Raw genomic sequence first — 576,716 nt, forward strand, 5'->3', positions numbered from 1 at the left:
ATTTTTTTTTCTTCTTTATACCTTTTGACGTAAATGTTTTTGCACTTTTGTAAAAAAAAGGAAAAAAAAAAAATCAAGCAATACATTTTTGTTTAGGCAAGGGTTCCTTGAAAAAAATATAATCATGGTATTTTTGTTTGGTATTTAGATCGAATATGTTAAATGTGACATTTCTATTTATGTTTGTGTAGGGAATTATAGGGTAATGCAAGATAAATTGTCTTAAAATAATAGATAAAAAAAGATCATACTTTAATATCTCCTATTTTGATAGATTTATTCCCTTCTTTCCTATATGCAATGATCTCTAAAAATTATTCAAGCAAAAGATTTGATTACTATTTAAACATTACAGTTTTGCAGTTTTTGTATCATACAATAAAACTATTAGTCCTTTATATAGCTCCGTTTAAAAAAATATTTTTTTTTCAAAAATCATAGATAATTTTCTTTGTTTCGTGGAATATGTTTCCTATTTTGTGTTTGAAAGAAAAAATAATAGAAAAAATACAAGTACTTTAAATTATTTAATCAGTTATTAATTGCTTACTTGAAATTATTGTGCTTTTTCCACATTAACTCGTACTTAAAATTCATTAATATCAGTTTTTCAGTTCAAAAAATCGTGTCATATTAGTAAATTCCCATGGTTTTAAGTTCTAATTATGTTTCGCTCGAAAAATATGTCATCTTAAAATATTAAAGCTGCAAAAACTCTTTATAAGAATATTTAAATAATTTTTCCATATAAGGTTTTTCATTATCTTGTTTAAATGACGAAAGCGAAGGAAAATATTCAATTTTAACGAGCTCGTATTTTTTAGTTTCTCTAATAAGACACTAATTGGCATTTCTTATACGCAAAAATCATCTAATAAATACTTAACGTCCTCTTCGGAAATTCAGTTTACTTATAATTTTTTTTTAAAGATTCGACGTTTATATACTTTACTTCGACTTCAAATTTGTTAATTGCGTATAGATTTTTATGTAGTGCTGCACTTTTTTTTAAAAAAAGTATGTTTAAAAGTTATTCTAAATAACAGGGAAGTACAATTTAATTAGGAGACATTTTTTTCAAGAAGATCTTAAACTATATGAAAAAAAATCTTGTCATATTTGTTAGAAATAATTATGATTTAGAACTGTGAATTATTGATTCGAAAAGTATTCAATTAAAATTTTGAAGAGTGAAATATTAGCTCAATTTTTCAATCTCGTCGTCTTACAAAGCGAGATGGGTCCAAAGTTATCTGATTACTTCAAAAGGAAAATCAAACATACTAAAGAAATTCAGTCGCACACTTTATGGCTTTAACACTTTCCATTTTCAGTATTTTTAAGTGTAAAATAAATTCATCATAACAAATTTGTGTATAGAATTTTTTTCATCTTAATTGTGATCTATGACAATGGCGAAGAGAAGTTTAATCTATTTGAACTATAGTCAAGATTGTGCAATAGAAACTAAAAATGTGCATTTTATTCATAACATCGTGTCCCCTCAGTTGCTCACCTTCTTTAGATGAGTACGGGCTTCCCAACCTCGAGGTACCCAGGGATCTTTACTCCCTTCGGGTTTACTCTCCCCTTCGACTTAAATTTGTTCAGTATTCCACCGTTTTAATTCTAACGTCGACTTTTAATGCATCTTTTGTTTTTACTAAAGTTTTATTTAGGTTTTATTATAATTTTTTTATTAACCATACATCTGGCGCAGTATAGCTTATTCTGGCTCTTGTGTCAATAAAACTAACAAACAACCAAATCATAACAACCTATTTAAGTATAAAATGCTCATTTTTTTATATTTAATGTGAGAACTTAATTTTCTGTTTCGAGCAAATATTTTCTGTAATAACAGCATATTTTACTGGTAAGTGTTGATTAAACTTTGCACTAAAGGATACTCGCAAAAACCAGCTTTTGGAAATGTTAAAAAAAAATACTCAGTGTTCCTTTTTTGCCAAATATCATTAATGAAAACTCTTATGTTCGATCAAGAAATTTAAGTCCTATTCTAATCTGTTTCAACGGAGGTTTTTAAAAGGATGAATTTAAAAAAATAATAAGATCTCTTCAGCAGCGTTTATATAAAATCCTTCCGTGCTAGTGCGCATGCGTTAGGAGTTGTTTATCTTATCAAAAATGGGGTAAGGGGAAAGATGAAAAGATGATATATTTAGCAATTCGATGAATTCAGATTATCGTGGAATTAGGAGACATAATAACCTCTCATCTTTCTGCGTACTACCCCTTACCGAAATGCATGTAGAAAAGTGCCTGTTTCGCAGTCCTAAACTGAACAGTAGTTTGGACATGTTATTGCGTTCAGTTGCTCAAAATTTCGCCTTAGTTAGCATATCCATGAAAAATCAACGGCACACCCTAAATCATCGATATTTTTATAATCCATTCTTTTACGTTTGTCCTCATTTACAATGTAAATGATCTGAAAACAGTTTATGAATACAAATGAATTATATTTTTTACAGCAAAATAAAAGTAGCTTAGAAAATTTTTATAATTTTGTTATAAAGTTTTTATAACTGTTTAAAATACCAGTGCAGGAGCTGTAAAACAATTTAAACATTGACATTTTGTTGATTGATCTAATTTGACTTGACTGATTTCCTAATTCTGAAGATGTTGTTTGTATATTTACAATTTATTGTTATCGAAGAAATATAAAATGTAAATTTTAAAAAGAAAAAAGAACACTTCCCCCCCACCCCCCTCCAAAAAAAATTGTTAATTGATCAAAATATTTTTATCATTAGTTTGTTACACTTTATTACATTTTTCTTTCTTTTGGAATGGCACCCTTTATCATAATAGCTTTTGAAATTTTAATCCAGGAATGTATACTCTGATTGAATCTATTAATATGTAAATGAGCAAAGAGCTTGTTCAGAAAATCCTTCATTGACTTCTTTTATAAAATAATTCAGTTCGTCTCAAAGAAACAGTTAGTTCATATAGAACTACAGACTTACAGTATGCAAGTGATTTGATACACCATTTTTCCCCACATTTCTCATTTTAAAATGTACACTTCTTATTTTTCTTTCACAATAAAAAAAAAATTAAAATGTAGAAACGAGAGATAAGGCATTATATTCCCGCCATTTTGAAGAAAATCCCAATAAAAATGTGAAATCATGCAAGTTTAAAATATGTTGCCTTTTAGAATATTAGAAATATTCCTTATGGATTAGAATAAAAACTAGAGAGGATTGAAATAACGTAGACTTATTCATAACTGAAAATATCTAGTAAATAAAATGGAGGTTTCGTATCCCTTTCTACGAAAACGTGCACGAAAAGAACGCATACACAATGAAATGAAAATGTTTTTGTAAAAGCATTATTCATTAATAATTATTAAGGTGATTGCAATTTTATTTCAACGATCTCAGTATTATTAAATTCAAAGTAATGTTTATTAAAATGAAGGAAAGACAGAAAAATTCTTTCATAAGAAGTCATTTTTATATAGATAATCATTTCTGAAAGAATTGCAAATTTTGCTATCATATAATTCATCAGTTAGTCCGCCATGTATTGTGGAACCGGAACTTACTCTTCTGAAAATGCACTTTTAAGTTCCATGGAGATATGGAGAAAAGCATTTGGCAGAGTGAATCGTTGGGAACTCAGCACCGGATTAATTCTTCTAGGAGATCTTAGGCAATACGAATCTCGAGACCTCTTCCTTCCTCCCCTCCACACACACTTGAAAACCAAATTTTTTTCGTATTGTTTTAATTTCAATTTTTTATAAGTTGTTGTTGTTGTTTATGACACTTGTCATGGACAAGCCCGCTCTTACGAAGACAGCGATTTAAGCTAGTGGGGGAGCGTCTCTTGTTTATTTAGTAGCGCCAACTAGGGCCAAGAGTACTACTTTGCTACTCACACATCACTCATTCGCTTGCACAACCCCTTTTTACAGGAGGGCACCTTCACACATCTCACAGATAGAACAACGGAAGAACAGCCATGCCCAAATCGGGACTCGAACCCAGGATGCCCAGATCATAGGGAAGACGTGCTACTTCTATGCCAGGACGCCGGTCATCTTTTATAAGTAGTTTTCAGTAGCTAATTTTCAGTACCAATCTTAAATAGCAAAACAATGAATTCCAGATTACTTTATAAAAAAATTGGCTTTAGTATATCAAGCACAAAAAAAATTACTTTAAATTCCAGTTGTGCATTTCTTTAACCAATATAATTAAAGCAAGATGACAAAACTTTTCTTACAACGTTCTAATAATATTTAATAATGTGATCAAATATATTTTTTTTAATTACAAAGTGAAACATATATATTTTTATAATTTTAAAGTAACATATCGTACAAATTGTAAAATTAATTTATGAATAATTCTAAAATAATATTACAGAATTAATTTCAAAATTTCTTCATTTTAATTTGAATAAATTCGATTTCACGGATTTTATAATTAAATGAAAGCACAAATTACCCTTTTAAAGGGCCATTTTTTTCTAGTCATATTATGTTAAAAAATGTTTAGGCTTGAAATTAGAATAAGAAAAGGGACTCATTTAGCTTATTAGATAAATTTAATTTGGTTAATTAATAATTAACAAATCAAGACACATCATGTTGATTGAGATAAAGAACTGAAGCTTCTAAATTTCTGTCTTTCTAAAAAAATTTGTCAGAACTTATGCCAACTTATCAAATTTCATAGAAAGATTGATAAATTTGGTGGAAAGAATACTTTCCACGGCCCTAGAAAGGGTTAAATAATTTTTAAATTGCAACAAAAATACTTCCAAGGGCTCGACTCTCTAAAACTGTGGGGCCCATAGTCATTTGCTCACTTTGTTTATTTACTATTTCAGCACTGGGCATATCGTGCATGCACTCTTGAATTAAAATCTAGAGAAGGAGCTACCTAACTTATTTGAGTGATACTTTTTGTTCACCAGAATTCTGACGTCAAAGATGCTTGCTATGGCCTTGAATTGTCTTTCAATAACGAAATATCAGATCCAATAACATAACTAAATTATCTTACATGGAGTGTCGTGATCACTACACGCATTTTTGTGGAGCACTAGAATCCTTAATTCGATCACCCTTAAACGTACGTTGGTGTCGTTTCGACACCGCGATATAGAATATGTAAAATAATTGTAATAACTAAATAATTACAAGACTACTGTTCAGTAGGGTTTAGTTTTAAGACTTTTTAATATTATTTCATGTAATAATCATATATTTTGATCCTTTACATCATAACAAACAGTAACAAAAATTATTTCTTCATATTCTTCGCAGACTCTTTCACGCAATCTTATGTCTTCATGGGAATCTAAATTAGAACAAGACAGCTCACCACTACCCAATTCGTTCTCAGAAAGCTCTCGCAATAAATTAGCAATTTCATCAGGGCCCAAACTTTTTCTACGAAACGAGCCATCGTTTCAGGGTGTTTCCTCTGCACAAGGTTCGAAAATCGAATAAAGGTTTTTTATGAGCAGGTGAGCGAATGCTGTGCAGTGAAACACGTAGACACAGCAATTTTAGAATAATTGATTCATTTCCGCTGTGAACCCAATAATACTACATTCCTGGTCAAATAAATATGCGATAGTACTTTGGGAAACTTATTTTACTTAGTGAACTATCGTTTTAGCCCGACAGCTATTTATAATGATAAATTGCCTTGGCGTCGAAACGACACAAGCGGAAGTTCTAGGTATATTTATTTGTAAAATCTCTCCTAATTAACCTAGAACCACAAAACTTTTTCTGTGTAATCACCATGAAAAATGATTAAAAGTCACCAAACATTTTCAAATTCCCCGCTAAAAGTGCTCAGGTGTCCAATTGACACCAACGGACGTTCTAGTGTAAGTTCGAGAAATTCCGTCAAAGATACGTCATTTTGTGAGCTCTTTTTGGTAATCTCACTCAATATGAGAAAGCTGATTAATAACACTGTGTTTAACACAAATAGGGAAAATATTGCTCGTAACGTAATCAAGATTTAAATATCATACTTAAATAGACAGTTTCGAATAGATTTATACCAAATTTAATTTTTATCAACTACCCAATGTGCCCCTGCATACAGCCAAATTGATTTCTATGAATTTTTTTTCAATATTTAGTAAAATTCTAAAATTGGTACTTTTCCGTTAGCCGGGCGGTAGCGAAAAATCAACAAATAATATAGAATTCCGTCAAATTCGCGTTTGGTTCACAATTGGCGACATTTACACCCGGCTAACGGAAAAGCACCCTAAAATTTAATTGTCAAAACTATCTATCAGATTTTAGTCGTCAGCTTTAACCAGACAGATAAAATTAAATTATTTTTATATATTCTTAGAGCTTAAAACTAGGAAGTTGCATGAAATCTTTAAATCGGATTTCTGACGATTGTAATAGCTTATTTTCTATACTTTAGTTATAAGAAAAATAATAAATCAAACAGAAGGCACATCAGATCGTTTAGCAGAGAATATTTTTCTTAATGAGTTTTAAAATACGAAATCGAATTTAAACGAACCTTAAAAATAATCTCGACTACATATTAAATTCACTAACAATTTAAATTGAAAATATATAAATTTCTACTTTGAAACAGAAAATCAATTCGTTTACTACATTTTCGCAAGATATTAAATCGAAACGTATACAAAAGGATTTCCTTAAAAACAAGAATAAATTCTTCTATTATAATAAAACATTTGCGGATTTCAGCAAAATTTAATTGATGTTTCGATTTCGATTGAAAAGGAAACATGACCTTTAGAAAGGATTTTTATTTACTACAAAGATTGGAAAGCCAAATGATTAAGCAATCAAAATATTATTTGAATAATGTCTTTTTCAGAAGTATGTTTACAGTGAAGATAATTAAGAAAATTTTCCGTCTTAAAGTAAACAAATGACTTAAGCATTTTTTTTTTATGGAGAATTTATTTTGTATTGTGCTACTCTAAATTACTTTCTTTTTAATTTAGATTGGAGATTTACAAAGAAAGTCATTGAAGTAATTTGTAAGCATTACATATTTTAAATCTGTTTGTGAAAGATTAAATCGGTAATATAGCAAAGAATTCTTTATTCCCTTTTTGCATCATTCATTGTAGAAAATTTAATGACTTGTTTTTTGGTTTCAAATAAACTTTTGAAAGATAAATATTTGGCTTAAATAGTAAGGTGTAATTTTTCTAATTTTTTCATTTTACATTTCTTGAGTTTGAACCTATATAATGTGAAAATTTCTCAGAAGACAGAAAATCCAAATTTTAGTATTTACTTCAATCTTTAAACGAAGTATTTTACTATTAATAGAATAATTTAATTTTAAAGTATAACTTAATACTTTTATTTAAATATAAATTCTTCATAAATTTACATTTTTTAATGATGAATTATGAACATTTGAGACAAAAATTCTATAAAATTAATAAATATGTTATTCAGGGAAATGTTTATATGCACTTTTTAAAAATACGAAAAAATCTTTCATTTTTGATAGTTTGCTGATTCTGAAAAATTTTAATTTTTCACATTTTAAAACTTTTTGAAATGACGAATCCAAAGAGTACACACAAAAGAACAGAAGTTATAATTTTCCTTTATAAATGATTTCAGGAACTGAGATAAAATGAAAAAGAATAATCTAGCAATAGTTTCGAAGAAATTGTCAATCCTATTTCCTTGTTATTGTGTTCTTCTTTATTTCTTGTTCTGAAAAAGTTCTTGATATTTTTTGAAAAATGCCACAGAATCAATTTTGAGAATTCTTTCGAAATAAATATAATTGAAATCTTCGTATGTATTTAAAGACAAATTAACTTACAAATTTTATAAAAAAGTATTTTTTTAGCCTACTTTATTTTTTTACTTAAGTACATAAAACTGTGATCGAAATGTGAAATTTTTATTGTGAATACCATGACACCAAATTAAATTTTGTCTGCAGTTTTCAATTACGCTTATATTTGAAACTATTATCAATAGATTTCCTGACGGATTTGTTCCGATATATGATACGTGCTTGCAATTTTAATTGACTTTGTGTCAAATTTAATTTGACTATGTGTCAGACTATGACTATGTGTCAGATTTAATTTGATTAATTCTTTGTGATTGAGAGCCAACTTTTCCACGCACATACTGAAAGATAGACAATGTTCCTGTCCAAAATTTCGCTTAAATTATGGAGTCCAGTGCAATTATTATAAACCAAATTTCTTTCTCCATTCTCTGTCAGTTTTTGAGTTGTCATGTACTTGCATATACGGAGAGACAGATATAATTTCAGAAACAATTTTTGTGATATCATCAACAGGTTTTATAAATTTTTCAACAACTAAAATCTTATGATTTTTATATAAAAATATAATCAATTCTTATTTCTTAACTTCTTCTTTAATGTAAATTTTTAAATGACTAAAGAAAACTTTATATCCCTTTCGTTTTTTTTTTTTTTTTTTTTTTTTTTTACTTAGAAAATAATTTCTAGTTAATTTTGATTTTCAAGTTAAATTTCTGAATAGTCTTCCGAAATAACTCTAAGATTACGTGTATTTTCAGTTTTAACTATCTCAGGTTCTGAATAATCTAATATATATATATATATATATATATATATATATATATATATATAAAATGAAATAAATGTTTAATCAACATTTCTTAATAATTAATTTCATACTTTTCACATGAAATTTCAAGATAGTATAATTGCCAAAAATAAATAAAAATACGACTGTTGTAATTATCCTTTTGTGCTTTACTTATATATTTCCCCTCACACAAATCTTCATTGGATTAAAAAAAATCAATAATACAAGGAGACTCAGACTCTTATGAGATAGTCTGGGGCTTACTGTCTGTGGTAAAAGCTAATTAGATTTGAAACTTGGCCAGACGACCAATTTAAGTTTTCCTGACACTCAGACGTAGTATTAAATAAAAACTTCGCTCTTGGTGCACTCAGATTAAATTTTCATCTTTGTAGGTATACCAATAAAAGGCACTCTAGAAATAAGCTTCTTCCATTTAATGTAAATTAATTAAAGTCCAGTCTGAGTCGAGATATCATTTACCATAAAATATTTTACACTAAAAATACGAAAAAAAAGATTTTGTTTTATCATTACAAATATTAACTTTTTTCCGTCATTCATAGTCATTTGCGGGGCTGCGGTTGCCTTGTTTGAGGGCTCGGCTTCCGAGCCGTAGGGTTTCAGGTTCCAGAGCCGATCTCACCGAAGAACCGTCGTGTAAACGGATTTGGTGCAGGCTAAATGCGTCAGGCCCAAACATCCTATCGCTGGTGTGGCATGAAAGTGTGGAGAGGGGGTGCCAGCCCAGATGTTGTCTTCGTCATTTGACCGTTCAAAAGTACGAAGTCCGACTCAAAATAGACCTAGTGTTTCTTTAAAGCGGGGCGTTAATGCAACCAAACAGAGCATAGCCATTTGCGGTAGAGATGCCTTAATATGTGGAAAATTCCTGAAAATTCTTTTCAAAATATCAGAAGCATTTTTTTTGTTCTATAGTTGCATTTCGTTCTTAAATAGCAATAAAACACTGCTCTTAAATTCTTTTTAGATAAAATTGTATTTAAAACATAGAAAATTAAAAAAAATAGATAGATGTATAAATTAAATGCTTATCGAATTGCAACATACAGATGTAAACAAACCATTATACGAACTGCATCATAAAAAGTTTTCACAGTTGCATTGGGTCCAATGTTTTTTTGGTTGTTTAATGCAACTTCAAAATATTATTAGCAAATTTCTGGAGATGATTTGTTGTGTCATCACAAATATATTCAGAAAGATGAAAGTTAACCCTTTGTCCACATTTGACGTATCATTACGTCTTGCATTTGTATGGGCAAAGACGCATATGATGTTCTGCTACGTCATTGAAGCTGAGACCAGTATATATAATGTAGGAGTATATTTAATGAATAATATGAAATAAATTGATTTTTGCATAAAATCTACTACTCTAGCATGCCCACAAAATTAAATATGCTCCGCGTGCAAAAACATTTTCAAATAAATATGTACTCAAAGGGTTAATATAAAAAAATGAATAAATAGGCTTAAAACAGAAAATCTATTCGAGAGCAAAAATGAGTTTATCCATCGACAGTTAAGAAATCTTTGATTTGCCAATGAAAATTGATGATCATATCTTTCAAAATAATTATCTTACTAAAATAGTTCTTTGCCTTGTCCTAGTATTTTTAAAAAATCCATACAATTTTTCTCTCGATTTTAGTAATATTTTTAATTCAGGTTTATTCATGGGCAGGAGAATCGGGGTATATGGTGGCGAATTCCTTCAAGTTGTAAAATTTTTAGGACGATTAAGTCCTCAAATGTGGCAACCTTTTTTTAACTTCTCGTTATATTAGTAAGGCTGGCGAGTTTTGATAGTTTAGGCTAATGTTTTTCCGTCTTGGCGAGAGTCTGGTACCCGATTCACTAATCCTTAGCAATATTTTTAAATGTTATGGTGGTATTAAAATTCGTCCATCAAAGCATTCAATTGCCTGCTTTTGCCTGTTATTAACTTCGCAATAGGATTTTCACTACTGCTTTTATTTCGCAATATATATCGTTTTTAATTTGAAGTGAACTGATTCAGTTGAATCATGTTTTTCAGCCGTATTGAATTTAAAAAAAATGGAAAGTTTTTAAAATGCAATCCATATTAATCATTTTGCAATCTAGAAAGTCAATGTGGGAGAACAAACTGGTTTCCAAAGGCGACTAGTTTCAAACTAATACCTCATTAATTACCATTTCTGACTACAGTTTTTTTCATGTATTATTTTTTGTTGCGATTATATGTAAAAGATATGCTCGTGGACAGGATATCCTGGTTGGTAAGCCGTGGTACTCGTATCCCTTAGGTTGTGAATTCGAACTACGCCGGCCGAAGACTCTCCGTGTGTGTGGTGGCTGGTGGCCTCAAATTACTCCATGTCGAGAGTAATACCCTTGGGGGTACTGAATCAGGGATGATCATTCTCTGATTCAGGTCAAAATTACGATTAATGGATGAGTGAATGAAAGGCATGAAAGAAGCCCGCCCCGTAAAAAGGGTTGTGACGCGTGAGTAGCTAAGTCGTATTCTTGGCCCTAGTTGGCGGTACTTTAAAAACAAGAAAAGCTCATTCGGCCTAAATCACTGACACTGTCAGCGGGCTTGTAAAGGGCCATAAGTCACAACAATACAACAGAAAAGCTCATTTCAAGATGAGATCGAAGATTCATTTAATTTTCTGACAGTTATTAATAGAAATGAGTCTGACGAAAGTGTTTGAAGCAGCATTCCTTATGCTAATTGAGCGTCGCGTTAATTAGGAAAATATTGTAATGAAGATTGAAATAAAAGGAGGGCAATGAGATTTCCTGAATGGACGTACGTCAATTACGAAACAGTTACAGACTTCAAGTGATATTTTTTTTTTTTTTTGCTTTTATTCTAAACGACAAATAAATTCACATTGAGGAAAACTTGCATTCTCTTCAGATTCAATATGATGAATCTTACCATAATATCATTTTTTCTTAGCAACTAATCCAGTAGATCATGTGAACATGAAACAAGAGAATTTATAAAATAATTTATTTAAATTATATGATAAATCTCTGCAATATAAAAGTTAAAAGGAAAGGAACCAATAATTACGCCATTTAGTATGTATATTTAATAAATATTAATCTTTTAATATTTTTAAATTTCCACAAAGTTTTTTATTTATCCACTTCCAACTAATGTTTCAACATTTTTTAAAAGATATTCATTTCTCTGTAATTACTTTTCAGAAAACATTTACTTAAAGAATAATCAGGAGAATCTGAAAATATACTTCCTGAAAAGAAAAAACTATTAAATTTCAAATATCAAATAAGGATGTGATTATAATTGGGGTAACTAGGAGCATAATTTAGCAGAAGTTATAATTTTCTTCAATTTAATAAGTTATTAAGATTTGATTAGTTAATGAATTTTTATGAGAAGTAAAATACGGTTATAATTTTTATAAGCATAGTTACTTTTATGATTAAACAATGTCACTTTTGTCAAATTAATCTTCAACAGTTACAGCAACTTTCATCATTACCCCAATATATTTCTAACTATCTGCAAAAAATATGATGTAATTGGAACCGCGCATTTTGGATTCTGATGTCATTAACTAACCGATCTGAAAAGAATATAATTGCAATGATTAGACACTACTGCTTATAGCCTTGGAATTTACTTTATAGACCATTTGCAAATTCTTCAAAGTGCTATTTCATTATCTGCTAATAAAAATATTTTATTTCATGAAATATCTTGAAAAAATTTGCACAACTATTCAATATCTTCAAATTGGGTATTATATCATTCCAATCCCAGTTTTGTCGGAGAATGAATCTTTATACAAAGGGGGCTGGTATTTTGAGATAAGAAACGGTAATTTATGAAGTTTAGGAATACACTAAGACAAGGTTAAGAAATACCTAAGTTATAGAAATGCATTTAAAATGAATAAGGAATAATGACCGTAATTAGTAGAAAATATATCTCCCATTTTAAATCGGACGCTCATTTTCCAATTCAACTAATTTTTCTTTATCATTTATATTGCCTGAAAAATTGTCTTTAGCCATAGGATCTGGTAGTATGACATTTATCCAACTGGTGGTAATCTTAAACTGCCATTAATCGGAAAACAATTTTTTACAAAGCCAAATTTATTTTCTTCAAATTTGTTAAATTCAGCTGACCACCGTCAACTCCATTAATCTCTGATATTATCAATAATAATCATTCTTTCTAGTTCAAAATTTCGAGACCCGATTCCACCGAAGAACCATCGTGTAAGGGGGTCTGTTGCACGTTAAATCTGTCAGCGCCAAACGTCCTCCCACTGGTATGGTACGGAGAGGGGGATGCCTGCTCAGATGTCGTCCTCGTCATCTGACCGCAGTTCAAAATTACGAGGTTCGTCCCTAAATAGCCCTAGTGTTGCTTTACAGTGAGACATTGATATAACTAAACTAAACTAAACTTTTAGTTCAAAATATTCAAACAATTTAGACATTAATAATCAAAATAGGCCTATTTGTTGAAAAAGTCTATATTTGATGATACGAGATGTTACTTTCTCTATCTCCACAACCTTCGTTACTTCCTTTATCTCTGTTTCTTATAGAAATGAGTAAAAATTAACTTTAGATTTCTCTTTCATCAACACGTTTTTTTCTTCTTTGACGTCAATTTTAATAGTTTTTTTTTATATTCGACATCACTCAGCATCAAGTCATTATTGATGATACACGAGAAAAATGTTATTTATGTAAATCAAGATAGATTCTTTGAAAATATAATTTGTTATTTTAGTATTAAGTAATGAATATTATTCGCTTTACAGAACACTATCATGCTCCTAGACTTTATATTACCATTTATCATATAATAAATTATTTAAAATGAATTCAAATATAGGTTTTAATTGCAAGAAAAGGCAATTTTAATTGCAAGAAAAGCCGATTTCTAAACGTATCACAATGAAAGGGGTAAATGAAATCCATACCCTGTTTCTCAAAAAAAAATCTAAAAAGGAAAATAGAATTTTATACAGAATCGTTATATTCTACAGATGCATAAAATGTGTAATTTATGAAGTTACAAATACCAATGCTGGGAATGAATAATTGTTCTTCGAAAAAATTTAATTTCACTTTTTATTATTTTTTAAAATTCAGTTTCCCATTTAACAACTAAAGTAAGCAAGCTTAGAAAATTTCCCTTAAAAATGACGGGAAAGTCTTTGCCGTCTTCTCCTTGAGTACCTTAAAGTAAAAATAGGTCGACAAGGCTTTACTTGTGCATACTGTAATTACTGTTGCCAATTTCTTCTTAATGTCAATTACCATCGCCACAATGCTAGTGTGCATTAAAACAATGAAAATTTAAATATGGAGATATACCTTTACCTCTTAACAAAATAAAAGTAAGGGATAAAACAAAGATATAAACACCGAAAAGAACCAGCATAATTCATTGGTTCGCAATGAAGTTAATCTTAAAATCCCATTAAAATCGGAACTTTTCGGAAGGAATTGATAGTAAAATTTGTACTCATTTTTTTGAATGACATATCAGACAATTTTTGAAGTTTGTATTTTTTATATATAATATACTTGTATTAAAATGATTTAAAAACTTTTAAACAATTCTTTATCTTTAAATTATCTTTAGAAAAGCTCAGGTCTCTTCCAAAAACTTTTAGGAAATGGGAGTTCGCTTGAACAGTTAACCATAATACATTATTTTCTACAGAATTTTCATGATATTTTAATCAACATAAAAGGACTTAGATTAGATGTAGTGAAATGTGAATAAAGCTATTTCACCAGACTCTCTATTATGATGTATAATAAGTGTTCAGAAGTTAGAATTCTACGTGACTCATGAATGTAGTTCTATTAAATTCATCTATTAATTTTAACCAGCACACTTCATTCTGTATGCCCCCAGGGAAACTAGAAACCATTGGTTTATATGACAAGTTTCAATCCGTATATCAGAGATGAATTCCATGACTTTCAATGTATTTCAACTGTATAACGAGGTAATAAATAAAAGACGCCGTTATTACCTATAATAATATGTCAAATTGTTAGAGTAGAAATATTATTGTTCAGTCTTACTCGATTCTCCTGTCAGAGAGATAAAGTGATTTTGAAAACTGCTTTCATTGTCTACTAGCCAATTCACAGAATAGGGGAATTTGAAGAAAATTTGAGGGATTTCTCCCGCAAATAAGCTTGACGGAAATTTGAAATACTTTCATCTTATAGAAGCTTTGAATTTATCTTTATTACAGTAATCACCAATCTTTAAATAGAAAATTAGTTCTTCCAATAATAAGCCATTCCTAAAATCCTATTTGAAAGTTATTATGTTCCGCATTTGAGGAACAACCTTACTAAATTATTAAATGCCGGGGCCGCCCTACCACGCTCCGGGGCGCACCCCTCATTACCCGCCGCAATAACCTATCGCTCGCCCCCTGATCGGGATTGGCAAGCTTAAGGCTTAGTCATTAACGAGGGTTTACGGGCGCTCCTCCGTGAAATAGTTAAGGGAATGACTGAATGATATGTCAACGGGAAATGGATGAAAGTCACAATTAAGGGTCGGCCGACTTGAGATCCCAGCACGCGCCACCAAAATCAGGGCCCGGATAATCTTGTTAATACTCCCGTCCGGCTGCGAACGCTCTCCTGGGAGGGCAGCGATGAATTGACGACCGACTACATATATGTGGCCGGGATTTTCATGTAAATTGAAACGCCACAACTCCATTTCCTGTAAAGGGTTTCTTGAGATTCAAAATAAATGATTTGAAATGCTGCGGATAGAACGTTTCACTATGCCCACTTGAATTATGTGGTCGAAAAAATTTCTGTAATTGATATTCAGATTTGAGCCTTGCACGAGTTAAATAAAGGTAAGAAACTTTAAGTGAAATTTAAAGTTACATCAGAATATAGAGATTACCTTTTACTTGATTTTATTTTCTGACCGACAGACAGGAAGGGTTCAAAATGTCCAATGATAAATGGGACTTCAGCAAAATGTCATCTGTCATAATAAATTGAGAAGTTACCAGATTTATTTCGAATTGTTTGTCACATTGAGATGCGAATTTAATTAAAATATGATGTTACTAAATTCGGTTGAATGATTTATTTCAGTTTTGAATCGATCACATACAAGAAATATATACGGTGAATGAAATGTATGCATTCTTGTGAAGTAGAATTGGTGAGTGCCTAAATTATTTAGTGCACGTATTTAATATTTATCATTTAACTTTATTTCAATTTTTTATGGAAGCTTGTATTCCCCCCCCCCTGTATTGTGAATTCGTATTTGTGCCGAAGCAAATTCCCATGGATAATAAAATATTTTGAAAATCGAAATGGCGGCATCATTTCAGTGAGTATTGGTTTTTCAATGACTGACAATAAAAATCCAAACTGAAACAAAATTTTTATTTTACTTGAATATAAAAAAATGAACATTTAGGTTAAAAATTATTACAGTATTTATTATTATAATAATTAAGTAATACTTAAAGAGCGTTTTTAAAATTTATTTTCAATCTTCAAGCTTATTGATAAATTAAAAAAAAATCATTTAGCCGTTTTGAGAACAAGTCGATTGAATTATAATTGAATGTTTTAATTTTTTTGAAGCGGAAAATTTATCATCTGTATAAATACATATTTTCAAATTTCTTTAAAAAAATAATGAATTTACTTAGTTCATTATCTCTAGGAATTTTTTCTTGGTATTTAATAAAAATTATACAAATTCCTCCAAAAGTTATAAAGGTTCCAAGCACTTTTAGATTTTATAGCGACATGTTGTTACAGATATTTGAATTTTTTTAATGTTGTCAATCAATAATTTACTTGACGAGCTTTAGATTTTTTTTTCTCATTTCGAAACTATTTTTCATTCAAAAAATTCATTATTCAAAAGTATTTTAAAAAATAAATTTCTTTGCTGACATTTTTATCGTTCACTACTCAATTTTTTTATATATTCTATTTTGATATTTTATTATATTCTGTGTATCTTCTGTAGGCGGTTCAAGGTCGCATTTTCTACTTCGTTATTGGTTGTCTGGTACCAGTAACGTGGTAGAAAATGTGACCTAGAAGCGCCTACAGAAAATACAACTATCTAACTAATATAAAATAAAAGAATTTTCTCAAGACCAACTCTAGTTAAGTTCAGATATATCTATGCATTTATTTAGTTTTTCAGTTTAAAGATTTGTTGCTTTTTTTATCCATTCTTTTCTTTTATTTTAAAAATAATATGATAGATACATTTTTGAGTTACTAAGGCACATTATGTTTTGAAGAAATGGAAGATTAATGAAAACTGAGTATTACCGTTCTGAGTATTACCCTTTTGCAGATACTTGTGAAACTTCAGATTACGATCTTATTGAATACATATATTCATTCATTTATGTATTCTTCTTTAATACATAAATACATATATATTGAATAAATATATACATATATTATATTGAATAAATAGATTACGATCTTCTTGAGTACATATAAAATTCATGTTGCATCAAACTATATTATTGCGAGCATTCAAAATGAAATAATTAAAAACAAAGTCACATAAAAATAATTTATTAAAATGAGTCAATTTAAAACTAAGAAGAAATTGGAACGTTTAAGGTATAAAAAAATGGTTATTTTTCATTTTAATTTGTTATTATTATTATTTTAAGGAATAATTATAATGACTCACAAGGATCACATGCATTATCATCATTTTATAGAGTAATAATATATTATGATATGAAAGTGGGTAATTTGTTATTATTGCTATCATTGTTACTGAAATTGTGCAAAGACATAAAATATGAGTAAGAAAAAAAAATTATTTAATTTTACTGGTTTAATATTGTGGTCCAGATCGGGATGATTTGATCCCAAACTTTTTTGAAACTGCGCATGAAAAACGATGGTATGAAGTTATTTTATAAATATATAATGTTTTCGTTAATGAGGAATTCTGGTATTTTATTTGCAAATTTTCTTTTAGTAATATACTTCCTATATTTTTTCGCAATTGTAATAATGTCACGTTTGCAATATGGTGATCCGATACTGTTTTCTCTAAAGTATACTTAAAATCTTGAGCTGTATATTATTAAATCAACTAGAAAGAATAAAAATAAATTTCTGCAAAATGTTCGCTTTCGTAACAAATCAGTTCTTCACCTAATAAATTGCACAGATCAAGGCTCTTCAACTAAAAAATTACAAGATTAAGACAAGCGAGATGTAGGTAATTTAATATACGAGCTTGAGGTGTGCAATGTAACATGTTAAAACCTCACTTTCTTTAAACTGCATTAACTTCTCTTAAGAGGAAGACTTACTACGCTTGGTACTGTCAGAAAAATAAACCAGACTTAATAATCAAATAAAAAATAGATTCAGTGGTGTATTTCATACAAAAACATCATTTTTATGAACACAATGTTTAATAATAATTAAATTAGAAGCATATCTTTAAAAAACTTATAAGATATTACATATACTTGTAAAGGACTTGTAGATATTCTTGCTCAATTTTTGAATGCATTACGTATGAGAGAAAAACAAATCGCTGATCTAAGCTTAAATTTTATAATAGTTGTTCTGGTAGTCTTACGTGCAACACGTTTATTCTCTGGAAATCATTGTCAAATGATTGGAAACATTGTCCAAAACTAGCTATTTCTAGATGATTTAGGCAATAAAAAATTAGATAATATTCCCCAAGAAATGAAGAATCGCGCAATATCGTCGAAAGCATGCAGAGGAAAAAAAAATAGTTTCTCATCAACGTCCACTATTAATTTATTATTCAGTAATAAAAGTTAACTTTTAACATTATGTCTATCAAACATAATAAACGAACTGAGCAAAATATAATTTAAAATTTTATTCACAAATTCCATAATGATACTTTTGCTATTTAAAATTAAATATTTTTGTTGTTAAATATTTCAAGAATTTATAAATTCCATATAGCGAATAAAAAATATAAAGGAGGTAATATTTAAAATGCTCTAATACATTTTTAAATATTTTACGTACATATTTTTAATATTTAGAAATTTATTGTTTCTGAAAATAGAGAAAACGCAGATTCCCAAAGTTTGTATTGAATATTTGGGCAGGGAAAGTAGAATTAAATAATATTTATTCATTTTTTAGTTGGGAAATACCATATTATAAATTAGAATTCTATAAACATTATTAGTTTTTATTTAATGTACTTACAAACTCAAAATATATTTTTTGTCAGATTCTACTTTTTAAATGGAAATGTTTGCCATTCCCTAAGACTTATCTTTTCTGTTCAAAACAGAGCATTGAAATATTTTACAAATATTTTCGTATGTTAGCGCTTTAAGAATTCGTCTGTATTTAAGTCTGAGAGTTCTAGTTTTTTTTAAATATTTAAGTTGATATTTGAAGAATATATTTTAAATTTCAGATTTAGCTAGTGAAATAATAACTTACGAAGGATAAGATTTATAATTCTATTTTAGCCTTTATTACCAATATTTTTTTTAACAAAAGCTTAACTAATTAAATAATTTATTATGATAAAAATGTTTTTAAACAATTTTATTTCTATTTTATGCAAATATTTAAATAATGATGCTTGCTTAATTGACTTTTTCTGTTAAAGCCAATACAATAATAAAACCGGTAAAATATCATATATTACTTATAACATTACTCTTTACAGGAAAAAAAAGTTTTAGAAAAAAAATACTGTGTTGACTTAAACAGAATTACCAAAATCTCCAAAAAAGTTTTAGAAAAAAAAATACTGTGTTGACTTAAACAGAATTACCAAAATCTCCAAAAAAGTTTTAGAAAAAAAAATACTGTGTTGACTTAAACAGAATTACCAAAATCTCCAAAAAAGTTTTAGAAAAAAAATACTGTGTTGACTTAAACAGAATTACCAAAATCTCCAAAAAAGTTTTAGAAAAAAAAATACTGTGTTGACTTAAACAGAATTACCAAAATCTCCAAAAAAGTTTTAGAAAAAAAATACTGTGTTGACTTAAACAGAATTACCAAAATCTCCAAAAAAGTTTTAGAAAAAAAAATACTGTGTTGACTTAAACAGAATTACCAAAATCTCCAAAAAAGTTGTAAGTATTTCTGTATTAACAGTTTTATATAGGGTGTCTCATAAACCTTGACTGCGGCTTTTATTCGTTAAATACTGATCATATACATGTACTGTAAATTACAAATTTGCATAAAAAAAGATGTAAAATGTTATGAAATCGATTAAAATTTTCAGGGGATTAAATTTAAAAAAATACAATTTAAAATTTTATACGGATCCAATACAAAAAAAATTCCCAGTGAGTAAAATGTACCTCATCTTCTAATAAGGTAATGTACAAAATTTCAGCATTTTATCACAAAAACTCTCAAAGATATGAAACTACATAAATGCTGACTTAAACCACTTTCCGATGTTTGCAAAGAGGAAGAATCATGTCGGATGTTCGTGTTTTAGGGGTCGTAAACAAATTAACAATGAAAGTAATGATTGAATAAATAATAATTTTGCTATTTATTGATTAAAAAGTATTAAAAATTTGTAGAAATAACAACTTAAATGAAAGATTACATAAAGGAAAAATGACATAAGTTTTTTTACAAGTTCATTGACTGTGCTATTTATAAGTTACATTCTGTAATTTATGATATAAAATTTTAAAGTATTTTTCAAGAAGCATAGATTTTAAAATTTGTATTTAAAACTAAAGATCTGAAGCATATTTTATTTTCTTATGATGCATTCCTGCGTCACGTCATCTGCATTTAACAAACATTTAACTGTAACATTTGTAAACATTTGCATTTTAATTTATGATTGACTCTTCACCAACTTTGTTTTAACATATCTTTGAGAGTTTTCATGATAAAATTCTGAAATTTTGTACATAATCTTATTAGAGGATGGGGCACATTTTACTCATTGGGAATTTTTTGTACAAGGTCAGTATACAAATTTAAATTTTGTATTTTTTTAAAGTTTAATCCCCTGAAAATTTTAATCGATTTCATAACATTTTCTACCTCTTTCTACACAACTTAATTTACAGCATATGTCTATGATCAATATTAAAAGAATAAAAGCCGCTGTAAAGGTTTTTGAGACATCCTGTGTACTGTTGACATTGATATATTCTTTACATAATTTAATTAAAATTTAGCTGTAAAAGCAAATATAGGAGTAAACAAAAATCGGTTTCCGTTTACTGTGTGAACAGAAAGCGAAAATTTTTAAAATAAGTTATACACCAAATAAAGGTCGAAAAATTGTTTGAATTACAATTTAGAAGAACATTTTCAAATTTTATGGAATTACTTTAAATTCAAATACCTAATTTCATACCAAAATTTCACATTTTTATATACAGATAGGTCTGAGCTCATGGCCCAAATTGAAACGGTAATGCAACACTGAAAATCGCTATACTAATAAAGTGACAGGAATGCATGGTTACAAGTGATGCATTGACCCTTGAACTCAAAAAATAAACATGGATGTAGACACAAATTATTTTTTTGTGAGGTCTTTGCTTTTTTACACTATTTTTTTAAAATAATAGCTCGAAATTTCTTCGAAGGATAATACAATCTCTATAACGTGGTTGGAATGATGGTGTTCATTTTCAAAGATTCTGTACCAAATATCTAGCAGCAATGAAAATTCCAGTATGAAAATGTAAACCAGCTTAACCATCGATGCTTTAAAGCTCGTATTAGTATTGGTAGTATGGTAGGGTATAGTTAATTTTCTGGCACAAGGTCCAATTTAGGACAAGCTGCGGCATCCACAAGGATATTCAAATAGTTTCATCATAAAAGTGTAAAATGTGTAAATAAAACAAGGATACATTGTAAAACGTCAAAAGTTTTTAGAAGGTCTATGATTTATAATGATTTGGCACAAGAATAAAAATAAATCTCAAATTTTAAAATATATGAAAAAAACCAATGGCTTTTAAAAAGTCAAAAAGTTTTGAGTGAGGTTCCTCACCCACCAGGTCCTGTAAATTTAAAATAGACGAATGCAAGTGAGTTAAACGATCAGAAGTAAAATTAGGACATTTAGTAAGAATATGTGCAATAGAATTGATCACTCCACAGTTCGTACAATGAGGAGCTCGTTCACCAAACAGCAAATGTCTATGTGTATACCTTGTGTGTGCAATGCGTAGACGAATTAATTTTACATCTGCGCATCGGTTCGGTAAACCTGACCACATATTTATTTTTGGTTGAATAGCATGCAATTTGTTATCAACGCGAATGTCCCAAACTTTTTGCCACTTTTTATCGATATATCTGTATTAGTATTGGAGAAGCCCTATTCAACAAATATTTCAAAACTTGTACCAAAGAAGCATTTTTTTAATGATGCTTATGTGAATATCTTGTTTGTTTCCTTTATGCCAACTTTTCCTGCGTTTGGGTCTGAACGCATGCAATACATCCATGTTCTCTCACTATAAGTCCCTCTTCAAAATGTTTTCTAAAGTACATTTTATACATCTCTTAAAGTTTTTTTTATTAACATTTATCTTCCTTCCACTTCTGTAAGTGTTCTTCATGATTCCGTTGAATTTGCCAAAGTGTGTTATTTTTACAATCAACTAAATGATCTAAAATCATCTGCGAAAAATCCCAGAAATTAGTGTTTGAAAAATTCGTCTTTCTCATTTTCAAGAAGCACAGATTAAGTTATCACTAATACTTTACTGTAGTTCTCTAATGCACGAAACTAAAAGTGTGTTTCGTGAGAAGTTGAATAGAAGCAGCAAACACGTGTTCCCGTTTCCACAGCGGTAAGATACTGCGATCGGATGAATATACCCATCACTACTAATAAGAGCTAGTCACGGGATACCTATGAGGATTCTACTCACGCATTCGATTCATAATCGAAATGTGTTGATTTACCTTTGCGTTGCTACCATTTCATTTCACCACCAAGGCGATGCTACTTAAAGTCTTCAAATAAAGATCCTTACTAAATTAACTAGCAATACTTTTCGGGGAAAATAATTTTATTGAAATCAAGGTTTTTCATTTAAATTGTAAAATTACTGTCTTATGCAATCCTGATATACTAGTAACTAAATAGGGATGGTTTTGTTGTCTTTTGGATGTCATTTGAAATGACGAGAGACAAAAATATGGGGTAGGGGATGAATGGATAGATGTTCCAGGCACCGTGGCAGAATATTAATGCGTTTCCTGAAGTATATGCTGAAAGTAAAGGTATATTGATCTTCCCCGTGATCTGGGCGTCCCGGTTCAGGCATGGCTGTTCTTCATCTGTGTTCAGTCTGTGAATGTGCCCCCCTGTAAAAAGGGGTTGCGCAAGCGAATGTGTGAGTTTCATCTTCATATGAGCTAAAGTCAGACTTCTGCCCTCGGGTGCTCAGGGGTCTTTACCCTCAGAAGCTTCTGTACCCCCTTTCCATGGTAACGCGGACACGACATCGTCAAAGGTATGTTGAAAAAAAAAGAAAAATCTGAAAGTGAGTAAAAATGATATCATGTCCACAGCTCCAGTTACGTAATCATTGCTTCAAGAATGTAATGATTGTTGGGAGCGAAAAAATATATTTTGCCCCGAGTGTCACTTATCTAATCTATGCCAATAGTGATAAAATACTTTTTATCTTTTCTTAGAAATATCTTGGAAATTATGACAAGTTTAAAATGCCTGTATGTATTTAAGATCATTTTGAAAAATGATACAATATATAATTTTGCGAGAAAATACATTAATGGCAACCGTATTCTTATGATTGATGTAACGTAGGAACTTTTTTGTAACTCCAGGAGAATTGTGAAATGGCATACAGAGTAGGGTCAGTCACGATTTATGGTGTGTCTCGAGGGGTCTAACATTTAATATGAGCCGAGCACTTTAATTCTGTCTAATGTCATTCATATAATTAACTACAACGATAAAATTTTTAGTTTTTTGATATTATATCATGATACAAAAGTATGAAAAATGGATGACAATGATTCCATAAAGTTTTTGTAAAGAACAATTACTTATTTGTAAAAGCAATTAACAAACACCAGTTCTTGCATCAGCTCTGTAATACAAAATATGCCAGAAGTTTTTTCCCTATCTTTTTTTTAAAATTCTGAATCAAACATTGAAAAATTAATTCTTTGCAAAATTAAACTTTTATTTCATTTATACTCTCGTATATATATTGAAAATGTGTAGAAAGAAACAAAAAAAAAATGTAATGACATTTATTAATATTCTCAAAAGAGGGAATATTAGAAATTTTAGTGATCAAAAGGAAAATTTTAGTGTAGTTTTTATATTATTTATTAATTTAAATTTTTGACATTTTTCTGTTCATTGAATAAATGATAAATTTTATAAAAATGTTTTTTTTAAATTGTTAGTAAACTGATAGATGTTTTTACTTTAATTATAATTGCCATATCCAATCTTTAATTAAAAATATTATAAAAAATAATTAAATATTGATATCAAGTTTCCTCAAATTCACAAAACAAAGTGCTACCAATGGTCTGGAATCAATATTTAGTTCAATAAATCGATTGAAAAAAAAATAAGTTACATTCATAATAAATTAGTGATTGCCCTGCAAGCAAACATGCAAAAGGTACATAAATCAGAAACTAAGCGAAAAATTAATAACAATTCCACCTTTATAAATATAGAAAGTAATTTAAAAATGGAAGTTAAAAAAAATATTTCTAGTCATGGTAATAGAAAAAAAAAAATGTTTTTTAAATTTAATAAGATTTACCTGCATTTTGCAGTTTCCTATTTACGTATTTTTTTTTATTTATATCAGTGAAGACTAAAATGAAAATTAGTTCTACTTGGGATCAAATTATTCAGAACAATCATTGTAACAGGAATATTAAAATAAGATCTAACAAGTTTTTGCCCTTTTTTGTACTTAAAAATAAAAATAAGAAATCAGCTTACTTGTTATCGTCTGAAAGTTAATGCAAGGTTGGAAAAGCAAGATATTTCTTATTTTTTGTGCATCGTCAAAACACGATTTCTTACACATTTCCAAGAAACTAATTGAAGATACTTCACTGAAATATCTTCAGTTGTTTGACATTCCTCGAAATCAAAATATGTATTGGCATTCATTCAGCAACTGATTTCGTTTGAATATTTATGACCATAAATGTTTAGGTGTTGAAATCATCAACCGAACAGAAATAGGGAATAACTTCGAAGCGAATAAAGTGTTTTTGAATTAGTGTACACTGTAAAATTGGAATATAATTTATGTTCAAAAACCTGAGTTTCGAATCAGAAGTTTTGCATTCTCAGTTTTTTTTATTACTTCCAAGAAAACCAATAATCTGAATGGAATTTAAGTTTTTGTTTATCATTAATATTCTCAAACTGTGTGGGATTAATTTAATTCGAAAAATTCTCAAACTGTGTGGGATTAATTTAATTCGAAAAATTCTCAAACTGTGTGGGATTAATTTTATTCGAAAAATAGTCTCAAGCAAAATAACACAATGCAATTATCAATATTGGCTTACATGATAACAAGTTGTTGATTATTTGATTAATGTATTTACTTATAAGAAACACCAAGATGAAGTTATCTTTTTAATAAACTAATTAGTTTCTAAAATAATTTAACATAATAAGGTGAAACAATATCTTTACAATTCGGAGTATATATTACGATGTTCCATCCTGCTATTTTAATGTTCAAAATTCTGTTTTTGAACATTAAGATGTCCTTTATTTCTTTCTTTGCGTTTCTTTTTATTGTTTCCAAGAAAACAAGTTATCTGAATAGAGTTTAAGCCTTTTATGATTTATCTTCTCAATCTTAGTGATATTTATTTTATTAGAAAAATAATGTCAAACAAAATAATATAATGCAATTGGCATTGAAATCAAGATGTTGAAGACTTCACTAATGCATTCCTTTATTAGAAAACCGAGAAGAAGTTCCCTTGCTACTAAATTAAGTAGCTTCTTATATAATAAGGTATAATATATAATATCTTTATTTTACGATGTTCCTTTACTATGCATTACGATATTCTATTGTTATCTTAACGTTCAAAATCCAGTTTTTGAAAATTTTCTTTCATTGCTATCTTAGAATTTTATTTTATTGCTTCCAAGAAAACCAGTAATGTGAGCAGAATTTATGATTTTTTTTCCATTAATGTTATCAAACTGTGTGGGATTAATTCCATTTTAAAAATAGTGTCAAACAAAATAATATAATTCAATTCAAAATATTGCCATTCCTGACATCAAGATGTTGATGACTGGATTAATGCATTTATTCCTAAGAAACACCGAGATGAAGTTCTCTTGTTAGTAAACTAATTAGTTTCTAATACATTTATATATTATAAGGTGAAAAAATATCTTTACATTACTATGTTCTGTATTACGATGTTTCCTTGCGATGCGCTACGATATTCCATTTTGATTTCTTCATGTTCAAAATACAGTTTTTGAACATTTTCTTTATTGCTGATGTGGTGAACCTCATAAGCCAGATAACTACTACCAAACACGAGCAATTGCTTTTGTCTTGTAGTCTTGTTATTCGGAACCACAAGGTCCCAGGTTCTATCCTCGCTCATAACAAATCCGCTACATTGGTGACCCGGACGTGACCTAACAAATCCGCTATAGTGTCTTTGCATTTATTTTCATTACTTCTTTGAAAACCAGTAATCTGAATAGAGTTTAAGTTTTTATCATTAATATTCTCAATCTGAGTGGGCTTTACTTCATTGGAAAAATGGTATCAAGCAAAATAAAATAATGCAATTCCATCATTGGTATTCATGGTATCAAGATGTTGATGACTTGATTAATGCATTTATTTATAAGAAGCACCGAGAAGAAATTCTCTTGCTCATAAATTAATTAGTTTCTAATGTATTTTCATATAATAAGGCGAAACAATAGAAACTGGGTACGCACCACGATGTTCATTCTGCTATCTTAATGTTCAAAATACAGATTTGAACAGAAAAAAATTGCAGATAGGCTAACACGTAAAACTCTCTGCAAGTGCATATATGTAATTCATTTAAGACGTGGTACAAGCGATGATCCAATATTGAATTCAATAGGGAGGAAATGAAAATTTATCCTGTAATGAGATAAAAATAACTATTACCTTAAACAGAGTATCAAAGGGGTTTATAAAACGCTCGAAATGAGTTGGGAATTTCAATTAATTCACATGCTATATGTTGTGCCAAACATTAAGGACTAAGAAAACATCGAGATTCAATTACTTCCGAGTCTTTAAACGTTAACTTACAACACAAGTCAGAAAATATAAACAATTTGAACTACATGCAGTCTTTCAATAATAGTTTTACTCGCACTGTTTTGGGTATTTCCTTAACATTCCATGCAAACATCATTTGCATTTGTTGTATAAATATTTTGAGACAAAATCTTTGCATTTAAACTGAAAGATTAATATATTTTGTTTTACTCCTTTTTCTAGAGACTAGGAAACTTGATTGTATTTCCAAGAAATTCTCTTTTCCTTAGAGGCAACAACAACATGTATTCTTGAAAATGTATATTAGGCTTTAAGAAATTCAAAGAAAATAACAAGTGATAAAAAAATGTTATATTCTTTGAGAGCATTAAGAATCGAAGTTTAAAAATATCAATGAAATGCATTTTCCAAACCAATGTATAAAATTAGAATCGTTTGAGCGACATAATTTAATTTTTGTAACACATGTTGTTTACTACATTTTATCTCTTTCATTCTCAGAAATGGCAGACGAATACTACGAAAAAGAAAAAGAAAATGCGTTTGTTTGATTTGTTACTAGCTTTCAGAGATGTTGATTTATTAAATTAAGTAAAAATTCTGCTTTCAGAATATTCTGAATATAAACATCCCTTTTTTATAAATTATTTAAGCAAAAAATACTTTATTTTCAAAGTTAAGTTTTAAAACAAATGTGGAGTTCATCTTAATAAAGTCATTATAACATGCACCATATTTTGATACTTATTTAAAATAATATTTCACTTTAAAAATGTTCATTAATCTGAATTAATAATCATAATTTAATTATTTTTTCTTCAAATTAAATATATTGTATATCAGAGCACTGCAAGGTAATTTGCCACCACATATGTAAGGAAAAGCACGAGATGAATGAAATAATTGCTGTAACGCCTCAAAAGAAACATGGATGGAAGCTCTTTTGGCTTTATTGCAGTTATATATTCTATGTTTGCGCATTCAGTTGCTATATTTGTTGTATATTCCATTGTATATTTTGCTGTCGTACAGGCCTGACAAATTTGGGGTTTTGCTATAATTCTTTTATTATTTCTTTATTCCTTATTATTCTTTTAAATGATGACTTTAAAAATCTTTAGAGGCATTATACAAGCATCAAGGTGCCGAGAAAATAACTGGGAGCTTCTAAAATAGAATGATAAAGAATTTGCAAATATTTAAATTATTATTAAAAAATACTAACAAACCAATAATTCTTGAATTTTTGTTAAATTTCATTTCTTCATGGTGGAAATAAATTTCTTAGAAACTTAGGCTTCAGAACTAACAATCACTATGAAAATGTGTAAAATATATTTCGTTACCATGTGTTGAATTATGAATAATTGTACCTATTTCAGCTCCATTATCTGATGCTTTCTCCGGAAAGAACCAACTTCATCTATATAGTTGTGATAATAAGGATCGAAAATCATGCAATAATTTTTATGTGTGATCTATCTACAAAAGAAGAAGAATTATCTGGTTATTGTAGGAGATACGTCTAGTTCCAATTTCTGTATACATATTATGTTTGACTACCCTCTATTATCACTCTGTCAAAATACTTGTTTTTACAAAATACAAATGTTTCTTTTTTATCTTTCAATTACCAAATAATTTTATAGTATTATTTCTTAAATATTTTATCATAATAGTACTTTGAATCTTGTGTTTGTTATATTCATTCACAAGTGTTTTGTTTGAAATCTTTGTATCTTGCATTCATTATTTTAAGTTTCAAGTATTTTTTATGAAAACATTCAATTTTAAAATTATTTTTAGTTCCAAATTTTTCATTTGATACTTTTGAATCATGAAATTATTATTTTCATTTTCAAATGGTTTGTATGAAATTTTTCAGTCTTATGTTTATTATTTTCAGTTCTAAATACTTTATTTGAAATCATAATTGTATTTGATATTTCATTTGGGTGGAATCAAAACAATATTGATATTATATTTAATTATTTAATATTTCATTTCTCATTTAATAATCTTGTTGAGTCAGACTTCTTAGCATTAAAGAATAATATAGGCAAATATACCATAGATTGTCTTCATTAAATTAAGTTCATCAATTGAGTTTATACAGAAAAAAGTAAAAATAACTTTGTGCATTATACCGTTTCATTTATTAATATTTTATAATTACTGTTAATTATTTGGGTTTGCTAAAGATTTTTACAAATATTATTCTTTATCTTTTAATATTTCCGATATCTTTGTTGAATAATAAGTTAAATTAAAAAAAAATCCTTTTATTTACCATTTTTTTTTTCACATAAACCCCAATTTAGGTTAATCCGTTGTCTCCACTCATAATAGTTTTTTTTTCATGATGGTGATGTGATAGGCGCCATCACAATATAAATTCACTTACATCAATCAAATTGAGATGTGAGTATAGGGTCAACTTCACAATTAATTACTATCTCTTTTCATCTCGGATAGAACAGAACAGGCAGAATATTACATATCTGTAATAGATAGTACATTCTGTACAGATAGGACAGAATATTTCATATCTGTTTTCATCTCGGATATTTTGTTCTCCTCTTTGGAAACAAATTTTTCTGGATGAGAGTAGAAAGAGAATAAGAATTACATTCCCCTTATTGATGTCTTAATTTTTAGGTCATTAAATTTCACCTACTACTAGTAATTGGTGGGCAAGGTTTAACTAGTCACCACTAATTTGCTAACTAGTGGGTAAAATGTTTTTTCTTTCAAACTTCAACATTTTTATACTATTCATTTGAGTATTAATGTTTATCATAAAAGTATTTTGAACTCATATTTATTATTTTAATATTCAAGTGAACTATAGAATAACAAGAATACATTTGTGTCCTAAATCATTTAGAATTTTAATATTGTGTTATTACTGTTGATTATTAAGGTTTTTATATAATATTGTGACAAATATAATTCTTAGTCTTTTGGTACTTTTAATATAAAATGATAAGTGGGATTTATTCATTAATGTAAAGGTAAGGGAAACAGGCATTGCTTTTAACATGCATTTAATTTCTTACTCGGACACCACTGTAGCATATGGTTGTGTGTCAAAGGGCCTCGACGCACATCCACGTATTGCGGTGGGGGTGGGGGAATTGTTATGGCATTTTAAACTCTAATTTCAATTTTATTAATTTCCAAGTTTTATCTTAATTTAGCCCATATTAACTTCTCTTATTTCCTGATCCCATTCCACTCTTTCTTCTTAATTAATATTTCAACTTCAAGAGAAGCTTTGTAAAATGCTTTAATCAGTAGTTCCCACGTTCTGAGAGAAAGGATTAAAGTTGCTGATCTAAAGAAATTCTTTTTTAAAAGATCCCTGTGTTTCCCTTGTTTATGATTGGCATGTGTCGGAAATCCCTATCAGAATCTTAATAGTATATTAGCACTGTGAAAAAGTATTTTCCCTATCGATATCTCATGTTATATAAGGTCAGAGATAATTTATTTATGTCTTCTCTTGCCTAATCTGTTGCTGTCAGCGGACATCTCTTGTAAATAAATTATTTCTTCCCGGGATGGATTAAAGCTAACGTAAAAATGCAAAGTGACTTCACTGTCTTCGGATCTACCTTCTGCTGATTAAAAAATTATTATACTGACATTATATAAATATATATATAATATGTAGATAGATATAGATAGTAATTGAGTGAAAAGCATGGAAAAAGCAATTTTCTTTCTTTAAGTATGAAAGGCTCGTGTTGCCATTTTTGATAAGATGATTGTCGAAATAGATAATTAAATGCGTATTTCTGAGAAAAAGATTATTTAAAGTATGGAACCAATCTATAACTACTAATTATCAATCTGACATCTGATAAGCATGATAATGATGTACATCTGATAATCATTCGTCCAAATGAACTAAGTTTTGGGGGATGAAAATGAATTTGGAGGGCTCTGGAAATAGACTAGTTAGAAAAATTTTAGTAATTTTTTTTTTTTTTAATTTTGGAAATTTTTTATTGGATAGCAATGATTAACTCTTTAACAAGGATTCTCACTGCGGTTGTGGAATAATATTTTAGTCAGATTTTTTTTTCTCATTGAAAACAGTACCGGTTGTAGGCTAAAATTACTTATTAGACGAGTAAAAAAATGTGGCAGAATTTGATGAAACAATCTATTCTATTATGAAATTTAGATAACCTTTTTTTCTGATAAAAACAGTATTAGAGGAGTAAAGAAAATTTTCTTCTAGTAATTTTTGTTTAATAAACTGAAACATGCAACTCAAAATAAAAAAGAGGCATGTTTTTATTACACTGCTATAGCCTTTAAAATAGCCTATAAAATGCTTATACAATTGTTAAATTTAATGACAGCCCTTTATCAGACAATCAAACTCGCCAGCAACATCAGGAAGTATTGAACAATTTTGAGGGTCATTCAACATTTTAACAAACACATATAGCAATACTTGTGATAAAATTTTATTAGTAAACTTAGTTTTGAAAAATGCTTCATAATAGATCTTTATAAATAAAGAACATCTCTCCTGAAAAGTCGATCGCTAATTGGTATTAGTGTAACTGTTATTGGCATAAATGCACCAAAATATTCTAAAAAAAAGAAAAAAAGAAAAAAATACTTTTTTAAAATTATTTTTTCTTTTGACTAAGATATCACATAATTTCAATTTTAGAATTATCGGCTTGTAAAACTGGATTATCCTGATGAAAGAAACATGCCTACAGTAGAATTTGCAAATAGTTAATCGTAAATTACAGGGTGCTGCATAAAAACTCGGGCAAAGTTGTTCCATCATAGAATCGAAATTAATTAATTTCTATTTAATTTTGTTTTTCTTTTTGTCTACCACTTCAATTAATATATATTTTAATTTATGTATTTTTTTTTACAATGCCAAGCAAAATATAGACTGTTTTAGAATTGTTTAAGCAAGGAAAACGACACTATGAACTCGTTCGTTTGCTTATTGTGCCTCGGCAAACAGTGTCTGTTGCAATCTATCGTTTAGAAGAGCTTGGTAATGATGCTTAAAGACCAGGAAGTGAACGAAAACGTACGGTTAACACTTTTAATATCCGTAAAGTTATCAAAAAGCAAGTCAATGAAATTTGATTGTTTCCATGAGAAATAACGCTCATGAACTGGGAATAAGGAAAAGATCATTGCAACTAATGACAAAACCAGAGCTTGGATTGAAGCCTTACAAGTTTCAAAAAGTTCAGCTTCTCATTGAAGAAAACACACTCGTGTGGATCCAAAGGCGCCGAAAACTTTTCAAACGGGCTGCAAGTCAACGCCTAGAGAGATTCCTTTTCACTAATGGGAAACTCTTTACCGTCCAAAAAATCGTAACTCTTAGAGCTATAGGATATAGTCTGTAGACACTCCAAGCACTTGAGCAATTTTTGAACATCGCAAAAATCTAACATCGGTCATGGTATGGGACGAAATTTGCGTAAGCGGCAATACATCTCTGGATTTTGTGGATGATAGCGTTAAAATAAATCAAAATTGTACCAGTGAGACATTCTAGAAGCTGTTGTACTTCCGTGGGCCAACACGCAATTCGGCAATGTAAAGTTGGAGTTTCAACAAGACTCTGCACCAGCTCACACGGCTAAAAAGACAGAAGTGTGGTGCAAGACGCATTTTCTGGACATGATATCATCTGAAGATTGGGCACAATACTCTCCGAATCTCAATCCCATGGATAACAAGTATATGGCCCATTTTAGAGTTTAGAGCCTGCACTAAACGACATGAAATTTTGGACTCTCTAAAGCAATGGCTTCGGCGGCTTGCAGCCCATTGCTTAAAATAAATTTCAATAAGCGTTTACGCGTCTGTATAACTGAGAAAGGCAGCCCTTTTGAGACAAATTAATTTATTAGTAAAAACCTACTCCTATTATTATTCGTTATATTTTGTTAACCTATTTATTTTTAATCAAATTATATTAAGATTCTTTGTTCGGGGTTTTCTGCCTCACCCTGTAACTATACGGGAAAATCTGAATGACCACACCGCCTCGACTGTAGCTCTGGCGGGAGCTATGGTTGAGTCCTAAAGGCCATCACCAGCTACGGTACAACCTTTCCTGTGGGAAGTACATCCCACCATTGACAGAGGGTAGCCAAATCCCATCATTTCTGTACCAATTAGGGTAACGAGAGCCAACCACCATACTGGAAACCTCTCAACCAGGTTTCTGAGGTTTCCCACCGGTGGAAACTGCAATTACTTAAATTTAGTCTGAGTCATTTTTGAAATAATCTCTGAGAACAAAAAATTTTCTGAAGCAAGATGAATATCAGTGGAAAACAGATGCCAACAACTAGTTTTCTGTTCTTCATTATCCTGTAAAAGAGCTAAAATTAATTTCAAGTGTCGTATTTTTCTTTCCCATATTTTAGGAACATATTTATTATCTTGTATAGCTGCAACGTTGTTCTTTTCTGCAGGGTGTTATCTCTTTAAAATTATATATTATTTATGTCACAATTGAAATTATCAGTCTAAGGCTTACTTTTCAGTCAAGAAGTCCATTTCTAAATATTCATAACTAGTATGAAAGGATGAGTAATGACATATCATCCTTTCTCTCGCATTGTCCGTATCATTATTGTGTTACATAGCATTTAAAGCACAAGGAAAATATTTTCAAATAAAACCTGCTTGCTACACCATAAGAATGCATTCCAGTTTATCAGAGAAATTCCTTGGCTAGTTCCTTAACTGAAGCAATTCTCCTGAAGGCAATCGATTCGACTGCCTTGTACGGAAGAGGTAAATTCCTTTTCAGCCCTTCACCGGTAATTAGTCTGATCTCCCCTCCATCATGCGGACCACCCTCATTAGGAGGGGGCCTTTTTGCTAGAATAATATGCGGATTACTGCTAAGACCATCTGTCCGGTCCTCATTTGCCTACGACTCGGCCTTCGCATAGCGCACTAGTTATTAGGGGATGCACTCGACGACTTTGCATCGATTCGTTACCTGATTGGATGAAGATTGCCCAGTTTCCCCAGAACGTTTGGCAATGCTTAGTTTGTGAAGAATAAAGGAAATAGAATTCTCGTAGAATTGAATATTTGTGTTTATAGTTCAATTCATGTTATGATGCAAGATTGTCTTTCCTCAGCATGCTGGTTATTAAAGGGAACACTCGACGACTTAGGATCGATCCGTTACTTGATTGGATGACGACTGCTCGATTCCCCACAGACTCTTCGGTAGTTCTTTTTGCTTGGAATAAAAGAAATGGAATTCCTGATTCCTGAAGGATTGAATATTTACGTGCCTGGCCTGCTTCATATTCTGATGTAAGGCAACAAAAAAGGACAAAATGAATTAACTGAAGGGATTTTTAAAACACAATTATCTGAACTATTTGTGCATATGATTCTTGATTTAATGTTTCTAATTTCAATCTGTACGTAGAAAGATGAGATGAATTCATAAAATGAAATTAATTTAAAGAATACTCTTGAAAAATAATTGTTTTGAAAAGGATTATTATAGAAATAAAAAATGACAAGAGACTATGCTTTCTTCTGCAAAATTTCACGATGGTTGATTATCTTTCATTTCTTGCTCCTTTGCTTTAATTATGCCCATATATTTTTTTAGTGACAATTTAAATTTTTCTTAGTACTAAATCTTCAGTAATTAATAAGAAATCAGAAAATTGAATTTTTTACCGATTCTAATGATATAACATTTATTTCGAGTGAAAATGTTTTTTTTCGAAATTTATAAGTTTAAAAAAAACTATCATTTTTTATTTTTCAGATAAACCATGCAGAAAATTTAATAGTATGTTAACTGGTAATATGTTTTAATTATAGCAATGCGCACACTTTGGATAGGGTCTGTATTGTTTAAAATCACACCGTGTACTGTGGTATTTGAATTCAATGTTTATTTGCTAAATAATTGTACTTTCAAAGTTTTTTTGTCTAATTTTTGTTTTTCAATTTTCTCTATATTGGTATATTTTTGGAAAAACCGGATGCTCTAAAGTGGCTCATTTTGGAAAGTTTCTGAGTTCAGGGCTTGCGTCTATTTTTTTTTTAATTTGAAATTAAGCTAAAAACTTAAAGTATTTTTACCTAGCATTTTTTTTATTTATTCGTGACAATTTATATTATTTATGCTGTTAATGTCTGAAACTATACAGTGGGAAAGAACTCTTTTCTGAATGATTGAAAGACTTTTGTCCCACTGATCAGACAAGAAACAGATGTATGTCCAAAGAAACAATGACTTGAAATTGAAAAACTCTCAACAAGCAGCTATCTTAGTTTCGTACATTCACCTCTTGATTCAACTACACTGGTGGACAAAATTAAGAGATGGAAAGCATTTTCGCACATTTATTCAAAAATACAGCACAAAACCTGGACAGTTGATTGCCATATAGGGTCACTGTAGCGCTATTGGCCCTGAAATAAGTTTACGTATTCTTGTGGGCGTTGCTAAGCCAGCAGGAGGTATAAAAGTCCGCATCGAGCTGTTCATCTCATTCTACTATTCAACATAGTTGCAGATTTTAGTGCATTTTTTGAATAATCGTGTTGTTTCTTGCTGGTTTTTAGGTGAAATGAGTGAATATCATCGTTTAGACGACGGTATGAGGTGGATAATTGTGGGTATACTTGAGGCAGGCCAGTCCCAAACTCAGGTTGCTAGGGAATTGGATATAACACCAAGCGTCATTTCCAATTTGTGGAGTCAATTTAAAACTAGTGGGACAGTATGTAGACGACCAGAACAAGGTCGCCAGAGGGCTACAACGGGCAATGAAGACCGGTATTTGTTCGTTTCAGCTAAGCGCCAGAGGACGGCTACAGCCACTCAATTGTCTAGGGACCTCGGCGGCTGCTACAGGAACATCAATTTCGAGTAAGACAGTTTCCAGAAGACTCCATGAAAGAGGGCTATATGCCAGGAAGCCCGCTATTTGCATCCCACTCACTCCTTCCCACAAAAGAGCGCGTGCAGAATGGTTCAGACAACATCAGAATTGGACACAGCTTCAATGGGCTAATGTTCTCTTCACCGATGAGTCCAGATTCAGTCTACAACCTGATTCTGGGCGGTTATTGATATGGAGGGAACCTGGAACCCGATACCATCCCAGCAACATTATCGAAAGGGACCATTATGCTGGTGGATGACTCATGGTTTGGGCAGGGATCATGCAAGATACCCGCACACCGCTCCATGTGTTTGACAATGGTTCTGTGAATGCCCAGAGGTACAGGCAGGAGGTTCTAGAGCCCTATGTGAGCCTTTTCAGGGGCGCTGTTGGCCCTGAGTTCATTTCTATGGAAGACAATGCGCGACCACATAAGGCTCTCATGGTTGATGAGTATCTGGAAAGCGAGTACATTCAACGAATGGATTGGCCAGCCAAATCCTCTTACCTGAATCCTATTGAACATGCTTGGGATGCTCTAGGGAGAGCTATTGCGATGCGCCAACCTCCCCTCAGAACCATTTTAGAGTTAAAAATTGTTCTGGTGGAAGAATGGGAGGGTCTTCCACAACCCCTCCTTAACTCCCTTATTAACAGCATGCATACTCGTTGTGCATGCTGTCTGTCTGTCAGGGGTGACCATACACCATACTAGAGGCAACACACACTGTACAAGCCTCACTTTTATTGTCATATTTTATCCTTAAGTTCAGACTACATTGGATTTATTGGCAATAGGTCCTGCCAGTGAATGGCACTTTCATTTTTGTTTTGCATACTTTATTATCATGGTATAAGCTATATCCATATCAAATTTTTTTTATTTACATTCAGTATTTTTTGAGATATTTCGGAAAATGTCTTCCATCTCTTAATTTTGTCCACCAGTGTACAAGCCACGTTAAATCAGAAAAGAAAAAAAAATCAGCAGCAGTTTACAAAGACCTACTCACAACTTCAAAAACTGATTGCATTGATAGTTTTCACAACTGCATTGAAAGAAAAATAGTGAAAAAGAAAAAGGAAATACCAACCATTCAGTGTTGCGTGCATATAACAATGGAATTCAGTGACAAATTAGTCATATGATGAGTGGGTTGCCGGCATCTGCAAGTCATAATTCATTTGGTGCCGGCTAAATTATTTTAAATTCTAATGAGACTATAGTGTAAGCTCTTAGATGATCTACAAACAAATTCTTTATTTGGTTATACAACTTCTAACAATAGTGAAGAAATATAAATTGAATATTGTATATTACTATATATAATTAATAATATATAATAACAAGTTCTTCAGTATTGAAGGCGATATTGGTGTAGCATAAATTTTATGTACAATTAATTGAATGTGTCAAACAATGCATAGCAATTATTTCAAATGTTCAATTTCAATTCACAAGGAAAAAAGTGATCTGATTCATTAAAGTTAATGGAATATACTTTCTAGATTCCATATTTTCTCATGTATTAATGTAACGTTTTCGAGAGTAACCCATTCTTGCCTTATTTTTCCATAAATTATCCAAAATAGAAAAAAAAAGATGAAACAGACGTTCTGAAATCTGATATTTTATCCAAAGAGATATTAAAAATTGGAAATGCATTAGATTCAATTATTTTTATGTTCACACATTTTGCCGAGCATTTAATAATAACTTGCTAATGAAATATTAATAATTTTTAGAAAATGAAAATCCCTCACATTTTATTAGTCTTCTCGGCTAGCTTATTTTTAATAAGCACTTAAAAATTTGTTAAATCATCGTTTCAGAGAAGTTTTTTTTTTCTATGGGATAATAATGATGTAATGTACAATTATCTACAATAAAAGCTGCTATAGTTTCATTTTAATTTCCAAAACCAGAAATATTATAAGCAGTTACTCAACAGATCCTTGAAGAAAAATCCACCATTATGAGTGACAAGTGAAATTCCAGTCTTCGACTGGGAAAGTTCTCATTTAGATAGCAGATGCAAGATTGGTGATGAACCTGAACATGCTTTTCTGATTTATTAAATTCTGAATTTGTGATAATACACTCATGTCGAAAATTAAGGTCACACAAATGTTTTTCAAAGTAATTCTAAATGGCTACTAGTAAAATTTAAACAAATTATTTTTTATATATTGTGAAGGACCGGTAACATGATATTAACCTTTGTTGTGAGAAAAAATGCTTTTAAGCATTAGTTTTTGAGGAACTACTGAAATTAGACCATTTAGACATCTGGAATTTTTGTCTGCGATTTTGTGAATATTGCATTTTAACCTGTTTCCAGTGAGAATGAGTTCTCATAATCGTTTAGACGCTTCATTCAGATGGAGAGCCGTTGGAAGGCTTGAAGCTGGGCAGTCTCAACCGGAGCTGGTTCGATGGTTACAAGTGGCCCCGAAAGTGGTATCCAGGCTGTGGAATCAATTCGAAACAAGTGGTACAGTAACCAGGAAGGCCAGCCAAGGCCATCACAGAACAACGAAGCCTGCACAGGATCGCTATTTGGCATTAAGCGCACGGTGGCATAGGCTGACAACGGCTCCTCAACTTGCTCGTGACCTTGCTGCTGCGTCTGGGATAAAAATTTCCAGACATACAGTATACAGACGTCTAGCAGAGAGGGGCCCTTTATACCCGGCGAGTAGTTGAGTGAGTCCCTTTAACTGCATCCAACCGAAAAGCCCTGTTGTTGTGGTGCCGAACACATCAGGCTTAGACACAGCAAGAATGGGGGCGTGTTGTTTTCTGTGATGAGTCGAGATTTACCACACAGAGTGACACTCGTCGAATCTTCATCTGGAGAGAGCGAGGAGCTCGCTATCATCCCTCCTACGTAAAAGAAATCGACAAATTTTGTCTGGGATGACATAATGTTGGACAGTCGAACATCACTTCACGTCTTCGATGCGGGTACTGTCAATGCACATCGCTATAGGGATGAGATCTTTGAAACCTATGTGAGGTTGTTCCGGTGTGCTTTTGGCCCAGACTTCATCTTTATGGACGATAACGCGCATCCACACAGAGCCCAGATCGTTGATGGTTTTCTTTAGGAAGAGGATCTTGAGGAACTGGCCATCGATGTTTCCGAATCTCGATCCTATTAAACGAGTTTGGGATGGCCTCGGAAGAGCCTTGCACAGCGTAACCCCTCCAAGACCCCCAGCGTAACCCTTCCTCTCCCCGTTAACCTCCAAGAGTTAAAAGCCGCGCTTTTGGAAGAATTGGCTTTATTGCCCCAAGCATTTATTGACACCTCATAAACAGTATGATTCATAATGTAACACTCTCTGATTCATAATGTAACACTTTTTGATATACCTTGCTTCTTAATTTCCAATTAAAATCTTTTTCATGTTGTTATGTGTCTATATTCTTTAATCTCTTGTAGTGTACCTCTATGCCAAATTTCGTGGCAACACAGTGAATAGTTTTTCATATTTCGCAGATTTTATGTCTGTGACCTTAATTTTGGACATGAGTGTAGTTGTTATAACATTGTAAACGTTTTTAAATTAGATATTCCATCTCCAGTCATACTGAAACAATTTTTCTTTAAATATCAATCAATTTGTTCGAAATTTCTTATTAGATATTTGAAGAATATCATTTAATGTCAATGAACTTTTTGTAATTACTTGCGGTGGCAAGAAATTCACAGCTGCTTGTGAATTTCCTGCATTCCATTGTAATTGCGAGGCCTGACAAAATATCAGATATCTTATAGAAATTGAAAAAAAAAATTATATCTCCAAAATGAATTAATTTTTGATTAAGACTGTGCTCCTGTAATCTGCGTAGCAGTAAAAATTTGAGAACAACATTTTTACTTTTTTAGCAATTGTCTGATGACATCAGCAAAATGTCTTTAGTGAGCGATTCTGTGTTAAAAGTATCTCGACTGGCTTTGCACGTGTTTCCACCTCAAGTGGTTTGAAAGGGACAAAAGCTTGTAAAACAATATTAAAATAAAATCTTTCAAGATAATTATATATTTCTTATATTTATGAGTTCAGTTTACAACAGTTTTTTTAATTAATAATTAGAAAACATAGAAATTCTTTCGATAATTTTGATGATTTCAAGTAGATAATTTTTTTATTGCTTATTTTGTGTGTGTTGATAGATAATAAATTTTTCATGTTTTTAAGAACTTATTAGAGGAAACTTCATTTAGAGGAAACTTTTTTATAAAATGATGATAAGCTCAAACTTCTCTTGAAATACTGAATATTATTTCCTCTTTTCTACGAAACCTGTAGAAAAAAAATGATAATATTCAAAATATTTCCTCACAAGAATTTAAGAAGTACCAATGTGTTAGACTTTGCTATATTCAATAAGAAATTGTGGTGAATAGCCTATAAGCAAGTTAACAGCTACGCTGCAAGAGCAATTGCTTTTGTATCGTGATCATGTTACGGGACTGTGATCCCCAATATCTCAAGTTCTATCCTCGCTCATACCAATTCCCCACATTGGTGACCCGGGCGTGATCCTTTCAACCTTCGTACAGCTGTTGTGGCGCCATCTACCCATAGCAAACCGAAGTCGTCAGATTCACTTGACGCAGCAACACAAAACGGCCATAGCAACCCAAAGTCCTCAGACTCACTTGACGCAGCAACAGCATCAGCAACCACACACGCTCGCCATAACGCTTGGCTTTACTGAAATGGGTACAGGTGCATTAGAATCAACAGCTAATACATCACCATTGAACGCCATATCGACTCACTAGAGGGAGAGTCTGTGATGAATAGCTTATAACCCAGTTAACAGCTACTCTGCACGAGCCATTGCTTTTGTATCGTGGTCATGTTACAGGACTGCGAATCACAAGGTCCCAAGTTCTATCCTCGCTCATATCAATTCGCCACAGAATTATTTTGGGAATCATGTATTTCAATTTTCTGTTAATAAGAAAATATAATCAATAATAATTCGTAAACAGCGTGACGTATGTTCTTTTGCAGAAGATTCATTTTTCAACAACGCGTTGCACAGAGGTACCACACTAGCATATATCCAATTAAATTTTTAATTACAAGCATAGCTGATGATATCCAATATTTATAATAATTACGCTTTTAATTATTGCATAGGTTTTTAAGGTTTCATTGATTGTATATCTTAGGTAAAGTTTTATTTGTTTATTTCTTCTTTTTTTACCGATGCTTCCTTACATCATTAAGTAAACTTAAAAAAAATCGAGTAACTTTATTCTAACATAATTAATTAGAATAATATTTCTTATTATTAGCATTTGGTGCATCTGACAACATTTTAATTAAGCGTAAGATAACGAGATTTCGCCGCTGAGTTTCGTATTTTGTCCTATTTATCATTGATTTCGAGAGCTTCTCAGTTTGGAGTCTCTTTCATTCCATCGTTCTTCTCGGTTGACAATTATTAATTAATGAACTCGATATGCAGTCCTAATTTGTCGTCTTGACTGGCCGGGAATATAATTGTTGGATTATTCAATCAATTATGTCCTTCTCTGTTGTTAATGAGATCCAACCAAGAAGGATTGATTTCACGGGAGAATTTGCTTCTTTGATTAGACATATAAATGAATATTTCGAGAATGAATTGCCAATAATGCAGAAATGGCTGTTTTGCAATTTTTATAAAGACAATATTAACTGATTTTTCCCCCCCAAATAGTAGTTTTACAATTAAAATTTTTCAGGAGTGTTAAATAATATTTTTGCAATTAAAAATCTTCAGGAGTGTTAAATAATATTTTTATAATTAAAAATTTTCAGAAGTATTTTAAAGATTATTTAGGAATATGCCTTTCATTCTATTTTAACATTATTTATAAAAGTGTTTTATGCGTTGTAATTTTTTTTGTTTTTATCAGATTATTGTTATGTTTGTTGGTTCATTCCTATGTGTGTATTTTGAAAAAATGTATAATAAAAATTTTTTCATTACATTTCATATTTTGAAACAAATGTTGATGTTGTTATAAAAAACGTTATTTCTTTTTTTCCCTTCAATATTATAAAATGCGTATAATATTTTGGATATGACATTTTAAGGAAAGGCAGTTTTTTTTTTCAGTCGCGTTAACAATTTTTTTTTCCATTAAAAAAAAATGTCTATTACAACCTAAAAATTTCATTAAATTATGTAACCAGGAGGGCAGTTGGAAAATTAAAAAAAATAGCTTTCTGCAAAAGAAATTAAAGTTATATGTTATGAAATAATTTGTATATTAAACTGGACTGAAGGATATTAAGATCTATTGATTCAATTATATCCATTTAACCCTTTAAAGGGCCATTTTTTTCTAGTCATATTATGTTAAAATATTTTTAGGCTTTAAATTAGAATAAGAAAAGGGATTCATTTAGCTTATTAGATAAATTTAATTTGATTAATTAATTAGGTTAATTAATAATTAAGTAACAAATCAAGACACATCATTTTGTGTGAGATAAAGAACTGAAGCCTCTAAGTTTCTGTCTTTCTAAAAAAATTTGTCAGAACTGATGCCAACCTACATAAATTCATACAAAGATTAATAAATTTGGTGGGAAGCATACTTCCCACTGTACACTATATGAAGCAGTTGCTTTACTCTATCTTCACTTTTGGATAAGAGATGGCGATGCTTGATTAGTTATGCATCCCATAGTGCATTGCGATTGTAATTATAATGAGATGAGATGCTGTTCTGTTAAGGTGCGCGCGTTAATGTCTTGTCTTCTTGTTTTGTGTGAAGTATGATAATTAAAGAAATGTTCCGAGAACATGTTTCTTCTTATTTCCATTGCCAGAACAAAATAATCTTCATTCCACCACATATATATAATATTCCTATGTACGAATATTATAGATGAAGAAAGAACACTAAAAATCATAGATGATCACGGAAATTTCTTTAAGCAATCCTACGTCAAAACTCATGGAAGAAAATACCAATATTTCATCAAAACTAATCGTTTTAAAATGAATAAAAATAAATCTCGTTTTAAAATGAAACCAGAAATCATTGTAAAACATATGTTCGAGAAATTGTGAACTTATTTCTAATTAAAAACAGAAAGAAGAGGAGTGGAAAAGGAAGTTCAAAAGAGAGCTTGAATGAAATGAAAAGTGTGATGACTTTTATACTGAAAATAATTTATAAGCAACTTCGGTGTTTCTTTGCATCGTCAAAATTTTTAATAAATTAAAAATCTAAATAACACTGGCATTTTCATAAAGCATTTGCACTATAGAAATATCTTTTGATCCGTTCTAAATCTATTTTGTCACGACTCTACTCAATTATACGAAGTTCTGAAAACATTATATGCTTGAAATCATTAGAAAAATCAATGAACCTATCGTTTAGGTCTTACCACTAATCCAATTTTTTTGTTTCATTTGAAAGCTTGTGACATTTAGATACGTCATCAATGAATGTCCACCCTCCGTTTACCTACATTTTTGACAGTAGAAAAAACATTATTTTTCTGTACGAGGAAATCCGCGACAGAGTTTTCCAAATATATCCACTGAAAACTGTAGGTAATTTTTATTTCATTTTAAAGTTCATAATACTTAGAAATACATTAATGATTGCCTAACCTTTAATCGCCATTTCGCAAAATAATGCAAACTAAAAATTTGAAAGGTTTTCTTCAGTTTCAACCACTAGATAGAATTCATCAATATTTGTCGCCAACTTGGCAATTTCGCTACTTTGAAATACGGAAAATCAATCGGATTGCTCAATCTCTATTGAGCACGCTTAATTTGAAAAAAGATTTTTGATTCTCTTATTTTCATTGCTGTGACGATACCTTTACTATATTTTTGCAGTGGTAACGAGAAGATTTTATTAACATGATGTTTAATCAGTTTGATTAAAATGATTAAATTATCTTATTAATTTTGATTAATATTGTTTAATTTTATTTCATTAGTATTAGCCTCCATTTAATAATATATTTATGCTATTAACATTGTCATGTTGGCGAATTTTGATCAAATAAATCTTTTAAAAACAAACGATAGTAATTTTTAATTTATGATTGGAGTGGTTCATATTTTTAATGTCAATATTTAACTATGTTTTCTTAGTGGCGAAATAAATTGTTAATAAAAATTGTTGAAATCGGTTCTGATATTAAGGTTCAGCATTTTGTGGCAAATTTCTTTTTTATAAAATCTTTCAAAAATGTTTGTAAAGAAAGTAGATGATTCTTGATGGCATATCTAGAGACCGTAAGTTTTCATATGAAACAAAATGGGTAATATCAGTACTCCAGTTGTTTCTTTTATGTCTATGATAGAACAATATTGTCAAGGTTTTATTCCCCTGAGAATATGCTGTAAATTGGTGTTAAAATTTTTAAGAAATATATGGTGATTGAGAATATTTGTCATATATAGTTGATTAAAATTTTTTAAATAAAAATTATCGAAATCTGTTCATTGGTTATGGCTGGGGTACCGGTTCTTTGATTTTGTCAATTACTTTTGTAAATTTGTTTCACCTAGATTTTTATAATCAAAGGTGGCTTTTAGATGTTTATAATAATAACTTTATTTTTCATTTCATATTTTCTTCAAATTATCTTGCCTTATTTTGGCGATATATGGACAAACTTGGTTATTGCTCCGTTAAACATAATTCAGCATTTTGCCTATAAAGTATTGAAAATAAGAAGAAAACTGCAATTATTCTTACAATTACAACTAAACTATAATTATTCTTTTAATGTGCGATCTCATCTAGATCTTCAATAATTTGAAACTATTTAAATCCTCTGAAATCCATTTACGAGTTGAGTTTTAGGATACAAATTATTTCATCAGTTATTCTGAACCCCATTTTGTTTTGAGTGTGAAAATATCTAGATTCAAATATATCTGTAAATTAGTTTATCAATAGTATTTCCCGCGAGTTAACTATTAATTCTATCAAATCTTCCAATATAATCGATTGCATTTTGATTCAACTGGAAACTAACTATTGACTGAAGTATTGGTCGTTGAACTTTCGATGTTTAAATTAAGTCGATATACACTTTACGTTAATTGAAGATTCCACATCTGATTATTGCTTTCGCTCCATTTTCATAGCTTTCGTCTAGAAATAAGCATTGAAAAATAGAATTGATAATAAAATATCATAACAGTTGCATATAGAGCGCAAATAAGCAAAGCGAAACAAAACTTATGTGCTTGAAAATTCATGAAATGCTATATAAATTATTTCAAAACTGATTACATTCTATTACAACACAGTTTACAAAGTACAAGATAACTCAAATGTAATTTAATTTCAGTGTCTTGTTTTGGTTTTTAAATTAAATTAAAGTAAAACATATTTCTTAGATTTTCCACATTCGATATTCAAATTCAGATTGACATATTTCTATCAAAATTATCTGCAAATCTATATTTATATGAGAAATCAGTGTACCAAATTTCATCTAACTTGCTCTTTACGTTTTGTGGTTACTGAATTTGTTTGCACCCGAATAGCCAGACAGAGAGACGTCCTCAAAATGGACTTCGATACGAAAGTTGATAGAAATCTACAAATATTGGCTCAAAATGTTTTTTTCTGATTCGGGAGGTCTGAAGCTTAGAGATTCGTTAAAATATTGAGTTCGAATTCTTTGAAGATTACAATATTTTCTGAATATTTCATATACGAGAAAATAATAAACAAATAACTATATTGATTCATTGATCTCTCGTTTATAACTAAAGTGTCTGTTGTGGTTGTTTCTGGGCAATTTTAAATCACAATCGAACTGCCTCTAAATGATAATTGTCATTGTTTCGTTTTCTACATCTGCTAATTTTTTCTCTTTGAAATATCATATATTCAGCGTGGAGATTCAATTAATGCAAACGAAAGAAAAATGCGTAGCTCCAGTCCTTTTCATGTTTCTTTGTAAAGTCGAATGTTTTGTTACGATTATCTTTTTGTGTGAATAATTTTTCTCGCATAAATATGACAAGAATATTCTATATTTCATATAATATAATACCTTATCTCAGGATTGTCTGTTTTTCCAAATTTATTTTCAGCTTCAGATGCTTATTTTGGCTCGCTAATTTTTTTTTTTATTTTTTTTTTTGCCCATTCAATTTTTATCAATTCTTATTCCTCTTGATATAGGATATGAACAATCTCAGCTTACTGGATTGCTTTGATTCCTTTCTTCCACTTCAATGATTTTTCTGACTATTTCACCAGTTTAACGCAGTGATTTATTTAGTTATGGAATTTTATATTTAGTATATAGCTTTTTATAGTTTTTGAAATATTTCTTTTTCACTTGCTGTCATTGTTGAACCAATGCAATCTGAATGTTCAATTTAGAAAAAATAAAGTAAGATTTTCGAATTTTTTTAAAAAATACATTGAAACTCAATATATATATATAATCTTTCCAAAGCTGATGGCATTGCGAACATTTAAAGTCGCGCTGAATCTTAATTATAAAACAAGAAAATAAGATTTAAAAAAATAAAGATTACATTAATTGTTTTCCGTTCTATTGCTGTAATTAAAAATAATAAATTACTCTCAATATAAAAAAATTATATCCTATTTATTTAAAAATAAATAAAATATTTATATTTTGATATAAAGTGTACTTTGGTAAATGAGTGCAATTTTTTCACTTGCAACGATGAATTTCATTTTTTGAAATTCTAATCCAATCCAGTATCCTATATCACGAATGATATAATTTTGACTAATTAATCCACAACTAAATAAAGCAATTAATTTAAAAATCAAAAAATAAATCGTCATAAATTTTAATATCGTGCAACTCTTAAGATATTATAAAGAATTAAATAACAATAATTGTCCAAAAAAAGTGTCATATAATCAAGAAGTAAAAAATGTTTACAGATCAAGAGGGGAATTATCATTAATTTGAAAGTGAATAAATACAAAACAATATTCTAGAAAGCCTTAAAATAATTACACCAATTTTAATTATTAAAAATGTAAAAAAATTTAACCGAGTGGAAGCGGTACATACGCGTATTGAACAAAAGTGTAGAACAGAAAACATTTAAAAGTGATTTGTTCCTCTTATAATTTCTATAAAATGTTGCACTTTCTTATTTGAATTTATCAGGTTTCCTAGAATATTCAAACTTCTTTTCAGTGGAAAATTTAATTTTCGCTACTATTTTCTACTTACTTTCATTCAATTTTCATTAACGTGCGTGCTTATTTTCATGAATAATATTTTATCGGCGGCCTTTCCTTCATTATCACGAGCAATGAGATACAGCTCTACTATTACTAATCCACGCGAAAATCCACTTCCGTCGAGAGTGAATCTCGATTCTTTTTCTGACTCCAAAAATCATATTGAAAAGATCGAAAGAAACAAGGAAAAATGATTTTTCCCGAAAGCGTTCTTCGGTTCCCCCAATGAAAGAATTCACTTCCCGCGCTTTAGCGAGAAAAATATTCAAATAACCTTTGTGCCGAATTAATTTTACGCCGAACGAGATGTTTTTAAAATGTCGAATCTTTATTAGTTTTAGGAGGAGAGTTTAGACATGTGATCAAGGGAGATTTTTGTTGTTCATAAATTGTTTAATATTTCATACATGTTCGTAATTTGTAATCTATGAAGAATGTCTTTAAAACTATGCGAAAACTTTCTAGAAATGAAACCAGATTCTTAAAGCTTTTTTTTTCTTACTTTTCATTATTCGTGCTGGTAATTCTAAAGCTGTGTTCCAAAACCTGTCATATTTACAAATCTAGAATCGCTCTAGAGGGTGAAATATAAGAATGTGAAATTTGATTTTTTTCCAATTTCTTTTCATACCTCAGAATTAAGCATTTTATATTGAAAAAAAAATAAATAAAAGATTTGACTTGGATATAATTTTTATTCCGAAGTGAAAAAAAATTAAGTTTTTGAATCTATAAAAATACTTTTAATGAATAATCTATTTCTGAAAATCTAAAATAGCTAACCTCCGAGAGTGGAAAATATTCACATTTCATTAGATAAAAAGTAATAGATTTGAAAAAGGAAAAGAAGGTAGAAAAGTTTTAGTGGAATTTGGAACAAAAAAAAAGCCCTTTCTACCCAGATTCTTTGATTTATCTGAGCTTTAAATAGTGGTTTAGAAATGACATGTTGATATTCATTCGTTAAATAATATCATTTCTTATTTGTTTCTCAATCCTCTCATCAATAATTTCGATTTGTAATTTGGTGATTGCAATTGTACTGATAAAAATTTTTAAGATATTAAATATCAAGTGGAAAGGCAGAATTTTTTTGTTAAATTTTTAATAAGTCACTTTAATGTATTTAAGATAAATGTATGCCGATATATTATTAGTTCCATTCGTGTGCTTTATATTCACAATGTCTACTATTTTCTCGAAAAAATTTAAATAAAAACTGGACTCATAATTTAAAAAAGTTTCCATTTTTCTTCTGCATCACCCTACCTCATAAAGTCACCACTAAATTTATTTTAATAATACTGATAATGAGATTTATGGAAATTAATTTTTTTATGAGAGGAGTGTTGCTGAATTTAAATTTTATTCAATTTTTTCTTAGGAATATATCTCTGAATTCCAATATTTACCTTCGCAATATTTTCTGAGACTGAGCATTTTATTAGTCCTTGGCTACATAATTATCTTTTACAATTACAAACACTAATTTAGAATTCGTCCTCTTATTTTAAAATCTGTATTGTATTTAAGTCATTTATTCAGCAATATATATTTTTGATGTTAATTAATTTCAGAATGTCGATTTTGTATTTGTACCGGTGTAATGAAATTTTCAGCTTACTAGTATTTCTTGGAGATATCATTTTTATTATTTTTTAATAAGAACTGCCATTGTAATATTTAATAAAATGAAAAGAAAAATTATCTTAACCTTTTCAGATGATGACCGTTCCATCATATTTGAAAGATTCTACGAAAGAATAAAACATTTACTCAGTTCCTTTAACATTTGAAATCGGATCGTAATGTACTCCTAGTTGTCTAGACTACGATGAAGAGAGTCGCATATTCGAGACACTATTTTAGGAAAGATCTGTCATTTAAATGGATCTTGTTTGTTTGAAATATTATGTGAATTAAATGGTCTCACCGCTGCAAGTCGGAAGTTTTCAGAGAGGTTCTTGTTGTTCTTGACATCTGACAACTATTCAAAATTTAAGATCTGTCCCAAAATAAATTACACGTCAATTTAAAATTCGATGTCAACTAGGCTAAGTTAACTTTATTTTTTAAAAGGCGTATAAATGTGAAAATTTCACACAGTAAAAGAAATATTTTTCCTCAGAGCTTCATTCTCAAAAAAAGTAAATCAATTAGTAAAGTTTTTAATTGTTGGTTATGGAATAAAAAGAGCAAATTTTTTTTAATATGTAGTAAACTTTTTAAAAATCAGTCTTGTTTGTTTTGTTTTGAGAGGAATAAACTTTTTCCCTTCATTTTATTACTATATATGTAAAATGTTGATGGATTTTTATGTTGTTGGCTAGTATTTTTTTCTGTTTTTTTGTTTTCCTTTGAATATATGGAAGAATTGTATTTCTTAAAGAAGCGGAATTTTGGGGTTCCAAAATCCCTTTCAAGAAAAAAAAGCAGACATACGAATAAAAATCCAATACTTATTAGAGTTTCACGTTACACTATATGAGACTCAGTCTGTGAAATTCCAGATTCAAACATACAGTATCTAGACAGGTGCATTTCTTTTTCTCTAGATTCTCAACGGTTGTTCGAGATAACAACTTCTTTCGTGAAAGAATGTTCTTTTGCAATCATCCTAGGGATATTCCTACTTTAAAGTTTTTGGCACACGCTTTTTATGCATCTGCAAAGAAGAAAATCTGGCCTTTCCATGAAAATACACTGAGTAGAAGAAAATATAGACAAGCCGCTCCCACTGGTGGATATTCCTTAGAGTTCTGCTTCATTTATCCTGATCATGATCACGCAAGTGAACTTGGGATTCCCTTTGGAGCAAGTTGATCGTGGATTATCCTATTAAAAGAAGAAAATAAAAGACTGAAAAGAAATGCAAGTTATGGCTTTGTAACATAATAAATATACATTTTCATGAAGATAAATTGAAATAAAAGCCAGTTAAAATACCATGGAATAATCAGGGTTAATGATCTGTGAAAGAGAGATCCATCAAATGCTGTCAGCAAAGAGTTCTTTTTGTAAAGCAGAGCAACTCTTATGCTTCAAACTCTTATTTATTACAGAATTAAATATTCCAAATTCTCAAATGTTCTTTAAAAGAATATGGTGCATTCTCATTGAGTTAGCAGCAATACATAAGGGTTGATGGGCGGGAAGAAATATTAACCTTCCATTGGGCGCAACTAATCTGTGAGATGAAGTCACATTAATTGATTATTCATATATACTCAAATACTCATACTAAATATACTCAAATGAAAGTGAAAAAAATTTTTAATATGTATTTTTTAACATACATTCAAAAATTGCATTAATTGAGTAACATTAATCTCTTAGATGAATTGCGCCCGATCGTGTTAGGATTTGCATTGCGCCCGAAGGAAGGTTAAAGAATGTAACATTCACTGAAATCCACTGCTTCTACGCAATCTTAAGAATCGTGAATAACTAAGGGAATGTCATATAATTTTTAAAACAATTGTAAATTTTTTCATAGCACTTTTCAATTACAGTAATTTCGTTCTTCTTTCCCAAAGACGGTATTTTTGATTATTCATAAATGCTGTAAATATTAGCAATTAAAAAAAATGCCGATATATATATATATATATATTTTTCAAAAACAGTAAAGTCGTTTAAGAGAAAGTCTTCAAATGATATGCTATCAATCTCATCTCAAAATACAATAGACTTGCATCATTGGGTGGTATATATAAAGTATAAGTACGCTTTTAATAAGATTCTTCCACCATATTAATAAAGAGTGTACAAAAATTAATGTAATATTTGAATTAGCCAATTAGTAAATTGTTAGCAATCCTATTAAAACCCCCATTTGATAGCTTCTAATTTCTGGTTAGTAAAATTGGAACTTTACACGATAGAACTACGTGTTTTCATTGTTGAACAGTATTTCAAAAATAATGAGTTTGGCGACTATAGTTCGAAAATTTGTGAATTAGTCCCCACCATCGGATTTATTTTTATGGAGTTATTTGAAGCCAAAGGTCTCTACCAACAAACCCACATTGAAAGAGGAAATTCAACACTGCATCAACGAAATTCAGCCACATTTATGCAAAATAGTAATGAAAAATATCGACAAAAGTGTGCGTAGATGCCAGCAAACCATGGAGGCCATTTGTCCTATATGTTATTTATTTTTGCCCTGTATGTTACTTGCTCTTAACGATTCAATAAAAATATAACAATTTAAAGAAAAAAAGACTTTTTTTTATTTAATTCAAATCTTGCGTTGACACGTTGTTCTATCGCGTAACGCTAAATTTTTAACTAACAATAAACTATCCGCTGTCAAATGGTTTTTTTTAATGAGGTTGCCAACTTTTTACTACACAAATGGTGGCAAATTACACTCTTGCATTAATTTTGGGGCACTCTTTATATAGTAATTTTACTGAGTTATGCAATACTTATTTAAAATAACATTAATTTTGAAACTTTTTGGCATAGTTATTATAATAAAACTTTGATTGCAACAATCATTCATGTTAAAATAATTATATATACCGAGTGTCCCATAAATTTGTAAATACTTTAAAATTTCATAAAAATTGAAGGACTGGGTATATTTGAATGCGGTTTGCGAAACTATTATTCTCATGAAGGGGAATTTTTTTGATACAGAAAAAAAAATAATTCAAAAATTTGTCAATAGAGGGTGCTGCACACAAGCAAATCAATGGAAATATGCAAATTAAAGTCTTATGAAAGGGAGAGTGAGCGATTGACACATCATTTCTAAAGGTTTGCATAAGGTTCGTATTAAGATGTTGACACTGGTGGATAAAGCATTATTGATAAAGTTGTTTTATGTCAGCAACGAATCGGCGGCTGAAGCCTTACGAAAGTTTAGGACCCAGAAAAGATTGAAGAAAGGTTCAGGTCCGATCACTCCTGCTGGACTTGTTTCCCTAGTACGCCGTTTCGAAAAAACTGGAATTGTGTCATCGGCCACGCAGTGGTGCACCTCGTTTAACAACAGTCCGTATCCCCGATGTCTCTTCGCAAATGGACACGCTAAGGGAACAGTCTACAAGTGCAGTCAGTAGCGCACGAGAAGTGGCACGAATAACTGGTATACCAAAGACTTTCGTGTGCCGTATCCTTCATGGTGTATTGCAATTGTACCCATACAAATTGCAATCGCTACATCAGCTCTTACCAAATGATACAGCTAAGAGATTTGAATTCTCAAATTGGGCTTTGGCGAAAATTGAAGATGATCCGCGATGGCTGTTGAAAATATTGTGGACAGATGAGGCTCATTTTGCTTTGCATGGAGCAGTTAATACCCATAACTGTAGAATATGGGCACATGAGAATCCACATGCTTACAATGAGAAGCCCCTGCATTCACTACGGGTTACTGTTTGGTGTTGTTTCACTGCATCCATTATTGTAGGCCCTTTTTTCTTTGAAAAGCCCTGTAAAAAGCAGGATGGAAGACATGTTCAGTTAATGGAACAAGTTACTTGGAAATATTACAGAAGGAAGTGATACCGTCCTTATTGGAACACGATGTCCTTGACGCAGTGACATTCATGCAAGACGGGGCACCTCCTCACATCGACACCGAAGTGAAGGTATTTTTGAGAAGAACTTTTACTGAAGAACGGATAATCAGCCGTCACTTTACATATGAATGGCCCCCACGATCACCAGATTTAACACCCCTTGATTTTTGCCTATGGGGTTACCTTAAGTCTCGGGTGTACCGCCATAGGCCAACTTCGTTAGTGCAGCTAAAGGAAGCCATTCCTCACGAAATCTCATGCATTCATCCGGATATGCTGTCTGATGCAGTTACCAGTGTTGTCTCCCGCTTCCAAACTGTTATTTGTGGTAATGGCGTACACATAGAACTACTGTAGTACTGGTGTGATAAGCATGTAAACAATTGCTTGCATGCAAATAAAAGTATTTTTCCAGTAGAATTGTGTGTTTTGCTTGTGTTTAGCGCCCTCTATCGACAAACTTTTGAACTATTTCTTTTTTTTTTTTGTATGAAAAAAAATCCTCCTTCATGAGAATAACAGTTTCGCAAACCGCATTAAAATATACTCATTCCTTCAATTTTTATGAATTTTTAAAGTATTTACAAATTTATGGGACACCCGGTACATATATTATTTCTTTTTCTCAATAAATGGTATCGTAAATGATAATGAAATTTTATAGTTATCTGATGTATTGAGATATTTTAAATATTTATTTTACAATCTCTAATAACTGAAATAATTATTGATATTTTAGTAATTTTTTTCAATTTTTCTTTGTAGTTTAGTAACTTGAATGAAGACAAATACGTAACAACAAGAATGACTTACTGAAGAGATTACATTACCACTTTAGTATTTCAAATTTTACTACTACATAAGAAAAAGAATGTTCCGCTGAGATAAAGGTATGATTTTGGAAATTATTTGAATTTTTATTAAATAGAACTTCTTCCCCATCCAATCTAAAGAAGATAAAAACTTTATTCATTGATAAATTCATTAATCTACTTTTCTTTCAAATTTTGCAGGAAAAAAAAATTAAGCAGGATTTTTTTTTCTGTAAAAGATTTCCTATGATATCATTCATTCACATTTAATCTGGATTTAAATGATCGTGTAATAGGATTCGGAGCATTAATAAAACTCGGTATTAAAGTTATTTTCTCCATTTTTAAGAAACTTAAATGTTATCTGCTGCTTTACTCAATTTGTCATTATTAAACGCAACGAAATGATTCTTCTTTCCCAAACCTTTCATTCAAATCACGTGAATTCCCGGCGGTGTAAAATATCATGAATGAGAAAAAGATGGTGAGAGGAATATGTAGAAAGAGCAGAATAAAGTTTTCTTTCTGCAAAGTTATCTTGCTTTCGTTTGGAATCTTCCCAAAAAAACAACCATTAATATTTGTTGGCATCTTAACTTGAAGGGAGAAAAAAAAAAAAAAGTCGTGGAAGGATGACTGAACTAGTTTTGGGGAAAATGTTTTTATTTCCACTCGAAAAACTAAATTTTTGCTTGGTTTCAATTTTACTTCTTTCTCTTTGCGCACGGCAGAAGTGCAAGTATAGTTTTTGAGAAGCTCGAATAATGGCATTAAAAGTTTAGGAAAGTTAAGTTTCAGCACTCTCTTTTGTTATTCAAATGCCTTTCTTTTCATCTTAAAGTTTTAAGATGAAGCGAAGCTTTATAAAAATAAAATGTCTGAAATAATGCCTCTGTGGTCTCAGGACACTTTACTTAAAGCTTTTACTTCGGTCAATTTTTGCTTTCTATCTACAGTATGAAAAGACACAGTACTCAGAAATACTCATGCATACTTAACCTACATTCAGTATAGTCAAATAGTTATAGATAGTTAAAATAGTAAGTAGTTAGTTAATGCACTAAGTAAATCCTTTCCTTTTGATACTAACCCTTAACTGGGGAGGTGGAATTTTAGGACTTAACTGAGGAGGTGCGGTCTACGAGACCGCATTTCATTTACACTTAAATTGAATTTTCTAATGAATGTATTAGTATGTAAATCTGCCAACGTATTTTACAGATATTTTTCTTGATATATAGATATGTTTTAGAAATTTTTCAAAATATATTATCATTGAAAAAAGTAAATGCGTTGGAACATACATTTTCTTTCCAAATTACATGTTACAATAAACAATATTCTTGAAAAAGCATATTACTTTTTACTTTTTAAATCATATTTATTTTTACAGTATATAATGTAAAATTCAACAATTATATGAAAAATAAAAAAAAAATGACAATGAGTAAAATTGACTCTTTTTTTTATCGGCTTGTGTGACTTTCATAGCACGATTTTCTAGGGCATTTTAAACATACAGGTTAAAAACTAGTATAAAAATCAACCTTTAAATTCTGTGTGTATATATATATATATATATATCTTGGTATATTAATATATTTTATAAATTTTTCAAGATACATTATCACTATAAAAATTAATTATATTTGAACATACATATCAAAATCAGTTGAATGCGAACTTTCATCGAAAAACTCTTCTGTACAATTATCCTTATCACTAAAATCACTTTATACTTCATTTAAAAAGGTCTGGAGCACTGCTTCATAATAGGATCAGTAAACTGGATGATATTTCGGGGCCCAAGTTTTAGCGCCATCTGCTAAGCCTTGTTTATCACTGGGACACTAACAGGGAGATGCGGTCTTAGAGACCTCGCTCGAATAAATAACCGAATTATTTTAAAAAGCATCTGCTGAAATCGGTTGAAAAAGTGCACGTGTATTCAAGGTCATAAAACAGGAAGCTACAGGGTCAATCCATTCAATTGAGCTAAAAATAGAATAGAGGGGTGACAGAAAATCCATCGCTCACGGTCTCACAGACCACACGTCCCCAGTTAAGGGTTAATATTAATTGCATATATATTAATTTCAGTTTTTCGTCCTAAATCATATATTAAGAAAAATAATTATAAAGTCCCTATTTTTATTTATGTTTAATATATTTTTTAAAACTTTTGTTAAATTACAGATAATACAAAAAAATGTATTGTTAAAGTTCAGAAAAGCAGTTAAATATATTTTTATTTCAAGGTAAATCTTTAAGTTATATGTATGAAATATCCTTTTACAATCAGGGTTGCGGTGGCCTAATGGTAAGGTCTCGATTTGTGAGCCGTAGGGTTTCAGGTTCGTGACCCGATTCCACCGAATGACCGTCGTGTAAGGGGGTCTGTTGAACGTTAAATCCGTCAGACCAAACGTCCTCCCGCTGGTGTGGTGCTGTGTGGAGAGGAGGGTGTCAGCTCAGGTGTCGTCCTCGTCATCTGACCTCGGTTCAAAATTACGAGGTCCGTCCCAAAATAGCTCTAGTGTTGCTTCACAACTGGACGTTAATATAACTAAACTAAACTAAACTCATTTTAAATCAACAAAATTCGTATTTTTCTTAACAAAGTTGCAGTGTATAATCAAATTTTCAAGCTATTTTACAATTATTCTAATGTCATACTGAGTTTTAGTCATTCTACATCTACCTTTCTTTGAGAAAGAAAAATATAAAACTTTGGTTCAAATCGTTCATTTCCTGGTCTGAAATGCATATTTTGTAAGGCGAAAGGGAGAATTTTCCTAAGTAGAGTGTGATATGTTAAAATCAATCTCTGTAAATAATTTCTTTGTATATTTTAATCTAAACAGATCACCACTTTATATTTAACGATTGCTTCTACATTTCTACACAGCATCATAGGAAGGTTATGTGATGCTAAGGATTTGATAAGTTTATTTCGTCTCTAGTTATTACACATTAGTACACAGCCTTAGTAACTATCACCTAGGACAGAGGCTTAACAATAAGGCAATAAAATCAGAAGGGACCCATGGTGTTAAGGATTCATAATCGCATAATACTTCCTGCTTCATTCAGAAAACTGGCATTCCTTTATAAATAAAATAATTTTATTTAACCTGAGAGAATTTTAATTCATAATGTGTTGCTAAATCATTTGCCTTCCCTATTGTATGCTGCATTTATGCCTGTCACATAATGTTCTTATTGTGAATTTAGCATTACTAAGTATCAAAATACTTTGTCTTTGGACGGAATTTTTTTGTATCAGCATCAAATCTTATAAAAAAAATCAATAGTCGACATATTTTTCAATAAAAATGGTGTACAAAACTGCAATATTCAAATACAAATTTTTAGATTTAATTCAAATACAAATTTTTAGATTTATATTTTATTACTTAATTATTTGTACAGAATTATTTTTTCGAAGTATGAGGAAAAAAAATATAGGGAATGATACCATGTGCTCACAGTTAAGACATGACAGTTAAAAACGCTGGGCAGATACTGAGCCTTAAGTTTCCTTCGCATATGCAGAGACTTATGAGGTCATAGCCTCAACTACTTCCTGTTTAATAAATAATTCAACAAACATGTGTATTGTGCCCTCATATTTGTTCTTCGTTCAGTCTCGAAAAACTTGGAGCTCTTCCTTTGCGAGCAGTGAGGCTTAACTGCTTGCAAAGGATCATGGATCATAGACCATAGATTTAAGTCATAGTTCTGTTCAAAATCATAGACTTAAATCTAGGATTCATCGAATATTGCGATCATTTTCAAGAAGGTTTTATTATTTTCAGAACATTCAAGAAGATCGAGAATAGCAAAAATTGGAATTCTTTTTTTAATCTGAAGAAAGCAGTTTTAGCACAATTCTGGCAGAAACGCATTTTACACTAAATCTCTGCTCTGAGCGGATTGAAATTTTATTTATTTAATTATATGGTTTTAAAATTCTCATCTATCTTTGTAAAATACCTAATTAATTTATTATACTTCCATAAATTTGGATTATATATAATATATATACATATATATATATATATATGTGTGTGTGTGTGTGTGTGTGTGTGTGTGTGTGTGTGTGTGTGTGTGTGTAATGATATTTTTAAATCTAATTTAAATAATACACTTCCATATTTGTATATTAATTTAGATCATATTAACTTCATTTTAAAATGGTCTCTAATTTCCTGATACAGTTTCATATTTTATTTAATTAATGCTACAAGTACTCTATACAACTGTAAATTTTAACAGGTTCTCATGCTCCGAGTAAACGGCCTTAAGTCTTAAGTGCTTAATACATTCTTTCAAAGATACCTAAATTTTCCTATCCTAAATCGACATGGATCAAAGTCTTATTGAAAAAACTGTTGAAGGGAAATTTTCGCTCTCTTTCCCTCTTGTATCGCGATGCAAACGTATTTCTTAACGTATTTCTTATAAAACGTATTTCTTAACACTTATTCTTGTGCATAAATTACGCCGGGATAGAATAAATCAAAGTTAAAATTTTGAAATTTTTCTTCTATTCGGCCACAAATTTGCTAAAATGTATGTTTTACATTAATTTCACATTTATTTTAATATTTAGGAAATAGAGAGGAGGAATTTAAATAATGGCAGCATTTTCATGAAATTATCAAATTATTGAAGATAATGTAGAATATGCATTTATATAAAGAGAAATGTCTATTATATATAATGATATAAATATTAAATATTCATTTGGAAAATGATGAAAAATATTTCATTAATTTCACTTTTACAAAATGAAAGAAAATAAAAATATGATAACTAACCTATTTTCAGATCTCCATTTATTGATTTACAATGGCCTCATACAAGAACGTGTCAACCTTCTTCAAAGATCCTGAAACTTGTATTTTAAAAAAGTGAAATATACACATCCATATATATATACAGAGAGTGCGAACTTGATTAAGTGTCCGAGGTCTGAGATCCTGCGCCATTATAAATTCACCAATTCACCTGCAGCAGAATGACACAGAAATCCGAGCGTCCGAAGCAGGAAATATGTACAGTCTTGCCTCTTGAAAGTTCCCTCGAGAGTTTGTAGAGCTTCTTGACAAATGTAACTGTCTGATTGTTGCCCTCTGCAGATTATCTGCGGCCCTCATTAGTCTAGGCCCTGAAAAGAGCAGAGGGCCACTGTTCATTATGGCAAACTGCTGCTCGTCTTGCACGAATTTCGCCAGTTTTAGAAGATTAGCCCGTCAAAAGAGTTCCTCTCTGACGATAATTGTGTGCGGAGCGCTGGAGTGGATCAGTGCTCGCTTCGATGACACTAGTATTTACACGATGAATGGTTTGCCTCTGATAGAAACGGGAAGCACTTTCGCATTAGTGTAAAAGTATCACTTAAAAGGAGAATAGTTTGTCCATTGGGTCCTTTATATAAAAGTACAAATCATGTAACGGAATTAGAAAAAAAATGCTTTTTTGATCAAAAAAGAATGTAAGACTAAATATGGAATTGCAATAAAAAAAAGGTGGTTCTTTTTTTATGGTGAAGTAGTGCATTGTAAGCATCTTCTTGAATATAATGTTCATAACATTTGTGTGAGAATTGAATAATCCAATAGAATTATCTCGGTCTATTCCCAAAGATTCATTGACAGATGATGGAAGAATAGTTTTCAATGCTAGAGTGGTAAGAGGTGGTATTTTTTTATTCCCTTTTTGGAATTTTGAAAATTAAGATTTTTAGGGAAAACATCACTTATCTTCCATTTTATCAAAAGAGTCTTGCCAATATCACTTTCATCAAATTAGACTTAAAAAATGAATTCATGAAAAAAGTAATGTATAATCAAATGATATTTTTCTGGAAAAAAAGTATTTCCCCCTTCTTTTAGGGAATATTCACTTTTAAAACATGTAAGAGAAAGTTAAAGCATTGGTTACAGAAATAACTTGAAATTGTAGGTATTTAGGGACACGTCCCATAATTTTCAAACAAAATTCTACGAAATAAAATAAAAACGTTTCATTATATATCCTTATGATAGATGAATATCCAAATGAAATAATCATTAGCAAGAAAAGTATCATAGGGAATTTCCTCTTAATTCTTTTTGCAAAAATTCTAGAAAGACTATCTCTCACTGCACTTTCCTTTGAAAGACAAGGAAATGAGATGTGTTCCAAATTCAGCTGAAACGAATAGATCACGAATACACCCCTTCTGAGGATTGTATTGAGAAATGACGGTACGATATGTACTCTTGTGGTACATCATTCTTCACTGGCCTACGTCTCCTGCGCCGAAACTTTAAGGCTGTGAGCAGGATGGAAAGAGTGAGAACCAAGGCAGCGCTGATGCTGCTGCCTAAAATGATGCCTAAAGTGGACAAGGTTATTTTAGTCTTATCGGTTTTTGCAAGTGTCCTGATCTGGAGGCACTTCCTGTTGTTTGCAGTCATTTCAGTAGTCCTTTCGTTTTCGGTGACGTAAGGTGTAGGTTTGTTTCCATACATTCTTAGGTATTTGCCTGTCGCTGTCACGCAGACGGTGTACCATGTTTCTGGCACTAAATCTTCCAGATCGTGACGTCTTGCGGTAGCTTGGAGGTTAGCTAAAACCACTGGGGTTCGAGACGCTGTAATGTGGTGCGTTACAGTGAATCCTCCAATGAGAGTCCCGTTCTGGACTTCCCATGTAATGGTCAAGTGATTGGAATCCAATCTTTGGACTTCTAGATCCGACAGTAAAGGTGATGGACAGATATCAGATGGATGCAAAGTAAGGATGGAATGGTCACGAAGTTTCTCCGGGTGTACGCATACCAGTGGGCTTTCTTCTTGATTGATAAGCCTCCCGTGCTCTTGCAGCCACTCCCACAGACTAAGCATCAAGCAGTCACATTGGAATGGGTTACCTATTTAAAAATAAAATTATAGTGTGAGATAATGGTTTGAAATCAAGTTAAAGTATTCAATTCTGATTTTGGCGACATATAAATATATCACATGATTTAAATTATAGGAATAATTCCTTTGTTAAGTTAATAAATATAACTCATATCAAAACAAACATTCAAAATTCTAATATTTTAGATTAATACAAATAGTTGCAGTTTTTAAAAAAAGGAAATAAAAATTTGAAATTATAAAGTCCTGAAAGCAAAGTTTTCACATCCTGAATTTTTTTCAAACAAGTTCAAAATTTGAAAATAGGAAGTTGTAGAAAATTCGAACATTTAATCTGAAACTTCGTGCCATGATAATATTTTAGGTTTAATTTGTCTACCTTATCTTAGTTTGGTTTGATTACATCTACTATTGAATTCTATACATAGTGATTTTTATTACATAAAATTTTCAGAAAGAACAACTGCTGAAGTCATTGTAATTAATTAAAACTAAAGTGAAAGATCAGCTTTATAGCTAATGTTTAATGGGAAAAAATTATCATAGCATTAACACATTCTATGGGTGGAAGATTTTATGAAACAAATAAAATGAGTTTGAATTTTATTATAACAATAAAAAGCACTCTTATAAATTGTATTAAAATTAAAGAAACATTGCACGAAAACAAAAATGGGAACACAGTAAAGTTAAATTAGCGTGAGCTTTGAATTCATCATTAAAGCTAAGCATTAAAATTTCAGTTAAGCTTTGATTTTAAAAAAAATGGAAAGAATATTTAGGATCTACTACCCAAGAAATAACTACGTGCCAAATTTGATAGTTCTTAGTTCAATACTCTGTATTGTTGAGCTCTTTGAGGAATTTTCGGATAACGTAGTTATAAGTGGCATACCAACCTAAAAAAATTTTCCTTCCGTATGTCTTTTAGAAAATGCGACATTTTACCAAGATCGTTCGATATTTTACAACTACAAGAGGTCATGAGAAGCAGATAATCTAATCTATTCACATAACTATAATTTGGATATTTATTTGAAACTATTTGGAGGCAACCCATTCTCTACTTATTTATATCAATAATCTTTCTTTCCTTCTGGATAGTTCTTTTATTTCACTAATTGATTCAAATTTCCTCAATGAGGAATCAGGGTAATTCAACCAACTGACTCTCCGACCCGCCACGAAGGCACACGGATTTAAACCATAAAACTAAATGACCGGACGGCAGCAACAGCAACACTGGCGGAAACTGTGATTGAGTCCTTAGGGCAATCACCGGCCGCGGTACAACCCTCCCCGAAGGAAGTACGTCCCTTCATCGATGGGAGGAGTCAGATCCCCACCTATTTGTGTACCCTCCAGGGTGGCGAGATCCAACCACCATGCCGGAAGCATCTCATCCTCATTTCGAGGTGCCCCCTCTGAGGGTTGATGAATCAGGGTAAGAATATTATTTTCTATTGAAATTCTGCATTACTGAAAATATGACAAATTAAAATATAATAAATTTCTGGGGGGAAATATTTCTTCCAATTTTCTTCTTCCGCATATATAATAGAGAAAGGAGACTTTTCCATTGTTAATGTCGATTTTATAATTAGTATTATTTATAAAATAATTATTATGCCTTGAGAAATTTCATCTTTTCTCAGTAATATATAACTGAAGATACAATTTTTCTTCAGCAGCGGTACCATTGATTTAAAGGAAGCGGGATGATTTAAAAATTGCCAGATAAAAATACACCCAAAAGTATTTTATTGATAGAATCTTTCTTTAATGTTATATTTCTGCATTTAATGGGGAAAAAGTGAGATTTAGCTACATTTTGTATGCTATCTAAATAAATTATAATTTGACATACAACCTTGATACTAACATCACTATGCTGATCAATGTGTTACATGACAGTCATCAAAAATAAATTTTATATTGGAATTTTAATAGCAGCAATTCCTGTGAAATTACTGAAAAGTAAAATTCAAATCCTAATTTTGACTGCATTTCTGAATTTACAATACTGTGTTGGAAAGCCTTTTTAGTTGCAGTTTCTTTCATTCTTTTACATTTTTATAGTTAGTTACACAGTGTAATAAAAAAAGAAAATGGCAGATAAAAGTTTTCCTTATATAACAGGTTAAGTCTACTGGGAATAGACAGATATGGAGGAAAAAAAAAGATTCCATTATGACAGTCAGTTCTCGCCGCTCTGAGGAACATTACAATTGTGTAGGGATGGGTTATCCCCCTCTCCCTCCTATGAAGAGGGATTATTATCTCCGGTGATAACTCTTAGGAACTGAACCATAATTCTCACTTCATGACTGCTCTCTCCCCAAAATCATTCAATAAATCCATATACCTTCGAGAAGAGCCTATTCAATTCTGTTGTTGTCATTGTTACTTGTGCACTTGTCATAGACAAACCCGCTGACGAAGTCAGCGATTTAAGCCGAGTTTGTGCAGTAGATTCTGAGGATAAAGGCCCCTGAGCACCCGAGGGCGGAAGCTTGACTTCTAGCTCATATGTAGGTGACATTCACACAATCGCTTGCACAACCACTTTTTACAGGAGAGCTCTTATCTGTGAGGTGTGTGAAAGAACACAGGGGGAAGGACGGCCAGATCACGGGGAAGACTCGCTTCTCCTAAGCCAGGAAGCCGTCACATATGTAATTCTTGCATGGTTAAATTTCTGTACAAAAGGAATTTACCTCCGACTGTCCGAGTTGTACTCTCCGAGTTGTACTGTCTCCGGTTATAACCCTTAGGACTCAACTCCTTACTGCTCTCTCCCCCAAATTATTTAATCAAATCCATATACCTTCGAGAAGAGCATATGTAATTTTTTCATGATTAAATGTCTGTACAAAAGGAATCAGTTTTTCCTATGACTGCCTAAAGGAAAAGCTTCCTAGTATTGTGGCAATGCTAAGATGAAACGGGTTTAAATTCAAAGAATTTCAATCAGAATACTTAAAATGTACATAAATGGAAGAAATTGCAGCTATCATGTATACAAATATGCAAAACAAGAGGGCAAATTATTTTTCCTTTTTTACAACTTCCTAATCAGAATAACGTAATATCTGATATAAATATTTATAATGCGTCAATGGTTGTGATTCCGTCCTCCGTTTATTTAAGAAAATATAATTTTTAGTTGAACACTAACAAATAAGAGTAACAAATTTTGTAAAATTCTAAAAAAAAATCTGTTTATAATACCTTAATTGATATCCATTATGATGCATTATTTCTTTTATGCGGATGTAAAGTTCAATTGACAGTTCATTTTACTCGTTTATTAAGTAGAAATTATGATTTTTGAGCAGGAAAATGAATTTTCTGTAAGAATGAAAATATTTTTCATAACTTTTTACTTTAATGAAAAACTTTAACTTTGATACTAATAAGGCTTCCTAATTTTCAATTATTTTAATCTCAATTAGTGACTTAATAAAAACTTCTATTAGTATATGTTCAATGATACTTGGTAACATCTGGATTTTACTTTTTTTACGATATTTTAAGAATAATTGGAAATTCTAGCTAACTTTTCCTACTCCAGGTTACCTTTCAGAATGATTTATAAGAATAAAATAAACGCTATCTCTGTGATCACTGCCCACAGTATATCGCATGATTTTAAACATAAAATTATGAGCTCTTTGTCATGATAACGAGCATTTTCAAACATTAAGTTATTTTACTAAATACTTTTCATCCTCTCTAAGAAGTTAATAGTTCAGATTTAAGATCGCATATTTAAGATATTTGCATCTAATAATCATACATAACAGCAATGATAGACTATTAAGAAGGGATGGAGTGAAAGATCAGAATAAAAAATAAGGGTCTTCAAAATTTACAAATTTTACTCAAATAATTTTTTTTCTTACCTGATAATTTCAGAGATGTCATCCTTACTTCCGCAGGTGCTAGAACATTGCTGCTTAAATGCATAATCTGATTGTGGCTAATATCCAATTCAGATAAAGAAGTGAGATTATCAAAAGCACTGGGGGAAATCCAAGTCATCTTGTTGGATCTAAGATTCAGAGATTTCATGTTGTACATTTTGTCGAAATTGTCACCATCAATCTTAACAAGCTTGTTATAAGACAAATCCAATTTGGAAAGGTGTTTGAGGTCTTCTCTGACAGATGGAAATTCGACAAGATTGTTATGGGTTAGATTTAGTATTTCGAGTCTCTTTAATCCAAAGAATCGCTCCTCCGGTAATATGTCTAGTTCATTATATCCAAGATCCAATTCGATTAGATGATTTAGAGGTTTGAAAGCACCAGGAGATACCTTGGCAATAAGATTATCCCTAAGTATCAAAGTGAGCAAGTCGGCAAACGTTAAAAAATCATGGGAAGCAATCATAGTAATATTGCTGTGACTGATATTCAAATGCTGAATTCTGTGAAATGTTTCAGACGATGTCATGTCCTCTCTAATGCGAAGACACGAATTTTCATCGAAGGACAGTACTTTCAGATTCGACAGTGGTGCGAATAGGACGGCATTCGGTACAAAAGAAAAGAAATTTTTGTCTAATTTTATTGTCTCTACTGAAGATAAAGAATCAAACACTCCAGCTGGAAGAACCATCAAAGAATTTCTAGACAGATCTAAATCAACCAATCTGGAAAGGTTATGGAATGCTTTCTTCTCAATGACTGATATACTGTTACCAGACAGATTCAATTTTCGCAAGATGGAATTATCACTGAATGCCATATTTGGAACTAATTTGAGCTTGTTTCTAGCAAGAGACAACAATTCAAGTTTGGGAAGCTTCCTGATTGCCGTTTTAGGAATAGAAAGAAGCTCATTGTTGTCTAAATAAAGATCGCGCAGAGACAGTAGACTGAACAACAATGCTGAATCCAGTTGTTTAATTATATTTCCAGATATTCTTAATGAATGTAGATCTGTCAGAGATTCAAATAAATATCCGTGTATTTTATCGGCACCAATATAATCTAAATTTAAATGAGTAAGACCGCTAAGACCTTGAAGTTCAATACCATCTCTATCAGTAAGATTGTTGTAACTTAAATCAAGGTGTTTCAGATTGCTAAGAAACGTAATTTTTACCGTAATCAATCTGTTGTTACTCAAATCTAATTTAGTCAAACTGGTCAAATGGCTAAATGTATTATCTTCTATGCTCTCGATCATTGCATTTGAGAGGGTCAGTTCTTCTAACATGTTGGCCCCTTCGAACATATATTTTCGAAGAACATAAATTTGGTTTTGAGAAAGGTGTAATATTCGGAGGCTTTGAAGGTCTTTAAAAGTGAGTGGTTCAATATCCATTATTTTATTATTAGATAAATATAATTCTTCAAGGTTTATGGCACCTGAAAATAAGTTGACATTCAAATGATTCAGATTATTAAATTCGAGATTTAAGTAATTGAGACGTTTCATGCTCGAAAACGTACTATCTTCAATAACTGAGATGGCATTGTGATCAAGATATAATTTTTGAACTTCTGTCAAATCCTGAAAAATATCTCTTTGAAGTTTCTTGATCTTGTTATTATCCATCCAAATAATTTCCATTTTATTGAGACCTTTAAGACTATTTTCATGCAAGACTGTTATTTCATTGTGATTAATTTGGAGTGATCGCAGGCTCGATGGATATCGGCTCAAAATGTCTCCCATTTCAATCAATTTATTCCCTTGCATGTTCAAGTGCTGGAGGTTAGCTAAACTCTGAAGGGCTTCCTTCTCGATCACTTCTACTCTGTTGAACTGAAGGTGAAGTTCTTGAAGATTTGGAAGAGAATAGAAACTTCCCTTCCTTATTCTTTTGAGCAAATTGTTCTGCAATCGAATATCCCGCAATTCAATCAATTCTTGGAATGTCCCTGGCTGAATGTCTGTTATTAAATTGTTATCCATTGACAGAGATCGTAATTCTCTATTGTTTTTAAAAAGCATGGGATGAATTTCTCTCAACTGATTAAATGAAAGTTGCAGTTGATACAGATTTTGCAGAGAATGAAACGATCCGAGATCAATTGAAGTGATTGCATTGTTGTGCAGAAATAAAACAGAAATCTGAGAACTGTTATACAACGTGTCATTTGTAATCTTTAAAATGTTGTTATTCGACAAAAAGACTTCCCTTAGTTGGGTTAAATTGTGAAATATTCCTCCCTCAATAGAGTGTAGATGATTGAAACTCAAATCAATCGTCCTTAGTTTGTGCAAAGGGCTCATGACGCGTGAGCTGAGTTTTACTATGCGGTTGTGACTCAAATCTAAATTTTCCAGTTCTCGCAAGTGAATGAACACCCTGTCATCTAAGCTGAAGAGCTGATTCATTTGGAGAGAAAGAACTGTCAGCCTCGGCATCGTGACGAAACTTCGATCGTGCAGCTCTTTCAGCCTGTTCGAATTCATGTCTAAGGTTTGCAAATCAGTGAAACGTGTGAACCCATCATCAAGTATGTCGTCTATAAAATTTTTGACCAATTTTAGAGTTTTCAGTTTCCTTAAGCGGCGGAGTGCTCCCAGAGGAAACCTAGAGAGTCTGTTATTAATCAGGATAAGTTCTTCGAGTGTGTTTTCTAGACCACCGAATGCATATTCAGATAGACTCTCTATCTGATTACCTTGCAGGTTAACTGTCTTGAGAGGTACACCGTAGAATGCATATCCTTCTACTTTCTGTATCTCATTGGAATCAAAATCGACAGAAGTGAGTACTTTCAAAATGCTCAATGCTTTTTGGGGTACATCTTTCAGTTTGCTGTTCACAATAGACAAACTGTCAAGACTGTCTTCAAGTCCTTCAAGTGCGTGCTCGTCGAGATTCTCAATAGAGGTGTAAGACATCAGCAGATGAGATATGGAAGCATTCACAAACACTTTGGGAGGAAATGTGGTGATGTTTTTATCCAGATGATAGATACCTAAGGATTTGATTGGAACACTGATCAACGAAAGGGTTGTCCGAATTTCCAAAATTCCTGTTGTTGGACACTCCAGAAACACTCCATCTTCGAATTGGTAGCACGGGCACCAAGGACTCTCGTCATACTTTGGACAGTCTTCCGCATCCGGAGATAACTGAGCGAGTGATTTGATGTCTGGTACTGCGTTTCCACTTGATATTGTACGGAGAACCACGACCGTCACCGCTAGAACCCAGAGCCAGAACTGACCAAAGAATAGGCCGACCGAGCATTTCATATCTCATCTCTTGACTCCTATAAGAAGAAAGAAAGTTTGTTAGAGATAATTTTGAATTTCAAGTAAAAATTGCTTTTAAATACGAAGTTATTAAGAATGGAAAAAATCGTCAATCTTGAAAATACGAGAAAATGGGTTTACAAATACTATGACCATGTCACCTAAATAAGATTTTTCAAAACTCAAATGTATAATATGCAATTTTAATGCATGTAGGGTTTCTCAAGAATTGATGGGAAAGTTCTGTTGCAAATAATCTTTGATTCAAGTATAATAAGTCAATAGAATCAATGTGAAAAGATTTAATATTCATTTTTTGGTAAACTTTAATAAGATTTAATTTTAAAGACAAGTCAGAAAAGTTCGTTTTCATCATTTGAAGTGAAAGTAAATTAAATTTCTTTAAAAGAATCGCTTTTAAATGTATTTTAATCAGTTTTTATTTTTATCACAAAATTATTTGATTTTATTTTTAGGAAAAAGGAATAATCAAAAGAACATATGAAATTCATGAATAGAATCTCAGTTTCATACATATATTGTACAATATTATACAATATTGCACATTATATTATGCAATAATGTTGTATGTAATGTAATGATGCAATGCAATAATATTGTACGCTAGCTATGAATATTTTTAATAATAAACATTTTTAAGTAAATTCAAAAAATAATTTACTACCTCCCCCCTCGAATAGTGTGCACCAGTGTGTAAAAAAATAGCCCAAATGCGTGTTTTGTGATTGCAAATTCACTGACTGATCAATACTGTATTTCAAAGCTAAAATTTCATAGGTTTCCATTTTAATATTTTATTACTACGTTTCGAAATGGTTTTATTTACAGTTTAAATAGACAAATTTTTTATTCATTCCAGGGTGTGTTGCTCTACAATTCTATGTTTTTTCAAATGGCTGTTTTTCAAAAACTTTTACGCTAAATAAACAAGTGAATATTTTCAAATACATGAACTGCAGTCAAAATATAATGATCTATTAAGCATTGCTTCCTAAGAAATATTACAGAATCAAGATGTTTGATAATCTAGCGAAAGAGTTTGCCTATAATTGCCCATCGCTTCACTTATTTCATGTGCCAAATGGATTATCAGACTGATAAATTATTTCTCCTGACAAATTTAAATGTTTGTTCATTCAGCATAGTTAATAAAAAAGTTTTTCTTATCTAAATTCATCGAATTTGATATATTAATATTATTTTACAGCATCTTTTGCAATTTGAATAACTTTAAGCTAATTTCAAATCAAACTAAAAACTGTAAATATTTGCTTTTTTCTTTGATTTTTTTTGTTGGTTAAATATGTTGAACTCTTGTATCTCTAGTGATTGTGAGAAACATTCTTAAAAGTCCCAAAATTAATTCTAAATATTTTTGTAAAATCTATTCGATTCAAAAAATTAGTGAAAAATTTCTTACTGTTTAAATTTTTTTTTTTCAATTTCTGGGATGCGAAATGTTATATTTCTGGTAAAGTTTCCTTGTCATATTCAAACTACTACACATTGTTTATTTAGCAATATTTCTAACTTATTTATCAAAATTAATATTATATAATTTCTTTTATCAAAGCATTTTGTATTGATTTATTAAATATACATTATTTATTAAAACCATTAAATATTAAAAATAAATATGTAATGTCATATTTTGAAAACTGAAGCTTACATTTTCTTGTTTCGAATTTTTGGATTAACCAATTTCTTACTCTGGTACTGCAAACATTAAATTAAACAAGTGATTCTTTTTACTTTAAAAGAAGCTATTTTGTTTCACAAAAGTATGCCAGTTTGATGCAAAATTACAAAAAATCTAAAAATGTTCTCTTATTTCACACTTTTAAATTAACTTAATTTTTAATTACTTTTTCAAGAAAATTCTGAAGACATTATTTTTGGTCAGTGATTCAATTCATATTCTTCTTCCTGGAAATCTGTCCCTACTTCAATGAAAGCTCTTTTCAGAGTAACTCAATGGAAGTCTTATCATGCATTTAAAGCTCTCAAAAACTTTCCGCGAATTGGATTTACATTTTCTACCTAAAAAAGTTTTCAGAACTTTATTTTTCTCTTGTGTGAAATATTTTATCTTCACATGCTTCTTTCCCCTTTTAAAATGCATTTCTTAATGTTATCTTGAGCACCGAATTCCCTTCGAGCCATTTTTAAAACTTTTTTTGATGTTCAGAAAAAAATGAATTGTCTTCAGTTGATTGCTTTTAAATAAGAAGGACAGATATTTTCAATACTGAGTTCTGGAGGCTAAAAGAAATACTTTGTTAAAGTTTTGACTAAAAAACTTTTATCAAAGGATTTTTTCCCCTTCTTAGAGTAATTTCAAATAATAGATCAAAAACAAGTAATCTTTTTAACAATTTCATTCCGATTTAAATTTTGCGTTTTTCTAGACAAGTTATATTATTCTATTTGAAGAATGAAATAAAATCAGACAATATGGTGCATTTTTTCTCTACTATAGGCAATTTAACACTTGCAAAAATAAACAGTAACAGAGCCAATATGTCTAACTTTTTTCATGTACGAATTATTGTGATAATAAGAATTGTGCTTGCTGAATAAAGATTATGGTTTTCAGCTGTATATTCCCTTCTAAAGAAATGAACGGAATACTTTTTATATTATAATTAAAAACGTCAAGTATGAACAATAAAAGAATATAACTTATATCTCTTATATTTTTACAAATAAATAGTAAAAGAGTAAATATTTCGAATTTACTTCATGTTAAATTATCATATCATTTCGGATTTTGTATGCTAAACCAAAACTGTAGCTTTCGATTGTACATCCTTTTTCCAAAAAAGGAAAGTTAAGCTTTTCAATTACAAAAATGTGTCATTTTTAATTGTAACTGTGAGATATAGAGTAAATGGCGATCTTCAAGATTAAAATAACTGGTATGAGATTAGTAATTACTGGAGCTAAGATCATATGGTAATTGCTGTAAATTGGCGATTTTACTGTAACAGTGCGATATTTTTCATATGCACTTCATTCATCAGTAGCGTCTTAACCACTTGTTGTAAAAATACGTCTCGTGCCTGTCAAGATACTTTTGTCACAGAATCGCCAAGGATGTGCTGCACACGTCAGTAGTCAATTGTCACAGAAGTAAAAATGTTCGCGACACGTTAAGGATTGTTTGCATGAATTTTCGACAATCAATCTTCATCCACAGTCTTAGGTCGAAAACTGAGTCATTTAGAGCATATAAATCTTTTTCTGATTTTTATAAGTTATTTGATACTTTGTGTGGCTTCGTTGAGAGCTACAGAGGATTGTTTTGGCAAGCGCACCTATGAATTCCTTCCATTGCAAGTGGCGAAGAAGGGAGAAATGTTTCTCGGAGACAAATCGTCCCCTCTTATATTTGAGTTATGAATAGACAAATTCATTCAAGTTTTTTTTGTCATATCGATTCCTACAACTATCGCAGGGTCATCTGACGCTACACCGATTTCCACTTATTTAAGATATTTACAAGTAAACGCCCACTTAATATTTTTTCACATACTTGAAGTCGTGAAGTATTGAGTATTGAATCAACTTTTCAATTATGTGAAAACTTAAAACTTAACAAGAAAATCATTAAGTATCTTTTAATTCTTTTTAATATTTACAAAGAAAGTCATTTTTATCCCCTTATTATTTTTAGGTTTCATTATAAAATGGCTATTAAAAATAACTATTCTTCCAAATAAAATGTAAATATATTTTTAATTAAAAGTATCAGGCTATATAAAGAACCATAAATCAAATAAAAGGTGGTATAAAACATAAAATTCTGATTGAGACATGAAAATATTTCATTATAATAACGATTCTTTGCTTTCCGATGATTTAAGATCACATTCCTTTACATTAGAAGCAAACTGCATAATAACTGTTCACTAACAGTCTAACAACCAATTTTGATTTTTAATTTGACGTAATCGCATTTTTCAGTATGACGTCAGAAAATAGTGCAAATTCCAGTCTTCCATAATTGGATACTCAGGTATCTTTTGTTGTTGATGATCATATTAATATGCCACTATAATTTATAGGAATACTTTTCTGAAGTTGTTATTTAAATGCATGCCACAGTATATAAAAAGATAAACATAAATCTTTGTTATTAAAAAAGATCCATACATTAAAGCCTGAAGTAAATTAACTATCTATAAGATAATAAAGGTTAATTAAAAGCTAATGCATACAACTCTCTGGAATCTCAATATTACTAAGTAAATCATACACAAGGCAGCCAATGATATTTAGCATATTTTTTTTCCTTTGTAAGATTATAATCTGAGTTGCATACACAGCATGCCATAAATTAGCTAAAACAGACGCCCATATAATACACATAATTCATTTACAAATTGAACACTGTAAATCAGCAAATAATTCTTTGCAACATGAAACTGGCTGGATTTTTCTAACCACTGATTGAACAATAAAAAGAGAAAAGAGCTCTCATCAATTTTTCCCGAATCACGCAAACATTTATTAGGGCTAATTAGTGCGTAAGGAAACATTAGAAAGTCACTTTTAATGAATAAATCACCGAAAGACAGAGTTAAGCTCATTTCGCCATTTTCGTGCTGATATTACATAATTAACGAATCCCATTGTGTGGAACAAAAGCTAATGTTCGGCTGAATTCTCGAGATTTATTAAAGATTTTTCCGAGAAATTAGGAGTCGGAAATTAAGAAGTTCCGAGGAGAGATCGGAAACTTCAAAGAGCACAATTAATTTAAAGAAAGAATCATTACAATCTTCTTTCAGGTCAAAAGCAAATGCCACCGAATCGACCACGAGTTCATTTTTAGAAATGAAAGGTGAAGTGAAATGAGTTGTGGTCGATTTTATATGAATTGTGCTGTTGTTCGCGCGAACAGCCGAGGAGAATTTTGGAAGAACAATGTGGAACTTTTTAGGTATGTACTTCATTTTATTTCTTTGTTGACTTGAATCTGTATTTTGTTTTCAAATTTTTCAACAGTAATTTGCACTAATTGTTTTTTTATTAATGTATCTTTGAGCATGGATTGTCTTTTCTGTTCACTGTATGGCGTTCTTATTGCAGAGAGCCCATTAAAAGTCAAGATAATAGAAGAAGAAGAATTTTTAATTTAGTTTATAATAGAAGTGTGAATAATTTATTACAAGTATATTGAGTATTACTAGTATATAAGAAAATAATGAATGATGTGAGTTACTTTTATTAAAATACCTTTTTATATTGTCTTAGATATGTGGTGTTCCACATTTAGCCAGAGGGCCGCTACTAATTTGGAGAGAATTTAAAAATCTGATTTACAGAAAATTCTGAAAATCAAATTACGATTTTTTACGTTAAAAACTCTAGTTGAGTTTACGTTTTTTTTTTTATCTGTTTGCAATTTTTGGAATCTAATCGACTTTATAAGCTGGTCTGGAACACGCTAAATCCGTAGGGGTGAAGCGCTTTCCCACTGGTGTGGCTTGGAAATTTGGAAAAGGGGTGCTAGCTGATACTCGTCATCTGACCACGGTTCAAAATTACGAGGTCCGTCTCGAAATAGCCCTAGTGTTGCTTTTAAAACGATACGTTAATAAAACTGAATTAAACTAATCGACTTTATTTAAAAGCGTAAATGCTACATAATTTCTTGAAATCTGCTCTTATTCACTATTTTCAAAATTTTGACCGCAAACTCAAAGTAAAAAGAAATTCGGCAGTTAAACCCCCTAAAAGATTGCAACAGTGAAAGAAAAAATCTAAGTCATTGAGTGACAAACAGGAAAATGAAATTTGGTATTTTTAACAGTTCCCTTCTTCGACAAACTGTTGAATATGATACAATATTTTACCGTTGATAAACCATTTCCCTACACTACTTGTGCTTTCATTAAATGCTTTTCTCCTTGCCAGACAATTACTTTACTTACAATTTATTTTTCTCTTTGTTTTATTTCCTATCCTCCCTTCCCTTCCTTCGTCTTTTCACTCATCTCCACTGCTGTGAAATACAAAAGCCCCTCGCGACAAATGGACTTGTTTATTTATCAACGCATGGATAGAGACAAAAATTTCTTAAAAATAATGTAGAAAATGAAAGTCTTTGGAAAAGGTCAAATGACTGGCAGTTGAATTGTAAATACATACATTAATATTGGCAAAAATAGCTCTTTAAAACCAAAGTAAATTTATGCAATATTCATGACATTTTAGAAACCCCCCCCCCCAAAACATTGAAGTTATAACTGATAATATAAAAAGATAAATTCAATTAAATTGGATTTCTGGTGTAAATGACAGTTGCTATAATTCTACTTTTAAGAATAGTTTGAACATATACAGTTGAAATTATATTTTCCTCATTGCTTCCATAATCAGAACGATAATATAGATAATTGTATAATACAAAATACCAGAAGTTGTAATACAAGGAAGAAAAAAAAATCATTCCGTACTAAAGATCGCTTTTCATGAAAATTGGAAATTTTCTTTAAAAAAAATCAGCCTTCCTTATCTTGATGAATTCAGTTATCGGTGGTTGAATATGAATGAGGAAATGAGACATCTCTCTCTCTCTCTCACTCTCTCTCTCATATATATATATACTAACCGCCTTTGGCGACCAGCCGGTTCGAAAATCTTAAATGTTCGTTAAAATTTTAATAATTAAATATTTTATGCAATTCCTACTTTAATAGCTTCTTCATCAAAATATTTTAAAACTTCAAATTATGATAGTCATATAATTCACTCATAATATTATAAACGCCTTCAGTCATAACGTAAATGTATCTCTCTAATTTTCTGTTAGTTCCAGTAGAATTTATACTATAAATTAAAGTGGAAAGGATTAATCTGCAATTAATATAATAATATTTTTTACTGAAACAAAGTATTTTTTTGTAATATGATTACTGAAAACAGTCACTCAGCGTTTAAACTTTATGGGCACTAAAGAATATCTTTCTTAATTTATGTAATATTTCAAGAATTTGTCAACAAAATATTCCCAGATTCATCATGACCAGAACGATGAATTAACAATGTTTCATTTTAAATGCATCAAACACTAAGAAAATAAAATGAATCGTTTAAAATAATCGGTCGAAAACAGGTTTAAAAAAACTACTTAAAAAGCGATGTACTTAAAACTATAAGCATATACAAAAAAAATATATAACTAACATAAATACAATTTACTTACAAAAGCATGCAACTAACCTAAAAATAATTTAAATCATCCGTTGATAGTGGTTGTCATGACAACAATCAGAACAATGCGCATGCGTGAATTTTCTTCGCCAGTTAGGTAACGCAAATGCGTGAATTTTTCTACGCCAGTTGGGTAACGCTATGCAGATTATACATTTTTAATTTCCTTTATTCTGTGTTATTTTAATTCAAAAGTACTTCAGAATGAATCTGAAACATGGATTAATTAACGATGTTTAATTTTAAATGCATAAAACATTAAGAAAATAAATAGAATCGTTTGAAATAATCGGCCGAAAAATGTTAAACCTAGCCTCATGACTGTTGGGAGAAAAAAAAACTGAAGATTTACTCATTTATCGGTGGGGAAAATGAAAAGATTTTTTTTTGGGGGAAGTTAATTTTTAATTAATAATTAAAATTCTAATTAAAAATTCAAAAAAGGGCTAACCTATCTTTTAAGTTAGATCAAACTGCACACGGTGTGCAAATTTGATTAAAATCGGTTAAGTAGTTTAGGAGTCTAATCGCGGACAAACAACGTGACACGTAATTTATATATATATATATATATATATATAATATTTTTCGTTGACAGTAGAGTGCAGGAAGATGAATGAGGAAATGGGACATCTCTCTCTCTATCTCTCTCTCTCTCTCTATTATATATATATATAGTTGACAGTAGAGTGCAGGTTTGAAGACACAGATAGGACGTTGTATTTTTAATTTCGTCATATTCTCTCTTTAATATCCATCTCGGGAAAGCAATTTATTTACAAGCAGACACAGTTCGGCACAAAAGCAGAAGTAAGAAAGGAGAGCAAAAAGGGTCGAAACAAATGAACACTAGTCTTGTATAACATAGGATTTCTGGCCACGCGACCATTCAATACACGTGGTGACCTTTGATACCTCGGCAAGGGCACCGAAGGGATCACTTTTATTTGATACGTAGTACTGATGCCGCATTAGTTTTACAGAGGAATTAATTAAACCGAAAGTGGAATTGGATCGCGAAATAAGAGAGTATTTTTAGAATGAAGATACTATGGGCTAAATTAAGATAAAATCTTGGAAATTAATTAAATTGAAAGTAGAATTAAAATATATATATATATATATATATATATATATATATATATATATATATATATATATATATATATATATATATATATATATATAAAGTCTGGTCTCCACAAAACTTTCTTGCATAGTCTTTCTTTATGTAGACTAATCCCCCCCCCCTTTCTCTTCCTCATAAAAATATGGACTGAGTAAGGCCTTGACTCCCTTGCTGAAAAATAGTTACAATTAACGATGATTGGCTTGAATGCTGCATTTTACTGAATCTATAGCGGAGAAATGTATTTCAGACGCTTTGTTTCTGGCCGAGTGATGCCAAATTTTATATCGAAACTGTAACCGTAATTACAGGATAATAACTCGAATTTCACAGAGTCTAGTCATTGCTTTTACATGTATGCGAACGTGTAGACCGACAGACGATCAACGTTTGGCGGATTTGATTCAAAATTTAAAAGATAATTATAATTTAGTTGCTACACCTGCGAATCAAATTTTGTTTACCTTTTTTGTGTTTTGTAGCTACTTGAAAATAGAGATAGACAGGACTCCGTACAAAATTTGACAGAAATCTACAAATTTGGTCTTAATTCGATACAAAGAATTTCATTTGGCTAGCTCAAAGTGGTTTTGAGTAATCATATTTACAAACTGACTAATATGCTGACACAATGTCAAAAGTGTATTTTTCGGACTCGGAGAGGTTTGAAATAGTGAAATTCATCAAAATCTTGACCTCAAATTTCTTTTTATGATTGCAAATATTTTCTTTATATTTCCTAAACAGGAAATCGATACACAAAGCAATTTGTTAGTTTTTAATTGTAGAATAGAAACAGCGATCTGAGGTACAACAATCGCTCTTGTATAGCACCCCTGTATATGTATATAACATTATTGTGGTTGAAGCAGAATGCAGGTTTTAAGACATAGACGAGACATTGTATTTTTAATTTCGTTTTATTCTCTTTTTAATATCCATCTCGAGAAAGCGATTTATCTACAACTAGACGCAGTTCGGCACAAAAGTAGAAGTAAGAAAGAAGGGAAAAGGGCCGAAAAAATGATCACATGTCTTATATAAGATGGGATTTGCGGCCACGCGCCAATTCAATACATGCGATTCCCATTCAATACACCTTGAGAAGGGCAACGGAAGTATCACTTTCACTCGATACGTAGTACTAATGGCGCATTATGTTTTACAAAGGAATTAATTAAACCGAAAGTGGAATTAGATCAAGAAATAAGACAATATTTTACTATGGGCTAAACTAAGAGTTGAAAATATCATTACATGTATTTTCTCTTTTAATGTAACCACAATGCATAAACTTGATGCAACATACATGTAGTAGTTGCCATTTGTGTGTTTCTCAAATTTTTATGGTACCGATATTTGATCATAAGAAATTAACCCTCATTTTTTTTTTTTGAAAGTTTTGAAACATTACGATTCTTTTTCTGTACCGAAAATCTTCATCATTTATGAAGGTTCTATTTGACGACGATTTATAATTTTTTCTCTTTGGTTACTTTTTCTATTTCAGAAATTCTTTCACCATTCATTAGTAAGAAAATTCACCATGTTACCATCTAATCATGAGTATTTCAAACATGAGTGTTTAATCAGAGTATTTCAAATAATGAAACTCTTATCAGCAACATTTGAAATTTAATTTAATGCGAGTTCGTATCGTCCAGCAATTATTTACTCTAAAAGAAAGAACTATTTATTCTACATTTTTTTTGCAGAATTAAGGCCAGAAAATTTAGTTAAAAAATCCTTTTCTTATTTAGACTAAATAAAATGAGTCAATATAAATACACTTTTGAGTTATGCTAACAAAACTTTTCGTCATCTCGTGTTTCGCTAAACTAATTCTTTTTCTTACTGCCATTCAAATTTCACAGCTTTGCAGTCTGTCACTTGTTTTCCGAAAGGTATTTTCATAAATTAGCTTAGTTTAAGACTGGGACGCTCCATTTTCTACTTCTTGGAATCTATTAGCATTCATTTATGCTTTGCGAAATGCTTCAATTAACGGACGATCATGCAAATTTTAAAAACTAGTTTCCTCGAAAGGGGGAACTTTTCGTCCGAGGGAATGAATAATTAATCAAAATGACGAATTTCATAAATCGATCTAGTTAAACAAAGGAATAATTTTTCTCAACTTATTCAGTAATGCGAAAATAACTATGTTTATTGAAATATATTTTTCATTGGGTGTTTTGAGAAGCTTTTAACAAAAATTTTTGCTGATTCTAAAATGGTAAAAATAGAAGGAAAAAAATGAAACTGTTTTTGAAATGTTGCAACATTTACTTAACACAGTATTTTTACTTATACTAATTACTATTATGAATTAAAAACAAGAATTACTCAGAAATAGTTTTCAGCAAATTCTATTATTTCAAACGAATTAAAAACTAGGTAAGAAGAAAAATTATGTGTATTCAAAATGAGTTTCAAATTAATTTTGAACATTTAAGTTGGCATCATGAATATTTCAGTATACAATTGATAAGTTATCTCAGCTTAATGGATGTTACTACATAAGTCAGTAGAAGTGGTCTCTCCAAAGCTTTCTCGCATACTTTCTTATAAATTTTTCATCCTTTTATTCCCGCATGAATATGTGGACGTTTGATAAGACCATGAATTCGTTGAATGGCAGTGCAAACAATAATTACGAGATACAGATGTTTGTCGTGAATCTAAAATTTTTTTTAAATGTATGGTGAGAATATACATTCTTTGAATCGATTGACAAAAAAAATCATGCAGAACTGCAGTTATAATCACAAGTACTGAATTTCATTCATTTAAGTAGTTCCGTATTTGAATTTTTGCGTTTATAAGAGAGCGGAATTACAGCCCGATAGACGGTCAATCATTCTGACAAATTTTGTTGAAAATTGATAAGGATCTATGTTTTGGATGCCAAAATTGTGTACTAAATTTTAACTATCTAGATGTTTGCAATTTGTAGTTGAGTTCCTTAGTATGTTAAAAAACACAATTATTTTCCATGATAATGAAAACTTTGTTCTCAAAAGACATTACATTTAAGGAAAAAAAAAATGTATTACATTATAGCAAAAGACGAGTACTGATTCTATGGAGACTAAATACAAAGTATTTAAAAAATAGAAGAAAAAAATTTTAAAACGTTTGTAAATGAAAATTTCCTGCAAGCAGCGTAGAATCTATACAAAAAGTATAACGTGGATTGCTATAATATAGAGTAATATCTACAGAAGAGTATTCAGAAAGATAATGAAAAGCAAGATTAAAATTATTATATTTTGTAAAATCTTGAATCATTTGCAGCAAATTCATAAAACGGGTTGCTGCAAAAACAAATCTTGCAGAAATCTCACTCTCTTGCTTCGTTACCATTATTTCACATATTTCCAAATATCTCCTAAATCTGAAATATTTCGGGAGATACGTTCGGATCTTCCTCAGTGTGCGCTCCAGCGGGTCATAAACTTGCAACAACTGGCAGGACGGAATGTTCTGCTAGCGTGCAAGCCACCAGGCGTTGATGTGAGCAACATAACATCTGGCAACACGCAGATGTCTAGCTGTGATTGGTCGAGCTAATCTTCGCCTTGAAGAGGAGCTTAGTTGCGTGAGGTCTGGCTGTCAGCAAGCTGAGTAATGGGGCCCATAGACTAGTTCCACCTTGTTCAACGACGAATTTGACTTGTTCCAGTTAAGGCTTTGAAGACAATTTAAATGGACGGTGATACACGAACACATTCCGTTGCGAGTAGTTAACATTTTGATGCTTGAGAAATGATGTGTCGGTGTTTCCAGAGTTTCGGAAAATTTTGGTATTTTGGATAAATATATTTATATTTAATAGACAAATAAAGTATGATAAATGCATCAACTTTCCATGCCTTAAGCTTTTTCTCTCATTTAAAAATTTTTTATTCCCTAATTAATTACAAGCATAAAGTGGGTTTTAATTTAAAGAACTAGTTATTATATTGAATATATCATTGGAACGATCAATGATTTCATGAGCATTTCTATGATTTCAACGAGCAATAATTTCAAGACAAATTTGATAAAATGGTTGAAAAATTTGTGGATTAAGGTGTACGTACACATTTGAAGATTTTTTTAAAAAATTTTAACTTTAAAAATCCAGTTTTTTCACAGTAGTTTATTAATATATGTTTAAACTCATTTCAGGGAGAAAAAAACCCTATTACACTAATTATTAATTAATTAAATAATATTGAATGAGCTAATGAGCCTATTTTTTGAAACATGATATCTGAAATTCTAATTTGTACAGACACACAATTCTAGTTGGAAATTATGCCTAATATTAGTCTTCATGTTGCCTGCCTCAAACAAGTTATAAAATTGTATAGTTTTTTTTAAACAATTTTTTCATCAACGATGAATAGAAAAAGCGAGATTTTTTTTGTAATTTTAACTTTTAAATAGCTATTAAAAATTTATTTCTAAAAATATAACTTTGATTGAGACACAAAACATCCGCTATTTTATACAGATTATTTTGATATATAAATAACTGTATTTGGTAAATTTCATGTTGAGTTATGATTGTTTGAATGGAGCAACATAGTGGAAAAATATCATTCTTCATAAAATGAGTTTTAAAAACACCTAACTAGAGTTTTTAATGAAAGTACCTCAAGAAAAATAATTATAACTCGAGAAATATTTCGAATATTGACAACATCTTGGTATCGTTTGAAAGCTTAAGGATCACAGAACATTATTAAGCAAATATATATATATATATATATATATATATATTCGATATTTTGAACGATTTTCGAAGTTTCAAGTGTGTGCGTACACCTTAAGGGCACAAATACAACATGTTAAATAATCTCATAAAATGTAACCATAGGTTGGCACTGAGAGAATAGATAGATCCCAATCTACTTTACACCAGATACAGTCCACATTTCAAACTTGGATTATATCTGGTGTAAAGTATTTATTTTTCTCTTTTCTCTACTCTCACTTGTCAACTTCTGCCTTTTAAAACGGAAAATATAAATAAAAATTTTCTTTCCGTGATGACCCATTAGATTGGCCAAAAACCCTTTGCCCACCCCTAAGTAGGATACTGTAAAACTCTCGGAAAGAATCTCAATGACCATATTTTTGCCATTATTTAATATTTTTAATGCCAAAAGTATGAAAATAGGAAGGGGAAGAATAAATATTTTTCTCAGATGTCATTTACTCTCTCTCTGTCATGTATCAGTCAATAAGGTAGCTCGTTGAATGTATACTTACTCTCTCTCTCTCTCTGTCATGTATCAGTCAATAAGGTAGCTCGTTGAATGTATACTATAAGCTACTAGATCACAATATAGATTGCTTCAAATCTTAATTTTTCTTTGTAATGGAACATTTATTGTGTTAGAAATACATACATGAAAAATCTTTCATCACAAAATATGGTTCAAACCAAAGAGAAAAGAAGCTAACAATTTGTTTTTGACTATCTAAATAACAACTAAGATAATAACCCGTTTTCTTTTAGAAAAATTGAATTGACTCTAGTTTTTGATATACTTTCATTAACATAGAATTTCGAATCTTTGATATTAGGATTTGGTGACGACAACCATTTGTGGAAGAACTATAGACGAATCATTGAGGAAACTATTCTTTATTATAAGTGAGTAGAAGAAATAAATTCTCTTTGATTTCTTCAAGGAAATTGTATTATTGTTCAACAGCGAGAGTAGATAATAAAATAAACAAACTAAGCAATTGAACTCTTCTGTCATAGTACGTTTCATGAAAAATATGATTGAAAAGTATTCTAGATTTTTGTAAGTCATAAATTAATAATACAAAATTCAAGCACATTACCAATACTAACTAGGAAAACTTCACAAGGTTTTAACAATACAGAAAATCTCAGATCTTTTATACATATGTGACGACATTATAATAAAGTCTAATCTATGAGATGCGATCGAGATGTGATGACGTCACTGACTATGATATTTTTACCAATCTCTGTACATCAATTTAATTTCGCTGTATACGTGCAACCGATTCAAATGTATAACAAAAGCAAAATATCCACATATTAGACGCAGTGAAAAAAATTTACTCCATTGTGAATAGACGAAGAAGATTCGGAACTGAAAAATCTATTTGTATTTCTTATAAAATGGGGTATATTTGTTTTTCCCATTTTAGTAAAAACTATCGCAAACCCTGTTCTATTTTTTATTTTTCTTAGAAAGAATGTTTCCGTCCCATTTGAAGCGCTTAAAATTTTGTTCCAAAAAATGGCAAAATCAAATTTTGTTCGGTTTCTCCTCGTTCTAACTTCTTCCGTGTTGAAGTCTTGCCCTGAGGGGAGAGAGAACGACATTTCGGACGATAAACGGAAATTGCAGAACAGTTATTTTTTATTATTTGTTCATGCAAATATTTTATGTTTTGTCTCCCCGTTCGGAAGTTCTGTCTTCCTTACAAACTACTGCAACAAAGTTTGATAAAATGATATTACGTCCTTTTCACATTCAGCGTAGCTCTTAATTGTGTAAATTGAAAAAAAGAGAGACAGAAAGCAAAAGATTGTTAAAGAGCTTTGAATTTCTAAAACATTTTTAAAAGCACAACCTTTAGTACGAGTACAAATGATGCAAATGCATCATAATGTAAGGTTTTGTTCAAAATATGATATCAATGAAATTAATTCTATACTTGGAAGTTTCTTAGGTTCAACTCTGATTTCGAGGCTCGAATTATTGGGCAGACATAAAAGTTTGGAGAGAATAATACCATTCTCGTTAAAATAATAATTCAACATCGTAAGGTTTGTAGAGGGCAGCGGTGTTCTAGTGCTAAGGTTTCGGCTTTGGAAACGGAGAGTTTCAGGTTCGAGACCCAATTCCACCGAAGACGCGTCGTGTCTGATGCATGACAAATCCATCCGGGCCAAACGTCCTGCCATTGGTGTGGTGTAGTGTGGAGAGGATAGGAGGGACAGGCTCAGGCGTCGACCTTGTTATCTGACCGCAGTTCAAAATTACAAGGTCCATTCCAAAATAACCCTACTGTTGCTGTAAAAACGGGATGTTAATATAATTGAACTAAATTAAACATAAGGTTTGTACCAAAGTACCTTTACCTTATTTCAGAATGGTACATAAATGCAATTAAGGTAAACCGAACACAAATAACATGAAAAATGTTCATTCAAACTGGCCTTTTAAAATCGTGCAAATAAAATAAATGAAAATCGAATGCATTTCAAGCATAAATCTTTAAATATATCATAATCGTTAAATATTCTATTTAATATATCGTTAATCGAATCTTTTAAATATGGAGTAACCATGACTTCCTTTTTTAAGTTCTGTTATCATAGTTTGATTACCAACAAAAGGAAGCAAAACCATGGGAACAATATAATTGAAAAATTAAATTTCAATTTTATTGATATTAAATATATTATGACCTACAAATTAATCAAACTTTAAGAGAACTGGTCAGTGTTTTTTTTTATTAGTTTTACAGACATGTTTTGGTGATCTGTGGAGATATCTGCATTCCTTATAATAGAGATAAACAAATTTTCTAAAGTATGTTTTTGTTACTTTCTTAAAAAGTTGCAGAGTATTGTTTAAACTTTACCATTTTACAGCTTTTTTTTTCAAAAAATTCAAGTTTCACATAACATTTAGTATATTTATTAATAATGACAATAATGTCAAAATAATAATTTCAGTCATGATATTGTTTAATATACGAAAGGCAATATCAATAACAAATTTGATCTAAGGTATTTTCTTATTTAAGAAGTGATGGAATGAGAAAGGAACAGCTATAATTGGGTTGATATAAATGTTCGAAAATATATTCTTCCCTGAGTTATTAACAAAAACGTGCAAATGGAAAATAATGGTATAAATTTGAATTGAAGAGATTTCTCCTTTCATATTCTAAATGCTATGATTTATTTATCGCTTAAAATATGCGATCTCTTTTTGAAAAAAAAAAATCTGCTATTTCTTTGGTTAAATATTTTTTTTCATACATCAAATCTAAGAACACAGTAAATCAAAAGCATACATGAGTATTTTATAACGAAATAATTTATTTTATTTTATACCAAACTCTTACTTTCTTCTTAAATTTGAAATATGTGAATCAGAGTGATAAAAATTTTAAATGCAGCAAGCGGAAATGTAATAGAAGAAAAAGTTTTAGTGCATATATGTACATTGAAAAACAAAAGAAAAAAAAGATTCTCTCGAGAAACAGTACTTTTTATCTTAACATATTTTTATATACCCACCCCCCAAATAATGAAACAGCGCTTTAGTTTAATAAAACGTATTTCTCTTGGAACAATATTTTAGTTTCAAGAATCGGGGTTAAAATTTCTCGATCTCTTGTTTTCCAGTATCTATAGTTTACAAAATATTTGGCGCAGGAGAATATTTTTGTTTTTATAGGAAATACCGAACAAGTTTCCTTTGATTTATAAATGGATCTTAAAGTAAGAAGCATTACGATTGAGAGAAAACAGAAGGAAATTCAAAATATATTTTTGAAGTTTTTTATAAAAACATCTTTTAGATAAGAATTTAAATTCCATGCTATTTAGAATGGTAAGCATTTGTCTGTAGAACAGAAATATTTTGCATCATTGCTAAACTAAAAAAAACTATTTCATAAAATTAAATCACTGTCATTTAATAATCATGAACAACAAGAGGCCGTGGTGGTCAAGTGGTAAGGTTCTCGACTTCCGAACCTCAGGGCTTCAGGTTCGAGACACGATTCCACCGAAGAACCGTCCTGTAAGAAGATCTGGTGCACGTTAAACGTCCGGGCCAAACTTCCTCCCGCTGATGTGAAGAGGGAGGGAGGTGCCAGTTCAGGTGCCATCCTCGTCATCTGACCGCGATTCAAAATTACGAGGTCCATCCAAAAATAGCCCTAATGTTACCTTTAAATGGGACGTTAATATAACTAAACTAAACCAAACATTTTCAACAACTTAATGTTATTATTTCATTGCCTAAATAAACCAGTTTTGAAGTCAAAAATCGCTGAAAAATTTTCATAAGACAATCAATACCTTCGTTGAAGAAAAGAAAGGAAGTGTTTAGTTCTAACAAACTTGAGTTGAAATAAATTTCAATTTCTATGAAATTTTAGGTATTATAAGTACAATCTTGAAATTATTTTCAAATTTTAATTAAAAACCTCATAATAGAAAATAATTCTAAATAATTAAACAGTAAATAATAAGAGATTTTTTTATATATATTCAGAAAAAAATGGCGAAATTTCAGCAAATTTATTTGTTACATCAAGAGAAAATCTCTGTATTTTTGTTAAATATATAAACTTTTCGCACTCTAATTTCTGCCCTCTTTTATTTGTAACATAGTTCTCAAGAATTAGAAAAATCATGACTATTGAACGTATTCTGACTAGTCATGATTTCAAAAGTTTACCAGAACAATAATATTTTCATTAAAACACTAAAGATATATAATATGAATTTGCAATGAAAGTTTTGAAAATGTGTAAGGATTTTGAAATTAGAAATCAATTTAAATAAAATTCAATATTTGGAAGGAACTTAAAGGATAATGAGAAGAATTTTTATTTTTTACTTTATTGAAGGATAATGAGAAGTCCTTAATTTTTTTTTTATTTACTAAAATAAAAATAAAAATGTAAAAGGAATTAGGCGAGATTTTAATTAATAAACATTAAGTAACATGAAAAGAAAGGTGCAAAAGAAAAATAAAATATTAATTGAAATAGAAAATTTTCATCAGCATATTTTAATTTCTTAAATAAATATAGTTTGCTATTAAAATTCTTATTTCTCTTTCCCTTTTTTTATCTTTTGTACTTCCCAAGATATTTATCTATTTACATATGAAATGTACTTAATGATTAAAAACTCAATCTGAATTTATAATTTTCTGATAATATTTTAATATTTAGTCACCATATATTAAAGAATAATAGAAAATGAAGCAGAAACAATGCCCATTCATTGCTATTCATAGTTTTAAAATATTTGAAAATAAATTAGCGTTCTAGTAAAATATTTTCTTATTCACTTTTTTTCTCTCACAAATTTCAATTTAAGTTTATTCGCATAATTCTATTTTCTTCTCAGATACTAAAACTTTTATCAAAATAAATTGAGCGGGTTAGCATAAGGATAATCGCATCGAATCATTAATATTAAGTAACAGGAAAATCTTCAAGATAATCAATTATCCTTCCTTCAATTTCGTTGACACATCGCTATTAATTTGGAAAGCTCTAAAAGTCAGAACTGATTTGACTAACTTTTGAATAATAAATGAATATCGAAGATAAAACTCGATATTCGGGAAACTAAATTGAATAGAACATTTAAGAAAATTAATTAGGCATTTCTCTTATTAATAGTGGAATGAGTATAGTTTTTGATGCATACGCGACTTTAGTTTATATAAATGTGTGATATGATTTTTTCCCTCCTTTTCCTGATGTTTTTAAAATACAATAAATGTTTGACCTATATATATATTTAAAAATGTTTATTCCTTCATGAAATGGGTTTCTTTTCCATCGCTGTTTTCAATGCGGCCATGATTTATACCTGTGACTTATAGTAAGTAAATGATCATCTATGAATGGGATATGGATTGGAATAACTGGCGTCTTTCAAGGCAGCCTACGTGTTAATACATAATAGGTTTCATGGGTTTGCAAACTAAAAAAACATAAACCTACATCTTTCAAGAGTTTATTTATGTATCTTCAAAATAAACTTTCTTCTCGATTTAATTGCATCGTTCCACAAAATGACAAACTTTGCCTTTGGTTTCGTTGTATAATGAAGAGAATCGAAAACATTGTACATTTTTTTGGAACAGTACAAAGTTCCAATGATATATTTTGTATGTAAATTTATTCAAATCTAAAATTTTAATGACAAGACCGTAAATCAAATTTCATTTATTTAGTTCAAATGTATCTAATTATTGTGTTCATATTATTATATATATATATATATATATATATATATATATCTTAGCAGTTGCGTCGCCGAATAGAAGAAACTTTTGAAATATTAAAACTTCGCTTTATTTCACTGCGAGAGGCATAGGTTATATACAAAGAATAAATGGTAAGAAATCCGTTAGTCAACATCTCGCTATAAGAGCAGAAGAGACGCAAAATTTTCCCTCAAGTGGTTTTACAATGAAATTTGGATAGGGATTTCTTTGCCACTTGTCGATTTAGGCAAGAGAATTTTAAGTAATTTTAAAGAATGTTGTAAGGCGTAAGAATTTTTATCCCTTCACTTGGAGCGTGAGAAAATGCTGAAATGAGTTTTATAAAGTGGGTGCAGAATTAATGAAATAAAAGGAAGGAATTGGATCAGGAAATAAGAGATCATTTTAGAATGAAGTTAGTATGGGCTAAATTAAGATAAAACCTATGAAACTAATTAGAATTTAAATTGTATATTAATCTAAGCATATTGACAGATCTTTTAACGCATTTGTACCAAAATTAAACATATATACATATTTTTTATTTTAGAGAATAAATTATTTGTCGAATTTAATTTGTCGTTCATTTTTATTTTACCTTACGCAAAAAATACAAAGAGCGTATTGTAATCATTAGAAAATTCAAACTCGAGATTTTGACAAATTTCTACATTACAGGCATATCTGAAAACTAAAATAACAAATGTTTGGAATAATCATATATTTTGGAATACATTATACATTTTGGAATAAATCATATATAAAAATCGAATCGCAATTTAATAAAAAAAAAATCATGGAGTAAACGAAGTGATTATACAGAAAATGGAGAAAAAATTCGAAAGGTAAGAAAGATACAACTTCGTCTTAATAGTACTATCCATTAGTTACAAGGAAAAAAAAAACACCTTAGAGCTCTTGATAGAAGTGAGCAAGATACGTACAGGGGCACACGCTAGGAAATAACCATCACTACATAATGTGTGAAATGAAAATATTTTTTTTTGTAAAAATATCTTAGTTCTGTTAAAAATAGTGTATTGTCTGTAAGGAAACAAATTAAGTCACACGCATCACATAACATATCAGAAAAAGAAAAAAAAGTATATATTGGAATTAATTTAATATTTTTCAGAAAATTTTATATTAAATAAAAGAATATGTCTACAGTATTTTTAAAATAAACAAGGAGTTGCCCCATCAGAATTTTAAATAAAAGTCCTATCTGTGTTATCTCTTAATAAATGCCTTAAGTTTCCAATAAAGCTTCCCATTACATAAAATTATAAATCTCGATTAAGGCCGCGAAAGCTTTACATGACATTGGCGAAGAATATTTACGAAATATAGATCTTTGGCGTTAATTCAGCATTTTTACTGAATGTTAATTGCGCGAGTATGTATGTTGAACTCCTTTCTCCTGACGAACTGAAAGTAAAATTTGACATTGAAGTACAGTGTGTTTGTCATGAGATAATATACAAATTACATTGATTTAAGTCATTTCGCTTATGAATTTTACATGCTTGCGGAAGTACAGAAAGACAAATGGTCGGTCAACCCTTTGACTGATTTGATAAAAATCTACATTTTAAATGCTAAATTCTTTGCACCAATTTCACTTATAAATTTTTCTTTTAGTAGTTATCTTGCATTCGAAGAACCAGTTTATTTTAGTTATTTTTACGTCCCGTTTTAAAGCTACCCTATGGCTATTTTTGGACGAACCTCGTACTTTTGAACCAAGGTCAGATGACGAGGATGACACCCGAGCTAGTACCTCTAGCTCGGGTGTCTATTGTTCCTCTTCTATTGTTCCTCTTCAAATTTCCTCCCTGACGGATTTAACGGGGATCAGACCATCTAACACGATGGTTTTTCAGTGGAATCGGGTCTTGAACCTGGAACCCTCGTGTCCCAGAGATGATACCTTTCCACCAGGCCACCGCGGCCTTTTAGAGAGCCAGAAGAAATACTTCCTCAGAATAGATTTCATAGAAAACTTGATATTTACCTATTAATTTTCTCTAAAATGTATATAATAAATTTCAATTGTTTCCCTCTAAGTGATTTTGAATTAACAAGTTCACTGACGGACAAACATATTGCGACAATATGTTTCCGAGCTGAAGGAGGTCTGTTTCTCTATACTTCGTATAAGTAAAAGTAGAAAGAAAATCAAATTTTAATTTTTGGGGGCATGGTAAAAAAAAAAAATAATGTAATTTGAAAAGTTGTTTTGGAAATTTAGCTGTTTGCACTTAATCATATATTTTCGACCAGCAATATAAAAAGAAATAAATAAAAACGTGCCGAACACACTATTCGACCAATGGAGATTTCGTCCAAGCTTCTTATTACTGATAAGAACATGCGCAATCATATTCTAGGTTACATCTTAGAAATTAGACCTGCCTCCGGGAAAGGAACAATTTAAAGTGTCAGGAATGCACTTCCTTCTCCGGAAGGAATTCCAAAAGGTCTTCTGTCACAGCTCACCCCGGGCAAGGGCCTATCTTTCCCAACAGGAATTAACGATGTCTTATCGCTTCCCCGCGCGATATGAAGCTTCAATAGAACTTGTCATCACTTTCGGGAACGTTGATAAAGGCTTTTACCATTTCGCTGACCGCCGACGGAGGGACTATTTGTTAGGGCTACCGGCCAGCCACATGTCAATTGTGCTGTCCGTCCCCTCCCTCCTCCTCAGCTGGCGATAGATTTCGAATAAAGATACCCGGGATATATTTAGAAATGCCGCAATTAAGAACCAAAGCCCGAGTCTTGTTCCCCCAGAGATAGTGGAGGAAAATATTTAGTGGCCTTTCGCAAATGGTGAAGTTATCGCTAGAGATTGCACAAGATCATGTTTCGTTCTTTGCAGCAGGTAATGTTGAGATATATTCGGCCTGAAGACTTTATTGTTTAATGTTAATTATTTATTAAATTCATTTAACTGATTTTATCGTAAAAATTCAACAATGCAAATGAACGATTTGATTATGTTGAAAATAGCAAAAATTTTAGATAATATTATCATGTAGATACTTCCTTTTTTATCATGTGAGAACATGATGTTGTTTTAGTTAGGGGGTTTTGAAACTCAAAATCGCCTAGGTTATAAATAAAGCATAAATGACAATTTTCATCATCATCTTTTAATCGCATCTATTTTTTTAACCTGCTTTTACCAGTACTGCATTTTTAGTATGTATGCTTCTTTGAAAGCAGATGCGTTTTTAAAAGGTTGACGTAGAACTATGACATCATAGATGTTATAGCTGTTATGTTACGTCATAGCAGTGGCCGTGAGTAGAAAGAAACTCTCTGGAAATGCCAAACACATTGCGGTGGTGGAGCTTTTAATGAGATCTCTTAGGACTGAGTGCAATTTATAATAATGCGTTTTGGATTGGATTGAACTAAACTTGACAACTAGAAGGCTATTAAAATTCCATGGCGTCTTTGTCCATATGTCTTCATAGTTTTGCGTTGAAGTCCTGTTATCGATGGTATATTATTTTCAAATTATTTTATCTTCGCAGATCATTTTAGCTTTTACGGAAATTTTACCCGTTTGCTCGCAATCAATGTTTTACTTTTTGCAGTTCGTCCTTATGAGTAACATTTTTCGCTTTGTCTCTTTGATATTTAACATTGATGAATTGTTTAGAAAAAGTTTAAATTGATTACGGAATCTTATTTATTTGCCCATAGTTTTTGGAAAATTTAGCATTACTTTTTATATAATATATGTAAACTAAATAAATCGATTTTTTTGTCTATTGCCCGTAGCATTAAAGCAGGTAATAGTTAAGCAGGACGTGAATATAACAACGTGAATATAAGGACGTGAATTAAGCAGGACTTTGAATATAACGTTTTAAAGCAACACTAGGGCTATTTGGGGACGGACCTCGTAATTTTGAACAGCGGTCAGATCACGAGAACAACACCTGAGCTGGCACCCCCTCTCTAAACTTCCACACAATACCACAGCAGCGGGAAGACGTTTGGTCCCGGCGGATTTAACGTGCACCAGACTTGCTTATACGACGATTCTTAGGTGGAATCGGGTCTCGAACCTAAAAACCTCCATCAGTCTAAGCGGGTAATAATTTTACCTGGTAAAATTATTTTGTTAAAACTAGCCTCCTAAGACTCATAATACTATATCCATTGCCAGTATTGTCATATCCAATTAATGACAATGTTTATTACAACCTTAGATATTGAACCGATTCAGCAAATAAGAAATAAAAAAGCAGGCGTCAATATTTCTATAATTTCTTTGATAAATAATGCTTTACTTCAAATAAATAATTTCAAACAAATTAATAATGGGAAATAAATTATTACTTATTGTCAATCACCTCCTTATTATAGATAGAAACTTTGTCTCGATCTTGCAAAGAAATAAATATCAAAAGGTCGATTTTTATTTCTTAGCATGAATCCCTCTAGCGCCAAAGAAGCAGCTAAATTTTTTCCCATAAAAAATATAAAATAGAAACATTAAAAAAATTGATGCTTGAATGTATCCTTTTCTTGATGCCAGAATTAGCACCTCATTTCAAGTAAATTACTCCCAATCCTGCTTTTGCATTTGCAATGTCTTCCAGCCTTTCTTTGAAAAATGGTTCCCCTTTCCTCCATGCAATCCGCGAGTGGATGTTAGTGCACTAGGGACATTATGAACGCCATCTGTAGTAAAATTTCACAGCAATTACAAGAGAGGAGACATTCATTTTATGTTGCGGGGAGCTTTTTAAATCCTGACTTTACTATCTTACCGATTTCTGTCGCTTCGCAAGTTCTGACTCATTTTGTTGCTCTAGAAGTCCTTTAATCACATGCTCCTTCTCTCCTCCATAGCAAGAGGTGAAGAAATTTGTCTTTGGCCGTTTAAAGTCGGGCTTTAGGGCGCTTGTTCAACGCTGCTAGTAGATTCATTGTCGAGTAATTATCCTTAAGTCACTGTTAAATTAGCAAAGGAGCAAGAAGGTCGTGGCAATTTAGGATTTCAAATTCCTCCTACGAAAGTCGTCATTTGAATACATTTTAACTGAATTACTATTAAGTTTATAAAAATATATTTAAAAAAATGGCTTTAAAAGATATGAAACAGTTTTCGTACAATAAGCTGAAATTAATTTCGCAGGTGATTAAAATCTAGAAAATGTTTTGAAGCTTGTTCCCTCATATGATTGGTTTTAATAGTAATACTGTAAAATTGGTCCTGCAGAAAGACAATTTAATCAAGAATTGAATGAGATGTCAGACTTTTCGTTGAAATTGAGAAAGAAAAATATAACTGAGGTATACGAGCAATTTGTAAAAAGTATTTAATGTTAGGTAGATTCATTGTTTCTATTAAATATGACTTTACAGCACCACATTGAAGAATGGGTTAAAATAAATCAATCTTATCATCATCAGTCTATTTCTTATAGAAATTTTTAAGATGATATAGGATTAAATTTTATTCAAATGTGAATCCTTTATTATCTGAGAAACTTATATGTCACAAGTTTTAGTTGATGCTGAAATGTCTTATTCATTCATTTTCGAGCATTTATAATCATATGAATCGAGCAAATTCAGCTCGTACTATTTTTTAATAAAAATACTGAGTCACAATATTACAAATATATTCCCCAGTAATTATGATGCAAGTAAGATGTAAATTTATAATTTTACTTTCCATGATCTCCCACTAAAGAGTGAAACATTTATCGCCAAAAATACCCCGTTATTTTTTTCCTTTTTACCTTACATTTATTTTATTAAATTAGGAGACTCTTTTTAATATAAATAGATGTATTTTTTATTGAATATTAAAATTTACATCTAATTCCATCGTTTATGCAAACTATACATGAATTAATTTCATTTTGCTTTCTCTTTTTATTTGCTGAAAATCCAAATAACTTTCTTCTATTTATATTATTATGTGTGTAGTCTAACTGGGATTTAATCAAATCATTATTAAAATAAGATGGCAAAATATCAATTATCTGAATATTTATTATACTTAATTGTATTTGTATGAATGGAAACAACTTTGAATATCCTAAGAAATTTGTACTTTCTTCTTTGTGGTGGTATTCTTTCTTTTTAGTGCGGTATGTTTGCTTCAGCATACAAAATCATCAAAAAATGTGAACTACTTTCGTATTCGTAATATAGAAGTACTGCAATCATCAAAAAATGTGAACTCCTCTCGTATTCGTAATATAGAAGTACTGAAATCATCAAAAAATGTGAACTCCAGATTTAGTTGATTATCCACGTTTGTTTTTCAGACCTCCCTGCGTCTTAAAAACCAACTTTATGTCTGTCTGTAAATAAGGTCATTAAAAAATTATTTGATCTAGACATCTGAGATTTGGTATATAGAATTACACCCAAATTTGTAGATTTTTAGCAAATTTTGAACGAAATCTATTTACAGGGAAAATGTCTATTTGGCTATTCGAATACAAATGTACTCAATAACTACAAACTGCTACCAGCTAGATAGATAAAATTTGATACACAAATTTAGCATCAGAAATATAGATACTAATAAAATTTTGAACCAAATCCGTCAGATGGTTGACCGTCTGTCAATCCATATACTACAGTATGCTGTAAATGCAATAACCCATAAACATCTGCTTAAATGAATGAAATTCGGTATATTACCTTGTGACTGCAACTGTAGTTTTATATAAAATTTTATTGAAAATCGAATGGCTAAAAAATGTGTTTAAAATACATACTCTAGAGACAGAATTAGAAAAAAATTGCTAGATTCACTTCAAATATGTATATATCGTAATTTTCGTTCACCAATGTCATGGTAGGAATTCACGACATTACACATGATCCACAAATACAATACCTTCATTGGAGAGTATACAAGAAAGTTTTAGGGAGAAAAATATATCTACAGTTTTATTCAATTTTTTATTATCAGTCGGGGATTTCAGCATGTAGCTTAAAACTGACAATTATCATGAACGGGGAAACACAGATTCACAAATCCCCCCCCCGAGGGGTTTCGTATTTTAGAAATTGCATTTGTTTTAAAAAAGCGACAAGAAATAATATCGGATTCATGAAAGTAATAAAACTTCACTCAAATAAAACAATGCTATCGTAATTGCTTTTGCGATGTCAGTTATCTCTACGGAATTGAAAATTGCGAATATGCAACTTAAAGTATTCAATGTCTTGTGATTTATCAATGCAAAATCCATTATCACAGCACAAAATTCTTCTGAACTACGTGAAAGATACTTCATATTATTTTATCGCACTGGTTCAAAGCGATTTCAAGAAACAAATAGCTTTCTGCACTAGACAGCAAAGTGATGGTCCAAATTCAACATAGGTAGATATTGATTGCCTATAAATGTTCACTTGAAGTCAAATAGCATCAACGAGATATACATCTTTGTAATTAAATATGTAGCATATAACTGTGTGGATTGTTCATAATAATACTGTTCGTGTTAAAATCTACAATATGCAAAATATCCGAGCTGTACAATTTGATGGTAAAAAGAGTCATTTTTATTTCATTCAACAAACATTTAATTCTAATTCTTTTCATGAAGGTCATGGAAAAAAAATAAGAATTAAAATAAAGGGCATTCTGTAAAAGTTCCTATTTTCTGATTAGATGCAAATTGTCCCTGCAATCACAATTGCGAACCGCAAAAGATAAAGAAATTCTAGAAGAAAACTGAATTCTGGCTTAGTGCCTAACTTATCATAAAAGCTACATTGTAACTATTCAGCATCATGTTCATAAATGCAAAAATAGTTTTAACTATATTTATATGATACTATGATTATGCAATTTTTTTTTCTTTCATCTGGTTTTTTTTAATCCAAATATATAACGTTAACAGATCCGTGGCCAACTATGAGCCATTATTTTTGTAATAATTATTCTTACTACAACAATGTATAAAATACATTTTTTATGATGTTATCTTCTAATGGATATATTTGGATCCGAGTAACAAATTCAGATTTATTTTAGTTTTTAAAATCTAGAACTTAGTTTACTTTTTTTTAAAATTTCGGTTAACCTTAATTCAATTTTATAAAGGGATATAGTATATAGTGTTGACTACAAGGAAACAGGAGAAAAAGGCATGCAATTTAGAATATAAATACCTCTTTTTATAAAATATTTCCTTTAGCGCTTTATTGCAAATCAAAATGGTGTTAAAAATAATAAATATAATTTCACTAATAGTTTGTTCATTCTAACAGTTGCTATATTTTATACATTTACATGAACAAAAATTGTAATTTAATTGCTTAAATACACAATCTAATTCACTAATATGCCATCACCGACAAAAGAAATGTTTCCAAGATCTCCCTTGTGGCTTAATGCAGCCAAAAAAACAAATATTTATCTGATTTAGATAAAATAGTTTAACAACTTGTTCAATTGTTATCAAGCAAAGCTCATCTAAACACTTGAGAATGTATTTACATAAACCGATTGTAGAACAAGTTTAAATCTATTTCTCTCTATTTGAAAGTAAATTTAATTTTCAGTTCAAGTTACCAGACATTTAGAATTTTACCTCTTTCTTTAGAGGGAATAAAGCTTCCTCTAAATATCAGGGGAATTGATTGCAGAAATGAAAGAACACGAAACGAAATATTTTATACAATTCTTCACAAAAAAAAGTCAAACTAGTCGTATAAATATTTTTAATTTCACACTGTGCTTTTCAAGAGATTTTAAATTAAGCCGAATTTGCAATAAAAATTTTATGAAAAATTTAAAATCACAAAACGTTTTTGTAATCACTATTTAAAAAATGAAAAATATGCATTTATTGAATGAGCAATGAGCGTTTGTTTTTTTAAAAAATAAGTTTATGATGTCCATAATAATTTAATTCTGTGATAAATTTAGTTCTGTCAGTTAACAAATATAATCAGTACGAAAGGTTGGTTCTAAAAAACTGATAGATAGAAAATGAAATTCTATAAATTCGGAGATTGCTAAACTTTTAACAATAGTTGTTGGTATTTAAATTCAAAGCTTGGCATGTATTGGTTTTTGAACGATCTAATTATCTTTAAGGAATCAGGATTTTAAGGAGAAGGATTTTATTAAAGACAAAATAAAATACATTGCCTACTTTAAAGAACGTATTGGTTGCAACTGTATGTTATAATGCTATTAATAACTGTCAAATAAAGTACCCTTATTACTAATTTTTTTTAAATTCTACATTAGAATAATATTGCTAAATTTCGCGTTAAACTGCTTATTCCTATGCAAATTTAAATTTAGTTTGTCTTATTGACAAATTTGGAAATGGATTTAAATCTTTTTAAAGTTATTTTTACTTTAAAAAAAACTGACTGAGGTGATTCAAACCGCATAAACGATCTTTTATATTAAACAGAAAACAAAAATCGACTTTAATTGTAGTTATTAAATGCCAAAAGATCAATTTATTTAAATGCTACAATGTGCAGAAAAGGATAAATTCTTTTGAGCCCATTGTGTTTAAGCAATTCATCTAATATGTAGATTAACTGTTTAGTTTCATTAATTTTAATTAATCGTTGTATTATATAAATAAGCAATATTTGGTTTGCATATATTTATCTTTTCAGGACTACCAAAACAATGGTCTTCGAGAAAGTTATTAAAAGAGTATGTTTGTGGTAATACCACCGAAGAGATAACCATATTACTTATTATTAAAAATTTTCCTAACTTTTGTTTTATTTTTAACTGCCTTTTAATAAATATAATGAATTTTCCACCACGTATATTGTTTCCTGCGAAAATAAGTTTCATCTTATGATTTCTATTTAAATAGGCTTATTATTCAGTTAGAAAAATTAAATTTCCATTGCTTATAACTGTTACAATTAATCCATTTTCTTCTGACTTTATCAAGCAAGTATATTTTTTCAATATTTTATTTAGATGCACAATATATTTTAGAGCATTCGAAAAATTAATTATTAGTTTAGTCGAATGAAAGTAAGAAAAATATAGTTATTGAACAAGAAATCATATTAAGAAAACAGGAATTGTTTGGTTTCCCTGTCATTGTCTGAATTTCTTTCAGAATCACATAGTTTGAATTTTGCTACAAGTTGTTGAAACCAAATTTACTTTAAAAGCAAAGAATCTATACTTAAAATTTTTAGAATACTCATATATTCACAGAAAATCCAGTATGCTTATAACATTTTAAATAAACTTATATTTCACGGAACTCTATATGTGGAAGGTGCAAATACTTTTTCTTAATTTATATTCTTAAGTCGGTCAACCAATAAGCCCTTAAAATCAATCATAAATATAAAAAATGAAATTTTTATACAAATATTGAATTTTTAAATAACAGGAAAGATTCCCTTAATCTGCCTTCAAAATGAGTTTGTTTTGAAAAACACTCAGTACTTAAAATCATTTGAAGTGTAAGATTCAATATTTAGATGCATGCAAAAAAAGGAGAGATTTCTTAAATATTAGAATTCAGATTTAAAAACTAAGTCATATTTTAAATATGTAAACATCTATTTGTTTTATTAATATCCATTTTAACAAAAAACTACGCTTAGTGAAGTATTATGATACTTTTATCAAATATTATTTCTCCATTCATTCCCCGGTTAAACATCCCTCAGATATTACGATACGTTTTTCCCTAGCGATCATTTTTTAATCCCTTCTTTATTCTCTTGTGTTTACTTTTCTTCTTTTCCTCGGCTGCAGTCTCGTCTCGGACTGTTTATTGAGAAGTACTTCATCTGGAAACAAATATATTTCTATCGAGATAAAGCTGTTCACAGACCCAAAGAAAAGAGATACAAAACTAATTTTTATCTTCCTTACGCATTTCCTTCCTTCCCTTACTCCCTCGTTTCTATCAGACAGGGATTTTTTCCCTCCTTCGCATTATTATTATTATTATGATTCTTCATATTTGTTTTTCTTCGGCCCGTTCTACAATACTCACTCTGGATATCATAAAGAAAGAGACAAGAGGGAAAAGGGGGAAAAAATCTCTACCTTGAACATCCAGTGCGGTAATCACTCAAGATTCCAATAACAGCCCTATGCCGCCTTCGGGCAGCCTCTTCCTGCTGAGGTTGGTTGGCGGCATCACATTCTGTGAGTTATCTGTCTCCCTCCGCTGACAAATGAGTTTTGGTGCTACAAAGATCCCCAATTTGTTTGCTTTTCAGAGAGCTACACTGTTTGATAGTGAGGTGAAATAAATGTTTATCTCCTACCCCGTCGTGCAGTTTTGTTGATTTGCATGTTTCTTTCCAATTGTTACGGTACACCTCCGCCAAAGAAGAATGATTTGGCTGCAACAAAGAAAGCCAAATCATTCTTCTTGGCGAAAACCAAATCATTATTTTCGCTTGAAGCGAGAAGGAGGCATATTATGCCAAGAGATTCCCATTTGATTAACAGGGAAAGATATCTTCTGTAGCCATTAGAAGTAAACCCGGATTGTGATAGAAGCACTTCCGATGTCAGTTTTCTTTTGTGGTAATACCAAATTGCTTTGGACAACAACTGAAGAGAGCACTCCAGAAAACTTCAATCCATGTATTAAAGCAATAATTCAATAGTGTTACCTCTCCAGAAAGATATAAGAAGTAATTGCTTTCTTGGAAGAATTGATAATAATTTTGAAATGAAGGCACAAAAAGTGTAGAGATATCGAGTTTTATTGGAAGTATCATCTTATTATATAACACAACATTATTCAATGTACATATTTTTTTTTCTGAGCGTATATTCTTATATATAATTAAATATATCCCTTGCTGGAATACTAATATTTTGAAAGACATTTTTATTTAAATATATATGAATATAAATAAATAAATGATCGGTTTAATTTCTTTTGATTCTTATTTAAATAAAATAAAACTTGTTTCATTTCTAAATAATTTGAATGTTATCACCCTCGTAATAAATTTTAAGGAAAAAAATAAAATATATCTTTCGAAATGAATATAAATATTAATGATTCAGAAGTTTACAACTGCTTATTGATTTTTATTTGACACGAAAATGAATTATGATCAGTTTTCTTCTATCATATTGTCTCGCTTCCAGCAACCATCTTCATATTTAATCATCTTATACCATTTCGTAACTAGATAATTTTATTAGGATAGATATCATAATTCTCCAATACTTTAAAATAAATGACAATATCTGAATTGGAAATATATTCTCTTCATGTCTACATGATGGATGAACTTTCTGCTTGCAGTATTAACAGCGTACTACAGTATTCTTCCAATTTTAACAATTGACAATGTATTTATATTCTATTTAAGGTACCCAATCAAATAAGGGTAATCTCTAACACTCAAAAAGTCAAATGCCGTAGTCTTCAATTAAATAACCGATTCTTAACATTTGATGGATTTTTAGATGATTAGTTTTTTTTAATGCCACTCAACTTTAATACAAATTGTAATTTTTTTTATGTATTAATGGAAAAAATGATAATAAATCAATTATGGCATATTTGTAGTTAAGTGAGATCAAATATTTGAACATTTTTTTTGAAACTGCATGAATGAAAATAGCATGTATTTATTGTTTTAGACTATTTATTCAGTCATTTGTATATATACGATAAAAGGGAAAAACTTCAAATATTGAATAATGCCTTCATAGAGAGCAATCAAGATATTAGATTTAAGATGCCTATTGACAAAGTATTATACCTAGGATGGAATTTGGGTACAGAAGTTTAAAATGCCTCCCAATAATAAAAAAAAAAAACATTAAATTTAAATCATACGGTCTCAAAGATATTTGGAATTGCCCACGCATACATTTATACGTATGGCAAATATTTTGTAACCTTTCTGTGATGTAGGTTATGTTTACTGATCTCAGTCCTTCAGAGTAATTCTCAGTCTTTGTCAGAGTAAGCATCACTTTCACCAGATAACTACATCTCACTTTACTATCTGGAAATTACATTCCATATTAAATCAAGTTAAGTTGGGCTTCGACGGATTTATTAATCTTTTCTGCTTGCATAAAAGAATTATGTTACTATATGAATATGAATTGGGAATCAATGGAGAAGTCAAGGGTTGAAAAGGGATATATGTATAATGTACCGGGTAGCAAACATATGTGGAAGAATCAGACAAAAATAATGTTAGGTGGATTTTGCTCCTTTTTGAAGGCAAATATGGCTCTGATTCGAAAATTTGATAGCTTGGCCATGAAGTATTTACTCTTGGACTCAACTCATAACATCAGGAAGGAAAAAAATCCTATTATGCCACGGGTCTGCAAACCTTCGCACCGTCATGGGCATGATTCTGAATTGCAATAAGATTCCTCATAAAATATTGCAACTTTTGCTTAGACTAGCTTTAACTTTATTGTTATATCTCTTTCAATCGCATAAATATAGAGTTGCTAGTTAGTTAGTTATATTAACGTCCCGTTTTAAGCAACACTAGGGCAATTTTGGGACGGTCCTCGTAATTTTGAACCACTGTCAGATGACGAGGACGAAACCTGAGCTGGCACCCCCTCTCCACACCATGCCACACCAGTGGAAGGACGTTTGGCGACGGATTTAACGTGCAACAGACCCCCTTACACGACGGTTCTTCGGTGAAAGCGGGTCTCGAACAAGAGAACCTACGGCTCACGAGCCGGACCCTTACCACCAGGCCACCGCGGCCCTATAAAAATAGAGTTGCATGATTAGAAATATTCCATGGTTAGAAATAAGTATTTTTAAATTAACTGCCAAATATTGTTAAGTTATAAAATATATAAAAAGGACATGCCAAATAAAATGGGAATATCACAGCTGCAATTTTTTTTTTTTTAACTCATTTAAAACTGCTTGATCTTAAGTCAACTAATATTTAAAAAAATATGTTTCAACTTTTAGTTTAATAATTAGATATTGACGCTAGACAATTACTGAAACCTTTATCCTTTCTAGTTGTTCAACTTACCTGATCATTTGATATTAAGTAAGTTTTTCTCAAGCTATAATTATGAACGAAACAGCTCAATATAAAATGAAATTAATTAAAAATTTATAGATAAAAGTATCCTTATGGCAAAAATGGTGAGAATACATAAATTCAGATTTCCATAATGGCTCAAAAATCAATTCCTGCTACAGGAAGAGTAATTAAAATGTTCTTTGAACAACCAGCTCAGATTCAGGAAAATAATAATAAATGGTAATTATGAAATGCATAATACAAAGGAAAAATTCTGATTAAGTTTCGTAGAAAATATATTACTTTCGCATCTACGAAAGTAATTATGCTCGCAGCAACGAAATATTTTTTTCCGCGATATAGCCGATGAATTAAAAGAAAATGCAGTTAAATGTTGAAAGTTTTTCTTCTTTTCTTGAAAATTTAAGAAAAGTTTATTCCTAACTTAATTGTGAAATTAAGCCCGGATGAAACATTTGGCGATGTAAGAATTTGTTTGGCATAAGCAAAACAACATTTTCTAATCGTTATCATGTATTTCAAATGTAAATTAGAAAATACTGAGTAATATTTAGCGAATATTCCATGTATGAAATATTTATGGTGTCGCTAATTCTGCATGAGATAATAAAGGAAGAAAGTATTTTATACTTCTCTTGTTGCAATCAAGCATTTCCATTTTTTCTTAAATTTAATCGTTCAATATTTATTTATCTTGCAATTACACTAAAGCAGTAAATTATAAAAATTTTTGAAAAAAGAAATGATATGGTTTAAAATTATGGCTTCAATAGTTTTCGCGCCATAAATGAGGTAAGAAAAAGACTCAAACTATATTGGTATAGTATGTAGAGTTAAGTATAAATCATTTTTTGATTTAAAAATGAATCAAAGTTGCATATCTTTTGATGAAAAGACATTTGGTTTAGCAATATTAGCACCAAATGCAACTGCATGAATTAAAATTCTAATTAGTTTTTCTTATTTCTCATTCGCCTATTAGGATGACAATAAAGTGTTATTATTAAATACTGAATGACGAATCCAAACATCTATTAAAATCTATAAGTAAAATTGGTCTCTAAAAGGTATTTTTATGGTTTAGATTTGCAAATTTGATTTTTAGTTTAGCATTTTCTTCCCTAAAATTCAATATATATGTAATGATATTTTAAACTCTTAATTTAAACCAAATTAATTTCCAAAGCTTTATCTTAATTTAGCCCGTAGTAACTTCATTCTAAAAATATTCTCTTATTTCGTGATCCAATTCCACTTTCAGTTTAATTAATTCCTTTGTAAAAAATAATGCACCATCAGTACTACGTATCAAATGAAAGTGATACTTCTGTTGCCCTTGTCAAAGGTCAAAATATGTATCCATCGGCGCGTGGCCGGAAATCCCATGTTATGTAAGACTAGTGATCTTTTGTTTCGTCCCTTTTCCCCCTTTCTTGTTGTTCTTTACTTCTGATTTTGTGTCGCACTATGTCTGCTTGTAAATAAATTGCTTTCCCGAGATGGATATTAAAGAGAGAATAAAATGAAATTAAAAATACAGCGTTTCGTCTATGTCTTCAAATCTGCCTTCTGCTTCAACCAAAATAATGTTACATATATGCTTTTTTTTTTTTTCGTTGACTTTCAAAACATCTCATTTTATTTTTTTTCTTTTCTATTGTGTCTCTGTTAATAGTTATATCATAAAGAATATATAAAGGTATATATTTGAGTGGTTCACAATGTACTTAAAAAATTGAAGTTGATATACGTACAAATCATTCTTGATATTCAAATGAATTGATATGGTCAAAGCTATTCAAAATCACTGAGATAAACTAATAAGCCATTATTGCTTTTTAACAAAAAGTGTATTTCTTGGAATATCAATTTCAATATTTTCTTTTTTTAAAGAATCATACAGATGAGCAAGATAAAGGACAACTTATAGGTGAGGTAGGACTGAAAACAGATGTTTCTGTATTAAACATTTTGAAATTAATTCTGGAATCAGTTGTCGCTTTTATTTTTCCAATTTTTCCCAATGTTTTGATTTTTTATTTTCTACAAGGGAGGGCGGACTATGGATGATGGTTTAACAGTAATATATTCCCCGTACAAAACATATTTAAAAAGTTTCAGGTATTATGTCAATTGATGCATGCCGAACGACAGTGGCTTTAATTTTAAATGTGCATATTTTTCGAAACATTGGTTTTGGGAATTGTTGTTATTTTTGAGAAAAATTTAACCTTTTTAAATGAAAAACAGTTTAATTTATTGGAGTTTTTACTCTTTAATCGTTGTTTATCGAAGAATTTGAATATCTAATTTGCATAATCCACAAAATATTTTTGTTACAAGAAAGTTTGAGATTGTGAAAAAAGAAGCAAGAATGCAACTGGGATAAAACTATTTTGAACATACATTTTTTTTTTTTTGAAACATGGAATGACATAGAAGGTTTTTTTTTCTTTTTCTCGGGGGCTCACGAGCCAGAAAATAGGATTCGAAATTTCGCGATATTGTAATTTTGCATTATTTGTCTTTTAACCCTTTCTAAGCCCGTGGGAAGTATGCTTCCCACCAAATTTATCAATCTTTGTATGAAATTATGTAGGTTGTCATAAGTTCTGACAAAAGACAAGAAAGAAAGTTAATTAGAAAGACAAACTTAGAAGATAGAAACTTCTATCTTCTATTTAACTTTAGATAGACAGAAAGTTTAATTTTGAAAGAGAGAAACTTAGATGCTTCAGTTCTTTATCTCACACAAAATGATATGTCTTGGTTTGTCACTTAAATTATTAATTAACCAAATTAATTAATTAATTAAATTTATAAGCTAAATGAATCCCTTTTCTTATTCTAATTTCAAGCCTAAAAATATTTTAACATAATATGGCTAGAAAAAAATGACCCTTTAAAGGGTTAAACTGCACAAATATTAAGCAGAATCTCTCTTCTTTTGCATGCAATAATGGAAGAAAATCGCGCGATTAAACGTTTAATAAAACAACAAAAACGATTTGAATTTCATATAAATAACGTAACTATTGTTGGAAATTAGGTAAAGGAATATTTTTTAAAAAATGTGCAAATGTTTGTTAATTTTGGAAATTATTAAATTGATATCATTAAAAAGACAGTTTTTAAATTTTGAGATGATGTTAATTAATGAAAAATATTTTATTATTTTTGTGAAAAATTTAGTCTTTGTAAATGAAAAAAATAAATAATTTATTACAGTTGTTACTTTTTAATCGTTGTTTATTGAAGATAAGAATATCTAATTTGCGTAACCCACAAAATAGGTTTGTTGGTAAACATTTAAAGATTGAAAAAAAAAAAAAAGCGATAATGTAACCAGTGTAAAACTATTTTAAACATGCATTTTTTTGAAGAATGGAATGACAATTCCACTTGTGCCACTGAAGCGCTCAACACACTCTGCAAGAATTTTTCTTTCTTTCTTTTTCTCGGGGATAGACGAGCCAGGAAATAGGATTCGAAAGACAGACAGGCAGACACCAAAACTCTTGCGTACCGGAACCCGAACTTGCAGATAAAGAAATGAAGGTACGGAGAGAAGAGGGTAATAAAGGAGCAGAGGAGGAGGCAGTGGGAGCCACTACCAAAAAAAGAAGGAAAAAAAATGCAAAAAAAAAAAAAAAAGTGAACGAAGTGAGGGCTATTATATCCGGCGGCCTAGAGGGCTTGCTCGAGGACACTTCCTTCCTCCCTTTCCTATGGGTTGGGGAAAATCACGTGACACTCGTTTTTCACGGCTTGTTCTTTTTGCAGCTTGGCAGCGCGGCAAAGAGGGAAGAGCAACGCTCTCCTTCGGATTTATTTCCCAAATTTTTATTGCTGCTCCAGAATTTTTTTTCCTCTCCTTCAATCCAGCGACGGAGTTCTTGAGATTCCGCAGGTCTGGTGACCCCCTTCTACCGCTCCCCGAAAGATCAGGTTTTTATTGGACTTCGCATTTCGATGAGCAATAAAACGGACCCTGGGTTTTCTTATCGGGTTTCAACCCGGGCATGCGAATGCAATTTGGACGCGATGGGGATTTTATACCGGGATCTGCCCTCCTCGATCGGATTCCTCTTCTTCCAACATCGGGATCGCCTTCCCTCCGGATGGGGATATTATTACCGCTTGTTATGAGAAAGGAGTAAATAATCATTTCATCCCTATCCTCGTATTCTGTGTTCTGTCCGTCTCACATACAGTGGAAAATACCACAATATATATTGCAACGACTTTAAATACTTATCATTATTATTATTATTACTTTTATGGGCCTGCTATCTGTCATAATACTCGAAATATAGCCTCCCAATATCATTATTTCTTAGATCACTAGCATAGATTAGATAGCCAGTCTATAAAAGAGCATCTGAAGGCTTCATCTGTATTTATTACAATGAGCAATGAAATTCCAGGAATTCAATAATCTAAAAAAGGTAGAACTCAAAATATCAGGAAACGGATTGGGTACTTTTTTGAATGAAGCTAGATTTTTCGTGGAAGAGTATAGAAGTTCATGAGAAAAACTCTATTTTTCAAAGAAAAGGTAACATTCAAAATATCATGAAATGGATTGGGTACTTCCGAATGAAACTAAATTTTTCCTGCACGATTACAGCTGTTCATGAGAAAAACTGTTTTTCAAAGGCTTGATGAAATTAGAAGTTATCTTTTCTTCCAAAGATTTCATCAATATTGAATGCCTAATGGATCAGCCTTTGTATATCACTGAGGGACTTAGTAATAATGATTTATTTCCGTTACTGTATAATTGAACATCGTGAGATTAATCAATTAACCATAAATATTTTTATATGAGTTATAATATTTTTTTTTTTTTTTTTTGCCATACACATTCTTCTATGGAAGCCATTAAATAATAAATACTATTTCAAAAAGTTCTCAGTAGTTCTGTTAAAATTTTTTACTAATATTTACTAATAATTCTACATAAAAATCGCTTAAAATATATCTATCCATCTTCAATATATATCATAAATGGCAATATAATCAGATTTTCTGTAAAATTTTAATTACCTTGATGATCGATTTAGATTATCTTTAATTGTAGAACTGACATGCTGACATAATTTTTTCGCTAATTTTGGCCATATTAACAAATGTCATTTCAATATAAATCCCGATAAAATCAATTGCTCATATAATATTATTATATTATATATATATATATATATATAAAATACATGAAACTCCATACTTTTTTCAAAATGGAATCTATTATGCTAAGTACAAATATATTTTGCTTTCAATTTCTTTCTATTTACTGAGCAATTTAACAAAAAGACTACTTTATTTATATCTATGTTTTGGAATTCAAATATATATAATGAAAACAAAAGATAATTATTTCAAAATAATTTTGATTAAAGTTTTCAACAAAATTTATTTTCTTTTAACCTTTTCATTCAGCAAATTTTAATGGAAAGCATATAATTTTAAAATTATTTAAGATTGTTTTTTGAAAACTTGTATTTCCATAGATATAAAGTCAATCATCAGGAAATTAATCGAAAGCAATTCTGATATATTGTATAAGAACATTTTTAAATCAGTTTTTGATCGTTTTCTTTAAAAATTTTATTTGTATGGGAATTATATTTATTGATCGAATTTTTTTACATATTATGGAAAGAGTTTAAATCCCTATTTTTTTTTATTTTGAATTAAATATTTAATTTGGAACAATCAAATTATTTTTAATGAGAGTAAAAACATAAATCTTAAAATATGAATAATAACTAAGTCTCTAGAATAAATATCTAGTAATTAACATCACTACCCTTCTGAACTGGTCCGAAGCTTTCCTATAAATTTGAATGAACAGATCTTTGGAATTAATGAATACTGTGGTTTGCTAATTATAACCCCATTACATCCAATTCACGTCTAGTGCCTCTTAAAAAGGAGTCCGCCTCATCACCTGTGATTCGCAGCAGCAAAAGCAGCAATCCCAATGAAAGCGATATTTTGTATTTTAGAACCGGGCTTTCTCAATCCTGTGCCAGAGATGTCCATTCACAAGGAGAAGGGGTGATTGATCAATAGAGAGTAAACAAACTCTACCTCGGGTAAATTTTACTTCAATCAAATTTTGAAAGAAATCCATTTAGTGGTAGTATGTCTATCTGTCTTGTCAGAATGCAAGCTGACACAATAACTACAAAATCAAGCAAACTGAATTGATAAAATTTATTATTTCGATCAGTTCCAAATTTGGAACCAAATCGATCAAGGGTTTGTCGTCTGACAGTTTATATTATTAATTATATGCATGTAAATAGATAATTCAAATCTCAATTTATAAGTAAATTAAAGTTTGTATGTCAATTTATGACTACAGTTGTAGTTCTGTAAATTTTGGTGTTAATTATTCGAAAATATATATATTCGATTTTCCGTTTCTTGAATATTAGCCACATTCCAACAATAGTTGCCAAAAAAATGCCAAATGTCAAGGCATATGGTTAATATTACACGGATGTCGGTTTTCTTTATTCTACTATGAAACGCACAATTTTTATATGCGTGACTCCGAAAATATGAGCCGTTTATAACCTTACCAAACGCCCTCAATTTTATGTGATAAGGGGAAGGAGATAATACCTTTATTAGGGATTATGCGAGAACATTTTGGGGCCTGGTGGTAAGGCTTCCGTTCGTGAGCCATAGGGTTTCAGGTTCGAGACCCCATTCCACCGAAGAACCGTCGTGTAAGGAGGTCTGTTGCATGTTAAATCCTTCAGAGCCACACGTCCTTCCGCTGGTGTGGTATGTTGTGGTGTAGAGAGGGGGCTGCCAGCTCAGGTGTCGTCCTCGTCATCTGACAGCGGTTCAAAATTACGAGGTTCCTCCCGAAAATAGCCCTAGAGTTGCTTAAAACGAGACGTTAGTATAACTAAAACTAAACTAATAGCGAGAACATTTCGGGAAGAGCATTCCAACTGGTTTAATTTATTTTTGTATTCTAAATAATTTATATCATATAAACAAATGCTAATAAAAACGACCGCATCTTATAAAATTGTACATATAACCATTACATATCTCAAATTATTTGTTTAACACTAGGTTTAGGGACATTTTTTATATACCTATCTCTACGAACATGCGTTAATTTGAAGCATGAACGAATACATGTATTTAAAGAAAAACACCCTCTTAGAAAGCAATATAATTAATACTGACTATGTTTTTCAAATTTTTATTTCCTCTTCTAGACATATTTAGATTATAAATAAGAAACTTTTCTGAAAAAAGTTTAATTTCACAATAATATTACTAGTTCAAAAAATAATATTTTATTTTTCAATACTCGGACTAATAGGAACTGCAATTTTCAAAATGTTTTCGCACTCTGACGCAATTAACATTCTGCGCTCTGTTCTTTTTACTGTTGCTTATCGAGTTTGTTTCATTTCATTTCATTTCAGGTAACGAGATTGAAGTATAGTCGGTACATTCATATTTATTATTGTTGCAATTTTTTCGCATGGGTAAAACTAACTTATTAAAATTTTTATTTACATTACGATCGTGTTAAATTCATGAACATCCTTAGAGAATAAGTATACTGCATAGAGAATTTCAATATTTCAAAACTTTTGAAGAAAATTGACTTCAATGTATATTTATCTCGTTCATCGGATTAAAGTCAGTACAAGAGAAAGTAAAAATATGAACGGTTTGGGCAATTTTCCTTTAAGAACAAATGCAATGCGTCAAAATGACACGTCACGTAAACCTAGTTTCTCCACAGTACAAGATAAGATGCATTTATAAACTTGTAGAGATTTTTATCTAGCGTCTATCATACTAAAATTCGTAATATAATTAATTAAAGATGTGGATTAGAAAACGAGAAATATGGAAATAAAACATTTTTTTAACAAAGAAAATTGAAAAAATTCTTATAAAAATCATTTAAATGGAAGCCTAAATAGACATTAACATACTTTATGATCACCTAACTTGATTCATTTTATGTAAGAAAAGAATTTTATTAGAAGAATCATTTAATATCAGAATGAAATATTGACATAATTCATGATATATAAAGGAGCCTCATTCTTTTGTTTCCAATAATAACCGATTGAATAAACGAAACAAAAGCTTTAAAAATCTGTTGCAGCACTTAACTGAAATAATAGCTGTTGCATGCAGCGAGTCTGTTTCACACATTGCATGCATTTATCCTATAAACGTCTCAAAAAATAAGCGTCCAGAAGTTCTCAAATACACTCACGCACAAATTTGAAATGCTTGAGATTAAGCATAAAATTCAAAACTTAGTTCTCTTTATAAATACAATGCCGACTGCATTTTAAATTTTTCTAGCGAAATATAAAAAAAGGGGGGGGGATTACAAGACATCACTTTTAATAGTTCATGTGGCGTGACGGAGATTTTGAACACCTTGTAAAACCGCCTTCACAATTTTGCCTGAAACACATCTCATGACATACGCCCATCATTAAAAACAAACCAGTGCAACCATTTCAAATATTTTTTTTTGCTTCCCATATTCTTTTTAGGATTCTTTTCCGTCCAACCTTAAAAACATATAAAATATAAGAAAATAAAAAAAATATTTTAATGAGAGAATAAAGAACATCTCGGAAAAATATGTTTATCTTTTTTTCTCATAATTCCATTCTCTCGTTCCTAATTTTTTTTTAGTTTGCTTTATTTGCTTTTTAAATATATCTCTAAAGCATCATTAATCAAAGCTAGAGGTTTTTAGTATTGATATTTTCGTTTTCGCTCAATGCGTTCGTCTTTTTTTTTATTTTTTTTATTCCGTGGGTATTATCTTTTTATAGTTTTTTTTTTATATTTGTAGATTTTTATGTATTGTTCTTCCGATTAATCGCACTTTTCCAACCCTCTTTAAAAGTACCGCTGTCATTTATTTTATATTAGAATATTTCTTTTTTATGAAAGAAGGATCATTAAATTTCCAACTGGTCTTGATCAAGAAAAGATTTGTAATAGTGGGTTGAATTTTTTTCCCCAAAGTGCAGTCAATTTAAAAAAAAAGAAATGAAGAAAATCATTTATAAATGAGAGCTTAAGTTTGTAAAGTAGCCGGTTATCGCAAAAATTTAACCTATATCTAGTGGTATTAGTTGAATCAGGCAGCAGCTAATGTTATATTACTTAAGTTCAATTATTTCGACTGTTTGAAATACTAAAATGTAGCTTATTTTTCGATTATTGATCCATGTAGATATGAAATGATTATTAAATCCATTTTATGTTTGTAAAGCAGATTGTTATAGCAAAATTTTAACATATATCTAGTGATATTATTTGATTTTGGCAGCAACTAAAGTGATATTAGTTCAATTATTCCGAACGTTTGAAATATTCGAACTTAGCTGACCTTTGAAAGATGGATCCATAAAGATATCAAATGATTATTAAATATGTTTTTTTTACTTCCTCAAGTATGAAATATACAAAGAAAAATATTGCAATCATAAAAAGAATTTGAACTCAAGATTTTGACGAATCTTCGCATTTCAGATTTCTATGAATCATTTTTGGAATTATGTCTGTGTGTCTGTGAGCCTGATAATTCAAAAATACTTTGATCTAGATGGGTGACATTTGGTACATGTTTTTACATCAAACTGGAAGATTTCTATCAAAATTTGTACGAAACACATTCATAGAAAGTTTATCTTTCCTAGTATCCTATTATAAATTAACACGATAATAATAAACCAGTTATATTGTTAAAATTTGGCATTAAATTTATCATTTAAAATGTAAATGTGTCTGTGTAATTTTTCAAGTATATAAATATGATAACTCAATGAATATAAGATACGAAATTAGTGACTTAATGATATATTAATTAATGACAAATATATGAATATACAATTACATGTTAGAACATTTGGTTTTTACTATATATTTGTGTCTTAATTGCAACACATTGATTATTTTCCAATAGACTCCTTACTATTCACCCTTGGTATGCAGTTAAAAATGCAGAAGGGTATTTATTAGAATGTTTTAGAAAGTTTAGAGGGACCGTTTATATTGGTTTATACAGAGTGCCAAAAATTTATTTTTTAATACTTAACTTTTTTTAAAAAAAATAAAAATACAGCCGTCTAGTTTTCCATTCCAGAAATAAAATATCGATATAAAAAGTGGGACTTTAAACTGCAACTCATTATTTAAATTTGTGTTCCTTTATATCAATATAACTACATAGCAGGAAATTGCGCAAGTTGTTGCAGTATTGAACAGAATTGAATTTCAATACAAGTAAAGGAAGCAATTTTGAAACTATATAACAATTGTAATTCATCTTCAGAATTTAGAAATTGCATGACATGATTATGATTATTCCGGAATTCCTTGACAGAATATGATTTTCTCCCTAAAGCTCGAGATGCTGCGTGCATATATTATAAAGTTTTCAACATTTTCGAATAAAGAAACAAAATATATTAAAAAAAATCGTACAATACTATTACTGTAAATATATACCTCTGTATTATTTTAAAAAGTTTTTCAATATGTAAAGAAATTTTTCTGATACTTTACATTCTTTACTTTCAAAACATTTTTACAGAATATTTAAAGTGAAATCGTTGAAATCTTTTCTTAAATTTGGACTTTGAATTTTAAATTTTTAACATGAATTTCATATTATTCGAATCAGTTTTATGTTCTTTATTGTGCTCTTCTTTGAATTAATTCTAATACAGAAAATGCATTTATGTTAAATATCTTACTTTTATTGTTAGTACCATAATTACTTATTTTGAATGATAAAATCGGATTAAAAATATAACAATTTATTAAAATTAACATAAATATGCAATTTCAGAAAGAAATTAATTTGTAGATCAATTTTTCATATCAAAAATAACTTGTTAATTTCTTTCAATCACTTTCATGTTAAAATAACTCATGTTTCATTTTTAAGAGCCAAACATTATTAAGTACATTGATGAAATCTTTATTCAAATAATATTGATAAATATATTAACATTTATCAATATTATTATTATTATGATTCTCCATAATGTATATTATGTATACTTATTTAAAAAATATGAGTAAAAAAAATATAAAATTTGAATAGTGCTGAAACTAGTATACATTTAAAACAAAATTCAACATTATTTCATTCTCTTTACGAGGAATAAAAAAAATGTAAATTTTAAATTAAGTAAAAAGGTTTTTAATAAGCATTTGAATTTTTGGATTTAATAGTTAAAACTTTCAAAACTATGCAAATAATCAATGCATTTTGAGATATCAACTCTCGTTTTTAGAAATAACTTGTCAACTGGAAATGAAATTACTTTGTAAGAATTTCAGCTATCCTTGCGAAATGTTATGCTAATTAAACAAGCAATTTTTCTCTCTCAATTTATTCTTTTTCAAGTGTTTTTCTTCTAGCCAGGATATCTTCCCCTGGGGGGCACCTCATAATTGAGGATGATAAGCTTTCCGGCTTGGTTGTTGGTTCTCGCCACCCTGGAGGGTACATGAAAAGGTAGGGGTCTGGCTCTTCCCATCGATGACGGGACATACTTCCTTAGGGAAGGCTGGGGATCGTCCTTAGGACTCAACCACATTTCCCGCCAATGTTGCTGTAGCGGCAATCGGTCATTTAGTTTCTATCTGTGTGACTTCGGGCGGGTTGGAGAGTCAGTGATATGACTTCTAGGCAGAATAATTGTACAATAATGAATAAAAGAAATATAATGAATGAGGTGGGAAATTAAAAAAAAATGTAATGTCAAAACTATTTTGGGAGAGTTGGATTTATTCATAATATTAAGCAGTAATATAAGGTAACTCGTGATGCCGTAAGGAAGAATCTTTAAAAAGGCAAAATCCATTAGGAAAAAAAGAAGTAAATCTAGTGGAAAAAATCTGAAATTATATTCCATGTAAAACGATACCTTTGAATTCAAGGTAGATAAAATAATGTTTGGATAACGAGATGAGGAATTTTTGTTCTTTTCGTTTTTGGCTATATTTTCAGTTTAATATTTTATTTCGTTAACCGCTTTGCAGAATATAGAAATGAAACAAAATACACCATTGTTAAGATATGTTATTCCAGTTCCTTCATTTTAATGTTGGATATGAATATTGCCGGAATAAAATGTCTCTCACAGGGCCAGATTTTATTTTTTAAGTGGAGCGAGACAAAGTCCGGGCTAACAGTCAACGATCTGCGTGATATGTGCCCAGATTGTTAGGGATAAGGAGATATCTTCTTTCTCTTCGCTTTCACATCATTTATTCTTCTTCTTTCCACGGACAGAGCCCTGAAGGGATCTCAACGCAGCACGAGCAAAAGAAATTGGCAAATACTCAGTAATCCTGGGACAGAAAAAGGAAGGAAAGCAGCACTTCATCGAATCGTGTGTGCTACTGTCGATAACGTCACCCAAATGGTACAAAACAGATTCTGTGAGAGTATTATTAAAAAAAAAAAAAAAGAATTTATAGTATGGAATAGATCTATTTTGATTTGGCTACTTTAAATTAATCAAAGTTGTACTTCTAAAATGCTGATTATTTCATAAAAAATATGATTTGAATAACATAAGTATAAGAATGAGTATTTCTTCTTACCAAAGCTAACAAATGGTTTTTAATTCGTTCACGATAACTAGAGTATCCATAGCCTGGATTTTATGTTAGTCGCCTTAGGCGACCAGCTAAGTAGCTTGGAATATTGGTTATATTTAATTTTGAATAAATGGTTAAGATAAAACTTCATGCTTTTGATTCCCCTAAATTGTAAAGCCATGTTATTATAATTGACTTAATTTTTTTCATTTTTAAATGAGCCTTCCTAATTAAGATAGTCCCATGACGTCAAAGCGCTATTCAAATGTTCATCTAAATATTGAAATATTTTGATTCTGCATAATTTGTTTTGTAAACAACACAAATATTAAACATAATCTTTCTTCTTTAATTTCAACAATGATATAAAACCGAGGTTAAGCATTTAAGGAAACAACAAAAACGATTTCAATTTCATATAAATAACGTATCTAATGTTGGAAATTAGGCAAAAGAATATTTTTTTAAAAAAAATGCCAAAATTAAACAAAAAGTTGTTCAATTATTAAGTTGATATCATTAAAAAGGCAATTTTTAAATTTTGAGATGATGTTACTTCAACTAATTAAGGAAAGATTTGTTAAAATTCAGCTTAATTTTTAAGTAATTAAAATTAGAAAAATCGCTCTCCAAAGTTATATCTGTCAAATTCGGTAGCTGTAGATCAAACGTTCTGATCTTTAGAACGACAGCACACCAAGATAACACTCAGACGACACACATACTCATTTTCCTTAATTATTAGTAGAGGTTAGATAATAGAGAAATTTAGATAGAGATTTGTGGACAGACCATTCAGCCTGTAATATGAAAATATATTAAACTTCAGTAATGGCAGTCTTAACTTACTATAGAAAAACGATGGTTTTTAAGGACTTTTGGAAAGTGGGCAATTAAAATATAACAATTTCTTGGTTTTTTTCAAATGAAGCCAGATTTCTTTTCTTTTAAACTTTTTTTAATACATTATTGGTTGAAAAAAATTCCTGAAATTATAAATGATTCTATAACAATTCTCTGTTCGCTTCTGTTATCTTCTATTAATAATCGAAGCATAATTGTGCCATATTTAAATTAATTATTTCATAAATGTAAGTGAGAATTTTATTTTAGCTAAGTGCAAGGTTTTTTCTTTTCCCTTTCTTCCAAAGGGATATTTTTGGATGATTATTGATAGAAAAAATCTTATAAAAATGGCTTCTGAAATAATTGTCTGTTCTCCACAGTATTTGCTCCAAATTCTGTATCATAGTGCATTCTGTATCATATGCATTTTCCATTGATTTCAACAACCTTCTATTCAGAATTGCATTTATATTATTTCGGCGATTAAAGATATTTAAGAAACAAAGAATAATTCCTATTAGATTCAATTTCGACGCATCTAGATAATAACATGCACTGAAATATTTGATACACTTATTCAATATGCTTCAGGCAATTGAATCATTAATATTCGTTTCACGCTTGAATGCTGAGATTGATTTGTTTCACAGTTGTTCCAATTAAACTCTACACATTGATTCACACATGGATTCTGTTTAGGAGTGTATATTAAATCGTATATTCAGAAGATATAGTTATAAAGGATATCCGAAAATTAACGCAAGATTTGAATTTGCCACCTTTCGTGCAGTAAAGCGTTGGTAACCCTATTAAAGGGGTCCGTTACACGATAGAGTAAAGTATAAACTCAAAATTCGAATTAAATAAAAAAAACATGTTTTTTCTTTAAATTGTTATATTTCTATTGAATAGTAAAGTGCAGAGGATAGGGTTATGTATGGAGTAATACATATAGCAAATGGCCGCCACGGCTTTGCTGGCACATACTCACTGTTTTGTTGAAATTTTCCCATGACCATTTTGCATAAATGCGGTTTTATTTCGTTGATACAGGAATGAATTTCTTCCTTCAATATACGCGTGCTTGTTTGCTTAACCACTGACATCAAATAACCCCATAAAAAGAAATCCTATTGTGTTAAATCACACGATCTAAGGGGCCAGTTCCCAAATTTTTGAACTGTGGCCGCTATTATTCTTGAAATATTGTTCAACAATGAAAACACGTTATTCTATCGTGTAACGCTCCATTTTTACTAACCCTAAACTATCAGCTGTAAAATGGATTTTTAATAGAGTTGCCGTGCCAATTTAGTGCACGAATGATGGTAATTTCAAATCTTGAGTTAGTTTAGCGACACCCTTTAGAAGTGTGATTACGCAACTAAATAAAGGAATAATTAACTTCCTTATACTTTATACAGTGTCGAGAATTGACCATAATTTTGAATTTTATGAGTTATGTGAAAATGTATAAACAATTTTTCCTGTATAGCACAAATATATTAAATAGCAGGGATAATGTTGCCAAATGGATGCTTCTTTTAATTAACTCAATGATATGGATTATATTAAATTCCAGTTAAACCCGATTATCAGTATTCGTGGAACATAATTTTATCTAATAAATTCACAATACTAAAGTAGCTGATCCTCATATTCCAATCTTTATCCAAATGGTGTAAACTTATTATAGAAATATTAGTATTTTGATCAACACTTTAGAAGGATAATTTTGAACAATCGCAATACAAAAAGTTACAAATTTAATATTAAAAAAAAATATAGATGGAGTTTATATCTCAGAAATAGCGTTTTCATTCTCTGGTAAATTTTTATTTATTCTTATATAAATAATGTCAAAGGATATCCATTGATGAGGTCTAGCTATTGAGGCGGTTCTAGGCTCGAAATACAATTCCCTTAAAGATCCATTATGTATACAGTCCTTGTATACATTTAACCTGATATCGTGGGTAAAAAGAGAGACAAAGAGAAAACCTTCTCCTTTACATAGTGTGGAATTTGGAGAGGAAATTTACATAGTGTGGAAAGAGAGGAAAACATACATCTAACTGGAATTAAAAATTTCTAGATCCTTCTAGAAACATCCCTAAATATCTTCTGTATAGCGTATTAATTTAACTGAATTGATTTAATCTTACATTAAAAGAAGAGTTACTAAAACTAAAATTTAATAAAATAATTTTGAAATTTAATAAATTCGAATTTAATAAAATAATTTTGAAAACCATTGTTCAGACATTCTTATGGCTGTGTATTATCTTCGATAGTTTTCAATACCATCTTATATAATGAATATGAGTGCCGTACCTCACTAAAGTCCTTTATGAGAGAGAAACAGAGTGATTGTCGAGTTGTTCTTGACTCGCAAACTACGAAATGAAACAACTATTTTGATTACCAACTTTCTGCAGAGCGTGAAATTTCTCTTGGAAGTAAACATGCCAGGAAACGTAATTTCAGAGAAAGGTTGCCTTTCAGCGAAAAGTGAACAGATATGAAGTCAATGCATTTTATATCTATGGATTCAATTTACCTACTTTTCAAATATCTATGCTTTAAGGTTTAAATCAAAACGTTCATCCTCTCTGAAATTTGTGACTATACATTTTATTCAAAATAGGATGCATTTTATTTCATCGAATATTATAGCATAATTTATTCATCAATTCGTGAAACGGAAAAGAATGATTCTTTTTAGAAGAGTTACTGTATATCATATTCATATAAAAGAAAAATTGAAATTTAATTTCCAAAAGCTTTTAAAAATAATTATTTATTGTTTCTTGTAAGCCATTTTTCTCATCAATTAACGGTTTCAAGTGTTACATTTTCTTCAAAGTCAGTGGAACAATTCGTATTACCTGAAGAAACGGGAGATATATCTAAGAATTTTCATTATTAAATTACCTTAGAAATAAGAATCTCTTATTTCATTATGTTATTCAAAAGGCTCTTTGTGAAAAATTGCTAAATTTAATAATTGTAATTTGATTATAATTTCGAAAATGAAACTGCTTTTTTTAAAAGTATGGCAATTAAAAAAAATCTAAGTTATCATTATATTGTTAGCCGCTTCATTTTAATTTTTATTTAAGTGGATTTTATCCCATTTATTGTGAAAAAAATTCTTAGAAATATTAATTAAATGTATTTAATTTAAGGCATCATAGTTGTTTATATGGAAGCTTAATCGCAGAGAGTGAATGGGTGTCCGAATCAATTATTGACACACACACACACACACACACACACACACACACACACACACACACACACACACACACACACACACACGGTGGTGATAAAATAACTTTCCCTGTTTGGCGGTATCTGCAGCTAAAACGAATGAGCGAAATAAAACCATATTTCATATACAGAATGTAGAAGGCATGTAAAGATAAATTCTACAGTTTATGTATGAAATGTGATTTCATTTCGTTCTTTAGTTTTAGCTACACATTTCCCCTGAAATTGAACGTTATTTTATTGACATCCTGTATAAACAAAAAGTTGCATGATTAGCTTTTGTTGTATAAATATTCGACATACAATTATATTATTGTTCCTGTACATAATTATGGAAGACGTTATCCTTTTCACATTTCTTGCTTAACATGATATAATTTTTTTATAGTATCTTGGTTTTCAAATAAAAGAATTTCTGTAAAAGCTATTATCAACTGTTTCTATCTTTTAAAGTTCATCCAAACACAAATCCAATATTTGAAGGAAAAAAAAAATACATTTTTTAAACACAACTACTTTTTTCGCAGAAGTGAATAAAAAAAATTGTGACGTATATATAAAAATTCACCCTCTAACAAGAACCGAAAAGGATATTAGTATTTAAAATAATATTATTTTTATGAGAGCCAAGAGTGTCCTTTACTAGATGCAGTTTCTCCTGCCATAATGGAAGGTAGTAAAAAACATGATTCCTAGTGATTGGCATGAACTAAGTGACTGATTGATCAGTTCCTCATAATAAAAAGTTCTTGGATGTAACAAACATTAAAATTGAGAGAGAATTAATTCATTTTATAATAAGTTATGTAAGTGGAAAACTGCATTAAATTTGGTGAACATGTATCAGAAGAGTATTTCAAATATTTAATAGATCAAAATTCTTGATATTTCAGAAATGATTCAATTTTTAGAAGCACTAGATTTTCTTTTTTTTAAACTAAATAAAAATTACTAATGGATTAGATGAGTAATTAATATGATAGACAACTAGATACAAATGACTAACTCTAATTGACAATATATATCTGCAGAAGATTCTCATAATCAGTGACATAGCAACCATAAGATGGATACAGATTCCTTGAATACCCGTCTTGCAAGATACCATCCGTGACAAGATAATAAACTATTTTTTCGATTTTTAAAAGAGAAGTCTAATGTTGGACAGAAAAAATGTCATGCATTGGATGCCATTTACTACTTTGTTGTTTTGACGATAAGAAGTCAAATATATTATGTATTAGATGCAACTGTGCTCGCTAACACTGCTTAGCAATGATAAATCAGCAAATTGTATTAGAAAATTACTACATAATACAGCAATTAGATAAGGAATCGAAATTTTCTATTCTATTTTAACAACGTTTGTCAAAAATGGAATAGATTGATAAATAAAATAAGAATATTGCCGAATTCCTAAAATAAGCATTTCCATCTCTCCAACTCTGATCTATCTGTTCAATTTATTTTCATATAAATATAATCACTAATGGTATAAATTTTTAGTGGAAAACAATATAGCATGGAAGAAATGTAGAAAAATGAGCAATTTTTCAGAGAATAGATGAACATATGCAAAATTTAAGTATTCATGGACTTTGATGTAAACATCCCAATTCAGTTCATTCCATGTACTTCAAAAGGATAAGAGTTATCAGAGAAGGAACGACCCATCATTCTCTGCTGATTGCTTAAATAACAAAACTCCCCATGAAAAGCAACAATGTAACTAAGGAATACAATAAAGAGCATCAGAATTTTTACTCAATCGTGCCCTGTTCTCAAACAACGCACAAATAGATACAGCACAGCACGAAGAAGTTGCTCCCTTTCACTCATGTTTATGTAGTCCACGTAGGAAAACGCGATAAAATTTTGCTAGAGCGAAGTTCAATGCGGGAGTGGAAAATCCGACAAAATTTCGCCCTCCCCCTCTGGTATCTGAAAATTCCCCAAGCCCCGTGTATTTATAAAGAACCATCCACCCTTTTCTTGTGTTTCATTCTTTTGAGCAAGAGTAAAAAGGGAGACGTTCGCCCACCCCCTGAATGACGTGTAGCGGGGATATCAGGTGAAATGTGAGACGGTGCGTGCCTGGAGAGCAGAGCAGAGGAAAAGGGGGCTTTAAGAATTGAATACAGTTGCATTAAGGTGGGAGATAAGTGAAACCCTTTTCGGCTCCAGTGAATGCGGCCGTGCTGGAATGAGCGAAGACAAACATTGTTGTTCTAAGAGAAAGTCAGCCTTTTAAGAGAATTCTTCAAAAAATTCGTAAATCGCACAGTAATTGCTACGATGTTTCTGTTAATCATAATAGCATGATTGCCTTCTTGGTATGGTAACCAATTTATAGAGCTTTTATTAAATAAATAGGGTACATCTCCCGTTAAGAATGTCAGTTTTGTTATAATAACCTTACGTACCTTTTTTTAAAACAACACTTACATTATTTTGGGACGGACATCGTAATTTTGAACCGCGGTCAGATAACGAGGACAACACCTGAGTTGTTCAACTGAGTAACTAGATCTTCATTAACAAACATTTTATTTAAAAAGAATGTATGATATGTTAAACATTTTTTTGTGTTAAAGTAACCAATATTCTTCATACTACAATTCGAGAATAATTTGCTTCTGATTTGCTATTATTCTTGTAAAATCTAGCTCGAAAGTATCAATTTCTAGATATCATGGTAATCATAGGTTTCATAAATTTGAAATTTCATTTTGTATTTATGTTCATTCAAAATTAAATTATTTTTCTTCCAAGCCTATTTCATAGAAATTTTAGATGAACATAAATTGTATCATCCTATGAATTACGAATCCCCTCTCTTTAATATCTTGCGGTACAGAATTTAATTCTTTAAATAAGCCTTAATTCTTTAAATAAGCCTTTACAAAAGGATCGTTGAAGACAATAAGAAATACTTCTTGTAAAAAAAGGTAAAATATTGAAAATTTAAAAAAAAAAAACACCTTTTTATGGAATTATGAATTATGGATGTATAGGAAACATTTTGAAATAAGAAAACTAAAAGCTACAATTAACATGGCATATAGTAAAATTTGAATGGCAACACATAAAGCAAATATGCCTCATAGACAGTGTATTTCTTCGAACATATGAATCACGCATGCTTCTAGTGAGATTCTTCGTTTTTTGCATCTGTAGCTCAGCGACGATCCATACTAGCGATATAATTAATTGATATCGTTATTAAAGCGTAGTTTGCCGAAAAAAAATAAGCTTGTTATCTTCTTGATGTTCACAACTTGCCTTGCTTTATTTTTTTAAAGATGGCTTACTGCTACTGATTGAGCTATTTCTGAAAAATCGGTGAATTCGTGTTTGTGCTCTTTTACAGAAACCTGGAATAAACCAAATACTGTTCGTTAATGGATTCTGAGACGACCACATTTCGATGATTCCATCTCATTAAGGGGTGAGACGCAGAACGATGAGTGCATTTTCGATATTCCCTTTGATCGTGGATTTCCCCTATTAGATACTAGTAAATGTAAACAGCTCCTCCTTTCATCTTTCCTTTCACCCTTATTTTGATGAATTAAATCCATCCTAACGCATGCGCAAAAACGCGGAGGGTTTTACAATCCGTTGCTGAACAGTATTTCAGTGGACATTTCTTGGGAAAAGACGTGCATGATGTTCTGATATGTCATAAAATTGACTGTTCTTACTTGCCCACTAAATTAAGTGTGCTCCATGTGCAAAAAAAATTTCAAATAAGTGTGTGCCCAAAGGGTTAATTTCTGGATACGGTGTTGTTCCTTCGTGTAACTGCACTTATTTCAGAAGAAATACACGAAATGAAATAAAATAAAATTATATATTAAATTGAAATTTGTGGTACAAGAAATTTACTATTATATTGTGATGCTAAAATTATGTATCTGTGAATATTCAGCAGAAGCAGGCACATTTGGATTTGGCATTTGAAGCACACTTGCTGCACATTCAAAAGCAAGATTTCAGAATGTTTATCAAAAATAATTTTCCAATAGTTATTTTGTAAATATTTTTATGCTTTCGCACGCAAAATTAATCAGTTGTTTCCCGTAACCTCGTAGATCAAAATCATGCTGTATGTTCTGGAGGTTAAAAATAATATCTGAAATTACATATCTCTAATTTAACCTTCAATTACCTAAAACAAAACAACAACTTACAACTCTATTTATTGTTTTAAAATTCTTTGGAAATCAATTTTCCTTTTGGCATGAGATATAAATTCCTTCTATAAGAGTTTCTAAAGACAATAATAAAATAATAGTTTCTAGGAATAAGCCTCTATAATAATTTTTAAGGACAAGCTTCTCTAATAGCTTCCAGGAATAACTCAATTTTTCGGTATTTGTCCACAATATCCATGGTCGGACGAGAAGGGACGATTCATGGAATTTTTATATTTAAGTACATTATTATAAATAAAATGCATTTCTTAGAAATCTCTAAGGGAAAAAATGGAAATAAATTCTAAAAATATTGATATTTATAATGTCACAGAAAAAATGCAATTAAATATTAACTGATTTAGCTAAAAATATGAAATAATGATGAAACAAACACTCAAATTCTCGCTTCCAAGAGAAAAAAAATTGCAATAAATATGCATTAAAAAGAATAAAAGTATGCGGAGCTTCTGGAATTTTCGAAAGCTGATGATTTTTATTTAATGTCAATAAGAATAAAGAAGCAGAAAGATTTATTTAATCAGTTTTCTTGAAACTATGAAACTGGACAATTTCAAAGCAATTAAATTAAAGAAGTTTTTTTTTATTATTATTACTTATTTTTAATATGACAACAGTTCTTTTCTCAGAAGAACAGAGTCATTATATTTAGAAATTTAAGGATACATTTTGATTTTCAAATCGCGTGTTTCGGTTCTAAACTTATTCCCTGAATGGAATTGCTTGATTATTTAATTTAGTTTGACTGTCACTAATAACTTGAATTCGGCTTGAAGCACAATCTTTATAATATCCATTCCCAATTTTTTGAATTTTACAAGCAATGCTGAGGTGTAGAAAACCTAATTAAAATATACCACATTTGTAAATTTTTTTCTTAGCAATAATTGTGTTTAGAGATGTTAAATATGTGTAAGGCATATGAAGAATCTGATCTCTAAAAACAACACAAATGCTTTTCATGTTATAGAGCTTCATTAGTTCTATCATATTATGTGATAACTATTGAATAGTAATATATATCTTCACAGTTCATGAATATTTAATATCTTTGCATGTGTGCGTTCGTGTATTTTTTTGCACAATGAGAATAATAATTAATTCAAAAATAAGGCGGTTTAAATATGCTTATTTTCTTTTTGTGAGTACACGCATATCTATAGTTTGTTATGCAGAGATAATAGTAACTATTCTAGCTTTTCCACTGAATTATTTCTATGCTTGGGTTTTCTTAAATATTTTATCTATGCAAACTGCTATTAATTTAAATATTGTAATTTTAATTTAAATTATTTATTACTAAAATAGAAAAAAAACACCTTTAATTTTCTCCATTATTAAGGAAATTTTAATACTTTCAATACCTTTTAATAGTTCTATATGAAAGACTAACTAAAATTCAGAATGTGCTAAAATATGTAGTACATTTATGCTTTATGTAGTTATCAAAATTCATTTCTAATACTTATATATCCTTGTTTATTGTTTTCTTTTGGATTTCCAAACTTATTTCTTTTTTCTTTTATTACAATTGTTGCAACTAATTTACTAAAATTTAAATTTTAAAAGTTTTATCGTTAATTGCTTTAACTACTTTTCATTCTCGGATTCTGAAACCCTCCACGCTTTTGCGCATGCGTCAAAAAACGTTTATTTCATCAAAAAAAGGGAGGCGAGAGGAAATCATTCATTAGAATGATCAATACAAATCATTCGAACAATAAGAAGACATAATAACGGCTTATTTTTCTTCTAACTACTCCATAGCGAAGTGCAAGCGTTGTAAAGTGGTAGACTCAGGATCCTCGAATAAACATTTAAGAAATCCAATGAGTGAATAAAAAGACTTTGCTGTAGGTGTCTAATTCTTCATTCTATTTAACCGATTCTTACCTTTTTTTTTTTTTTTATCCTTTCTCTGAGTAAACTACGTTTAATATTTATTGATTTTTTTGAACCTGCAAATCGATTTTGGTTAACAATTTAGCGTCTTGCCCATCAGAGAATTGAAACACTCAAAACAGTCATAGAAAAATGTATGCATGATATTTAATTAAATATGAGTGAAAAAATGGCTAATACAGCTATCTGTTGATTTCATGAATTATTCAATTTTTCACTTTTGTTCAAGTTTTAGGTAATTTTTAAGAAATGAATTTTTTTGTTGGTGAAAAATTGCTTCTTTTAAGTTAAAAATTTAATAATATTTAATTTTCTTTCTTCCGTTCTCGGTGAATCACGAGATGCCTTTAATATTCCTAACATCTTTGTATTATTGAAAATCAAACACAGAATTTGCAATTGTAATAAAATGTAAAATTATTTATATTATTTTCAGCATTAAAATGTAGAATTCATATCATCATTGTATTGCATAATATAATATTCTGCATCATAAAGAAATAGATTTAACACATTTTCATAAATAATACCTCAAATCAAATAGAATTCGGAGTAGAAAAATTGATATAAATATGCATTTTAAACTTTTATGACATTTTTCAAAATTTACTTCTTAATAAATATTGTTTAATTTTATACTATTCATATTAATGTATATGTATGTATAATGTATGTATTAATGTATGTATATTCATAATAATATTGAGTAAATATTAGAAATATTGCTCAGATGTTACTGTGGAATTAAAATTGAACTTTTAATGCTTACTTGAATATATGAGTAATGAATAAATATATTTTATAAATAAATAATGTTGAATATGAATAATTTAATAATGAATGTAAGTGGTGCTGAATTTATTTTATGTTCGCGCAGTTGTAAAAAATATAGATCCTTTTGAACTTCTATGTTTCTGTTCTCTGCCTTCCCACGAAAATAATTCAAATTAAACAAGTTTTAATGTGGCAAATAAATAGAAAATATTTGCAAATGAAAAAGTTCATTGAAAATAACTGAATATTTTTGTGGGCTTCATATTTATTTCTGTAGAAATTTCTAAATCAATTCCTATCGTTTTGTTTTTACTGAAGTTATTAAAAATTTAATGTTTCGTTTAAAAATGTAAGTCGACAGGATAGTTAATATAACTGCTTTGAATTTATGGAAATCCTTTAATACATAAACTAAAATATTAATAAAACATATTTTTGATAATGCAGATTTCAACAAAAAAGGGTTCTTTTAAGTAAGAAATATATAGATTTGAAGGTGAAAAAATACTTTGAAAATGAAAAAAGATGATTTTCATTTTTATTAACATTTTCACTCTTTAAAAATTTCGGAAAAATATTTACTTTCAAAGGAAACTTTAGATAAATATTTTCCGAAATTTTGTACCTTCTGGCACGGTCACAGTAGTATTTAAGAGTAGTTAAGGAGCTCCACTTTCTTCCTCCGTAATGTAAAATCCTATTGCCGGAAAAGAGGTCGAAAACTCGTCACCCAACCCAGTTCGCTTCCAACAAAACACGAAATAAAAACACTAAAAATAAGAAAAGAGGTAAAAGGAATACACAAAAGAAATATTCACTGTAATAAAAGTCTGGAGCACAATGTAACGGTAATAAGATATAGGCTAGGTAGCGAAGTTAAGAAAAGGAAGTAAAAGAAAAGGAAATAAAAGGAAGGAAGGGGGAAGGGGGTCTTCAGGATAGGGGGTGGTCCGGAGAAAAAAAAATAGCCCCAATAAAATAGGAGAGAGTAGTAAAGCGGCTGCGAATCGGGGGAAGAAAATTTAAGAGATATTTAGGATGGCTCGAGATGCGATAAAGACACAGGTGAAGGCCAATAAAAAGCGATCATGGATTTCCTTGAAATAAAATTACGATGTAAAATAAATCTCGGGGAATTTAGAGATGTTTTATTAGGGGAATTTTATTATGGATATCAGCGTCCTGTGCTTAGATTTTTTTTTTCTTTGTTTCCTCGATGAATCAGAACGCGAGGGATTGAAATTGTTTGGAGAAGGTAGAAGATAGGGCTGGCTGGCCAAAAGTGGTTTGGAATTACAGTTTACTCAACGATGCATCAGATATGAGTGGTGATGCTGCGGGGATTTGATAGGGCCATTCTTTATTTATGAACTCATTGGTGTATTATGCTGCTTTCGTATGAGCTTTGCGAACTCGTATTTAGGTAAAATTACAACATTCAGTCAATCTGTTGACCTTAAAGAAAGTATTTCTTCATGGAGAAACTGGGGATGGGTAACAGGTTGGTTTTTGCAGTTAATGGAGGAGATATCTTATTCTTATCAATTTAGAATATAATGATCCATCATAGTTATTATGTTTTCTTTTTAGAATACCATGTTCATATTTTTTTTTTTTTTTTTTTTTTTTTTTACAAAAGCGATTTAAAAGGAAAAATATTTAGCCGATCTTTTGTTCACCATACTAAAGGAGGGAAAAAATACATTTTATCTAACTCTTTGTGAACAAAGTCTGTGATATTTGGTTATAATTTTCGATAAAAATTCAGAGAATGAACTTTTTCTGGATGTAGTTTTAATGCTTTTTTAAGGATGGTTTTATCGTCACATTTATCATTATTATTTCTTTTGAGGGGAGGGAGGGGAGAGATTCATTTCAGAATTTGAAAGAAGGATGGCAGGTTGATGCTCCACAGTTAATAGAGGAGCTCTTTATTTTTTTTCTTTTCCTTCAGATAGATTTATATGCCTTTTCCATAAATATTAGAAATCGTTTGAAAGGATTAAAAAAAACATCTAGGCTAATCCATTGCTCAATATTAAAGAAGAAAAAGCATTTCTTTCATGATTATGAAAGAATTTTATAATATTTTATTTTGCTTGAGCGAAAAACCATAACAGATATTGTTGCTAGTAAAAGTTTTTATGATTTATTTTTAAATAGATTTGCATTTTCTGCTACCTTTAAAAAAATGAATTTTCTGAAAACTGCTAATGGGTAACAGCTTGATTTACTACAATATTTTAAAAAATGTATATTTCTTTTATAAGTAAACGAAGTATGCAATTTTTCTCTTTCTTTACTACAATATTTACAAAAATGTATATTTCTTTTATAAGTAAACGAAGTATGCAATTTTTCTCTTTCTTTACTACAATATTTACAAAAATGTATATTTCTTTTATAAGTAAACGAAGTATGCAATTTTTCTCTAAAAATGTCAAAAAGCAACGGACACTCTTTGCTCATTTCTTCATTATTGTAATAAAAAAGGAAGCTTATTTGAACTCTTTGTGAAAGTTTTTAATATTGTACTGTTGGAGAAAATCCTAACAGAATTTTTTTTTTATTTTTTTTTTTAATTTTTGATAATTTTTTTCTTCACTTTTCGAATATTCCGAAGGTTTTCTTTGCTTTCTTTTATACATATAAATTTTAATTAAATTAAAAATGTTTGTTGATAAAATTTTTTACCTATTTCAGTAAAATATTTAATAATCAAATAGTTAATATAATATAGTATTGAATTAAAAATTGATTTTTTTTACTTAAAAAAATACTATAAATAGGAAAAAAAAAAGAATGAAAGGTGAAATGATCAGAAATCTCTTTCTTTCTCGAGACATTTTTTTAAGATTAGACTGACATATTAACTAAGATTTCCCAAATAAATTTTAATGTTTTCAGTATAAATCACTACTTGAATTATAAAGCTCCGAAACACTAGTAATAGCCAGCATTTTAGTATCCATATTAATCAAGCAAAAAAGCATCATAAACTCATGAATTATCATTTTGTATTGCAATTAGGAAACCGTAAAGCAAAATTTGATTTATTGCTGATATTTCTAGTTACGCTTTTTAAATTGCGTGATTATGAATATTCTAATGCTTTAACTTTAATTTAAGCGTTGAAATGAAATAACATATCCCTTTATGACATATCCCTAATGTACAATTGCCTGACAAATCTGGTCTGGTTAGAAATACCTAAAAGTGTCAGAATTTAATTAATACCATTATTATTTATTACCCTTTCCTTAATTCAGAACTTAATCAAGCATAATTTTATGAATGAGACAGATTATAAGTTGAATTTACTACTAATAATATTTATGCAGAAATAACTTATAATATTCAAGATAAATCCAAAGCTCAAAAAAAGTAAGTCTTTCACTTTCATATATATATAAATAGATCTCTTATCCTCACTAAAATAAAAATATTCTTGCATTTTGAAACATTATCTGCCTATTAAAATATCAGATCCAAATTATTCAGAATTACTACAGAACGCCTGTTTTATTACATTGATCTTATTTAAGATTGATCATTTTTTAAACAGTGAATAAGTGAGATATTGCATTTTATATTTGACAGAAACTGAAATTAAAATAAGTCATTGAATTTGAGAATCTAGACCAGAGAAATTAAAACAGATCAGCTAAAGTCAGAACAATAAAATATGTAAAGGTTTTTTTCCTCTTTTTTTTTAACTCTTTAATTTTGCCTCATGCAATGCTTTGCAAAGCTGCGAATCAGGAAGTTTTAGTTCAGCATTTATATAACACTATACTATTCTTTCTTTCCTATTAATATATTTATGCAACTTTCAAATATGAAAGTTATTTCTAAATATTTCAGATATATATTTAAATTGAAATAATGTGCATAGTTAATTATTTTTAAGAAATAAGTGCATTGTTATCATACGATATATTTTTTGAATGAATTAGATTGCTATTTTCTTTAAAATAAAATACATTATGCCATATATTTAAAGACTGCTAATGCTATTTTCTTTTAATATAGCTCATAGAAATTCATAGTTTTGACAAGTAGTCCAGTTTCAGGATATTTAAAGGGTAACCATAACTGTTATATGTATAATTACGTTTTCCATTTGCGAAAGCAAATTATTAAATAAGTTAGTAAAAAATGAGAGTTCTTTACGAAGTTTTATATTAAGCATACCCTTGAGCAACATATTAAAGATATGTTGCTAAAGGGTATGGGTTATTTCTTTATAAATCGAAAGCAAAAGTCTAATTTAAAGACTCAAGCTAGTTTCAAAGCCATCTATACTATTTTCCTTTGTTCGAATTCTTTGGTCCTTAAAAATTTTATTTTTAATCCTTCAGGAAATGTAGATAATGCTTGAAACCACCTAATTAAAGCAGCACATAATGATTTATATAAATCTTTTTTTGGAATTTAACAATAATTCGTAATAATAATAAAATTCTAATTCTAAAACTCAAGTTAGTTTCAAAGCCATCTATATTATTTTCCTTTGTTCTCATTCTTTGGTTCTTAAAAATTTTATTTTTAATTCTTCAGGAAATGTAGAGATGGTTTGAAACAACTTCATTAAACCTACATATTATGATTTATATAAATCTTTTTTTTTAAATTTAACTTTCCCCTGAAATATGTAATAGTTAATTATGATAAAAAAAAAGGCTTTTCGTATAATGATGGTAAATAAAAACATTCATGTTTTAAAACAGCAATAACAACAAAAAGGAAGCACATCTAAGAAACGAAACACGAAACGATTTTCCTTTCGCCTCCGCAAATCAATTGTAGAATTTCAACTAATGACACTCCGGACTTGGCAAGCGGCATTTGTATTAATTAGTGGAATCCCAACGGTAACATGGATAGAGAAAACTTCTAAAAATTTTAAACCAGAAACAAACAAGTTTCCCTCGCAGGTGGCATTTTAGTTGTAGCAGACGATTAAAAAAAAGGAGTACACTTCTATTTCTGAAGAACAAATGCAGGCGTTCCGGTGTCACCCGCCATCCTGTTCTGTATTTGTCCTTTCCGCTTCGAGCAACAGTGGGGTTAAGCAGAAAGCAATTAAATTGGAGAAAGAGTCTGCGTTTGGCATTTATTGAGTTTCTTCGGTGCTCGTGTGCAGTCGTAAAATGAAAAGTAAATGTTTTCCAAGGCGTTAAGATAAGGTCCATTCATTTGAAGAACCGCTTTAGGAGTTTGTTGATTAAATGGTGGCAATTTGGATCTTGAGAAGGACTAACGGAATATAATGAAAACATTCTGTTGCCCACAAAACTGATTAATTCATCCTAACATCTTAATTCATAGTACCAAAATATTCATCGTTGAAAATATAAAAATTCAGTTTTTCAAAGAATATGATCGAGCGTAAGCTATTTAAAATTCTGCAAATCCTTGTAAATATGGGATTGAATTTCACTTGTGCTTTTTTTCAGAAGTTTAAATGACTTGATTATTATTATTTCGTACTACTGCACAATTGTCTTTCATTGCAGCATTTTATTTCTCTGCTCTATTTTGGCTAAACTTTAAAGCCTGTAGAAAAACTAGAAGGTTTGTCCCACTTTGATATCTCGAGGCAGAATGAAAATTTTAAATTTTATAACAAAATGTTAGGACTACTTCAGTTTTCGATATAAGAGTCAATGAAGAATTAATGGGCACTTCTTATTTAGAAATGACTTGTGATTGCATTAATTAAAGAAATAATGATAATTATATTCATTTGCCGTTCGCAATGCTTCACTTTTGAACAGTATGAAGAAATACGTACGTTGAGAGAAATTAAACAGTGTTATTTCTACAGTTTTGATATCTATAATATTTTTTTTAAATTTACTTAATCCGTTGCATCTAATTTTAACAAATATATTAATTACTATCTACCGTTTTCTTGACTGGTGTCATTCTATTAACAAAGTACTGATTTTGGCAGCGTTTTTTAGTTAAAATAAATTTCAAAGGATATAACACAAATGTGATTTAAAAAATTAACATATTTGAGAGTTTTTTAGAATATAGAAATTAATACGGTTTGATAAATTATTTATATTTGTTAATAAACAGTTAAAGGTATTTAGAAGTTAGAATAATTCTGATTTAATTATTTCAATAATTCAACTTATTTTTGTTTGATTAAAAAAATATTTGTTTTAAAAAAAATGCCAAGCATATTATCTCCCATTTAACTAGTATTTTCATAAAAGCTAAAGAAGAAATTATATATGACTGCTAAAATTTAAATTTTCAGGGCTTTCCAAAGGATAAAATCAATTCAGAACTGTTTGCTTCTTTTAATATATTGTCAGAGTATGAATAAATGCGGAGAAATTTCAAGTTATTGAATGTTGCTTAAAAGAACAAATTAAATCCAATTTTTTGAAAGATTATTTGAAAACAAAATCATTTGCTTTCAAAGAATACTTTTATTAAACATATAATTTTCAATTTCAAGTGATTGATCATTTAAAGCATTGCTTCCTAAAAAAACTTGCATAGCTTCATAAATTCCTTGAAAACACAAAGTGAAATTTGAAGCTTATAAGAAAAAAAAAGAATATGTATCCACGATAAATAATAATAAAAAAAAATCTAGTTTATCTGGGTCATTCTAAAAATCAACATTGGCTCTTTAATGCACATTTTCTCAAGGAATAAAAACTTACATAGATAATGATGTACGATTCTTCTTAATAAAAACAATGAAACTATTCTTTTTTCAGAAAGTAATAAACCTAAGCTCATTACAGCTGGCAGTTTAGCTCAAAGTAAACAGCTTCCTTTCTGTCAGGTTAAAAATAAAAGGAACCGAAATATTTGGGAGAACCTTTTCAGATTCCTTAAATGTTTTAAGGGAGAAGAAATATATTTGAGGGATGATGCATGATTTTTTAAGTATGTGATCCAGTAGCTTGTTTTGTACTCGAGGAATTCTAGGATGTCGGTGAGAGTTTATAGACAACTCCTATCTTACGTCCGAGAGCCTTCATTTTTATTTTTTCGGGAGGAAGAATTTCAATATTTCATGGAGATCCCCTAAGTCTAACCTCCGGGAAATCGTATTTTTTAGTGAATGAATAAAATGTTTCATGGAAATAAACTTACAAATATTTTCCCCATGCAACATTGAGTAAACCATCTCAATGTTTATTTCGAGTAATATTTCAAGAAATTTTGCTACTATTGATTCAGGAAGAATTTATTGGTGTATAGAATTTATAGGAACGAATAACCTAAGATATCATTTTCTTAAAATATGTATTCCTTATACATTGATAAATATGCAAATGATATTGAAATAGAATAAAGATTGAGATATTATATCCTTATACTACAGAAGAAATGTTAAATATTGTTGACAAAAAAAAATGAAAATAATTATACTAAAAATGAGACTTTTGGAATATAGATAAAATATAGATAAAGCAAACTTAAAGGATATTGCATTATATTTCTATTCCTAAAATTCCATCCACAATTCTCATACCATTTTAAAGTAACTAATCTTTTATTACTTTAAGTAAAAAATAGTTTCATTTAATTGAAGTAAATGTAAATTAAAAGCACTTTACACAAGTTTTTATTTTATTTCCATTTGATTCCTTATCGATTATATTTATATAGTTTAAAGCAAAGATTTCAAGAAAATTAGAATGTCTTTTCAGTTTTAGAAAAGAAATAAGGAAGGAAAAAAAAAACAGATCTGCAGAGAATAAAGAATTGCATTCAAAGTAATCATTAGAAAAATGTCTTTTGAACGGAATTAATTTAAATGATTTATTATTTTTTTATATTTATTTGTCGATCCAATTTAAATACGAAATCGTTTGAGTGAAATTTACATTTTTAAAAGAACTTCATGAAGAAATTGGTTATTTCAATTTTTTTTCTATGAAACATGCCGTTTAAAAAAAATACTTTTCGATAATTATTTTTAACGAACTATTTACTTATCACACAATGAATAATGTGTTGATCTTGGCCGGTAAACTGCAAGATAGTTTTGTATTGAAAACTATTTTCAATTTCAAGTTATTAATAAGCCTTATTTTTAAATAACACATAGATATAGGAAGTGTTATTTTTTATGTATGTGTATTTGTGCTCTTTCAATTTACATTCTTATAAATTTGTTTTATAAAAAGGAAAAAATAAGGATTTAAAAAACTTCTTTAGACAGAAATAAACAAAACAAATCTTTATTAAATATCAGTTCCTCCCTTAAAAGCAATTATCTAATAAAAATCTGTTCATCATTTAAAATTACATTATTTTACGACGCCAGGGTATTATTTAAAATGTTATCATTTTTCCTATTTGATTGTTTCGTGAGCATTCAAGAATTCAATTTTGTAGAGGTTGTGCTGAATTAAAAAAGCCAAAAGAAAATTTCTAATATATATAATGTGGAAAAAGCTCATTGTATTTTCCCCCATCAGCTTCATTGTGTCTTAGCAATTATTTGCAAGTTTACTAGAGATTTTTTATATCTTTATGAATTTTAAATTAATAAAATTTCAAAATCGAAGATATTAAAGTATTCTATAGTATCAACACAGTCTATTCATAATTTATTTTATGGCGAAATGGAGATTTACACATTTGTTTCTTTAGATTTTGTTTTATAGTGTAATAATTGGTAATATTCAGATACAATAAGAAATAATAAAAATATGAAATTTAATATACTGAAAGAATTTTAAATAACGGAAATAAAAATTATAAAACGTTTAATACTATACTGAAGAAAATATTAATAACTTAGAATCATAAAACATAATCACGATATTTTTATTTAAAAAACGGGTATATAAATAAAGTTTAAAATATATTTAATATATTTAAAAAAATGAGGTATTTTCTATTCAGAATCCAGAATATTCTTCCTTAGTCAGATAATTTAGAGCATGGTATATTCATATTCAAAATAAATTTAAATTTTTAATTCAAAAGAAAAGAAAAGATATGCGATATTTGAGGTAAACATCTTTTCAACTTTCAGGAAACCTTTTTGGAAAAAATGTTCGAATGTTTATGAAATTTTATCATTTTTGATTAGTCGAATAAATTAGGAAAAAATAGATTCAGATTATAAAAATTTTTTTATCATTAAAAAAAATTCGTATGAAATAATATCCCATTAAAAAATTTATTCAGTCATTTTTAAATTAAAATATTTATTTAAATTTATATAAATTTATATGTCTGAAAAAATTCAATCAATTTACCAATGTAACGAAATCGGTAAACAAGTTTTAAATCTAAAACTTTTGCTTATTTAAAATTAAATTTTCATAGCAAATTAAATGCCCCGGAGCAAAAAAATTCTATCTTTCCTTAAAACATTTCTAAATATAGATATATAGACAAATATTAAGTGATAAACCTTATTTATTTTTATGCATGTTAATTAAAGCAATAAGCGGAATGCGATGGAATTTCTTTTGTAAATCATTTAATCCGGAATATACTTTCTTTTCTGGTGTTTTTAAGCAAATTTAAAGTAGTTAAAAATTATATCAAGTTATATCTACAATCAAAATATGTGCTGAAAGTTATATTTTATATTTTTATTGTCTTCAAAATGATATACGCTTCCAGTCAAGAACGACTGGTAGTTTTCTATAAAAGCACGCTTCTCTAGACGACGCTTCCTTACATTAGGCAAACTGATTAGAATTAAAAAAATAAAAGAGAGACATTTTAATCTGTATATTTTGGTAAAAAATAAACAAGAAACAAAGAGATCGACTAACTAATTTCTAAGGATTAGAGATACGTTGTGCTATTTGGAGATATAATTTCAATGACCAGAATATTAATTAAATAACATAAAATTTAATAAAGTACCAGTGAGAAAATTATGAAGTCTAATTTTTGCTACAGACTATCTTCACTATTAGTGATATTTAGAAAAAAAATCACTCTTCTGCGGCTAATATGCATTGAACTACAAAGTTTTCAGTTTCATTATTTTAAACGAATTGATTGCCGCCTTGAGGAAGCTTAGGCTAATATTTGGTGTTCTTTCTTTGCAGGTATTGAAAGATTTAGGTAATATTTGTTTAGATTATCTATTTATTAACTGGATAAAAATAAAATGTTTAACATTATTTAAAAAAATTCTATAAGTATATAAATAAATATGGTACACTATATCGAAATTATATGATAAATCTTTCTTATAATATATATAATTTTAAATTATTTGTCATCCCTACTACATCAATCATAAAGAAGTAGAAAAAATAAATCCCTAAATCCCAATCCTTCCTAAACAATCCCACATAGAAGCATATTTCTTAACTTACAATTTTTTCAAACATTGGCTACTGAGCTGTCTAAATTTTGATTTCATCACAATATTACATTAATAATGATAATCCTTCATTTTTCAAATTTGTTTCATTGGCATAGAACGTTATTCTTGGAACGTTTGCATAAAATCTATACAATTCATTTTTTTAAAAATAAATTTAACTTATCAATGTTATCCCATGTTCTAAAAATATATGTCGTATATCAAAATATAAATTTTTTAGTAACTTCCATTTTACCATTCTTTAGCAACTTTTGTTAAATTATAGAAAATTAAATAAATATTTTTTTATTGTGTGTATATTTTTTGTGTGTGTTTTTTAAAAGCCATTTGCTAGTGACTGCAATTTTGCAAAAAACCACAAGATATTGAAATCCTTTTGTGCAGTTTATTTCCTCATTTAAATAAAAACAAATTTGCAAACAATGGAGATATTTTTATTATTATAATATGTTAAATTGAAGTATATTTTATCTTAATAAATAAATTAAGGATGATAAGAGATTTTTTTAAATATAATTTCGCTTATATTTTAGCTTATGATAATTTATATGAAAAATCTTCTGAATCTAGCCCATTATATATATAATTTGAGTTTTATGAGCTGTCTTTCAACCAAATTTAATATTTTCCATCAGATTTTGAACAAAATTCAGTTGCAGGAAGTTTGTTTGTCGATCTTGGTACTTCTCAAGTCACTAACCCTAAAACGGAAGTAATGCAATTTAAGACCGGTTCACTAAAAAAGAAGTGCGATGAACTTTGAATCAAATTCGTCAAATAATTGGCTAATAGTTCATATATACAAGAATATGTAAATATCACAAAAGCATAACAAGATATATAAATGAATTTTCTTATGTATTTTTTTATTAAAATATCAGTTGTACGGCGAATTTTTTAAGTCTGTCTTAATGTAAGAGTTTAAACTGTAACATCGGTGTCGAATATAGGGGATATTTCCCTAACGAAATATTTCTACACTGTTCGTGAGCACATACCCTATGCTGCTCTTTACAAAAAAACAGAAGATTCTACTCAAGAAAAATCAGGGAACAATTTTCTTGACTAGTCATCTATTTATTCACATCGAGCCTTTAATTATTTTTATACAAGTTCCGATAAGCACTTCCATATCAAGGTTACGAATATTTCTTAAAAACAATAAAATTTATTTTCTTTATAAATTACTGATTTCACAAGAAACTGTCTGGGTTTCAGCTTGATCGTTAAAATAAATTTGCTCTGCTGTTCCTCGAGAGCTACTCATTGCTCATACTCACATGAGCGTCTACTTTTCTTGACTGTCAAGCAAACAAGAAATCTTTTCTGCATAAATTTCAAGAGAACTTAAGTGCACTGCCATCTGTTATTTTTTTTGTTGTGGAATAAGAATACAATATTTGTTAATTTTTGAATAATATTTATAAGTCATTTTGGATTTGGTTTCTAAATTTGGTTTTATTTTTTTGGGTGGGGAAAATTATATTATTGTCATATTTGCATAATGCACATTATAATCATTGTTTATTTCTTTAAATATGTTTTCTCAAATGTTTAAATTTGGTAAACTTTATAAATAAGAATCTAACGCATATTTTGCTTTCCAAATCTGGTATAAAAATTTCACATTATGTTTTGATGTTCCTGATCAGGAGCCTGTTGTTCATTTAGAAGTCTATTTTGAAATATTTGTAGTTGTTTTAATATTTTGCAATGTGAAAAGAATTGGAAATTCATATTATTTATCTGCCGAATCCCAATCTTAGAAACTGGATGGAATGTAACTTTTATAGCTCAAGAGCTAAATAATATATTTTTAAAGATATCTGTAGGACTTTGAAAAATTTTTTTTATAAATTTCTAAACAAAAGAGCTTTTGCATTATGCTTTTTTTCGCCCTTTCCACTTTTTTTTAAACTAGTATATTTCCATTTTATAGACATTTTCTCAAAGAATGTTATGTAAAAACTGCAGTATTTTGAAAAAATATCATCCTGAATGTATTCATATACTGTAAGGAGTATATGAGAAAGTTCGGGGCAAACTACTCCAGCTGTTCCATGGGTGCGTTGGAATTCTGGTTGGTACAAATTTTATTTTTATTTTCCCTCACACAAGCATTCCGTTTAGTATTTCAGAAGATGATTTGATCTGAAATAACTTTAACTATAGTTATTAATATCTTTCACGTTATATTGCAAATATCTCTCACAATTTCTGAATACACAAGGACTGAATAAAGGTTATTTTACAAATAATTAAAGCCTCAGCTTTAAGGTAAATTTTATTCCGAATAACGTTGGGTTTATCAGATAGTATAACCTTATAGGAATAAATTAGATTTGGCTTTTCCAAATATTATTAGATTTATTTTATATTGTTATCTTTTTTGAAGGTTTTGCATCTAGGCACGTTTGTTTTATTAACTTATTTGGTTTGAACGCGAACATTTATAATTCAAATTTGTCTTACCTTTGACAAACTTCAGTATCTTTCTGGGAGAAATGACAAGCCTTTGAACTCATTCTGATTCACAAGTTTGAAAGTGAATCTGCTCCTAAATATATTTAATTTTAGTTAATGACAAATCTTATTGTGTAATTGATTTGAAAGTCTAATTATTAATTAATAATGTGTATAAGAAAAGAAATGCGATATTTCATTTCATTTATATATTTTATTGGGGATCTCCGTACTTTTAAGATGTTGCTTTTGTGGATTTTTATTTTTGACTCAATTGATATTAGGAAGTTTTATGCTGTGCCTGCGTTTTAACTCTTTGGAAACGGAAAGGCCCCAAACCTTCGTTTACCGAAATTTACGACGATCGCTCGAGACGCCTGAATATCAGTGCAAAATTTCCACTTCCTTCATTAAATACGATTGATTGAATTGCTATGATTTGACCTGCTTTGCTCGTTTGAAACCCTAGCCAAGATGGGTTTGGGGAAGAAAGAGATTTCCAAAGAACTTCCAAAGGATGTCTGAGCACTCATTGCTTAGTGGCCGTAAGTTAAGCAAGATCTTCTTTTGTATATCAAATCCTTAAAAAACGTGCTTAGTGCTGTTTTTGTGTTAAGGGATTTTTCTTATCTTTGAAAGAGAGATTCGGATGCTTCAATATTCGGAAATGTCTGATTTAGAATGATGTTAGGAATAACAGGTAGGGAGCTGTTTTTAATTTGATCATATATAAAAAATTTGTTAGAAAATAACCAGATTGCTTATATAATTGTTAAATAATGATAAAGATAAGAGTAAATGATAGGGCCGTGTGACTATGATATTCTAGAAGAACAAAACTTTAATTTTCAACTCGAAATTCTATTTCCAATGATTGAGACTTAGTTGGAAATGATTCGATAAAATTATGTCTTAAAGAAGGTAAAATCAGAGAATTGTGTTTAGAATTATGTTAGAAGTTTATCAGTTTTAAAAGATTTTTACTCTCTTAAAATATTTAAAGAATATATAGAAGTCATTAATGATGAAATAGGACCTGGTGGGTTAATTTAACAAATATTTAATCAATAAAATTACAAACATCCTTATTACTTACACTATGTGAACGACTGCAGAATAAAGTTTTACGCCCAGACAATATCTCGACCAACAATTCAATGTTAATCAAGAGTTTTATTCAAGTGTGGAATCTCCTTAATAATTAAAGTACTTGACTTATTATCTTTCCATCCTTGACATAATAATTTCTTTCCTTTACCGCGGCGAAGTAGCGACTTAAAGGAACAAAGTGTGCGACTGTATTTGCAATGAAAGGGCTTTCAGAAAACTATTTGAAGCTCTGCTTCGAATAGTGGAAAATTTGTACGGAGAAACATACGAATCGAGGAGAGGAGTACGTTGAGAAAGCCATACAGTTGAAAAATAAGTAAATAAAAACAAAGAATTTAAGCCTATAAATTTAATTACTTTTTTGTAATACTTTATTTTTGATGCAAGATAAAAAAATTTGCATTGAGCCTGTTTTTATTAATTAACTAGAGGATATACTTAGATATTTTAAGATTTAAAATCCTTTTATGTACGAGGTTTTTAGTGAAAAATCTATATTTTTATAAGGCGTTATAATATACAAAATCTTTTTATAGCATAAATCTCTTTTAATCAAAATTAGAACATCAGCTAAAAAAAACAATTTTTGAAAAAGCCGATAACTAATTATCTTCATAAGTTATTAATATTTGTTTTATTAGTATTGAATATTTTGTTCATAAATTTTGGAATATAAGAAAGGTTGTCTTTGTTGGACAAAATTATTTAAGCTTGCTATGAAACTTGGTTAAGTCACTAATTTAAGATCAATAAAAAAGTATTATCAAAAGAAGACATTTTTCTAAATAATGGTAAAACAGTTCAAGTATGAGAAATGTTGATTTTATTTACGCTTGTTTAATTTTGGTTGATTTCTAATTAATTGAATGATCAATTAAATTTGAAACTTGATAACATTTTTTTCTCTTGCTTCATGTAATAAGCATACAAAATATAGTTAAATTAAGCCTTGTTTCTTAGATATGGAATATACATGCATAATCACAATGACTTTTCTTCATATTAAAAATGCATAAATGTAAATCAAGACGCAAACCAATATATCCACAGTCGATGGATAAGGAATCTCCAAGGAATTATATGTTACAAGGTCATAAATAGTATGCATGTTACAAGGTCATAAATAGTATGCATTACCTGAATTAGGAGTAAAGCAAATATTCTTTTCCGTATTTCTGTGTAATTGTATTTTTGAAATTTGCATACACCAACTTATTCAATCCCAGCGTGATTTATCCTTACTTCTTTCTCATCCAGAATCGCACTTTTTGTTTATACGACAGACACACACTAATCTCCATACTGAAATGCTTTTTAATACCCCAACTTCGAAAATTCCTTTACGACATGCTGTTCTTTGCAAAACAAAGCTATTCTCTTTCCACTAAAGAGGAAAAATTTCATTTTACGGAAAAATCCCATTATTTCAAAAATTCAGATTTAAATTCTCGCGCTTACAGGTTCCGCGAGCTTCAAACTACGGTTCCAATTTTTTCCGGAGCCACGGGATATTAAAACTTCCATCCATAGACGAGATGGTGGACGCATAATTTCTGGAGAAGGGGAAAAAAATTAAAGACTCTTCTGAGGAAAAACGTTCCCTAAAAATTTCGAAGACATTCTTCTATTCCATTCCACAGCCCCCATTATATTTTCGGAAGAAAGCAGAAAAGCTTAATAACACGCGTTGCCTTGTATTAGGAATTTGTGTTTTATTTTATTCCGGAAGAAATCCGGAAAATTTTCGGAACAGATTCTAATATGGCGGAGCTGTAATAGATGAAAAGTCATCATCCCCCGACTGAAACCAAGGCAGAGATCTTTATAAAATCCATTTCGCAGAATTTTTGATGTATTTAGAAAGGTGATGTTGCATGATAACGAGTCATCACTCTTGTGTAAATATCATAAATTGTATCATTTTTCAGACTGTTTTCTAAGTTTCATGTACTGATGCAGGAATGAATATCCACACATTTCAATCATGATTTTGGACTAATCTATTTGCAAAAGAATGAAAAAATATACTATAAGGGAATCTGGTTAAATCAGAAGTCTTTACTTTGAAATCAACGATAATTAACGATTCTACTTCGATGCCTCGAGTTTCATATAAAAAAAATACTGAAATACAAATTATGGTTTCAATCGTATTTGATTTATTTCAAAATGAAATTAATACTTTAATTTTTTGAATTGCCTTCTTGTGACTCATATATTTTGCCGAACTCTGAACTACAGGCAGGTGGCGATGCCATCAGAATGAACTAAAGAACTCCGAGCAGTATTGAAAATTTTGTGTGAGAGAAAACGTTAGTTAAGACGCGAAAGATATAATATGTTGTGCACAACCCTTTAGTAAAGTTTATGTTTTCGTTTAATTTTCTTCTCCACATTACTATTTGTAAATAACTGTAAATATTAAAAATGTTTCTTTTTATAACTTCCTCGTCCTTGCGTCTTACATTCTTTATTTAAATATATCCGTACCATATGTATAATATTTTTGCTTCATTTTGAATTGCTTTATTTTTTTTATCATAATACATTCATTCGAAATTCCTAAGATTTTGTTATTTTCTTTAAAGTTCAGAACACATTAGTTGAAAATTGTTCTGTCTGTTGTATAGTTATTATAAATATGATAAATAATTTAACACATCAAAGTTATTTATAAAAAAATATTATTTATAAAAATTACTATTACTAAATTTACTATGTTTTTAAAATATATAATAATAATAATCATTTCTTAATTAAAATTTATTTACCCATATTTACTTTTTATGTCTTTATTTTTTAAATTATTAAATATTAAAAATTAACTAAAAAGTTCAGATTATTTAAAACTGAAAGATTTGCGTTTTATCATCTTGCATTTAGACCCATTTTTTTATATGTTTGAATTTTATTGCAAAGTTCTATTACAGCCCCATTAAATTGAATTAACTAATGCTCTATGAATGTTGAATTTCCATTTGTAGAAAATAATTTTAATACCCTTCCAAAGGTAAAACATATATGATTATTTATTAATACTAAAATATGTATTGAAGATAGTTCTTAAATATTATTACATCTATTAAAAAAATTCTTTGGTATGTACTGCACGGATTAACATTATTACGAATTATATTACCATAGATATCAAACAGTATCCCTTATGCAAAGCTTTTAATGCGTGTGGAATATAAAATTTAAGATATGGTAATGTTTTTAAACCACTCTCCTAGTACATATTTATCAGGAGTTGCTGAATGTAGAATAAATATTTTACATTGATATTATACAGAATAATTTCATGCATCATATCTTATTTTGAATATTATTTTTGACATAATTGTTTCGGCTACAATATAATTCCAATTAGCCCCTTTAAAGCTAAAGTTCGTAATATTTTACATTAAAATTTATACTAGCCTCAGAAACAAAATTTAAAACTAAAATAATTTGTTATATATTGAACGATATTCTATGTATTCTCTTTGTACATTAATGTATTATAAGAATATATCATTATATTTCTAAATTGAAGATAAAATTTGAATAATCATTTAACATGGAACTGAATCGGTTTTTTTTCTTTCTTTTCTTTTCTTGATTCGATGAAAAATCTACGTAAATGTTCTTTGAGTGTTGAAAATATTTCTTTAAACATTTGTAAAGCTTGATTTTGCTTTAAATTTATTAATTTAATCTTAAAAAATTTCCTTTGCATCAAATATTCATTCAAGTATTTATTTTCTTGTTATAAAATCAAAAAAATATTCCATGATAAAAAACATAAAATAGGATGTATTTTTGAGGCATTTTAAAGAAAAGAAGAAAAACGATAAACATTAATATTCATTAATAACATAAATATCATAAGAAAAATGTAAAACATTAATATTCATTTAAGTAATTTTTATAGTAATAAAACATGCACAAATAAAAAAAATAATATTCTTAGATAATTTGATTTAAACGATTCTTTTACTGATCTTCATAGTGCTAACAATGTATCTATACTAAATGCCCACAAAAATAGTTTAAATCGTCCATTTAACTCTTTGAGATTTTTAAAAATCTCATATTTTAATTAAAATTGCATAGTACTAGAAAGAAATATTCACTTTTGTGGACCGATGAATTAGCATTTTGTCATTGATAATTTACCCAATTAAAGAAAATTTATTTCGGCATTTATAAACAATTTTTTTTCAAAAATGTTTCAAATTAGGGAAATGCTAGTAAAAGTATTTGCCTTTTAAAAATTTTCTGTTTGATCGAATTATTATAATTCTTGTTTCTATATTTTCCTTTGAATTTATTTTACGAAATGTTAGTTTCTAGTATTTATTTTACTTTCAATCCTGTGTTTGAGTGTTATTTTGCCGCGTATAGTTATATATCACAAAGAGAATAATACAAATACTGAATGTGAATGAAACCAGAACAATAAATAGTTCATGTTACTGCTACCATTTAAAAAATAAAAAAAAATATGCAAGCATCTATCCACATAAGTCTACACTACTAATAATATTAAAATGTATGTGTGCGAGTGTGTTGCCACTCTACAGGCTAGACTGTTATACATGTGACTTGCAGCATAAAGCTTTTTTTGAAATTGTAATTAGAATTTTAAATAATTAAAAGTTAATCGAAATTTTGGTGTTTCACGCGATAGCTTCTAAAAATATTAATATTATAAATATTAATATAAATTTTACATCGTTTCAAAATTTAAAATATTATCTTTGTAATGATACCAATTTATTTGTAATGTAAATTCCTATAATAAATTACATAATTGACATGAAATTCAAACCGCTTTCATTGCTTCACCAAATATTTAAACGTATGATTTTTTCCTTTGTTGAAAACTATAGAAGAAGGATTCTGATCAAAATATAGAAGAAAATGTTCTTTTTTATTGCGCTGTGAAGTTATGGAACTGGTCAAAATTGAAAAGATCTACTTGGAAAACAAACAGAATTTAAGTAAGGCAAAATAAAGCGGCTTTAATATATATCGATTTATCGAAATCATGATATGAAATTATATCTAAACGATTTATCTGAAAATATATATAGCTAACATTCTCTGCATGCAAGCTGGTCGCTTAGGCTATTGTTTCTAAATAAATAACTTTTTTTTATTAGAAACTAACATTTAAATATATCTGAACGTATTATATTCTTGAGACTAATAGATGATATTTTAGGAATACATTAAGATTAGCTTTCGATACAAGAATTATCAGATATTGATACTTCTTGTATCAAAAGGAGAAGGAGGAGAAGTTTACATGAAATTAGGAATATTATTTTGACAACAGATCTCAGATTCATTTGTAACATACAAGATATTATATTAGGTAAAAAATTATGATACAATTTTTTTTAATTAAAAATAAGAGTTATGGAATTTAAAATGAAATTCAGTTCAAAAATATATTTACTCCCAAAATATTTTAAGAACCTTTCTCAAATGTTTGACAGGACATAATGATACGTCTTGTAACTATGACAGCACCTCCAAGTTAACCAAGATCTTGATTATGATCTTCTATCGTTTGTAGATTATGTTTTGAATCTGATTTCCTATCAGTTATCTTTAAATCACATAGCTGAGATTACGTCACCTGGTCAGAACGACGTTATCAGCAACCATTGAATATTGATTTATGGATTCTAAGTTAATTTCATAGCAAAGTATGGCACTTATGAATAAAGACATTTTAATTTAATTCAACGGAATTGTAGAGCATGAAAATGGCAGTTAAGTGGTTAGAGACAAATTTGGAGAGAACACTTACTGAACAATAACAATAATTATCTATCTATATATTTTTAAATGTTTTGGGTATCGTGATAAGCAGTTATTATTATTAATAACAGTATCAGTTTCATGACTTTGATATCTTATTATTATTTCTATCTGATTAATAACATTGAATGTAAACTAATTATACATTATTATCATTGTGAAATCGCCCATAATTGGTTGTGGAGTGGTCGATATGATTAATTGGAGCCATTTAATTGTTATAAAAAATTCTCACGTCTGTTCATTTTATGATATCGTTTCTAAATATTTTTTAAACATTGTCCTCTTAAACGTTTCATTTCGTGCATTCGTGAAATATACTTTAAATAACAAAATAGGGTGAAAAATAAAATAACTGATTGTTTTAAGCTACAACAATTTTAAAATCACTGAATATAGATCTTTTTTGAAAAAATTAATGCTTAATCTGTTTTTGTCTTTTTTATTATGTAATTTTCTGTTGAAAAATTTTATTTTCATAGAAATTTCATAGAAAAATATATGATATTTCTTCTAGATATGCATTTATTTTTATCACTTTTATTTTAAGATAAAATATATTTTTTCTGCTTTATTTTACAGCCCAGAATGTTGAAAAGTAACGAAACTTTAGAAAGCAATTGGTATCTACCCAAAATTTATTGTAATACCTATTACCAATAGAAATATGGCTAGCAATCTTCTTTTAAAGCAAAACTGTTTTGAATTCAATTGTGAGAAAGAGACGCCATCGCACGTTTTCCTTAAAGTACGTGTCGCCGCATGTGAATGAGGTATCATCTCTATGTAAATACCATAAATTAAATCAAAATTTCACAGAATGTATTATTCAATCGTTGTATAATATCAGGAAACGACGTGCGAGAATGATTTATAAATATTTTTGCAGAAAGAAAATAGATTCCTATATTCAACAAATGAAGGATAAAATTTATCATCAGGATATATATAATTTTGCAGAAAAATGTAATTTTGTAATAAATGCATCAAATATTTTTAAAAAAGGCTTAGAACAACTTATTTTGCTTTCTCGTGTTAGTATTATTTAAAGAGAAAGTATTGTAAATTTCATACAAATGAATCTTCAGATTCCAACACATTTTTTATAGTTTTAGACATTCTTGAATCCGGTAATCATCCTATAACTTTGTCTATCTTTTTTTCTCTTTCCAATTATGAAAAGCTTACACCAAACAGCAAATAACTGTCAAATTATTTCTGCATGTCTTTTGTCTTTGTTCAGAGTAACACGGTAGCGCAAAAATGTAAGATAAAATGCAAGATAATAATAAATAAAAAGTTTTTAAAAAACGAGTACCTTCTTTTAAATATATTTGGAAGTTGAATGTAAAATAATCTCTTTGGTATTATTTTAAAAATGTATTACGTTTACTTTATAAGAAAGATTTTTAAAGTATGTGAATACGTTCGGAATGATTTTTTTGAAAATAATTATGTTTTTGAACATTTGCATTTAAAAGACTTAGAAATCCCCTATGAAAGCAAAACATGCCATTTACATGGCAAAAGATTTTAAAAATTGGAAAAAAGGGCTTTTTATCCCCGAAAAAGCGTTATACAGTAAAAATTTTCTAGTTTAGATAATTATCAAAATACTTGCTTAAAATTTTGTAGATAGCTTAAGAAATAAATTATCCAGATCCTAAACTAAAAATTAAACTACATTTTTATCCATTCTTTGAATATTGTAATTCGACTGATAAATTTTTAATTTTAATTCATAATTTCGCAAAAAATATCGACATTTCAACATAGTCACCTCCTTAAATATTGCCTACTATAAAACATTTTGTTCAATAAAAATTTTGCCTCATCAAAGTATTATCTAAAATGTAAAATATTATACAATCGTATTTATTATGATTTTTAATAACGCATCCATGAAGAAAAACTACGATGAAATTTCATCAGGTAAATTTAAAATTCATTAAGTTATCATTAGATAAATATATTTATCAACTCTCGGTATACATTCACATTATTTTTAATTTTTAAATTGCTTAAAATTCTAAGAACGTTTGATTGCTGATAATTATACAGACTTCCAATTTTCATTCCCCTCTTCTGGAATAGTCTACACATTTCCACTCATGAATATTCAGAAGAGCTCAACCACACGCACTGTCGAGGTAATTAAAATTAGTGAGACATGCAATTAAAATTTAAAACACACCTTGAGAATACGGGAAGTCATTAATAATGGTTAATGCAACATTTAATGGAATCGACGCCGTCGAAGAGTTTTCTTTAATAAAAATAGTTTTTCTCCCAACAGAGCGCTAAAATTAATTTAGTAATAAATTTCAGATTAATGCGTTTTCACTCACTTCTTTTTTCCATATAAAAATCTGAGTTTAATTCATTCTTTGTATCATTAAATAAGGAGAAGATAAAAGTTGGCTCATGATGAAAGAAAATGGCACAAGAAATTTGAAATTAAAAATTAAAACTTTTTAAGGCGATGAAACGGAAAATCTTTGATGTACCCAAGAGGAATGACTCCCAGTCATTTTTAATAAGAGGAATTCTTAAAGTAAATTAATGTGCAACATGAAATTTAACATAATGCGAACATAATAATTCGAAACTTACGCTTTTTCATTTACTATGGTCATGGGAGAGAAGTAATTTTTTAAGCCCACCCACACACAATCAACGCATTTTTAATAGATAAAATTGTAAAAGTACGTGAATATTTTATTATTAAATCATTTTTTTTCGGTTTTAACAAAAATACAAAAATAAATATAAATTATTTAAAAGAATTGCAACTTTATGAAGTTAAAATATTTGAGTGTTTCAAAATTTTATTGAAAGAAAAAAAAAATTTGTAATTTATTTTTAAAATCATAATTGATTTTATTGCAAAAATTTTTTGTCTATTGTTTTTAATCTGTAGATGGAATGAAATTCCTTTCATAGAAGTAAGACAATATCCAATACAAATGAAGGTGTTCGAGCAGTTTGGGAAATGCCAAGAATTCGTCCTCCCCTCCCCCCCTTACAACTCTGAAAAAATAAAGGCATGAAAGTTTTAATGCGTGACAATTTTTAAAGAATTTTCCAGTTTTATTTCTATGAAGATCCTAGTAAATAAATAGGTAAAGAAGTGTTTAGAAAGAGCCAAGCGAAAATTATTGGCCTAACTTAATTTAGAAATGCAGTGCTATTTGTATATTGAAAATTAGTTCAATTATCATTGGAATTGCTTACACGGTATCTAATTTGTTTACTGATTATTGGCTAGTATTAACAATCTTCTTATTAGCCTAGTTTATTGATTTTGCAGGATAACTTTTTCAACTTATCTTGATTTAAACTTATTGATATAAAATGCATGCTTTTTTTTGAAAAAAATCTTTTTGCTACTTGATGAAATTGATAAGCATTAATTTAAATACATCAATCTATTTCAAATTATTATTCGTGAAGATTAAACAAAGTGTATGTTACAAAACAAAAGTGTAAAACGAAAACCTTACTTTTGTTGAATTATTGCCCGCTGAAAGCAATTTTTTAAATCTTAGTTTTGATACTAGAAAACGTATGTAATTTAATGGTTTGATGGATGAGTTTGAATTTCATCATAAGATTGAAAACATTATTGCTGATTGTGCAGCAAAATTAAATATTTTAAAAATGTTGAAAGCGAAGTAAGAAATTGTACAAAAAAAAAAAAAAATTAATGTAGTGAAAGACGTAATTGAGTTTAAAGGTAATGCAAATTCATTACTGAGAGATAACAGCTATGGAAGATATGAGCAATAATTTCCGTAAGCCAAATCATGATGATTACCAATCTGGCAAGTGTAAACATGCTCACTGACTGCCCTGATTCATGCCTGATATCCGTGCTATCTATTAGATAAGAATGACCTCTTTCTTGCTATCTTTTAATTAAAACAGACATGCGGATCATCTAATTAGATAGCTAGTTCAGTGCATTTAAATTTCAGGTGAGAACCTTAAATTTAACTTACGTGTCAGTTAACTGTTTAGTTACGCAGAAAGGTAAATGCGGCAGTCAATGCGTTTACTTCAAAGTAAACATATGATGTAAGCGCGGTAGTCAACTGTTGAGATTCGCAATGGAAAAAACATAAACGAGTTATGCGACAGTCAACTGTTGAGATTCGCAATAAAAAAAACGTAAACGAGTTACGCAGTAGTCAACTGTTGAGATTCGCAATGAAAAAAACATATACGAATTACGAAACAGTCAACCAAATATAATTTTGCCCTTGAAAAAAAAAGTATGTTATATGTAGACTTCAATCAACATGATTTCCAAAGAGAACTATTTCTGTGTCACGCAAGTTTTTTTCTTTTTTAAATTTGTAAATGTAATTTTGCAAATGCACACTGCATATTTCATCTAATATTATAGAAAAAATTGTGAGGTTTTTGTTTCTAAAAATAGTTTACTTTTCAATCTAATTTTCCCTGATGATAACCAGACTGCAAGGAATATTTTGATATTAACTAAAGATATCTATTTTCAACATCAGAAAGATTTGAAATTCATTTTAATACATAATAAAAAGGAATGCGCGGTTTTATTAAGCGTAATTCAGTAAATATTGCGTCATCAATTGCTAGAATGTCAAACAGGATATTTTCTAACTCGTAGAATAATTATTACTAATTTTTATTTCATAAGTAATTGTGTTCCACGTGTATGCATAGCCAAAAACAGGCAAACACGACTGCCATGTTCCCACTTGATATAGTCCTTGTATAAGTTATAAAAGAATATTTTAGAGAAAATTATGGAATTGCGTTCTCTAAGGAGAAATAACAACAAGGTAATTGTAATATAAAAAGAGATAAATACAAAAAATACAAGAGAGATTTTCTTTGAGAGACTTTAAAGAATTAACTGCGGAATTTATTTTTTAAAGAGTTAAATTCTGTAAATTTTGAATTAGAGACGTCAAGCTGAACGTATGTATAATTTTAATCAGTTTTAATATGTAAGATTCTTTCTAATTAAAAATATGAAATAAAAATCTAGAGCTTAATTTTTAAAGTATTAAAAAAGCAAAGAAAAATATATGGAATAAATTATTTATCTTAGTAAAATTGAAATTAATAATCTTTTAAACTCATACTCTTAGATTTAGATATAACGTGTCTGCGCAAAAAATATTCGGGATTGTAATATATAAAAAAATGACCTCTACAATAATAGAAAATTAAAAAAGGAAAAAAATATAATGATTACTTAAAAAACAAAGTATTTTTCTAGATTGTATCAGGTAAAGTTACCCTTTAACTAAAGAAATTGTAACAAAGTAATAAGATAAAACAAATTAGTTTTATTCAGTAGTTAGTTTCGGAAAAGTCTTCTTTTATTTCAAATTCTTTGAAACAAAAAAGAAAAGTCTTGTTAAAAATAATTTGAGTTTCGAATTACCCATTAAGAAACCTTTTTCGACATTCTTTTATGTTAAACTAATTTAGAAGCATCTTGCTTTTCGCTTCATACAGCTTAAAATTATGAAAAAAAAATTGAATAAGATTGGGAACAGTGTTTTTGTCCAGAATTAATTTTTAAATAATTCATTTTTTTTCATACATAAAACATTTTTTTAATTAAATCAAGGATTAATATTGTGTTAATTATTTAATAATGCCGATTAAGTTTAATGCTTTTTTTGGCAATGCGAAAATGGAAAATAAGAAACTTTTTGATGATAAATAAGGAAAGTATTTACCTTTTTATATGGGAAAGTTATTTTTGGTTATATAATTAGATATTACAACAAAATGGTATAATAAAAATTTGAGTGCCATTTATACTGTTCTAATCAATAATTAAAATTTTAACTTCAACATTTCAAAGTAATAAAATCTTATGCATGTATAGTGTATGCGAAGGATTATTAAGTCTCTGAAACAAAACGAGAGTAAGATAAATCAACGTTTAATTAACAATAAATATTTATAGTCAAGTGTTTGACACAAAAAGGCTTTGTTTGATCTTTCTTTTGATTTTGCGCTTCTAAATAAATTTTTCTCCTATTTCAACACTTAAATATTTCAATTCATATATACATTCAGCGCTCTAAATTACAAAACTAAAATAACTTCACTTTGTAGACTCTAAAATCATTGACAGGATGTAGTGTGAAAAATAACTACTTACATTTATTTATGTTATTTTCGATAAAAACAATGCAGTTTCCAACGTTACTGATTTCTCTTCGAGAAAATTTTTTGGGATGACTTTCAAGAAATAATGAGTAAGAAAACTGAATTAATTAATTAACAATATAGTGTAAAATTATACACTTTTTCGGCACCACAAAACTAGAAAATAAAATTTTTAACGATAAATTTGAATACATTTCTTTTCTCTGAGTATTTATAAATTAGAGTTGCGACAAAAGTGCATTATATAGATGTAAATTGCTTAGTTTAATTCGATCAACATACTTTTTTTCATAATTTTCTCTGAATATATAATGTTTACGTCTTATGGCCAAGTCGTTTTTTGAATTTTAAACGGACATTGGAGTAGTAGTATTGAGTTATTAGAAAGCTAAAAAGATTTTAAAAGAATAGGATACATAAATTTTTCTGCATAAATGAAATGTAGGACCTTTCTTCTTGGAAGATTTTAAATTCTATAATTTATATAGTTAATAAAACTGATTATCTGGGTAAGACTCTCCAGATAAAACTATTCAAGTTTTTTTTTTGCTTGTTTTGTGTGAATTTATAGTTTTTTTTTAAAGGAAAAATTATTGATGCCTTCTCCTGTAACATATTTTTATGATTTTGTTATTAGGAATGAATGAAGTCTACCATTAAATTTGTGTGCTTTTTTACAGAAAAAATAGTAATATTCAAAATGTTAACTAAAACAATATATATATATATATATATATATATATATATATATATATATATATATATATATATATATATATATAATTTCATATGATAAAGGCAGTGTGTAAAAAAATGATATTATTTAAAGAATTAATAAGCTTATTTTATATTTATTCTATTTACTATAGACATTTTAAAAATTCGAGTTTGCTTTTAAAAGAATGACAATTATTGAAAATAGATCTTACTACATATTCTTTTTCAAGTATGTTAGTATGTATATAAATATTTTAAAATAAATAAAATGAGTATGGAGTATTCATTTTTATATAATTACATTGACATGAATTCAGAATCCCGATTTAGGAAAATTATTAATGTTTTATCAGTAGTGCTATGCCACATTTACACCACATAATAAATATTTATATCCGCCACATTTTTGACAAAATGTTCGCACTGTTTTTTCTGCTAACTTATCGCATTTATAAAAGAGGCAAGTTAAACTGATCACATGACAAATGCTAGAAAAAAATATAAACTGTGGACAAACTATATATATATATGTGCAAGAAGCGTGAAACTTTTATCAGTAGTTTATTGCCCGCGTGAATCGATTTTACACAATTTTCCCATTCTCCTTTTGTTGGAATTGTAATTATTTTCGTGGCTAATTAAGTTCAGGCAAAAAACAATCATTCCAATTTATTTTTATTGCAGATGTAAGAAAAAAAAAGCAAAAAAAAAAAAAATACTCGATAAAGTGGAGCTTGAAATTTATTTCTCTTTCCTACCAGCAGATAAAAGTGCTCTTCATTTTAATTTGCAAGGAAAAAAAATTGTGATCGAAAACAAGATCTGTTTTTGAGGACTGTTCAAAAATAAAGCATAGTTTGGATTTTTATTATTTAAATCAGTTCTTCGCAGGAATCTCTATTAATGTAAATAGCTTTAGGTATCCAGAGCCAAATAAGCTTAAAAAATAACTCGTTAGAACTGTCGATTGAACATTTTGTTTGAACCAGAATTAAAACTATCCTACTCGACTTCGGCATGTTTCTTAAAATAATTAGATTCAGTGAAATATTTTTTTCTTTCCCCGCTAAGATATGATTGTTCACTCTAGCTCCACCGAGGAACAAGTTTTAATAATTATATTGCATTTGCAGATTTTTTTTATTCATTAAATTATAAATATGTGCGCAAAAAATTAACTCCATTGTCGAAAGCAAAGTTTTTGTTTTTATTATTATCAGTGAGTCAATTAACAGGCGCCAAATTCTTGATTAGCTCCTGATTTTTTTTTCTGTTCTACCTTCTGATTCTGATTTGGATATCTTTTTTTTCCCCTCCTTCTGCTCTAAGCAATGAAATATAAGGCATGGAGTTTTTTTTTTCACCAGAAATTTATCTTAAAAGTTATAATTGAACTTGCTTTGTCGCCAAGATTGCTCCCCAACGCTCAGACTTTTTTGGGTTGATTTGTGTGCTTGAAACCTTTTGTTGTAAATGAATGACTAATAGGAACTGACAGCGAAAACTTGCCTCAAAATTAGACTCTCTCCCTCTCTTTCCCATTTAACGATGAACCTCAGAAATTAATTTTAATTATTGCTTTTGATGGTTCATTTTTACACATTTCAATATTATAAAAAGTAAATTCCCGAAGAAGAATTGAATTTTAAAAGAAATAAAACCATTTTTGATTTTAATAACAAAATGAAAATTTTATTCGGCGAGTATTTTGCATCGCTATTAGCCAGACATTGTTATCTTTGTACTATACTGCATTTTTTTCAAAATTCTTTAAGTTTGAATAAGTTAAATTACTTTCTTCTTTTATTGAATACTTTTTTTTATTCATTTCTTCAATGAATTCTTCCACTTCTTGTATTTTTTAAAAATCTTGTATTGAATTCCACATTTAATAAGTGAATGTAATTTAAGATTTTTTTCGGTTGGTTTGTTAAAGAATTTTAATCGTGTTTTGGATTTTGCGTTGCTTATCAAGAGGTTTCTTTTATCTTTTCCGAATTTTTAGGACAAAATTTGATTGGTTTGCAAATATTAATAAACCGAAAGAAACCGAATATGTAAATAAATGATTGGTTTATACGAGATAAAAAAATCAGTTTCATTCAATTACTTGATTAAAATTTATAGATCAATAATTTTCTTCCTTACTGCTGTGAGGTAAGGGGTATAACGATAACTCGAGAGCCAATACCAGCAAGGATTCACAATAGACCGATATCTGGCATAAGCTCAGTGCAACTATATGAAACGAGATTTGATATGAACTAGACTCTATAAAAGCTGGAACACATTTTGTTATTCCCAGAATGAAACTCGTAAAAGCGAGGAAGATGAATAATTATAAAAACAAGTCATACTGAACACATCTTGGTGCTATTAAAATTGTAATGTTAATTAAGTTTATTGTCCACATTTAGTTTAGTTTGGTTTAGTTATATTAATGTCCTCCTTTTAAAGCAATACTAGAGCTATTTTTGGAAGGACCTAGCAATTTTGAGCCACGGTCAGATGACGTGGACGACACCTGAACTGACGCTCTGCTCTCCGAGGTTTCCCCACGACACAAGAGGGAGGACGTTTGGTCCCGACTAATTTAACGTCCACCAGACCTTCTTACACGACGGTTCTTCGGCGGAATCGTGTCTCAAACCTGAAGTCCTGCGGTTCGGAAGCCGAGAACCTTACCACAATGCCACCGTGGCCCTGGATAAATATACAGAAAAGTTTGAAATTCACCGCTTTTAGCATTCCATCATGATTATTTCTGAAAAATGAGCAGTGTTGCTAAATTTTATTATTTAGTAAAATGAGAATGCGATATTGAATTTTTTACAGTAGCCAATACATTCTTAAGAGCTTACTGAATGAAATTTAATGCAAAATGTTTGAAGTTTTTCAGTGATTTCTGATAGAAATCAAATATCATAGCAAATTTTTCCGGCCAAATATCGTTAAAATTATAGAGTCAGAGGAAAAAAGTAAGAATTCAGATTGGACCAAAGTGTATTCAGCTTGAAAAAAAAAGCTTCTAACTGTTGCCTACAGACTACTTATAATATTGAAATTAAGTTTTCTATTTTTCGGCATTGAAAACCTTTATGTTATTTTTACAAATACCATGGCTTGAAAAATTTTATTTTGAGGTTGTATCTCATTGTGGAGTTACTTTCAATTCACACATATTTGTATGAAATTCATGTAAATTAGCGTCCAAAGATTTCAAATTTGTTTTAAGATTTATAATCCAATCTGGTCTCCAAAATATTATGTTGGAAGCAATTTTAACGTATCTGATTTTGTATTTAGAAAGGAATTTTTTAAACAATTTTTCAATCACTTCTTAATGCTCTAGATTTTTTTAAAATTTTGTGCACGTCATTACGTTCGATCCTAATATGCTATTTTAATATTTTCAGAACTTAATTATGATTTAATCGATGAATTTAAATAAATTTTAATTCATTCAAAAAGTTATCTGGTAGAAAATTTGAGAGATTAATTGATTTCAAGATTTCTGGATATTTATAATTGCACTTTGTGAATAAAAATAAATAATTAAAATGAAAATTGATTTTTAGTGTTCCATTGTAGATTTAAGAATTGCTTTTTACATTATTTTCTATATCAGTTACAATAAATCCAATGCTTAGTTAACTTATAGAATTTTAAAACCTTTGAATTCTAATAAGGGTGATTGATTCATTCATAAAAGCGTCTTAGTACATGAAAGAATATTAAGATAAAAAGTACTTAAATATAGTAAGATACATCAGCATTTTTTTTCCCAAAATTAGTCCTTCTTATTAATACCTTTTGTTCTCATGTTTAGTTTCTGAAATATGAATAAAAATAAATCATATTTAAAAAAGAAACCAGAATGTCGACCTTTCAACGAGAAAATATACTGATTAAATAATACATTAGGCTGAATTTGTTAAAGACATTAAAAGCACCATTATTCATAGAGATATACTTTTATTACCTTCACAGCAAGCCATAATTTTTAAGAAACGAAAGAAAAACTATTTTACAGCGTAATTTTCACTCGAATAAGAAAAAGCAGCTCAAGTTTGGAAATCTGCCAGACGAAGAAAAAGAAAATCCCAGAAGATCTATTCCATGAAGTAATCTTCTTCGAAAAAAATTATCCAGACAGTAAGTATAAGTATTCTACACTTTTACTATCACGTCGCGATCTTTTTAAAGTAATACATCTCGATAAATAATAGTTATTCGATTTTTAAAGATATTATTTTTATCTTATTTTTTTCTTTTTTTTTTATAATTATTGAAACACGAAATGGCTCGTTTTTAAATCGATTCGTGTTGTCTTGCTTAAGAAATATTTAATTTGATTAGTCTGAGAAAAACATTTTCAAATAAAAATAGAAATAAAGACAAAAAGGTTTTTAAAGAATGTTGTTTTAACTAGAATGAAAGCAAATAATTTTATTTTGTTCTTTGAAACATTTTATTCAGCCCAGGAACTTTGTTTTTACAAGCAATTTGAGATTTAAAACGGTAAATTTTATTTTGGATTAATTGCATTATTTTTTTGTATCATGAAAATATATTTGTTTCATGTGCTATTGAAATATGTTTTATCAGTATTTGCCATGTAAGCTGTCATTTAATGTCAATATGATGTTCTTGAGAAAGGGATAAAAGGATGTTGGGTTGGGTTTCCTTAAGTTATTTTCTTATTGAAATTATATTTTGATCATGCGATGAAGACTGTAAACAAAAAGAAAATAAGCAACTTAAATAATTGCTTACGCAAAATAACTTAATATAGACCAAGTCGGTCACACTTTTTTTTCCTTTTTTCAATCACTTTGTGAATTAAATTTCATAAACATGTTTCAAACAAATCATCAGCCGATAGTAATACAAAACCATTAGATCGAAAAATTATTATTTGAGTAAATATTTATATATTAAAAAAAACCCATTGTCAATTAACCCAAAGTTATTGCGAAAAAGAGATAACTTTACTATGTTAAATCCAATCCAAATCTTCTCAAAACATACAAAATAAAAAGGTTTGTTAAACGTTGCTAAAGGTTGTAAATAAAAGGTTTGTTATGAAAGATTTAACATATTTGTGTTTATTTTAAAGAAAATGAGCAGTAAAATTCAAAATATAGAAATTGGTATGTTCGAAATTCACAAACGTCAAAGTCTAAGGAATGCTTACAATTTTATTAGAAAAGATAAGTTTCCCTTGGTTTTCATTGTAAGGTGAATAATTTATGTGCATTGTACTTTCAGTAAAGTCCCGCCATACAAGTACGGAAACAATTTTCTTCTGTTATTCATTCAAAGATATAATATATGGAAGAGCGCACTTATAATTCTAATACAATTGAGTGGACTGACCAATCAGATGATTGTCATTCTTTTTAGAACTTTACAACAACAAATATTCTAAATTCAATCTTGTTCAAAAATTACCTCATCATTAATCTCCAACATTTCGCCCTGCTCATGAGATGAATCATCACAAACTGACTATTCCAACCTACCAGAAGGCACACGAAAAAAAAAATGACACGGACCACCTCAACAGCAACAAAAGTGGAAACTGTGGATGAGTCCTAAGGACCATCACCGTTCATGGTACAACCCTTCACTTAGGAAGTACATCCCGTCATCAATGGGAGGAACCAGACCCCCACCTTTTCGTGTACCCACAGAGGTGGCGAAAACAAACCACCATGCTAGAAGATTCTCATCCTGAATTAAGATGCCACCCCCCGTGGGACATGAGACGAGTCATGCAAAAAGAACTGTACAAGTAGATTCACTTCTGTTGCTACGGTCCATTACTCTGGCCGTTCTCTCATTCATGAGCTCGTTACCTGCAATTTGATTTACTGTGGAAGTACTTGGAAGTTTATGAAGTACCACCAACTTATGCCATAATAAACAATCTTTTACGAAGATCATCAAGAGTTATTCTCCTATCTACACAAGTAAGAACATATCTGAGGGCATCATCTTCCTCATCACTGTTCAGTGAAGTCTGATGTCTTGGTCTCTTCGAATGGAGACTTCTCTTTTATTCTCAATGAATCTGAGGGGCTATTATAAGTTTCAAATGTTGGCTCTCTCCATATTAATAACAGTGGAAACAATAGATTGCAACTAAGTAACATCGTAATTTTGATACTTATGGTTTCCCAACCTGGTCTCTATGCTTACTGGTATCTGAGATATTTTTAAAACAAATGTGGAAAACATATTAAAAAAAAATGAGATGAATACAAAACTTTGGATTGACAAAAATGCTCCACTTTCACCCAAATCTCCAGTGCAACTTTACCAAGTTATATTATTACGCCTTTGCACAAATGATGCCTCTCACTCACCTTTTTGGACTGTGCATAATTTTGACATTTATTTTAAAATTTTGATTGTTAAAATCTTCTAAAGAATGGTAAAAAGATGTAGATTAAGTTTTTGAAGGGAATTCAACTTAAAATAATTATACAGAATCATATTGCAGAACAATGAAAAATTCCTAGTATTAGATGAATAATTATGCATCGAATTGCTTTTCCGACTGCAAAGGGTTAAACTGAAATGCAACCAAAAAGTTTGAATCTGAAAACAATTATGATTTAATGAATTGAATTCTGAAATTAATTGGTATGTTGATTTAAGCAAAGCAAGTAGTACTTAAGTTTGAATAAATTTGCTGTTCGAATAACTTTGTGGTGAAAAGCTTATAAGCCAGATAACAGCTACGAAACACAGGCAATTACTTTTGTCTTGTGGTCTTGTAACTCTGCTACGAACCATAACGTAACAGGTTCTATCCTCGCTCATACTAATTCGCTTATTGGTGACCCGAAAGATGAACTTTCAACCTTCGTACAGCTGTTGTGGCGCCATGTGTGCTTTTGTCTTGTGGTCTTGTTACTCGGCTGCGAACCACAAGACAGAAGCAATTGCCTGTGTATCATAGCTGTTATCTGGCTTATAAGCTTTTCACTGCAACTTAAATTGTTTGCAAAAATACTTTCTTGACATATTGAAAACAAAATCATCGATTAAAAACTTATTAATAATTACAAGAGTTAAAACGTGCACAATCATTAAATTTAATATTTTCTTTGTGCAATAAAATAATTGCATCAAATAATTTTGCAAGACAAACAAATTTGAGACAAAGACAAAACTCTAGATTGGCAAAATATGTCCCTCTCTTTCACAGTTATATTATTAAAAGGAAATTCAACCAAAAATATAAATCTAAAACATTCTTCTAAAATTAATTGAGTGTTAATTTAAGTAAAGCCAATAGTAGTTACGTTTAAATAAATTTGCTATTTGAATATCGCATGCTTGCAAAACTGCTTTCTTAACATATTGAAAGTAAAAGCGCCGTTTTAAACTTATTAATAAAACTTGCAAGAGTTGAAACATGTAAAATCATTAGCATTTAATATCTTCTTTTAGCAATAAAATATTTTTTTGTTTCATTGCCTTTATTTCTTGTTTCAGAAACTTAGTAGTAACTAAATGTAATTTTTAAAAGATTGGCAAAGATGCCCACTTGGTAATAAATAACAAAATGTTTTTGATAAAATATGAAATTTTATTTTTTTTTTGTTAATTCCAGCTTTGATGGTAGATAAAACAAAGAGTATTGACTTTGTAAATAGAAAGTTGTACAGGGGCCTTTGAATTCATACAGGGCCTTTGAATTCATAGGGCAGTTTTAATTCAATTGAAATTTGCAATATATGAAAGATTGAAAATATGAGTACTTATTAAAAAATTGTAGATAATGTTTCATGCATTTATAAATTTAAAATTTTACATATTAGTAGAAAACTAATAAATACATTTACAAATGATCACATAAAACTTCATAGTTCACAACTTTTTTTCCCCATGAAAGCAAGTTCCTTTAGATACATTAAAAGCTATAAAACTCTTAAACTGACGACATGTTTTGAAAGTTTTCATGGCACACTTTAATTAGAAAAAATGCGTTCTTAAAATTAAAAATTCGATTACTTTTTAAATCTCTGCTTTTGTTCTAACTTTGAAATAAAGATTTTACATATAACCCTAACATTTATATATTTTTCGTACTAAGTTCGGAAACTTGAATGAAGAATCTCTTTATTGTAGAAAATAAAAACAAACAAACAAAAAAACTAGTACATTTTTGAGTAAAAAAAAATGAGTAAAATAAAAGAAATTAATTTTAAAATAATTCAAAATATAAATGTTCAAGAAAAAGAGAAATATATTTAAAAGCTATATAAAAATATTTTACATAATATTCTAAACAATTTATAAATACATAAATCTAATAAGTAACTCAACAAATTTCATTAATTTCCGTAATTTATATTGATCATTGTAATGTTGCTATGACTTTCGATCAAATATTTTTCCTCTAGAAGATCTGAAAAAGTTTATTTTCACAAAATGCACCGAAATTAAATACTTTGGGAAAACCACTTATTTTCCTCTCTAGAGTACTTCTGAAATCTTTACTTTTTTCATTTGAGAGAACCAATTTCTTTTTCGAATTACTTGTATTCACTCCGGGGTTAGTTCAAATAACCGAAATCCCTAGGCATGGATGGTTTATATAAGATCATTGCTTGAAGCTGAGATCACTTGTAAACAAGAGCACAGAGGCCAGAAAAGCAGCATTAATGCTTCTGTGTTATCTTTCCTAATCCCGAGAAAGGCGGTGTACAGAATTTGGAGCCTGTCCAGAGAACGCCATCCAGAGATGAATGGGTAAAAAAGAAAACTAGCAAAGCAGCCAGAGAAAAAAGGATCTCACTTGCTAAGATGTGGTTTTGTAGGTCAAGCGAGAGGAAAGCACTTGGATTCGCATCATATGAAAACTGAATCATTGCTTGCTTGGCTTTTAGTCGGCGAATCGCAGGAATTCAGGAGATTCTGGACTTTTTTTTCTCAATGGAAAACAAACTTTAATAGTAGTTTTATCATTTCTAAGAATTATACTTTATGGTGCAATTCATTGGATTAATGTTACGGTTTCTTATCATGGCATTTTCTTTTTAAAACAGACCACTTAATCAGAAGATGCATGAATCGGCATTTTTTGTATGTGTTTTTATCCTAAATCAGCTGAAAACTTACAATTCATTATCAGATTTAATACCTATAAAAAGGGATTTTCTTTTGAAGCAAAATGAGCTTTGATCAAAGGTACGATGGTTTACAACGATTATGGAATTAAAGATTTACATTTATTTTTCATATTCAAATAATGTTTGTTGTTCAATAATTACTGTTGAAAAGTAAAATTATGCAAATATTCATCGTGAAATATGCCGATTACATTGCATTCTATTCTGAAACCTTCACCTCTTTAAGTCTCTATGTCAAATAACTGAGTAGTTTACTCTATAACTAAAATTTTGATTTCCAATTTGTACAGATAAGATTACTTCAGTATATTGCGTTAACATTTTAGGCCGTACCCCGCGACTTAAACAGGTTGGAGGTTGCAACCCCTGAAATAGGGAAATTGCCTCTTATTTTAAAATTTTAAGTCATATTATAACATAATAGTTCTGTATATAAACAGCAACGCAATTCCTTTCAGAAAAAGTTTACTTATAATCAGTGTTTATTTTGTTTAAATAGCAATTTTTAAATAAAATCTTTAGACTTTTGGAAATAAATATGATAAACTCATGGCAAAAAATAATTAAAACAGTAAAGAATAAATTTTTATAGATAAATAACAATGTCTGAAGTTCGGAAACTGTTTTTTAAGAGGGTTGAAGATTAGTCTACTTTCTGCTATATCCCAGTGATTCCCGTTGCCTAGTGAGCTTACCTCTTACTGTAACGTCTTAAATTATATTATAAGAATGTTAAAACAGTATTTTAAGTAAATACCAATCATATTTCTTCAAAAATTAAATGAATGTACTTTCAAGCATTGTGTCTGAAGAGAGAATTAAAAATTATGTATTTCGAGAAATAATTCGTTTTGGATTCGACCATGGCAGGCTGAAAACAAAAATTGCAGAACAGAATAATTTTTTTAAGGAATAAGAACAGTGTCTTAAGTTTTTTCAATTTTTTTTTGTCGATTAAGTTATTTCACAATCAAATATTTCTTTGATAAAATACTTGCTATTTCTCAATCAAATATTTCTTTGATAAAATATTTGCCATTTCTCAATCAAATATTTCTTTGATAAAATATTTGCCATTTCTCAATCAAATATTTCTTTGATAAAATACTTGCTCTTTTTCAATAAAATATTTCTTTGGTTAAATATTTGCTCTTTCTGAATCAAATATTTTTTTGATAAAATACTTGATATTTCTCAATCAAATACTTCTTTGATAAAATACTTGATATTTCTCAATCAAAAATTTCTTTGATAAAATACTTGTCTTTCTTTGATAAAATATATCTCAATCAAATATTTCTTTGATAAAATACTTGCTATATCTCAATCAAATATTTCTTTGATAAAATACTTGCTATTTCTCAATGAAATTTTTGATTGCTATTATATAGTACTTGCTACTTTTCAAATACTTGCTAACTTGCTATTTTTCAATGAAATACTTCTCTGATAAAATACTTTGCTTTATAGAGAGAGAGAGCAACTCGAAAATCGAGTTTACAGCTCTCGGCATTAATCATTAAATATAGCCATCCTATTTAAATGGGAAGGAGGAAAAAACTGACTATCTCAGTTCATTAGAAATTTTCTTTTAAATTATGTGAGAGTCCAAAAAATAATCACAACTTTCGTATCATTTGATTATTCTCCATCTATTTGAAATACCCGAATTTAATCACCCTCTCCAAGCTTTACTTATGAGGTGAAATCTTCTATCTCCTTGCTGTTATAGCCTCGCGTGCGAGACTAATTAATTTTCGTTCAGCGACTAAAACATTTATTTTGTAACGGATAACGAATAAGATATAAATCACAATTCAAATGAACTTTCACTCTAAGCACGAAATAGGCAATTTGTGAGCGAAAAGTTTTTTCCGCTCATGTTCTTATTTTTTTTTTTTTTTCATTCCTTTCAGTAAAGAAGTATGTTTAATGGCAGGAGGTGTTTAACAATTAATTGAGGCATGCATGCTCTTACTCTAGAGCTCCGCTTAACATATTTATTCTGTGTCTAACCCTAATGATCGAATCCGAAGATAATTATTATATCGTTAATGGAACGTACAGGAACCGATTTAGAAGAAGGAAGTATTAAAAATATTCTTAGAAAGCTATTTGAAAAAGGAAACGAATTCTGGAAACTGTTAAATATAAAGAGGAAGAGTTATTAAGTTGAATAACAAGCGAATATTGGGACACAATGCAGTGTTTACTCCCCAAATGGGCTTCGCTGCATTTCAAAACCTTTATACAATGTGTGGGGAGTCTACAAAGTATCCATTTCCACTTAGTATTAATCCGTTACAAGCATTAGAAACCCATTAGCGTTAAATCGCTTGTAATACCCGATGGAAAATGACGATGCGTCTGGTGCATATGGTTCAACCGATAAATAACACTGCCAGAGTATTATCTGGATGTTCATCTGCAATTCGGGACATTAGGAATTTTGATTACAGAAATGAATGGGTTAAAATTAGAGCAAAAGTGTGATTTTGAATTCATTTCACCAATTGTGCCTGCAAACCTTCCTCTCTTTAAAGCTACAATTCTGTATTTTTTCAATGTTTTTTTTTAATTAAATAAGCAATTAATGTTGAAACAAATTTGATTTATTTAATTCCATGGCACTCGTGTTAAAAAAGCTATATATAAATCATTACTCATTTCAGAATTTGAAAAGAATGACAGTTTATTTCTGTTCATACACAATATCCCAATCAGTTTTAATGCCAGAGAAATTGTTTGTTTGTTTCTTATGGCACTTGCCACTGACAAGCCCGCTGTTACAGACAGCGATTTAAGCCTGAGGGGAACGTCTCTTATTTTTTTATAGCAGCGCCAACTAGGGCCAAGAGTACGACTTTGCTACTCACGCATCACTCATTCGCTTGCACAACCCCTTTTTACAGGAGGGCACATTCACACATCTCACAGATAGAACAACAGAAGAACAACCATGCCCAAACCGGGACTCGAACCCGGGACGCCCAGATCACGGGGAAGACGCGCTACCCCTATGCCAGGACGCCGGCATACCAGAGAAATAATAATAATAACTTATAATAGCCAAGATAAGGTAAAGAAAAGGCTACACAAATCTTGAAATATTTTAATTAAATATAATAAAGACATTTCTTTTTAAAAATATGAAGCAATTCTTCATTTTGAACTCTTGTGGCAGCATTCATATTAATGGAATACTTAAAATCAATGTAGTAAACGATAAACGTATAAACAACAGGCAGGATGATTCGAAGTGAGAGAAATACACATGTATGACTTATGGAAAATAAATAATTACTATTGTAATAGCTCTGAGAATACAAAACATAATTCAGTCAACGCTTTATCATAAAGGAAAATATACTGAAGATATTTATGAAACCAGTAAACTGAAAGGCATTTATGAAACAAGTAAACTGAAAGACATTTATGAAACCAATAAACTGAAAGACATTTATGAAACGAATAAACTGAAAGACATTTATGAAACCAATAAACTGAAAGACATTTATGAAACGAATAAACTGAAAGACATTTATGAAACCAATAAACTGAAAGACATTTATGAAACCAATAAACTGAAAGACATTTATGAAACCAGCTCGACTGCTTTAACACCGAACATTCTCTAAGTTTAGAATCATCGTATAATGAATAGAGATGGGTATACTTTCTGAATATTTTCTTAGAAGGATTAAAAATAATTTAATGTAGATATACAATTTTGATGTCAAAATCCCACACTGGATTTAATAAATCTGCTATATTTTAGTCATGGTATTTACATGGACTTCACAAGGACTGTTTTGAACGAAATTTGTTTAAAATATGATGAAAATCGGAAGCTTTGGAGTACCCACATACCAAATTTCAATTTTTAATGCATTTATTAAAATTAAGGATGTCTGAAACTTAGAGTTCATAATAATCTCGAGATACCTGCTTTCATATTTTATTCATACCAGAAGCAACAAAATATATGATGAATAATAGCTTAAAATGCAACAATGTTGGAAATTATGTGCTATAAAGGAATGAGTATTTATAATGATGTTCTACGGTTTGTGTTCCACGTCTGTAAAGCATACATATATCCTCTATTTGTGTCTTCATAAAATGAAATCTTTAGTTGTCAAAAAGGTTTGTGGAAAACATTAAATTGGATAAAGCATGCAAGAAACCTTTTTCATACATTCATAAAATAAAGTGGTATACCATTTCGTGTCAATTTAGGAATAAGCAATAATATTAGGCAATTATTATTATAAGCAAATGATAAGAATAGTATATATAAATACAGAAATAAAGTGCCAAAAGTAATAAACAACTAATATTTTTCCTATCTGTTGGAAAGATTAATTTTGATACTAAAATGCTAAATTAATATTTCTATTAAACAATATAAATATGTTGAATTTTATTTCTTTTACTCATTTAACAAAAGTTTCCATTTTGATACCCTGAATGTAATAGCAGTGAGATCAAATGCAATTTAAACAAAACTGTCACTCTTTGTTTCTAATATTTTATATAGAATATTTCAGTAGAATACACAGTATAATATAATATTTTATATATAATATTATATTGTTTTCGAATATTTTTTTGCAGAAAAGTATCAAATTACCTCCAGAACTCTTCACTGTACATAATTTGCTATATATAAAACGGCAACCGATTTTAACATGATTATTGAAACTTTACAGATGCTTTCAAAGCGTCACAAAATTGAAAAATATTATTGTCCATGAGAATATGTAAATATTACACATTAAAATACGGGAGTAATTCTTGAATCAAAATTTCAATATACTGATTGTATTTTAATCAAAATTTGACTGATTACTTTTTCTATAAGAAATATATTCATGATATCAAAAAAAGTTGTTGGCACAGAACATTTCAATATTTGTGCAATTTTAAATATGTTGACATTTCAGACACAAAAATTTTAGATATAGCATCTTTTAGTATTTATTGCTAGTTTTGAAACAATGTTTTTAGTTATTATACGAGATGAGCGACAGTATAATAAAAATGGGTGGCCCCTTTTTTTGCTACTGTGTTTATATAAAATAAATGAATGAAATTTTAAAAAGTAAAGTATTACCATAGATGCATTTTGAAAACTTAAATTACAGCTCAATATAGTTTGGAAGAAAATAAATGCGAATAAATTTCGTTCTGTAAATAAAATACGATGTAAAGTATTAAATTTTAGCATTCTACAAAGGATAATATGGGGCCTTTTTAAAATGAGATATAGTTATAGAATAAAAAAAAAATCAATTTCACCGTCTTTTACTTTTTTATCTTCTTTCTAAGTGTGTCTCGGAAAACTATCACGTTTTTCTTACAAATATTATATTTTGCAATCTGTCTGAAACGTGAGATTATTTTCATGAAGATAGAAATTCCTACAGAATATTAAAATCTGAGCCCATTTTATTTTTTAAAATTATCTCTGGCATCTAAATCATAAATATATCCATCATACAAATACTTCTAAATCCCGCATGCATTTAAATTAAATTCTTATGGTAATTTCAGAATGAGTTTCGAATTATAACTCTTAATTCTAGCCATGCACTGTAATACCTTCATTCAAAAATACATTTATACCAGTAGAACTTTTCTTTCACATACAGTCATTAAGCTGCAGATACGGTATATATAACTGTCCACCGTCATCTGTAAAGCTGACTGGAAATTAAAAGTATTCCCATTCTGGAAGTTTGCATCATTATAATATGAAAAATTCGAACACTACTATTTTGGTGTCTATCTACTGAGATTTAGTGTATGTGTTTGTGTGTGTGTGTGTGTGTGTGTGTGTGTGTGTGTGTGTGTGTGTGTGTGTGTGTGTTTAAATTGACTGCTTTATCGGTATGCAAATACACTTAAGCATGGATAAATAGAAAAGGGCAATGAGCTAAGGTCAGCAATTTTTATCATTTATTTTATTATCCTTTCATGGATCAAATTAAAGATTATTGCTAATATTTTTTCACCATTTTTCTTTTTATTTTGTATTCGGCATTGTATTTTTTTCTGCTAACGGATCAATATTTGTTTGAATACGGTTTTAGTAACTAGTTCTCAATTGGCTACTCTTGGATATTATGTATGAAGAAATTTCTAACGTTATTATATACTAGCCGCCTTTGGAGACCAGTCGGTTCCCCAGTATTACCGCTCTCTACAGTTTTCAATTAAATATTTTAAGTAACTAGTCTCTTAATAGATTCTCAAACAAAACATTTTTAATCTTCAAATTTTGATAATCATACCAAACTTATACTGTTATTTAGATCGTTTCGTTAAATTTACTATATATATTTTGCTAATTTGTTGTCATTTCCGGTAAAACTTCAACTTTAATTTAAAGTGGAAATGATGAAATTGCAATTAATATAAAGATATTTTTTAATAAAACCAAGCGTTTTATTTTATTTATCGTCTTTATTGTTATTTATTATTATTATTATTGAATATGAGTATTGCAAACAGAATCGCTCGGTATTTAAGTCTTATGTGAACTACAAAATATTTTTCATAATTTATGTAATATCTCAAACAATAATTCAACAAAAATTTCTCAGATTCAGCATAAAATTCAGTTTTTTTTTTCAAAAGGATTGAAATGAAATCAATAATAATATTTTGTTCCGGCCTATAAATATATTTCAAAAATTATGAAGTCTAAATTTAATGCAGTAAGGTATCATATTCTGAGAAATTATCTGGACACACCAAATTTTAAATAAATGAATGGATGTTTCTATTTTCCACGATCAACTAAGACTTATTTATGAAGTTTTGAATGTTAAAAATTTAAAAAAACTCAACATTTCCATAATCTTAGGCCAATTAATCTTGAGAAACCTGTGCGCTGATTGGTGTATTTTCTTTGAAGCGATCGATGGAAAATCTAAAATTATCCTTTTTTTTATTGAATAGTGATATTCAAATTTTCATAAATCAGACAGTTTAAGTGATTGATTTAGTTGATTGGAAATTAACTCTTTTTATTTAAAATATTAGTGTTTCAAGAACATTTTGTTATTCGTGATTTCCACAGCAGAAGCTTTATGTAAAATCAAAAATTTGTTATTTATTAGAGCATTTATTGAATCAAGTTACATAAAATATAATCATTTTCCATTTAGACCATTTTAGCAGATCTGTGTCTTACTAAAAGTTTACAAATTAGCTGCGTGCTCCTGATTTGAATGGATATCCTGTTCATATTAAAACTTGCCTTAAAATAAAACTGATTTATTGGATTAATAATATAGAGAGTGTAAAAGATCATAAAATAATTTTTCTTGAATTTATTTTTTAGAAAAAATAATATTGTTTCATTTCCTACAGACACGTTCCGAAAATTATATTTTTGCAGATTTCATTTCCAAAAATATTTAATTTATTTTTAGTTGGAGCTTTAATCAATGTGATGGCAACACTTTGAAAAAAGCTAATTTTTTCCCATGAATGCGAAACGGGCTTGTGCAGCTTAAATTTTATTTTTATTTTGTACGAAAAAAATTGTTGAAAAATATAGTTAAAATATTTATTTAAAAATTCCTTAAAAATAGAAATTTAATTTTAAGATTAAAACATTGACATCATTTAAAAGATAATTTTTCGATCTTTAACTTCATGTAAAAATCTTTTTTGTGCGATAATATTTTCGGAAGTTATTGCAGAAGCACGCCAAAATTTCGCTTAAATTTTAAATAAATAAAATTCTAATTAAATATTTGAAAAAATAACCCCCAGGTGCACATTCCCGGTCTCCAATGTATACACGTGCCAAATGTGGTAGCTGTAGGTTGGATGGTCTGGCCTGTAGAGCTCCAACACACACACGCGCACACACACGCACATTGAGCTTTATTATAAGTATAGATTGAAATCTAAAGTCCACTGGAACTACTAATTTATTTTTATTTTTTAAGAATTAGGCCATTGTTTATGATATTTTCTACAACAATTTTTGTTAGTTAATCTGTAAAAATCCAATCTGAGATATTATTAATAAGACTTCTGAGGTAATAGCTGGTATTGACGAGCACATCTTCATGTTCAAATATAAAATGACCTTAAGACTTATTGGATAACTTGAAAGAAATGGTTTTTGTCAATCTAAAGAAACAAATTCAGTAATTTGCATTCCACTTAGAATAAATGCTTATTTATTCTAAGATTTCTAATGGTTTATCTATGCACATGTAAAAAGTACTTTGTGAAAATATTTGAGAAAAATTAGATACAAAAATATTTTCAATTCCAAAGATATTAATATAAGGTATTCTTTGAAGTTCAGAAACAAATTTGTCAGTCCAAACTGGGTTTCTCAAGAAAGTGGCCGTTGTTTTTTAAAGAAATAATGGCATATTTTTCAGTATTTTGATTATAAAATTAGTCCTATAAAATGTAAAATAGTTTTCACGAACCAGGTTTCTGACAACATTGTAAATTAAATTGAGGTTCAAATTTATTTATATTTATTTCATTTGTACATACATTATATATATAAATATACATATATTATTAGCATTTTAATTTGTGAATATTGTATTTCGAGTGATTATTCTAGGTATAATTATATCAACATAATTCTGCAGATATGCGTGCACAAATTTTCTACAATTAATTTTACGGAACGCATTTTATGTATAAAGAAAAAGACGATAACACTACGCGTCAGTTTACGAAGCAATAAAGAGAAAAAAAAATTTTCCCATTTAGTGATTTCACTGCGAGATTCTTCTAAGGAATTCTTTGACACAGTCTACTTAGGAAGGGGAATTTTAGGTATCTTTGAATGAAATGCGTAGTTGTTAAGAATTTTTATCCCTTCGTGGAATCAGCAAGTCCGCAGTACTTAAGAAAACGTTTTAGAAATATTTAAAGAAAAAAGTGGGTTTTGTATCAGAAAATAATTTTAGAATTAAATAACATGAGATCATTTAAGATAAAAATTAGGAAATCAATTAAGATTTAAATTATATTAAAATATTAGTACACATACATATAAATAAAATAAAAAATGTTTCGAATAGATACATATTCAGTTCAGCTCAAATATATTCAATGGAAGGATGTTCATGTTTTGCATCCGAGGACAATATGTAAACTTAAATTTGTATTTGATATAAAATTATTTCTATATATTTTAATCAATTACATACAATTTTATTTATTTATTTATTTTTTTATGTAAACTAATAAGTTTACTATTATGTGTAGAAATAATTTCTAAGGAACTGTAATGTAAATCAACTTCATTTGGGGATTCTGTATTGTAGAAAGATATACACAGTTTCATTTTCCAAACTGAAGCTGATGCTTAAACGCTACCATAAACTTATATTCATAATGTTTCTTGTCAGTTAAAAGAAACGGATGAAAATAAATTGACACAAATATATTAAGATTTCACTTACATTTTAATCTAGATTCTAATCTTTTTGATTAATAAATCCCTCTGTACAATTTTCATTGTAAAAAAATAAGTCCGTGCTCTCAAAATAAGAATGACAAAATATAAACTGTTTTTTAAACAATAATAATGGCGCATTAAATGCCTCATTAACTACAGTATAAAAACAAAATATTAACACTCCATCAATCATTTATATTGGAGAGCTTTATCTGGCATTTGTGATAAACATCTGTTTCTGTACTTAATGTGGACTTTTTTTTACGATGAGATAATTTATCTAAACAATAATAACTCTTATTGGTTATTTGCTAAGCCTATTTTTCTGAAAATGAATAGTGCTTTGAATTTATTAATGATATTTAAATACTTCAAACTTAAGAATTAATATATATAGAATAAGAGACAATATTCTGTTCCAAATGAAATAATTTTATAATTTTTTTCTGCTTTTGTTTTCTATTTTTACTTAATTTGTATATTTATCCACCATTCGATGTGTATGTGTTTCGCAGTATATTATTTTTAGCAGATATCCTTACAAATTCAGATATCCTCACAAGGATTTATATAGCCGAAAAGACTATTAATGCTTTATTTTAAATCGGAAATTCCCAAAACTTTCGAACTTCTCAAAAACGGAAAGAACAAGATGGATGAAATTTGACATATGGTTTTATAACTAGAACTGCAGATCTTTACCATATTTTGGATTAAATACGTGGATAAACTACATGTTTTTCGATCATTTTAATGTTTGCAAAAAGATTCAAGTCAGAAACTCAAAGCTATAAGAATGAAATTAAGAATGTAGTCTTGACATTCCAGTTACTGACTTGCATTACATTTTGATCAAATCGATTATTTAAAAGAGAATAAAAATGCATATTCAATTGTATTCACTGCACACGCTAACATATATTTTGAAAGTATGTGATAATATCGAGGGAATAATATTGAGAGCTTATCACATACGTAATTTCTGATAATAACGGATTTATTATCTTTAACTTGTGTTATCTTTAAGGCCATGAACTAGCCACCGTTGTAAACAGCTTGATTTTCCAGAGTATTGATATTTTTGGATGTTTCATCTAATCAAGATGTAATTCATTTTTTTGTCTTGTTTTTTCAATAATACTGAAACACACACACATCTATTTGAATTAATCAGCAACTGCATGTGCAAATGAAAAAAAAAATGCATATACTACGATATAAAAGGGGAAATGTAAATCCTACTTGAGAAAATATGTCCTAAAAAGATAATATATATATTTTTAAATCATAATTTTAACATTGTCACAAGCACGCAAATGAATGTTTTGTTGATGAGTTTGAATTACATTAAGATATAAAAAAACTTTGATAAGATATAAATTTTGTATAAAATTAAAATTTAAAACAACAAAATGTACGAAAATGGAATTGAAATTATTATAGAGGGATTTCTTTTGATTTAAGATTGTATAAAATAGCTTTTTTTCGGTAAAATAATAGCTTTGGAAGATATGAGTATCAATTGCCATACGCAAATTGTAGCAACTATCTATTTATCAGAAGTTAAGCTCTTTTCGCATTCGAATAAAACTTGCTTGATGGCTATTTCTATTATTTTGATTTCGTTTACATCTTCTTTCTTCTGCCTGAAAATAGGCATCAATGACATGGCGAGCCCTCTTTTAAGCCTTTTTAATAATATACTGAAATTTCATTAAATAGCTAAGCAAAGTATCAAATTAAGCGCAGCTATGAAAGTAATAACTGAAGCAATCTAAAATGTTCGTTTGACGGTGTGTTTACATTTAACTGCTGTCAATCAACAATGAATAATAAAGATTTATGTTTCTCTTACAGAAGCCTTATATGTATATAGATATTTATTGTTATGTAAATTTATAATGATGTATTTCTATTCAACTTGAGTGATTGTATTTTTACTCACGCAAGTACAAATAGAAAGACGTTTTATGAGAGCAAGCATAGGAGTATCAGAAGGGACTTCCCCGCCATTTTGTAGAATAAGTGAAGCAATGGCCGATTTGATGAATCCCAGACTACAGTAATATTTATCATCGTTCCACACACCGATGCCCTCCCACACGCATTTTTCGAAAATCTTCTCTATTTTTGCCACGATAACTGGCTCCAAGTAATTATCGCCGCCCCTTGATTGAGTTAACGCAAAAGCTAGGGCGCGCGGTCCGGAGGCACGATCACGCCATTTCCAAAATATCGAGGAGTTAAGATTCCGCCGATAATTATTCATTAGCGCTCCGAAATCAGCAGCGGTTAATTAATGAACCGGAACTATCTTGTAATGAAGGGAGCCTGATTTATTGAATGCAAACAACAAAATGGGCGACTCCAGCCTACTTTGGGAGATACATTTCGCAGTACTTAGCAAATGGACTGAATACTTCTTTTGTCCGCCGATGCATTGTGTGGGAGTGTTTATTCCGATGGGAAACCTTTGTATAAAAAGTAGAGTGTTCCGGGAAACAACTTGGATAGAATTAGATGTTTCAATTCCAGAATGTGGGTTATTTGCTATCTTGCGAAATATTTTTATTACATTATGAATATTTTATATAAAACAAAACGAAAACCTTATTTGACAACTGAACACATTTTCAACCATATTTATTAACATACTAATGTAATGAGAATTTCACACTGTTTAAATGGTTTATTTCTTTTAAATCTGTAGATGAAAAGGGAGGAAAATTTCTCTGTTTCTCTTTTGACCAAAATGTACTTTTACTGAATTATAAAAGGTATTAAAACCCATGAAGAATGGCGTACTAAGTGCATCATACACTTTCCTTTTAAGTAAATATAATAAACTATATTTTATTTTTGTCAGATGCAATGGAATGCATTGCTTGGAACTATGTTTTCTGTAAAATCTATACCTCATTTATCATGCCATGCCGTCTATGAGCATTTTAATACTTTTAAAATGTTTCTTCATGATGTATTTTTGGGGAATAGCTTTATTCGTAGTTACTTTAATCCTTCTTTGCACGCTGATGGTAATTTCCATCATAACATTTAGTGAACAACAAATTGTACTCAAAACAGGTGTACTGTTAATTGGTTGTTGCTGACAACATTTTTCACGACAATTGCGTAATAAGGAACGTAGCTGACAAAAAGAAAAAAAATCAAATGCTAGTCATTATAGGATTTGAACCTGTCATTCCGCTGTTTGTTGTAGTTGGAAGAAACGTGCGATTTCTTGATTTTTTTATAACAAATCTGAGATAATTTTTGCTAATAGAAGTGATAATGAGTGGAGAAATTTAGAAGAGGACATTAAAGATTTTGTAATGAGTTTAATATGTAAATTTGCATGAGGATGGATATTTCCATCAAACTGTTTTTCAATTATTTTATATTATTTATTTATACTAGAATTTTTTTAAACATTTAACTCCTTTAATCTAGAACAAGAATTATGCGATCCTGACTTATTTCACAAAAATCCTGAAAAGAAGGGTTAAATGGAACCATTTTATAAGATCTGCTTTCTTCCAAACCACGAAATTTTGGGAGGAGTAATTATTTTCTAATTTTAAAAAAAATGGTAAAGAATATATTTTATGAACATCTAAGGGTATTCGAATTATTAGAAGGAGAAGTAATTATTTTCTAATTATAAAAAAAATGGTAAAGAATATATTTTATGAACATCTAAGGGTATTCGAATTATTAGAAGGAGAAGTAATTATTTTCTAATTATAAAAAAAATGGTAAAGAATATATTTTATGAACATCTAAGGGTATTCGAATTATTAGAAAAGTTGCGGTTAAACTGGCAAGGATTGTATTAATTTCATGAGACTTCACTGCATGCTGTGTGTAATATGAACATATTATTCAAGGTAACAAAGTTTGAGGTTCATACAAATGTTCTTAAGTTTGAAGATTTTACTGCAAAACTAAATTCTGACTCATACAGAGCATATTAACAATTCAGCCAAATTAATGGTACTGACAAGAATTTCTGAATCCCTCAGTTTGATAAGGATTTTACAATCCGGGAAGAAAATCTGTCCGGTGGGTGTACGGAGAAAAGTCCAACAGTAAGAAACGGAAACGCTTTATTCTATAAAAAAATCTGAATATACAGAAAATGCATTGAAACGAACACCTAAAACTCACAAAAAGATCATCATTTTCAATAAATAGAAGTACAACAGAAACCAATATCTATTAATTAGCACAAAATGAACCCAGATAATTCTCTGAAAATCAATATTTTAAAGACACTCTTCGCTCAACTATTCCCTCTCGACTCGACATATAGCTTTCTCTCGTCCAGCTATCGAACGTTCTAGAACAAATGTAAGAACTCGCACCTTAATGGAAATATCGCCAAGTTTCTCATTCTAATTCCTTCATTTTCTTCACCAAAGTCACTAAATTCGTCGCTAAGTTGCCAAATAGTTGCTCACTTGTCAAGAAAGCCGAAGTTTGCGACCGGCATCCATTCAGCATACGTTAGAACTTTCGGTAAAACTCCTCGAAGTCTGCAATTTCCTTATAAGGAAATTAAGTATAGGGAATTAATATTAAATTCGGAACAATCAACTTAAAAAGATGTTACTTATAATATCATCTAATCAACTCATGTATTTGCAGATAAAATTCATTAATTTAGTTATAAATGTTTACATTAAGATATAAAGTTTATCACTCTGTATTTGATAGATACTTCTTTAACACAAAAGGGAAAAACTTGTTTACTTTACATCTCCCAACGTAGATATAATTTATTGCTGTTTATCATTGGAAAAAATTACGTAACGTAAATTCAAATCTTTGAAAAGTAAAAAAATATTTGTATAGTTAAAAGTTCAGTATTGTAAAAATATTTTCTGGATTCTTGGAACCAAAGAATAACAGTAAAAAATTGTTGAAAAACGAGGATAAATTCATGACTATCCTAAAAATGAAATTTGATTCTCAAAATTATTATTTAGGTACTTTGTTTGTTATGGAAACATTGTGTTATAAAACTATAATTGTCTTATCTATAATATTGCTCTAACTTTAAATATCTTTAATTCTAGATAAGAAAAAAAAAACATTCGGTATTTGATGTTTCTACGAATGAGCAAATCTCTCACTTTAAGAATGATGGTCCACGCTACTTAATTTGAAAAATCCCAAAATTTGTTATCATGCTATAAACACATATTAAGAATTTCTTATAGATGTGACAGAATCTGTATATAGATTTGCACCGATTTAGGTAGGTCTACAAAGCAAATACCTTAAATATTCATGCCTGTAGATATAACACGTCTGATTTGAAAACAATTATACTTATGCAATAGAAATTGATTTCATGCTTTGATATCACTAGGGCAAGCAAAGCCTGTCTTGTGAAAAATTCTAATCTGCAAAAGATCGAGGGGGTGAAGTAGCCATTTCTAAATGCAGCCTTCAGTACACGTTCAGGATTTTGTGAGCAAATGCATTAATGATCTCAATAATCCTTCTAAGATCCTTGTCAGTCTTAAAGCGGCTTTGCAAAGACATTGAACCGTCCTATTTACTATTCTCATAGATTGCTCAGTAGATTAGCTTAGGACATTAGAGCATGTGTTGCATTGCTTGATTACTCTTCGTAGAAAAGATGATGTGCCTGAAAGAGATTGGCACATGTGCCCTGTCTATGCTTATTGACTTATTAAATACACAATTAACTGATAATTCGCTTTCTAATTATGTTATTTCTTATCTTGTACTAGTTGTAGTTTTCGCAGTTCCGTCTGTAGATATTCCTACAATATGTATGTAAAAAAATGCAGAATGCATATATTTTCACTTCATGTTATTTTCAGATACAAGTTCTTATATTAAATTTTAAGAAGTTAAAACTCTTGACATTAATTAATAAAATCTAATTAATTACTGATTTTAGCCTTCAGATAAATGACATTATTAGTCTTATCGTTCAATCAATAAATGTAAATATTGTTCAGAATTCCGACTCTAGATTTTGGAAATGCCTAATTGGTCGTTGGAGAAATATTACTGAGTTTATACTCGCTGTTTTCGAAAGATTAATCCTTCGCAATCGAATAGCACCATTCAAAAAGATGTATCATTTTGACATTTTATTTAACCATCTTTTTTTATTTTAATTGTTATAAATACTTTTAAAATTCTTGAAAAATGAATCTACATCATTATAACAAACTCAACTTACAGCAGTTGCTTGTATTTAGCTTTGCGTAATAAACAGGTCCAAGTATTAAGTAAATAATTATGTATTGAATTATCTTTCAGACTGCAAAGGGTTAAATTTTAATTTTAGAGATTAACAGTGTCAGATAATACAACCTAAATCTTTTTCAAATACTTATGAGTTCCATAATTTGATGCTTGATACAATAACAAATAGAAATATCTTAATAATAGTTCTACTAAAAATAGAGCTTCAGCAATTAAAATTATGACAGTGCGCGAATGAGAAATTTTCGTGGAATAAATTCATTGTAAAAAAAAGAAGCATATATCTTGAAAATTATTTTAATTGTAACTAATTTTAAGTGTTGAAAAAGTAATGAGTCAGTGCAAAATAATAATTTGCATTCGCATCCGCTCTTTTTCAAGAGACTGATTATATATAGATATTCAGATTTTTATAATATTTTATCAAAGATTCAATGTCCAAGTTAGATTTTGAACGCCGATAATTCGCCAGCACTGGATAACAGGAAACAATAACATCTGAATTCTAGATATCACAAATTAATAAAAAACTGAAATTCTCTATTAAAAAAAGCAAAGTTAGGAGGAAAATGGCCATTGATTCATTCTAAAAAAGCATGAAAGCCGGAGCAATAAAATATACAGGGTGATCAAAAAGTCTTACTCTGAATATAAAGCTTTGCTGAGCAAAATATATTATAATTAGATCTATATTTCTTTTTATTTATTGCATATTCCTATTTTAAATTTGTAATTTAAGATTCAGTTACTCTGAATTAGCTTCATAAATTCCAACTTGCAAATCTATGAAATACCAAAATCATACTCTTCAATATTCTTTATATAAGACAAAGCTCTTCAACAAGCTTTCTTTATATAAGACATATTTGAAGATAAAAAAAAAATGGCACAGTAAACGGTCAAATACACGACTAAATCCTCTTGAGTGCAAATAGATAGGACTGATAAAACTTATTGTGTCTTTTCTTTAAACTTTAACTCGCTAAAAATCAAATTTTATCCAATTTTATATTTAAAGATTAGATGCTACTGTTGTTCATTGATTTGAAAAAAACGTTAAGAACAATGCTGTGTAAGAATCGAAATTTTGTATTAATATTTTCAAAGGTTATTACATGCTGCTATTTAGCTATTGGGATAAAACTTTGTATTTATCTTGTGTAATAATTCAATAAAAATTGACAATTAAATGATGTAATATATCCTATTTAATGAATTACGAAAAGTAGGAAAGGAAGAAAGAAACATGTATGTATACGCCGAATGGATGATTAAAAATTTAAAAGGTGCTAAAATACGATACAAAGCAAGCAGTGAAAGAAATTGCAAAATTTTTTTAAACAATTGTTTAAAAGTAAATTATTAAGTGCGTCTAATAAATCTGCATTCATTTCACAATAAAAACAAAGTGTATATCTCTGAAGAAAAACTTGCATTGTCAAAGGTGCGAATGATAAATGTTATTGAGCAGTGAAATAAGTAAAAGATTTCAACAAAAAAAGTAGAAAGAAAGTAATTGATATAATTAGGCTTAGTTATGCTTAGTTTAATTTGGAAGAATTTCTTTAAAAAAGTATAATTTGTTCAAGAATAGAATCAGTGTTAGAGCTAAAATTCTGATTTTAGAAATATTGTAAAAAGTTCTGTGCCGTGATAGTTTCGAAGGTAGAAAACATTTTTTCTTCTTTATTCTCTAAACAGGTCACATAGCAAATATTTAATTGTTTAATCAATCCTTCTGGATGGAAATCTCTTTTCAAAATGCCAAGGGTTGTGGAAATATGAAATTCAAACAAACAAATATTTAATATATTTGTTTCGGTAAATGTAAGAAACTGGTGATTATAAATCAGGTCAGGTATAATCATCTGATTAATCACATTAACGTAACACAAGCACAGACATTATGGCTAAGCTAATTAATCAGTGATAATTACATTAATTATAATAGACGTCTTACAAGTCAAAATAATTTTTCGGTTTCTTATAAAGATCAATTCCTACTAATAATTAATGGTTATTACCAATACTAGCTATATTAATACTATTAATGTTTATACTACTGTTAATAATAAGCTATTAATTACATATATCACATATAGTGATTGAAAGTTGTATCTCAGTTCCGTGATGTCATCAATTTGTGATAAGTTATCCTCTTTTGCGATTTTTTTCCTCTTATTAATGAAAATTAAAGTTTTCGATATAAAATGATATTGAGTATATCATTTTATATAAAAATAAATTAAAAAGGAAAAAATTAATGAATAAAAAAAATTAATATTTATATTCGGATAAATCTTCCTAGAAAAATTCTGAGCGATTCCGTGGTGAACAAAGAAAACTCGTTTTAGATTTAATATAAAATACTGAAGATGTTAAAATAAGATATTGTAAGTGTAAGTCAACTTTTTATTAACCCTTTGATTGCGTAATTTTTTACAATCAATATTTAGATGCATTGTTTTCAAATAAGTTCAAATATTTTTCAAACAAAGTGATCTGATACTTTATGTTACTCAATAACAATATTATATAATAAAAATCTGTAATCGCAAAAATAAACATTCTGAACTGAGAAAAATGGGGGATGAAATAGAAAATGGACTGATTGCCAATCCGCGGAAATCGCGGGATAAGCAGCTGGATGATTATAAAATAATAAGCAGTATGTTTGACGTCAGTTTTCTCTAAACTGAGTGACAAGTAAAGGAACCGAGAATCATCTGAAATAATGGTTTATCTTTTTGCTGTAACGAAAAGAAATCAAATTCCTAGGAATAATTGTGTGTTGGATTCTATTCTAGTCACTTCTCAGTAGCAATTATAAGAATAAATTTACCATTTTTGCTTTCAGAGATATGATTTTAAATTTTCCACAATTTATTTTTATTAATGCCGTAATTAAAATGAAAATTGTAATTTCTTTTTAAATTTATTACGCGCTAAAACTAAAAATCAATTTTCTCTTTAAAAATGAAAAAAAAAAAAAATGGTAAGAAAACTGTTTTTAAATATAAAATAAATTAAAAGAAGGCCTGTTTCTTAAATAGAAGAAAAACATAAAAAAAAACAACAATAAAATGAGTTTCATGGACAGAAAAAATAGCAGCTTAGTTATAAAATAAATATATTGCTTTTCTTTGGTTATTGCTATTAATAATCCAGTTCCATTTATTTGCTATAGTTTAAAATAAGAAGGAAAACTTTTATCCCACTTTAAAATGCAACTTAATGCATTATCATTTATTTCATTTTCTAATGCAAATAAATCAGCGTTTGGAACACGATTTGATTATTATTATAAATTTTTATCTACACAAAGAATTCTGAATAAATGAGTTAATAATAAGCCAAGAAAGAATAAATTTACATTCGATGAATGCCGAGATAAAAGTGTTTATTCTGATGGTTATGCATAATTATGCTGTTGTTCAATATAATTATTGTCGATTTCGGTAAATGGAATAAATTCGTGCGGTAAAATCGAGAATTAATCATACGAGCGCGTGACTGTGCACCTCGGCTTCTAGTGTTAAATATGCTAACTTGCATTTAATAAATCAGATTTGCAGGTCATTATGCATAACCGGCAGGCTAGGATGTTTAATTTGATAAATAATGCATTCTCCTAGAGAAACGTTTATTTTAACAAGATTTATTTAATTATTTCCCATGTACACGCAGATACAAAAAAAGATGAAAATGAAAAGAGCATTTTCTTTTCAAGCTGAAAATATTAGCTTTTAAATCCAATTTTCTTAATGTCCGTGCGATAATTAAGTGATTTCAAATTTAATCAAACACAAATATTTTTGATTACTTTTATTTAAATAATCTCGAAAATTACGCTTCTTTATCAATACAGCAAAAAGAAAAAAAAAAAAAACCTAGTCAGCTGTTATATTTGTTTCTTTTTATACACATGAAAATTGAGATTTTAAAATTTTAAAAAATATATCTGTATTCATTAAAATATCATCATATTCTTACATCAAGGAAAATAAGACATTTAACTTAGTTGTCACTAGAAATAACAAAAGCGAATATGTGTCTGTACCTTTTGGACTTTTTCAGATCAGATTGTTCTACTCAGAATTATAAATTTTTCACAAACGTGTTTCCGGCAGGAAATGTGTAGTTATAATCGATTATTTTGAAATTTTAATTTGAAATTCATTTAATATAAAGTTAATCAAGATTTAAATGTTTTCCTATAAGTATATCCAGGAATGCAGCGAAACTTGTTTTACATCCTCTTAAGACTCAGATAATTTTTTCTTCCCAATAGTACTAATTCAACTGATGTGCGATTTTTTTTTATATTCTTATGCTTAATTTAAAAAAAAAACGATTATTGTTACAAAAAAAAAATTCAAAGCATTTTCAATATTTTATCAAATATTTGTTACGTCTTGTACTTTTTGTATTTAATACTATGGAATGAAGATTGAATTATTTTTTATTTTCTTCCCGACTTTCGTAAAGTACTTTTTTAATTTTATTTTATTACATTTATTCGTATTGTAGAACCGAAAACAAACATAAGAACTTTGCATTAAATTATTTTTTTATAGAAAAGAATCTCATTCTTGCTATAGAAATCATTTTAAGATACAAAATTTATTTTATCCAGATACCAGGAAAACTTATTTTTTTGGCAAATTTCCTTCTACTAAGTCACTTTTGGAGGGTTCAGAGAATATCTCAGAAATATGCCGCACCATTTTAACTCTGATATCAATTGGGTATTTTAAGTTTATATCAAAAACTACACCATCAAGTAAGATAACAAGTTAGATCATGCATACAATGAAGTTATGGGATTTGTCGCCAGTAGAGAAATTCATAAACTCAGTGATCAAATTTGGAGTACTATTTAAAAAAATAATGCTTAAATGTCCACCAGCATTTGAAATAAAAAATATTTTGCCGAAAGAATCATGAATATGAAATTGCAGATAAGGAATGAAAATTAACCCTCTGCTCTTGAAAAAAGTATTTCGATACATAATTATTCACCTAATACAAAGAAATGTTTATTGCTCTGAAAAATAAATATATATATAATTGTTTTAAGTCGAATTTCTTTGAAAAATTAAACTACATCCTTTTACCATTCTGTAAGCGTTTTTAACAATTAAAAGTGAAAACTAAATAAATGAAACGTTAAAATGATGCACCGTTTTCAATGATGAGTGGGAGGCACCATTCGAGTGCAAAGGAAAACTGGTTGAAAGTATTCTTGGTAAACAAACTGATTGCCAATTATGAATAAGTTGTGAAAATAAGTTGATTTTTTTAAGTAATGGTAATTGATATCATTAAAAATCTTTATATATTTATCAAATTTACTTCAGTTAAACATTTATAAAATAATCTTGAATTAAACTTAAAAGTGAATGAATACATAGATAGAAATATTCAAAAATTGTTTTACATAATATTTAATTTCAAAATTAATAAGATGTTTGAAAGGATTTTGCTGTATATTTTTTATACTTAATTAGAAAAAAAAATACTTTTGCTTGCATTTTGCTGCAAATTCTTTATAATAAGAAATTATAAATACGTTTTCTTGCTTAATTTAAAGAATGCTACAGTGTCAAGGATTATTGAAAAGAAACTAATTTGAGAATTCATTCAGTTCGATTAATAAAACTCTTCCAAGAATTTTAGAAATGTTATTTATTATTCTATTTTAAAATAAAAATGATTCGTCTAGCTGGATATTTAACGGACTACAATAATTTAAATTGCATTTAAAACTAAAATTGCGAAGGAAGCATTATCTGTTAATCAGAAAAGAGTTATAGAATATATTAGACATCAATATGTATGAGATAATATTTTTTTCATTCATTTGAAATGGTTGTTCTAGCTTCGTATGTAGGCGTACTTGAAATATATAGTTTTAGAAACATTGGCTGGTTTTAGTATTGAAAATAAATACAACAAATATATTCGAAAAGTGATATAATCCCAATATTCATGATAAGGATCTTTTATCTATAAACTTTCGAAAAAAATTAAACTTCACGGTGATCTTTACAAGGATAGTTTGTCTTCTAATCAGGAAAGGACAAAAAAAAATGTGAAGAATTCTAAAAAATAATTTAATTACTAAAGAATAAAATTAAATAGATCAGAAGTACAAAATAATAAAAGAGATCATTTCTATAAAATAAAGTTAAGGATTTGAAATAAAAATATTGTATATAACTTTCAGATTTAGCCAAAGCAATTAAATGCAAGCTTTTTTGAAACATGTATTGTTATCAATTCACAAATCGCTACATTTCACTCAAATTAAGCTCAAGCTCAACTTGCTTTTATTTTTCATATTGTATCGATATTATCCACAATTTCACAAAAGCGAAATCATTTTATTTTTTTACGAGTGGGAATTGGAAGGAAAGAACCAAAAGCTAATGACTTTTTGAAAAATCCCATAATTTTGTATTTAATCCTACTTCTAAAAGTGCATTTGGTGCATTTAGTTAATTCCACTTTTCTCAGTCAACCCAATCAAGTCGTCAAAAATACATAAAAAATGAGTTATTTTGCATATTCTGTGGTCAATGTAACCAATGTTACCACCGATGAAATGTAAAAAGATTGTTTCCTTTCTTCAAACTAAACTTTAAGACATAATTTTGTGATCAACCGAGATTTTAATTCAGGTTTTTACTATATTTTTCGCTTGTAGACATTGTGCATTTCATAATTATATGTAAAAACTATTGTTTGTTGTTATCATTTCATAAAAATTAATTTTAAGATATAATTTTGCGATCAACGAAGATTTAAATTCAGCCAAGAATTTAGAGATTATCGATTATTTACGATATCCATCTATTGTAGACAATGTACATTTCATAATTATAGGTAGAAACTAAGACAACGGTACTTCACAAAACTATGAAACTCTCTTCGTCATTTTTTTTTCTTCTGATGAAATGTAAAAAAAATGTTTCCTTTCTTCAAATAAATTTTAAGACATAATTTTGTGATCAATCAGGATTTAAATTTAGATTTTTGAGAGATTTATATATTATAAACAATGTGCATTTCATAAATATAGGTAGAATTCAAGATAATAGCATTTCACAAAACTAAAAAACTCTTCGTCATTTATTTTTTCTCTCGAGGAAATGTAGAAAATTGTTTCTTTTCTTCAAAATAATTTTTAAGACATACTTTTAATAATCAACAAAGATTTAAATTCAGGATTTCTGAGATTTACCTATTGTAGACAATGTACATTTCATAATTATATGTAGAAGTCATGATGACCGGGATATTTCAAAAACTACGAAACTCTTTTCGTCATTTTTTGCTTTCGATGAAATGTAGAAAATTGTTTCCTTTCTTCAAAATAAAATTTAAGACATAATTTTGCGATCAACCAAGATTTAAATTCAGGTTTTTGCGAGAGTTATTTCTCACCTTCGCTCTCCTGACTCGAAATTCATGGTTCTGCAGCAGGTGAGTCTGATGGAGGCGGTTTATTTAGAGGAGCAATAACTTGCAGCTGCGGAAAAGGAATCGCGGAAGCCTGAATCCTATCAAAACTGAACACCTTCACCGGGAAATGCGCCAAGTAACAGAATAAGAATAATCGGGTTTGTTATATCAAGGAACATCTTTGCACATATTTTTATGCAATTTTTCATAAGATAGTTGGAGTTTTTGCTTTGAAAATTTCTAGTTTTCTTTGAACTAATCTGATATTTTGTAAAAAGCTGTAAATATTTTAATCTTTAAAAATTCTCTCCTCTTATTTTATTATTCTGACAGTTATAAGCAATTTTGTATCTCATTTTTTGCAAGTATTTGGAAGTTTTTTCTTATATATGCATAGATAAAACCATCCTTCTAAGTGAAATGCAGATTATTGAATTTGTTTCTTTAGCATGAGATAAACCATTTCTTTTCAAATCAGATATCCAATCAGTCATAAGAGTATTCTATGCATAGACATGAATGTGGCCATTTAGAAAATTGTTAACAATAGTTCAGATCTGATTGACACAGATTAACTAAAGAAAATAATAGAAAATAATTTGTTCATTGGATGAGAGGTGAAGAAATAAAAACAAAACAAATATTATTTGTTGTATACTTTAGATGTAAATATACAACAACAGTAGAATTTTTTTTTTTTTTTTTTTTTTTTGCGCAATAGGATTTTTCCTATCCATAAAGTTTACGAACACTTAGATCAAAACCACACACACACACACACACACAATAGAAAAAAAAATCTGTGAAAGAAAATGCTAGCAATTTGATCTGGGAAGAAAGATTATAATAAATCAATAAAATTGCATGAAAACTTTAATTGCAAATTAAGAAAGCAATTAAGAAACAAAGAAAAAGTTATTTAGAGTACACTTTAGATATAAATATCTAATAACAGTAGAATTTCCATTTTCTCGAAATGGAATCTTACTTATCTATAACGCTCACGAACGATGAGATGAAAAGTAATAACTAAATTACTAATTAACTGAAAAAGGTGATATCAAATACAGTATCGAAATAAAAAAAACTGCGTACGAAAATTTAAGCAATTTTGGCAATAAAGGGAGAAAATAATAAATCAATAAAAACTGCAAAATCAACTTACTGATCTTTGGCTTTTATTCATGCTTAAGTTTATTCAAATATTAATAAATCAATCAATTAAAACATAAAATATTTCTCCCAGTTGATAGAAGTCAAAATATAAGTTGTGATTTTTCGTATGATTATGGCACAGACCCGAAGATTACGCCTAATTTTAATCCCTGTCCTGTGTTACAGACGGCAGTGGGCGATTATATATACGGATATTTTCATTTAACATATTTTGTTTCATATTCGTACAGATAGGTATATGTAATGTAAATTTTACTCATCATCATTTTTACTTATTTCCATATGAACTGGTATCCTGAAATTCTGTACATTTCCGTGCTTTTGATTGAAACAGACGGATTTAATATTTTAAGTTTGTTATCAATTGATTTATTACTTAGTTATCAATTGATCGCTTAGTTTTACTTAGCTCTGATTTCATTCGAAAAGGATTTGTCATTGCTGAAAAATTGATTATTTGACTACAGAATGATAATACTGAGATTACATAATATTATAAAAAATAAAAATTTTACATATACAGCGCTTTTTAATAAATAAATAAATAAAATCAGGAGATCAAAGAAAAAAAGAGAACATGAAATTTTAAGACGTTCGAAATAATATACTAAAGAAATTAACGAAATTAAAATATTAAAAAAATTCTTAGATATTAGTTCGAAATTTAAAAAGAAATATTATGATAATAGATAATTAGATAATTTATATCAGTTTTTATACTTTTAATGATTTATATATCATATAAAAATAAAATATATAATATAAATATAAGTATATTGGAGTGATAATAGCATGCTTTTTAAAAACTTATATTAATTTTTTTGCAAGGCATACATAAATTTAAATCTGAAAAAATTCAAGCATAATTTATTTTATAAATAAAAAATAACAGATATCATAATTATTAATACAGTTCCTTTAAAAGAGATTTTTTTTGTGTAGAATTTTAATATTTATTAGAAAAATATTGAACTTGAATTGGATTAGGTTTTTTTAAAAATCTAACGTGCATAGTTGCATATATAGTCTTATTAAAACATAAGTAAAATTCTTTACATAACTTTCCCTTGAAATTTCTAATTCATATTACTAAAAAGTATAGTCATTTTAATTTGATACTATGAATAATGCAGTTACTTCATTTTGCGTATATTTTAATGGCTGATAAAGGACTCAAATGAAGAAATAATTTTATTTTTAGAAATCTTTTGATATTCCATTTTATAGTTGTCCAAACATAAAAAAGTTGTAAGAAAATTCTTTGCTTTCCAAATGTTTCCAATGAAACGGAGCCTTGTAATAAAGAAGTAACGGATATAAAAATAACCAACCCAGTTGAAATTTAGAAAAGAATAATAACAGTTGAAGGAAATGTATCAATTTTTTTCCCCGGCTCTCTGAAATTTCTCACCACCCTATTAGTGGGAAAACCATTAGAGCAGGTTTTCACAGCTCTCTCCCTTTTAACCAGCGGCTAAATACGCAAACATTTCTTCTAGAACGGACCAAATTATAGAATGTAGCGCGCTTAAAAATGCCGGGGGAAAGAAATCAGAAAATTTAATTACAAAATCTTTTCCGATTTCCTCTCTTCAGACCAGATTTTTTTTTACCCTCTCCCGCCCTAACAAGTCGCTGTCCGGGCTTCGTTAAATCTGCTAATTGCGGAAAAGTTTCTCGTTAATTAGACTGCACTCTTCCCCAACCGACATCGCGTGCATTTTTATTGTGGTTTCTTGCGACGTCTAATTTATTTTATGTATACCCATAGGAATCATTCGGAAAAGACGCAACCTGAATGTTTTTTTCCCTGCCAAACGCTCCACTGATAAGCTGGCCCTATTATCACATTCTTTATTTGGTTTATATCTGAGAGTGGCTTTGTATTTCAGCCTACTTAACATTGGCAACCTGGAGCAAAATTCATAGAGTGTTTTGAAACAATATATATTTTTCTAATAAACAAGTGCCTATAATGAGTTTAATTACTTTGTTTCTTTTTAGTTAATAATATTTTTTAAGCGTTGATATTCCTACAATGGAGAGATATACTTCATCCTCATTAAAAGCATTATACTGTTTGCTTTTGTTTAGTTATTTATCATTGGCAAACATGTAATTAAAACACTGGAATTAATGAAATATCTCCAGTGTAATGAGTTACCTATTATGGCACTTATCTCTTTTCATATGGCTATGTTTTAGTGTATATAAGTTTGTAAAAATAATGTTTATAAAATTCCGTACTAAACTATTCAAAATAACTCTTTATAAGTATGCTTTTCGAAAACTGTTGAAACTGTTTGAATACTTAAGTTATTTTGTTTGTTCTTTTTCGATATTTTATCTAGTTTGTTACAGAGTTAATTTTCTATAAATGTTTGCATATTAAATTATATTTTCATATCAGGATTAAAAAAAAAATAACTGATTTTCTATAGATTGAAAAGTTTATCTTGCTTAAAAATAAAAATAGGAAAAATGAATGTTTGAAAAACAAAATGAAAATTTGAGATTATATATTTTTTTTCCTTTTTTACGTAGTTTATGATATAATATTCTTTATAAAAATATTACAGATTTTAAATATTAGTCTTTGCCCAAGATAAATATTATATGGCACCACTAGAATGAAATCAAAATTTAATTAAAATAATCAATTAATTGATATTTCAGTTCTGAAAATAATCAAATATAAACTGTTATCGTGAATACAGGAAATGTACAAGACCTCTAAACTCTAATATCTTCAAGAATTTAGTAAAAATGCGAGTACAAGATTTCATCGTTTCAAATACGTAAAGAAATTGAAATATAATGAGTAAAAATAAGGATAAGTTACAAAATAAATTATATACTTAGTCATAATTGATTCATTTCAGAGTATTTGAACATTCTTATTATTAGATGAACTTCATACCTAGAAGAACTCTGATTTTCATATTCATTAAATTCTACGAGGATTTAATGAATCTGATTTTAATATACATTCATCTACGAAAATTTTTAAAATCTATTTTTTCAGATTCTTATTTAATTGAAGTTTCTTCCAAAGTAAACAAATAATTTTAACAAAGTAGAGACGAGGAATATGATTGAACAATCTTAATTCTGAGATTAGATTCTATCAATGCAGGTAGAATCGAGACATGTAACTCTTAACAAGGTCAGGATACGTGGTCAAGTGACGAGTTGAATTTGTTGCAGCCAAACTGACTTCTCGCTTAGGTTTAGTTTAGATTAATTAAATTAACATCCCTTTTTAACACTTTCTAGGGCCATGGGAAGTATGCTTTCCACAAAATTCATCAATCTTTGTATGAAATTATGTAAGTTGGCATAAGTTCTGACAATTTTTTTTAATAAGTCAGAAACTTAGATGCTTCAGTTCTTTATCTCAGACAAAACGATGTGTCTTGATTTGTTACTTAATTATTAATTAACCAAATTAAATTTATCTAATAAGCTAAATGAATCCCTTTTCTTATTGTAATTTCAAGCCTAAAAATATTTTAACATAATATGGCTAGAAAAAAATGACCCTTTAAAGGGTTAAAGCAACACTAGGCTATTTTAGGAAGGACCTGGTAATTTTGAGCAGAGATAAGAGAAGGGGACGACACTTGAGCTGGCACCCCCATCTCCAATCTTCCACTTCAAATTAGTGGGAGAACGTTTGGTCCTGACAGATTTAACGTGCATCAGACTCGCTTACACCATGGTCTTCGGTGGAATCGGGTCTCGAACCAGAAATCCTTCAGTTCCAAAGCCGAAATCTTACCATCAGGCCACCATGGCCCTCTTCTCTCTTAAGAGAGAGAGTTGTAGCTTAACTTGTTTTTATTTTTTGATTAATATACAGTTTCAAGATATTTAGATTACGATAAAATAGAGATCTTGAAACTTCAAACAATATGTTTGCTTAGTTGTTCTAAATTTAACAAATTCATAAAGGCTAAATTTAAAACAAAAGTTACAGAAAATTGAAAAGACAGCAGTTTAAATTAGGAAATATTTTCTGATTTGGTTTCACCGAATAAAAAAATTTCCCGTTTAGAATACATTTAAATTATATTTAGTTCACTCGTAATTGACTGCTGAGTAATGATATTCTGAAAAAATTGGAGAAATTAAAGATTTTAAACTTTAATTCGATTTAGCTTATCATTTAAGGGGAAATTCGCTTCAGCAATTTAATCTCTAATTTTTCTCAATTTATTCTGAAAAACAATCAATATAAGAAAGCAGAGGCTCAAGATGAAATTAAATACGTTTAAGGCAAGTTTTTATTCACTGGACCAAAAAAGTATAGAAAGCAATTTGAAATTCTTTACGGTAACGTAATCTATAAGAAATGAATGCTTCTATTATGCAGTTTTTTTTAAATAGTCGGTACTCAGAGACATCTGTAACTTAAAATATCAGCCGCAAAACCACCACATTTTTGGACTATAGACACATAAAAAAAGGAAACTGCGAAAAAAAAAATAGTTCCAAAAGTTGCCGACAGGGGAAAATGTGGCGCTTTACATTTTAAGACAGCTAAGATTTTGGATAAAAAAAAAAACAGGGAAAAATTGCGGTAGTTGGTTAGTTTTGAACGCAGATTAGAAAATCGACAGTCTTCCTGTCTTATTTTTTTAAAATTTAAAATGTGATTATGTCAAAAATATTTTACTAAACATAAATCAGTTAAATCGGGGTATGTATAAAGTTTAGAAATCGTAATTTTTCAGCAGTTTTTTTATTCAAACAACATAAAATATAATTGTTTTCTTTATTCAAATTAAGTTTCCGATCGGAAAATGTCAGTTAGTTTTGAAATTCAGTTGAAGCAATTGGGATTATATTAAACACTTAGAGTTTTTCGACAGTTTTTGAAAACTTATTTGTAGTATTGTTTCATTGTTTATTCATTTGATTACTGATTCTGTTATGAAAAAAAAAATATTTCATTGATGAGAAAAATTTTCTGAATGCTGAAAATTTCCTTTAATTAAGTTCTGAGAATCTATTAAAATGACCCAAATAGTAAAAGGAGAAAACAAAATTGAGAATGTCTCATCTAATTTTCTAATAAAATTACTTACTGACAGAGCCATGTTTTTGATGTTGATTCTTTTACTTGTTTGATTATAAGCTGATGGAACTGGAGGTTAAAAACGGAAATTCTGAAAAGCAAACTTTTAGCAAGTAATTTAATTATATATGAGTTCCTGATGAAAAATTTGCTTTTTTTATCTAAGATTTACCTTATAAAAGGAAAAATATTTTAATGCCTCTTATTTAATTTCTTATGAAAAAATACGAATGAAATTGAAATAAATATAATTAAATATAGATGCATTTATGTAAGTTTGGAAAAGATAAATATTATCTAATAAAAAAATCTTATTTGCGTGAAACTGAAAATTGTTAATCAGTATAAAGTTAATATAACCTTTTTTTTTCAATTTCCTTTTCCTAATGTTGTAAAAAAATTCTTGAAATTTAAATTTTACACAGGCCTTATTTTGTAAATTACCTTGCTTCATGTACAAAAATATAATACGACCTAGCTTCATGTACAAAAATATAATAAAACCTTGCTTCATGTACAAAAATATAATACAACCTTGCTTCATGTACAAAAATATAATACAACCTTGCTTCATGTACAAAAATATAATACAACCTTGCTTCACGTACAAAAATATAATACAACCTTGCTTCACGTACAAAAATATAATACAACCTTGCTTCACGTACAAAAATATAATACAACCTTGCTTCACGTACAAAAATATAATACGACCTTGCTTCATGTACAAAAATATAATACGACCTTGCTTCATGTACAAAAATATAATACGACCTTGCTTCATGTACAAAAATATAATACGACCTTGCTTCATGCACAAAAATATAATACAACCTTTCTTCATGTAAAAAACTATAATACAACCTTGCTTCATGTACAAAATTATAATACAACCTTGCTTCATGTACAAAAATATAATATTGAATTTATGTGCACACTGATTGAGAAGAAGCTTTTAATGTTTAAATCGTAATCTTTCATTTACGTTTTCATGTTAAGATCACACTGCTCTAATATGTTAGTGACTTCACTTTAAACGATACCAAGCAAAGTATTTCAAATAAAATGTACCAAATAATAAAATCAGAGTAAAATTTCTTTGAAAAAGTATTTTAATTTTCAATTTTAGGTCGGAATAGGATATTCTTTCCCCAAAAATAAAATGTATAACATTTTACTTTAATAATTCTATAGTTACATTGAATATCAAAAGGAATATATATTTTCTGTATCGAAAACATGAAAGGCTTATTTTCATTTTAGCTGTAGTTGAAAAGGACGTAATCTTTTGAAGAGACCGAGGTAAGTTTTCCTTCTTTTTCGGTCGTTTTTTCTTTTTCCTTACCATATTATAAAGCAACAATCCTCAATAATATAAAATACTCAATTCTTGACATTTGGAGTCCATTAGAAAGTACGTACAACCGTAACATTTTATTGCTTGCCAAAGAAGAATAAAGTGCATTATTGTTTCCTTTCTTGACTTTCTGTCTGTTTAAAAAACCATAAGAATTGGATCAAGTACTGCCTTTAAAAATTTATTTGACGTTTTCATTGTTGTGTAGCTTAGATATTCGATTGTCTTGCTACATTTGGGAAAATACCAAGTCAAAAATAAAAATTGTTTATAAACGAATATATAAGAGAAATTTTATAGCGAAACCAAACTACAGTTTATAAGTAGGATAATACAATTTATATGTAAGCTTCGATATTTTATTGAACAAGAACCACTGGAATAAAATTTGGGTCAGTTATTCTTTGTTTGAGAACATAAATACAATATCCTCTCAAAATGAAAAGAGAAGCTCTTATCAATAAGAATAAATATCCATTAATATAAATAAACCGACGACGTTTACATTTTCTATTCGTGTTCAATAATATCATTAAAACCAGAACGTTTTATTTATGAAAACTAAATCGTTTTATTTATAAAATCTATTCTTTATCAAAAATAAGAGAGAGAAAAAAATACTTATTCTTTTCTGAAAATTATAGATATAATATTTTGACTTTAATAAGATGTTTCCCAATGTTAGTTCTTTCTATTAATAAATTTCAAAGCTAAAAAAAAGGAGCAAATATGATTAGCAAACATTTCCAAACATCTCATAAATGTATGTTTTTTTTTCTCTTTTCGTTTTTCAAAACCTATATGTAATATACATAACCTTTCTTTATTTCAAAATTGACCCGAAGTGGGGGAGGACCTCATAATTGATGATGAAAAGTGTCCAGAATTGTGGGTGGTTATCTTCGCGCTAATGGGTACAGAAATGGTGGGGATCGATCTCTATTGATGATGAGGATTACTTCTCACAGGAAGGGGTGTACCGTGGCCGGTGATGGCCCTTAAGATTCAACCACAATTCCCACTACTATGCATTCGTGGCGGTGAAGTCATTCAGTTTTTTTCCATGTGCCTTAGTAGTGGGGCAGAGTGGCTGTTTGTGGTTTATGTCAAAATAGTTTAGGCTTTTAAAAAAATGCGAAATCGGAAAAATCGGCAAAGTAATCAAATTGATGAGTTCTATGGGAGTAATAAATTGATTGCTAATCAAAGCAAGGAATTACATTTATTGCTTTGAAATTCATATTCTTATAATGCACTACAAATATAATTTTGCAAATAGAAAGTAAAAAATAAATTAACAATCATATAGAATCTTTTCGCTGATTCTTTAAATTCAATTCTTGTAACATACTACAAAATAATTTCGCATGTAGTTAGCAAAAATAAACACGCATAAACACACATATTTGCAGAAAATGGAAAAGAATATAACTACCAACCACGCAGACGGCAGAATTAAAATTAATGTTTCTGAATTATTCATAAATCAATAGAATTTTCTCTAAATGACAACTCTAAACAGAATTTCGCCGACACCTTTAATTTTATATGCTCGATATACACGAAGATATTATCAACTAAACAAACTTTCAAAGATTGCATTATTTAATATAGCTTAAAAATATGAAATTAAGCATTGTTTGGTATTTTTTTCTGTTGCTTTATGCATGAAGAGTTTCAAAAATTTGTGATGTTCTCAACAGTTAATTAAATAACTATAAATTTAAATATCTCAATTCTATAAACAAGTTTCATATAATTGTAATTATAGCATTCTCATAATAAACTTTTAATCTAAAGTCTCTTTAAATCCATATATAAATGATATTATATATAATCAGATAAATATTTCTTAAGATAAAAATATTTGCTTTTAAGAATTCTTGATAAAAATGTTTGTCTCAATTCATTGTATTGAGTCACATTTTGTAATAATAAATCATAAAAATTATTTGGACTCAGTTTCAGTTTACCATGTCAAGCTGACCCCCGGGGAGGGACACCCCGAAATGTGGATGAGATGCTTCCGGTATGGTGGTTGGATCTCGCCACCCTGGAGGGTACACAAATAGGTGGGGGATCTGACTCCTCCCATCGATGACGGGACGCACTTCCTTCGGGGATTGTTGTACCGTGGCCGGTGATGGCCCTTAGGATTCAACCACAGTTCCCGCCAGTGTTGCTGTTGAGGTCCGATCATTCAGTTTTATGATTTAAATCCGTGTGCCTTCGTGGCGGGTCGGAGAATCAGATAGCTGACTTGCTATGTCAAGCTTAATTAAGAGTTGAAAAATTCAATCTTTAGATTATATTTTCGGTTAACTTTGTTAAGATGAATATTTAATTCATCTTAACAAATTATTTGTTTCTTTGTTTTACGGATATTTAATAAATTAATGAATTATCTAATCCAACCTCGTATTCAATATTGTGGTTATGTGCAATTCTGAAAATTTCCATTTATTACTATGCGATATTTTACTGGCAATATAAATAACTATTAGTAATAAATAATATTTGTAATACTCCAATGCAAGTACATGTTATTTGCTAAGTATCCAGGCCTTTATTAATTTTCTACTTCTTACATAACTGATAAGTTCTGTTTGATAATAGAAATAATAGTTTTTTTTTTTATCATCATCTTCATCTAAATTATGCTTCTGTAGTTACATAGTATCAACGAAAACTTTGTTGCTCTATATGCAACTTCAGGCATTCCCCTTCATGTCAATATTCCGTTTCTTTTCCTTCATCGCAATATGTTTTGATGCATCAATGTTTAAAAGATCTAAAAAAAATTCCATCTTCTTGATTTGGGTTTTTATATATTCTTTATCGAAAAGTTATTTATTTTTTCTTCTCATTTCGTTTAAGTTTATAGACTTTAAATGTATTTGGAAATATAAATATTGAAGAAAAAGATTTCATACTTCACAAGATATTCTTAAAAAAAAAAAAAAAAAAAAAAAACGGGTTCATTTATGAATTAAAAAAAAGATTGTTATACATTTTTATTTATCAAATATGAAGATAAAAGATTAAATAAAAATTCAATATTCCACGATTAATTGATAAGGCAAAAAACATCAAACAAATAATAACGTTTCTCCAATTTAGATCAAAGTGAAAACTTTGAAAATTTACTTAATTGGCTTGGTTAAAATAAAATGTGCTTGTAAAATTTTTTGAATAATTTAGCAAAAGTCATACAAACACGTTTATTTTGAATTTTTCAAAAAATTGTCAATTTCGTCCGTGTATATAAATATATCCGATTGTAATAATACAATACAAATACAATTTAAAAGTTATCATTCCTGGTGCCGATAGCTTGAAACGCAAAATTTGCTTTTCTTCTAACAATTGATTAATTTTCTTATTTATTTTTTAAAAAATATTCCATTACACGAAACGATCTGTAATATTACAGTATAATTGATTTCAACAATTCTTTGGCTTAAGTGATATTAATCAACACGTGATTCAAAATTAAAATTTCTTCAAATATAATTATTAAAACTTTGCTTACTCGATGTCGAATATAAGATCCAATAATTTTGGAAAGCATAAGATATGAATAAAAGGCTATAAATAAGAAAATATTTTTTATGAAAATAAATGGTTGAAATTGGTTTTCCAAATCTTCTAGAATATCAAATTAAAGTAGAAACCAAATTTTCCAGAATATCAAATTAAAGTAGAATCCAAATCTTCCAGAATATCGAATTAAAGTAGAAACCAAATCTTCCAGAATATCGAATTAAAGTAGAATTCAAATCTTCCGAAATATTTAATTAAAATAGAATCCAAATCTTCTAGAATATCGAAAATAATGAATTAAAGTCAAATTATTATTTGCATTAATTTCAAAGAATGTTAGGTTTTTACATAACAATATTTTAAACTCATGTTTTAAACTTTCAATTGTTTGAAAACCTTTTTTATCCCACAGAAATTTTAAGAACGGCTGTTTCCTTTACTTCTTTATCTGATACAAACAAAATACGAAAAAATAATGAGCTTTTATTATTTTTTTTTATTCTGAAGTATAAGAAAAAACAGGTATAAGAAATAAGAATTGGAAATAAAGATACAAAACCATTCCACATTTGAAAGCAGAAAGATAAAAATCAATGATCAAAAAAACCCAACAGTAAGCGCGAAGTAAGACGCATTAGTATTTCTTTCCTACTGTATTTTCTCAATCTCTCGATACATCAGCTTACATTACTACAATCTATCAGAATAGCTCTTATCTTTTCCCATTTCCACACACAAAAAAATAATCAAGGAAACTTCGGAAGAGGAAGAAAGCTTTATTTTACAACATTCCAAACTTTCATTTGGCCCTTCTTACATCTAATGTTTAGCCCCTATTCTCTGTTCTCTTTTATTTCTACCATCGTCTCTTTCTTTCCACATAGAACCGAACTCATTGCACCTGTCTCCACTCAGATTAGAAATACTCCCCGAGTGAAGTGGGAAAGAGGTAAATGCAAATACCTATGCAAACGAAATACTTGCAATTTGGTCGGAAGCACAATCTTTCTATTTATTTTATTTCTTTTCCCTTCCCCGCAAGTTTTAGATCTTGGTTTCGCTTTCCAATGCACTAAAGATTGGATTGCGTGTTATTCTTTTATTTCAAATCTACTTTTCATTTTTTTTTCTTCTCGAGTTGATGGATAAAAAAAATCGAACCTATGCTTTGCGTTTTAAGATTTTTCTTCTTTAAAATTAATAGCGTTGTAAAGATACCTTAGGGAAAGCGCTTGCATTTATAAAAGAAATTTTAAATTTTATCCTTTTTTTTGTATATCGAAATACCTACAACATCGATGTAATTTTTTTATGATTGATATTTTATTTTAAAGCTAGAAAAGCCTTTTTATTCATATTTTTAGAGCTTATAAGTTTGGTGACATCATAAAAATGATATATTAATCAGTACCACTATCTTTAAACCTTAAATGAGAAATATTTTCTTATGTCTGTAACTTATAGTGTGTTGAATCAGAATCCGCATCCATCACCATTCTTCTAGGTAAGTAGAATATAAGAATATTGAAACAAAATTGAAAAAAAAGTATCTCTTTCATCATTTATAATCAGAAAAAAAAGTTATTTATTTAACAAGAATACATACAGTCAAATAAGAGTATAAGATTTATCTAACATATGCACTCGAATGTACCATATAGAATGTTTAAAACTGATAAAAGCTTCAAATTATCAGAAAAATAATATATATTATACACACAAAATAAAAACAATTTTCTTCCATTTACTTTCTAAAGTTATCTGTTCAGAATTTTATATCACAGAATTTGTTCTATTGAGTAACATTAAACCAATAAAAAGATAGTGAGAGCGTGATCTGAAACATTTCTTTCTGTAACATTTAAAATGACATTAAAGATTTTTGCATAAAGAATATTTATTTATTTATTTGAAAACAACTCTTCAAGAGCTTGGAGTCATTTAAAAATTCACATTGGCAGAACTAAAATACTCTAGTCCGATTTCAAATTTAAATTACATGAAAAAGGATTCGTAAATACGATCGTAGAGCATTATTCGTAATCTCTAACGCTCATGATTGTTGAATAACGTTTCTCGTTGATTTTTGAATTCTGACTTGTTTCTTATAAATCAATATTTAAAACTTTCAAATGCGAGCGTTTAAAATATACACTTGCTTGAACATTAAGGCCGAATTTCAATACGTTTGCATCTCTTTTAAAATGTATCAATCTCTTTCGCCTTATAAGATATTGGATCATATTGATTTGCAGAAAGAGATAAAAAATTATTTGATAAATGGTAAATATTTTTTTAATATTTTAATATATTTATTAACAAAATAATATGCCATGTATTCTACTTTAATTAGTATAAAATTGTAAATATTTTGAAAAAAATTAAAAATTACTTATAAAAACTATCTACAAAAATTATCTATAAAACTATATCTATAAAAAACATTACACGTTGTTATGTAAATGGTAGAATTTATATTCTTTGCTAAATGTTTTAGAAAAAATGCATCTCTAATTCAAAATAGTGGTGTATGATTTCCTCTGTAGCTCAAGTATTTTCTTTATGAGGAATTTATGGTAGAAATTTAAAATTTAATTTTTATAATATTTCATTTTTTTTAAATATTCCTGATACAAAATGTTGCTATTTTAGGACACATTTTATGTTTTAAAGATTTTTAGTTTATGGTGACTTTAATAAAACAAGTTGGAAAAATTTCACATAGATTTAAGTTTTCCAACTGGATTGAAAACATAAATTTGGATTAAAATTAGCACTTGCATCTTTTTGCAGTTTTTGTAAATTATACGCTTAAGTTTTTGAAAAAATGAAAAAAAATCGTATTAAATTATTTTTTAGAATTTTCTTTTAGTTAACTCTTGATAGTTACTTAAAAATTTTTAAACTTTTCTTTATGTAAAACTTTTGGAACAAGATAATAGAAAAACAAATGTATAAATTATATATCTATTGCTTTTCAAAAATATAAAAAAAATCGATAAGTATCTTCATGAATCGTTATTTTTAGCGTATAGCTTTACTAGTGTTCTTAGACTATACAATATTATTTTGGAGTTTCAAGGGTGTTTTTTTTTCTATTAAAAGAAAATTTGAATTAATTTTTTCTTCTTTATTCTCCCCCTTTGACAACAAAATCAACGGCGAAATTGCATTCGTTTGATACAAAATTAATTAACTAGAATAAAAGGAAAAAACAATGGATAATCATTTATAACAATTATTGTCTCTTATCCTTTCTTAAAATTGAATCTGCACATTCCAACAATTTTAATTAGAAATGGAAATTAATAAGATTACAAACCCGGATATGAGGTTTAGAAACATCAAAGAAACATCTAGTAAGAGAAACATGCTTAATAAATGCAAACGGCATTATATATTAAATTTGCTTAGAAAGACTCATAATAATAGAGTTAAGAGATCTGAGGTTTTTTTTAACTATTCTAATTATAAATAAAAAGAGATACAATCAGAGTTATAACAGAAACAATATAAAAAGGAAGTTGCTAATGAAGTCAGTAAAGAAAGAATGAAATAACCGATGAAAATAAACAATGATATACATTAAAATGAGAAAAAAAAAAATTAATGAAACAACATAATCGAATACGTATTAAAATTATTTCATTTAAAGAATCAATGACTGCATATCTTTGTGACAATTTCCATCTTTTTGATGCATTTAAATAATCATGTGCTACCCTTTATTTCACCATCGGTTCTGCTCTGAAAATTTTTCAAACAAAATGTTATAGATTCTGTTTGTAATTTTTAAGTTAAAGATTTTCGGTTTTTTTTTGTTAGTTTGAAAATGGAAATATATTCCAATGCAAAACAACATTTTGGATTTTTTTTTGTTTGTATTAGTTTTAAAATCTGTTAGAAAAATTCTGATCAGTGAAAGAAAAATTAAACAATAAGGTGGCGTGAGCACACACGCACGCATGATTATTATTGTCTCATAACGACAATTGCTCGTTAGTGAGAGCTCTATTGTTTTTTTAACGAGAATAGGCAGAATAATAATTATCTAAAATAAATTAGAGCTGTATGTAAACTTATTTCAAGAAATAAATATCAGAGTTTTTAAAAATTGAAATGTTATTACAATTCTTTATCGGTTTAAATCATCAGTAGAAAAGCATAAAATTGATATTTAATTTGTACATAAAAGAAATAATACAAAAATAGCATAGCTTGTGTAATAAAATATGATGAAAAGAACTATATAATTGTTTATTGTAATTTGTAAGTAACGTTTTATAATAAAATGAAATATAATCAATTACAATAAATTTATTAATTTAAAATGAAAGTTATTTTAGCACCTCGAAATGAGGATGAGATGCTTCCGGCATGGTGGTTGGATCTCGCCACCCTAGAGGGTACACAAATAGGTGGGGGATCTAGCTCCTCCCATCGATGACGGGACGTACTTCCTTCGGGGAGGGTTGTACCGTGGCCGGTGACGGCCCATAGGACACAACCACAGTTCCCGCCAATTGCTGTTGCGGCGGTCCGGTCAATCAGTTTTATGGTTTAAATCCGTGTGCCTTAGGGCGGGTAGGAGAGTTAGAAGGTTGACTTATCTAATGATTGATCGAAATGATTTTTATGTGCTAAATTATAGATATGTTGCTCTGAAACAATTCTTCGTTCTTATTAAAATATAGATATTTAATTGGCATAGTAGTATGGTTTATATTTTTGGATCTTTATTCTCCATTTTTTTTAATTTTCAAGCTCTTATTTATTCTAGAAAGCCCCATGAATTTACGGCTGGTGTAGGAAACGTCTAGATATTACTAAGAAATTTCCTTCCCCACATGACACGTTTTTTTTTTTCTTTTTTCGTTAGAAGTTTCAAAGAGTTTTTTCTGTGAGCTCTCAAATGATATCTAGACATAGGTTTTCTTAACAGTCATTACTTAAGCGGACTTTCTTTTGTATATAAAGCCTCAAGACCATGTGTTGCCATTGCATTTTAAGAAGAGGTAGGGGCAGGGAATTTATTTTAAATTTGAAACATAAATCCTTCCAGAATTCTAAGCATTTAATTTCGAATGATTTTAATAATGAGAAGGTTAAGTAAATATAAAGGACGAAATGTTATCGATTAAAATCTGGCAAATATGAGGCAACTAAATTAAGCCACTTTTTCAAACGATGTGATGTTTAACCATATGGATCAGTATAGTATAAGTAGTTGAAAGGATTTGTGACATAAAGCCCCACCATGTTGAAGTCACATACTTTAGAAATACTAAAAATGAAACAGGTTCCCCCAAACAGTCACATATTGAATTAGACTAAATAAACGTACGTTTATTTGGTGTTAAAGCATATAGAAAAAGAAAATTCTTTATCTTATTTTTATCTTCTGCAAATATTTATTCAAGTTACTTAGTATTTATTTTCTAATGACAAAAAGCGACTACTTCTTGACTTTAAATTTAATTTCACTGCAAAAATTTCGATGTTTTTTTATCATTATAATTCTTCTTAAAATATTTTTGCAGATGCCCCCGTAAGTATTTAATATAGAATTAAATGAAAATCACTAAAAAGTGATCTATTAAAGCGAATTTAATCAAATATTTAAATATTTGATATCTTTTCAAAGCAGTAGAAACATCTTTCAAGTAATAGAAAGAAATCTAATCTGATAAATTTTAATGCGTAATCTCAACTTGAGATACTTTAAGATCGTTCTTAAGGCCACGGAATTAATAAAATCATCTAATTTAGTGATTTTAAAAAAGTTTATTTTTCAGTTAGATTTATTCATTGAATAAAGGGGTCTTTTTATAAGTTAAATTGTAAGTTTGAACATATTTTATTGAATATGATTATTAAAATTAGGGGACTGTATAAAAATTTAGATCTTATTTTTTACCTTATCATATTTATTGAACTCAAACAAAATCAAATATAAAATGTAATTACTCGAATCATTTAAAGCACTTTCCCAATTAGAAATATATTTTATCTAATAGTTTAGAAATTAGCTAGAAACCATAATTAGAATATATACGTTTTATGTTTGGATGTATGTGTACACACTTTTCTTATAAATAAACTCTAATTGACTGAATATGAAAAGAAAAAAAAATATTTATAGAGATATTTTGTTTTAATTATTAACTATAATAATAATAATCTGTAATAATCTATAATAATTAACTACACAATCATGTTAGCGGGTAGATTTGAAACTGTTCTGTTAATAGATTAATTTTTCTATTAATAGATTTTAACGGCAAGATTCACAAATTCAGTTATTCTCAGATGAAAAAGAAATAGTGACTTTTCATCATTTATATGAATATCTGCAGTTCACTGATTTCCTTAAACATATATTTGGGATTCACTGATTGCAATTATAAAGATAAATTGTCTTAAATATAGTAAACTTTCACTGTGATTTTTGCCAATTTAATTATAATTCATAGATCAGATTAATCCTTTCTTCAGTGAATCTCAAGTAAGATTTTTTTAAAAAAGAAATTAAATAAAATTTAACGAATGCCCTTTTCACAGTTCACATATTCATTTCATTACATATATATTCAGTTTTTTATGAATCACAGATTTCTTTTTCAATTATATTATAAAATTTTCCTCAGTAGAAAAAATTAATCATGTATTAATTTAATATATATAATCCTTTTGAAGAAATATTTCCTTTCACTTCAGGAGTTTTATCTCATTTTTAATAAAAATCATATTATTGGTAGAATATGCAGTTTTCGTAAATTGGGTAAAAGGATTTTTATATATTTCTTCATATTTCGGTAATCACATTATTGCCCTGAATCAACCAATAACCAATCTTTCTGCATATTATATATATATATATATATATATATATATATATATATATATATATATATATATGTGTGTGTGTGTGTGTGTGTGTGTGTGTGTGTAATAAATTATGAACGATACCCATAATGAATCATAAAATTAATCCTTTTTCTTTAAAAATGGGATTAAAAATGGAAAAAAGCAAGAAATTTTGATGGATAAAGATTTTTGTATGATGAAAGCATTTTCTTAAAATTTCATGTCTGGCAAAAATGAAATTTACAAATCATTCATTGAAATTACAGAGAGAAAACTTCATTTTATCGCTCTTATTTTAATTAAATGTGCGACAGCAAATCGAGCATTCTAACCCCCATCCATTACAATTAAATGAATAGCTATCTCTAAAATCAAATTTGACATGAACACATCACGGTAAAAAAAAATATTTCAAATAAAAAAAGAGGCACCCAAAAAATCGATAACAGAAGTAAGGTTTATTAGCTAAATAAAGTTCGTAAATAAAATGAATGTAATTTTGCATTAGGTTCATTGGGTCCATCCATGGTGCGAATAATTTATCTTCAATCCGTCTTTAAATTGCTTTGTTAAAAAAAATCTTATTCAGTGGAACCCCGAGATACGATTAAGATTAAGATCAAATGGAAGTTGGATAGAATGTCCTTAAATAAATGAGATTTTCAAAATGTGGATTTCTTTTCTTTTCTTTTTGAGGTTTTTTTTTTTTTTTTTTTTTTTTTTTTTTTTTGCCATTCTGATGAACCGGAGTATTTTAATGTATTCATTGATTGACTTAGTTTTTCTTCATTAAAGACTTCGATTATTTCGAATTAATTCCTTGTCTATAGGCTCATAGGAATGCTAATTTAGTTTTCAGGGTTGGGCAACCGAAAATATGATAGCGCAATTACATGAACCTGAATGAAAATAATTGAATTATTAGCATGCTTGACTTTATTCAATTGAATACTTTTTTTTTGTCAAAAATTAAAGACTTCGATTATTTCGAATTAATTCCTTGTCTATAGGCTCATAGGAATGCTAATTTAGTTTTCAGGGTTGGGCAACCGAAAATATGATAGCGCAATTTCATGAACCTGAATGAAAATAATTGAATTATTAGCATGCTTGACTTTATTCAATTGAATACATTTTTTTTTGTCAAAAATTAAAGACTTCGATTATTTCGAATTAATTCCTTGTATATAGGCTCATAGGAATGCTAATTTAGTTTTCAGGGTTGGGCAACCGAAAATATGATAGCGCAATTTCATGAACCTGAATGAAAATAATTGAATTATTAGCATGCTTGACTTTATTCAATTGAATACATTTTTTTTTGTCAAAAATTAAAGACTTCGATTATTTCGAATTAATTCCTTGTCTATAGGCTCATAGGAATGCTAATTTAGTTTTCAGGGTTGGGCAACCGAAAATATGATAGCGCAATTTCATGAACCTGAATGAAAATAATTAAATTATTAGTATGCTTGACTTTATTCAATTGAATACTCTTTTTTGTCAAAAATTAAACTAAAACTAATTTGACGATCTGTATTATTAAATAGAAAAATGTTAACACTTTTTTTTTTTTTTGAAAACGGAATTCATACGCAAATGAGTTGTTTCGACTAAAAATTTGAAAGAGAAAATACTGTATTAGAAAAAAATCTGCGCTTTAAAGTACCGATATTAATTTTTTATATAGATTTAATTATAAAAAAAACTATTAAAGACCATCTCATTCTTTCAACTTGCGCACACTGGAAGTATGCGTGATTACCTAAAAAACGGGCATATAGAACTGTATTGACCAATCCGTGCATGTAGGGATGATAAGGTTTATTAATAATTGATTACATGACTAAATTTGAGAAAATTTGTCAATTGACAAGAGATAGTAATAAAATCTTCGTTATTAATTAACTTGTAAACAAATATCATAACTTCAAATTCAGGAATGATCATGCAGAAGTCTCTGATTTTGTTTCAGTTACCAAGCAAGATCTTCCTTTTTCTTCTTTATTAATTCTATATTAGCAAGTGGAGGGAGGGGGTTGTTAGAGCAAAAATGATAACAAATAAATAATAAAGTGATAATACGAGAAAAAAGGATGTAATCTTGATTTTTGAGGAATAATTTGAATTCCATCATGAAGACTATATTTTATGTCCACAGATCTTTTATTTGTTGGATAAAATATAAATTGTAGAAGTTCATTTTATATATTCATCTTATGTGTTTATTTAAGATCCGTTCTTACAGAAAAGTTGTGTTTATCGCTTTCCTGCTGATTACCAATGCATAATAAATGAACATTTTATCTACCATATCTCTTTTATATAAATTATGACATTTTATATAAATTATGGCATTTTATCAAAGAATATCTATTTTCCAAAACATTTACGGATCATTACGGAACATTATAATAAATATATAGAGGTAAATACAAATTTTACTTAATTCAATTTATTACTTCAGTTTATTAGGGGATTTATATTGAAAAAAAAACGCTGTAAGAAAAATTTTCTATCTATCGTCATATTTCATAATCTGTTTGTAAAAACGTTTGTCCAAAAATTAAATAAAATAAATTATAAAAATTTTGTAGTCCTAAAAATATATAATATATATGAAGCTAATGTACCACTTATAATACCATATTAACGGCGAGATTTTAGCTCAGCTTTATTTAAGTTAGTATCCAGATCCTTTCTTATCGGCCAAGTTATAGTTAACTTTAACTACTTTTTGAAATTTAAAGTTTCAAAAATACATAAAATACCAGAAATTTCACCACTTTCTTGTTGAATTCCTAGAAAAGAAGTATCAATAATGCTTTAGCTGTTTCAGTTAATATCTTATATTTAGTCCCTTTTATCCCATAATCCCACCCTTCTGATTCTCAGATACATGAAATTCTGACGAAAAAATTCACATCATTTCTCTTTAAACTTCTCATGAATGCTTCATCTTTATTTTTTCCTCCTGCTCTACAAGATGGATGACTTTTAGAACTTCTTTCTGACACATCATATGTAACTGAAATGTGAATCGCTCATTTACATTTGGTACGCCGGTTTTAGTTCATCACTCAAGACTTAAAAATGATTCTACGCTAGATTTATCAGCCATATTTCATTTCTCGCCAAAGTCACTTTAACTCTAACATTTTAAGATTTGATCCCAGAGAAAATATAGATTTTCAATATCTATCGACAGAATAGATTTTCAAGAATTTAGAAATAAACAAATTAGCTCTGTATTTTGCATCCTATTAGAGAATAAAAAGTACTTGGCAAAGCTCGCGGAGAAAATTCAGGACTTTTCAGATTATTTTTTTTAAATAAATGTCATATGAATAAGTGCAATTTTACTTCAATTAATATGTGAATTATGCTATTAAAGACAGTTGATTCCGTTACTTAAAAAAAATAAAGGGCATACGCAAACATTTATTCAACGGAAAAGTTAAATGAAAGGTTCATATTTCCTGCGCTATTTTGGTATCAATGTTTTTTTATTTTAATTTAAATATTATTTTAATGTTTTTTGAAAAAATATATAAAAATATTTAAAATATTTCTATTTTTTATTGAATGTTAAAAGATTTTTTTATTGTGTTTCCTTCATTGTCATAAAAGTAATTTCAATAATTAGTTATTATGTTTTAATATTGATGATGTATTTAAATGTTTATTAAAACTTTTGTAATAACGAACTTTGGCAGCATTCATCCCATACGAGTAAAGCTTGTTTTCCCTTATACTGCGTTAATATTATTTGGCTTCATATAATTAATTTTTAATATCAGACTTTAGCAGTATTCATCCCATACCAATGAAACTTGGTTTCCCTTATACTATGTTAAGATTATTTTGTTTCATATAAATAATTATTAATATCGAACTTTGCCATTATTCATACCAATGAAACTTGTTTTTATTTATACTGCATTAAGATTATTTCACTAAATATAATTATTTGAACTTATGGTCTGTATGAAATATAGATTTCCTAATTTTTTAGTATCACATTTATGAACTGAAATTACATAAAATTTTATTTCATATCTTTAAATCCTTTTTCCATTGGGATTCATACAATTTCCATCGGTTTAGAAAAAGTTTAAAAGCCACAATTAAATTAGACTTATTGTATAGGTTTCTGATCATATTTATTTTTTTTATCTCAAATACCACTTGAAAGAAATTCGAAATCTACTGCCCAATATTTCGCAGTTTATGCAATCAAGGAAATGGAAAAAGGAAATCCTTAGACCAGACGAACGTACTAGTATCATAAGAAGTGTGTAGGCACTTGTTTCCGGAAATTCTAAGGAAACTTGAAGATGTATATAGATACGATTCCTCTTTTTTCTTTTGTGCCAAGGAAAGACCGAATGCCGAAAGGGAAACATCAATACTCTCATCCTCTGCAAACACGCAAATGACGTGGGTTCACATGACGATGGCCGAAGAAGTCGAGACACTTTTTCATTTTTTATTTTTTTAGGAGTGGATAGATGATACCCGGTCCCGAAAGATGTCTGATTATCATTTGGGGGAGTGAAACCAATTTATCAGGAAGGAAGACGATGTTCTTATTCAACTTTCTGCCGCTCTTGCCCCCGACTTTTTTTTTTGTATTCGATGTTTTTGTACTGCTCTGGGGACGCACTGATGCCTCTCTTCTTTGATTCGTTCGATACAGAGGGACGATACATGCGCTGCGATTGAAAAATGCCGTCCTTCATTCACTTGTTTGATATTTTACTTGCATTGCCACTAGAATGTATCAGATAAGTGGTTTTTCAATTTTCTCTTTCCTTGGGTTGAATTACATAGTATTCTTATAGGACAAAACGCTATAATCATTTCCACAGTTTACATTTTAAATTTAAAAAATACAATGGATTTAATAATAATAATAATAAAATTGACTTTGAATGGAAATTTAATGGTATTCTAAGTTATACCATAATTGGATATATTTCCAATGTCTTAAAATGCAAAAATGTAAGTTTTATGACTCAATTCCAAAACAGAACTGCCTTATAATTAGACCGGGGGCATGTTGAATACGTCGGTGTCAAATGTCCTCCCACTTGTGTGGTTTGGAAGTCTGAACAGTGGGTGCCAATTCGGGTGTTATTTTCCAAATTTGACTGCGTTTCAAAATTATGATATGCGTTTCGAAATAACCCTAGTGATGTTTTAAAACGGGGCGTTAATATAATGAAACAAAACTAAACTAAATTTAGGATTTTAAAATTTTAAGAATGGATTGCAACAACAGTTAAGGTATTTTGAACCAAGACTAACCAGCCGACAATTTTGATTCAATAGAATGCATTTATATCGATATATATAATACACTAATGCGCATGGCACAGAAACTGTTTTTGTAACTTATTGTCGATGTCAACAATCAAATGTTAAAAAGCGCCTTACGAATGATCCAAATTTTTTCATGCAACTTTTTACAGCTACATTCATTTAACGTCTCCAGCAATTAATGGAGAAATAACACCTTAAAAAAATACTCGGATGACAGTTTGCTGAATCTGATAGGTTAGAGGATATAAAATAAGTCAAAATGAAAGAAAAATGCTCAATATAATCGAACGCGTAAAAGGACTTTACATGATGACGGCCACATGCGGCTACATATCCTTTATTGTTAATACCTTCCATCTCATTTCACTGTGCCATCTGTCTAATTCCTTCTCATTTTTAGATGAGAGACACAAAGGAAGAATCATATAATTAAATGAATGATTTGAATATCAGGTGTGAGTTATGGCCTATATATCTTCCATAACTATAGTCTCAGAAAAGTTTTTTTTTTCGTGATTTTAAAATTCAAAAAATAACCTTTATAATATTAGTTCCTTTTCTGAACAATTTTCTATACGATTTCAATATATTTTGAAATTCGATAATTATCTGTGCAATGTTTTTAATGTTATGATGAAGTTTTTTCTGATGCATCAAGACATTTAATCGCCTGCTTTTGCAGGAATTAAGATAATTATAATAAAAGAAATGAATTGCTTTTCCTCTAATATTAATTCAACGAATATAGGATTTTCATTTCTGCTATCATTTTGTAGTATATACTTTTTTTTTCATCACCATGTGAAATATTTTGAAGTATACTGATCCAATTGAATTCGTGTTTTTAAATCTTATCAAATAACAAGTTGAAATTTTAAAAAAAGAAATGCATTTCATATTAATAGTTTGAGTCTAGGACCGATCAGTTGATTTTGAATAGTAGCCAATTTTATAGATATTAAAAGAGGATTGTCAGACAATTTACAAATTAGAAAAAATTACATTTGGGGTATGATGGTGTTGGTAAAATTTTACTTTTCTGCATAAAATATTAGCTTCAATCAGTTGAAATGAATGCGCCTGAAATACATACTGAATCTTTTTCACTGAACTATGACACAAAGCACTCGTGTATGGGACTCTATGCTACAGTTGGAAGCCAATTTCCCAATTTGAGATATGATCATGAAGTTTTTGAACTTAAAGTTCTTAATCTCCGAACATAACATATGATAAAAGTATTGACACGGCATTGCAATTATTTAGCAAGTGGTTGTGCATTAAGGAGGTGACCAACAGATACACTGAGCAGTAATAACAAAATATAAACAGTTTTTTTCGATAAACATAAATAAAATAATTTTATGTAAGGTATTTCCGGCGAAATTGATCCTGAGTCATGCAGACATGGTAAAGCTAAAATTAGATTTTAGATATAGATGGGACTACGAGGTCATCTGACGCTCTTCGGAAGCTTGAGGTCATATGATTCAATTTCTTTAATAGCAATGCTCTCTTCTGTTCAATTTGTCAAAGAATCTTGGTAATTTTTACAGAAATACTATAATTTAGCAATATCATGCTTTAATAATTTTCCTTTTTAATTTATATTAAATTTTGAGTTTTCATGACATGAATGGAATTTAGATCTAAGTACACAATTCTCATATTTGGAGAGGTGAAAAGAATAACACCTTTATTAGAGATTTAACGTTGGTTATTAGCAGATAAATACTCAAAACATTGTTACGAATTTGTAATGTTCCTTCTCAGAGCAGTTAGTTCCACCGTAGGAAAGACAGTTTTACGGTCAGCTCTATGGGATACTGAATGAATGTCGGTTATATCTGGTTACAAACTTGGAGACCATTTAACAATTTGTATTAAATTTGGCGACAAAATTGAAGATTTTTGAATCTCAAGGAAATTTGATGATAGGACCAGTAGGAGACGAATTGTGCCTATCTTTCAAGAATTTTCTGCACATTGCTTAGGAAACTATAGAAATCCTGCAGGTCAAGATGGAATCAATCTGTGTGGTGTCAGTTGGATCAGTCTGATGAAGCACAAATGTTGAGTGTAGATGAAGCGATAACTGAAATTAGGATTGAGCCTTGCGCCGGTTCTTGGAGTCAAGTATTGAAGAAGCATCAAGTCGTGTGGCGAGTGACAAGTCGTATGCCGTCAGTAATATAACTGTAGCAAGGAGGAAGAGGTGAATAGCAAACGTTTAGAGGGACATGAATAATTGCACCTCTGAAGTCTCTCTTCCTGCTGAGTTCTGTTATGGCTGCTTAAATTGCTGTTGAGGTTGTTTACTGGCCATTTGATACTATGCTGTTGATAATTGTGTACTTCTCGGCTATTGTCGTTTGTGTATTCGTTCTTCATGTCTAATTAATGTCTTAATTTGCCTTTTAATACGTTAGTCTATGTCACTATACAGATATTAAACCGAATCCATTGACTGCTGTCGATTTTATGGAGTTTTGTGGATAATTTTCTGTAACAATATTAATATGATGCCTAGGTCCTCAACATTACTTCACGTATTTGGATTATAAGATATAACTTTCTTAGATTTTAAAAATGTCTGTGTAAAAATATTTTTACCCTAGTACTTTGTCTCATGCATTACCCATACTTATAGCAAATATATGTATTAAATATATGTATATGCGAATATATGTTCTAAATTCAGAGTCAGTACCTCAATAAATCAACATTTCAGTGCATGGCTGAATCAAATTGCATTTATAATTTTTAGTTGGCAGAAATTTTATATAATAAGCCATTGAAAATAAAAACGCGGAATCAGAATCTTTATTTTTGTTTTATGAATACTAGAAGAAAAATGAAGAACGTTGATCAGAATTTTTTTTTTTATCTAATTGTTCAACACAAGATGGAATGCTACCTTAAATGATCTGAGAACTTTCATTTCTTTTTCATAAATCTGCAAATAAAAATGTCTGCACTTCTTTTTTGCTGAATCTAAAGAAAATTTTGATAGATTGATTTCGATGAAAGACAAACACGATGAAAGATTAAAAGACAAGCAGAGCATTGCGATATCCCATAAAAGTTCATTCTCCTCAATTTGTAACGATAATAACGCCATCATTGCATTATAGATGAAGAGAAATTCATCTAATATAAAAAAAATGGCCGAGAGAATAAGGGTTATTAGATGAATGGAAGTTTTGAAGAAATCGAAGAGTTTATCATGAGATGGGGCATTGCCCTAAAGGAGGGTTAATATGTCTGCGCAAGCACAAATGTCCTTCTTTAAAGATTAATCATATTCTTTGGTAGCTCTTGGCTTTTCTACATATAAACATTCTGAAGGACAATTTGCATAGCAAGACACAAAATAAAAGTCATAATATATAATATTCTAAATCAGTATGAAGCACCATTTTTAGTTGAATAATAAACGTACGTAATCTTTTTGATCGCATAGACATTACTATATATTAGATTTATAAATTCTGTATAAAAATAAAGACAAAGATATCATGTAGAGGAAATATTTTTTTTAAAAATTTAGCTTAATATTATTCTTTAAAATACAGTAAACAGACACACACACACGTGACGGTAAATATAATTAATTGATAATTATGTATAATTGTATTTACCGTCACGTATGTGTGTGTCTGTGTGATTAGGCATAACTACAAGTGATTATTCACTATTCACTAATAAGTTTAGTGGTGATTATGAATAACCATTGGTAAGTTATTAGTGAATAATCACTTGTAGTTATTATGCCTAATCACCAGTTTATTACATTTACCATAATTCTTATTTTTATTTTAAAAATTTGAAAATTGGAATGCAAAATGTTATTGAATATATTAAATTTTAAACCCCTATATCACAACTTTGTATACATTATTAAGTTTAAAATGCTTCATGTGAGTAAAGATGGAATTTTCTAAACGATTTTCCCATTTCCTGCATTTGCCGTTGCATAGGAATAAGGAAATTTTGTACAGTTCTGCATTTACAATGACAAGACATTATTTTAGTATTTTAGTATTTTTTAACCTTTCTTGTTAAAGAATCTATTCATTTTAATTGAACTTTGATTCCATACAAGTATTACTATCTGGTGTTGAATATTTAAAATATTTTAGTGCTAGGTTTTGTTATATATAAAAATACGATATCATGTTATGAAATACATCAGAGAATATAGACCATTTTTACAAAATTTTAAAAGGCACGATTCTATAAATGTTGTGTACAAACCTAAAACATTCTTTTTCTGTTCTCAGTGTGGAAGTAAAAACAAATATTATAGTTTTTTAATTTTTAAACAAATTTGTGAAATTTCTTTGTGATATTCATTGAGATTCAATTATTTTTGTATATTTTTTCACTATCTTGTAAATTTATGATTTTTTAATATCATTTTGTGATAAATAATTTACTTGCTATTTTATGAATGCATAATATTTTTTCCCAATAAACTGATAAAAAAAAGTGCTTTAAAACTCAAGCTGTTTGCTTTTAGTATTAATTTAATGTTATTAGAAGAGAAAATAAAATTAAAACTAAGCAGGATATCTTATAAATTATCTTGGCAATTTTTAAGAATATCTTTTGTCGAGTCAATATAAAAACAAACACGAGGCGCATAATTTACACACAAAAAAATAAGTATAATCCATTTAATTAATAAAAAGTGATTACCAAAACTTGAAGATAAGAAATCGTTGGGATAAAAAATATTATTTGTAACAAAAAATGCTTGAGAAACATTTTTTTTAATAATTATGGTAGCAATAAAAAAAACTAAATGATAATCACTCTTATATGTAGAAAAAAAATAACTTCATTAGAGAAGCAAGTAAGATAATCATATTCTCCCCAAACTTCTTTATTACTTCCTGATCGGTCATTACAACTCTCGTCTAAATTTTTATGGTACCAGAAGCCGACTATCGCAGCGATCACCTGAGATCTTAGGGCTCTCCATCTTAACGACTCTGCAACGACCATGGCAGAAATTAAACTCCTCAATTTGGCACAAGGATCGTTAGCAAGTTTTATGACAGAGTATCCGCTGGTGGTGGACCCTAGCAGGAAGTGAGCATGTCCACGCCGCACATGTCTATCAATGCCAGTCCTGGTTCCGCTAACTAATGGACTCGGCTGCACCTTTTGGAAAACTTCCTCTTGTGCAATTAGAAGTGCCGCTGTTCCAACCGTGTCCATGGACGATGAATGGGACTCGTCCGGTTAATTAGAAGCGCGCGGCTGGGCAGATAGGGAGAAGAATGGGAAGAGGGACGCACATCTGCCTCAGGAAAGTTATGGGACGTTCCGAACGACCTATTTTCGTACTTGAAGCCAATCTGCCGTGTCGTACATCACGCGAGTAATTAAAATTCAATTAATTTGTTGATTTTAGACGCTGATTAGCGCTGTCGGTTTGCGAGGGAGCATGGATGGATGTCTTTGTTGTCTCTGCTATGCAGACCATCAACTTTCAGAACTTTTTGCCACTTGTCCTGCTTGCACTTGCTTTAATTTCTGTTGCTTTTATTTTTCAACACATTGTTTTAAAGTAAATTATAATATTCCTCATATGGAACTATGACTGAATTTGATTACATTTCGTTTATATCGCCATGCATTTTTACTTCCTCATATACATAGTATAGAAGAAGTATAGTTCTCGTCGAAAAATTCAAACTAAAAAATTTGATGAATCTCCATGTTTTAGACCTCCCTTTGCTCGAAAAACACATTTTTGTAAATATCCTCCTGTCTGTCTGTAGCAAAGATCACTCAAAAACGCTTTGAGCTAGACGGTTGAAAATGAATATATGGTCTTTACTCCAAATTTGCCAATTCTATCAAATTTTGAGCAAATTCTGTTCAGAGGAAGTATCTCTGTCCGTCCGAATATAACTACAGAATGAAGACAGTTTGATGTATAAAATTCGGCACAAACATTTATAGTGTAGACGCCTATCAAATTCTGAGCCAAATTGAATGATCGGTTGACCGTCTGTCGGTCTGTACTTTCAGAAACATAAAAACAAGATTGCTTAAAAGCGCAATGAGTTAAATATATAAAATTTGGAATGGGATTTTGTTAATACAAATGTATTTTGATAATTTTTGTTTTGTTCCAATCGACTGGGGAAAATAAACACATCTAAAACAATTTAACGCTGTTACCCGCATATGCGTGCCTAATCGCCAAATAACTCTCCAAAGATGACACGGCAGATTCAGGAAAAATGATAAATTCATGCCAAAGTTTAATATTTCGTAACTGCTGTTCCCAACGCTATCCAAGGTATTCTCTAGTATAAACCTTTATTAGAAAATACACGAGAAAGTTTTGGGAAGACAGCACCAGCTTTTTTTATACATATATATATAAATTTGTGATGCATTCAAGCAAATCACACATTCCCTATTCTTTAAATTTTGTTGGAAATTTTTAAACGTTGCACCTTTATGCTTCAATATACCGACAGAAAATAAATTCATAAGACATTGTGTCACAAAACAGGAATAAATACAAAATTAAAATTCATATTTGTTTTATAGAATAATTTATTTTTCTGCATACTATACTGCACTTACAATTCTAGCTTGATGATGTAAGTACAAAATATTTCTCCTTTTTAGCGATTGATAAAATATAACAATTCAAGAAACAATGATTAATTTCTTCAAGTTTATAAAGTATTGATTGTGACTTTCGGCTAATTATAATCCTAATCATTGCTTAATTTTCATATTAAACATTTTCCAGTGTATCTATAAAAAGTATTTTATACGAGGCAGACAAATGACAGTACGCTTAAACTAAAATGCCTATACTGACGCATATCGAACTTTACATGCTAAACCATCTATTTGACTTCAAGAATTATTACAATGAATTCGTACAAGAAATGTTTTTTTTTCTATTTAAACTATCCCTTTATTTCCTATTTGAAAATAAAACTTTATTTTATTTTATATACTTTAAGCCGGCTTCATTGACTTAAAGGCAAGTAAGGTTATATTGACATGAAAATATTTGGTAACTTTGAAAAATTGAAATTTCCCGCCAATATTTTCGAATATACTGCATTTATATCCAGCGAAGTAATTTCAAACAAACAAAAATTAATATATAAAATTGTTAATTTACATTCTAGGTAAATGACAAAATTGTTCCTTTATAGATGATCACCTAGACTAGTTAGCGAAAAATGGCATTTAATTAAAAAAGAATTTAAAATAGGATAAATAAAATTAAAAAAAAATGTTTATAATATACTCTTGTCCTTTTTGATTATGGATTTATACTATAAAACCCAGCAGTACATTCTACCGTATAAACATTATTCACATTTTAATTCCCCTATCGCACTTTGATTAAAACAAAATAGAATAATGCTCTGCAATGCTTCTAAGAAAACACTAACGGATAGAAATAAAACGTTATTTATACGCACTTCGGAAATTTACTGTATAAAATAACTTTAAAAATAAAATATCAATGGTTAAAAGGAAGAAGAAAAAAGGAAGGAATTCCCGCAGCCTCCAGAAGATGCAGTAAGAACCAATAAGAATGAAAAACACACATTTTTTTTCCTTTTCTGTTGAAAAAAGTTAAAGACTCTAAAGACACCTTCCCAATTTAAGAATTGAAATGACACACTGTATCTTTTTCTCTTTTTCAATCCAATTCTCCTTTTTTTTTCCTATTACAGCATTGAGTTATTTCACTAGTGAATCTTCCAACAGCACGAAACACGGATTACTTTCAATTTAACCCTCTATTTCTGAATCGCATAAAGAAACTAACGACGCATTAAATATAAATCAGAAATAAATTCCGTCGATTTCCACTCAAAACTTTGAATAATATCCTTCCGTATCTAACTTGGAAATGATCGGTACGAGGAGCTGGAGTCGTCATTTCGTTTGACAAATTGGATGCTGCAGCAAAATTGTTCTCCCATTCAAAAGAGGCTCAATTCCATCAAAACGGATCGGGCAGATAACGTTGACAAATTGCAATTTAAATCTACTCTCCATCCAAAAGAATGGAAACGGCCCGACAAAGAAATATCGGAAGAGTTGTTTAATATTATTCATGATACGTTTTCCCGAGTTTTATTTCAATTCTTTTAATCAAAAACACGATTGTGGCAATTTAATTTCAAATTGGATGTCTTATGATTGATTCGATTTATAACCACTGCAAGTATTATAGATTTTGAAAAGTATTAATGTTATTAGTTTTTATTATTTCGAGTGATTAGATAATAAATTTTTTTAATTGAAGTTATTTGGTTGTTGGGATTGATTTTATAAGATCCAATTATTGGAGAAAGCAAATTTTTTAAAGTATTAAGGAAATTCAAGAAAAGATGCATTAGTTCTGTAAATTGAAAGGGTAATTAATTAAAAAAGAACGGATAAATAAGAAAACTGAGTTGGTTTTAAAATATATATTGTGGAACGTTTTAGAAATAAATATTCGATGTTTAAGATTTTGCACTCGAAAAAGTAATTCGATGTGTCATCATTCACTTAGTACAAAATCTTGTTTATTGTCCCAGAAAATAAATATATATATAATTGTTTTAAGTTGAATTTCGCGAAAAATTAATCTAAGTCTGTTTATATTCTTTGGCTGTTTTAACCGCCAAAATTGAAAAATAATTAAATGAACTATTAAAATGATGCACCATCTTGAATGGTGAGCAAGAGTCAGCATTCGAGTTCAAAAGGTTAATTTTGTTTTCAAATTCATCGAAGTTTCTAATTGATTTATATTTACTCTTACTATGAATGCTTTTGTGCAAAATCAAATAAATTTCAATTATGTAAAATTTAATACTTCAAATAAATTAAAGTTTGTAAGTGTAAATAGAACTTTAACAGCATTACAATATCATTTATGCAGATGACAACAAATAGATGTCTTTATGACAAAATGGTAAACAGTAGTCTTATAAGAATGATGGAAAGGAGAGTAGCAGAATTAAAAATTAAAACAACGAAAAATTCTTATCAGGAAAACTTACTAACGCCATTTTTACTTTTCTGTTAGTTTCCTTTAATTTGCATTAATGGGAGGATAAATAAATAATAAGCAATATACCATTCATATACATGATATACAGTAGTTACCATTTAATGTAATCATTTCTGGTTTCAAGAATTTCAACAAAACTAATCGGCTGATATAATAATAACTGAATTTTGTAAAATCAAAATAATCATTTTTATCACATTAGGAAAAAAGGAAAAAATATACTAATTTCAGAGCCATTTTTAATTTATTTTTTTAAAAAAGCAAAAGATTTCTTTAACTGTTGCTTATTGACAAATATTTGTTAATGCTTTATCCGCTGATTACCGTATTATTTAAAAAGAATATTTGCTGAATAAAATGCATGTTTGGTTTTAAATTTACAAACGCTTGGCTCATTGCGGCATTCGTTAGGCTTTTATCAACACATAAACCCCATTGGAATCATTGTTTCTTGCCTGATCATACACGCGCATATTTTTTCAAAATTTTAAAAAAGGAGAGTTTATAAAATTTTCAACTACACCGCCGTATTTCATTGACTCACTTTAGGTAAACTGTCATATCTATTCAAAATTTCAATTTTGTCTTTAATATTATGAGCAATTTTTTAAATATTTTTTCCCACAATTCATTTGTAGGGAAAGATTGCTGTTCAAAAGATATCAATCCAGACCTGGCAATATAGCTGTCCATTTAAACCAATCCAGACATAAAATTTCCATTTTCTGGGGAAAATGATTTCCAGATGTTTTCTTTCTAGTGGAGCAAGAAATCCAAGGAACATCAATCGTTGACTCTATTTGAAAAGGACAATTGGACAGTTTTCTTCATCGATTTCGTTTCTATAATTCAGTCGCAGGAAACGGTAGTTTTGTGACTGTGCAAAAGGTATCAATCTAGACCTGCCAATATAGCTGTCCATTTAAACCAATCCAGACATAAGAATTCCATTATTTGGGGAAAATGATTTCCAGATGTTTTCTTTCTAGTGGAGCAAGAAATCCAAGGAACATCAATCGTTGACTCTATTTGAAAAGGACAGTTTTCTTCATCGATTTTGTTTCCATAATTCAGTCGCAGGAAACGGTAGTTTTGTGACTGTTCAAAAGATATCAATCTAGACCTGGCAATGCAGTTGTCCATTTAAACCAATCCAGACTAAAGAATTCCATCTTTTGGGAGAAATGATTTCCAGATGTTTTCTTTCTAGTGGAGCAAAAAATTCAGTGAACATCAATTGTTAACTGTGGTTGAAAAGGACGGATCGATCATTCCACTGTTACAAATTTGAAAACACTAAAAGTTTTAATGATAAACATATTTAATGATCACACTAAACGAATATCTTAGTGTACAATTGAAAAAATTGGCTTGAGACTAGACGATATTGATAATATAATGTGAAGGATAACATTATTCTCATTTACATTAAGTGACATGCACAGTATCAATAAACATTAAAAAGAAAAAAAAATATTGAAATCGAAGAACGATGTTAGAAATGTGTATTTCCGTGATACTAATAATTGTTCACAATGATTCTCAACTCCTAACAATATTGTTAAGTATATTTTGCCGCATTTTTTTTCATCGTTTTAGCAGTTGCGTTTCTGCACAAACGCATTAAGGCGATAAATATGTTTTGTATGAGTGCGTTATCGTTACCATAATTAAGAGTGAATAAAATTTTAAAAATAATATATATTTGTATATGACTTATGTTGCTACATGGTGTTTCAAATCTTCTTTAACATACCTCTTTCCAAAATTTTATTTCACATTTGCTGAGAATGTAGAAGGGACTGTAATTGTATTAATTTACAATATCTTTTTATACAACTTTCGAAATACTCCACCTTGATTTTTTTTCTTTTGTGTACTCATCAACATCAAGTTAAAATAATCTTTGTTCATATCACGGAGTTTTTTTTTAATATAAAAAATAGAGCAAAGAAAAAATACCTCTTTTTGCTGATACTCGTTTAGAATTGTCCCTAAATTTGGTGAATAGACCCCGCAATATATATTTTTCCCCTTTAGTGTTGTATTTTTTGATTTTTGTTTATATAACATACTGATCGATAGTTTCTCAGTGGATGAATTTGGTCCAAAACTTTAAAATAATCAGCATTTAGAATTTGCTAAGCATCCGCCGAATGTCATCCTTTTACATTGTAGTATTTTTCAGCTTTCTGTCTGTTATAAAAGTCTTCCTTTTTTGGATTAGATCCGAAATTCGATAAAGATTTACAATTTTACTATTACAACAACATACGGAATTCTCGAATTAACATGCAATAAACGGACAGAACAAGTAAAGCAGTAATTCACTTGACTTATTTGAGCCCCATTTCGAAACAGGTTTACAACATTTGTGAAACATCCTTTATCAAATTTCAGGTACCTTTAAGTTTCGTGTTATCACATTCATATAAAGATGGATGGATCCACAGACATAGTTCTAAAGATAATCTTTACAATAGTTTGTCCCTATATTCTTCAAAAACGGAAGACAACAAGGAAGAATAGGAAACAATGCTAATTTGTAAGTAATAGCATGCATATGCATGGCAATAAATAAAGATTCTAATTCTAGAATTTAAAATACCCTTTTGTTTTGTTGCGTTAGATGCATTTGCTGAAACTTTCCTCTTTCATCCTTTTTAAGAGTGTTTGTAACAAAATGGAAGGCCTGAATATTCTCCTTTTTTTATTTAACTTTTGTCCAGAACTCGAGACCCTTCCATCAAATCCCACTTCCATCAGGCCCAACATGGCGGCCTTTTGCTTTCTAACTGTTAATGGAATGAATCGGAGAAGGGGAAAAAAGAGCAAGCCCCCACACCTGCAGCTCAGTGCCCGGGATTGCATTAGATCGACAAATGGTCCTAGCAGATATGCCATTACCATATCAGAAGTATTCCAGAGGCTGGGCGGTAATTGAATGACCGCTTATGGACAGCCTGGTTGATGGACAAAGGTTTTACTCAGATTGGCTTTGGCGTTTTCTGCTCTTGATTATTTTTTTGTTTCCAGCCTGTTTGTTTTCGAAAGATGATTGGATGTGCAGAGTGGAAGAGGCCCAGTGTGTCTGTCCTTCAAGCATCCTTTTGTTTTCTATAGTGACAATGACTAAGAATTATATTTGGACTATGCAGAATATTAGAATACCATTCGTATAAAATTAAGCTGTTTTATCACACATATGAAAATGAAGGAGATTTTCTGCTTTAAAATATTAACTTGCAATATCATAAGACTTATGTCAATTTTATAAAATATTTTGCTTTTGTTAATATTTTTATTCTGAAAATGTTTTTTTCATATATGTTTAGAAGCAGTAAAAAGAAGAAAACATTTAAAAAAAATGTATTAAATTTTTATGATTTCAATAGTTAATCTTCAGGATCAACTAATAACTAATTTTTTTCAAGAAAAGCAGATATTTAAAAGAAACTAATACTTATTTACATATCAATATTTCATATATATCAAAAATATAATGTATCGAATATATAGAGCAATATTTCAGAAATGATTCTTTATATATTTAATGTTTTACCACATTAATATTGAAAAATGTCAAGAAAAGAGAAGGGCTGAAATACATCCCTTTAAGTAAAAGTTTAGTAATATTAATTATAGTAACGTCCCATTTTAAAGTAACAATAGAGCTGTTTAGGAATGGATCACGTAATTTTGAACCGTGGTCAGATGATGAGAACGACACTTGAGCTGACACCCCCTTTCTAAACACTACACAAGCGGTAGGACGTTCGGCCCCGACAGATTTAAGGTGCGCCAGACCCACTTATACGATGGCTCTTCGGTGGAATCGGGCCTCGCACTTGAAACCTTTCGGTTCCGAAGCTGAGAACTTATCACCAGGCCACCAGGGCCCTCCCTTTAAGTAAAAAGAGAGAGACAGATTAGAAATGTTGTAAAGAGTACAAACCGTATATATCTTCCTTGGTATGAAATTTCATGATTGTAAAATTAAAAGTTAAATATGAATGTATATTCCATAAAACAGCTTTATTAACAGGTACACCACATATGATTAATTATTACTAAACGTTCAGAATCGTTTCTATTCCTATATTTTTTAATTCATAGATTATTTCTTAGGAATAGTTAGCTATTCAGGGCTCAGCAACGAATTTAGTGTTATCATTGACAAATGCATTCGATAATTGTACTTTCACCTAAACCTCTAAAATAAATTGGAAATATTATCATATATACAACGCTATTTTATATTTGCCAATAATTAAGTACAGCTTTACAATGAGAAGATATATAATTGAGAAATACGCAGCCATTGGATTAAAAGCAATGTCCCACAGAGTCAAATAGTTTCATATGTATAAATAATCAGATGGAACTGTCTGATTTGCTATTCAAATAAGTCTGCATAAAGAGTGGCGTTGAAATTAGCTGATAGGATCTCTGGAAGGGGCTTAAGTCATTGTATGAATTGCATTTTGAGTCAGTTGACTTGTATCTGGTCAGAGCATCTCTTGGAGGCCGATAGCTTAGCTCTTCCGTCTGTTTGTAGTTTACATAATTGATACATTGTAAAGTTTGTATCAAACCTAGAATACATATTGATATAACCAGTTCTGTTATGTTCAAAAGGCAGTGTTTTCCTCTTTTAACGGCCTTTTCAGAATTGCCTCAAATTTTACTATTTTATTACGTTTTATAGGATAAATGATATTCTAACTTTAAAACGTAATCATTTGTAATTTCGTAGAGTTATTATTTCAAGTTGAGAAATATTGTAATTAATCGTCATCTTGAAATATGGAAATAAAACCGAGATTTCATTCTTTGTGTAATAACTGACGAATTTTTTTCGCCTTATTTCTGTTGAAAAATAATTTTATAAACCATAACCTATATGAAATATTTAAGTCCTTTTCTGTAGATGACTAATTTAATCAAAAAATTTCAAAGTTTTTAAAGACTGCATAACTAAATTATAATTTGCATATAAAATTGATAATTTAGTAAAAATGATCCCTTTTATAAAAAGTTATTGAAATTAAAAATCAGTATCTTGAAATTTGCATATACAAAGTAGATTCTGAGAGTTCCCATTTAAGCACAAACATTGGATTCTTTTGTGATGCTTTTTACAGCTTTTATAATAAAATAGGTTTAAAAAGTAACTTTAATAAGCTGACTTTTCAAAACAACCGATTTTCACAATGATCCACCCATTGAATCAATCAATAATGGCAGTGTCTTTAAATTATTAACCCTAACTAGCTCTTATCAATGTAACTTTAAGAAGATTGGGAATTTTAATCCAGTTTTGATTTCAATGCTATTTAACTATTGGTAGAATAATGTGACCTACATTACATTGTTACAATGAATAATAATAAAAAATAATGAAACCATTCAAAGCACGCATTTTTATTTCTTTTTTATACTACGAAAAACTTAACATTTGGGGAAATTGCCACCATAAGCATTAGATTTCTTGATCTTTTGAATATATATATGTTACAAAAATGCACGAAACGTCTGTTCATAAGACGAATGGAAGAGAAATAGAATTCAATATGACACTCGGAAGTCAGTAAACTCGTAACAAGAAACTTTCTAAAAACGATACAAAGTAATTCAAATAATAATAAAAAAATGTAGAAAAATATAGAATTTTTTTATTGAAACTTGTATTTATATAATAATTATCCAATCATCCAATGTTTTGAATTATGGGTATAATTGTTACTTAAACCACTGAAATACATTTTAAACCATTGCTATTATGTTAACAGAATTTTATATATTAAGATATTGTACATAAGAAATGTCATTTAATTAATTAAAATGAGATTTAAAATAGGATAAATAAAATTAAACAAAATTTTTGTATAATAACTCTCATTCCTGATTACGGATTTATACTATCTAGCATTGCAGTTAATTTTACCATATAAACATTACTCGTATTTTTAATTCTCTTATCGTGCTTTGATTATAACCTATCAAGATAGAATAATACTTATACTTCTAGAAAAACACAAAGAAACATCCAAATAGAAATAAAATGCTATGTATATGCATTTCGGAAGTTTACTGTATAAAATGATTTTAAAAATAAATTGATTGATTATTTGATATTGTATTTTATATTGAAATATCTATTGTAAATGCTCTATGTACAGATAATGCAATTATTGTGTAATGTAGTCAAATACAGGCAACAACAATGTTTATTTATATAGGTATAGTATTATTTTAATATGGTTTTCAAATGCAATCGAATTCAAAGCACACTATCTGCGAGAAAGTGTTCTGGTAAATCAATTAACCAAATAAGATTCAATAATTTGTTTACAACCACAGTGACATGCTATAAGAAAATTTTAACAAAAATAAAACAGTTAAGAAAAGAAAGCAGTTTTTGCTAAAAAAGGCTCTTATCAGCAAGTTCCAACTGAAAAATTGGAATAACTTTTCGACATCAAAAAAGAAAAGTAGCTTCAGTTACATCTTTTAGAAATCGAAATCAGGAATTAAGGGCACATGGTTAGAACATGATACAAATGCACCGGTTCTGTGAAAAAAAGGTGGATATTCCTACATTTAGGATTACTTTATTTGTCTGCTTTTATCGTTAAAAGTATCAGAAAATTCAGTAATTTCTTACTTCTTTTATAAAGCATTGGACGACTAATTTTATGCTTAAGTAATGTGAGACTATTGATTTTCTAATGAAAAGAATGTCCAATAAAGTTTTTCATTATAAGCATTTTATCTGACTTTCTCTTTCATAAAGTATCTTTCTTAATGAAAATAAGATTTACTTGCGAGTTTTTGTTTCAAGTTACATTTCCTTTCGTTTAAAAAAATATTCCTATTTATTTTCATTAAAATTTACTTCTTCGATATAAGTTATCCCTTCATTATAAATTTATCTAAATGGTGAATTGTTTTTATATATTAGTTCATTGGTTATAATTTTTTATATTGATATTGGAGTCGTACACTATATCCTATTGTTGTAAGGATATTGTATAATTTATAAAAAGTATATTGCGATACAATAACCTGAAATCTAATAAAGTTATAGAAGTATTTGTATACTACTAAACATAATATTGCTTTAAATATAACAGTTTTCCTCCATGATTAATCTTAGAATTTGATATTTATTCTTAATGGATGACATGATTTTCATTTTTATGATTTAGTAGCTAATTAGGAAATTCTGTTTACAAAAATGATGGTTCTGGAAAATCTAAGAATTTTAGTTTTATTTTTGATAGGAACCGAGATTTGGAGATTTGTCAAGAAAATTCCATGCTTTATTGGAATACTTTTACAAACTTGACTGACCTACGTTATTGAGTTGATACTCTCTCTTTAGTTATGTTCGCGGGACAAGCTTTATCTGTGCATTCTAAGTGTTGTTACTTTTTTCGAATAAGTGATTTGTTGTTTGTTTTTACTGCGAGTTACTACAAGTGCAGAATTTATGTGCTTCTCTCGGCTGTATTTTTGCTACCAGTGCAAGCCATGCAAATGTAAAATATTACATACCTGATTCGCCAATCGCATAATTGTCAGTAAAAGTATTTCGGAAAGTCCCGAATCAGTGCGAGTAATAAGAATGCTATGTAATCTGCAGTATAGCATGGATTACACTGAATCATCAAAAGCAATCACAGGATGGGAAGCTGGCGAACTAAAATATGAATCATTTGCTTAATTGAAACTCATATTTAGCACATTGTTCCAAGAGCTACTGGAAAGACAAACACTGAAGGAAAGTCTGATCCAAAAGTTAGGAACTTGCCGAATTGTTCTTACTCTATTAATGTCTATTATGAAATCGGTTAAATTCTACCAATGTATATTCTATCAGTGTATATTAATGCACATTCTATCAATGTATATTAATGCACATTCTATCAATGTATATTAATGCATATTCTATCAATGTATATTAATGCATATTCGATCAATTCTATTAATGCATATTTGTTACGGTAAATAGTGTGTGTGATTAATTATAAAGAAACCATAATTATACTTCACCTGACAGATTTTAAAAGGAAATAAAATTTGGGACACGAAAACTATACTACATTTGAGGGAAAAATGCTTAATGAAGCATGTTTCCTTTAGATACTTTGCTTCGGCTGAATACATGTTTTGGAAAATATTAAATTTTAAGGAAGAAATAAAACAATGCCATAATTATCAATTATATTACTATAATTGAATTAAGCTGTTCAAATGTTTGAAATTATTTAATGAATACCCATTGAATAAAAATAATATTCATTAAATAATATTCTGACAACACATTCTTAATTGACAACTCATTTTCAATACATTTACACTATAGAATGGGGATTTAAATTGCTTATTATATATAAGTGCGAAATTTCATGAAATATTGCCTATTGAGATAGGAATAAGAACAACTTTGAAAAATTAAGCTGTAAAGAAAATAGTTCACCACTTTCTCGTATGTGATATATAAGAAATATCCTTTATTTCTATAAAAATGAAACTTAAAAACAATATTGAAAGAAGATGAAAACAATTTCATTTATCACTTAATGAAGAGTGGAATTCAAACTTACTTTTTGGAATAATTTTTCTTTCCCAAAAGAAATATACAATTATTAATCAGTTCAGAGAGCATCCCAGAATTTCCCTTGATATTTATGAACTCAATTTACTAAATGGTATATTAAATAAATAGTTTAAGTCTTCATTACCTATTAACTCTCGCAGGCTTACATTCTTCCAAATGAGAATTAACATCATAAGTCTGATAGTAATATTATTTGCAATTCAAATTTCTCTATTGACTTTGTGTATTGAAATGATATTGCAATCCCACTATAATGAGGAAATTTGTGTAACTGCAATTAGGGAAGACTGTAGTCTAATCTTATTTTAAAACGATTGCATTCAATTTTTTTTTTCATGCAATGCCTTATGCGCATTCAATTGTTAAATATCTATTAAGGAGGAAACTACTTTTTGATAAAGAGCAATGGAGCATATAATTAAAATCTATGTTATTAATAAAACAATTTACATTTTCAAATCATAAGTTTTCTATTTGTTTTTCGATAATTTAAAAGTTTGGTTTCAAATTTTTATGGAGCTGCACTAATGATAATAAATTTTTACTGCTTGTTTTGCATCTTATTTTTAAATAAATCAGCAGAAAAGGCTGATTGTTATTCTAAATACAAGAAAGTAGTTTGCTAAAATCTCTTTTACGAAGAAATGAAATTGCATTTTCAAATCTTATGTATAATACTCAAGTCACTTGCTTACATCTCATCTACCGTATGTTATTATTTATTATCATTTGTTTAATAGTTATAATAGAAAGTTAATTTCTAATTAACTAGTTAAATGTGGAATTTATTTTTTAAAGTTGCTCATATCCCAATTTTTTAAAGTCAGACGATAATGCATACTCGCATTGAACACCCTTTTTATATATAATTTTATATTTTTATTTATATTTTATTTTTATATTTTATATTATAATTTTATATTTATTATAATTTTATATTTTTATATTTATATATAAATTTTATATAAATTTTGTATTTTTATATTTACATATAATTTTATATTTATTTTTATTTTTTCAATTTTATAATTTTTTGAAAAAAATTATAAACCGAATAATATTTTATTTTCATTAGATCAAATATTACACAACGACCATGCCAAAAAGAAGATTTAAATTTCTATGCACTGTTCGCTTCAGTATTCTGAGAATACCACTTTTCAGAGATTCTATCTCACTAAGGGGTGAGATGCGAAATAAGGAGCGCATTTCCGAAATGCTGCATCATTCTTTATTTACGAACCATAAAATACTATTTTGTTGTAGTTAAATTTCATGTGCATGTTAGTATCGTGCCGCTTCTGACAGAATTATTTTATTTTATTTTAATTCATTCCTCGTGTAATCCGAATTTAATTTATTGTTAAACTAGCCGCCTTTGGCGACCAGCCGGTTCGCCAATCTTAATGTTCGTTTAAATTTTAATAATTAAATATTTTACGCAATTCCTACTTTAATAGATTCTTCATGAAAATATTTTAAAACTTCAAATTTTGATAGCCATATAAGTCACTCATATTCTGTTAGCTCCCGTAGAATTTATACTTTAAATTAAAGTGGAAAGGATTAATCTGCAATTGATATAATAATATTTCTCACTGAAACAAAGTATTTTTTTGTAATATGATTACTGATAACAGAGTCACTGAGCGTTTAAACTTTATGGGCACTAAAGAATATCTTAATTTATGTAATATCTCAAGAATTGGTCTACAAAATTTTCTCAGATTCATCATAAACAGATCGATTCATTAACAAAGTTTAATTTTAAATGCATCAAACACTAAGAAAATAAAACGAATCGTTTAAAATAATCGGTCGAAAACAGGTTTAAAAAAACTACTTAAAAACGATGTTCTTAAAACCATAAGCATATACAAAAAATATATTACTAACATAAGTACAATTTAATTACAAAAGCATGCAACTTCCCTAAAAATAATTTAAATCAAGAATCATCCGTTGATAATATTGTCAACAATCAGAACAAAATGCGCATGCGTGAATTTTCAACACCAGTTACGGTAACGCAAATGCGTGAATTTTTGCACGCCAGTTGGGGTAAAGCTATGCAGATTAGAAATTTTTTATTTCCTTTATTCTGTATTATTTTAATTCAAAAGTACTTCAGAATGAATCTGAAAGATTGATTAATTAACACTGTTTAATTTTAAATGCATAAAACACTAAGAAAATAAACAATCATTTGAAATAATCGGCTGAAAAATGTTAACCCTAGCCTCATTACTGTTGGGGAAAAAAAGTTGAAACCTTACTCATTTGGCGTTGGGGAAAATGAAAAGAGTTTTTGGCAGGGAAGTTAGTTTTTAATTAATAATTAATATTCTAGTTAAAAATTCAAAAAAGGGACCCCAGGTGTACATTCCCGACCTATAAGGTATACATGTACCAAATGTGGTAGCTGTAGGTGAAATGGTCTTTTCTGTAGAGCGCCAACACACACACACATTGAGCTTTATATAAGTATAGATGTAAACAACTCTTTTCATCTTCCCTCTCACCCCGCTTTGGTCGAAATAAACCCATCTTAAAGCATGCTCAAAGCACGAAGAGTTTTAGAATCTGTCGGCAAACAATATTCCCGTCGAACACGCTGAAAAAACACAGGTAAGAAACAACCGAATCTTCGACTGAGGCATCTCCTACATCTTTTTTTTTTTCTGACTAGTGGTTTTTCATTATTTCCACAGACAACGACATCAAAGCCATATGAACAATCAATAGTCCATAAAGAACCAAGCCTTTCACAAGAAACAATACAAGCCCCGACATAGGGATGATCAGAAAAAAAAAGGCTTCCGGGTAGGAAATGAGACTTAGCGGAAAGTGGAATTTCATAGCACCTTACATTATGAATCGCGAGGGAGAGTGTCTTGATGGCTGCTAGACGCGGAAGAAAAATATGATGGCCCGTCCGCGTTCGGTGATTAAATCGCGAATTCCCACTGGTGGGAATATTTCGTTTTACCATCCCCTTCCCCTCTTCCCCCTCTTCCCCTTTCTTTAATCTCGCGGGGAGCATTTACCAGTTGCTGACACGCTGCCGGAGTCAGATACAAAACGAGCCCATTCGCACTATTAATGGAAGAAAATATATCCTACCCCTTGCTTTTAAATCGGTTCTTAATTGATATTAATAGTTTTGCCTTTGGTAACGAATTTCTCCCGAAGAGAGCACTCTCTTTTTGAGCAACCGTCGAAAATTTTACGCGATGGAATTGATGGCCTCGCTTCAGTTCTGCTGCAGAAGAGACCAGGAAATTAGATTCGCCCCTTTTTGAAGCGAATTTCGAGGTTTCCACAAGGGTAAACGTTTGCGGAAGAGGAGGAGTCGGTGGAATAATTGATAAGATAAATTAGCGCAGTCGTCTGGTTGAGGAATATTTTAACTTGGTCGTGAGGAGTCGGGAATTGTAACTAATCGTAGACAAACTTTCATTGAAAAAAATTTATGTCGAGTCCTTTGCCGTTAATTGTTAAATATTGATAAGCGATTATAAATCTCCCCTGGTAAATACAGGATGAGTACAAATGTTGAACCCGATTTTAAAAATCATATTTTCGAAACCACTGCGCATATTACAATAAGTAATGATATATTTCTCTTTAAATCCATGCAAGTTTTTTTTTTCATTTATAAATGTCCGATGTGTGACAATCTTGTTACATAAGATGCGTTCCAATAATCCAATTCGTTCCAAACATTTTTTAGCATTTTGTTTTGTCTGTTATCTTTGACATAATCCCACAAAAAGAAATTATTGAAACAAAACATTGTTTATGTACCACCAAAGCCGGAAACACTACCAGAACTAAAAGAACGCGTCTGTGCAGCATTTAGAATCATTGACAGAGTCATGTTACAAAATGTTTGGAATGAACTGGATGGCAGATTGAACTCATGCTCTATTACAAGAGGATTACACATAGAATATTTGTAACTGAAAAAACTTCGTACATTTCTCTTTAAATTCATGCATGACTTATTGTTCAGTAGTTTCGAAAATATGATTTTTTGAAATCAGGTCCATCATTTGTACTCGAAAATATGATTTTTTAAAATCAGGTCCATCATTTGTACTAATTATGTTAGAATAGGCATGGAGTTTATTTACATTTACAAAAACATTGTTGGCGATTTACGCAGCGGATATTGCAAAAAAAAATTACAAGCATTTATTAATGCAGCAACACACACACGAACACAGTACAGTAAATAATTAACACTAAGGAGATGAAAGAAAGTTTAGAACAGTATCGCAAGGATCTACTATCATATAGAATACATTTGACTTAAACGTATAGCAGCAGACGCATGCGCAGCTTTGGCAACTTATATAACGGCAGATTCTACTTTAGAATAAAGAGAACTGAGAAGGAGAAAACAAGCATCAATATATAACAAACCTCTTATAAAAAATCACATTGCGGTTACTCGTTATAGTGAAAATTGATATGAAAATTTGGGTAAAATTATTATTTCTTTTTTTATGATTTGTGCGAGAATTCTTCTTAGTCTTTATCGGGCGTGATTTTATTATAGTGGGCGTGGTTTAGACCATGAGCGAACAGAACAGAATATCATTAGCAGTAACAAAATTTGTCAAGGGATAGTCATAAGCTCTGTGACAGTATTTTTCAAATTAAAACTGTTATTGTACGGTTTTTTTCGAAGCTTATTGTTGTTTCACACGGTTTAACGTTAAAAAATTAGCCGCAGAATGGGTCAAAATATCCGATTAGTTCTTATTATAATATCGCACCTTAGCTTACATCAACTTTCTATTACCTATAAGTATTGTTACAAATCTGTAATTTTGCTATCCGGCAAGGCGTGCTGAGCTTGGCGACCGTTTGGCGAGTTGGCGATGAATTTGGCGAGTTTGGCAACTAAATGGATAACACCAGAAAGTTCGAGAAGTTTCATGATCCATCCAGTAATAACAGAGATACACCCAGGTACGACCTGATTGGTCTGAAGTTTCTAGTCCCGCCTCCCGGAGCTATAAAAGACAGACCTCTGAAGCTGGAGAAGGAGTGTGTGTGTATCGGCGGAAATTGTGTGTGTGAGAGTGGTCGTAGTCGCCGACGAGTAAAAAGACTAGAGGATTAGCAAGCAAACAAGTTGCTGAACTATTAGAGATTAAATGCATTACGATTGATCGACGGTATTTTGCTGTATAGAAAAATTTTGTAACAGTATTAACTTTATTATCTTAAAGGGCTTCTATTTTCAGTTAAATTTTTCCCTTTTTATATCATTCAGTTCAGGTCTAAGATTTCCAGACTACTATTGATATATTCTGCATACGAATAGGAGTTTTGTAAATGAAAATGATTAACATAATCTATTAGAACAATGGGGTAAATAAGCAATTTGGCAGGTGGAAATAAATCATTTTGGTATTTGGTCTGGCAATGCATCTTTTTATCTTCTACTCAAACTTCAAGTATAATAGATATTAAATTTTGCTTTATTATGAATACGCTCACAACATTCATATTTTATCACGAAGCAAATCTCTAGACTATTAATCAAAATGATACTTTCAGTAATTAATTATCGATTTTCTAAAGCGTAGTTATCTATGTTTTATTTTAATATTAAAATGCGGATTGTCTTGAAATGCCAAATGTATTCGTGAAAATAGAAATTCAAAGCTATACCTTTAACTGATTTCCTAAGTATCTCTATATCGAAAAATCTGGATTTGTAAATGCAAATGGAAAATATCCCTTAAATATTGCAAATATTTGAATATATTCTCAGCATTTCGACGAGACAGATTATCATCGCGAATTGAAATTTGAATTGTTTAGTTTTCATTTAAAGAAAAAAAAATCCTTCAAAATATAGCTTCTTCAATGTTAAATATATCAAGAAATGAAGCAAGGAATCAAAAACTCAATCACTTACATAGAAACACTTTACATTAGAGTTCAATATTGTCTTCTAAAAATGATATGGTCTCATTTCTGATATTGAACGTTAAAGAAGTTTGATTCTCTTTTTAAGTTATAACTGTACAAAAAGAGAATATTCTAATGAAAGAATATTTAAAATGTTTTGCTCATTTATTTTATCTGTAATGTATTGCTAATTAATATGTAAACATTCATTAGTAATAAAGTAAATTATCATTATACTCATCAAATCTTTTGACAACATATTTCATTGTGTGTAACAAAATTTCTTATATATATGTTGGGAATACAACATATAAATGCATAGTTAATATATTAATAGAATGTGCGATAAAAGCCAATTGTAAAATAATAAAAAGTTCTTTTGGCTTTTATTTATTATTATTATTCATTAATTTTTAGAAATTTACTGTAATATTTCATAGGTAAAAATATTTTATTTAAATAAAGTAAATTACAATTTTTTAAATCCAAATTTTGGTTTCATCGTATCGCTTGACTTTTTAACAATGATTCCATAAAAAAAATCAAGCTAAAAGAATTTTTTTTCTCTGCTTCTAAAAAAAATGTTCTTGAAATTGAGGTTTATTTCAACTTAAAATTAGAGATCTGCATACAGCAATGCATCAAAACTTTCACTATGTAATCATAACCTTTCTACTCTCACGTAAAATTTGAATTGTGCCATCAAGCATCATTCCCGAGAAAACATGCATACATACATATAAAAAACTTAGGAACAAGTACTAGTGGAAACTTAGATATAACAGTATATTTTCAAAGTCTTTTTTCCACTTTACGTTTGTGGATATATACTTCACATCACCTGCTGACTAGGGGCATAATGAAGTTAAATTTAGTCCGGCATAAAATGATTTTTCCTCACCTGGTCATCAATGGTTAAGTTTGATAATGGCTCAAGAACATAGTTTTAATCCTTCATTCCTTTATCAGAACCAGCTTTAAATGTGGCATAAGCATATAAAGATAATAAAATAAGCATATAAAGATAACATAAAATAACGTCTCTAAAGACCTGTTGTAACCAAAAAATAATTACCTCCTACTCTGCTTGAGCGTACAATATGATCAGAATGACTGGAAAGTCATGGTGATTAATATGTTAACTGTACACAAAATATTCCCCTCTCCCATATACATAGCGCAATTCATGCCTTTACCTCCCGCTTATGCAATGTGTTCCGCCATTGGAGTAAAAGTAACTCATCCCCATATTATTATTGTACCTACCAGAGAAGAAAACCCGTTTACTTACATGGCAACTTCTCATCCTCATGCTGATGTACACGGGGTATCTATATCCCGTTATAACCTCCTTTTCCTTTATGTTACTGTTGTCTGCTGATAATGACGCTTCGATAGACTTATATTTTGGACCATAATGATATTCTAATGAAGCGATTATTATGATTTGAGGATACAAGACTTTCAATATTTTATCTTAATATCCCCTTCACTTTTAATTTTTATACATGTGTAATATTAAAAATTATCGTTATATCTGAAGTGAATCATTTTTTACCAGTGGTACATTTAAATTTAATATCATATGTTTGTATGATGATTTTTCACTTATATTATAAAATACTCTGTTAGCATTGATAAATCTTTACTTCGGTTTGTTAACATGGGATGGGTAAGGTTTTATGTCTTCATTAGCTTAATAAATCATTTCTAAAGGTTGTCACCTTTTGAACATCTTTATTTCGTTGGTAAATTTATTTTTTATTGGTGTAAGATTTTTTTTTCAATTCAGAACTTTTCTTGTGATCATTTTCTCATTAATGTCTCAGATAATAGCAACATTTTGTTTGTTTATATTATAAATCGGAAAGAAGTAGCTTAAATTTTTTATTTCTCCTTAATTATTTTTTCACCTTTTCTTAGAATTTTTTATATTTGTTTAAATAAATTAACATTAATAATCAACACTCATTAAATAGGTTTGATGTAGATAACTAAAGAAAGAAGAATAAAAAAAAATATTTTAGTTAACTAATATAAACTAATTAAATTAATGATATAATTTTATAATTTCTATTTTCATTTTTCATCTACCGCTAGTTGTCGGAATGACGAAGTGCACTATTATCAAGAAAAACAATCTAATTACACCGACTTCCGGGATTAAAGGATAAATTTCATGTCAAGTGTACGCGAAGCAATGACATGAAAAATATATTTAAAAATACAATGAGTAACGAATAAATAATCACCAACAATTCTGTAAACGTACATACAAGTTCGTTTCAGGATACACTGATGTTATGCCCGGCAATTGACTATTTATTCATCAATTGTTTTGTCATTGAAAAGGAAGAAGTAATATTTTTGCATGAAGGTAAAGAATAAAAATCTTTAAAATTTTTGTTTTGATTGCTTATAATTAAAAAAAATAGTGTTAATCACTTCTGACAGTTATCAATCACTTTCCGACATAAATAGAAGCTTCTCAATGCTTCGTAAAGCTTTCTTAATTACCAATTTAAGCTATCTTAAATAGAAAATGCTGTGAATGAATTGGGCGATAATTGCTTTCAGCTATTTTTGTTTATACCAGTCAGCAATAACACTTATGAAACAAAAAAGAAGCATATCACAATTAAAATTATTTAAATTCAATAAAATGTACTTACCAGGCACCAACATCAACTAATCCTTCGCTTCTATGACTTCGATGTACACTCCATCAAACGGGATTTAAACTGCAGTTCAGTCTAAAATAAAGAAAAAAAAATATTAATTAGTTTTATACTAATTATATATATATATATACTAATTTTATATATATATATATATTATATAAATTAGTAATTAAGTTATGCAAAAAATTAATAAATTACATACGAAATTAAATTTTATAGAGTAATATTTAGTTAAATATTAAATGTTTCAATCGTGCATTTAAATAGTGTTTAAAAACCAATCATTGCATGGGAAACATCGTATCCAACATTTTAAAAGCAAAATCTACTTTCTTACCCATGTATGATTGTATAAAAATGTAACAAATGTTAATTCTGGATTGAAAGATAAAATTTTCCATTATTGACATTTTATTAACATTCCATTTGACTTTTATATTTTTCCCCGCACCAGCAAAATTGGGATTGTAAAAAAAAATCTTTCACTTTAGACTCAAAAAGAAATTTTCAGCTCGTAAGTTTCAGGTCAATAACATTTAAATAGCAATCTTATTTCCTAAGTGCATACACATCTCAATGAATACACTTATAGAATTGATCTATGAATTGAATTTTTTAGAAACTGGAATTCTACATCAAATCGAAATAAAGAGTGCATATATCAATTAAGTGCATATAACATATTTCAATTTCTTCTTGATGGTTTCATGAATAACTATAATAAACCAATGTTTCTACGAACTTCTACTTCATAAACAAATTTAATATATTTTTCGTAGCGATGTTTTTAGAATGATATTTCAAGAAATGGATAACAGACCTTCTGCGCTTAAATTCTTTTTTCTGATCTTCCACGGAAATTGGAAAATTCTTAAAATGTGAAGAACTGCAATATTTTAACGAATTATTCAGAATAATGATTAATAAATGCATTAAAGTTGCATGAATTAAAGACATTTTGAATGTCTGTATGACATTTTTGGTGAAATTAACTTCGTGGACAATTCCATTGTAAACAAGAAACAATAAGGGATATATCAATTTAAGAACATTTACTACAACTGGCTGTAGAGCTAAAGATTCTTATGAATGGATTCTTACCGAAAACAAGTCCTATTCTCACACCCGGCTTCGAAAAAAAAAATGATATTTATGCTGTTTTTATTATTCCTGTTAAACTCTAATAAATGTATCTCCCATTGTTTGAACAGTATGTGGAGCAGATACAAGTTATAAAGAATAAACAAGTCAAGAAGAATAAACTAAGACGAGATAAACTAAATAACATAGTAAACTGAAAAACGGGAAAAATAAACTGAATCAATTTCAGAACAGATAAGTGATAAGGTAGCTTCCTTTTTTATAGACCGTATCACAGTTTCCAAAATGCACATTCTTTAATAAGATTGCTTCTTAAGATATAAAAAAAAGCTTCAACTATATGTTTTGGAATAGGCTGTAAAGCAATATTAAAATGTTTACCAGAAATAAACAAGTATTATTATGTAATATGATTAACAGAAAAAAAAACTAGTGGCTTAAGAAAAGTAGCTCCCATTTAGAAAGTAATATGTAAACCTAAGACAAAAAAAAAAAAAAATCTTGATTTTTTTTTGTAAGTTTAAAAAAATGCTTTAACGATACCCTCTTATATGTTTTTCTTAGTTTCATGGAAGGTTGAAAATTTAATGATTTTTTTTTCCAAATCCTTCAATAAATAGTGCAATTTTTTTTATTGTAAAGGATTATTTTTATTAATTGTTGAAAATGACAAGTTACTTTGTAAAAAACAGGATAAATTTTCTCATGATTTTGACACTTATGCTTTGATAAATTCCCACATTATATAATTATTCCGAAAAAAAAACTTGCAAAGTTACTATATAAGGCTTTAAGTTATACATTTTTTTTAAAATTGATCTTATGAAAACATTAAAAAATGAATAGCAATTAGAGAGCAGTCAAAAAAATATTTCATTTTTTTTCGAAATTAATATGCTTCAGAATATACTATTTTTGTTTTTCAAAAAAAGCAAGCAAATACTTTTATAAACTAAAAACTTTAAGAATTTAATATTTTGTAATTAAAAACAATTATGAGAATTCAAATAATTTAAAATAAATAATAAATGAATAAACAAAACGAACAAATTAAATCGACTTTCGCCTGCTAATACGATGACACAATATTAAAAAAAAAATACTGTGGTTTTATCAACAACGAATGATTTTATTTATGCAGCATCTTGAAGAGATAGAAATCAGATTCATAGTCAGTTTTGGTGGACCAGAAAGAAACCATTATTGCCTATCAATGGAAGCTGTTTAAACCTCGCATTCTATATAAAAATTTAATTTTTAATGTAATAATGCTTAATGAATAATAAATTACTTTAATTGTTACATATGTTGCATCGTTCATAACATTGCTACATACTATCCAAAAATCCTTTAAACAGTCTAGAAACCAGATAAATTTATTAATTATACTTTTTACGACATGTATGTTGTTGTTGTTGTTTCTTATGGCACTTGCCATGGACAAGCCCGCTGTTCGAAGACAGCCGATTTAAGCCTGAGGGGGGAGCGCCTCTTGTTTCTATAGTAGCGCCATCTATGGCCAAGAGAACGTCTTAGCTACACACACGTCACAACCCTTTTTACGGGGCGGACTTCATTCACACATATCATTTACTCACAGATCGTAATTTAGACCTGAATCAGAGAACGATCACCCCTAATCCAGTACCCCCAGTGGTATTACTCTCGACATGGAAGACTTTGTGACCACGACAGATTTAACGCGCGTCAGCCACCAAGCACGCGGGGAATCTTCGGCCGGCGGGCCTTTTAAGGCCGGGATAGCCTGGTTGGTAGAGCGTCGGATTCGCGTCCCTTAGGTTGTGAGTTCGAACCCCACCGGCCGAAGATTCTCCGCGTGCTTGGTGGCTGACGCGCGTTAAATCTGTCGTGGTCACAAAGTCCTCCATGTCGAGAGTAATACCACTGGGGGTACTGGATCAGGGGTGATCGTTCTCTGATTCAGGTCTAAATTATGATCTGTAGTTGAGTGAATGAAATGCGTGAATGAAGTCCACCCCGTAAAAAGGGGTTGTGACGTGTGTAGCTAAGTCGTTCTCTTGGCCCTAGATGGCGCTACTATAGAAACAAGAGGCGCTCCCCCTCAGGCTTAAATCGGCTGTCTTCGAACAGCGGGCTTGTCCATGGCAAGCGCCATAAGAAACAACAACGACATGTATAATACGAATATTCCTCAAAAATCTACAAGGAAGTTGTGGCCTGGTGGTATGCTTTCCGGCTTCGGAGGGTTCCAGGCTCGAGACCCGATTCCAAAGAAGAATGGCCGTACAAGCGGGTCTGATGAAGGTCAAAGTCAAATGACCTTCGGCTGGTGTGATGTGGTAGTTTGAAGAGGGTATCGTCATTGCACGGGGTTTAAAATAATGGGATCCTTTCCAAACTAACCCTAAAGTTGCTTTAAAATGGGGTATAACTAAGTAAATTTATATATTATACATGCTATAACATGTGTGATGTAAAAACATTCTACAAAACAGACGGATTTATTTATTTACAGAAAAGCAAACTACAGAGAAATTTTTTATAAAGTGCAGTAAAACAATAAACAAGTAAAGAAAAAAATTATCCACAGCAAGCGAGTCAATAAGAGAAAGAGACAAAATCATAAAAATTACTCCAAAAAAAAAGTGTGGTTCAGAAATGAAATCGCATTATCATGAGTAATCTGAAACATTTAAAAACACACAATGATTTTAATACATATATATATTAAAAAAACCTTTCTAAAATTAATTCCACACACACACACACAAATTTCTTTAAAAATACTGGAGCTTATAAGTCCAAAAATAAATAAAATATCTAGAATTATAAAAGTTTTGCAAAGGCATGTGTAATTAGAGCGAAAACAAATTGTCTCAAATGCAGCAAAGCAGACAAATTCTCTCTTCCTCCCTCTCCCCCCCCACGAGCAAAATAAGACATCAAACTAAATGACTACGTCATACCTTTATTTTCTGGCAATTTATGCCGTACTTGGAATTGATTTTCAGTGACATTTAAAACTTATGTTCCATCTTTTTTGTATGCACTTTCTTTTTTTTTTACCAGTACCTTGCAGGTGTGCAATTCCGTTGCTCACCTTCAGACAAGATTCAAAAAGATTTCCAGTAAATCTGGAAATTCACTGAAAAATGGACTGTTTTATGTATTTATCAAATTATAAAGTTGAAATCCTGCCAAGAGTTCATCATAGCCATACACTTGCACTGATGACTGCAACTTCTATGCTAATTTGATTTTCATAGTATCTTTTAATTAAAAAAAAAAGGCATAGTTTTCGAATATTTTTTCTAATAAACTGTTTGATCAAAATTTTAGCACGATTACAAATCTGATCTACACACACAAATAAAATATTTTTTTTGTCTTAATAACTACCTGAAAATTTAAAATCATGAAATGTTCCTTATACAATCATATATTTGAAAGTGGGAAAATAGTTTAAAATAACCACACCCATTAAAATTACAGATAAAATATTTTCGAGGCAAGATTACACTGCTTTCGAAACGATTTATCTTTAAAGGAAATTCAAATAAAATTTGCTAATAAACTGTCAATGTCATCTTTTATGTCTTGCAAAATGTATTTTATTGATATCTTTGATATGTAGAAGACTATCATAAAGAAACTTTGTTGATATGTAATTCCGCACTTTTAAGGCAATCGAAAAGAAATGTAAGCATTGCTGTATATAGACTTGATGAGGCCTAAGCTATTTGAAAAATAAGTTCTTTCATAAGTCGAATTAAATAGAACGTTTGTGCATATGCACAATTTTAGGCACATCCAAAAAAGAGGGGACATTAAGCTATAGCTCGTATAGCTCAAACGTAAATCTACTCCAGAATATGAAATACGATATTTAAAAAAATAAATATCACTAAAATGTCCGTTCCTATCTAATAAATTCTTCCTAAAGGTTCCAAATTTTTTTTCGAGATCTATAATCTCATTTCATTAAGAATATTTCTTCCAAATTTAGTGACTTTATGCCAAATTATCTGTTATGTAATGCGCCAACAAATAAACCAAAGACACATTGTCTTGTTTTTAATAACAGTAGACAGGACAAGATGAAAATTAAATCCAGACATTCTTTTACCGAAAAGGAATTAAACGAAGGTATTTGGAAAACATTTTAAATGAAGAATTTGTATTAAATTGTTTTGAAAGTTCTAATGCTATCGTTCTATCGCTGTTCGTTCTTTTGCTGAACTTGCTTAAAAATTTCGATACACTATTGTTTTAACCACTTAAAGAGGAACTACTGTAAATGAAACTCAAAAATCTTTGTTACATCAAAAATGCAAATGGATATTCATTTCTCTGATTTCATGAAAAAAATAAAATTAATATAAACCATTTAATTCAATTAAAAATATCCGCATATTCGAATATTACAGATTAAATGATTTTTATTACTTTTTAATCAAAAAAATATTGATAACTTGAAATGGATTTCCTTTACACATTACTAAACAAGTAAAAGCATTCTTTCCATTCTCAGATCTGCACTTTGAAGTATAAATAACACTCTATTCCCAATTTATTGCCTCGCATTTCAGGAAAAAATCGATATCTAATCAGTCTGAATATGGAGGCTATAACATTTTATCTCTATGTATATTATTAGAAACTCACTCACTCACTCTTTCAAGTTAATCGATATATTATCGTTTCTTCTCTAATAAGATTCAAAGATGATCAAGAATGCCCGTCTCAATTAGAAACAAATATCAGAAAAGGGTATTAATGAAGTTTCCTTTTTGCAAGTATGGTTTCGATTATTAGATTTCTTCAGTATAAAAGTATGCATTACTTTATTTTAAGAAACCAAGGTTATTATATTCCAAGATGCATTTATTATATCCCACATTTGATTGGAATAATTTTAATTTGAGAATGAAAACTAGGAATAAATTCATTAACAATAAAAGTAAAAAATGCAAAATTAAAAGCAATAACACCCGTATTGTGATTGAAAATGGCGTGTAAACAATAACCATTAATCCTAAATTTTTTGCCCTTTCTAGAAGCTGGATTAAATGTTTTTGGTTGCAAGCTCGCATAATGAATAAAATCGGAATAATCTTGGATAAGATTTTGTTTTCATAAAATCATCAAAACCTTTTTTTTGGAAAAGAATCATTTCCCAAAACAAAACTAGAATTCAATTTTTTTAAATAATCATTGCGATTTATTATATTATTTAATTTATGACATTATTTGTTCATTAAAATTAATCTAATAGAGAGCTCCTTCAGCTAATGATGAGATACAGTATCGGATAATTTTCATAAATAGTTGAAATACGTTCACATTCTGAATGCTATATTTTCAATATTACTTTTAAAAACTGCAACTTTCGAATCTAATATCAAAATACTAGTAATAATTTATTTATTACTCGGTATAAAAAAATAAAGACTTTCATTATTATTCTATTTCTACATTTTTATCTTTACAATGATTGTAACATCAATTGCAGTATCAGTTTTATAGATTTAATATAATGAAAACAGTATCTAATTTTTTGAATTATATTCTCTTTAATAAAAAATAAAATACCTCCAAATTTCTTATAATAGCTTACTACATTAATATTTTCAAGGAAAAGAATTTAATATCAAGAATTAGTATAAATTTTATATTTCCAACTATTGACTCTAATTATACAATTATCAAAAAATTTTGATAGATATACTTAAAAAAAACAAAAAAACAGGAATAATTTTTTAAAAAAATGCAGAATACGTAAACTTTCAAAATTAAATAAAATAAAATATAACTTACCTCAATTTCAGCACTACTCCAACTGGAAGTAGGAGTATGATTTTTAAAAAGATATGATGAATCATAAACATAACAAAACAAAAAAGATAACAAATCGGATGTTTTACCAAAATACATGTCACCATTCGATTCTCAAATTGCCTTGAACATTTAGACATTTATCATATCGATGAACCAGGTTTGCGATCCCTTCATCGATGAACTTTCCAGAAATTGATGAGAGATTTTTCTTAGCTTTTCTTTGAAGATTCTCATTTATCTTGGAATTTTTTAAAGGAAAGAATACGAAGAGCGAAATGTCTAAACACACATTTTTCAAATTTGCAGTTTTGACATGTTTGTTGGCTAGCTCACTGACTGGGATTCCAGAATTCTTCGTGTCTTTCGAACCACTTGATCGACTGTTATGAACATTAAGTAATTTTTATTTTTATTTTTCATTAATCTTGGAATTCTTTCAGTTTTTTCTACAGGAAAGAATGCGGAGTTCGAATGTTTAAGCAGTCATCTTCCTAATTCGCAGCCTTGGTTTGCTGGTTTGCTAGCTCATTGCCTGGGATTTCAGCCTTCCCCATGTCTTTTGAACCTTTTGATCTAAAATTACTTGAATATTGTGCAATTTTTTATTAATTTTTTTTCCATTTTTTTTATCAATCTTGGAATTCTTTTAGTTTCTTTTAAGTAAAGAATATGGAACACGTATATTTAAACTCTGATCTTCCAGATTCACAGTCTTGGTATGCCATATGGTTAGCTCATTGCTTGGGATTCTAACATCCTCCGTGTCTTTCGGTTCACTTGATTTACTACTACTTGAACATTGAGGAAAACATTTTATTTTTTCGTTAAGCTTATAATCCTTGAATTTTTTTAAAGTAAGGAATAGCACGAATTATTAAATCACTCATCTTCCTACTTACTGGTTGGCTAGCTTGTTTCTTGGGATTCCAACATCCTTCGTGTCTTTCGAACCACTTGATCTACTATTACTTGAACAATGAGAAAAAGCTTTTATTTTTTATTAATCTTGATATTGTTACATTTTCTTTTAAGGAAATAACACGGAGATCGGATGTTTAAATGCTTATCTTCCAAATTTGCAGCTTTGGCATGTTAATGGACTAGCACATTGCTTAGGATTCCAGCATCCCCCATGTCTTTCGAACCACATGACTAACTTGAATATTGGACAAAGTTTTTTATTCTATAGTTTTGTGTTCTTACTCTATCTTTATTAAAAAATCAGTTAAGAGCCGAGTGATTTAAATGCCTATCTTGAACTGATGAACTGACGAGAAGACCAAAACTCAAAGATGAATGAGGATTTGGAAGTAAAGTTAAAATCTATCTCACATCACTGCAGCATCGGGAATCTGGCCTACAGCTATGACAAATGCATGAAACTTTACAGCGATTATGTCGAAAAATTAAGTGCATAACTTTTAGAATGAATTCAGTTTGTGCTTTATCCTTGTCTGTTTTTTAGCTGTTCACCGAAATATGAAAAAAAAAAATCTGTTTTTATCACCTTAACTAACATAGGGATCAACGGTGACCCATAAATTACGTTGTAAGAAACTCAGAGTGGCAGTAAACGTGTTAATGATTAAGAAATTAGTTATTGGAGAACGGATAATATAGAGACATTGTATGTTTTATTACATAAATTATTATTTATAGAGATGACAAATATTTATGCATATAAAATTATTGATTTCAATGTATCTTAATTATTTAAAAAGGTAAATGAAACTAATTTTAAAAAATAAACATTTTTCCTGTTATAAAGTGCAATTATCGTTAAAATATACCATTAAAGTACAAAAACGTATTCGGCATTTTATTTTAAAACGCAAAACTAATTTCGAAGGATCTGAAAGTATATCAAAATCCTCAACCCAAAATCTTAATCTGCCCTTTATGGAACAGTTTTTTATATTTTTTATTCTGTGTGTCACTATGGGAATATGGTACTTTATATTTCAGAATTATATTTGGCATGCTATATATATATATATATCTGCTTGCAAATGAATGCTTTAGATAGTCGATATGAACCTTTTTGTCTTCTAAAAGTTTTTAGTTTTGAATCTCATATGAAGTCAACTTTGCTTAGTTCCAATCTTCAAATATCTGCAATAATTAATTTGTTATTCAATTGTACATTACAATTTTCTTAAACATATATACTTTAAAATTAGTAATTGATGTGTTGTTATTATAAATTAAATCAAATTCATGTTTATCTAAATGATAAATAATTTTATTTAAATAGCAGTTTTTAAACATTTATTCTAATTAACGCCTTTTAACAATTAAATTTAAGAGCCTATATCATTAAATTCAGTATCTGTAAAAAATCAGTTCGGTTTTCTTTTGGTTATTCGTCAAAAGTCAGTACACTTTCGTTTGACTACTCGTCAGATAGCAAAATGTTTTACATAATTTTATCGTGTTATCCAATTTATTTCTTTGGAGCGATTAATATATTCAAACAACCAGAAATTAAATTAATTCAATAATTACCTTAAGATTAGTTGTCTTTATAAGATAAATTTAATTAATTCCATTTGAGAATTCTGGTTACCGATGGTGACTTTATCTTATTAATTCAAGAATGATTTACAATTAGGCGTAAATGCAACTTTAATCTTAGTGTTCCTTAGTATAAATTTTCAGAATGGAGGATTTGCCTAATTGCTGCATAGAAAGATGGATGGAAGAGAGTTATTTCGATATTTGCTCTTATCGTAATTTATAATATTTATAATTTATTTTTTTTCGTCATCTTCTAACAATACAATATGCTGCCGTAATTTATGTAAGTATTCCTCTGACAATTCCTGTTAAAATCATTACAAAATAACACAATATGGTAAAAATAGAAAGCAAGAGAATTGCACAAATAAAACTGCTCGAGTCTTGAATTTACTACAAATCGTGATCCTCAAGATTTTACAGTCAGTTAGCCTCATACTTCTCTATCAATTCCATTGCATCTAGGTATTTTAATCCGAAAAACAAGCAAAAAAAAATCGCTTTTGCGGATTTATTTCTCATCAGATATGAAGAAGATAGCACATAGTAAGTTTGAATATATCAACGGACAAGATACATTTCTCCTGAATTGCTAACGTAAATTCTAAGAACTGCGCATGCTGAACTGATAAAAATCTGATGATCGACACCGGTATAATGCGTAAAGATTATAATCGATTGACTTATGTGTCGTGAAAAAAAATCATCTTTCATAGTCCTTTCAAGAATTATCTTATTAAATTTTAACGTTAGAATTATTTTAACGTTGTTTCTATTCCCCAATCGTCAATATTCTAACCATAAGTTTGGCGCAGTTTAGCCAAGGTTGGTTCTTGCGCCACTAAAACTCACAAACAACAACAGCATCAAGAATTATCTTCCAGAGATCTTCGGCCTTGGTGGTCTGATGGTAAGATCTCGGCGTAGGAACCGGAGGGTTCGAAACTCGATTCCACTGGAGAACCGTCGTGTAAGTGAGTCTGGTGCACGTTAAATCCCTTTAGGCCAAACCACCACCCGCTGGTGTCGTGTGGAAGTTTGGAGGGCTGCAAGCTCAGGTGTCTTCCTCGTCATTCGATATCGGTTCAAAATTACTAGGTATCTCCAAAATTAGCCTTGCTATTGCTTTAAAACGGAACGTTAATACAACTAATCCAAACTTCATCAATATTATCGAATTATACCAATAGAGAACAGAGGAAGTCTTTTAATGGGCATTATATAGATGCAACTAGAAGCACTTCCATAAGTACAGAGCATTCTATAAACATCTCACACGAAGTTTTATTTTCGTAAGTAGCTTGATCCCCTGGTTTAACTTCAATTGATTTCTGGCTCTGGGGTAGTTTAAAATCTAGGAGTGTCATGTCCAATCCGTACGATTTGCCTGAATTGAAAGAGACCATTAAACGAGAAGATATACAGATAATTCATTCCATGTTACATTCGTAATTACAGTTAACAATAATCCGGATGCAATACAAAATCGCCTACATGGAAAACTTCCATTCTCAAATATTCTTTTCTTTTCTTGTCGCCTCTCTGCTTCTAATTTGATTACGATATTATTCTATCGAACTGTATTACTTAACTGTTGTTCAGGTAACCGGTACTTTCCAATCGCCATTAAATCTTTTTCAGTTTGCAAATCCTTTTATGATGTGAAGAGTGGGCATTGACATTCGATTTATTATTGTTTAGTCATATTAACGTATCGTTTTTAAGGCAACACTAGGGCTATTTTGGGACGGACCTCAATTTCGAACCACGGTCAGATGATGAGAACGGCACCTGAGCTGGCACCCCCTTTACAAACTTCCACACCACACTAGCTGGATGATCGAAAATTTTAAATAGTCTTCTTTATAACCGTGGTTTGAAAATTCCATTATTATTTTTAAAGTGATCTCGTGTAAATTCCTATTGAGATTCATACAATAGGAAAGTTTCATTATGATCACATTTTTGAAAATGATTTTGATTTCTTTTAAATGGCTACAAAATTTCACAAGTTTTTAACATTTGAAATGAATATTTTTTTCTGAATCACCATTTTGAGAAGGAAATTCACTAAATTCTACAATTTATTAATGAGAAATCGAATATTCCGTTGATTGCAATAGCTTTCCTTTGAGCACATTTCGTTAATAATTGAAATTATTTCAAATAAGTGTTTTCGAAAATGCATTAGATTCCAAAATATATGGTATGTACATTATTCATATTCGTCTATATTCACTCAACAAACCACAAACATTTGTCCATCTTTAAAGCAAGTGGAAATTTGGAGTTTCTGGACTAATTAGTCCAACCTCTATATAATCCCACTTAATACAGTCATTTTGAGCCTTTTCAATATTTTCGCACCGTTTACCACTCCAGAACATACTAAAAGCCAATACCCTATGAACGCAAAAGAAAAAAAAAAGTCCAGTATGTTTTCAATTAAACTGCTAATGGCCAACATAAATATCCAAACATTTCATTAAATCTTGGAACAAGAAGTATCCTTTCCGAGATAAACCTATCGAGTTGAGAAATGTGGGGGAAAAATGAGTTAGAAATTTAGCCAAGTGGAACAACCGCCATCTTGCCTTGGCGCGATAAGAGGCAAAAAGAAAAGCCAAAAGTATTAATTACTTTTACAGTCAGAGCGGAAGAACACTTAATAAGGTCTGGCTGAGTGCACCGCATCTAAGTGCGCTTTCATACAATTTTCGCACTTTCCGCGGCCCTTTTTCGTCAATTTATTTGCAAATTTATCGAGGCCCACGTAGACGAACTTTTGCTTTAACTGCGACTGTACGGAAAGATAAGATGGCCATTTTATTGGAAAAGCTTTTAAAGAATTAATTTCCCAGATGAAAGTGCTCATTTCATAAAACGCATTTTTAAGTATTTGTTAATTATATTACTTTTCGTTCCAGAAATGAATGCCATCCCTATACGCTACATACTCACAATCTTAATATATGGAATACTAATTACTTATGGAATAGTAATCGTAAAAAAATAATAACTGAATTGACAGATGAATTCCTATTATTGTGACATATGAGATGAAATAAAGAGTGATTTTGGATACAGTGCTACCATTTTTTCTTATAATTAAATAGTGATGCATTTGTTTAAAATGTTAATTACATTTAGAATGAAATATAACATATTGATAACTTTATATAGCATTATAACTATTATTATTTCTTGGCACTTCCGTGAAGGTTGGTTATGGTTACTGCTATTTTTTCTACCTGCGATCATTTTTTTAAGAACTCAATACAGAATAAATAATTGATAGTTTTATTCTTTTTAAAATCCATTTGTTATGCTTTATAAAAGTTCATTGATTTGTTTCATTTGGAAAATTGTAGTTATTGCAGTTTTCTGTGATGAATAATGCTCGAAAAGCATTAACTTAAAATTATGATTAAATTTAACAACTGCTAGACATTTAAAGATTTCACAGCTGTACTCTAATTCTGATTGTAATAAGAACTGCTTGAAAAAGTTTCTGAGAATATTCGAAAGTTTATGACATCCTGAGCTCTCATTCTTTTCATAATAATAATATGAAAGATATGATACAAACTATACCGTTCATAGTTTATTTTATAACAAAATGGCACTCCTGCCAGTCTATCAGTAGCATGCCTACATTTTAACTTGACTCAGATTTTCATGACACTTATCATTTCAAGTCATTTCTTCACCATTCTTCTTCTGTCTTTCTATCTTAGTGTTTGAACATTCCAAGTAGCATACTATTTTTCTTCTGCCTTATAAAAATTTATTTCCTAATAGAATTTGTTTTTCGATACACTATGTGTGAGTGTTTAAAACAATTTAACTATAGATTAAAACTTATAATCACATCATATGACCTAACATTTTCTCGATTTATCACCCAAGAGTTTTATTAACAAGAAATAACTCTGCTCTTCTGGTTGAACTTGCATTACATTTAACATTTTGCGCTAATTTAATTTGTGGAATATCTCCTTCAATCGTCAAGAATCAGAGTAAAAACTGGATAAATGTTTGAGAATTTAAAAAAAAATCATACTACTACCAAAAAAGTATTGAATACTCGTAGTACTACCAGTACAAATACATGTAATCTCTGTTGTTACTTTAGAGAGAGAGAGACACTTTCTCCCCAGTAATTCAATTAAGCTACGAAGACTAGAGTTACTTCGAGAGAGTAGAAACTTAAAAAGAAATTACTTGGAGTCTTTTTAATCTCGAAGAAGGAAATAGACATTGAAATCTCGTGGGGCTACAAGTCAGGTTCAGCTCTTAGGAATCGGTTCAGTTGCTCGGAAGGTTCTTGGAGCTGCTGTCAAGGCGTCACGAAAGAACTTTCACAGATTCAGTTTTTTTTTCTTTCTTTCTACTTCGATACACTAATATTTTTCTGCAGTTCTTCGATTAAATATAAGCAGTTGGAGAAATTGATCAATTATGAGAAATGGAGAAGCTGAATGAAGCTTAAAATTATTCTAATAATACAAAAAAAGTGAAAATTAGTAATTTTTTTCCAACCTAAGCAGTCAAAAAGAAATCATGCCATTTTTAAGAAATGGCTGTCTTAAAGAACTAATTCGAATCAGAACAAAATTATCTCATGGGAGAATTGTCTGTCTCAATTAAAGTTCTGAAAGATCATCAAACATAAGCCAGTTATGTATAGAAAGATATCTGGTTAAAATACGAAAGTCAAGTGCCATTGGATTTTAAAGTTCTGACATCTGAACGAATTAATAAATCTAAACTTGATTATGCTACTTTGAAAATAGGTTTTTATTAAAATCCAACATAAGATTTAAAATAATGGCATGAGGGTTCGTTGATGGAAATAAGTAATGCATAAATAAAATAATAAGATGGAAGAGAACATACGTGGGTAGATATGGAATAAGAATGGGCATTGGGATAGTGCTGTGCCCTTTAGCATAGTTAGTTTGGCTATCTAGCGAACTTATTCTGGAATATACTTCACTAATCCAGAAGCAGTAGCCATATTTCCTCTATTTTTGATGTTGATTTTACTTATAGGTAAATTGCTTTTGCCATGTCCCCTCTTTAATACTCTTTTTAAAACTATCTTGTTTGATAGTTATTAAATATATGCAAATTTTACATATTCCAGATTATCACATATATTTACGAATCCATACTCTAATTAACAATAAAACTATTTGAAACTAAAAGCTACAAAAACGTTTCAGTATTTCACAGGATACATAAAATACAAAGTAAGGAAGACTATATGTATACCGATGCTTGAAAATTTAACTAAGTCGAATTGAAATCACCCATAAAATATTTTGCAAAGAATTTTAAATTTCTCAAATGGAATAGATTTAGATATTTAAAAAAAATAAAGTTGAAATGATTCAATTTCATTAGTTTACATTATTAAACATATAGAAATCTTTAATGAATTTGTAGAAATATAGTATCTATAAAAATCATTAAAGAGCAATTATCTTGAAAACTCAACAAGATGATGCAAAAGCATACGTCACGAAATATAATAGAAACATTTAAATCATAAATTCCTTAAACAATAATGCACTGATATAATTTCTAATGCTTTCTAATAAGACTTGTGGCTTTAATAAACTTCAAAATTATGATAAAAACTAGATTTTCCAAAAGGTTGACCTTTAAAATGAAAATTGATGATATAACTAGTTTTCAATACATAAATTTTCCCGTCAGTTTCATCTTAAGTCTGTGATTCTCGTTTAAAGGATTATGCTGTTCCTCTCAAAGGTAATTTATTCTTATTTGGAGTAACCTTTTATCTTTATATTTTGCTCTAAAAAATGATTTTTTGGTAATTTTTGTGATAGAAGTCGTTTTATTAATGTAATCTGACTGTATTTTTGTAGCCATAAATCAGTAGAAATATTTTGTAAAAATAAGAGACTATATATATATAACTCGCAATGACTTTAATACATTTCTGAAATGAGTGTCAGATAAAAAAAAATAGGAAAAGGACACCCTTTATCATCAAAATGAGATAAAATATTTAACATTTTTGAAACCAATTGTTGACAAACGAATTTGATATCCGTAGAGTATGCATAAAGAGAGTTATTATTTATTTAATCTTGATAGTAAATGTGCTATTTAATCTGAGATAATATTAGGGTCTTTTTTTATAGAATTCTTGTAAAAACATGATTATAAAAAAGATTTAGCTCTACTCCTAGAAATATTCTTCGAGCATATATGTGAAAAATAAATTTTATATGTCTAGATTAATTATAATCGAATTAAGATTTACCATTGAAAGATACTGAATATTTCGATAATCTCCCATAATATAAGTACTCCGAAAGATTCGCAGAATTCTGCATTTCCGTTTCTTAAGTGAAGTTTTTAAGTGACTTTTGACGCACGTTTTTTAAATTATTATCCTGTGGTTCTGTTTAGGGTCATTTGATCTTAAATGATTTTAGACGTCTTTTGAAAAACGATGAAATAGAATTTCATTGGTATCTCATCCCCTCGCAAATGAAAATGTTATGTTAGTTTTCTGAAAAAGGAATTTTATTTGTTTATATACTAGCCGCCAAGATTAATACTTAGTAAAATTTTCAATAAACATATTATGTAACTTTGTCTCTCATTAGTTTCTGCAAAATATCTCCATGTTTAAATTTTGATTGTCATTTAACTCACACTTTTATAAAGTCCTATGCAATTATATTCAGTGCCACATACTGCATGAAATAGTATATTTTTCTTCATTTAGACCATTTTTCCTGTTAGATGTAAATGTTTAAACTGTTTAGATGTTAGTTGACGGATCCTGATCAGAGTTACTATAATGTATATATATCAAATTATGTTTGCCTTAAATAAAATCAAATTATTGAATTAATAATATAAATATTTTAAAAGGTATCAAGATTTTTCTCGGATTTATTTTATTAAAACGTATCATAAAGTGTCATATTCATATTTATTTCACGGCATACAAACACATGCTGAAAATAACACTTTTCTAGGTTTACTTTTCATTAAGAGTTATCTTAATCTTTTAACTGAGGCTTTGTCAATCCGATGGCAACACACTGATATAAGTTAATTTTTCGCATGCACACGTAATGTGGAGGTTAAATTTCATTTTCATTTCGTGCGAAATAAATCGTTGGGAAATTTAGTTAAAATATTTTTTTAAAAAAAATTAGTAAAATTAGAAATTTAATTTATTGATTCGAACAATGGCATCACTGAAAAGATTATTTTTTGAACTTTAAGATGTTGCAAACATCCTATTTTCGAAATTGTTATATTTTTTGAAGTTATCACATAAAAATGATAAAATTGCGCATAATTTTTTTAATTAATTAAAATAGTTGAAGTTAATAAATGACATGAAGATTTATTAACATCAACTATTATATTAGAAGTAATTAAAGATATTTCTTTCTTTTTCCACAATTTTTTATTTTGATCAATTTAGCAATTTGCCCCCAATACAGCCTAGTATTTAGTTATAAGATCCAATAATATTTTCTTAAAATTTTATTTTTCTTCAATAAGTATATGTTTAATTTATTTCTCCTTGTCAAATTAATATTCTATCTATATTGTATCTAATTTCCCAGTAAAATGATTATTAAGCGCCATTTTTATCATATTCTATGTAATTGCACATGCCAATAATTTAACTTACATATTATCTGCTTAAAAATCGTATTTTACTATTATTTTCCCTAAATAAGACTTTTTTAAAATCATTCAAGAGCATATGAAATCTTTATACACGTAATGAAATGTCATTGCATCTATCATATTTATTACTATATGTCAGCACGCTCTGAGAGCTTTTAGTAAATCCGTATCAGGAGCAAATGCTATTTTATAACTCTCAATTGCCGATTGGATAAAGAAAAAATATATTTATGATTATTTATCTTTAAGTCAAAAAATATAGGTCAACCATAAATAAATAAATGACTACCAGAAATTGCTTTTAAGACAAAAAGAATTATCCTCCCTCAAAGGACGTTTAGAGGAGTCCAGAAAAATCACACGCTCAATTAAAGCCCTAACTCTTTCCAAAATATTTTTCCCACTAGGGACTCTTCGTTTACCACAAACACGTAGACGAACAATTTTTGTACCAAATTTTAGGGTACTTTAAAAACACTCCCCAGCGTAGCATTTTTCCAACTTTCTCCCTCTGTCTATTCTGGTTGAATAGTGAAAAGACGATTCTGTGGCTCTCTTTTTTTTTCTTTCGCCCCCCCCATTCCCTTTGCTTCCCCCAACCCCTTTGTTTTCCTTGTCCATTCTTTCCATTGTTTTATTTGGTTGTTTTGTTTAGATCTTAGATAATATTGGAATGCTTTCCACGATAAAACTTTCTAAATAGTCTGTTAACGTGAGCGTCATTTTCCACTTGGATAGCAGTGCTTTTCTTCCCCGTTTGATTTTTATGTCTTTCATCTTACTTTTCTTGATCCCTCGTTGATTTAAAGCGGGTTCCGATCGAGACGCTTTAGGGAAAAAGGGAGGGAAAAAAACGCTCTCATTTTTTTTGTCTGCATTATTATATGTGTTCGCTTCTGTTCTTATACCTTTGCTTTTATCAAGAAGAGAGGGAAAGAACGAGGGAAAATTCGTAATGAGATTTTAGACGCAATCTTTAAGGGGAAATAATAGAAAAATAAATCCATTGCTCTGTTGAGCTTTTGTGCGAACCATCTTAATGATACTAAGAGGAACAATGTTTTTCCAAATGGCCGATGTGGAATTTAAAGAAATTATTTTCGAAAAGAGCATTAACTTGTTTCGGAGTGAGCGAAGTTTTCAGCCGCCGTGAATACTTAAACGTCAGAAAATGTTTAGCTCACATTTGACGAGGCTATAAAATATGTTCTAACGTCAGCAGACTTTAATTCTGATATTTAAGCATACTTTTAAAGAGATTACCTCCATAAGTCGTATTAAGCATGTGCTTTCAAGCTTAACATATCTGAATATGAAACACATATTTTTGTTATGAAAAATTTATGATGAAGCGAAAGAAAAATTTGCAGGCATTTTTTTACTTTTCCAGTTTTTTTAATGCATAGAGTAAAATTTAAAGAATTCCATTTTTTCTTCTTTTATTTTTATTAGGAACATTTCTTGAAGGTAACCAATTTCTTTTTTATTGTGCTCTTCTGCCTTTGATGTAGGTAAGAGACGAGAGAAAAATAGAAAGGAAAATTCTCAAAAATATTTTAGGGAAAGAAATATTAAGTGAAGAAATAGAAACATAAAAGCAGTACTCAATTGAATATTTATATGAACTATCCAGAACAACGCTTTAATAAAAGACCCCCGTAGAATCGATGAATTTTCATAAAGAGTATTAAACTATTACGAAGTGAATGAAGCTTTCAATACCTCTGAATAATTCAACAGCAGAATTATTTATTTTTTAAAGGTTTATAAACTATGTGTAAACATCAGTGTGCTTATATTCTCTGATGTTTGAACTTTTACTTAAAAATAATACCGCCATATGTTGTATTAAAAACGTAATTTTACAGACATACAGGTATCTGAGTGAGGGATTTAAGTTTTTGTCATAAGAAATAATTTTGAATGTGTACAATTTCCATTCATCTGTCGAAGAACAACTCACATGTAATATTCTTGATGCATTGTTTTTTTCATTTGTTTCATATATCATATGAATAAGTCAATGCAATATAAAAATATTGAGTCAATAACATCCAATTCATTTTTCAATGTGACATATTTCTGATCTAAGATTAAATATTAAAAAAAATCTTTTCTAATTTAAAAACTGAAATTATTGTTTTCTTGATACTTTTAAAGATTTTTGAAAAATTTATGAAAATGAAAGCAGTTTTACAAAAACTGCTTTCATTTTTCTGCATCTACATCGTTAAATTCTGTTTAATTCCTGATTTTTCCTAATATTTTCTTTTAAACGAAGCAAATGCAAAGCAAAAGAATTGTAATCGTCAAAAAAAGAAAAAAAAATCTTAGAATTCACTAAACCCAAATTTAGAACCAGATTTGATATCTGTATTTGTTTTGGGGTATTTTTTTCTCCTTCATTGTATTATTACTTCATTAAATCGTTAAATATAGCTATCCAGGATGTGACTTCAAAGGTGTCTTTATGGATATCCCCTGGGTACTTCGTCATTTTTTTTATATTTTTCTTTCTTTTTTTCCATTTCTCTTACCTTCCACCTTGATCCCATTCAATTTGTTAGATAAATCATCTTTATAAGTACCGAGGGCCCAGATAGGAGTTATGTTTTGTCTGCGGACCCTTAACTCAGAAAATGGGCTTGTTAATCGAATGAAATTTGGCTTATGGTCTTAACGTTAAAATTGTATGTTTATATGTTGGTTGAAAAATCACCAAATGTAAAGTTGTAGAAGTAAATCTATGGGTGAAAACTGGCTTATGGTTTTATTTACAAAATTGTAGAATATTATTAAATTTAGAATCAAATCCGTCCAAAAGTTGACTGTATGTTTGCTTGGGTATTTGTGTGTATGTAAATTCGAAAACTCAAAATGTCAATAAGGTATATTATCTTTACGTATGAGCTATACTATAATCGCAATAAAAAATTGTACATTTGTTTGAGACGTGGGATCTAATTTATATTTTCGGTTTTGTCCATTAAATGTTCAAGTCAGAACGGACTTGGTTTAATTGCCGAAAGTTGAAAAACTGTATTGGTTTCATTGGTAGAAGCAACTGAATGGTGAGACAAAGAAATGTTTTTGATCCCCTCCACGACTTGAACCCCAGATTATTTCATTCTCTCTGAAAACTGGCAATATCTTACAGGAGTTTTAGTTTAGTTTAGTTATATTAACGTCCCGTTGTAAAGCAACACTAGAGCTGTTTTGGGACGGACCTCGTAATTTTGAACGTCGGCCGAGGACGACATCTGAGCTGGCACCCTCCTCTTCACACCACATCACACCAGTGGAAGCGCATTTGGCCCTGACGGATTTAACGTGCAACAGACCTCCTTACACGACGGTTTTTTGGTGAAATCGGGTCACGAACCTGAAACCCTACTGCTCACTAGTCGAGACCGTACCACCAGGCCACCGCGGGGCTAATATCTTACAGGTGGTTCAAAACCGTTCACAAGGGGATATTTAAATCTTATAATTTGACACACTATCCCTGATAATGAGCGTAATTATTGCTCGAGATCCTCACATTTAAAACTCAAAATTTTTCGAATAGTTTTAGATTTTTTTTTTAACATTAATATGTCATTTTTGGCGCATTAGCTAATTTTGTGCTTCAGTGGATACTGATTAGACCAATATCAATTCCATATACGTGCACCTGTTGCAAATACTTCTTAAAAGCTGGATATCAATGCAACTTGATTGACATTTTCTCGAGATAGTAGTGGCTTATAAAAACCAATCTTTTTCAACAAAATAATCAAAATCAAATTCAAGACGTTGCCAAATACAACTTTTTTGTCAATTTATTATAAAATCTCCCGTCATCTCTGGGGCTGAGGGTCTTTTTCCAATCTCTGAGATTTCATTCGTGAAGAGGGTGGTACCAGAAGCCAACTCCCGCTATCGACAAGCCACCCAGGAAATGAAGTAAGGAAACAAGTATCCCTGATCGAATCACTGCAACCATAGCCGAAGTCATAAAATCCCTTTCTTTCGGTTGAACAAAGATCTGTTGTTCCCTTTCATTTTCTGACGTCCCATTTGTTTGTTTTCACATAGTCCTTCGACAGTATGTATCCGATGAATTCGTTCCGCTCGCTCTTATTAAATTTTCGACACGTTGAGTTTGACTGAAACTCAACAGGGTTTGCGCATTACCCAGGCCGGGAAGTAGATTTCATTTTCACGAGATTGGCATTTGGTTGCATCTTCATATTTTATATGCCGAATAAAATACTTGAATATAAAAATTTGAACAAAAATTGTGATCGAACGTAATGTTGTTCGTTTGAGGTTTTTTAACATTTGAAAATCCTGCTTTATAAAGATAATGTTAAATAAGTATCGTCTTGGGGGATATAAAAATTGTATCCCCTCTATATTTTCTGATTTTAAAATCAAGTTGGTCAAATCTAAATTGTTTCAAGATCTTATTCTTATGGAGGAAGGAAAAAAAATGCAAAACATTTATAACTTGAATCATTTATATCATGTAGTGTGTAACTTCTCAGCAGATTATTAATATTGAACTGATGAATTTTTGATTTTAACAGAGAATATCGAAATCGGATAGTTTGAAGATTTATGGAATTTTATCACAAATTTTAATTTTAATTACAAAATTTATTGAAAAATATTATTCTATAGTACCTGGAAATTATTTTTAGTCAATCAGATAAGTTCATTATATATAATCCTGGCATCTCAATAGCAGTGAAGATGTCTGTTCTAGACTATAAAAGACAAAAAGTTAACATAACTGCTTGCTACTGATTGGGTTATCATTTATTTAAAATTCCTTCACGCTTCAAATTTCAAGAAGTTAACCATATGAATTTTTAAATTCAACATTAAATTAGTAATTACTTTAATGATGAGGTTATTACTATCTATAAAATTTAGAATACATATTTAAGTTACAAACAGATTAAATCAGGATTAGACACTATTTTATATTTTATCTATCATAAAATCACCTTACATATTTATACGAGGCGATAAAAATGAAGGAAAGTTTAAAACAAGCAATTTGTTCCGATTTTAATTTTAAAGCCAGTGTATATGCTACCAGTTATGCTACATTTTTATGACACAAAATTAAAAAAAAAATGTTAAAGGGACTGTAAAAGATAAACCTTTTCGCTTTTCAGGTAACTTATTTAAATTATGCTTTTATAACTACTGAATATTTAATTATGAATGCTTAAGTTGATTTAAAATATTTTCAAAATATTTCGAGTCTTATTAGTAGGGAAAAATTATCACGTAGCATAGAAAAGTTTTTCCATAAAAATTATTCTTATATGTTAATTTTAAATAAACTGTATTTGGTGAATAATTAAAAAATAAATTACAAATTATTTCTGTTTAAAAAAGGGGGCTAAAAATGTTATGTCATTGAATATAAAGTATTAATATAATCCTGAATAAAGTATATTCTTAGCTAGCCCTTTATTATTTTATTTTTCAATATTAAAAATGCGAGAAATAAAATGAAATAAAGAATAAGGGATAATACAGTTTAATTTGTTTATTACAGTCTGAGTTCCAACTTTTTATCTAAATATGTATTTATCGAAATTTTCAAAACAACAGAATAAATGCGCATCTATATTCTCATTAAAATAAAATCACGTTTCATTAGCAAAAATTAAAAAAAAAATGTTCTTCTGTGCTAAGTTAGTTTGTAGAAAAACTCTAAAAGAAAAGTTGTGATTTTATATATACAGACATTAGTAAAGAACTCGTAAAATAGCTTTTATTTAAACACTTGAGACGTTTCCAAACAACAGCTTTATGTCTGGAAGTTGTCTGGATCTATTGGATAGTAAATGTTTTTGATACTTCTAATTATAGCTCTTTGATTATTGGCACGCCTAGTAGTTAATCAATTACTAAGTATGAGCACAACTAATTGTAAAGAGTACTTCAAAATTTTCATAAAATCTGATTTAAAAATAAATTTAATAAAACGTTTCCACAAACACATTTAAATAGTGTCAACTCTTTGATTTATTATTGTTTATATGAAATGTTATTTATAAATCTATATTTCTCATAATAATCATTAAATGAGCCACGCGTATAGCATTAATAAAGGTAAATTGATAATTAAGATATTAAAATAATTAACTAGTGAACTAACATGAAATGTGCTGAAGCGTAAAAATTTTCAAAAATCTAGAACATGTAAATGATTAAAAAATTATATCTACAGATATTAAGCAAGCCAAATTAAATAAAAGCGGTTATTAATTAGCTTTTATTTATGTTTTGTAGACAGTAAAGAACTTTATGATAATGGCACTGAAAAGTGGTTTTAAATGTATCTAGATTTATAAAATACAACAAAATTAAACATTTCTTATGACTTCAATCGAGTACTGAATAAGATCTTATGATGATGTTGTGTCCGCGTTACCATGGAAAGGGGTTGCAGCAGCTTCTGAGGGTAAAGACCTCTGAGCAATCGAGGGCAGAGGTCTGACTTCTAGCTCATATGAAGATGAAACTCACACATTTGCTTGCACAACCCCCTTTTTACCGGGGGCACATTCACACACCTCACAGATAGAACACAGATTAAGAACAACTATGCTTGAACCGGGATTCGAATCCATTACATAAAATCTTATTTAAATGTTATATCAAAATGTATATCAAATGTTATAAAAATTTTACATCAAATGTTATAAAAATGTTATATCAAATGTTATATAAAAATATTGCGATTCTGTTTAAACTTTAGAAAATAATTTACCCTTGTATTATTTTTTAGTTGAATTATTACCTAAATTCTAAAATTATTTGTAATATAATAAATATCCTCATTTCTATTTAAAGATCCAATGAATGATTACAAAAAGAAAAGAGAAAAAGTTTTCTTCTTCTTTCTTTCATCCAATAACTTCCATTATTTGCTCATTCACATTTGAAAGTTATAAAATGTAAGAGTTGACAATAAACGTTGCTATAATATGTTTTAATCTTCACGTTTACTAGAACTTTCCAGAAAAAAAAAAAGCAGATTTCATAAGTAAAAAAGGCTTGTTCTTTAGAATAAATATTTCCCTACATTGTGGCATCAAAGCACGTTTTGGCAAATGTGTTTTTTTTTTTTCGAGTGAAGATATCATATGAGCTCACTAAGATGCTGCGAAGTCGCTTAGTAACGATGAAATCAGCTATTGATATAATGATACCTGACCTCGCTGACTTTCGTTAAATTGAAAGCCACTTTATGGGCGTATCCATGGCAACTGTCTGCAAAGAGCTCCCTTAAGCGTCGTTTTTTCCTTCTTCTGTTGGGCTGTTTTCCCTTCAAACTTTCGGCACTTAAGTGTGAAACAGAAATTCCGCTCCTACAAATTGAAGAGAATTCGGAAAGTCGAAAGTAAATTTTAAGCACTCGATATCGTTTCCTTTTCGATTACTTCTGCGAAAGTGATTAATCGAGTGGAGAGACTGAATAAAGGATATTTTTTCAAGCAATTATCTGTTTCTGTGGTTGTAATTTTGAGAGAGCTTTTCCAAGTACATCTGAGTTAAAGAAAAAATGGCCAGCGATGGAATGATTGCGAAAGACGAGGCACAATTATTGATTCTGGTCCTCTTATGCTGTCTCTGTAATATTGCTCAATGCTTAATAGTTAAAACTAACTTTAGTTTTTTTTTTCATCATAATAAAGCTCGTTTTTGAGAAAAATACTGATGGCTATTCTCGAACAGACTTCTTAATTTTAAACCAAGCTCAGATAAATGGTCGGAAATCGAAATTTAATTCCTTCCTCCCAAGCCCCACCCCTCAAAACTTCCACGCCATATGATCCAAATAGCATTTGAATGACTTTAAATATCACATCTACCATACCTATTTGCATCTAATCTTTCGTATATTCATGTTTCGAACCTGAACGGATAATTCAATAATAATCCATAATGACTCATTGTCAAAACCAAATAAAACTGACTTGAATCATGCGATTTAAAATAACTGAAGTTAAGAAAAATAAACAAGAGATGTACAAAAGATGGTTTATTCTAAGCCTAATTTTTATATTCATGGCATTAATGATCTGGTGATGAGGTTGGAACTTAGTATCGCAGTGCGCATGGCACGATCGTGTCGATGATCCACCGTATAGAATTCGTTTCTGGATACCGACACCAGTACTTTTTGACGCTTGCTCTTCTCTGAGAAATGGTCCTCCGAAAAGTAAACGGTTATTACGTCTTCTAATACCTCAAATAGTACGAGTCCACCCTATTGCAAAATGAAAGCATCTCCTCCTTTCAAAGTTCCGCTTACTTTTTTTTTTCAAAATTAACTCCTTCTGACGCATGCGCAAAGACGCGAAAGGTTTCAGAATCCAAGATTGGACAGTATGTAACGTTTAATCTGACCATTAATTGAAATGATTTAAAGTGGCAATGCTTCCCGTAGATGAGGAATAGTTTGGTGAGAAGGGCTTATTATGGCGTTGTAATAAATGGATGGAAGTGTTAATAAAGCTCAAAGTTATGCAGATATCATGCATGTTTTAAGAAGAACTGTCTTAAACATCTACTAGCCTACATAAAATTCTTCAAGAATTCACATTCAGAAAAAGGAAACACCAACTTAAATGGACTGAAAAGTACATTGAACACCGACTGTAATGGGCTGAAATCCACATATCCCGGAATTCAGAATAAACCTCTATTATATTTTTTGATGAGATAAAATTTAATTTAAGTGGCCCAGATGGATATCAATGTTATTGCAATTCTCTCGGAAACGAAGAAAATACTTATTCTGCCTGAAAACGGGAGGTGGGAGTTTCTTTGGCAGTTGGGTGTGAAGGTTAGTTTAGTTATATATATTAACGTCCAGCTTTAAAGCAACACTAGGGCTATTTTGGGATGGAACTCTGAATTTTAAACTGTGGTCAGATGACAAGGGCGACACCTGAAATGATTATCCCCCTCTCCAAACTTCCATACCACACCAGCAGGAGGACGTTTGTCCCCGACGAATTTAGTATGCACCAGACCAGCTGCCAGGACGGTTCTTCGATGGAATAGGGTCTCGAGCCTGAAAACCTCCGGATCTGAAGGTAGGATCTTATCACTAGGCCATGCAGCCATTGGATGTAGAGGAAGAGCAAACACAGCGTTCCTGAGTGGCAGACAGAAGCACACAAAGTATATCCAATAAAAAAACTTTTTTTTTTTTTTTTGATTTTAGTTTGGTAATGATGCGGAAATATTGCTTTTTATGTTCAAAAACAATTTTTTAAAAGTTGGTTGTAATATTATATTATCTAGATGTACCTCAAAGAGCTAGAAAATTGTCAAAAAAAATTGGAAAAAATGGAAATTTTTGAAAAGAGCCTTTAAAACCTTTTCTAATATTTTACTTTAGTACTAATGCAGAGAAGTTGCATTTTAGGTTCAAAAACAACATTTCAAAATTTGGTTGCAATATGACATTATCTTGAAGTGCCGCAAAAAGCTTGAAATTGGTAAAAAAAAAAAAAAAAAGTACATTTTTAAGGAGGGCATTTAACAATTTTTCTTAGATTTTTAGTTAGCAAAAGTGGCGAAACCTTTACCTTTTAGGTTCAAAAAGAATTTAAAAAAATTCTGGTTGCAGTACAACAATATTTCGGGTGCCGAAAAGAGCTTAAAGTTTGTAAAAATTATTGAAAAATTATAAACTTTCATAAAATATTTTCATGAATTTTTCGTTCATATAATGATATAAAAGATGATTTTAAATACATATATTAACATTACAATTAGAAAAATTATTAATTATAAAATATAATAATAAAAAACATTTTTATGTCCAATTTTGCGTTTCTTACTTCTGTATCTTTAATGATTACAAGTGTTACAGCTGCAAAATGTTTGTTTCAACTTCACTGCCACATTAAGTAGTTTTTTAAAATTAAATTTTGGCATATACACACTGAGTAAACTTTTGCTCTTATGTATCCTTCTCTTACGATTGAACCACAAACATTTTTAGCCGATTCGGCCACTAGTCTCACAGCTCTTTCTACTGCTTGCATGTGACAAGGAAGCCAGGGAAAATCGTCAACCGAGTCACTTAAACTATTTGGTCCAGCTTTAGATGTCTTCTGCATAAAGTTTTAACTTAATATTAAACCGCACAAGCACTTGGTAGTTTTATCGCTTCTTTTCTGTTTGATGGATCTGGTTGGTTGCCAGTTTTTGTAAAGAAAACTGTTGTTCTTCAGCTTTGCCATTGTCGTCAGTAATCATTTCTAAAGCACTAGTATTTTTTTCCCTTTCTTGATTAAATTTAACTTTTCTCTGTAGTCCCTCACTCTTTCTTGCTTCTTTCCTCCTCAAAGAGTTTGTGGTAGCAATATCAATATTACTTATAACCATTTTCCTTTTAGATCATTGATCATCAGAACCATTTATTTCATAACTGGCACTTTGTTTCATACATGTAAGCAGTCTATCTTCTTCTCAAATTCAGTGAGGTTGGAATTAAACTTATCTGAGCATTTTCTGCTTTTAGACTTTAATAAATTCCTGAATTTAGTATGATAAGTTTTTATCGTTTGTGAAATTCTTTTGCTAGAAGTAACGGACCATATTCGTTCTATTATGGGAATTAAAGTGTCACATATTTCGCTTACAGAAGGATCCTTCTCGGAAGCAATTTTGAGGTTATGTCTAATATAATATAATATAGATTCGTCAGTAATGTGTTCACGTTCAAGCAAATGACTAAATTTCCCAAATATAGAATATTCCGATATTTGTCTTATCTTCACTAATTTAGACTGAGCCATTTTTACTCACAGCAAAGCACACAAGAACAAACTAACAAATCAGTTTCGTTAATCATTTACACAGTAGACGGAGAGGAGACCCAACTCAACTGAACTCGACAAAGCTACTGATTTGAAACCAGCTCTGTCCTTGTAAACGGACGCAGTCGAATCTCCGCCTTGCCACAATAGCAATAGCTCCGGCAACGACTTGGTGCCATGACAGTGTAATAGTAAAACTGTTTTTATACTTTTATTCATCAGACAATGACTAATGAAAGCTTTCTATTTCGTAATTAAAGCACGCAAAAATCCTCAAAAAGTTGCAAAAAGTGAGTTTTAATGAAAATTTAACGTCCTTGTGGCATCTTAAGATATATTCTAATATTTTTTTTAATAATTTTTATTTGACTTATCTATACCAAAAGGCAACTTTTCCGTGCTATTGAAAAATAAAATTAAACAAAAGTTGATAATTTCGTAAAAAAAAAAAAAAATTAAATTGTAACAAAAATTTCAATTTTATTAAACTTTAATGTCCTTGTGGCACAACAAGACCTACTCAAATAGTTTTCATATTCATAATTTACTTTATCTACACCAAAGGTCAACTTTTTAGCGTTATTACAAATTTTTAAAAAAATTGGTTTTTTCGTTCCACCTTAATATCCAAGTCTTGAATTCACATCACCTTCTTTATGGCATTGAGTTATGGCTGGAATTACTCTATGGCGGAAATTACTGTATTTTTCAACATGACGAAGCATCAGTTGATACAGATTGTGGAGTTAGAAATTTTTCTGTACCAAGTAAATATTCGGATTTGTCTTGGCTTGCTAAAAGCCCGGATGTTGAAGAAAACATATGAGCATAGATTCTTCGTCGCTTTTAGGGGAAGGCAAGCAATTTGAATCTGTAGCTGAGCTTTTGAGAGCTTTAAATGGTACATAAAATTCTTACCAAACAGAAATTAAAAATTTTTATGACTCGATGCCAAACCGAATGTTTAAAGTCATTAAAGTTATTGACTGGAGAATTTTAGATTAATAAGACTTCTATTTGCACTATTTAGAAGTGTCACTCTACTTTTTTCAGGGTATGGAGTCCAAACTGATCTATTGTGATTGACTTGCCTGTTTGCTTCAAGTTTCAGATACAGTCATGCGTTGGTAATTAGACTGTTAAACAGTGGCTTATTACATTGTTTTGAAAAAAATCAGTGTTTTTTTATTTATCTAAAAAAAATATTGTGTCATTCTACTTTTTTCATACAAAGTAGCTCTATATTGACAACAAATTATGTTCAAAATTTATAAAAAAAAATTAATGAATAGAAATTATAATTAGCTAATGAAATCCTTCAAAGTATTTTGTGATTTATTCTATACGTTAATCTGATTTAATCATTTAATAAACCTATATATATATATATATATATATATATATATATATATATATATATATATATATATATATATATATATATATATATATATATATATATATATATATATATATATATAGTTTATTTCGAAATAAGAGATATAAATTGGGTCAGAAAGGGAATCTTGGAATCGCTTGTTAATTTTTTAAAAATCCACATCAACGGGAATTTATCATTTAATAAGCAAATAGCCAGCAATATTTCTTATCTGAATTTCCCAAATTTTACATTAAAGGAAAAAAAATCGGTATCAATAATAATTATTTAGGATTCTTTTTAATTTGAATGCGAGATTTCATGCCATATGCAATATTAATTAATTTAGGAGAAACCTATTTAAATTCGTCCTCCCACGAAATGTGAAATTTGAAAAGAGTGGTGTTTTTGTTATTAAAAGACGCATTTGTTCTTTAAAAATATTTTTATTGTACTTAAAAAACCTGAATTAATGGTATATTTTTAATAATAGTCTTTTGAAGTTTTTACAATATTTATTAAAATTTTCGAATGTACTAAAAATAACTGCATGAATAGCAAATGTTGCTATATATTGCATTAATTTTTGAGACTATAACGCTTAAAAGAAGCTCAAAAAATATAAAGGAATTCAAGATATCATTTACACCAAAATAATCTTATTTTTATTCCAAAAGTATTTGCAAAGTATTTGAAGAATAAATATAACAATCTAGAATTAAAACGCTGCATACACAAAATATCTTACATTATTGTTGTAGAAGTTATACTATAATGGCTTCATATTTTTTATGGAATTTCAAAGATATTTTTCTCTCTAGTTTCCAAAAACTAAATAAATGCAATAAAACAGAACATTAAAATAAATATTGTAGGCTTCACAGACATATGTCAGGGCGCATGAACAGAGTGATGTTATTTGTGGCAAGTCAATGCGAACTGAGACTCGACCCAATAAATATGTATGTATCCAAATTTCAGCACTAAAATTCAATTGATATTTAATTGATAATATTGGATATTGTTTAAGGTCACTGTGCTTGCGATTGGTGAATTACGAATCTATAATACTATTTCTCTGCACAATAAGTCTGACTGTAAAAAAGATAGTTTTACGTACAAGGTATCCTTGAATTCATGGAACGAGTTATAAGATTATGTAAAATACATATAAAGTATCTTTTCTTGTATAGAAATATGGACTCGGAGATGAAAAGTATTGACGGAAAAAACAAGAAATGCAGAGGAAATGAAAAAATAAAGTTCTTTATTTACTTAATATTTTTAGAACAGACGATATATAAGCTAGTGATAAAGATGAATTTCCAGAAATAAAACTTGGTATAGTTATGGTAGCTTATCAGTTTACTTTACTAAATCATTTTCAAAACAATTTTATTGGGTTTGAATGGCATTATGAATATTTCAAATGATTGTTTGCTATTAGAGTATATTGTTGCATGGAGGAGCGATTTATGCTCTCGAAAAAAGGAACATGCATCTTATAACTTATCAGGACTGTAATTTGCACCATGAACACTTCTCCAATAGGACAAAATAAGATCACAACATTTTTCCACATTTATAAAATCAGGTTTGATAGAGCGATTCATTTCATGTTAAGAAACTGGACGCGGATCACTCGGTCCTTCTTATTATCTCCACCGAACTTTTCTTTACGACTCCAGTTTGCAATGTAAAAATGTTTGTTTATACTTATTGTACCTAACATTAAACTGTTGCCCATTAATTCAGCGACATAGTGTATATTTTAACAGATGCTCAAAGGATACGTAATCGATAACCACCGGTCTTTTAATAAACTTGGCGTCATGGAAACGAATTAAAGGATAAGAAAGTTCTCAAAAAGAATAAAAGTGATATCTTTATTTGTAGCCAAGATATCAGATCCTTTTAGAAACTTCTATACCCTCTCGAGCAAGATATGTGAGGAAAAACTCAGGCAAGAAAGGCAGTGCGTTGTGTGGATTCGCGGTTTTCGGAGTGTAAATCTCAAATTTTCTTTGAGAGCTTTTAAGTTTTTGAAACTGTTGATTTCTGAAAGTACTGCTTTTATGTATCTTCGTATATATTTGGTTATTAATATTTGCGCGTTTTATTGTGAATTTAAGTATATATATTCTTTATCGGACTTGTTAGGCTCTTTACTATTCACCTACAGGATGGATTTTCTGAAGCAATGTGATAAATCTATTTACTTCAAAACAGGTACATGTATTGTCGCAGGTGCAGATCATAAATAAAATATTAAATTTATAATAAAAATCCTGTACTTACGTATTAACGCAACCAGGCCAAAATTCGCATAAATCGCCAAATTTGGCGACCCTACTTACGGCAGCCCTACGTGTTAAAAGAGAGAGAGATACAATAGAGATTAACAAATCGCGCCAACCTGGTTGCGATAATACGTATGTAACAAAAATCCTTTATATTGCTATATTACTTTCTTTCACATATGTTTGAAGAATGAAAAATCTTTTATAAGTTTAAATGAGCTTGAGAGCTTTTTTTTAAAAAAAAAATAACATTAAACATACCACTGCTATCCAGTTGTTCTAACCAAGTCCATAATTATATTCATGAACATTTCCACAAATCTTGATTTTAAAGAATGTGATATATAGGGTGTTCATTAATTATTGTCGGGGTTCCCGTACCTCATAACTTTCGAATAAAAAATATTACACAAAAACCGATTACGTATTCGTAAATTACAACTCAAAGAATTTTACGTGGCAACAATGCGGTCTTAGCGCATTTGCAGTCTGGGTAATTATGACGTCATAAATAAAAATGGCGACCGTGCAAGAAAAAGCAATATGTGTATTGTGGTTTTTCGAAACTAAATCAGTCATAACTACTCAACGTCGCTTCAGGACCACGTACAAGATCCTCCTTCGGATAATTCTATCAGACGCTGGTTAACACAATTTCAGGAAACTGGTAGCGTTCTACACCGAAAGGGAGCGGGAAGACCGAGCACATACGACGATATGGAACGTTCTCCATAACCGCCTTCAACTGAATGCCTACAAAGTGCAAATTGTGCAAGCTTTAAATTTTAATATCATTAATAAAATTCTTTGAGTTGTAATTTACGAATATGTAATCGGTTTTTGCGTAATATTTTTTATTCGAAAGTTATGAGGTACGGAAACCCCGACAATAATTAATGAACACCCTATATATTATTCTATCTGAAAGTGAGTTAAATTAAAATAAAAGAGATTATGCCATTCAATGAGCTATAAAACTTAATAGATGTCTGCCGCTTTTAAGTATGAGTAAGATCCAACACAAATCCTGCAGTTGACAATTATTTTAGATTCTTCCCTTCAGCTGTTTTTAAAATGAGCTCTGCTCCTTGGGAGTAGCTAACGATATTTAAATATCTACAATTTCATTTTAGAACCCATTTTTGCAGAAGCATTAATGTTTCTCGAAACTCAAAGGTAATAGGCAATCTGTATTGCACGTTCGTTAATATGAGCTTAAGTTCGAACATGCTTAAACAAGTTTTCTACGTGATGTTTGCGCTGTCTTGCTTAATGTTTGTTTTGAATGTTCTAATTTTCTTCGAGATAACTTCACGTAATGTTCCAGTTTTCAATAAGATGAAGCGTTTTAAATGAAACCATTAGGAATTTATGAAACAGAGAAAATATTTATCATGCACAGATAAGAGTAAGATTTCTTTCTGATTTTATATTAAGATATTCATGCATGGAATAATCAAAAATTAATATTTCTACGTGTCTCTTATATCAAAAACAGCGTATATTTAACAAATGACTATTTGGTAATGTCATCAAAACCATTTTTTCAAAGTAATTAATTCTGTCTCTAAAAAAGAATGTCTCATTTATTTAACGAAAGTCAATGTAAAAGCAAATAAAATATAAATGGGTATAAAATATATTCAGCGAATTTCCTATTTTACAGACGTGCATGAAAAAGTAATGATATCGAAAGACTATATTTAAATATAAGAAAAATACATAAGTAAATAGACCGTGCAATTTAAAATTTGCAATTATAATGCTATAAAAAATCTTTCAGACATGTGCAATTTTATTTCATTTTTATTAAGTTACATTTCATTGCATATCATTGAGCAATTTGTGAATGAATATTTAATTTACATTTTCCGACTGTTTATCCTTTAATGTAATTTTTAAAAAAATTACTAAAAATGAATAAATATTCCAGAATAGAAAAAATTTTTTGAAAATTTATTTTAGAAGGATAGTTTGTTCGATTAATGAGATCTATTAAGGTTATTTTTAAAATTATACTTATTTTCTGTGTTCATTTTTTGAAGTTGAAGCATAAAATATTTGCACATTTTTCTCTGTTTTAGGATATTTGCAATTCCATGATTCATGTTCCACAAAGTAGTTTGCAATATGTTCTAAATTTGTCAAATTTCTTTACAACTCAATTTTTCTTCATCTAGTTATTCGCAAATAATGAGATAAAGTCAATCCATTATTAACAATATAAGAATTTCCCCAATATAAAGTACAGAGGTAAGAAGAAGGAATATATAATTTTATAAATTAAAAGAAACTAACATTAATATTCAGACAACTGCCCCATCATATCAGCAACATGTCAATGTGCTTATTGTAAGCTGATTCAGGTTATAGACTGAAATCCTGAATTGTTTGTTTCTTTTTTTTTTCGTAATGTGAATAAAAACGTTTTCCGAGCAAATTTTTCTGAAAGGATCAAAAGTGTGATAATCACATGGCTACAAATCTGGGTAGTATATTGAGTTTATATGAAGGAATTTTTGCTGGACTGTCTTGGATTTATGTCATCATTCCCTATCATTAGAAATCCCCATTCTGTTGTAAAAGAAGGCAAAGCAGTTCACTTTTTGATAGTTTCATGAGAGTATCAAAGCATTGCCCATAACTGATTGGGTAGTTTCATACCAAGCAAGGATACCAAAAGTGGCCTATAGTATTTGAAGAAGAATTTTAAAATAATCTTCCTTGCATTAGTCATTGCTTTAGATTTCCCAGATATAAATAAGATGTCCTTCCATATTTGTTCACTGCAAACTCTTTTTCTTTTGTTCAGGTTTGTAGAGGTGTCATAACTATGCGTTTTACAAATGTAGGCAATTTTGATAAAACGAGTAAAATATCGCAGACGGAAGCATATTCATTGCGTCTTGGGATCAAGGGTAAGATATTTTGAAATACAACTCGAACACACTTTGCTGCTGATATTGATTGAATGTACATTTCTTTCACAAAAGCTAGTTTATGTACAGATAACAGGGATTATTAAAAAACACACTAATACATGTTCAATGTTTTTTTTTACCAAACATTAATCCATCCGAGGGCACCTTGAAATGAGGATGAGAAGTTTCTAAAATGGTGGTTGGTTGTCACCATCTTGGAGGGTGCACGAAAACGTGGGGGTCTGGCATCTAACACATTGAAATATATTAATTTAAACTATTATTTCACAGTTGAAATTGAAATGCATAGTATGCATCTTCTACTATTCATCACAAGTAATTCAAGGAGGGGGGAAGCGATTATTAAACGTTTTATTGTGATTTAATTTTTAATGTAAAGGTTTTAAATGCTAAGATAATAATCTAATATATATACACAAAAGTATTAGAATCAAGTTAATAGGAAAAACAAAAAATCAAATAAAAAATAAAAAATAAACCAAAAAAATTATAAAAAATATAAAAAAAGAATCTGGCCTGAAGACTTTTTCAAGGGTCACCCTCAGGCAGGGATTCAAAGAAAGGGATTTTTTTCTGTGAGGAAATACAGACATTGTCTAATAATGATTCCTCGTGACCCGAAAATCCCCTGAAATTATGCTCAAGAGATATACCATTTTAACAGAAAGGAAATACAAAACAATAAATTAGAAGAAATGAACCACAACAAAGTAAAAATACAATATCAAAAATAACAATAAAATTTTTATTTGATTTTTTGTTTTTCCTATTAACTTGATTCTAATACTTTTGTATCAATTCATCTGTGTTTTAGAAGTAGCTGCAATTGCGCTCTCTAAATACTATGAAGTTATTTTTTGGTTTCAATAGGTTATAAATTTTAGTTGCGATTTCGAAACTGTTTTGTTTCGTTTTCATTTTAGTTTCGTTTTCAAACTTTTTCTTACTTAAGATTGGTTATATATATATATATATATATATACCGGATTTATCTTCAGTGACCGAAATTTTTTCCTAAGTAATTTTAGACTATGAGATTCTGTCATTGATTTTATTAGACACATGTGGACTTAGGAGAGGGAAAAATAAGTATCTTTAAAAGAATGTTCCAAAAGTTACAGATTTTTATCCCATCATTCAGAATACGAGAACTTGCAAAGGTTAGCCTTTATAGAGAGCGTGTGTAGCATTAATTAAATACAAAGGTGGAATAAGAGACCATTCCAGAATGAAGTTATGTATTAAATTAAGATAAAAATTACGTAATTAATTAAGTTTAAATTAGATTTAGAGATATCAGTATATATATACATATATCACAGTTTAATGTTGCACATTTTTTTTTTCGATTATTCATTCCTATTGTTTAAAATATTAACGAAAATCTGGAAGCATTCGTGAAGAATTCTTCATTCTCATTATTTTCCATTTTAGCAATTGATGATTATTTTTTAAAAAAATAAATATTATTTGATTCTAACCAATTCTCTGAAGTCCCGACCAAATTATAGTCATTGGAATTTTCAATTTGCGAAGATGAAAAAAATATTTTTATCGGAGAAATTTTTTTTCCTGCTAAAATCTTAAAAAGGAAAGGTTAAAACAAACTCTTTGCTTCTTCCCGAGATTGAATAATCAATCAATCGCACCAAGACTCAAATGTTGAATTTTCTAGTTCTTCTTTTAAAATTGTTCTTTCATTTTTAAACCAACCCTTTGATATTCAGATATTTCTTATTGAATTTAGTGTATGAAAATATTCGAGATTTCTCCAACCTCGAATATATTTATTTTCTCTTAACTTTTCAGATAAAAATGCTAAATATGTATCATTTTACCGAAAGCACCTGAGAAATGTGATGTTAAGCTAATAAAAAAAGAAGAAGAAGAAGAAGGGCCCCCAACGCAAAGGAAAATAAACGCCGAACCAATCGATAAAATAACATAAAACGATACAGACATAAAAAACAAGATTTAGGTCGAAAAAGGAAAGAAAAACGTTATAAAATTCGGCAATCCACGATTTACTGTTACGAGTGCTCAATAAAATACAAAGATGCATTCCTCTCATATTTCACTTTTATGTTTTTGAAACTGAAGCCTCTGCTATGCAAGACAAGCCTGGAAGCGACTCGAATAATTTTTCTTTCTCCCTCAGTGTTTAAGTCGGAGTCACCGATGCAAGTTGGAGTTAAATACTGTTAGCTGGCTTTATAAAGAACCATAGGTTTCTGTATTAATCATTTAAATGGAATCGTTTTATTAAAAAGCCATTTTATTTAATTTCATCAACAATCTAAAGATAAATAATTTTTTCTGACATTCTTAGTGAAATAAAAATATAACATGGGAATTAAATAATGTAGATAAATATCTATTAGGAATTAAATAATATATTTATTAAATGTTCTTAATTCAAATGATGAGAGTGACTCCATTTCTTTGTTAAATAGTAAATTGCGATAAAGGATAAAATAAATGTCGTTAATCATTGTGAATAGTTAACAATGACCTATTTAACCCTTTAAAGGGCCATTTTTTTCTAGTCATATTATGTTAAAATATTTTTAGGCTTGAAATTAGAACAAGAAAAGGGATTTATTTAGCTTATTAGATAGATTTAATTTGATTAATTAATTAATTTAGTTAATTAATAATTAAGTAACAAATCAAGATACATCATTTTGTTTGAGATAAAGAACTGAAGCATCTAAGTTTCTGACTTCCTAAAAAAAATTGTCAAAACTTTTGCCAAACTACATAATTTCATACAAAGATTGATAAATTTGGTAAGAAGCATACTTCCCAAGGCCTTAGAAATGGTTAAAATATAAGATCCGAATATTTTTTTTTATTTTTCTCTGCTTCTTTAAGTCCGGATCATTGATCCACGTTGTATCTAAATAGAGTTAGTCGGCATTAAGAAGCAAATATTATTTCAAAAAATTAAGAATTACATGTTTTAATATTTTAACAGAATTGGCATTTTAACATTAAGATTTCATATTGTATTTTAATTTCCAGTTTAAAGATGTGCCACCTTAAAACTGAAAATTTAAGATTAAGTAAAGGTAATTGGATTTATGAGGCAAATATTATTTGAAAGAAAAATAATTTCAGTTCTTTCATATCTTTCATATCTTTCATCACTTTAATTTTATCACTTCATTACGAATTTTACTAAGCTTTATGGTAATTTAAATGATGAGTCATTTTAAAGGTGAACTCATTTTGATCATAATCAGAATGAATTAATAATACGAAGTGATATTATTGAAAGTAGTTTGAAGTCAGGCATGCTATTTATTTATTAGAATATATTTATATATTATGCTAGATTTATTTATTATGCTATTTTTATAAATTATATTAATCTATTCATTAATCGTAAAAAGTCCATTTTTATTTTTCATAAATTGAAAAGAGAAAAAAGTCCATTTTTATTTTTCATAAATTGAAAAGAGAATTACTTTATTGGGGTTTGTTGATTTGGATCAAATTTTATATTTTGATAAGGTTTTGCTTTTTAAATTTTTTACACACACACACACACACACACACACACACACACACACACACACACACACACACACGCACGCACGCACGCACGCACACACACACACACACACACACGCGCGCGCGCGCGCGCGCGCTATTCTTTATGATTAACTATTACAGGATGTTTCTATATGCTGACAATATACTATTGCGCCATCTTTTTCGAGGTACTTGCATTGCTGACATAGGATGGTGTTATGATAGTACTTCAACATTTTATGAGATGGCGCTGTATAACACTTTTCGAATACGAATGTTTCTGCTCGCATCCGGTAACAACAATGCAATTGTTGTATTAACCAACCCGAATAACAAGTTGAATTAAGGGAATTCATGATTTTTCTTTATTTAAATGTCCAATTCATGTGTAGGTAAAATTCTTGTGTATAAATATTCATATGTAACTAGTACGTGATTCGTATATTTAAATCTTTTTACCAAAAATGCAAAATTTTCCAAAAAAAAAAAAAAAAAATCCGAGTGAAGTTGAGTTTCCCAGGTATTCTCATTAATACTTGAAATTTTTTGCTTGAATAGTTATGGTTTAATCTTGATTTAAAATTATTCAAAATAAAACAAACAGAAAAAAAAACTGGTGAAAATTTATTGTTTTAAAATTCTTTCCGATTCTTATTTACTATTTTATTATTCTATTAAGTTTTAGAAAGTACGATTTTACTTACAAGCATATGCAAATAATTTTCTACTATTTTTCTATTCATTTATACCATTTCTTCCCTAAAACATTAAACAATGAATGAATTTCTGAATTTTTTTTATAGAATGTTATATGTGTAAAATGCATTCTTTTGATTTATTTTTATACAAAATAGCGTACTATATATCTTTGGAAATTTAAGAGTATTTTTGAAATAGTGATTTATTTTCTCTTTATTATCTCGCAATTTTTTTTTAAAAAACATTACTTCCATTTATTTTTTCCTTTGCTATACTTTTCAGTGATGTTTCAGTGTTATAGGCTGAGGAAGAAATAAATGAACGATTCATTTATTATTTGCCTCTAATAAAATAGTGAATTCATTGGAAAGCAAAATGTTTTTGTATCTCGATTCCTTGTAAAGCTCTATAATTACTTTAGATTCTTACTTATTTGCCCTTCACAAGATAAAATGTGTCAAGGGCGAAGCAGTTTGCGTATATCTTGTTCTTTATGTGGGCTTTTAAATAATTCCCTTCTTCTTGGTGTTCTTAGTTACATGTTTCCAAAAGCATATTGCACTTTTTCATAAGAACTTTTATTCAAGAAAACTAAATGTTAAAAATGCTAAGAATTTTTAGGAGATCATTCTATTTAATGCTTTAACATATGCTATTTGGTCCAAATATTCGAAATTTTGATTTTTTTTCTAGAATTTTAAAATTATTGCAGTGAATATGTCACCATTCATTAAAATAAGGGAGTAAAATAATGTAAAGGAGTAAAAATCTCTTCATTGATCTAAGTGTTCAATTATCTTTACAACGCGATCTTTCAGTACAGGAAGCACGCACATTAATGATTTTTATTTAAATAAATATTAAATTATAATATAAATTTCTTCATTTTATTGTAAATATTTAAAAAATGAACAAAGTTTGACAGTCCCCAGTCGGAAGTAGAATTGGAATAAATACTTAACATTAAAGGGGAAATTACCTTTGCGCAGTAAAAACAGTTCACAGAGTTCAGTTATATTAATGTAATGTTTCAAAAGAATATTACAGTTACTTTGGGACGGACCTAGTAATTTGAACAGTGGTCAGATGACGAGGTCGACACCTGAGATGCCACTGCCATCTCAAAATTTCCTCACCACACTAGCGGAACAAGTAAAATTGAATCAAACTCCATTGAATGCTGAGAAATCACAAAGGTATGCGGTCAATGAATTGATAAAAAATGATGTTTCTTAGCTTATTATTTAGAATATTATAGATTTTGACATTCTTGCGATGATTTAATATCTAATATAATCTATATTCATCGCTGACCTTTGGCCAGTGAACTGTTCCTTTAGATATGGTTTTTAAAATCTCAACTTTTTATTAAGACAGGTTTTAGTCTTGAATAATCACGATGTATCTCAGTGTCGTACCGATCATGAAAATAATAATAATAAAAAAAACACATTCCTGTTTTTGATTTCTAATTATTGATAATTGCTGTCATGAATATGGTGCCTTCTCTCATTCATAAAGATATTCTTTATAAAAAGATTAAACATACGAAAAAGTCTCCAATTCTTCATTTTCGAGAGTATTTGCCTCTCAATACGAATAATTTAGTACAAAAAGCAGATAAATTTATCATTTTCATTTAGTTACTTTTTAAATTAGGATATAAATTACATCCTTCTTGATTCAGCATCAAAAATAATTCAAATGGCAATATTCACTCTCAATTGTATTGGAAAATCTCAAGTCCAATACTTTAGAAAGAAAGAAATTTAAAATAAATGAAATATTGTAATATAGTTTTCTTTCTAAGCTATTAAACTTATCTAAGCTATACTCGAGATACAAGGGAGTATAGCTTAGATAAGTTATTGAATATATTTAATATGATACATGAATATATTTAATATGAGCCGTGTATATAAATACAGAAAGTTAATATATTATAAATATTGTAGTTAGAAATTCTTTAAAACATTGTTAAAACTTAAAAAAATATTTAAAAAACTATATGAGGAGGCGGTGTTTATATAATAGATAGCATCTATCCAATATGCATTATTACATTAAAATTCAATTTATTTATGTTAGTTGTTGTATAATCACAGCGATATATAGAAGATGAAATGTTAAAAATCAACTTTGTTTATATTACCAAATGATTTATCTAGACTATAATACTCTAGACACTATGGAGCTCTGTAGTCTGAATTACAGTCTCCTAGCTGATATATGATCTGTATCCATTGCTGGTCCTCTTTAAACACGCGCCCTGAGAAAAGACAGGCACAATCGTTTCTTCGGTCGTTGTTTTAGAAATCTCTGCCTTTTAGGGTGTCACCTTTCAATAATCGTGATTTACGCACCTCAGCTTCAGCACGACCCTGGAAATAAAACCTGTGTGTGGAAGAGCCTTCACCTTCGTGGAAACATGTTTCCTTGAAATTGTATTTTCACTTGTTTGGTGTGTTTCTTCTTCTTTTCCGGAACTTTTTTTTCTCGACGTCTGGGTTTCTTTTTCCTTCTTCTTTTGCGTTGTCCCGAGAAAAATATTTTCTGCTGAGAAAGTCAATTTTTTATCCTTTGTTTTACGGACGTCAGGAGATAGAGGAAATGCCTTTTATCTGTTCAGCCTTTACGGGGGTGGAGATACATAAAAATCCTTTACGCTCTCAGATTCAAAATGGTGATATTTTATCCCCGCTGAAACTATCTCTTATCAGGCACGCGTAAAATTTCAGATAGCTATTGTTGTGATAGAAACCATTCGACCATTTCGTATCTGAGGGAAAGTTCCAATCTTTCCCTATTACGAACTAATTGGTACATATTTGATTCGAAACAAATACACTATCTGAAAAATTAATTGGTTTAGTTAAGTTTAGTTATATTAACGTCTCGCTTTAAAGCGATATTAGGACTGTTTTGGGACGGATCTCCTAATTTTGAACAGCTGTTAGATGTCGAGGATGACACCTGAGCTGGCACCAACTCTCCAAACTACCACACCACACCAGCGGGAGGACATTTTCCCCGATGTATTTAACTTGCACTAGACCAGTTTATACGACGGTTCTTCTGTGGAATCGGGTCTCGAACCTGAGACCCTCCGGTTCTAAAGCGAGACCTTACCACCAAGCCACCGCGGCCCGAAAAATTAATTGGACACCAATTAATTATATATATGCCATACAGTTAAATGATCCTTTAAAAGAGTTTTGTTATATTAACGTCATGTTTTAAAGCAAAACTAAGGTTCTTTTGGAAAGGACCTCGTAATTTTCAACCGGGGTTGGATGATGGGAACAACACCTGATGTAGCTCCCTTTGCCCAAACTTCTACACCAACACAACTGGAGGAAATTTGACCCCGACATATTTAGCGTATACAGGCCACTTACACAATGCTTCTTCGGTGGAATCGGGTCTCCAGCCACTGAGCCCCCAAAACGACAGAGACATTAACGCCAGGTCACCAAGGGCTTTCCTTTAAAAGAGAGTTTAAGAAATAAGAGGAATTATAGTTTTAAAGATAAAATAGGAATTCCAGTTATTTATAAACACTTTAGGTACAAGTATGTGAATATCATTCTGTTTTCCACATTTAATACGACATTTTATATTGTGCTATAATTACCTACAATCTGATGATCTGGATTTCTCTAATTGGTATATTAAGTCACACTGCCCGAATTGTATCTAATTAGTATTTTCTGTAAATCTGTTTACCCATGTAAATAGAAGTCTGTAAATCTATTTACTCATGTAAATAGATAAATCTATTTACACATAAGAAAATTCTCATTCGAAATTTGCAATTCATTATTATTCTTTCTTTTGCTCAGTTTCTCTAGGGAATGATTGGTTATTTCGAATTCGAAATGTTTCATGACGCGTACTAGATTTCGTTTGTTTTTTTAAGATTTTTGGCGCAAGAGCCACTTTTGGCTGAAATGCATGGTATGGTTTGGATGCATACATTTCATGATATTAAGCCATTGTTTAAAAGTCAGCATCAGTATTTAAAACATTAATACAAGGAAAATTTGGTTAAAAAGTTAAAAACTGAAGCATGTTAGGATAGAATAACAGAAGAAGGAAAATATCAAATATTAGTGAAAAGAAAAAGAATGGTTTTTAACATGTTAAAAAGATTTAGATGTTGCATTTCTTCTATTAAGTCCCACAAGATTATACATGAGGAATTTAAAAAAAAAATCTGGCGATAAGGATTAAAAGTCATACTTTCGGTCAGAATATGGTTGACTGTAAAATCAGTATTGCAAGGGAAATATATTAGCATATCCTCTCCAAAGATGAGATGCTTATGGTTAATATATATACTGTGTCTTATATGAATAGTCAATTTGACACCGAACTAGATTTAGATAGCTTAATAAGAAAACCCCATTCAAATTTATTGCAAGGCTTTACCCTTAAATTAAATGTGAGGCCATGAAGTGTTTTGGGTAAACATGGATTGAATACCAGGCTACTGAAATGGCTATCAAAATCAGTGACTATCTCAAATTTTATGAGCTGTAAACTGTTTTCCTATCATGTGTATTCCTACTATGTAGTTATAAGCAGTAATCATTTCAAAAACATTAAATATAATTGTTTCATTTTAAAGATATGAAATAAAAAAAATTGTACACATCTGTACATATATAATAGGATAATATTTATAAGTTGGCATATTATTTATAAATTGTATCGGGCACCTAAACACTTGTCAGGTCAAACAGTTGGACCATTAACAACCAAATTTCAACTCTCAGTTATTTCTTTCTTATGTAAATGCTTCTCACATTTTTGTCAAAAATAATCTATAATTTGAAGAGTATTTTTCTCAATAATTTTGGTGCGAATTATTATTCAAAAAATCATTTAAACTCCATTTTAAAATGTGGAAAAGAATTCTTTTTTTCCATGTCGCTATTTAATTTCCATTCAAGTTTCTTTCTTTAAATTTAATAATTTTTTTGAAAATATTTTAATTACATTTTACAACAGTATTTTTCATAATTCAGTTTCGGAAATTAAAATCGCTATTTTTGCAATTATATTAAAAAAAAATGTGTATGTGCCTTATCATAGTTATGTAGTCAGAATAAAATTTAAAAATAAAAGACGAAAAAAATTTATTAATTTATCACATTTTTTTTTCTGATGAAGCTTGCTAAAAGTCTGGATCTTCTTCTTATTCTTTCTTTCTTTTTTTTTTTGCAATGGATTTTCTTTATTGGCTCTGTCATTCCCTTTAATGTAAATAATTAATACACTTTTTTTGCGCAAAACAACATGACTGTAATTAATTATAAGTTTTAAAAGAAACGTCGAAAATCAGATAAAAGACATGTATCAATAATAAAATTAGTTTCATTAATTTTTAAAAGATTTTTACGTTAAGAATTTTGAACAGAAAAGAAGTTTGCAATTTAAAATTGTAAATTTTTTTCTCATGCCTGTCTTCCGATACCAGATTTCGAAATTATCACCCGAAGTCAACAATGTTAAGAAATAAGAATGAAATTTGAAATCAATCTTTGGAAAAAAACTAGTCTGCACACTTTTTAATATATTTGTTAATGTCTGTCTCGAAAAAAAATCGAATAATCAGTGTCGAACGCTTTTTATAAAAGGTTTTATGTACGATGCTGGTATTATGCAGAAAAGCAAAAGGGATATAATTCTAATTTTTTGCATCTCCCAAAAGATTTCCTTGTAAATAAAGTGTTGAAAAATTATAAAATAAAGGAATTTATATATTTATAAAAAGTGCTTTCATTTGAAATGAATATTACAGCTTAACTTCTTTGATTTCTGCATCTTCAGCATTTCTACTCTATAATCTGGACATTTTCTTTATGTAAATGATCGTATCTTATAAAAATACACAATACTAATTTGTTTAAAAGTAAAATGAATTCTTATTTAAGAAATAAATTCTTTGTTTTTTTTATTCAAAACTAAATGGGAATATTTATGCTAATACTTAAAAATATCTGCTCAAATCATTGCATATATATATATTTGCTTTGCACATCAAATTTATAGCTTACACTCATTTTAATTTCCCATTTTTTTAGAAAAAAGAAAAAAATATTCACTCAATTTCAAACTTATGAAAGTTTTTGAAAAAAATCGTTTGGTAATATTTAAGCCTGTCAGATGACTCTAATTTAAATGGAAATTTAAATTTTGATTGTACGCCCAAAGAAAAAAAGTATCCCAGAGTATGTGCCAAATTTTAACTCAATGATTTGAATTATCTATTATTTTACTTGTAATCAATTCGGTCATATTAAATAAGAAGAGAGTTCATTTCAATTTTTAAATAATTTAATGGAAATATCATCTTCGAATAAAAGGAAAATAATTTCAAATTCATCTCAATTTTCAATGAACATTACATGCAGCTTACGTCATGGATTAGCTGGGATCCGCAATAATCAATTCTTGTTTGTCATAGAATATACCCCACGTTTTAGATAACCCATTAATTGTCACGATCAACATTTGGCGATTAGGGAATTTACTTACATTAATCTGCGCCAAAAATATATTTGACACTCTCGACAGTTTGATTTCATTCTATTTATATTAGTCATTATTGTGGATGAAGGAAAGTGTGTATTTTGTACTTTACAACTAATGACAAACTTGAAATTCTTCTGCAAGTTAAATGGAATAGAATTGTAATATTTGAAGAATTATATTTTTGGTTTGGTTTTTTTCTGTTCAATCATTGCTTTTTTTATTTTTGATTTGCACATCAAATTTATAGCTTACACTCATCTTAATTTCACATTTTTGAAATAAGAAGAAAAAAAATAGTCACGTAGTTTTGAATTTATGTAAGTCTTTGAAAAAAATTCTTTTTGTAATAATTAAACCTGTCAGAAGAAATATATAACATAAATATGTGATTTAGAAGTTCGAGAAACGTTCGGTTACTCACTAAAGTTTTTTTTAATTAATGATTTTATTTATAATTGTATAACGATGCCTTTTTCCAAAAATATTAAACTATTTTTTAAAATATAATTTGAATACAATCATAATGTTACATAACATTTTGTATATATTATATATATATATATATATATATATATATATATATATATATATATATATATATATATATATATATATATATATATATATATATATATATATATATATATATATATATATATATATGCACAAAAATAACAATTATGCTTAAAAAGGTTTAATGGTTACATTTGGCAGTTAATGGATTAAGCTGCAATTTTGTTCTAAGTAAATAGTTAGTATTAAAAATAATATGAACTGCATTTATTTATTTTTTAATCTGTTTTTAAATATTCTTCTAACCGAATTTTATTTTGTTAAAAGAAAAATTCTTTTTAATTCTGAAAATTGTAAATTAATCATTCAGAATTCTTTGACTCTTACTGTTTTTTTACTTTCTCGTGTATTAAGTACAGAGAAAATAATGCAATCGTCGGAAAATTCGAATACGAGATTTTGAAGAATTTCCATGTTTTAGACCTCCCTAATTTCAAAACATTCTCCTGATTCTCCTGATTTCTGGAAAATATATTTTTGCCCGTCCGTTCGTCTGTCTATTAGATAACTCAAAAACACTTTGGGCTAAACGGAGGGAATTTAGTATAGGTCCTTTTCAGTGAATTTGTACATGTCTTTCAAATCTTGTGCAAAATCTATTTAGAAGAATCTATTCGAATGTAAATTATCACGATAACTAGCTAAAAGAATAAAAGAATAAAGAGAGCTAAAAGAATAAAACTTGGTACAAAGATTTAACATCTATAATGTAGACACCTACTAAATTTTGAGCCAAACGTCAAGAAGATGTAGAAAGTCTATTCGTCTGTACATTCAGACGCATGCAAATGTGATAACTCATAAATCCAATGTCTTGAATATATTAACTTTTGTATGTGATTTTGTGACTGCAATTATAGTTCTGTGTCAAATTTTGATTTTCAATTGGTTGGGAAAGAATGTGTCAAAAACAGAAATTCATTTTTAATTAGAAAGTAGGAGATATCATTTCGGGGAGATCACGCTAGGTGCTTTTAATGCAATAATTTTTAGATGCCAATTTTTGGCATCTAGAAGCCTCTTCTCGTAGCCAGAGACCAAAGATGAAATTCAGAAAATTTAATCTTTTTAGTTACGTCAGGTTATTAGATATTCATAGTGAAAATTTTCATTAAATTTAATTAACGATGTTAGAGGAGTTTTATATGATATTGCTAATTTATGACTTTATTCGTGGTAAATGGAGTATAGTGTAGAGGAACTTTTTATATGTGGTTTTTGAAAGATAAGAAAAAGCCATTTTGCTATAGATACTTTTATTTTATTTTCAGTATTTTTATTGCTTAACGGTATAATTAATTACCTGACAGAAATTTTGATATTGATACTTTAAAATGACATGTGGAAGTTCAACAAGAGATAAGTAGTAGAGTAAGGCGTCGCATTAAATCATATACTTTGTATGCTTGATAAATTCCATTTCATTAAGCTCATAAGTAAACCTTCAGAGTTCAGCCCCTGGCCAGCTCCTCTCACTTCAACCGGCCATAAATTTCGAGCCACCACAAAAGACGGGCGACAAACTGACGCCATCATTCAACGATAAGCACATTGGACGGAAGCCAAGGCTCAAAATGCGAAGGGTAGGAAAAAAATGCCCACACATGGAACGTTCCTGCGACATGCAAGAGGAGAAATTGAAATAAATACCGAGTGAAGGTTCCAAAATAATCTAAATTTGAGTTGGAATATAAATTTAGAGAAAAGAAAACCCCCAACAGCAAACCAAATAAAAAAAAATTGGGACATTTCTTGGTAACTGGAAACATCGTTCTATTATCTGTTTTGAAAGTGAATATAAGATGGCTTCTGACAGTGCCATCGGCGCTTTATTGGGAACGTTAAGACGTCAGTGATGCCACTTTTGACGTAGAAATAAATTGGTGGTAGGTGCATTGTGCTTTTGGAGCTGTCAAATCGTAAAAACTTCAGATGAAAGAGAAGGTAAGAAAGAAACAAAAATGGCGGAGGTAAACATAATAAAACATTTGACACTTTAATTTTTTTTCCTAAGGAAAATCGAAATTTGGTGAGAAATGTAACAAAGGTAAAACGCTTTTAATTATTCGAAGTATTGAATCAAAGAAAAACAAATATGTTATTATATTAGAACAATTTTTTATTTTCTCGTATACAAAGTGTAGAGAAAGAATATTAACCATAAAAAATACGATTAAAAAATACGGTTATACGAATTTGCATGTTTCGGACCACTCAGAATTCGAAAAACATATTTTTATAGCTGTCAGTTCGTCTGTCCATCTGTGACAATGATAATTCAATAAAACGCTGTCAACTAGAGAGATGAAATTTGGTATATTGTTTTAACACCAAATCTGTAGATTTTTATCAAATTTTGAGGAAAATCTGTTCAGAGGAAGTCTATAGGTCTGTATGTTCAAGTGCAGGCGAACTAGTTAATTCCAAAACGAAGTGAGCTAGATGGATACAATTTGGAGCAAATATTTAAGGCTCATAGGGTAGACATCCAATTTTGGGTAAAATCCAACAAAGTTTGATCGTATGTGCATCTGTACTTTCAGAAACATGTAAATGCGACAAAAACTCAATAACTGAATTCTATCAAGTTAGGTTTATGATTTTGTCACTACAATTGTAACGCTGTGACAAATTTTTATTTCAATCTATTGAAAGAAAAATTTGGTAACATTCTTCTAAAACACAGATTTGATTTTTGGAGGCTTTTAATCGCATGCCATAGATTTATCACCAAAAAACCTGCCAAGCGTCACACTATATATTCAGTAAGAATGCTAATTTCTCCTTAAAATTCTAATATTTCATAATTATTATAAGCTAATGCCAAGTAAGCGTTTTCTAGGATAACAAACTTATTAAAGAGCATTTCCATACCTTATTAAAGAGAAAGTTTTCAGTAGACCACTCCAACTGGTTTAAATAGATATACTTTTATTAAATAATTTGTACTAAAATGTTCATTGCACTTTAACATGGGTGATTTTCTCGATTTTTAAGTGTATATAAATATAAACTTACTTAAGATGTAAGTGTGTTGATAAACTGATTGCAAAATACATCTTTAGGTTGATTCGATGACTTTTTTTTCCTTAATAGAATCCATCCATTTTTTTTCTTTGTCATCTAAATCATATTTAAGATTCCGAAAAAAAAATGACTTTGATTTCCCAATACAATAAATGATCATTATAATCTTAAATTCAATATTGGTTTATAGTAGGTGAATTGTTCGATTATTGTACGGCATTTTTATCTTAAAAATTCTTCAATTATCTTCCAGCTTTTACAACTCAAGTTGTAAACAGTTTCTGTTCGTTCCATTTTAATATGAGGTCCGCCAACAGATAGTTGGGGTGGTGAATCCTTTTGGTGTCGATTGAAGTCAAGCTTTGTTACATTTATTGTAAATGAATTTGAATGAAACAGAAGAACTCATATAAATCATATTTGATTAGTGTATAACCTTGGAGGCATAGTGTAAACGTCCTGAAAAATCAGAGGATATTTCTTATTGGCATTGAAAAGTCATTCAGTTCATATAAAAGTTTTTCAACCATGAACACTAGCTAATACAAAAAAGATTTCGTTTAAAGTAAAGGAGGTAATAATGTACAGGAATTTGAAGAAAATTCAACAGTTATGAAAGTTTAGAAAAAAAATATTTCGTAATATTGGAAGAAAAGTTCCTTGACATTCAATTTCAAATTACAATTTCAAACATTTTGTTATTTAGCCAGAAATAATTCACATGGCAACTGAATTGTAAATAAAGATGCTGTTCCTTTCTTCATATTATTTTTATCCATTTCTAACATAATCTTTAAATTTAATAAAAAGCAGATATACGAAATCCCACTTTTAGTGGAATAATAAGAAGTAAAATTGTCTATTTTAATTATGCCCTGCCTTTTAATTTTAGATTTATAACTAATTATTATAAATATAATGAAATTCTGAAATCACTTTTTTTAAACCAATTATCGAATGCTACCGCAGATGAGGAATCGATATCCAAATATATTAATAATAGTAATATAATGCATTGTCAACAAGAACACAAGGGTATACAAAATTTCAATTTTAGAGTATCAGATATTAAGCAAAATATTGATTACAGAATCCCATCTTTATAATCGGTAAACATATATGCATCTATTTAAGGCAAAAAAAGCAACAACAACAAAAAAAAGGTTAACATTATTGTTGATTTTTATAGATATCGGCAATAATGCTGATTCTATTAAAAAGCAAACACTTACAAAATATTTAGCTTAATTGCTTTTGTGCCACAGAATATATTTTATTTACAATAATTCTAAATTTTCCATGTGTTAACTTGAATTCTATCTTTATAAATGAATAATAATTGAAATTCATATTGATTAACATCTTAAAAATAGTAAATGATGAAGTGAATGTTACTCTAACTAAAAATAAATAAAAAAAGCACTTTCTATGAAATGTAGAAAACAAATAATTAAAAATACAGGAACTTAAATTAAATTTGAATACAACAAATAAATGCTAATAAATTAGATAAGCTGAAGGAGAGGATGGAATCTTTGATCGCTCTTTGGTAGATCAAATAATAATGAAGTCTACAAATCATCAACTTTTTGACAGTTTGAATAGATCACCTTGGATCAAGTATACCTAGTATTTTATAAATAAAAAGCATTGTACCACTAATCTTGTCAAAGGAACTATATTCTAAGGTACTAAAAGTAGAAAAGGATATATTTTCTAATTTAAGCTTTCATAACATATTCTTGATTAAGAACAGTAAAACTACTGTTGGCACAAAATGAGACTATTGGCCTATTTACACTATGCATTTACCAATAGCATTTCTTAAATGTATCAGAATATATTTACGAAGCAATAAGTAATGTTTGTAACTCTTACTTTTCTATAATGAAATAAGGTACAAATTTTTATTCGGCACTGCATTTTTTCTCAATTGCCAAATTCTTTTAATTTCTTTTAATTTCAATTTTTTAAAGTAATTAACTGAAACAAACAATTAATAGATGATTTTTGTACTTCAAACATAAATTTTCAAATTTTGATAACAATTGTATACCCAAACTAAAGTGTTCAAATGCAAAAAATAATCAAGGAAATTAACAACAATTTATTTTACGATTATTTCAAAATTAATACAATGAAGTGACCAAATAAAAGTTTATTTTTGATCGATCCGGAAAAAAATTATTTTTTTATAATTTATTTTTACCAAAAGTAAATGTTTTTGAAAATTTTCATTTGTTTACCTTATTTCGTTTTTAAAAAAATTTTTTTTAGCTATATTTGTTTGGGGACCAATTTCACACATACGCGACAATACATAGAACTGAAGTTCACATTTATAGAAAAATAAATAAGAAAACACTTGAAAATAATGGCAAAAACATTTTTAGCGTTATGCGGGAAAAAAAATTGAGAACTCTGAGTGTCAAGCCTTCCACCTTCGCTTAGAAATTTCTCTTGACTCTAAATTCGACTTTAAGAGCAAGCGTTTCACGATAAGCTGCAACATACTTTTCAGCATTCAGAATATATTTGAGAAAATAAACTCTTCCCGAAAATTCTGGAGGCGTGAAAAGTTGACCACTTGCGCCTTCTTTTTTCCTTTCCTTCCCCCGACGAAAAAGGAACCTGTCATTGTTGGCGTCGCGTTGCGCTAACATTTTGACAGACGAATAAATTGGTGGCAACATGAAAGTTGCAATAGGCTGTCTTGACCGATGCACAAAAAGAAAATTTACGGACTTTTAGTGAACCTGAGAGCTTTTCCTTTTCAGCGGGTGGCTCCTGCTTATAACCAACTTTAAGTTTAAGCAGAAAGAGGGGTGGAACACTCATCTAAAAAAGTATTCTGTTTACCTCCGAAAAAATTCAATATTCGATATTCAGTGAATTCAATTCGTGTTTGGGATTTACAACCTACTTTTTTGCATATTAAGATTCTCCAAGAAAAATGCAACTTTATTAGGTTTTTTTTGTTAAGAGTATTGCCAAGTGAATTGAATGTTGCAGAATTTTGAAATTTGAAAGTCATTTTTATTCCATAGAGTGAATTGTATTATTGAATAAATGTGTTTATTTATTTTAATGAAATTCATAATATAAATGGAAATAAATGAAATATATAAGACATGAAAACCATAACTTTGTTAATGAATCAACACAAACAAAGTTTAAGCAGAAAGAGGGATGGTACAATCACCTGAAATGATATTCCATTAATATCTGAAAAATTTCAATATTCGAATTAGTAAATTCAATATGTGTTTGGGACTTATGACCTACTTTTTTCGCATATTAAGATTCTCCAAGATAAATTCAATTTTATTAGGTTTTTTTAAGAGTATTGCTGAGTGAATTGAATGTTGCAGAACTTTTAAATTTCAAAGTTACTTTTATGCTATAGAGATAATTATATAATTGAATAAATGTGCTTGTTTGTTTTAATGAAACTCACAATTCAAATGGAGATGGATTAGAATTCCATAGAATGGATTTGAATTAGGGAATGGAATAGAATTATTGAAATATATAAAGCATGAATAAAATACAAACAAAAGATAGATATAAAAAGAATAAAAGAAATATTTAATTTGCCCTTCTAATATTTTTTTAATAAAATTTCTATTCAAAAATAATTTTTTGATTAATCTACTACTGAGTAAAGTTTCCGAACGGTGGAATTTGTGATTCAACCTTCAATCAATTTGATGATACTACACTAAACAATATTATAGCTAAGCAAAATAATTATCAACAATAATGTGATGGAGTTGATAACAATGATAAAAGTTGATAACAATGATTTTCAGAAAGTCTGAAGACTATGAAATGTATTTTTAAACTTTAAAATCATAGAAAAATGTTCCTATTAACTTATTTAGTTCATCAAAAACTAAATTTTTTTTAACTTTTAAATTCATATTAAAGCTTTTAATTATTAACTTTTGAATTCATAAAAACTGTTTTGATTTTTTCATCGTTAAGGATAAAATTACCGATAATTCCTTTGAATGTGCTACCCATTAGAAGTTGTGTTTATATAGTTATTTAGAGCAGATTCTTTATTATATTCATCACAATGAATCCTGAAATCCATTTTATTTGTTTCTTCAAAATTCTTTTTATCTTTGTATTTGTAGTAAAAATAGTAAATGAATAATTGTTGTTCTATGATGTTTAAAATCTGAATTTCAAGAAGTACACTTTAAGTGCCAAACAAACAAGAATGAAGATTTGTAAATAATTCCCAAGCAAAATATATTATAAATGTAATAGACAAGGATCCAAATGTATTTGCAAACTGCATAGTTTAAAGACAATATTCTTTTTTTTTCTTCAAAAACAAGTTATTACTGTGTGTGCTTTTGTTCCAATCAACATTTATAAGTTGATTTGATTTGTTTTAATAATTTTTCAAATGTGTCTAAAATAAGAGTTTGAAGGACATTAATCAGAGATATTGACAAATACACAATACTTTTAAGAAAAATTACATGTCTATTGAACTGTATTAGTATATTCCACAAATAAATAAACAAAAGAAAGATTATAATAGAAAAGAATACAAAAGAAACATAATGCCAATATATGCCGTACATAATTCTTAGAAGTATTTGTTTTTCGCACATATATTAAATGATATTCGTTTCATTTGAAAGCTAATTTAAATTGCTTCTTTAAAAAAATAAATACATTTTTTTGAAATATCTAATAAAAAAGAAACATAAGTTTAAAAATCAATCATTATTATAAACGAAAAGAAGAAAAAGTATCTTGATGTCCAAAAATCCTCAAGGGTTCTTAATTTTTTGTTGTATTTATTTAGATAGTAATGACTGGAAATTCGGAATTCACCAGTTATTTTTTAATTAAACACCACTATATATAACACATAGACACAGAGTGTTTAAACATTCAAAGTATTGAGAAAAAAGCATTCCATTGTTTTGTATGCCTAATTTATCTATTAAGTTTGTCAGGAATTTTGAATTCACTCCTTATATCTAACCTGATAAACTTTTACGCATAAAGAGATTACCTGAGAAATTGCTTTTATTTAAAAATATATTTCCCAGAAAAAGTAATCTTATTGAAAGCTAATTTCTTTTGTTAGAAAAATTAAATTTTCTCTGTATAGCTGTTTGAAACAACTTTCTTCGTTCAATGATTCTAAGAAATACAATGAAAAAGGAGGTATATTTGTAAATTGTCACTAATATTTGCCTAGTTTAATGAATTAAATTGAATTTTGGCATATATATATGTTCTAATCAAAAAGCATTTAAAATATTATAGGCTGCATTAAATAATTCGATGTATATTTTAACAATTTAGTTGCTTTAATCGTGAAACTAAAAGACATTTTAGAACTAAAGATTAATCAAATTCGATTGCTTTTCCAACAGAAAATATTAAAATTTTGCTTATGCAATCCTTTATAATCTGATTTTAATTCTCGAAGAATTATTATTGGTCGTTAATATGAAAGTTCAGGCATGGAATTGTACGATTGGCCATTTGGATATGCATTAAATTTCCAGAAACATTTCTATAAAATTAATTAGATGTATTTGTCTTTTGAAGGTAAATGGTTATTGTCCGTATTTCATTATCCTTTATCTAATGTGTGCGAATGAAAGCAAATAATTACCTATTTATTAAATAAGCATTTTGTTAAATATATAATTCAACTGGTACGTTAAAGTCGCCTAATCCTTTAGTTTCTATCTGAATTCCATTAGATGAAGTAATATTTTTCAAAGAGAATTTTATAGGATTTTCTAGGAAAATTGCATCAAATAAATATAATACAAATTCTATATGGCAGAATATTCCTTACGAAATCTTAGAATAATTTCCACTAACAAATTGTAGATTAGTTTTGTGTGTTTTTTGTTCTACGGAAAATTGTCTAAGAAATAAATTGTTGCGTAGTTTATAAATATTTTATACATACATGTTCTACTATTACCAAAAGGTTGTTTTACATTTAATAATTTAATACTACAGTAGGTACGGAACATTTTATATGAAAGGCTTAAAAGCAATATCGGTAATAATGATATGAATTTAAACAAAAGAATATATTAAAACTTCTCGTGTACTTTAATAAATTCATCTGTGATTCCAAAAAGTAGGCAATTAATAATAGATTAGATTGGAAATTTCAAGCATTAAGATAAACAAAAAAAAAAGAATTATTTTATTAGAATTAAATATACCATTTTGATGGTAAATATAAATTTCGTTTTTAAGTGAATATCATTAAATATTAAAGTATATATTTGTTTAACATATCTTATATCAAATTAAATATTTTGTAGGATGTCCTAGGTTATTTATTTTAATATGCATGATTAGTATAAACTCTTAAACTTTATAGGGTAGTAAACTTTAAACGTATAACGTAACTTTATAAAATTTTATAACGTAGTTTTATAATCATGACATGATAATGTGGAAGATTGGGATAAGCGAGGATAGAACCTGGAACTTTATGGTTCGCAGCCCAGTAACATGAACATAATACAAAAGCAATTGCTCGTGCAGCGTAGCCGTTAACTGGCTTATAAGCTATTCACCACAATAGTTTAAAAAGTTAAGATTTTGTGATAAACATTCACCCTCTTTGCAAGAATTTTCCCAAATTTGAAAAAGGTTTGATATTAATTCACAAACCAGCGGAATGGTCTCGCATATTCTCCGCGAAAAATTATGGGCCTTGGATAGGTCGCAAATCCGTATATAGCATTAATTGAAAAAAGTAAAGGAATCAAAATCTTTGACTTGAATCTAGGGTTTGTAGTGATTTTATAATGATAATTAGTCTTTTGAATACTTTTTCAACTAACTCAAACAAATATTTGATAAGAAATTACAGTTGTAGCCACAAGATCAAAACCAAATTTCATTGATTTATGTTATTTCATTCACATGCATGCGGAATTATAGAACGACAATCCTTCAGAACTTTTGTTTCAAAAATTGGTAAGAATCTGGATTTTGGATGCTTAATCTATGTACCAAATTTAATCGATGCTATTTCTTACGTTTTGTAGTTTACACGTTTACTTGTACTTGAACATCCAGACAGATAGACTTTACCTGAATGGATTTCCTTCAAATTTTGAGAGAAATTTATAAATTGTGTCTTAAATGTGTATACTGGATTTCATCCGTCTAGTTGAAATCTTTGTTGAGTGTTTGTGTGCGTGGACAGACAAACAGATGAAATACCAAAAAGGCGTGTTTTGGAATCAGTCAAATCGAAAACTTGCATATTCATCAAAGTTTGCTGTTCGAATTTTTTGACGATTACAATACTATTTCTTTACATCGTATACGAGAAACTAAAAAAAAGTTTATTGCATTCTTTTTCAGCATAGTAAAAGAATATTTTGAATATATTGATTTGCTTCATAAAATATTTATGAAACGGATGATCCCCGATTGAATTGTGATATTCGAAATCCGATTTCACTTGAGATATGTGGTTTGCATTCAAAAACGACTAGTTACACATCCTCATAAGTGAGTCGATATCGCTTTCAAAAGTGGTCGTAGACACACTTTTGAATTTATTTACATTAGATATTTACAGTAACAACATATTGTGTTGCTCTGCGTCTTCAAAATCATCTAGCCATGGTTGGAAATTATGAGGTACATTCACAATAATTCTGGTTTGGATATATTACTCTATCCTATCAATTAGATTAAAAAGAGAGGAAATCTTAAGATTAGCTTATAATTACGTGGCATGGTAAAGATGAAATTTATTGTATTTCGCAACAAACATCTCTATAAAAGTATCTGAACTACTAAAATTCCTAATCTATGCCTGGAATTCATAATAGGTTTATAGTATGTTGATTTATTCGGAGGTCCCATACTACAAGTTTCAAGTACTTTTCCCATTAAAAAAAACTTTTTGTGAGTCTTGTGAACGTTAAATTTGATGCCGACAAAAAACCTCTTTCTCTTGATACTGCATTTTAATTCGACTACATGATACCGCCTCAGATATCGTCCTTAAGATCTGATTACAAAGTATTCCCAGGAAAATACATCTGTAGATTCAGAACAAGGAATTAATATATAATAAAACACATAATCTACCGCTATGTAAAATAGATCTAAGCCGAAAGTTTTCAAAAGTTAAATTGTTTTCATTTGTAGTTATTTGGTATATTGATTTTTGGATTGGACCTCCAATATAGTTCTAATTATCATCAGTTTCACTTCAACAAAAAATTCAACAACAAACTTTTTCCAATTCTTTAAACGAGTATTAAAGATCATCAGCTTAGTTTAACTTCAAGATAATAGACTGAAATTTACAGTAACAACATATTGTGTTATTATGGTATTGTTCTAATCTTCTTGTTTTAATATATTTTACGATTTCATATGACAAAGTTTTGTGATTAAGGATATATTTTATTGTTTCTAGAGCTGGAATCAACCTTGGAATATGTATGATTGTAAGTTCTGAAGTAAACTTCTGACATATATCCAATATATAAAAATAGATGGTCTTCTTTCAGGAATTTCAGTATACATTTTTTCCTCTCTGAGTCCCTTAAAAAGACAATTCATATTTGCTATATGCCGTGTGTTCCTTGAAGAGAAACTAGGGAAACATCTAACAGCAGATTAAATCTCAGCAATTCATTGTCATCAATGAACCAGTCAATGAAGATTCTTGTTAAAACAGCAGTCAAAGATAGAACCTTCTAAATACTTTGAAGAAAAATTTTAACTCGTTATAATATTGGTGGGAGAGTTGAGTGTTTAAATAAATAATAATATTATTTTAAGAACCAAAATTATCTCTATTTATTGATATCAAAGATTCTTTCAACAAGCTCAACACAAATTCTCAGAGAATTTGGTTAATTCTACTTTTTAATACAATTTTATTCAATACGTTTTCTTTTCTACTACTTTATTGACAAACCAAGAAATGAAAAGAGTACTTCTAAATGAAACACTGTTTCATCGCGTTCTATCAGATGAAAAGTTCCACAGTCAAAGACAGACACTTCTAAATCCGATTCAAGTTACGAAGAAAAGTTTTAACTCGTTATATTACTGGTGGGACATTTGATTGATGAAATAAGTAATCATATTATTTTAAGAACCAAAATTATCTCTATTTATTGGCATCGAGGTTCTTTCAATCTTTTTTCAACAAGCGCAACACAAATTCTGAAAACCTTTGGCAAATCCCACTTTTTAATACAACTTTATTCAATTCGGTTTCTTTTCATGAACTACTTTATTGACAAACCAAAAAATAAAAAGAGTGCTTCTAAATGAAACACTGTTTCATCGCGATCTTTCTAATGGAAATTCTGGTTAAGACCACACTCAAAGACAGAAACTTCTAAATCCGATTCAAGTTACGAAGAAAATTTTTAACTCGTTATATTACTGGTGGGACATTTGATTGATGAAATAAGTAATCATATTATTTTAAGAACCAAAATTATCTCTATTTATTGGCATCGAGGTTCTTTCAATCTTTTTTCAACAAGCGCAACACAAATTCTGAGAACATTTGGCAAATCCCACTTTTTAATACACTTTTATTCAATCCGTTTTCTTTTCATGAACTACTTTACTGACAAACCAAGAAACAAAACAAGTGCTTCTAAGTGAAACACTGCTTCATCGCGATCTGTCAGAGGACTCCTAATTCTCTCCAAAAAGAAAACAATCCGCCATTTCCCATAAACCCATTTCTCCAGCTGTCAGCGTGCGTTAGACGCTGTCCCTCGCACTGGCAACCGATGAAAAATAGTTTCCGATATGAGAATAAAAAAAAAATGTAGTCCCCAACAAAATTAAAACGACAGTTACTAAACACAATTTATATCCTCTGCTGGAGAAAGAGTTGGAAACCCTATCTTTAACTCTTCAGTGTCGTTCGCGAAGAACTCTTTTGACAGATAAATATATTACCGATAACACCTCCAGATAGTTTGAACACGGAAAGACGTAATAAATGCCCTCCAGATAGAAGAGACTTTTAACTGGAAAAATCCATTGTTTTTACGAATGGGGGTGGAAGGCTTTGTAACAGATAAAGGTGCGAAAATTATTGCTAATTCAGGTAAACTGTTACATGAGAAGTTCGCGAAGCCAGAAAGAGGTTTTTCTAACGCATTTTTTAAGAAGGTAAATTTTGACAAACTGTGCTTTAGGGAAAAATAAACCCTCTCTGTAATTTACTTTGTTAAGATTTTGGTGTTTCGCAAAGTAAACAGGAAATAAATAGTTAACGAATAAATGGAAACAAGAAGTCCAATTTCTCCAGAGAAAATAGAAAGGTTGGCAAATTTCTTATAAATTAAAAAATGTGTAATAATTTCTCTTTGTCAACATATGAGCTCATTGATTCTAGAAATGGGTTTTATCTAATATACGTTTTTATGAATGACGGGTAAAACGCTTCCATCAATTAATGTTATATGCGAGGTCTAATTTAGTAGGCCTCCACGAGGTGCATCCTGGTTAACATTATATCTGCTACGGCTTTGCCTCCTTCTTTGTGTATCTGACATTTTTTTGAGAATTGGAATGTTAGAGATCTTCTGGGTATTTGTTAAATAAATAAATAAATAAATGTTATATGCTTACATATATTTTTAAAAAATCAAACTCTATAATGGAAGTAAAAATAATTTATAATTGTCATTGTTATAAATCAAAAATTAATTTTCTTTTAATAATAATATTTAATTATTTATACTTACTATTATTTAATTCTTATATTAATCTCACTTTTTAGTACAGTTTTATTCAATCCGTTAACTTTCTGTGAACCATTTTGTTGACTTTGTTTCCGTTGCTACACATTTATTCTAATTTCTTATTTATTTAACAGATATTTTAAGGTAAAATATCCTGTGGCAAATAGTCTGTGATTTTTTTTTCGGCTCATGGAATGAGAATTTTCTGAAATTCTTTTTTCATTATGTGTTTAATTGTGATAAAATATTTTCAAATATATTCAGTCATGGCGTATCTTTTAACTCCATAATTAACAGCTATTCAGCCAGACGTTCATATTGTTTGTTTGTTTGTTTCTTATGGCACTTGCCACTGACAAGCCCACTGTTACGAAGACAGCGATTTAAGCCTGAGGGGGACGTCTCTTATTTTTTATAGCAGCGCCAACTAGGCCCAAGAGTACGACTTTGCCACTCGCGCATCACTCATTCGCTTGCACAACCCCTTTTTACAGGAGGGCACATTCACACATCTCACAGATAGAACAACAGAAGAACAACCATGCCCAATTTCATTTCATGTCTTTAACATCTAAATAAGAAGTTACCCAAGGATTATTTTGATAATGGGGAAGATATCTGTAATAGAACTATTTTCTCCTATTACAAATTTCCTACTATTGGTGGGATACTCTACATCCAACAGGTTTAGCAATTGGGTCACAGAAGTGGGAGTCTCTTTCCCGAAGTGAGACCCACAAGAAAATAACATTTGCGTTATAATCATGTAATTAAATTGTTCCACAGACAGATAATTTACAGAAATAAATTTCATTTCCAGAATTCTTGATGATCACTTGTAGCTCAGGGATTGAAGATTGCATCATCGTATATGCTCTTTCGTTTTCCATTAATTAAAATTTTGAGTTGTATATAAAAAAGAATTAAATCTATGGTATATTATTTTCAGTGAAGGTTATTTAATTTCGTAATAAGTGTAAATATATTTAATGTTTGACATATAATTTTTGTACTTATTCCCATTTCAAAATGATAAAAGACAAGAAAATATATATGGATATACTCTAACATCATATTTAATTTTTCGTTTTCACAAACTCAAATTTCTACATAATTTAAGAATAAAGAGAATGCATATTTTAACAAAACAAATAAGTATAATCATTTGATTGAGTAGCGTAACATGAAGTCCTAAAAGACTTTATTTATTATTTATAGGAAATTTAAAAAAATTAAATCTATAAAATGAAAGCCAGACTGTTGTATAATACAAAATCCGAACATCTAAAATAGCTAAATTGTTAAAATTATTAACTCAATTATGGTTTTAATACACTGGTGTTCCTAGGCTCCAATTGACTGATTATACTAGTTCATGTCTCATAACGAGGTTTTTCTAGGGAATGAGTTTTCAGCCATCATTAGCATACAATGCTTATATGTTTCCTAAATTTTAAAATATATTTTACCATAAATATTTTTCTTTAATCGTGCTACAACAAAGTTGAAATGCTTTCGAAAAATATTGATAATAACTATAGACCTGATCTTGACACATGTAAAAAATTAACACCTTTTACAAGGTATTGTCAGATATAAAGGATTAACACATTTTTGTGAATATGACATTAAAATTTTTATCTGGGTAAATAATACATTGAAATGAAATTACAACTGAGTCATGTTTTAAGTAATTAATATGATTCTCCTATATAAAATATAAAATTTATGACAATGTCCTTCTTATAAAAATGAACATTTTCCTCCTGTATATATTTTATTATCTTCTTTTCAATATTTCAGAAAATGTCTTTTTTATTTATTTAATTATTAATTGGATAATTTGTGTTAGAGAAATTGATTTCACTCCTAGGGTAGTAAGTTATTCTTCATAAATAATCCATCCTTCTTTGCAAACATAATACCCTCGTCATAATACATCTCCATTATTTGATCCGATTGTCCTAAAATGGGTCACAGTGGCCTGATAGTAAGGTCTTTGCTTCAGAATCAGCATGTTTAAGGTTCGAGACCTGATTCCATAGAAGAACCGTTGTGTAAGCTGGATGTCCTTTCGCAGGTATGGTGTGTGTGGGGGCGGAAGGTGAGTGCCAGCTCAAGTGTCGTCCTTGGCATCTGACCGTGGTTCAAAGTTAAGAGGTGTGTCCTAAAGTAGCCTTAGTGTTTCTTTAAAATGGGCCATTAGTATAAATGAACTTCACTAAACTAATCTCAGTAGCCTATTTCAGCTTTTCAAATAGAGATGCTTGAAATCGATATTATGATACTGCTTACAGATAGATAATAAATTTATGCTTATTGATAGTTGTCTTTGGCATCTTTACCGAACAGGTATAAAACTAAATCGAGTCCACTCTTGTTGTGGTGTGCACATGTTTAAAAAAAAATGCACCGAGATTGTGCAATTGTTTTCTTCTTTTAGTTTCATGTTGACATGATACACGGATCATTCATGGCATCAATATAAGTTTTTTTTTAATTGAGATAATTTCATCTTTTTGGACTTTTTGGACTATTTTCGCATTCTTTTCCTTTTTTAAAGCGGGATATTTGGCTCTACATTGTATATTTTGGTAAGTATTATCGGCCATCTCATATCATGTAATTATGTAGAAAGTATATTATGAATACATTATTATTATTGCTCACACATACACTGACCATTTGATGAATTCTGTAAAGACAAAATAAAAACATTTCCTTCTTGATTGAGTGATATATAAGATGTCCTATTGATATTTGCATGATGCAAAAAAAGTTCACTATATCAATATAATTCTAGATTTCTTTGGGCTTCTCATATTTGTAGTAACTTGTAGTATTTATATATAGAATTAATCAAAAGGTTAATTAAAATTGTTTGCTGGATAATGGGTACATCATGTGCATGCGTTATAACATGAAGGAGCTCCACTTTGAGTAAATACGTACTAATATTCTAATGAGCTCACGAGATGCTTAGTGGGCTCTGTCACGATAAGGTTGAAGAGAATAAATTTGTTGTAGAAGATTACGAGTCGGTTTTAACTGGCTTTAGTTTGGAAACGTGTACATGAATTGATAGTTACGGCTGGGTTGGTGGCTGAAGGCTTTTCTATAAATGCAGATGACTTTTTTTTATTGACCTTCCAGTTAAAACTCTATTAGCATATATTAGAGATAAATTAGAAATCTATATTGCATGCTACGCAATTTTCACAAGTTCTCTTAGATCAAAAATCAATGTCAAATTTAGGTTTTATTATTAAACCTTGATTTTTGAATTTGTTTAGATAAATCAGACAAGGTGATATAATATTATAATCTGGCTCAATTGGAAATTGCATGGAATGTTGTCTTCTGGCATAATTGATATTAACATGAAAACTACCGACATATTTACATTTAATTAATCATGAAAGTTTAAAAATTACTTTATGAATAGTAAATGTATGCCCTAATTAAAAAAATCTGTAAAAAAATTAATATTTATCATATCATATAAAAAATAAAAGAAATTATAATAATAAAATAAACATATGATTGATTTCTTTGGAAGATGGATTTCTTTCCTATTTAGTTGTTTGAAATACAAATTAAATTTCTTAATTTAATTAATATTTCAGTTGAACTAAATTTAATTTAGTTATTACCCTAACTACTTTAATAAATGTGTATAACGTTTCAATGATTTAAAATATTAAAAGCAATCTAATCAAATGAGTCTATAATTCTATATAATTTCAATATATATTGATTATCAAATTGTACATATTCTTTTATTCATTAATAAAATAATATTTATTTTCCGGTTTCATTAATTTCATATTTTGTTGGTTTAATTTTTAAAATGATTGATGTACAAATGCCTTGCCTAATGCGATTTCCTTGCAATCGTAAGACTCACATTTCAATAATTAATTCGTAAAATATTACGGGTAAAAAAAAAACAGTTTCTAAATTATTCCTAATTAGTCATATGATATTTAATCATATTTTACTAAAATCATTTCATTCCTCCTGCATTTCTACCAGCAACAGTTTAATGACGTGTTTGTTTTCTTTATCCACTAGGGTGGCGAGAACCAACCACCATGCCGGAAGTTTCTTATCTCAGTTACGAGGTGCCCTTCCCCAGTGGGTTTAGTTTTAGTTGAGTTATATTAACGTCCCGTTGTAAAGCAACACTAGGTCTATTTTGGGACGGATCTCGTAATTTTGAACCGCGGTCAGATGACGAGGACGACACCTGAGCTGACAACCCCCTCTCCACGCCACACCACTCCACACCAGAGGGAGGACGTTTGGCATGACGGATTTAACGTGCAACAGACCCCCTTACACGACAGTTCTTCGGTGGAATCGGGTGTCGAACCTGATTTCCCCAGTGGGACATACATTAAATGTAAATTACCCAAACATGTTTAGAGGAATATGTTATCGATACTAGAGCCAACCAACTCCGATGTCGAAATCTTAATCCTAAGCTACCGCAATCGTTCGACGCGCAAGTACAACTAAATGAAACCTGTTTCGAAACCTTTATTTATTGAAAAATATTTTGTTACAAAAGCTTGCTTTGTCATTTTATAAATTAATGTTCTTGATATGCCGAGTTTAAAGCAGTCAATAAACCTCTTGATCTTAAGAAAACAAGCATTTGGTTAAGCCTTTAAAGGGCCATTTTTTTCTTGTCATATTATGTTAAAATATTTTTAGGCTTGAAATTAGAATAAGAAAAGAGATTCATTTAGCTTATTAGATAAATTTAATTTGATTCATTAATTAATTTGGTTCATTAATAATTAAGTAACAAATCAAGACACATCATTTTGTCTGAGATAAAGAACTGAAGCATCTAAGTTTTTGATTTATTAAAAAAAATTGTCAGAACTTATGCCAACCTACATAATTTCATACAAAGATTGATAAATTGGTGGGAAGCATACTTCCCACTATCCTAGAAAGGGTTAAAATATAAAAATTAAAGCTGGAAATAATCACATTAATAGTAAAGTGGACAAACCACCTGATCAGATAATTCTAGTATTTAATATATGTTGATAGGAATAATTGCGTAATCATTTCCACTCAGATAAATTATCCTTCTTCAGCCAATTTGCAAAGACCGTTACAGAAATTCGTTATGTCATCTAATCTTATATAAGCAATTTTCTCTCAAGTATTATCATAATACATCTCCCATTGATTGCATAGATTACAAAGGTATTAAATGTATAAGAGTAGAAATTTTCGCTGAATGTATCGCAATTATTCATGGAATCGTACTCAGATAAGTATAAGCTTATTTGAGTTGAAATTTCCAGGAAAATTAACGAATACAATTAATGACTATGAATAGTTAATACTGACTGCAATTAACTATTATGAATTCGGTAATCAAGTTAATTGCAGTAGACTGCGGATTACATTATACATTATTTATAAGAAGATATTATCTCCAGATATATGCTCTGAAATTCAAATATATGCTGATTATAATAAAAACTTCATTTAAATCAGTAAATGAAGATTTGAAAACTGTTTTTAAAAATATAATCTATAACAAGCCAATATTTTTTTTAAATAGAGTGAAAATTTTATCTGGTTATGTTACATCAATTCACTAATATTCGAAATGGAAAAATAATCATTTCGTTTCGACTTAATAATCTAAATGAAAGATAATTCAAAAATATAGATTACAATAGCCTAGTAGTGATCAAAAAATGTAGTTCATATTGTTACGAAATTTCCAGGTTCGTTTGGATAGTGGAAGTTATATGGTGTGTAGAACGCTCAATCAGCAGGCGGCAGTAGAAAAAAGAAAACAACAACGTTTATTTACACGAAGACACACAGGATAGCACAAAAACGGCAACTATATACAGCCTAGAGACGACAATTATTTTCAGCCGAGACGTGCATACAACGAGAACGTACTTCAGACAGTAGCGCACATTCCAGTTCAGAACTAGCTTGACTCCGTCGCCGCTCAGCCAATCCCTGGAAGACTCGTTCTTTACCGTCGAATCCGACTACTCCACTGCTCGGCAGCTGCAGACTGCCTCCTTTTATAGGTCTCAGAAGGCAAGGGCTAGAAGCCTCTTAACCAATCAGGAAAGTTCGAGGCGTATCTCGGTTCCTAATGGACGGATCGGGAAAATTCTCGATGTTTCGGGTATAATCTATTTTGACGCTAAAGTCATCAAATTAGTCGCCAAGTTTGTCGCCAAGCTCTGGGACCTCCGACGCGACACCTGGACTCCGTCCAATACAGATGACTGTAAAACAGTCTTTTTGATGATGGAACCAACTATGCTGGGAAGTAGCATCACAGATTCGTAACAATATTAATCAGATTTCTTTTCTTCTAAAATGAATATTATTCTAGCGTATACAAAATTTGCTCCACACAAGCGTCGTCATTTTTGTGTGATGTAGGAGATTGGAATAATGTAAATATCATATTATAACATTTATAATATAACATTTATATTATTATTCAATATTATTCAAATTTATATTATTATACAATAATATAAATATTGGCTAATTTATCGTCTAAAAAGTGTATACTATTTTACACTACTCTTCAATAAAAAAGTGCAAAATAAACGAATCACTTTATTCGTCTCTAAATCTAGATTTAACTAGCTGTTATGATAATAAATAATTTATATTTACTTTGATGTCTCAACTTGAGAACAATTATTAAAATATTTATTTACAAATATAGGTAATTCTTTATGTAGAACCCTTGCTGTGTACACAGTGGGGAGGGGCAAAGGAATGGGGGGATGAGTTAGCTTCTGGCATTACAAAAATAAATATTTGTTGAACTCAAAATCACTCTTAAACAAATCTCACGCATCTTGAATTATAGTGTAGGTCTTTTATTTTATACCTTTTCAATGAGATTTTCATCGTAGATGCCTACAATCTATGGTGAAAAATCTAAAATTATGATCAGAATTAAGATAAATTTTTGTCAAATGCGAGTTCAAATATCACGTTCATCGATTCAAATATTATGACGCAAATTATAATTCATGAATTTATGGTTAGAAACGTTATTAATTATTTCTAACAGATCGATCAAAGTCTTAGTTTAAACCTTTTCTAAAGTATAATAAATTGCATCATAAGTCATAAATTTGTCTTCAAGTCTATAGTAACATGATGCAATATTTCATTTAAAAATATTTTATTTATATTCAAAAGTATGAATATTTTTATACCCTGTTTAAAATAAACAAGGATTAGCATTCTTCCCATTCAATAATCTTGAATGTTAATTTCTGGAAATTCGTAACTTAAAGATAAGTTTTGAACTTATTTATTTATTATTTGTATATTTCTGTATGTTTTTATAAAAAATGATGGGACGACACACATATTTTTATCTCCTGCATCTCCTGTTGACTGATTTTGTAAGCATTTATGATTGAAGTTTGTAGATTCAAAAGCAGAACCAATGAATGCAATCAAAGAAGATAGAATGGAAATAATTGTTTTTTCACTAAAATTAATTTTATTCGTAAATTTTTCAAAATAAGTTACTTAAGATTTAACATGAGAGAACACTTATGGAGATGTGAAATATAATTCCATTTCATATCGCCTCTGAAACTCATATTTTAGATGAATTATGTGAGACCAAAAGGAGAAAATCGACTTTCTATGCTTACATTGAAAATTCTTTAGTAAATCAATTTTATTTTTTATTAATATTATCGCTAAAACACATTTTCATAAAATTAACTTAAAATTTTAGGAGATTTTTAAGTCAAAGTTTCAATTCTTAAATATTTATGAAGTATACTATAAATTTTCTAATATTCAGAATTCCCTTTTTTATTCAAAGGGCTTATAAAAACAATCAAACATTCTCTGAGATATTTATTTTTCATAAACATATTGAAGTGATATATTTTTCTTGGCATATTTTTAATCATCACTGCCAACATTCTCTGTTTTACACATTTTATAGGTGCAAGAAAAAAAATCTGGAAATCTTTCATTCAGTAACGAACATTTCTGATTTTATCACATCTAAAATGGAACACTGTTTTCCTGTGAAAAATAATTTAAAAATTTCGATACTAGTGCCGAAAAGTTTAATTCTTTTATTCGAAATATTTGATATTAATGGCGAAACCTTCAATTCTTCCTTTCTCTAATGGAAATATGGGAACTTGAGATAGTTGGTGCTACTAGTTAAATGAAAATATTTGATTCATTTATTATATATAACATTGAAAATACTGATGCCATGTTACTTTTTTATTCTGATATTATTTATTGCTTATTTTTCTGTTCGGCAAAATATTATTCTTTTTATTTATTTTAATGGCAAGATTAATCCTCACAGCAAATGAAATGATATTATCAATTTTCTTTCAGATGTCTTCCTAGTTAAAAAATTCAATACTGAATTGAAAAGAAATGACAAAATATTTTCTGAAGTGAAATTATATTTCCATCACATTCACTCAAATGAAATAAACAATGTTTATGTATCCGTGTCCTTTATTGTATTCTTCTACATTTAACCCACGCAATTTAAAATGTTTCTTTGTAGAAGAGCATACAAATTTTCGGTTTGAAAGCTGATTTATTTCATTTTATTGAAGTGAATTATTTTCGGTTTAAGATGATTATTGAGCACCAAAATGAATAATAAAACAGGAATCGAAGACATGAATGAAAAAGCTGCAATTATTCTTTGACTAGAAATTATATGATGGAATTTATATCAAAACGTAAATCGTTGAAATCATTTTCTTGAAAATATATATAGAAACTATTTAAGTATCTATAAGATTTTAAATCATGGAATAGAAATTTTAAATCGATATTTAAGATGAAATCCGATTTTAATTCATTCTCAACTTTGATTCAAAAATGAAATACTGGAAATTTCTATTTATAAGATCTATTATAAGGTATTGATATTATAAGTTAAGAGTTCGAATTATAATATTTTTATCCCTTTCCTTTTGACAAAATAATGAGACTGAAAACCACTATCTCGTACAAATGTTTCGAAAATTGTTTCAGGATTCTTTACCTTCATTTAATAAAACTCATGTAACTTTTCTTGACTCATTTCATTTGGGTTTTGTGAACAGATATAAAACGCACAGGTAAAATCGATTTAAAAAAAACTTGATAATATTTAAATTAAAAGGATATATATTTTTGGCGAATAACTGATTGCTACTGTTTTATCAAAAAGGAAAAAAAAATCTATTCATCAAACCATTTTGGCAGCATATTTGTATTCATTTTTATAAATTTTTGTGTCATAGTCATAAAGACATTAAGCTATTAGTAAAGATGCATTTTGCAGAGTTAATTAGTTCAAAAAAGATTATATAATCTTTTTATATAATATACTGCTATTATTTTACATCAAATTATAGTTTCCATAATGGCTTTTTCAAATCAAATCAAATTTTCTTGGCTAAGTATGATATTTAGTACAAAATGCCCTAGAAATTTTCTTTTTACAAAATTTTGATCATTGAGCTTAAATTCTATTAAATATATTTCTAATAAATCTCAACAATTGTTTAATCATCTAAATATTAATTAACTTTTTTAAAGTAAGGACTTCTGATTTGAAAAATCTCTAGCATTGCATTAACGTAGATTATAGAAAACATAAGAAACAGAAAAATTAAGTAATTGTTGCTAATGAAAATGTTCAGATGAAAGCTTTTCTGGGATCTTTGAAACGACAGTTCATGAAACTTCATGAAAACAATTTATACATTCTCACTTTATGTCTATCTCTATATATGATTTTATAACCAAGTCAAAACAACGTCTTGATTGAGCAGCTAACCTATCTTTGAGTTAACGGCATATTGCTGTAATAAACTTAATTGAAAATGAAGAATGCCATTGGAAATTGATAGTTTCTATTTTAGATGTTGAAATTAATGGTTTCCATTAAAAGAAAGCGATTTTTTTTTTGTATATTGGTTCGGAGCCGCAGTCGCCTTGGATTTATTTACGTTTTTAGCTTTTTGAAGGAGGGTACGAACTAAACTGCTAGGCATTTTCCTTTGTTCAGTTTAAATTTGACATTTGTGGGACATGCCTGGGAGATCTAATTAAGTGTCATGCATTTTAAGACAGTGAAGTTTGGACATGGACCAAATTCGACATCTTAACCCTTTAAAGGGCCATTTTTTTTAGTCATATTATATTAAAATATTTTTAGGCTTGAAATTAGAATAAGAAAAGGGATTCATTTAGATTATTAGATAAATTTAATTTGATTAATTAATTAATTTGGTTAATTAATAATTAAGTAACAAATCAAGACACATCATTTTGTCTGAGATAAAGAACTGAAACATCTAAGTTTCTGACTTACTAAAAAAACTTGTCAGAACTTATGCCAACCTACATAATTTCATACAAAGATTGATAAATTTGCTGGGAAGCATACTTCCCACGGCCTTAGAAAGGATTAAAATATCCAAAAAGCTCATCACTAAAAATAAAATTGTTTTTCAAAATAATACCTGACAGCATTATTGGGAGTTTCTAAATCCACTGCAAACATAATCCTTGAAGAAGATATTGAAATATTGCTATTTCCTTAACAAAACCTAACAATCTGGTACAAAAGGAAATCAATACCATTTTCTTAAATACGATCATCTGCAACAGACACGTATCAGACGCAGTAATTCCAGTACCAATATCTGTAATCTTGCGAGACAGGCGGCACCAAAAAGTGTAGAGAAACCTGCCTGCCATACCATAGTGTTCTATAGGGACTCCGTCTACAGCGCTAAGTCTTCTGTATATAAAACTGTCCATTCGTTTATAATGATGTGACACTGTATATGATCCGTTTTTTTTTTTCTTTTATACAAAAAAAGTGGTACCATCGCTCTTTGTAAGCGTATTTTATCTGCGGATTTTCCTCGATACGAGAAGTGTAACTTCGCAAAGCAGAGAGGATTTCCGGAAAACACGATAAGCTTCAACTTTTCGGGATGACATTCGGGACAGCGCTGGTTGTCGTCGCGTCAGGGGGATTGGAGGGACGGTCGCAGTTAAGAAATCGATACCTCGCAATTAAGTGAGAGGCTTTAGATATTTTCAAGGGAGAGATTGAGACGCCTCCGCCGTCCCTTCAATCTTCCAGAACATAGTCCCAGAAACCAGATGGGCTCCCTCTCGAAATAGAATATGAAAAAAATAAGAATGGTGATGCCATTTGTCTGCAAAATATTTAAAAACCATTGTTATTTGTTGAAGATTTTTTCTATTTACAAGAGTAAAAGAAATGTATCTTACAAAATTAGGGGGCGGGGGCAGACATGATTTTTTAAAAATGTATTATTTGAGTAAATTTTATTTATATTGCAATATGCCCTCAAAATACCTTGCAAATTGCTCAGGAAATGACATTGTAAGAATTGATGTAAAAGTGAATTGTTAGATTTTCACCTATGTTGTACTCATGTGAGATATATATTGCTGCTTCTACTTCTATACTTATAATAAAGCTCAATGTGTGTGTGTGTGTGTGTGTGTGTGTGTGTGTGTGTGTGTGTGTGTGTGTGTGTGTGTGTGTGTGTGTGTTGGCGCTCTACAGGCCAGACCGTTTGACATACAGCTACCAAATTTGGTATATGTATATCTTGGAGGTTGGGAATGTGCACCTGGGGTTTCTTTTTTCGAATTTTTAATTAGAATTTTAATTATTAATTAAAAACTAACTTTCCCGCCAAAAAAATCTTCCATTTTCCCCACCGCCAACTTTTCCGCCAAAAAAATCTTCCATTATCCCCAGCGCCAAACGAGAAAGGCTTCAGTTTTTTTTTCTCCCAACAGTAATGAGGCTAGGGTTAAAAATTTTCGGCGGATTATTTCAATCGGTTCTGTTTATTTTCTTAATGTTTGATGCATTTAAAATTAAACATTGTTAATGAATCAATCTTTCAGATTCATTCTGAAGTACTTTTGAATTAAAATAAAACAGAATAAAGGAAATTAAAAATTTCTAATCCGCATAGCGTTACCCCAACTGGCGTAGAAAAAATCACGTATTTGCGTTACGTAACCGGCGAAGAAAATTCACGCATGCGCATTCTGTTCTGATTGTTGCCATGACAACGTTATCAATGGATGATTTAAATTATTTTTGGGTTAGTTGCATGCTTTTGTAAGTAAATTGTATTTATGTTAGTTATATATTTTTTGTATATGCTTATAGTTTTAAGTACATCGTTTTTTAAGTAGTTTTTTTAAAACCTGTTTTCAACTGTTTATTTTAAACGATTCGTTTTATTTTCTTAGTGTTTGATGCATTTAAATTTAAACATTGTTAATGAATCGATCTGCTCATAATGAATCTAAGAAAATTTTGTTGACCAACTCTTGAGATATTACATAAATTTAAAAAGATATTCTTTAGTGCCCATAAAGTTTAAACGCTGAGTGACTCTATTTTCAGTAATCAGATTATAAAAAAATGCTTTGTTTCAGTAAAAAATATTATTATATTAATTGAAGATAAATTCTTTCCACTTTAATTTAAAGCATAAATTCTACGGGTGCTAACAGAAAATGAGAGAGATACATATTACGTTATGACTGAAGGTCTTTATAATATTATGAATGGATTATATGATAATCAAAATTTGAAGTTTTAAAATATTTTGATGAAGAAGCTATTAAAGTAGAAATTGCATAAAATATTTAATTATTAAAATTTTAACGAGCATTAAGATTGGCGAACCGGCTGGTCGCCAAAGGCGGCTAGTCTTCAATATAAGGAACAAAGAAAAACAAGAATTCATCTAGATGTCTGAGGGGAATTTAGCAACTTTGCTTTAAAAATCTTTTTCAGTTTCAGTACTCTGAGAGAGAATATTAGACATGCGAAGAATTAAACACTAACTTGGCACTGCTATTTAAAAAACATAGAAAGTAAATTGTATTAGTTTAGGGATTGCTGATACCCATATCGGCTCGTGGTAGTGTTTTAACTCATATTATATTATATAGTTATGATTAACTTACATTTAAACAATAAATCATATATATTTAACAAAAATTTTCTTTTTTATTTAATTTTAATTAATTTTATTATTAGTCAATAAAAGTGATAGAAAGACCTTTCTCTGACTATTAGTTTCAAAAAACATTTATGAACAAACTTTTTAGTTAATTATTATTTAAATTAAACTCAAAATAAACTATTATTATTCTATTTTTTATTATTATTAATCTCATTAATCTCAATCGTTTTTTGCTCTCATTTATAAAGATTTACTCAAATGCGGTTGAACAAAAAATTATATGAAAGTATAAAATAAGAGAAAAATAACTTGTCGATGTATGTTACTTTCACATCTAGATAGAAAAAAAATATTGTATGGCGATATTTTAATTAGTTTTATTCATAATTAATTTAATTTATTATATAATTTATTGTTGTTTTTTACAAAGTACACGTTCAAGCACACAAAAAACAATTGTCTGTGATAAAAAGACTTAAGATATGGCTTCAGCGATTCTCCAAGGCTTATTTCAATGTCAATACTTTTATTTTTCAGGAACGGGAGAATGTGTAAGGAAAAGAATGCGAGTGTTATTGAGTATGTTGAGAGCAGAAATCGTTATTGCGCAGAATCGCAATAATTTATAAGATATTTCTTTTCACCGAAATACTCGCTGCTTTTATCTCTTATGTTGTAGATTGAAACGTTTAAAAAGGAGAGGTGTTAAAGTATTGATATATTTAGATGTCACAAGCAAAATTATATAAATTAGTGATTATATTTATGCAGTTTTAAAAACTGGTAGTACTGTAGTTCAGTAGCATCTATAATCATGCCTTGAGTTTTCTATATTTAGCTGTGCCGGCGTCCTGGCATAGGGGTAGCGCTTCTTCCCCGTGTTCTGGGTGTCCTGGGTTCGAGTCCCGGTACGGGCATGGTTGTTCTTCCTCCGTTCTATCTGTGAGATGTGTGAATGCTCTCCCCTGTAAAAAGGGGTTGTGCAAGCGAATGAGATGTGTGAGTAGCTAAGACGTACTCTTGGCCTTAGTTGGCGCTACTAAAACAAGAGACGCTCACTTGGCTTAAAATCGCTGACTTCATCAGCGAGCTTGTGCATGGCAAGTGCCATTATAAACAACAACAACAATATTTAACTGTTCTAAGACGTTTTATGAAACTTTCTTGAATAGATAATAACAAATTATAAGGTAAATATTTAAAAATAAAATGCATACTTGGAGAAAGTTGCATACATAAATAGCATTTCAAAAAGACAAGAGAAGAATATATTTTTATTTTTTATTTTCTGTTATACGTAATATAAAGAAAGTATAGTTATTGTCAAAGAAATTTGAACTCGGGATTCTTTACTTTTTAAACTTTCCTGAGTTCGAAAAACACATTATTGGAGATTTTAAGCCTATCTGTCTGACAGAGACAAAGAAAAAACTCAATAAACAGTTTTATCTATATGGCTGTAATTTGGTATTCGGTCTTAACAACAAATTTGCAGATTTCCGTCATACTTTGAATAAAATCTGTTTAGAAGAAGTCCGTCTGTCCGGATGCTCGAATATTAGCACGAAAACGAAGAGAGCTAGGTAGACGAGATTCGGTACACATATTTAATATCTTTAGTGTACTCACCGGTAAAATCTTGAGATAAATTCTGTTCACTGCCAGTCTGTACTTTCAGTAATAAGTAAACGCTATAATTCAAAAATGCAATGGTTTAAATATATCAAATTTAGTGTTGAAATTTGTGACTACACTGCAGTTGTGTGTCCAATTTTTATTCAATCGGTTAAAAAAATCATGTCTAAAAGATAAATTGAATTTTTGAATTTTATTAATTATTAATCGCCAAGGATTAACACTATGGATTCAATAAAAATGCTAAATTCTAAACCAAAAGCTAGTCTTTCATAAATATATGCCAATGCCATGCAAGGTGTTCTTCGGCATTACAATTTTATTAGAGAGTATGCGAGAAAGTTTTGGGGAGACCACTTCCACTGGTTTCATGTCTATTTTTTGATATCCATCATTTTTGTATTAATATTATGGCATTTTAAGACTGAAAATCCTACATTCCAATCTCTTCTTACCTAATCGATTCCTTCTTGAAAACTGAATAAAAATTATTATAAAGCCGACATTGTATTTCCTGGTCATTGAAAAAAAATTACCTTTATTCTTTGACTTTTATACAAATAAAATATCTTCAGTAGTAATAGTTTCAATTGTGATGAAGTCGAATAAAGCCATACAGGGTATAAATGTACGTTCAAGTTCAATTAAAAGTTTTGAACACGTAATTAAGTCTCTTTCTATTTTTCTATGCTTCTTATTGAAATACTTGTTCTTGGATATACGATAAAATTCTTCAACAAGCTATAATTCATATTTCTTGCTCAATCAATGTAGATTCCTTCATTATTTGAATTTTTCTTACAATAAACTCTGCTATTATGAACAATTAAGTTCATCTAAAAGTTTCGAACAGATTGTTAAGTTCCTTTCTATTTATCTATGCTTCTTATTGAAATACTTGTTCTTGGATATACGATAAAATTCTTCAACAAGCTATAATTCATATTTCTTGCTCAATCAATGTAGATTCCTTCATTCTTTGAAATTTTATCAGAATAAACTGTGTTATTATGAATAATTAAGTTAATCTAAAAGTTTCGAACAGATGGTTAAGTTTCTTTCTATCAATCTATACTTCTTATTGAAATACGTGTTCTTAGAAATATGATAAAATTCTTCATTATACTATAATTCTTATTTCTTGCGCAATCAACGTAGATTACTTCATTCTTTGAATTTTTGTCAGAATAAATGGTGCTATTATTGATAAAATTCCTTCATTCTTCTTATTTCTTGCTCAATCAATATAGATTCCTTCATTCTTTGAATTTTTATCAGAATAAACTGTGCTATTATGAACAGCTTAAATAATATGATCGTCCGAAGAGGTTTTAGTAATATACGCGTTAATGATATTAAGGAAAGCTTGTTAATGGTATTAAACGCCTATACAAATAGTTACGAATAGTACATATTTAAATCCAACAATTGAAGAAAATATATCAAGATTAAATTCCTGCTTTCTAAACAACTCTTTTCTGACCTAACAGTTTCGTTGGACAAAACAAATAGAAAACTAACCAGCCCATTAAAAGAATTATTTCTAAATAATAGTTAATCACTGCGGAATAATGATCTGGTCGGAGGTTATTCCTGATGTTTACTCCCTCAGTTAATTCGCTGATGTTTCGACTGTTCTGTTCGAAGCTTCGTTCCGGAGCGGCATTTCTCATTAAAGTTCTCTCTCAACTTGTCACAGAAATATCGAAGAGAATTCTTTTAATAACAAACTGTACATTCCCAGCAAAAACACGAAAAAGAACTGTCAGTAGTAATAAAGTGCTCGACCGTTTTTGTTTTGCACTTACTTTTTTTTTCCACGTGCGCCGATTTTTATCATTATTCGTTCATTTTTCTGGGACGAAACAGAAAAAAAAAAAGAAAGGAAGAAAAAAGAAAGGAAAAACGTTCCCATGAATAAAATTTTCCAATCAGTCGAGCAAAAGAAAAGACCTAGTTTTATATTAATTTTATTTCATTTTTTTGCTGTTATTATCTCTTTATTTTTTTTATCCATTCCCTTGCTGCAGAAGATGCATTTTTCCGCTCCATTGATTGAACCCTCGAGATTTCTGCACATCGAAATATCCTTGGAAATAAATAAAGCGGAATAGGATGAATGATGGGGAGAAATAGAGGGTTATTTCTTTCTATTTTTAATTACAGATTATTGGGGTCTCAAAGTTTGGAGCCTTCCCTTGTCAGATTTAAAATGAAATATATCAGCCAAGTAATGATCAGCACCGGAATCATTTTCGATATACATACCCTCCATTATGTCTTTTCTTTTGTCTCTACGATGCTAGAGTTCAGCAATCCCATTTACGAGAAAGTCTTTTTGTTTTAAAGAAAGGGTAAATTGTAATGACATTTTCTTGCATACATAAAAAAAAATAAAGAAAGACAGTTACCAAAATGATTGGAATTGTTTTGGTTTTTCTCGTCATTTCTTTAAGAAATATTTAAGAGAAATACTTAATTTAAATTTATAAAAACATTTTTAAAGTGCACGTTTTTATTTATATAAAGAGATTTTTTTATCTTAATAATTTTGTTTTTCCTTTTTTTATTATTCTTCATTGAAAATATGAGAAAAAAGAAGGACATTTACCAAAATGATTGGAATTGTTTTGGTTCTTCCCGGCATTTTTTTAAGAAATATCTCAGAGAAATACTTAATTTGAATTGATAAAAACAGATTTAAAGCTCATGATTTTATTTATATAAATAGATTGATCTTAATCATTTGTATTTTTCAATTTTTATTATTCATTATTGAAAATATTTTAGAGTTTTGTAATATTTTTTTTCATATTTAAGATGTTAAAAAACTAGAAATAAATTTTAAATAAAATTAAAACATCTTAATTTAACACACAAATTCTCATTTTTATTACTTCAGGAAGGAATTGAAAAATACACTTCCAAAATTCCCTTTTTTGGAAATATGATGAAGTCTAGGCAAATATTTATACGTACATGTAAGAACTTATGCATGAATTATTTCCTATAGAAGTAAGATTTAAGAAAGAACAAAAATATTACATATCAGAGTTTTTATTCGTTAATATAAAATGTATCATTTTAATTTTGATTCAAAGAATGTACTATATCTACATAAAAGTGTTCATACATTATTTGTTATTTTTAAAATATCATAAGTATTTTACAATAACATTTATAATTATATCAACAATTTCGAGTAAGATACTTCATTAATTTATTGCTAATATTTGTAAATGTGTTGAAAATTGTATAATCTCCTCATAATAATTTATTATTTTAAGATTTTAAAATATTACTCAAAATATTATTAAAATTAGCAGACAATGAAACTGGCATTATTTTACATGCAAAATATCATCAAAATGCTTTTTTTATTAATCCAGATTTATAGAAGCTTTGAGAAAAAATATATTAATTTCGTTATTTTACAAACGACATTTATTCTCAAATAAAAGGAAAAAAACTAATTTTTAAAAGGTGTCTATGTCATATATAATTTTTTAAAAGAATTTTTCAATATTTTAAAATGCTTTTATTATAGTGTATATGTGAATTTCAGGGATGTAGTATAAAAAAAGGATATAAAAATAAACGAAGTACCGCTCCGATTCTCTCTCCCTCGCAAAGAAATTAAAAAAAGACACACATTGAGATGCCTCCTTAATATACGAATTGCCAGGTTACTCACCTGTGATTTAATCTATAACCTGACTGTACCGAATCATCCATCTAATTAAATTATACCTTCTCTATTTAGGAAATGACAGAAAAATGTGTTTATCTATCTGAATATCAGGCTCGAGTCATGGCAACAAACGAAAATTTAGCACTCTACGTCTTACTTATCTTTATCCTCGCAAATGTGAAACATACCTAAAATTAGCAAAAACAATAGACCACTGACACGTGGTAGGAGAAAGAATTTCAGAAATAATTACATTACAAAGATTTAAATGGATTTCGTAATTTATTTTTGAAATCTGTGATTTTCCTATCTTATGGATCCTATAATATATCCTGGCGTTGATGAGTTGGCAGGTGTGATATAAAAAATGCATTACACCAAATGTATTTCTTTAATAATTTAGGATACTAATAAGAATCCGAATTATTTTTATCTTACCGAATTACATTCTTTTTTTTATATTGAATTCTTCAACAGCATTTCCTAGAGAAATAGGAAAGAAATGACATGTATCTCAACTCAATAGTATTTAATGGAATCTTATTACCTATTCGCGACCTTCTCCATTTTATATTTTTGTCCCAAATACTATCGTTTTTCGTAAGTAAAAGGTCAGATTCCATTCTATATTCATCCTTTATTCGTCTCAGTTACATAATTTTAGTATGATCTGAAATTAACATTAGTTTTGGAAAATAATTTTTAATATTTTCATTTTATTCATGTTTTGAATTACAAAATACAATATGTTGATTTTTGACAAAAATTAAAATTAAAATTTTAATTGTAAATAAATATTGTCTAATAACATACATTTTATTTTTATGATCTAGATAAAATAATATACTTATTGGAAGTAATTTGGAAAACAATAGAGCTAATCCCTTTGGGCAATCACGTATGATTTTAAAAAATGATATTTAATATGAAAGATCATGACCTTAGATATGTTATCACTAATCACCCGTTCTCCATTTCAAGGAATAGTCTCAAAATCATATTTCATTGTACATACTCTAAAGAGGGAACATAGACAGAGTTCCTGAAACCTTAATATTTGTATCAATTTCATCAATTTTTATTTTACATCAATTATGTCATCGACCATCCTAAATTGTTTAGTAATAAAACTTCAATACATTTCCAGCCTCAACTACTGAACCTATTCCCCCAATTTACTCCGCATTTTGTATATTAATTTACTTACAGTCCCTATAGTCTTTTCAATACTTTTCTTCTTCACGTGCTCTCCTCAAACTGTAGTTTTATCGGTCAGATATGTCCTTGACTTCATTAATTACAATTTTATTATTACTAAGTGATATTTCTATGCACATTTTAATGAGCTCAGTCGGTTTGTACTTACGGATGTTCAATTAAATAAATATGATTCTTTGTATATTAACTGTATACAACAAAATACACTTGTGAAACATCTGTTTATATATAAAGCACTAACATACGCGGCTCAGAAATCGCTCTTACTGCCGAGTGGTAACAATTAAATTTAAACAAATCACTATACAAAACTTTCAGACTACTTCCCTAGATATTTATATAACTATATTTAATTCACTGCTTCGTTAATTTATGAAACTTCAAAGTATTGTTAGTAATGCTGTGGATAAGTCTCACCAAAAGCTCGATTCACTCTGAGGAAATGAGATGCAAAAGAAATAAAAAAACTTAATCGGGCATGAAAATAGACTTACCCATGGCTAGATGAAGGGTTTCTATGACTTTCTTCTGAAATAATGGACATATCTACCAAAACTGTTTCCTCAGAAAAATTATTTTGCATTACCTTAAAAGTAAAAAAAAAAAAAAAAAAAAAAAAAAAAAACTTTGTAAAAAGATGGGTTTTATTTTTCTACAGTGTTTCCAGTGCTTTTAATAAACTTCTTGGATGTAATACACGATTTGTAAAAATCTTTCATATGAAATTTAATCTCATTGAACAAACAAAAGTCAGTTGCTTTCTTTTGCCAACGTTAAAATTAAAATAAATAAATGTTTTCTTTGCACTTAATGTAGTAGAATTTTCACTTTCATTTTGTAGCATGCTTTTAAGCTGCACATATGTACCATTGTTTTGATCTATTCAATTAAATTCTTGTTTTTCGTTTTTCTGTCTTACTCAAATAGGAATGTAAGATATATATATATATATATATATATATATATATATATATATATATATATATATATGTCATAAAGTTATTTACTCTGCGTTGAACTAAGGTGAAAATATGGCCTTTAACGTTGATAAATTGACAAGATAAGAAAACATTGCATCATATTATTTATATTAAATGCAAAAGGCGGTATTGAATTTATAAAATAATTCAAAGGATAGAACCAAAAGATTAAAAAAAAAAAAAAAAAACAGAATGCAATGTTGGAAAAACTGCATTCTTGAAAAGAAAACATAAGATATATAATTTTCAGAATTAATACTTATTCGAGTATGATAATTGTCTATGTCAAGTATCATAAAACATAAAAAAAAAATAGATAAAATATTACAATGGTTTTATTTTGCAGTACATCCCATTATATTACCAAAAAACAAACAAAAAAAAACATTTTTTTCAGAAATTTATTAAGCCGCTTAAATAAAACTAAGCCCCTTAATTGTTTTATGATAATGTCATTCATATGCCTTGATATAATAACGATTTTAATGATTGTTCACAAAATCGGTATTGAGCATGCCTCATAAAATGTTGAAAAAAAGAACATTTCAGCAGAAAGGTAGAAGAAACAACGCAATTTCAATAAAAAGAAAGAAAGAAAGTAGCTTCTCCTAAAGATTACTTTATAAGTTAGAACATTTTAGTTAAAATTTAAAAAAGAACATGAAATAATAAACAATAAAACAAAATAAAACAATCCAGGAAAAATAAAATTCATTCTTTATTAAAATTAATTAAATGGTAGGCTTAATTAGATAACATCAAGAACCGCAAAACATTTAAATAGCTAGAAAAGGAAATATATGACTTAACTACTTCTGAAATTGCTGACACATATACGATTATGTATATATGATGGAATTCTAGTTACAAAGAATTTAATATTCGAGATAAAAAAAATATGTTTACATATTTTTGAAACCAAGTTGCAATTTTCATCCTTTATACTTTTTTCTTTTTAATATACATCTTAAATGAATATGGACTAAAATACTTTACAGAAGAATACATGGTTACGAAACAATGCCAAAATTCTGGAAGCCTTTGGCAATCATCCAATTTTCTAGTATCCGTTTATGCTTATAAGACATTATCTTATAGTAAACAATAATATTTATTCATTATTTTTAAAATACTTTATGTATTCAAAGAATTAAAATGTTTACAACAGAAGAAAATATATAGTTAAGAATATTTGGCAAATAAAATAATGTTTGGAGCTACAACCGGAGGAGATTATTAATATCTGTACAAAGAATGAGTGAATTTAAAATTTGAATTATGAAAAGTTCGAGTCGGCAGTCGTCCGTTTGAATTTTATTTGATCACTTCAAAAGTCATACGGATAAAACAACTTTTTTTCATGAAAGAAAATAAAGTTTGTCTTAGAAATACACATTTTATTTTTGTAGAAATGTGTTATGATTATTTATCGTGGGTATATTATTGACTATCAAAGTTTTTAATTATTGATTTAAAAAAAAAGAATATATAGTATCTGATGTATTTACAGAGAGCATGATTAAACGAAATAAATAAGACATTTACATATGATGATATTTGTATTTGAGATTGCATTTTGTTGGTGTATTGTTTACTATTACCGCCAATCAATGTTAACTATACAATAATAAATTTAGCCAAACTAAAAAAAAAAAATCAAATTTCATAGAATTTAATAGTATTAATTATAACATAACATAATTATAACAGTATTTAAGATTGTTATAATTATGAAAACGTTTTATAGTTAAGTGAAACTTTTGATTCTTAAAATACAACTTTTTATTTATATATTTTCAACATTTAAGGAATCGACATGAGTAAAAATTTGATCACTGATATTAGCACTTAGCTTGGTAAGTACTCTGGAATTTCAACCCATATTAAAAACTTTATATTAATCATAATATTTTTTTTTTGTTTTTAAATTATATTTCGTCAATAATTCGTTAAGATTGAAATATTTTTTAAAATTTATAATTACATCAAGAAAATTTTAATTTAATATTCATGTTTATTTTCTTATTAAAAAAAAACAATATTTTTTTAAGATAATCAAATAATAAATTCATTTTTTATTGCTGTTTTTACGAAAGTAGGAAACATATTTAAAAGACAATTATTGGCGAAAAAGATTGATTTTTTGTTTTGAAATCCATGTTTTCGTCTTACAAACTTTCGCTAAAATTTCTTTTTTTTTTTAATCTCTAAACATCTTTCTTTAAAACTCCATTTAAATCTTTTTTAGATGAATTCTTTAGGAAACACTTTTATCTTTATTTTTGCATAATTTATATTTTAATTCTATTTTTATGAATATAAATTTAGGCAAAAAGTAAAATCACATTCTTATGGTAAGTCGCATATATGAAAATGCAATATAAATCTCTTGTTTGATTTTGACATAATAATTTCTGAATATATATTTAAGTTCCTGAACGACAGAATAAGAAAAAAAATATTGTACAAAAAATATTAATGCCTGAAGTATGAAAATTCTATACTTTTTACAGTCGAGCCCCGATATTTAATTATTAAAAAGCAATACAACTTATTTTTTAACTTATCTGTAAATTTTTGATTAAATCATTTGATTAAATTCGAAATTAGAAAGTTTTTGCTGGATTTTAGCACAGTATACCTATTTTCAACAAAAACAATTAGATTTTTTTTTAATTTTTCTAAATATTTTTCATTTTTATTATTTCATAAGTATTTATTCAAACCAATTTCTGCAAAAATTCAAAAACAGTATGACATTTTACTGCTTTTTTCAAAACATTCACCACGAACATAGCCACATACTTTCTTAATATTTTGTTGCAAGGTATTCTTAAAAAGAATGGAATGCTCATAAACTAGAATTGATATGATCTTCAAATTTGCTTACTGTTTTCTTTAAAAATATCATAAATATTATAAAGCAAAATTTACTTCACCTTATAAGCTGAAAAATAAAATAAATAAGCAGAAAAATAAAACAATATTCGTCTTTCTGTTTTCTTAAAACAATTCTATAAAGCCTGATAAAATTAAAATATAAAACTTACTCTTTCGCATCGTGTTCATTCTTTCTATCATTATTTACCAAGTGAAGCTTTAAAGAATATTTCATATTACATGTTAATTACCAAAGTGTGCATTTTATCCTTTCACACTTCATTTTACTCGAGTTGTTTCTTTTTTTAAGTATTTACTTTTCTGCAGTGTAATAGTATAAACAGTGTAATTTAAAACGAAATCAAATCCATATATCAAAGTTTTAAAAAATCATATTATAATACCTTCAAAAATCCAACATCTTATATAAAAATCGCATTAAAGCTTTGAAATCTTTTTAGAAATTCGATATATATTTATATAATACATTAAATATTAAATCTTAGAAAATAGTGTCTGGAAAATATGCATACATCAATAATAATATCAACATTTTAAGCTTTTAAAACTTTAAATTTTAGAAGACGGAATGAAGAAACAGTATTGTACTTCATTTTTCATGGTTTTGAAGAGCCACGAAATGGAATAAAATACTTTTTAAAAAAGCAAGGAAAACGGCTTGGATTTTTCAATTTAAATGCATTATTAAATATATGTATTATTTTCATAAGTGGGCTCACGTTAAAGAAATTTGCTAACATTTTTGCTTTGAAGGAATATTTGATAATTTTATTTCATTAAATATTATTTTACAATATTGTTAACAAAAATAGTTTCTACAGAAGAAGCTCTACGATACATGCCACAATACCAGTCAAGTTCCTCAGTCTTTCTGAAATGTTTTAAGGTATCCCGACTACGTTAAAATCACTGGTTTTCGACCACATTGGTGATTTCTTCTTTTATTATTATTTCTTGTAGTTCAGGCTTTCCTCTTTCCAAAATAGTATTTTCTAGGAAAAGGAAGGTCTGATCTATCATCCAGGATAATTTTAAACAATTTTATAGCTAAAATGTTTCTGTAACTTAAATTTTCTCAAACTTTAATTTTTATAAAAATTATCCACCGTTAACATGATATCTCAAAAACTAATAGAGGTATTTACATAAAAATTTCAGCTTGTGTGTTTAAATACTGTGGACAATGAAATGAACCAAAAGTTTTATTGTTGGTGAAATACTTTTTCATTTATAGGTGTTTTTAGAAAAAATAAGTTGTAAATTTATGGAAAAAAATGTATATATACGTACATTTTTATCCATAATTTCTTTGCATCTCAAAATATTTCTTAGATTTTCGTTCATTTCATTCATCATTATATTCTATATCTTGTGTACAAGGAAAAATAGGATTGCTGCATTACAATTTTGTGTAGAGTGTTAGCCGTTTAGGTTAAATTTCATTAAAATTTACTACAAATTTTCCTATTTCTCAAAATATATTATATTTCCAAATAATTTTTTGTATATATAGTGTTTATAATTGACAATACATCTAAAAACCATAAATAATTTTTAAAAAATCCAATTTTTCAAAAATATTGCTTCAAACGCAGTCGGCTAATTTTCGTTTGTTATTGTAGTCGTTGAGAATAATGTATTATTTAGAATTAGATAGAATACTATTTGAAAATACATGTATGTAGTAAACATCAATTTCGCTATAAATATTTAAATCATTTTGTTTTGACCGTCATAAAAGAATTCAATAAAAATTTTATAATTTATCATTTAGAAGCTGTTTTCTAAAATATAGAAGCTTCAACACATTTTTAAAAATCTGAACCGATATTCTGCTACATATAGGTGTAAATAATACCAAAATTTCGTTTATCACAGAAAAAAACATTTTATGATTAAAAAAAGCAGATATTTTAAATTAGTATAAATATTATATGTCATGCTGTGATTCTAAGTGAAATTATTACAGAACAGAACGCCGTCTCATACCCCTGTATCCGTGACCATTCTGGTCACTGAACGGTTTGGTGGGCATGTTACGGGAATTTTGGGCATGTGTGGGAAAATATTTACAGTAGGAAAACGAAACACAAATAACTATATACAGAATTTACAATTATATAAGAAATTATATTATTATGAGACCCTTTACATAATTTTTCAACTTAGAAATATAATTTATAGTAATAAACTTAGAAATATAGTGCTGAGAGATAAAATGTGTAGAAATATACATATAATCTGTGTTCACTTATTTTTTATGATATAGTAGATCAGGATGAAGTTAAAAAATCAGATGGAAAATAATTTGAGAAATGGAAATGAAGACAATCTCTGATTGATTGAAATGTGTGACAGGAGACTGCATCGCTTGTTTTTTCCCTTAGTCTTTCTTGGTATGAGACTTGATGTTGTGAGCTATGGAGGCAGGAATAGGTCTCTATTTTCACTTATAAATTTGATTATACTGTGGATTTTTTGCCTGGAAAGGAAGTCGCTGGTGACTCTTTTCAGCCATTTCTGTTCATGGCTTGGTGATGGTTTTTTCATATGCCAGGAGATGGTAAGGATGCATTCCGTAGCATAATGAAGTGCGGTGCCTATCCCACCACAACTGCACAGGTCACTCTCGGACAGATTGAACCTTTTGAGGTAGGCAGGAAAAGGGCCGTGTTCTGAGAGTGAAATTATTACATATAATACTAATTTTAAACGTATTTTTGACTTCTTTTTATGAAGATTATACAATTGAAGCTAGTTTAATATGTGATAATTATAACTTCTCTGGACTGCAAATATTTCTGAAGCCATACTTCAGATTTTTATTTAAAACATTGGGATAAAGTCATTTTAATAAAGGTTCTAGAATGTGTGTTTCTTGTACATTTCTGCTTGCAAAAAATTGACTTCCTTTTCGAACAAAGCCTAAATAGATGCCATTTAAAACTATGAGGTAAAATAATGTTTTTCAATATCTGAAATGAATATTAATTTTACAAAATTTTCTAAGTATATTATGGAATATTGTGCCTTTGCATGTAGTACATGACAACCTAAGTTAATAATTACTGCGATAAGTAATGTTTCGTCTCTGTTTTCAAATCTAATTTCGCTTTCAATTTGTAATAAACAAACACTCCGACCGAAGTTCGTTGCTTTCTTTCGTCAAAATAAACGCAGGGAAAACCGTTTTAATTAAGATTCTCATTTAAATAAGGATTCTTTTAATGTTATCTGCGTTTTCTAAAAAACCTTAAAAAATGTAAATAAATGAATAAAAACTGGCTCAGACGCTTTCATTGATTCTTTTTTTGTTTCATTTCTTTAACAAAAAAAAATTTAATGACCAAGAGAATACTTAATTGCTATTTTAATTATAATACTAGTTTTCTTTTCAGAATATATGCTCATTTGTTGGAAAGTTATTTTTGTTTATAACAGAGTAATTAGCTGTCTGGACAGAAAAGCACGAAATCCGTTGAAGTGGAAAATTCAAGAGTCTAAAAGTAGGAGAAAAATTAAATGAACCTAAAATTACTTAGGAAGATACGTTTCAGAGAAAAGTAATTATACTGAAAGAGGAAAATTGATTGGCGAGATGTTGAGCATAATTCGACGCCAACAGCGATAAAATCTCGTCACTGTCGCCCATTTTTATTTTCAGAAATGTCAGTATTTGAAATCGTATACATTGTATATTCAAATATCTATAGTGGGCTTCATTCTATTATTACTGGATTTTATTACGACTTTTCTGAAGAAAGATTTTTTTTTCTTTTTGATACTGAAGTTTTTAAACTCAACTTTTGAATGTTTATGAAATTTGAACCGCGTGAAAGACATCCAAGTCATAAAATATCATAACAGGTGAAATGAAGGAAATATTGAAATTATTTGTTTCTATTCATTATGAAGTTATGTGTTTCTGTTTTATAACAAATAATAGGAATCCAAGAATGTAAAACAATTTTATACATTTAAAGATTTCGAACAAATTAGAATAAGGTGTTACAGTTACAGATGTAATTCACGATTTCGGAAATGCCAAGAGCGTCAGTGCAAGGTTGTGGAGAAGTTTTATGATATTGATATTATCATTTGAATTTATAGCTCTGACTGACTAGACGAAATTGTGGTAAATAAAGATAATTATAATCAAATTGCGATCAAAACTATTAACTCGGACGGCTGTCACAAAATTGGTTTAAGCGATTAGGAGAAGTATGAGTATATGAGTCGGTTAGCTATATTCAATTGAATATTTCCTATGATAATAACAAGGCAAAAGGAACGAGTGGTATCATGAATATATCATCAAAACTGCTCATAGATGCCGAAATATTGCACTCCTAGATAAAAGATGGTTTTGTATATTCCCAGAATTCAAGGATATTTATCTAGAATGCAGATTTATCGTCCTTCTAGCAATAGGGGATTTGACCATAGCAAAAAATGAGGTTATCGGAGGAAAAAAACATTATTTTGTTGCAAATACTCAGTTCTAAGACTATGAAAAGAGCACTATGACTAAAATTACTTATTTTCTAAATATTACATTTCCTCATGCATGGAATTAGGCACTATTAGAAATTATTATATCGGCATAGATAATAATACTCGATGCCACAGAGCGACGTGTTTTAATGATACTTTTAAAGTGAAGGAATGTGTCAGAGTAATTTTTTTCTTATTTATTCGTTATTAGTATTATAATGCTTATATGGATGTAAAACGGGTCGCGGTGGCCCGGTGATAAGGTACCGGCTTCGGAACCGGAGAGTTTCAAGTTCTAGACCTGATTTCACCGAAGAACAGTCGTGTAAGAGGGTCGAGTGCACTCTAAATCCATTGGGGGAAAATTTCCTTCCTCTGGTGTGGAGTGGAAGTTTGGAAAGGGGATTGCCAGTTCAGGTATCATCCTGGCCATCTGGTCGTGGTTCAAAGTTACGAGGTCAGTCCCAAAATAGCCCTAGTGTTGTTTTAGAACAGGACGTTAATATAACTAAACTAAACTGTGTAGATGCATGTGATAGTTGTAAGAAGGAACGGAGTTATCTTTTTGAAAGAACTTCTACGGTTCTTGAATGGGATAAAATAATAAAAGTTTCAGAGTTTCATATTTACTAAGATAATTTTATCAACATTATCTAAAATTATGTACACATTAATGGTGGATGAATATATACTTACTAAGGTTTTAATGAAGAAACTGAAATTAGAAGTTACTAATGATTTTATTCTTCTAAAAACTGCAAATTTGCATGGTTTCTTTGTTTATGCTCAGTATTCCGTGTTCCGCGTATATATAAATTTGTGTGTGTGTGTGTGTGTGTGTGTGTGTGTGTGTGTGTGTGTGTGTGTGTGTGTGTGTGTGTGTGTGTGTGTGTGTGTGTGTGTGTGTGTGTGTGTGTGTGTGTGTGTGTGTGTGTGTGTGTGTGTGTGTGTGTGTGTGTGTGTGTGTGTGTGTGTGTGTGTGTGTGTGTGTGTGTGTGTGTGTGTGTGTGTGTGTGTGTGTGTGTGTGTGTGTGTGTGTGTGTGTGTGTGTGTGTGTGTGTGTGTGTGTGTGTGTGTTATGTATTATATTTTTATTTTAAGACTGTCTGCGTTTTTTCTTCAATCCATCACTCGGCATCCAAACATTGTTTTTTTTTTTTTTTTAAATTTCCTATTCCTTAATTTATAAATGCAGTGGTATTTATAAATTAAGAAAATATGCAACTGCCCGCTTTTATTTTAAATGAAATTATTCTATAAAAATATTGCATCAAAGGAATTTGTTTAGAAAATATTTTGTACATCAAATTTTACACACTGTTACACTAGAAATAGATATATTAATTTTATAGAATATATTTTATTACATATAATACTTATTATACGTATAATAAATTCTCACATACGAAAATTCATTTTTATATATATTCAATAAACTGACAGACAACATACATTAATTTTAAATAAGCATGATTTTCGAGTTATAAAGTTTTCGTCAAAATACTTTTTACTTATTTAAAAAAAGATTGTACTTTTTACTTATTTAAAAAAAGATTGAAAATCATCATTTATTTTTTTATGATTTTATAATTGTGTAATAGTTATATGTTCATATATGATTTAAAACACGACAAAGTATTTTAATTTCTCAAGATCATTCGATTACGACTTTCTTGATGAATTTTTATTTCAGACCACCCTGAGTCCATAAAATAGTAATAATAATATAAAATTAATTGTATTTGCATGACGCTACACGTATGGAATTTGTTATGAGAACTAACAACCAAAATTACACATGTGTATCCGATTTTGGATTAAATATAGCAAATTGTCTATCTGTCAAATTCATGTGTAAGTATATGATTGCGATAACTAAAAAGCGGAAAAAAAATAAATGAAAGATTCTAGCTAGTGATATGTACACCAAAATTGCTAAAATTATTTGTAAACGGATAAAATGTTTTATCATTTTCCAGTTTTTGCATATAATATCATAAACACAAAACAGCACACTTTAAATAAATGAAATTTTTTCTATCCAGTGCGTAAAAATCTGTGCAGTTGTAAAAAAAAAAAAATGTAATAAATCAATGCACTTCAAAGTACACACTTAGACATCCTATATGATAAAGTTAAACAGTAAAATAGATATTGTTGTAGAAGCAAGCAAAAAGATGTAGGGAAGAAAATTTAGTTTGCATAATTTATAAGATTTGCAATGTTGTTATGTGGTTATTTTTACTGATTCAATTCATAAGTGAATTTTGAGTGGAATGCTAATTTCTTAATTAAAAAAAAATCATTGAGAAATACTGTTAAATATGAAGGTATTTTATTTTATTACTGAGTATTTAGAAGTACTTTCTTGCATAAATTCTTCAAACACGAGTGAAAAAAATATAATTTTGATATAAACTCATCCCATACAACGAAGACATGTTTACAAGGAATAAACTCTCAGGAATTGAGAATCTCATAGCATCTTATCACATAGTGCGTTTGTGGAACAACTTCATGAAATACCATGAAATAAAAAAAAATACATCCCATAGGCTTCTCTCGGAAATCCTTGCTTTTGAGTCGATGATCGAGGGCGCGCTGACAGGGCTAAAGAGATGGCGGCAGGAATGAATGAAGACGAACGGGAATTACGAATGGAACGAGATTTCTCTGCCGGATTTGGGGGACCATCTCCCTATATAAATTTTCATAAAACCAAGCTGGATTAGAAATTTTTTTTAGCTGTCTTTATATTTAATCGTATGTAAGAAGAAATAATAATCGTCAAAAACACTTTACCTTCATATTTTGACAATTTTCTCATTACAGACTCCTTTCGAAAAGCACAACATGTTCTTGAAATTATATCTGTCTGTTTACGAGCACAATTATTAGTATTAAACTAGAGAGATGAAAGTAGCGTGAGTAGAGTATTAGATTATTAAACTAGAGAGATGAAAGTAGCGTGAGTAGAGTATTAAAGTATTAAACTAGAGAAATGAAAGTAGCGTGAGTAGAGTATTAGATTATTAAATTAAAGAGATGAAAGTAGCTTGAGTAGAGTATTAGATTATTAAACTAGAGAGATGAAAGTAGCGTGAGTAGAGTATTAGATTATTAAATTAGAGAAATGAAAGTAGCGTGAGTAGAGTATTTGATTATTAAATTAGAGAGATGAAAGTAGCTTGAGTAGAGTATTAGATTATTAAATTAAAAATATGAAAGTAGCGTGAGTAGAGTATTAGATTATTAAACTAGTAAGATGAAACTTAGCAAGTGGAATTTATATCGAATTTATAAATTATGATCCAGTTTTGAAAGAAATCAATTCGCAGATTTCTTGCTAGTCAATTTGTTCAAAAAAAAGCGAGTAGTATCTATTATAGATAAAAAGCTAGACGGATTATATTTGGTACGCAGTTTTAATAACTAAAGTGTATATTTGCCTTATATTTTAAACCAAATTTGCCAATAATTGTACGTCTGTTGCTCTGTACATTTGCATACATGCAAGCGCCATAAATAAAAGACGCAATTTACTTGGTACGTAAGTTTGTTATATATTTGACAGTGTTACTAAATGCTAAATTTTGGTATCTATCAATCGACTCGATTTTCTTCACTAAACTATGATGCACAAAAAGCTCATGTTCGAGACTCTGAAATTTAAAATATATGCATCATTCGGGCCCCTCATGCCTTTGTTTATCTTGAAGTCTGAAGTCTCCTTTGGGAGAAGTAGGTATAATACGTTTATTAAGGAGTATGCAAGAAAATATTTTGACTTAGTTTTAGTTTCAACTGTATTAACGTACCTTTTTATAGCAACACTAGGGTTATTTTTAATGGACTTTGTAACTTTGAATCCCGGTTATTTGACCAGGAAGACACTTGAGCTGGCATCCTCTCTCCAAATTTTCACACCACGCCACCACGAGGACGTTTGGCCCCGATGGATTTAACGTGCACCAGACACGCTAAAATCACGGTTTTTCGGTGCAGTCGGATCTCGAACTTGAAACTCTCCGGTTTCGAAGCCAACATGTCACCACCAAGCCACCACGGCCCGAAAATGTTTTGGAAATGTCATTTCCCAAATTTAAAATATGAAAAAAAAAAACTTCTCTTATCCAATCAAATGTGTTGGAATTGTCATGTTAACAGAACAAGACTCCTACAACACTAAAAAAAAAAAAAAAAAAAAAACTTGCTGCTGTCGTTTTTCAGTGATGATATATAACCTATCATATTATTATTTTCTTCAATTGTACAGATGATACTTTTAATCTTAAAATTTATGAGGATTGGTAAGAAAAAATATAACAGAAACATTTTATTGTTTGGTTAATGTGATATTTATGAGCTTGAATTTGAGGCTTATTTGATGCTAGGGATGGTTGTAGAGAGGAATGGGTTATACACTTCTCCATAGATATAGCATCATTTGGCCAAACGCTTGTCGTTACTGAAGTTTGTGCGGTTAAAAAAGGAAATAAAAGAGTGGCATTCTGCTTTAGATTGGGTATTTTTTGCCTGTCAAACAAGGTGAAACCACTGTGGAAAAATCTTCCAAAAGTATTGAGGAAAATTCGAAATGAGCTCTTCTTTTTAACTATGAAGTTATTTTACTCATATAAAAGGAAATTCAGACTTGAATCTTCATTTACTTCGCATTCGAATTTAGAGCACGCGAAAGAATTGCGCTAATTTTCATATGAACGAGGGATAGTTCTTGACAACTGCATAATCTAGTCTCCCATGGCAAAAAACTTAGGTTGATATTCCTTTATTTTCAAAAAAACTTCGAAGAAACACATTCTAATTTAATCAATTAAATGTAAATTTATGGAAATCGCTTATGCTCAGATGGAAATAAATCTGAGATTGGAAACAGCAAATTTTGAAACAAATAAGGTGAATTTCTTTTAAAAATGCAAATTGGTAGTAATAATATATTAAAGAGCTTACCTTTTATTTTAAAAAGTGAATGAATTAATGAAAAACAATTGCCCCTCCAATGAATTTTCAATTCTTCTGAAGAGTATCTTAGTATTTTTTAGAAATAATTTATTAATATTTAATCTATATAAATCTAAAGTGCATGGAGAGAGAATATGCAGCTAATAGCTTATTTTGCCCCGTAACTAGAGACAGGAATTTCCTCACGCGGCCATGACTCCTTTGTTATTTTTTCTTTTCGTCTTTTGTAAACAGCATTGGAATTTATTTTGGAAACATAATGTATTCTGAAAATTATGTAGTTATTAAAAATATTAATGTTAAATGTTATAATATAAAATTTGGGAAAGATGTAAGAAAATCCTAAATATTCTTTTAATTTGTATTTACTTCGTTTAGATATTATGGAATAACATTAATATTAATAATTGTTAGAATTTAACAAACAAAAATGAAGAATACAATATAGTAATAAAATAGTATTTTAAGGATATTTCCTTATTCTTTTTGCATTATTCAAATTAAAAGCAATTTCAGAGACATGGAGGCAATGACCCATAAATAACAACAAAAACTTTGAAAAAGAATAATTCGGTTATGCGCACGTGTTGAAACTTCTGTTCAAATTTCTGCCAACATATTGCTAAAAGAACAACTTGGAGGTATTGAGGAGATGATTGTATTCAATGACAAAATACCACGTGATATTCATAGGTAATTGACAACGCGGATTCATTTTGACTCCCATCTGCAGTTGCGGGTTAAAATTGTTAAAGATAGGCATATACTTTTTTTTTTGTAAAATCCCAAAAAAGAATATTTTTAGTAGAGAGAAAAACCAGGAATAAAAATTTTCATCAATCTCGAAGTTCTATTAATAATATATAGTAAAATTGTTTTGAAAAATTAAAATTTTAAACAAGACCAAAAATTTAGACTTCTCTGTCCAAAATTGACTGAATTACGAAGTTTCGAATTTTATTACATTAGATATATTAACATCGCAGAGGAAACCACAACCATTGATAAGGGGACCTTGTTGGATGTTGCCTAAATCGCGATTGGAGTAGGATTGTCGAAAACAGCGATATTCAATAATTTGGTTAGTTTTTGTCGCATCAGTTTTGAACTTTAATTTTGAAGAGTATTTTATTAAATATGCTTAATAAACCAAGAAATAAAAATCCAGTTTTCGCAATTTTTTATCAATATATTTATTGACTGAAGCTACATAAAATGTAATTTCTTGCTTCATTAAAAGCAACAAAGCACCCTGTTGTGGGATGCGAAGTATCAACTTCTGTTGTATGTGGTGTCATGTGTGGGATGTTGTATATGGTATTTTCTGCTCTGTGTGCTGTGGCATGCGTCAAATTAATGCAACCGTTATTTTTAATGTTTAAATTGACTGATTTATCAATGTGCATATAAGCATAAGCAGAATAAATGCTAAATATTTTTATTACTTTGCATTTTTCCTGATTCATTAAGTTCTTTCTTCATAGACAGAATTGAAGACTATTATTATCTTTTAATAACATTGTCTGTTTTTTTTTAATAATCAACATCATATTTTTTTTCTGTAAGTGGATCACCATTTGTTTGAATCCGATTTTAGTGATTAGTTTTCATTTGAGTGTTCTTGAAAATTATGGATAGGAAAATATCCATTGTAAGGAAAAAAAAGTTCTGATGTTATTATATATGTACATCTAAAGCATTCTACACCTAATAAACATTTTAATTTCTTAGGCGCTCTGATATTTTATATATATATATGATATTTTCTACCACAACTTCCTTAAATTGATTCTAGACAATCAGATCTGAGATATTTGCCAACATCATAATAGTTTGTCTAGACAGACATTTCTTCTAGTAGTAGTATTATTTTACCATTTAGTATAAAAGTTTAGACGAAATCTATTATTGTATACATTGTCTGTCGGGCAGTTTGTCCATGTGTATTTGAACACATTAACTCAGTACTGTAACTGATTTCGCGAATAAAATTTGGCCTTTAGATTAGCGCAGCAGAAACGTATTCAATTTCTATTAAATTTATCAGATGTAAAGGTATTGTTCGAAATGCATATTCGATTACATTTATTGTATGGTGTAGCTGAATTCTAAATCTTCCATATTTTGAAATTACTTTACACACACAAGGGAAAATTACTTCAGCTTATTGATTCAATTCCGTATATTTAATTAAATGCGTGCTTACAATTTCAAGATTGTTGCGCACTAATATAATGATGATTCGATGTTATTCATAAATTGAATTGGATGTTAATTACATATTTTTTATATACTATAAAAATATTTTTGAGTAATATTTTTTTCTGTATTTCAATGCTCTGATCTGAGGTAACATATTATGTTTGTTTTAAATATGCATATTTTTTGATACGGCAGATAAAAAATTAAACATTTGTATTTATAATGTACATATGCATTATTATACGTCTTTCCATTCGAGCCCGCAAATATAGTTAAATTTATCTGCTTTTAATGATTTATTTTTATTCTTATTTCATTATTTATTATTATTTTTAATTTTCTATTTCCTAATTTAGGAAAATGGAAATTAAAGATAAGAAATGAATCACGCCATTCATAGTGAGATTTCTTTTCATTAAAATGGTATCATTTAAAACGAAATTATATGACAAAAATCCATTACTTTTGATTGTTTATTGCAATAAAGCGTACGATAACTGAATATTTTCTCAAGAACATTTATTTAAATTATTGTCACAATGAAGATAGCGCGGATGTATGAAAGACGTAAAAAAATAAATAGCAGACACACACACAAAAAAGTTAAAGTATATTTATGCTCAACGTTTACTCCTCGATCTACTTAGTGGGTCATTAAACAAATAAATACCTTCCTTATCGTAAACGATTTAAAAATCACAAACATTCAGATAAGAAATACTTAACGACATCAACATTTAAAAAACAGAAACGAGAAAAAAAGGGTACAAAAAAATAGATAGAAGACTGGCAAAGGGGAAAAAATAATAAAAGAAGAGCATAGATAAAAAAAAATTCTTTCTTATTCTAGGGAGGAGAGTTGGGTAGAAGGGATGAAAGATTAAGAAAAGCCCCGTAACGGGTATTTTAATCACAAAGATAAAGTACATCAACTTTGATTATTTGAATTGATGCCAGATTCGCGAAGTGTGTTATTAAAAGCTTCTTATCAACGGGGACACCGCGTCCCACCCATCCAAATTGGATCCAAAGAAATAAAAAAAAAGAAGCAAGAATCGATATTTATGTGTGAGGATGCTGAATTTAAATCGATTAAATTTCGAATAACCTTTGATGGCACCGCCACTCCACTGTTGCGTTCGAAAATGAAAGCGATAGAAGAGATCACTATCGTTCGAATTTATTGTTATGCTATCTTTTCCCTATGCTAGGGAACTATGGGGAAAATAAAAGGAAGAAATGGGTAGATCTTTCTCAGGGCTGCTTTCAAATTTGCATAGAATTGTAAGAAGATAATTTTCTCTTATTTGATTAAATTGGTTCTAGATGTTTGTTTTTTATTTGGCAAATATAATACTAGGAAGTATTTATGAATGTGGAGCGATTGCGGAAAATATAAAGAATAGGTTTGAAGTCCAACGTTTCTGTGGCTATGTTGATCAATTCTTTTATCAGGAGAGATATTTATTAACTAAATGCCTAATGTATATACTGCGATTTTGGATAAGAGGTTAAAACCATAAATTACACAGTCTTTGTTAATATACGCATGCAATTAGCGATTCTCTATACTGTCAAATTTTTTTGTACAAGTATGTTAGTAAAATTACTTGGAAACTGAGTTCAGAAAATTTGTTCAGATATTAAATAAACACACTTTTTTTCTGCCATAGCTGTCGTTTGTTTAGCTATTTATTTCTTCACCAAAAAAAAAAGATTTGTTTCCGTCCTCATAATCAATTTTTATAAGATTAAATGAGTATCCAGTTGTTTGCCTTTTACTGATATTTACTGATTTTTTTTATAAAGGTATTATGTAATTAAAGCTGAAAAGAAATTCTTAGAGATTCACAGTTTTTTTCTGTAGTATGTCTACTAATCTATTATGTACATGGTTTTCAAAATTCTTGGTGACAAAATTTAATGAAAATAACATTATCAAAGATAATTTTTGCTACACAAATGTATTCAACCACCTTCTTATTTTGCACTCATTGATTCTTCTAATTTCTTATCTGTCTTAAATTATCTTGTTTTTTTTCATTTTATTAATTCTGTTTTTATTTAAAATAGAATTAATAGCTTTCGAATCATTTTGAACTATCAATTATTTACACTTTCCTGAATGTGTTATGATGAAATTTGCCGTCAAAATAACTGTCTTTTACAATGTTTTCGTTGCAAAATATTAAATATACTTACCCGTCTGTTCATCACTAAAAATTAAGTGTTAATTAATTTTCGGATGTATATCTTACCTTCATCTAAATGTATCAAAGAGGAAATTTTGGAGATAATACTGCAATATATTATTTATTTTCCGCCTACACTGCTACGGTTTTGAAATTTCAAATAAATCACCCTAATAAAAAAATTTCTGTAAGTGATTCAGTGAAATCATTTTGAAAAATGATAGGAAGTAAAAAAAAAAATCTTTGTTATTTGTGTGCGTATTATATCATGAAAGTTACCTTAAGTATTATAATAAAATTTCAAACTGAAATACATTAAATATATTACGCAAGTATTAGATTATAATGTAGCTTTACTGCCATGTAAAATGAAATTGTATTTGGGTCTTTATTTTTCAGCTGATGACATTAAGCCATGCAGGAGACTGTGTGAAGAAGACAAAAAGTAACAAGTTGTATATCATTTTGAAGAACAGAGGTTTTTGTGCGAATTTAAAAAAAAAATAAATGAATTTACTTTGTTTCAATGCGCTGTTTTTTCTTATATATATGAGTTAGAAGTTGAATTGATAAAAATGAAATATTTCTTATTTTGATTATTATAGAAGGCCTTTAAATATATATTCCAAAAAATTTGAAAGAAAAAATTTATTGCTTACTTTACGTCATGGATTGCAATATTGATGATCGAAAATCCATAATATAATTTTTCTTTCACACTCAGGAGAGATCTGAAATTCAGAAAAAAAATCTTAAGTATTTTATTAACTTCATTTATTTAGCATGCATCAGTTATACGTAACAGAATATTCCTTTTATAAAAAAAAAAGTCATCAGCCTTCGCATTATGCATATATGTTTGTTGCTCATAAAATTTAAATGATTTCACAACAAAAGCAATCCTTTATATAAATTCATTACATAAAAATAAATTATTTTATGTAATAGAAAATAAAAAGTGATTTCTGCATTTTTTTTTTTTGGTATTCAATCCCAACTCATGGTAGGGAGTGAATTTTATGGTTAGATAGGGAGAGGATTTTTCTTAGTCTCGGTGGCAGAATTTAATTCTCCAGAAATGACTCAAAGAAAGTATATACTGTTTGTTTTGTTTGTTTGTTTCTTATGGCACTTGCCACTGACAAGCCCGCTGTTACGGAGACAGCGATTTAAGCCTGAGGGGAGCGTCTCTTATTTTTTATAGCAGCGCCAACTAGGGCCAAGAGTACGACTTTGCCACTCACGCATCATTCATTCGCTTGCACAACCCCTTTTTACAGGAGGGCACATTCACACATCTCCCAGATAGAACAACAGAAGAACAACCATGCCCAAACCGGGACTCGAACCCGGGACGCCCAGATCACGGGGAAGACGCGCTACCCCTATGCCAGGACGCCGTCAAGTATATACTTATTTGGGTGACAGCTTAACCTGAACTATCCTGTAAAGTTGTAAACTGTCTTTAAAATATTTTTTCAAAAAAAAAAAAAAAAAAAGGAGATTTGATAAAATATTTTAAAAGAATATAAGTACTGAAGAAAGGAACCGGAACATCACAGACATGTAAACATCAAATTGTTAGTACGCAGAATACTATTATTACTTCCAGGAAATCATTTGAAAAATGTAGAAAGATAGGCTGGATAAGACAGAACCTTGAAAAGAAATTGAGAACATTGAAAATATTAGCGGAGATTTAAGAAGTGTTCTTATGGTCTTTGAACTGGGCCTCATCAAAAAATGCTAAACTCATTATGATAAAATTAATGGTCCTCGTATGGAAATTTCCGAATAAATAAAGAAAAATGCAACCTAAAGAAAATAATTCTTGGGATCGCTCATGAAAACAAATTTAAAATATCTGAATATATGAAACATTAGCACTTCCAAAAACATCATTCCGGCAAAAAAATCTGAAAGAGATACAATTACAATTTTACCCCACAGAAAATTTGCAGATTTTTTTTTAATTGAAAATTAACTTGATAAAGTATTTATTATAAACAACCCAACCAAAAGTGAAGAAAGGGAACAAACCATAAAAATGTTCCAAAAATGAAAAAACATTTTATTTTTCCCGGAAAAATATGTTATGCTATTGAAAATTGCCAGTAACGGACTATCTAGAAGCCGGGAGAATAAACCCATTAAAGCTAGGGTCGAAGCAAAATACTTTTCTATAGCAAACATCCATAAACTCAGAAATTTATGTCAAAATTATTTTGCACTTTCTCATTGGATTAACTAAAAATATACAGCATCAATTCATTCTGCTATTTAATAAAGTCGAAACGTATATAAAAAATAATCATCATCATTTGTTATTAATGTGCTGGATTTTACAACAGTTCTTGAAACTACAGGTGTATAAAATGCAGCAGATAACATCCAATCACCCAAAGCGAGGTCAAAGAAAAGGCAATAGAACCCATTTGCATTAACTGGAAGGGAAAAGTGCACCCAATCTCTTGGCGAGAAATGAAATGGCTTCTCCAGAAAACAGTCTAGTAAACCGGGAAGAACCTATGTCCATGTCATTAAAGAATACCTAACACCATTGCAATTTCAGCAATGGTGGTTACTAACAAAAGTATAGGGGAAGGAAAACCCCAGAAAATCGACATACAATGAACCAAAAAACGAAAACTCAGAAACAGAGAAAGAATTTAAAATGTTCATAAGGAATTATTAGAATTAATTGAAATATTAAGAAAAATCAGAGAAACTAAAAAAAGAACAGAAAGAAAATTTATTTTGTTTAGTGTACTTATTGAAGATCCTGCAGATCTCAATTCTTAAAATACTTAGTTCAATTTCCTAATTATTTTGATATCTGCATCTATCACCAGATTTTTCCCATTCTGACTTTTTAGAATACTTAATTTAGACTTCGAAATTCAAACCAGTTTTGAAGCAATCTCAATGGCTGCCACCTTTTGACTGCTTGTCCATAGACAAGGCATGGTATATCACAGCTTATTTCACTCTCTTCTTGTCCCAAATGATGGCAACGGCTCATAGCACATAACTAAAAGTAAAGTAATTATAGTTGTGCATAAGGGCAAGGAAAGCTTTAATGAACGCATGTACTCGAGAAACATGTCAGAAATGGAAAAACCATAGCTCTTAATCTTAATTATTATTAAAAATATACGGGTTTGTCTGGCCATAGACTATTTATAGAGCAGTTAATTGACCTTACGATTAACGAATTGGTCTAGGAGAACCATGGATGCTGAATATGTGCATTTCAGAGCTAATTATTTTAAACCTTCAATTTATTACTAAACTTAAGCCAAATTACCGAGTCTTCAGCCATGTTTCTTGTCACTAGCTCAAAAAAAATGCTATTGAATAATATATTAACGGAAATTTTTTCCACATGATTTCAAACAATTTTAAAATGCGAAAAAGTATCCTTCCAATGACACTAGTTAAAGCATTTTGCGATACTGGATCCCATTTTTAGAATTTAATCTTCGGGAATCAACTGTCAAGGTCAATTAAAGGCATCATTCTTGCTTTTTTCAAGACGAGAGGAAAAAATAAACAGGTAATAATAAATATAAAAAAATAGGTAAAAAAAAAAAAAAAAACAGTAAATAACAAAAACAGATTATGATGATTGAAAAGTTTGTGTTGAAGAAAAATTCGTCTTGTACTAACAGTTTCTCCTTTTTCTTTTTTTTATTGAATTGTGATAAAAGAATAATGAGTTTCTGAAATACAATTATTCAATTTTGAAACACTTTTATTTATTGATAAATTTAACAGTCCTACTTAAAAATGAGAAATACATTTTTTTTTTCTAAATTTTCAATTAAAACCAAACGGCCTGTTCTGAAAATTAATAAAATTTTTACCTCTCATTCAAATTATATGAGGAGCCAATCTTTCAACAAACTCAACTAGAAAAATACTGAGAAAGTGCTTTAAATAAAAAAAATTTAGAATTTAAAAAATATTTAAATAATTTTTTTCCTATACAAATGTTTTCTGATTATAAATAATTATTAAATACTCATTAATATTTAAAAGGATATAAGGAATTATTATATGGGTCATTGCGGATTTTCTTGCTCCAAATAAAAAAAATTATGTCATAATTATTTAAATTTAAAACTGATCTTAAATTTTTTCAATAATGTGACAAAAAATTCAAATAGTGTCAGACACAGAATATTGTCATTTTTATTTTTCAATTCAATCAAAATTGATCTAACTAGCTTTGACTAAGGACTCCAAATTATTTATTTTCAATTTAATTTAGAATGAATTCCATTTTTGTTTTTATAAATATTTTTTTTATTTGAAAGGTCCTAAAATGCACAATTTAAAACTTCTTTTCATCAGCAGAAATCCCTTTTTTCAACATGCATTTTTATTCATCATCTTTCAAAATTGATAGAGTATTATGATCTAAATCTTCGACTGGAAATTACTTCATAACTAAGTCTGAATCTCAAACCATTGGTATAAAAGTCAAAAATTATAACTAATTTAAAGTTTTTGAAAAAATTCAAACTTTGTTGATATGATTGAAGCATTATATGTTGAATGAACCAGCTGGTCACTGAATACAATTACTTCTTAATACTATTGAAATATAGATACAGGAAAACTAAATAGGTACATATATAATATTTTAATAATTAAAGCTTCTGTTAAAGGAAGATAATTCATGGTTTTTTTAAACTATTTAATCTTTATGAACTACAATAGTAAAAATATCATTACAAATTAGATGTTCTATGCTTGCTCAATTTTTTTAAATATAAGTGGATATAACTCACCATGTATCTTACAGACACAAGCAAAAATTTGAGACTTAATTTGAATAATTAACGAATAATGTATTGGAATTTCAGAAAAATTAATCCCATTTTTTTGAAATTTTCACAATAGCCATATTACATTGATAAATAAATTATAAGCTGCTCCTTTTATTCAACATCGCTCCTGTTTTATTTTTAAATAATATTGTTTAAAACCAGTTAATGCGAAATAATCTTTGAAGGATTTAATCCTTAAATGATGCATAGATAAATTAAATGTATTAACTACAATGTATCTATATGGCTATAGCTTATAAAAATAAAGTAGCAAAATGCTTAAGTGCAAACATTATAACGATAATAAGCAAACAAAGGAATGCAGCTCTGCGCTCAGCTGTTAATAATATGGAAAATATCCTGATGAAAAGCTGAATGATTACACATCATACAAAGGATTATATTTCTTTGTGAGATGCAAGTTTTTATTTTTCTTGAATCCTTAAATTTTATTTATTATTAATTATTTTTGAGTATGCTAAAATAACATAATTGCACGGATATGGTTCTTCATGAGGTATTTGTTACTCTGTAAAAGATTAATATTTTGTTTAAATAGTGTATCATTCTCTTCATGTCAATAATTTTTAATATTGTTATATATTATTTACCCTATTGTTTTAAAAATTGGATTTTGGATTAAACAGTGAAGTTTATTTGACCCAATCAATTGACCCACTCTTAAAAATGTTCATTTTCAATTTATTTCTGAAATTTTAATTATTTCATAACTATTATAAATAAGTAGTATTTAGATTTTGAAACGATATTAAAAGCCTATAATATTAAAAGAAAAAAAAAATATGCTGATACATATACTTTTTTTTCTTTATGTCATTATTTTTCTCTTTGAATTTTGTTGATATTATATTACATTTACACGCCATGATTCATTCGAGATAAGTTGTCATATATCTCGAGATATGTTGTTATATATTAGATTCATACATTATAAATCTAATTATTCAAATTTTATTAACTCGCCTCATTTTACCAGTTTTGGTAGTATTTGCCTCCAATCTGTTTTGTTTCATCTATGTGCAAAGATTTTACTACAGAGACATTTCTATTAATTTTCAGAATCTTATTAATCTATTTTATATATTTTTATTTCCGTTTCCAATTTGATAATATTCAGTCTTGCATCTCTTGATACAATATTTTATCAAGTCAGAATTAAGCCATTTTATCCATTTTTTTATTTTTATTATGTTTTCCAATCTTTAATTGCAAAAATATTGCTATTGATTTTAATTTTTTATGTATGTGGTTTTAAGCATCAAATTTGGATTTTCTGACAGAGCATTTTATCACTGATCTACAGTATGGTTATAATTAAAATTCAAATGTTTGAAGGACTGCAAAAGAAAAACTACTTGGAGTATGTTGAAGAAATTTGGTATATGTTATAGTTACAACATGGGGAAATGAATTACACAACAAAAAATTAGTTCATTTTTCTGCAATAGATGGCACTGTAGATCATTAAAACGTTGTTTTTGCTCTATTCTATGTCAAATGAATACCACTTCAAATTTAAAGTTATTATGATGATAAAAGTCATGTATCTTTAAGCAATAGCCATGACTTTGTCAAAGGTAGAACATGCTCTGTTTGTAAAATGTTATTACCAAAAGAATAGCAATTACATTGCTGCTTTGAAAGAATATCACCGTCTTAAAGATTTGAGAAAAAGACCGATGTCTGTGAATGTCTTAAAGAAAATTATTAATAAATTTGAAGCTACAAGAGAAGAACTCAGAGTGCTCCCTGGAAACAGAGGGAAAATATCTGTGAATCAGGAAGTTGTGGAAGAGATTAGAGAAGCAATTGATTCAGGGTTAGTGGATAAGTGACTTGTAAGAGCTAGTAGTGTAGCAAGGACTTTATCAATACCATAGGCTTACCCAAAGTCTTGCGCTACATTTTAAGACGCTATCCGTATAAAATAAAAATTTTGCAGCATCTTCAACCAGGCGATCCACAACAAAGAATAGATTTTGTCGATTTCATTCTTGCCAAAATTGATGAAGACGAATCATGGATTCAAAAGATTATGTAGACTGAAGCGCATTTTACTTTATTCGGAAAAATCTACACCCATAGTTGTAGGATATGGGGCTCATCCGACCTACACACTGTTTTTGGGAAACCCTTGCACTCAATGTTTGTTGCAGTTTGTTGTGGTATGACTGATGACTTTATAATTGGTCCTTTTTTTTTCTCGAAAATCTTACACCAACAGGGCTAGTTCGTAAGAGGTACTAGGTACATTCAAATTTTAGAAAGTTATGTGATCCCTACTTTACAGGACAGAAACTGCCTCGATTCAACAATATTCATGTATTATGGAGCACTATATCACATTGTTCATTATGTTGCACAATTTCTTCAATGAACTTTTAGTGAGGATCGTATAGTTTAGCAGATATTTCCAAAATGCATGACCACCTCGTTCACCTAATTTGAATCCTTGTGATTTCTGCCATTGTGGATATTTTAACTATCGCGTCTATAAGGATAAACATAACTCTGCTGTTGCTTTAAGAAACAGCATTACTAGACATGTTCTAGAAATTCAGCAGGAAACATTAGGTCACACTATCTTGAGTGTACAGCATTTGATAGAACTTGAAGGATTCCATATTGAGCAAATATTGTAATACATTACGCATTTCATATTTTAACAAAGAAAAATTTTATAATTAAAATGTATAAAATATTGTCATTAAAAAGCGCCATCTATAGCAAAAAAAGTTGAACTAATTTTTTTTTATTGTGTAATTCATTTCCCCATGTTGTAAATATAACATATACCAAATTTCTTCAACATCCTCCAAGCAGTTTTTCTTTTACAGTCCTTCAATCACTAGCACTTTAACTATAACCACCCTGTATTTTGTGAATTAGTTTCAAATTTTTTCTTATAAAAATGAGATTGAAAATGAAAACTATTTTAAACAAAATAGTACGAAAAATATTTGAGCATAATTTGAATATTTGTTTAGTTAGAAAACAGAGTATCTTTTTTCTTTACACTTAAAGAAATATTTTACTTTTTTGTATTTTTTAAGCAAAATAGAAACTTGAAAAAAATTATTAAGTAAGAATATTAGAAAAATTTCAGCATTTTATTGAAATTTGATTTGAATTTGTAACATTTGAGTATCTTGCTCTTTAAATTAAATTATAGGATGAAATTAATAAAACCAGAAAATATATTGAAACAAAATATTGAAATCTAAAAAAATCCTAAAACTGATGAAATTTTATTAATAGGAAGCAACATGAAGTCAATTTTTATCTTTTTCCTGTCTGCCTCTAAAAATTCTGAAATTTTGAATAGTTATTGAATTCCGACGATAACTAAATATTTTAATAATTTGACAGATTATGATTATCAATTAATATACTAATCTAACTTCAAATATGCGGTACCATCTAAAAATTAAATTGTGAAATATTGATTTTCAGTTTTATAAAGTTTGAATTTATTTAAGATAAAAAAGCGACAGATATTTCAATTAATAAGTCTTTAAATACGTTTTTATTGATCCAATAGAAAATAAAAAGAAATATTTTGTCATCAGTGAACAAGCAATTTTATAATGAAATTAGGATATGACATATAATCATATGAAATAAATTTTTGCACTGAAATTATTTTTTCTTTTTGTAAATTTAAGGATTTTGTAAATAAGATATTTATTTAGAGTATTTGTATCAAAATTTCCCATTTTTGCGAGTTTTTTTACATTTATAGTTTTGATAAAGTTTAATTAAAATATGAAATTGCAGATATCATAAAAATTAAGAATGAAAATTGATTCCTAAAATGGGAATATCACTTTTGCGAACTAAAATATTTATTATTCTAAAAGATTATTAATCATATAGAATATAATTAAATTAGAAAATGTATTCTTAGAAATTAAAAGACTTCTTTCTTAAAAGATTATTTATTCTGAGAAAAAATAATGTTATATGATTGTTAAAAACATGAATGCTAATTGTAAAAAAGGCGATGGGTGTGGTGTAACTATACGTTGTTGGAACGCACATCATATGTATTTGATGTCTTTCCTTAGGCAAGAACTGTAAAAAAAAAAAGAAAAAGACTAAGAATTAGAAAATGATAAATATAAAAAAATATAATTCTTTTTCGATGAAATAAAATTGGAAATTTTGTTTTTATCACACATCTGGACATCAGAACAAAACTGATAAGAAGCTCCCAGAAAATTTGGAAGACTATAAAAGCCACTATGAATATGATAAGAAAAAAATCCATTCATTAGATTAAAATTAAGATCCATTATAAATGGTTACTATTTCAGTTTACTTAAAGCTTTTCCATTATCAGCACATAATTTTGTGATTTTTGTTTTGATCCCATGGTATGTAACAATTTTCTTTTCTCTTTTAGAAAATCTAGTTTATATTTATTATTTCTTTAATGTTACATAAAAAAATTACTTTTCACAAATTTTAAATAAAATAAATTGAAAGTTTTTCTGCTATATAAATTTTATTTGCTTAGACATTTTTAAATTTTAAAAATTACATTTAAGTTTTAACAATGACAGATTTCGATATTTGAAATGCTCATTTTATTCTCACTTTCTTTCCGACGATATTTTAAACATTTTTTGGCGTGCAAAATATTGTTGAAGTCATTTTTAAAATTAATATAAAAGCAGATGAATCAAGGCTTGCACTTTATCATATCCATATATTTCAAATTATGTTTCGGATTAGAAATTCGAATCCCTTTTGCATACTTACTGACGCTAGAAGTGGTGCAGCCGTATTTGTAAATACCCAATTAATTTAGTTAATGCTTCCTATTATTTTAAAAGGCTCACTTTAATTCTGTTTAATATTTTATAAGATAAAATTAGTTGATCCTTTTGGGCCTATAACTGTTACATCATCTTGCTCGTAAATAATAATAAAAAAAAACACTAAAAATAAAGCAGGAGTTTTAAATTCTTAGATGTTAATAAATAAACTTTATGTGTCATGCATATGTAATGCTTTCATTGGCCGAAAAACACTAGACTCATTAATATTGGCTAGACGTCTACTTTATATTAATTATGGCACTAAAAACGAGTCAACAAGAATCTGACAAGAATATAAGTTAAGAGCATTTTTTATTAAAAGTTGAGCTTTCGAAATTTATGAAATGTTTTTACAAAAACATTTTGGCTTGACAGTTTATAAAGAAGGTTCCTTAAGTATGTTTATCTAGTTTATTTATGTGTTGAGCAATTTAACTTGTTAAATCTTATTCAACCATTTAAAATTTTAATAAACATCTTTCTTTATTATTTAGATTATGAAGATATACACGATTAAATATTGTACATGTGGTATTGTAATTTTATTTTTTTTATCTGTTTTTAAAGAAAATTACTTTTAAAATGAAATATTTTTGGTATTAGGAGTGGTCAGTATAAAGCTTGTAAATTTCTTGAGAGATAATATTATTGCTGGTTTACTTACTTTTCTGCATTTTGATGGAACTAATTCAACTTTTTATTTTTGCATCTCCAGCTTTGCCTTTACAGAAAATTGATTTGAAAATATCCTAGAGACATTGTTTGCTCTAGTCATCAGTATATATCTTGCACATTTCTTGATCGTTGTCTCCAAGAGGTATTACTATTTTTAATTTGCTTTTTTTTTCAGAAATTTGATGGAACAATTCTGCTGAAATGTGTTTCAACATCAGAAAATTTTACCAGAATATTCTTTCAGAATAAAATATAATTTTCTTACAAATACGTATACTCACTGAAATATTTCAATGCATTCTTACATTTTTACGATAACACTACATAATACTGGATTTTATAGAAGATTACTTTTAATAATTCGAGTTATTTATCATTTAATCTAAGAAATAAAACGCCCATAATACGATTTGGAATTAATGATTGATGTTTTAACTAAAACTCTCATTTAAAACGATGTAGTCATTAAAAGTGAATGAAAAATTATAAAATAAAATGGTTTGAAAGAAATATATGTCTAATAAGTAATATCCAATTATAATTAAATATTTAGGGAAAACTGCAAATATTCTGCTTTAAATTCCAAGCTTTTTTATGCAAAGAGGTGATAAGTCTAATCCATTTGCCAAGTATATCTACCCACATGTATAAGACAAAGACTCTTGATAAAGGCAGAATAAAGTGTTTTCTATTGAAGTAACTTCAGAGCACCTTGGTGTCTTATAAAGACGTTTAGCTGAAATACATAGACGACGTGCAGGAGAAACCAGCCTTTTATTTTACAATACAATCCCTTTATTATAAAATCCCAGATCCCAGACCCTTTATCCCAGATCTTCTGATAGAAATTTTTTGCCTTAGCGATACAGTTAGCGTTAAATACCGGTGGTGTTTGAATGTCTAGATCGACTCTTCTATTTTACATAAAATCTTATTCACACCGAGAATTTCTCTAACTTAAAATTTCTGTGATCTTGTTTTTTGAAGCACCCACGCAGGAGCATATTAACAAAACAATAATACCGAATGAGAATCAGGAATAGGAACCCTTTTAATTCCATTAGTTTTTACGCTACTTTTAAATAAAATATAAAGGCTGTCACGCATACTTAATTTTTGATCAAACAAACCATAGATGTTTTATTTTTTAAAATTAAAAGATTTTCATTTCGTGCACGGCATATTCTAGAAAGCAACATTTTGATCGCTTCAAAATGTATGTAAATTTATATACCTCTTTTAATAAATAAATAAATACAAGAGAAACTATTTTCTTTTGTAGGGAAACGCTATTTATTATAAATGTCGATTATATTAGGTGAAATTTAAATTATTTCAGTGTCGAGTCATGATGTGTGTTCTTGATTGTAAATATTTTGCAAAGTTCATTGAAAAAGTATCGGATTATTGTGAAATATTTTGAATCTCTAGGATGCAGAAATATTTAATGAGTCTATATCGTTGTCATTTTTAAAAAGTAAATGTTATATTAATGGATGTTGACCTAATAAGATATGCGGTATTCATATGTTTGAAATCAAAATTTCAGAAAATAATTTTTATAAAAGGAATTCCCTCGAGAAATCTTTAGTGGAGGATTAATTACCATTTTTCATAGGCTAATTAGTTCAGTGTCTCGCCATAGCTTCAAAATTGATACATATCAAAGGGATTTCGGAATTCCGATTAAAAAATTTTGTTTTATCTAATTAATATTTTATTCTAAACTTAATCAATTATTATTAAGTTATTTGTTCAGGTCTGTGCTAAAAATATACACATCACGCCTTGCATTTATTTGTTTGATTTTGAATCTAATTAATTTCATGAAATAAATAAAAGTTATTTTAATTTAAAGTTTACAACTAATTAAATCTCTTAAATAAAATAATTGCTTTAATTAAACCAAATCCCAAAGGAAACAAAGAAACCATGCGATAAACACATTTATTATTGAAACAATGAATAAAAACTAATTAATCGCTATTTAAATGTTTCAATAATAATAACAAGTAAGTAATGTTTTTAAAAATATCTCTAGGCTTATCTTAAAATATCTGATTTTTATTACTCATAGATTCAATACACTTTTTAAGCCTGGAAAAAACATTTATTTCTTCTATAGAATGTCAAGATAAAAGGGCTTTAATGAACCTTTTGATGGAAAGAAACAATAATGCTCTACAAGAAAGGTAAAGTAATATTTTTTTAGAAATATTTTGGCCACTGTAATCATAGATAAATTATTTAAAAATATTTTTCACTACACCACTTTTTTTAAGGAGTACAAAAATATTAAAATAATATCTGCAAGACCCCTATGGATTTATAAACCCAAATTGATTCCTAATCTCATGCGGATTGTCCTAAAAATTCGCAATTGTGAATTTAAAAAACTCACATTCGCAAATTTGTTCTTTTGTATATGCTAATATTTTTGTATATAATATTGTAATAATTTTGTAATAATTTGTATAATTGTATATAATTTTGTAATTATGTAATTTGTATAATTGTATATAATTTTGTAATTATATAATTTGTATAATTGTATATAATTTTGTAATTTTATAATTTATATATAATATTTTTCACTACACCCCTTTTTTTAAGGAGTACAAAAATATTAAAATAATATCTGCAAGACCCCCTATGGATTTATAACCCCAAATTGATTCCTAATATCATGCTGATTGTCCTAAAAATTCGCAATTGTGAATTTAAAAAAAAAATTCACATTCACAAATTTATCTTTTTGTATATGCTAAAACCATTTTCAATATGTTAGCTGTAGTCTCATTAAGTACATCATATCTAGCCAAATATATGAATCAAGGACTTATAAATGAAAGGAAATGGGACTTATTCTGTTGATCAAAGATACCCGAAGAACCTAAATAGCATTGGAGATAAAACTTTGGCTAAGTTTACTTTTAGAGAATGTCAGAAAAAACATCCATCTATATTTGGTTTTTACATAGTAGCAACTCACAAGACTTGAGGAATCCAACTCGATCGCAGGTAACAATGTATTGCTAAAATATGCGTTGATCTATCAATTGTTTTATAAAGCTACTTAAAAGTTAAAACATATTTTAGAATCCTTTATCAACCAACAACCAACCAGTACAAAGTTCTCAACCATAGCTATTTTTTGTTTGTTCAGATAAATTGATTTCTTTTTAAATAATTTTCTTAAAAATACTTTTAGATGATTGGCAGTCTTAAAAAGATTTATTAAGAGAAATGTGTATATATATATATATATATATATATATATTCCTTTAGATAGTTTATTTATAAGATAAAAACTAAATCGGAAGTATCGTTGAAAGGTCACTAGATGCTGTGGGTTTTATTTCAATGATCCTTCTTCTCATTTCAGGACTGGTAAAAAATATCTTACCATATCTTAATATCTTATATCTTAATAATATCTTAATAAACCATAAACATAAACATATCTTAAACCATTAAACATATCTTAATAAACCATATCTTAATTACTCTTGCATTATCAATAAAGGTAAACTATATGCGAAATATCAAACTGAATATAACCGTGAGGCTTTTTCTAAACGTTAACATATCAAACTGAGAGAACGATACAGCAATACTAGAAGCATCTAAAAGAAGAAAAATTAAATATGACTATAATTTAAGAACAAGTTAAAGATAATTTCTAATTTAATGGTAATTTTTAAATTATTAAATATTATTTTCTTTTAGATATCATTAATTCTTTTACCACTTATCTACTTCTTTACGTTGAAAATTTTCTCCAGTCGGAATTGTAATTTGCAAGTAAAAAAATTAATAAGGAAATTAACAATGTATTAAATAATAATAATGTATTAAATAATAATAAATGGATAGATATATGTAATTAGTGTTATAAATAGGGTATCATTCAGTTTTATCTCACATAATTTTACCTTCTATGAATAAACAAGTGCAATATCAATTCAAACAATAGCACCTGCAATCATTATAGATAAATTATTCTTGGGATGGCAAAAAATATCCATGGATTGCAAAGGACCAAGCATTAAAAAAATGTAAAATTAGCTCCCAGTAAAGCATTTTCACAACTAAGCTTATTTAGCTACGGTGATACTGATAAATTGGGTTGGAAGTCATTAATTTGCATATAAAAATTCTCTCATGTTCCACCAGTGCTGTTGGACTGCATTCAAAAGCTAAGCGTGAAGAATGTTCCTTCAATACTGAACGTGCGTCAGAGGCTTTCATACTGAACTGCATTAGTCCCCCTTCCCCTCTGTATGGTATCACTTCCGTTAAATAATGCATTAACTGTAATCTATGTCTATTTGATTCCAGTCTGGTAGTGGATAGATTCGATGCACCCTTTTATCAGCATCTGGCTCTGAGATGAAGCCTATAAAAAGCTGAAACTAAATGGCTAAGTTTGAAAAGTTATCGGCTAGTAAACATTCGAAGGCCAAAACTTAATTTGGAGAACAGATATGAGAAAGTTTATAATGATTTTTTTGCTATGCTAATGAAAATAATAAATAAATTAATAAGAATAATTAAAATACTTTTATTTATTTTTCTTTCCATCGGCACTGTTGTCGAATCTCTGAATGCAGAAACTGTTAATAGCTTTACGATATATATATATATATATATATATATATATATATATATATATATATATATATATATATATATATATATATATATTGTAAATTATAATAATTAAGTTTTTTTTCGAAAATTTTAAATAAAGTAATCATCAAGCATGTCAATATTTGATCCTTCAAAACTTATTTAAAAAATATTTTTTTTTAATTTACACAAGACATATTTAAAATATTTATTTTAATATATTCTCTATCATATTGATACTTGTCCAAATTCAGACGAAGTACAATTATAATGAGTCGGGATATGCGGATAGATGTAATTACTTTCTTTACTAGGTATCACTTGGTTTAAGTTTCAATTTTCTTCTCTAAATATAAATAATGGAAATCTTACTATAACGTTAAGAGTCCACTTGACTACCCCAGAATCCCTTTTCCTGTAACTTCGGAACAGCGATAGCTATAATTATAAAAATAATATCTGGGTATATAAAAATTGCTATAGATTACACGAAGTGGTCATTCAGAATTCGAATGAGACCACGTAAAAATACAATTTACATGATTTAAACAGCATGGGTTTCCTGTTTATGCAATAATGTTAAATGTTCTGATCTGATGATATGGAAATGGCATTTCAGAAAAAGCAGAGAAATTGATATTTTATTAGTAATAAAAAAATCAGGCAAAAAGTCTGGATGACTGTTGAAAAATTAGCACTGCAGTCGTGCAACAGCAATCATGTTATCAACATAATTCTTGATTATGGGCAATTCAACGTATTTTACAGTAATCTCCTATTTTGTTTACTCATCAAAAATTGAGTGTTTTTTTCCGTTCCAGAGATGATGGAAAATATTCTTATTTGATCACTCGCCTTACAAGTTGATTGACATATAAGATAAACACCCTTTATGAAATTATGCTAGGATTATTTTTGTCTGGACCTATTTACTTTGATCTGTGTAACAGAAAATCTGAGAAGGTAGACGAAAAAAAAATCTGAAATCATCTTAGAAGGAATTATTCTTCATAAACTTCTAATTGGAGACTACTGGAACATGCCGCAAAGTTTAACATTAAGGGGGAATAAAATTCAGCACATAGTTATATATCAATATTGCAGATCTGCATTTATATTGATGAAAATACTCATAAGATGCATTATCCAATTTTCTGCTCATTCTTGCATTTACCTCTAACATTTGTATATGTCAGTTTTATACTACCTTGCACTTCCATAGCAAATTTCCGATTCTGCAATAATAGAATTTTGTATGTACATATGGAATTGAATTGGACGATACATACATGGTATTTAGAATGTAGATCTTAATATGTTTTTCATAACATATAGATGAAGCTGTTAAATGAGAAGAGGTACTAAAATATACACTCAACGCTCTTTAAAGCATGACATGGCTTGATAATAAAAAAATATCTGACTAAATCTACATCAGAAAAATTTCCTTATATATTTAGAAGCTTTCCTGTATCTACCTCATATTCACTGAATTCTAGACTAACATACAATTGGGAAATATCATTTTTTTTGAAGAATGAATTAAATCAAAGATTTCAAATCCAGTTTTATATTTTCGTCTAACAATCAATCTTTTATTTTCTATTTTTGCAAAATAATTTCCTTGAGATAGAAATTATATATAACTTTATGCCATTTCAGACAATTTCAACGAAAATATTTTAGCTTCTTGGAAGAAAAAAAAATCTATTCCTCAACGTGAAATAGTTAAAAATATTATAGAAGATAACAACCAACTAATTATTTCCATTGATCGCAGTGATAAATGGGAGTGAATTTCGTAATCTCATTTTCACTATCTCCTTACTTATTGTTATGATAAACCGAATTTCCTTTTTTTCTAAGATCTTTCTTTTATAGAGTTTCTATTCCTTTATTTTTTTTCTAAATCTTACTTCATTGAAAATTTAAATATGCAGTTATTTCCATATATTTTAAATGGAAAGCTTTTTTATATCTCTTTCTGGTATACGATTTTTTTCTTCAAGTATTGTGAATAAAATAGGTAATTCCTTATACAATAGGATTTTCTTGATTTTCTCAATGTCTTTTATTATCCGAGTTAACACATCTCTTACATGGAAAATCCTAAAGTGGATGCATTACTCTAATGGAAAGTGTTTTCACAATATTTTCTAATCTATATAAAGAGCTTCTTTTATAGCTTACGACGTCAGTGTTAGAAAACAGCTCGTTACGGAGAATATATATATGTATTGAAAATATTTTGAAAAGTTATGCAGTCATTAGAAACGTGAAAAAATTAATAAAATAGGATAAAAAAATATTTTTCATTAACTGAAACTTTTTAATACATTTTGTAACATGGATTAAAAAAATTGAAATATAATGTATTCAAATAACTGAGAAAGATTTTATTTAATTAATGAAGATTTTTTTAAAAAAAAAGCTTATCCAGAAAAAGGAATATAGAACGTTTTTTTCATTAGCATACGATATTCATTGCAATTACTTAACATAGTGAGTTTTTGATATATAGCAAAAAAATGTTTCAAAAAAAAATTATTATTTCTTTAAACCTCTAATTCTAAAGACTCTTCTTTTTCTTTTCAATGCTGAGTTTTCTTCTTTAAAGTGACTAATGATCTTCTTTTCTTTATTAAAATTCCGACAAAAAGAACTAATAGCAAAGTTAGATGCTTTTATATTGACTTTTTTCTCGGCCAAATTTGTGAATGAAATTGTAATTGCTCATAAAAAGGTAAAATTTAGAGAATTTTGTTGCTGGAAAATTTCCTTTCACAAATATTCTATAGCCTAATTTATAATTTTTATGTGTTTATGTAAATTGATGTAGCATTGGTAATGTTTTGAGAAGTGAATTTATTTATTCTTTTATCTTTGTTTATCCGTGTAGAACGTCACCCCATGTCCTGTACCTTATTAATCCTTATAAAGACTGTACAATAAAGTTGACATAAAAGACTGCTTCCCGTGACAGCGAATTAAATATTATTCATTTAACAGAATATTTAAATGGTTATAAATGTAATCGTTATAAAATGGTTATGGTTAAATAAATAATCTTCATTAAATATGGTGCATATATCTATAATATGAAAAAAAAAGATTAAAATAATATATTTGTCCTTGTTGAGTTTGAAGCTGAATGTAACACATATAAATATGTTTCTAATATTCATCAGTTCGAAATGTAATCGAAAATATTCAGAAGGAATTTTTGAAATGAACGTTTTTTAATCAAGTTAATCGGCTTTTAAGTGATATTTCTTAGTGTATTTCGTGTTTAAAAACAACTCGAAGCAAAATATGAAGAAAGGAAAAACTATTTGAATACCTCAAATATATCAATTAATATAGCTTAGATTATAATGCACCAATTAGAAGGGAAAAAGAGTTTCTATTAGCGAAAGCATATCTAGATATTTATCATACCGGAAAAAATTCCAACACATTTGAGCTAAAAAAAATTTTCGGTATTGTTTCAGTACTTATTTAGGAATTAGTAGTATTATCTACGATATCTAATTTAAAGTGCACACAAAGGTTCTTCGGTGATTTGTATTTCGATTTTAGAATCATCAGATGCTAGAGTACAAACCCACATAGGATCTTCAGTGGAACCGAATTTTGATTTTAGAACTATCAGATGGTATAATCACGAGATCTCCGTGAACCTTAAAGAAATGGAAGTAGAGCAATTAATTTGATAGAATTGAAATTTTCAGCTTCACTAAGATTCAAGAAAAAAATATGGAAATTACTATGATTAGAACTCAAAAATAAGAAATATTTCATCTCGCAAAAGTATTACCCTTCGATTCAATGATAAAAAATTAATTCTCAAAAAAAAAAAAAAAACTTTAACATATATTTCTGAAAATGCAAGTGATTATCATTTGTTTTGATAAAAATTCTAATTTTTAGTTCTATGACTATTAATTCAATTTTTAAATATACTGTAAAAATTATTTTATATTGTCTCTTGGATTAATCAGTGCCTATGTCTATCAATCCATGACTGCTAATTCAATTTTTAAAAATATTGTAAAAATTATTTTATATTGTCTCTTGGATTAATCAGTGACAATGACTATAAATTCATATCTATTAATTTAATTAAAAAAAATATTTTGAAAATTATTTTATACTGTCTTTTGTATTAATCAATCTAAACACAAATCCATTATCGGCAAGACAAACAGTGGTTCTAGATCTAATCAGATTCCCATCAGACACAAAGATTCTAGTGAACAGTTTTTATTACAATCGGTTATCCATACTCATTTACATTTTACATGATTTTTCCATTGCATTTTAAACAATGTAACACCGGGGACTATCGAGGTACTGAACAAACACTGAATAGATCCCCATCTTCTCGTAAGCAAACTGTTTTTAATTGCTTTCTTCTAATGCTCCAGCAGCTCTTGCAACAAAGGTTTCATGCCCCCCGAATGTTGCTTTACGGCATCAGTCTGAAGACAGATAAGAAGTGAGAAGCAAAACATTAATCGAAGTCGGCTTTGCTTAATTTGAGAGTTACATAGTTACTTGCTCTAGAAGAAGGAAAACATTTTTTTTTTTAAATTACTGCATAGTTGTTTTACTATTGTTAGATTTTAGTAGATCTTTGGAAGTAAGGTGGAATCTGACATGGATTATGCTTATACATTATTGTATACCTGTTGAAGTGTAGAGTCCAATTGGTTTGGTGAAGTTACTTTAGAATTAATTCCCTACTCATTTCTACGAAATTTGCATTTGGAATCATTCATAAAAAATTATACCTTTATATCAATTAATAAAAAAGCTTAGGGATACAAAAATTGTTTATAAAAAAATACAACATAGGGAAACAACAGTTTAAAGATCTCATCCTCCCAATAGCATTATATTGTTACGAATCTGTGATGCTGCTTCCCAGCATAGTTGGTTCCATCATCAGAAAGACTGTTTTACAGTCATTTGTATGGGACGGAGTCCGGGTGTCGCGTCGGAGGTCCCTGAGCTTGGCGACGAATTTGGCTACTTTGGCGCCAAAAAGATTATACCCGAAACATCGAGAATTTTCCCGATCCGTCCATTGGGAACCGATATAAGCCTCGAAAGTTCCTGATTCGTTGAGAGGTTTCTAGCACCACCTCCTGAGACCTATAAAAGGAGGCAGTCTGCAGCCGCCGAGTAGTGGTAGTCGGAATCGACGGTGAAGAACGAGTCTTCCAGAGATTAGCAGAGCAGCGACGGAGTCAAGCTAGTGCTGAACTGGGATGTCCGCTACTGTCTGCAGTAGAGTCTTGTTGTGTGCACGTCTCGGCTGAAGATAATTGTCTTCTCTATGATGTATACAGTTGTCGTCTTTATGCTGTTCTGTGTGTCTTCGTGTAAATAAATGCCGTTTTTTTTCTACTGCTGCCTACTGATTGAGCGTTCTCCACACCATATAACTTCCACTATCCAAAAGAACCCGGAAATTTCGTAACAATATAAAAATTCATTATATTTTACGACAGCTGATGAATTTATTTTTAAAGGCGTATCATGAAAAATACAAACAATTTTGGGAAATAAAATATTATACTTGTATATCAAAAACAATAAGATCAAAATTTTAATTTTAACAATTAAAAATATAATTATGAGCCTTAGAATTGATTTCATGCATCGGTTTTCTACCACCATAAATTCACTTCGTGTAAAAAGATATTTACACCTTTATTTACATTATTTAAAAAACACTTGGACATAGTAGGTCACGTTTATATGAGCTAAGTTCTTCTTATAAAAAAAACATTTCATATGTAAAGTATGTACAAATTGTTAACCTTAAATTTAACTATAAATTTGTTTAGACCCTAAATTAGTTTAAATAAATATCATCAAAGATTTCAATAATAATGGTTTTTAAAATTAAATTTTTATGCTTTTTTTTTCTGCCACAGGATCTGAAAAATTGATATGAAAACAATGTTTACTTTCTTGCCATGCTTCAATAATTTTAAAATAACTAAATGAAAAATATAAATTCAGTCATGGAATTCTGCAGCTCCATTCAAAATGATAAAATGATTCAAATTATTGTGTGAGTAACTGAAAATATCGGAAAGTCAATGGATTTATTTATTTATTTATTTTTTTTTTTTTTGTATTTTGGTATTTATATTTTGCATGCAGTATTTCAAGCAAGTATATTTGGACATTTTGATTATATATTAATTGCGGATTTTGAGAAAAGAAATATAAATGTATTGCATTTTTAATAAATATAACTCATTTATATAAACTCTAAAAATTATGGGAATAAATAAAAAGCAGCGATGATAATTTTTTTGTAATGCCCATATTGTTTCTCTGCAAAAGTATTAAAGCTTTGATCAAAAATTAATTTGTTAAATAATTAGAAATTAAAAATTATAAGTTTTTACAATTATTGAAAATAATAAGAATTTTGATTTAAAATTAATTTCTAATTTTTGAAAATAATAAGAATTTTGATTTAAAATTAATTTCTAATTTTTGAAAATAATAAGAATTTTGATTTAAAATTAATTTCTAATTTTTGAAAATAATAAGAATTTTGATTTAAAATTAATTTCTAATTTTTGAAAATAATAAGAATTTTGATTTAAAATTAATTTCTAATTTTTGAAAATAATAAAAATTTTGATTTAAAATTAATTTCTAATTTTTGAAAATAATAAGAATTTTGATTTAAAATTAATTTCTAATTTTTAAATTAAAATTCCAATGTGATATAATGTATTCCCATGTAGATATATGTAAAATTCCTAGGTAGATATAATATCTTAAAAAAATCTGAATACTACTTATACAGACAGTTTGAATGTCGTCAGATTTTGGAAGTAGTAACTGATTTTGTAAAATACTTCACAGATTTTTAATTATTATTCACTAACAACTGGCATTTAAAGAGTAGGAAAATGGAATAATAAGAAAGTTTCGCAGAAATGAAACTACATATTATTTGAAAATCGGTCCAATTTATTCAAATAATTTCTTAAAATGATTTTAAAATTTCCAATTTTTAACATGTGAAATATTTTAGACATTTCTTGTGTCTAAAAATTATTAAAAATACGATGCATTAAAGCTTAAAGTATTAATCCATTAACATATAATCTCATATTTAATTTTTCTTCTTGGCATAAAGTAATTAATTCCCGTTTGTTAGAATATACCTACATCACATCCTGCTGAAAAACTGAGGAGTTCCTTAAAAAATATTTCATCTAAAGATGAAAAATTCACATTTATTATTTACAGCATCCTTATATAACAAAAAAACGGCATTAAAATAATTATAAAATAACAGAGCATAAGCAGAAAAATATTACCACAAAATCCCTATGAGGAAAATAAAATTCTAACCGCAGCAATTCTCATTAGTAGTGAATTATTTTGTTCGGAAAAAATTCTCTTGTAAAAGAAAAAAGATCAGGGTTTCCGACAAAGTGTCATTGTTATGAAAGTTTCATGATTAAATTTTAAGCTTAATATTAAATGCGATAAAAAGAATTATTAGTTCTTGATATAATAAATATGCAAAAAATACGGTTTTTCTAACATTATAGATTTTTGAGAGGTTTGTTTCTAGCTAATTATTCTATATTTCGTTGAAAATATATATTTATCTTGCAAAAAGAAATTCTTTCCATTACATAATTTATGTAAATAATAATCAAAAATTGATCCAAAATTATTGCTAAAATGAAATTAATATGAATAAAATAATTTGCATAATATAATCTTATATAAAATAATAAATATTTCTTATATAAAATAATGCGAATAAATAATTTTTAACTTTCCAATTGTGATAATGAAAAATGCACATATGTCTAATATAATATATAAAATACACTATTTTTTAAAGCTAGAGGTTAAAACATATACGGATGAATATTTTTAAAAAGAGATTGTTTAAATTAATTAATATTTTAAACTCCTTAAATTGCTTTAATGAAGCATTTTTTAAAATTTGATTAACTTAAAAATACTTCATAATTAATTTTTGAGGAATAATTATTTTAAAAGTAGATCTTTATCTTAAATTACTCAATTATTTTTTGATAATTTGAAAATTTTCATTTTATTTAATTTTTTAAAATACATTTTATAGAAAATTGAATTGGCAACCGCTTAGATAATCCATGATTAATGAAATGTGTATATGCATATAATTCGGTTATTTTAAAATATAAAATATTTTGTATTCAATAAAAATTAAGTGGAGCACTCAAAGTTATAAACAGAAATTAAAAGAATTGTTGTATGCAACCCTGGTCTTGTTTGGAACAAAATATGGGAGCTTCTCATATTTCTACAAAATTTTAATGTTATTTTATATTTCTAAAAGAGAACGACTTTTTTCTTTGTTTGGAATAATCTTATTTATATAAAATATAATCATACATGCGATATTTGATAAATATATCTTTTCTATTAATTTTTTCATTTTCCTTTGTATAATTTCATTTCCAATAATAATTTAGATACTGTCGAAAACAGATGAATTTTTATTTATTAATATTAATAGAAGGGGTGGGGTGAATTCGTGAATATTAATAATGATGGATTTGTATTCAGGCTAGTAACAAAAGGATAAATTCTTAATCAAGAAAGTATAAATCATATTTTCAATTAATAGAACAAACTATATAGAAAGCAAAAATAAATACAAACAAATACTTTACTATGCATTCAAAGGACTCTTAGAACTAAACAAAGGAACTGAGAAGCTATCGATTTCCGTAGTGTCAGCTTTCATGAAAGACAAAAATGCAATCAGTGATATTCAGTGACTGAATATCAGTGACAGATATAGCGAATATGAAATGACCTGAATAACGATGAAGGGAAAAAGTATAAATAATAACAATAAAAAAAAATCGCTAACTCAGAGAACATGCTCCAACTGAGACAGGACGGACAGATTAAAAGAATATCTTAAAAGTGAAAAAGAAAATTCCACAAAAACCCACTTCGGCTGGTGACAGCGGCATGATAGATCGTTCGGCAGCATCGACACAAAAAAAAATCAAGAAATAAAAGTAAGTAAACAGACAAGCTAGAGGCAAAAGAAAAAAGTAAATTCATTTTTTCATATCTCCATTATTTGTTTAATTTTTTTCCTGCCGTGACCTAAATATAGCACAATGAATGCAGGCAACAAAACTGTTTTTGACACAAACATCCATCCAAGTACCAATATTTTTGCAATATTTTCCGATATCGGGTTCAGGTTCACGACGAATTATCGTAACATTAATGTTAAGCATCTTTATTTACTTCTTTTTTTATTGGCTTCGGCATTTTACGACGAAAACAAACAAACAAAAAATGAGCTCTTTATTAGATAATTTCGGAAAAGAAAAGAACACTTTATTTTTTAATCCTGCTAATCTCGTAATTTTTTGTTATGTTTTTTTTTAGAACCTGGAGTAATTCATCGAATTTTATGCTTACTCATTAAACGTTTCATTAAAAAAATAGAATGAGAAAATTATGTATATTATATATATATATATATATATATATATATATATATATATATATATATATATATTGGTATTTGTATTTCTGAATTTGAATTGCAAGCTAAGTAGTAAACATTTGAAATAAACAGTGAAAATATAAATTTTGTTATTACGGCAAACACTTTATATTTTTTATATAATCCCTCTCTTTCTACACAAACAAAAATTCGCTCACTTGGGCTTAAGTTCAGGTAGAAATTGTTAATCGTCATTTGGCAACAGCTTGTACGTTTTGATTGTTTACAAGTTGCATCGGCGGAAATCTTAGATAACGGTAATTTTCAGTTATTTGGAGTCAGTTTGAATATAGAGAAAATCGAAATCATTGAAAACAAAAAATTAGAATGAACGAAGTGCTGAAGAATCATTAAAAAAAGTTTTTAAAAAGGTGAATCAATCAAAAAAGAAGTTGGAAAAATCGGTCGAATAGGCATAGAATGAGGTATAGAGTACGTTATTGTGCACGGAGCTAAGTTTTTGAATTACATGAGCAATTTTTCTATGGCATATCTCTACTAAAAAGAAGCAAATTCCAGTGAAAAATGCATAAAATGTTGTAAAGATAATATATATATATATATATATATATATATATATATATATATATATATATATATATATATATATATATATTTGGAAAACTCTGTTGAATCGCCGAATATTTTAAAGGATTTCAGGATAATGGTAAGGTAACACACACTAGCAACGAAAACTGGAGAAACTAATCGTGAAGTAACACTCTTGTAATTTCTTCAGGTACATGAAGGATTTCCATTTGACTACTTTCAGATTAATTTAAATAATTTTATTTCAAAATTTTAGAATTATATATTTTTTGTATTCTAAAGCTACAGTAGATGTCTCTCGTTTACCAGAAATGTTTTATATTAAAAATCAATGATTTAGCTTCTAGTTATTGATGAAAAATTAATATTATCAGTTTATGCAATTTAATCCGAATTAGTGTAACGGTTAGTTATTTACAGGTTACATTACACGCAGATAGTTTACATACAAAAGTTTGGAATAAATTTAAGTTACATATATAAAAACATGGATTAAAGCATGCAGAACGTGCCATCTCTAGATTTAATCTGAGTCATTGCGTCACAAAGCATCAGAGGGCGCTGTTTCTGACATCATCATATTCAGTTACGGTTTGTATTACAAGAGCAGCTAAAAATTTTAATTTAATTATCGATGTATTTATAATTTAAATTTGGTAACAGAAATGTGTAACTGCTCGTATATGGCGACAAGCGAAGTTCGTATATGGAACAGCTTAGTTTTGAGAATTAGTGAGCGAAGCGAGTCCTTTTCAAGTTACTTTACTCAGTTACTAGTTACCTCAGATGCGCATGAAATGTAATACACCAAATCACTGGTTAAAAATGAAAGTAACTTTTATCAAGAGGTGAAAAAAAATGATTTGTATTTTCTCAATCGTAAATAATCAAGCATAGCCGGAGTCCTGGCATAGGGGTAGCGCGTCTTCCCCCGTTGTCTGGGCGTCCTGGGTTCGAGTCCCTGTTCGAGCATGGTTGTCCTTCATCTGTTCTATCTGTGAGATGTGTGAACGTGCCCCCTGTAAAAAAGGGCTTTGCAAGCGAATGAGATGCGTGAGTAGCAAAATCGTACTCTTGACCCTAGTTGACGCTACTAAAAACAAGAGAAGCTCACTCGGCTTAAAATTGCTGACTTCGATCAGCGGGGCTTGTCCGTGGCAAGTGCCATCAGAAACAACAACAATCAATCAAGTACTAATTTTGGACTAGTACCAAGTGAGCTCAATATTCCACACATATTAACATTTGCGTTTAATGATATAAACCAAATTTGTTTGTCAAGCTTGCTATAGTTTTTTGTTATCATGGCCATGCAAAAACATAGGTAATTTGCCAGTTAAAACTTCGGCCTAAATCTTTGTAGAATACTAGAATTTTAGTGGTGGTTACATTGCTTAATAAATATAAAATTACATGAATTTTAGGCCTGTGCGTAAATATTTATTTGATATACATTTTATCCTCCTAATAACTCCTCCCGTAATTATTACTTCATATTGCTTTGATTAAACACAATTAACAAACTGTATTTGCACTAATAAACCGAGTTCTAATTTTAAAACAGTTTTAAATTCAGAAAACTAAAGAGTAATTAAACGATTTTTTTTTCTAATTACATCAATAATTTACTCGAACAAAGAAATGGACATTTTTCTGTGAAACTGGAAACCTGATTTATCTATCTTAACAGAACTCTTTTGTATTTCAGAACATTTATGGCATGGCATGATTTTAACATTGATTAGGACAAAGGAGAAAATGTTTGACTCTTCATGTTGATAAATATTCAATAAAGAAAACTTAAGAAATTTATTCACTAATTTCAAATTATATATTACGTTTAAAATATTGTTTAGCATTAGATTTTTCAAATGGAATCAAAAGAAACTAAAAGTAAAATTCATTAATGATTGCTTAGTAAAAATAAAATGATCGATTAGATTCCTATTTTTTATTTACAATTATTATTATTCTCAACAATAAATAAATTCGTTCGCCGACAAATTTAATGATATACATTTTACTTGGTTTTTTTCACTGGTAACTGAACTCTAGTTCACATATTACGATTTTAATTAACATTCTTGAGGGTTATTAATAAATTCTCAAGTTTTGTTTTAATAAGTTTTCTTTGTATATTAAAATCCTTTTTAAAGATACCTATTATAAGAAAAAATCTAATTAAATAAGATATAATTTTAATGAATTTAATTACCTGCCGACATATGTTTTCCTGTTTTTTGAATAATTGCAATCACATAAAAATGTATCATTCCCATTTCAATATTTGGTAATTATTAAAGACAAATTTTATTATAATTACATATGAGTAATTTTTAGTAAAAACAAAATATTACATATATATATTGGAAAATAAAAGAAAGCAGTCTTATAACTGAACTCTACTATTTAAATAAGAGAAAATAAATATTCCATACATTGGTAATGAGAATCAAAATAAATTTAGAAAATTCTATAATGAAGTTAGTAGTTAATTAAACGTGAATAATGAAACATTATATCTAATTAAATTAATCTAATTGAAAGAAAACTATTTTAATTTAAATGAAAACAAATAAACATTCGTCTTTTATGATATTTAGAGGTATCAAAAAATTACCAAGCAATCTAGCTCAAGTTTAATCGCTTATCTGAAAATGAAGAATTTCCTGAAGGGAGCAAGTTGTATCTGTCTTAAGAAGGAGGAAAAAGGAAAATAGAGTTAGTGGAAGAAACATGTTGGAACTGAGACGTAATGATTTCCAATAGCGGAGGATAACAATTTAATGTGAATATTGGCCCAACCAATCTTAGCTGGGTATTTTACAGTCTGCTAAGGATATTTTCTTTGGAGAGCTTTCTCTTTCTTATGATAACATGGTAGATAAAACTAATAGTATCGAAAATGAAATTGAGTTGTTTTTAGATCGACCGCTGCGCTTGCTTCGATTGAGAAATGAATGAAATGCTACTTACAAGCTAAGTTTACACAAGCAATATACTTTGTATTTTCTTCTAATTCCAATTTTTGTTTAAAGACTTAATAAGTTTAAATCTTAAAATATAAAGAAATAAATTTAAACATAAACATAAGTTAATAATAATGGCTAATAAGTTAATAATAATAAGTTAATAATGTGTGTGTGTGTGTGTGTGTGTCTGTGTGTGTGTGTGTGTGTTATATATATATTATACATATGTAAATGAAATTCACCAGTATTTTGTAAGTTTTAGAAATCCAAACTGCTAACAAACTAATAAATATTTTTTTTCTTTACATTTTCCTCAGAATATTTGAAGCGATAAAAATGTGTAATAAAGTTTGTGATAATAAACTATAAAATTAATTTGTGTTGGTTAAAAATAGATTCCACATATACGAAATATTATTTTATGTTTAGTGATGAAATTCCGATGTAAAGAAAATATTGTAGATATTTGAAACTATTTTGTTCATTTCCTTCGTAATCACCATTTGCAGGATTTAATTATTTTTTTTATTATTCCTTTCATATTACTTCAAAATTATTTAAAACTTATGGTAAAAGGTAGCTCTTGAGGTTGAAAAAATAATTTAGAATCAAACTGTAAATTTTCGAAAATTATGAGGTTTTAAAAGTTTTGGTGCTTTTAATAAGTACATTTAATAAGTGTGATATATAAGATAAAGAGGTTTTTTTTTATTTAAAAATGCTTTCGAAATTTAAATTGTTATATTAGTTTTAAAAAAAAAAATAGACATGAAACCTTTTTCATCTCTAGCAATGTTGGTTATATTAGCTAGTAAAAATGAATCTGAAAAGATTGTTTTCATCTTTAGCTTACATAATATTCACTATAAGATTTTAAGACAACCTTAATAAATATATGATAAAAATATTTCTTTATAAAAGCGCTTAAGATTATCAATTCTAAAAAGTAAAAAAAACAAACTAAGTTTTAAAACGCTCATCTTATTAATTATTTGATTCTAAAAAAAAATGTAAAAAAACTCCATTGAAATAAACCTAATTTTTCCCCATTCCTTGCCTTCTTAATACCAATGTTAAGAACTTAATATTAATCTTTGAATGAAAATTGCTCTTAAGGATGTAAAGAAGCATTTGAAAAGTAATCAGTTACATGTTTAATGATTAGTAGCACAAACATAAAATTTAATTAAATTATTTTTACAGTCATTTTAGTCTTTTTACTTTTGTAAATAAAACCTTGCAATCATTTTTTTAATCGTAGATTTATTTCAGCTACACAGAATAATTTAGCGAATAATTCTCTTGATAAGAATTTCGAAACATTTTTAGGAACATGTTTGATTACTTACAATCTATTTTATTAAAAAAAAATTAATGGAAGTTTTTTCATACAAAGGATTCTGAAGTTTATATAAATATATTGTTTACTTGGAACTGTAGATTGATTATCCGTTATTTTTTTTATTTTATTTTTTTTTTGTCAATCAGATGTTCCTGGTCTTTTGCTTTTTAACAAATTTCCATTTTAATGTTTATTATTTCTTCTTTATTCCTTCATATTTCATTTTGCCTACAATTTATTTTTATTTTTTGATTTAGATTTTTAAAAAAAACTCTTCTGGTCAAATGAAGAAAAAAAATATTATAGTCATTAAAAAATATATGCTCAAAATTTATCAATGATTGTTTAGAAGCGGAGCAAGTTAGAAAAAGGAAATTTATTAAGTCATCTTTGCAAGCAAAAGAAAAAAAAAGATTTATATCTAAATTTATCTGTAATCTATCGGTATTTTGTCATTGAATCTATATGCATACCCATACTTATGCATAAAGGATAATTTCGAAACGCAATAAGATTAATTTATATTTATAAAAGGAACTATTGATATGTTTCTGCGATGTTTAGATAAATCTATGGCATATGCAGTCATGAAATGTAGCACACAAATAGTCATGATAAATCTCAATGCAGTTCGAAGTTTAATTTTAAAATTTAAGGTGAACACTTTTTAATTCCCTATCTCGTGTTCTTTTTGATGATTTTATGCCCATATTTGTTTCTAATAGCTTGTCTAATGATTGTAGAAAAAATATGTGTATATTAATGGAGAATACAAACAGTTTTAATTCTCAGAAAACATTTTTTACGTCTCTGATATAATTTACTAAACTTTTAGAAATGTCAGTAAATTATGAATGATAAAACAATAGTCACTTTATAGGAAAGATTTTAAGAACAGAACTAAAATTTCGTGATCTTTATAAGATTAAATTTTTATAAGAGACTATTAAAAACTTTTTAAAAAATAAAACCAGAATGATCAAAATGTAGTTTTTCTTTAATTTCTAATTAGTTATTTTCTTGATGACTTCTATGATTAAACTTTGCTGATCCGCTATAGAAATACAGATCCCTTAAAGAATTTTTACTCCTATGATAAAGCAAAGGGCCAAGTAAGAAATCGAGAATCATGAAATTTATTTTTATATCAGTTATATTCTAATAATATTACTTGCAATAAACTTTCTGATTTCATTGTCTGCCCTCTTTAATTTAATTTTTTTCTTATTTTTAGGTATTTATTTTGATTTTATCATCTGCAGTTTATTAAATGATGCCATTATCACAAATTTAAAAAGTTTAAAAATCGGTTATATTTTTTCCTTCATATCATTTTCACAGTTTTGTTTTATGTTAATTTTAAATTTGCTGCCATTCATCTTGCCGTGGATTAACATTGTGCTGTTTCTTCTAGTTTTAGTAAATATAAATTTGATTACCAAGCAAAAATTGCGTTCCCTTTTTGCTTGTTAGATGACATAAAGAACAAAGTTTATTCTTTATTTCATCTGTTTTTACACAATAGAAAAATAGATTGCATACGAAAATAAATTTGGAAGTAAAAAAACATGGGTCATATTGGGCATAAGTTTTTTAAAAGGATAATAGGTTGGATAAGATTGCTTGCCAATGAACTGCTTGATGCTAAAATTCATCAATAATTTTCTAAAAGGCTCAACATAACAGGGTATTGGATCAACTGCTATCAAATATGGCAAGTAAAAAGTGTAGAAAGTGCTCAATAAGAAAGATTGCTTCTAATTTAAATTAAATTAATAATCAGTTAATAAAAATTATACGCCTTTCATAACTTCGGGGTATACCATAGTTCAAAAACCATTATTATACTGTTTAAAAAAATAAATTTTTAGTGATTCGAACTTTATTTCTATGCAAAATTTGCAAAATTATTTTTAGGAATACTTTACCGCAATACATTTCGCTGTTTTAATTACTAAATTTGTACTTGCTCGTGTTGTCACTATACATAACATAATTTTTAGATTCAATTATAGTTTTTCTAACCAAAAGAAATTGAAAAGATAGCATATTCGTAGTAACCCATGAACCAAGATTAAATAACAATCATGGAAGAATTTTCTGATAAGAAATTCAAATTTCTTATATGTCCGAATCTCTTATTTTAAGGAATTCCCTAATGCTATAAATAATACTGCAGGATTGAATACTTTATTGAATGATTTTGAATTTAATCAGTACATTAAAAACATCGTTAAGATTGTGTATCAGATTAAATTTTAAAAAAAAATATTAAAAATATACATAAAAGAAAATTGTGCGAATAAAATTGATAAACATTATTATTATTATTATTATTTGAGTTTTAAGATTATATAAACATTCATTTTAGTGAAATAATATTTTTGAAAGATATGAGCATCAATTTGCATTGGAAATTTAATCGATTACCTGTTTGGAGATAGTTAAGCGTATTTTCGAGTTCGAATGAATTCTTTTTGTGTCCTAATTCCATCATCTTGTTCTTTTATATCTTCTTTAATCTAAAGGATTGGAGCCTTTAGTGGCACAGATAGTCGTCTTCCAAGCCTTTCTTTCTATAGTTCCATTAATTAGCTAAGCAAAGCTTTAAAAACTTTGAATGCAGCTTTAAATAATAAAGCTTTAAAAACTTGAATACTTCTAATGAAGCAACCTGAAATTTACTCCATGTTTTATTTATATTTGATTGAAGTCATTTTATTTACGTTTGATTAGTTACGTTATTTAGTTACAAGAGCTATTTACTTGTCACGTGATTAGAATTTTATGTATAAAGATTCATGATTTGCAATTAATTTTAGTTTAAAGTGAAATTCGCACATTGACACATAGCAATTGAATTAACATATATCTATTCTTCTAACGATGAGAATTAAGGATAAAATTTCAATAAATCGACGCTAGCGAAACCAAAACAGAACTACCGTTTTGTTAATTTGATTTTTGTTTTAGAAAGTAAAATTCAAACAATGGCACATAGCGAGTAAATTAATTAGTTTCCATTCTTCTAAAGATGGGAATTAAAGAGAAGCCTTTAATAAATTGACGCTTTGCGAAACTGAAACGGAACTCATGTTTGGTTAGTTTTCCTATAATTGGTTAGAAAATCCAATTTAAGGACTTCGGCAAAATTTGAGTTTGTGAAAAATAACAAACTATGTTAAAATAGCATTTTAAAAATTTAAAATTGAAAACTATATTTAAGAAACGAAAGTGGATAAGTTCCTGAAATAATGTGGGTATTATAATAATCTAATTTTCTTTTTCTTATAAAGGAAAGAGTTGCAAAACGTTTCCCAGCTCAAATATTTTCGTTGAAATTTAAGAAACAGATTGATATCGGAATTATTATTATTAGAGTAAATAAAGAAGATGTGAAATCAAATGTTACAAATTTCCTTATTTTTATTTATTACTTATTTTACACTTTGGAAGTAAATTTATACAATTAATTGCAAATTAAATTTATCACGTGCTTTAGTTGATATAGAAAAGAAACTGTAATAAATAAAATCGTTTGACTAAAGACAATGATAGTCTCGTTTTTAAATGGATCTTAAATATACATGTTAAAATCCTTCAAATATATACAGTGATCCCAGTAGGAAATTTAGAATATAGAATTATTTTTTGCCGCATATTTCAAACGGATACCTTATGTAGAATACAATAGAATGATTTTGTTAGGTATGTTTCTTCTCTTATAGTGATTTAAAATTATATTTTATTCTTTTAAATGAAGTAATGTATCTGAAATAGACGCAAAACATTTTATTTTATTTCATTTAATTTACATGTTACTTTACACTTCCTCATAAATTTACAGTGGTGTAAGAAAAATTGTATCACCCTGATTTATTATGAAAAATCTCGTAAAAACAATTTAAAAGAATTGAATACATAAAAAACTCCGCCATTGTCAGAGAAAATGTATGTGACTACCTGGAACATTGCCAATGATTGCATCATTTTGCACGGCTATAAATGTGTCGCGGGAAGAAATTAGATTAAAAAATATGTTCGAATTGTGCAAACATTTTCTTTTTCTACTATTTGCAGCAATTTATGACGGTTGTTTGCATCGTAGTCATTGCTTTCTGCGCCAGAAATACTGAATTCACAATGTGGTTTAAAATTTTCCAACTCACCGTAAATATGTGCATTTATTTCAATATTATATTTCGAAGTTAATGAAAATTAGCTAAATAAAATTCATGTCTTTTGAGCTTTTATATGAATGTATTCGTATGTTGAAAATTAACAATTTAATGAATTTCCACACTTTAGAGAATTTAGTAATCTTTAATATTGTGTCTGTTCAGAGAGAGAATATTTTTCAGAAAAAAATGATCAATGGAATTTATTATGTAGCCTGTATACATAATTTGTCAATTTCTTCCAATTCGTAATCAAATCCGTTTCATGCATAATCATTGTCCATTTTTATACTTAATTGAATCCATTTATGGAATTTTTCTGATCATCAAGTACATTATTATACAATAAATAAGAAAAATAAAAAGAAATTCAAACAATATGATACATTACTAAGACACAAAAAAATTTAGAACCATATCAAAATTTTGGTCAGATGGTTTAGTTTAGTTTAGTTATATTAATGTCCCATTTTAAAGCAACATTAGGGCTATTTTGGGACGGACCTCGTAATTTTGAACCGTGGTCAGATGACGAGGACGACACCTCAACTGGAATCCCCCTTCGCCACACCAAGCTACACCAGCGGGAGTTCATTTGGCCAGGACGTTTAAAGTGCACCAGACCCACTAATACGACGGTTCTTCGGTGGAACCGGGTCTGAACCGGTTCCGAAACCGATACCTGACCACCAGGCCAACGCGGGCTTTTGGCTAGGCGGATTGATTATTTATTGACTTTTATGAAAAAAAATTCTGAAAGTGATCATTCAAAACAAAATTAATTCGAGAGAGGATTCGTAACAAGTGATTTTTTTTATTAATAAAGTAGATTTGTATGAAATTATGTATCAAATGTGTTATGTACCAGTTAGTGCCAAATTATGAACCAATAAAACTGTCGGCTGTTCATCTATTGCTGTAAATTTAATGCGACATATTATATATATAATATGTAGTAAGATGTAATCAACCACATGTTAGTTTAGTTTAGTTATATAAACGTACCGTTTTAAAGCAACACTGGGGCTATTTTAGGACGATTTAGTTTAATTATATTAATGCCCCGTTGTAAAGCAGCACCAGGGTATATTTTGGGACGGATCTCGTAATTTTAACCACGATCAGATGACGATTTTGGGACGGATATCGTAATTTTGAATGGCGTTCAGATGTCAAGGACGACACCTGAGGAGAAGAGAAGAGCCTATTCTAGAAAAACATTAAATTATTCTGGAATGCAATTTGGTAAAAGTTCAATTATATTGATTGAATCAGAAGCAGCGGGAATAGTTTCCCTAAAACTTTCTCGCTTGTTCTCTAATATAGATCATCAATGATCTTTCCAACTCATCACATAAAATTGTGGGATGCTCAGAAAATTATATTATCATATAAGAACATAGATATTATATATCGAATAAGGCTTTCATCGTCTTGCATGGAAATGGCGAACAATAATTAGGAAATCGACTTTTAGTGTGAATCTAACATTTTTACTGAGTTTGTTATGCGATTCTTTGCCATTAATTCCGGGCATGCGGTTAATACACAAGTACTTGTAAACGGATGTGAATTTTAATCGTGTTTTTCACAGTGATTGAAATCAAAATCTAACATAGAAATACAATTGTAGCCACAAGATCATATTCCAAATCTCATTCGTTTAAGCCATTGTGTTTATATGCATGCGAAAGTGCCCACTGATAAAAGCCAATTATGGGATATATTTGGTGCAAAATTCGATAAAAATCTATGCTTTATATGCTAGCCCCATATATATGTGCCTTACCCTATATATATATATAATGTGCAGATTTTAATTATTTAGCTAATTTTTTTATCATGTTCACTCCTACTTGGACAGCCGATTTTCCTATGAATAGATTAGGTTAGAAATTTGATAAATATCTACAAATTTGTTATAATATATTATTATATATTTATTGATAAGTATCTGCAGAGTAATAAAAAGCACATATCAAATTTCAACCGTCATGTTCAAATCGTTATTGAGTTATCTGGTTTAGATAGAATAACGATAAAAAAGTATTTTTCGTAATCGGAAGGGATTGTAAAATATGTTGATACGTTACGAATTCGAGCTTTCGAAAGAAAGTTTGTGTTGATTATATTACTTTCTTTTTATATGTTCAGTATACGATAAAAACAAGTTTTAACCCTTTCTAGGGCCTTGGGAAGTATGCTTTCCATCAAATTTATCCATCTTTGTATGAAATTATGTAGTTTGGCACAAGTTCTGACAAATTTTTTAGTAAGTCAGAAACTTAGATGCTTCAGTTCTTTATCTCAGACAAAATTATGTGCCTTGATTTGTTACTTAATTATTAATTAACCAAAATTAATTAATCAAATTAAATTTATCTAATAAGCTAAATGAATCCCTTTTCTTATTCTAATTTCAAGCCTAAAAATATTTAAACATAATATGACTAGAAAAAAATGGCCATTTAAAGGGTTAACTAAAATTTTGAAGACAAATATAATTTGTATTATTTTTACATTTTCTAAAGGACCAGTTAAGTGTAAAAAAGAAAACTTTAATATTTGTAGCTATCGCGCATTGAGAGAAAATATTCTTTGAAGATATGGTAATGAAAGATACTTATAAAATTCAGTAAATGAAGCTCTCCGTTAATATTTCCTTCAGAAATTGCGATATTTTTCGAAATATTATCTAAGTGTGCATTTTAGTTTTTTTTTTTTTTTTTTTGCTTTCCCTTTTCCAGCTTGTTCGAACGTGGATTTTAATGACAGAGCTCGCGCGACGAATTTTAAAAATCACCACGGAGTGGTGCTTCGTCTTATTAATGACACCCTTTTTAATCAGGCAGACAAGAATATGCGGAATTAAATTACTCTTTTATGATAAGTAGGAGGAGGGGGAAACGGTTCGAGTATTTATTAGATCATCGCTGGGTCCATTGTTGTACGGATCTTGAAGCATTTAAGAGATTCGTGCCTTAATGCAAAAGATAAATATTGAAATGCTTTCAAAGTTTGCTTTTTTATCTCCATCGCTTCATTAGCATTCGTTTTGAGACTTTTTTTTGGTGACTGGGGCTTATAATTTGACGCCTCCAACAAAACTAATGCAAGAGAGGCTCTCGGATGTAACATGAAAAATGAAGGGAAATGCTTCCAACGAGGAGAAAATTGAATTGCACGCTTGAATGCACTGATTGGAATGCTATACGTGGTGAGAAAATTGCGAATGTTCTTGGTGATGAGCACTGTTTGTTAAGATGAACATTCTTACTATGGGGAGATCTACCTATGAAGCTAATGAAGCTTTTTTTTTTCAGTTGTAAGCTTGAAAATAAAGATGAAACTAATTCTGAAAATCTCAATTCTTCAATAATATTTCGCTTTATGATTTTCGAAAACCCTGATACAGAATTTTGAATGCTGAATTTATGGCAGTACACATATTAAGTGCAACTAAAATAAATCATGTGCAAAATCACTAGGTTTAAGAAGAAATATTACTGGAAATTAGTCTAAATAGATTAACAATAATATTTTAAGAATACTATGAAGATATGGAGGAAAGTGGCTACTAACGGTTTCAAGAAATAATTTTACGTAGTGCTTTCACAAATTTTCCCAAAATAATATAATATTTTATTTTATTTTCTGAAACCAATAGCATTAAAATACAATAATTTAAAAACGAAATAAAATAATCAGTACTTTTCTATGTATTTGTTAAACAAGTCTTATTGATTAAATGAAACAACAAGGGATAGAGTAATAATAATAATAGAGTTTAAATAGAGAAATAATAATAGAATCTAAATAGAGTAATAATAATATTTTAAGAATAATATGAAGATATGGAGGAAAGTGGCTACTAACGGTTCCAAGAAATAATTTTACGTAGTGCTTTCACAAATTTTCCCAAAATAATATAATATTTTATTTTATTTTCTGAAACCGATAACAGTAAAATACAATAATTTTAAAACGAAATAAAATAATCAGTACTTTTCTATGTATTTGTTAAACAAGTCTTATTTATTAAATGAAACAACAAGGGATAGAGTAATAATAATATTTTAAGAATAATATGAAGATATGGAGGAAAGTGGCTACTAACGGTTTCAAGAAATAATTTTACGTAGTGCTTTCACAAATTTTCCCAAAACAATATAATATTTTATTTTATTTTCTGAAACCGATAACAGTAAAATACAATAATTTTAAAACGAAATAAAATAATCAGTACTTTTCTATGTATTTGTTAAATAAGTCTTATTTATTAAATGAAACAACAAGGGAGAAAATACATCATTTTGATGTAAAGCAATGATAATATCAGTATTCAATTAATAATATATTGATAATATTAGTATATACTTAAGAAACTGCGTGCAATAATCACTTTTTTCCCACAACATTTAAAAAAATTAACTTAATTTGAAAGAAAAAGCTTATTAATTTTTTTTTTATATAAAGAAGCTTCAGAAAGGAGGATTGTTAGAAATCATTCAGGAATTTTAAACAAATTAATGCCACTTAATTTGAAATATGTGAGATGTAATAGATTTTGATTATCTAAATTAATTTCTGTATCGCCAAGAACTTTTTAATTGTATTGAATACTTCCCTTTAAGGAACGTAGAAAGTAAAAAAAAAAAAAAAAAAAATCAAGCGAATAATTCATCTCAGAAGAACTGAAACGCATACTTTAGGCAATAAACCAATTGACTAAAAATCAACAGAAAAGAAATCACAGGCAATCTAACTCACAGGCAATTCAGATAATCAAGATCATTTATCAAAAAAAAAAAAATCATTTCCTGATTCCTCCTTTTCTCATTGTCTGAAAATCAAACGGTCTGACCTTTTTCGATAAAAAAAATTGAGAGCATCAATTATTCTTAAAGTGACGGATATCTCCTCCACGCCATACATCATGCATGCGTGGATGACCTACAACAGTGTGCTACCCGTTCTCCTCCCACGCCCCCAGGGATGCTTGCACTGTCCGGCTACCCTTGAGAAGCACGTGCCAGCTTGAAACCTTCCCTACCCTGCAGTGACGTCATGAGAGGGATGCAGATCGTTGCGGACCCTTGATTTGCAGCTGTGGAATCGCGTTACTATGATTCATTTTTGAAGGCCTCCCCCCCCCCCCCATCTCGAAGTGCAAACAACCCGATTAGCCCTCTTCAATCGAGAGGACCCTTCCGGTGAGGGTGAAACCACACACAAGGACATGCGTAATGCGCCCAGTCTTGTGGGTGCCATTCCCTCCCTCTCATGTGAATATTTATAAGGGACGCCTGAAGAGAATTATAACATTTATGGCGTAATATGAAACAATTAGGCGTTTTATCTAATTAGGGTCAGGGCGCTGTATGAATATTAGGATCAAAGACGGCTGGAGATATAATAAGGATAATATAATCCATGGTAATAATGTGGTCGTGTAGCAAATGCAGAGGAGCTGGAGAAGAACACAGCCGACATCCACATATTCTTACTGTTTAGTTCATATATTAAATGCTTCGTTCCAAATAATAACCTCTTATTGGATATAAGATTCCGCACTATTTCTTTTCACTGTTTTTTAGGTTCACTGATGTAATTCACATTTATCTAAGCAGATCGTCCCCTCCACTATTTAAAGTAACCATCATAGGGCCGTATTGCTTGTAAAGCTGTTTAATCTCATTTCTGTATATTTTATATCTTAAATTAACATTGCAGTGAAAAAAAAAAGATTGATCCCTATAGTATTTGTAAGTTTTTACCTCCTAATTATATTTTTGAGCGTTTAAATGACTTAGTAATAAATAACATTTAAATACGAAATACTGATCTTCTAAGGGGCAATAAAAATAATAAAGAAAATCTGTCTTTAGGTGACAAATGTGCTCATGATAAGTAAAAAAAAGTCACAAATTAGGCGGATGTAACTTTTGTGTCCAAATTATGCTCCTAGATCCCAATTTATCACCTAATTTTTTACTAAGACCATCCATTAAAGATTTCTGCATAATAATCAAGCATAGCCGGAGTCCTGGCCTAGGGGTAGCGCGTCATTCCCGTGATTTGGGCGTCCTGGGTTCGAGTCCCGGTTTGGGCATGGTTGTTTCTACATTGTTCTATCTGTGAGATGTGTGAATGTGGCCTCCTGTACTAAGGGGTTGAGCAAGCGAATGAGTGATGAGTGAGTAGCAAAGTCGTACTCTTGGCCCTAGTTGGCGCTACTAAATAAACAAGAGACGCTCCTTTACCAGATTAAATTGCTGTCTTTGTAACAGCGGGCTTGTCCATAGCAAGTGCCATACGAAACAACAAATTAAAGATTTCTATACAAATATATTTCTTAATATGAGAATGATTGCACTAGAAGTACCAGTACAGTCTCATAATAATACTGAACGCTAAGAATGTAAGAATAAACCATACCACGTTGTTTAAATGTACGAAAATTTAGAACCAAGAGCACTTCTAAAGAATGAAAGATCACTTTTATCGGTCGCTTTGTAGTCTTCACTTTGTGATTATGAATTTCACATTATTAGTTAAACTGGTAAGCGATTGGAGTGAGATATACAAAAGACACCTTAAAATTATAAATATATAAATTCTCAAATAAATTATACATTTCAAGAGTTTCTTCAGATTTACCGATTTTTCATTTCATTTTACCGGCTTTTATATGAAACTGATCTTGAAAATTGAAAACCTTTATTTCAAAATGTAACAAAAATAAATGACACAATTATTTAATTTATAATCACTCCCAGTTCTTACCAAACCCAATTGTTTTCCAGATTCTCCATATGCTAAGGCAGGAGAAGAGTAATTCACTTGTGGCTGCAGTTAATCTAATTCTTATGTTAATTAAATGAAGTGATAAAATTTCTCAGTATATACCAATGCAGATATAATTTAAAACGCTTCATTTTAGAATGTACTTTCATCCTGAATAGAGATTTAAATATTTAAATTAATAGATATTTAATTTTTTATCATTCTTTATTATTTTATTTTTAAATTTCAAGGGAAAGCGACATGAACGCTTACTTAATAACTGGTGCATTTTTTTGAGTTCTTATTAGATATTCACAAAAATTATTTTCATTTTAATGTTTTTTAGTTCTTTTATAACTGAATTATTACATTCATCTTAACTTACCGAAATGACAAACTTTTCAGAATATCCTGATGCAGATCCGCATTCAAATATTGAGCACTGAAGTATGTTTTCACCCTGAATGGCAGACATCAGATATCTGGACCCAAGAATAGAAAGAAAGGCAAGGCATCGGTCCCCGGCGACGCGCAAAAGGATTGAAAAATTCTTGGTATTTCATATCATCCGGGCTGCTTCGTATAGCATTATTCGCTACAGAATATCGCACTGTCTACCCTCTAGAATAAAAGACAAGAGGCGGGGGTGTAGTCCACTGGGAGCAATGCGATGTTTCTGGTGCTACTGAGATCTGGAATGTATTACATATATTTGCATGGTCTCAGCGAAGACTGGAATCCACTGCTTATCCATGCAAAGGAGGAATTGAAACAAGTTTCTGTCAAAGGATGTGTTTCGTTGTAACGTATTTTGCGAACTGCAATGAAAATTTCATTTCATGTAGAGCAGCAACTATTCGTAAGGAATGTAAGGTGGTTTCGTTTCGAAGAAAATCAGAAATATTACCCAATCGTAGTTTAATTAGAGCGAAAGTGATAAAATGTATTAATAAACAAACATCGGTAAATTAAACGAATTAATTGCATTTTTTTATTTGATTCATATAATTAGAATCCTTAAAAATTCGTTTTTCATATCTATTTAGAGATCTGAATATGAAAATCTTTTGAAAATTTGTAATAAAGAAAGCTTGTAATTAATTTCACTTCCCAATTTTGATATACAAAAAATTTTAAATCTTGTTATTATAGTAATCTTTTCAGCACTTCGATATTTAATGATTTTATTTTGGCAGGGTTTTTTTTTTTAATTTTTAATAATTTATTTCTATGAAAAATTTATGATCTATTTTTTCATGATTGGTTTAAAAATACATTTTATTTTTAATATTTTCTATTTCATGATGTTTAATTTCCTGCATAAATCACTGTGATAAGCATAGTGAAATTTTATAATATTATAAAAAAAATTATAAATAATTAATTTTTTTTCTTATTTTCTAAATCTAAATATCTTTTTTTTAATGTCCAATTATCATTTTTTATACTTCTTAATTATTATTATTATAAATATATATAATTTCAATTCTTAAAGTAATATCCATCATTTTTTAGAAAGATCCTTTGTTCTTATTTTTTTCAGTATAAAACCCACAAGCAGTCAGGTTTATCTGGGCTATTGATGATTTTTTTTTTTCATTTTATAATTTCACAACCCTTAGATTTTTCTTTTGTTACAATGTTATCAAAACAGCCATTCATCGGTACTGGTGGAATAAAGATCCTTGCAGAGGAAACAAGAGGACGTATGTTTTAGGGAACATTTCTTTAATGATCACATTTCACACAAAACAAACACAAACACGAAAGACAAGACAAGACGTTGCCGCGCACACAGCTTAACAGAACAGCATCTTATCTCATTATGATAACAATCGCAATGCACTGTGCGATACGTACCTAATCACTCATCGCCATATATATTATCAAAAAAAAAAAAAAAAAAAAAAAAAAGAAGACAGACTAATGCAACTGCTACACGATTTTATTTCTATCTATAGTTCTTAAAGAATGTAATAAATAAATATGAATTCTTTGTACATGTGTGTTGCACATTCTTTGCAATTTGCATGTGCTTATGTAATAAAATAGACGTTTTCTTACTCATTTGACTGTTCAGTAGTCATGATGGCTATTGTTGCGAGAGTGTGAAAAAGCTCCCTATGTATATTTACCATAATACATTTTACACATTGGTGTCAGAACTGATGCACCGTTTCAGTCAAAGTGCAACTTTCTTTACAGCAATTAAAAAAAAATCTTTTCATAATTAAAGCCTGAAAATTAGTTGTCATATATGTATAATATTATGAACATTAAAATATTTAATCCAGATACTTTAATTTTAGAGTGGGGTGGGGTTTCCACGTTTCAACCTTCACTCAGAAAATACGCATTTCTCAGTTGATGTCTATCTTAATTTGTACATAGAAAAACAACAACTAGTTAAATATTTAAATATTAGAGATATTATAATACTAGTAACAATGGTATCACATTTTGTACCCAATTCTGCCGATGGATTGTCACATAAATTTCAATTGAATAATTTTCTATTATTTTATTCATGCTTAATCAAAACGTTAAGCACAAATATTCAAAATACTTGTTTATTGTAAGTATAGTAAAATTGCAAATATATGTTTAATTTTGGATTATAGCTGTCGAAACTTTCGAATGTGTTTCTAAGTACTTTTAGTTTGTTGGTTTGTAAATGAGCATGAAATATAAATGAAATTTTACTTGGGTTCTTCCTTCACAATTGTAAATCTAACTGAGAATATATGTCCAAACGATTTATGGAAAAGGTTGTAAGATATTTATTGCATTGATACATGAGGTAGGCGGCTAGGAAAGATTATTTTCCCGATAAAGGAATGAAAAGAAATTTATATAACAGTAAAAACGAAAGTTTTAATAAATTAACAGATGTATGAAGACTTATTGTTTTTTCCAAGCAAATTTGAGGCATCATATTCCAATAAAACAGAAATTTTGATTCTTGTGCAAATAAATATTTAAAAAATGTAATAAGCTTTGAAAAATCAAAACAATTTATCAAAACACTGAAGAAGTGTGAATGGACCATTAAAATTAAATTAGAAAATCATATTTGAATGTTCAGTACTGCATTGTTCGCCATAATGCCTGATAAAACATCAAAGGAAACCATAAAATCATGTTTAGAATTCATATCATCTATAATATTTCATTGTATATTCTGAAAAGCTCTGAGTTCTATTAAATCTGACAAAACAGACTTTCGTCATAACAACATACATTAGATCTATGTGGGGTTTTGCAATGAAGTTTTGTACTTCGAAAGGTTTTTTTTTAACTATTTCTTTCGTTTTTTATGCTAAAAAATATGGAATGCGTAGATATATAAGAAAGGAAAAGTTCATTCCATCAATAAAACATTTATATCACCAATGGTGTTTTTCTTCTCACTGTATAAATTTTGTTTTCAATATATTTCGTTTTTGATTTATGACCTATAGAAATTGTGTTTGACTGTGGTTAAAGAAACCGGTAATAAGTATATTTTGTTTATTTAAAATAAAAAGAGCAGGTAAGAAGTATTAATCAAAATCATAGTTTCTTTTGATTAATTTGTAAAATAAATTTATTTAAATATCAATTTGGTTTTCCAATGTCAATAAAAAGGAGAAATTTTATACTTAAATATTTAATAAGACATTAAATAGTCGAATATTTTTGTTTATAAATGAATTTTTCGTTTTAACGAGGAAATGTTTTCATTTCATCTTACAGTATTTTCATTACATGACTATTTGTAAGACTTCAAATATACAAATAGTGCACAAAAATATACAATATCTATCTAATAATTTTAATCAAAATAAATAAATTTTTGACTAAGTTAAAATACACATTTCGCTTTGATTTGTTTGCTTTAAAAAATTCGTTTATTTGATAAATAGGTCCAATCGTTTATTGTCGCTTATTTTTTGCCCGACTTCGAAATTAGTGTTTGTTTAGAGCTAGTGTATTGTTTCGAATTTTTAATACTACTTTCCTGCAATGTTAGTTTCATCACTGAAAAGAGCGATTTACAGACTTTCTCAATTATTGCCAAGCTAATGAATCGCGAATTTGGTGGCAAATGAATATTCGCTCTATTATTATTATGCACACAGTTATTAAACACGATTATTATTCACTCAAAAGTCTGTTAACCCTTTAAAGGGACATTTTTTTCTAGTCATATTATGTTAAAATATTTTAGGAATAAGAAAAGGGATTCTTTTAGCTTATTAGACAAATTTAATTTGAATAATTAATTTGGTTAATTAATAATTAAGTAACAAATCAAGACACATCATTTTGTGTGAGATAAAGAACTGTAGCATCTAAATTTCTGTCTTTCTAAAAAAATTTGTCCGAACTTATGTCAACCTACAAAATTTCATACAAAGATTGATAAATTTGGTGGGAAGTATACTTCCCACGGCCCTAGAAAGGGTTAATTTCCATTCTCTAGTCGCATGAGCTGAACATGATCGCCGACTTATTATTGACTTGACTGACTATTCAGCACACTACACGATGTTACCTCTATACTAGAGTATAAAATTCGGCACAATAGTCAATATTCGAATCACGACGAAAAAATCTCACGAGCTCAATAAACAGGCTGACTCCAGCTCTGTCACTTTCAGCCTTTTATACCTATCAAGCAGCACATAGAAACTTTTTGAAGAATTGTAATTTTTTGCGTCCTAATGGTCACATTATCAAAATTCTTGTTGATTCTAAAATCTTCCCTTTTGGCCCCTAAAATTTATCAACAAGCCGATAAATGCCTGTCAAATTTGTTACCACTCTCATTGATCTGTCATCCTTTCAGCATCTATTAGAACTGTCTGTAAGACCGTCTTCCTAAATGTGTCGGGAAGCAACATTACAAATTTGTCATACATGCATTATTGATGAGTTGAAGCTCATCAAACATTTGATGACAGCCTTGTTTGCACAGGAACAATCGCTAACTGCAGCATGAGTCTGCATGACCCCAACAAAAACTGAACAATTTGCAAAACTTATCTATACACCAAAAAGGAAAAGTCATATATGTAAAAATTTGTTTTCAATTTACATTCCTATTCACTGTCCTCGAAATATGCCCATGACTCTGTCCTATAGGTTTCATTATTGACTGGTGATAATATTCTGTTGGGGAGATGTAGTCCCCTATTGCAATTAGTGATTGCTATGTGTAAATACCATGAAGAATGGCAATACACACTACAAATCGTTCAAAAGTAAAGGTAACCAATAACTTACGAATAATACACCATGAGTGCTAGTAGCGATCGAAACATATAAGACTTCAGAAAATAATTATTTTAAAATTAGATTTCTTAAAATCGTGTTTAAATCAAGAATCGTAAAAAAATGTGCTAATTTAAGAAAAAAAAATATTGCATGTTGACTAAATGAACACAAATGAAACATGTTTAGTGTAAAAGTTTTTGGTTTCTTTTTCCATATTCTCATAGTTTGATAAATGTATTTTTAACTCGTGGCATTCTTACATGTGTTTATAACTATTGAAGGAACCAATATTTAAAACATGTATAAAGATAAATGGCTCACTATTTAAAAACGATACACTAGAAATTTAATTGCAATCCAAAAGTCTATCATAACTAAATCGCATGTGAGAAAAAGTCATTTATTGTTTGGAAGAAAATACTAATAAAAATTTTAAATAACTATTTCTTTTTTTAAAAATTAGGCTTAGTAAGCAACGCACAAGTGTGGAGAAAAAAGTAAGTCGAAAAAAAAAATGTCGAAATGATTTTTTTTTCATTGATTTTTAAAATCTCACTTTCGTTTTCGTTAAATTTTGGCAAGCAAGTTTAGTAAATGAATATCTTTGACATTTCCAATGCGCATAAATAATTCCCAGTTTAACTTCAAGTTGGCAGAACTGTTGGCGCCTAGTGTAGATAATTTCATATCCATGTACTTATGAAGTCTACCAATTTGCATGGAGCCGATGAACGAGTAAAAACATAAGGAAATGTAGGAAACGACTTTTACCTCAAATAGCGTACCCGACTCCATTCCTGCGCATAGTTTTGGAAGAAGAAAATAATAAGGGGGTGGAAACATTGAGTTGGTCTAACGTCAGGCTGAATATATATTGCTTCATTATCGGGAAATGTTCCTCCTGCTGGAAAAAAGGAATTTCTAAAACTCTGAGTCAAAAACATTAAAAAGATAGAAAAATGCAGTCATCTAACAAAGCCTGCCATAATCTAAGACCGTTAAAAAGACGCATATTTTGAGTTTTTTTTCCCCTCTGCTCTCCCTCTATACGCTTACTTTTTTCTTCCCTTCAAAGCTAAAAGGCAGAATTCTTATTTTTTTACCCGACAAAACATTCTGATATTTAGCCATTAATATCTCGAGAGGTCTACCTTCAAAGCGGTAACCAATAGCAACTAATACATATTTAGGTTATTGTGATTTTTATGTTGAAAGCATCTATAAAGTGATTCGCTTGGATGAAAAATATTTTTTTTTAATCTAATGGACCGTACATAATATCCAACATTCTTCCGCACTACCTAAATAAAAATGTAAGCAAAAAATTCTTTTTTCTTTCTTAAACATTTTATTTCTTTGTATATTCAGTAATGTTTGCTAGGTTACTTTACTTACCTCTAATACTATTTTGTTATTTCCTCGATGTTATAGGCATTTACTTACATTTATTAGTTTAATGTTGAAATTATTAATGTCATAAATCTATCTAAAGAATCATATTTGTCAACGCTAATGCTCCTCAGAGGCAACCCTAATGGGTGAAGAATATCTAATTCATCCACTAATAAAAAATATCAATGCTTGATGTTTGTTTTCAAGATGATATAAAATATCCATTTAGAAGGCTGATTTCTTAGAATTATAGAAAAGAAGGAACACAAAACTCAAAATGAATATACAGTGAAACCACTTTGCACATCATTTTGCCTTTAACATGACTCATTCTTGCTCATTGCAGTATTTTTAAAAAAATAAAATGTCTTTAAAGCATATCGCCTTTCTTAAACATTCAACAAACACATCGGGTATTTCTTTTTAAGCTCTGAAGAATAAAAGTAAAAATTATTTGTGCCTGGAACTTCCTAGATGAAAATACCTTAGGTTTCATTCATTTGACAATAGCACAGGAAATTGATTTTGGAAAATTTAGGAAAATTAAGGAAAAAAAAACACACACATCTGAAATGAAATTGATACCATTAAAAGGCTGAATTGTTCACTTTTAAAGTGGTCTAAATATAGCTTTTAGACTATAATATGTTCTAAGTATTGATGGAAAAATGTTGAAATTTTATTAATTTTTAATTAATTATCTATTTAGAGATCTTTCTGAGACCAATAATGAAAAAAATTACTACATGCCAAATTTGATGATAAATTCTCTACCCTATACGATATTTTAATATATTTTTCCATCATGCAACTAATAGAAATAATATTGGCCTAAAAATAGTTACTTTAATCTATTTATACTTTTTTTCTATACAGTGCTATTTAAATAGCAGGCCCCATATTAGGCGAGTAGAGGTCTTCTTTGATTCAAATAGAGTAATTAAGAGTTGGTTGACAGATAGGAAGGAGGAAAAATTTTGTATATTAATAAATTCTATAAAAGCTAAATAAAAAACATTAATATTTAATGACATCATTTTAATGTTATAATTTCTTTGATTAGATTAAAAAAAAAAGAAAGAATGTGTATATATTTTTAATCAGGATATTTTCAATAAAATTGGTGTTTTAAGTTTTAAATATTGTTCAGTTATTTAAAAGTTGTATTTTTCTTATTTGAAAACATTTTAAAAATATATTAATATTGTTTGAGATATATTTACAAAATTTGATTTACAGTAATCAAATGCCGTAAGTTAATCAAAAATGTTTCATTTGGAACTTATTTGAAACGAAGTTACAAATGAAATACTGTTTCTAAGAATAATTCCTGCAATCAAAAATATTTTAACGGGATTGAGTTAAAAAAAAAAAAAAAACATTTTTGTGATTCAGTAAAAATAACTGATAAAATTAATGGAACTAATACAATTATAATAAAATCTCCGTGACATATAATTAATTAAAAAAATACTAGTTTTTAAACTTGTTGAGAAGAATAGGTTATTAACAAATGCAATTTTCTGAAAACACACTTTGCTATACAAAGATTGGGAACATTATACAAAGCTATATAAAGATTGGCCTATTGATCCCTATAATATATTGCAGTATAAACAAGAATAATTATAAATCGCCGTGGTTAAATTCGGCAGAGCATCTCATTTCTGATAAGTTGGTCCCAATTGTTCAAATCTTAGTCACGGTGTTTTATTTAAAGACTAGAATGATTTTATTTAAGATTTTATTTATCGTTTATCTAAGATCTGGAAGGTTCTATATCTTTCTTAAATATTCAGCATTCTATATATGTATAAACATTGTTATATGTTCTCAAACATTCTGTATATGTATAAAACATGAACCCCATCAATGATGGGTAAGTTCTCTCACTCTTGCTGTTTTGAATGAATTGCTTAGTTCTAATAAATCTAATTGTCTGTTTAAACTAACAGTGTAGTTCTTCACATCTTCATGACAATATTATAGATATATTGTAAAATAGAAAAATTTCGAATTCGAAAACTTCCAGTAAATTATAATCAGAAATTGGAACAAAAACAACAACTTATACATTGTAATCTCTAGCGTCTATGGATTTTTAATTAGTTCGAAACAAGAAGCAAATTCACGGAGTAAAATAAAAGAAATAAAATTACACACTCGGAATATTAATCCATTGTTAGACGCGTATTGATTTTTAAGCGAATATCAATTTTAATTCTAAAAGATGGATTTCATCAGTCTATTTATGTACCAGTCACTTTTAGCTAAGGCAAGGCCAATTTAAACACGGTTTTTCTTTTATTCTCTTGGGATTTTCAATCACATCCCAAACCTCTCGAACTGCAACGATGCTTTAATTAATAAAAATAAAGCAGTTAATGATTTTCCAATACTGGTGAAAGCAAAGCTCTCGTTCTTTTTCTTCCCCAACAAGCATGCCTAAACAAGAGACGGCATCATCTAGTCCCATTTCTACTGGTCCTGCTTTGCTGAAAAATCAATGCCCCGAATGAAACTGGTCCACCCCTCAAGAGATTCGACCCGAACGGATATCGCGGTCGATGAAGTAAGTTATAAACCTTTTCCCAATATATCGAGGGGGAAGGGGGGCCATCAATATTGAATATTTGACTCCCGCACGTAGTCTCTTTTAACGACTCTAGGAGAAAAGGTTACTTTATTTGGTGGTCTGTAAGACGGAACCCCCAAGGCTCGTGGGTGTATGTCAAGGGGAGGGGGTTTGACACGTGAGATTGCATCGCACGTGACCCCATTTGAGGACAGGATATTTGCGCAAGTGTTTGTACAGCTCTTCATGCTGACGTTGGACCGCTTTAGTTCAGGTTGCACCGTTAGCTTCCAAAGTACTAAATGACCGGAGAGATTTAGAATAGAGATTTGTGCATCGATTTATCGAGATGCAAAATTGGAATCGTTTGCACAGTGACCGATTCGTGGAGTGTTCGAAAATGATACCGGGTCGCTCGCTAGCGTATTAATGCCAGAGTTGTTTACGAGGATGCACTCTTTTCAATACTTTTTTTTTAAAAATCAAAGTGTAAAAGAGCTCACTTGAAATTTATAATATTCAGCTAAAATCATTGATTGGATTTCTGCTGATCAGTGAGTCGAAAATAAAAGGAGTCTGTATTATTTTTTTTGCAAGAAATGAACAATAAAAATTATAATAACTAATTTCTTTTAAACAAATAGTTGTTAAATATAATCAGCTAATACAATTAATATATCAGTGTTAAAATTTTTTTAATTAATTTTGTTTAATGGTTTTCATTTTTCAAAGAGGAAGATCTTTTTAATTATTAATTAAATGGTATTTGTTCTATATAATATATTTTTGTTGTCTTTTATGGAAAAATTGTTTAACAACGAAATAATAATAAAAAAAAGTTCATAGTTTTAAATACATGAATATATATAAATAAAGAGATTAAATAACTGCAAATAGCTTCCTAAAGATAAAAAAAATGTCGAATAAATTTTCACAGTGAAGACAAACATTATATATTAAAAAAATCATGTGCAAAATATGAAGATGTTTTTATATTTTATGAATTTAAAATTTTATTCATTAATCGTCATTTTATTCATGAAATATGTTTTTGATCTCTGAGTCTGTTTGAACAAATTGAAATATTAGTAGGGTGAAAAAGAACTACTCAAACATTTAAAAGAGAACGATATAAAATCTAAATAAGTTCAATTTGAAATCTAATATCCATTAATCTAACATCTTTTGTGGGGTTGGAGTATATACTTAATATTTTATAAGGTTTAATGAAAATACGAAAAGAATAAATGCTCCCGATATATGTTATTAAATATTTCCATAATAGCTTTTTCAATAAAATAATTATGTTTTAACGATTAAAATTGTGTGAATATCATTTAAATATTTATGAATTAGTATTAGTGTCATTTAAGAAGAAAACCACCGGTAATAATTTGCAAAAAATTAAGAATATTTTCCACAAAACTGACATACCAACACCGTTTTCTAGTCAATAAACGTCTTTTGATAACTATCCGCTAATAATAAAGAAAAGTGGAAAAAATGAAACTTTTCTGTTGATTAAGATAATTTATATATGAAAATATATTCTGTAAAAGGAAAATATTATATAATATTTAAGGGAAATGAAATATCTTTTAGAAAATATGAGACACAATTTTATGCAGTGTATGAACAAAATGCAATTTTTAATATATTTTATTCCATTAATTTTTAAAAAATATTTTTATTCCATTACATGGCTTATAAAATTATTTATACATTTTAAAAGTTACATTCTGAGTCTTAATTATTTTGTAGATTAATAATCAATAAATTCAAAATCAAAATATTTCATTAATTAGCTGCCTTTAGCACTCATCTATAAGTCGAAAATATTGTATTTGTTAGTTTTAACTAAATCTCTATTACAGGGCTTTCTTTTTTTTTTCTGATTTTTTTTGTTCCCGATTATTTATTTTTATGATTAGATATCAAATCGTTATAGACATTAGGGACAGGGACATTTTATTTTAATATACTCACCCTCATTCTTTTTTTTATTTTTTTGCGTAAATACAGTTTCTTAATGTAAGCCTATATAACATATAAAAGTTGACTTGGTCTTTATTGACTGATCTTGATAACATATATAAGTTGACTGAATTTATCTTTTAGTTGTGCATCATTTTTCTCTGTACTGTAACTTCATATATTCTTATTCTTCTTTAGCCGTATTTTGTGACCAGATGATTCGCTACAAATAATATTTACTTAATTTTCAATTAAGTCTTTATTGTAACTTGCTCTTTAGGTCTTACTCAGCAAAATATTTTTAAATATCAAATTTCGATAAACAAGCCGCTTGTGTCATTTTAGAAGTCTTACAGAAGTTTTACACTCTTTTGTTTATTGTTCTCTAAGTCTCCTTGATTTTCTATCACCTCATTCAAAAATTGAACAATAAACGAAAACGAAAGTGATTAGATTTCAATTGATACAGTAGTTTTTTGATGAAACTAAATACATATCAAAGGATTCTTATTTGGATACTTCTCAGATTCATAAATAATTTAGAGTATTTGAATTAAAAAGAAATTTTCATGCTATACGATCAATAGTGTAATCTCATACAGTTATATTATAGTTAAAGAGAAGATTATATAAATGAGCGTACTTTGAAAATGTTTCGTTACTGTTTACTTTTGATGTTTAATCTTACACTTAGTACAAAAGAATGTTCTTTATTAAGAAGAATAAAGAAAGAATGTTCTTTATTAAATGCATACATTAAACAGAAACTTATTGATCATTATAAAGCAAGTCGCATTTTCATTTTTTGTCTGAAGCAATGAAAAGAAATATAAGAGAAAGTGTTTGCCGCAATAATGAAAACAGTTTGAATTTCATGTCAGTAATTAAATATATTGTTATTACATAAATTTAAAATACTTTTAAAACTTTCTTAAATATTTGCAAAAACTTGTTAAATAATCAAATTAATGTCATTCAAATGAACACTTTTTTAAAAAAATTAAAATGATTTAAGATTTATTTATGTGCTATAGTATTTTCTGCACTATTCAGAAGAAAAAAAATTAAAATTTTGCAAAAATTTAATTAATTAAAATGAAAAAAATAGTAATAAATTATCTGAGATGTATACTTCCACCCTCTCAAGTATATCTGGGATACATGTAGCAGTTTGAATTTTAAAATGATCTTATCCGTTGAACATTAACCCTCACTCATATTCTCCTTCATTATTTATTAAGTTTTAAGCCTACATTTTGTTCAGGCTCTAGGAAATTATCATTTAATGCATATTATAATTGCTGTAAATGTGAAATTCCAATAATTTTATTGAAACAAAAAGTGAAACCCCACGTAATTGTGATAACACACCTTTAAAGAACGTACTTATTTCAAATTTATAGATAAAATATTTTTTTCATTTTGAATTCAGAAGTAGGAACTATAATTATGAATGAAAAGATATAATATTATGGATGTACGATACGATTTCAATGTATTCCCGGTCGAAGGGAATACATTGAAATATCTGAGAGTTTCAATAGCGTATAATGATGCTTTATTCTTCACAAAAATACGAAACACAAGTAACAAAACGTTGTTAAAGTATGTACTTAAAAAAGAAGCACTTGTTAATAATCAATAAAATATAAGCAGCAAATAGTAAACATTCATAGCAGCAGAAGGCGTCAAAGAAAATCTACAGGAAATTAATATTCAAAGCAAAGGCACACTTGACTCCATGTTTCGCATGAGCTCTGCCACTTAGTTGTTTATTGCTCCTATCAATGGGCCTCGAGTGTTCTAGAAGAAACAGTGGAATTCGAGACCTAGCAAAAATATCACCACAAATTTGGAATCCTTCATTTTTATTGCCAAATTGATCGCCAAGTATATCGGCATGGCCGGACATCAATGACCTGACTTTCATTCATCATCCCTTAGAACTATCGATTAACTCACTATCCTTATGTTTAAAATAACTGTATGGAGACATAATGCAAATTGGCCAAAAATTATTTGCCTTTGAAATGCTTAGAATCATTTTCAATCGAAATAAACTATTGGCAGAAGTTCTACTAATTTAACACGAATCATTTGACATATATTCCAATAGTTATCTCGCGAGCTGATGTGGCACGGAACTTTTGAGATGAAGGTTGCTAGTTCAAATGCCGTTTTTGTCACACAGCCACAACTCGGAAGTCAGAAATCATTTCAAAAAAGCCCTTGTGTTGCTTTAAAATGGAGTGTTCTTTCAAATGGAGTGTTCAAAACTATAATTATATTTTTAGTTAAAAACAAAGAGACGCAACGCATTTACCGCTTTATTTCTTAACAGGAAATTAGGGAACGTTTCCGTTTTTATTTATGCAGACTATTCTGACATAGCAGTAATTTTTCATAAAACGAGGAAAACTATCGAAACCTTTAATGTATGCTCTTTTTTTTTTTGCGCATTGCGTATTCAATTAGCGCTGAGAACTCCTTAAATGGGCACTTTTGTTGTTTCATTGAATTTAATTAAAGTTCTGAAGAAATTTCAATTCTTTTGAAAATAAATGCAATATGTACACAGCGATTTTTTTTATTTCATTTATTTAAAAGAGCTATTATGCTGGCAGATTGAACAGAAATGATGTTTTCTCCTGAGAATTCATGAATTGTGCCGATTTAGCGTTCTCAAGTCTGTTGTTTCTTAAAACTTGTTGTTTTAAAAAGACGGCAGATTATTGTTAAATTTTTACTTTGACAATTTAAAAACCGAAGACGATAAAAAAAAAAAACGAAACGCTTTGAAAAGAGCCAATATTTATTAAAAAATCTATTTTCAGAATTCTCGTAAAAATTTCAATTAAAAGAATAAACAACATATTTTAGTACGAAGCATTTTTATTGACTTTGAATAATTTGTCACTATGTATAAACACATTGTTTAACACTTTCTAGGGCGATGGAAAGTATGCTTCCCACTAAATTTATCAATCTTTGTATGAAATTATGTAGGTTGGTATTATGTAAGTTCTGACAAATTTTTTTAGTAAGTCAGAAACTTAGATGCTTCAGTTCTTTATCTCAGACAAAATGATGTGTCTCGATTTGTTACTTAATTATTAATTAAACAAATTAATTCATTAATCAAATTAAATTTATCTAATAAGCTAAATGAATACCTTTTCTTATTCTAATTTCAAGCCTAAAAATATTTTAACATAATATGACTAGAAAAAAATGGCCCTTTAAAGGGTTAAAGAAACAAAATCATTTGTACCTAAGCTGCAAGCAAAAATAATGAAAATAACAAGAATGAATTATTTTTAGTTTTTCAGGGAATTCAGGAAATGGATGAAATTTCAACCCATTTTTTTTAATTATAAAGTTAACCACATCAAATAAAATTACATTATATATATATATATATATATATATATATATATATATATATATATATATATATATATATATATATATATATTATGAATGCATAACATAAATTGAATTATTCTTTCACATTGTGATTTATAGTAATTTTTAAAAAGATAATTTTCCAATGTAACTTTTAAAATTAGCTATAATTAGAAGGCTATCTAGCTATAATTAGAAGTGCGAACAATGATAAAGGGCACAATAGGAAATATTTGATGTTCTTATTTCTATATATCTTCCAAACCGTCATAGTAATAAAATGGAGTTCTTTTAACGATATTGGGCTAGTACTATTTCCTAAAATATTCTCTTATGAACTATTATCCATTAAAATATTTTTACAGGTTCTATTTAATTAAAGATGTTTGCAGCACTACCAACAACGATTGTTAAGTTATTTTAGTTGCACGATGTAGAATAATTAAATTCACACTGCAAATTTAGAGAAAGTCGAAAACACCAAATGTTTTATTTTCGTTTGCGTTTATAAAGCAAAATAGAGTTGATAACATCTTATATTCTTTTCATATAAAGTTACACATATTATTTTGTGTAAGTTGATATCGAAATAAAAATAATTATTTAAAATTTAATACATTAAAGATGCAAGTATTCTTTAAAGAAATACAGTTTTGCGAAATGTGTTTTACATCGTCAAGCGTTTAATTATCATACACATTTATTTGGGAAGTTATTTTCAAGCAAAAATACTTAATAATAATTAAATTATTTTTAATTAAAATTTACTATGCAACTTATTGCAATAAAAACTGAAAAAATTCAACATAATAATAATTTTATAAATTTATACCATGCAAATCACTATGATCATATTCAGCAATATATATTGTTAAATCCTTGCAAATTATTGCTTAAAGAAACGGAATCTACTAAATACTGGCTAAAACAATTTTTTTAGAAAAAGACTGGCATTACTTCTTAGCATAAATAAAATTTTAAGGCATTTTTCATCAATATATGCAAAATGTAATATACAACTTCCCTTCTAAGCATTTTCTAATGATAATAAAATGTTCCTATGTTATATCGATTGAAATATGTGCAAAAACACTGAATATTAAGAAGCTTAAACTTTTCTACGAAATATTTAGGTACTAGTGAATTTATTTATTAATCACTAATAAAGTAAATGCAATATAATCTTTAGTATGTTTAGTTACTTAATCTTTAGTTAAGCCATATAGTTTCTCTAGAAATTCATCGGCAGAATTTTATCTAATACACAGTTATTGAATTTAAATTTTACGGAAAATGTGATTAACTAAGAACTGACTTTAGGTATCAATGAAAATTAATCTCTATGAAAATTTATTATTTCTTTTTCGAAAGATGATTAACTGAATTGAGGAAGCTTTTACGCAGTTTTCATAAGATATTTGAAAATGTTCTCTCATTTAAATAAACACGAGTGAAAGATATTAACGTTTCCTCCTTTAATAAGAAAACTTTACAAACTCGCAGAATATCGGATAAATCTAATAAATTCATTCAATTTATTATTTTCATTTTTATATAAAACTTTATTGTATGTTTTATACAGAGCTTCTGCTTATCGAATTCTGTAGATTAAATTTTAGTAAATAGAAATGTTTTAATAAATATCTGATTAAGTAGTTTTAATCTTAATTGAATTGTTAAATAGTTATCTTCTTTTAGAAAAATGTATTGTAAGATCTCCTTATGAATACACAGACGTTACCAAAGAGCATAGGAAATACATAAATTAGTTATAGCGGCATTTTAAGCACAGCCGTATATACAACAAAGTGAAGTAAGGGAACTAAGTATGTAGGCATATGACACTCCCTATAATTTTGAGGGGATAAGACGAATCTCTAAACAACACATGTTTTGTATAATAACCACACATGTTTTGTATAATAACCACACATGTTTTGTATAATGACAACACATGTTTTGTCTTCCCTGAAAAACACTAGTTAGATTAACAATCATATAATAGTATTTGAAGAGAATAGCCTTTTTAATAGAAAGAAAAATATTTCATTTAATATACTTTAAGATATTTTTCTTGGATTGCTTATTCTAGTGCGAATAATATTAAAAATTGAAGAATTTTAAATAGCATTCAATAATCCAGAATTCAAAATTCATTAAGTGTTATTAGTACGTGGGCTTGGATGCTAGGTACTATACATCATAAGAAATAGCACTATGAAATGCATAAAAATGGTGTGTACGCCTTCCTCTATTTAAGACATTTTTTCCCACAAATTCCATAAAAGAATTTTATGTTATTAATACGGGAGATATATTTAACTAATATTACTTATAAAAGCATCAATAATAAATAAAATCCCTTTAGATCCCAATTTATTCATCGAATGACCACCAATGAGCAATTTAGAGATTGTTTAGAAACATAAAGATCGAGAGATCGCAGGGAAACTATCCTCGCCCTGCCTTAATGTCCGGGTTAAATGAATGCCCATCATTGCCACTGCGACACTCTGGCTGGAATTATAGTTGAATTCTATTGATATTCACAGACTGCGGTACAGTTCCTACTGTAAGATAATATGCCCCGTCATCTATATGAAGATAGCAAGCCCCATACAAGTGTTTTACATATTAGAGAAGCGAGACTCAACCACTATACTGGAAGATTCTGCTCTCCATTTATGAGATGTCCCCCAGTTGGAGTAATCAAAGAGTGAGCAAGAGTTTTCGAAGGTTGTCGGAATAGCAAATGAACAAAAGCTTTAATTACAAAGATTGCACTTGTCATCAATAAGGTTTTGACAGTGAAGGGAAAGAAAAGAACAATACTAATATTGATGAAAATTTATTTATGCAAATGATCTTTCGTTCCCATATAAACATTTGTTTACAATGAAATGAACAAACTGAAATATATATATTAAATACATGTTATTTGAGAACACAATCCACATTTAACAACACAAGAAACGTCTCAAATTGTAAAAAATCATTTTATAAACTATTTAAGATTTACAAAAGTTAAAGCGAAATAATATAACAAAATGCCTTTTTTCTATCTACAGTTAATGGGAAAGTCATAATTTTATTGGTTAGATTTACTAAGTGGAAAAGAACATGAAATCCGATTTAGGAGAAAGGTACGCGCTGACACATTTTTACTAACATACTTATATCCATTACACAAAATTTTAATTCAATTTGCAAATTTTGAAATCTTTGCAAAGAACCCGTCAATAGTTTTTGAAGATTAATGGATAGGAAAGACAGAGAGGAATCGCCTACTTTTGTGCTTTCCATTACTGAAAATTAGTTTTCTACAGAAAAGCAATCATTTTTGATTACCAACTATAAAAAAAAATAAAGAAATTAAAAAAAAAACTTTCCACAGGTACATGAAATTATGAAATGCTGAGATTATTTTCTTTTCAGATAAAAACGTTCAAAAGAACATTTAAAATTAATCTGGGCAAACAGCCACAAGAAATCTTTCCATCTCAAGATTAGATTCTGGTTCACATGTCACAGTCTCAAATAGGAAGACGTTGGTAAACTTTATTATTATCAATACGTAAAGAATAGAAATGTGTCATAATTATTAAAAATCAGATACATACTCGAAAGCAATACTAAAAAGAGTAAATATTAGAAGGGTTGTGTTTGTAATTCGAATATTTGTAGCTCATTTGGTAACGATATGATTTACATGCGGATTTTTTTTTTTAATTTGAAAGCATATTTTTAAAAAGGTATATAGTCCTACATTATATACTATTTTTTCTTATTTTATTGATTTTATAAAAAAAAATTATATTAATCCCAAATTAGTAAAATAGTTTACTACTAACTAAATAGTTTTTGTTTTCAAACATTAATGGGTTTTTTTCAACTTAAAATTATTACAACTGATTTAAAAATAAGTACACAAGACCAAAGGGTTAATTTGTAGTCTCTAAGCATTGATTTTCCACAAAATGCTTAACATTTTCATTAATAATTAAAAAAGGAAATGCAATTAAAATAGCCACACTATGCAGATTCTAATGTTTGTCCCAAATGTCACATTCCTGAGAGCTAAAACCTCGCCAAGCATGGAATTGATTGCTGCAATTACATATTACTGAGATAGAGGCAAGCGAGTTCTTTTATCAATCCGAAAATACGCCAAGGAGGAAGGAAGAGCAGATAATTAAGAAGAAAATGAGAGCAAGGAAGAACGTGCAACTTCTAATTAATTTAAGTCGTTAAGCTTTCCAGTGAACAGCTGTGAACAAGAGCGGTGCAGTGTGAGTCTGAAGACAGAATGTTCTTATAACTTGCGGTGCTGTCTTTCAGAGTATTCCGAGCTGTCTTACGACTAGAAAGATGATTTTTATAGCCTTCATAAATGCCATCTCCTTTGTAATAATAAATGTGCCTCTACTCCGCTCACTTAGAATTAAAAATCTATGCATACGATGCCGCTGAAGTATACAGATATGTGATGATTTCTATTAGTTTGGCGTTAAAGGAAAGTATCGTTCACACGCTACTGAAACTTCGTAGCTTTTAAAAACCATAATAAGCAAGGATTTTACTTTAAATAATTAAATATAATGATAATAATTCTTCAAGATAATCCTTTTCGTTTTAAAGCAAATAATCTAGGTTAATGTATGGATCTAAATGCAAGTTTAAAATTAATAGAAAATTTCTAGAAACAAATTTTCAAAACTTTTTCATTACTTGATATGTAATATTGGATGAAATATTCTTTAAGGGAATCTTAAATTAATATCATTAAAAAGTAAAAAAATAATACATTTAATAATATAACTGCTATTATGTGTGAAAAAATATGACAGAATCAAGATACATTGCGTACGTTCATCATAAATATAATGTTTTGCATGCAAAATCTTAATTTCAAACCTATTTTTATCTTTAAGTATATTATAAAACCTTCAAAAATATTTCTATACAAAAACTTATGTACGCATATAAAAATAAGTTATGTTTTACACCATTGTTTAAAATCTTTGATGTATTTATATATAATCTTATATTCTGACAAGCATTATCAGCATCATATTTACTTCACATTTTCCCTGTGCGATGTTTCATAGTAAAAACTATCAATGGATTTCTTAAGAAGGAAATGTAACTAAATAAAATGTTTAATTAACATTCAGCATGTAGTTCTGATTTCTACAGTTAAACATTCCATGGTAAAATGTTCAAGCTTTCATAGAACTAGATGATACTTAATCAGCATTACGTTTTAAAATTTTAGATGAGTTTAGATTTTATAAATACAATAACACTTCATGACTAATACTTTTAAGGGGAAAACAATCCGAAACTCCAGGGGATATCGCTACTGATTCTCGCTACCTGTGATTTGAATTCTTATGATGTATTAAACCCTGGGATGTATTTAAAATATTAATTTCCGTATATAAAACCTTGTAATAAATGATTACCCAAAAACATTATGTCTTTTGATCCAATATATTCTGAATATTCGGATGCCAGTTTCTAATATAGCTGTTGTTAATTTAGGCTTGGATTATCCCAATCCATTGTAAACCAGCTAAACCTACAATTAAATTGTTTTGACAATCTGAACTGTGTTTGCAATGTTATAGTCCACTGACAAGGTTCAAATTCCATGCAACTCTTAGAAGCGTGTAATAGGGATGAACTAGTGTTTAGTTACATCCTGGATATGTCCATACACCGCAGTCGTATGCTCCTATGTTACATGAATTCATTTCAGTCTTATAATTTGTCTTGGGTAAATTTTACTTATCATTAGTGTCTAGAAAATTTTAGTAAGCAATAAATGGGATAAATTTAAGTTTGATGTATTCAACTAAAAATATTTTGTACCTTAAATTATTTTAGTAAAAACTCAGTCTGTGCTTAGAATCCCCAATAAAATTCACATGGGGCTTTTCAAAACGTAACATAATCTTAAATCTATATATTTCGTCTTTTATATATATTGTTTTTGTATGCAACTTAATCTATGAGAAGAGTGAACAATTTGAAAGATTTCATTAAACACTTATGATTGTTTGTTTATACTTTTAATTAAAACTTCAAATGAATAAAATAGGAAGAATTGAAATAATAAATTTTTATGATACAAAATGCCGGATGGAATCCGGTGAAAAAAATTACGGTCTAAACATATGGGTTATAATTACTAATAAAGCCTTGGAACTTTCGTTTTTTTTTTTTTTTAATTATCTATTTCTGAATTTTTCAAGCAAAGAAAATTATCTTTATCCATCAGTTACTATGTTTACTTTTAAATGGATCACTTTTGCTTTGCTATTTTTTTACTATCAAAATAACTAATAACACTTCCATTTCATTAATTTTTAATCCATACCCTTTATTCAGACTGTTCCGATTGTGACCCTTGAACTCCGATCCTTAAAAATATATTAGCATACGAAATTTTATTTGAAAACTGTTTCACTAAACCGACTTAAAATAATACTTTTGCAATTTTGAAATATACTTATCTTAGAATCAACCATTTATTGCACGAATATTCAGATTTACGGACCCAGAATCTTAGCGAAAAGCTACTGCGCCTAAGCAATTCCTTGCCGAAAAATAAAACTTTCCCAAATTCCTTCTCCCTGCCACAAATATTCCCCTTGAATTCTCAGGGGCGCATCTTCCACGACCCCCTTTTCTCAATGAGTGGCAGGTCCCTCGCCCCTGAATCAGCCAGTCTCATTAACAGTCCGCGATGCCAAGGGAGCTTCCGAAAGGAAGGCGGGGGGAGGACCTGCATAAGTAAAAGCCTTCCTCTGGGAAAAATCATCTAAACTGCATACATATCCCGAGACGATTAAAGCCCAAGGATGAGGAATACGTAAGCAGGCAGAGATCTTCTATTCTCTCGCTCCATTTGAATGAGGCATTATCGAAGATACAGCAGCCAATGCAAATGGGAGAAGGTCGATCAAGTTCTGCAGTTCTCTCTCCCTCACTCTCATTCTTTTTTTTTTTTTGGCATACCTACCTAGATAGTTTGCTGGTACATCTTATTCATGAAGGCAAAGTTAGTATCTTCCAGTGAGTATGCACAGCCAAATTAAGCTCGTACACAATGCAATAATGGCATTTATTTTTAATATATGTCCCGAAGGTACTAATAGATATGATATTTTGCTTTATTAAAATTTTTCAATCGAAAATATTCATTACCCCCACCTCCTATATAATTTGATTTTTATAAATTGTACTGCTTTACCTTAATAAGTCTGCACTTGAATTGCAAAAAATGGACAATAACTTTTTTTCCAAAGTATAAAATTTACAAATTATTATGGGAAGTTTAATTTTTAAGATTCAGAAACATGAATAAGTAATTGTAGAGCAAAAAAGATTGCTTAATTTAAATAAAAAATTATTTAAAAAGAAATTTTAGAGTATTATTTTTTTTAATCAGCATAATGATCACAATATTTTGGAAGCACTCACGCAAAATGGCTAATAAATAGAACGATATTTTCAAAATCATTCTTAATTAATAGCAGAAGATTTCTTAGCAATACAGGTTCTTCATTCATTCTGCTTGAAACTATAATTAATGACAGAAAAAGCCGGAATTAAATTAAAAACAATATACATTTTGTGCCAATTATTTATTTATTTTCTTACTAATATAGACAATTAACTATCCTCTCGACATGCGATGAGAGTGGCAAAATTTCTTGCTTTTATAAATATCTTTCAGTTGGTTACGAGACCATCTTTTCCTTTTTTCTTTTTTTAAATCGATTTCTTCATATAAAGATTACCTATTGCCATTGTTTCCTACTTTCTCCGGTGAGGATCTCTAGGATAAAATGAACTTTTTTGGGGACATTTGTGTGTATATATGTAAGGGAAATGTTATACGATAGATGGGATCTCAATAAAATTTGCAAATTGACCATCCAATTCAGAAGGGCAAAAATGATTCTTTCATAGCCCTCTTACTTTTCAAGACAGAAAGATTATTCAGATTTGGAAATTTATTGTTTCATTGCATAAGAAACTATTTATTTAAAGTTTCTTGATAAATACAGTCTTTCTGTAATTTTAAGCCCTCATAACCCTTTTACTTCACAGAAAATTTCTTTATAGTTTTGTTCATTTTCATCTTCTATGATCATAGTAGCTTCATTCATTATTTTGTTAAAAAAAAGAAAGATTTACTAGATAAATTATTGTTCATTCCCCACAATATTTCCATCAGAAAGTTTATCCTTAATGAATTAGAACTGAGAACTCAGTATCTTCCTACCCCATAAGGGTATCATATTATAACGTTTAATCATTTTGTTATTATAAAATATTTAAACAAAGGAGCACTAAAAAGATAATTCAATTTGTAATTAATAGTTGCCATTTTTTGAAATTTTGATCGCTTTTAAATGGTTACACGCAATATTTGAACAATTTAATCAAATAGTTTCGTCAATATGCGAGACCAAAATGTAAATTAATTGGAAAAATTATGATTAAAAGATTTTATTTTTGAGTATTTTTGAAGCTTATTAGGAAAAAAGCATCTATTGCAGACTTTAATATCTTGTAATCGAGACTGTAAACACTTTGATTATTCCTGTTATAATTTGATTAACCTAGTACATGGTTTCCTGATAGCAGTTAGCATGGGATATATGATTTCCTAATAAGTGAAATTATATTTGGACCTGGCAAAGAAATATGTGAATTGACTGTGCAAAAAGAAATCTAAGATGCAGATTAGGAATACTACTGATACTACTGATTCCGTATACCAAGAATTGTACCTCAAGCCTTTTTCATGCAGAAAACTACACATAAGAGGATTCTAAGCCATGGATCAAATTTTAAGGGTGTGTCAGGTAATAAAAAACAGTCACTTTTAAACCAATTATGTAAAGCAGAGGTCGTAGCTACCAAACACTTTTGTAAATTACATAAAAAAAAAACATCAAATAAAGTTATACATGTATAATGGAATACAAATGTTTAAATCACAATGCACATAGCTGCATAACTAAATCATTAGAATTCGTACATAGTTTGACAGATGGAATGGCACGCAGGTTGAATTGTAAACAACAAACATTTGAAGCAGTTGAAGTAAATGATCAAAGGACTCATTATTCAAAAGTATATAAGTTGCGCTCTTTGGTAGTCAAACAAATTTGCCTTTCATTAAACTTGTATCGGAAACTTGAACTAATCAAATACATTTATATTTCTAAATTCATTGTTAATTCCTCTGAAGTCTCGCTCTTTGCGTTACCTTTCCCATTTTCTATTATAAAAGTTATCTGCCATTTAATTTTGAATCATGATTTAGAACCGCTCTCTGTAATGTTTTTACAGAATAAATATATCAATTATGATAGGAATAAGAAGAAAATATATGATATTTTACATTTAATCAAGAGAAAGATATTATATTACGTTGATTTTCAATGTGATTTTATTAGGAAAGAGTAAAGAAAAATCGATTTAATATTGATTCTTTGCTTCAATTGAGTTACATTTTTTTTTTTTTTTTTTTTTTTTTTTTTTTTTTTAAACAAAAATCTCAAATATGTTTGTTTACAAAACTTATTACATAAACAAGATATTGTCTTTTTATTTCTGTCTAAAATAATCTCTTTGCGTATCATTACTCAGATAATACTTAATCGTCTTGGGATATATCACAAAATATACGAGTCTGAAGACAAATTGTTGGATGTTATATTTTATCGTTCTTATTCATTGAGGAAATGGAAATTTATGACAACAATATAATCTTTTGGCTATATTAGTTCAGAATGGTTAAATTTCCTTTTTTTGCTCAAATAAACAACATTTTTTTCAACAAATAATCATGCTAAAATTTCACAAAATAATAAATAAAAGTTGCCCTATTTTAACGTTGAATATTATTCCTAGGGATATTGTTGAACGAAGGAAATTTTAAAAGCTATATTTTTTAAAGATTGAAATTGACATTTTAGATAGATCGATTGTTGCAACCATAAATCCTATTACTCAGTTATTGCATTTCTCTTAGTTTTTAAATAAAATTAAAATAATGTAATAGATAGAACCATGTACTAATTTGAAGAAGCATTTTCCATTTTGATAACAATTTTAATGGTTATTTTTGTTGGTTTGTTTTAAAGAAGTACAACCAGTGCTGCTTGGAAGAGGTTCACTATTGTTTTGCTTTTTGCGATGCCAGAACACAAAGAGTATCAATACCCTCAGATTATAATATGAAACTCTTATTTTCTTACATTGTAAGTTGATCTATGTTCCGTCAGTACTTTACCTCTGATTTTATTAACAATTATTATTCTTTTCCGAATGGAAGTTTTCGAAATGGAGTAGAAATTTTAAAATCCTATTTACACTTATTGTATTTAATTAATTGGATAAATGTAATTTTTGATATTATCATTAAGATATCATGTTGATATTATCTTGTATTTATATCAACAAGAAGTTTGATATATATATATCATCAAACTTCGATATGAGTATGTTTCAAACCCTTATAACACAGAAATTTTACGAAATAATTTTAATTGATGAACTTAAAAGCAGAAATTATCTATTTTACCAGTAGTATGGAGAACAAAGCTTATTCTTAAAAGAATGAAACATGATGGAATCTGAAATAAGAAAATTAGAATTTTAGTGTCATTTAAAACATTGTGTGTAGCTTTTTAATAAATATTATGAATTTTTGTTTGTGTAATTTAATATTTGTTTGTGTAATACTCAATTGTAGTATTATGTTTAGAATCTCATAATTTTTCGACTAGGAATTTGCCACCATATTTTTTTAGTATACTTAAAAATATCGAACATTTAAAAATTCCGAATTTTTTTTCATTATGTTTTAACTTTTATTCTTTTTATCCTTTTTTATTTTCTTACCATTTCCCCTCATTATTTATATTATAAATTTTTTAATCAATTTTTATATTTAAATTTCTTAACTTGATGAACCACACGTATTGGAATCAAACTTCAAATCAGATTAAATGATTAGAATGAGTTATATTATGAAAATAAGTATATATTAACTTGCATCGCAAACATTCTACTTTAAACAATTCAGAATTTTAGTATATCAAGAAGGGGGCAAAAATAAAACGGTATCACCTGAAAGGAAAATTTGTAAAAATAAAGTAAAACTTTTTTTTTACATACGTGTAGAGCTTATAAATGAATAGAAAATCATAGTTTTGCAACAATTTTTAAAAATACTCAATTATTTTATTATTTAATGCTTTGATAATAAGTATTTGACTTATACAGGATGTTAATAATAAGATACATAAAATTTATAATTACAGCAAGGCGACATAATAACTTCTTCAAGAATAAAACATCTTCGTACATTTCTCAAATATTAAGAAGTTTCTTTCATTGATAGTTTTACATGAAAATAAATACACATATTTTATTCACAAATTGTTAACAAATAATAGAAATGATTTAATATCGTCTATAACAAAACTAATGATAAACCTCCACATGTTAAGAATTTTTTTTTTCTAAATAAGAAATATTAAGAAGTAAGACATATTAAGAAGTTTTTTTTTTTTTTTTCATTAATAGCTTTACATGAAAAGAAATACACATATTTTATTCACAAATTTTTAACAAATAATGGAAACGATTTAATATCGTCTATAACAAAACTAATGATAAGCCTCCGTATGTATTAAATTCTTTTTTTTTTCCGCATTTCCTTTTCTACCCATCGATTGCCACTTTTTTTCTTGTGTACGTTCGGAGGTAAGGGTGAATTACTCACAGACCCCGTTCGCACGCCCCATGTCCTGTACCCAATCAAGTATTTTACCCTTCCAGGGAAACAGCAGAATAAGATCCAAAGAACCGGCAGCGATAAGTCGCCAAAAATGACACATCATTTCTTACCAACAACGCAAAAAAGCGTGAAAAAGGGGCGAAAAGTCATCGATCACAACCATTAGTATTGAACGCCCGGGGGGATGGAAACTCCTCTTAGCAGCCCTCTAGGATCTCTCTTCAGAAAACACAGAACAGAATGTGTAGGACTCTAGATGGCGGGCAGAAAAAAAATACAGATGTAACACCCCTGCTTTACATACTGGAGCAAAGCCGTAAATTTTACGACGGTGGTGTGTAATTTTCCAGAAATGGAAGTCTAGTATGTTGAGAGATCAACCCATTCCCTTTGGGTGACAAGGAAGACGAATCCTTTAGGTTGATTCTCTTTTGGTTACTCAGTTTTGCACCAATTCAATCTAAAGAACTGGAACGAAGAAATTGTTTATTTCTTCTTCCTATAATTTATTTGCAATGATAAAACTTCTTACTGAAATTTATTGCTGTAAATGTGATGTTGGAATACAAGATTTAAGGAACTAAAACTTTTTTACTTTTCTGAACTTTAAAAATTGAAGTTTGGTCAAAGTACAAGGTCTAAGTAGCAAATTATAGGGCAATACAATTTCCTAGCCATAACTTAAACATTAATTTTGTGACTTTATCTCATTTATTTATTTATTATTATTATCTTACTTAATGCTTTGCTATTTTTTATTAATTAAAAAATAAAATATTTGATTCACAGTTTTCATCTTTTGAAAATAGGGAAAATATGTAAAATGGGATAAAAAATATTTTATCACGTTAATCAAAATTTAAATACAATACTCTCCTGACTATTCGGCCTAATGTGGTGGAAGGACTGACCGAATAACAAAAAAGTCGGATGGGCCAGAGTTCTATGAATTCATTTCTTTGCCCAACAATACCAGAAGACAGAATTTTTATACCAAAACTGACTGTTATAATAAATATTTTCTCGATTCTTATTGAGTAATCAACTTCCCATTTATCTCAAACCACGTAAAATGTGAACGCGACCACTGCCTGTTAAATGTAAACATCTTCTCTTTTCATCTTCCCTCTTACTCCTATTTTGACGAATTAAACCTATCTTAACGCATGCGCAAAAGCGTGGAGGGTTTTAGAATCCGTTGGCAAACAGTAGTAGGAGCTAAAAGAAATACTTGAGAAGCACTAAACAAATAATGTTTTTATGTGTTATTTAGTATGATGTTAATTACGTTCCTGAAGAAGGGAAAAATTAACCGAGTTGAAAGTTCCTGAATGTGCGCACCGAGTCATCCATCAAACTGATATTGTTTTATAATTTCACTTTATAATCTTCTATCAGACATTTGCCTATCTTAGTAGCATGGAAGTACGGTAAAAATGTCGATATTTTTCAATGTCTCTTAATTTTTTTTAGCTTAATAACATTTCATATGTACTAAAGCACAATACAAATTGTTTTCGTTACTAAAATTTTAATGAACAATATTTAAAAAAATAAAGGAGGCATTTAATAACTTTATCAGTTTACCAAAGCAGTAAAAATCATTAAAGTTATTTTCTATTATAATAGTTCAAAATAATTATGATATCTGAAAGAAATAATATTTCCAGTTTTTTCAATTTATTTTAATTATTTTTTAAAAGTTTTATAGTATTGGCTTATTAAATTGTTTCTCTTAAAATGATATCTTTTAAAATAATGGAAATAATAGAAATACTCATTCCAGAAATAATTAAAACAACTATTATTTAGAAATAAGAATAAAAGAAAAGCCCTAATATGAAAAATATCAAAGACACTATAAATTTTTTTGCTTCGCCAATTTAGGGAGAAAAAAAAAGACAACGCATTTCATTTATTCGTTAGCAATTTTTATCGAAACTCATTCCTATCTCTTTTCGGTTAAATAATTTCATGTTTATTTTTCTAAATGAAATTTGAAATTTTTTCTCTGTGGATTTTAATTCATTATTATTTAATAAGCATATAACAATATATTTGCTAATTATATGCATGAACCCAAAATTCCTACTATTTCATAATTAATAGAAAAACTTTTTTTTTTCGTTGGTCATTACAAATAAATATTTTTTTTTCTCTCATGAGCCTATATTTGCGAATTAAATTATAATCAACATAATTTATTAATAAATGACAAAAAAATATTTTTCTGATATATTTTGAACATTGGCAATTAATTTTCTCCATAATATGTTTAATTCAGTTGCATATAAATGTTTATTATGTATTGATTATATTAAGAATGATATTTGTTTTTCTTTTTGAAATATGTTGTAGTTCGTAAACAATAAATACTTCTTTCATTTAATCTATGAGAGGCATAATTATTTTCCTTTTCTGAAAGGATTAATAGTAATTAAAACTCAGTGGAGAATGAATGTTGAATAATGTTTTCATTTAGTTTAGGAGATTATCTTTTTTTTTTTTTTGCTGTTAATTAGTAATGATATGATTGGTTGAAACTATAGTCAGATTAATTACGTTATTCCCGTACGGATTATCGTTGAGCCTTGTTTCTTTTCTTGATTCCAATTATTTCCTTAAAACTTTCCATAAAGATTAATGAAAGTATGATTATATTATTGTTTCTTCGTATTTCCTGATATCTGTAAAAAAATTAAAGTAGGATTAATTGAAAAATTGGGAGTTCTCTTAAGTTCAAATGTTATGGGTTAAAACTTTTTGTTTCAGTGGGTTTTTTTCTTTGTTACATTCTTTGGAAAATTACTTAAAAGAAATCAATAAAGATTTGCCATACCTAAAATTTAATAACTTTTTTCAGGGAATTATGGTTGAAGCCAAAATTAAATGGGTTAAAAAATAGCGAAGATAACAAGAAATAATTTATATAGCAAAGTAATGTTTTTATTAATTGGCATACTGAAATAAACCAGTAAGCTTATTACTGAAAAGAATTTATCTAGGAAGATATAAATTGGATAGGCATTCATTTCATATATGTTTAAAGGAAACTCCCAAGCTTTTACAAAAACCCTTAAAAGCGTGGAAAAGTTAAATATTTACTTGTGATATATTCCCCCAGAAAATAATTAAGAAGCTTTTCGTGAATATTAACCTGTCTCTTATATTTTTTTAAGTAAAAGGAGAAAAAAAATTGCCAATCTAACTATTTGAAAAAAAAAGTTTTATATCAATGTTCCATGAATTAAATTTTTTTACTTATCTTCAAACATGGTATAATAAAATTGAATCTAATTTAGACTTAAACTCATTTTGAAATTGAATAAAAAAGTTTATTTGGAATCTTTTGGAATCAATCTCATAAAATGATGTCGTCAAATAATGATGAAGTTTAACTGAATCGTTATTCCCATTTTCAGACGATCCAATGGCATGCATGTAACATTAAATAATTTAACGTGCATTAGTTCCACTTGCATGTAGGATATGCGGTGGAAAGAAAATTCCGATCTCATGATCACTGTTTGATTTCGAATTCGAAATTCTAACAACATGTAAATATAACTCTCTGAAAGATTGAGGATTTAAAGATCGAACACTGCATAAATAAATTTAAATTCATTGAAATGGCCATTTTCAATTAACTAACTGTTTGTTTTCAAATTGTTTGAACCCAACATCAAAAGTATGGCTTCATATTCAAGATTGAAATAAACATATCAATAACTGACAATGCTGGCAGTTAAAAGGACCTAAATTCTAATTTTATCTCTTGATCAGAATCATCACGCTTTTAGCTCCAAAGAATTTGTTTCCAGGATAAAGCATATTTTTCATTTTTTATATTTTCATTGTATCAGTCTTCTTATCAAACCATCCTGATACTAGAAAATGAATTTGATTTCCAAACAAAGATATGCTAATTTTCTAAAGTTCCAAAGCTAAAGAGGAAGACGGTAGAAAAAAGTCATTAAATCTGCTTAAGAAATGTAAGATGTGCGTGGGTGAACGCTGTGATTCATTTTGCTCAGAAAGTACACCAACATATCTTTCTTTTGTACCTCCACGATCTCCTGTATGCCACCGATGATGCATGGCGCCTGCCTTTGTGCCAGCCTAGTCAGCCGTGAGGCCCGCACTCTAAGAGTTGAGGTTCCAGAGAACGCGACACCCTCTTGTCAATAGACGCTTTCGCTGACTTTTCTTATGCGTAAATTTTTCAAACACATTTCTTTTTTCAACTCCCTCTCTTCCCTTTCATACTGTAACTCGGAGGTCTTTTGTAATTCTACCGAGAATAGAGCTCACGATAAAAATGGATTAAGTCTTCAGGAACTGTAGTATAATGGACGATGCAGGGTGGAGGGAAGGGAATTGAAAAGGAGGTTTCATTGAACCACCAAGGAAATCGATTGAAAAAATACACGCTGATAGTTGCCGTAACGACTACGACGAGACCGTCAAGACATGAAGCCATATCGAACAACCATTACAGAAAATTTGCATTTGGCATATATGAACGGCGAAAAGAAGTTACTTCATAATTTTATCTATAAAATGTCTAGGAGCAGTGTTCTGTAGCCCCCAACCTGTCTTTTACTATAATGACGGATTTTCGATAAAAAGTCACAGAAAATAATGATGCAAGTGTTAACAGTTTGCAGTGAAACGTCCTATATTACAATTTATACAGGGATTCCAGGAAAGAGCTGATGGCTTTACCAATTGAAAGTTTCAAACTTTGAAAGTTAATTACGCCATTCTCATAGGAGTCGATATTTGATGTAAGACGTGTTTGGTTAAACACTTCCTTTTATTAGCACTAAATATCACCGGCATCAGGCACTATCTCTTTATAAACTATTAATCATTGAAAAAAAAATGGAGTAACCGTGATAGTGACTTAATAACGAAGAATTACCAAACATTATTTGTATTGAAGTAACTCCTTTTCAACAATTTATATTGGGCCCAGGAAATTTCAGTAAATTGAAATCATACATAATTTGTTTAGTTTAGTTACATTAACGTCTCATTTTTAAAGCCTCGTTTTTACGGACCTCGTAATTTTGAATCGTGGTCAGATGACGAGGGCGACACCTGAGTTGGCACTTCCCTCTCCAACACATAATTTTTAACCATAATGAATGCAATCAGTAATTAATCAGCCTATTTCATACAATAAATTTAAGTTTCTGTCATATTAATGATTATTTTAACTTTTAAGGTGACATATTATTACATTTGTCCATACACCACCAGTAAGCTCATGAATTGGATACTGTATTTAATCCATAAGTTTTCTTCCTGTGACAGCTCTTGAAAGATGTAATGTATATATATAATCCCAAAAAGTTGAGGGAAATAAAGCTTATAATCTGTTATGAATGTACGGCTGTTCATGTATCGATGCTGTGGGTACAACTGCTAATTCCTAATTACACTTATGCTGTTCTGTAGTTGAGATAATAAGCATTTCATACACATATTCTTGCAATACCTAAAATTTTTTCATTTGTTTTTAATTTCTAAAAGTCAAGTAACGATTTCAAAGCAATATTAAAGAAATTCCTGATCTCACTCATTGATCCTTGGTAAAAATATCTCGAATATATGTTAGAGTTTTATTACTATTCCATTATACAGTCTTTCACTATATTTCTGAACGCTTGTAAATGAAATCTGGACTTCCCTTTTGTTTTGTTACTTCGTTCAACCATCTTCAAATCATCCTGTTTTTCATTTGGGCCAGTTACTCTAATTTCAACGTAACAAAGGGCTCATACTTCTAATAAATTTTGAATAAAATTAATAGCTTATATCGTAAGAAAGAAAATGAAGTGAATCATTTCCCTTAGGCAAAAATCATAAGTAAAAGAACACATCATCAGCAAAGATATTATCATCTTCTTGAAATAGATAAACAATCTAAGACATCAATTACGTACAATAGAGTTCATACAGATTTTCCAAAATGCCCTTTAAAATTTTCTAAAGAATAAATTTAGGTTTATTTTTAGCAATGAAGAACTTTTAAACATAATTTTAACGTCGCAAACAATCTGGGAAAATGAGGGTAGTAGAAAAGATTATATGAGTATAAAATGCTTAGGTAAGTCGGATGTAATAGTGCAGCACAGGATCTAATAAATTGACTGAAAAAGATCTGATTTATTTATTAGTAATTGGTAAATTATTGAATAACAAACAAAATATTAGTTTTTGATAAGAATTTGCCAATTTATGATATTAGAGAATGCTAAAAATTAATCAAAACTGATCGATTTCACATGTGGTTTTTCCTAATACTTTCCATCTTATTCCCATTCTCCAAGCCAATAAAATCTTCTATCTAAACAAAAATGTCTTTTGTTTGAAAGCGAATGATTAAACAAATGATACTAAAAATAACATGACATAACACAACATAAAATTATGCCTAGGTTACCTCATCAACCTTGAGGTCCAATTCCATGTTATTGAGTTACCGAGCAGATTATTTTTAACGTCTTCGTGTCCAAACAACGAACTGCCGATTTTAATCTATTAAAAGCAAAGGAAAAGGAAGAGAAACCGATTAATGTCCGTCAGTTTTATCTTTTTTCTATTTTATTTCGACTTCCTTTTTTGTTATCGTGCTGAAGTCAGAGTGTTACTGGAACTTTTCTTGATTTAAGCCTTTTGCTTCCGTTTGATTAGATAACATTGAAAATTTCAGATAGCGATGAACAGTTAACTTAAAGGAAAATAAAGTGCATGCATTGCATTTATACAATGATTCATGCTTTCCGTTTGCCTTTGGTAAAACTGGTGTACTGTTTCAATAAACTTCGGCTGTTTCTATCGATCCTTATTTCAAAAAAGGAAAAATATTTAGAGATCATGGTCATTATTTTTCTTTCTTCTTTTACACCTTTTTCAAATTTAAAATAGCTCTATAAAGTGAAAAGTTTCAAATTCAGATTATTGATTAATTGTTAACGAAAGCTTAGACCATTTTATTTGGAACATTATTTGGGATTTTATTAATTGAAATTATACATTTCATAAGCAATGAAATATATAATTGCTTAATGAATGATCTTTAATTAATGAATTTTACATTTAATGAACGATCTAAAACCTTTATTCTTACTTTTGATTCTGCCATGTTATGAAATTCAACAACCTGAATTACATGAGCCATTTTTTTTTCTCTATTTGGAATATTATCTGAAAAGAATTTATCAAATGAAACAGAATGTATCATTCTTCACTTGTTTCTTTGTATAATAAATAATAATTTCAAAAATTCAGTCAGTTTTATTTAATTGTTCGAAAATTATTCCTGATTTCTACTTTAGATGAAGGTTTTGCTCGATTAGAAAAAATTATTAATTCAGCATCGTTTGAACAATATTAAATAAATGAAATATTATAATTCTTATTTCCATTTTGCATAAAATTTTGTCTGTTCTTGTTTTTCATCCTAAAAATCGTGTTATTAAAACCATTAGAACTATAATGCTGCATTTTCATTTTAAATACTTTTTGGGGCTACTTTAAATAATATTCAATATTATGCTCTACGTCTTTAACAACATTTCATGCAATTTATACTTTCTGGAAACATGCTTCTATGATTGGTATAAATATTGCGATGCAAAGAAACTTCACAAGCAGGCATAATGGTTGTATAGTGATATTTTTGAAGATGAATCTAATTAATCAAGTTTCAAATCTCAATGGTAGTAATTTAATTAAAGGCTTAGTTGTTACATCGATGTTCTAAATTTTTTTACGGATTTTTTCCTTAAATGTATAAAAACAAAAAAAGATGTATTATTCTCAGTAGATTTTTGCTGGAAGTTCTTCAAATGAATAAAATGAGTTCTTTGCTTTTGATTGAAAACATATTTTTGAGTTTTATTTCATCTTTTTTTAATGTTTTATAACAACCCTGCTTTTTGGACACATGGCACATTGCTGTTAATTATATACGTGATAATATAAAAATATTTAAAAATAACAAAAGGAAACTCATATTTTCGTATATTCTAACACATATCTATTCAATAATGCTGTAATATATCATAAGGATCATAAGTTGATCTGTGCTTGATGAATATATTCAAAAATGTTGATTTGCAGGATAACGCTCCCAAAATAATACAAAAATAAAATATATTCAAATGCGTTAAAAAGGTTTTATACAAAGCATTGAATATTTTTAATAATTTTTTTCTAATAGATGGTTTAAAATCATACTTTGATCATGGTGATCAAAAAGAAATGAAATCAACAATTAATATTGTAGGTATAAATATGGGAATAATCATTTTTTTATTTTTAATTATTTCAATAATATTAATTTTTAAAGACATACGTGTATTATTGCACTACAATATAACATTTTTTTATCTGTCATTAAACGCTAATTTAATTCTTTATTACAAGTATTAAAAATGCATTCTTTCTTAATATTAAATTAAATTCATTTCAAAGCATCGGCTCTCTATAGAATTAAAATTTAGCTCTCGGTTGATGGATATTAAAAGTCTGAAAACATTAAAACAATGTACAATCATCGAATAGAATTAAAATTTATTGAATAGAAATAGAATTATATAAAATATAATTAAAATTTAATCTCTATAGAATAAAATATAGAATTAAATTATATTTATATTATGTCTCTATAAAATTAAATTTAATCTCTATAGAATAAAATATAGAATTAAATTATATCTATATTATGTCTCTATAAAATTAAATTTAATCTCTATAGAAAAAAAATATAGAATTATATTATATCTATATTATTTCTCTACAGATTTAAATTTAATCTCTATAGAATTAAAATTTAACTCTCTTTCATGATATTGAAGGTCTGAAAATATTAAAATATCATATTTTCATTGACATTAAATGAGTGTATAAAATTTTTAAACACTAGCACATTAGTGAGTGATTGAGAAATGGATTGCAAAATTTCCCTTTTACAAACATTTTCCAATAAGGTAACTTAATTAAAAGATTATAAAACCCATCTTAACATTTTCTGAAACCACATTTAATTTTTAAATGAAACAAGCATCTTATTTTTTAATGTATTTGAAAGAAACGGTATTGAATATTGTGAAATTTATTTGGAAGCAAAATCTTTAAAAAAATATTTCTTGATAATAATATATTTATTGTAAATGAAGTAATTTTATCTAGAGAGGTATTATTTGCGCTGCTTTATTTCACGTTATGACATATTTATTTATGGCGCAAAAAAAAGATCGAAATCTAAGATCTTACTTACCATCCAGATAATAAATGACCTTTTTGACATTCTTCCTAAGTTATTACATTTGCCAGTGTCGCAGTTTATATGCTATACAATAAAAAACGTAATAGTTCAAACATTCTTTACTAATAATGAAATACTAAAGAAGGTTAAAATAGCTATATAATTTTGTCTCAGAATTCTTTTTGTATATTTATATGAATTATTTATTTCGAAGAGACACGCTACAGTAAAAAATGTAATCGTTCAGACATCATTATTTTATTTATAAATGATGAAATATTAAAGATGATTAAAATAGATAAATAATTTGCTCAGAATTTTTCTTGTATATTTATATACAATATGATGAGGATATATATATATGAATTATTTATTACGAAGAGGCAAGCTATACTGGTAGAAAAAATTTGCTTCTGAAAGATATGGTATTATAACTTTGTGAAAAACTTAAGTAATTCCTTTCTCAAAGCATTTTTATTTATTTCTGTTTCATTATTTAAATTATGTTGTTAGAGAAATCAAATAATTATGTTATCAAGAAAAAAAAATTTAAATAACAAGACCGTAACATAATATTACAAATGCAAAAGAAACTATATGTGGTTGACACTTTTAAGTCTTAAATATTTGAAATATTCATGAAAATAGTTTGATGAGGATAGAAATGAGAATGAATTTATATGAAGTTTAAGAATGTGCAATTCTTATAATTATCCAACATAATGCCCTCAAAAGTTCGCGAAAATTTGATAATTTATTCAAAATATATATTGGGATTATTAACAGAATGAATGTAAATGCTCAAGAGTTATTGGTATTTATAATAAACTTCAAGTATTGACATCTCACCTTCCAATGAATGAAAGCATTTTGAAATCTTTTCCTCGAATATGACCCTGTGGGGGAGGGGGGAGACCTCGAAATGAGGCTGAGAAGCTTCCGGCATGGTGGTTGGTTTTCGCCATCCTGGAAAGTACACGCAAAGGTGGAGAGTCTTGCTCCTCAGATCGATAACGGGATGTACTTCCTTAGGGAATTGTTGTACCGTGGCCGGTAAAAGCCTTTAGGACTCAACCACAGTTTCCACCAGTGTTGCTGTAGCAGTAGCTAGGTCATTCAGTATTTTTTTTTTTTTTTTTTTTTTTTTTTTATTATTATTCGTTTGTCTTCGGATGGGTCGGAGAGTCAGTGATATTAATCTCCACATTTATGATCATTTTGGAGAAAAGAAAATTTTTCTACGATTATATTTGACTTCGCTTATAAAACATGCCGTTGAAGAATGATGTGAAAAGAGTAGCTAACTGGAATTCAAAGTCGTCATTATTTTTGTTCTTTTTGATTTTTTAAGCGAGTTTTTAAAAGAGGTTGTAAAATTTAAAATTATATAATTTAGCTTGTCTAATCGCTGCAATCTCGACGTAAAAGTCTAGTTATTTTTTGTCAAAAATGAAAGAGAAAATGTAGAAGTGTAACAAACTTCCTTAAAATAATGAAATATTTTTCTCTTGTTTATTATAGCAAAGCTTCACCATTAAGGAACTGCTTTGTTGCCTGTCATGACCCTGCTTCGGCTCTTTTTCTTTTGTTTCTTCATCCATTTAAAATGTGAGATTTCTCTAATTGTCGCCCGCTTTCACGAGGAATGAGGAACAATAATTAAACTCCCCACTGTTAATTGTGACATTTTGAGTTCCATTTGTGTCTCGGAAAAGATAATTCAGTCACTAAAAATAGTTCCTCGTAAACACAAATTTATGCGCAAACATGTTCAGGAGAGCAATGAAATTAGCGTAGCTTCTGTAAATTACAAACTATTTTTTTTCACCATTTTTTTTCTCCATTAGCATTTTCTTTAGAAAGTTTCAAATTTTTTAGCTTTTTAATTCAAAAGAATTTCCTCTTTTCAATCTAAATAATTGTCACCTTATTCTGGCACTTAAATATTTATGCGCCACTTAGGAATAAGATATAATGAAGATTGTTAGCTTTTAGAAATCCATTGTTTAATTTAAGAAAAAAAAAAACATTTTTAATTGTGGTTTAAATCCAATTCGGTCAGAATGCATATGATTATAGAATCCATGATTAACTAGAACCGTTGCACTATCTTTTGTTCATAGTGACCTTAAGGACTTAGATGTAAATATCATTAATTAAATGCTTGCATGCTTTTTGAGCACTTTTCCACTTTAAAAATTCATTTATTCAGAAAAAGTGGTACAATATATACAAATCAAAATATTTTTCATCATTTTCTACAATTTCTTCATATTTTCATCAAATAAGTCTTGCAACTGATTATTTTCGATTTTTTTTTGGTCTTCCAGGCCCTTTTTTTGGTCATTGACATCGAAATCACTCTTAAAATGTTGAAATAAAAAAAGAAATTAGAATATGATGGAGCAGTATCACCATAAGTTTCTAAAAGTGTCTTATGGGCTATGGCAGAAGATTTTTTCAAATCAAACAAAAAAAAAAAGCGATGCGTGTCGAAAATGCAATTTGGAACGTTCCATGATTGGGGTCTTTATACTCTGAATAACTCAATATTACTAAATGGAAAACTTTCAAAATGATAAAAATAATGTAATAGTAAATTTGTAAAACCCAAAACCATTGTCGTTTATATAGATACTTCGCATGTTTACCAATAGATGTCGCTGTTTAAAATATATGCAAGCACTAAAAGCTTCAAGATATGAAGAATGGGTGATTTTCCCAGAAGATTTCCTTAGATAATTCTTCCCTTTCCCTTTGGTCTGAGGAGAAACTGCAAATAACCTTCAAATACCGACCTGAAAATTATGATTTATTAGGCTCTAGAGGACATATTGAATTTAAATAAGAAAACAACCCATATCCAAGTTTTTTGTTTTTTTTTGTTGGTATTGATTAATAACAAATTCTGAGGTTTCAATCACCACCATTTTTCTATATTTCAAGTTTTCTTAACCATTTAATGTCATATTAAAACTCGTTACACAATAAATGAGCCTTTAATATATTTATTCACAGAGAAAATAATTTTACATTCTGGAGTTTCAGATTATCTTTTGTAACGATGGACAAACATATATAATCATCGCCTTTTCCACAATGTAGAGAAATGTAATATATTTTTATAGACATTTATGTTCCGTTTCCAAATAATTCGAATCGGTTCTGAATTTGTTAGATAGGGGCAGTAAATGATAAGTTCGTAAAATAAAATAAAAAAAAATGATTAAAATTCCTTGAGACGTGAGGGAAAAATGCGTCATCAGCATTTATTTATTTTTATGAACGAAGACAATTCACAAAAACAGAGAATTCCAAAAATATATGAAAATCATGACAATGTTGAATTATAATCAAGAATTTTGTTAAGAATCAAAATGGACAGCTTGAAAACTTTCATGGCATGTTTAAGAAAATCCTTAAAAACTTTAATTCGATAAGAAACTTATTATCAAAGCATGAAATAATTAAGATTTCGAACATTTGCGAGCATTTTTTAAATTATAATTTGCTTCCTACCTTTTTTCCCCAACAGTATATAATCTCATTGAAATTAAACTCGAGTAAATTTGAATTTGTCTTGTCCATTTGTATTTAGAATAATGAATATATTTTAAATTAATAGATTCATCATTGGTAGAAAATGAGTTTAAATATTTTTTCGTATATGAAAGCAAGCTTGAGCTAGTTAAAATTTGTGTTTGTTATTTTATTAATTATATTTATGAGTTTAATTTATTGCTTCAAAATAATTCACAGTTGACTTTTCCATATTTTAGAAAACCCGATGCACTGAATGAGCAGTTTCTAAATTGTATTAAGAAAAATCGGTGTATTACTCGTTTATAACTACTTACACCACTACACCTCTCCGAATTCCATAACTATATACCCATATCTTTCGAAATTAAAAAGTCCAAAAACTGCAGAAAGAAAAAAAAAAAAAAAAACACGATGGAAAGAACGATAATGGATACGCTATAGGATAAAGAAATAGCCGTCTAGATCATAAAAAAGGTAAAGGAAAAATAGACTGAAATAGGAGAAAATTTCCATTGTTAGAACTGCTCTCCGTGTTGCAATAATGCACAACGTCCTGCTTCTTATAAGGAAGAAAATGCAAGCGATAAAAAGAAGAATTAGCAACAACAACAACAACAACAAAAAAGCATTTGGTATAAGTCGCCTGCTGAGCGAGTTTATAAACCGATGCATTTATGCCCATTCACGAGACGGGAAGTGAAATGATGCAAAGATGTAAGGCTCGAGCACGGTCACAGTTTCAATGCATACATTCCAATTTCGTTATCAGAAGAGGATAACAATACTCTGTGTACGTATGATATATTCTTTGGAAAAGTATTATTTTTTTTATTAAATTATTGATTTTCTCCACCTTTAAGGGGAGAAAAAACGCGCATTGCAAATAGAAAGTGATAAATGATTTCTTCAGGTGATGAATGGCAACAGACTCTCGACAATGAAAATCGTCTGCAGAATACGTATGCTTACAAATGGATGCCAGGGAATTGGAAATGCCGTTTGGGACAAAGAGAAGAGTATGAATGAGGGAATATATGAATAATATTCCATTCTTCGATACATTTAGATTTTGAGAAATTCGAAATGCTTCACTTTTCGAAGTGAAACACACTTGTAGATTCAACTGAGTCATTTGGTGTGAATGCAAATGCATCAGAATGCACAAATCAGGTGCACAGAAAAGTTATAGAACACTAAAATCTCTCCCCAAATATAATATTTTTAAAAAAATACGTTAAGAGAAATCTTTAAAAATATAAAGAAAATCCTTATTATTTTTTTAACTAAGAATATATATCAAGAAATATTCCGAAATTCATAATATATAAAATAGTTTAAATAGAATAAACTGTTTGAACTGTACTCATAAGTATAAGTTGACCATTGTTATTCTGCTTTTCTCTTAAGTGTTTAAGAAATACTGCACGGTGTTTATATTATTAAAATGCTTATATATTTTTAAAAAAATATTAAAAAAAATATGGCATTTGAAATTCAAAATATTGAAATTAATTTTAAAAAAATCATATGATGGGTTGCGGTTTGTATATCGACGAAACCACCAAATTAGTAGTTCACAAAAATTTCTAATATGTCAATGTAAAAAAAGCAGATGCAGATCTCATTAGTACTGGCGGTACTTTTAAAGATATTTAAAAGTAGTAATTTTTCAAAAATCAAATTACTTTATTTATAATAGCATATACCATAATTATTATGATAATCTGAGGCTTCTTGAGGCATTTTATAATTTATGGAAATATTGTATGAAAGAACGCAGCACATAAATTGTATATAAATGAATATCTGAATTCAGAAATTAAGGAATATATATAGGACCCTATGGATAGGGAATTTTAAAGGATTTGCTCTATGCATTTACAAACGGTTAAAGTTTTTATTCAATAGATAACATTCATATCCAAAAGAAACTCTTGAAAAATTACACAAAATTATCCCGAAATAAATTTGTCCCGAACAAAGTTAGTAATTTGTTCGAGGTTTTGAATAAATCCACAATATTTTGCAAAAAAGAACACCTTTTGAAATTATGAACTATAAGAGTAAAAACTATAAGAGTAAAAAAAATTTCAGTAGAAGAACTCTAAAATATTTTATTAGCGAACAATTGCCATAGACATAGAAGATATCGATATAGAATATGGGAAACATGCATTCACTATCTATTAATAATAATAACTCTTAACTAGGTGGGTATAGTCAGATTTTGTTTTATTTATTTCTATATTGTTACCAGACGTGATGTAAAATCTGTCCACTGGCTTATTCCTTTGTTCATCCGTTATTTATATGTAAATGAACTCATTTATAAAAAAAATGATTGAAGTTTGATAAATAGAAATTAATAGTTTCAACAGAAACTTAAAAGTTATGTTTAAAGTTTTGATCTTAAAGCTAAAAGGAAAGTGATGGAAAATACATTCTCAATTTTCGTCCAAAATTATAAAGCTATACCCAAATTATGCCATTGTTGTAAGATTTTGAGAACGTTATGGAAACAAAAATTCTGTTCATTAAATTCATTATAAAATATTTTAAATACCTACATATAGGTACATACATGGTGTAGGTAAGTAGGTGTTACAACATAATTTGTGCGGTTATGGCATATTACAGCGTATTATGCCATAAAGATCTAATTATGATATATAAGGTATTGTATACTGTTCATCAACGGATTATGAAACTCCCACATTTCGACGACTCCATCTCATTAAGGGGTGAGAGGCGGAACGATGAGTACATTTCCGGTATTCCCTTTGACCTTGGATTTCCCCTATAAGATACTAGTAAATGCAAACATCTTCTCCTTTCATCTATCCCTTCACCCCTATTTTGGTTGATTAAACCCATCCTAACGCATGCGCAAAAGCGCAGAGTGTTTTACAATCCGTTGCTGAACAGTATCTATATTACAATTGATGTAATTATGCATTGAACAAATAGCAATATCATTTATTAAAATGTATCAATTTCGAGAAAAGCATTGTATACTTAAAGAACATTGTTCAGTTTATATTAAGACAGAAATTTCATATCATATTTCAATATATTCTTGATCAGAAGAAAATAACCCAACTTTATTCTTCTTAACATTTGGAATCTTCCCTTCAATATTCTATGTTTGCTTTTTTTGACGAATGAATCTATTATCTGTTTCAATTACATAAGTTTTATCGAATCGAAACCTCACAAAAGCAATATTGACTGGAGTTTAATAAGAGAATAACATAAAACTTTAGGCGAATCATAGCTTTTCTTTTAGGATAAAGTTCACGAAAAAAGTCCTTGCTAACCAGAATATCCTTCTTTTTAACCATGTTTTCTTGCTCTACGTATAAGCTGGAAAAATGAACCTTTCAACTGTTCACCTTGTCCAATTTGCAGCAGACTGAGCGATGACTCCGAGTCGTTCCTCACAAAACGAGTCTCCTACAAAATATGGTGGAGACGCCCAAAGCACCATTGGGGCGTGCTGGGGCGGCCGAATAAATTGCATTCCATTGCAGCCGGTCGTCCGCAGGTTGCAAAAGCGGATTACCGGGACGAGGCATTCTAATAGTTAATGGGGTTTCGGATGTTTTCCGAAGATACATTTCGGGGCTTTCTGCCATGAAAAGAGGCTCGCCTCCTACAGCGTTTTATCTGGCATTTCTGCCACGGATGAAAATGCTGTTTGTAGTGGGTTAAAAGATGGATCAAACGCTGGTTGGGATTATTAGAATATGGGAATTTTTGCGATGAGATGTAACACTGTTTGGATTATTTTCATTTTCGTTGATGTTCTGAAGCTTTCTGTCAAGAGGAACTGGATTGGCTGTTATAAAATATGAGCACGATCTTGAACTATTAAGTTATTAGTATACTTTACATCCTTTTCAGTTATATTTAAATGCTTTGCTTATATATCAAAGACACAGCAAGTTTCTGAAGAACGAGTATTTATTTACATATAAAGGAAGGTAGAAGACAATTGTTATAAGTCTTTCAAAATTAGAAATGAATTATTCGTTTATATATGCGAAGCGAACTAGTTATTACTTACTGATATGATTTCTATTGTATAGTTCTGAATGATTCATTTTCCGTATAATTAATTCCATAATAATTAATTTCAATAAGGATTTCGTTTCAGTAATGACCTATCTAATCTGAAAGGCAAGTATTTTAACAGACGTAAGATGATAAATTAGTTTTTATTTTTAATTCATGGTACTCAAAGAGTTATAGCCTGATTATTTCACTCAATTCTCTAATTTTTTTTACCAACGATACCAAATATAACGTCAGAGTAAAAATAATTACATGTAAATTTAAGTGTTAAAGTAAAAATTACATTAATAATGATAAAAAAAAAATGAAACAAATATGGTAAATAAAAATAATTGTATAGTCTTAAGTTGATAATAAGTTTTGAATTCAGTCATATGATAACATGACTTATTTTAACTAAGAAAGAGGTAACGAAATCATATATTGCGTCACATTTTAGAAATATCCATTAATTTAGCATTAAATGAATTTAGTAATACAATAACATGCTTTATCTATGTTTTTTAAATAAATAAAAGTTATTAAATAGAGTTTCTTTCGCTTTTATTCCTGACATAGAAATCTCTACAAATATGAAATTTTTAATATTATACTGAAATAAATGTTTTATTATATCATTTTAAAACATGAAACATTGGTTACACGTGATAATGATAATACAAAAATGGTAGATAAAACTTGTATTTGTAACGTATTATTATTGTTTTATAAAAAACAAAACTACTAATGTATCGACAATGATGATCTATTATTTGCATACGAGTCTTACTTGGTGGACTGGTACCAATATGATATTCTTAAGAAAACTGATTCCCTGTTAATTTTGAACAGGAATTAATGGTTTCGAATTCAGGTTGATTGTGAATACTACCTGAAAGCTGACGAATTAATATAAATTGCCGTGACTATCAAAGTTACATCGTTGGAAATGATACAGCACTTCATAAAATTAGGAAGTTTACAATACGACGGTTAAATGCTCCTCTGCTACCATGACATCATCTATCTCTTCCTACACTCAATCTGAAATAACCACCTCGTTAAACAAGGAATGTTATCTATATAAATGATTATCCTCTGCTGATAAACTCATTTTGGAGCAACCACTGCTTTTGCCTAAAGACCGTGTCATAATTAATTTCAACCCACCTGTTGTCGTTCCCAAGCATTTCAATAATCAGGAGGATATATCAGCCTTAAATGAGTTTCATCCAACCACCCGATAGAAAGTTACTTTCTGCAATATTGCACCTGACGGCCCAGGCTTCCCTGTCTCAGTAACAAGAACGTCCGGGAGCTTAACCAACCGGATATCCAATTTCAATCTATTCCGGTACAGTCCTCATTCCAACCATCGACTGGAAAGGAACGACACGGTTCTCGAACTTTCCAATGAGCAGTTTCCTCATTAGCATACGTTTAAAGCAATGGATGGTTCCTAGGAATCCACTGCAATAATTACCATTAGAATGCTATTAGATGTTGTAGCGTCGTGAGATGTGCGAGTGAATAATGACTTGGCGCCACCACGAGGACCTGTCATTGTCCTGCCCTTGCCGTGTCCATACAGGCAGGACATGTTGATCGGCCCGGATTGGCTCACTAAATTTTGTAAGCCAAAGAGAAGATCCTTCGAATTCAATTTTAAAGTCTTGTTCCAGTCTCTGGGTTTTGATTGGTCTATTTCTGTCTGGAGTACTATTGAATGTGTTGGAGTAACACCTATTTTCACTTAATTTAGTTAAGAGAATTTTATCCAATTTGATTTCAGCTGATGGCTTTCAGAAAGGATCTTATGGAGATCGCATTAATTTTATTCAATTTAAAAATTAAGAGCTCTTTCAGTAATAAGATGTCAAGAATATTAACCAGATAATCTCAAAACAGTTATAAGCATCTACATTTGCAAATTGAATTAAAGGTCTAATTAATATTAAGCTCATTTTTATATTACAATTTGATTTTGATGAATAAGTTTTGATTTTAAAAGCCTTATAGTATAACGGTTAGGAAAAGAACATAGTGAAACATTATTTGAGAGGTATAAATTTAGAGAACGATGCAGTAAAAGATTCCAGAATAAATTAATTGTTTAAATTTTATGAACAAGAGCACTTTCCTTTAACAGATTTTCTTAATTTGATTTTACCGAAGTAGAGGATTGCTTTGTTCCAAACAATTAACTGCAAAATTGTTGAATTTGAGAAATGTAAAGAAAATTCCTGAATGCGTTGAAGGGAAGGAAAATTATTTATGTTTAACCTTTTAAATAATGAAGCTAACAAGGAATAAAGTTGGGATTACAAAGACATTTTACTTTAATCGCTTTGTTAAATTACAATGCTATTCTAATAAATAAATTAAACTATTCCAGAAAGTAAACTTCTTACTTTATTTTAACAAATAAATGTATTAATTGTGTTCTCATTGAAATCAAATAAACTTATTCTATTTAAAAAATGAATAAAAAATAAATGTAATTATTCGAAATGTTTTTTTTTTACATTTGCTTGAATTATCTTAATTAAAAGAGAATATCAATAGAACATCTGTAAATTTAAAAACAAAATTGTAAAAGAAATTAATATTGACAGTTTCATTTTCCACATTAATAAAGTAGAAGGGAATAATCTAGAAATTTCTCATAATTTTCCGATTTCGGAATATATTTTTGGGGAATATATTATATTATATATATATATATATAGAAAACGAAACTTATATAGTTTTTTCTTGCATGATGCTATAAATGCAATAATTATGATTTTAAACTCGAAACGATTTTTTTGACAACTTTTAAGAAACTGAAATTAAGAAACTTAATTTAAGAAAGTTAAATTAATTATTTTATATGCTTTCATGTTTTCCTCATTAATTTTGTCAATGATTCACTTTTTCATAAGGTCTTTCAAACCATTTTTATCCAAAAAACAATATATTGCTTTTTTTTGTGAATTCATATACTAGAGTCGTATAGAAACTATATTAATAAGGCAAAATAATTTTCAAAAATATTCTGAATTTTCCAAATATGTTGGGATATGGTAGATAAAAATATTTCGTGAATATTTGCTTTACTAGCTTTTTAATGTACACATTAAAAACAACATAATTGATTCGGAAATCCCAAAATAAGATTCTTTTATGTTTTATAAGCTTCGAAGTTTAAGTAGAATGACGAAGCTAGACCTTCTCAACCTATAATTAAAATTCTAGAGATCCTTCCTCTGGGGTGATGAAATTAACTGCACCAAGAACAGCACAAGCTGGAAACAAAGAATCCAAATCACGGAGATGCTTCGCCGCTCAGTGCATGAAGTTGCTTAATGGTTGGCCGGATTACCTCTCCACGGAACGCGCCAACAAGAGCGTAACACTGTAAGAAAGTCGATTCAAGTGATTCCTCTCCTGCGGGCTCTCGAGTGAGAAACTCCCCGAACTCACCTGCTGTTATTATTCCAGCGCAGTGTGTGAATCCCCCTTGCCAAGATGTCGGAAGAAATCACTGACATGGAAATGTAGAAGGGAAAAAAAGTTGATATTTTAATCTTCATCAACCACAGCTGCTGATCCCTCCAGAAATTTTAGTTGGGTTGTTGCAGTACATTGAATATTCTTCACACCGATAAAGAATAGATTGATTTATACGCCAATAAATTTACTTTAGAAATAATTGCTGCAATAGGATTGATTGAAGATGTAAAGAGCTTTTCGTAATATCGTAATTAATCATTTGAATATATGGAAATATAAAAAGGCATCTTACAACACGAAATTTATGCATGGATGAGGAAATATGCACATAATGAAATAAATTCTGAGCAGCTAAATGCTCACAGTTGAGGAACGCCGTTGTGAAAAATAAAATTTCTATATAATTCGGAGACTAAATATTTATTGTATTGTGCTAAATAAAAGTCTCTCAAATGATGTTTTGCTTATGCTTTTAAATGCATTGATATTTGATCTTAAATTACAAAAACTTTGCTAATCATTTCCAATATTTTGATAGGCCTTAAGTATTCAATATTATTCTTGTCTGTTATAATTAAAGATAAAATAAATTAAAAAGTAATATGATGATAATATGAAGTATGATATATTAGTAAAGGCAATATGATATTTTAATAATTGTCAGCCCCTTACAATTAAATAGTTAGTTGAATTCTGCTTCTTTTCTTACATCTCAATATAATTTTAAAATTTCTGAATAAAAACATATTCGAGAGTTTTCTAATTAAAATATTTATCTTTCGCTAGCGTAATATTTAAATAATTGAAATTAATTTTAGACTGGATCCTTTATTCGACAATCTTTATAACTTTACTCAATAATTGAAGATTTATTGAAGATTTCATACGGTTAATTAAAATTTTAATCAAATTCAGCTTTCACCAAGCATACTTCTTTTTTTAACATTATTCAGTATTGAGCAACAAAGATATTAGTTAAAACCATTTGTTTAAATTATGAAATATTATGAAATATTATGTTAGAATGTTATTTTAAGTTAAAAATGCATTAGTAAATTATATAATTTCCACATGAACTTCTTCTAATGGCAGCTTTTGAAAGCATAGAATTGAACTATTGAATTTATAACTATGCATAAGCAAGAGTTACGCAAGCATTATAATATATATTTAAATATGTATAATAACTGTATAAATAAAATTTTTAATTTTGCACACTTTAAAAAAACACATAAAGATTTAAAACTTTGACAGGAATCTTTATATTTTATTTTGGCTATTGCTTTATAATTTTTTTTTATCACATGGAAATTTAGACAGGTTAATACTATAATAGTTCAGGCCACTTAAAAAAGTGAATATCTTTTAAAATTTAAATTAAAATAATAAAGTATTTTATTTCAAAAATATATTTTTGAAATAAAAACTTATTTTTTTAAAATTATAACTATTATGTTAATTATAACTATTAAATAATTTAAAATTATAATTATTATATTAATTATACTAATATTATTCTTTTCAAATTATAAATTATATTTTTTAATTTATTATTAAATATAAAATTAATTATTTTTAAACTTAATTAAACTTTTAAAATGTATCACATTTTCTATATTTTTATAGGAAATGTGACCTATACAATTGTAACATTAACATTCCATACTTTCTAACATGAATTTGTTCTCAAAAATTTCTAATCTAAGCTTTCGATAAATTTATAGTACATGAATTAATGCAATAATTATTTTTAATGTAACTAGAAAATTACAGCAATTATTTATTTTTATCTTTGTCTTGAGCCCAAAAGCAGTTTTTACGTCTAAGTAGGTATTTAAATAGCATCTAAGTGCTAAACTTCACAGAAAAATATTTTTGCAATAAAATTTGAAAAGTATTCTATTATTAGAAATAGACTTCATTAATAAAAAGAAAGTAAAAAATAGATTTTTATTATGTTATAAGAAATAACTTGAATGAATACACAACAACAACAAGGCATATTTTAAAGAAACACTTTTGAGTAGTCATACAAAATTTTATCATTTGGATTAAAGAATATAATGATATTTAAATTTTTTGTTATATAATGTTTAAATATGTAATTTCAGTTAATATATGGCTCTAGTATTTTAAAAATGAGAGGAATATAAAAGAATATAAGCAAACGCATATCCTGATGATATATTCGGTTTAAATTTTAAGTTTTAAGAAAAATGCAATGATGGAGGACCTTTTGTTAAGGCTACGAATTTATTATGCGGTGAAACTCATTTATTGTGCTTATCAACCTTCCTATCATCTAAGTAGCTTAACAATTTAGAAAAAAAATATTAAGCTTTTGAACGTTCAATAAACATGTAGTTAATTACCAGTCCTATAGCAGCTGTCCTTTGCTATTCAATTTCCGAGTTACGTTATTTAGAGCCATGACAGTGATATAATTATGCAGTTGAAGTTTTTGGCTGTCGATATAGTAGACTGCCAGATAGTGTATGAAAAGAAGGAGATAAAAAAAGAAGTTCAAAAAGAAGTTCTAAAATTCGCCATCAATATTATTTTTGCTAGCAATTTGCTGCAGTTGTTAGTATCAATTCATTTCTGCTATTCTTCGAAGTACAAAGAAAAACGCGCTTGCTTAATAGCAAAAAAAGTTGCTTCTTTACGAAGTGTGAATAGAAAATAATTTTCATGTTGATTTTCACACCTATTATTAATCCATACATAATTCTATATTTATTTTATATAGCTCAAAGCAGTGCTTCAGGCAACTTTCTAAAAGATCTTTCATCACATCTGTCACATTTACTTTTACTGTATCAATAGTCTCAAACATTCTTAATTTTGTCCACGGAGAAAAAAACAAGTTAAACAGTGTGATAGCAGGTAAATGATGAGAGTGTTTTAATTCTATGTTTGACTAGTAACATTTCGACAGAAGCTAAAGAGTAAGTCAAGTTATGTCGATTGATGAGAAAGACGTGTTTTTTTTTTTTTTTTCGCAAAAATAGACTTCTCCGAGCTTCTTTGTATGGAGTAGAGATTAAAATGATTTCTTCAATTTTAGTTCTCAATCAGTGTGCACTTTCTTCTCCAATATCAAAAATGAATAATACGACATAAATCATTATCAGTACAAAATGATCATTATCAATCTCCTCTCAAATCACTTTGAACATTCTAAACCAGACAAATTCTTATTAACTTGGCATGTAATCTCATTCATCTTACAAGTGTCGCAAAAGTAAATAAGTTGTGTTTTACATGTTTATAATGGAGTTTCATATGAAAGCATTCTTTCTCCAGACCACTTCTCATTTTTGTTCGATGTAATATAATCGCCGAAAAACAGCTAATAAAGATTTTAGCCTCCATAATCATATATTTGCTTGACAGTAAGATTATGGCATAGTGGTTGACAAACCATTTTGATTTTGCTTGATTTTGTTTCTGTTCATTTTAAGCAGTTCGATCGTTTTCAAATAAAAATTTAGTTTTACCAAGAAAATTGTAGCGTATCTATGTAAAGTGGAATTATACTCCATTCAAGTAAACGATATTTTGGTAAAGACAGCAAATAATTGTTGTAAACTTACACTTAAATATATCTATCAATTGAAATAGAATATATATAAACTTTTTTTTGTCTAAAATATCTTGCAAAGTGACATGTTATTAACCATTAATAAATAGATATACAAATTACATCAAGTACGATGTTTCGAAAAATGATTCTCGGCAATTAGATCATCGATGATAATTGTTACGAAGCAATTTTTATTCCTAATGAGATATTACATAATATTCCAGAAAGGTTCTGTGTATTTGTTACGACCGACGTCATATAAGATTGATGTTATATATTTTGAATTTTGCCTCAGTAAAAAATTCAAAATTTATCGCTACTTCTGACTTCTGTATGAATGATTATCTGTATTTCATTGGTCAGTTCAAAAAATGCAGAACAAAACTCACATAAAAATATTAGATAATTTTAAGATTTTAAAACACTTTTATTCAACTTGGCTTGTTTTATGTTTTATTATTGATTTTTCCCTCAGTTTCTTATGTGGCAGTGTTTTGAGGCTCTTTAGACTTTTATATTCAGGTTGATAACATATTATTTTAAAATTTTTGGAATTTAATAATTATTTAATGGATTAACTTAGAAAATTTTTGATTCTATACAACTCTGAGTTAATTTCAGTTAACATTATTTCAAAATTTCGAAAATATCTGCCGTAATATAGTGCAGGGTGGGCGATTAGTCCTTAAAAACTTTAAAAATTCACCAATAATTAATCAAAATAAAAAGTGGTTTGTAGGTTTAGCATTGATAGGTCACGGCATTATTTTTAAGATAAGAACATTAAAAAAAACAGCCGACAGATGACGCTGGTACGAACGACTTGAATGTATATAAATGAGACAGACGATTGTTAATGCTTATGCCTTAATCCAGAATCAGTTCTCTGTTGCATGGGAACAAGGATCCTAAGTGGAAAAGATAAAGCTTTGTTGGTGAAACTGTTTAACATGAACCAAGAATCAGCTACTGTTGCATTAAGTAAATTCCGACTTCAGAAAAATGTGAAGACTGAAAAAGGAACTTTGACAGGGGCAGGCGTTCAGTGATTTTAGACAACTGGATCTCTGCAGGATCGTGTAAGGTCCCGACGAGCAAGTCTAAGGCAGACACCTTCAGCTCGCCTTGCAGCCGAAATGGAAACATTAGCGTCAGAATCTAAATGTGGAAATGTCGTCTAAATATGGAGCATTCATTGGTACATGAATTTGTAGCATTAATATTATTATTATTATTATTTGCCTCTCTTTTCTTTTACTTATGTACAAGACGCCACATATCGGCTGTTCTTTTAGCTATTTTTTATTACTTTAAAAAAATCACTTATCAATGCTAAACCTGAAAACCGTTTTTTTTTATTCTGCTAAATTTTATGGGTTTTATAAATGTTTAAAGTTTTTATGGACTTTTTGCCCACACTGTATTAATTAAAAATTAAATAACAAAAACATATTAAAATAAATAAATTCCCCATTTTATTTTATCAAAGAAAGTGTAATTTTAAAAATTTGTTTTCTTAAAGTTTTTTCAGATGGTCATTGACAGCCAGAAACATTGAGGATTGATTGTCTAAAGTCTGAAGCTTCCATATTTTGGCATATAGCCAAAGGGATAAAAAGGATAAACCTGAAATAGCCATTTTTTTCTATCTGTGGTGTTTTGATCAACGGTTTCAGTGATGTAGTGTTTGCTAATCCTACCAAATTTAATAAAAATAATAATGTTGCTTTCAAATAGTCTAGTAGTATAAGATGCTCATTCATCAAAATATTTCAACTTAACCTTAAACCATTCTTTAAAATGATTGATGGATTTACTGATATAAGCCACAAGTACGAAGATGCATCACAGTTTCAGCTACTTTAATCAAAGAGAACTTTTGATTCTTGCTACACATTTTATTCTTTTAAACCAGAATAGTTTAAAATATTTAATAAAAGGCCTTTATAGAAAATACTTTGAAAACGTAAATATTGTTATTCGAAATATATAGCTTAGAATACATTACCTAAAATATTTCAAAAGAGAAACAATAAGGTAGTGCATAAGAAAAGAAACATATTACGAAGACTAATATGATAATTTTGCAATCTTTAACAAAATGCCTTTAAAAAATTATTTAGAAAATGTAACTATTGTTATTCGAATCATACAACTTCGAATTCATTACCTAAAATATTTAAAAGGAGAAATAATAAGGTATTGCTTGAAAACATAAACATATTACAAATTCGAATATGATAATTTCGTAATATTTAATAAAATGCCGTTATAAAAAAGTATTTAGAAAATGAAACAATTTTTATCCGAAATATGCAGCTTGGAATTCATTACCTAAAATATTTTAAGAGAGAAACAATAAGGTACTTCATAGAAACAGAAACATATTACGAATACTAATACAATAATTTTGTAATATTTAATAAAATGCCTTTATGAAAAATACTAAGAAAATGTAACGATTTTTATCCGAAATATATAGCTTAGAATTCATTACATAAACTATTTTAAGAGAGACACAATAAGGTACTTCATAGAAACAGAAAAATATTACGAATACTAATACAATAATTTCGTAATCTTTGATCAAATACCTTTATAAAAAATAGGAAACGTAAAGATTGTTATTCGAAATACACAGCTTGGAATTCATTACCTAAAATATTTTAAAAGAGAAACAATAAGGCACCGCATAGAAACACGAACATATTACGAATAAAATGACAGCAATCTTTCTAAAAAGAGAAATATAAATATTTGTTTCCGAAGTTGAGAGATTCCATCCAGGGCTGCAATATTACTATTTTTTGTTCTGTTCCAGAAAATGCATTTCCACCTTTTCTTTGTTTCAGAGTATCTAATAATATCTCCTTTTTTCGACAATAATAACTGCAACTGAAGAGAAAATGCGAATTCATTTTTCATTTTCTTTCAAATAATGTGACAGAGAATGTTATTTGATATGAGTCAAAAGTTCAACTGCAGAAGTGGAAAGTAAAGTGAGAATTTACTTGTCTGTAGGATGTAATGGAAACAAAATAATGAAAAGAATATTTTCGAATGAAGGTTAGAAACATAATAACTAAAATCTGGAATGCTTATGAAAAACTTCGATGATTTCTATGCATGACATTATCTTAATCTTATAATATATAAATGCATATTTTTTAAAAATAAAATCATATCAGAAATGCAAACAAAAATAAAGCAAAGAATAGAAGTAAATCATTCATTTACTGTTAGAGTAGAAAATGTATTTAAAGCTTTAAAAAACTGCAAACGATTATTTTAATGTAGCTAAATATTTTTTCCACTTGTATTGAATTTACTTCTTAGGAAATAAATAATTCCTCCATTGACGGTTTCGAGTTAGTTTTTTTTTTTTAAAAAGCAGTAAGAATTTAAAGTGAATCTTCAATATTTAATTACTGAAGAAGGCATTGCTTTAAAAACGATCGACTGTTTTTATTAAGTAGAATTCCCTTGAAATCCTTAATATAGTTCTTCTTTAAAGAATATTGTTGTTTGTAATAAAGTCAAAAGCTTAATTTTTTTACTGCCGCGATAAAAGTAAGATGTATTTAAATACATTTCCGAAAAGAAAACTGATAAAATTACTCAAATTTGGTGAAAGATTGGCTTTCTCTGAAAATAAAAAATAAATAAATAAAATGAAATAAAAGTATTAAATAAAGGAGAGTATAAAAATAAGAATGAAAATGATTTCTTGCTGGAAACGGAAATGATTATTACTAGGAAAATATACTGGGTTACTTATTACTAATGGTTTGCACATTATCTTTTAAGTTATTTATCTGTTTAAAATATTCATCTCCCTAGAATTCAGCAATAATTAAGTTATATACCGAAAAGATATTGTATAAAAAATTAAATATTATATTAAAGTGTTTTTTTTTTTCATAGATTAAGCCCAATATTATATATTAAGTAAATGCATAAAAAATTGAAACTTCAAATGTCGGGAGGAGATTTCAGAATGTAATTGGAATGGTTTAAGGTCCAGTCACCTTTACTCCTAAAACGGGGCGCATCTCCTATGGTAGGGATTATACTATGGCCATTAGGACTCAACTACAGTTCCCACCTAAACGCTGTCGTGACAACTATCATACAGTTTACCCTGGAAGCTTCATCGGTTGAGACTACTTCCTTTGCAGTTATAAGTGTCTTTAGTTATTTTCAATTAAAGACAACCGGAGTAATTTTAAAGAAATGATTAAACTTAAGAGATGTTTCGGTAAGGTATTCATTCAGGTAATTGGAGATGATGGTGGAAGGAGCAGGTAATAAATGTAATTGGAAGAAGGTTGTCTGGTATGGCGTGGAGTGCTCGTGACTGACCGACCTAAATGAAAGAGATAAAAAAAAAAGGAATGGTGTGTCATCAGGTTGGTATACCGTAACTGTAAATGACTCATTTATTTACTTCCATAGAAAAAAACAAGAAATGCTGAAGAGTGGAAGTCAACTGAAAAATCAGATTATTTCAAATGTAGCAATTACACTTCACGACAAAGATTAGGGTATATTTAATACAAATTATACACACCGAAAACCAACAGGAAAATGAGAAACAACAGTTTCAATTTCTGATAAACGAATTCAAACTTTGGAGCTACTTAATGTGAATAGCTCTTCGATGATATGTATGCTTTTTTTTTCTTTTCAATTTTGGATTATTAATTTTAGTTCAATGCTTACAGGAAATCGTTACTTTGATCATTCTGTTAAATTATGAATAATCATCATTTCCGGAAATTTACTGAAGTGTCAGACGATACTCATCGTTTCTAGCATCTTTACTTTTCTTTTTCTTCTAGGAGATAAATCTTTAAGAGACGCGGTGAGCCGACCAATGTTTCAGGAAGAATAAGGGGTGCCTGGCGCACGATATTAGTTTTCCATCCCCTCTCTCTTTATATTTAACTTTAAAATGCGATGAAATCACATGTGTTGTCTCCATGAACAACTATATCCTCCCCCTCTCTCATCTTTATTCATCTCGCATTCTGTTACTACGGCAAAGAGATGTTTCAAAATTTGGGAACTTTGACTAAATATTCTACAGATTTCAAACAAACATTGTTATAAATGCAATTTATATTTTTAAGATGATAATTTTATATAAGATTTCTTTCAGAGCAATATATTTTTAGAAGGCAGGTGGCAAAAATTGACGAAAAAGATTACAAATATCGAATAGTTTCAAATTAACTGAATTAACTAAATTAAGTGAATATACAGGGTGTTTATAAAGTCCCGGACCCATTTTGATGTTTAATAACTCATAAAATAATAAAGATAGATTTAAATTAATAACATAAATGGTTAAATAGACTCAAAAAGTTTCATGACCCTTGTCAATGAACTTCCACGTGTGCCCCCTTCGTCGCACGGAGAATATCAAGTCGATAGTCAATTTCACGCCAGGTAGCGACAAGCATGTCGGCATCCACAGAGCCATTTGCGCACTTTATGGCGATTAACAATGCCAGAAACATGAAAGGATGCTTCATCGGAGAACATTATGCTCTTCAGAAAATCAGCAGCATCTTCTATCCTCCTTAGCATATCTGTTGCAAAGGCCATCCTCCTAGGTCTATCGTTCGGTTCCAAAACTTGAACAATTTGAACTTTGTATGCATGCAGTCTTAATTTTTTCTTAATAACCTTGTACACCGTCGAAATTGTCATATCCAATTCTGTTGCCGCTGATCTCACAGATATTCTAGGATTGTGTAAAAATGTCTCTCTGACACGCTCAACATCAAAATCACTTGTGCAAGGACGTCTGGAACGTTTCTTATCTTCGATACTTCCAATTTCTAGAAAATTCTTTTTTAACCGCAAGATGCTGTTTTTGGATGGAGGATCTTTTTGGTAAATTCTTCTGAAATTTCTCTGTGCTTGCACTATAGATTTCATTTCTATGAACCATCATAAAATCTGTGCTTTCCCTTGTGGTGTATGCATTCTCCTTAATATCCGCTCGAATAAAACATCACATACAAAAGTACTACATAGAACAAACACATCAAAAGTAAACATAACATTGCAATAGTTGACAAAAACAAAAGAGAGAAAAATGCAATTAATAAGCAGACAATATTTAGAAAAGTACAGATATTTAGACTGGAAAATGAAATTATCTGAAATTAACCACACGCGCAGACGATATTTACAAAAGTAAAAATATTCAAACCTGAAAAGGAAAATATATGAGTTATTCCATCAATAAATGTCATAAGTGTGTTTATATCTTTATTATTTTATGAGTTATTAAACATCAAAATGGGTCCGGGACATTATAAACACCCTGTATATTGAAAAATTGGAGCATTTATGCTTTTGTTTTGACGAACAAATGTAACGAATTTTCCATTACGATTGATACCAAATTCCATATTTAGATCATTTCTGGGATCTATACCGAGAGCATATAGATATACTCTGGTCTCTTTATAAATGTAATACGCTTAAATCAATGACAATAACTTAACGCATATTTTAGATTTTTTTCAAAAATAACTTTGATTTGTAATGTGTAATAAATTTCACAGATTTTACACTTAAATTGAAATTATTATTATTCTTTATTCAGCTGCTTTATATACCATTAATATTATCAAAAACTTATTTATTATCAAGTAAATGATTCAACTAACCATACTTCCTATATGAATATGCATTTTGTATATGAATCATTTTAAAAAGATGTTGAAAACGTTACAAAGAAACTTTGTGTATTTGTCGAAAAGAAGAAGAGTTTTTCCAAGAGTTTAAAACGAATCGCTCTTAAACTTAGTCTGTGCAAAAACCAACAATAACAAATATTTAAACATACATTTTTGATCGAAGATCCGGTCATAAAGATATTTAGAGATTCAGATATAAAATGGCAAAGAAAAAATGACGACAAAAAAATGGCTTTCCTCGTTTCATATATAACTGATACGGATTTGCAATTTTGCTTTACTTGTTTTGGCAATACTTTATATATATATATATATATATATATATTCCTAGACGCATCAAATATATTCAGTAAGAAATTCACGTTTTTAGAAAAAAAGTTCAATTTTCCCCCCATATGTTTTTTTTTCTATTAAGCTGAGTTTTCAATGAAATCATACTAAGCTTATATAATATGTGAAAACACACTAGTATAACATATGAAAATATAAAGTAAATGTTTACGATGTTCAAGAAACATGAATAGTTGTATTAAATAATTTTTATCCGTGCATGAGCGTAAATGCTATATTTATAGTTAGTTTTTCAAAACTATATATATAAGGCAGCGTATATAAAAATTCTAATTGAAGACTTAAGAAGTAGATTAAGAATATTAAGAAGTAAAATTAAGAACTTTTAGAATCAAAAAGGTATTTCCTTTGCAAAGCGATGATTTTTAAATGCTCTCTATCATAAGCTAAAAGAAGAAGGATTTTCCACAAACTGATATGTTATATTAAAATTATGTTAAAGCTTAAAATATGATGAATATCACAGTATATTTAAAATATAAATATATAATTTTAATTAACGTAAACTATGCATCATAAAAATCAATAAAGTTTCGTACGTTTTTCATGTTATTGGCAGGATTACTCGAAACTTAATATGTATTTTGATATACACTGTGTGATTAAAATCATTTGGTCTCTTTCATGCTTCGCTTACTCTATAAACGTATGTTACAAATTTGAAGCAGAACCACCTTCTACAGCAATTAAAGCTCAACTACTGCTATGAAGTAAGATATTCTCTAGATTTCTAGAATATTTTTGTGGGTATATTTCCCTCTTTTCTCTTAAAAAAAGCATGGTCCAGATCGAATTTGACGTTACAATTCTTTTCACAGACCAGACAGCAGAATTTGGAAATCAATTTTATACAATTGGTTTTTGGTAATAATTTGATAAATGTGACACATTTTGCTATCACTTACATACTTAATTTACTGTGCTATATATATATATATATCAGTATGTTTATGCTATGAGCGTGCAAAAGTATATGGCATATTTCGGACATTATACTATAATTGCTATTAGAAGTTTCAAATATATATATATATATATATATATATATATATATATATATATATATATATATATATATATATATATATATATATATATATATAACTCTGTATTTATAAGCAAACAACTTCCGGAAAATTTGGATTTATATAAAGATAATAATTTTAATAAAATTTTTCCATGCATATATATTAGCTGTTGAATGATAATGTATAGTTACATATATACAAACAAATTTTAATTTAATTTAATTAAAATATTTAATACCATTTTTTTGGAAATAGTATTATACATTTTATAAATTTTGTATAATTATGTTGAAAAACTCTGTATTTATAAGCAAGTAATTTCTGGAAAATTTGGATTTATATAAAGATAATTTCTAACTGAGTGTTCGTAACATATTTTATTATCAAAGTATCTTTTATTATCAAATGTACACATTCTGTACAATAAACTAAACAAGTAATAAATAGAATGACAAATCGTTATCAGCTTCTCGTGAAATGAGAAAAATCTTCTCTTCTCTAGAATTCTTATTTTAATTAAGTTCCCCTTTTAGGTATATTTATGCCATAGTAGATGATTTTTTATAAATAGCATTATTATAAAAAATGGAAAAACTAGATATCAGTAAGATATTATGAAGTATCTTTAATTTGTTTTTTGAACAACATTCATTGTTTTTTATAAAATAATGTGCGATAATATTTTGAAAGACTATTTTTTTTTATCAAATGACTTTTTCATATTTACTTTTCAATATATAGATTTACGCTTCGAAAATAAAATTGATTGGTTAGATGAACAAAAGCGCTTAAAAACCTTTAAAAAAAGGCCAACTTTAAGTTCGTATTGTTCTCACCACTCTTTAGGACGACCCTTCGTATTTTTTCTCCACAGAATCACGTGCTAGACATCGGGGGAGTGAGGTCTAATTTATGACTGCTGGGGTGGTCGCCGGGCTGCTCGGACATCGTGAAGAAGATTAAGTCTTGGGTATGATCCATTTCTCGGGCATCCATCACATCGACCAGCTTGGTATTCCAGCCAATACAATACCAGCAAACGATCGTGCTAAATTACTTATATTGGACTCGAGGGTGGGTGGTGGCTTTTTTTTCTTCTAAAGCCTAGGTGGCAGGAAGGGAACCTCCACTCTGTAAATTGGCTTGTGGGTGCCTTCGAATCATATTGTGGAGATTGGCGAGATATCAACTTTTTCTTGTATTTTTTCAATATTTCACTCCTCCTGCTGCTCTGACATTTGGAACTGTTGGGCGGAGTAGGAGATTCAAAAATGAGAGACAGTGCTCTCTCGTGTTCGAAAATTACTTCTTATCGCATCTCATGAAAGTGGTTTCGTGAAATGAGAATGGAAGACTCGGGTTCTTTCACGATAGTCACGTTTCCCCACTGAAGATATCAAAATGGGATGAAGTTTTGCTCTCTTTTTTCCCAGGTCCGTCGACAGTAATTCATTTAAAAATCCCCACTCGATGGAGAATTTCGATCTATAAAATTAGACTTTATTTACGGGAAGATGGGAAGAAATATCTAAAGACGGAAATGCTTCCTTTCTGCAAGAAGTATTCCGTTTTACTTTCATATCCTTAAAGTATCTTCATGTTATACTAATGGTTGATAAATTATTTCTTCAAAATGTTTTAATCAAGAATTGTAATATTTAAATAATAAATTTCGATAACACCATCATTTCAATAATAGTGAGGATTTGCTTCAAATTAGTTTTTACTTTGGGATTTTTTCAAGTCTCAAAAATAAATTTCGTCCATGATGCGCCAAAATATGGGCAGAAAAAAGTTATCATTTACAAAATTAAGTTCATGATAATGAATAAGTATTATAGACTATATTAAACCAGATTAAGTAAAATTCAGTTAGTAGATACATTAAAGACCAGAGGATTTCCGCGGATCCACGTTTTTTCCTTTTAAAGTTGTATCACAATGTCTTATCCATCCTTATTTTTAAGTTTTACAAAATGTATGATCATATATCACATAGGATAGATTCAAATTCGTTTTTAATAAATAATTAAATAATAAATGCTACTTCGAATTATTTCAAAAATTTACTTTATTTGAGAGCTTAGCTTGTTTGGACAGAAATGCAAATATTTATGTTACTGTTTTGAGTGCACTTAAAGAATGATTTATATTTGAGAGTTTTTAAAAATGTCATTTTAAATAACTAAAATCTTTACAAATATTTCTTTTGCACAAATTAATAGTTGTACATTTGAACAAAGATAAATTCCGGAGTGAGCGTATATTTGCAGTTACGCATGTTGTAAATTTGCAGTTTACAATTGTAAAGTTGCGACACTTTAAAAAAAGTTCGTGATAGAGAATTCAATATTTATTTATTTTATACTAATCCCTTAATTGTCATTCCATGCAACGTACAGGAACGAATTATCACTTATTAAACTTTAAACAAGCATTAAATTATTCTTAGAAGTTATAATTCAGTACAAAAATTGCACTGATTTATGAATTTCACAAATATTGAGAGTGAATGAACGCATTCACAAAGTGAATGAACGCATTCTGAAAATGGAAGGTATCTAATTAGATAATGAAAAAGAGACTTCATGATAATTTAAAATCAATCATTTTTAAAAAGAAGTATGTTCAAATAAATTATAAAATATTTTTTAAATCTTTTTTAAAATCCCAATCATAAGGATTTAGTATTACATTATAATAATTAGTATATAATTCTAATAATTTATTATAAAATTAGCTTTAATTGATATACTAATCTTTAGTTTATCTATTATGTATCGAGTAATCACGATTTTAAAAATTCAATTTTCTGTTCGGTCATGTTTCGTTATTGAAAAAAGTTATTTTGTAATTGAAATTTCTCCCAAGTATTTAATGTAAAGTGGAAATAAGTCTAAAATACATTAGTAGGATTAAATATTCCAATACTTAAAATAATATAAAATATCTATTCATGGAACCAGCTCTTAATGATATAGACATTATAGTTTTCAGAAAAAGCACTATTATCATCAACTCGTTTGTTCTTTCTTGAAGTCTTGGTTATATATGGGACAAATTTCAGCACAGCTGGGAGCTATTAATATCGTTTTACTCCCTGCTTAATCTCAATATAAAACCTCATTAATTAATTAAATCTGGAATTGAATATTTACCATTTCAAGTTACATTGGAATTTTAATGAAGAAATTTAAAAAAAAAATCCACAATTTTCAAAACATTACGTCTAAAATTGGATAACGGATTTCAATACAGAAATGATTTGCCTTAAATATCACACTTATTTAAAAGTTCATTAATTAGGGTGAACAAAAATCACAGTTCAAATATTAAATTTGCTAAAATGGATAACAGAATCTACAATTAAAAATATTAGCTTTTAAAATCTTAGTAGAGATAGTTATTTACACTTCCAATTTTTATGATTATTTTCTATTGTACAATTTTCTATTTTTGTTTTCTTTTCAGTTATTTGTTTTCCTATTTTTTCTATTATTTTCGAAGTAATGCAATTCTATAAAATTAAATTAACGAAAAGTTATCTTTCATTAGGATACACAAATTTCCTTAAAAGTCTCATGCAATTAATTCTAAAAAGAATGTTTTTTTTTTTTTTTTTTTTTTTTTTTTTAGAAACATAATTATAATGTTTCGTTCTTACAAAGAAATAATGGAACATTTTGAAATAGCATCTTGTTTTAAATTAATGGAGATATTTAACACACTTACTACCCTCGTTTCCGCCTGAGATTCGAAACTTTTTATCTAATGTCTGTTTGTATGTTTGTTTTTCCGTCTGTCTGTAGCAAAGATAATTAAAAAAATCATTGAGCTAAATGGATGAAACTTAGTATATGGTCTATATACCAAATTTGTAGATTTCGATCAAGTTTTGTGAACATTCCGTTCTGAGAAAGACGTCTGTCAGTTCAGCCTGTCTGTTCGAATACAAGTTTATACAATAATTACAAAACAAAAAGAGCCAAATGAATAAAATTCAGTTCACAGATATATATATACATATAGCTAAATCCAGCAAGATGGTCTATATTATCAAAGTGATGTAAACGTGATAGCTCAAAAAATCAATAACATAAATTTATCACTTTTGGTATTAATTTAGTGACTGGAAGTGTAATTCTTTATTTTTAACCCAATGCCAGGAAATAAGCGCCAAAAATCTCGCCAAGGATTACAAGTTTCGAATTTCGGATGTTTGTGTATTAATCGCTTTCCAGGCATAATTCGCCAAAACAAACCGAGAAATACCACTCTATGCATTCAATAAAAATATTAGATTCACTTCAAAGATCGATACCTCTTAATTATTGTTCGGCCATATCAAACAAGGCATATATGGCCATGCCCAAGAAACACAATTTTATACAAGGAGGGGGGGGGGAGATAACATCTTTATTAGAGAACATGCTAGAATGTACCAAAGAGATCATTTTCTTTGGTTTATTTGGCATTAATTTTAGCTGTCGTAAAATGAATTGGTAAATAATTATCTATGTTTTAAAAACACGTTACTAAATTATTGAAAGTGAAAATTCATGCAAGTCGATTGATAAAGGCGACATTACATGTTTGCGCCATTGTTGATGAACAATAAAAGGTATTACATTTAATTATTTTTGCTATAACTGTGGCTTGAACTGGGTTTTTGCATAAAAAGTAGATGCTGAAAGCTATTTCATTATACTTATTATGCCATTATTTGTTATACATTTTTCTACTAAAATGATTTTCCTAGAATGGAAAATGAGTAAAAGCAATTAAATACTATTCAAAAGAGATTAAATTCTAAATATTTTAAAAATATTTTAATTAATGACCATACATGGTAAATGTTTAACAATAAAACAGAAAATTAATATTCTTAACTGAACATGCTATCAAAAATTTATTTGAATCAAAATATAAAAGCAAACGACTTATAATTAATTCTTTAAAAAATTGTTTACTGTTAACGAGGTGAGATTTTACTTTTAAAATATTCGTTGTGGAAATATTCAGCAAAAATTCTAAAAGATTTAAGAGTGTTTGTTTTATAATTATTTAGAAAATTTAATCCATTAATATAACCCAAGTAAACACTAATTAAAGAACAATTAAGAAATACAATAGTTCACTAAATTGCGCTGCATAAGGATTAAACATCTATTTAAATACATATTTAGAGAAAAATACACGGAAACAAAATATTTAATTATTTTGAAAATCCATTTTAAATTTTAAATAAGAAATAACAGAATGAAGAAATAACAGAAAATTGCTCTGTATACAATCTATCGCATATTTAAAATAATTAAATTTTAATATATCTATTGACATTACTTGTTCTTAATTTAATATATGTAGACCCTTCCCCAAATAAAAATAAATTACTTCAAGAAGTTACAGCGGGAACTATGCAATTAAAACAAAAAATCAAGGTAACGGTAGCATTACAAATATATTACCAATTTACTTGGTTTTGTATCTAAATAATAATAATAATAATAATAATAATATATATATATATATATATATATATATATATTACTAGGATGTAGCTTACTCAGTTTCTCAAGAATTTCCTGTCGCCCAAAGTATACCGTCTATATTAAAGTTGGCAAATTATAAATTCTATAGAAACTACCTGATAGTTTGAAAAAAAAAAATGCTTTTTCTACTGGTTACGGTTACCTTATAATTTGGCTTAAAAAAATTAATCCATTTTTATAAATTCCACTAAAGACCTAAGATGTTTAAAATCTAATAGAAAGCAAGAAATACAGTTATTCAAGTCATTCGCGAAAGAGATAAATGTCAAAAAGTGCTACTCTTTTTCTTTTAATGTCAAATGTCACTCACAATTAATGCTCCAGTCTAAAATTTAATAGTCCCTAAAATCCTCTAAAAATCAGTTGGAAATTCAAGGACTACAAACTTAACATCCTCACCTTCTGCAAATACGACATTGTACATGTGCAGTACGAACACTGCAGTGATGTCTTACAACATTGTACATGTGCAGTACGAACACTGCAGTGATGTCTTACAACATTGTACATGTGCAGTACGAACACTGCAGTGATGTCTTACAACATTGTACATGTGCAGTACGAACACTGCAGTGATGTCTTACAACATTGTACATGTGCAGTACGAACACTGCAGTGATGTCTTACAACATTGTACATGTGCAGTACGAACACTGTAGTGATGTCTTACAACATTGTACATGTGCAGTACGAACACTGTAGTGATGTCTTACAACATCCATACTGGAAAGTGGCTATAGCTTTATGGAAATTATTTTTTCTCCAGTTTTACCAATATTTTGGAAGTTGTCAGTACATCATATCATCCAACTGACTCTAAAAAAAGAAATAAAAGGTTGAAAAATCGGTCACTATGTTGAAAGCCTACCCTTAACGGTGGTTGCACCCTGCGATATAAGGTCAACGAAACTATCCTTTATCAAAGTGAAAGTCGGTACAGTAAAGCCTCGCTATGTCTTGCATAAATCAGTTTAACGCAAGTAAATTGAATAAGATAACCACATAAACATCTACAATTATTTATATTCTCCACAAAAACGTATCTCACAAATATCTCTTCTGGATACAGTTGTTCAATGTAGTAATTTCCAGTGATCAGAATTGCTTTCGCGACATTCCCAGCTGTTTTCCAATAATTGGCCAGAGCTCCATCTGCCTGCTATTATTTGTTCTAACAAAAATTCTTCACCTAGATCATCACTATTTTGAATGAATTACTAAATATCGATCTTTGTTCATGGGTAAAGTTTTATAAATATTTCCATATTTTTTTTAACAATCTGTAAGTGAAATTTTTGATTCCCCTTTGCCTTGTAATTTTCTGAATGGAAGATTTTCTAGTCAACCTAAATGTATGCCTAATAATTCTATCAATACTTACATTCTGCCATATATATGTTCTTAGTGGATCTTTGTTAAAATGCTAGTGAGAATCGAATTTTGATAGTCAAACTATGAAGTTAAAATTGAAATCGGGGTGCTGTGGCTTTTTGTTTCATGTAGATAGTTGGGAAAAGATCAGAAATAGTTACAAACTGAATATTTCCTGGAGAAAAAAGAATGTGAATAGTGTAGTTAACAAAGGAGTCTTCTGAAATGTTGCAAATTTGATTGCAGAGGAATGGAATTCTCATTCACGCACCAGTATTAAATTACTACTCTATCTTTGCACATTTCAGTACTTTATGCTTATTACAGAAATGATGCGGATGATAATTATACAGGATATTAGGAATACTATAATACAGAAATATTACTGTAGATATTATTCTTCAGGCAATTCTGCAAATAAAGGTATCTTGAGTTTGATATCTAATTAACGAGGAGGCAATGTTATAGGAAAAATTATTTATGATCGCCCATTCATCTGATCCATTTTGCATGAAAATGATATCTTGAAGGCATTCGCCCTGTTGAAGTTTGGAATACAAAATTTACCTACTGATCATGGTATCGTTGACTTGTGACGAAACAAGATGATAGGAACGATAATTTACCATTTGCAGTTACTTCATCGAAACAATACGGTCTAATGATAGAGTTAGCACTAATACCATACCGCGCTGTCATTTTTTCAGAATGCAAAGGCTGTTCTTGAATAGCATAAGAGTTTCACTGTCGTCAATAATTGTCGGTGCTAATTTGTCGACTGAAGTAAAAATGTTCTTTATAACTTTACAGAATGGTGCAAAGCTGAGTAGTAGACATCTAACTAAGTAGGAACTATTGTGCAAAAGTTTTATTAACACTTGAATCTTTGATTCGCAATAGGAGCATAGGCTTGATTTTGTATGGATAAAAATATAAAATTGCCGTAAGATTTTTTTTGGACAGTGGAATACAAAACATACAGTGCACAAGACACACACACATCGCATACTCACACTACTAAACTACTACTGGTTGCTAACTTCAACAAACTGAGGCAACGACATTTTTGACTCTAGGAAACTGGAATTGCTTCCGTCCTATACCTGGAAGAATGCAGGATTGCCCAGTCGCTTCAAATTTCTGTATCATATGGAGAGCGCAGATAGAAACTTTGGATATCTTCGTATCTACTTCATGTGACAGAATTTCTTTATCTAATACTAGCAATAGAAGTCTGGTGCAGCAGAGTTCTATTGGTTCAGGTAAAATAATTTAATCAAAATCGTTTTTTCTTGCAATATAGGCACAATAAGGAATGAAGTAACTAAGACTCATACAGATTCTGCCTTCTTTTCATCCAAAGAATAATACCTAATAGGCATGCGCTGCAGCGTAGCTGCTATTTACATTTTCAACAAATGTAAATATATACCATTTTTTATATTCAGTTTTTTTATTAAATATATATTAAACGTGTTATTGGAATTGGCTGTAGATCAAATTTGGCTTTATTTGGACCAACAGGACACATTCTAGAGATCTGCGAATATATTTATTGCTAACACAATACTTATGATGATTGAAAGGTAGACTGAGATAGAAGATAGTTAAAACGTATTCACATAACTAAGAATACATATGTTTAAAATGGAAATATATTTGTGCATTATTGGCCCCGTTATCCAAAATATAAAATATTTTCTCTTCAAAAACCAAATAAATATATAAATGGATTAAATTTTACAATGTGTTTTTATATGAAATATTATTGCATATTATTTTGTATAATATATGCTTGTTATAAACCATCACTAACAACTACAAAAATAAAATTTTTAGAAAAAAATAATTTTTGAACTATACACGATTGGAAATGTAATTTCACTTTGAATTTTTTCTTTCTTTTATAAATGCAACAAAAGATCCAGATGTGATTATTCCGAGTGTTTTTCAGAAATCTGTTCTCCAAATATTTTATTTCTTGGAAGCTCATTTTGCAAGCTCATGATATATCTGCTGAGCCGAAAAATAAGGGACCTTGCAAAGGCACTGTGCGTGGGCCGAAAGTTTGCACAAAAGAAACTGAGATCTATCAAATATTCATGGAATTTGCGGTCGAATAAGCGAGTCGAAATGATATGGGAGCGGAGTTTTGCATTTTGCCGGCATCACAGCTTTTCAAAATCGCGAGATTTGCTACTATTCGTTGAAATACTAGGCAGAAAATTGTACTTGCTGCCGAATTCAACCGTTAAATTATAAAGAAAAATATATATGGGGGATTTTCAAATAAATAAATATTATTCATAGCATTATTTCTGTTTCTAAACCGAATAAATGAAATTTACTTAATGCTATCTGGAACAGAATATTTTGAAACAATGGATTGATATTATTAAAATTTTTCTAGAAAATTAGTTGATTATCATAAATATGCCGATTATTATTTTTGTTGTTGCTTCTGAAAATTGTATAACCGACGGAAAACATGAATAACTTTTATATCATACTTTAACTTAGATAGCTACTTACGTATGTTGAGACCGGTTTTGGCATTTTATCTGTTACTTTTTAAAAATATTTTTTAATTTATTGTAAATGTGTATTCCATTATTTGTTACAGATCTTATCGTATGTTTTCATATCTCCTATTTAATTAGTTGGTAGAGAATCGTCTGCAGAGAATCTCTTTACTTTTCTCAATATCTAATTACTGATTTATCTATAATTCAATTATCTTACATTTATTCGTCATAACAAATTAAAATCAAAATTTTCAAAGATATGAAATCAACTCTTCACAAGACGATTCTTATATAGATGGTTACAGCTCATTAACAGGTTCCTGTCTTTACAGGTTTTAATCGATTAACAGGTTTTAATCGATATTAAAAAAAAACTTTTGGATCTTGAGTTCTGAATCATTAAGATTACATTTCTCTCATTACACTCTTTGGGTGCCGTTTCTTTATATTATATTATATATATATATATATATATATATATATATATATATATATATATATATATATAATTAATTAATTTAATTTTTAACTCAGTTTTGCCCAAATTAACTTCATTTTAAAATTTTCTCTTATTTCCTGATCCCATTCCACTTTTTCTATCTAATTAATTCAACAGAAGCTTTGTAAAATTGCTGAAAAGACCAAAAGCCGACGCTTTCCCACACTCCGAATGAAGGGATGAAATATTGCGGTTATAAACCAATTCCACTAAATGATCCCTGCGTTCCCCTTACTTGTGACTGACATGTGATGGAAATTTCTATTAAAATCTCAAGGTATATATTCACATGGATAACATTTTCATTAGCTTTTCCTCATTTGGTTCTGTGTCGTTCTGTGTGTGCTCATCGCTTCTGCTTGTACATAATGCATGCTTCCCCGAGATGAAATAAAACGACGTCAAAAAATCGAAAGTCTCTTCACTGTCTTCGAAACTGCCTTCTGATTCAAAAATTATACGCTTACATTATATATAAATATATATAAAATGTTCATCTAATTACTTTTTAGATAACAACATCATGAGTTAACCAAACCATTTTGTGTAGGACTTAATGTATGAATAAAATTATTAAAAATTTCATTATCGTAGTGAAGAGAGTTTCCGCATTGCAAGAAATCAGCAAATATTTAAAAACAATACTTATTATTATATATTGAAATAAAAATTCTATTCAGAGTATATCTTCCACTGCTTTGACAGATGTCTCGCCGTTCTCCAATCATTCAACTAATTATTTCTGCAGACTATGAACAAAATGTAAATATGGCAAGCAACAATCAAAATTTTATTACAGAAGTTTTCAGGAATAACGAGATTAAATAGGAAAAGAATTACTTATATATCGAGAGGGATTTGAATTTTGTTATCATTTCGATCCGAATCTAAATATTTGCCGAAATGTGTTATTTTATATGAGATTAGAAAGGATGTTTCTTTAAAAATTAATTTTCAAAAACTCTCTTGGTTAATTTATGATGATGAAATTATAAAATTCATTAAACTTAATAAATTAATGAAATAAAATTAATGCACCGGAGGAAAACACAATTTTATAGAAAACTTGACATTATTACCAATAAACATTATTACCTTCAGCAAAAAACGTTATTATCATCAGCAACAAACATTTTTCAACAAATTTTTGGTTATAATGATATTAATAAATCACTAAAATTTAAAATTTGCATTTTGAAGTTGGTTGTTATTTTTGTATTTTATATTAATTTACAATTAAAGATACCCAAGCTTAATTCTTTAGTTTTTTTAATTTAATTATTCATACAATTTGCAGCATTTTAATTTGAAATAATGCACAAGAGAAGGAATACATATATTTTTGTTGAAAAAATATATATGTAAAATTTGAACCATGACGAAATTTCAATCTCAGAAAAAAGATACAGCGCATTAAATTAATAGAAAAACTTAAAAAATCGTAAAGAGGTTTTAAGATTTACGATAGTACTTGAAAACTCTAAGAAAAATTAACATTATGCTTACATTACTTTAAAAAAAAATGAAAAATATGCTACTGTCGGTAATTTATTACAAATATTTCATTTTCCGAATATCGCTTTAGTGTGTGGTTGTTTAATCTTTCGCTTCAGTTTCATTATTTCAAAGTTTGTGTAGTCATTTTGAGCAATATTGACGGTAGATCAAGAATAAAAAATTGCGGATATAAGACTGTATTGAATAATGCTTATAGAAAAATAATCATTTGCATTTTAGAAATATTTTTCTTGTGATAATTTTTCGGAGATGTTTGGCTTAAAAATGATCCAAAATGTTGAAACCTGGCTTAATTTAATAAATAACTAATATTAAAAAAAATGTGAAAAAAAGTTTATAACAGCACATTAAGATAATTCAATTTATAGCTTGTAAAACTGGTAGCACCCCATTTCAAGATGTGTTCCGTAGATTGCTAACAGATAACAGATTTTCGTAGTATTAGAGCTTATATTTACTCTTTTCTTATTCTGAGGTTTCTTTTTTCTTTTATTTATCATACCTGAGTGATTCGTAGCAACTTTTGTGAAATATACATAGTTAGTGAAATATTGCTGTTTGTCCGAAAAATTAAGCTAATATGAAATAGTTAGGAAACTGAACCTTTAATGTATGCAAAGATATGGAGACATTAAAAATGACATTTGAATCTTATTATATAAATTAGATATCAAATATTTACTTTCAGACAAAATTTGTTCATTCATTTTTCCTCACTTCTTCTACGACTTCTGATTATGGCAGCTGTTTTATGATTATATCTGTAGACAATTTTCCAATTCTTATTTGAAAAATTTAGAAGTTCCAACAAAACAATTTGAATTTCTTTACATAGAATTTACTTAGAATTTGTTTTTTGTTATAGTTCAGAATAGTATAAAGCAATTAAATGTATTAATCGTGTTAGTCTACTCAAAACCTTTAAAAGCAAGAGCTTATTTCAAGATATCTTCATAAAATTAGATTAAAAATATTTTTTTTTATTTAAGTTAATTTTATAAGTCTGAAATTATTTATTTCAAGTGTCCATTAATATTTTTTCAAACTGACGTTTTACCTGTTTTAAATTATTTACATATATAATTTTTATACAGGGTGTTCATTAATTATTGTCGGGGTTTCCTTACCTCATAACTTTCGAATAAAAAATATTACCCAAAAACCGATTACGTATTTGTAAATTACAATTCAAAGAATTTTATTAATGATATTAAAGTGTAAAGCTTGCACAATTTGTACTTTGTAGGCATTCAGCTGAAGGCGATTCTTTGAGTTGTAACTTACGTATTCATAATTCTTTGAGTTGTAATTTAAGAATACATAATTCTTTGAGTTGTAATTTAAGAATACATAATTCTTTGAGTTGTAATTTAAGAATACATAATCGCCATCAGCTGAATGCCTACAAAGTGCAAATTGTGCAAGCTTTACACTTTAATATCATTAATAAAATTCTTTGAATTGTAATTTACGAATACGTAATCGGTTTCTGGGTAATATTTTTTATTCGAAAGTTATGAGGTACGGAAACCCCGACAATAATCTATCAATAATTAATGAACACCCTGTAATTAATTTTTCACATTTATTGAATTATTTACCTAGCAGATGTGCATTTTGTATCATGAAGAATTATAATTGTTATATTTGTAGTAGCGTTTCTCTTAGTGTTTCTAGTTCATTTCTTTCAGTTAATTTTCAAAAATACATAATTATTTTAACTTTTTAGCAAATTTATAGAAACTTAATCATATAAAATGAGACTTAATTGACAGACGATTTTATTTCTTTAATTTCAAAACAAAATTAACACAAACAAATCACAAAATATCAAGAACGGAAGCAGATTTGAAACAACGTTGTTCCAAATGTATATGTTTATGAAACATTTCAAATCACACAATAGATTAGGATCATCAAAATTACATCAGAAGAGTGCAAAACACCTCTGATGCGTCCTCGCCGATTCTCCCGATTCCAAATGAAAGACGAGGCCCCCCTCCCTCGCATCGCAATGGAATAAAAAAAAATCCGGATGTTACTTTCCATTTCTTGCAGTCCTCCGCATCATAGGATGCTCGTTGGAGCGAACTATTTTATTCCGCTCTCCTCCCTTCAGCATCATCTTGACGTAGGGCGGCAGCTCGGAAAATTGCCCTCACTGCCGATTCTTTTTTTCACATCGAGTCAGCAAACAACCATATCAGTGACCGGCGGAAAGAGATCTGGAATACTGTGATGTTTGATGTGTTTTTGTATGGATAAATTCCTTTGAAAAGAAACATGCTCTTCATTACCGCTCTGTTTGCAGTAAACAACGGACGGAAGAGAACAAAGAACAGATATGAAAGGAGGTTAAACAACAAACACATATCTGTTCTAATATCTGTCCGATTATGATATATATATTATATATATTGGATTCTGATAATACTCACACACACATATATATATTTAAATGTGTGTGTGTGCATGTGTGTGTGTCACGGTAAATTTAATAAACTGCAACTGTGCATAATTATCGGTGATTATTCATTATCACCGGCAATTACGCATAATCACCAAATTACTCACATTTACCCTAACATACAGACATACGGACGCAAGCATGACATACACACATATATAATATAAATATAGATATATTAAATATGTGTGGCTAACATATTTATATAGATATATATGCGTATATAATATATCTATATAGATATATTAGATAGACTTACCCGTTGCATAACATCCGAGAGGAAAAATTAGCTTTAAACTCAAGTCTAGCTACCACCCGATATGGCATGGGCATGTCACGCAACATCAAACAAACATAAAATTCAATGCAATTTAAAGAAAGACGGTTACTTCGCTCAACAGAAGACCCTCCTTCCATAAGTGTGGACATTCTTTCTGTGATATTCGCTAACCGAACGTTCCTTTCCTCTACATTTTCATTATTGCGCAACAAACGAAACGTTTTGACATTTAATATGCTCCGGCCAATATTGGATTCCCCTTTCGGGGCATAATGAGCTTTTAATCTCTGTTTAAAATCAGATGTAAACAATGAAATGTATTGCATGTACATACCACAGTTCTTGTTATTTGAGCATGCGCAATTTGAGGTTTTCGTACATGCGCGGATAAGTGCAGAGCACAAATACCGCTGTTTTACGATTGCGCGCGAATAGTAGTATGAAAATAATTAGGATGGTAATTATAAAACTCCTTAATTTATTATGATAAGACTTAAATATACTAAAACCTTCCCCAACAAATGCACTACAAAATGGTACAAATATCTCCAATATCGGTTAAGTATTTCTCCAGTTTTTCTCTTCCAAACATACAGAAGCTTTCAGGATATTTCATTTTGTTCTATATTATATAATATTTTTCGAATCCTGTCGACTAAATAGTATGCCATGTTTTTTTTTTGGTTGAAGCAGAATGCAGGTTCGAAGACATAGATGAGACTTAGCATTTTTAATTTCGTTTTATTCTCCTCCGAGTGGCAAACAGGATTATATACAAGAAGGCGCATCGCGGCACAAAAGCAGAAGGCAAATGATCACTAGTCTTATATAACATAGGATTTTTGGCCATGCGCCAATTCAATACATGTGGTGACCTTTGACACCTTTTCAAGGGTACCGAAGTATCACTTTCATCACTTTCTTTTAAAACATAGTAGTGATGGCGCATTATTTTTACAAAGGGATTAATTAAACCGAAAGTTGAATTAGATCACGAAATAAGAGAACATTTTAGAATGAAGTTACGATGGGCTAAATTAAGATAAAATCTTGGAAATTAATTTGGATTAAATTAAGAGTTTAAAATATCCTTACATATTATATATATATATATATATATATATATATATATATAGAGAGAGAGAGAGAGAGGATTTTGATGATACACATCCACATATATAAATATATATACGTTTACAGTAAATGTAATAAGATGATGAATATGTATAATGACCGGACATTATACATAATCATTGAATTAATCATATTTACCGTAACATATATTATATATCAGAAATCAAAGAACTGATCCTACAATTTCTGCATTGTAGGATTTTTTTTTTAATATTCAGAAGCGACAAAATAAGCATATTTTAATATTTCAAAAAGTTATTGCCATTGACTTTTGATAATGATTTTTATCCTATATATCCTAACTTATATGACCCGCCCAATAAATCACGGATAAAGAAAAAATACGAGATCTGTAGAGTAAAGCGATTCTTTAGGATTTGTTGTAGAGTTTTGGTTTAGTCTCAATAACTAAATCAGGTTATTTTCTTGAAAGACTTTGGGATGTATAATTCATATTTGCCTTTTGTTTGGAGGGGAGCCGGAAAATTTACAAGTTATCAGCTTAATCCGGAGAACCATATAGTGTATAAGCACATAGCGATAATCTAAATTTTCAATATTTCAAATTAGGAGAGCTAAGAGGTAGAGAAAGAGACCTTCCACTTACCGAGATTCATCATTCGAACTGTGTGAGTAAAAATTAACAGAATTACAGCGAATTTATCACATCAAGATTAATTCAAGTCCAAGTTCCGTCATGATTAATTGCGATGGAAAAGAGTACACGTAAACATTTAGCCCATAAATTTCTTCAAACAATTCATGTTTATCAGACTAGCATTAAATCAATAGATTGTTAATAAGCTTCTTAATCTATGGTTGTCTTCAAGAACAGTTTTTAAGATGGATTTTAAATAGTATTGAAAATATAATGAAAAAATATCCAAGAATATTCATTTTTTATCGATCATTTGTGTGTGTGTGTGTGTGTGTGTGTGTGTGTGTGTGTGTGTGTGTGTGTGTGTGTGTGTGTGTGTGTGTGTGTGTGTGTGTGTGTGTGTGTGTGTGTGTGTGTGTGTGTGTGTGTGTGTTATCAGTTCTTTGAAAACACTGCATTCTAAAGTTATATCTTGGTAATTTTGGTTTTTGAATTGTTTTTTAAATGTATGTTCTTTGAATAACTTTTTGCACCATATTATAAAAACAAAACTGGCAAATTTCTATTGGAAAGGGTTTTGACGATAATTTAGTAGATCGAAGCTTAATACGAAAAAACATCAAAATTATTTCAACTTTAGTTATTTGATTTGAAATTCTCAATTATTTGAAATTATGATTATTCAAAATTAACCATACATTTATAAGCGAGCTAAATATAATCTCTTATTAAAATTTATCATTAAATAAGTAAAAACATATTTCGAATATATAAATTTTCCATAAACATCTTTTTATACTATTTTGTTAACACTGTAACTAACAATCATATTTATTATATTTCTCAATACATAAGTTGAAAGAACCAGCATTAAATGAGACAAACATAATCGCAGTGGTCCGTTTAGGGATTTCAGCATTTCTCCTGCATTAAATTCCATTTTTGCCGAGACAAAATACATCCGAATTCTCTCTCGAACAAAAATAGCTAAGAAAAAAATAATAATTCCACAAGAGATATTACAGACTCACAAACGCGCCACAAAACCTGTAATCAAGGTTGGAATAACACAATTCCGACCACACTCCGTAATTTCACAATGCAGAATGCAAAAGCAGCAACAAAAAGTCATTGCTTTTTTCTTTTCTTCTCGTTTCTGTACATGTAAGGTTTAATAAGATAAACATCGGTGAAGAAAAGACTCGAGCCGCACGCCGTAATAAAATTAAAGCGAGTGTGCTAGCAGCAGATGCGAAATTTCTTTGCCAAGCTTTTTCATTTGGCGTGCTGCTAAATTTGGCTTCCGAATAGGCTGGTGCAAAACGGAACCATCCTCCGTATCAAGGTTTCTTTGAAACACCCAGGAGGAAATGTAATTGGTTTATGGAAAAGTTTCATGGTTTACTTTTCTTCGGTGGAATAGACCGGTTTCTCTTATTTTGTCAACACGTACTGCCACGTAATTGCATTCTGTGATTTTTCCAAATTTTTGGTAAGAAACGCATGTTTAATGGAAGCCAAAGAAAAGATAAATTGATTTTGTCTAAGCGGAAAGTGGATGCTACTGGGCAATTTTCCAATTATTCATTTAGAGTTATGAAAATTTATATATAATGTATAAAAATATAAATAACCAAAAAACTTTAAATTTTGTTTTTAAAAATAAAATGTATTATTTAAAAAATTAATAGATTTTTGATATTTTAAAACATTTCAAGTGACTAAATTTTTACATCTTAAAATTAATATTTTACTTATTATACCATATAAATTTATTTGGATCAAAATTGTGTATAAATCTGTAATTAGGACAAAATGTTAACATTTTAATAATATTTTTATGAACACGCATTCAATTTCCGTAAGAATATTACGTTTTATTAATTCCTAACAAAACCTCCCTCGAAACATAAAATATATACACATATTTCTTTTAATGCTTAACAAAAATTTTCATTCTCAATTTTATTGAATTTCTACAAACATTTAAATACCTGGTCCCTTTCAAACATATTTCAATCTAATTAAAATATCGTTTTGAGAAAAGTAATTAAAACTTATTAGGCCCTTTATAAATGCAAAGCACATTTTTAATATTGTAAAAATCTTCTCTAAACCCTTTAAACATTCATTTTATTGAACAGTATATTTATATTCAACAAAAATAGCATTACAAAATATGTATTTGGTGATGAAACAATGAAAAGAAATTTTCATATTACCGTTCATTTTTGCTTATTTTAAAGTTCACTGTCTCCTAAAACAAGATGTTATATGGGTGTACTGTTCGTTTCATTATCCTAGAACTCCCACATTTCGACGACTCTATCTCACTAAGGGGTGAGACCCTGTAGAACTAGCGCATTTCCGGAATTCTTCGCCATTCTTTGACCTTGATTTCCATCCTATTATATACTTTTTCTCTCATTTTTTTTACAGGTTTGCGAGTGTTATGTCATTTCTAACGGTATTATTTTATTTCAAAATATATGTATTTTATTTTCGAGATATATATGCATTTTATTTTATTTTTAAAAGTAAACATTTCCTCCCTTCAACTTTCCTCTCCCTTCTATTATGACCAGTTAAACGCATCCCAACGCATGCGCAAAAGAACAGAAGGTTTTTAGAATCCGTTGGCAAACAATAGTTACCGATTTCTTCTTTTTCTTCTAGGAATAATATTCTTTCTTTGTCATCGTAGCAAACTATAAACTGAATTATAAGGGGAAATAGTGCGTGTCTAGGTAATTATAGAGCATATAAAGGAAACAAATATGATTCCTTGTGATTATATTTTCGTCGTTTGATATCAATAAAAATCTCCTACGCAGAAAAGAAAACTAAAGCAAATGTAAAATATTAGAAAATAAGAAGATATAAAAGTGATAAAGACGCATACAAAATTGAAGTAAAGTAAAATGCATTGTATTAAAGTTCCAATTCAACACGGAAATACTTTAAATATTATCCCTTACGTTGGATTAGTTTAGTTTAGTTATATTAAAATCTCGTTTTTAAAGCAACACTAGGGTTATTTTGGGACGGACCTCTTAATTTTGAACCGCGGTCAGATGACGAAGACGACATCTGAGCTGGTACCCCCTTCGCCAAACTTCCACACCACACCTACTCAAGGACGTTTTGCTTTGACGGATTTAACATGCACCAGAACAGCTTACACGACGATTCTTCGGTGGAATCGGTTCTCGAACCTGAAACCCTCCTGCTCCGAAGCCGAAACCTTACCACCAGAATCGCTTTTTATTTCTTTATAAATCACTATGAGTTATATTTAAGCCCTCTTAGATTATTTTTACAGTATTAAAGAAGTTCATTTTGTAGCATTATACACCAATGAGCAGTTAATTTACTCATTCTAATTCACAAAAATTGCTTGCTATTTATAATTTATCTCAAGAAAATATTGCGTGAACTAATTATTCTGAATTTATTCGTGTTGTAATGATAATCCTTGTCTGCAGCGTTAAATCCGAGTTTAAAGTTCGGTCGGATAGGCATATTTCATTAAATAAATATCTGACTTATTTTTCAGTTACTTCAAAAACTTTTAATTTTAGGTAATTTTATCAATATTAAGTGTTAAACATACATTTAAAAAAAATTAAACAATATGTCTCGAAAATACTATTTATCTATTATTTATCTCTGTCGGGATTAGTTCTTTTTCATAACTCCAGATGGCAGCGCATTCCCGTTGTAATTAAAGTTATGCAGAAAAGACTTTTCGCTTGCTTTGTAGTCAAGAAAAGTAGACGTCCACAAGGAGTGTGAGCGATAAGTAGCTCGTGAGGATAATTGTTGTTGTTGGGTTTATTGGCGCAAGTGCCATTCTTGGCCATACTGCGCCAAGCGTATGGTTTAAGCTCTTGAGGAAAAGCAGAGCACATTTATTTTAACGATCACGCCGAAACTCAGCGAGTTTCTTGTAAAATTAGTAGTTTAAGAAGAAATTAATTTTTATTGTCTTTAAGATATATTCGTAACCTTGATAGAGAATTGCTTATCGGCAATTCTGTAAAAATGAGGAGTGGCTCGATGTGAATAAATGGCTAACTAGTCAAGAAAACTGTTTCTTGTTTTTTCTTGCATAGAATTTTCAATTTTTTGCAAACAGGAGCACAGGGTATGTGCTCAAGAACAGTGCAAGAAAATTTCCCTAACGAAGATGTCCCCAATATTTTACAATTTCATTTAAATTAAAAAAAAACAAATGTATTTCTTATTTAGTATTGTTTGATAATAGAGGCAAACATAAATAAAAAATATTCAATTTTAGCGCAAATTTAACTTAATACTGTTACGTATTTGCCATATTTGCGTGTTTTAAAATCAGAGGTAAATCGTTTTTCTCCAATTATGTTGAACTGAGTTATCTAAAATGCTATAATTGGGAAATTCTCATTCTGCAGAATTTGTTCAAAGACAAACAATTAATGGCTACAATTGGAAAATTTGAAGTTTATAAAAAAATAAATGCGCAGATGTTCCGTCATGTGAATTCATTTTCCATATTTTCAAAGATCAGAAGACACCAAATCAAGTGGCAGTTTTACCTTGGATTTAATTTTTATATATTATAATAATAACAGGTACACGGATACTTTTTGACAGACTGCACAATAAAGAAAACTACTGTAAAGCATCTTGTGAATAACTGTCAAAATACTTTCATCTATGAATTATCATACCTTCTATTCATTATAATATATTTTCATTTAAAAAAGAAACAGACCTGTTGTTGTTGTGTTTTTCCATTTTGTCTTAATGGAACTTAAGATGCGAGCTTGAGCAAAAGGCTTAAATGTATTTGTTTTAACCATATTCACCTTCCACTTTGAAACAACATACAGGCTGTTTCCAAGCGGAAATTTGAAATTTTAAACCACTGTTAGATGACGATGATGACAACTGAAAGGGCACCACCTCTCTGATTTAGTTTAGTTTAGTTATATTAACGTCCCGTTTGAAGCAACACTAGGGCTATTTTGGGACGGACCTCGTAATTTTGAACCACGGTCAGATGACGAGGACGACACCTGAGCTGGCACACCCCTCTCCACACCACACCACACCAGCAGGAGGACGTTTGGTCAGGACGGATTTAACGTGCAACAGACCCTTCGTACGACGTACACGACGGTTCTTCGGTGGAATCGGATCTCGAACCTGTAACCCTCCGGTTCCGAAGCCGAGACCTTACCACCAGGCCACCGCGGCCCACCACCTCTCTGAACTTTCACACCACACCCGTTGGAGTGTCATTATTTCAGATTTAAAGTATATCGAATTCACATACATGCCAGATCATTAGTGGAATTCCATCTGGAATTCGGGCCTTACCACTGAGTCCATTAAAGGTGTAAGAGACTTAAAAGTTAAAAATAAACCAAAATTGTAAGTTTGCTTTTTATGAATATTTTATTCTATTTTTTTCACTTCATATATGCATTTCACTTCATATATGCATTTCACTTCATATATGCACTTTCAGAATATATCTTAATAATATGACAAAATGAAGTAACATCAAATAACTCATTAAATAATATTGCTATCCATTGATAAAAATACCATCATGTCCAATATCTCTCTAGAATATGAGACTCTACTATCATCAATTAATGTTCCTCCCATGTAGCAGTCAACTACAAATCAACCACCAGCAGTTGAAGCAAGAACGGGGAGGAAAAAAAATGAAACCGAATCGCAAAAAATACATCAGAACTCTCCATCCTATACGATCAGTTACTTTTCTGCCAGAGAAACAAAAAACTAGGAAGCATATCGGATTTGCTGCATCGCACATTCGTATCATTAATCACTTGATCAAAGGTGAAACATAATGGAAAGAAAATGAAACAAAAGAAAAGAAGTCCGGGATGAAAGCGACGCGCTCAAATCTGTATATACCGTAGTTTCTATCGCAGTTAATCATGACCGAACTTGTACATGAGGCCTGAATTAGACTTGATGGGATAGATTGGCTGCAATTCTCTTACTTTATCTGCACAGATCGAGTGATGAGTCGCGGTATGCGAAAGGTTTCTATCTCTATCTGAGAAAGAATAGCTTGGATATTTCCGGGAAGAATGGACCGAAAAGAAAGAGAGAAAAATGATTTTTGATCGGCTGGTATTAGCTGTGTCGTACGGACAATGGAATTTGGTATGTGGGTTTGTTCTTAAGCAATATACAGAGCTTATGAGAAAAAGTTTTCAGAGAATATATAGGAGTGAATAGTTGCACCGAAAATTTTAATAATAAAAGCTTAAGAATGTTAGTTATTTTCTGTTGGATATTGAACTCTCTAAAGATTGGAAGAAACGCCCTCTATGTGAAAGATGATGCAAGGCTACAGCTATATAAACATATTAATGCTTTCTTCACGAGAATTTTGTACTAAATTGCTAAAAATTTAATATCCAACGAAATGATTATTAATAATCGTACTGATGCCATCACAAATGGTACTAAAATATTTGTTTTAAGAACAAAGAAATTTGTCTCTTTCTTGGAAATATGAAAATGGTAAGAAATTTAAAATTCAACATATTTTTGATATTTTGAAACATTTTATCTATTAAAACTATCCGCCTTTGGGGACTAGTTTCTTCGACAAGATTATTGGGTTTTTAGGCTGTTTATTAATAATATAGGATACATTTAAGAAAAATAAAACATTTAACCTTATAATTTGATACGACCAAGTTACATGAATTCAATTAAAACAGTTTACTGCAAATTATAAAGTGTATAATATTACGAAATAAAGGTGGAAGTGAAAATCCTAATACGGAATGGATGATTGGCCAAAGGAATTGCTTGCAGTTTTGGTGGAGTGTTGGAATTCCATTCTAGTATTTAAAAACAGTCAAATAACATAACAAAAATTGATTTAAAAATTATTACAGTTAAATGAAAAAATGTCCGGATATGAAATTTATATGATTAAAAAAATTATTTTTTAGTATTAAGATAGTACAAAAAGCATTTTTTATAACATAACTATTTTGGAAGATATGAGTATCGATTTCCGTTTGCAAGTCATAGCGATTACGGTTAGACTTAAGATTAACATACGGGCGCCAAAATTGAACAATATTTGAGCAATTTCTTGCCAAATATAATCGTGACAATTTTTGATTGCAACTTTAAAAGCCGGTTGTTAGCATTTCTAGTACACACCCAAGATTGCAGACTTTTTAGAGAATTTTTAGACGACTGGCGCAATTTTGATGTGCTTGGCGAGAAACCATAGATTAATCTTAAGTCTTACCACGATTACTTATCTGACAACAGTTAAACCTACTTTGCACTTGGTTGAACTTTTTGTTTGAAGTCTATTTCTTGATTTCTTTTATATCTTCTTTACTCTGACTGAATGCCCTCTTTGGTGACATGGCGAACTATCCTCAGAGCACTTGTAATACTATTTTGCAACTCAATTAATTATCTAAACGAAGCATTAATTCAATACAACTGTAAAATAGCTCGGAACAGCTTTGATATACAGTCTTTTTCATCCAAAAAAAATAGTTTATCGCCAAATTTTAGTGAAATAGCAGAATGTGGCATGAACAGCAGCAACAGCGGAACGGTAGAAAAGCGCCATCGAAAAATTACCAATCTCGCAAGGCGCCAAATGAATGAATGCCAAAGCTTAGTCAAATGTCCAATAAATAAAGCAATCTGAAATTTGTATGACGCTTTGTTTATATTTTACTGTTGCCATTCAACAATTAGTATAAAACTCGATTTCTGTTCCACGTACGTTAGTGTTTTATATAGAGAGATAGTTGACGAAGCAGTCAGTTTCTTTAAAATCAAAATCTACTACTGACAATTCATTCTTAAATTTTAAAAAGCAGAATCATGATTGTAACAGAGAAAATTCAAAGGAGAATCATTTGAAAAATGTTTCCTAATTAATGACATAAATAACTGGAACGTAAAATTGGAAAGATGCTGAAAATGAAATATGTTCTATTCAGCATAATGTATACATTTATATATATATATATATATATGTGTGTATATATATTAGCCGTTCTTTTATGGTTTATTATTCATTAATCTAAATCCTGCTTTTTAAGTTATTTTTCGCATTCACCGAATCAGATGAAAGTGCAAAATTACCCTGAAGCATCTTTTACCTATTATTAGGCCAAAGCAGGCTACATTAAGCAGCTTTATTTTGTTTCGCTCTTTCTTTTGAATTTCAATTCAAAAGAATTTTGGCTTGAATGAATGTGAAGCAAATCTTCATTTTATCTCATAAAAAAAAAGACACAGAAAACTTTTTCTTTTCACGTAAAGAAATAATTTCACTGATTTCAAAGCTAGCGAAAGTATAATTCAGTGTGAAAAATGGACAGAAAAGCGGAAAATTGTGTAATGATTATTAAACATATGTAATCTTATTTTTTCCCGTAAAGCTACACAATTAAATTCATAAAACTATTTTTTATGAAGTTTACTTACAATTCTATCACCAGATTATTTTAGTTTCTGATGTAAAAAATCGCTTCTTAGCTATGGCATTGCTGAGGGTCTAGAAAATACTTATTAAATCGTATGTGTGATTTAAATTTGCTACGAAATATTAGGCATTGACATTAATTCTCCCATTAAGCATTTTATTATGTCTCTCTTGTAATTATGTTTGAAAGCATAACGGAAGATTTATATCTAGAAACAAAGATTTGTCTCACTTAGAAAAGGTATGCATCAAAAGAATTATAATTCTCATTCAGATGAACGTTCTTTATACAGGTTAATAATGTCAATAAAATTATAATTTTCTCCTATCATATTATAGCCACTTATTAGATTGGTTTAGTTTAGTTATATTAACATCCCGTTTTAAAGCAAACTAGGGCTATTTTGGGACGCACCTCGTAACTATGAACCGCAGTCAGTTGGCGATCACGTCATCAGAGCTAGAAACCTCCTCCTTCAAACTTCCACGCCATACCAGTGGGAGGATGTTTAGCCCCGACGGATTTAATGTGTATCAGACCAGCTTTCACGACGGGTTTTCTGTGGAATCGGGTCTTGAACCTGAAACACCCCTGGTTCCGAAGCTGAGACCCTACCACCAGGTCATAACCCCTTATTATCTTAACCCTTTAAATGCTGAACGAAAGTATTTTATTCTTGCGATGAATGCTGACCCAGTTTGACGAATTTGCTGTGATTTGGGAAGAAGCTCGAAAAATATAATTAAAATTTTTTTAAAAAATTCAAAAACAATACGAAACAATGGAAGAATAAATTAATACCAATCTTATTTTAATACTTTTTGAAAAGTAAAGTGCCCTCGCGAACGTAACGATATATCGTCATTTGGCCCTTTTTGCAAGTAAGGTGAAAGAACGATATGTCATCGATCGCCACTAAAAGGGTTAATGAATAACTCAGAATGAAAAAAAATGAGATATAAAGAGCACAAATTGCTTACAATTCAAGTTCCAATAGATTAATTATAACTTATTTAGAGACTTATAGCTCACTAAGCGTTTGTCGTCATATTAGAATGAGCAATATTCAAGAGGATTTTCAAATTTATTTCAAAGTTCGTTTAATTTATTCAGAAATTAGTTCAGTTGCTCTTTATTGCTTTTATTATAACTAAAGCGGACATCACTTCACACTTTCTCCAAGCACTGCATAATTTTCCCGAGTAGAGACGTCAGTTAAATGCAAAGTCAAAAATTGCTGCAAAAGCATAGTTTTGCCTTCTTGACATTGAATTTTAACAATAAAGAAAATATCCAAATATCAATAAAAAAACAAATATTACCTTGTAATTATTATTTTTATCAGGCTATTTTTATTTTTGTAAAAAAAAAAGGTTTATGAATTACTATTATTTACCTAAAAAAAAATCTTAGCTTACAATTTAAATCATATTTTTTTTTCATTGTAACTGTAAATACTTACACTTTCTGAATTTGAAAAATACATATTGCTCATCTAATCTTTAATATTTTCTTTTTTTTCATACCATTACAATGAAAATTTTGTATTTTCAGTTGTATCTTCTAATAAAGTTTATTGTGTCATAAAAAATTCGTCATATAAATAGATAAAAAGCTGCACTGATTGCAGTACAAAAAATATCCTTTCCAGAAAGTGAAATTCCTTTTTCTCCTCTAAGCCACAGCAATATATTGTAAAAGCAAACGTATAAGGAATTTAAGGATATTTAAAGATTTGAATAACTTGTATGCTCTACAATTATGATTTCAATGAAGGCTTTGAAAAATATAGTTATCTTCAATTTTCATATTAAAATCATTGTTATATAATTTCTAACCATTTTTCAATTGATGATTATTTTGTGAAGCTTTATTTGCAACTCTAAAAATCTTTTGGTTTTAAATACACCAAATAATAAAAAATATGTATCTCGCTAGTTAGTTTTCCAAAAGAACAGCACAAATAAATGTTACAATTTGATTACTATTTCATCTTAAGAACTGTGGTCCTTTCCTAGGAATCTTATAGTAGTTGACATAGTATATTTCTGAATTCAAAATGCCTCTCTTTAGTAATAAATGATACTAATACAATTACGGTTCTTTGTATTAGTGATAAAACTAGTTAATATTTTATAAGAATTATAAAAAATAACTGCATTAAATCAATTATTATTCAATTATATGTAGTAGTTTTAGTATTTTTATGAAAATTCTTTAGACCCAATAGTTAGGAAATTTTAAATCTAATTATGTATGTCTGAAATCCTGACCTCTTTTTACTCTGTAAGATACTTAAGCCATAAAGAATTATTCTTAACTAATAATATTTGCTTCTACATAAGACTTTTATCCCATATGGCTCTATGAATCTTGTTATTATGTTTAAGGACTAGTTCAATTTCATGTAACTATGTTTTAAATATTAAATTTACTTATAAATCTGATGTAATAGAAATATCATTCTTCGTAAATAATCTTTAGTTTGTATTTGTGAAGGAATATAATAAATGAGCATAATAAAGATTTGACGTGGAAGAGAATTTAAATGTGAAATTTTATTTAATAGGTTTATTATTCACACCTAGGACTTTCTTTTCATACATTTCATGACATTGCATCTTACTTTGGTTTAGTTATATTAAAGTCCCCTTTTTGAAGCAACACTAGGGCTCTTTTGGGAAGGATCTCGTAATTTCGAACCGCAGTCAGATGACGAGGTCGATGCTTTATCTGGCCTCCCCTCCCCAAACTTTCACACCATGCTGATGGGAGGACCTTTGGCCCCGACGGATTTAACGTGCACCAGACCCGTTTACGCTACAGTTCTGAGATAATATCGGGTCTCGCACCTGAACTCTCCGGTTCCGAGGTCGAGACCATACCACTAGGCTACCGCTGCCGACATTTCATCTTAAAGATGAAAATACTATATTACGATTCAGTATTTTTTAAATCTTAAACTTATATTCATTTTAACATAAACATTTTACTATGATGATCATTTTTTTTCATATTTTTTTTATAAATATGATATGAAATTTAATTCATAAATGCAATACATTTTAAGGCTCCTTTCATCTAAGACAATTCCACTCAAACCGCAATTCAACCAAAAAATATAATATATTATAGTTGATACTCAATTAATAAATCATAGAATAAATTTCTGATGGATTTAACGCGAAGCCGATAAAAAAGAAGACCATGTTATCACTTTGGAATGATGTCCAAGCCATAGAACGTCAGAAGCGCTCTCCATTTTATTTATTGCACAGTAAATACATCACAAAGATTGTGAAATATCTCAGATGAGTTGAAGCGTTTCAAAATATTGCCGGTTTGGAGAGGTTTTCTACGGATAACCACTTAAGGGAAAAGAAACACTAGACCCAAAACACTTGACGCAAACTCTAAAAAATAAAGTGCCAGAAAAATATTATGTGTGTAGCATGAAGGAAAAAAAGAGAGTTAGGGATCTCCAGAAATGGTGTATTTAAACCGCCTGAGGTATGAAGATTGAAGAGGTATGGGTGTGTATGTATATATATATATATAAACTGGAAGCGAAAAAAAAGGAAGCAAAAAAGTTGAAAGTCAGCGGGATAGATTTTTCAGCGGCCTGCAACCAGCCGTATCGATTAAGTCGATGTATCGGAAAAAGAATCGTTTTGGGGCGGTCATCGATTACTACTTCTAAGCCATAGGATTTCAGTGGAAACCGCAGCGGAACTGTCACAACTGACATTCAATGTAAAATGAGAAAAAAAAAAAAAAAAAAAAAAACCTTATGCAAATTTGTGAACCTGGAAACAATCAAATTATAGTTTGAAGATCGATTTATTGAGAAAGAGTATTTTAATTAAAAGCAAACGATTATTGAAGCTCTTTCTGGGCCTCTCGGTACTAATCTCTACTCGAGTGCTATAAGAATTTCCCTCCGGCCAATCTGTTGTGTTATTGCTTTTTTTATGGAAATAATTTTATAGGTGAGTACTATTGATTATGTGACGTATTTTTAGATAAAACAGGTAATTACTTTTTCCATTCATATTATTTTCTTTAGAAATGAATAATTTTTTTTTAACTTACTATTTGAGTTGAAGATAAATTTTTTTCAAGTATGTGAATATAAGGTGAAATATCCATTCATCTTATTTTCTTTAGAGATGAATACTTTGTTTAGCATACTTTGGAGGTATCGGTATACTTTTCTTCCTTTTTTTAGGTATTTGAATTCATCTTATTTCTTTTTAAATATATCCATTCACCTTATTTCTTTTTAAATATAATCCATTCATCTTATTTCTTTTTAAATATAATCCATTCATCTTATTTCTTTTTAAATATAATCCATTCATCTTATTTCTTTTTAAATATAATCCATCCATATTATTTCTTTTTAAATATAATCCATTCATATTATTTCTTTTTAAATATAATCCATTCATATTATTTCTTTTTAAATATAATCCATTCATATTATTTCTTTTTAAATATAATCCATTCATCTTATTTCTTTTTAAATATATCCATTCGTCTTATTTCTTTTTAAATATAATCCATTCATCTTATTTCTTTTTAAATATAATCCATTCATCTTATTTCTTTTTAAATATAATCCATTCATCTTATTTCTTTTTAAATATATCCATTCATCTTATTTCTTTTTAAATAAATTCATTCATCTTATTTTCTTTAGAGATGTGTAATTTGTTTAACATACTAAGAAGGAGTAGGTATTATTTTCATCTTTTTAAAACATTTGAATATAAGGTGAAATAGCATGTTAATAAGATTTCTGCTTTAACATGTTATAAAATACAATAACTTTGCCTTTGATTATTTTACGATATATTTCTATTGAATTGTTGAAAATATTGTATTTTCAATGCAAGTAACGAGGAAAAAAACAGTAACCTCGGATAGCTAATTGTTTAAACTCATTATAGTTACTAGAGGATCAGGAAATTTAATGCATCGACAAACGAGGCATAGTTCAGTCGTGGCTTGTCGGCTCTGATATTATTAATTCTGAAAAATATCTATCAAAAGATTTCAGTTTAAAAATGGGTATTTTACTATCAAGTAAAATAGCTATTTAGTTTCAGATTTTTAATTTCTAGGCTAGATATAAAGTTAGTTACATTTTAAAAATATAAATTAACCAGTATATGATATAAATTTCTTGAAGTGTTGCAGCAGAATTATATTAATGGCAAAATTATGTTTCAGCATTAAATGTTCAGCAAAATTATATTTCACAAAAATTATGTTTCAGCAAAATTATGTTTCAGCAAAATTATGTTCAGTAACAGTCCCCCCCCCACCACACACATATACATACAAACTTTTATACCCATAAATTTTTTATCCTTCTACGTGATTGTAATGTAAATGTGCAATGAACGTGCGAATAAAATGTGCACTGAACGTGCGAATAAAATGTGAAATGAATGATCTTCATTGTTCATTGCTTTTACATATAATAATCGATATTAACATCTCCTCATGAAAATATTCAAATGATTAACAATTTCAGAAAATAATCAATCATGTTTTTTCCCCCAAGAATGATCTTCAACAAAAGGTATACCAAATTTAAATCAAAAATATTTCTTTTCAGACAGAAATAATCGAAGCCAAAATTCATAATCGGCCAATGAGAAATTAAAACAAATAATGGGAGAAAGAAGGCGAGGATGCGAGTGAGAAAAGAAGGAATTAGTTTGCCTCTTTCACGCGAGTGCTGATTGCAGCTCCAGTGACTCCGAGTCTCGTAACAATGAATCGATTTCATGCGCAATAGTCTTTTATAAGCTACTTGCAGACCAGACCTGACTTTCATTTCTATTGCTTATTGATTCATTTCTTGCCTTATTGAATGCCTGTACTGAAAGATTGAAAAAGCAAACAAAACATGAAATTCCGAGAGAGGAAAAAGACAACAAATTAAGTTAAAAAGAAAATTCATTAAAAAAATTTTGAGCAGTGTTACAGGTCTTTCTTCTGAAAAAATTCTGTCCTATTTAAATAAGCAATGAATTTTGAATTCTTATCAATATTTTATTTATAAAAAAATACATAAATATACACAACAAACTCAGAATTTGAGTTTAGACAGAAGTAAATTATAAATTTGAAGCAAATTCTAGAAAAACTTAATAGAAAATATTTTTTTTTTAATTTTTAAAATCAATCCATTTCGCCATTGAATTATAGAACTAAACTAGGCTCAGGATCTTCATTTTCTTCATTTTGCATGCAAAATATGTAATATATATTTCAAATGAGTATATAATATATGTAATATATATAATATAATATATGTAATAAATGCTTCTTTTTGTAATTTTCTTTTGCATTTCACTTCCAGTATATCCAATTTTGAGTAGAAATCGATTTTTGAGATATTTTCATCCCACAAAAGCGGCCGACGATTTTATATAATAAGATTTCATTCTTCTAAAAGTGCTAGAATCTTTTTTTTTTTTTTCTATTCTTTGCTGATCTCAAGCCCTCAAGCTGAAAAACTTTGGGAAATAGTAAAAGTCTCGCGAACATTGCGAGTATTATATTTTTCATAAACCTCTTCCACAAAAAATACCAGTTGATATTTTCCCCTTGACCAGACCCTGAGGAATAATTCTGACTTTTATATTTCCAAGGAGAACGATGACATCTGAATACAGTTTTTACCAAAGATTTCAGATAACGTATTGAATCCAATTTTATTTTCACTTCTACCGCTTGTGTTAATGCAGCATTGCTTTAAAGAATTAATTAAGATGACATAACATTGCTTTAAAGAATTAATTAAGATGACATAATTTTAATAATTTCAATTAATAATTTATTCTTTAAGGTAATAAATATTGTGAATTTTAACTTTGAATCCATAGATTTTAATAATAATAATAAAAAAATAATAAGTACATCTAAATTTAAAACTCCAAATCCAGAAGTTGTAGATTCTAAACTGCGGAGAAATGTTTGACCATAAACGATAAAAAAAGCAGTAATACATTTTAAATTTAATAAATATTGCAAATTGTAATTTTATGCTCATCAGCTTTTATAATAATAATCTAAAAATGTCTAAGTTTGAATTTCCAATATCAAAGAGTTGTAGTTTATAAACGACAAAGTCTTACTATTTAACTTTTAACAAAATCTGAATGATGAAATTGGTGGATTTATTTTTTTAATTTTTAACCATATTTGATTCCTTTTAATAACTGTATTATAGGAAGAAACTACTTGGAATAAGAATGTTACTTACTTTAATGCGCGCAAAGTAAGTAGAGAGAGAGAGAGAGCGAGAGAGAGAGAGAGCGAGAGAGCGAGAGCGAGAGCGAGCGAGAAAGAGAGAGAGAGAGAAACAAATGCAAACTATTTATATATCTGTTGTGTCAATAAAATAATAAAAAAATATAACTAATAAATACTCAAATTTAATTTGAGCTAACTCTACACATATGAGTAGCACTGAATGAATTCTGATGTCGAATCTTGAACCCACTACCCTGAAATGGTCCTTTACTACTAAATTACTCTAGACGCTTGTTTCAGATAAAATTGAATATAATAAGTTACAGTCTCTTATTTTCTTATTAAGGTAAGGAATGCTTAGAGGAATGATTTTCTTATCATTCTAAGTCAATGAAGAGGAAATTGTAAAAAAATGATTTTAAAAAATAAGTAAAAAATGGATTATTAAACATTTATTCGTTATTGATAACATTTAAAATTCTGCATCCTTAATATCAGTAAAATGACTCAAAAAATTAATTTTTCAGATTTCATTTGGAATTTTTTTTCGGTTAAAATTATTAAAAATACAAAATAATTTCTTTAATTAATAGTGTTTTTTCAGCTACTAATAGTTGCAGATATGATTTAAAATAGAAATATTATGTTTTCCTTTAAAATTTGTAAACGATAAGCACTGTATCTGTATCTATGTCGTGCTTCGAATTAATTGAAAATACAACGAAAGAAAAACACATTTATTTTAAGTCCATCTGCATGCAAAAATTCTTTCTGAAATTTTTAAAAGAAATTTTTCTACTAGAATTCGTTGATTATAAGCAGTTTACTACTTTCCGAAATTTTCTCATATATATTTGTGTCTTCTTCTTAAATGAAATGGTGGATTGAAATAAATATCGTTTGCTTTACGCATTAAATATAATATTTACAGAAAAGGAAATTTTTCAATGAACATTTGCATTGATAAAATTGTGTTCGGAAATTCAAAAATGGGAGCTAAATTAGAATGAAAAATGGAACGTAATCGGCACCGAATTATCGTTTAATTAATTTTTCCTTCTTAATTGGTTTCAATGACAAATTTTTGAGTAAAAATTTTAATGCATCAATTTAGAAATTCTAATCAGAATTTTTGAAATGTAAAAATTATTAAATGTAGATTGAAAAAACGAATCAAAATTATTTCATTTTTGTATCCCTAGTTTACAAACACTAAATTTTTAATTTCATAAAATATTTGACAATTCATTAGATTTAATAAATTGATTATCGTAACGATGATTTGCATTTCTAATTAAAACAAATATTATTTTCTAAGAAATAAAAATTAAAGTTAGTGAATAATTTTCTTAATAAAATTATTTACAAAATAAAAATATATTAAAAAAATTAGTTTCATAAATATCTTTCGGTTACAGGTAATTAATAAATATGCAAATATTTTTTACTACTTTACTTCAAAAACGAGCTTTAAATATAGCTTATAAAATACATCTTAAGTCACCTTAAGATTGGAACCAACTTACAACTGTCTTTTTATTTAATATATAATTTTTATACAATTAATAAAATATGCTTATTGTATAACTTCAGTACACGTAATAAAATGCATTTAATGCATAATTTCAATACATCTAATAAAATATGTTTAATACATAATTTCAATGCTTCTAATAAGCAAAATACGCTCCGAATGGGTCCATTCATTCGAACGATTTAAATTTTTTTATACATTTGTATATATAATTGAAATTAAAAAAAAAATATTTTCGATGTCATCGCTACACACGTAAATATAAAAGCATTTGCGAAAATAATAAGAAATATCGTAAATTATTCTAAAAAATATTTTTCAAAACTAGAGAATTCCAAATCAGAGAAGATGAAAAAATTGAAACTGAGCTGAATAAAAGAGGAATTGCAAAAAAAAAAAAAAAAAAAGAGAGAGAGAGAGAATCTAATTTTTTAAATTTCCGTATAAAATAAATTATTTTTCAATGATATGCTGCAAACTAATCGATATGTATTTCTTGCTTATAGAAAATTTTAATATTTTGCTTGTTGTTTTTAATCAATTTAAGCAAATTTTAGAAATTATTTCCTATCTGCTATGAAGTTTTAAGTAGCTCTAGGTTCTATGTGTATCGTGCAAAATTTTTTTAATAATTTGTTCTTCATTAGTATCGCTATTAACAGATAATATTTAGACTATAAGCATTATCATGCAAGATTTAACATTATCATATTAGACTATAAATATTATCATGCTAGAGATTCAAAAATGGAAAATGATTTTATAAGGTTTAAGTGATATTTGAAACTGTATGTGAAAATTAAACCTTTCGAAACAATTTAATAAGTCATAAAAATATTAATCAATTATGTCATATTACCAACTTTTGTACTTTACATAATAAGCAAGTATGAAATGTCGTATTTCGGTGTCTCATTGAAAGCAAATTAACTCCTGTATGGTGGTAACTTAAAGCTTAAGTATAGTATAAAAATATACTGTTTTTGATCATTTAAGAGGAATTTTTGGTTTGAAATCATAAATGGCAAATTTGGCATCAACAAATAAGATTTTATCATTATATTCACAATAATAAGAAGGAAACAATATTCAAAGAATACATTACAGTTACCATAAAAACTCGTTATTTTTTTCTTTATAATGATGAAAACAATGAACATTTTATCAAATTACTTCAGATTTAGCAGGGTCCATTATATATTAAGGGAAACAGGCTAATTGAACATTTTTATGTTTCCTGATTTTGCCTTAAGAAATCATGAATCAGTATTTTTAAGTCCATAATTATTGGTGATATAACAGAAAAAAATCAATAATACAAAATATAAGTATATTATAATTATTGACACACTATCTTTTAAAAATATAAATTCAAACTTAATAAGACAAAATATGCCCAAAACAAAATATTTCTAATTTTATTTATTACAAACATCGCAATGCTAAATTTTGTTCTATTAGTTATAATTTGATAATATCGCATTTAAACTTATTTAATTTAATTTTATATATTAGTTAGTAAAAAGTTATGTTTAATGTTTAATATACGATTGTCGAAATTCACATGACGTTACTCAGGTATTTTCTTAGTCAGATTTATTAAAGAACAAAATTATTCAAAGGGGTAATTATTTTTTTTTATTATTTTACTGTGGAGAAATATTTTATACTTCCTCATTATAACGTTAATGATGTCATTAAAAACTATGACATTTTAATAATATAGTGGGTTATTCACTATATAATGACCGTAAAAAAATTTTAAGATTTACTGTGTACTCGGAAAAGTAATTCAATGCATAATTATTCACCTAATATAAACATTGTTTTATTGCTCTGAAAAATAAATATACATAATTGTTTTAAGTCGAATTTCTTCTAAAAATTAATCTACATCTTTTTATGATTCTGTAGACGTTTTTAATAATCAAAATTGAAAAATAAAACGTCGAAATGATGCACCGTTTTGAATGGTGAGCAAGAGTCACAATCAGATAAATAAATAAGATTTCTATACTCCACATTGTTCTTTTTTTCTTTCTATTAGACGTTTTCCCCTCAAAATAAAGGGTCTCTACTGAAATCGAATTTATTAATATGCTTAGTTTGATACATATTTTAATAAATCAGTTTCTTCATTCTTAGGAAATGAGTATACGGAATGAATGTGCAAAATATTAACAGGCTTCAGATATATAGATTTCACACCTTCTGACATTAATGAATTTTTATTAATTTTTCATATTTTATTAAAATAATATTTTAAATAAATGTAATTTTAGTAGTAAAACAGTCATCTTTTTCAGGGTTTTTAAACTTTTGTTGGAACATTCTGACTTGTTAAAATTCACATTCAGCAACCCTTTCTCGGAATACTGGACGAGCGGCAATCTTTATGCAGTGGGCGTTCCTCTTTTTCAGGAAGTTTTCTAGCGTTTTCGCCGTTACCCAGTGAACAGGAAGTCTCCCTGCATGAATCAGTATCTGACAGTTCGAATGCCTTTACCCTTTTAGAATATATAGCGGATACTCATTCAAGATTTCAAGGTTTTTTTATTCCTATTTCTTGTGTCAGGATTTCTAAGAGTTTTCTTTTATTTCCACGCACATTTTTTCAAAATCGATAAAAGCTTCGCTCTTATTTCATAGGAAATGTTATTTCCGTTTTTGGAAAGTTTTTAAGGCTGTATCATGAATATTCGAGCATTTTTCTGAATGCTTTTAGGTGCGTAAATAAAAAGCACGTAGAAAGAAAGATATATATATATATATATATATATATATTTTCCGTCAGCGCTTTGTGCAGCGAAAAATATGTTTCCTCCGATCAACTAACATTTTAAATGATCATCTAAACTTTTTATTTAATTTCTATATAATTCATTCATTTGAGTAAGGATAAAGACATTGAATGTTTGCTGATTCGAAACTAATGGCTGCATAAAAAATTTCGAGTTATTCAAAAACACCTGAAGTCTTTTTCTAAAATTGTATAAAGCAAAAAGATGACCATATGTTTTATAGCAAGACTATCAGCATATGTTTAATTGCAATATTTAACCTTTCAATAAATAATACATCACTGATAAATGCAGTATAAGTATTTTAACATAAAAAGTGATGATGAAAATTAATTGATTTTTTTAATAATTACGAAATTAAATTCAGTTTATAAGTAGGGTTATTTATAGTAGCAAAACTATTACTGCTTTCTTTTATACAACAATGGTTTAACAAAATTTCAAAATGAGCTTCACATCTTTAATATTCAAATTTCTTTATTCGTGAGAAAATATTTTTATTCCTTTTCTGATTAATACTTAATTGGGAAGTTAATTTTTCAAATGCATTCAAAATCTTTAAAAAAAATATTTATTCACAATCATTCAGATCAAAAGATACTGATGTATTAAGCTAACACAGCAATTTCAAAAATAAAGGAACTCATTCTTTATTTTAAATTAATCAAAATAAATTTGATTATTAGAATGGTTTTTTAACATTACATTAACAGAAAAATTAGGGAAAACAGTAAAAGTTTTGAATAACGACCAACTTGAATCAATATATTTCGAATTAATCATAATCCATTGCATAAAATAAATATAATTTGACATATTCAATTAACATATTTATAATAAAAAAGAGCTAACATCAGATTTATTAATTCTAGGGGCAATCAAAATAAAAGAGGTTATTTCAAACTAACGTCCTTAAAAGAAGGGGAAAACATAAAATATTCTTTTCCATTACGGACCCGCATCAAATATCAGGTTTCTCAAATGCTTTTCTTAAATATCGTTTGCTGTAATATGCAATCAAATCATTTTTTAAATGCAATTGAATATAAACCTTTAAGAAATTTTAAATTCTTTTGAAAAAGTAGAGATTTATTCAGGGTTTGAATTAACGAATCGTGGATGACTCATGTCAAATTCTTGAGTCATGGATTCACGATGAAAGTATCCGTGACTTTTAACAAGAATTTGACGCGAATCAATTTGATACTTTTAGGAATTTCAAACACCGCTTATATATAAAGTCTCCTTGCTGGAAAGAGAGATTTACAGCGATAATAAATGGTTACAGAATAGACACGAAATGAATGGTTACAGCGATAATAAATGGTTACCGAATAGACGAGAATTTAAACATTGGTGATTTGACAATTAAACAAAAATGGAGGTATCAAACAATGAAACGAAATCTGGCCTTTACTTTATTACCCGAGAACTGGAAATTCTCTAAGAAAATTCTATACCCTGTAAGGAGACTATAAAAAATAAAGCGTTCAAACAAAGATGAATTATTTGGATTGTTGATCGTAGTGTAAGTTCCATAGCTATGCTTTCAAAGTGTTATTGCATCTTTATAGTAAGTTATTTTGTATCTATTTATGTTATGTGTTTCTACATGCACTGTTTATTGTGTTAGCCTCGGCTATGTCTTTGCTATCCGTGCTAGAATAAAGATACATTTTTATTATCCGAAACTTCTTTCACCGCAAACTTACCAGGCGATTTTCTCCAACTATATTTTCTTCTATCTCTCTTATAACGATGATGATATATATAACTCTGAAAAAGCGAAATGTTGCCTGAGGCTTCATGAATATGCAATATGCAATATTCATTATGCAATACAAAAGAAATGTCTGCCGAGAAGACCAAAAAAATCTCAAATACAAACGTTACATTAAATAGTAAACTTGATTTTTTAATTGTGAAGATAATTCTATATGGTAAAAAAAAAATCACTAAAGGTATATTTACAAATAACAATAGTCAACTACAACAACATTTTTGAACAATACATTTTCAGGTGTTTCACTATTTTATAAATTTGTATATTTTTGAATTTATTTTCAAAGTATATTCCGGTAATAATACCGTCAATAATTATGTGTCATAAATTATATACATATAAAACGTCACTTATAACCTGAATAAATAATTACTTTGCGCGACTCTACTCTGTGTTAAAAACTCATATATATGTACATAATGTTATAAAGAGTTTCAAAAACCTTTTTTCCTTTGAGCTTTTTTGGTTTGATGAATATCATGTAAATGCATTAATTAATTCTGCATATCTTTTCTGCTCACAAATCCACAATCAACAAATTATTTTAATTAAAAGTCCAACTATCCAAAATTTCACCAAATGATTTATGACTGCAAAGATATAAACATCATAATATCAATATAAGAACCACCTGATTATGCAGAATATAATGTAAATGTTGCCATTTGAATGTTTGTCTAAGAACTAATCACGAAATATGTTTATATTAGATTTGCTAATTATAAATTTAAAGAAAAGCCATTCAAACTCAAACATAGTAAAGGACATTTCGTACAAATGATTTCAATGATTAGCTATTGAACAGTTAAATGAATCTCAATGAGATATTTATCAATAGGAAGAGATGGAAAAAAATGATCCGAATGAATGTCTTAGAAATCCATTTTCATCTTCATCATTCGTTAGATACACCGAAATGCTACACCCCTATATTTATCAACTATGTAAATATTTGAAATGCAAAATGCATTTTCCAATAACTGATTAATTTTGAAACTGAAAGAAATTTCTTGGATTAAATCTTCCATGTTCTATTAGTAAATCTCTCAATGTATCTATTACGATCAGATTCTATTTCCTAGAATTCAAAAACGAATGGTATAAGGATATTGAAGAATAAAAAAAAAATGACACAGGATTTTCTCTTATTAAATCAAGCGCATGTTTCAAAACATAAAAGAAATGAAAATGGTTTAAAAAATTAATGCATTTCACTAGAATTTAATAAACTTTAATCGAATGAAATAATATAATTAACATTAAAAAATTAATATAAGTAATCTAATTACTTAAAAGAATTACCAATGCTTTATTTTAGGAGGGGAGAGTGTATATTTTTCTGTAACTCATAATAAACGTTAAAAATTTTTTGACTTATTAAATTAAAATCGTTATTATATATATATATATATATATATATATATATATATATATATATATATATATATATATATATATATATATATATATATATATATATATATTGAGAGAGAGAAAGAGAAAGAGAGCATAAAAAAGAAGCATAAAAAAATGGAAAAAATAAAATTATGAAAACAAAAAAAGTAAATCAAAAATAATAAATAAAGTGAATAGCGAAAGTAAAGCGGAAAAGAGAAAAAAAATACTCAAACTGTTGCAATTTAATAAAAAGCTGTGAAAATAAATGCACACTGTTTCTACTTCTTATTGTTGATTTGCTGTTTTATATAAATATTTATTTCTAATGCTAATATACAGAATTGTGTGCGTGTGCCCCTTCATCGCTTTTAATTCTGAAAAGCAAAATTTTAATTTATGCTTGCATCTATAGGTAAATGGTAAACATTAATCGTAATACTTTTTTTCTGAATCAATATAAATAATTAGAACATCAAACAAACTTTGTATTTTTTGAGTACACGTATTGAAAGAATATTTATAAAATTGCGAAGTTTTATTATTCACTATTTTCACATTTATATATATATATATATATATATATATATATATATATATATATTCTAAATGAAGAGAAAAAAATCTCGACTATGTATTTATAAGAAAAATAGTTTATGAATAAAGCTATAAAAATGAATTCATTTGAATAGTAAACATACACTCAAGAAACGTAGCAAAAGCATGCAGGCTATAAAAGTAATTTTATCACAAAAACTGCATTAAATAGTTCCAACCGAAAAAATCTCATGCAATATTTACATTTGACTGATATATTTTCAGAAGTGTTTTCATCAAAAAGTAGAAATGCCAGCAATGACGCGCAAAGAAAATGTTTCATCCATTTTTAAAGGTTATCGAATGATCCATAATAAGATTAACTGATTTTATTCATTACTAGCCGCCTTTGGCGACCAGCCGGTTCGCTAATCTTAATGCTCGTTAAAATTTTAATAATTAAATATTTTATGTAATTCCTACTTTAATATCTTCTTCATCAAATATTTTAACATAACATAATATGTATCTCTCTAATTTTCTGTTAGTTTCGGTAGAATTTATGCTTAAAATTAAAATGGAAATGACTAAACTGCAATTAATATAATAATAATATTTTTTACTGAAACAAAGCATTTTTTTTAATAATATGATTACTGATAATAGAGTCACTGAGCGTTTAAACTTTATGGGCACTAAAGAATATCTTTCTTAAGTTATGTAATATCTCAAGAATTTGTCAACAAAATATTCTCAGATTCATCATGAACAGATCGATTCATTAACAATGTTTAATTTTAAATGCATCGAACTTCAAGAAAATAAAATGAATCGTTTAAAATAATCGGTCGAAAACAGGTTTAAAAAAACTACTTAAAAAACGATGTACTTAAAACTATAAGCAGATACAAAAAATATATAACTAACTTAAATACAATTTACTTACAAAAGCATGCAACTAACCTAAAAATAATTTAAATCATCCGTTGATAACGGTTGTCATGGCAACAATCAGAACAGAGTGCGCATGCGTGAATTTTCTTCGTCAGTTACGTTAACACAAATGCGTGAATTTTTCTTCGCCAGTTGGGGTAACGCTATGCAGAATATACATTTTTAATTTCCTTTATTCTGTGTTATTTTAATTCAAAAGTACTTCAGAATGAATCTGAAACATGGTTTAATTAACAATGTTTAATTTTAAATGCATCAAACATTAAGAAAACAAACAGAATCGTTTGAAATAATGCGCCGAAAAATATTAACCCTAGCCTCATTACTGTTGGGTGAAAAAAAAACTGAAGCCTTATTCATTTGGCGTTGGAGAAAATGGAAGATTTTTTTGACGGGAAAGTTAGTTTTTAATTAATAATTAAAATTCTAATTAAAAATTCGAAAAAAGGAATCCCAGGTGCACATTCCCGACCTCCAAGGTATACATGTACCAAATTTGGTAGCTGTAGGTCAAACGGTCTGGCCTGTAGAGAGCCAACACACACACACACACACACACACACACACACACACACACACACACACACACATTGAGCTTTATTATAAGTATAGATTAAATAAAAATAAGATAGTTCAGATTTTTAAATAATTTGAGAGCTTCAGCAAATACATTAATTGATAGTATATAAAAAATAATTACTGGAGTGTAAGCACAAAAAAAAAAAATCAATGCGAATGTACTTATAGACAGCCTTTCAAAAAAAAAAAAAATTCAGTAAAATTCCTACATTGAAAATTTGTTCTCTAAATACACAGCATCAGTTGGTTTACAGAAGCGAGAATTTCAATTTGCAAAGTCTTTGAAGCGTGCGTTTGACAAAACGAAGAAAACGCTGTAAAGAGAGGGCAGGAAAAAGATAGAAAAACTGTTCTGCGACAACTCAGTTGCGGAAGGGAATTCGAAAACACTTCAAGGTCCAAGTTTTTTCGAAAGTTGTCTCAATGCATATCCTACAAAATATTTCGAAGTTTCTAGACAGTTTTCTCGTGCAAACAGGAGTTCTATAAGCATCCATCGATTTACACAATATGAATAAATTCTACAACACATAAATAAATAAAATGCTTAATAATTGAACCAAATTTTTATAAAAGATCTTCTAAAAATATGAGAAGCTTATATGTTTGTGTAGAATTTTTACAGGGCTTTTTCGATCATCCAAATCCCTCATTCACTCCCACCTTCTATTTGTTCGCACCAGTGCTAAATATAGTTTTCTCGACAAAATTACAGACTGTTCCTTTGAAGTCGCCATAATATAATCCTTTCGCATTTCCTTCCTGGTCCATTAATATTTTTGTAAAATCTTCATCTCTCACAATATGCGTGTTTTCCATAAATGTATTTATCTTTTTAGCTGCTGTCGTTTATTTCTTTTATTCATTTAATGTCTATTTTTTTCCTGGTCCATTGTCGCCAAACAGAATGTAAGACTGAGAAAAATGGCTTACATTGATTTTTAATATAAACAGACTCATGTTCGTAATCATTGTAAAGAATGAATTTGAATACCGACAAATAGAATTACCTTTTAAATTGTGAAACTATTTCAATGCTAGGATGAAACATTTACAATTAATAGTATTCCGATTTAAATACAGAATAGCATAATTACGCTTTAAATTATTGAACTATTTCAATACTAGAGTGAAGCAGTCCCAATTAATAACCGTCAACACTATGTATTTACCATATTTCGAAGGATTTTCAATGGAATACAAATCGAAAGAAAAATGATCAAGTGGCAACATTTTAACCATTGTAGAATTCATTGAGTTTGCTCTATTTACATTTAAATGGAATGAGTAGGGGATTAGTAATTGGAATTGATTGACCTGTCAAAACGCACAAGCTGACTGAATTGTCAAAAGCGCAAGTTAACTATAATAGAATATTTGCAAACTATTGTTGCAGTTGTGCTCCGATAAGAGTTGGTTATTTAACCTCTTTGAAGGATTGCAATACATGCAGATCCAATGTATCGGCATTAAACTGCTGCCTTTTTTAAGCTAAAAATGCAAACGAAATAATGTATTTTTTTTTCGAAACACTTGAGAGATTACCTTATTGAATCACATGTGCCAACCGTACCAAAAATAAATTTATTAAGGGAATTGTGATTCCTGCAATTTTTTCTAACTGAATATGAAATTCAAAAGTTAATCCATGTTAAGTGATAATAAATATTAAAGCTAAATATACCTATCCCAAACCTTATCTGAAAATAAAAATCCGATATATAATCATTTCTTATATCAGAAAAATATATGTGAATTCAAAAATATACAAATTTGCCAACCGCCGATAAGGCTTCATGGTTGAGAATCGAACAGAAGCTAGCAACCATCAATGCAATTATTGAATCAACCTAACAAATTGTTAGATATACGTTTTCTTGTTTGCTTTATGATTCTGGAAAATCCAAAACTAAAACTCGTCCATTTTAATTTTATTAGAATTTAATTGTGGAAGTTTAAAAATAGTTGAAGTAAAATGTAAATATGTGTATAACAAACGACATAACAATAGCACTTGAGGACATATAGATAGATATATGGGAGAAATATCCTTAGACATTCATCTGCAAATATTCAGAGGAATGCATGATAATGGGAAAAAAAATTTGGAGGGTTGCCACCACTAATTCTAAAGGAGATTAAAAATGGTGTTCGAATGTAACAAATCAAATCAAAAGTAGGATCAATGGCTTTGAGGTAGAAAAATTTTGCCAATTTCTAGTCATTCATTTAAATATTATTAACATTTACTCTCATGTATTTGTATATAATTCATGTCATGTAATTAAACCATTATACTATAAGGATAGCCTTCATTCAATATTACAAACTATTCGTATAACATTCATTTGATCCCAGTTTAGAAGTGTTTGAACTGATCATCATCTTAAAGATGTGGCATTCATATAGTAAATAAATGCAAGAATTAATTACTCCAAGCTTTTAATGTCTTGTAGTTCCCAATTTGTCATTAGATGTTGCTTTTCATTACCTGTAAATCTTTCCACCATGATATCCTTTTACTGAAGTAAACAGATGCGCAACAAGGCTAGCAATCATTCCATTTCCTGTAAAACATCTCACTCAGTGCACTCGCTCTAACTCAAAGTTGTCCCCCAAATGCACACACCGGATTCCATTAATTCGGCACGGAATCGGGGCAAAATACCTTTTGAATGATCGAATGAGCTCATGACAATTTGTATCCGAAGATGCAGAGTGCGTAAATATTGAGAAATGTGTTTGACGCATGATGATAGTTGTAGAAACCCTCCAATATTTGTCGAACGAAACAAATTAAATATTTGATTACTTCCTCGGGAAAGGGCTGGATATGGATAGCTGTTTAGTGGTGGAAACATTACTTAAAATTAACGCACTGAAACGATATAGTTCAAAATACCAAATAAAAATGCCATTCGAAAATCCGCTCACTGTTCAGATTTTGAATTCCTAAATTGTTTCTGAAACAATCATTTCTAAAATCTTATAATGTCAACCACACAGCGAGCGCTTAAATTAAAAACGAAGAAATTGAATATCTCATAGCTTGTGAATAACCTAGAGGAAGAATTCCTTTTTGTATTTAATTTCCTTTTGTACCAAAATTATGTTTCGAGAATATTAAGGTGCCATCAATTTAAAATCGATATTACTATAGGTTTCGTTTTACATAAAGAAACAGAAAATGATATACTATTTTAAAATGAAGGACAATAAAGTAGAAATAATATTTTAATATAAATTACGTTTTCCCATCGAACTTATGAACGCCTTTTATATTTGATTATCTGAAATAGTAATTACTGCAACTAAACAACGCATTTTTGAATTAAATAATCTTAGTATATTTTTATTAATATCCAAAATGGATAATTTTTCTTAAAATTCTATGAATACACACCCACGCGCAACTTTTTAAAATTTAATTAGAATTTTTAAACTAAATCTTAATATATTTTTATTAATATCACAAAATAGAAAAATTGTCCTTAACATTTTAAGAATACACACACACATATTCATTTATGATGAATGTTCAAAAGATATTGCATATTATAAATTATAATTTCATATTTGTTTATTTTTTTAGTAATATAATTTAAACCAAAATTTATCTGGAAAAGTTAAATGGATATATGCAACCATGTTAGGCTGACAAAAACGATTAATACTAAAATAAATTCCATTGCTTAGAAGTGAAGTGAAGAAATTAAATATTTTATAATTTGTTCAATTTCGAATACGATTGATTGAGCCATTCATAGTTCACTTCAGTTGAGGCGTTTCCAATATAATATTCTGCTTCTGTTTCCATTTAGCTTATAGTAAGTCTTTGCGGCGGGGTGGTTGGCTGTACGCAAGAAGAAGTAGTCTTTGCGGATTATACCACTTTCCGAATAAATTGGTATAATTAAAAGAAATGTAAACTAGTGAAAAAAAGCGGGAAGTGTGATTTTGACTAACTGTGTTTTACATCAGTATAAAATAGTTTCTATTAATTTTTAAAATCATATTGAATAATAATGTTAAAGCGAGAATAAAAAAGTAGCAAGTTGATAAATATAAACTGCAACAGAATGATTCAAACGGTTTCTAAAAATTTAGGTAATATATTTGAGGATAATAATATGTATTTATGTTTCATGAACTTGAATAATACATTTGATGATTATTTAAATTTTCATCACAAAAAAAAATTAGATGTAAAGGCATATCTTCAATTTAGCATAATCAAAAAAATTAGGAATAGTTACTTTCATCTTTCTAATTTATTATTAAAAACAGAAACTGAAACTTTTAAATGTTTTATGCATAAATTTTGTTTCATTTGCGGGTTCGTAAAGATAAAATTCTTTATGATTTTTTTGAAAATTCCGAGCTATTTAAAACATTATTAAGGTATATATATTATGGTTTATGTGATCAATCGATTATTTAATGAAATTAAACGAGTTTGTAAATAATAAAAAAAGCATTTTTTTTACTAAAAAAGTTATTGTGAGAAATAAATCAGTCACTTTCACTGATTAGTGCTAATATCGTCAATTGATCACACTAAAATAACATATAAACTGGTCCCAAGATATTAAAGGACTATAACATTTCGTAGGAAAGAATTCAGTAAATTTTTGTCAATATAATCATAAATATAAAATAAAACTTAAACGGTAAACAGCAAATTTAGGGTAATATACAATATCAAATTATTTCCATACATGTTCTTTGGAATTAAGATCTGAAAAGATTCAAAGAAACTGGGAAAATACATTAGGATAACAGAGAACATTATTACGAACAATTTCTAATTGCACCACTAAACCTTTGTACGCGTGTAGTATATTATTCTATAAGAATGTTTGGTAAATTACAGTTATTTTTCTATGAAGTAAGGTTATGTATACCCATTTAACATTAAATTTTCAAAGACCGTATGCCACCACTTCTGTTACGGTCAATTTCGAATATAGTGGCGGAAAAATAAACTATTTTCGGATTCGCACCAAATGTACTAACACCTTGAAAAGGAGAGTAAATAAAATCTTCTTTCATTCGTAAGCGATATATTTTTTCCAACGCTAATCAACCTGATTGATGTATATATATATATCAATCATTTACATGTTTCTTTTTATTTTTTTCCAATTCACATATTTTTATTCGGTATATATCTTTCATTTGAAAGGTAATAAAGAAAATACCCCACCCCCATCGGGTGTGATAATAACATAGAATTTCTTGTAACTATTACAATTTTATATAATCTCTTTCGTGACTGTTCAATGACGCATTTGGAAATCGAGATTTTATTAGTAACATCTCTGTTAAAACGGCCCTTGTCTTATTTCCCACCATTCTACCATTAGTAGAGTCGTCTACATGCTTTATGTGACTCATACCAATTGCTATACCAAGAGAATAAAGCATGCCTATAACGCAAGTTCAATGCATTTTTTTCAGATTGCTCATTTAACATTTTTCTCTTTGATTTCCATGTCTATTATGTAGGTTGATTTTACTTCCATGTCTATTATATATGTCGATTTTACTCCCATGTCTATTATATGTGACGGTTTTATTTCCATATCTATTATATATGCCGATTTTACTTCCATGTCTATTATATATGTCGATTTTACTCCCATGTCTATTATATGTGACGATTTTACTTCCATATCTATTATATATGCCGATTTTACTTCCATGTCTATTATGTATGCCGATTTTACTTCCATGTCTATTATGTATGCCGATTTTACTTCCATGTCTATTATGTATGCCGATTTTACTTCCATGTCTATTATGTATGCCGATTTTACTTCCATGTCTATTATGTATGCCGATTTTACTTCCATGTCTATTATGTATGCCGATTTTACTTCCATGTCTATTATGTATGCCGATTTTACTTCCATGTCTTATTTATGCCGATTTTACTTTCATGTATATTAAATATGTCTATTTGACTTCCATGGGTATTACATGTCAAAATATTAAGAATTTATTATTTTTTTTCAATTGCGTCAGTTTTATTTAATCATGCTCAGTTTACTTTTAGGTACGAAAATTTAGTGTTCATTCTCTGAATTACTAGTACCAATATAATTTTCAGCTGAATATAAAACATATGGGAAAAGTATTTAAACATTTTAGTATACTTCAGAAAAACACCCATAAATATCAATTTAAAAAAAAATTCAATTAGTATATATATATATATATATATATATATATATATATATATAATGAGTGCATATAAGTTTTAACAAAACCCATGCAATTGAAATGAATTTAACACAAAGCACCATTTTAATTTCTAAAATATCATAATATAAAGACATAATAATTAACAATTTGACCAAATTTAAATTTATTACCAAATTAATTAAAAACTTATTTCTTTATAATTGTCAAATTTTTATACCTTTTACATTTATGTTCCTTCTAAACATCACCTTGCGGTTTCTTGTATTCTGTACCTCTAAAACTATTCGTCCGTTAGAAAATATTTTTAACTATAATTGCATAAATGAAAATTATCCAAATTTTAAAATAAATATTATTATGAGCAAATACGCAATTTCAAAAATTTTCTTAGAGTTTTCTGACACATGCTAAAAAATCTCGTAAGTTAACAAAATCCTCTTTTTTTAAAAAATAATACTACCTATGTTTTATTATGAATTGAATAAGTTTATTTTCATAATCACTTATGTTATTTTTAGGAATTTTCTTAATCTGAAAATTTGAACCATTAAAATATAATTTTGGCCTATTAAATATATATTAAATATTTGGTACATTAATATCTAGTTTTGTAATTTGCCAGTTTCTTAATAGATTTCTTATTTTGTTTTTTAAATTTTATATAATTCAATAAATTTATTAAATTATATGATTTATTTCCCATTCTTCAACATTTAAATTATATAAGATATCTCATGAACAATTATTGTAATCATTTCAAATTATAACACATAAATAAAGAGATTTTAGTTCAGATTATTCAAAAGTATTAATGCATAAAGACAAAAACAGAGTTAGCTGTAACCATCAAAAATTCATTTGTTGCAGAAAAACAAAATCACAATGAAATATATCCAATTGAAAAAAACCTTAAGGAAAGATACATACCACTTTCTGCTGGTCGAAAACTTCACTTCCGATGCGCGTAAAGTTTTTCAACTCTCACAAATTAATTCCAAAAATTATCGGTGACGAGAAGAATACACTTTCACAGTGCGAGTTCCACTGGAAATACGGTTACAGAGAAGTTTCACCGCACTCGCAAAACTTCAAAATAACAAATAAAGAAATCTTCCACTTTCTAAAAATAATTAAATCATCAGTCTCAAAACATTTTCCGCATTGGCTGTTTAATCAATAAAAAAATTTTAAACACTGTAATATTTCCGTCAATAAATATTCCTTCGACAAACTTCGGCGATTTTTGTCGAATGCAACCGAAAAGTCCCGCTCATCACTCGGAGGAGAAACTCGGATCTGAGAGGAAGATGGGCTCACCAGCATCCCTTCGGGGGTTGCCTGAGCATCTCCTACACACGTTTGGCGCCAACCAAAACTCGCCAACTGTCTCGCCGATTAAAAGGCTATAAAGTTTCACCAGTTAAGTTGTAATGATGGCGAAGCATGTGATTTCCAGTAATAAGTAGAGCATTATTTGCACTTGGTACCGATTTAATAAGATGGAGTCTGGTTTTATTTGCCTTTCACAAGGAGATGCAACTTATTCGTAAATATGCACGCGTTCTTAATTCTTAAGATTATGGCCCTTTTATTAAAAGGTCTGCATGTTTACTTCGTTCGTTGCTAACACTTCGTTCGCTGTTCATAAAATATTTACCAGTTTACTTGATCATTTGTTGTATATTTTATATCTAAAGTGAAAATGGAGAATTTAATGTAAGTTATGTTTAACGTGATAAGAAATGTCAACAATATGTTACTAATATTAAAATATGATTAAAAATGATTAGTTTTTGCAATAAGATGATTAAATAAATATTTAACAAGCTAAAGAGAAAGATTTATCTAGAAATAATTTTATGAAAACTGATGCGTATATCAAAGTTCACTAGAAATCACAGTACACAATTTTAGTTTAGTAAAATTAATTCCATTTCAAAGCCAAGCGAAAGTTATTTCGAAAAGCTTCTAGAAAGTTCTAACTGTTGGAAATAAGGAGAATTTCTATGAGCATACCCACAATCCAATATTCAACTCCACATTATTGGGATAATACTTGTTCCTTGTTGTCATTTAACGTATACCAATCTCACAACCTGCAATTCTTCATGGTAGAAACCGAAATTCTACCAACAGACCATAGTACCTTTTAATAAAGAAAAAAAAAATCTAGAATCGAATTATCAGTGCAGTTAACAATTATGTAGCTGGTAAAGTAACACTTAAAAGAGCTTTGGAAGCTCTTATTTTGCTAGCACATGTTGCCATTCATTATGTTCTTATACGCTTATTATGAAACAAATTCTTTAAGTGACCGCATGCAGAATGTTAATGACACCATATGGATATTGTATTTTAAGAAAATAATATTGCAATAATAACATATAATGGCGATATTACATTTATTTCAATGTTATGGCAACAGTCTATGGTATAAATAAATAATCTAAACCTAATATAAATTTCCTTCTTTTATTTTATAATGTCTCTCATATAGATTTTTCAAATTCAGATATAAAATGCAGATGTATAAGCAAGTATATGACTAACCATATATTAAAATTATCTACTGAATCTTAACATGATAAAAGAATATTACGTCAGCCCGTATAGAACTTCTCAAAGTGATGCTTGCCTTTTTAGGTTCCTAATTTTCCAATATGCAGACACGTATACTTAAGCCATGGAATTTTAAAATTCTTTTCACTGATACGCAATAAGATAACGGTTAAGAATGTATTAGTAATGAGTGGCGGAAAAATTGTATGTTAGAAAAAATTTATAAAGAAAGGCGCGTAATATTTTTTATTGACTTTTTTGATAGATCATCATTGTTTGAATAATTTTCTTGGCTATTTCAAAAACTTTATTTGAAATATGCATGCTTATAGAGACCGACTACATTTACAAATTCTATTAGGATACTATTAAAAAAAATTTAAACACCCCTGAAAGAAAGGAGCAGAAAAATAATAAATATATACAAACTCTAAATTATAAATGAAAAAAATACAAATAACTAGCAATAATCAGAAACTAAAATACAAATACCCACAATAGGATGACAAAATCGTGAGGGCAGATAAATATCACAATATGCATAGTTAAAAATAATGTTTAAAAAATAAAGCAGTCAATAGAAAAGAAAAAAAAATCAAGTAGATAAAAGCTGAGAACAAGTCGCTTTAAAAACGAATATGATAAATGTCATATTCCCAAGAAAACCCTTTAAAGATTTTATAAAATTTATAGAAATAGAGCCTTTTAATATGGACAAATTCAGAATAAACATTTGGAAAAGTGATATGGTTTCTTATAGTGTTTACAAGCACATATAGAATTCTTACAGAAATAAGAATATAAATACAATCAATCGAAACATTGATAACCTTATAAAAGAAAACAACACAAGAAATATCTTGTCTACAACGCAAATCAAGCAAATTTAGCATATTACATAAACAAGAATATTTATTTTGACAGTAAAGTCCATTTTTCTTGCAAAACAAATACCGTAATAAACTGGTTTGAATACGATCAATAAATTGAATTTTAGTACGGCGCGTGGAATCCCAAATTTATTCCAGATGGTACGTACAATGCCAAATAATCTACAATATTTCAGACAAGATCTAATATGAGCATAATATAAAACCTTCAGGGCACTCGAAAATTCAATAGTTTTGCATTTGAAAATTCCAAGCCTAGGATAGGCTTTGAAAACCAAGGAATCAGTATGTTCGAGAAAAATTAAGTTAGTGCTGAAGAGAGTACTCAAATATGTAGCTGAATATGAGCGTAATAATACAAGTTCATTAATTTTATAAATATTATTTAAAGGAGGAACTTTTCCTGTATAACTGATAATACTACATTTATCAATATACAGGTGTAGATAATTAACTGTGCACCATTTAAAAAGAGAACCAACAAATGTTTGCAGTAGGACAGCATCAATTTTAGAATGTATTGGATGAAATAACCAAGTCTTCAACAAATAAAGGCACCCAAATACTTAAAAACACTAGTAATATCGTTAATAAATAAACAAAAACTAAAAGTCCAAGATTTGAACCCTGAGAAACCGCGGAGGTACCCGAGAACTCTCATGAAACAGTATTATTAAAATGAATATAGATAATCCTATTATATAAATAAGACATGAGCCAATCCACCAGGTTCACTTGAAAACCATGATTATATAACTTAATTAAACGAATTTCAAAATCGATATAGTCAAAGACCTTTGAAAAGTTAGTGTAAATTACATCATATTAAGTACCAACTTCAAATGAAGAGGAATCGTATTTTACAAGCAATATAAATTAATGTTAGTTGAACGTTTTCGGATAAAACAGTGTTGAAACAAAGAAATTAACTTTTTTACTTACTGGAAAAGTCTTTCAGGAATTATAGTTTCAAAAATTACAAAAAAAGCACTTGAAATAACATTAGGAATATAGTGTTTACAATAATGTTTATTTTCTTTTTTAAAACCAGGAATAATTTGTGTTCTTCCAGATATGAGGAGATACATTAGTTCTCAACGCCAAATTAAACAAAATAAACAGTGAATAAATCAAAAGCTCCGCGCATCCCTTAATAGTTAAGGTTGAAATGGCATTAACACCTACAGTTAAAGAAGATTTTAATTCCCCAATAGTCAACATCACATCATAAGTTACAGTTTCGATTTTAATAAGATCACTGTTGTTACTTACATATTTAGGAATGCCGATAACATTCGTGTTAGGTTTGAAAACAGAACAAAAATAAATAGCAAAAGAATTTGCGATATCGTCATCATTTTCATAACGTACATTATTGTAGTATTTGGTATTCGACGAATCGATTTTTTTATCCTTGAAATAAGAACATATATTTTTTAGGAATCAAAACTAAATTATTTTCTACTAATCGTTATTACGCGTCATAATGTTTTTAGATATTATACTTGACGGGTGATCGTAAAGATTTAAATTCGTCAAATGAAGCGGGTTTAACACCCTTTTAAGTTTATTTATAGATATTTGTCTTCCTTTTTATTAGTCTCCTAGTTTCCACTGAATACCAGAAGGAAAATTTCCCACTAAGAGTTTTTCTAAAAGGAACAGTTCTACAAAAATTGCAATCTAGATCATTTAAAAACTAAAAGCATCATTGATTATGTTATTAAAATCCAGTAAAAAAATTACAATCAATCTCACGAAACAAATGCTGCATAGTTAAAAACACTGCACTTTTAAAATCAAGTCCAGAAATATTCGGATTGGAGTAGAAAGATATATAAACAATAGAAAAAGACAGAACAAGATGATATTTATCCTCAGATACCAAAGGGTTATCGCTGTGTTAGACAGAAACATCACTTGAATCAGCATTTGGATAAAATCAAATCAAAATATTTATTATTACAGTTAAGAATATTATTACACTGATCCAAATTGAAAGTATTTATAAAATTTGACATTTCATAAACAATTGTATTGTTTCGAATCACAAAAACCATCATATATAAGTAAATTAAAATCCGCCCAAAAGCCAAATCCTTTAAAATAATCAGAAAATGCAACTTACGTGTCTACACGTGAGGAAGGTGGCAAGTAAACAATACATAAAAACATCCTTTTCTGTGATTTAACTTGATTGAAATCCAAATAATTTGAAGATCCAAACCAGGAACGTCCAATTTACTGCACGAAATAGAATTTTTTGATAGCCAGAAGAACACCACTACCGCTGCTGGAGGAATTAGATGATAAACATATTTCTTTTTGAAAAGCAAGCCACCGAACATCAAATAGCTTCAAAGAAATTGCAGCGTCAGAAAGCCATGTGTGTAATATAAATTGCGTCATAGTCCATTAAAGCTACATAACTAAAAAAATCCATAGTTCTGGTGCTTAAACCACAAACTTTTTGATAAAACAATGACAGTCTATTTAAATCTGTTTTTGTAGATAGATATTTGGTGGAGGGTTGCTGTTGATTTTAGAGTTATATATCTGATCATCTTTTAATCTATCAAAAAATACCGTCACCAGGCAGATATCAGGCCAAATGGATGCATACGATGGGAGATGAAATTCTTTCTCGACAATTTCTGTATGAAAAACAACAACATAAAATTGGAATTTAGTCTTAATTCTTCTTCGCAGAACATGTTTTAAAGGATTTAGAAATTGGAGCACTTCATTGATAGTAGTGACAGGACTGTCTTGCAATAATAGCAGTTGTCTTTTGGGTAACTTACACACACTTTTTAACGTCGATATCTTACTGGCGCCATTGATTATCAATTTCTTGTCGGACTTGACTCATTTTACAGCAATTGAGATGCTTCGAGACGCAGAAACATATGTTTTGAATGCAGGATTAGAATTTTCTTTCACAATTACATCATGCAAGTTAGCATCCTGATATTCTGGCTGTCTGGCAATACTTTTAGATACGTTTTAGTATTTATGTCAAAAGAAGATAAAAATATCACATTTAAGGTCAATAAACAATTCCATAATACTGTTCTGTTGATTAGCACCAACATCTTGAACCATGTTGGACACTTTCATCTACATGCAGCATTAAAATGACAGGTTTTAACTCATGTAAACTGTACTTTTATCGGCTTATAGTCACACTGCTAAAACTACCACATAATTTATCAGTAAAAATCTTCCGTTTCACCGCCCAAAACACCGCAGTTCAAATTTGCACCATCGCACATATCAGCCATGATGCCAAAATAGTTTTACGTGGTAAAAGACTGAGCAATTATCATCTTGTTGTTTATGTTAATTCAGAATCAATGCTTTGGGGAAACAAAATGCTGAGATAATGATAATCCTTACATAAGACCTCAAATATAAAAAAAAAATGAGGGCGAACTTACATGAATTTTCTAACAAAACGAAAAGAAAAGAAGTGGTGTTCCTGAAACTGTCTCATATATTTTCGAACAAACTTGCCATGCCAGAGAACACCGCATATAGCACTCTCATACAATAGTTACAAAATACTATCTCTTGGCAGGAATTTAGCATTTTTATTAAGTTTATCTTGTTACCTTGGCGGGTATCTGTTCTTTTCTTTTTCTTCTTTTTTTTGTTGTTGTTGATTAATCTCCGGTATGCGGTTAATAGGATTCCGAAATTCGAAATTGTGTTTTAGACGCGTGTTCTCTAATTCACGAAAACAAAAATTTGGCACAAAACAAAACAGGTAATTAAAAATTCTATACAAACTTTCATATATTTTAGTTCTTGCGTTTTTAAATGATCGCGTTTAAATGTTTCTGAAAGTACAGACCAACAAATGTTCAGCCCGTCATTGGGTTTTGACACAAAATGTGGCAAGTGTTTATAGATGTTAAATTCGAGTACCGAATCTTATCAAACTATCTATCTCCATTTTGTTGTTATCATATTAACTTATATTCAAACAGTTGGACAGATGCACTTCCACCGACAGATCTTACTCAAAACTTGATAGATATCTGCAATTTTCTTTTAAAAAACGCACACCAAATATCGACCGTCTAACTTAAAGTGTTTTTGAATTATATGGACAGACAGATAAACAGACTGATGGAAATTTTCTCAAAATGTGTTTTTCGAACTCAAAGATGTCTAAAACATGGAAATTAGTCAAAATCTCGCGTTCGCAATTTTCGTTTTCTTTTGACGATTGCTATATTTTCCATTTACTACGTATACAGAAAAGTAAAAAAAAAAAAAAAAAATGTCTACAAATGTTTGCTATTAAAGCAATTTTCAGTAAATTGGCAAGCTGATTAATCTCAGGTTAAAATATTATGCAGTTAAAAAAAAAGACTGATATCGTAAATTGAATACAGAAAAAAACGCCAGGTTCCAAAATTTGCAACTGCAGTTTTTGTACTTGGAAATGTGACGAAAAATGGTATCTTCGATCCTGTTATAATGATACACTTTTCCTCCAACTGACATTGATGATAACAATCCGTTTCTTTTAAATGTTTGATTAGTTTGATATTTTTCTTAAGGGGAAGGGGAGAGATTTCAACAAACTTCTCGTTTGCTCAAGTCTTCTTTTAATCGAAGAAATGGAGTTTAATTTTTGATTATTAAAAAAAAAATATTTATTATGCAATGATTCTCATATAAGCAGTATACAAAGAAAAAGTTTTATAAGCGATAGAAAAATATTTTGAACTCAATTTTGACAAGTTTTCACGTTTCAGACAATCATATATTGCCTATACATCTTTTTCTGTGATTATCTATCTTTGCTTTTCTGCTTCTGAATAAAATATCCCAAAACCGCTTACAGCTAAATTGATAAAAATTTATATATGGTTAAATTTGTAATTCAGCAAACTTTCCGTTTACTCAAGTCTTCTTTTAATCGAAGAAATTGAGTTTAATTTTTGATTATTAAAAAAAAATATTATGCAATGATTCTCATATAAGCAGTATACAAAGAAAAAATTTTATAAGCGATAGAAAAATATTTTGAACTCGATTTTGACAAGTTTTCACGTTTCAGACAATCATATATTGCCTATACATCTTTTTCTGTGATTATCTAACTTTGCTTTTCTGCTTCTGAATAAAATATCCCAAAACCGCTTACAGCTAAATTGATCAAAATTTATATATGGTTAAATTTGTAAATTACTGTAATTTATGGTTAAATTTGTGTATTACTAAGAGATTTTGAACGAATTCCTTCAGAAGGATTCTAAGGCCGCGGTGTCCTGATGGTAAGGTCTCGGCTTCGGAACCGGAGGGTTTCAGGTTCGAGATCCGATTCCACCGAAGAACCGTCGTGTAAGGAGGTCTGTTGCACGTTAAATCCGTCCTGACCAAACGTCCTCTCGCTGGTGTGGTGTGGAGAAGGTTGTGTCAGCTCAGGTGTCGTCCTCGTCATCTGACCGCGGTTCAAAATTATGAGGTCCGTCCCAAAATAGCCCTAGTGTTGCTTCAAACGGGACGTTAATATAACTAAACTAAACTAAACTTCAGAAGGATTCTATATGTCCACCAGTCGGAGTACAAGTGAGCACGATTCTACAAAACATAAAGAGCTAAATAGAAGAAAAAAAAAATGGTATCCAAAAACAGTAGCTTAGCATTTAAAATAAAGATAAGTAGCAAATTTGGTGGCAATCCTTCAAGAGGTTGTTCCTGACATGTTTTTTTTGCATGAATAGGAAATTTTAAGTATTTTAAGCATATTACCCTCAATTTGGATTATTTGGAGTTTCTTAACATTAGGTTAAAAACTTTGTCGTGTATATAATAATTATTTCTAAATTTCAAATTATTCATTATGTTCATGCTAGCATTTCGATTCAAATATCTTGCATAGACTCTTTTGATTTTTTTAAATGGAATATTTATTATTATCTTAATACAAAATCATATTAATGAAGGCAACACAATCTGCTGCTCATGAGTTAATAGTAGCAGTTGATCTTAATTATGTCGGCGTTCAGGCATAGGGGTAGCGCATCTTCCTCGTGATCTAGGCGTACCGGGTTCGAATCCCGGTTCGGGCATGGTTATTTTTCATCTGTGTTCTATCTGCGAGGCGTGTGAATGTTCCCCAGTGTAAAAAGGGGCTGTGCAAGCGAATGTATGTGAGTTTCATGAGCTAGAAGTCAGACTTCTGCCCTCGGGTGCTCAGGGGTCTTTATCCTCAGAAGCTACTGCACTCCCTTTCCGTGGTAACGCGGACACGACATCATCATCAATCTTAATTATGTTTTTTTTAGTTTTAATTTGCAGTAGTTGAATACTTGGCCTGGATATGAATAAGACGGTGCTGTAATATTGCTTAAAAAACATAACGATTATAAAATAAAATATCCGTTAACATTATAATTATTTGTAGCCCTCAGTATGAATTATATCAGCAATGAGAAGTCGTGTGACGAATTGTTGTAAAATACCTTTGCACAGTTCGTCGATTAGCAAAGTATATTCTGCATAAAAAAACGATAAATGTTTTCGGAATTTCTTTTGAAGTAGATTTTAAATATAGATAAACAATATTAGTATCAATTCTTTTTTTTTCTTTTCCATGAATCAGTTTTCAGTGCTCGGAGCTGAATTTTCGAAATTAACTCTGCAGTTCGCTGTGAATTATTACAACTTTGCAAGGATGAAGTCAATGTGACTCGAGCTTTAAATATTAATCCAGGAACCAACGCTCCTCGTGTTTTAAATTAATATTACATTTAGTGATAAATAAGAAGTATCTTAAAATAGTACACATTATTATAAGTGTAAACTAATGCAATAGTTCCAAAATAGTTATGAAATTAATTTAAAAATTTTAAAAAAATCTAAAATTTTTAAAAAATGGAGCATTTTTTAAAAATTTTACCCTCTTTATGTTTTCTATTTGGATGAAAAAACATAATAAAATGAACTTGCATGCATATTTTATAAAATTATTGTACAATATGTTTTATTTGTTATCATTGTTTGACAGAAACAATTGGAATCATGCAGGCTTCGAACTTGTAAATTAATAAAAAATACTTCTAAATTGGTAGTAAAATTTAAACTTATCTAATTTTGTTAAGAAACATATTTTTTTTGTCATTTTTTTATTTTTAGGTTTTTATTGATTTTTAGAGAATAAAATCTTGTCACCATAAGGGGAGATAAACTATTACTAAACATTATAATAGGCCAGTAATTTGTCTTTTGCTTACTTTCTTTGCTTTTCTTCAAAAGCTAATCAAGAATACTTGTAACTTCTTTACTAGTGTTGTAATCTAATATGACTTTCGGATATTTTTTTATGGAGTCTGCTACTAACGGAATTTTGATTATGTTATGTGTCCATAAAAATTTTTTCATTGCAATTCTTAGCAGTTCTTATCATTTCTAAAGTAAAAGTTTAATCTATGTATCTCTTTGAATGTCATTTGATCAAGAAATTTCTTTAATATTTCTGACAGTTCAAAGAGTGATATTTCATTTTAGAATAAGTTGTCCCATTTTCGAGGAAGGGAAGTTTTCACATATTTCATTGCAACATCTAAGTTTCTGTTTTAGATCATTTACAGATCGCATACCTTGACTTATTTTCTGATTTGGATCCAGATTCTTTTCCATTTTAAAAATGTGACTTTAAAGCTAATGAAGTATTACTATCATATAAATAAAATGATTTAATTCCTTATTAAAGGACATGCATAATAGTTCAATATTTTTCTATTTTTTTTACTTGTAGAGTTCATTCATCATGAAAAATGCTAATTGTTCTTCATTTGTAGAATTTTAATATATTCGAATTAGTTATTATCGATTTAATCGAATTTGTAACCCTTTCTCACAAATTTTTCAAACATAAGAAACATTATTTATGATACTTCATTCTTGGCATTTGATTTATTATTATAGCGAATACTTTGCAAGGATTTTTTTCGATAGAATTTGTAATATACGATGCAGGATATTAAATACAGTTTAGACAAAACAATATCGGATCATAAAGAACCGAACAATACAATTTAAATAATTTTATAGAAAACGTATAAGTGAAGGAAAATACTTTGCAGAGAAATAACATACCATTCTTAATAAAAATCATACATTTTAATAAAATAATTTAGCGTCGTCATTTTGTATGAATTGTTCAAGAACATCTTAGATTAATTATTTCTGGAAAGAATAACATAGTTAAAAAACAATTATTTGAAGAACAAATAAGGGGTTATTTGCGATATAAATTATAATGAAAAATTTTACTTGCATCTAATAATCTAATTTAAGCATTGGATAAAGGACTTTCTCACTTTATACAAGAACTTATTTAAAACTTAGCGTCTCTTTTTGCTGTGAAAACCTTTGTTTTTACAATAAATTAAATTGTTACAAATGTATAGTCAAGAATTGGTTTTATTTCTAAATTATATTTGGGGTTGTTTAATTTAGTAATGAATTCTTGAAATAATAAGTTCATAAACTTTAATAAACTTAAAAGTGAGTGTGATGACAGATTATTTGAGCTTTCTTACAAAAATTATATGTAGTATGTGCATAATCTTATGCATCTTAAGTATATTCATGAGCACATATGAAACAGAAATTCTATTTAGCCAAGATGCGATTATATCTTAGGCAGTCATCTGAATTTTTTTAAATCGTATTTTTTAAATCTGTAACAAATATACAAAAATATGTAAGTAATACTAGTTGGGGACAGAAAACCTCTTCTTCGAGTAATAAAATTCGGCTTATTCAAAATTATAACTCTCTGCTGCTAATATACAAATTAACTCCTTCAATGTTTTACGTGTTAATTTGTAAGTAATTCCATAAATGAATTCAGCATGAAATGCCTCTCCGAGCTACAGAAATCAGAACATATGTTCATAAGCTAGATCATTGAAATTTTGAATTTATACATTTACAAAAGCGAGCTGGAATCTCAGAAAATTTTAAATAATGAGTTTAATAGTACAAGTAATGTACTTTTTAAAATACACGAGGAAATGCTGTTACAAACGGAAGAAGATGTCTAATGTTTTAAACATGAAATGTTTCTTGTCCCTAATGTTCATGAACGAAAGCAAGAATAAACATTTAATGAATTTATTATCATTTGGGAAATTCTTGAATTAATGCATACATTTTCAAAACAATTCATACAAATATATTTTTATTTGAATTATAAAAAACAATAGGAAAAGCCTCATGGAGCTTATCTGCCCATTTGCTGCTTGCAAGGTCTCGTTTATCAAATAGTCATGATACAAGAAAATAAAGATAGAATCTATATGAAGGCTTATTTATCAGTTTTATAAAAAACATTAGATCCCACCTCTTTATATTATTTCATTCAACAAATAAAACAAAAAAAAAAAAGGTTGTTGCATAATTTTAGCTCATGGGATATATAAATGTAAACATATTTTAGCAGATGCGTGGTCGGGAAAAAGGAGCTTTTGAAGATTTTAACTTCGATTTATTTCACCACAAGAGGCATAATAAGCTAAGTTTTAGTCTACATCGCTTACAAGAGCGAATGTGGTAAACAATTTTTCCTCTACAGATTTTAATATAAGATTTCCATAGGAGTTTCTTTACAAGTGTAGATTTAGGAAAGAGAGTCTTAGGTTCTTTGAGAGAATGCATTAAGGATATTTACCTCTTTACTCAGAGTGTGAGAAAATGCCGATATTAGTCGTTTTATAGAGTGTGTGTAGAATTAATTAAATAAAAAAAGAGGGAATTGGATCAGGAAACAAGAGAATATTTTAGAATATATTTGATAAGGGCTAAATTAACATATAATTAGGTATTTAATAAGGATTTAAATTAGATTAAGATATAACACACATACACACACATGCATATTCAAACTGTTATCTTGTATATATTTATTTTTGGAATCTTTTTGGGCTTCGAAGTTTCGTCATCCACTGTCTCTAACTTTAGTTCTATCTATTCACCTAACGGTCTTTAGTGCCGATGATACTTACACAAAAATTTGAAGAGGTTTCTTTGTTAATTTTTAGATACTCTCTTCAATATAAGTGGCAAACATTAATAATGGAATAATTTTCAATTTATATTCATTAGATATATTTTTATGGTCTAATTTATATTTATTAAATCTTATGTGTCAATGTTCCAATTGGTTTGTATATTTGGAAGCGTGTGAGTTTAATAGTGAGACCTTTTAAGAGCTCACTAGCAATAGTTGAATGTTGAATGTTGAATGTTTACTGTTGGTAAGCAGGTTATTAGCCCATCTGCTTATCTTTGATTGAAGGTGGCCTTGATAGGTCTCTGAAGTATTTAGATGGCCGGTTACTTTTATTTTAATTGAAATAAAGTTGTAAATGATAAAATTATTTTAAATAAACTTCTTGAAAGTGAAAATTCTTCAGCCATACGTAGGCAAACATCAGCATTTACCACAAAATAAGCAACAGTTTTAGATTCGAGGTCCATTGCAGTTTCTTACATCCCGTACCCCTGAAATTTTGTATAAACTTAAAATCACTGATAGAAATACGGTTTACATATTGGTGGTTGCAATTAAGACATGTAAGGGTAATACGAAGAACTTCGTAATAAATTGTTCTTTTTAAAGCTTTGAAAAAAATCATAGAAGTGAGACATATAGAAATTCTATATTGATTTAACCTAAACGAGTGCCAAAAATTAATACTGTACTGGGATGGAAAGTTGCTACCACGACTTGCAGTTGTTGGAAGAATAGGTAGATTAATAGGAATAGTAAACGTTTTAGGCAAAAAGTTGTTATTGAAGTTCCAACATAATTAGGAGCTGAGAAAACCATGACTCTTTTACAAAGTGGAAAAGTGGATGTAATCGATGGAATTCAAGAATTTTGCTGTGATACGACAGCAAGCAACGTAGACCGAATAAATACTGCAAGTATGAAAATCTAAGAAAAATAATAAATCGTTATCTATTGCGTCTCTTTGTCTTCATCAATATATTCCTATTGCCTATTGCGTCTATTCCTATTTGTCTTCATATCATAATTATCATCACAATTATGAATTAGCTTTGAGGGGCTATTTCGATTCACTGAGGAATGCAATTTCTGGTCCAAAAGGTGTTGACAAATTGAATTTACATAACTGGAAGCAGTGAAATATATGATGGAATTATTTCTACTATCGTTGGATTTCTTGAACACAACCTTGAACACGAGAAAACAACAGCAAGATGATTACCGAAAACTGTTGGGGAACTTTATGATCTTTATTGACTACTGATCTCTGTGATCTTTACTGATTATTGATCTCCGTGATCTTTATTGACTATTGATCTCTATAATTTTCATTGACTATTGATATATGTGATCGTTACTGATTATTGATCTCTGTTATCTTTATTGACTATTGATCTCTCTGATCTTTACTGACTATTGATCTCTATAATCTTCGTTGACTATTGATCTCTGGGATCTTTATTGACTATTGATCTCTGTGATCTTTACTGATTATTGATCTATGTGATTTTTATTGACTATTGATCTCTATAATCTTCGTTGACTGTTGATCTCTGTGATCGTTACTGATTATTGATCTCTGTGATCTTTATTGACTACTGATCTCTGTGTTCTTTATTGACTACTGATCTCTGTGATCTTTACTGATTATTGATCTCTGTGATCTTTATTGACTATTGATCCCTATAATATTCGTTGACTATTGATCTTTGTTATTTTTATTGTCACTATCCCGTAGAAAGAGATATTATTCAGTATAGCAAGAGCTGGTTAATAGCCCAGGTAATTTATGTCCTCAAGATTTACCTATTCTAGAATAACTCGAACAACATTCAATTATCTGAGATTATACACTAAAGCATATTATCAAGATTTCATACTTCAAATGACAAAGTATTCGATACTAATCCAGAAATCAGTAAGGTTACTGTTAAAAAATTTTGAGACCGTCTTTAGTACATAACTCCAGAAACTGCCGCTGCCTTCTTTATTTGATGAAATTATACCCTTCACGGTTGAGACAAATATGTCTGGAGTTTTTCTGGAAGTAGACAAAGACGAAGAACTGGAGGAAGAAAAAATCAATTAAAGATGAACACTCTGCGCCAAAATTTTTCCTTCCTTCACAAATCATGAATTTTCTTCTTTTGTAAAGTAAGAAATCTTTGGTCAATTTTTGTTCGAAGCTTACAAAAAATGTTTTTCTCTTGAATTTTTATCATCGCCAATTTTCTTGACAAGGACCCTACAACATAGAAGAAGGATTCTGTTTACAAAAGTGAAATTGAAAAACTTGGTAAGACAGTTGTTCCGAATGAAGTGTAGAAGGAAATGTCAAACCAATTCAGGAGTGCAATAGAATTCTCATAAAAGGTGAAAATGAAAAAAAAAAATGTTTTACGGATTGCTATCGAAGACTATATAAATACCCAACGGCTACAAAATCGTCTTTTAGGGTAAAACGTTCTATGTTCGTTTGCTTACATTACATTTAGACATTATAGGAAATATTGCTCTAAACAAAAATAGAAATCTCTTATAGAAATCTATGCGTTATTAAAAAAAATCAAACATCTTTTAAAATGTTTATTTCAATGAATTGTTTCAAAGTGTTTGAAATTCGTCTAAATATAGAGTTTTATACAACATTTTTTTATTATTATTTGTTTATTAGAAAAATATTAGGGGTGAGGGCAGCATGATATACATTTTGAAAAATAATCTGTGGCTATGAGCCATCTAACACATATTGTAACAGTAGTATGAACAAGTTTATTGGAGATAATCAGGATTTTTTCTCGTTAAAACCAAGAAAAAATCCTTTCTGCAAGGGTGGGAGAGTTGTAATATTCCCCATTTCCCAGTACTGATAAGACATTGTGTTGTACTGATTCATTGTGTCGTCGCTGTTACTTACTAAACTCCTCGAGATAGCCAGATGGTGGATCTTTTCACCTGGGTGGTATCGCATCTGTTCATTAGCGACTACTATGAAGGACCACATATGGAATTCCTCGTCCCAGAGGTATTGATAGTACCTTCAAAGAGAAAGGAGTGTCCGAACATCTGGATGTTAGATGTTTCTCTTTGTGAAAGGACCTTCCCACGACCCACTGGCGCCGCTGAGAGAGCATATGGCTGAACCCCGATTGGCCGAAAGAGAGCTCAAATGACCGATGTAAATTAAGAGGCGGAGATTGTCGCCGAAATAAAGCGCGGATATTTTTTTTTTTTTTTTGTTTTTGAGAAGAGAAGAATGAATTGCAGGAACTGTTGGACTACGCCCGCGAGATCGGAGTCGGAGAAACTACCCCTAGAATGGTCGTGTTGACGAGAGGAAGAACTAAGTTTCAGGAAAAACCTTTGATTTTAACTGTTGTATCTACAAGTGTAAATAACCATTTATTTAACCAAGATTAGAACAAGTTGTTCTTTGTATATATAGGGCTGTAAAATAAATAATTGTCTGGAAATTCTGCTTCGTTATTTGATCAATCTAGATCAGGACATTACAATACACACGCACGCCCACACATACACCGATACACACATTTCTCTTTATAATCATAGAGGAAATATTACTCACAGTTATTGTTCATGTTATTTGGGCACTGATGTAAAATCTCTAAAGACATGTTTAATCGCTATATATTTCTGCAATATGATACAATGTATAAAATATTTTAAAAGTGAAACTTACGTCATGGAGTTTAGAGTCTCTCTAAAATGACACATATGTTCTTCTTCTTTTTGATTATAATTACAGTCGAATTTTGAAGGCTTAGATGTATAATTTATACAGTTAAATAAAAATATGTTTATGTTTTTAAGTTTTCTTTTGTTGGCACCAAAATACTCTCTCACAGAATTGAAGCCAACAAAGAAAACGATCAAGTTGGAAATCCTTTGAATATATCTATAAGTTTTTTGACAATTAATAGAATAAGTAATTTTTTGTTTAATCACTTTTAATTATAAGGTATATTTTGAATGAGTGCTTTTTATTTTGCTAATTTCTATTTATGATTCTCCTCTCTTATGCTTTATACATTATTATGCACATATCTTCATACAAATTATTATAAATAATTAAGGTATTTCACTTATGTATAAAATTTCAGATGCGTTATTTCGCAAATTTATTCTTGCGTTATTTTTGTATTAATTGGGGAATTCTATGTTTCAGGCTGAATAAATATCTCTAATAATTTATTGTCAATTAATGGTTTAAATAAATTTTTATTGAAGGCCTTTATGGTGAATAAATTTTTATTGAATTCCTCTAGTATAGGTGACAATTTTTAGGCATTTTTTGAATGAATACTTTTAATTTTATTAATTTTTATTTACGATTCTCTTCTCTAATACTTTATACATTATTATGCATATTTCTTTATACAAATAAGCTTAAACCATTAAGATATTTTATTTAGGTGTAATATTTTCAAATACCTGATTTTGAAATTTATAACTATGATATTTCTACGTTAATTGGAGAATTCTATGTTTTAAATTCTCAAATCGTATGTTTGACCAACCCATAAGTGTATCATATATTTCATTTAGGAATTTTATTTCGGATATCAGTTGTTTGGTTGTTCGGTTTTTTTGACGCAAGACCCATGTTTGGCTATACTGTGACAAGTAGCTGGTATAATAATAGAACAATCTATAAAAACACATATGCTAAGATATAAAAGCAAAAGGTATCAAGATAAAAATGTGAAAAATAAAAGTGCAAGAATGTATAATGTTAATGAATTTATAAATGAAATACTGATGCGAAAAAAAGCGTTACAATGAATCGATGCAAAATGTCAAACTTGAACAGCAGTTGAAAAGTGCTAAATATAAATATGAAAACCAATGGTTTTTGAAAATTTAAAAATGTTTAAATGGAATTTCTTACCCAGCAGGTCTTGTAAATTAATGTCGATGACTTAACAAAGTGTAAACGAGAGGAATTAAAAGATGGACATTCAATTAAAACGTGATAATGGTAAAATTCGCAAGACTTAGGGGGTACGTAGGTGCTGCTTCGCCAAAAAGAAGATATTTGAGTGCATAAAGAGTATGTTCTATATGGAGGCAAGTCATCTTGATACAACCTCTCGTGTAAGGTGAACAGGCCACAAATCAACTGTCGAAAATACCTACATTCCCTGGGACGTAGCAAAAAATAAATATGTAACACCTATTCTGTAGGAGCCTCAATGTGAATAAAATCTGGACGGCAATTGGGTGCATCTGATTCGGATAGTTAGAAACTGTTTCTAAAGCACTCATACTGTCAGCATAAATGATGAAGTTAAGCTGAGTAGAAAGTGAGATTTCTTGCAGAGTACAGAAAATTGCTGCCCAATCAGCCGTAAACACAGAGCAACTGTTACGCAAACGATAGCTCAGTGTATCAGATGGAGATATAATGGCACAGTCAACGTGTCTATCTGATTTCAAGTCAACTGTTTCGGACATCATAGGAAGCCATTATAGTTCATGAACATACAATCGTTATGATTTTAATTTGAGAGCTCAGTAAAATCATTTCATTGTATTAAAAAAATCTATATTTCGAGATAAGATTTTTTGTCTTTCAAATTACATTTACATGCTCCATGACGATTTTTTGAACATCTATTCTCATGCTCTTACTTTCTCTTCATGATTGTTTCCACTTTTCATCAGTTAAAATTACAGTTTATAAAATCGCAAATTTCCAATGTTTTGGTATATATTGGTTAAAAAAAATTTAAATTACTTTCATTTCTAGACATTATATGCAAATGTCTTTTTTTTAATTTGAACTTATATATACAGAAATAAGTTTGATTCTGTTATTATATTTTTAATATTACGATCAGAAAAATAAAAAGGCATTTCATCAGGCTGAATTTCAAACGTAATTTCTAATCGTTTAAAAAAACTGAATAATAAATTATAGGGTAGTTTTAAATGATTAAAAATTACTTTCGTAATAACATCAAGTATATTATTTTCAAATATTTGATATAAATATCATTTAGAATAAAACAAAAGAAAAATTTTTTAGCTAAAAAAACATATTTAGCATAAATATTAACTATCTGAAGCATATTACCATATGAGAGATATATTAAACACAGAAAGATACACAGACATATTAAAATTTCTGAATAGAGATTATAAATATTTGTTTCTTCTTTATAAATATTTCAATGAAAAATATTAGGACAAGGGATTTAAAACTTCTAAAGAATAATAGCGACCATGTGTTTTGAGAGACAAAATATTGCGAAAAATATTATAATGGTAAAAATAAAATAAAAGGGTTTTTTTTATCAATTTATACAACGTTTCATAAATTATGGGTCTTTTTTTGTCTTTCAAAAATTCATATAATTTATTGTTCTAAAAAGAAAATTGTTGCTTGTCTTTCAAAAATCTTATTTTTCTGTCTTTATAGCTCAGCAATATATTTGTACCATTTTTCTTCATAAGACATAAATTACCCACTTAATTTGATTCTTTTAACTATATTTTATAGCGGTAGAAAAATATTTTAAATCATTGCATCTTAAATACGATTATTATTTTTTTTTTTTCGAACAGTTGTGTGAGATTTCTGTTGTTGTTTTCGAATCATAGTTAAAGGAGAGCCTTATTTTCTCTCGTTTTCCAGACTAATATTTTACCAAGAAAGATTAAAAAAAACACAAAAATTTCTTATCTTGAAAGGTCAGTTTCTTCGAGTATCTATAATACAGAAAAATATTTTGAGATTAGGTTCCAATATTATAATATTATAATACATTTTCATTTTGGATTTTAAAGGAATCTATAAACAACAATTTATTCTTAAAAATCCAATGTCTCTTACGTTGTTCTTACTCATATTTTTAAGGCTTCATAGTGATATATTAGCATAAAAAATTTTATAATTTTGAATACAGTTTTTATATTGAAGCTTGCGATATACATGTTTCAACATCACCACCCCATTTGGAAGCAATATGAGAGCTATTTTTTGAAAGAATTCATAAATTTGAAACTCAGTCAGATAATAAGGGCGACAGTTGAGCTGCTATCAACCTCTTTTACTTCCGCACTACACCAACGGAAGAACATATGGCGCCCGACGTCAGTTTTGCCGCTCATCAAGTCCGAATAACGACTGAGCTTTAGTGTTCCTAAGTTAAGAAGCAATTCTGTAATTCCAATGTTTTAGAAATATTTTTATGCATAGTCACTAAATTTTCCACATAATATTGTGTTTTCCTGAACTAAAATTGAGTTTGAAATATTTAAAAAAGACAAACTCGAGACCTAAAAACGAAACTATTTTTCAATTAATACTATTAATTCACACTCTCCCAATATATATATATATATATATATATATATATTTCAAATTTTCAAACGTTAATAAAATACTTTTTATTCATCCACTCAAGCTCAAATACATTTTTTTTAACTTGTAGTGGATGGCACTTGATGTTAATACATTTTTTCAAATATTAATTAATTATTTAAATTTGTCCAGTAATTTCTTTTTGGTCGCCAAAGTCGCCAAATCCGTCGCCATGTCGCCAAATGATAGCCAAGTTTGTCCCCAAGCTCCGAGATCACTGACGCAACCGACACTCGATCATAAATAATATAATATATATATATATATATATATATAAATAATATAAGAAAATAAGTAGGAATTGACATAACATTTTTTATATATTACTTGTTTCTTTTAACAAACAAAATCCTCATATTCAATTTTATGCAAAATTAAGACACTTGGGAAATTTCAAGGACATTTGAACATAATTATAACTACTTTCAAGAAAAAGCCATTAAAAATATATTTATTCCACTATTCCCTTCAAATATAAATTTTACTGAATAATAATATTAACACAATTTTAACTGAGAGTAAGGCCATATTTTGATGTTAAAAATTTCAGAACTTTTATTCACTTATTATTGTACCCTCCGTATCGCATAAAAATAAAGCACCTTAAAAAGTCAATTTTTTGCAAAATGATCACATTTTTAATTAATATTCTTAATTTTTTAACATACCTCTTTATAAAACCGTTCTGTTTTACATCTTTAAATGCTATTTTCTCAAATTATAATTTATAACAGAATTTTCTTATGGAAAATCTGATAAAATATGATACATATTTTTTTGTTCAAATTTAACGTAATAATTTCTCAGTGTATTCTGCAGCTCCTGAAATAGAGCAAAATCAATATACTTATTTATAAATACATTATAGTTGTTTTAGTGCTTTACAAGGTGAAAAGAATTGAACATCTCATGTTATTTATTATTCAAAACCCAATGATTAAAGTTGGAAGGGAATGCAGCTTCTTTTTGAGTTCAGGGACTAGACAATATATTTCTTAAGCAATATGCACAATTTTAAGTAAATCCTTTGATGAACCTCTAAAGCAGAGTATTTTTATTTTACAAGTATTTTAAGCCAAAAAAAGTCCCTTTTTTCAATTTTTTATAAAACATTTGCTACTTAACTGATATATTTTAGTTTCATATATAGTTTTAAATTTTTTGAATTAAAAAAATTTAAAAATATAACTGTTTTGAGTATTTTTCAAAAATATTCATCTGGAACCTAGTATATTATAAAACCGAAACGTTCTCTATTTCCAGATCAAAACAGTAAATAAGAACCATAAATTAATAGAAGACAACAAATTTCAGTATCATAAAAATAAACACAATGCAAATTATATATTTAGAGGCAATTTTGTAGTGATATAAAATTTAATATCACTACAAAATTAAATTTTTAATATTACATTCAAACGACTTTCATTTTAAATTATATGTCATTACACCATTATTTATTATATCTTGTTATTCTGAAAAATATTAATATTATACTATTTCATAAATTTTCTTTTTATATATATACATGTTAAGAACTGAAAATCTAAAATAAGCTTAACATAAAAGATGATAAATAAATAAAAAAAATAATAATAATGACAGCGAAAATCTATATATTTTTTTTCTTTCAGTGGTATGCCTACATTTTTTTTTATGTGCTGAATTTTGTTCATTATAGAAACAGTTTCCTGAATGAATAATAAAGTAATATGGTTTATAAACTGAACTACTTTTTTTAATTACATAGTCATGCACATATTACTGTAAAAAACTTCGAGTAATTAAAAGATATTAGCTTATAAAGCAAGTTACTCTATTAGTTATTAGGGGAAATCTCAATTAGCAAATTAGGAAATCTCAAGTAGCAAAATCTAAAAAAAAGCAACTTTTGGCATGCATATTATAATAAATAATTTTAATATTCTAAGCATGTATTAAGTTTTTAAACCATTCTTCAAAAATTTGAGTGTTTGGATAAACAATAATTAAGTCAAAATATGACGTAGGTGTTTATTAAAAAAGAATTAAGAGTAAATTTTAAGTAAAGAATAATTAAGTTAAAGAATAATTTTTCAAGTAAATGAGTGGTTTCCTTGAAAGGAAAGTATAAGAAAAACCTAGCTTAGTTTAGTTTTTTTTATGCTTAAAATTTAATCAAAAAAATCTTTTTCATTAGTTAATGCGATTTAGTATTAATTTAATTATTATCTCCAATAGATTGAATGATACTTTTAAGATAATTAAAAGGAGTTTTTTGCCTATATGCAGTAGCATGTTTTGCAAGCTTTCTTCTTTTAAAATGATTTTAATTGAAATTAAAATTAAAGAATTCTAGGTGATTCTCGCAGATTAATGAAAGTACTCAGAAGGAAAAAAAAGTTTCTTTTAACAATGCTAGAAGTAGAACTGAATACTATATATATCTTTCGACAAGAAGGTAATTAGAAATAAAATAAAAAATGTTTTTTAAGGATTATTTAAAAATCGAAGTGACGGGAAAAAGTTTCAAAGACCTCTTTTTTATTAATTTTTTTAAAGAGAAAACAAGTCCAGGAAAAAGTGTTTATTTTGATCATTTATTAAAAATCGTCCTTAGTTTTTATATAAATAAATGCATGCTCAACTTGATAAAATTAGGGATGTTATTTGCTGAATCAAATTTCAGTTAGTTTCAAAACAGAGCGATTTTTTTCTAATTATAAGAAATTAAATTAAAGCAATTAATATTTTAAGAATTCTAAAATAAATTATGAAAGCGTTTATTGCTTCATTCATAAAACTCGATAAATCAGTTACTTAATATTTCCGTAGTTATCATTGAATAATGTAAGATTATTTCAAATAACTATGAGTAAGTATTCCATAAGAAAGAAAAAAACATATTTTCAATGATGATTGATTATCGATTCATTTTTATATAAGTTTTTTTTTTATCATGTGAGAGCATGATTTTGTTTTGGTAAGGAGGTTTTGAAGCTCGAAATCGTGTAGGTAATGAATAAAGCATAAATGACAATTTTCCTCATCATCTTTTAATCGCTTCTATTTTTTACGTGCTTTTACCAGTATTGCATTATTATTATGCATGATTCTTTGAAATCAGATGCGTTTTTAAAAGGTTGACCTGCTTTTACCAGTATTGCTTTATTATTACTAGGGATTGCAATACCGGTATACCGGGATACCAAATACCTGTATTTTGAGCCATTTGTACAATTTTGTAATACCGGTATTCACAAGTTTAAATACCGGTTTTTCGGTGTATACTAGAAATTTTTAAAATTTATCCACTATATGTTCAGGGATCGCGAACATAGCAAAATAGTATACGTTTTTGTTTTTATGTCTCCATAACGGGCGAAATTAATTAACTAATTAACGGCTTAATTAATTGCTTAAATCTAAATTAGTGAAACATGGATTACCCCTGAAAGAAAATATTGTATCCTTAACGACTGATGGAGTAACAATTATGAAAAAAGTTGGAAAGTTGATTGGTGCAAATCAGCAGTTGTGCTATGCACATGGAATTCAATTAGGAGTAATAGATGTATTATACCAAAAAAATAAAGAACAGAAGAATCCAAATACTGTGGATATAGAAACTTCGGATTCTGACACTGAAGAGAGTAAGAGTGAGCGTGATATTGACAATGAAGATAATGACAATGTAATTGTTGAAGAAGATATTGCCAATGAGGATGAAATATTAACCTATCAAGAATTGCTTCCTATAATTTATAAAGTTCGAAAAAATTGTTAAGATATTTAAACGTTCCCCTATAAAAAGTATATTTTACTAAAATATATACTAACTAAAAATAAAACAGAATATATGTTAATATTAGATTCTAAAACACGTTGGAATAGTTTACTCCTAATGATGGAACGATTTTTGAAACTGAGAAATCCAATCCAAAAAGCAATAATCGACTTAAACCTGTAAATTAATTTTTCAAATAGTGAATTCGACTTAATATCCAGAACTATATTAGCTCTACTTCCAATAAAACTGACTATTGAGGCATTATGTCGGAGAGATTCTAATTTATTAACAGCTAATGCAACAATACATTTCATGTTGCAGTCACTGAAAGAACAGCACACATCACTATCTGAAGAATTATATATTACATTGAAAAATCGCACAGAAGAAAGGCATACCGAAATAGATAATGTCTTACGGTATTTACATAATTATAATGAATTTAAAAATGAAAATGAAAAAGAAGAAAAGAAAATAACCAATTCAAATCTGATTAAATTTATAGTAAATTTTCTTAAAATTTTCTACCCACAAACCTATTCACATTCAAAAGAATTCTGTTCAGTTATCGAAGATTATGATGACATTAATGTCGATAGTGAAAAGGAATTGTCTCTTGAACAAAAATTAGAATTAGCGATAAATAAGAAAATTTCAACGAACCAAAATACAATACAGAAATCAGCTATATCCAAAACCATCCGACGAGAAATCAATTTATTTGAAGATGAGGGATTTAGAGGTAAATACATGGAAAAAAATATATTGCGCATTGCTAACAGTACCACCAACTAGCGTAGATGCCGAAAGAGCGTTTTCGACAGCTGGTAATTTTTACACAAAATTACTTTTAAGGCTTAATGACAGTTCAATTGATGCATTATGTTTTTTAAGATCACATATCAAAAAGTTGTAATTTGTACCCCAGACTGAATAGTGATATTTACACTTTTTTGTGATTTAAATAAATAAGATGTTTCTTTACTTTTTTTGTGATTATATGTTGTTATAATTCATAAGTTACAAATTATTTTTTGTAATATTTACACTCTCTAACAAAATTGGCAAATAAAACAAAGAAACACCTGTCTTTTCTTTCTTTTTCTAAAAATTCTAATACCGGTATTAAAACCGGTATCCCGGTATTAAGATTTAAAAAATACCGAATACCGGGATTGAACTTTTGGTCCGGTATTGCAATCCCTAATTATTACGTATGCTTCTATGACAGCAGATGCGTTTTTAAAAGGTTGACGTAGAACTATGACATTATAGCTGTTATTTCATCTCAAAAGTGGTTGAGCTCCAAAACTTTGTTTGCCAGCTAGAAAAATTCAATATGAAAAGTTAAAAAAATTATATATATATATATATATATATATATATATATATATATATATATATATAGTACGATGGAGAAGTCTCGTGATTGTTTCAAACCGATTTAAACTGGTTAATGACTTAAATTAATTCAGACAAATAATGAAATTAAATTAAAAATAATAATGTTCTCACATGATAACTTGAAATTGGCGATCGTAGATTTCATTTCAATTTATTTATTTATTTTCCTTTTATTTATATTTATAATCATCAAAGCACGATACAATCTAAGAAGTGAGAACACTATATAGTTCTTTCAAAATACTTTACTTCTATATGACTACATTAATTTTTATTTGCTTATTTTTATCTACTTAATTTGATATTATTTATAACGGCGTTTGATATATTGTTTGTTATATTTTTTTAGAAAAAACGTTTGATTAAATGAAAGTTTCTTAATTATGAAGAATGGAATTATAAATATCTTTTACAGACATTCTAACGATTATGCCATTTCAATTTAAAATATTAAAGGACATGCATAAAAGTAAAGTTATTCAGCTATACTTTTCTAAGTTTAATTAGTTCTTAATTAATTTACTTCTTAGAAGAATTCTTCTTCTAAGAAGTTGAATGCAAATATGCGATAAAAATTCATTTTCATATTGAAAATGCTTTAAATAGAACTGAGCTGAACATTTTTTGATTATATCTTAATTAAATGTACATATAACTTATTGCATGAGCAAGATAACTTTACTGAAAGAATACTGTAAATAAAATAAAAGTTTGGTTGTTCGTATGACTAAATAAAAATTAGAGATTGTTATATAAAATGCAGGAAATCCACTTTCCTTTTGAAAGTCCTACAAGCGATGAAGTTACATTAATTTGATATAATTGGAAATTAAATACTTTTTTTAAGTCATGCAAACTTGGAAATATCATTAAGGAGAATTTGAGATTTTTTAAATTTTAAATCACAGAAATAAAAGTAATTAATTCATATATTTAGAAAATAATTACGTTTTCTGCTTCAATCAATACAAAGTATTTTGACATTATAAATGCAGCATTGCCCGCAAAGAATTATTGAAGACCTTCCTAAAAGACGCATATTTGCGAATTTATATTGCACAGCGAATGTTTTGTATCAAAAGCCGTCCATTTTGTATGGAGGCTTCATTAAAGCAAATTCATTCTTTATTAGAAAGAATATATATATATTTTTGATTATATCTTAATTAAATGTACATATAACTTATTGCATGAGCAAGATAACTTTACTGAAAGAATACTGTAAATAAAATAAAAGTTTGGTTGTTCGTATGACTAAATAAAAATTAGAGATTGTTATATAAAATGCAGGAAATCCACTTTCCTTTTGAAAGTCCTACAAGCGATGAAGTTACATTAATTTGATATAATTGGAAATTAAATACTTTTTTTAAGTCATGCAAACTTGGAAATATCATTAAGGAGAATTTGAGATTTTTTAAATTTTAAATCACAGAAATAAAAGTAATTAATTCATATATTTAGAAAATAATTACGTTTTCTGCTTCAATCAATACAAAGTATTTTGACATTATAAATGCAGCATTGCCCGCAAAGAATTATTGAAGACCTTCCTAAAAGACGCATATTTGCGAATTTATATTGCACAGCGAATGTTTTGTATCAAAAGCCGTCCATTTTGTATGGAGGCTTCATTAAAGCAAATTCATTCTTTATTAGAAAGAATATATATATATTTTTGATTATATCTTAATTAAATGTACATATAACTTATTGCATGAGCAAGATAACTTTACTGAAAGAATACTGTAAATAAAATAAAAGTTTGGTTGTTCGTATGACTAAATAAAAATTAGAGATTGTTATATAAAATGCAGGAAATCCACTTTCCTTTTGAAAGTCCTACAAGCGATGAAGTTACATTAATTTGATATAATTGGAAATTAAATACTTTTTTTAAGTCATGCAAACTTGGAAATATCATTAAGGAGAATTTGAGATTTTTTAAATTTTAAATCACAGAAATAAAAGTAATTAATTCATATATTTAGAAAATAATTACGTTTTCTGCTTCAATCAATACAAAGTATTTTGACATTATAAATGCAGCATTGCCCGCAAAGAATTATTGAAGACCTTCCTAAAAGACGCATATTTGCGAATTTATATTGCACAGCGAATGTTTTGTATCAAAAGCCGTCCATTTTGAATGGAGGCTTCATTAAAGCAAATTCATTCTTTATTAGAAAGAATATATATATATATATATATATATATATATATATATATATATATATATATATATATATATATATATATATATATATATATATATATATACGTGTTTATTTCTTAGCGTCACAATCAAAATCGATAAAAATGAGAGTCATACATATAAACAGATTTTAAACTAAAAACTCTTTATACAGATCATCCTATCACATTCATCAAAAATAGCAATCTATATTTTTTTTTCTGTCATATTCTCGACAGAAAAATTTTTCTGTCATGCCCACTTGATAAATATGCGTCAGAACACATTAAAGTTTCTGTATATGGTATTAAAAATAAATTTTTAAATCAAAATTGCGGATAATTAGGCACCAGTTGCGTGATATCTTAAGTAGCATGATTTTTATGAATTGCAAGATTAGCAAAATCTTTATGTCTTGATTAATCCATACTGTATAAACTTAAATTCTTTTCTTGAAAGTGACATCCCGAGTTCCATTTCTTTTATCTCTTCACCTCTTTATAATATTTCGACATTTTGAAAATTTTAGCATAGTATTTAGTGCAATTTTAAATAACATTTAGTAATTATGTTACTTAAGTGAAATGTAATGTTAAATTTAAAAGGCTCTAATGCTTCTAATTGAATAATCAAGAAGAATGATGATTGAATTAATTTATTTATGTTTTCATTATAAACTTTGAACATTCATAAATTAAAAAACAAAAAAACAAAATTATAATAACATAATACCATTTAAAGCAATGGAATATTTCACAGAAATTTAGGATTCCTATGAAATGCCCCGAAATAGATATTTTGCGATATCTATGAAATATTATTTAATAGGTGATAAATATTCTATTTCTGGCAAGTAGAAAAGTATTTTCATAACATTCAGCTGATGTAAACTGTATTTGTTTAAGAATATTTCTTTACTTCACCATACAGTAGACGAATTTGCAAGTGAAATGAATAATTACCTAAGTTAAAATTTCTTAACTTTTATGAAAATATTTTTCTTCTCTTTTTTTCTCCATAAAACCAATGATTATCTCCATACATTAACCCTTAAATGAGATGGTGAAAATGTAGGACTTAATTGGTGAAGTGTGGTCTACGAGACCGCATTTTCTTTACACTCAAATTATATTTTCTAATGAAAGTTTTAGTATGAAAATCAGCCAATATATTCTGCAGATATTTTTCTTCATATATAACTATGTTTTAGAAATTTTTCAAAATATATTATCATTGGAAAAAGAAATTGGTTTTGAACATGCATTTTCTTCTCAAATTACATATTATAGCAAATAATATTATTGAAAAAACAGATTACTTTTTAAATCACATTTATTTTTCAAATATTCAAAGGTATATAGAAAACAATATAATGGAAAATTTAACAATAATATGAAAAAATAAATGACAACGGGTAAGAATCTTTTTATCGGCATCATTTCTACGCAGAAACGTGTGAACATTCGTAGCACGGTTTTCGAGAGTATTTTAAATGTGCAGGTTAAGTACTAGTATAAAAATCAGCCTGCAAATTCTGTAGATATTTTTCTTGGTATATTAATACATTTTAAAATGTTTTCAAATACATTATCACTAGAAAAAATAATAAAATTTGAACATACGTATAAGAATCATTTGAATGCAAACTTTCATGTAAAAAAATCTTCAACATCAGAAACATCTGCTAAACTTTGTATAATACTGGAACATTAAAAGGAAGATGCGGTCTCACAGACATCGCGCAAAGAAATAACTTAAATATTTAAAAAAAGCATCCGCTGAAACCGGTTGAAAAAGTGCACGTGTAGTTAAAGTCATGAAACAAGAAGTTAAAGGCTCAATTCAATCAACTGAGCTAAAAATAGAATAGGAGCGACTGAAATTCCATCCTTAGCGATCTGAGATACCGCACTCCCCATTTAAGAGTTAAAATTTCTTAAACGTTCATTCATTACATTTAAACAATAAAAAATTATTCTGTTGTCAGTACTCTCAATAAGCTTCATAGTATATAAAAGTGCATCAACTATATATATATTTTTCAAACATCAATATAGATGCCCAGATATATATATATATATATATATATATATATATATATATATATATATATATATATATATATATATATATATATATTTGTAAGAATAATTTTAAGTCTAGACAATATTTAATAGCTAATTTAAATTCAAAGAAATATCTGAATATTTACTCTCTCTATTCTCTAAATAATTTCACGGAAATTTTATAGATAAAATATATTTTAATATGCAAAATAGAGTATAAACTATGTAAAAACTTACAATGTTAATTCCAAATAAGCGATTAATTTACTTATTCATTTCTAAAACTTCAAATCTTCTAAGTTTTCGCATAAAAGTATACTTATAAAATTTCTACTAATAAATAATTTATGATGAGTTCTATGTATAAATATGCTGAAAATGTAAGCTACATTTGCACAGGTCTTTATACGTAAATAGCTGTTGACACAAGAATTCTTAAATTTTCTTTAACAGGAAAGTGAAAGATAGTTTTAAAAATATATCTTTATTTCCATTTTTAAATATGGCGAAAATATATAAAAATGTTGGTTTCAAACTTTATATTTTAATTATGTGATATATTTATATTCTTGTGAATATTTTACCAATTATTTTGGGCTGTTGATAAATAAAGGAATTTTCATCTTAATTCCCTTGTTTTAAAATAATTCGATACAAATCTCACCTTCATCATATGATATATTATGTAAATATTATTTCACCAGTTCTGAAAAGAACCTTTTTATGTCACACATTCAAAAGATATATAATTTAAGAAATTCTGCAGGTTCAAAATATTTGAATTCCTTCCCGTCTAAATAAAATATTGATTTTGAAAGATACCCAAGTTGATAGTTTATTCAAAATGCAGCCAGTGAAACTGAGAATTCGAAGGAATCCACTTCGACAAGAAAACAAATCGAAATAATTTGCGAAACTATAGCGTATTATGTTTCTTATGGATTTTCTTAGAATTCTTTGAGTTTGAATAAATTTATTTACTTCAAATAAAAGAATTTTATTTCGATTCAGCATAATAAATGAATTTCTAATGGAGCAGAATGTGTTTTATAGGTGTGTAAGAGATAAGCTCGGAGAATTATTCTTTTATAAATGAAATTACATTATCTGAAGAGGTAATACAAAACCTAATACCTACAAGATGAAGATAGAAAAAAAATTTGAACAATTTAAGGCAAAAACCAATTAACTATATTTAGGTTAACAAATACACAATTTAGAGCACAATAATTTCTTTTTAAGAATTCATAATCGATTGTCGACAGAATGGACATAATCTTGACAGTTTTTTTAATATCAAAAATAATTCAATTATCAAAAGGTAGAATAATTATGCCTGTAAAAATTATTCTGGTTTTCTGGTGTGGTAAGTTTGTAAATCTTTGGTTTAGCATGACAGTTCAAATAACCATGAGTTTAATTTAGTTTAGTTATATTAACGTCCCGTTTCAAATCAACAACTAGGGCTATTTTGGGACGGAATCGTATTTTGAACTACGGTAAAATGACGAGAACGACACCTGCGCTGGCACCTCTCTCCAAATTTTTATACCTCACCAAAGGGAGGGCGTTTGGTACCGATGTATTTAACGCAACCTAGATCCGCTTACACGATGATTCTTCGGTGGAATCTCGAGTCCGAAATCCTTCAATTCCGAAGCAGAGAACTTACCAACAGGCCACCGCGGCCCTCAAATAACCATGAAAGATGGGCCAAGTGAAATCAAGAACAATAACTTTAAATAAGAATATATATATATATATATATATATATATATATATATATATATATATATATATATATATATATATATATATATATATATATATATATATATATATATATATATATATATATTGTAATGCAAGAATTTAAACGACTTTAAAGACAGTAGTCTCCACGAAATTTTCTCACATTCATTCACTCTCTCGGAATGGAATTGTAGACTTTAGGCAAGACAATGGTCACCTTAAGTCAACAAATTTCCATTTTCAGAGATTCCACGTATGAGAGTTTTGTGCTTCGTAGTATGATAAAGAAATCTGAATATCCCTATTTAACATCTTTATTCTTAACCAGTTGAAATTTGATACAGAATAGCAATTTTAAAAAAAAACAACCACAAAACAAACATTTTTATGTTTAAATCGTTGATTGTTTGGATTATTATGTTTGAATTTCTGCAAAAATACGAACCACTAGACTATATTTTAGATGGTAATTCTGTATAATATATTGTATCTATCTGGCTCTTCACGTTTTATAGTTTTTGTACTCGGGCAACCAGACTCACAAATTTCCCTCAAATATATTTTCCTTAACATTCGATGGAAATAAACGCATTCAGTATAAAGATCATATAGCAAGTTTCAATCGTGTAGTTCGGTGCCTTTTTATTTTATCGTATTCAGAGATAGATAGAACATCAGACAGATAGGTATAAATAAAAAAAAAATGTATTTTTATGTCCTGGGGGGTTTGGGGAATTCTTTAAAATCTCAGAATCAAATCGTCCAATCAAAACCAGTTAGAAATTTTTGACTAACTAAATAATATTAAAAAAAGTGTATTTCAAAAACTTATTTTTTAAACTCAAATTTAAGACTAATGAATAGAATAGTCATGGGAATTATTTATTAGAAATTGGAAATAATTTGCCACGCAGGTGCTTAAGAAAATGAAAATAATCGCCATCGTGCCATGAAATATTTCCCATAAATTCCGATTGATTTCCTTTACTTCAACTTTGGTTACCTTCCAGAACAATGTCAAGTGCACTAGAGTCCAGAAGTTAATAAGAGTGGATAATTGAGTCATTAACGAAAGACATCTATGTTGAAGTAGCCGAAAGCTCGAGTGTAAAATGTGTATAAAATAAGAAAAAAATACGAATAAACGATAATATCCACTTTCATTATTCAAAGAAAATTAGTTTGCAAGTAAATCGTATATTAGAAGAGTTGACACTGAAAAACAAATGGTATGAAAACACGATACTGAAGTTTAATAAGACATGTGATCTTCTTTAACAGCTAGGCATTTTTCATCCTTGGTATGATCTTTATGGATGAGTGATGGACTCAAAGAGTTTTAAACGTTATGAAAAGCCCTTTCCAGTTCAAGAATAGAGTTAGGTGGATGCGGAAAGGGGACCCCCCCCCCCCCGATAATACTTCGGACCTTGCTGAATGTGATTCAGATCAGGTGAGCGAGTAGGTCAACGCATGCATTGGGTATTTTCCGTTTCAATGAAGTCTTCGATAAGGTTCTTACGGTAGCAAGGAGCGTTATTTTCTATGAGTAACAAGTCAGAATGGACAGTATCTCAAAACATACACACATAAGAACCACGAATCTCATTTTTGTCGCTTTAGACAGTCACATATCCCCTTTCCAAAAGTATGCAAGATTTTATCAATTATCCAATCTGATATTTACCCAGACTTTAATTTTTTGGAAAATCTGAAAACAGTATTTTTGCGTTGTTTCCATGGTGACGTTTGGTTTGGTTTTTTGGCACAAAGGCCTTGGATTTGGCCAGTTTCATACTCTCGTCATGTAAATGATGTAAATCTGAGATCAGACTAAAGCTAGATTCATAACTGTACATTGCATTTGTTAACTGTTCTAAACTCTTGTACTGATGTTCCAAATTCCTGCTTAAACGTGTGCGTTTATATATAGATGTGAAGGGAATCCAAAATATTGCTCATCTGATAGTCCATTAAGTGTTAGCTCCATTTCTCGGAGACAATTATATATGTAATGACGCGTAAATATTATCAAATATGAATCTTGGCGAACAGTAGTTAGTAGTCGGTAAATATTCCCCGCACCTTGAGCCCTCTGGAACAATCTTCAGATCACACACTGAGGCACAATCAGAGTTCGAGAATTTTGGTTATATTCTCAAACGGAGATTCCAACATTTCTCCTCTTCTCTAATATCTACGGTTTTGCCCTTGTGTCATCATCCGTCGTTAAGTCTTTAAAAACGTTCTTTCGTTCATGAATTGCAACAATTCCTGTCTGAACTGTTTATACCGATGTAGCCGATTTATTCTCTCTCCAAAGTGTGCATATATTTTGCGCATGAAGACATCGACTCAAATGTTTTGAATAAAGACAAAGTTTTATATTCTTAACAGATGATTCTCCGCAAATTATTTCTTTACCTATTTGGCAATAACATTAGTATAATGGTATGAAGTCGAATTCATGACACTGGAGATTTTAAAATATGCTTTAAAAATCCCATTTCAAAAAAAAAAATCATTTTGCTTTTGTATGAGCATTCAAGTCTTGTTATTAAAAATAATATTCTAACAAGAAGAATATATTCGTAAATATTTTTTTAAAGAAACAATATCATAAAAAAAACGCAAAGAAAAATTACAGAACTTTACGAATATTGTAACTATATCAAAATACTTAAAAATAATTTGAAAAGAATAAAAAATAACTCTCTTTATGTCAAAAGTATTAGTAAATTTCATCTTTCATGGTAACGTTCTTAATCCTATAGTTGCATTAGTTGCTTAAGCTTTATGCATTATTAGTTTTGGTTCTGTTTTGCATTTCTGAACAATCTGAAGAAGTTTCTAACATCATTCTCCTCTTCACTTCTCAAAATAAACTTATATATGGTTATTTTATTTTAATATATTTTCCAAAAAATCAGCCCATATCCCAAAATATTTAGCTAGAATCTATGTCTAATCCGTGAAACGTTATACGAAACTATGTATTTTATTTGAAATTCTTTTTAAATGATATTATTTAAAAACCCCAATATAATTTATTATTTTTTGGCACTGAATATTCTTATTGACAGACCAATTTTCTTATTATTTAAATTTTCAAGAAGGGAAATATAATAATTTCTTTTTCTAAACATGGCCAATTCTCTCTAATACTATACCTAGATATAGTATGTCATTTCATATTAAAATGTTTAATTTTTTGCTAGTGGAAACTATATTCTGATTTTAATCGTAAATTTAAATAGTTATCAAGTTTTTAAAGACATTACAAGATTCTCTGTTTTGTAATATCCCAATGCTGAACTATAACACACTCGCACATTGAAATTTTGACCCATTTCTTGACTAAGACTTCATAGTTTAGTATACTTTCACGAAACGGAATAGTTATAAACTGAACATGAAGGAAATTGTTCGTAGTTGGAAGCTGGGAACAACCATTTAGTCTTAAGCATGAGAGTGTAACTGAACATTAAGGCGAATATTAAGCCATGAAAGAGGGAAATAGCTGTGAAAAGTTTTAACGAGGCCGGCCCTTACTTAGCTCGTTGATGGCAGCTACACCGAATAGTTTAAAGCGTATCAATCATGTTCCTCAGGTGACAGGGTGAAGACTATTAAACAATGCTTCCTTTGTATAATCAATCATTGTTCAACAATAAAATATAGTGAATGGAAAGTAAACCTGTTTAATTGCCCCCTATTGCTTCCCACTAATGCTTGTACAATGTAAGCATATATCGCGTGCATAATGTACGAATGCAAGCATTATATGCTTATTCGAATTACGCATACAATCTGGCACTGAAGCAGTAATAATAATTCATCCAGTATACTTATATTGCTAATGAATAACTTCTTTATTTGTATATGTGTAACGGTTTAATTTGAATTGCAGTACTATTACTTTAATTATTATTGCAAATTTTGAAAATATTTCAGATGTCTGTTTTAAAATACCGCTTTACCTAAAGTATTATTTCTTTTTAATTGGCTGCAAACTAATTTTTCTTATACGGAAGCAATATCTGAGCACTAAATGACCTAAACTACTTTATATCCTTTGTCAGAATGCAACTTGAATGGAAGGGCCATAGAAGAATAACTAACAGGTGAATATATAGAAGAATATTTCAATATAGAAGAATATTTTATATATAGAAGAATATTTTAATATAGAAGAATATTTTAATATAGAAGAATATTTTATATATAGAAGAATATTTTAATATAGAAGAATATTTTATATATAGAAGAATATTTTAATATAGAAGAATATTTTAATATAGAAGAATATTTTATATATAGAAGAATATTTTAATATAGAAGAATATTTTAATATAGAAGAATATTTTATATATAGAAGAATATTTTAATATAGAAGAATATTTTAATATAGAAGCATAACTAACAAGTGAATTCTTTTTAATATAACTATCATGAATTAGTATCTAAAATTATAGTTTTAGAAATTCTAATAATTTGCAGTTGTTATCACTTTGAAATTTCCAGAATTTTGGGAAATTGAATGCTTGTTTTTTTAAATTTTAATTGTATTTTAGTAAGACCACGGATTGATTTTAACGAGAAGAGAACGAATAAACAAAATTAACAATTTAGCATCTGCAATTAACTCCTATTGATACAGATTCGCCAAACTTTGCAATTTTATAAAAATTCTATTTTTTTTCTTTTGGTTTCTCTGGATATTATGATTTCCATGTAAAGCAATTTTGTAATATTAAGTTACGTCTTTATTTCTTTAAAAAATGCAATTTCACTTTTTTATTAATTACTACAACTTTTTTTCCATTTCTTTAAATCTCATTCATTGAAAAGCGCACCATACACATCGAGTAAATGTTAAATTATAAATTTCAATTATTTTTATTGCATAATTTTTTAACTGCATTCTGGTGTTACTTTAAAATTATAATATTTTTAAGAGATAATGATGTGACATCCTACTCAAGTTTAATTAAAATTGATGAATTCTAAGATATTACATTAATAATTTTTTCGTTTCTTATTTTCTAATAATATCTTTCCGATATTTATCTTAATTTTAAAAAAAATCATTTTGATATTCAAATCATTTTCCTTCAGTAATTTTGTCCTTTTTAATCAGTCTATCAGATAACACCAATAAAAAAATTAAATTAATATTACTCCCAGTATCAGGAATTATCTCAAAGGATATAAAATTTCGTTTTGTTTTAATTTCATAAAAAAATTCAATAGCACTATGTAACTACAAAGTTTTGATCTTTAAATTCTGAGACGAATGAAAATAAAACACAAATGTTAGGAAGTTAAAAAATAATTTTATATATGAAGTTGATAAACACTTCATTGTATTTATTGTATAACAGACTTCAATTTGTATTCTTATGCAAATATATTGGTGTAAATTAACGGGCAGCAGTCTTTCACCAGAATATATAATATGTAGAAGCGTTTTAGTAATAAAGGCATAACTATAAAATGAACAAATCTGAAGCGATAAATAATAATTTTGTGTTAATAAACGTTGAACATAGAGCTAAAAAAATAAAGTGTATCAATTTGTGGTTATTTGAGAAAATCGCAAGTATTTAAATGCAGTTCTCTTTCTGAAAATTCCGGAAGTATTTTAACATCAGTTTAATGCAGACAATCATTAAACATCGTTTTAATGCAATGATTATGTTATTTAGGGAATTTTTGCCACTTCTTTTTTGGCATAAGTCAAAGGATTTTTTTGCTAACTGTGACTGACTCCACTCTGTCGTGCGTCTATTAAGTGCTTCCATTATATTTTCTATAGAATTAATCTGATGAGTATGTTGGCAATTCCTTTTGATGAATAGCTTTCCTTTCCCTGTAGATTGTTAACACATACTGTATTATGACAACTGTCAATATCATCCATGAAAATGAGTAAAAAAAATTGTACACCTATGGCACATTATTCATTTATTGTTCTTTTTTTTTGTAATGCTAAATTTATTACTCTCTACAAATAACATGCTAGCCCAGAACTTCATACTTCTACCTTTATAATGATCTGTTTCAAGAACGACGATGGAAGAAGAGACAATTCCGAATTACCTCAAGTATATTGACATCCTGATAAATAAGCCTCCCTTTCCGTACATAGCTAATATATTATTTATTAATGAATATCAAAAATTTGCTATTAATGGAAAACAAACCAACTGTAACCTTGATTCTCATCAGAAATTATGAATAACAATTTAAAAGAGCGCATTATATAGAGCCCTTTAAAATTGCGAACAATTTCAAGGCGATACCAAAATTTATGCATTGCTTTTCCATCATCCCTGATGCAGCTTTAAAAGCCTATCAATTTGCTTGTTTTAAGTTTATCAACGTCATTTAGAAGCCGGAAAGCAAACTCCGGCTGTTTGATGCAGTCCCAGAAAAAACAATCAAATATCAACATACATGCATATTTGCATACTTCTTAGCTTCATACCAGGCATACAGAAATAATTGTGGGATGAGTTATCGTACTACTATAAATTTCTTCTATATTTCTGAAGATTATGCTTACAATTGTTTTCAACTTAAGCGTTCAACTATTATTTTTGATTTCCGATGAACAACAAAATTGTATTTTTTTCTCTTTTCTTTTAACAGACCTACAAATTTGAAATATTCTTTTATAGTCACTTTGTACTTTCACGCTGCTGGTCACTCCAATTGGAGCTTTCACGGTAAGGTAAATATCTTTTCGTTAGAAAATCTCAAAGAAGAGTTTCTAATTCTCACCCGGTTTGCAGGTTAAAAAAAAGGGACACCTTCGAATTCCCTATTCGCCGTCCAGTGAAATATTCTGGAATGTGTAATTGTCTCTATCCATTCTTTCTATTTGATAATAACAATTCTATACATATACCGGGCTTATTTATTCTTATTTTCCATTTGTAGTAGTTTGGATTTATTGGTTTGAATTCTAATTTTCATGTAACTTCTCCAGAGTTATTAATCGTTTTCGCAGCCATCTAATGATGTTTTCGGTAATTCTGAATTCATTAGAAATATTTCAGTTCAGCGTTCTTTTTCAAATATGCCTACTATTCTTCATTGGTGAAATTCTCCTCATATCATTTAATATAATTTGCATTTCGTTATCAAAAAAAACAACTATAAATCTTGCAGGTAATGTATACATAACAGCCTTTGCACATTTTCCGTCTTCACCTTTTCTCTTATTTTATTTGCATGCCTGCAGTTTAACTAAAAATATTTGAATATTCATTATTCATTCAATAATATCTATATCCTATACATGACGACCGTGTCAATTTCTTTCAGCCACTCACAACTTGCTTTTGTGTTCTAGCTTTTGACGATTTTCCTTTAAATTATGTTCTCTATTGCAAATAAGAATATTAATTTTTTTCCTTGGGCCCCCTGTGCCTGCTTCTTTAATTATACATATATTTCTTACTTTCCTATTTCCAATCTCAATAGGTAATTATGGAATACTATTTTAGACACTATTTGTAGTATATTTGACTTCATTTTTCATATTTGAATGAAGTTACGATTGTTCATATGTACAGTTTCCTAATGGGATTTACAAGTATAAGCAGAAACACTTCAATGTCTATCAAAGTATTTTAATATTGCAAAAATTGAAATTTAAAAAATATAGTAGCCATTTTCGGAATCCCAAAAATGTCGGACAGAAATTTAAATTATCCTGGGTTTTCAGAAACAACAATAGTTTATTTTTTTTCAGTTTATATTTCATTTTTCATACATAGATGAAACTATAATTTTTGATATGCACAATTTACTAATGGGGTTGCCAAGCATAAATAGAAACACTTCAAAGTCTATCAAAATATTTCAATATTGCAAAAACTGAAATTTTAAAAAATATAATAGCCATCTCTGGAATACACAAATTTTAGAAAGAAATTAAAACTCTCCTTTTTTTCAGCAACAACAAAAGTTGATTTTTTAAAAATTTATATTTCATCTTTCATGTTTTAATGAAACTATGATTGTTCATTGTACAATTTACTAATGAGGTTTCCAAGTATAAGTAGAAACACTTCAAAGTGTGTTAAAATGTTAATTTAATTATGGAATTAAAAAAAATATAACAACCATGTTTGGAATATCAAAACAGATGGAACGAAATTTAAATTCTTCTGGCTTTTTTTCAGCAAAAACGACGATCTGCTTTTTTTTTTCAAATTTATATTTTTTGGCCCTCTTAAGCTCTTATTTCAATAACAAATCCGATTAATGAATTTATAGAAGTGGTGTCCTATTTTATGAGTGATGTCCTAAAAAGCATATTAATTACTTTCATTATGGCTACAAGCAGGTATCCATTTATGTTAAAATAAATCCCTTAGTTTAATTTCATAAGTGCCTCTATCATCTTTGAGGATATATGCTGTGGCTTTTTTTTAATGAAAAAGTACAACAAAAAAATACTGTCATGCATTTTGAAAAATTTAATATAGCCCTTATTCTAGAGCTATCATTTCTTTCATGCTCTATTTTATGCGAATACCTGATTCGGATATTTTATTGAAGCATTTCCCTCAATCAAAAAGCAAACCTCCATAAGCCAGCAATATATGTTCCAGACCGGAAGGAATCTGTTGAGGAGAGGGAATGGCTTGTGGGGCAACATAGTCAATCCCCTAGCTGTTCTCAAAACGATTTGCAAAAACAATATTAATGGTCGTCGCAAGTGTGCCTGACACATCGAACGTAATTACCATTTATTCTTATCTGTCCTTATAATGATTCGGAGGAATAAATTTTGGCACATTCATTTCTTCCAAACAATATAACCAAATTCGAATGTTAAAAAAGACTTTTCCTGGAATTTCGGTATTTTTCTCCTACGAGTTCATTATAAATATTTAAATGGGACAGTTTTTATATATTGCCCATCTAAGAACTTGTCTGCTTCACATTTACTTTTAGAGTTATGCGCATTTACTTTTCGTATAGGAAGCACGCCATCTGACACACACACACTTAAATGAAATGATAAATTAGTGTTTATAAGCGCATTGCAAAATATTTTATTTTTTAAAAAATTTTTACTTAATTAATTTATTCAAATATTTTTTTTAAATTATAGATTTTTAGTATTCCGTAAAAGTTTAATTATATATATATATATATATATATATATATATATATATATATATATATATATATATATATATATATATATATATAATGATATTTTAATTCTAATTTCAATTTAATTAATTTCCAAGATTTTATTTTAATTTAGCCCATAGTAACTTCATTCTAAAAATATTCTCTTATTTCGTGATCCAATTCCACTTTCGGTTTCATTTATTCCTCTGTAAAACTAATGCGCCATCAATACTACTCATCAAATGAAAATGTTACTTCCGTTGCCCTTGTCAAATGTCACCACTTGAATTGAATTGGCGCGTGGCAGGAAATCCTATGCTATATAAGACTAGTGATCATTTGTTTCGCCCTTTTTTCTTACTTCTGCTTTTGTGTCGCGCTACGTCTTCTTGTAAATAAATTGCTTTCCCGAGTTGAATATTAAAGAGAGAATAAAACGAAAGTAAAATTACGACGTCTCGTCTATGAATTTAAACCTGCACTCTGCTGCAACCAAAATAATGACTTTCATTTGATACGTAGTACTGATGGCGCATTAGTTTTATACAGGAATTAATTAAACCGAAATTGGAATTTGATCACGAAATAAGAGAGTATTTTTAGAATGTAGTTACTATGGCCTAAATTAAGATAAAATCTTGGAAATTAATTAAATTGAAATTAGAATTAAAATATCATTACATATATATGTATTTAAGATAAATTATTTATGAAACGACTACGTTCGATAATTGTATTTGATTTTTTTTTTTTTTGCAATTATTTAAAAATCGTGAGTTTATTCTTCTAAAAATAATACCCACTAATATTTTGATAATTATATGATATACATTTTGAAAGAAGATTCCACTTCATTAAGAATAGTGTATATGTTATTAATGTGATTAATTCGGTGATTACATACAATCACCACTAAATTTATTTATTAATTCAGGAATAATCACCGATAGCCACACGTAATCACCAGTTTATCATATTTACCATAAAATATATATTTACAAACAGAGAACTCGACACACTCCGAAACATAGATCGTTATAAATTCTGGTGAAAAATGACTGATCCATGCAAAGAAGGTTCAACTATATCTACATAACTGCACAATCTACATCATAAATATACATAGCTATGCATGTAATATGTATAACTTTTACCTTTTAAATGATGGAATCGTTCATTTTTCATTTCTTATGTTCAGTTGAGCATAGTTAATCGTTTCTGTCTGAGAATTTTCCAAAAATGTCATGTTTAAAATATTCTTAAGATCTTAGAGATTGATATAATGTCGTAATAATAATATTAGATTTTTCTACTTCAGGATCTGATTTTAAAAAGTTTCCAGATAACGAATGAAAGTAATTGACATTTTTACGAATATAATCAAATAGCACCAGGTAGAATAAGTTGGGAGAAACTAAGGTATGTTTTAATTGTACACTTTCCCTTAACATTGTACTTTAGTGCCTATTAGATGGTATAATTTAATTTAATTTAATTATATTAATTTCTTGTATTAGAGAAGCATTAGGGCTATTTTGGGACAGATCTCGTAATTTTGAACTAAGGATGACACCTGATCTGGGATCCCACTCTCCAAACTTCAACACCACACCAGTGGGATGATATTTTGCCCGGGTGGATTTAGCGTGCACCAGATTAGCTTACACGACGGTTCTTCGGCAGAATTGGGCCACGAAACTCAAACCCTAGAGTTCCGAAGCCGAGATTTACCACCAGGCCAAGGTGGCCCGTCCATTAAACGGATACAGAGCAAAGAAAATTACGATTTACTTTCAGGTATCGGAGTGTGATAAAAACTTATTATACAAAATGATACAAATTTAATTTAGAGAGTATTCAATAAAAACAGAAATCATTGCAATTGCTTAATATATTATCATGACTTTAGGAATAAATACATGTAGCTTCAAAAAAATATTTCCTCTAAATTCCTACATAAGTACTATTACTTTATGTAAGAATACTGAGATAGTATCGATTTTCGAACAGTTCTGCGCATGCCCAGGAAAAAAGCAGAATTAAAAAAAATATTTCACATTTCCTGTAGACATTACGCATTTTCAGTGCTTTAAAGCTTCATTATATATTATGAAATGGAAGATGTATATTTGTATTTAACCCAATTTCAATCAAAGCCGATTATGGTGAGCTAAAGGAAAACTAAATCCCTCATATAGCTTATTAACATGAATTTGTACATTAAAAACAAATATAATTTAAATAGCCCAATAAATCGAATTAGAGCAAAGTATCGAATTTCAAGCAGACCGAGATTGGAACTCTTAAATATCACATTAAAGAAATAAGTTCAATTTCACTTAGAGAGTACTAAATTTTAAAATTCAATTTGAGAGAATTCGGATAGACATGAAAGATGGACGTTATGAAATAGAAATATATATATATATATATATATATATATATATATATATATATATATATATATATATATATATATATATATATATATATATATATATATATATATATATATATATATATATATATATATACTAGACGCCTTTGGCGACCAGCCGGTTCGCCAATCTTAATGTTCGTTAAAATTTTAATAATTAAATATTTTATGCAATTCCAACTTTAATAGATTCTTCAGCAAAATATTTTAAAACTTCAAATTTTGATAGTCATATAATTCACTCATAATATTATAAAGGCCTTTAGTCATAACGTGATATGTTTCTCTCTAATTTTCTGTTACCCCTCGTAGAATGTATGCTTTAAATTAAAGTGTAAATGATTAATCTGCAATTAATATAATAATATTTTTTACTGAAACCAAGCATTTTTTTTATAATATGGTTACTGATAATAGAGTCACTGAGCGTTTAAACTTTATGGGCACTAAAGAATATCTTTCTTAATTTATGTAATATCTCAAGAATTTGTCAACAAAATTTTCTCAGATTCATCATGAAGAGATCGGTTCATTAACAATGTTTCATTTTAAATGCATCAAACACTAAGAAAATAAAATGAATCGTTTAAAATAATCGGTCTAAAACAGGTTTAAAAAAACTACTTAAAAAACGATGTACTTAAAACTATAAGCATATACAAAAAATATATATAACTAACATAAATACAATTTAATTAAAAAAAAGCATGCAACTAACCTAAAAATAATTTAAATCATTGAAAACAGGTTTAAAAAAACTACTTAAAAAACGATGTACTTAAAACTATAAGCATATACAAAAAATATATAACTAACATAAATACAATTTACTTACAAAAGCATGCAACTAACCTAAAAATAATTTAAATCATCCGTTCATAACGGTTGCCATGGCAACAATCAGAACACAGTGCGCATGCGTGAATTTTCTTCGCCAGTTACGTTAACGCAAATGCGTGAATTTTTCTACGCCAGTTGGGGTAACGCTATGCAGATTATACATTTTTAATTTCCTTTATTCTGTGTTATTTTAATTCAAAAGTACTTCAGATTGAATCTGAAACATGGATTAATTAAAAATGTTTTATTTTAAATGCATCAAACATTAAGAAAATAGACAGAATCGTTTGAAATAATCCGCCGAAAAATTTTAACCCTAGCCTCATTACTGTTGGGAGAAAATAAAACGGAAGCCTTAGTCATTTGGCGGTGGAGAAAATGGAAGATTTTTTTGGCGGAAAAGTTGGCGGTGGGGAAAATGGAAGATTTTTTTGGCGGGAAAGTTAGTTTTTAATTAATAATTAAAATTCTAATTAAAAATTCGAAAAAAGGAACCCCAGGTGCACATTCCCGACCTCCAAGGTATACATGTACCAAATTTGGTAGCTGTAGGTCAAACGGTCTGGCCTGTAGAGCGCCAACACACACACACACACACACACACACACATTGAGCTTTATTATAAGTATAGATATAGATATAGATTATAAGGAGCTTTAGCCAGTTCAGTTCTATGAATTGGATAAGTTTCTCCATTACAATTCAAAACGGGTGATATTCAATACACTAAATATAGTAAATTTTAAAAATTGGGCCTTAATTTATGCATATTATATTGCATTGTAACACTGATTTCTGATACTTTAAATCAATTTTTTAAAAAAAAAAAAGATTTATCTTGCTTATTTAATGTTATTGAATTATAAAATTCTTAATACTTTATCTAGTAAACACAAGTGTTTATTAAATTATGTAATGTGAATGAACATTGAAACCTATATGCGCTAGGATTTCGTTGTGTTTCCAATTTTAGTTTAACTTTCTTTGTACAATTAAAGTGTTATAGTAACGAATGACAGTAATAAGAATTGCATAATACAAGGTATCTGAAAAATATATGTGTTATATTTAAATTGATATTATAGAATCTGATCTTAACGCGTACCAAAGGTTTAAAACTCAAATTTCTGAATTGAAAAGTGGAATTTTTAACAGGGTCTGTGTTAACAGGGAAGAATGGGGGGGGGCAATTTCTCCCTTGTCGGCAATTGTTTGCTCCTTCCTCACAAAGGCAAGAGGTTGAAAGTTTCTTTAGCAAATGTTTTCACCACTTCTGGATAGTTGTAGAGAGCTGGGCATAAAAGAATGAGATCACTTAAAACCATCCTAAATTTAATATACTGTAAACAATAGAAATATCCAAATGAGGTTTAAGTCGTTTGACTATATTTAGCTATATAACTGACAATGTAACAGACATATAAGATATTATAGTTTGCCAATAATTCTTTATTGGTCCGCTAAGACACAACTTATTTCTATACAATTCTCTATTGGTCCTTAAGTCCACAGATTTTCAGACGGTTCAAATGCCGTACATTTAACTTATAATTTGTACTACTTTTGACAGTATAACCGACAAGATGATATGTGAATATGATTTCACCTTTTGCCGACTATTATTGGTCGGCCGCTTAAGAACTGAATGAGAAGAATGTCGACGACGATAAGTCAGCAGAATTTCCTCAGAAAAAGTCAGAATCGGAATTAATAAAAATCAAAGGATACTTCACTTTCTTTATTTAAAAATAAAATAAATTATTATGTTATTTTGAAGACGAATTAAAGAAACTGTGTTTGCTTCCTTGACTGCCTCCTCTGTTTTTAAGCAATAAGAAATTTCCTGATTTTGCTTAATTACTGTATTAATTTTTCATTTGTTAGGATTACAGTTTTCAACTATAAAGAAACTTTTTACTTAAAACTCAGTCAGCTGTCAAAATTAAAGACATTCAGCAAATGCTAATCTCACTTGATGATGAAAAACATACAAAATTATAAAATGTTAACAGAATATTTCTCAGTGCATGGAATGGAAATAGAATGGAATTTTATTCTTTGAGAATAATATGAATACTGTTTACCTGTCTGGACATAAAAAAGTAATGCATTATGTTGCAATCATATGTAATGCAGCAAAAGATGATTAAAAATTAATTAAAAAAACATTTTCAACCAGAATGAGTTCTTCTGCATTACAATTGTTGTCGTGCAGTCACACAGCGATGGAATTCCGTACAGCATGAAGAAGCAACATGTCACTCACCATTTTATTCCTTTGCTTTAGATGGCTTTCATTCCTCATAATGTATTAAACGTGATAATTATTTTTAGAAACCGGGTACAATCAGGTAATTAAAAGCATGTATAAATAGTGGAAGTCGTCTCCACAAAACTTTCTCACATATTCTATAATAAAACGGAATTTGTGTTTTAGACTCGCTTCTTCGCAAACAAATGAAATCGAAATTTAACACAAAATTATAATTTCGATAAAAACAATAGCATACTAAATTGATATTTTTAAATTTTTGTATTTTTGAATTATTGCTCTTACATATCTCTGAAAGTACAGACCACCAGACAGTCAACTTGTTGTTGGATTTGGCTCAAAATTTGAGAGATATCTAGATATTAAATCTTACCGAACATTATCTATATTGCTCTTTTTGTTTTGTAATTATAGTATTAGTTTACATTCGAACAACCGGTTAGACAGGTTTATTTGGAATAGAATTTGCTCAAAATTTGATATGAGTCGATAAATTTTGTTTAATTGCAAATACCAAATTTCCAAAATCCACCTACCATGAAGAGCTGTTGGTTTTTAATTGTCTTTATCGCAGATAAGCGGATAGACAGAGATGTTCAAAAATGTTTTTTTTTTTTTTTTTTTATACAAAGAGGTCTAAAGGTCTAAAACGTAGATACTTGCCAAAATCTCGATTTTCAATTTTTTGACGATTTAAATACTTTCTCTATATTTCGCATACGGGAAAATACAAAGAGGATACTTTCGATCTTTTTGTCGAATGCTTGAACTATATTGTTGATAAATACAATATTTGCAACAACTGACAAAATTCCACTTTTAAATAAGTTCAATTATGAAAAACTTGATTAGTGCTAGAATTTATTTACATCAGATTTATTCAAATTGTATATGAGTTTTTGGGATATCTTACATTTTCTAAGGAAAAGAGGTTACAATCTTTCAGTGTAATGGTGTTTCCACGTATATTCATCTATTCCTTCCAAAATGCTTCGATAAGAATCTTTCCATATGTTTTACTCTAAGAATGTCTCTTACTTTATGCCTTTCAAAACAACAATAATTATTTAGATGAAATAAATATAAACGGGTTTCAATAATATAATCTATCTAAAAATATTATTGAAATTGAAATATTTTTTTCTCCCAGCAGCTGTTATTTACACTATTTTTTTTCAATCCAAACAGCAACTCTTACAAAGTTAGTAGCATAAATAGTGTCATAGTGTTGCATACAAACAGTGTCAGAGCTTCTGCCATTACGTCTGAACTGAAAGGATATTAACAAACTATTTATATGTATTAAATTAAAAAACAGACATCATGGAGCATTAAATATAGATAATTTCTTTAAGTTAGAATAATAAAAAAGTTAATTTCATGGATATCTGTAGTTAATTATAATAAAAAAATAAAGTTATAAACGGAGATAAAAAGATCAAAATATAGAATTTTTCATTCATAATGTATAATTTGACATATTTGTAAATATAGAACAGATATAAATATGCAATCTAATCACTGCGTTTATCTGTAATTTCAAATAAAATCGTGTCAGATTTGCCTTTAACAAGAAGAAGAAATTACGTTAGTTTTCTTCTGTATGTAGATTATTATTCTATGAATGTATTATACATATATTTCATTTTACAATTTCATAGGACCAGTATTAGTATATAAGTATTAAAACTACTACGAAATATCTACCGGCCACTAAAATTGCCTTTCGCATCTGAATATGAAATTTACTATCTCTCAAATCTGCATAGTTAGAAACAGTTCTAATTGGGCGATTTGCCGCCAAGACTGTTCGCCAGTTTCCATCGATTTGACACAATCCGTAGCAAGCGTGGGACTCTAAAAGTTAAGGATGACGCATGCGTAATGGACAGTCAGAGGCAAGACCATTGAAAAAAATAAACATTCATGGAACAATTTTCAGAGAGTTTATTAGTGCATTCAGTAATTTCCAAGACAGATTTTGATGCAAAAACATAAATTTCTCTTAATTATTATATTTTTCACCTTACTTCATCTGTTTTAATTTTCTCTCAACGCTTTTGCTAGGCTTAACAATTCAAAATTCACTCACTTTCCGTGTTCCAATAACCATCTTTCTGTTATATTTGCAACAGAGCTACTGATTTAGATATACGTTTGAAGTAATCGGAATCAGAAAGTGGGATTTATACATTTCCTTACAGCTTGTATACAAGTTAAAAGAATCCAGTTCTCAGCTTCCCCAATGTCTCTAAACTATATTGGACTGTTTCAGATGGAACGCCGAATTATTTCGCAGTTATTTTCACATATGCGTCAAATAAGTCAAGATTAAAGAAAATTAAATAATTTTTCTTAAATAAAAGCACGAATCTGTTAAAAGAGAAAACTTCTATTTGAAAGAAAAATATTTTAAATCTTTAGAGACAGATATTGCATTTGTTTCTTTCGAGTACGCTTATAATATTGGAGCCTTGACTGAATGCGGGAACTCACAAATGGCAACTACATTCGTCTTTTCCTATTATACATATAATAATGCGGCCTTGACTGAATGCGAGAATTTACAAAGGTCAGCTACATTCGTTTTTTCCGAGTATATATACAATATTGTTGTCTTAACTGAATTAAAGGCCTAGGAAAAAGCAACTGTATTCCACTTTATCGAGTATGCTTACAGTATTGCAATTTTAACTAAATGAAGTTCCCCTATGGTAGATTCAATAATATATTAAAACATTTCTATGTTTGATTGTTTATTATTCATGGTTTTGTACCTTAAGCGAACAGATAATCTAGAAAGACTGCAACCTGTATCCTTACTTTAAATTGAAATTTGATATATTGTTTCAAGGTAATTTTAAGACTGGAGCTAAATCTTTTCTTAGAGATGTATCATTATGATTACACAAGTGCGATAAACCGTGATTATCTGCTTGTGCAATGTTTTATTGCACATCTCTTCAACTCACAATTGTATTATTGACATTTTAACTGGCTATAACGAAATATTTCAATGTAAAACGAATGGAATTTTAGTTAATTATCCGATTAGCAGGTTAAAAAAAAATCCCTCACTAAAGAAGTTACATTCGCTCATGTTGAATTGGTAGGAGAGCACAGCTACAATTTAACTCAAAACTTGTTTTAAGTGTCTCAGAGATAATAAAAATTAAAAAATGTCTGCCAAATAATGATTTTTAAAAAGAAGAGATATGCTATAAGTGGATAAGCATTCGGAATATTCAGGCACATATAGGAAATCGGTGAATATTAAAAAAAAATGCAAGATTCAGACGTAAATAATACGGAATAACAGAAGTATCCATAAAAATCAACAAAGAAACGATTGAATCAATCTTAGATAAGAGTTTGGACAAAATAAAATGTGTGCTAAATTTATTTTAATAGTTTTTATTAAGCATAAGAACTCTTTCCGAAGTCGATTTTTCAGATGATGAAACGTTGTTCTGGTTTTAATATGATCGTAACACAATGTACTATATTGAATTAAAAAAAATAAATCATATGAGCCCAGCAAGGAAAAGAAAGATTCATCTTAAACACTAAACAATGCTTAATTCTTTCTTCGAAGAAGGAGTGTTATTCACAAAGAACTTATTAAAATGAATTCTCAGCTATTAATGAATGGCTTTTAAATATTTTGAAATATTTAATGTCCATAATTCGTTTCATTTATATTCAATTATGGGGTAAGTTAGTAATTTTATAACAACCTCAGTCACAACTCACTTTTCATTCATGGAGTTTTAGTACAAAATAGCGTCTTTGTATTAAAACTCTCATTGTACTCACTTTAATTAGAACATTGCAACATTTCTTTATTCTAGAAACTTATATAACGGATTTACAATTATATTGATGATATTTCTAACTTACAAAAAATTCGACATAAAGTACTGCTCTGGTGACCATTTCTAAAAATAGGATTACAACAGACATTAAGATGTTTATTAAATCATTTTAATAAATGCATTGAAAGCAGAAGGAAGTTTGAATGAAATTGTTTTCTTTTTCATTTTATAAAGGTAGTCTTAAAATTTCTTTGACATATTGTTTATGCACAATAGTATGTAGAATGGTGCGATGTCACAGAGTGCAAAGTTTAATTATAATGAACTTATAAATGACTTGCAGGTGTTAAAATATTAAAGAAAAATATGATTACAAAATAATACACTATACATTACATTTGGTAGCACAATAGTATGTAGAATGGTGCGATGTCACAGAGTGCAAAGTTTAATTATTAATAATGAACTTATAAATGACTTGCAGGTGTTAAAATATTAAAGAAAAATATGATTACAAAATAATACACTATACATTACATTTGGTAGTACAATAGCACAATAGTATGTAGAATGGTGCGATGTCACAGAGTGCAAAGTTTAATTATTAATAATGAACTTATAAATGACTTGCAGGTGTTAAAATATTAAAGAAAAATATGATTACAAAATAATACACTATACATTACATTTGGTAGTACAATAGCACAATAGTATGTAGAATGGTGCGATGTCGCAGAGTGCAAAGTTTAATTATTAATAATGAACTTATAAATGACTTGCAGGTGTTAAAATATTAAAGAAAAATATGATTACAAAATAATACACTATACATTACATTTGGTAGTACAATAGCACAATAGTATGTAGAATGGTGCGATGTCACAGAGTGCAAAGTTTAATTATTAATAATGAACTTATAAATGACTTGCAGGTGTTAAAATATTAAAGAAAAATATGATTACAAAATAATACACTATACATTACATTTGGTAGTACAATAGCACAATAGTATGTAGAATGGTGCGATGTCACAGAGTGCAAAGTTTAATTATTAATAATGAACTTATAAATGACTTGCAGGTGTTAAAATATTAAAGAAAAATATGATTACAAAATAATACACTATACATTACATTTGGTAGTACAATAGCACAATAGTATGTAGAATGGTGCGATGTCGCAGAGTGCAAAGTTTAATTATTAATAATGAACTTATAAATGACTTGCAGGTGTTAAAATATTAAAGAAAAATATGATTACAAAATAATACACTATACATTACATTTGGTAGTACAATAGCACAATAGTATGTAGAATGGTGCGATGTCACAGAGTGCAAAGTTTAATTATTAATAATGAACTTATAAATGACTTGCAGGTGTTAAAATATTAAAGAAAAATATGATTACAAAATAATACACTATACATTACATTTGGTAGTACAATAGCACAATAGTATGTAGAATGGTGCGATGTCACAGAGTGCAAAGTTTAATTATTAATAATGAACTTATAAATGACTTGCAGGTGTTAAAATATTAAAGAAAAATATGATTACAAAATAATACACTATACATTACATTTGGTAGTACAATAGCACAATAGTATGTAGAATGGTGCGATGTCGCAGAGTGCAAAGTTTAATTATTAATAATGAACTTATAAATGACTTGCAGGTGTTAAAATATTAAAGAAAAATATGATTACAAAATAATACACTATACATTACATTTGGTAGTACAATAGCACAATAGTATGTAGAATGGTGCGATGTCGCAGAGTGCAAAGTTTAATTATTAATAATGAACTTATAAATGACTTGCAGGTGTTAAAATATTAAAGAAAAATATGATTACAAAATAATACACTATACATTACATTTGGTAGTACAATAGCACAATAGTATGTAGAATGGTGCGATGTCACAGAGTGCAAAGTTTAATTATTAATAATGAACTTATAAATGACTTGCAGGTGTTAAAATATTAAAGAAAAATATGATTACAAAATAATACACTCTACATTACATTTGGTAGTACAATAGCACAATAGTATGTAGAATGGTGCGATGTCGCAGAGTGCAAAGTTTAATTATTAATAATGAACTTATAAATGACTTGCAGGTGTTAAAATATTAAAGAAAAATATGATTACAAAATAATACACTATACATTACATTTGGTAGTACAATAGCACAATAGTATGTAGAATGGTGCGATGTCACAGAGTGCAAAGTTTAATTATTAATAATGAACTTATAAATGACTTGCAGGTGTTAAAATATTAAAGAAAAATATGATTACAAAATAATACACTATACATTACATTTGGTAGTACAATAGCACAATAGTATGTAGAATGGTGCGATGTCACAGAGTGCAAAGTTTAATTATTAATAATGAACTTATAAATGACTTGCAGGTGTTAAAATATTAAAGAAAAATATGATTACAAAATAATACACTATACATTACATTTGGTAGCACAATAGTATGTAGAATGGTGCGATGTCACAGAGTGCAAAGTTTAATTATTAATAATGAAATTATAAATGACTTGCAGGTGTTAAAATATTAAAGAAAAATATGATTACAAAATAATACACTATACATTACATTTGGTCTAACCGTGTTTTAATTTTACCTCATGAACGAATGCAAATAAAGACTTGTAAATCATTCCTATAAAAGTGTTTTTTTGAAATATTGAAAATGAATTAAACAAAGGACAAGAGTTATGAAAAATAATTAAAAGTACTAATCTTGAAGTGTAGACGTTTGTCAATCTAAACCTTTTGCAGTGCACTGCTACAAGCTTATTCGATTGAAGCTTTTTTTTTGTATTTGTTTACACTAAAACATTACTTTGGGTCGGATATTGTGAGCTTTAACTCTCAAATCACTTTAATTAGTTTTAAATAGAACTTATTATAACAATCCTACCAATATTTCTTGCTAATGGTTATCTTTCTTCTATTTCTATTATTACATACAAGGTGATTTTTAATAGTATATTAGATTACCAAATTTTTTGAGAAGAAGGAACACAAAATAAACTCTGATATTTTTAGGAATTTTGTTGGTAAATGACTAATAATGATGGTAATTGTAAAGGATGATTTAAAGAGAAACCTCAGTTAGTGTGTAGTTGAATTGATACACTCGATTAATCTTGACTGGATTTTTTTTGTCTGGGAGACACTCAGAGATATGATCTATAAGATGTCTGCTCACCCTATAACCAACTTCATTATTCCATCTTGATGAAAATATTCACAAAACGCCGAATATTTAAAGATTGTTTTCGAATTTAGATACTTAAGCTGTGAAATTTGAAAAGTTGTGAATGGAAAGGGCTCTGCCATATTGTTTTGAAATTGTATGAGCGTGTGCTGTTTAAGTATAAATTGTAGTCACATACATATATTTTATGCATTACATGCTGCTATGTGATTCTGACTTGTTTTCGTAGCTTCCAAATCTTGAAATTGAATTACTCCGAATTTTAAATCATTCTGTGTTTAATTATTTTCAAAATACCACAAAAGGATTGAATTCACAATATTAAAATGCTTGCAATCAAATGTTATGGTGCTATGTGATTCTGACTTGTTTTCGTAGCTTCCAAACCTTGCAATTGAATTACTCCGAATTTTAAATCATTCTGTGTATAAGTAATGGCAAAATACCACAAAAGGGTTGAATTCACGATATTAAAATGCTTATAATCAAATATTCATTAATTCGAGTATTTATTTAAAATATCAGCGTATAAAATAATAATAAATATATGTTAAGTCGAAGTTTGTATTTGCCAATAGATAACATTTGGGAAGCAATTTCAGATAGTGCCGTATTAAGCACTAGAACGTTTTTATTCGTTACTTCAAGGATTTGATTAATATGATAAGAAAAGCACATGTAAAAAGAGATTTATTATAACAAGGCAATCATAGAAAGCTATTTTTTTATTTTAAATATAAAAGAAAGAATTCCAGAATGGTAGACATTATAATAGCAAATCTGTTTCAAACATGATTTAACAGCAAATTAATGTGAAAGAAAATAATATATATTATTGTATTATAAAATAAATAATATTGATGCATAACAATTTAACAGTGTTTCTACTGATTTTTCAAAACCTTGTGATTCAATTATTCTCTTAAAGGAACATTCTAAAAAAAATTCTTTTAAAGGAATTGAATAACAATGGTTTCGACAATAATATATTTGGTTGTTGTTGTTTTTTAACTGAATTATTTAAAATATTGTATTTCTATTTTTTAATGTCATTTCAGAAAAAAATTAAAAATACTTTAGGATCCTATAAGATTTAGGTCTTGCTTTTTTAGTTTATTCATTACTGATATTTTCTATATTTTTAAATCTTTTAGAATCATTTGTTTGTTCTTGATTTTAAATTTTTCAGCCTGATGCACGGAATTTTATATTTTTCAAACAAATCTTAACATTATATATCTACGGCAGATGGGCAAATAACATTTGAATATTGAAAAGCGCAACAGCCTTAAACTTTCACGCAATCTTTAGTTCATTTTTATCAAATCAATAATCTTGATTTATTTTACTTTATTTCATTCACAAAACTAGTTTACAACATTTGTTTCATTTACAGAACTAGTTTACTCCATTTGTTTCATTTACAGAACTAGATAGTAATTTGCATCGTAAAAACATTATTTACTCACAACATATTGATGTAGAGTTGTTTAAACAATAAAGTTTTTTTGAATGGCAACTTTAACAGTTTACGATCTCAAACTTTTCACGATGTTTTCTTCTTTAGGATCCATACTAAAAAATAAAAGCATCAATTTGGAGCAATTACGAACTAAATTAGTGCTTTTTATATTTTACGAAAATAATCATCTGAATATCTCAAATAATATATGCATTTTTATCTAGAATATTTTTAACATTCCTATTCCATACCACAATGGCACAATCAGCGCATAAAACCGTCAATCGCATAACTGATTGTGTAACAAAATTACAAACTAAATTTTCCAATACAAATTTAAAAAATAAACAAAGTTTTTTTTTTTTTTTTTGAAAATGATTTCGTTAAATTTAATTATATTGATATTAAATAATAATTATATTGATATTAAATAATATATAAATTTTATAAAATATTAGTAAGTTACCAGTAGAATTTCGTATTTCATTGTCAATATGTCATTTAATTCGTTTAAGAATTTCCATTTTCCGAATTCGAAGGTCCTTTTTTTAATGTTCCGGTAATTAATATTGATAATTTTTTTTAAATTCATAAGTTACCTTGGCTGGTTTTTTAAGATGAAAAGCTTATATTGCTATTTTTTATTTAATTAGTTTTCATTTTATGCCACTTAGATTCTTACATTACTGAAGTATTTCAACTTAAAAAGAACATTCATAATTTTGCTACTTTAAAAATAATTTATTTCTCATAAACATCATAAATCCAAATTAATTTATAGCTCAAATATGTGTTTTTATAATAATAATTGTTTAAAAAGCAATTTTAAGTATAATAAAAAAAGTTGTCAGAAAAAAATAGTTATGATCAAATATAATAGTATAGTAATTTCTTATTTGTCAGTCGAAGGAAGATTTAGAAAAATAAATATTTCACTCATAATTTCATATTCTGAGTACTAACAACAATAAAACTTCCCTTATTTCACTGAAGCATTATTAATTTTCAGTGTTTGAGTTATATTGTGTTAAAAGAAAAAGTAACAAAATGAACCTGAAAACAAGAATGTAAATTACAAAATTCTTCATTTACCAAGTTATTATTACAATGAAAGTATAAAATGTCTTTCAAATTGTATGCATTTCAAAAATAAATTGTATCTCCTTTTAATTATAATATCTCTTTGGAGATAAGTATTTTCAGCAAGAAGAAGAAAGTCCTGAGAAAAAGAAGTCTGATTTTTGTATTTGCTAAACAAACTATAAGCAATATTCAAGAAAATTAGAACCTTCGTTAAATTGTTTCGTGTTTTTCCACGTCAAAGAATCGTAAAATATTTTGCTGTCTATTTTGATGATACTACAGATTCTTCATCATTGCTAAGTTTGCTTAAGCATTGTATTAGAGATTGAAGAGTTTTTTGAAACAGAGAGATTTTTCTTGAAGCACCTTCTTCATCTTCCATCATTTTTCTGTTTTATCATAAGCTTCTATTGTTTGCCAAGCACAATACGTCTTTTTTTTTTTTTAAATTTTTGTACGAAGGTAAGAAAAATCGATTAAATAGGATAGATGCAAATTCATGAAAATAAAGAATGAAAGACATTATTAAAGAAATAAATTTTGGAATCGATCGAAGTTTTCTGCTTTAACTTAATTGGATAGAGATATTTATTACTCTAGTAGTCATTTTAATGAAACAAACGTTTTAAGCAAATATTTTAAGGCAGCTGTGAGTGTTTGATATTAAAAAAAATGATTTTTCAATTTTAATCTAATAAAATAGAAGACACATCATTGATAACAGAAATGTATAATTTGTATAGACATGAAAGGTCGAAAATTTATAAAATATTCTTTAATATTGTATATAACAGGAGCTCCTATGATAAAAAGATATAGTTTAATTGTTTTTTTTTTTAATTTCGTTAAGCATAGAATAAATTTTGTTCCTTACAATCGTATGAAATTTTATATATAAATATTTACAATTATACATCTTTTAATTGAAATTTTTTTTCTTGGCAATATTAATCTTTAGCGGCTATTTACCATGTAAATATCATGTTTTAGATTTTTAAGTTACACGACATTCATCATTTTTTTTAAATTTTATCACTGGTACATTTAAACGAAAATAAGTTCTATGTTATTACTAAATTTAAGTTTATATATTATGCTGATTTTCGAGGGATAGTATGCAAAAAATACTTTTTCTGAAGATACCGATTTGTGATTGTGATCTTGAAAACTATCGTATCCCAATATATATTCAATTTGAGGGGCCATGGTGCCTTGGTGGTAAGGTCTCGTCTTCAGAATTGGAAGGTTTCAGTTTCGAGACAAGATTGCACCGAATAATGGGTAAGCTGGTCTGGTGCACGCTAAATCTGTCTGAGCCAAACGTCTTCCCGATGCTGTGGCGTGGAAGCTTGGTGAGGAGGGTGACAGCTCAGATGTTGCCCTCGTCATCTGACAGCGATTGAAAATTACAGGGTCAAAATAGCCGTAGTTTTGCTTTAAAATGGGACGTTAATATAACTAAACCAAAACTAAGCGTATTTAATTTGCCATTCAAAAAAAAAAACTAATTTTTTGCTACTGTTTTGTAGTTAAAATAAATTGTTTGTTCTATATGTCCTAAATTTTCAATCCGATGTAAAATTTGATTTTTAAAAATGTTCTTTTTATTTACAACTAAAATTCATGTTACGTAATACAAGAAGGAAATATTTCATAGTTCGTGAAGTGACAAACATCTGATTTAGCTTTATACATATCTAAATTATGCGCCAAATATTTACGAAGCTCTTAAGCATTTCCATTTTTAACCTTAAGGCAACACATCTTCAGAAGAGATTATTTAAAATGCAAAATCGTAAAATTAAATATGTGTAAAAAATTGTTGTATCGAATCTCTGAGAGTAGCATAACATTTTGTCATAGTTTGCATGTTTACTCTTTTGTATGCGATCTGTTTGAATATTCAAATGATTTAATTGAAAATAAATGCTGGAATTCTTATAACATATTCATAACTTAAAAAATTATGGATTATTGTTTAAATTGTTGAACCAATTTTATTTATTTACAAAAAGAAATATTTTCCCTTCTACAAGATTTATTACTTGAAAAGAAATAAATAAATAAACACATGCCAAAATATTTTTTTTTTAAATCCTTGTTGAATTTATTTTTCTTATCCGTGTTATTTTCGTTAGGTTTAATCTTCTTACTAAATACTTAAATTTCCGAGTTAGACTGATTAGGGACATTTTTATTTAATGCAATTAATTAATAAAGTGAATTATTCTAGAAACTGTGATTAATAAAGGAAAATAAAATATAAGAGAGAGTATGTGTTTGACTTTTCTAAGTAGTTCTTTTTCTTCTACTTTCATTTACGGCCTCGTTATAGTCTAAAGGAATAAAATATGTTCTAATTGGTTTCATATCTTAAATGAAATAAAACTATAGCTTTAAATAACATACCCTGGTCAATTAGGATTCATTTATTTATGATTTAAATTTATGATTGAGTTTAGAAATTATGGCCTAAATTTTCCCATATATCTTCCAAAATGTAGACTAAAATTTTATTTCATTTCATAGAATTAGTAATTTTAAGTATTATTTCTGGTGTCATTGCGACTGATATTGTAAATGTTTATTAAATCAAAACCATATATATTAATGACTTTATGTAGTTTCGACTTATAAAAATATTTAAAAAAATTAAAAATTTAGATACTTTTCTTACTCTGAAAAGATTATATATTATTTGTTTAAAAAATAAGCGTTACTCAGAATTGTTGCACTGTTTCTTTAAAAATATTCTACATTTTCATAAAGTTAGTAAATAAAATAGGTTTATAATAATCAAATAGAGAAAAAAAATATATTATAGATAATACACATTTCAAGAACGAATATTAATATACAAATACATATTTTTATGTAATATTTACTAAATTTTGATTGAAGAATATTATTAAAATATGAAATTCCAAAGATCTTTTAAATATTATCTGTGAAACATTTCATTTTGAAATTATTATTAACAGATTGCTAAGAATAATATTTAATTAACGCAAACTCAAAGCTTTCATTATTTTGCTGCGAGTTAAACTAAAAGTTTTTATTAAAATTTATAAATGTTTAAGAACTATTTTTTTTAACATTTTTTATGGCATTTGGTTATTTAATATAGAGATAATTCTTCAAATTTTTTTATTACTTAAATTTTTCTTTAAGAAATAGGCTCTCAGTTTTGTATACTAAAACCAAATTTATGTTTACACATGCCAAAAAAATTATTCTATAAAAACTAAATAAATATCATTAGTAAAATGCTATGCCTTTTATAAGAATTTTTATAAATCTTTAAGTATTTTAATTGAGTTTTTATATAATAAGAACAATTGCACATTTAAATGAAGTAACTTCGAGAGAAATGTATTAACACGCTTGTATTAATAATGGAAATGGGATAACCTATATATAACCTCACTTTGTATTCAATACCAATTTAAAAGAAATCTCTTATAACCATCAAAGTTTAATATCTAAAAAATGAATTAAAATTTTTGTTGAGCCTGGAAAAGAAGTATAACGTTAAGCTAAATATTGCCAAATTCTAAGTAAAGAAACACTGAGATTTCAAATGCACGCAATTTTTTTAGAAATTAAATTAATGCTACCGAATATTAAGTTAAAAACATTTACAAATTAATTTTTTTATTATATCAACTGAAAAAATAAATAAACTGAAGATAATTTATTTCTATTTCTAGGAGCAATTACATGTTTTATAAGAAAAATTTCTTTATTCTGGAATATCTTAATATCACGCTGAAAGAATTAAACTTAGCAGAAAATGAACAAAGTAAGATGCTATCTTTCAAATATTTTGTTAATAATAGTGCTGAAATTACTCTCAACATTCGCAGTTTGAAAGCTGTAATTTAGCGTTTGCTTTTTAAACCTGTTTCTTATGATATAAAACAGTGAACAGGAAAGTATGCCAGGAAAAATAATTCACCAATCACTGCGAAGAAAATAGGTAAAATGCATAGTATAATTTTTCATGAAAATTCTTGAAAAAGTTTTTAAGTCTTTCTAGATGAAGCCCTTTTTTTTTAATTTCAGATCTAATCTTCTCTCGTAACTCAAATCAGAAATATCATATTTTCAAGAATTTGACAAATCAAAATTTAATCATATAGGTTTGAAAAATCTCCGATACAAAGATATTCTAAATTGTTGATGATGATGTCGTGTCCTCGTTACCACGGAAAGGGGGTACAGTAGCTTCTGAGGGTAAAGACTCGTGAGCACCCTAGGGCAGAAGTCTGACTTCTAGCTCATAAGAAGAGGAAACTCACACATTCACTTGCACAACTCATTTTTACAGGAGGGCACATTCACACACTTCACAGATAGAACACAGATGAAGAACAACCATGCCCGAACAGGGATTCGAACCCGGGACGCCCAGATCACGCGGAAGATGCGCTACCCCTAAGCAAGGACGTCGGCATTGTAAATTGTTTAAAAATAGTTATGTCAATGTCATGATAATATTTTACATGCCCAGAATTTATTATATTTTATATTACAATAACTTTAAAAAAAGGTTGAATAGAATATTGTCCAAATTCTCAGAACAGCGGATGTGCATTTTGAATTAAATATTTTTACCATTAAAATGATGAAATATCCACAAAATTCAATATATAATATTCATTATACAGTAATAAATTACAATGCAAGCATTTGAAAGGACAAACAAAAAATTTAATACTAATAATATTTTTTAAACAAAGAACTCATTTTTGCTAACAGAAAATATGATTAAAAAAGTAAATAAATTAATCAATTGCCAGTCCAGCAAAGATAAATGCTTACGAATAATAATATGAAAATAGAGAGTCAACTAAAAAAATAACATGGCGTTTCATCATTTATTGAATAATACCCTGTTCAATGTTGATGTCCTGTATGCCGGTGCAAATAAAACTTAAAAAGAAGAACTAACAGATAAGTCATACCCGAATTTTACTAAAATCCATTTATCAATATATTTTGTTTTTCAAAGTAAAAATGCCAAGTTTGATTAAAATATATGACATAAAAGTAAAATTTGTTAAGCATGTTAATTTTAAATATATAATTAAGTTAAATTGTATTACTGATTCTCTCAAAAACCAATAATATATGATCATAGATCTATGAGTCTGTCTGCTTTTCTAATGATATGCTTTTAAACCTGTTTCTTATGATATAAAACAGTGAACAGGAAAGTATGCATAATTTACTCATGAATAAGAAATGTCAGGCGTGAATAAAACGGATAAAACTTTCTTATTGTGTTTTTTGGATATAATTAAAATCACAAAAGCAGATGTAACTAGATACTTTAAAAATAAATATTATAAAACTCATTTAAATGTGTAATCCAAGCGCAATTTTACTATGCTCATTTATTTCTCATTACTTTTTATTACGTAGACAGATTTCTGAACAATGGATATCAAACTTAAATTAGGTAAAATGTTTTGATTAAAATCACTTGTAAAAATGTTATCTCTTGTGATGAAGCATTACGTTTAAAACAACAAACAATTGCAATTAAATAATTAAAAAAGCAATAAAAATAGATTGCTCAGATTTCTTTTTCCCTTTTAAAGCAGTAAATTTGCTGGAAAGAGTTTTGATGCTCTCATAGCTGAATGTAGTATGTGTGTTCAGGAGTCAATTTCTTTAACGTCTTGTCAGAATTGGGAAAAAATTGTAAGGAACTTTTTGTTTCTTAGAAAACATTGATCAAATTTAATGAAAACTTTTCTTGAAAAGGGGATGCTATTAAATATACTTGGATTAACCAAGGGAAAGAATTGTAAAAGAAATATTTGGTGTGTTATGACATGCAAAAAGCGTTTATTGATGGGTTTGACTTCTGTAAAATTGTATACCATAGTTTATACTTGAAAAACTTCCACAAGAAACTAGCCTACATTTATGATTTGAATAAAGAACACCATGCAAATGCCTAGCAAGATACCATTTCTATCTATTATTGAAATCAACATCCATTTTATCAGTTTTTTGTATAATTTAATTCATAAAATGACTAAGGATAGAATCTTCAATAATTAGGTAGATTTCAATGGGAGGACTACCTATGCAATGGTTCTAATATAAGACTTTGCGGAAAATCTTGCAGTTCTTTACCTATCACGGTATCTAGAACAAAAAAAAAAAGAGCCTTCGCTCAAAAATTTATATATATATCTCGTGAATAGGATAACTAGAGAAATTTCGTTTGGATTTTAACTGGCTTGGAATATGTTAGTAGAAATGTGAAAATGTCCAACGAGTTCGTAAATGGCCTATCTAGCTAAGATTTGAATTGATGGTGGGGTGTAACACTTTCATTTCGTTATAACTTTCTTAATATTGAAGAAGATAAATAAATCCAATAACCAAACTAGCGCCTATTTAGGGGGAACCGATTTTATTTTTAAAGTGCTTCCATAACTGCAATATCTTAAAAGTAAGGGACTGAAAAGTTATTTTCAAATCCTAATTTTGGGCAAGTAATTAGTTTCTTGTTAAATTTCTAACATTAACAATTCATTTTGTCAGATAGTAACTTAGATGTTAAGAAATCTACCTCTACCTTCCAGCTTGCCGAGATAAATTTTTTCCTTCAATTAATCCCTTTCACTCATGCCACAATTTACCGTCTCAGTTGTTGATATTCCTTCCAAGTTTGATTAATGATTTTAATTTTCTTTGCTTTTTAATATCGTATAATATACATAATAACAATTTGTAACACAAAAGAAGATTTATATTCTTGATTGAATGTAAAACACTTATTTTTAATATTAAACTGAAAAAGTGCAGTTAAAGTTATAAGATTTGTATATTTTCAGCGTTTTTCAGGAATCAAAAATAGTTGACTCAATACAAACTTTAAAGTAGTATATGCAAATGGAAAGATTGTTTATTACGCAAAGATTGTTTTAATCTTCCAAAGCTGTCCATATTAAAAAAAAATAACGTTGATAAACAAAATCAAATTTGCAACAAATAAAAGTTATTCATAAATTTTTGAACATTTTAATTTTTAAAACATATATATATTTCATTAAAATAACAAATATAATATACCGAAGTTACTTGATTTCTGGGGCCATTAACAGTCTCAGAAGTCAAAGCCTTAGTTGGCTTACAAATCCTTGCCAACGTTAATTCATTGATGACAAAGATTAGCATCTTGGTTGCTGTAAAAAGAATAGTAATAAAGAAAATAATTTTCAAAGAAACTGATTCAAAACTGCTAATTTTTAAATGAAATTGAAATACATGTTATAATTATTTCTTCAAATGTATCAAATTAGTTTCATGATCTTAACGACTGTTTTTCGATTACGTAAAAGGATTTTATAATTCGTGTATATATTTATTGATCAGCAACTATAATCTGCTCCTCTTTAGAATCTATTCTTTGTTTTTTCCAATTTGATACAATTTTGTTCAGTTTGTAATTGTCATTTGCTTTTCTGATGAAGTTGAGCTTAAGGTTAAATTCAGCTTACAACTTTCAAGCTTTTAGCTGCAATTTATTCACTTATCTTAATGTATTCAACTTACAACCTTTTATTCCGTGACTTCAACATTTCTTTGGAATCATTACTATCAATTTTCAAAAACTCTAACTGCTTTGTTAGATTGAAAACATTTTCAATTACATGATCATTTCTAGCAGAGTTTCTGGAAAATTTTTGAAGAAGACTAGACTCATTTTCTTTTTATTTTTGCTGTTTGTATCTAATTCTGAACTATGAAAATGAAAGCTTAAATTCGGAAATATTTGACAATTGCGCAACTTCGTTAAATTGTGGTATTATTGTGGATATCTATTAGAATTTTAGCCTCATATTAATTTCTTTCATGCCATTGATACATTCATAAATTGATATAATGGATATTATACAATCCACAAACCAACATAAGTGAAAAAAAAGAATCAACTTATATTTTTAGATATCTTGAATGAAAAGGGTACAACAGTCACTTTTGTATTTTCTTTTGAAAGATATGACTCATAAAGATGCTGAAACTGTTAAAATGCATCAAGCTCAACATTATTAAATTTCTGAGCTAAAAAGTTTGATAACGTTTCAAAGAAACATTTAAAAATAATACATGTTGCATAAAATAATTTCAAAGATATTAATAAGTTTAATCATTAATAGATTTCACAGTAGATGAAATCATCATATATATTTCATTTACTAATTAATGTTTGTATTATGAACCAAATTTCTGTTACCTTGTCTAAATCCGAATAAAAATGAAATTCCATATTTATTTTATCCGGTTAAGATTTCATAACTAATTAATTGCAGTTCAGATATAATCGATGAAATATTTCTTACCACTATGGGTATGAAATGTGAAATTAATTCATATAAATTTACGATTATTGATTTATTCTTTATATTTTTTATTCATATTTACAGTGTGCATCAGAAAACGAAGCACAAACAGTTTTTAATATAAATTGATTAAAAATAAGTAAATTAACAAAATATAACAAATAATAATTAGAGTAGACTTTTACTAATGAGTAAATTTAATTTGTTTCAAAGTGACCGCCTTTTGCAGGCATGCAGAGGCTGAAACGCTTATTGAAATTTTCTGCAATAAGCCGCAAGTCTTCTGCCTTTAATCTATCCTATTATCGCCGAAGCCATTGCTTTAGAGAGTCCAAACTTTTATGCCGTTTAGTGTAAACCCTAGACACCAAAATGGACCATACACATGTAATCATGAGAATGAGATTCGGTGAGTATTGAGCCCGCTCTCCAGATAATATCATGTTCAGAAAATGCACCTTGCACCACTCTTCTGTCTTATTAGCCTTGTGAGCTGGTACGGAGTGTTGTTGAAACTCTCACTTTGCATTGCCAAAGTGCGTTTTGATCCACGAAAATAAAGCAGTTTCTAGAATGTCCAGTTAATACATTTTTTATTTATTTTTACGCCCTCATCCAAAAAAACCAGAGATGTTTTGCCGCTTGCGCAAATTCCACCTCATATCATGACTGACTTTCAACAATTGCTGAAGTGCTTGAAACGGCTACAGACTAGATCCTATCTTTCTAGGAGTTATGGACAGTAACTATCTTCTCATTAGTGAAAATGAATCTCTCTCAGCGCTGATTTGCGGCCCTTTTCTAAAGTTTTCGGCGTCTTTGGAGCCGCACGAGCTTGTTTCTTTCAGTAAGAAGCTTAACTTTCTGGAACTTATAAGGTTTCAATCCAAGCTCTGTATTTGTTATTAATTGCTCTGATCGTTCCATTATTCCTAGTTCCCGAGCAATCTTTCTCACGGAAATCCTCGAATTTTATTGAACTCACTTTTTGATCCCTTATGCCTATTGAAAGTGTTCACCATACGTTTTCGTTCACTTCCTGGACTCTGCTCATCATTGCCAAGCTCTTTGAAACTATAGATTGTATCAGATATTGTGTGCCGAGGCACATTAAGGAAACGAATGACTTCAAAATGTCGTTTTTCTTGCTAAAAGAACTTTAAAACAGCATTTTTTCTTTTTTTTGCTTGGCATTGTAAAAAAGCCCAAAAACAATATGTAAACTAAAATATACATTATAAAATATGTTATAATTGAAGTGGTAGACAAAAAAATCAACAAAAATTAAAAAGAAATTAATTAACTTCTATTCTATGATGTAATAACTTCGCCTGAGTTTTATTTGCCTCATCCTGTATTTATTTGTTTATTATAGGAAGATTATATAATTTTTGGATTAAAAATTATTAATGTTTTTTTTCTTTTGTCTTTTTCTATGTTTTTTATAGTGACTGTAAAAATATTTCATATTGTAAAATACGTATTTATAGTATATAATCCAAAATCTCTTGTTTCAACTTACAGGTAAATTCGAGTTTGTAAGTTCTTTTTAAAATGATAAACTGCATATGGTAAAGAAAAAAAAATCACTTTTTGCAGATATTTTAAGTAACGTATTTTACTATTAATTTGATTATTAATCCTTTAATTCAGATGGGACAAAAGTAGAATATAAAAAAGTTTAATTTATTTTTAATGGGATGTAAATTACACATTGCGATGCAAATTAATTAAAATCCACCTAAAAGCATTTGCAACTGAGGGACCGAAGCTTAGATGAAAAAAATTAAATTAATGTATGGAATCATTGTAGGATAATAATGACGCTCGCATTTTGAAATATTTCCAGATTTATTTTATATCTAAAATTAAGTCAAGCGAAATACATCTCAGGTAAAAAGATATCCTTCGATGAATATTATCGAAAATTGTTTAGTTACGTTTATAGTTAAAAGGGTTGTCAGAACTCAAATTTGTTAGAAAAAACACGCTTATTTTCATCAGTAAATTAAAATACGTAGAACATTATTATGCGTCCTAAAGTGGCATGCTGTCATTTTTAGAGATAATGTTTACAAATTTATTTTATAACTTCATGAGTATATTATTATAATCAAGGGATCAATGATGTAAAAATTGTATTGAATTAAAAATTAAACTATAAGAAGCAATGTAATAGAACAAAAAATAAAGATTGAAATATCTTAAAGCTCTCAGGCAAGAAAAAATTGGCCTATCGATACGGAAAAAAAAAGTGTTTTTTTTTCAGAGAAAAACAAAATTACAAATGCTATTATCCCTTTAAGGCATAATAAAAATATTACAAATGCTATTATCCCTTCAAAGCATAATAAAAACATTAAACTATCTCACGTTAAGAAATTTAACTCAATTTGATTTATATTGGGTATAATATATTAAATTACTATAAAATAACAAGCTATTCATTGATTCTGCCCAATTTTTCTAACTGAGATAGGCATTATTTATTTATTACTAGCCGCCTTTGGCGACCAGCCGATTCGCCAATCTTAATGCTCGTTAAAATTTTAATAATTAAATATTTTATGCAATTCCAACTTTAATAGATTCTTCAGCAAAATATTTTAAAACTTCAAATTTTGATAGTCATATAATTCACTCATAATATTATAAAGGCCTTCAGTCATAACGTGATATGTATCTGTCTAATTTTCTGTTACCCCTCGAAGAATTTATGCTTTAAATTAAAGTGGAAAGAATTAATCTTCAATTAATATAATAATATTTTTTACTGAAACAAAGCATTTTTTTATAATCTGATTACTGAAAATAGAGTCACTCAGCGTTTAAACTTTATGGGCACTAAAGAATATCTTTTTTAATTTATGTAATATCTCAAGAGTTGGTCAACAAAATTTTCTTAGATTCATTATGAGCAGATCCATTCATTAACAATGTTTCATTTTAAATGCATCAAACACTAAGAAAATAAAACGAATCGTTTAAAATGAATGGTTGAAAACAGGTTTTAAAAAAACTACTTAAAAAACGATGTACTCAAAACTATAAGCATATACAAAAAATATATAACTAACATAAATACAATTTACTTACAAAAGCATGCAACTAACCCAAAAATAATTTAAATCATCCATTGATAACGTTGTCATGGCAACAATCAGAACAGAATGCGCATGCGTGAATTTTCTTCGCCGGTTACGTAACGCAAATACGTGATTTTTTCTAAGCCAGTTGCGGTAACGCTATGCGGATTAGAAATTTTTAATTTCCTTTATTCTGTTTTATTTTAATTCAAAAGTACTTCAGAAGGAATCTGAAAGATCGATTCATTAACAATGTTTAATTTTAAATGCCTCAAACATTAAGAAAATAAACAGAACCGATTGAAATAATCCGCCGAAAAACTTTAACCCTAGCCTCATTACTGTTGGGAGAAAAAAAAAACCGAAGCCTTTTTCGTTTGGCGGTGGGGAAAATGGAAGATGTTTTTGGCGGAAAAGTTGGCGATATGGAAAATGGAAGATTTTTTTGGCGGGAAAGTTAGTTTTTAATTAATAATTAAAATTCTAATTAAAAATTCGAAAAAAGGAACCCCAGGTGCACATTCTCGACCTCCAAGGTATACATGTACCAAATTTGTTAGCTGTATGTCAAACAGTCTGGCCTGTAGAGCGCCAACACACACACACACACACATTGAGCTTTATTATAAGTATAGATTATTATTTATGTATACTTGTAGACCAAATAATCATATAGATAAAGAAACGGTCTTGCATCACCAGTTTTTTTTTTCTATTTTAGGGCAATTTATTTTTGTATTTCCAATTGATTTATAAGAGTCATTTATAAATAAATTATATTCAACTGATGTTTATATTTCAAAATATAATTTTTCTCCTTCTTCCAAATGATTTTACAGATCACTGTTTCCGATTTTGTTTCCTCGTTAATTGACTCACGAGTTGAAGCATCCAAAAATTTTATATTGGCAATTTGTTAAAAGTTATAAAATATTTTTGGTACGTTAAAAATAATAATAATTTACAGTTACTTTTCATTTGCAATATAAAGAAATCAAATATAATTTGATAGCTTTATAATGCGATTTTATTATATATTGTTACAAACCTATAATATTGCTACCCGGCATAATTGGGTCATCGTAAGAAAGACCGTTATACGATCGGTCCTGTACGTGCTGAGATCAATGAACTTAGAGCTTGGCGACAGACTTGGCGAGCATTTGGCGGCTTGGCGATAAATTTGGCGAGTTTTGGCGACTAAATGGATAGTACAGGAAAGTTCGAGAACTTTCACGATCCATCCACTAACAACTGAGATGCAGCCAGGTACGCCCTGATTGGTTAGAAGATTCTGGCCCCGCCTCCCGGAACTATAAAAGACGGGCACTCAGAAGCTACGAAGTTGTTGTTGTGTGGATAGTAAGAAGTCGTGTCGTGTGTTTGGGAAGAAGTGTGTGTATCGTCAGAAGTTGTGTGGATCTTCAAAAATTGTGTGTGTGAGAGAGGAGTCGGAGTCGCCGACAAATAAGAGAAATTAGAGGATGAGACAGCAAACAAACTGCTGAACTATAGCAATTAAATGTGCTGCGCTATTACAATTGATTAGCGGTATTTGTAGTAGAAGAAAAATTTTGTAACAATATAAGGAAACAATAAAATGAAATAAATAACTAGGCTTATAGGCTAGGCTAGGCTTATAGAAGATAATCCTTAATGAAATATTTTGTGATTCAGTTTATCATAGTTGTTTATAACTTAAAAACCATTTACAAAGTTGTAAAATAATAATAAATAAAAACTATTTGGCTTCGGAAGTTAGAAAGGGGGCCCACATACATCTGAATGTTTGCAGTTCCTTAAAATCGATCTTGGTTAGGTATAAATCTTTGAATAGTGAAGTTCCATTTATTATATCAACTTTGCTGTGTGTTGAGTTTTTAAAATTATGATGTATGTCCTCAGTAGCTGTTCTATCCATCTGACTTCTAAATTATTATTTCTCAAAGACATCTACAGTTTGACGTCAGACGTGCCACCGACCATTGCTACCAGGGATACTGCCCTTCCTCATGCATTAAAGCATTCCTTATGCATTGTTTCCTCTGATATCGCTTTCTCCGTAGGTCAGGGAGTACACTAATGTAGTTGAATAAATCAACCGAATCGCCAATTATTTAAAAACTTCAATTGAACTGTTCGCCGGAAAGCAAAACGCCACTCATACTAATCTGGATTTTCTTAGGTTCATGCTGTTTACTATGACTTCATGCGTATTATCATGTGAGAACATGATGTTGTTTTAGTTAGGGTGTTTTGAAGCTCTAAATCGTGTAGGCAATGAATATTGAAGCTCAAAATCGCGTAGGCAATGAATAAAGCATAAATGGCAGTTTTCATCATTATCTTTTAATAATATTTTTTACCTGCTTTTACCAGTATTTTATTATTATTATATATGCTTCTTTGACGACAGATGCGTTTTTAAAAGGGTGATGGAGAACTATGACATCGTAGCTGTTATTTCATCTCAAATCGGTACAACTCCAAAATTTTGTTTGCCAATTAGAAAAATTGAAAATGAAAGTTTAAAAAAATTATTATTATTATTATATATATAAAGAGAGAGAGGGAGATATAGACCAATAGATAAATCTAGTGATCGTTTCAAACCGATTTAAACTGATTAATCACTTAAATTAATTAACACAAATGATTTAAAAATAATAATATTCTCACATGATAACTTGAAATTGGCGATGGTAGATTTCATTTTCATTTCAACATTCATTTCAAAAATATGAATTGAAAAGAAATATTACTTCAGCAAGTCTGCTCAAAGTCATTACGAATAGCCAGATTATAGTTTTATTATTATTATTATTAATATTGCTTTATTGATGCGTATTAGGCATATTGCTTGCGAAGTATGAAACACAGTGGTCATGTATCTAAGGCTTAACAGCATTGTCTTTTTTTATAACTGTCCTTTCAAATTCTTAAAAATGCTATCGTGAATTCAAAAGTGTATTTTTTTAACGAATATCAAATACAATTGCCCATTTTTTTTCAAGTTTTTATCATTATTTCAAATTTTTACTATGAGTTATTATTAATGTGTTTTCCTTCAAATACGTTCTCAACAAAGACAATTACAAAGCAGCAAAACATTTATCATTCTACAACAAGGATTTATAATCAACAAGATACAAAAGCATTGATTTGCATCTTCCTCAGTATAGAGACACTTCATCGGAAATGCGTGTGCCATATTTCAATGTCAGGGTAAAATATATCAATGGAAGAAGTTTGTGTCGTACTTAGATCCTATTATGTCGTTCTCAACATTAATAGCAGAAGTAGACGTATCCATAATTATTCGAATATAAGTAAAGGATTGTTGAATTTCTTTTGATCAAAACTAATAAAAGATCTTTTAATTTATAAGAAAAATTGAAAACTTTAGCTTCGGTGGCACTTGCAGCAAACGCAAGTGAAACTTGTCTTCTCTCCTATTCAATAAAAACCTAAAAACCTATTTCAATAAAAAGCTAGCTGCTGCAGTCATAGGGATACTCGTTGTTTGAATTCACTGCATGTGGTATATAATTTTTATAGAGAATGTTTCTATATTATTTCAGTTTTATTTATTCCTATATATCCAAGAAGTTTATTTTTATATAGCCATTTAACAGAACTGCATAAAAAATAAATACTTTTATGGAAAATATCTGTCTCTCTGTGATAAAGATAGCTCAAAACTGCTTTGAACTATATAAATGAAACATGGTATACGGTCCTTATATTAAATTTGTAAATTTATTTCAAATTTTGAACAAACTCGATTCAGAGAAAGTCTGTTCGGGAGAGGCTGATATAATTTTACATCATAACCACTTAACGAAGAGAGGTAGATGAATAAGATTTGGTACACAGATATAACATCTATATCGTACAAAGCTTCAAATTTTGAATCAAATCCAACAAGAGGTCTGTTCCTTTCCGAAACATATAAATGCCATAACTCAAAAACGGAATGACTTAATATACCAAATATGACATACAATTGTGTTACTACAATTGTAGCTATGGGTCAAATTTTTATTCCAATCGATTGAAAAAAATTAGGAAAAAACCTCCTAAACCACAAATTCCATTTTCTGTATTATTAACCATATATGGGTTATTAATTGCCTTCACCAAAAAATTTAATGTTTCATAATTATACTATGTCATTGTCATGCAAGGAGTTCTCTGAAATAACATCTTTATTGAAGTGTATGCGAGAAAGTTTTGGGAGACCATTTTCTCGCTGAAGAATTTAATGGTTGCGGAGATTGATTATAACAAAATATAATATAGCTAATATTTTTCATCGTTAAAATAGCCGTTTGGAGGTAGGCTTACATGCTCGGATTATTACTGTTAAAGTGTTTTTAGCAATAAATCTTTTATTATGGAATGGACATTATTTTGAATTTGATCTTTATGTTTGAAAAGATTGAAAAATATAAACACATGAGAAATAATATCTGCACAAAACAAATCTTTTACTGTGCCTGTTTTCCGAATCAGTACAATTTATTTTTAAGTTAAGTGTTTCAACTAACTGCCAGTGCATAACTATATTTAACAGCAATATTTAATAAATGAGTAAAGATCATTATTATGTTCTTAAGAAAATCGGATGAATGGCTATTACAATGCTTTGAAATGAATGAAACCAAATTTTCAAGATCATTACAAATAAAAATGATGAAAAAATAATTTTCCTGTTAATAAATTTTGTCAAATATAAAAATTTATGCCATAATTTTTTTATCAAAATTTCTAAAGAAAAAATTCGGATCGTAATCTTTGTGGAACTAAAATAAATATAAGAATCAATATTTGAGAGAGCAAAGCAAATGCCTGTTATCATTTAACAAAATAATATTAGCCGGAATATGATATTAGAAAATAGTTCCTTTTGCAAGCAAAACAAATTCTCAAAACTATCTTTATTAATCTTCTGAGTGGAAACATATTTGCAAAAGCATATCAATCTGCAGATAAATAAAAATTTACTTTGGAATTAAGATATATTTATAAAGAATGAATTCAATTTTATGAATCTTAGTTTTAACAACGAAAAAGATAATTTGATTAAAATCTTAGATGAAACAATGAGTTTTCTAGGGAACAATATATATATATATATTTTTTTTTTACTATATTTGAGTACCTATTAAATTTTGTTTTATTTCATTATTTACATAAGCGTTTTTTGTTACAGTAATGAAAATAGGATGGAAATAAAAATAATAATATTATTAAATTGAAGAAAAATTGTTCGATGGTTATGCTAATATCTTTGAAATGAAATTATTTTGCATTTTAACATTGTATACATGTAGGTTTTCTGAAATAATATTTTTGGAAAGTGTCTCAGGAAAACGTTTTATCTTATTAATTTTCTAAAATTTTTATTTGAAACTTGAAAGAAAAGGATTGATTTGTTTTGTTTTTTTTTACTCTCATTTTAAAAAGCCAAATGGCTAAATTCCGTCAAGATTAAACAAAAACTGTAGATTTGCGTCAGGAACACTTGCAAGCATATAAAAAAACTAGTTTATCCTTATGAATAAATTTGATAACATATTTAAATACCATTTTTATTTGTTATATTTTAAAATAAACATTTGCTTTTTCTGATTATTAAACCTGCAAATAAAAGCATATTTCCGGATAATATCAAAATAATAAATATCCTTTTTTTAATAAAATTTTCATACTAATAGTACTAATTACAAGAAATGAAACAGAACTTGCAAGGAAAATAGATATCAAACTAATCACTTCATTGATGGTTGCACGAAAATTGGTGCCAATGAATATATTTTACATTCTGATGCATTAAAGAAAATCGCAGTTTCTGATGATTCCCACTTATTTTTCCATTTAAATTGTATCTTAAATGTGCACTTTCCCACTTTTTCAAAATTTTATGAAATAACAATTTTATTTTACATAATTCGTTCAAGGCGTTCTCTAAATTAAAAACAGCTAAAAACTGTATTTTAGTAAACATGTATTCGTGACAAAGTGTTTGATTTTTAAGACCACAAATGATGCCAAAATACTTTTACTTCCTACACTGAAACAAATATAAAAATGTTTCATCACCACAAAGCTTTTTAATCATTGTATTAAAGATTGAAAAGCTTCTGAAACAGAGAAAATTTTCTGAAAGCATATTTTTCTTTCATTTTTTTTTTATTTAGCTAAAAGCTTCCAGTGTTTGCTAAAGAGAGTATTCCTTTTTTTCAATTTATTTTAAGTTCTTGGCTGATGGTTGAAAAATCGATTAAAAAAGATTGATTTTAATTCCACACAGAATAGCATGAAAGATTTAGAAAATAAACTGCGGGATTTTACAGATTTCTGCCATTGCTGATAGTTAAAAGTGTATTATGCTCTTTATTTTTGATTTCAGGATTGTTTATTTAATATTTGAATACTCATTTCATAATAATAAAATATTAGAAAGTCCATTTTTATCCATTAAGGATTTATTGCAAAATACAGCCGGGATACTCAAAATTTTAATATGCAATGTGTTAATTTTTTTGTGTAAATATCTGCAGTTTTATGTGAAATTTTATATATTAATACTTAATTGGATTGCCATTTTATCCCTACTAATTTTTTTCCATGCTAAATTTTAAAAAATAAAATATACACCGTTCTTACTATTATTATCAACACCTTTTGGGTGGAAAGTGTGCAATGGTTGGATTAGGTCTCTAACATTACATATTTTCCCCCTCTTTTTTATTATGTGTACGATTATTTATAGCTATTATAAGGATGAATTTACCATTATCTGCAGATAGTGTACCTACGGATAAAAAGCTTAGTTGCAGATACTGTTGAAGAATACTACAGAAATTCTTTCTTAAGGAAAGTTTTTTTTCTTGTTTCCTGTAGAATTGATATTTTCTTCGATGAGGGCTTAGTACTAATAAGTCTCTCTAAGTTATGTTCAAGTAATGCTGACTTTAAAAGTTTATAAAAGTTAAAGTAAGAATTTTCAACTGCTAATAATGTTTTATGTATAGATACCATACCTGCTATTTCGGCCTATCCTCCTATTCTAGCTAAGCAAATGAAGTTCGTGATTTGAGGACTCAAATATGATGCCTGTAACACGCAGGTCCACAAAATACTCACTCATGCCAGTATGGTTTAATTACGGTGAAAAACAAGCGCATAGCCGGCTGAGAACTGGACCTACACATAATAATTTTCTCTCTTTAAAGTATTATATTTTCAAAGACATCTTTCCAATAGGTACAATACTTGAAAATAACATTATAATTCATTTTCATCTTTTAAATCTTTATTTCATAATTTATTGTTATAAATATTATGGAACATGGCAATCAGTTATTATCAGAAGCAGTACGAGACGAAAAGATATTCGTTTGAATTCAGTTTAATAGAATAAATAGATTACCTAATAATTAAATTTCGAAAATATTAAAATATATATCGACATTGAGAACACACGAATTAAAAACCTTTAATTACAGCGTATTTGGAAATGGATTAAAAATCCATTAAAAATTCATATTTACATGAATGAATGTCCATGAATCAGGAAGTTATATTTAAATACATTCTCACTATTTTTCTACCAACTGCTTTAAAATCAGCTATCAGTTGTGAATGTTACCCAACAGTTTTGATATGGCCAAACAAGTAAGAATCTTTAATAATTTGAAGCATTATCAAAAACTAGTTTTTTTCTCATAGGCGAAAATGTTTTGCTATATATTCATAAATTTATACGCTGGTATATAGTATCTTTTGATATTTATCGATGCATCAATGCATTCATTCAGTTTTAAAATGCTTTTCAAGTTGCTGCATCATTAATACAACAGTTTTATTGTTTTATATTAATTTAAACCAATGACCTTTTACTTTTATTGACTTGCTTACCAATTTTAAACTATTTAACTAATATGAAAATCAATTTGCAAGTCGAAGATAACTTGCTAAATTACTTACTATCTGCAGTTTTTAATTCCTATCCTAAAGCGTTGCACGGAATTTTCAGTAGCCCGGTTTCATTTCCATAGACATACTTGAGCTCCGTAAATAATGTTTCCTTTTCTTTCATACAAAAATAGAATTCTTATGCATATTTATTTAGAAATAAGTACAGTATCCAAGAAAATGTCACTTTTGGTTAAGTTATTCATAGAATTTTTCCAATTCCTCAAGATTATTTAAAGGTCATATTGGTTAAGGCAAAGACATTTTTTTTTGTACTTCTCGCATAACAAACAAATCAATTTACGTCCTGGTGACTGTTTATCAGAAAACTTATGTTACTTCTGTATGCTTTAGGTTGAAAATGGATTTTATAAAGAAGCGTCACTGCACTAAATATTGCTTGTATGTTAAAAATTAATTTTTATATAAACATGATTATAAAATCATATTTTTCATTCATTCATATCTGGTATTTTGATTCTTAATTAAAAACAAAATTCATTCAGGACTTTGTATTAAAATAAAAATTTTGGAGAAAACTAAATAAATAGTTTAGTTGATGACTAACAATGTTGACTGTGAATTTAGAATTTTCATTTTTAAATTTTAAATAAACTGAAAGACATTTCAATAATATTGATACATTGGCTATATCTGTAATAAAAATTGCAAACGACATATTTATGAAACTCACGATTTTGTAAAATCCGTTTAAAATTGTCATATCAGAATTTATAGATAGATTCAAATTGATAATAATAGCGGCGAATCAAAATAATTTAATTTTAAATTATTTATATATTTTTCGAATAATTTTATTCAATGATATTAGCATTCATATAAACTATCTCGACAAATAGCTCTATCAAAAATGTGCAAATGAATGCAACATAAATATTTTCACAGTATATATATTTTTAATTTTCTATAATATTTTTTTAAAATTCTTTTAAATATTCAACTACTTTCATACAGATTAAACTTTCAAAGTTTGGCTTTTTAAATTTGAAAATTCTTTTATTCGTTGATTTATATCAATAGATCAGTTCTAAACAAAACCCATACTGCATTAAATTTTCTTGGTTTTTATATTGCATAAAAATTGAAATGAAATGAACAAGTTTGATGTTTTTTTGTAACAAAAATAAATATACAATTGAATTTAATGTAATTATTTACTGCAACAATAATATTTTTGTGACTTATAAACGAAACATGCACAGCACGTTATATAAATCGTGTTGCATAGATACAATTATTTAACTTATATGCAAAATCCGTTAGAGGTAATTTAAGATTATTATGATGAAATGACAAGGAGTTTGAGTTCTTAAAGTTGAAAGAATTATTCAGTTACGCATAAAATAAGATTTTAATCATATGATTTTTTGCAAAGATTTGGGATTTTTATTTCCTGTTATGAATAAAATATATAAAGAGAGAATATTTAATGAGATCAGAAACAACCTCAGAAAATATTTCGGAGCTCATCAGTAAAAAATCAGTAACAAAAGAAAAAAATATATATTTTAAGATGTTTAAATAATTTTGAAGTCTCAATCCAAAACTAAATTTTACTTGTTATTTTCTATAACGGTTTTAGTTTTACATGTGTTATAGAATATAAATTGTTGTTATATCACTAAATAACAAAAAAATATATCATGACATTTAAGGAAACAATCATATTTCAATTTATTTAGATTTAAGGTAACTGACTCTCCGACCCGCCCCATGGCACACAGATAAAGAAAACTAAATGACCGGACCACCGCAGCAGCAAGAGGTTGAGTTCTAAGTGCCATCACTGGCCACGATACAACCCTTCCCGAAGGAAGTACGTCCCGTCATCGATGGAAGGAGCCAGATCCCCCACATTTTTGTGACCCCCCCCAGGGTGGCGAAATCCAACCACCATACCGGAAACATCTCATTGTCATCTCGAGGTGATACCCCCTGGGAGTAAAATGGATGCCAGAAATATACTGTAAATTTATTCTGAAAAAGGGATTTTTTTATATATATTTTATTCTGGGCATTAAAGTGTTTCGTTCTTGTATTATTTCAAATATACGCTTATGATGTCTTGTTTGATAGAATTTTATAGCAAATAATAATACTGACATGTTTAAAAATAGAGCTTTTGTGAAAAGCTTGTATACATTACGACGACACTGAGGATGACTTCCTTCCGAATTTAGAAGGGATGTATTATTATTTCAATTTAATAACAGTTAAGGAAAACTTATTAAAATCAATTTTATTAATTTTGATGAAGTTCTAATCTCCAAACATTGAAAATGGATCATTTGGCAACCATGACAAATATGGATTTGTCATGATTGTCAAAGATTCATTTGTCAAATGAGGTGTGCTTTATACACGAAATGTCAAGTAAGAATGAAGGTAGTAATAATACAGTAATACTTTTGTTACTATACTATATTATAATATAGTACAGTGGCAAAAGACCTTTGGAATTTTATAAATAAATATATTTTCAATTTTGTAGTTGAGAAATGCAATTTATTGTTGTTATTAAAAGGTAAAGTTTGGTATGGATTGTAATTTGTGTTGAGACATGTAGAAGCAATTTTCGAAACTTGTAATTGTTAGAACTGAACTAATTATATTATACCAAAATTTCATATAATTCATTAGAATATCAAAAGTCTTGTTAAATTAAGATATTCTACTGCCAATTTACTTATAAAGTTATTTACTCGCGCAGATTGCTAATCTTGTATTCTTTGTGTGTGTATATTTTACATACATCTTCTGATACATAAATCCTTTGGATTCATTCTCAGTCAGTTTTGCAAATCAAAGAAAAGCAATAATTGTAAAGCAGAAGGGAGAAATTCTCATTTAAAGCTACTTAGTGTATTTTCTTATTTCTTTGAAGATTTCTTTGGGATCACAATAATAGAATTAATAATAATGCAATACTGGTAAAAGCAGATAAAAAAAATATATGGGATTAAAAGATGATGATGAAAATTGCTATTTATGCTTTATTCATAGCCTATGCAATTTCGAGATTCAATATTCATTGCCTACTCGATTTCGAGTTTCAAAACCCCTAACCAAAACATCATGTTCTCACATGATAAGAAATAAATATTTAGCAGTGCATTTGGCTTGTCTGAATCGAAGAATAAACATGCGAGTTCCTGATATTGATTATCAGGTATATTGAAAAGGGATTTCCGTGTGCTCTTGCACTCAGTACATGTGAAATGTTATTGTCATGTAGCCTTCAATATGATTAAGAGAATTTGAGAAAAAAATGATGTTTCCTCAGTTAGAATAATTGTCAATCAATCTTTCTATTGTGAAACTCTAACAGCAGCTATCAATTAGATTCATTATAAAAAGGTGATCAGACAAAATAACCCAAAGTGGGAGCTTATAATAATTTTAAGTTTCTTTGAGTAATATTTCAATCTTTCTCAACATTTATCAATGTATTCAGTTTTAATGAGTACAGTTTTATATCTTTAAACGCGCTAATGTTGTATATAAATTTATTCATTCATTTCGTGCATCTCGGAAATGGCTCTAACGATTTGGATTAAATTTTATACTTGGATAAGGTTTTGTTTTTTAAGTTTATCTAAACAGATGTGTTTCCTGAAATAACTCGATTTTATCCGCACACTCACACAAAGCATTTTTTTTTTATGACAAACTATTAGAATAAGTATCTTTACTTCCGCTTCGACGTATGGGCAGTTCAGCATAATGATCAGCACATGAATAACGCGTTTGTCGCGGGTCCTCAGTTCGAGTCGCCTTTTTGCTTTATTTATTTATGTTTTATATATATATATATATATATATATATATATATATATATATATATATATATATATATATATATATATTATTGTTACGAATCTGTAATGCTGCTTTCCATCATAGTTGGTTCCACCCTCGGAAAGAATGTTTTACAGTCATTGGTATTGGACGGAGTCCGGGAGCTTGGCGACTTTGGCGCCAAAATAGATTCTACCCGAAACATCAAGAATTTTCCCGAGCCGTCCAGTAGGAATGGAGATTCGCCTCGAACGTTCCTGATTGGTTGAGAGGCTTCTAAGCCCCGCCTCCTGAGACCTATTAAAGGAGGAGGCCGCAGCTGCTAGGGCAAAGTAGTCGGAATGGACAGAAAGAACTGGGCTTCCAGAGATTAGCGGAGCAGCGACGGAGTCAAGTGAGTGCTGATTTGTGCGCTACGTCTGAATTAAAGTCTGTTGTGTGCTGTTGTTTGCACGTCGCGGCTGAATGTAATTGTGTGCTGTATATAGTTTTCGTCTTTGTGTTGTCTTGTGTGTCTTCGTGTAAATAAACGTCGTTGTTTCATTTTCTACTGCCGCCTGCTGATTGAGTGTTCTCCACACCATATAACTCCCACTATCCAAACGAACCCCGGAAATTTCGCAACAATATATATATATATATATATATATATATATATATATATATATATATATATATATATATATATATATATATATATATATATTACTTTTTAAATTTATTTGTGTAGGAGTCTTTCCTAAAAAAATGATTTTGCATGCCAAAAACATTTTTCCATCTGCTTTAATGCCTACTGAAAATGTCATATAGCGCCATCATGGATCCATTTTCACTCTAGTAAAGCTGAGTGTAAGTTCAAAAATATAAGTAAGTATAGATAAACTGTAAAATGAATATTGCAATGTAACAGATTGTTTAAAATTACATGTTAAACTAAATGCATTCATAATTTTTGTTTGTTTAAATGACCAATTTATACGTTTTTAAGATATCAAAATATTATGTAATCATTTTATGATTCTTATTTAAATATTTTCTCCCACTTCCAAAAAAAAAAAATGTTGAGCGAAGATTGATTTTCCAGATATGTAAGTTTCTATTATGGTACAATTATTAATTACTCAAGGATGCGATCATAAGTAAATTAAATTTTGTGCTGAAAATCAATTGAATGTTTAGGCTTATTCTATGCAATAAGCATAATTTTAACCAACACAGTATAATTGGATAATCATATGGGTACTCTAAAAGAAACTTTCGAAAATTATCTATATTTCATTCATTTTGAGTATTCATTTACATTACTTTACATTAAATACAATTTTAAAAAAATCATCTTTTTTTACATTCATTATTTTTGCTTTAGAAAACTGCATAAAGAATAAGTAGTATCGACTAAGATTTTAATTATTCCTTAATGGAATCTATTTTTAAACTTTCAGCCATTATATTTCTGGCGTAGGCGAAACATAAGTGATTTTTATGAATAGCGTCTGAATACCTTATTATAAATGCAAAAATTATCCTCAAATTTCATCGCGGACAGAAGATAATTTGAATAAAACAGTAAAAAAAAACTAGAAAAGTAATTTTGAAAGTATATTTGCATTTAATTTAAATGTGTTTGAACACATGTTCAAACTATATAATCAAATTAAATTTCTCAGCTTATAAGAAATAAAGTCATTAAGATGAGCACGTGCTCATATGTTTAATATAATTTTTTTTTATTGATGAGAATTTAAAAATAACAAAAGTTATGCATTTCGCTGTGGAAATAAAGATTAATAGTGCATATTTGTATTAAAATTTAGATACAGAAACATGTGAAATGAATATATGTGCATTAAAATTATTAATATCAGATTAATAAATCAAATTTAGACAAAAATAAATAGTTCACACAAAACAGGTAATCTTTAAAAAACATACTTTCTTGATGGTTAAAATATTCTATTTATTTCTTATATTATATAACTTTTTTTACTTAGAAATGCATGGTCTGTAAGATGCTTTTTATCTTTCGAAGTATGAGAATTTATGACTCCTTAATAGCATACATATATTGTACAATTTTATACGATATTAAATACATTCACAATATCATATGATATAATATTTCATAATAGTTTTCAGCAAGTTGTTCTGTGCAAATAAGTATATCAGTTAGATTTGTATAAGCTTTGATACCGACTGGAATGAGAATATCATAGCTTTAGAAACTGGATCAAGTTTTCATACATGAGAGATTTTTCACCATTGAAGAATTTTCAGAAGGGTTAGTTGAACATGCTTCGGATCAATTGTCAATGAAACAGCGAACATCTGTGGTCATTTGCGATTAGAATAAAGGGATTGTGAAAATTTAACTTCGCTTTGTGAATTTTCCGAAACTAACGAGATGTCTCTTCTTCATTAAGTAAACACAACAAAGATCAGAAAAATGAAAATTATCGATAAAGATTATTGGTATAATTATTTGGAATTTTTAATCACTAGATGCTTTATTATTGTGAAATTATTTAACGACGCAGATAAACTTATCTTTTTAAATCCATTGCGATTGGGAAGTGTTGATCCAAATAATTTAAATACTTCTAATCCAATGAATAAAAACTAATTTAATTATACATACATCTTAAATATAAATTATCTAACATAAAATATTGGTCAATAGTTTTTATATATTTCAATAATATAGTTTACAATGAAATGAAAAAACTGTTTCATTTATTAAAATTACCTAATCTGTATTAGAATATATTCATTCAATACATCTTAGAATTCGTTGTTGATAGAAATATATATAAGAACCATACTGAACATTATTAGTTCAACTAACTATTCTTTTCTATGATAAACTAATTATTTTGTTTAAATATTTTTTCATTGAAATGTAAACAACTAAATGGCCGTAATGCGTGTAGTTTTATAATTTTCTTAATATAAAAAAAATCAAAGTAGAAAAAATCATTCGTTCTTCATTTACTTTTTATAAATTCAAAATTAAACTGTTCCCTTAATTTACAAAAATATTTCAAGAAAATGCCGATAACAATTCATTAAATTGCATCTAAAATATAGAAATTATAATTTTCAAATAAAAATAAACTTTGTGAAAATGAAGGAAGAATAGGGATTGATGAAAGAGAGTTAGAATCTTTTCTTCACTTGCCAGTCCGTCAAGTTTAAGTTTACTTGTTATGCAGAAGTTATTTTTATGGAAATAATTACATTTTTCTTCAAGAAAATTTTATTAAGATGCATGCACTTAGAAAACAAGATACAAAATAACATGAAATTCAATTAATATTCACTAGAAAAATAAAATATTTTTAAACATAAATTTACCATTAAATATTAAATTAAAAGCTGCCATTTGTTTTTCTTATTTGCATTGTAAATTTTTCTGCCATTTCTCATACGACTTTTTTTTTAATTGATATATTATGCATATGTATGTCATCATTTTATGAAGATATTGCTCATTGCTAACATATTTTTATTCCATTTACATTAATTATAATTATAATGACATATTTAAAATTTGATTTCTATTCTCAAAATACATAAAACACATCACGACAGATTAAAAAGAGTAATTTATAAAAATATAACCCTACATCTGTTTATTTAACCTTTTAGTAAGGAAAATAGCTAATCGTAGTACTAAAGATTATCTCAAAGCATCTGCACTAACAGTCGAAAAATTTCGTCTTCTGTTTCTCAACTGTTCAAACACATAATTCATATTTTTTCAACATTGTGCAGAGGAAAAATTTATCACAATCTATAACTGATATTATTAAGAGAGAAAATAACTAGAAAAGATACACTTTGTTAATTCTCGTAAAAAGTTAAACTATTTTATTAATCGAGTTTAAAATTTTATTTTTAGGTGTAGTAAGTTAAAAATTATGCACATCTGGTTCTCTCACAACATTGAAGATTTTTTTAAAAACTTGTAAAATTAAATTAGAAAGTTTGTTCATATTTATTTTTAAAAAGATCTTTCTTATTTGGTTTCAGATTTTTCCAATTATTACATAGTTTGTAAAATTAAACATGCACTTTCAAAAACAATAATTAATATGCAGACTTTATTTTACTTAAATACATTATTTTACAAACACGATTGCAGGCTTCAAATTATTTTAGTTGGCAACTAATTTGAATTTCAATAGAAGCTCAAGAATTTTCATTAAAATGTAAAAATTGTAAAAAGTTGAGAATGAAGAGTATTCAAAAGAATTTATGCTATCTAACTTATTTTCCAGAGTAAATTCAAGAAAGGCAATAATTCAGTTATTAATAATGTTCAATTAGTTTTACTATTAGAAAAGATGTATGAGCTAAACAATTTCTGTTCTAAAATTAATCGTACTAATTTTGCCAAATAAACAATTAATAAATAAATCTTTAGTAGAAAGAATTTTTATTTTTATTTGAGATTTTTAAAAAAATTACAAAATAAATTTTACGTATGAGATATTGCTAAATTTCCAATAAGTTAAAAAGTACCTTAGGAAATCGTAATAAATTACGTAAAAAATTTATACAATTTAATTGCAGATTTATTTTACAGATAAAAACAGTTCCTTTTGGTTAGTTATACCTTTTTCTTCTTTTCGTTGCGTTTATTTTCGTTTCGTTTATAACTAAAATTTCTTGACAAAATCCCCTATTATTTACAGTTAAAGGTCTTGGAGCCCCCACTTAAACTCCACTGTTCTGAAAATACCTTATCGCTTTAAGACAGACCTAAGTGTTCAAAAAGTTTTGATATGTGACAGGGCCCATACTATTTAGTATTGAAATATATAGGATAAAATAATGGATTAAATAATTATTTATTTAAGATTATTTGTTTCATTAATGCTATAGTAGTGTACTATAATGGAAATTTTTCAACTGGAACTCAAGCTATTTTTTTTATAGAAAAAAGCAATATTTTTTTTTACTTTATTATTTAAATTATTATTCTTAGATATATATATATATATAGCATGAATATGTAATAAGATGTTTTGCTTTATATTCTAGAAATTCTAAGACAAAATTTGAAGTTTGGACATTATTCTATCAACGCAATTTCTGAATTTCCATCCTGGATGAATAAATATTTTATTTCATGCCATTTTCATTAAGTAGATATTGGAGTTAATAATACAGATGAAGAAACTGTTGCCAAAATATGTGGATCGACGACAGGTATGAAAAAAAAATTGGTTCAAATTTTTAAAATAGTTTGCACCATACTAGCAGTCTAAAAATTATTTCATTCAACAATCAGCATAATTGAAAAAGTATCAAATTTCATCTTTAACTATTAGCAGCAGTGAAAAATGTATGGCATGGTATTTAAAAGAAATTCTAAGTCTTGTTTTATTCATTAAATACAGTCAAACTTCATTAAGAAACATCTCTCATAACAAGCAATACAAATTTAAAAATATTTGTTTAACAAGGAATGTTTCGTAAAATCAGTGACGAGGTGACATTGTGGCGTCGCAGGCTGCATTCGGTTGTTTCAGTCTGTGCTGAGCCTTGTTTGAAGAGAGACCTTGGAAGAAGTTTTGACAAGTTAGCATTATTGAACATGACTCCCAAGAGTTTCAGTAAATGCCTGTGGAGCTTTAATCGACGAGATTTTGCCATTGGCCAAGATTAAAAATACATACTTATAGTACACAAATACATTATAATATTGTATTACATTAATCAATAGTAGCAATATTGTATACTATTGCGGAATATTGATTAATAAATATCACACAATATTGCACCATATTGTGCAACAGGCTGTGCTACCTGAGATATTTAACTACACAGGGATAGGCTCGGCATGAATGAATTGGTGTAAGAATATAGCCTAAACTGCCGAGTTTATGGAGTTCTGTTCTGTGTGACATCAAAAAGTTGTCAAGAGATTGGCTGGAAGAGAAAAAAATAGACGCAATGGAATAACAATCTTTCTGTGAAATAAGGAAGATGCTTAAAGCAATGGAATTTTTTGCATCGTATATGTTGAAAAGAATTACTCTGATAAAACAGTTGTTGTGAGTGTCACAAATTCATTTAAAGATAATATAACGTATCATTCTCGCCAAATTTTGAAGCTTATATCCAATGACAAATGTCTGTTTTGAATATTGTTATTTGCTTATAAAAATTGCATGCACTATAAATAATAAATTATATTAGTATAAAAATTGCTTAAATATTTTTTTGGGAAATGAAACGCATTGGTGCATTTTACATGCTTTCGAATGAAAAAGAACGTTTGGTTTAACAAGTTTCATATTAAGAGTAAGATTCTAGAAGGAATTATGATCATTAAGCGAGGTTCCACTGTATATCCATTCGTTTTATTATCTTTTCTTCAAACGATAACTTTATTGTTCTTTATCTGATTTTTTTTATAATGTATTTCCCTCTTTAGTCTAAGGTGTATAAAGACCTTTAAATAAGATCGGATAAAAACGCACCTTTTGCTATTTTTTAAGAATATGTTAATTATAAATTTAAATTGAATAAATAAATTATTGCTGAAAATTTAATTTTCCTTCGATTGCAATTTAAACGCCTGACCGCATCATCGAATTTACTATTACGCTCTAAACAACAGTAAGCATAAGCAATGAGTAAAGATTCGCCAGTATGATATGAGAGAAAGATATCGCAACTAATTCTTCATTTAAAAAAGTGGGTTATTTGCTCTGCATCAAGATTGTCATTCAAATTGATTTAGGTTTATATAATCATTTAAACCATCCTTTTGAAGAAATTTCTTGGAATTGAAAGATCTTTAATCTTGAGAATGAGAGGACAAAACCTGGAAATTGTAGAGAATGTCATCAGAAGGGCAGAATGCTCATATGAAAAGACTCATTCTCAGCAGTCTTAAGGGAAGCAGTCTTTGGTTGAAGTAGAATTAGTAAATCCGTCTGCTATTCTTGGCAAAATTCTTACTAGTGAGAAGATGCAGAATGAAAGGAAAACATTTCTTCGTTAAATGAATGCGCAATTTGTTCATGTTACAAGGCAAAGGCACACCTTTATGTCTTTGTAGAAGAATAATATTAAATTATTTTTTTTCAGAAAATATTAAATCTAACATTAATTTTGATGAAATACAACACGTCAATTGTAAACATAGAGAGAATTTTCATGTGTACTGTAAATTTATATTTTTTACTTCTTCGATGATCTGGGGCTGCATTTAAAGCAATGGAATTAGAAACTGCATTTTCTAATCGGAGTTTTGAATTACTAAAGATGCAGTTATATTCTAAAGAAATTTTAATTGCATATTCTGAAGAACTTTAGATTTGCATAACATTTTATATAATGCATCATTCTAATTCCAAAAGTGAATTTCCCAAATTCATTTTTTCTCCTAAAAGTCACATTTTAGTACATTCATATTAAAATTACAAAATTGTGTTGTATTTAAAAATGATTTGTCTAGAAACAACATTAGATGTTTTTCAATTTCGGATGATATACCATGATCTTATTGTTCAGTGCTTCTTCTTGTTGAAATTATCAATAATCAGAATATCACAACATACAACAAAATGAATTGCAAGTGCCATGATCTGTATCATGAAGTTACTAAATTTTTGTCACTCATTTGATACCATTAATATAAAATTAATTAAAAAAATTAAGTAATTATATGGGGTTATTATTACAAGAAAGAGTAGTTTTGTGAAATACAGAGAATGTAAATGCTCTACAATTAAAACAACAATGCTATTTTTTCTATTATTCATTTTTCTGTTTGACGTTATTGAACCGAATGCTAAGGAGCAATAAGTTTGTTCCATTCATTCTAAAATTTCATTAGTCATTAAATGTAAATGTCAGATGTCATGTAAATGTCAAATGTCATCAGATGTCGAAATGTAACGTTTCAATGTGTGCGTGTGCGTGTTGACGCTCTACAGGTCAGATCGTTCGAACTACAGTTACCAAATTTCGCACATGCATACCTTGGATATCGGGAATGTGCACTTGAGGTCATTTTTTTAAATTTTTAATTTGAGTTTTAATTATTAATTAAAAACTAACTTTCCCACCAAAAAAATCTTTTCATTTTCCCCACCGCCAAATGAGTAAGGCTTCAGTTTTTTTTCCCACGCTAATGAGGCTAGGCTTAATATTTTTCGGCCAATTATTTCAAATGATTGTGTTTATTTTCTTAATGTTTGATGCATTTAAAATTGAACATTGTTAATTAAGTAATCTTTCAGATTCATTCTGAAGTACTTTTGAATTAAATTAAAACAGAATAAAGGAAATTCAAGATTTCTAATCTGCATAGCGTTACCCCAACTGGCGAAGAAAAATTCACGCACGCGCATTGTGTTCTGATTGTTGACAACTATTTTCAACGGATGCGGACATGATTTAAAATAATTTTAGGTTAGGTCGACACCTGAGCTGCCCTCTTTTCCAAACATCTGCACCACGCCAATGAGAGGACCTTTGCACCTGCTGAATTTAACTTGATTCAAACACGTTCTTCAGTGGAATAGGGTCTCGGACCTAGAACCCTCCAATCCTGAAGACGAGATCTCAAAATAAAATGGTAAATTAATTACTTTTCACTTAGCAATCAAACGAGTTAGTGCTAAGCAAGTTCTATTCCATGGATAATTAAGATGCTTGCTTATTAAAAACCATGATGTTGAGAACATTAAAATTAATTTAAAGAAAATTCTTTTGAGATATTTTCTGGGCAATAGGACAATATCTTTTGATATTACAGATATGCAATAATACTGTATGTCCAGAAACGTAATCATGCCTTAATGAAACGACTAGGTCAAATTAAATGACATTGCTTTTTTAAAGGAAATTTACTTTAATATTTTAACAGTCTATTATGTTAATGTGTAAGAAAGTAATTCAATTTTATAGCGAGCAAAAACTGTTACATGTAAAGTAGCAGGTTAAAATGGTTTCTTAGAGTACATTTTAAAAAAAAATCAGACTGCAAGGTCTCAAAAATTTTCTCAATTGATACATGATAGCAAGAGTGAAACACTAAATAAAAAAATAATAAGGCTATACAAAAAAATATAAATTTTTCATTTACTTTTTGGTCACTTCGAAATTTGGGGAGGACGGAATACATTTAATGAGTTTTCTCTAGCATATTCGTAATATTGAAAAAAAAAAAAAAAAAAAAATTCCAAACATTTTTACTTTCAGGAATTAAATTTACAAATTCTAAATCCTTCATGTAGAAGAAAAGCATATAAAAAAAAGAGATTTAAGGTAGTTAATTTATAAATACATTGTCCTTTTTATAAGTATTTGGACATAAACCAATACGCCATAAATATATTATTACCGAATATCTTCAAATATGCTATGTTTCAACACAACGAAGTCTTATCTACAGAGGAATAGTTTCCAATATTCCTTATGTAACAGAATAAATTTTTACATCCTCTTAACATAAGGGCAACAGAATTGTCATTTTAATTTTCTTGATTCTAAAAGGTGACAAAAAGCACTTTTAAAAAATTCATTAGGCTATTTACCATACAAAAAAACGTCACCTTTCAAACTTAGTAAGGCGAAAAATTCAACACTTCTCAAATTTTACTTGTCAACATTATTCTATTTGCATAATTTCTTCATTATTTGTAGAAGCCAATTTCACATAATATACCATGTATCTGTTGAGTGTTTTTTTTAAATATTTTTTGCTATTCTGAGTACTTATTTTATGTTGCTTTACATTAGCTATTTTCTCATTAATATTTGTTTTTCTATCCCTTTTTAAATCTCATGTGTATCTGTAATTCAAACAAACTCTTTAACCCTTCACTTGCTTCTTTCATTCCATAATCCTTTAACTGATAAAATTTTTAACGATTCTATTACTAGGGGTAGTGGGTTATGTTTGCTTTTGTATGTTCATTGCATTTTATAAAAAAAATAAAAGATTTTTAAATTAACCCTTTCTAGGGCCGTGGGAAGTATGCTTCCCAACAAATTTATCAATCTTTGTATGAAATTATGTAGTTAGGCATAAGTTCTGACAAATTTTTTAAGTAAAACAGAAACTAAGATACTTCAGTTCTTTATCTCACACAAAATGAGTGTCTTGATTTGTACTTGATTATTAATTTATCAAATTAATTAATTAAATTAAATTTATCTACTCAGCTAAATGAATCTCTTTTCTTATTCTAATTTCAAGCCTAAAAATATTTTAACATAATATGACTAGAAAAAAATGGCCCTTTAAAGGGTTAAAAAATATTTAAAACATACTAGCAAATTTATTTTAAAAACATCAAAGTAATCAAATGAATACCTTCATTCTAAATCCTTGTTCTTTTTTTTTAAGTTAGAGGCAAAAAAAAAAAAAAAGTGTTTCCAAAAAAATGATTTTTTTTAAATCAAATCATTATTTTCAATTCAAATATAGAATCAGTTTCATATATAGGGTTGCTTTCTCTTTTCTTTGGAAACTAAAATCTTTCCGTGGAGATGGACTTGGAAACGCTGACTGCTCTGAACTCCGATGGAATATAAATTTCATCTAGATTCATCCTCTCTTAAAGATGCATATGATTATGTGTCGGTCGCATTCCAAACATGACCACTGAGTGACACTTTGCTCGCCGATGAGTGCCGCAGAAGTCACTTATACGTGCATTATTGGATCATCCCCCTTACTTCCTCTCATGCCGGCGGGTGTAATTCGGATTTGATGAGTGGAAGGTGCACTGTAATTCAACGTGCATTGACGAGAGAGCAACATTTGAGTAACTCTGAGTGCATCGGTTTGTCATTTGACTGTCACGGCCTCCATTGCCGACATGAATTATGATTTTCGATACAAGCTGATGGAAATGACTCAAACGCCGGCCTCCGGCTCGCTTCCAATTACCGATCTAATGAGATATCTATGTGCTATCAGTCTTTTGTGCACTATGATCTAGAAACGATTCTAGTGTGACGAGATTTTTAGAAGGATATATCTATGAATTGAATACTAATGCCATGATTCTAATATTGCAGAAGTCATGAAAAACCCTCTGTAGGAGATATTGCATTTAGCACATTCCTTTTCTTAATTTTTTATTAAAACTTTTAATTATTTCAAGATCATAAAGACTTCTTTAATAATGTTGGAGCAAAATGTCACATAGAACATATTTACAGCATTAAAAAAATTCGTCTTTCTATGAAATCAGGTTTATTTTCCTCTGCAACTTTTTCTTTAATTACAATAATTTATGTAAAATATGGTGACTTATATAAAGCTAATCATTATTATCATTATTACAATAATAATAACATGATTTACATCTATATAAAATGCACCTTTGATATGAAAGACGATGTTAAAATAAAAAGAAAGCAGTTTGGTGTACATATACAGGAAAAAGTCTAACTCAGTACGAGATAACAAAGAGATGAAAAAGTAACGAGTAAGAAATAACAGTTTTAGTTTAGTTTAGTTATATTAACGTCCCGTTGTAAAGCAACACTAGTACTATTTTGGGACGGATCTCGTAATTTTGAACCGCGGTTAGATGACGAGGACGACACCTGAGCTGGCACCCCCCTCTCCACTCCACACCACACCAGCGGAAGGACGTAAGAAATAAGAGATAATGAATTGTGCATATGTGTATGCTTTCATTCTACAGGGTAGATAGTTTGATTAAGTTTCAAATTCCAAAATTGGTTACATATAATTTGGAGGAGGAAATCTTACACTTCAAACATATTTGTTTATGAAATTTCATTTCTAATTTTATTGAATTAAAATTGAATGAAATGTTGTTATTTTTCCGCGATAAATTGCAAAAACATTATTACACAAACAAATATACATTTTGACAACTTTTAAAAATCTACATAATTATCTTCTTAATAATACCAGCTTAATAGTCGTGTAAACGCTTATTGAATTTTGGTAATTACTTAAAAATATTTTTTCCTAATTTCCAAAACTAGATAGAATTGTCATCCTGATATTCATATTGGTTTCTTTATTTCATCAAATATTTAAATGCATACATTTTTCCTTTGTTGAAAGTTGAGAAAGAAAAATTCTGTTTGGTACCTGTGTAGTTTGCATGACATTTTCAAAAATTTAATTACAATATTGCAAAATTCAGAAGAGAGATGAATTAAATATTTACGCTTTTAATAGCACTATGATGTTTTGAGACTGCCTAAATTAGAAATATTCATATGGACAATATATAAAACACGAGTAAGAACGTTGAACTGACAGGATTTTAATATCAGACAATTTGGTGAAATCCTGGTCATAAAATTATATCTAAATGATTTATCAGAATTCAAATATAGCTAAAATTAACAGCGAACCAGCTGATCGCTTTAATTCTTTTATAAATTAAAAATAAATTAATAAGGGAATAATCTTATAAAATAATTTGAATAATAATATTGAAATATGTACTGACTTTAAATGCTATAATGGGATTTTATATGCATAAAGTGACCAGCGAATATTTAATCTGAATGCAAAACATTAAAAAAAATGTATTATATTGAAAAACAAAGAATTTTGATTACGATTTTATATTATGAAGATAATAAATTAAATTTGGTTACGATTTTATAATCTAAAATATATTGTTGCATCTTTGAGTTTTTAATTTTCATTTCTTTGTTATAAAATGCCCTCACATCGTAATTACAAACCTGATAATTGGATTGCAGGTGTTTGGAAATGCTTTTGAAAATTACTGCTTGAATTAAAATAATTATTAATTTCGAATATAATAAAAACCTTTTTCTTAGAAATTAATAAAGCAAAAAGGAAAATCAAGATCTGGAAGCTATTCATGCTGTCGTTATAATTACTAAAATGTATTAAAAAGATATTATCTTTGTTTATTATTAGACATTTGTTTCCATTCATATTAATAATTGTATTCAAATTAATAAGCTTTGATAACTATCATTGTAGAAATGATATGAGCTCAATTTATATGCAACAGTGGAACAAAAAAAATGATGGAAATAATTAGCATGTAGTTTTAGTATGTTTCAGTACTAAAGTTTTAGCATTACTAAACTCGCAAAAAAAAAAAAAAAAAAAAAAAAAAGTCCTTTAAAATTCAAAACGTTAACAAGCAAAGTCTGAAATATATTTTACTTTTCTGTACAATAATCATCGTGAATCTTGAGAATGTAAAACTATCTTAAGGGGATCGACTCTTCAAAAGTCCCTGCGGTGTTCGATATCTTTCAGCGAACAAATTCATCATAAAGGTTTGTAAAAAATGTCTGAAGTAAAATCAAGGTAGGTGGATTCTCTTGGACAAATGCTACTAATTATTTCATATATTTCAAGGATTACTTATATTATCTCCCTGTAGAATTTTCTTTTATATATATTTTTATGATTATATTGTATATTGTTAATTGGTTATGTGTGTGTGCTTGTGATGTTTTACGAAAATCATTTAAATCTATTTATGAAAATTAATTGAATGTTCCCAAATAATTATAGTCTGCTACTGAAGTCATCGAAAAATTTTCTATCACCTCTATTTCTATATCATCAAGAGATACTCCTTTCATACTGAATTTTAAATTCTTGCAAATAGTTTTAGATTTTTTCTTGATTTTCTACAATAAAAATGCACGAAAATAATATAAAAAAATATTGTGTAAAAAGCTTAAGATGCACACTTTTATTAGAGTACTACAAAGTAATTTCCAATTTTAAATATTTTCATCTTTTTAATCTTTAATTAATAATTCATAAGTATTCATTTCATGGAATTTTTTAATAAAATTTTATAAATTGCAGCACCAAGTGTCGCTACGCTTACAGAATCAAATGCAATTAAATTAGTTTGTGAAAGGTTGAATAAGTTCTAAAAATATTTAAATCATCACTGTCATCGAGTACATAGAAATGTAATAGATTTCAAAATCATAGAGCATTGAGAAGTGACTAAAAAATCAATTATAAAATTCCAAACATAAGAAAAATCAAATTAAACGCAAGTAGAGAAAAATGAAAGAATTTACCTAGTATATCTAAAAGAAATTAAAAGATATTTTCTCTCACATCTGAATACAAATAGACATTTTTTGTTTTCTTTTATTTTCGTTCTTTTTTCCTTTTTTATTTTTTTATTTCATAATCCTATTGAGTTTCATAAAAATTCAGCTAAATATATGATTAAATGCATCATAAATTAATATTTAAGTTTTAAAAGTATTTAAAGATATTAAAGGTAGATATTAAAGATATGTTTTATGTAATTTCTCATATTTGCCTTAGCCGATTTGTACCATTTGTAAATAGAATGAAATAATTTCGTAAGGGAAAATTTACAGTTTCAGAGTATTATTCATATATTATGTTTTCAGGAAATAATAATTTCACATATCATAATAAAAATTTTAAGTAATGAATATCAAGTTAAGTAATTCTTTAATCTTAGTTATTGCATACATTTCGGTAATTTTTACATCGATATCTATGTAATAACCAGCACTCATCATAAGTTAGAAACATGAAAACAAAATTGTTTATATTAACATGGAGAATGTTGTATGATGTATTATTTTGAAATTCCAAAAGGCACAATGTTAAAAGACATTATTTCAATGGGATCTTTACACTAAAACATGAGTTTGTGTTATAGATTTATTTATATTGAGGCTATAAACGATTAGTTTTTTGACAGTTTTTATTAGTAAATGATACTTAAAAACTAAATGAGAACAATGAAAATTAATAGGCATTTTTAACAAATATTGTGGATTCATATCCATAATTATTCCTCGATTATTCCTTTCGCTATTGGAAAACACTAAATCAAATCAGACGACCAACTGTAAAAGTAAAGGAAGTCAAAGTTAGAAAACTCTGGCTCAATTTTAAATTCACCCCCCCCCCTCCTCCTTTGAAGAAAAAATAAAGGAAAATAAGCGTATAAAGGGCAATATAGTTTTTGAAAATATTGGGAGCTCGACTTCACGAAAGAATTGACCTCTTGCCTCCAATTCTACAATACTTCAAAGAGTAAATAACTCTGCCACTACTGTCATTTATTCATAAAGAATCTAGCTTGTGAGAGAATATTTGACGAATAGACTCTTTGAGATAGATAAAATGATGGTTGCGGGAAGATTTAAATCCCAGTATAACTAGTTTAAAGATAATAAGTGTCAAATAAATAAATTTAATTTAACTCTGGATAAAAAGTAGGTGAGGTAATTTTGTTAGAAATAAAAATAAAGTAAATATTAATATAATTGAAATTATATATAATTTTAGAAACTATATTACTTTATTATGCCCTTATTAGCATTACATTTTCGTTTTTGGACTGGATTGTGGTAATTTGGTCTTAATATTATGGATTTGATAAGGAAGAATTCGTTCCACCAAATCAGCAGGCGTACCGATATGGCCTCATATTTTTTGTTGCGTAAGCGCAGTTTTTATTATTTATTTTGCATTAATTTGCATTAATAATTGGGCATTAATATCTTAAGATATTAATGCCCAATCGATATCTACCATCTTGTATTAAAAGTCCTCTCCTAAATTTTGAATTACTTATTATTATTAATTTATCTGTGCTAAAATAATGTTGGCATTATTTAAAGTATGACATTAAATTCGATTTTAAACTTATTTTTATCAATATAATTCATTACTAAATAGTTTTGATCATTGTATTACTCATATTATATATAAAATTTTCGAATTGTTTGTCTTTATCATAAATATAGCATAAACTCTTGAAAATACATTGTTTCTGTTGCAGAATAATAATTGCAGAATCCATAAGAGTTTGTGTATAGGATTTAATTTTGCCATACATACTAGTTTTCTTGAAAAGAAAGTTTGCTGTTGAAATACCAGTAACATAAACTTAACAGAAAAATAATTTCAAAGAGAAAATAATTTTATGAAAACACACTGAAACCAAATTCGGCTAGTCTTATTTGTCAGCCAGGATATATATTTTCTAATAAATTTCTATATTTTTCTTGAACAAAAAATCCATTTGTCTTGTACTTTGTAAAATTATTTTTGTCACCAAGGCGGTCTTTCATAAGAAGATTACATATTCAGTATAAGCTCCTTATGTACACTGGACATTTTATTTTGATACTAAAGAATTTTAACGTCGAATATTGTAATAACATTTTAAAAATCTCTATATTTTTAAAATGTTATTACAATATTCGAATAATATTTTTTTTTTAAAAAAAAAGAGTAACAACAACAAAAATGAGTGGAACAAATCTCCATCATCTGGAATTATTTTTCTGAAGTCAATAAAATATTCTCTTGAACAGCAAATTGCATTTAACATATGATGAAAAACATTATTTTCCAAGGAAAAAAAATGGGAAAAATAAATAGATTTTAGAGTAAGTTTTATTTATGTTCTACTATGGCAAAAGATTTTAACAATCTTTAACGAAAACAAGGTATTATGAAAAAATATTATTATGGCATAAAAACATTTTTATTTTTATCTCAACAGAAATATGTGAAAAAAAGTCTTTAAAAATATCTGTCAAGACTTTATTTCCGTCACTACACTCTTCAAAGAGTTTTTTTTTTAATTATTCCTTTTACCGATAGCCATTTACGCTTAGACCAAATTTTACATGCATATCGTGCTTCTAGGAAGTGTTGCAATAATTATAGATTTCTTGATCCGCTTATGTCTGAAATTCTATGCATGAATTCATAAAAAAATTCTACATGAATAATGGGATTGTAGTTGCTTTCAATAAATTTCAGACGAACTGGAATGAAATCGAAAGCTGGTTAAAAAAGATAAAAAATATCTACTACAATTTAATTTTCTTTTATATCATTAAAAAAACAAAGCAGTACAATAGGCAAAAATTTAAATCTCGAGATTTTAATCATTATTATTGTTTTAGGTGATTTTATTATTATTTCTTACTCAAAATTATGTGAACATATAAATCGAAAAAATTTTATAAGCAGATTGTTACTAAAATTCAATATTTGTATCAAATTATAGAAAAAAATCCTTCTGTTAGAACTCCGTTCTTTTCCTATACTGTCACAAATATCTGAACAGGTTCAATTAGAACCACTTAACCACTTAAACAGATAAGCATTAGCTTATAATTGCATTTTTAGAGACTATAGTACAGTAGCTCACCTATTTATATAAATTTTATATTGGCGCCATCATTTTCGTTTAATAGTCATGGACTTGCGACTTGAGCACCGCAGGACCCGTTCATGCAATCGTAGAGTGATCAAAGGTTGGCCTTCGCTAGGGAAGGCTTATTTTCTGGCCCATGAAAAACAGTTTTTGATCTATCGATGCCAACGTTATGCTCACATGATTCCACTTAATCAGCGAAACATTTTTTTGAAACCTAGAAAAAACAAATAAGGTCTAATATAAGAGGGAACCAATGATATGCTGAGTTTTTTTGTTGGAGAAAAACAGGAGTGCAATTATTAATGTTCTTCATGAAAAAAAAATTATTCTTCCAGTGACGCAATTTTGAGTCGGTTCATGAAGGCAACATCTTTAACTGTCAAGATGCTTGAAAACCATTGGTATATAAAGTTACATTGCTTTTAAAAATTCTTCGGACAAATTTCAGTTTGACAATCCAAAATTCAATCAAGATTATCTACAGAAAATCTTGGGAGTACTGTACACGAGAATTCATTAAAAGCTTCTTTAAGGATTTTCATACTTATAATCAAGATGAATATGTTTGTGTTTGCTTGAGTTTGTGCACGTTAGCTCCCTCCAAACCAGGCTGTATGAACTAAATCAACCAAACTTGGCGCATGCATATTTCGGAAAATGGTAATGTGAAGCTCGGATATATATATTTTTTGAGATTTTTGTTAATTAAATATAAGTGGAATTTTGGTGTTTTTCTGCAACAACTTCTGAAAATATCACTGCAAAAATGATTTTTATGTCATTTTAAAGTTTCAAAAATTATCTTTAAGTTAACAGAAAATTCAAAAGCCTTTTTCTCAAAATATTAATTTTTCAAATTTCGATATAGTCTTTCCTTTGTAATTGCTTGAAATATTAAACTACAATATTTAGAAATATTATGCACTTTTTAAATCTAATTTTTTATTTATTTTCACATAGTAACAAATTTTTAAAAGACTAGTCATAAAGAAAAATATAAATTTTAGAGCTTAAATTTACATGATATTTAGTATTTTTAAAAGAAACTATAAATATATTTAAAATAAATGTAAATTTAATAGATTTATAGGATCTGTACTCACTAACAATGTTTATTTTGTAGTGATTATATTCTTTTTTTTCTTAATTAATTAAGAAAAGAAAGAATAGAATATAACAATGGTTAATTATGTAGAAGAATAGAATAATAGTTAATTATGTAGTAATTCTTTTCATTTTTTCATAGTGAATTGATTTGTAGATATGAAGTTAAAGATATGTCACCCATCACATATTTGATTTGCTATTAGAAAATAAATATTTCGGTGAAATATTTTTTTTGACTGTTTTATGATGAAAACTGCTCCTTTTTCCTACATATATTGTATTTTACATCAGACATAAAATTTAACTGCATATCATCCGCATATGTAATCAAAACTTGGATGAATTCCTTATTCTGAGAATTATCCGGATCTCTTAATTTGGCCAAGTGAATTGATCTCAAGCCAACTTAACTGTATCTTTTATATCTGAACATAGTAAGACAGGATTTCATAAATTCATAGACAACAGTCATTTACAGAAAAAAAACAACATATTTCATCAAGAAGTAATAAGCGTAGAAAATTCCTGTGCTTATTGCTGGAACCTTAAAAATCAAGAATAAAACAATATGATATTTTTTTGCATTTGAAATTCCAATTCAGAGATCGAAAACTTAGCAACTCTTTTTAAAATATCGAAGAAATTATTTCAATCTCCCTCATGGGTCAAACTCTTAGTAAAAGATAAATCGTGTGTAATCTATACTTATAATAAAGTTCAATGTGTGTGTGTGTGTTGGCGCTCTACAGGCAAGGTCATTTGACATACAGCTATCAAATTTGGTACATGCATACCTTAGAGGTCGGAAATGTGCACCTGGGGTCCCTTTTTTTGAAATTTTAATTAGAATTTTAATTATTAATTAAAAATTAACTTTCCCGCCAAAAAAATCTTCCATTTTCCCCACCGCCAACTTTTCCGCCAAAAAAATCTTCCATTTTTCCCACCGCCAAATGAGTAAGAGTTCAGGTTTTTTTTTCTCCCAACAGAAATGAGGCTAGGGTTAACGTTTTTCGGCGGATTATCTCAAACGATTCTGTTTATTTTCTTAATGTTTTATGCATTTAAAATTAAACATTGTTAATGAATCCATGTTTCAGATTCATTCTGAAATACTTTTGAATTAAAATAACACAGAATAAAGGAAATTAAAAATGTATAATCTGCATAGCGTTACCTCAACTGGCGTAGAAAAATTCACGCATTTGCGTTACCGTAATTGGCGAAGAAAATTCACGCATGCGCATTCTGTTCCGATTGTTGCCATGACAACCATTATCAACTGACGATTTAAATTATTTTTAGGTTAGTTGCATGCTTTTGTAAGTAAATTGTATTTATGTTAGTTATATATTTTTTGTATATGCTTATAGTTTTAAGTACATCATTTTTTAAGTAGTTTTTTTAAACCTATTTTCGACCGATTATTTTAAACGATTCATTTTATTTTCTTGGTGCTTGATGCATTTAAAATTAAACATTGTTAATGAATCGATCTGTTCATGATGAATCTGAGAAAATTTTGTTGACAAATTCTTGAGATAATACATAAATTAAGAAAGATATTCTTTAGTGCCCATAAAGTTTAAACGCTCAGTGACTCTATTATCAGTAATCATATTATTAAAAAAATGCTTTGTTTCAGTAAAAAATATTATTATATTAATTGCAGATTAATCATTTACACTTTAATTTAATGTAAAGCATAAATTCTACGGGATCTAACTGAAAATTAGAGAGATACAGATTACGTTATGACTGAAGGTCTTTATAATATTATGAGTGAATTGAAATTTGAAATTTTGAAATATTTTAATGAAGAAGCTATTAAATTAGGAATTACATAAAATATTTAACTATTAAAATTTTAACGAGCATTAAGATTGGCGAACCGGCTGGTCGCCAAAGGCGGCTAGTAATAAATAAGGCGTCGCAAGTCCCTTGAAAACATCAAGATCCAGTCCGCAGTTCAGTCAAGAAGATGA

At 28.7% G+C, this 576,716-nt stretch overlaps 1 protein-coding gene across 5 annotated transcripts; it reads right to left on the reverse strand.

Annotated features, from left to right (window-relative positions):
- Window positions 1-49,605: 49,605 nt before the first annotated feature.
- LOC129958118 (protein artichoke-like) lies at window positions 49,606-483,433 on the reverse strand. Of its 5 annotated transcripts, XM_056070339.1 has the most exons (7): window positions 477,727-478,082; window positions 331,072-331,143; window positions 275,560-275,645; window positions 233,314-233,394; window positions 64,335-67,670; window positions 58,339-60,437; window positions 49,606-50,001 (listed from the first exon to the last, which is right to left on the reverse strand). In XM_056070339.1, the coding sequence occupies exons 5-6, from the start codon at window positions 67,651-67,653 to the stop codon at window positions 59,728-59,730; spliced, it is 4,029 nt and encodes a 1,342-aa protein (XP_055926314.1). In that variant the 5' UTR covers window positions 67,654-67,670; window positions 233,314-233,394; window positions 275,560-275,645; window positions 331,072-331,143; window positions 477,727-478,082; the 3' UTR covers window positions 49,606-50,001; window positions 58,339-59,727. The 5 variants fall into 5 exon arrangements, with proteins under 5 accessions (XP_055926314.1, XP_055926306.1, XP_055926292.1 ...); XM_056070331.1 differs by lacking the exons at window positions 275,560-275,645; window positions 477,727-478,082 and adding an exon at window positions 482,377-483,433; XM_056070317.1 differs by lacking the exon at window positions 275,560-275,645.
- Between the last annotated feature and the right edge of the window lie 93,283 nt (window positions 483,434-576,716).

This window comes from Argiope bruennichi, chromosome 2 (assembly GCF_947563725.1).
Source record: "Argiope bruennichi chromosome 2, qqArgBrue1.1, whole genome shotgun sequence".
Lineage (NCBI taxonomy): Eukaryota > Metazoa > Arthropoda > Arachnida > Araneae > Araneidae > Argiope > Argiope bruennichi.

Coding starts and splice junctions, on each gene's coding strand:
- LOC129958118 (XM_056070331.1), bottom strand. CDS start 67,653: ATGAAATGCTCGGTCGGCCTATTCTTTGGTCAGTTCTGGCTCTGGGTT. Junction 60,438..64,334: donor GACATCTCTGAAATTATCAG/GTAAGAAAAAAA, acceptor ATTTTTAAATAG/GTAACCCATTCCAATGTGAC.